The 576,716-nt window shown below is 42.2% G+C and overlaps 7 protein-coding genes across 11 annotated transcripts; 3 read left to right on the forward strand and 4 right to left on the reverse strand.

The window, feature by feature from the left end:
- Nucleotides 1-15,964: 15,964 nt before the first annotated feature.
- SF3B1 (splicing factor 3b subunit 1) lies at nucleotides 15,965-39,587 on the reverse strand. 3 transcript variants are annotated; one of them, XM_058027893.1, is made up of 25 exons: nucleotides 39,511-39,587; nucleotides 33,569-33,735; nucleotides 31,433-31,534; nucleotides 30,639-30,753; nucleotides 28,724-28,803; nucleotides 27,413-27,580; nucleotides 27,026-27,260; nucleotides 26,015-26,227; nucleotides 25,493-25,614; nucleotides 24,671-24,868; nucleotides 24,478-24,579; nucleotides 22,990-23,169; nucleotides 22,500-22,586; nucleotides 22,102-22,372; nucleotides 21,670-21,815; nucleotides 21,436-21,582; nucleotides 21,190-21,315; nucleotides 20,554-20,775; nucleotides 20,125-20,307; nucleotides 19,921-20,032; nucleotides 19,713-19,833; nucleotides 19,310-19,441; nucleotides 18,243-18,515; nucleotides 17,549-17,765; nucleotides 15,965-16,596 (listed from the first exon to the last, which is right to left on the reverse strand). In XM_058027893.1, the coding sequence occupies exons 1-25, from the start codon at nucleotides 39,536-39,538 to the stop codon at nucleotides 16,438-16,440; spliced, it is 3,906 nt and encodes a 1,301-aa protein (XP_057883876.1). In that variant the 5' UTR covers nucleotides 39,539-39,587; the 3' UTR covers nucleotides 15,965-16,437. The 3 variants fall into 3 exon arrangements, with proteins under 3 accessions (XP_057883876.1, XP_057883877.1, XP_057883878.1); XM_058027894.1 differs by lacking the exons at nucleotides 30,639-30,753; nucleotides 31,433-31,534; nucleotides 33,569-33,735; nucleotides 39,511-39,587 and adding an exon at nucleotides 29,117-30,571; XM_058027895.1 differs by lacking the exons at nucleotides 15,965-16,596; nucleotides 17,549-17,765; nucleotides 18,243-18,515; ... (15 more) ...; nucleotides 27,026-27,260; nucleotides 27,413-27,580 and having other exon boundaries at nucleotides 28,782-30,454.
- Nucleotides 39,588-45,156: 5,569 nt separating this feature from the next.
- Nucleotides 45,157-57,245, forward strand: COQ10B (coenzyme Q10B). The gene is made up of 5 exons (XM_058027978.1): nucleotides 45,157-45,212; nucleotides 48,637-48,771; nucleotides 50,032-50,224; nucleotides 52,322-52,423; nucleotides 54,814-57,245. Exons 1-5 carry the CDS (start codon nucleotides 45,157-45,159, stop codon nucleotides 54,979-54,981), a joined length of 654 nt encoding a protein of 217 aa, XP_057883961.1. The 3' UTR covers nucleotides 54,982-57,245.
- HSPD1 (heat shock protein family D (Hsp60) member 1) lies at nucleotides 56,698-66,160 on the reverse strand. The gene is made up of 12 exons (XM_058027976.1): nucleotides 66,067-66,160; nucleotides 65,097-65,272; nucleotides 62,110-62,362; nucleotides 61,515-61,597; nucleotides 60,906-61,001; nucleotides 60,555-60,648; nucleotides 60,012-60,180; nucleotides 59,663-59,762; nucleotides 58,605-58,850; nucleotides 58,226-58,400; nucleotides 57,635-57,813; nucleotides 56,698-57,545 (listed from the first exon to the last, which is right to left on the reverse strand). The coding sequence occupies exons 2-12, from the start codon at nucleotides 65,268-65,270 to the stop codon at nucleotides 57,393-57,395; spliced, it is 1,722 nt and encodes a 573-aa protein (XP_057883959.1). The 5' UTR covers nucleotides 65,271-65,272; nucleotides 66,067-66,160; the 3' UTR covers nucleotides 56,698-57,392.
- A 397-nt stretch (nucleotides 66,161-66,557) lies between these two features.
- LOC131085901 (MOB-like protein phocein) lies at nucleotides 66,558-85,073 on the forward strand. Of its 2 annotated transcripts, XM_058028453.1 has the most exons (8): nucleotides 75,646-75,748; nucleotides 77,700-77,762; nucleotides 78,206-78,306; nucleotides 78,947-78,989; nucleotides 79,234-79,320; nucleotides 80,902-80,981; nucleotides 81,713-81,824; nucleotides 82,721-85,073. In XM_058028453.1, exons 1-8 carry the CDS (start codon nucleotides 75,689-75,691, stop codon nucleotides 82,850-82,852), a joined length of 678 nt encoding a protein of 225 aa, XP_057884436.1. In that variant the 5' UTR covers nucleotides 75,646-75,688; the 3' UTR covers nucleotides 82,853-85,073. The 2 variants fall into 2 exon arrangements, with proteins under 2 accessions (XP_057884437.1, XP_057884436.1); XM_058028454.1 differs by lacking the exons at nucleotides 75,646-75,748; nucleotides 77,700-77,762; nucleotides 78,206-78,306; ... (3 more) ...; nucleotides 81,713-81,824; nucleotides 82,721-85,073 and adding exons at nucleotides 66,558-66,657; nucleotides 68,496-68,660; nucleotides 69,851-69,940; nucleotides 70,484-70,840.
- Nucleotides 85,074-86,425: 1,352 nt separating this feature from the next.
- Nucleotides 86,426-114,504, reverse strand: RFTN2 (raftlin family member 2). Of its 2 annotated transcripts, none has more exons than XM_058028457.1 (10): nucleotides 114,374-114,504; nucleotides 113,777-113,923; nucleotides 108,744-108,927; nucleotides 106,703-106,814; nucleotides 105,676-105,988; nucleotides 102,557-102,757; nucleotides 100,153-100,274; nucleotides 98,950-99,053; nucleotides 93,269-93,347; nucleotides 86,426-89,791 (listed from the first exon to the last, which is right to left on the reverse strand). In XM_058028457.1, exons 2-10 carry the CDS (start codon nucleotides 113,913-113,915, stop codon nucleotides 89,522-89,524), a joined length of 1,524 nt encoding a protein of 507 aa, XP_057884440.1. In that variant the 5' UTR covers nucleotides 113,916-113,923; nucleotides 114,374-114,504; the 3' UTR covers nucleotides 86,426-89,521. The 2 variants fall into 2 exon arrangements, with proteins under 2 accessions (XP_057884440.1, XP_057884439.1); XM_058028456.1 differs by having other exon boundaries at nucleotides 113,777-113,981; nucleotides 114,374-114,503.
- An 8,297-nt stretch (nucleotides 114,505-122,801) lies between these two features.
- Nucleotides 122,802-141,762, reverse strand: BOLL (boule homolog, RNA binding protein). The gene is made up of 12 exons (XM_058028458.1): nucleotides 141,745-141,762; nucleotides 139,578-139,721; nucleotides 136,630-136,721; nucleotides 135,226-135,280; nucleotides 134,705-134,783; nucleotides 132,057-132,223; nucleotides 131,453-131,524; nucleotides 130,725-130,772; nucleotides 129,536-129,661; nucleotides 127,994-128,068; nucleotides 124,670-124,736; nucleotides 122,802-122,848 (listed from the first exon to the last, which is right to left on the reverse strand). Exons 1-11 carry the CDS (start codon nucleotides 141,760-141,762, stop codon nucleotides 124,719-124,721), a joined length of 894 nt encoding a protein of 297 aa, XP_057884441.1. The 3' UTR covers nucleotides 122,802-122,848; nucleotides 124,670-124,718.
- Nucleotides 141,763-152,631: 10,869 nt separating this feature from the next.
- On the forward strand, nucleotides 152,632-331,756 carry PLCL1 (phospholipase C like 1 (inactive)). The gene is made up of 6 exons (XM_058027717.1): nucleotides 152,632-153,118; nucleotides 291,685-294,156; nucleotides 296,328-296,531; nucleotides 306,064-306,139; nucleotides 309,241-309,350; nucleotides 330,018-331,756. The coding sequence occupies exons 1-6, from the start codon at nucleotides 152,858-152,860 to the stop codon at nucleotides 330,198-330,200; spliced, it is 3,306 nt and encodes a 1,101-aa protein (XP_057883700.1). The 5' UTR covers nucleotides 152,632-152,857; the 3' UTR covers nucleotides 330,201-331,756.
- Nucleotides 331,757-576,716: the final 244,960 nt, after the last annotated feature.

Consider the following 576,716-nt stretch of genomic DNA (forward strand, 5'->3'; position numbering starts at 1 on the left):
ACTTTTCACGTTTTCATTTTGTCCCCAGAAAAACCAAAGTTCCTCCAGTTCCATCTAAACTTGTTCAGCCATTTGTTATCAGCAGTCATACACATGAGACACTTCCTCACTTAGATTTTGTGTCAGGAAAACCTCAAAGCATTCTTCTACCCACTTGGGCTCAACGAAACTCCCAGGCACACAGATCTACGCATGTGACTTCAACAGAACTGCATCTTCTGATCATATATGATCAGCCTTTGATTCAGATCTCACCTGTCATTTTCATATGGGGTCACAGTGCAAGTCTTTGTTCAGGTATTGGCTTAGGACTTGAGAGACTCCCCATTAATTCTGTCTCGTGCCACAGTGCTCCTGCATGGTGCTTGTTCCTCATGCTGCTTGTCTTGCTGCTTGTAGAAGGAAATTCTCCTGCTTTGTGAGGAACACCCTCTGACATGGCTGTGATGCCTTATTTCTCAAGGTATCAGCTGGGGAAGGATTTCAGGTAAAGGCCACTGGCCACTGCTTTGAGCATTACCCTGCCACCACAGACTCAGTGTTAAGGGTTATGCACTTCCCATGTGCTATCAGGGAAGAAAGCAATCTCCTTGAAATAAATCCATTTAACTGTATATACATGCTGTAGTGAGCTGGGACAAGGGTGGGAAATGGGTGAACAGCCTACACATAAGAGCAAGTTCAGGAGTTCTCCCTGCACCCTGTACAAACATGTCTGCAAATCATGTGCTGAATCCCTACAAACCCTCCTGCATCTCAAACAGACAGATCTCTGCATTAGTCTGATGTTTCTGCAGCCTAACAGGATGTGGTCACTTTAAGGCAGCCAAAAGTCTGCATTGCCACCCTCCTCCCTGCTCCTGCTCTGCCTGCACTGTAGAGCAGAGGCAGGGGAAGAGTTCTGCTCTGTGTTTCTCTCCAAAGCCAGGTCTGCTGCTGTATTTAAGCATGATGATCACTCACAGATGGAAGGTGCAATTGTTCCTAGACATATGTTTGGCTCCAGCCTCATGAAGGAAACTAAGCACACACAGTCAGCATATTCCTCAGCAGTGTTTGTTTGCCACTGCTGAGCAGGGATGGAGGACAGAACTGATACCAGAAGACATATTTGTTATCTCTAACTGTTTCTAATAGCACCAGATACCTGGCATGCCTCTGGTCCTATACCTGTTGCCTATCCCCTAACAGCAGCATGTGAACATCTTGCTGCACATTCTTCCCCCTTACAGATCAGTGGGAGTCAGATCAGAGTGATGTACAAGCATCACTCTGAGTGTCTGCTGTGGGGAAAACAAGCACAAACATACAGAGCTGTGTCAATTTGAAATGGAAGGGCAGACTGGCCACAGCAGGAGACTGGCAAGCAGAACAAGCACAACACCAGAGACAGTAACTAATCATTGCTGTCACCGTCTCCCCTCCTGCACTGCTCCAGCACACAGGGTGACTGTGAGGTGGGAAGGGAGTGGTCATCTCAGATGTTTCTCCCCTCCTGCACTGCCCTCTCCAAGTCTCCTTCCTTCTGTTTTAGTATGATTCTTCTATTTTTCCTCCTAGACCCACTTGTTTATTATATACATGGGACAGGGGGTGGGAACAGTGTGAAATGAAACCAAGTGAATCAATCCACTGACAAGGACAGAGAGGGGCAAAGAGGAGACCTTGGCAGCACCTCCACTTGTCCAGACACAGGCCTCCTCCTCTTATTTCAAATACTTGATTATACTTCTGCAGCCATGTAGTTAATGCACAGCATTAGACATATGATACAATAAGAAGCTGTGAATTTAAAGCTGGAATTATAATTATTACAGCCTTCTGCTGTGTTAATCAAAAAGGAAAAAAACACTCCCTCATACATTAAGGTGTCCTCACGGTTGGTCTGAGCTAGCACCTCTCTTGCAGATGTCCATGTAATTAGCACCAGGTATTGAAAACAGGGGAGGAATTAAGGCAGATGACAACTAGACAGGCTAAACAGGGTCAACTCCTTTCTGGTTATGGCAGTCTAGAAATGCATCTCTGCAAAAGAAAAAGACTTCACTGACAGTAGAAAGCATTAGCCTCACTTCAGTTCTTAAAGCAACATGTTAGTGGCCTGCCTGTGAAAATATATACCCATCTTTACCATTCCTGACAAGAGGCTGCAACAAAATTTTCAGCAATTTGTCACATAAGCCAGAGCTCAATCTAGAAACCAGGTAAGCCTTATATCACATAAAAAGGGCCAGAGAGATCTGTGTTTCTTTGCTGTTTGGGGTTTTTACTTTTATCTCCTGATCTTCTTCCCTGGAAAACACCAAGTTATCTGATTCTGCTTTAAGCTTTCCAACAGAAGAAACCCCAAAACATAAAAAATAAAACCAACAAAAAACCCTAACACATTAGACACTTCACCACACTATGGAGCTGCAGACTTGGCTGTGGAGTCCAGACTCCACCACAACTGACACTCTATACCAATAGATACTGAAGTACTGGGAAAAAAAAAAAAAAAAGGAAAAAGAAGGATGAGCAAAACAGATTAACAAGAGGTACTCAAATTTTCTGTCCTCAGCTCTATTTAATTTCTGGGTCTATAAAAGATCTTAAATTTTCTATGTCTTTTTGGGGAAACATTAAGAGAAATTTTCCACTGACTTACATTTTGAAGTATGCCTGACCTTTAAAGAATTCAGCAGTCTCCAGGGGGTAGGATTCCTGTTATATTGAAACATTCCCTGTACCCCTCTGAGTGAAACATCAGGTAATTGTACAAGTTGTATTCATCTAATTAGTCACACTCCCTAAAAAAGATATAATTTAGTGTCCCCAAATGGACACTACACCAACCTCTCTTTACACACCACTTTACTATATAAACTATAGCAATCAGTTACTTATAATCCTTAGTTCTGAAATCTCCTTTTCACTTGCATCCTCAAGATTAAATTTATTGAACTGTCACATTAATATAAAATATAAATTTTTTTATCTCAGTTGCATCAGGAAGTCATCATTATTTTAATATAGGAAGATTTCATATCCTTGGTCTTTTCACTTCACAGTACCTGCATAATCTTCATTTTTGTTTAGTAGGGTAGCCAGTGGGACACCAATGGATGCGTGCCTGAAGTGTTGAAATCCATCAGCTGAAACAGATTAATTTCAGAAAGAAACCACTGGGTCAGTTGTCCAAGGTTGCAGTCTTGAGAGTGAAGAACATTGCACAAGCAAAACCGGGAGTCCATATTAATCTCTTCTCAATGTGCAGAGAGGAAGAAAGGGCTATGCCGGAGCAGGAGGAGTCCAACACCAGTTCTTAAGACCCAGGTAAGATTTGGGAATGTTCTGATAGCAAATTCCTTCCCCAAACTCAACTATATTTTTCACAGGGCCTAAAAGCAAGTAGAAGATTTCATTTTTCATGTCACACAAAGAATGAAAAGCAACACCCGAAGTCGAATTTAATTAGAAGGGGTGTGGAAGAACGCAGTGACCAATATGCAGTTGCCACCAAGGAGGGAGCAGCACCTTTGTGGCAGTTTGTGTTTCTCTCTGATGTTAGGGTTTAGCTCATAATGCAAAGGGAGGGGCTTTTTCCCTTGCATTAGGGAAATGATGTGGCTCAGAGCTCTGTAGGGAGAACAGTGTGACAGAGGGTATCAGTAACGTTATTTTTGGAGGAATGCTGGAACTCTGGAATAAGTTCAGATGTGCTGGATGCAAGCTAATGGAAACAAATCAGCCCAACAGCCTGTAGTCAACATTGCTTTATGGTTAGATATAAAACATGCTTTGCACTACAGTACATTCCCTTACAACAAGAAATGCTAGACTAGAACCTTGCAGAATGAAGGTCTGTGAAGGAAACCAATTTAAATAGCTCAACACACTAAAATACAGATGAGAATTTATGATTTGTTTCCAGCAGAACAAAGGGTACATACACTATTCCACTGGCTTACCTCAAGCTAATTGCATCCTTCCAAGCCATACTAAAACTGATATACTCCAAATTCTTCCTAGAAGATAAATCAAACTCAAGCATTATATACACTTCTGTAGCAGTACTTGGAAACTAATATTCAAGGTCACAGGCCACAGCCTAGAAGCTTGTCTCCAAGCTGAAGAGGGTGATGGGGCTCAGCTCCATGTGTGTACAAAAGGCAGAGAGCCAGCAAACAGCCAGCACAGCTCTGAAAATAAGCAGAAACACCAAGCTCTTTGGGGCACAGAACCAATGGGAGGGGCAGACTTGGAAAGTTTGTTTTGCATTCAGAAACAAAACTATCTACACTCTCCTGCAAGTTTAACACAAGATAATGCGCCGTAGCTGATACATAGGGGTTTCTTGTTCTTCTATCAGAAAATACTTCTGCCAACTCCAAATTTCATCCTGCTACTCATCAACAAAGAAAATAGTGTTTTTCTTGTAATCGTTCTAGTGCCTGGTCCAACTGCAGTTTGTATCCCAATACTTGGCCAAATGTATTAGCTGCTACACAGGCTGAGGAGGACAAAGGTCTTCCCCTGAAAATCACAAACCTTTGGAACATGAGGACTGAAAGAAATCCAGCAGCATAGTTAACTTAGTTTAGTTTTATTAAATTTTACCTTACATGCTTTATAACTGCTATAGGGACTTGAATTTACAGGTTATTCATTCTGAAGTGGGTGAGGGTGGTTCTTCAGATTATAGATTTTGAGCTGTTTTATTCCTTATGCCCACTACTTCCTTGCTAAAAACTAGGATTTGACTTTTCACAATGGTTTATACTGTAAGCCTGAGGGAAGAAAAATCCATTTTTCTTTCTGTGCTTCAGTTAAAGAAGGAAATAAGTAACATGAGCCATGAAAGGACTTTGATCCAGAACTAGAGAATGTAAATGCTTTACAGATGCCAAATAAGGATGTTTCCAAAGAAAAAGAAAACAAAGAATTCTCTACCCCAACTCCTCTTCACTTCCAAACAAGGTAATGGAAGAATTTTGTAAGGTTTTGATGGAAGCTCCATTTCTCTGAGAGATTATTCTGTTTTTAATAATCACATACATTCATCAGAATAAACAACTGATTGTTTTGACAGGGGCTTATTGTGTTCCTGTGAGGGAAAAAATAATTTCTTTAGCTCCTAAGTGTGTCTTTAAAGCCTTACAGTAACTGGAGAGAAATGGTAGAGGCAGGAATCCATCCTTAACCGCAATGACATTGGTGACATTCTGATAACCTGCCCGATGGCCATGCTGCCCTCACAACACATCCTGGGGAAGAGCCCAGCACGTACTGCCACTGGTGGAGCCCTTGGAGAAAGTGCCATGGACAGGAACATCCTGTGGTTGATCTGTTTTATTTCTACTGGATTTCTGGATAGCACATAATCTTGCTCTGGCTTACAAACATCAACATCAGTTCATCTTGCACGTTCTTTATGAAAACCCTGCCTCTGTGGGTAAGAACTGCAGAGAGTTTTCAATAAAAGAAAGATCCAACAGACTAAAATATGAAGCACTGCCAACTAAACACTACCTTGCCTCTAAGAAATGAGGATTCCACCCTCTATTTATTTAAGTTGGAACAAGGTATCAAGAGAGGAAAGTCATGACTCCAAGACTGAGTACCTCTGTTGCATTCTATCCAATCTCCTTTTAAATGGATTTATCTCTCACTGTAGAAGACTTTTAGAGTTCACACAGTGTGAATATCTGCTCTATGTTCCTAAAAAACACGTGAATTACTCTTTATGTGTGCGGAGTACAATGGCTAAAGTTCTTCTGGCATTGTATATTCTCATACATGTGTTTTGCACAGTATTTTGACTTAGCAATGGATGGAATAAATAATGCTCAGCACACATGCCTGGTGCCCAGATAAAAATCTATAGATGCAGCCCATACAGATGGGCCCTGCACTTGCACAAAGCCTGAAGCACGTTTGTAAAATTCTACATGAGTGCAGATGTCTTCCTTGATCCTCTTGCAAGATCAGAAGGTTGGGTCAATGGCTGTGCTCCAGATAATGTCACTATTAACATCTCCAGACACAGCCACAGATACAGCTACAAGAATAAAGCAGGTCAGAAATGAGCTTCTAAGCTTACGGTACAGCTGCCTTACTCCCCTCTAATTCCCCAAATCCCAGAGCACAGTGAGAATGAAAAAGCACCTTGCTGGTAGAAAAACAGTGCCATAAAGCAGCCAGTGTTCAGATCTGGGAGATGAATTTTGGAGTTCAAAACTGTCAAACCTGCGTGTCTGGGGAATGGCAAGGTGAGAGTTCATTCTGTTCTTTCTCAAAGCAAAACTATGTGAGTGTATCAGGATATGGCTTTTTTGATTTATACTTCACATTAAGAATAAATTTATGCTTGTATACTAGTACTAATGATTTAATAATGCATTAATATCTTAACTCTGCTGTCCAGCTATGGCAGAATTAGTGACTACTTACAATAAATAATGTTACAAATCATACTGCTATCACACAGCACTTCCTGGCAGGTTTTGCAGTTCCTTTAGCACAGGAAACATGTTTCAGTAGCATATTTTAGTGATTCCATGGTTTTTTCTGTTGACTACGCAGGAAACTAATTTTCCAAACAGTATGTTATGGACTCAAACCCACTCTCGTGGAAGAGGGGAGGAGAACCCAGTCAGAGAGGCAGGAAAAGCTTTGTCTGCATTACTGGGATGCTCCCCACTAAACAGCAACATCTTGAACCAGTATGCCAAGTAGGGCAGACTGGTGTAATCACCATGGTCTGCAATTCAGCGAGAGACTCCTTCCTAAGTCCCCCACGTCACACCCCTGATTTGCCAGGAGCTTAAGATAGCTGACAGCAGGCTGTACTCTTCCTTTCCAGCATCAGGACAGATGGCCTCAGCTCACTCCAGCAACTCAGTTTAGCTGCTATGAAAAAAGAAACACTAAGAAGCATTCTGATCTCAGCAATAGGACGCAGCCAAGCCCTAGAAAGGAAAGGGAACCTGCCTCCTGAAGGACAGAAAGCATTGTTCTGTCACAGTGAATAGCACCAGCAGGGCTCTCATAAGGCCTTCTACAGGAAGGCTGCTGGGAAGAATTCACACCCTAAACATGCCTTGAAATAATCTACCCTAGATGCAAATAAGTGGGTGAATTTTCAACAGCTACTGAACTACAGTATTTCTTAGTGTTCTTGAATGTGAAAGACAATAAAACAGATTAATCTGCATCAATATCTCTAGAAAGAAGAGGAAGGGACTACAAGCATGGCTGGCACAGCCTTCCCAACTGTGTACAGTTCTCCCAGGTGCTCGAGTCCCAGGAGCAGCATGGCCTCAAGTGACTCTCAAGGTTTACAGGGGATTTACCAGCTCAGTCCTGGCTTGCAGATCTCCTGGTCTCCTCAGAGGTCAGACCCTGACACTCATTCCTGCAGGCCCTAAAACCTGCTCTAAGTCCATTCTTTCCAGAGGAAAAGCGATGCCTTCTTTCCACAGAAACATCCCAGTAGAAACTGGGGCTAAAGGGCCAACTTTCAGTGATGTATCATAGTTAGAAAGAAACAGAAAACCACCCAAAGTACTGTATTCAATGTGTACACAACATTCAAGAAAACAGCAGATAAAATTAATCATTCACATGCTAAGTAGATTTTTCCCCTCAGAACAAGGTAACAAGTGTCCTCTGATTTACTGAAAGACCACGACTCCCCTCAAGATGGTTTCCCAGAACTGGTGCTGTGACAATTTCTGCAATGAAGACACAGCAAAAACTCTGGCAGAGCAGGAAGTCCCAGTATCCACTACTGTGCTTTAATCTCTATGCACTGCTCCTTCTTTACACCCACACTTGCCTTAAGCACATTAAGTCAAACTTTTGACAACACAGCAGGTGTACAAGACAGTTCCACATTTTAACTGTAAATTAAAAGAGCAAAACAAAACTATGTTCTTGTTAAGACCCTTGTTCTACATAACACTGGGCCACGACCTCAAATCTCCATCCTCAAGAAATATATTCTGGCATAAAAAAAAAATCATTTGAGCTAAACACAGTGGTAGCTGGTACTTGATTAAGATAGCTGGAGATTTATTTTGGCTTTAAGCCTTATAAATGGATGGTATGTATCAAGAAAATGATCCAATTAAAGAAAAAAACTATGAGTAGAACAATATAAAAATTCAACAGATTAAACATGTTTAAAGTAAAAAGTAATTGCTCATCAGTTGGGGTGTTAAGAGAGAAACTGAGTGGGGTTGAGGATTACTACTTTTACCAATGGGAAGAGCTCCCTTTCCTGAAATAGGGGAGAATAAATAAAAGGATTGCTTGTGTTTACAGAGATTATTTGCAATGGTAACAGAAGTATTACAATCAGATGCACGTTAATTCCTACGGGAGGAAAAAATCACAATTCCCAACAGCAAAACTCCAGAGGCAGGTAACAAGGCAGCATCAAGAACTTGAAAGGAGGCAAGAACAGAGGCAAAACCTTTAACAGATGTGTGAGGAAGTTCTTTGATACCTGAACTGCACAGGAAGTCTCAAAACATCTCCCAGATGGCAGTATCTGTATCACACAGGCATCCTGCAGTGGCAGCAAGGACCCAGACTGGAGGCCTCTGACAATGGAGAATTCTTTATAAGCCACGCTTGAAAAGTAATTAAAAATAACACAATGAAAACAGATGCAATTCAAGAAACTACTGATACACACTAAAATGTAAATGTGGTGGCGGTTGTGCTTTGGTTTGGTTTTGCCTTTTTTTTTTAATCACTGCATATCCTATACTACATAAAAATGACTGAGGTACATGGCATTACACCAGCATGAAGGAAGCAGAGCTGGCAGCTGACAGGCTGTCCTGAACTGCAGATTTGCTTTTCTAACACCAACAGAATAATCAAAGTATGAAAACATAGTGACTCCAAGAAGTTTGTACTGCAGGTCTCTCTCTAGTGACTGAAATGCCCAAGAGCTGCCTCAACACAGAGAAGTATAGAAAGAAACTGTAACTGGCCATAAGAGAAAAGGCAACCTGCACCCAGGAGCACAGATGTGGGTTTTTCTTGCACATGGGCATGTTAAATGCATCTTAACATGGGAAGACAGAATATCTGGGAAGTTATTCTCCCATCTTCAGACAGTGACTCAGAGAGATCTTAATATATAAACCACATGAATGCTTATGCATTTACTAACTCTTAACTTCTACAAACAGTAAGCAGATGCTATGCATGACAGCATTTGATAATAAAACATCTCTGTTTCTGTAAACACTGCAGAGGTGTCCCACCAAAATCTTACACCCAGCACAGCAAAATCAAAAAATCATAGGGTGGTGATGAAGCACCTTGGACTAAGACAGACTTAGTGAATCAAGAAGCCCACTTGCTTCTTCAGTACAACACCAGAGTCAGAGAAGATTGGAGAAGTAAGGCTGAGTTTCTTGAATGCATCTTGACCCATTGCTGTCCCAGGCCTATGATACTTTGTGTGGAGGTGGCAGGAAATTTCAAACATCATCCTGAAACACAGAATAACCTCAGCCAAGGAAAACAGTTTTTGGAAACACACTACCTGATTAAGATAACCAGGCTTTACACCTGTGCTCCTGAGCACTGCTCCAGCATCACCCAGGCAAATGATCCAGCCTCCTCCTGCAGGAGACTCCAGCTGCACTGGAGTTTGGAGCTCTAATGGCAACTACAACTTCCCTGCTGCTGCGTGGGTAGCAAAACAACCCTACAGCTTCTCATGAGGAACTCAGGCTCACCATTTTCAAGAGAAAAAACCCCAAGCTGATTTACAAAGTGTGCTGTCTCCAATTTTCTAAGCTTTAAATAAGGCCTGTACCTGAAAATCTGCACTTGAATTAAATGATGACTTGTCATTGCACTTTGTGGATGCCTTACACTAAGTTTAAGCTACCATGGTTACATTTTTCACAATAAATATAATACTAAACAGGAGAGAATGAGAAACAATTATGCCTTTGATTTTGCTTTTTTTTAAATATCAGGTGTTTGTGATCTTTATTAAGGTACTGACACAATCTGGAGAGGGACTTTGAAGCTGCAGAAGGACTTTTTACAAGGGCATGGAGTGACAGGACAAGGGGAATGGCTTTTAACTGAAAGAGGGCACCTATGAAGGTGGTGAGGCACTGGAACAGGCTTCCCAGACAAGTTGTGGATGTCCCAACCCCTGGAAGTGTTCAAGGCTGGATGGAGCTCTGAGGAATCTGGCCTAGTGGAAGATGTCCCTTCCCATGGCAGGGGGACTAGATGATCTTTAAAGTCCCTTCCAACCCAAACCACTGGTAATGGTATTACAGCAATATAAACATTAACATTTGTATACAGATGAATGTTTCATTTATATTGAAATGAGTAAAAAATTCAGTCACTGAATATTATGTACATTCCAATCCTGTCAAAATGAACTTAGGACCTAAAGCTACAGAAAGCTCTAGCTCTATCTCAGTAGGGTTTTTAAGTCTAATCTACACATCACTGTCCTAATTCTGTGGAAATGTAAGCTACATAGAGAAACATCTGCAAACTAATGTAAAGAATAATTAAAGGATTTTGTATATATTTAACTTACTTTTATTGAGTGAGGAAACAGCTTTTTCTGAAGGTCATTTCTTTGGTCTTAAAAACTGAAACTCAAGCCACCTGGTTTTCATTTCCTGCCATATTCCTTCTGTCTCAGCTGCATACTGTGCTAAAAACAAAGGCTCCATTCTTTAATTGTGAATATCAGACGCCTTTAACCTTCATTCTGTTGTTAGAGCCTTGGAATGTGAAAAAGTTAATATACAATATCCTCTTTTATTAGCCAAAATAATAAATGGCCAGTTGCATTCCTTTTATCAGCTGGGCTCAAGACCTGCAGATCCTTGGAGACTTAAGAGTTCAACAGAGACAAAAATATATGGCTTTCAAAGCAAAATCACTATTTGAACACAGTTCTGCTCTACTGTTTTGGATGACAGGCAGGGATTGAAGGTCACTGTTTCTAAAGTTACCTAAGAAAAGTCTAGAAATAAGTCACCTCAGACCCTGTCACCCTACGGTGGTGAACAGCTGTCACATCTGGTCTCAATCAACAGCCAGGAGCGAACAGTGAAGGGCGAGCCTGTTCCCAGGCCTGGATCAGAGATGGTTTTAACAGAAACCACTGCTCCAGAGCAGCAGGACCAGTGAAAGGGGGCATTCTTCAGCAAGAAACACAAGCCCTCAGAGGAAATGGGGCACAAGGGGAATGACTTGTACAGTGTATTGAAACATTTTATTGGCCAGCTCAGTGAAGAAGATGGTTGCTAATAAAACAAAAAAACATTTGTCTATCAAGGTGACCAAAATGTCTCCTACCTCTGAAAGGAACAGATTTCCAGTGAAGAAACAAATGTGTGCAGACTCTGGAGATGATTTTTAAGACAAACAAGCAAGCAAACAAAATCTCTTCCCATCAAGAAAGCGAACTTTCATAAAACCCAAAACTCTAACTATGACCACTAGTAATTGACAGTCACACTAAGTCAGTCACACTAATTGCTTTGAGATCAATCTGATACAATCTTGGGATAAATAGATCAGGTCCGTTAATTTACTCCCTCCTCATTTATTCAGAATTCACAAAACATTTGCTGCTGTTTAGCCTGCAAATAGATCAGCTTATCCATAACTTCCAGAGCATCTGGCCTGGGACTCCTGTTAGGAGTGGAGAAGCAGCACCCCTTACCCAGGGGTGTGCTAGATCCCTTTACCAGCCCTACCACGATTTCCAGGGGTACAGCTGGCAGGGGAGTGCAGGGAGGGTGCACTTCAAACCACACAGGAACCACTGGAGGCCAGGGGGAGCAGAAATCTTTCCATTACTGCTGGTGAGATTCAAGACAGCATATGGCATCACACTGATGTACAAATTTATACTTTGGATCAGAGACTCTCACACTCATCTCTTCCATTTTTATTAAACTGACAAAGAGTGAGGTTTTGCAGTTGGCTCACAGATGTACATTAAGTAACAGGCAATCACTTTACTTGCACATCAACACTTCCCACAGTTAGTGAAGAACCAAAAATTTGAAAGCTGTTTCCCGTCCCACCCCAGTCTATTAGTAATGAGGGTATTCATTACAGCAGCTTAAACTGAGGGAAAATATGTTCCTTAACTTGGAGAAAAATATGTAGAATTATCAGCGTGATGCAACACTGGCTGAAACTTGATTTCACAACAGTCATTGCACCAAAAGGTTTAAGTGGTCTTAAGTAACAAACCTGTAAAAAGTAACAGAATAGAAACTTGTGCCATGTAATCTCTGGGCATCACATGGGTGTAAAATTGATAAGGAAAACCCACTGGTTTAGTTTGCCTGTGAAGCCAGTAAATAGAAGATATGCTACAGTTGATAATAAATATTCCTAATGATTCCTGGCATTTATTGTTATGAACATTCTCTTTATTACAACCATACCAGGCTCCAAGCTCTTTTGTAACATGTCAGAAGCTACTTCACAATCAACCATTTTTCAGAGTGGAATTACTTCATTGACAAGAACAAAATATTGGGAGTCTGGCTAAAAACTGAGGACTCTTACATGCAATTTTATTTTAAAATGATCACATTCATACTTGGCTCACAATTCTTTGAAATTCTCTCAAAAAATTTCAAAACTTATTCTAGGCATGAAAACCCTGTTCTTGTGAAAACAACTGCCATTCCTTAAGCCATCTCAGGATCTCTGAAAAAAGGTGAATTAAACTTGACCTTATGTCTGTAACAACAACCTGAAAAATACTTTCAGGGTTACTTGCATGCCTTTATTTATGAATCTGAACTTGTTAACTCTGCCTCAAGCAGCAGCTCAGGTTGGAAGCTCTGCTGGGCCTGGAAATAAGCTTTGCAGTGTTCCCTCTGGAGGTACACAGAAAAGACCATCACAGAAAATGCAGCACTTCAGTAATCTGGCATCCCATTCCCTTGTCTGGACAGAACACTGTGACAAATTCAATCTGACTCCTAAAATGATTTCACTGTAAGATCAAGAAGTTGAATGTAAAAAGCCACTGACCAGGCTCATCCCCACTTTGCTTGGCAGAGGAAGAGCCCCTGTAGCTCAGGCTGGGCAAGAAAGACCAGACTACATTTGCACACTGCACTCCCCAGTATTTTCTAAAACAATTAAAATTTGGCAGCTGTGTTTTTCCAGACCCCCCGGATCTGGCCCAGCATGAGGAGCAGAATCAGAGTGAGATTTTTCCAGCAGTGAATGATTCTCCACACATTCAGGAACTGCTGCAGTTGCAAGAGCCACCAGGAAGGTGGGAGGATTTCTCTTCAGTGCTCTCACTGCCACCACTGCTACTGTGCCAAGACAAGGTGAAAGGAAGTCTGACACAGGGGTAAGAGTGCAGAAGTGTAAGCAATAAAATGTAACTAAAACCAAACATAAAATTGAGGACATTTTAGATCCTTATTTCAGCTGCTCTCAGAAAGAAGCTTGGACAAACCAAAAAAATTTTCCCAAACTTTTAACATTAGCATACCTTAAAGGATAACTGCTAGCCTTGGCTAATTTTAGCTCCATCAGCTCAAGCTGTAAAGGGGCATGGCATCCTTTGATAGACAAGTTTAGACTGTAAGGAAGTGTAGGTATATACAACCAATGCATCCTTTTTTCCATTAAAAAGGACAAATGAAAAAAAATTGATGAAATCAGAACCCACATTAAGTGGTAAAATATAACATTCTAAACTAGGAAGAGCCCAAAGAAGTATGGCTTATATTCTCCTAATTCACTGTCCCTACCTAAATACATAATTGTAATTAGTTTTTAAAAATAGATTAAAATAAAAGATCACATACCTTTTTTTTTCTTATAGGTGCCTCCACCTCTTTCTGGATGCTGGATGAGCCTGTTCAGGATGATCAACTGCCAGTGAAGCTTCTGTCCATAGAGCCTCTTTTGAAATTCACTGAGAAAGCTAGGAGCTCTAGTAAACCCAGAAAGGGGGTTAGAGGACAACTGGAAAGGAACTTGGTTCCCTTTAAAAGAAAACCTAATTAAGGAAGTTGAGGGATTGTCTGCTCGTTATTTGTATTTATCAAATATCAAACAAATTCTGTGACTAGGTTAACTGCTCAGTTGCCAAGCCATGGAATGTCTCCCATTTTATAAACAAGTAGCAAAACAGCTGATGTTTTGTTCACTTAGCCTGTTTTTCTGCATCAATGGCACAATTAAAGGAATTTGAACAGTAGTGATCCAAATCTTTCCATTCATTTAAACTCCTTGGTCTTTGCTGTCCAGAACCAGAAGCCTGCAGGTGAATACCAGCCACCACCTCAGACTAAAACTTTCCCATTCAATAATGACTTTAGTTTGTACTGGAAAATAAACATATTTGTCTACATAGACAAATGTTGTATCTAGGTAGTTATTTATTTCCCCCAAATTTCCTCCTTAATCTTCCTGTGCTGAATAAAACTCGATGTGCTTGCTAAACAACAAAAGCAAAATCCTTTACAAGCTGCTGTAGGCTCCCAGAAAATCCCATCAGTCTATGATCCAGAGATGGCCTCTTTAGGTAAGAGTTCCACAGACCCACAAAGTCTCAAGGATAAAAATGCTTCCTGATGACTCTGCATATCAAGAGCTGCACTTAAATACGGCCACTTCAAACCTGACTTCATACCAGATACTTGGGATAGCAGAACACCCAAACATGAACATCAGTTTTATGAACGATTCTGTTTCATCACACAGTTCTCCTTCCCTTTTTTGTCTTCCTGAGGAAACAAGGGAAACATTGCACCTTCCTCAAAAAGATTTATGAAAGTATTTGAGATTTAAAAGTGATAAGCTTCAAAAATACAAAAATGGTAATAATTTGAAGCTGCTCTCCACTTTGAGAAAATTTTTACAATTTCACTTCTTATTTCTAAGAATAATGAATTTGCTGAAGCATATCTAGAAGTCAGGAGCCATCATCTATTCCTACCTGTTTCAGAGCTCTCTTTTGGCTCATCTCTCAAAATTCAGTGCTTTTTTCCAGCCCTTCTCCCTCTCTACTGGCACTTGCTTGGTTCTGTCTTGCAGAACTTCTGAGGCAAGGAAGATGGCAGGCTATCTGTAATACAAACAACACTATTCAGTGACAAAGCACTAAAAATAGACTAGAATGCACCTTATTGTCAGAGGAAATAGTTCAGCAATAAAGACTTCAACAAGTTGCAACTTGTTTTTACCCAAGTTTTCGGTAAAACCAGCTGATGAAAAAAGTTACTTTTCCCCTTTCCTAAGTAGCAGTGGCACCTTTATTAACAAAAGGGCCCCAAGTTGCTTTTGTGCCATCCCAAACCCCTAACAAAAAATTAGACCTGAAAGGCAGGGTCAAATTTTCTATATGCTGAACAGTTAAAGACTCTCACATTTATGTGAGACAGAGACAAGTCAGGTAACACCACTGCCCTGAACTTGTAAGATGGAAATGAATCACTGAAGTCAAGCACTCACAGAACAAGGTGTCTGATAGCCAGCTACTGCCTCCTGCTACCTTACAAACACGGTATAATGTACACTGCTAGCAAAATCATTTATCCTTGGGTTTTAGGTGCTTTACTGATAGCAAAACCTTTTTCTTTGTAGTACACACGCAAAAAGCAAATGAGAAAAGAGAATGCTTTTCTGAGAAACTGCCTCATCTGAGGTGCTGGGGACTTAACTTTCCTAGCTCTTTAATTGAATTACAGCACAGCCTGTAATATATCAATATGCATAATTTTCACAACTGGTTTTACAAATGCAATTCACAATAAAACTGCTCACTTCTGAAAATTTAACAAGCCATGTCCACCAGGATACTGCAAATGAAGTAGTAACAAGAAGAAATTAAATACTTTTTCCATTAAAATAAACTGATACTACTACAACCATCAGCCAGGCTACAGCTACATTATTTCATGACAAAGATACACACATTAACTACAGTCGGTACATTTTTCTTATTTATTCAAAAGCTAGTGGATGACAAAAAGGGTTAAAATGTTTTATACCACCTATTCATTACATAAACAAATACTTAATCCAAAGGGACTTATTTTACAAGCCCCTCTGTCCAAAAACCACACACAAATTAGTTTTTATACACAAATGTTTATTTCTCAAATAAACTTCCCCTTTAAACACAAGGAATGAAATCTAAATCTTCATAAAGATGGATCCAAAACAAAATCCCTCCAGTACTTTGTAATTACTGTTTTGTTGGTCACTACTGGCTTTAACTGTTTAACATCAAAAAACGAGGACATATTTAAAAAATCATGCTACTGGATACCTAGCTCTGCCTCTGACCAGCTCTACACTGATCTCCAAAATTTTAAAATTTTACATCATGAAATCCGAAGCATTTAACTGAACAACAGCTGTGCATTAAACACAAACAACTGAACAAGAAGATTATAAGATGTAATCAAGTTCATAACGAATATAGGTGTTCTTTTCATCATTATAGATTCTTGGGTAATGTGCTATCAGAGCATCCTGTGAGCCAATGTAGATTGAATTGTAGATCTTCCAATAAACATCTCTGACTTTTCTGGCAGGGTGAAACAAACCCTAGAAAACAGAACAGAACAAAATGTAATAAAGGCTTGCAGTTCAAATGTTCCTTTATTGAATTTAATCAAGCGTTGCAGAACAAGCATTTAATAAATGGACAGAACATACAAGCTCTAGGGAAAAACATTTCTATGTACTAACAATATACAAACAGTACTTGCAGGAATATGCACTGCAAGAGACTTTCACCTTACTACTGACCTCAGTATCTTCATGTTGAGGTCCCCACACTGCAAAAGTCTGAAATTTCCTATCTGCAAATTATTACTAAAATGCTGTCACACCTTCTCTACACGGACCTGCATGACTTTAATCCTTGCTCCCCACCTGTTAGGTGAGCTTTAATTCCATAGCCAACACAGCCACTGTCACATGCTGTGACACAAAATAACACAGAAAAGGAGTCTTCAGATTTTACCACCCTATTTACAGAAGCTGAACTGCCCAGTGTTGCTCTAGCAGTACCAAGTCTAATCAAAGCACTGTTTATAGTGCTGCACTCTTGTAAACATCTCACTTTTTCTCTTGGCTAACAACAAATCACAACTACTAATCCTATCCTCTCGTTTATTTATCTCACTGATTACTTGTCATAACCCCTCCCACAGCTAATTTATTCCCCAGTCATTAGTTCACATCCTCGAAATTTGAGATCCTTCCAGTTTAGAAATCAAAGTGCCAGGCTATTTTAGTCAACTGATATTCTAAGTTACCTGCTCTTTCTACACAAGCTCTGTGATGTAATCAGCTATCTCCCTATACCAGACCCGCTGTTTGCTGCCTATTTCCACTATTCAAGTCCTTGGCACAGAGTATTTGTTTAAAAAATACTTTGGAGACAAAAAGCCGTTTTTCCTTTGTTGGAAATCATCTTCAGCTGACTTTTCTGTCTGGTGGAAAGAAGCCCTGCCTGACAGCTCTCTCTGCTGCCCCAGCACACAGACCATACCTGTAAGCAGTACTGTAACATCCTGCAGGGCCCAATCGCCACTCTGAGGCCCTCCAGAGCCCCCATAACTGCCTGGATGACGTGAGGAGAGGTTTCAAACACGTTGGGCCACACGTAGTTTAACAAGTGATTAAGAGAATCTTCACAGCCAAACCCATAAACACCAAGGGACATGTGCTGCACCACAGCACTGGCTGTTTGTCTGTGTACCAGATCTCTGCAAAGAGAACAATGGGAATTAATGAATGAGACTCAGAAGCAACATGATTGGAGAAGCATACTGTTTCTTGTCATCAACACTTGCCTTGAAAGCACTAATAACATTTCAAGCCATACTTACTAACAGCAAGAGGCAGAGTATCAAAAATCAGTAAAGTGAAAAAAGATGGGAATTCTCTGAAAAATTAATGCACTCCAATTCCACAGAAGTATCAACAATAGAAATTATCAAAAGCAGTTTTAATGGAAGAAGTCTTGACTCACTGAAGATGCTTTTGTAATTTTAATCTTCAGAATTATTAGTAAAATTGAAGCATATATAATCCAAATTGTTTGCAAATAACAGCTTCCAAATTATGCTGGCCACTTAAAGGCTTCAGCAAACAAGGACAATATGCATATCTGCTATCATTAACAATCAAGTATATCCTTAAAAAAGTCACTATGGGTAACTGTACCACAGAAGTGCACTCACCTGTCCATTAAAGCATCTTCAAGCAATGGTGTAACAGCATAAATGTAATCTTTTCCCATCTCTCCAATGTATTCAAACAGGAAAGAAAGCGATTTTAACACACCATTCTGGACATTCAGTTCTGGAACTCTGTATTCATTCATGAGTGCAGGCAGCACTGTGAAGGGTGAGCATGTTTCAGCCACAATAGCAATTGCTACTGTAGTACATACTCTGTTCTGCCTTTCCTGTACTTTCAAGTTGTTTAGCAGTGTGGCCAATACATCGTGAGGTCTGGAAGAGACAACATGGACATCCATGTCAATAGACTCAGTGAGGATTTGGATAAAATTAGTTAAGCTTCAAAAAAGTGGCAGAGAAACATGGTTTAGCCCTCATAAATAGTTTAGAGAACTAGGAAACAAACTGAATGCTAAACATGAAACATCAAACTCTAGAACAGCTAAAGGATTTATTTTCATAGCAACATTTTTACTTTGTCTAGACTCAACTTTTTCCCTGCCCTCTGTTCTTCCACTTGTGAACTCTGGAGAGTAAGCAGAGTCTCCCCACTATTACTCTGATCCCAGAGGAAATTACAGACTTGTATAAAAACAAGTATTGACAGAGACAGGTTATGTTATACACGGAGAACACTTAGAGCAAGCAGCCAGGAGAGTGCTGTATCTGCATTCAGCCAGTCATCAGTCTCTTACAGAACACACATAAAGGTGGCCACTGTGCCTCATTCTACAATGTGCTGACTTGGAGTATGACCTTAGTGGAAACAAACCTTAAAGAATTGATAAAACTAGTGATTTGGTGGGGGGAGGAAAAAAAAAAGAGAGAGAAGATAAATTCTTTAAAGGAGTTTATGAAATAATACTAAGAGGGTGTGAATGCACACCACAGTGATTCATGAGACAACAGCTCTTACTCTCAAATAAGATTTTTAACCTTATTAGTCCACAAATTTTGTTCAGAAGTGCAACATCCTATGTTAATCAATATTTCCCACCAGAAAACTAACAATCACCACTATATTTGGTAACTGTGTGAAGAAGTGGACAAGCATTAAACCAACCTACCCAATAGCTTTTGCAATATAACCAAAAGTGTTCACTGTGGCTCTTCTGATAGCTTTCTTGTGAGCTTTTAATAACTCAAGCAGCTCAAAGCAGATCCTCATCCATTCTCTTGCAGAAACATACTCTGCACCTCTGAAAAAGAATAAAGTGAGTTACCTCTTCAGTGATGCTAGAGATTTTTACATAAAGCCACAAACTGTAGCACCTATTAATTAGCACAGAGCTAAGCTTAAGCATTTCCTTTATTAGGTAATTCAACAGTGTGTCTGCTAAATATTTCAAGTTTTGGGCACAACTTCAGAAATATCAAGAGATATGACAACAAATACCCAGAAGCCAAAGTTGAGCTTTTGCTACAGTAATTGCCCACAAAGGTTAGCTATTTTAACATTACTCAGCTTACCTGTCTGCAATACGCCCAACAAGATCAATACAATTTTCCTGTACTTTCTCATGTCTGTTCTTCAAAATAGGTGTCAACCGTGGCAGCAGGTCTTTGATTGGTGGTGTCATCTTGTGCATACCTATTGAATTCAAAGAGGCACATTTAGTTTTACAGTGGTTTTTCTATTTTGCTCTTGAACAGACAAGTAATCAAGACAAAAACATACCTATAACATTCACAATAGCCTTAAGCGCTCCAAGTATGCTGCCCAGTACTTCAGGATATTCTTCACCCAGGTACTCATACAAAACAACACCCAAGTGTCCCATCAGTTTTTCCTACAAGCAAGCAAAAAGAGTTAGAAGGTCATTTTCCCCTCCCCTCTCATTACTGTGACCTGCCAGAGCAAATCTGGAAGAGAAGTCCATACCTCTTGACAAGTCTTCATGACAACTGCAGTACGAGAGATCAGGTCAGCAGCCTGCTGCCTGACTTTGGCTGATTTGTTGTTCAAACGCCACAAAACTGTACCACAGATCTGTGGCAAGTAGGGTTTCACCCTTTTGCCCAGAGCATTAACCACTGTGCCAAAACCATTCAACATCACAGAATCCTGAGGGAAAAAAACAATAAAGGACAATCAGACAAACAGCATCACTGCATTTTACCTAAACTTGCCCTAATCTAAAATTGTTTTTAAAATGCTAACACATTCCAGAGATTGTTTCTGGATTTCACTGTTTAGAGCACTGACATCTAAAAAGGGATTCTAAAATCTAACTCAGAAGCACACATTTCTGTATTACAGTGAGATGGCTTACAATTCCAGTGAATGGAATACTCCAACCCTAGGCCTTACCTCTGTGGTCTGTTCCTGGAAGGCGTACAAAATACCATCAATGAGCTGTTCTTCCAGTTTGTGATCGATGTCTGCTGCCCCCAGATTTCCCATGATCTTCTCAATTGTTTCCATGACCATCTTTCTGTACTGCTCAGCCTCATCTTTCAGATCATCCACAATTCTAGAAATAATTTCCGCTGCTCCAACTTTATTTGCCAGCTCCACAGTCGTATCAACCAACTGAAATACAGAAATGTTAAATAAGCAACCATTAAAATTATGCTGAAAAGTAGTTAAAATCTACTTTCTACATCTTGAAAATAATTTCCCTAGTCTGAAGAAACATATTAAGTCAACTACAAAAAACTAGTTTTAGCTTTAGTAATCATCTACTATTTTAAAGAACATAAATGGGGTGAACCACCCCACCTTGCAAGTGATGAAGACATTCACATATGTAAAATGTTGTGATAACCTCCTAAGAACCTGAAAATCTTCTTAGCTACACAACTTCTAAATTGCTAGTAAAACAAAAATCAAGTTTCAGGACACATACAAAAATAAGTATTTAGCCTGAATGAATATTCTAATTTTCTTCTTCTACTGTAAATATAATAATAATAATTTCCCAGCTAAAAAAAAGACCAAAAATACCTGTCTGTAATTTCTTCTGTCCAGTGCCATTCTGTGCTGCCAGAAATGTTTGAAGAAGGGTGGCAAGATTTCTGTTTTAATGTAGTTTGCTTCAACACCATCTGTACCACAACACTGCTTTACCACCTGACAGGAAATAAAAATCCAACAATTTTAATCTGGTGTAGGGTGTGGGTTTTTTTGCTTTTGTTTGGAATTTTTTTTATACACGTTCAGTATCAACACAAAACTATCATTGTGACATACCTTCAACACAATTTTTTTCATCTCTTCATCAGGAGACTGGAACTCTCTGATAAGAATCAGCATGACTTCTCTGGTGTAGTAGTTTGCATACTCGGCATCCATGAGTGGAATCAAGTAACCAATGGCCTTCAAGAACGCAGCCAAACCCTATTGAAATGCAAAATATGTCTCTAATAAGTTACAGCAGGAACACATCCATTTCAGTTCAAACTAAAGAAAGCATTTTGGATTTACCTTTCCTCTGTGTTGACGTATACCCTTCCACAAGGGCTTCAGGACAGAGTCAAATGACTCAATACCATAGGGAGTGGCTGCCTCAGCCAAAGCAGCAATGGCCAAAGCGCTGATGGTGCGAACCTTCTGCTGCTCATCCACCAGCCCTGCAAGAGATCAGGGTTTAGTACCACTTCTTGTACTCGTGACTTAAGTTCAAATTTGCAACAATAGAGCAGCAGTGTAAAAGGGATTAACTTATTTTCAGAAATACTGAACAATTATTTGTCTTTATTCACCTTTCAGAGTCATTCACATTTCAGAGTCAGCTGAAATGTTTCTCTGTCACAGCAACAACAAAACCAGGACCTGTCACTGTGCCTTACTGAGATATAAAAACTTTCAGACAGAAAGTGGGTAAAAAAAAACTTAGTCTGGGAAAGCAGAACTTACCATGCTCAATAATTTCAACCAAGCTCCTGAGATGAGGCAGGATAGCACAACCCATAAGAATAGCAATCTGCTGTACAATCTTGATGCCAGTGTGCCTGGCCTGCCAGGATTTTTTGCTTTTACAGACAGCTTTCAGGAAGGGTAACAGAGAAGGGATGCCCAGAGCAGATGCAACAACAGCAAAGGCTCGAGCTGTTGTATTTCTGACATACTCATCCATGTTATCGATATCAGGTCGCATTGTGGAGATCATTGTTGCCAAACCTGCAGCCTGCAGGACAAAACACAAAACATAGCAGTTGGATTTATGAACAGCACAGCTAATTGTTCTGCCATGCCTGTAAACATGCAGGTATATGTAAGCTAACTCAGTGCTTTAATAAAAGATACTGTTTTACCTTAGCCAAGTTTGAAATAATTTCTCTGCCTTCCACTCTAGCATAGTAGTCTTCATCAATCAGCAGTGGTTCAATGACGACAAGGATCTAAAGAATATAAACATATTAATATTTCCTTTTATTAATATTTACTATAGTATTTCTAGCACTATTAGAGTCCATGAGACAGAGATGATTCCATTAATTCAAGCTTAAAGCCTTACAATGATCAGAAAAAATTACATCTATTGCACTGTTTCTTATAGTTCTTAAGTCTCTTAAGGATGTAGCCTGGAGACACTACCTACATCAGATAAGGTCCTTCCCACCTCCAAATATGCATATATCATATCTACATCATGCCTCAATACTGTACAGCCTACACTCCAATCACACTATAAAAACTTGAAAGTTTGGTTTAAGAAATATGAAAGTGAAATATGTTTTAAAAAAGTGGCATCATCCTCTTCTCATATGCAAATCAGAGATGAAATAGCAAAATGCAACAGACCTTGTGTACGTATGGTCGGACCAAGTCATCCAATTTGTACAGAATTCTGTCGATGACTTTGACGAGCAAGTGCCGCTCCTGATCTTCGAGTGTGGGAGACATCAGCAGGGGCAGGATCTGATTGAACAGCGGCCCTGCTCCGAATTCCCGAGCTTTATCGGTAATTTGCCGCAGCGCAGCCTGAACAAAACCAGAAAACCTGCCAGTTAAACTAAGGAAGCAACACTGAACAATCATAAAACAGGTACAACCAAGTTAAAATGTAACTCACTGCATCCACAGGCTTCCAAATATCTGCCCCACCCACCACAAAACTATTTCAAGCATTTTTTAGTTGATCTGTTAAAATACAAATGTGTGGTGACAAACACTGTGTTGTCAGTGCCCAGGTGTTCAGTTTTCAAGAGAAGCATACTTGTGAGCTGATACTGGCTCCCTTTGGAAAACAGCTTCACAGCCCTTGTTTGCATCCAGGCAGCTCGGTGCTTGGTCAGTTTAGAGCATTTGCAGAAAAGACTGTTATTATGCTGCCTAGTGCTTAAGGCCAAAACTTAAAGAAGAGCTACACTAAGTAGCTAATTTAAGTGAAAGAAGCAAAATCCAGAAAGTTACAAAGCCGTGTAAGCAAAACACACTATAAATCCAATTTCTCATAATTGTAAAAAAACCAAAAATTATTCAAGGCCCACACCATTTAGTGACTGACATTACTGTTAAAAGAGCAGCAGTATTAAATTATACTGAAAAACAAAAAGCCATACAGATATAGAAGAGGAAGAACAAAAACACTAAACAGAGTGTGCTGGTCTGGCTGAAACTGAGTTGGTTTTCTCTACCAAGCCCCTAGTATGGGGCTGTGTTCTGGATTTGTGCTGGAAACAGTGCTGAAACTAAACATACAGGGATGTTTAGTTACTGCCAAGCAGGGCTTACACAGAGTCAGGGCCTTTTCTCCCTCTGACCCCACCCTACCACTGAGAAGGTGGATTGGCACAAGAAATCAGGAGGGCACACAGCCAAGACAGCTGGCCCAAACTGCCCAAAGGGATGCTCTACATCATATGGCACCAGGCTCAGCACACAAGCCAGGTGGAACGCTGGCCAAGGGTCGCTGCTAGGGGACTGCTTAGGCATCACTTGGGGTGGTGGTGAACAAGTGTTTTCCATCTGCATAACTTGTTTCCTTGGGGTTTATTTATCCTTTTTTTTTCTGTTATTTTCCTTTACTATTATTTCTTGTTATCTCAGTGCACAAGTTTTCTGACTTTTACTCTTCTGATTCTCTCCTTCATCCTACAACAGGAAGCAAGGGGAGAAGCAAATAGCTGTGTGGGGCTTAGTTAACAGTTGGGTTTAAATCACAATAGATAGCAAAGCTTAGGAAATTATCTTCAAGACAATCCCATGGATGGACAACTAAAGCTAAACCTGAAAACACCAATTTTTGAAAAATTAGATTGCATAAATGTATCTGACAACTCATCTTACCTTTCGCATGGGCGGCGTGCCATTCTTTATTTTCAGAAGTAATTTCATTATTTTTCTCTCTTTCTGTTCCTCAGGACTCAGAGTCGATTCATCAACATCAACCTGCAAATAATTCCAGACAAATAAGTGGGCATTGCTATATAATCAAAAGAAAGCAGTGAAGTTCAATCAGCATGAGTGAGATCTCCTTTACCAGCAGCTTGTCGAAGTACTGGATATCATCTGGTTTCAGGAAGGGCAGGTTGCCCGACGGCTGGTCATTGACACTCTTCATGGTGCGGTCCTCGGTCTGCATGTGGAACCCTGTCATACCCCCCAGGGGCGTGGGAGTCGCCGTGAGCTTCCGAGCAGGGGTACGGATGGGCACGTAACCTGCTGGCGGTGGGAGAACCTGAGAAGGAAGAACAAAATTCATTTTAATTGCAACAGATATGAAAAGAAGAACCCATCAAACACAAAACGTTGAAGCTTGAAGTTGTAGCTTTCACTTTATTTGTTTGGGGATTTATTTGTGTGTTACTGTGTACAACAGATCCCATGTTCCCAGCAATACAAACTCACCCTGAGAGCTTGTATTTGCACTTATCCTGTACTGCCAACGTTTCAGAAGAAAGCTCACTCCCATTGCTGAGAGCTGGCATAATAAACTGGGAAGTCTCCAAGGATTAAAGAAGTACTTCAACAACTGAATCAACATAGTATTCTTGCTGTCTCAGGATTTGTGACCCTCTTCCATGTTTGTCTACATCTGGACTTACAGTTTCTATCAGCCCATACAAAGTACATTTCTGGCCTTGACAGGCATTTCCAGCACTGAGAAACACAGCAATGATTTGCCTGTGAGAACACCTTCAGACCCCCTTTTCTAAGGGATTTACAATAAATCAAGCCAAGCAAGTGCGTACAATCAATACTTTATGTGAAACATTCTACTTCTGGGGGAAAAAACCCAGTAATCCCTGGTAGGAAAAAAACTTCATCATGGTCTGCTGTTATTTTAATCCACATTAATTACCTTATATCCTTCAGGAAACATAGCATCCAATTCCTCATCAGAAAGTGGTCTGTTTCTTTCATCAATTTCCCTCTCCCAGCGCCAAGCCTGTAGCTGTTCAGGAGTCATGCTCATGATGTGACCTATATTCAAATGTTAAAAAAATAAGTATTTTTAAAAAATCCTTTTGTGTGCAGAAGCAGATAACTTGTTTACTTAACTTTTTAATGCTCTCTTGAGTCAAAGTTTCCATAGCACCTGAACTCTGTAGCCAAATAAGATATCAAACTTTTACAGAGCCTTTTATCATTTTTTTACCAACTAAACTGAACAGCAATAGGTAAGTAGCATTAGTCTCAATTCCTCTCCAGAAACGAGTTGCTGTGGGCATTGCCACAAAAATAGTATACTGAGCATACACTGACTGCTTTCATACAGGCAGGAGAGCATGCTGGGCAGAAGTCTGTTTCAAAAGACAATACAGAAGGAAATGCTTCATTCCCCCAACACTAAGAGAAGTCTTGGACAAGGGACTGAGCTCACCTGGTGTAGGGGTTGCCATGTTCATAGCTGGGGTTCCAATGGGTGTTTTGCCAGGTGTCAGAACAGGAGTGCTGCCGCCCATCTGGCTCGCAGGTGTTTCATCCCAGCGGGATTTCCTTTTGCTCGCTCCTGGGGTCGGTGTCTCACCAATGGAGTCACCACCTCTGTCTGTACGAGGTGTCTCAGCCCAGCCACTGCCATGGCCCGGAGTATCTAGGGAAAAACAAACCAAATCCTCTCAGAAAGCTGAACAGTACATACTCCAATTTTACTATCAATATTCAAATCCATTCTCAGTATCATATTAACAAATAGTAGGCTAAAAGTAAAGACTTTTTGCTGAATATTGAAACAAATACTTCACTGAATATTCAAAAAACCTAGGCTTTACACTGAAAAGATCTAACAGAGAAATTTATTTTACGAGAAAAGTGTCATCTTCTTACTGAACCTTAGCATAAAAAGATTCTAAAAAAAACAAGAACAACTCAGATATTCTAGGAATTGAGCAAATTGAGCAGAGTACTCCATGTACTCCCTTGATAGAAGCATTATATAAAGCAGGTAACAAGTGTTTCACTGTTCTCTGACACCAAAGTCAAATTCAAATTAGGCAGGTAAGATGCTTCTCTAACTTGTTTTAATAACAACCTCTTAAAAAAAACCCCTAACAATTAAAAAACAACACACAAACATATCATGAAAAGTAATTTGACGTGTGTTTTTTCACTGTGTCCTTTATACACTAAAAACCCAACCTGCAGCAGTCATTAGCTATGACAAAACTGTTGTTCCATATTGGAGCTGAGATACTTTCATGGGTGCCACTTGGGCACAGGCAGAACCCGATGCTAAGAACTCAGACAAGAAAACTCCCCACATCAACCACTAGATGTCAGAATATCATTACTTTTTGCCTGGATTCTGAACTCACCGTTTACATAAGGTGAAAAAACCCAGCATAATTAACCATTCCAAACTTATGATGCGCCTCCCAGTTTGCATAAATACCTCTTTCTGTTTTGGGGGTCTCATCCCACCGATTTTTGCGTGCACTGGAAGTGGCCCCTCCATGGCCCGGCGTTGCGTGCCCAGGCGTGTCCCGGCCGGGCGTTGCAGCTCCTGCTGGGGTATGGCTGGGAGTGGGATCCCAGATCTTGGAGCCTGGGGTGGCACCTGGAGTTTCGCTTCCCTTTGCACGGCCTGGGGTTTCATCCCATCGCAGGGATGGGGTGTGCCCTGGAGTCTGCACGAGACAAAACCAAAAGTGTCAGTATCTCATCCTATACAATAAAACACTGCCAGTTGTTCTTAAGTACAGTAACAAACTTCTGACACTCAAGAGGATTAGCAATGATAACGCCTTCTGTAGACAGCTGATGAGCAATAGGTCATTACCTCTGCTTGATCCCAACTGGACAATTTCTTAGGTGTAGCACCAGGAGTCTGATCAGCTGTCTGATCCCAACGCCGTTTGCGTTTTGAAGGTGGCTGAGAAGCGGCTCCATTGACGACTTTAAGCTCTCCAGCTTTAGCTTTTTCAGCTAGTTGTTGCCTAATTTCCCTCTGTTCAAGAACACAAAAACAAAAACGTAAGAATTTTTCAAATTATACCTTTAAAAGAGCTTTTTCAGTATCTTTTTATGTGGTTTTGCTCAAATAACATGCAGTTAGCCACTGCTTTCATTTCAAGGCCACTCTTTTTCCAAATTCTTCTATAGTGCCAAAGGAGCTGTATTTGAGGGGCTGTTTTTAAACTAATTTTTTAATAAAAGCCATTCTTAGAGCAAATGCACATAGAATTTTTGAAGCTATCAGTTTCTGTCACCAATAGGTATGTGCTTTAAGACCACTACCCACCTGTTTCAAATAAGTACCACTTCAGTAAACTAGATGGATGACTTAGAAAATATGTTCACAGGAGCTACATCCCATGACATTAAAAAGCCCTGAAATTCTTATTTTAAATCCTGAGATGATACTGCTGAAACAGCACACTAACAGTGACTGTTTTGCACTCTTCAATGGATCCATAAGCAGTAAGACTGCCAAAATTATGAAATAATTCCTCACTTAAGACAAAACAAATCAATGTTAGACGTCACTGGAACCACAAGGTCTTGTTCCAATTAGCCAGATGGTACTGCAGGTATGAGACAAGAGATCTGTTTATATTACCAATATCTTTTTAACTATTAAATAAATATTAAAGCATGTTTTTGGGTTTTCTCCTTTTTTTTAACATTTCAAACCAAATGCCAATCTTATACCCAATCTCAGCACTGCAGTACTGTTGTAGGTACTTCATCAAAAGCCTTTTAAAACCTTCCTGCCTTCCTTTACATAGAGCTCACAAAAACAAACATCTCTCACACTGAGTAATTCTCAGTTAAGATTTTCTCTCCTCCTCTGAAAGATAATAATAAACAAGAGAAAGTACAAGTTCTATTAAAAAAAATTTTTAAATCCAGATTAAAATGTATTGAGACTATTTTCCCCTGCATTGCTTTACTATTACATAGAAAAGATGGTTTTTCGATGTTTTTACATTCTACTGACTTTCAACATATGAAGAATGTGATTTTCCAAAGAAAGGGGCTTTTAAGTCAAGACAAAGTCAAGAGAATTTACACTCCCACTTTTGTAACACGCTTTCAAAGGCTGTAACATGAAACTCAGCCCACGTGGAAAACCCTCCCCTGCACATACCTCTTCCTTTGTTAAATGCTGTTCACGCATAACATCCATGTATGTTCTGGCATTCATTTTAGGGTCTGGAGTCTTCCCTCCTGCAGAAGAGAACAGCAACAGGAATGGAGCACAATGAGTACAGGATAAGCAGAAACTATGGACTTCTACTGTCCTGCTCTAGTATTATATTATTCCATGATCATTTAATTTTACTTTTTGATTGAAATTTTTTAAAATTACATGTATCTTACGTTTATTCAGTTTGCTGATCAATTTAACCTGTTTGAACACAAACATAACTACTGCAGTTTCAAACAAATATTTTAAAGCCGATAAAAATGATAAAATGACAACACAGTTAAGAGTCTTCAGAAGTGATGGGTTCCTGGGTTGCTAATCCGGAATACGTACACTTTCGTGCCTTTGTCTCCATCAGCAGTTCTGACTTCAAGCAGCAGAATAGAAGCCTAGAAAATTATCTCTTTACCATTAGTAACACTTTGGAAAGATATTTATCATCAAAACATTACCTTGTGTAAGCTGTTAAATCCTACTTGTTATCTGACTATAAATAACTACTGCATACCTAAGTAATGTTTAAATTGTTTTATCATAAAGACCCATTTATAAGTTTGACAAATCTGGACATGTCTCACACACCTTCTAGTGTCATATTGTAACAGGGCTTCATTAAAAATAAAAATAAAACAAAATAAAAAACCCCAAAATACTGTTTGATGACACTTTCCCCCTCTTCTCTTCTCAAGGGACACTTGTGATTGGGATCTGAATGCAATACAGTACATACACCACCACAACAATACTCACAGGTAATGGGTTTTGTACACCATATGTTGTTTTATGCTCTGTATCTTGCATTAACTGAGTTTTTAAATACATTAAAAGAAGCCCAACTTTATAGAAATGAGACTTGTCATGAAAAACACTTTTCTTTAAGAAAAATGTGCTGATATGCTATACAAGTGGTATAGCTATTATACTTTAGGGAAAAAAATAAACTTCTTAAACATTTCTATGCTGAAGATCACTGCCCAATTGGCTGTGTCTTTCTGACACTAGCTTTGATAGGACTTTCCTTTGGAATACTTTTTCACCATAATCTACACAGGATGTGTTGAACTGCACCCTTAAGAATGCAGACAGGACTGGCATATAGCAGTACTGCTGTAGGAAAGAAATTAAGGACAGTTAGTATGGGCCTGTGAATTCTGACAATACATGTTTATATCAATTACAATTAAGCAAGTAAAATAATTAATATCCCTACTAATTCATGCAGGCTGAAATTCTCATTTGTAAAACCTGCAAAACAGCTACTAATTTTAAGCCAACAGGCACCTTATTGCCACACGTGAAACTCACTCACCTGAAGAAAATTTCAGACCCACTAACACCCCTTCTCCTGACTTGCATTCTAAAATTATCAGAACAGACTTGAACTATTAATAGTATCAAAGTCTTATATATGCTTTTGCTTCTTTTAGCTATACCACCTAAAATTTACATAGGATGGTAAGAATTAGGTGCTTTACTAGCATTCAAAAGCAGTAACCCTGTAAGTCTATATAACTTGGAATGAAAACTATCAAGGTACTGAATGAATCTGAGCACTCAATACACAAGTTGTTCAAAGTACAACGCACAACCCAAAACGAAATGAAAAGAGAAACCTTTAACCCTTTGTGTTTCTATGGCAATGGCTCATTGACAAGTTTCTTGTCCTTCTACCTGGAAAGAAAACTCGTATTATAAAGATGAAGAATATGGCATCTAAATTTTCAACCAAATCTCTATGAAAAGGGGATGTTTAAAACAAAACTAAGTTTATAAGCATGCCAACAGAAATCAAAGGGCTAAAGACAATTAAAGACAAAAATTTCATACAGGGTATAGAAAAGCCAAAATAAATTACCATCTGCAAAAGGATCGAGACGCTCAGGGGAAATTATCATCATCCGCCTGTGCTTTTTGTACTCATCTTCCCGATCTGCAATCTTTTGAGGACGGTGCTCTGCAAAAGGATCATACTAAAAACCAAGAGAGCCTGTTAGTCACACATTTATGAAGACTAATATGAAAATTGTCAGGTACTGTATTCATTTTAAGTATTATTAAAAAGACTTATATTATTTTTTGCCTCCACTATGCAGGAAATGTCAAAACACCACACTAAATTTTACTTCCATAACTAGAATTCCAGTTTTTTAAACACAGAACTTCTTATGAAATAATTTCTGATAAAATTTGGTATTTTAAGAGTTTATTCACTTGTTACCAAAGCATTTAATGCTGTTGACCTTTCCCCTTCTTTTTGCAGGGTGACTTAATGCTACTTCTTGTGCTTTTAGATTTTACAGAAAAATACTCCAGGAATGTAAAACTTAGGTGATTACATTTTCCTTCAAAAATGATATGTATAAAGGATATTAAGTTTCCCAGTTATTTTAATTTAACAAAGTATTGGATTTCAATTTTTTTAAATTTTGATAGTTTAGTTTCGATATTCATGTTGGCTTTACATGCACAAGTGCCAATCTTTATCACCTTGTGGAATTCCAAACTAAAGCAGCAACAAGCTTGCAGCAACATTAAAAAAACATAGCTCTTTACATACATGTTTTATTTCTAGCAAACAAAACCTGTTATTAACACTTCTTTCCTCAGTGCTTACAAGAGTATTTTACTGTGCCTTCAATTGCAACGTACCTGTTCAGTAGATTGTGGTATGTCATTAAGCAATGCCACTGGAGCATGGTATCCTGGCTTCTTCTGGCCAAGCAGACTTGTGGAAGGGTAGTCATCATCATCCTGTCAGTAAAGACATGGTGAACTGGTCATGCTGGTATTATATTTAGATAAACTAACATCAAATAAACATGCTGTGGTCATAGAAAAGATGAAAATGGGCAAGTAGAATAGCTAATTCAAAATTTTAGCAAGCTTTCTCATATAGCTTTTCTTATTCCTAAACTGGTGCATCAGATAAACCTGCTCATATCACTAAGAAGGCTCAAGTAATCTTCAGCATGCTACACTTAATCAAGTATGCTATCTGCACTAATTAGACAAAAAGTCTGTATTTCATATCAGCACTACCATTAGTCAGCACCATTAGAACCAACTAGTTACCATTAGAACCTAACTAGTTCCCTAGTTGGTGTGTGAGAACTGGGGCAGAGATATTCAAACTGATTTTCATACAAGTCAGCTATACATATATATATATACACATATATATATGGAACAAGACTTAATAACTATAAAAAGGCTTCAGAAACAGTGAAAAATTCAGAGACAGATTCAAGTTAGTTTAGTTATACTTACTCAATCACAATGGCAATAACAAGCACTTGCCTTTGCTATTCCTTCACATCAGCAGTCAATTTCTATTCAGTTATTTACAGCAACCCAAAAGAAAAACTGCTCATAAAACTATGGAACTTTTTCAGTGAGCCCCAGAGCAATGGAAATTTTTAATAAGGCATTCTTAGAAGTCTGCAGATGACACAAGTACATCACCAAAAAAAACCCTCAAGTATCAACTAGTACTAAACTAAAACATCTTCCTCATTCTTAGAAATAGAATTCTCTCAGTGTATGATGTAGTTGCCTCTGTACTTATTATAAAGCCTTCTGTACTTATGATAAGACTTATAGATCTGATGGTTCCTGCAACTGAAAATATGGTCCAATGTTTAATATTAGAAATTAACATAAGGTAATCTTACAAGCAGGATACAGAAGGAAAACACAACAGAGTGAAAAAGCCAATTCTTAAAAACAGCTCTGAAATTTGAACCAGGAATCTTAAAGCAGTCACTACAATTTGCTGGCTAAAATTTTTTTAATTTTTTACTGTCATTTGTAATCCTGGCAGCAGTAACAGAACAAAGTAAATTATTCCAGCCAAGGCTAACTGCAAGTACCAGGCCACAAGTTTTTGCCTTCTGCTTGGGCTTACAGGGCTCTAAAGCAAAATTCATTAAGTACAAGCCAGACTTGGAACTGCAGGCCTGATAAGGAGGGCTTGGGGGCAGCTGGTGGAAGGGAGTCTGGCCATGACCCAGCCATGGGCACTCCCAGCCCAGAAAGCCAAACGTGTCCTGGGCTGCACCCAAAGCCCCGTGGGCAGCAGGGCAAGGCAAGGCAGGGGATTCTGTCCCTCTGCTCTGAGATCCCACCTGGAACCCTGCATCAGCTCTGGGGCCAGCACAGGAGGGACAGGGACCTGGTGGAGTGACTCCAGAGGAGGCCACCAAGAGATGAGAGAAACGGAGCACCTCTCTTTTGAGGAAAGGTGAGAGAACTGGGTTTGCTCAGTCTGGGGAAGAGAGGGCTGTGGGGTGACCTAAGTGCAGCCTTCCAGTACCTGAAGGGAGCCCCCAAGAGAGTGGGAGAGGGACTCCTTTATGTGAGCATGTAGTGACAGGACAAGGGGAAATGGCTGTAAACTGAAGGAGAGTAGGTTTAGATTGCATATTAGGGAAAAAATGGTTTTCTTTGAGGGTGGTGAGGCCCTGGCACAGGCTGCTCAGAGAAGCTGTGGATGCCCCATCCCTGGAAGTGTTCAGGGCCAGGTTGGAGGTTGCTTTAAGCAACCTAGTGCAGTGAAAGGTGTCCCTGCCCCTGGCAAGATGGTTGGAACAAGAGTATCTTTAAAGGCCCTTCCAACCCAAATTATTTCATGATTATGTGCTTCCAACATAAGACATACTTGGTCCACTGTGGCTTTAATGGAAATTGGTTCTACTTCAAGCAACTGCTACTAAAAGTAACCCAAAATCGATTCTGAAATAGTTACAATGCATGCCCTAAACAAACAAAATAAATAAAATTACTTACATCTTCCAATTCAGTAGCTGCAATAGATGTGACATATCCAGCAAATCTGCTGTCACTGCCACCATAAATTTCTTGATCATAATATCCTGTGGAATCAAGGCCTACTCCTTGTGCTTCATCAAGAGCAGGCTTTTTTCCTTGAATTTCTCGAATTTGTGCTTCGATATCTAGGGTAAAGACACACACACAATGTCTTGTTACACAAACATACCAAATACAGCAGCCATGTCACTATGTACAGCAAACAGATTTTTGCCCAACCTGAAAAACTATTTTTAAAGAAATAAACATATGACACACAAAACTACAAAACCACAATTCATAAGCTGGTATTCAAAAAAAGCTCCTCCTCAGGTTTTAGTATGATCCAGCAAGTGTACTTTAATTATGTGGCTTAAAGCAAACTATTTAACTCACTATTGCCACATCCCATCTTCTGCCAGAGGTAGCAGAGAAGCTTATTTACACCACTGCAGTATTTCTCAACACTACACTAACAAAACCCTTTCACAACAAATGTCATCCTCTCATTAAAAAAAGCCTTTCACAATGTTATCAGCAATTTTGCTAATTTAAACAACTCTGTTCAAAAGAATTACTGCACAGGTTCTCAGAACTGAAATTTATTAAAACACTGTATTTGTTTCATACTATCTTTGAATAAGTAAATAAAAAATCCAACTCCAATATGCCATTGGGTACCAAGTTAATAAAAAAAACCCCAAAACTTAGGGACTGTCTTTTCACTCTGGAAGCTCAAATGTTATTTCCTCATCATTATTCCTGCCTGCACCACCATCTTTGAAGACTGCTATTCTTCTGGACAACAAAACACTCCTCAAATGGGACAAATGGGAGCTTTGTCATTCTTGTACTGTATCAGGATCTGACTCTAATCAACTCTGGTGGCCATCTCTGACCCTAGAAATTTGGTACTTTCAGAAAGAACATTAACTTCTTAATCCAAAAAACAAGGAACAAAATTAAACCATGCCTTCCTCCCATCTGTTGTAATGCAAGAGGAAAATAAATTGCAGTAATCCAACTATCTTCAACAAATGCAACTGTACTATGTTGAGGCACAGCTGTGTAAAAATTATTATTGTTTCCATGTGAATTTGGAGTTAATAGATTTGGAATAACAATTATCCATACAATGTAAATTTCACTAGATCAAACAATTACTTGAATGGCCAAGAAAACCCCCAAGAGTTGCATTTTATGGCTGCAGGAATATGAAGGAGCATGGCTGGAAGGAAGAATTGCATTACATTGTTTTTGGACTGCAGAAGTCCCTTTCAACATGAATAATTCTGGGATTCTCCCTCTCCCACCTGAAGTGCTATAGCCTGCTACCTTAACTTAAAGGAAATTTGTCAATTTACAAAAAAGCTACAGGAAATCTTGTTCACAAATATCTTAAATCCTGAGTATTCAATAATTGTTTACTACTGTTGCTCACTTCTCTTTACATGATGAATAAACATGACATGTTTTTACCATCAAGCCGTCTTGCAAAAGACACTACACAACGTTATTCAACACCTGTTAGGAAACCTGACAAAAAATAAGAATACTTTTTTCTAAAGCTAAGATTATTAGCATTATAATACAAATTACTGGATCAAAATTACTTTGTTTAAAAGTTTAAAATGTCAACACTGCAAACTTCAAGCTTAAACGTCACAGCTGGGTCCTTTTCTTATCACGGACTGCCACTAACCAAAAAAAAAAACCAAAAATATCCCAACAAACAACAACAACCAACCACAACCCCACAGTAAGCCAAACTATGATTCCTGTACAAAGGCATGTTCTCTAGAGGGGCAACTCAACAGAGTTTTACCTGACACACTGCCACATAGCTACGAGTGAGAAGAGCAGAAAGAACTAAGAGTTCACTTAGGCAGAAAGCAGCACTGCCTTCGTGTGAAGCACAGCAAACCTGGCAGCAAATCAGCAATTCCTGCACTGGTCCGGTGAGGAAAGCCAGCACAAATGTGTTTCTGAAGTCATCAAGAGTCCCAAGCACAGAAGATACACCCTAAAGGCTTATAAGGAGAATCTTGCACTGGCCATTTCAGGGCTTCCACTGAACTTCTGGCTTTCTAGAGCAGAATAACTTCAGCCCCCTCTGTTACAGACTCGTGAGAAGCTGAAAGCTCCCAAAAGCCTTGTGCTGCTGGCATGAGCACCTCCTGAATCCAGCCTGGGGTACATCTGCTGCCTGGAAAATCCTGCACAGCCCAGGGGATTCCTGTGAGTCCAGAACTTGGAATACATTGCCCTCCAATGTGTTAGTTGTGTGAAGCAGCAGAAAGAAACTACTTCCAAATTAGGGATCTGTCTGTTGCCCTCAGAGGCCTCTGCCTCCCTTCAGAGGCGCTTGCAGTGTCCTGTTAAGGTTGTGAGCAATCATCCTACGGCACAGCTATGGAGCCAAGGAAACTCAATTACCCTCTCCACGGAATTTTTAGTTATTTCTGTTTGTCCCAGAGAGGAGCAGATGAAGCTCCTGATTCCCTCTGCAGCCTGGTGCACTGCAGTACTGGGGTGGAAGGGCACACCTGGAGCTTCCATCTCTGCCAAGGACAGCCCTACCAGCGCCGAGGGGGTGATGTCAGGGTACAACCCCACTGCTCCCCTTATCTGCAAAGGGCAGTCAGTGGGACAGCAAACACCCTGCTCTTCCGTGGCCTGGCTCAAACTCCACAGCTGTAACCAACTTCAGCATGCAAAAGCCTATGGATCTTGCCTACAGATCTTCATCACTGACTCAACCTGAGCATACAGCTCCAGCACATAGCAAACACACCAAAATTCACATGAAAAGTCCCCTGCACTGCAGGATGGGCCACAGAGATTGGCTCGTGCTTGGCCTCCCACTTCCACTATCAGCAACAGCTAAGTGAAACAGCTGGGGGATTTCTGCACTGAAACTGTCAACACAAAAATATTTTCTTATTGATGGTTCTTACCAACACTTAACATACTAAGACCTTGTCCTCAAATATTATCTTTAAAACAGTTATATTTCTTTAAGAGAGTAGAGGTGTCATTCATAATTGGCCTTCTCCTTTAAATCATATCTGTTAGCAGGGTAAGGAGCATTCTCATTTTCCTGGGTTATTTATTAAAAAAAAGTCTATATAGACTCAACAAACCTTACTGATAGCCCCCCTAATTTTTAATTAATACCAGCCTCTAGGTGCCAGTTTAAATGAAGCACCTCCCAGCCCAGAAAGCCAAACGTGCCCTGGGCTGCATCCAAAGCCCCGTGGGCAGCAGGGCAAGGCAAGGCAGGGGATTCTGTCCCTCTGCTCTGAGATCCCACCTGGAACCCTGCACCTAGAACATCCTACAGAATCTGCCCTTGAACCAGGAGGCTGTAGCCACAGGCAGCCTGGGTTTGCAAAGCACCACATATTCAGGTGGAAAATGCTATTCTGACATTCAAGACGTGCCAGCTAGCTTCCCTGAGCTAAGTGGCATTTCCTTTGGAAAGCTCACACCGTGTTTAACAAAGCTCTTTAATAAAAAGCAAATTAAGAAAGAGTAATTACAGTGCCTAAAGATACATTGTGCTAAGTAAACTACTTGTTTAATGGCTTAGTCAAGCAGGACAGAATGGAAACTTCACTCACAGAGAAACAGTAAAGGGAGGGGGATATAGGGGGGAAAAAAAGAGGAAGGGGATAATATTCTCCTGATCATTCCTTTCCTGTATTTTACTCTATTATTTATATATTTTTGTATTTTACCAGAAGTAACTTTGACAAGCAGTTGATTTGAAACATATCACAAATGCTGAATATTATTTAAGTTAACATATGTGAATTTGAAGTCACTGAACATCAAGCACAAAGAGAGGCTCTCTCCAACTATGTGCTCTGCTACCACACATGTACTTCTACTCTAAACATTAAAACAAGAAATAAGACCCTGTGCTGGAGAGGTATTTCACAGAGTAAACACGTTCTGTGTTTTCATGTCTTATCATATTTTTGCACATTTAGCTTGCCCTTGCATGGCTTTATTTTTAGCACTCTTACATGTTAGATCTATTATGTTTGAAGATCTCTGTTCTTTTCTCAGCAAGAAAAAAAAATTAAACTAAAAATGACCTTCAACAGCATTGAAAGCTCACGTATTTACTTTATAAACTGCCACTTGAAACTTCACTTTTCAGCCTCAGAGCTCCCCTTTAACTACGTAGCTGACACAAACTCCAACTGTTTTGATGCTTCTCTCAAGCTGTACCTTGCACCATCAATAAGTATCTCACAAACAATACAAATATATTAAAATATTTTAAGATGATTTAGTAACAAACAACTCAATTTGAAAGATTAGTGAGGAACTGAAAAAAAAGACAGGACAGAACTTGGAAGCAAAATAATCAAGCTGCTCAGCTGATGCCTCCATGCAGGGAAAGCCCCTTACATGCTCATACCCCGTTATATATATTTTTAACTTAACTACCCTCCCCCTTCAAACCCGTTGTGACACAACAGTAATCAAAACACATGCAACTGGAAGCATGTCAGCATCTTCACTGAAGTCAGTGCATCATCACCAATTGCTCCAATAAATAAGCAATTTCAGCTCGGGAAAAAAAAAAAGAAAACAACCAAACCTCAACAATTCTACTGTTTTAAGACAAAAATCTCTTTAGGTAGTAGGAGAGGCAGAGCACTGTGATGGGTAATACTCACTTGGGTACTATCTCACACAACTCTTACACATGTCTCAGCATATAAACAAAGGACAAGACAATTTCTGTAATTGTACCAAAATACTCTAAAATTCTAAAAAAAAAAAGAAATCAAATTAAATTTTAAAAAAGTAAGCACAACAGTTTAAGCTTTTCTTCATCCCTAAGCTCAGATTAGGTCTGTAGTGTTAAGCACTATATTAACCCCACTTCCACGGGAGATGATGGATTTCCATTTGAAAAGCTTTTTCTGTGCAAAACTGAAAAAAAAAAAAAAATACTAAAAGGCAACGAATGTCTGGGTGCCCTCACAGTGCACAACCACCATTTAGAGGCAGTTTGCGATCAGTGAATTACGCATATAAATTAAAACAAAAAACACAGCAGAACACCTATCGCACACAGAAACACGAGTGAAAAACCCCGAAGCAAAAACACAGAAGCAGTGTAATTTGTAATTCCACAAATTCTTCTCCGGTGTGCCTGAAAATCCTTAAGCGCAGGGCCAGCCGCAGGCAATGCCCGCAGAGAGCGCTTTGATTCCCGCTGAGAAGAGCCGGAGAGCAGCGCTCAGGGCCCCTTGGAGAAGCACAGCCCGCCTGGGACAGCGCTCGGGGTTCCACGGCCCCGGGAGCCCCGGGAGCCGAGCGAGCCCCGGGAGCGCCGTTCCTGCGCCAACAGCCGGCCGCAGGAAGTCTGTGTAAAATGGCAGCGCGAACGCTCCACACCTCACGATCCTTCCCTTCCTTCGGGGCACTTTTCTCAGCCAGCACCGCGGCGGGTCAGTCTGGGCACGGCCGCGCCGTTCTCCGGCCCCGCAGCCCTGGTTACCGAGGCCAAAGGGCTCGGCGGGGGGAGGAACGCGCGGTGTCGGCGTTTGTGATGCGAGACTCGCACCGGCCCCGCGGGGTTCGCACGGCGCACCGGCCGAGGCTCGATGGGAGAAGGAGGCCGGGAGAGAGGAGTTCAATGACCGAGCTGCCCCGCACAGGCCTGGCCGCCGCTCCGTCCCACGCCAGCACGGCGAGAGCTCCCCCTCATGCCCGTCCCCCGCCCGGCCCGGTGGTGACGAGCGCAGCCGCCATTACACACAGGCCCTGCCCGCCCGGCCCGCGCCCGGCGAGCCGCGCCTGGCGCTGCCCGGAGCCGGGGAGCAACACACGCAGCGGGCGATGCCCAAGCGAGGCGCGGGCGGCCGCGGACACGGGGCCTTCCGGGCTATTTTTACCTTCGTGGGTCTTGGCGATCTTCGCCATTTTGTGCAGCGCCAACGACGCCGAGGCGGAACTGGCGCGGCCCCGCCGCTTCCGCCACACGGGGCCGCCAGAGCCCGCAACGCGCAGGCGCGGCCGCCGTCCCGCGGGCCGGGAGCCAGGCCCCGCCCACCGCCTGATGGACGGTACGCTCAGCCAATGGCCGTGCGGGAAGCGGCGGGGGCGCGCGCTGAGCCCGGCCCGCCGTGAGGGAACTTCCGGTGAGGGCGGGGGCAATGGAGGAGCCAAATATGGCAGGGATTGCTGAAAACTTCCTTCACACAGCCACTGAGGGGTGCCCCTCTGGAATTTGGGTGCTCAGCTCTGTTTGCCAAACTGCTTGACGTGGGTTTCATCTGGTCAGGGCAACTGGCTCAGTGCCAACAGGCGGATCGCTAGATGAAATAAAGCGGATATCTGTTTATTGCTACAAGATGGGGGTTAACCGGATTGCAGCCCTTCAGGCAGGTCAAGTCTGTTCAATATTTTAGTACGGGCTCGAAAGAGGGAAGGGTAACTGTGTTTACGAAATTGGCAGATGACACCAAACTGGCAGGTGGAAGAAGGAGTTAAGAATCATCTGACATTTATTCACACATGAAATAATCTAAGACCACAGAGGTAAGCTTCAACAAAAAGTAAAAGTTACTACATATTGGAATTTTAAGTCACTATATTAATTCAAAGTGGCAAAAATAGTCAGGAACGGATGACATGGGAAATCAAAGCTATACAACTATCCATAGCAATATGCTGCTGCAGTGGAATTAAGTCTTACTCCAGGCCATTAAAAATTGTGTTGTGTACAAAACCTGGAGAGCAATTGTTTCACCTTACTTACCTCAGTCAAAGCCACTGATGGCATTTTATCAGAGACTTGAGCAAACTCAGTATAGTCTAGAAGAGAGAAGGAACAATCAGATGTTTATGAACGTGACTTAGGTGGGGATGTAAACAAATTGTTTAGCTGTTCTGCAATAACTGCCCTCACACCACTTCCACATTTCATTTGGGAATTAATAACTTTTCCCCTGTTCCGTTGATGTGATATACACAGATTTCAGCATCACTGTCTATTGTATACCTGATAACTGACTAGGATTGATTCTGTCCACATGCAAAGCCCTGGGAACTCCCCCTTACAGTCAAGTGCTGTGAACAAGCTAGTTTTTTATTGTCTCAACTTTGTAAAACTCCGAGGCTGGTTATGCAACCTAGGTACAAAGTCCACAACTGCTTCATGATTCAGCACATCAATGGTATTTCATAACACAGTGTAACGTGTAAATTCCTATAGTTTATTTATTATCATGTTTCATTATACACCTGCTAAGTCCCTAATCTCCTCAGAAGCCTTTGCAACAAGTGAAGTCGACTTGAGAACTTTCCATCAGGTAAAATGCATAAACTCTTTATGAATAGGATGATAAATGCATGATGGCAAAACTCATCTTGACTCTTCACTAACCACTCCCCTTATGTAAGCTGGCAGTTCACATTATGGCTTTTTGAGGGTTATCTTAAAGAAAATAATGTGAAGCTCATGTTTTTGTGTTAACATGCCTATTTGATTGACCAGCTGATCTAAAGATCTGTCAGTCTTTGCTTTGTGTTGATTGGTTTGCAGGAGTTTGCTGAACAGTTCTGCTTTTAATAATTTACTAACGAAATGTACTCAAATGTTCAGAGGAACTGTCACTTGAAGGTGCAGAAAGCCCTCTGTCCTTCATTCTCAGTGTTATTAAACTCACATTTGCATTTCTGGGAAGATGCACTTGCACATACTCATAGGCCACAAAAGGAGATATTTACCAAGCTGCCCAGGACATGTGACAGTAAGGTTGAGGCAAACTAATTCCCCACTGCAAGAATTGAATGCATGTGACTATTTTAAAGGAATGTCACATGCTCACCATGAAGATCAATTTGCAGTAAGTTTCTCCTGTTTCTTCAGCCTCACTTCTCCTAAGCAGAACAGTTACAATATTTCATTGCTGCTGTTATTAAGCAGACCTGAGTGAGGGATGATGTCCCAAGGAACCCTTTAAGGTAATCATTCTGGAATGTGCCATTTCACACATTAAAGGGACTCATGTGTTGTGAGTGCTAACAGAATTTGTGCTGTGATGAAACAATGAGAGAACTGCCTTTTGTTTGTGTCTCTTCCCTGCTTTTCCACCAAATTCTGTATGCTGCCCTGGGTTCTTTTTGGCTGTCAAACGCCTGAATGTGTACTTGTGCCTCCTGAACATGAACTCCACCCCACAGCTTCCACAGGATCCAGACAGGGCTGTTACTTGGTGCTTTACCAGCCCTACTGAGTTCCCATCCCTTTCCCACACATACAAGTGACCACAGAGTTCACAGAAATTCCTGGATGGATTTGAAGCAGATTGGATTTAAGAGCCCTCAAGCTTTGCAGATCTTTTACCTAAGTAACAGACCTTCAAGCTCCTGCTTTTTGTAAGATTCAGGTCCAGTTTCAAGGGCAGCTTAAGCTGTCACTAGCTGGCACTGCTGCTGAAAGAAGTATCCAGACTCTGCCTGTCCTTGACTGACCCCAGCTATTGTGCCAGCAGAAGATTCTGGCACTGGTCCACTCAAAGAAGGCAGGCTTTTGACTACATCCTCGTGCTGCTTCTTCCAAAAGTAACTTTTTATTTGTATCCATTTTCCCCCCCACCCACCAAGTAAAGAGCTGTACAACGAGCTGACATTATGCAAAAAGCTACAAACCTGGGCCAAACTCCTAGTGCTTCCTTCTGCCCAGGCCTGTGCTCAGCTCCAGGTGCCAGGGACAGATCACTGACATCCATGTGTCTATTAAAGGTAAGGGCACAAGTTCTTAAAACAAAGAGAGGAAATATTTAACCACAGCAGCTGTTTCAACTCTGTGGAAACTTCTCAAACAATATGAGCAAAAGAAAAAAATAGCACAAAATAAAATCTCTTCCAGTCCCGATTTTGTTTCTGATGTCAAGAAGAAATAAATATAGAAAGGATCCTTTTTGTCACTGGCAAGCCAGTGAGTTAAAAAACACACAGGAAGATAAACTTTGTGGAGGATTTCACATGAGGGTGTTCTGCAGGATGTGCATAACCTGAACACAAACCATTTGTGTCACTGCCAGCAAGGGTGGGCTGAGGAAGAGAAATCAAAGATGGGATGGGACAGTCATCTATGCTCCCACAGTCCTGTGGGCTCCCCTGAGGGAGTCTGAGGGTGTTTTGGTAGATTTTCTGCCAAGAGGAGCCGGGCACAGGCCCAGGGCTGGCAGGGGCAGGGTGCTGGCCAAGGGCTGCTGCAGACACCTGCCCCTCCCCACACAGCAATCTCCCCAGCCTGCCCCAGCTGAGCCCGGGCTCTGCATGGCTTGGTGCAGATCATGTTCTTCCTGAGCACTTCAATACATACGCACAGCACTGCTTTGGAAGTGGGACAGAGTAAGAACAGAGTAGCTGGATTTCAAATCTGGCTGTGAGCAAATATGCACTGAGATTTAAACATCTTCTGGATTTTTTAGTCCACCAAAACCTTATGAAGATCAAACAAGTCTAATCCTTTACAGCCAAATACTTCAATTATTACTAACACCAAGTCAACTGGTGCTATATGAAATATAAAAAAAAATTATGTGATTTTTTTATCCTGATTAATCACCTATGTAGATAATTTTTCCCAGCCTACGTGTACAATTGCGAGGTATTTTGAGATCTTTCAAAGGCAAGTATTATTCAAAACTCATGTATAAGCAGGAACACAATGGCAATACTTTTGTTTTCCTCAGCATATCTCTGGCTGCCTAAGGAACATGGTAAACCAGCTGCTCTTTTCACTCATCTGTAGGAACAGAGCTGAATAAAAAATAGCCCTTTTTTCCACAGGGATATGCTCTCCTTGTCAAACATTGACTCTTTGCCCACTGAAACGTGTCATTAAAATTATTGTTTTTAATAGTATAAACCTCATAATCAGAATTTAAACCTAACCTTCTAATGATGGTAGTGTTATAAAAAAATAACATTTAGAAAAAAACCCAGCCTGTGTGATCCTACAGTACATCTCTTTCTGATGCATTAGAAATGTCTTGCATCCCTCTGGTGTTAAGGATTAATTTGGGCCACTCTTCCTGTCAGAGTTAGTAAATGCAGCTCTCTCTTCCAGCACCAGGTATCAAGCAAGGTTTGAGAGAACAAAAAAGGCAAAACCCTTTTAAGTGCCTTTGGAATCCATCACCTTGAACTTGTCAATGCTCTTCAAATATTCTAACACTGAACGACATCAGTCTTTGTAAGAGGTAATTCCTGATGCCGTGAGCAAGCTGGAACGACAGACACAGAACCCAGCCAATACCAGCAGCACTCGTGGGAGTTGCACAACACACAGATGAGGTCGGTGACAAGGGCTAGAGGAGGGGAGGACAGCACAGGACTGGGGCTGTGTTTGTATTTCTGGCTTTGCAGTTTGTTCTTCACCTGCACTGGAGGTCATGGGATTTTACCGATTTCTGTTTCTGATCAAGTTAATGAGACATGCTGCAGGACAGCTTATCTGAAAAACTCCATGCCCTGGGGTGGTAAAGTAAAAGCTGCTCCATTGAGTCTGTCATCCAAATTGGTGGTGTGCTTATTTAATGATGAGTGGTTTTGCTAATGGCAAGGAGGCTGGGATAATTAAAAGGATCAATTTTCTGAAGAGGATGTTGTTGTAGTTTTATATAATTGAACTGTGATTTTTGCCCAGAAATCTTCTCACTTCTTAGTGCATTCAGCGTCCAACAGCTTTAACTAACATTGCTTCATTTACATTGTAAATGGGAGGGAATGGGTTCCTCCCGTAGCTGGAGGGACATTGCTGGCAATAGATCCAGGCTGGTTTTCTAGTGCATGCAGCCCAGACACAAGTCAAGTTCAGGATGTGAAAATACCAATCTTAATTCAAGATTCCCAGTCAAGACTATACCTGGTTCTAAATAAAAATAAAATTAAAAAAAAAGCCAACACAAACTATTTTATGGAAATAGATTTTGCAGTCTTACCTTTTAACAATTTATGTAAACACGTATTACACACAATATGAAAAGTATGATGAGTTGTGTTTAAACAGCAGGTCTCCAATCACAATTGTAACACACGCTTTCCTTGAGAGAGGTTATTTGAAAGGTGAATTACGAGAAAGCGTTAATTAGTCGATTAATTAATTGATTTCTTTGGCCCCAGTTGTGGTCAGACGGTGCTCTGTGATTACCGACAGGTCTGTGGCCCTGCTGTGAAGCTGCTGCTGACTGTAACCCTGAGCACGCACCGAGCAGAGGCGGGACGAGCACCAGCGACTCCTCCCGCGGACCGGCCCGGGTCAGGCGCTCTGCGGGGGATGGGGCACGGGGCGGGACACGCGGACGGACACGCGGACGGACACGGGGCCGAAGCCGCTCCCGCCGCTCGCCGGGGGCGCCCCCCGCGCTCCAGCCCAATTATGGCCGCGCGCGGGGCTCGCGCGCCGCCGGGCCAATCAGGCGGGGCGCCGCGGGCGCGCGCGCTGTCCCGTGACCGCGCCCCCGCAGGCAGGGCGGGCAGCCCCGCGCGTGGCGGGGCACAGCGGCCGCAGCAGCGCGGGCGGGATGGCGCGGAGCGGCGCGGCGCTCGGCACGGCGATGGCCACGGCGGCCGCCGCCAGGTACGGGGGGAGGCGCGGATACCGCGGGCGTGACTGAGAGGGGCCGCGTGCCCGGTTAGAAACTCGCCTCCGGCTTGCCGAGACAGTGGCAGAGTCGGGAGCGACCCGTCCAAAGCTGAGGGAGCGCCCGGATGTTTTCCGCTTCAGATAATGCAACAAGTTCCTTCTCACCTGAGCGTGTGTAAGGCTGGCTGCAACAGCTTGAGAAAAACAATATGCTTTGGTGAAGAGTTAACCTTTCATCTGAAAGAAAAAAAAGCAAGCAGATGAGAGAGTGCGATTTGAAAATCTTAGTGTAAAAGGTTCACCTGTTAGCACAGTTACGGCAGTGCTGCTGTGAGAGGGATCGGGAGAGGGATGGAGTCTCACCGTGGCAGCGCTGCTGTGCTTCTTTATCGAACTCTGTCATCCTCATAAAAACTGTCAAAAAGTGAAACAGAGATTGGGTCATGATGTCAAATTTCATGCAGCCATTTGACAGAACTGTTAACTGTGCAGTGGTAAAATGTAACGCTGGACCACATTTTTTACTGTATATTCTTTGTGGTATAATCTCAGTGTTGTGTCTGCAATATTAAATTCGTTCAGTCCTGGCCAACAAAATTGCTGTTTTAAAGAGAAATTTATTAGAGTCTCCAGGGCAAAATCAATTGCTGGGATGGTGTTTGGGTATAAGGAAACCCATTAAGGAACTGCTTGCAAATTCAGTTTAAAAATGTTTCTAGTGGAAGCTGCAGGGATCTTGGCAGCTGGCTTTAAGCAAGCACAAGCTGGATCAAACCCAGCGCTGTGCTACTGAAGCCCTGGAGCTGGGGACGCCTCAGTGCCGCAGTTGTCCCCGGAATGCACTCTGTACCTGCTGCCAGCTCGGCAGGACCTCACTGTGCTCACTAGCAGGCTTCAAGGGCTCAGGTGGGAAATTAGTCTCGTGTGCTTATTCAGACTGAGATGCTAGTGAGCACACTTGCTGGTACACTCATTTTTTGGGATACAAGCAGCTGTTGGCAAAGAATTTGAATGGGATCAACTCGTGCCTCGCAGACCATAAAGTCAGATATTGCTAACCTGATGAAAGTATCAGCTGGGGTACTGTAAACACATTTACCCTGGCGTGCTTCTGGCACTAATTTAAATGTTTGCACTGAGGAGTTAAGAGAGCCATTTTTTTCAAAAAAGTTAATCTTCAGGCTTAGAAAATTGTGTAGGTACTAAAAAAATAAAATTTAAAAGAATCACAGATTATGGATCACTTGCATGTGCATGTCATACTCCAGAAATGCTTCCTTTTCAGGCCATGGGAGTTGGGTGATGCCGTGGTCACTCCTCAGGGGCTCAGGGAGGAAGCAGCGAGTGGCAGGAGTGGGTGGAGATGCTTCTGTCACTGGCAGGAGATAAATACAGAGATGGCAGGTGTGTCTGAATTCTGGAATGGGCTTGGCTTTTCTTCACTGGCCCAGGTCAGGTTCACAAAAACACGTGACAGTCCATGGAAATCAAGGGATTTCTTAGAGATCTGCTTCCCTGGCCTGGGAGCCAGCCCAGCACATTCTCACAGCATCTGTTCTTCAGATAAAACTGGGAGAGGGACGGAGTCTCACCATACTTTGTTAGCATTACAGCCTCTCAACCTTGCCTTCCTCAAGTGGCAAGGACACAGTCTTTCAGCAGCTGAGAGATTATTTGGAGGGATTGTTTTTCAGCCCTGTGGCTGAAACAAGTTCAGATAAAACTGCATGAAACAATAGACTGGCACGGCATTACAGTGAAAACCAAACCAGGAGACAAACCCTGGTGACTGGTTTGGACTGTGTCCTGTACATATCCCAGATAATGGAATGTAAATCAGCTGTGCAGAATGAGGTCTGCTCCACACGTTTGAACACCTTCTGTGAATCTGGTTGAGGCAGCTACAATGTTACTGGCACTCTTCCAGCATTCCTGCCAAAACTTTTCCTTAACAGTCTTGTATGGTCTGTCTGGAAAAAAACAGACTTTGTCCACATCCCTTGAGATACTGTTACCAACATTTGCAGAGTCTAAAGGCTTTTAAAGTGGACCTATTCTCTCTTAATTTTGATGCAATACTTCTGTCCCATTTTAGTTTCTTTTCAACTGCAGTGATTACAGCGTGTTTTCAGGCATCATGCTTCATATCCCAGCTGCAGAGTTGGTTTTTAAAAAGTTTGTAGATTGTTTCTAACCAGCTGCTAATAATGATTATTTTCCTCTAAACTCTACCAGTTTGTTATTTACCTGACTCCTAATACAGTGACCATGTAAGCTGATGTGCTCAGTCATGGGTAAACTACTGTATTTCATAAGAATTCTTAATTATGCTGATTTTAAAGAACATATTGCTAATTTTAATTACATTTCATTCAAAATTGGTAACTAATTTGCTGATTAATTTGGTGCTTAGTAAAAAAAAAAAAAAAAAAAAAAAAAAGAAAAAGAAAAAGGGCATCTACCTGTTCATTGTGTCTAAAAAAACAACAAAGCAACCAACCAAACCCAAAGAAGCCTAGTTCTGAGAGTAAAAGAGGTTGGCTCCATTTTTAACCACGTGAATCAGAAGTATAGTCCTGATTGTATAGTTAGAGGAAGATCAGTAAAAGACCTGAGTTGCTTGTTAGCTTATGTTTGTAGAGTCATTCTGGGCAAATAGTGGCATTTTTACTTTCCTGGTGCCAAAATTCAGAGCTCCTCAGGCAGCATTTTGCATCTTGACTGACCTGATCTGAGGAAAATCAGTGATTTAGCAGAACTGTTACACACAGTGAATATTTGTTAGATTTTAGTGTAGATGTTCACAGAGAACACCGAGGTGCAATCTTGGAGTTACCAATACTTTTAAAGGTAATTTGTTGAGTTTTACTTATGAAAACACTGCATCCAAGGTTCTAGTGATACTTTCTGAAGAAAATGTTGAAAGGTGGGTAAACAAAGCACCTTCTGAAAGACTTTCAAATGAAATTGTCCTTTTAAGAGAAGGGTGGCAGCAGAGGGATTCTAGCAGAGTTCAGCTTTCTGTTCCCAAGTGAACCCTTCTCTGATTAGTGTATTCCAAAAGGGTAAAGCATTGCAAACTGTGCCTGGTTTTTGCTGTTTAGAAAGCCTCTTCTGCAGGCTGAGTGCATGTGAGACCTGGGCATGAACTCAGTCTGCCAGTGGTTAATGGGGCCCTTTGTCCTGCACTCTGCCACTTGCTGCTGCCATCACTGGGGGCTATTTTTAGCTCCTCTTAGGGAGGAAAAAAAAGGGTGGCCCTTGTGTGTTTGACAGTTTATATTGTTACAAGCCTTTGTTTTTCCATCTGGCTGACATTTTCTATAATGTTATACAAGAGATGGTTTGTCTTACCTGAATGCATTGTTGTTTATTTTGCTGATGTGAAACACATCTAAAAGCATTTTCCCTCTCTCAGGCACTTGGCTTCTTGTGGTATCCTGATGACCAGAACTTCTCCTGTGATGAGCCACACTTTTTCAAGAAACTTCTTCAATGTTGCTGCACCACTAATAAATAAAAGAAAAGAGTATTCTGAGAGAAGAATTATAGGGTTGGTATAAGACTGTGGAAAGATGCTTTAAATGCTTATTGATTTTGTATTTGCTGTAATTAATCCAAAACACTAGTAGTTCAAAAGACTGGGTATCCCTGAAGTCACATGTAAGACTCTGGAGCATAGAAAGGAGTTTTGACTTTCAGAATTTGTATAGATTAGGTTTACCAGCCTGAAAGATAATATTAAAAATGTAGGAACCCAAAGCCCTTGGCCCATAGCAAGAAAGAGCAGAAATAACTGTTCCATTCCTTGACAAAACAAAGCCAACCTTGAAATGGAGTAATACACTAAGAATTTCATCTAGTAAAATATGAATAACTCAACAGGTGTGAAAACCCTGTTCCATTCTCTCCCAAACACATGCTAAAGTTTGCACTTACATTATATTATACTTCTCAAGATTTTCTTATTTCTTTAAAAGAAGAAAAGTAATTAGTTCTGTGATGAACAAACTTCACACAGACAAAGATTTTGAAACCTTGTTTGCCTTAGAGCTAGTGGGAAAATCCCAGTTTATGCAATGATACTGGGATTTTCCCAGTCTCTGGTCCACAACAGTATGAACTGTTTATTAACTTTTTTTTTTATTATTACTATACTTAACAATCCTTTTTTTCATAGTTCTTGAGCTGCAACAGATCTTGCCTAGTCACTCAAAGAGGGCCTTTGTCCAATAGTGCTCACTGCTAAGTGCTGTTGAACATATGCTTCATTTTAAAGGAAATTAGGCACATGCTTAATCCCATCTGTTTCAGAGACAGAATGAAAAATTAAAACCCATAGCTGTGTAATACTTTGCCATGTTACAGCAGAATCAGCTAAAATGCTGCCCTAATAGTGTTTCATCTGATTTCAATATCCTGCCTGAGCAGGGGTGTTGGATAAATGAGGTCCAGAGGTCCCTTCCAACATCAGCCATTCTGTGATGCTGGAAGGTTTTCCCATTGCATCTGTTTTTTTAATTAAGCTTTTTTATTTGGGCTCAATGAAGGAAGTAGCAGGCACTAGGTTCATTATTCACTAAAGCTACTGCTGGATGGTGTGTGATATTTTGCTTCTTTATGCAAAAAACAATTACCAGTGTATTACTGTGCTTTCCGCAATTAGCAAAGCTGCATTTTCAATTTCCAAAATCAGTGGTAGTGACTATGTCCACCTTTCAACTGCCTATGCCACATAAACCATCCTGGATTTTGAATAGTAATGTGAAGTTTAAATACCTTGTAACTGTAATGTTCTTGTGTCCATTCCCAGGTATTCCATGCAGGAGATGTATGAAGTTGTTGCTGTTGTGGAGAATTACAAACTCTTTGTTCCTTGGTGTAAAAAGTCCGACATTCTCTCGAGGCGCTCGGGGTACTGCAAAGCAGAGCTGGAAATAGGATTCCCTCCTGTAGTAGAGAGATACACATCCATTGTAACCCTAGTGAGACCACATTTAGTTAAGGTAATTGCAGTTTTCTTTTCTCCTAACCATAATTTTCCTTAACTTTTGTGTGTTGGAATTTGAACATTCCAGGAACATCTTGCTTCAAAACAAAATCGATGCTGGAAGTTCTTTGTGTGGCTCAAAACTTGTGTTGCTTTTCTTTAAAGACTTTAGATAAACTGGGGAGAACTTGAATGTGTTTTAAAAGAACCTGCCACATGAGGGAGGAGAGGAAATCACTCTTTAATGTGTTCTTTATTTGCAAAGCTGGCAGGCATTAAATGAAGATATTAACATTTTTGCTTCGTTTTTGTTTTTTTTTAATTTATTTTGTCCAAGCATCTCTGAATGCAAAATTAGTACTCAGTTAAAAGTTGTCAGACAACTCTAGCTTCTGATGCCTTCATGAATAATAATGACTTATCTGTCATTACTTTTCTTCTCACAGTTTTAAATAGTTAATATGAAAAGTCTAAATAAAAGCTAAGCTTCAGTACAATGTGCTGAAGAGATGGTTATTCAATATAGTGATGAGAAGAAGGAAATGTGGATTTAAAGTCAATTTTTTACAATTAATTTTTTCACAAGAGAAGCAGTTCTATTTTTCCTTTCAGCTTTTCAAGAGCAATAATTAAGAGAAAAGTAGAAAAGTGTCAAGTAAAATATTTTAAATGATCCCTGGATCTTCTATTTGTTTGTCTTATATGTTCAAATCTGTTTTGGTAAATAATGGCTCAGAACAGATTCCTTGTAGCAAAACTGCCTCTCCCTTGGCAGATCCTGATTGGTTTGGAATAACTAGTGGAAATTATAGCATTTGATTGCTGTTCAAGATAATTGTTTGAAAATTCTATTTCACTATTCTTTTCTAGGCTTCCTAATAAGAGACACTTAACAGAAAATGAGTTTCTGAAGTACAGGGGATATGGAAATTGGAAAAAGGAATATGCAAAATGCCTTTATTCAGTATCCTTACTGATTCTGGAAAGAAAAGATTAATTCTCTATTAAAAAAAGTTGAGCAGCTATAATGGAAAATCTGAGAGCTTTCCTTTTCTACAGTTTCCTGAGAAGACAGGCTTTTTTCTTTCACACAGCTATCAGATTGGCTTACCAACTCTTTTTCCCTCTTAATTCACTCAAAAGAAGAATTCTTGTCTCAGAAAAAAGACTCACAAAAGTGGTGAGGAAAGCCATTTCTTCAGATTGCCTCCCCTGAGGCTCATTAGCCTTTTCTCTGCTGCAATTACTTTTCCTAGAGGTTTACATGATGTCCACAGAAGTGCAGGAACATTTCTAGGGAAGTGATTGTGTGCTTGGACCATTTCACTGTCCTCTCAAGTACCTCCAGGCAAAGGAACCTTGTGTGCTGCTCAGGCACAAGATGGGAATGGGTTTGCTGCTTAAGGTTTCCCCCTTTTTAGGGCTTAAACAATGGATAAATCAGATTGGTAACAGCAGTTTTTGCTGAGGGGAAAGCATGGAGTGAGTTTGCTACTTAGAAAGGGGAACACAGTGGCAGTTTTCCCATTTTTCCTGCTCTTTTGATAGCAGTAGGGAAAAGCAGGCCCAGCTCATTGTATCTAATCTTCCTTCTACTCCTTCCCTTTCTGATATAGAAGTAGCAAGGCCATGCATTATCTCATTCCTGGAAAGAGAAATGTCGGTGTTTTTGTGCTGGTGATTATTCTGAGATGAGTCACCTCAGCACAGCTCTCCAAGCCAAACAACACCTATTCCCTGGGGGCAGTCTCTTGGAGCAGAGCTCCTTGGGCTAACAATGGGAACTTGTACAGAAATGACCCAAGAAAAAGTTACAGAAATTTTCTCTACAAATTCCAAGCCAGTTGAGTTTATGTATTTGCATGTTCTGTGCATCATGCCACAGATCTGTGTTATGACACTCAGACACAGTGTTTTCCTCTGCCTTGGAAGGACCTCAGTTACTTTGACATAATTGACATGTTGGATTTCATGCTGGCTGTGCTGTAAGAACAGGTTTAACTATGCCACAACCATCACTATTTAACAAAATGTAAACACAAGCTTCAGTAATACCTGTTTGTCACATTTGTAAAAGCCTAATTGTAGCTTGATTTTCAAACCTTTATTTTAGGCATCATGCACAGATGGGAAACTCTTTAATCACTTGGAAACAGTGTGGCGTTTGAGCCCTGGTATCCCTGGGTATCCAAGGACATGTACATTGGATTTTTCAGTAAGTATGGTAATTAAAGTACCACATGCTAGGAACAGAACATAGAAACACTTATCTTCAACTGAGAGCACTTTTTAAAATGCCTCTACTACTTCTTTAAACAAACACAGAAAACAAGTTAGCTTTAGTCAGTTCTGTCCAAAAAATATTTTGCAGACTTTACTGTTGGAAACCATTTCAGTATTGTTCAGAAACAGCAGCCTTCTGTGAGGTGTCCCTGTGTCCTGAAACAGTCTGGGACAGGCACCTCTCACCCTACAGTACTAAACACATTGAAGTTTTTAGACAGTCCAGTGCAGGAGAAATGCTAAATATACTTGGCTATATTCTTTAATCACTCTGCAACCTAAATGGTACCAGAAAGTCAGTGTCCTGCCATCTGTCCTGTTTGGGCTGCAGTGTGGTCAGTTTAATTTCCTGTCTTCCAGTTTTACTCTTTCACGTATTTTAAGCCTTACTCCTTCCTTCTCTAACACAAGTGTAATAGATTTTTGCTGTCTCTAATCTGTGATGGGATATCACTGCAGCCCAAAAGTATTGCTCTTTAAATCCAGTACCTGATTTAGCCTGATTTCACTCCCAGAAAAGCTGTTTCCATTCCAGTTACTGCTCTTCCGTGTTCTCTGGTTTGTCTGCCATCACATTTTTCTTGCATTTTTTAACAAAGTGTGTAACAAAGCACTGAGCTGGGGGTTGGAACAGGCTGCTAAAGTACACAGAGCTGGGCTAATTCTGCTGCCATCTGCTGGAATACCCTGCTTTGAAAATTATCTTCAGTGAATAGGAAAAGCTTTTGGAATATTTTTAAACTAGCACATTAACCTCCTTGGGTTATTAACTTTCAGCTTAATACTATATTGCACTTCATGCAGTTTAACAGTAAAAATTAATCTACAGGTGCTCAAAGAATCACAATTTTTAATGGTTTGCATGATATGTGCTCATGTTATTTGCATTTCTGTAGGCAAATAAGTGTCAGTTCTTTCTACTAACATATATAAGCTATCTTTTAACCCAAGCCATAAATCAGTTAAAAAACTTTAATTAAACAACCATTTAAAGCCTACGTTCTACATACAGGCTCTGTGAGAAAACCGCACCACACCTCCACAAACCAAAGCCACATTTTGACATTTTGGGTCAAGAACTTCAGTTAAATGGAATAAAAATGGAACTGGACATGGACATTTTCATTTTCTGGGGGGAACACTATCAACACATCTTACTGCTCAGCCTGTTTGGAGGCAGCAAAGGAAGGCAGTGCAGTTGGCTGAGCTGAAGCTCTGCCGGTGCCTGCCCTGCTGCTCCTTGCCTCTGGGCATGTGCAGGCAGGGATGATAAACATTTCACAACAAGCTCCTCAAAACAGGCCCTGCAATTACAGATATTCCAGAGAAAACTTCAAGAATGCTTGTTTGCTTTAGAAAACATTATTTGAGTTATGAGCTATGTTGGTTCCCACAAGCTGCTGAATCCTGTTTTGCCAGCCTGATTCCAGGAGACATCCACATACAGCAGGGAACTTTTCTTACTTTGGTTTCAGCTCTGAAATTATTTGGTTCATAGACTGAAGCACACCACCCTTTCTACCACCTGCAAACTTCATTAATGTATTGCATACCTTAAGATTGACATAATTGCTGAACACAATGCCAGACTCCACATCCCCACTGTGCAGAACTCTGCACGCCCTCAATGACAGCTCTCAGACTTGCAAGAAGCACATTAATTTTATTGATGCTTGAGGTCAAACAAATGTAAATGAAGCTACACTTGGCTTATGGGCCAAGCTGTTTAATTACTTCTGTGCTACTGCTTTGCAGTTATATGCATTGCTCATAAGGAGTTGGGGAGAAGCTGTATTTGCTCCTTGTGGCATTAAATCTGATTTTTCAGGAATAACAAAAATTAACCAACTCCCAACCATTTCACTGACTGCTGGTGTCAGGTCAGGAGTGGGAGCTGTGACACACAAACAAATCTGTAATTTTAGTCATAAAACTGCTTGTTTGAACTTACCAGAACTACTGCCACCAAAAGGAAAGACTGATTTAAAACATTGGCATTTAACAGGTAACTCTTTCAAGTCGCTTTTAAGTTTCTTGGGCATGCTCCAGCTTACCTGTTAGTCTGTTGTCTTGCCACGCAGGACTTTCTTCAGACAGCTTTTGTCCCTCAAGTGAATTCTGTGCACAAAATAAGTTATTGTTTGTCAGTAGTTTTTCATTTTCCCAAACCTCTTTTGTAATGAACCATTTAAAAAAGAAAAGACATTTTAGGTAAATATAAATGACTACTTCAGAGAACTGAATGAGAGGAGTTGTCTATTTGTAACAGCATTTTACAACAGTATATATAGGAAAAATAATTATCTTTATTTTCTTAAACAGATTTCTTTTGAATTTCGTTCACTTCTACACTCAAAACTTGCTACACTATTTTTTGATGAAGTTGTAAAGCAGATGGTTGCTGCCTTTGAAAGAAGAGCATCCAAACTCCACGGCCCAGAAACCAGCATTCCTCGGGAGCTGATGCTGCATGAAGTTCATCAGACGTAAAGGGAAACTGTAACAACCCCAGCTATAAACTTGTCTGTACACTTCACTTGTACAAAGTGCCCTGCTCCTCCTTTGGGGCATTCATTTCTTATCTGAGCTTGGGTGTGATCTTACCCTGTGCCAAGCACACCTGCTCAGACAGACAGACAGAATGTTCAAAAGCTGCAATCAAGTGCAGCCTAAAGCCTTATCAGTACCAGGCACCAGGCAGCTGCTGTAAGCCAGGCTATCTCGGCTGCCGTTAACGCCAAACGGCTCCTGGAATCACAGCCCCAGCTCTGCCCTAGCCAAGCTCCTGGCGTTTTTCAGTGCTGTAACTTATTAACTCAGCTTGGTGGGAATGCAACTTCAGAGCATCAACTCGGCCAGCTCTGCCCAGGCAGAGGCCAACTGACACACTGCCTTCCCAGAGAATGGCACAGCTTGGCTGCCACTGAGGAGTGGTGCTTTGAATTCAAATGAGTGGCAGAGGTAAGTCAGGGATTTCCCACTGCCCCTAGAGTGACCAGCAACTGCTTTCTCACTGCCCTTGTTTTCAGGGATGAAATGCATAAGGAGCACTGTAATCCCAGTGCAGCAGTCTCAGCTACAGCCAGTGGTGCCCAGTGCACCTGTCTTCTGGAGTCTGTAGTACGTTTGGCAGGCTGAAGTTGCTCCTTGCCACTCCTTCCCTGGTACACACTGCACTTTGGTTACCTCCATCTCACCTAATGCAAACACAACTTCAAAGCAAGGTTTACCTCTGAGAACCAGGTACCTGTGCTGTCCTCCCTGGAAGCAGGTAACAGGAGGCCCTGTGCTTCCTTGCAGGCAAAAACAGCCCAGGCCAGCTGTTATCATACATCATGTAAGAGAGCACTAAACCTCCATTCTTTGAGGTTTTTCAGTACCATACTCCCACTGTGATAACATCATCCTGATTACATACATGTTCAGTACTTCTACTCCTGAATGTTCTCTTCCCAGTCTGAAAAAACCAAGTGAATAGGTTTGAACAGATTCTAAATCCTTACTTTATGCTGCCTTGCATTACCAAATTTTCTTACTGATATTAGATGAAGCTTCAGGCCAGGTGCTGAAGCTGGTCCTTTCTCTGCAGCACATGTAATCCATAAGGTTAATGAAGAACAGCATATTAAATAACATAGACAGGTATGTTTGAAAATAAAGACACCCCTGAAAGAGTTTCAGATAATTTTACTTAAAATTAGAATGTCACACATCCCATCTGTGGAAGGATAGTTCTTATTAAGGGCAGGAAGCTGAGGAAAGCAACAGGTGGATGAAGGTCATTTGTACAGAACTGAGAAGTTGTAAAGCAGTTTTGATTGAGGTAATCAGGTATGAACATACACAAGTTTGGGAACACCATTGTTCTGCAGGCTGGAAAGCAGAAAAGACTGCACAATGTTAGTGGTGATGCCAGGGCAAAGAACACAAAGAGGCAAAGCAACATTTCTAGTGCAAAATCACTAAATCCTGCACCCCAGAGAGGAGGAAGGTAAGAATGGAAGGCTCAAGGTGAGGAGGCAATCACATGTTACACCTGAGCAAAGGAAGGATCTAAAACCCCCAGAACTCCTTCTTAGCAAAGACTCACCTGTTTGATACCTCAGGGCACTTCTCTTCCCCTGGGAGTGTGAAAGGTGCACTGGGCCTGTTCCAGCACGTGAAACAACCAGATAGACAGGGCAAAATAAAGTCAGTGCACGTGCCTTGTTTTCAGAGCATTGTTTAATATTTCAAAAGAACTGTAGTGCAGTTCAGCTTAGATATTTCTTACCAAAATTAAAGCACTTGCATTTCTGAGAAACATTCTAGACAAAGGAATGTTCCTCGGAGTGAAATGCCCTGTCATTTTTTCAAGCATAAGTGTCAATTTCTACTACATCTTAGAAGCAACAGCAGGCTGTCCAGGCTCTCCCATAACTATGGCTTGGTGTGCAGATGAAGGAGGTGATACATTTTGTAACTTTTGAGCAGTTTATTACATAAAGGTCACATAACTCTATTTGCCTACTTTGTACACAATTGTCTAGTCTCACGCACAGTGGCTTCCAAGTTCTTTCTAGTACTGGCAAGCACCAAGAAATTCTGAAATAGAATATCAAGTGCCTTAATTAAGTTCAAATCAGGACCTTGGTAGATGGATCTTGCAACCCAGTTATCAGGAATGTACAAATGTCTTTATTCAAAAAATACAAAATAAATTATCTGTAGGCATGGACAATGACTGTAAACAATTACACGTGTGTTAAATGAAATCCGGTAACTGATGGTTACAGTGATTCTTTTCAACACCAGCCTCACTTCAGTCACTATCCATCCTCTCACACTGATAGCTCAAGTTTTTGAAGTCAGAACTGTCAGTCTTCAACAGCACAGCTCATGATGCATCCCTACGCCAGGAATTAGAACATGCCACCTCCCATTCCTCCGCCCATCCCACCCATTCCTCCCATTGCTGGCTCCTTTTCTTCTTTAGGAACTTCAGTCACCACTGCCTCTGCTGTTGATAGGAGAGATGCAACACCCGCGGCATCCATCAGAGCAGTTCTCACAACCTAAAAGTAAGCAAGAAACTACTTAAAACCTGCTGACCATCACAGGAGGTGGGAGGAAGCAAAGCTGACAATTAAGAGCTTTAGGTTACCTTAGTTGGGTCTATGATTCCTTTTTCTACCATATTTACAAAGTCCCCAAGCATTGCATCGTAGCCAACTTCTGATGGGCTCTGCAGGATTTTTTCAACTATCAATGATCCTTCAACACCGGCATTCTTTGCGATAGTCATTGCTGGGATTCTCAGTGTTCTCTTGATTATTTCAATGCCTGCAAGAAACAGATAGCTGGAGCTCCTTGTACAAACACCACTCCCACTTCCAAGGAATGCCCTAGTGCTGGAGATCAATACAAAGAGAAAACTCTCCGAGCAAGAACATAAGCTATTTTTGTCAGTTCCAGGAGGAGAGGTTCCCTGCTACTTGACACTTGCCAACAAATGCCATCTCTGCAGGATAGTCATGCACATTTTAGTTTTAATTCTACAAAAAATAGTAACAAGTATTATTACTCTCTATGTGCAACATGACACAAAGCTGTTTTCCATTTGATTTGCCTCACAGTCTCGAGAGTTAGATTTTGTCTGTCTGCAAAGACTTTAACAAAGCCACCTGATAAAGCTTCAGGACAGGGGAAAGCGTGCTTGTATCACTTCCACACCCATCTCCAGTCATGTGCTTACCAATTTTCTGATCCTCGTTGGCTGGAGTTAAGGCATCTAGGGCTGGGATGCAGCGCAGCAGGGCACAGCCGCCCCCGGGGACGATGCCCTCCTCCACGGCCGCCCGGGTGGCGTTCAGGGCGTCGGTGACCCTGTCCTTCTTCTCGTTCACCTCCACATCGCTGGTGCCGCCCACCTGCCAGCACAGCAAGCCACACGTCAAGGGCTGCAGGAGGAGCCCAGCTGGGACAGCACTGCTGCCACCAGGTTAAGCTGCCAATGCCTAACAAGTGCCAGAAAGCCAACCCACCCTCTCCTACACTGGCAAGTCTTCTTCTGTAGCTCAGCAATCAAGAAGCCTAAGCTTTAGTTCATCATGATTTTACCAAGTTCTTCATACCTTCAATACTGCTACTCCATCAGAGAGCTTGGCCAGTCGCTCGTTCAGTTTCTCTTTTTCGTATTCACTGGTGGTAACCTCCAGCTGCTCAATTATTTCTTGAATGCGTTTTTCAATCTGACCCTTTTCACCCTTCCCCTTGAGGAGCATGGTGTCATCTTTTGTCACAATGACCTCTCCAACTTTACCAAAGTCATGAGGCTGAATATCTTCCACATTTAGGTTCAAACCCTCTTCTCCAAACACCTGAAAGAAATTATGTGAAAAGCTGCAATCCACAGGTACCTCACACATCAGATATTTTTATCTACAAGTACATGAACACATACAGCAGGCTAACGGTGCAGAATAACCACACTGCTGCAGTTCCACCCTCTGGGTGAAGAGGCTCTTCCTGAAAACCTCCCCTGACACATTTCATGGTGCTTCCTTCACTCCTGTCACCATCATCTCCTTGTATTTTGAGGAGTTGCAGATTCTGACATGTCACTGACTGAAGAACAGTTTGCTGGTTGGTTACTTTGTGCTGCCATTACCTTAAACATGAAGTTTTATTTCAACAGCCTCCTCTGGGTCCCAATATCATGCTATGATTTTGAAGTGCATATTAAAAAAGGGCAGCATAAAGGGACATTAATCAGTGCATCAACTATATGCAAAATTTAGTAGTAAGAAAAATCATTCAGTCAATTCCAAACATTTAAAATAATTTTATTTGCCACATCTGAGTCCAGGCAATTGTTTATGGAAGCAACAATTGCCTTGGAGTTCCTCCTTTCCCTTGAAAACCTAAATCCTGCAAGGAGATCTCATGTGACCTTAGTCAGTTACAAGGACAAATGGTTGGCCAGGACTGCATTACACAGCAATTATCAGAGTCTGCATTTTAAAAAACAGCAAGTTTCAAACATCAGTTACTGTTACATTTTTGAAAGAACAGAATACAGCCTGCAACCCAGCAAATACAAGCTAAAGATCTAGAAATGCACAGTATTTTCCTCCTTGAAAAGCATTAACATCCCTTGCAGCAAAAAGCCACTGAAAACATCATTACTTACAGCACCACCAGTAGCAATCGCCATGTCCTTAAGTTGGTTTTTCCTGTTGTCACCAAAACCTGGTGCTTTTACAGCAACAACCTGAAGGCCAACCTTCAGTCTAAAGACAAAAATTCAGAGAATGAGTCTAATTAGTATGCCAAATTATTTCAGTGCAGCTCTACCAGTCAAGCAAACAAAGAGACCATCACAAACTGAGGTGGTTTTTCTCAAAAAGGTAGTTAGACACAACTGGAGTTCTGCCTGAGTTGATACAAAGCATGGTGGGGTTAAAAGCTGCTGTTTCTTTGGCACAGGTAAGAGAAGAACGAGCCTTACACCATAGAAAAAAAAGGATTTTAAGTCTCACCTATTCAAAACTAGAGTGCTGAGGGCTTCTCCATCAACATCTTCAGCAATGATGACCAAAGGTTTGCGGTTGGCATTGGCAATTTCAAGAGCAGGAACTATGGACTGTACACTAGAGATTTTCTTTTCACTGATTAAAACATAAGCGTCCTGGAATTCACATTTCTGCCCTGCAGAAACAACATGCATTATCTGAACAGGTCCATTACAAAAACATATCAAGCATTCTTTTAACTTAACTTAAGCAGGTGCTTTGGTGCAATGGTTGCACTTTCCAACTGCATTAAGAAAAGACAACTTGTTTTCTCCAAGACTCCACTCTCAATTCTCCATTGTTCTGCTGTGTTGCAAGGCCAGCCTGATATTCACAGGAACACTTTGCAGAGAAGGAAAAGGAAACCCTGACACTCCAAGCTTTTAGCAAGTTCAAGTTTCTGATGGGCAAGGAGCCCCTGCTCTATCTGCTGTGGTGCACAGCATACAGGACTGTAAAGCCTTTAACACAAACCACTGGAGGTGTTTGACCTAACTTATTGTAACTCACCTTTAGTTGTGTTAATAAAATATGGAGAGATGTAGCCTCTGTCGAATTTCATACCCTCAATGATTTCCAGTTCATCATTTAGAGTTTTTCCATCCTGTTAAATGCAAGAAAGTCTGCATTAAAATCTCTGGTTTGCTGCAAAAGCACAAGTAGAGCTTTAGCATATCATGCACAATAGATTGAAAGGCTCTGGATCCCACATCAGTTTCATGTGCTTCTCTCCAAAACAGGAAGAATGTAAGAGGGAACAGTGATCAAACTCTGATCTAAAGGAGCTGGGGAGGAGTTATGGAATGGGAGCTGCAGAAGCCAGCCCTAACAGGAGAAGAGAGTCACTTGGTCAGTTCCTACCTTGACAGTGATCACACCCTTTCGTCCAACCTTTTTCATTGCATCAGAGATTATATTGCCAATTTCCTGATCTCCATTTGCTGATATTGTGGCAACCTGAAAGAATAAGACATTTAATCTCATTTCCCAGTGCAAGGTGCTTCCTCATGATAAAGAAAAAATCAGAATAACCATGTGCAACACTGCCATTTCTGCCAAGGCAGGGCAGCAGAGCCAGACTCCCTGCCTGGACTCACACCCAGGCCACCTCCAGGCACAGGCACAAATAACCCAGCACCACCAACACACCTGGACCCAGCAGATCCACCACACCCTCAGTACTGCACCATCACTTCCATTCACAACAGAGCTTTGCTCCCATCAATTCTTCCTAAGTACATACATTTATGTTTTAAGACCATACTTTGGAATGAAACTCGAAGATGAAAAAATCTGCCCACTTGTGAACTCACTTCTAGCAGTGCAACTCAAGACTATTTCTGATGTATAAAGAAAAGTACCCAGTGTCAAGATGCACACAACCTAACTTCATCAAACCGAACTTCACAAAACTTTTTCTGAGAAACAGTTGCCTAAATTTGGGTTATATTTTATTGTGTTTTTTCCTACCTGTGCAATTTCTTCTGGAGTTGTAACAGGTTTTGACAGCTTCTTCAGTTCAGCTGTGATGGCATCCACTGCCAGCATCACCCCTGAGGATGAACAGGGCACTTGTGAGTGAACAAAGCAAGGTACAGAGCACAGAAAACACAAACCAAGCACCCACCCACCACAACAAACAGATTTCCTCTCTAACAAAAATCCACACTGCAAAAATGCATTGTCTGCATGTTCAAAACCAAATAATTCTTGTTCCATACTGTCATTTGTGTATGCAGTGCTGGGTTTTTTTGAAATTGGTGCGAAATATTGTCATGATCAATATTCCTAACAGATTTGTTTACATGGCTATTATATTAATTAAATGCAGAAATGGCTTTAATTGTAGTTCACTTACAACAAATTAAATAGGCTGACTAAAATAGTACAATGATTAGACAAATTAATGGTTGCTCAGAGTCTGCAGTATAAAAAAACATCAACTGTGTTCTCTAAAGATCATATAACCCTTTATGGTGGCTCTTCAAACAGAAAACAAGTCGAATTTAGGACATGAAAAATAAAAGACACTGATCAAACATTAAAAACAACAGGAAGAAGTTACCTCTCCTGATTTCTACAGGGTTGGCTCCTTTGCTGATCTTGTCAAAGCCCTCCTTGGCAATGGCTCGTGCCAGGACTGTTGCAGTAGTGGTTCCATCTCCTGCCTCCTCGTTGGTGTTGTTGGCAACGTCTTGGACTAACTTGGCGCCGATGTTTTTGTATTTGTCTTTCAAGTCAATTGCCTTTGCTACTGTCACACCATCTTTTGTCACTTTGGGACTTCCCCAGCTTTGCTCAATAATAACTGTTCTTCCCTAGGGGGATAAAAACCAAATTTTAAATCCAAGCCAACCCAAAGCATGTTACCATCAAGAGCTCAACTGAGAATTTTGAACAGTCACAGCTGAACACCTTACACAGGGCGTTCAGCTGGGACTTCTCAAACACACACTTTAATACCAAGGTTCTCCAAAAACAGAAAAATGGCTCAAAGGCCTTACAGTTCCACAGAATGACTCCATTCTTCAGCCATACTGCTGAAGTCTGCAATTAACTAACACTGACCTTAGAGAAAAAACTGAAGAGATTCCCTCTAATGCTAATATTTTAGCCCAAAATTAAAAATATAGCAATTCGAATAAATTGTCAAAATTTTCATCAGATCACAATAAACATTCTTTGTGGTTGAAAAACAAATAATAGAAATCTCAATTTCTATTGCATGTGCTGGAAGGAAAAAAAGCAGACTTGCAAACTTCAAGAGTGATTAGCAAAGACAACTGAGAACACTTCAAATTTGTATTCATATGTTACAGTAATTTCTCAAACACTGCAAGTTTACCAAGCTTTCCTCATCTCAGCTCACACTTGGATCCAACTGGAAAGCTGGAGTATTAGAACTAATGGACACAGCTAACACAGCAAACTGTGAAGCATACAGGTTCACCGTAAGGCAAATGCTCCTGCTTGTTCACAGGTGACTCCAACAGCCAATACCTGCCCCAAACAAACACGCTCCAGTTTGAGCTGGAAGCAGCAGAAACTCAAGGAGCCCCTCTGGTGTCCTGCTGCCCTGCATCTCCTGTACTGTGCTGAGAGCTGGAGCTGCTGGAGAGGGAAGGCAGAGCGAGTGCCCAGCTCAGCACTGTCCCTGCACTGTCCCAGGTCCCTCCCTTGGGGTGCCAGGTCCGGCTCCAGCCCCAGCTGTGCCGGCCCCGGGGGGATCCCAGGCCAGGGGAGCCGGGCAAGGATTCCGTGCAGGGCTGTGGTGCCCCGTGCCCACCCACATCTGCCTCCATGACTGAAGCAGCCCTGGCTGCCCGCCAGGCACGAGGCCTCGCTGCTCCTGAGGCACAACCACCCCAGCAGCCTCAAGGTTCTGCTTCAGTTCCTCAGGCTGAACCTGGGCAACAGCTTATGGAAATTTCCCTCTGTGCCATGGAACAGTTGTGCCAAAATGCATTCCCTACTCCTATCTTATTTGACCTGCACTTCTATATATAAAGGTGAATCAAGAGTAAGAAAACTCCTCTCTGGAAGAGCATGCTGCCAGTACGTTATTCATATAATGTCTCCCAGTTTGCTTAATTCTCTTTTGTACTTCGATATGGTCTTATTCCTAATGTTTGGTTTGCAGCTGAGAAGAGGGGCACAACAAAACCCACAGATAACAAATCACACGAAGGGGCTTGCTCTCAGCAAAAACTCCTGTCTGTGCTCCTGAAGAAGGGAACAAACACCACCAGTAACTGCACAGGCATTTAGAATGGTCTGGCGTATTGGGAAGCTGAGCCCCCACACAAACCAGTTCTGTTCAGCTTGCTGGAGCAATACCAAAAGATTGTGTGAGACTGCAAACTGGGCTCCTTAAAATGTTCAACAGGCCCAAAGGAGGTTTCCTCACCACACTGATGTTTCTTAAAAGTGCCAGAGGCTGACTCAGGCACTGCAGTAACCTCTCCATTTTTACATGAAGAACAGCACAACCAACAAAAATCCCCTAAGGTTGCATGAAGTTGCATCAGCAACTGCCCTTTAGCCAGTGGATTAGAACTGTGCTTCAGCATTCAGAGTAGCCTGATCCAAAAAACCAGGAGTTAAATTAACCAACTACTACTTAAACTTTGTTCCTTTGTGGAAGTAGCCACAGTTTCCTGACACAATTGTTCCTTAACCTTCACCTGCTCAGCTTTATGGCATTTTTGCCTTTGAATGAAGCTGGTAGAGCACAAAAATGTGCAGAAAATACATGAAATGATGTTACAGAGACCAAGCAGCCCTCAGGAGAACTATCATGCACATGCTGTTACAGGGAACAGATATTCACATAAACCCCAAGAAAATCAGGGTCTGTTCCTCAAAAAGAGGAATCTCATTTCAAGCCCTACTGCACATTGCATGACTATGCAGAATACCATAGCAGGTTTTCCAAGGGACCCAGATCCCCCAGATCTCTATTCTCCAGGACAGAATATAGGGTAACACAAATGAATGCTTTTACCACGAAATTTCATTTAGGCTGGTAATATTCACCAGCCAACTGAGAACTCAACATTACACTTTGGATATTTTTTAAAGCTTGTTAATATTTAAAAGGTGAATTAATACAAAATTGTAATTCTTAAAAAAAACTAACAAACAAAACAAGTATCATAAAAAAATCCAACCAAGCCACCCACATGCTAATTAAACAAGCCGACGACACACATAGTTACATTATCTACTGCACTGTTACAGGTTATCGACTGAGCTGGTAACACATTATGCACATCTCCTTAACCTTCAAACTGTTTAGACGAATACAACATACCTTTCACAGGAATCCAAGCAATTTTACTTTGTTACTACAAAAAGCACATGCACTACTGTCCCGCTTTTGGTGGACATGAGACTACAGCTGCTGGCAGGAGCCTGTCCATTCCCCAACCCCTTTGCGTTGCAGTTCTGCAAATGCAATCGCGCAGCTCCACCGAGAGAAACCCAACAACTGCTCTGCTAGAGTATTTTCAGCCAGGTCTGTGCTAACATAAAGGCTGAGTCTTCTATTACCTTTGGCCCCATGGTGACAGCTACAGCATCTGCTAAAAGATCTACTCCTTGTAGCATCAGAGCTCTCGCGTCTGCTCCGAACTTCACATCTTTTGCATAGGCTCGTGTTAGATGGGGGGCGAGGGCTCTGGACACTGGTCTTATCTGACGGAGTACTGTAGGTAAACGGAGCATGTCTAAAATATTAAAAGAAACGTAGAGAAAAACAAAACAAAAAAAAAGGCATTATGATTTTGCACGGCTACTTCTACGGGAAAACAGCGGGAACAGATTTAGGAAGTAAAGCAGGCAGGATGAATCTTAAATTTTTCGACCGGCTGAAATGGAGACACACAATCAGTTGAGCAAGTACCGGGCCGGGTGTCCCCGATCCTGCCGCCGAGAGCCGCGGGGAGCAGCTCCTCCCTGCGCGGCCTGCAGCACGGCCGAGCGCCTCCCGCCCGGAGCGGGGCAGGACACGGCGAGGGCACGGCGGAGCGCCCGCGGCTCCATGTGCTCAGCGCGGGGGCCGCGCCCTCCCGCCCGCCCGCCCGCGGCTGCAGCAGCGGGGCCGTGCCGAGGGGAGCTCGGGTACGGCTCCCACCCCGCTAGGCCACCAAGGGCACAGAGAAGAGAGACAAGGCCGCGGCCGCCACCGCGGGCCCGCCGGAGCCCCCGCGCCGGGCAGGGCCCCGCGGGCACATGGCGCTGCAGCAGGACACGCGCAGCAAGGTCAGCGCCGCCCGCCCCCCGCCGCCGCCCGCCAGGCCCGCCGCGCCACCAGCGGCCCGCAGGGAGGTGCAGGCCCCGCTCCCGCCACCCGGGCGCACCGCCCGCATCACGGCCGCCCCCCGCTCCCGCCTCTCGGGCCCGGCCGCTCCCAGCGCGCGGCCCCCGCGGTAACCGCGGCCAAAGGGGTGAGGGCCCCCACGCCCTCCCCGGGCCGGGCAGAGCGGCGCGGGCCCGGCGGCCCGGCCGCGTTCCCGCTCACCTGCGGCAGCGCGGGAGCAGCACCGCGGCTCTGCGGACTCGCGGGCACGTCTGGCGCGGCGGCGGCGGGCGGCGCTCGGCACTCACCGCCTCGGCCCCGCCCCCGCGCCGCCGCCGGCCCATGTGCGGCTCCGGCCGCCCGGCCCCGGAACCAGCATGGTCTCCGTGCCCGCCCACAGCCCGCCTGCCGCGCTGCGCCGCGGGCTACAAGTGCGCATGCGCTAAGGGCTTGTAGCATGAACCATTCATGTTCCGGGGCCCGGCGATTCCAGAACCTTCTGGAACGCTCATGCCCGCCGCGGGTCAGAGGTGAGCTGACCTCACTTCCGTGCGGGGTCCGGCCTGGGGCGCCGCGGGAACTGTGCGGCGGGTCCGCGGTGCCGCCGGGGCGCAGCCGTTCCCGGGACTGGGATGGTGCCGCAGAAGTTGAAAAAAAACGGCGGCGCTAAACGTCCCCGGGGCCGGGGGAGGGGGTCGGGGCTGCTCCGCCCCGGGGCGGGGCGCCGGTCGCGCATGCGCACGCCGTGACCTTCCTCACGTGTGTGCTGGCGGCGGCGCGGTCACTCGGTGCGGGCGGCGCGGGAGCATCATGGTGAGTGCCGGGCCCGCCGCCATCTCCCCAGCGCTGCCGCGGCCCCGCTCCCGGGCTGCTCCGACCCGCGTGCCCGCCGGCGCGGGGACACACAGCCCGCACGGCGGGGCGGCGCCCCTGCTCCTCCCCGCGCTTGGGTCGCTGCCGGGCCCCGAGCAGCCGCGCACGGGTGTGCTCGGTCCCCGCCGTGCCCGCGGGCAGCGCTGGGTCGCGGGGGGACGGGAGAAGATGGAGGCGGGGGGTGGCGGCGCCGCAAGGTCACGCAGTCCGCGGGGCAGAGGCGACTCCCCGGCAGGCGCGGGGGCTGCGGGCCGGACGTGGCGGGCGGTTTGCCGGGGCTGCTTTCGGCTGCGCGCACACCGGAGCTCAGGGTTCCTCCCGCCGCAGTAACGGGAGCGGCCCCGTGACAGCAGCGCTGCAGGGCAGGGCCGCGCAGGCCACGGCGGGTCTCTGCGGAGATAGGCAAGAAACCTGTGCCACGCTCCGGAGCTTTCTATAAGTTTTGTAAATTGTTTTATAAAGAAGGAGAGTTTCACTGAGTTGCCCTTGTTCTCGCAGTGATACTTGATTCTTAGGATAATAATATCGTGAAGAATTAAAACTTAGTGTAAAATATTGATGGTCATAAGTCTGGCAGCTTTATTTCTGGTAAACGTAGACAGCTCTTAAAAAGGAGGGTCAGCGATATTATCTCTCAGAATGGAAACGTACAGAACTGGCAGCCTTTTCCCTTGGTTATCTTCCATCCCTGTGCTGCTGGCAGCAGTCAGATACAGCATCTTCCATGTGCTCTGCCCCTGACTTTGCTTTCTGCCGCCGCTCAAGTGTGTGTGGATGCCGATGAGTGCCAGCAAAGGGCACACGGATGCCAGGCCCTTCCAGCTCTTTCTCTGAGCGTGGGCTCTGTACCTGTCCCCTGGAGCTCTATCTCCATGTGACTTGGCAACCTGCCATATCTCTCCTTCTAAATCAAAGCAGGTTCCTTCTTCCTGACCCCCGTGCGTTTGGGATAAGTGCATTTGCTTGCATTTATCTGGCCTATGGCAGTTAGACTGCTGGTTCTGAAAGGCAGAGATAGCAGAAAGTAGTTGCAAAAAAACTCCAAACCTAAACCAATTGTGAGGGAAAAATCCAACAACTTAATAAAAACCCTTCACCTTGACTCTGCTTAAGCAGAAGCAGATACTGAAGCAGTTGAGCTAGAAGGATGCCTACCTTCTCATTTTCAGGGCCTTGACTTAAACTTTCTTGTAATTTTTTCTGACTCTGTAGAAGTTGGTGTAAGTACTAGCACTGTGGCTCAGGCTTCAGGTTCTCGCTATTTTTTTGGTGAAAGGGTAATGCTTCAAAGCACCTAAGGAAGACTGACAGTGGGGCACCTGGCTAGACCTGTATTCCAGACCTGTTCACAAGTACAGGTGCAGCTCTCCCAGGGAGTCCTTAATCTTCATTAGATCTGGTTGTGAACTGGAGAAACACAGTTCCTATAATCATCAATAATTGTGTTCACCAAGCCATAGCAACTAAGGGGTGCTGTTAAAAGCCTAGAGGCTTTCCAGGCAGAGGAGTCTGCTCATCCGTGGGTGCTTTATTCCCCAGCTGGAGTACATCTTCCTGCAGCTGAATTGTCAGGATTGCCCAGCATCTGCCTGTGCCCTCAGGAGTTTCTGATGCAATCAGAGCTCGTATTTGCTGCTATTAAATAAGTGCCTAGCAGTTGTCTTACACTATTCATCTCTCTCAAAATAAACCATTATGTGTTGGGGTTTTAAAACTCCTTTTAATTGCAGTCTTTGTTGTAATGGCTCTCTTATTACAATGTACAATTGCTTCCACAGGCAGGAAAAGCATTTAGGAAATTTCTTCCCCTCTTTGATCGTGTACTGGTTGAGCGATGTGCAGCAGAGACAGTAACCAAAGGAGGAATCATGATACCAGAAAAATCCCAAGGGAAGGTACTACAAGCAACAGTAGTAGCAGTTGGATCTGGAGGCAGAGGAAAGGTAATTCCCCAAAGCATTCCCTTTGGGTGGAACCAGTAATGAATGGGGTGGTGGTAGCTGGAATATTGCCATAGGATTGGGATGGTTATAGTGCAGAAGTGGCGATGGCTCACAAAAATGGATGACTGTGATGGCTGAAATTACAAGTAGGGATTCAAAAAGCAGGTAGAAATCTCAAGTTGTCCTGAAATAAATTCCAGAATTCCTTTAATAATTTGTAAAATGGAGTGGGGTTTCTTTTGTTTGCTGTTGGTGGTGGGGGTTTTTTCAGGAGGTGTTGGTGGTGTTAGTTTATTTTAAGTATGTAGACAGTGTTTTGTGTGATACCCTGTTTCATCACATCTCAGCCAAAACCTTGAGGGACCAGCAGACTTCTTTGTTAAAATTATTACATGCTCCCATGTCTGTGACTTGTGAGCAGGGTGGAGCCCCAGAATGTGGGGGTTCCACAAAATATAAGATGCCTATTCATTGGCTGCCTTGTGCTGTGCAAAATATCATTGTCCATAAGGATTAGGCTTATTGGATTAAAGAAAGTCAGCAATCAAATAAGTGTTGAATAAGTGCTTGTTAATTTTGCACATTGGATATGTATATGGAAATAAGACAGCTCACACCAAGGCCAGTGCCTGGGGGCTTCCACAGCAGAAGGGCTGGTTCCCCACCAGAGCAGTGTCCAGTCTGTAGCAGCTCTGGAAAGCAGGTTAAATTTCAACCTGGGCACATTGCCTTGGCCTTTCTTTACCATGAGTCCCTCTCTGCATCCCAGGCTGCTTTGTGTCAGGATCTGACTTTTAACAGCCTATGTTGTGAAAGGGTGATAATGTTTGACTAATGTGTTCATGTTTTGCTTATAATAAAAAATTAATTAAACTCTATCAGGTGTTTCTAAACAATTGAATTGATGGCAACAGACAAGTTGGTCAAAGTTACAGAAATGGGAAGGTACTTTTTAAACTGGCACTTAGGGAAATTATCCTTGGCTATAGAATAGGGAGATGGACTTTGTCCCTTGATTTTACAAGGGGGTTTCATGGTTCTTAAGTGAAGTCAAGCAAAGACCTCACACTTGTCTTTACAGTCAAAACTAAATGCAGAGTTGTGATTTCCTGAATGTTTCTGTGCATGGATGGACTGTTGTAGTTTGGAGGAATTGTTAGAGAAAAGTAAGGATTTTTTTCTTTTTTCAGAATGGCGAGATTCAGCCAGTGAGTGTAAAAGTTGGTGAAAAGGTTTTGCTCCCAGAATATGGTGGTACTAAGATCGTACTGGAAGATAAGGTAAGTTTCCCAGCTTTGTAAGTGCAAAGCAGAATGGTTCCTGAAGCAGCAGTAATAAATACTGTGGGTACTTTGTGCTGTTGGCACCGTTCAAGAAAGGGAGCAGCTGGATCCAGCCACCTTCTGACAGCTGTGCTACTGCTATTTCTGCCCTGCATAAAGGGAAGCAACCACAGGAACCTCTGACCTGATCTTTGCTGGGTGGGCAAAATGTTCCACATGTCAAGTGCATATTAGAGGGAATCCAAAAAGGCTTAGGAGTTCCTGGGGGCATCCTTGTTTTTAGCAGGGAAGGCCTGCAGAATTGTTTTCTAGCAGTTCTTGTGCTTTCCCACTGCTAGACGTAGTAACTTGATAGCTTCCAAAGAGTATCTTAGGAAGAAAAAGAACTTTTTCGAGACTAGCTCTACATGTTGACTTTTTGGTTAGCTTGCTTTTGATTTTGTACTTAATGACTGCAATAATGCTGACTCAGAACAAGACAGTATTTGCAAAACAAGAAAAATATTTACGTGACTGAAGCTAATTTTCTTTTCTTTACAGGACTACTACTTGTTTAGAGATGGTGACATTCTTGGGAAATATGTGGACTAAACCTGTTGCAGTATCAGTCATCCATTCCACTAAAAAGCTGAAATTTTTCTTTCATCATGTAAATAATGTCCTTTATTTTATAATAAACAGGCATTGAGTCTTTGAAATAACTCGTGATCTCACTGTAACGATGGAACACAAATAAAAATATGTACAGTCAGAAATCAGTTGCTCTTGCTTGAGTTCCATTGAACAGTGAAATTTGGATGACCACCAACCAGCCTTAATTATCCCAAACAACATCATTTTATATCCTTATCTCTGTACTGAGATTGTAAAGGTCTTTACAATAAACTGCTAAAACTATTCTGCTTCTGTCTCAGTTTCTGCTGTTGCTCAGTGAAACTGAGTCTCAATTGTGTAATGAGCTCTCTGCACCATTCAATGGCAGTAATATGTTATTTTCACCAAGTTTATATAAAATGAGCTTAAAATGGTTACCAGACTGATGCAGCTTGCTGAAGACTTTTATCCAGCTCCCTTGCACATTGCACTCCTGAGACAGGATGGGTTCTTGTAACTTCTGCCTGCAGACCCTGAAACACTGAAGGTTAAGGCACAAAACAGCCTGTCCCCTGCAGTTGGAAGGAGCTTGGTACCAGTCATGTCTGTGCTGGGACAGACTCATCCAGTTCCCAGATGGAGCAGATAAGAATTAATGGTTATTGTCACTTAGCACTCACTAAACTTTGCCAATAGAAAATAAAAAAAAAACAAAGCAGCTGTTAACCAGGCAGAAGTGGGGCTGATGCTGATCTTAAATGAAGTTTCTTTACTGATTACCACACCATCACACCAGACCTTGAACTTTCCCTTAACTCAGGAGAGACCTGCTTTGACAAATTACATTTCCTTTACCCTTAACAAACTATTCTTAAATAGCAAGACATTGATTTAGGTAATGCTGAAGCAATTAAATTTGCATATTCCTGGCCACCTTCTCTTGCCTTGACAAGGATTTGGGGTTGTATGTGCAGAGCACCCAGATCTGCACTGTTTCTGAGGAGGCTTTCAAAGCTGGAGTGCACAGAGGGATTAGTGCAGCCCAAGAACAGACAGTGCCTTAAAGTGCTTTTGGGGTAGTCCCAGTGAAATCAGTCAGAACATGGCTTATTGCTGCTGAAACTTCAATGGCAGGAGTTAAATTTCACTTTTCTCTAGTCGAGCTGATTGGAACTCAGGCCTGCTAGATACATTATAACCCTAATGCCAGAGGTACCAGTAAAAGAACTGTAACAAAATATTTTTCAGATCTCCACTCAGATGCTGCAGTGAGGGACTCAAGCTCTGACACAGTTAGTAACACAATGTATTTTCTGCCAGCACAGAGGTCAGCTGGAGCCATGCCTTTCCCTAGGTGCCATTGGTCACCCAGGCATTCCAGCAGGAGCTGCACTTGCCAGGCTTGGCTGCAATGGCTTTTGCTCCCCTTTGCTGTGGGGTGCTTGCTCTTGGCTGCTTCCCTCTGCTTGCTCTGGAGCTGAAAACAGACCAGGCACTGCTCTGGGGCTTAAATTTGCACTGAACTGTGGACAGACAGGGAAGATGCTAAATTAATCAAAATACACTTTTTAGTATAAAAGACCTACATCTTGAAATCTGCCCTATTGCAGTTTTACTTTAGTAGTTACAGCACTGCAACTTCAAGCTGAAACTTCAGATAATCACACCCCAAGGACCTTGCAAGACAATTGATTGTGCAAGGAAACACAAACTCCCTGGGAAGCATTATCTCCCACTGCAGCCAGCAGGCCTTTATCTCCCAGGATAAGGCAGGCACTCTGCTGCAGTCACACAGCAAAGAGGAGAAGGTATCTAAAATATTTACACACAGTTTAGAGACACTGTACCCCATCTCAAGGTGCAGTAGGAGTTAACTGCCAACAGAGAAATGTTTAGGCCTAAAATTCCAGCATTTCTTTCCTTAATGTCTGTAAAAGACACAAACTGCATAGGATGACTCTGAGCCCTCACCACACAACCTGGCTGCCCCCAGCTCCACTTTCAGCCCAGCAGGTTTTCAGCAGCTTGATACAATGCCTATTTATTAAAATATAAAATGCCTATTCATTATAGAAATAAAATATAAAATGCCTCTTTATTAAACTGAGCATGGCTGTATCTAGTACAGTTTACGTAGGTGATTTAAAACAGAAGTCACACTTTGTGGGAATAAGTAACTGATGGATGTGGGGAGAAAATAGTGTTCCTAGGCCTCATTAAATGGAGGACACAGTGGAACACTTGCTGGAGTGACAGGAATGTTCTATCCTTGCACCACAAGGCTCTCACTGGGAGCAAGGACAAGGCCACTGCCACCCAGCCAAGGGATCCATCTGTGTCACTGCCTGTCAGGCCATGACAGTGTGCCAAATCCCATATCCCTCGGGTTCCTCAGGCAAGGACACACAGTCACAAACCCTCTTTCCTTGCTGTGTTCTTCCTGTAGGAAACCAGGCTTCTTTCCACTGTTTCCTACATGGTTTAAAAACTGTAGTTTTGGTGTAAATGCTGCATATTGCCCCACCTGCTTTTATGAGGGGATACAGTCTTCAGTCTTTCTTCAGTCTGTCTGAATCCCAAGGAAACCAGGTGGACTCCATCTTTTGTGACTTTCTTTTCCTAACACTTCAGAATAGCTTCCATTCTCAGCAGCTGTAGTGTTTTCAGAGTTTTCTCACCTTGGTTATGTCATCCTGCCACAGTAAGAAAAGGATGGAACATTTATATGCCAAAAGAAAAGAAAGGACAAGACAGGTCCCTAACAGCACATGCATGGTTGATTAATTTTTGGCCAAATATTCAAATTTTCATTAGTGAAGGCCATAAGATGAAGACCAGCTGAAACCCCAAAAGTGAAATTACCCTTGTTCAGATTTTGTTCAAAAACAGCTTGAAATTGAATGAAATAAAAATAATAAGCATCTTCCAGGAATACAGGGTTAATTAATTATCAAGGAGCAGTGCAAGATAACCCTACAGAATTTAAGATCTCAATAAACGAGGCAGATTTCTTTCCTTTTTTCTGCAGACACATGAACCATCTTCAGACTGAACTAACAGAGACATATTTTTCTCTGACTGGTATTTCTTCACGGTCAGATTTGTTTCCATGTTAAAAGCAAGATGGCCATGAAATAAAAGTCAGGGACAAATGGAAATATCAAGTCCCCAACTTTTCTGTGCTTTAAGGTTAAACCTTGAATATGGTGATAGGAAAAAAACCAAACCACAATAATAAAAGAATAATGCAAACAAGCTGCTGAATTTTGAAGGACTCAGGCAGCTAGAACCGCTTGTGTTTCAAAACTGGCTAATAATAATATCAATCTCATAAAAAAATAATGTTGGAATACAGCTGGCCTAAAGAGGTACTAGGACATTTCTACTCCTCGTTCCAATACACCAATTTCTCTCAGAATTTTAAACCTTTTGATGGTTTCTTACACAAGCTGGGTTTCGCCACACAACCCGAAGAGCTGACATCCCTGACGTGCCTGGGGCAGGAATGCGGGCCAGGAGTAAAAAAGTAACCAGCGCAAGCCGAGCTCAGGCGCCTGCAGGCGGGAAGGCCGAGCTCCGCGTTACTGTGTAACGTGAGAGGAGCTGCCCTGCCGGCGGCAGAGCCCGCGGGTCGGTCACTGCTGACCCGGTCCCCCATTTCTGCTGCCCGCGCACGGTCCCGCTCCCGGGATGAGGCAGGGCCCTGCTCGCGGCCTTGCCCAAGCCCAGTCAGCATTCATAGGGCACTTCTCTTTCTGACGGGGAAGCCTAGTCAGAGACTTTTCAGTGTTCTCGATCTAGAAATGTTTCACAATTTGTAGTTCTCGCTGGGTAGAAGGAAGGGGTTTTAACGTGTTATTTATAGCAAAATAATTGAGTGAAGGGGGAAGCTACAACCAGCAGTCACCCCGAATGCGGTGGGAGCAGGGACGGGAGCAGGGAGCCAGCAGCCTCCTCCACCTTGCAGCAAACACCCCTCAGCTGCCACCATTTTTCCCTGGTTGTGTGAGGGAGGCGTCTCACGGTACCTCGCTGCTTCATCGTTCTTGCACACAGACAGAAGCAACTCACCCCTCCTTATTCTGTACTCATTTCTATAACGTGGTAGAAATATAACAACTTTCAAATAATTTTCTTCTCACCCTACAGAAATACTATAAGTCACTCCAGTCTTTCAAAATGTTTTCTTGCTTGTAAGGGAGCCGTATTTATCAGCCAGTTATGAGGTAACAGTGTCTTTTCTGTTTTCTTCGCAAATAGAGTCAACACCCGGCTCAGTAACCCTTGAAACCTGGGCTAACTCTGTTTGCCATTAGCGCAGCAGTTTGTGCCCTCTGCACACCGAGCTCACAGGGTCTCAATCCTGCCTGTGGAGACCTAGAAAGGCTTCCTACCTACTTTAAAATTATTTGGCCCCAAACAACCCTCGCTAGGGTGGGGTTTTACTCATTATTTTAAAAATTAATCTTGAATGTTAAACTCTGAATAATTTTAATTCCACACCCTTATAGTTTGTGTCGCACGTAGCATCAGGGGCTCGGTTGTACAGACCCAAGCGAGGACTAACCTTGCGTGAGCGCATGCACAGCCGAGGCTGGCGGGGGATGCTGATGAAACGGGATGAAATACGATGGATTTCCCAATAACCACTCAATCTCTGTGCGAGGCTTTGCCTCGCAACCCGGCTCTCTCGTTGCGACACCGGCCTCGCCGCGCAGCACCGAGCGGCCGCCCCAAACCTCCCCACTCCCGGCTCTGTGGGTGTGGGGGTGTCAGTGTTGTCTCTCCGGAATACAAAGCTCGGCTCTGACAGAGGGACCTGCAGGACACCGCGCTCACAGGGAAGGATCCGTGGCCTCCAGCGCCGCGCGGAGGAGAGCGCGATAGCGCTGCCGGCCGGGAAGGGGCCGGGAAGGGGCAGGGACGGTACCGGGGCGGCCCCACCGCCGCCTTCCCTCACGGCCCCCCCACTCACCCCTCCCGCTTTCTCTCGCGAGAGCCGTGCCCGTGCCCGCCCCCGCCGCGCGCGCGGCTGTTCTGGCCGTGCCCCCCTCCCTCCGCAGGCCCGCTCCCGCCCCTCCCCGCGGCTGTTCCGCCCCGCCCCGCCCCGCCCCGCGCGGCCCCGCGGCACATCCGGGCCCCGCGGTCGCTATGGTCATGGCGGAGGGCACGGCCGTGCTCCGGCGGAACCGCCCGGGCACCAAGGCCCAGGTGAGTTGTGCGGTGCCGCCGCCGCCGCCGCCCCGGCCGCCGGGCGAGCGGGCACGGGCACGGGCAGCGCCGCCGGCGGGGCCCAGCGGCCGGCGGGGCGGCGCCGAGGGCCGCTCCAAGGGCCGCGCCGGGCCTACCGAGGCCGGGGCGGCGGCGGCCCCGCTGCGGGGACCGCTTTGTTCGCGGGGCAGAGGGCGAGACCCGGCAGCGGCTCCTTCCCCGCGGGGTCGGCGGAAAGGCCGCCGGGGCTTCCAGGCTGCGGGCTGGGAGCGGAGGTCGCGTCGGGCCCGGCTGGCCGAGGGAGGCGCCGCGTTCCGCAGGCGGGGGCCCGGCCGGGCGGAGAACGAGCACCTGCGAGAGCCGGGCGGGAGCGCCGCAGGCTGGGGCGGGCGGGGCGGCTCCTCGGTGCTGTCAGGCACTGCTGCTGTTCCTGCTCTGAAAATACCGGCAGGGAGCTCCTGACCCTGCACTGGGCTCCGCGGGGAGCTCGGCACCGTCAGAGCGACCGTACCTGCCTGCCCTCCCAGAGGGATGTCATCCCTCCCTTACGTAACTGCACACAGGGAAATTCTGCTGTCACATCGCTTCTCTTAATCGAAATGGAATTAATCTGTTTCTGAGGTTTCACGGTCAGCTGGAACAGGCACACCTCAAACACGGAAATTGCATTTTTTAGATTATTGCAGAGAGATGATCTGTCAAACCTCTATGTGAGGCTTTCCCCTGTGCTTTTGGGAGGAGATCTCATGGTGGGAAAGGAGCTGTGTATGACAAGTGTCTTCTGTTCTTTGTCATAGCAGAGAGGTAAAATTATTACACAATCCTGTAAATCAGGTCATTCTATGCATGTTTAATCTGTAAAGGAGACAGAATGTCTCCTGTGTGAGAAGGAGATCTGTGCCTTTGATAAATTTGGGGTATTCTGAAAAACAGCTGGACATAGACCTAGGTTTGGTCAACTATTATGAAATTCATGTAGATTGAAGAGTTTTGTGTACAGTGATGATAATTTCTCTCCATAGACATGATTTTTCTTTGTGTGTGGCTGTATTTAATGTTTTATTCTGGATGACACTGGTATAGCTGTTCAGTTTGCAAATACAATTAGGTAATGATATTTCAACAGTGGATATGCACTTGAGGTATTTCTGCCAGAGCTGACTTGCTCTCTCAGGAACAGATTGCCAAGCTTTGCTGTTGGGACATTTTCATTGAGTCATTGCACCTGCTGGGATGACTACAGCAAGCTGACATGCAGCATCTCTGCATGATATGAGGGAGCAGCACCAGATTTTAGATGTGAAAAATGCACAGTAAGAAAATGCCTGTGGTTGGGATGGTCATGGTGCAGCACAGGTGGACTGCTGCAGCACACAGGTGCAGCTGGATCTGAGGTGAAACTTCAGCAGGGCTTTATCATTAACAAGGCTGATGAGCATCCAGAAAATTTAATTAAGGCACACTGACCATACCAAGGGTGAGGTGGGAATGTGGTACCAGGTCAGGCCAGCACAGCGTTGCGTGATCTCAGTTCAGAGATGTTTTTCTTGCTGTGTCACCCCTGGGAGTTTGAGTTTCATAAGCAGAGTGTGCTGCTGCTCTCTGCAGACCTGTTCTTGCCTGCTGCTGCCTGGTGTGGCACCTGCAGTGGGTGCTGTGTGCTGTATTTCATGGAGCAGATGGGTGGTACAGCGGGGCTGCTCACCTGCCGAGCCATGCAGAGCTTTTCCTTTCAAGGTGTGCTGCTGCTGCTGCTGCAGTGCTGGGAGTGCAAATCCTCTCTCCCTCTTCCTGCCAGGACTGTGTGCTGCTTCTGTTCACATGCAGCTTCCTGGAATTGTATCAACTCCATCTATTTTCCTGCATGCTCAGGCTTATTGTAGGCTGTGTGCCTTTCTTCCTCTCCCTCTGGTTTTGTTACATTGCTTTAAATTTTCTTTTTTCAAAACAGGATTTCTACAACTGGCCTGATGAATCCTTTGAAGAAATGGATAGTACATTAGCTGTCCAGCAGGTATTGCTGCTTACATGAAATGTTGTTAATGAGTGCAGTTTCCCAGGTTTTGTGTTCTGGAATATAAAATTGAACAGGGCTTGCTATTTATCTGCTTAGGGTGTTGCTGCACAGCAGTGAATTTGCTAAGCACCTATGTATATTGACAAGTTAATGGTTAATTTTGTTTCCAGAAATAACTTAAATTCCCATGTCTGGTTTAAACAAATCAGATTTAGGAAAATGGTGGGGGTTTCTCTGTTCTTTTACCTTTTTTAATTGAAGAAAGGCATTTTTCAGATCTGGCATTTTGAATACCAGTTTCCTTACCCTGTCCATCTATTTTGAACTTTTTAGTCTGTCAATAATTTAAGTAAAAATTAAGCCCCTCCAAGATGTAATGTTCTAAATATACTTTCTTACTGTAATTACAAGATCTAGTTTTTTTTCTACTCCCTCCCCAGTATATTCAACAAAACATAAGGGCAGACTGTTCCAACATTGATAAGATCCTTGAACCTCCTGAAGGCCAGGATGAAGGTGTATGGAAGTATGAACATTTAAGGTAAAAATCCATCTGTTGTTAATATTCTGTCTTGGTTCTGAATTTTGTTCACTGATGCTGGTAGTGAATCTATTTGAATGTGACACATCAAAACTAACTTAAATCAAATTTGATTCTTCCACTGTTAAATATTGGTATTATTTTCTGAATTCCCTGTTACTTCTAAAGATTTAGAATATGCTCTGATCTTAATGTTTCCTTTAGAAGAAACTATTTGCACCTCACTTCTTGAATAGGAAGATACAGTCATGAATTTCCATAGCACTTTCTCATAGTATTGTCAGTTCTCCATCTCCACTAATGGGTAATGTGATTTCCAGATGCTCCCAGTGCTTTTCCTGAAACTAGCAGGCAAATAGGCAGACACAGCAGGAGTGTCTTACAGTTCTTTTTCTGCTTGTAAGGAAACAAACCTTTTTATCCGCTTTTGGTTTTTTAAGTTGCAGTACAATACTTCCACTAAATGATATGTTAAACTCAAGCTTTGCTGTCAGTGAATAATTAAAATATAATTGTTTAGCTGGGTAAGAAGACCATCTGCTGGTATGAAGATCAGAGTGTCTAAGCTGTTTTCTATGAGATACTTGCAGTGAGGAAACAAATAGCTGATTTTGATGCTGCTGTGTTCAATTTCTTTTAGACAATTCTGCCTTGAGCTCAATGGACTGGCTGTCAAGCTTCAGGTAATTAATTCTTTTCTTGAGACATTTTGTCAGGGAGGAGACTCTTTAGTTTTGTGTAGATTGCAGAGCTTTCTTCTAAATATATACATGCAGGGCTAAGCAGTGGTTGGAGGTTTTGTAGTATTTTAAGGGCATATGGCAAATAATCCATTTGGGGGGTGGACAGGGCAAGGAAATTATTTGAAAAGATCAGCTCCTTTTTGCTGCTGGGGTTTTTTTCTTAACTGAACAATTGTTTTAACAGAGTGAATGTCACCCTGACACGTGTACTCAGATGACAGCAACTGAACAGTGGATTTTTCTTTGTGCAGCTCATAAAACTCCCAAAGAGGTATGGATGTATTTTGGAAAACTGACTCCAGTGATGCAGGAATTTTCTTTCACAGTTAATAGGTTCATGAGGAGCCTCTTAAAGGTGGCTTCTCTAGTCAAACTGAGAGCTTATGTGGGTTAAGAATATCATTTGAGCTACTCTTCTTTACCATTCTGTAGTGTTTTACAGAGGAACAGGATGAGGTAAAAGGAACTGCTTTTTTACCTCAGTATTAGCAGCTTTGCACATTCCCCTTTTCTCTCTGGGTTGGTGTTGACCCTGCCTGAAACTCAAAGGAAAAAAGCTCTTTGTTTAACTGATAGAAGAGTTCATGCTGAGAATGGGCTCTCATCTTCAAACGTTGGCCTTGATCCACAGGGTAAACCTGACACTGCAAACCTGACTGCATGTGCTCATTCTTAGGGCAGGTACTCCAAAAAGGTGGTGGAGTCATGATTCTAGTCAAGTGGGTTTATCAGCATGGCATTAGCTTGTCTTCCTCCATGTCCAGTTAGTTTAAACTTTGTTCAATTTTCTGTTAAAACACTTGACACATCTTTTTTTTTGCCTTCAGAAAGTCTTTGTTGCTTTTGGTAATGATGGTAGTGCAGTTTGTCATATTTATCTTTGTATTTCACCTTCCAGAATAAGGTATTGATTCTTTTTAACCTCATCTTTCCTGTCCTGTAAGATCTTTTTTCTTGTTTTGTTCTGATTTTACTTTCCTGAGATGTTTGTATTTAGCCAACTTCCCACTCTCTCCTTTAACCCCTGCCCCTAGTCAGCACCTTGGCATGTCTGGCAAACAGTGTAGTCCTCAGCTGGACTGGAGAACTTCTGGCTTCTTTTTATCTCTGAGCATGCAGCATTCATCTCCTGTTTTCCGTGGCAGTAGCCACCAACTATGGTCAGAGAGGGGCTGATGGAACCTTGAACTGCTGAGAGAAATGTAGAACTGACAAATCTTTTTCCTGAAATTGGTGAATGGACAATGGACATACTTTCTCTCAGTCTATCTTTTCTTCCTTGAGGTGTACTTGATTGCAGAGCCAGGGATGGCTTGTTACACACTTAGTTACATGTATGATTTTAGTTTTCTTTGCCAAATCAAAAAGCACTGATAGATTTAGGTTTGGTTTCAGAGCCTGTAAAAGAACAAGTCTGGCAACTTGACTGTGTGGGAAACAAATTGAGCTGAGGTAACAATCATCTTTCCTTTCAGTGTACTTCTAGCATGTATTTTTATTATACAGCTTTGCTCAAGGAGAAGCATAGAATTCACTACTCACATGCATAATGGCATTGCCATAGTAACCTTTTCTTGAAATAATTTTCATGGGTTGTGAAGCAGAGAAAAGAAATAACTCACTTAAGGAGGAAATGTAGTTATACATATATATATATATATACACACACATATATATGCATATATACATATATATATACACACACATATATTTATACCTTTCGACAAGCTATGTGAAACTTTTGGGGATAAAAATGACCAATGAAGTTCAAAGCATCAGAAAATATGATGTTTCTTTTTAAACAAGTTCTGACAATGTCATGCATGTGCTCACTCACTGTCTGTTTCTGTAGTGTCCTGCTATAGACTACACCCGGCACACACTTGATGGAGCTGCATGTCTTCTGAATAGCAATAAATATTTCCCCAGCAGGTAAAAACATTTTCTCTTGGGAGGAGGGAAGGGGCTGGAACTTAAGACAGTGAAAAAGCCCAGGGAGAAATGAAATGCATGTGTCATGGACTACTGTTGGAACTATCAAAAATCCTGCAGCTCTGAGGAGTTGGGAGGCCTATTGCCACTTGTAAGCCTAGGAAGAGTTCTGGCTTATTCAAAGTTTGCCATTTACTGGAGCTAAGGGATGCTTTTTAGTGGTATGGGGCTTCCATTGGAGTAGTGCCCACCTAGACAAGAGGATGCCCTTTGGACAGATGCTGCACCTCAAATGCCTTCAACGGGACAGCACCAAAACCCTCCAGAAGCCAACACCAACCTACTGGGGGACATGGCAATTGCAGAAGACAAGAGACAGGCAACTGAATGGGCAGGGCACATCAGAGAGAACTTGGAGAAGTCAAAATTGTGCTTCTCGAGGAATTCAGCATAGACAAGGAGGTGCAATTGGAAGTCTTTTTTTTTTTCTTTGCCCATAAAGCCTAGAAACCAGAGATCCAGCCTTTACCAGAATAACTGATGATGATTAGTTACAGGCAGAACTTCTTTGTAGTCAGAGTACAATTTGTAAATGTGGAGCTTGCACCAACAAGTCTAAATTTCATATGCAATTATACAGAATAGTTTTAACAATCAAGATTTTTGTCAATATGTACCTTAGTAGTCATTTCACTAGAACAGTTGTGTAACCTTTCTCCTGCTGCTTACAGGGTTAGCATAAAGGAATCCTCTGTAGCCAAATTAGGATCAGTGTGCCGAAGGATTTACAGGATATTTTCACATGCTTACTTTCATCACCGGCAGATATTTGATGAATATGAAGTAAGTAGTCTGAAATTACATCTTGAAAACAGCTGTGATGGAGTTGTATAATTTTAGTCCTACTAGACTCTCTATATTCAAATGAAGGATTGATTAGAGTACAGTCCAGTTTTGTAAGAACTGAAAAGCTGTTATACTTACATATACACACAAAAATTCATTTATGTAATTAGTGTATTTAGTTATGGTTTCCCTTCATTTAGATAAAAGGCCAGAATTGGAGGCTTTTCTACAGACAACTCAAATTCATCTTGTATTTAAGAATCCTGAATGTATTCAAGCACTGAGTGCAAATATATATAATCTCAAATATATATATTACAAATATATATAATCTCCTGTTACAAATATATATAATCTCCTGTTTGTGTATGTTGCACAACAGTTAAGGAATGCTAATTGTGTAATTGTAAAGAATCAGCGTAATTGAGGGCAACTTGTGCACAACCAGTAACTTTTCTTTTTTAATAGGAAAGTAGAAACTAATAGATAGAAAGGAGATAAGAGGTACAGCTAAATATAAAAGGGAACCTTTGCCAAATCTCACTGAAGGATTCTGGAACAAATGATTGTGCCCTGTTGTGTTGGAGATAGACAAGAATATATTTAAATATGTAAAAGTATGGTTCTGAAATTCCTCCTACATGCACTAAGTGCTGTTAAATTGAGCTGTGGCTGAAGCCTCAATTTCAGTAGGTTTCTTAGTATTTGTAGTAACTATAAGCAACCAGTAAAGATATAAAAGAAGCAATGACTTTACTAATTAAGTTTGACTAAGACCTATAAATGTAATGAGGCAATTACATAGAGCAGGCTTTTTGTTCAGCATGTTCCTCATAATGGTGTAAAATAATTCTTCTGTACATACTGTTTTCTTCCCTTTTTTTCACCTCCAGAATGAAACTTTCTTGTGTCACCGGTTCACTAAGTTTGTGATGAAGTATAATCTGATGTCCAAGGATAACCTGATTGTACCAATTTTGGAAGAAGAAGTGCAAAATTCAGTGTCAGGGGAGAGTGAGGCATAATGGCAAGAGCAGTACAGAATCCTGTACTGAATATAAACTACACATGAATTATGTACTGTATATATCACTTTAGACACTTCAATCACGTATCTTCATAGCTTTGTTTAGTATACTTTTTGTATGCTGTGTGCATTGCCTTTTAATATGGGAAATACTTCTAAGTTATTCATGAGCTGTATATTCATCTATGTGGCACTCATGGTTTTTAAATAAAAGTAGTAGTATCTGTTTATAATGCCTGTTAATAAAAGAATTTACAGTTCTCTAAAAATGCTGCTAAACAATCATTGAATTACAATCCTGAAGATGTGTCTGATTGGGTGGGGCAAAAGTGAGATTTCACAGCAAGCCATTTTGTAATGCAGTAGCTATATTAAGTCTTAGTTCAAAGATTATCACCTTAAATATATAATTCTGCAGGAAGCTTCCTGCAATGTAGCTTATTCCTAATTTACCTTTTATTTTTTTAAAATGGCTTTGAAGATTTACTTCTGGATATGCATATTGCTGTATGTGTACATCCAGATACTAACAGGATCTATAGTGTTAACCAAAATGACAATTTCACTATGGTATTGAACATATATATTCTTGATAGATATATCTAACACACTTTCTGGACTTTCCTTTTGTCAGCAGTGGAGGTTTGTGAGCAGCAGGGGACAGGTGCTGTCCTGTTAAGGCAGACCTCTGCTGATTCCAGTCCACAACCTCTCTAAAGAATACCTGTGCATATTTATGGCAACTGCTTACAGATTATACCTCAGCTGTTCATGTTACACTACATAACACCCTGGCACAGTCTCTGCTTGTATTCCTTGTCAACACATGCTACATACCTGAAATATCCAACCCGATTCTTTGCAAGAGTTAATTGTGTTTTCAACGTACATTTGTTTCTCTTCATTTACCTTACCCATACTGACAGAAAGATTGGGATTCATGCTTCTGGTTCTCTATCAGTTTCCCTGTTTGTTTCAAGTTGTGTTTGCAGATTTGCAATAACTGACAATTTCCATGAGTGCTGCTTAATTGTGTTTTGTCTAGAAAGATAGAATTAAATGTTTTAGAGATGCATATAAGAGAAATACTGCTAAGTGTACATGAATGCAGGGTGTAAAAGCAGTAGCAGTGTTCTTGAATGAATTTTGCTTTGCTGTTTAAGAAGTTAGCTTGTTTCTCTGAGGTTGACAGGAGCCCCCTTTATTTCTTTCAGCAGGTCACAATGGGCTAGCTCAGCTAGTTTCAGTAATTTACACTTTGTTTTCTGCATTACATTTACATGGAAAGAAGGGAGTCCACATATTTTTACTAAGTGTTTTTTCATAATATACTAAACATGCCTTAAATTCTATTTTTCTTTATATGAATCAAGCACACCTCAAGCAACTGCTATCACCTGGATGTAAAGGGAATATGAACAATGAGAAAATTGAGAGACTAAGCTTAAGTACTTCAACAGCTGTGTTCTTCAGCAGCTTCTTGTCTCATGTTTATCATTGTATTTAACTGTCAGCAGGGTAATTGCATGAGATGTTGTTAGAGTGAAGTAGCTTTAGTTACTGTCTATACACTTAGCTGTAACTTGCCTTGTATAGACCAGGTTACCTGATTTTGATAGAGACCTTGGGAGTTTGTACTGCAGGTAGGAGGATGTTTTCTGGAGGTAGTAAAATGTATTTAGCTCGTTGCTGTCTGCTCTAGGACCATCCATGTGTGGCTCCTTTGTACAGTCACTCTGCATGTGTATATTGGCTGTGGTGACTGGGACAGGCAAAAACATGGGACTGGTGTTGCTAATTACATTTCCTCTACAAAATTGAAGAAAATGATGTGGTGCTCAGGACTGCATTAAAATTTTAAACCTCTTCCTCTTATGCTTTAAGAGTTTAACTTCAAAACAAAACTCTGGAAGTTTGAATCCTGTTTATTCTCATTCAGATTTGCACTGTAAAATTGACTTGCTATACTAAGCTGATTTTATATAAGGCCTAAGTGAGACACTGCTTGTATTTTCCCTTGCTATTGTTTACATGAGTACTGTGTACACACATGTGCCTGGATGGTACCATAAAACTTCAGTTAGCCTAAGCAAACCATTGATTTGTCTAATAAATATTAACAGGTTTAATTTAGACTTTACATCATAGGGAAACTGAGACTGTCTTTGAATTATATTGTAAAAAAAGGATAAAATTAAACTGTTTCTTTATCCATACCACTATATTTTGACAAGTTGTTCTCTTTTTTCATGTTGTCTGAGAACACAGCAACTGTCTCCAACAGACCCTTGGGTGCTCCCCCCTCTCTGATCCAAGGTGTGCTCAACTCAGGTTGTCTTTCTTTCCAAAGCAGAGAAATAAAATACTCATTAGGAACTTGCAAGTCAGACCTCAGATTTACACACTCCAAATCAGAACATGGTGGTTCCACAGTGAAAATATGGCAGGTCTAGATGAGGCCCTCTAGACACAGAATAATCACATTTCTGACTGCATGTCACAGGCTGTAAACAAACACTCACTGGCACATTACCTCTTCCTTGTCACTGGGGTTTTTCCTCACCTTTGGCTTAGCACACCTTCCAGCACATCAGCCATGGTGTTAGGCTGTCAAGACAGCAATCTCCTTTTTTTGCCTTCAAAAGATGAATATACTAAGAACAGGGAAAACCTAATGAGCTTTTACTAGATAGCATTAACTCTTATCAGGCTTTGCTGTTCAGACAAGACTGCAAAAAGGTGATTTTAACTTGAAGCAAGGTATACATTGATCTAACCCAGTCAATGTCAGTGTGAGACAAACACTATAAACTGGAACTGATTTGCTAAGTACTTCTAATGGTGAGAACCTTCCTATATGAACTATGGAAGAGATCTCACCAAGATCTTTTTACAAAAAGAAAATATTTTACAGACCAAAAACAAGTGAAGCAGCCCTTTATTGCAGTTGACCAGGTATGTAAATAAACTGTTCTGACAGTTATAAGCAAAGTACAAAATATTTAACTGTGGACAGTTTCTTCCTGTTTGTAAACATTAGAAAACTATTTCCTCTCCAAACAATTTAAGCATCAGAAAGTATAAACAGTCTTTTGCAGAGGTTCATGAACATGGCTGCCTTCTTTCTAATAGTTGCAGAGCATTTCTGTTGTCACAATCAGGAATGGGGTTTTCCTACTATGTTTCAAACACAAGGGCTCCTGGCTGAAGCCTTGTTATTGACTACAGAAAGTGTACTTACTGTTTTTTTCAGAGAATTCTTATGATTCACAAAGCTGCTTTACTTAGTGGACAGTGCTGGTCACCACACCTTAAAGGCAAACTTTAATGCTCTGGTTTGTGCCAGCCAGGTGAGGAGGATCTGAAATCAAATTTCCTATACCCAAAATGCACCCTCCCTTTTTCACTCATCCAAGTAAGGTAAGAGTTGTCTCTCAGAAATTTTACACGGAACAAACCAGAATATTTTCCATAACTCATTTTAGTAGCATTTTCAATTTTTTCAGTTTCAGCATCCAAGCCTTAGGAAGATGAGTGGTCAAGTGCATGAAGTCAGATAATTGCACTGTCTTCACACAGGCTGAGCAAACAACTTGCCCTGACTGCCAAAGGCAAACAATGCAGATGAGGAATTCTACAGCACAGGCAACTTTGATACTATGAGACAAATGACATTAAAAAAGCCCAGCTGTCCTTAACAATCCAGGAATTGCTCTGTGGGTTCAGAGGAAACAATTTAGCATAGTTATACTGCATTAAAAAGACAGAAAAGGCTCTAGAGGATTGCAGCATTGTTAACACCCATGAGATTCATGAGCAAGGACTAAAGCATAGTCAAAACTGAGGGCTATTACTAAAAAAGAATATGGCTTTATTTCATTTTAAAAGAAACCTTTCTTGCTGAAAGTGGTGATGTTCTAGTGTACCTGTGGACATCCAGGGCATACTCAATTTCCACCCTAGTTCCAAAAGTCTCTCCTGTGCACATCCCATTAATTGTAAGGAGAATATTTCTCTTAGAAAGATGGTATTTTATTTGAATTTTCTGCCCTTTCAACAGGTGATATGGAAAGATCTCAGTTAAAAATTAAGTAATTTTTATCCAATTATTGCATTCTAGAAAGAGTAACTGTATTAAATGTATTAAATGTACTACTTTATACTTTGTAACTTAAATACTTACAGCTCAGTTTTGATTTAGGGTTCACTAATGTCAACTATCTTATTCATGGATCTTGCTTTATAAAAGGTTATTTCTTTGATATACTTTAAAAGCTCTAATTTGAACTATTCAGAACTGGAGTTCTGGACCAATTTTTGCCCATTTTACAGATTGAACTTGTATGGAGAATGACCAATGGTTAAAATTACACACAAGTTTTGGATAACTCATTAAAAATACTTCTAGAAGTAGAGCAACATATTCCAGGTTATATGAGACCAGCTGTTGCTCCACTTTCAACATGCTAGAGTTCCCTGGTGTTCTGCCAGAGACAGCTGTAACTTGTATTTCATATTTCTTGCCCATCTGTGTCCCATGGAGGAGATCCCTGCTGCCTGTGAGCATGACCAGTGCTCCCTGAGAAGTGCCACAAGAGAAAGCAGCACTTGGGCAGGCTCTGCAGGGACACCCAGCCCAGCAGAGGGATCCTCCTCCCTCAGTGCCCCAGACAGGAATGAGCATAAGGCTCATGCCCCACATCCCTGACCTGGAGGTGCTGGTGGGAAAGCTGGGAGAAGAGCCTTTGCCAGAGGGGTTCCTTACTGTACCTCCTGTTGGAGGTGCTCCCATCACTCCCCACAGCATGCAATGGCAAAAAGTAGTTGAAGCTTAATCTCCAGAGCTGTAGATGTTTGGGCAAGAAAACCTCCCAACCTGCTACAGGTAACAGTTGTTCTTTCAAAGAAAAATAAGCAAGCCTGCCACTAAGAATTTTGTAAGTAGCTCAGGAAGCAGCTCTAAAGCAATATTATTTTAAGCTCCCCCTATACTAATGATGTCAGTAGAATGGGTTTTCCCCCTACACCCCCTGCCCTATAAAATGATTTTTTTTTTCTGCATTAATTAGTTTTGCTTACTGAAATAAGCAGCGATGTTCTTGCTGAACAGCTCTGAGACTGCAGCTGAACCTCCACTATCCTGGCCATCTCCTGGGGTGCTCATTTGGAGTTAATTGTTGGTGTTCCAGTCACCGCATTAATCTGCCCACTGCATTTAGTGCCAGCATCTACCACTGTGGATTAGGCAGAGTGCACAGCAGCTGGTGGGATGCCATCCATGGGGAATGGGGTGTTGTAGGTAAATGATTCATTACATCTATGTTTGCAGCACAACACACAAAGACAGGTACCAAAATCCCTGGGTGATGTGTGTGCTGTACTGCAAACTGCAAACACAGAGTGGAGTTATGAATACATTTGCTCAGTTCTGACTTATTTTGACCAAATTATTTTACACTAGCTTAAAGATGATGAGCATTTATAATTTTTTTTTTTTTTGCTTCTAGAACTAAATTAAAAATGCACATGGTAGTTATAATCACATTTACCTTCTGGAGATGCATTTTTATTCAGCTTCTCCTCTGTAAAATACACCTTCCAGACAGCAGCATAAAAGCAGTTGCTGTTTGTTCCCCTCCCCACAGCACCTTGCCAGCACTAATCTCCCTTAATGCAAGCAGCCCCTCCCCATAGCAAGGATGGAAGCACAGCAACTTGATCCTTTCCTCTGAACATCAAGTCTGGTATTGGATGCAGCTCAATACACTTTATCCAGTGTGAGATAGATTTAGCTGAGACATTTTATATATACATCCATCTAATACTGCCTATGAAGTTCAGCCTACATCTTCCTCCTATGCATTAGCAGCATCACACTGCTCTCAATGCTTCCTAGGGAGCTTCTCAAACTACATGTTTGCAGACCGCAAGTTAATCTTTCAGGGGATGAGCAGTTCTTAATTTCCACTCAGAAGTACATTATGAACACATCATTATAATACAAGTTATAAACTCCTGGCTTACAAGTACAAGGAACTGTGAAAACCGCATAGGTGAAGTTATATTTCAGGAACAAGTTACCTACCTACAGCCTCCTGAGTTTTCCTGTCCATACCAAGTCTGAATGCAGCTTAAATTATTAACACTCTACTGTAAGACTTGACATTTCTCTAGGCTTTTGAACTTAGGCAAGGCAAAAAAAGTGAAAATTATATTAAAAAAACTAAACAACAGTCAGACAGTTCATTTTTCCCCACCAATATTTACAACATCCTTAAAAACCCCCAACAATAAAACAACCAAACAAACCCAAAAGCATTCCAGCTTGTGGAAAATTCCAAACATCCTCATTCCTTTCTCTCTCACACAATTCAAACTGTCACTGTTCTGCAGCTTTTGCTTCCTTGCTTGTCAAAAGCATTAACAAGTTAGCAGATCACCCAAGTCATGTAGTTATACTATTAAAGACAGACAGAAAAACAAATTATTTTGCAGTAGTATTATTACTACAGTAGGATTAACTCAACATGGAAAATGACAAAAATACAAAAAAGAGTTTGGGAACAGTCACAGGATTATACCAATGTATTTAAAGTAGTGTAGTTTTTTTTAAAAAACCCATTTGTGTGATTTATGTACATGTCCATTTGATGCAGTTACTTACTTATCACATACATGTGACCTGAGTGACTCCATCCTCCTGGTCAAACTGTCCATCATCCAGTTCCCTTAATACTCCATCACTGCTACTGAATCCTGGGAAGCCTCCATAATGGGAAGATCCCTCCTTGATCCAACATTGTTTAGAAGGAGACAGGTGAAACTCATCAGGTGGTTGTCCAGTTTCTACAGGGCAGAAAGTAGCCGTGTCTGATCCAACACTTCTGCTGGACACCCTGCCTTTTTCTTCCCCAGTTATCTGTCTTAAAGATTTCCTCTGAAAAATAAGAGAAAGTTGAAATGTTAGTTTATTTAGGGGAAAAACAACTGAGCCAAACACTTTGCAGTGGATCATGGATAAATTTGGTGTAGCCGCATTTTAATCACGAGTGCAATTCTCAAGAAACAAGAGATTGCCATTATCTGAGGAGCCAATTCCCATTCCCATAGTAAATCTATGCAGATAGAAGTCAGTGGCTGCTCTATACAGCCCTTTGAAATGGGATCTACAGAGTCCTTGCACAGGAGAACTCAGGGTTAATACAGTCTGACTTTATCATTGGGACTGCCTGACATGTTTGCTGTTGAAGTGATGGTTGCCAATGTCAAAAAGGAAAGTCAGCAGATCATGATTTCTGCAAATGATAGAGCTACCGGACTGTGCTGAGGGTTCTCTGAGGCACAACAATAAATAAAGGGCTTATCTCACTTCAGCATCAAGAGCTAGTTGAGTTCCTGAGATCTGTGATGGTGCAGCCCCTCCAGAGATAATGTCAGTGCCCTGAGCCACACAGAGGAGCAAGGCCAGCAAGGCAGGAGTGCCCTGAGCCACCTGCCTGGAGCCCTGCTCTCAGCACAGGCACAACTACACCAGGAGATGTCTGCCAGGGCACACTGCCCTGCCCCACAGCAGGAGCACATGGAGCTGAGAGGGAATCCAGCCTCAGCACAGAGCTGCATTTTAGTGCAAGAAGGACACAGTGCAGACACTTAAACCTCCACAAACACTTTACAGACTTTTACTATGCTTCAGCAAGTTTGTGTCCCCCTTTTGTACATTGCTAAGCTTTTTCTCAAACTCTTCTGAAACAGTAAAAACAATGGCCTGTGTGGCTAAAGGAAACATATTTAGGAAAGCTGTTACAGGGAACACTGGGAAATTAAACAAAGGGAACCAGCACTGCCTCAGGAGAAACAGAAGGAAATAAGTTTTGCCTGGACGTCACAGAAAGGGGGTGGACAAATCTGTTTAAGGGAAATAAAGAAAAAGAGAAAAGAAAAAAACAACCCCCTCAAGCACTGCATGGTTCAATCTTGCATTTCATCCTCTGAACCCTTTCCTAGAAAAACAAATGGTTTGTGACAAACAAAGTCCACAGAGACAGTACAGCCCTTGAAACCCAAGAGGCCTTTGTACTATCACATAAATCACAAACCAGGCCATAACTCACTGCCCCACAGATATATAAGAAGGCAGAGAGATGAGCTGGGAGGACATAACATCCTCTATCCTCAGAAAAGAGACCCTGTGAGACAAAGAGACCAAGTAACGGAGGATTAAAATTATGGTGAAAACCAACGCAATTGGCAAAACAGAAGGAAAATGTAACTCTGCTAAATGTTTCAGCTTCAGCCCAGTTACCTATTTAGCCCAAGCTAAATGACCTCAGCATAATGAAATTTCTGGTAGAGAAGAAAAACACTCACTGGTACTGAAAAAACCACATTTTGTTTAGATTTCAAACATAGAAATCCTGATGTAAACGGCTGCAAATCAGCTATTTCTTGTTTATTTTGAGTATGTTTAATGCTTAAGTCAAATGTTTCCCACTCCAACAACAATAAAACAACAACTACAAGACACATTTTATTTGTATACCCAAGGCTGCTCATCACCCTACAAGAGGGTGAAAGAATTTAAACAGTGACTACAATGCTTCCTATTTTTAATTTAAGCCATGTCTCAAAGATTCATCAGTTCCTGAGACTGAATGTTTTTACAGAACTGGTTTGTATTACATCTCTTGGCAGAATCCAACTTGTGACATACAGTTACACTGCCTTTTAAGAGACATAGTTAGAAGTGACATTATGCCTTCCCAAGGGTTAAAGTATCAGGAGTTCATGCCCTTATTATATACAGAGTATTGAAGAAGTAGGAAAGCATCAGGAGAAGCATTATTTTATGGCTGGCATGATTTTGCTTTATACATTTACAATGTTGCTATCAAAAATTGTGGTCCAAAATTTACTTTCAGAAATGAATTAGGAAAAGAAGTAAAGACTACAAAGTCAGACATGTGGGAGGAAGTCAGAAGGTTTTAAAGATAAAAGCTGGAGGTGCTTTTGACACAGTGGGTGGTTAGGGAAAAAAATCCACTGGCAGAATTTAGGAGAGGGTATGAATGGAGAGAGATAAAGACACTGGCAAAGGAGACTACACAGAACTCCAAAGAGCAAAAAAGCAAAAGCTCCAATTCTGAAAATGAAGAAATAAATTATAGCATACGAGAACTATCTGGGAACTCAGACAGTGGCAGAGACAAAAACAAACAGGACTTGAAGTGTACATCTTGAAGGCAAGTTCTTCCAGGCATGGAAGTACTAATTATCAGGGGACACACTGAGAAGGAAGTTAGGCTGGAGATAAGCAGAAGCCTGGAGAAGAACAAAAAAAGGAAGAGTATATTTTAGAAGCACTAAACAAAGGAAAACACAGATGATGGCAACACATTGAACAGAGAGTTAAAAAAAAAACCACAGAGAGATCAAATAGAAATGCAAGAAATTTGAAGAATTATGGAAATATTCATACAAATAGAGAAAGAAACAGCTAGGTATCACTGCCATATAATTATATGCCATGAATGAGTTTGTGAAGTTACCACTCCACTGCTGGACGTGAGTGAAAACATTCATAGCTTTTCCTAACTGCTTAAGGTTATCACAGGAAAGACATGTTGACTAGAGAAAGGCTGATCAGCCACTGAAATTGAGAACGAACCAAAAATGGAAACCCATCACAGTATGTCAAAAGACCTGGCAAAGAAAAGCCCACCAGGAGTTCACTCTTCTCTGGCCACAACAGGATTTACTGCAGCAGTGTGCTGGTGCAAGAATTGTGACACTGACTTGGAGCAGTGGAGACTGTCAGTCACTTAATCCTCAAAGCACTTGATACAACCTCCACCCAAAAGGGACAAGGTTGTTGAGGTTTAACTGCAATTCCTGCAGTTGTTGAGGTTCAGCTGCAGGAATTTTAAAGCCTCTGTCTCTGTCACAAATTTTCATGCAACAACAGCCCTTCACCCTGATAACCTGCAGGTTACTGTATCCCTTAGAGCATAGCTTAACACTCCTTTCTTCTAAAAATGTGAAAGTTGACGTTTTGAAGGTCAAAACAGTTTTCTGTTTCATGTGCAAGAGATGCAGGATTTTGATCAGACTCCCTAAAGACTTCCAAGGAAATAATGCATAGCCAAACACATTCACCTGAGACACAGTAATTCCTTAGCACAAAACAGTTTTTTACTTGCTCATGCTTTTCTCTATGGCTTAAGAGATAACAGCTGAGGAAAAAGATAACATGTGACCCAGCTGCAAAAAACATCCACAAACCTGAACTCGTTTGCAGGGAAACCATGTTCTGTCAGTTCCTTCCCCTGTTAATTCTCAAGTCTAGTTTGTTTCTGTATCTTACCATTATGTGAAGTACTAATTTTTTTAATATTAATACTGCAAAAATGTTACTCACCTCTGGTGTCTGGACAGCAGAACTCCACATAACAGGTCTCTGAAGGAAAATTACTTGCTTTGTGGCCAGATTTCCTTCACTGAAATTTAAAGAAAATAGTTTTCCAGGTTTTCAAGGCAATAATTGTCACTAACATATTTGAAGTCAACTTTAGGGTGGGCGTAAGTTCACAAGTGAGAAGAGGACAGACTAGAGTATTATCCAGTTTATTAATTCCTCAATAGTTCTATAATGATATTTTTTTAAAAATAGAAGCATAGGACTTGGTTAAAGTGATGCACATGAAAATAGGGACAGACGAGTAACTTGTATTACCATGACTGGAGTTATTTAACATGTGTGCTCTTGAAAGTTTAAATATCAGAGCTCCTGCTTTAATCCAAGTCTGCACATTTACATGTGAATCAAACCTTCACAAGTCTTTTTTGAACTTAACCTTCACTGTTAAATACACAGCAACAATTACTACCTATTAATATCACAACAACCAGGCCCAACCTTAATAGATCCATAGCTTCAGCAAATCTCTCAATACTCTGTGGTATGAAACATGGGAATTGACCTTCTTTACTGCTAAATAAAAGTTGTAAAATGTCATCTAATTGACACTTGCTGCCTCACCACCTATGGATAAAGGGCTGCAGCTCAGTTTTAATAAGGTTTGCATCAAGAATGAGATGAATGACACCAGGTGTTTTGTATGAGGGAGGTACCAGCATAGGCAGGACAAGAGAATATTTGGTATGAAAAATAAAGAAGGGGGAAAAAAAGAAGAGCAACTTCAGTCCTGGAACTTTTACAGATGTTAATACTGTTATGGTAGACAAAGCAAAGGTGTTGGTTTTTTTCCCAAAAGGGAATTCTGTAGAAAAATAAACACGACAAGTGAAGCTGCTCCCCAGACCAGATATTACTGATATGATATTTCATAAGCACTACACCCCCTTAGTAGTGGTGATAAATACATCCTGTAAGTTTTAATGTATTTCCATCAGCTTTCCACCAGAAATACATGTCACCACATGGATAGGACATGTAATACAAACCCCAACTCCATGTCACTGAAAGTGAAACAATTTCAGGACAAGAACTCCAGAATATGAAGATTTAAAAAAATCCTATTTTCTTCTAAATGTCAGATACTATATTTTTATAAGTTCTTCTCCCCTCAGCTGCTTTTGGCCAGTATTCAGTAAGATCTTTAAGCATATAAAGGTAAAACATTGGAATTGTTTGGCCAAAGGGTGACTACATATTTAATAGTGCACTAAATGAGTAGCAAAACAGAAACACCAAAGAGATGGCAGTTCATTTGAAGTATTTATGATTCTACCTATTCTATCAACCATAAAACTGTGTTATTATGCATAACATTTCTAAGAACTACTAAAACAATGTAAGCTTTTACTTCAGTATGGATATGTCACAAGATCAAACACCACACATATGAAGTCAAGGCAACTGGTGCATGTTTCACAACTGAAAACTATTTTGTATTTAACATCAGGGACCTGCTCCAAGAAAAACCAGGGATTAGAACTGTTCCTATGAGCTCAGAAGAGCTTGTCAACAGCCTGCCCCAGTAAAGCTTCTGGAAGTAAGCTCTGAGAAAGTACACAAACCAGTACTATTCTCAGCATAAACAGCCACTCAGATCAATAGTTAGTGATGATGGATTTGTGATTTTGTTTGGCCCCTCACAATCTTTTTTTCAGTCTGGCTCAACTCAGGTCACGACATATCTTTGCATGTATTCCTTGGATGAGAACAGAGAACTAAAACTCCAGCTTGTGGGAAAAACAAAAATGCAGGAGAACAAATTCATTCGTTTCCTTAAGCCTAACAAGGTTTCCTGTTCCAAGAGTCCCTACCTCACTATTTGCATTCATTAAAAGAAAGTGTTTAGATTTTATGTCATTACAAGGAAATCTGCAATCCTGCAACCTTCTTCCACTTGGTTAGGTATTTCTCTGTGCCTCAGTTATGTCTCTTTTGATCAAGTGAAAAATGTCTCTTCCAAGCAACAAGGCTGAGCACAGTCTCTGGCATGGGGAAGAGCCTAAGGCTTATTTTGTAACAGTGTCTGCATTCCTACAGAGAAAAGAAAAAAACCCAAACACTGAGCTACAGCTTGTACAAATTCTACTAGAACAGAAAAAGGACATGATGGTAAGTAGACAAGAAGTAAATTAACAAATTTCCAAGTCTGACCTTATTAAAATGCCGCACACGACAAAGCAGCTATGAGCTTAATTCACAAAGAACTCAATGACAGTGAGATTTCCACAGAATTTAAATGAGAAAAAGTGCTCAGAACAAGGGAAGCTCCACAGTTTCTCTCACATTTCTACATCCCCTCTTTGCCTCATAAGTCAGGGCATTTTGAAAATACAGATAAAGTGGTGAGCCAGGATAAATGCATAACCATAAAGTCAGTGTTTCTGCAGTGCATTGCCCAGAGCCTGCCCTGGCCATTTCAGGGACTACAGCAATCAGGGAAGGGAAATAAAGGTCACTGCAGAGTAAGGCTGCTGAAGCCTTTTTCCTGTCTCTTCTTTTAAGAGTGGTGAAGCACAACAGAGACTCTTTTGTTGAAACACCAGCAATTTGTTTGTCTGCTTATGCTATATGGGCAAAACTGTGTCCTCTTACACGTCTGTAAGTCCTCCAAAACACCATGAAGCTACAAGCTCAGTAGTACTGCCAATGGCTCTGGCTTTTACAGATCCATTTTTTAAGGCATGAATATTTGATGTAAAAAACATTTAGAAAATATGTTAGACAAGATTTTCTGGAAATGACCAAAGGGAATAAGATAAATTATTTTTATGTATGCAGGTGTGCTTTTTGTGGGTATTTTCATTTCTCAAAAAAATATAACTTTGCACTCCTTTGGAACTGGGTAGCATCTAGACTTTCAGTTTGGAGACACACACCAGCCCGGGATACTAAGTGTCCTGGCTTAAAGGTTCTATTAAATGAAAAATTTAAAAAGCCTTAAAAGTAATTCTAGTTTTCAATGACAAACATGTATGGACTTCTACAAACTCATGTTACTACTAAAAACTGCAGTAATACTAATTTACAAGCAAATACTTACAAAAGATCTGACATGAGGGAAAGTTTTACCATAAATTAGGAGAAAAGGAAGACAGAACAGAGGAAAATACTACAGTGAGTAAAAATGGGGATAATAGATAAATTTTCTTTAAATGATATGCAAAAAATCTATTTTAAAAGTAAACATGAAAACATAATTTTGTCAGATCATTCCAAGTTGTTGCTTATTTAGTTTCTTCACTGTTTCTGCAACCACTTAATATTCAGGCTGGGTTTTGAGGTCAGAGTTTTGAGTCTGGGGAAAAAACCAGCTGTTGAGCAGCATAAAGTGTCCTTCTTTATTAAGACTTTTGCATTCCTAGGATAACCCACCACCACCACAGTAATGGCATTTTTCACAGCAGACACACAGCAACCATGCAGGAATTTCTTCTCCTCTTTAAATACCAACATCATTGCCTAAAAATAGTAGTTATCAATCACAACTCAGCCTATCAAAACAGGAAGACATTCATTTTCTGATTCTCATGAGTTCTCAATCCCTAATTAGGAATTCTTGTTCATAAGCTTTTTTCATTTTTTAAAAGCAAATTGAATTGCCGTATATGAGATACATTACAGGCACACAAAACATGATTCATCCTATTTCTTCCAAGAGTAACTCACAAGCTACAGTGGGATAACAAGCATTAGACAATTCATACAAAGTCCTACTCAACCATTTAGGCCAGAAAACAAATGTTTTTTCTTAGGTTGAGTTACTCTGGTGTGGGTACAAAACGAATCCAGTTTCAGATTTGGCCAGGATAGAACCCCTTTAGCATGGGCACTGCAATTAATGCTCTGCTTGTTCCACATCTGGGATACAGCACTGCTTGAGACCTGAATATCTTCCTGGTATATTCTCACTGGTCCAAGGAACAGCCCCAGCCTAATCAATCTGTTAATGCTTCCTACAGCACTGCATCCTATTTTTTTTCCCCTTACAGCACTTTGTCTCTTAGTTGGCCCTGCCTTGGCTCTGTGATCTCTGAGGTACAAACCAGCACCATTTGATGTGCGGCAAGCACAGGCTGACACTCCCAGTGTCACTCAGCAGCTGCTCAGGACATTCCTGACCCTGCTGTCCAAACCCTGTGGGATGGGCTCAGTTACATGGCTTGTGGGACACAAAAAGTTGGAAGTTCAATATTCTCTCATCCTATGACTCAGGACACACCATGACTACTAAAATCTCCCTGCCATCCTTCAAATATTATACCCAGATTCTGAAGACTTACTCTCAAGCACCAAAATTGAATATGGTCAAAATTTCAGCTGTTTGTGAAAACCAGGCCTGGTAGTTCATATAGTCTATAAGTCACTATGTTCAAAGCTAATACACTTAGACTACAAAATTATTGAAGAAATTAAAGGACAACCATTTGTTTCATATTCTGGAAACCACTTCTTCCATAGGAAAGCAAAATAGAGACTCTCAAAAAAAAAAAAAAAAGGTACAGAACATGCCATATTTTACCAAAACTTCTTTTGTCTTTGCATTTAACCAGTTGGTAAAAGTCAACTATTAGAAAAAACACTGCCAAAAAAACCCAGCACCTATTTCCTGATCACAAAAGCCTCCTTCTTACAGGGGGTGAGTTGACTTAATTATTAAGTCAACTCACTTAATAATTATTAAGCCAAATCACTTAAGCAGAAGTCTACTTTCTTGCAACAGTTTTCTTAGAATCTTCCATGCACATCTTTTTCATTACTTGATTTAACACAGTGAGGCCTGGGATCCAAAGATTACTCAAGCCATCCACTCTTTCCACAGCTGCTAATGAGCCCTAAGACCTGCCTCAGTACATTTGTTTGCTTTTGAAGTTTGGCAATCTTAATCTAATGGGTGGAGAACTTAAAAAAGAAAAAAAAGATGAGAGAAGGGAGGCATTAAGAATGCTTCATCTAGTGTTGTATCTTTTCTTGGGAGGGGTTATTTAAGGAAAAGAAGAAAAAAAGCAAGCCTGGAACTTTATGGGGAATCCAGGTCTGCAGTTTAGCTCTTCTTATGTAGAAAAGAGTCCCATCAATGCTCTAACTAAGCATTACAGCTAGAGACCTGAAATCCAGTAGTCTGGTATTGTATTTTAGTTGAACCATAGTGTCTACATTAGAGAGGAGAAACAGCCCAATAACTTGCTGGATTAGCATATTCTCTGCCCTAATTTGCAACAAACACTCCATGACTGTCTTGTGACAACATGACTTTTTCCATGGTCTAAATCAGTCGTTCACCAAGGTCCTAAAACTAGTGAAACATTTCAACACTTGTTTCTAGTTGAAGCATGAGTAACCCCCATTGCTGTGGACTGGGTAGGTGATAAAAAGTTTCCTACATAAAATCTTTCATGTTTAGATTTACACAATGTATTTTAAATTTAGAATTAGATTCACTGAAATCAGTAGTCCTAAGCAGATAGGGCAAAGCCCTCATGAAAATGCTACTTACATCTCAAGCTTTACACACATTTAACATCAGCAGTATTTTTCTTCCTTTGACATTTAAGTATGCAAGTAATTATTGAATAATTCTCAGCCATATACACCAAGAATGCTGTAATCAAGAGTCTGGGTACCTGTCATGTCGTACAATTGGTGTAGGCAGGACACAGGTCAGCAGCCATCCAAACTCAGCCAGAGTGTGCAGTAAAGGTCCATAATCTGTTTTAATTTCACACCCCTACATTAATAATCATAAAAAGTAGTAAAGAGACTCTGTACAGGTTTTATTGGCATTTCTACACAATTACACCACCTCCCCTCTCACTTTTAATGAGATATCCTTTGAGATGACATCAAACTGTTGTTTGGTGGAGATTCATTATTTCAAACTGAAAACAACTTAAGAAGTTCAAGACTACAAAATCCATGGAAAACTGAATTTATTAACATTGGGTATGAGATCTGACTCATCAAGACATAATTCAAAGCATCTCACCCATTAAACTTGTCACTTTGTTAAATTAGTGCCTAAAACTTTTAAAGCATCATAATTAGGTGTCTCAATTGACATCTTTATTTACTCCACATATGATAAATAAGCATTTCACTTAGCTACATACTTAAGGTTTTGGTGGGTTTTTTGGTGGTGGTCTTTGTTTTTAAATATACAAGTCTTCAGTTTGATGTTAATTTTTTTCGCATTTGTAAATGTGTTTATCATTGGATATTTCACAAGTAAGAAAATGCAACAACATAATCCAACAACAACTGCTTTCAGATGTCATTCATAGCAATAATCCTAAATGATAAGAATATTTCTAAAGAGTAATTTAAGTAATTTTATTGATGTAACCCACTACAGCAGCAGATGTAAATTTATTAGGAAACCCAAGTCTCCCATATTTAGCAGTAAAAATACATATCTGAACATCACACTGAATTAATTTACTATCAAATTTCTTTTGTTGTTTTTCTAGATCTGGCTATTTTCTCCCCCTTTTAAAAAAAGGTGACCAGCACTTGCTGAAATTACACCTAAATTGGTCTGAAACACACAAAAAATCCCCCAAGATGTTTTCTTTGGTAGTTGTACTTGTTGGTATGAGCATTTACAAATGTCAGGCCAGAATTCCTCTGGCATATTTCTTTTATGCACATTTACCAATGCCCACAAATCTGATTTCATTTTTATCATTTGGGGCTTTAGTAAAGCCTATGCAGGTGACTTCAGGAAACCATCCTGAATGCTTATGGAACACTGGAACCAGCATCCTAAAGGAAAAAAACAAAGAAAAACACCAGTAGGAAATAGCACTGCTAAATCATCACCTATTTACCTCAATGACTGTCCATTGTTCAACAACTATTGCATCATTTCCTTTCCTGGTAGAACCTGGAACTCCAGCACCTTCTTCTTCATAGATAAATAATCCCTCTAAAGATTTGGGCAAATAATCCCCTGTGAACACAGACATAAGCATTAAGTTTTAGGTTGATAGATTACCAAGATGTACACAAGACATTTCTTTCTCACAGAACAGTTCTCTAAAATAAAATTAAATTACTCAGCAAACTCAAATTTGTGGTTATTTATGGACTGTGCAAGTCAACTTATTATTAAAATCCCTTTTTTTTCTACACAAATTGAACTATGAACAACTGTCTCAAAAGCATTAACCCCTTCCATACTCCAGCATGAATTCCAGTTCCCTGTATTCAACATATCCATTACAGAGGATGGGCACAACCCTTTTTTCCTCAACTTCAATATTGTCCTCCTGACAAGACATGTGGCTTTTGGTGTGGTGGGAGAGAGCACAAAAATGAGTGAACCATGAAGTGTAAAGCTCAACTACAGCCACTTAAATACACAAATGGCCACAGGAAGAGCCTGAACAAGTAATTGTAGGAGGATTCCTGATGGGAAGGAAGTTCAGAGCACAAGTGCCTGACTCACATGTCAAAGGCCGGTAGCATCCGTTTGGCCCAAACTAAAGCTGTGCATCAAATACAGATTCAGTTTCTGGTTCTCTTCCTCCTAACAGCCTTTGGGAAGCCTTTCGTGGAGATTCACATTGACAGCTGACTAACCAACTAAATTGGTACAGCAAAATCATGTAATCCTCAGAATATCAGCATTAAATCCCCTCCAATACTGGATGAGACATGTTATTACCTGGGTATTAAAGATGGGGAGTTATTCAAGCAAAGAAGAGCAGACAGCTCTCTCTGTGGGGAATGGAACACTGTATAACTGTTGTTGGACAACAGCTGCAAAGATTAATTTCAACAGCTGCAAAACCACCCTTCAGTGAACTGTAACAGATCTCCAGAGAGTTCTTTTCCAGCTCTAAAAAAACTTCATAATGAAAACTAGAGGTCTGAATTCTCACCTCTCTTCCACTGAAGGAAATTTGGTTGTTTCACTGATTTCAATAAAAAGGGGTTACAGTTTTGGAGTAAAAAAGATGACTGCTACAAACTGTGGCATTACACTGCTCATGTGCACAAAATATGCAGTTTGAGAGGGACTAGCTGCCAAATTCCATCAGAAGTAAATCTACATTGATGAGCTTATGCGCCTCTGAGTCACAAAATTTACTGCAGAGCTACAGAAACACAGTGATTCACACTCAAAACCATGGAGAGCAATGAAAACTGAACAGTTGTCATTAGTGTCAGGCTTTTGTTTTTTAAGAATCATAATTTAAATTGCAAAGATCTTGTGTTTTGCAGGTTTTTTTTTTTCATTTAAGGCCTTCAATAATCCAAGAGTTCATATTGTTTTAAATCAAAATTATCAGAAAAAAGCATAAGGCATAGTAAATACAGCAGCTGCTCAAACTGACAGTAGTTTTACCTCCTCGTACAATTAAGACAAAGTGACTTATGAAAGCCACTTTAATACATTATTAATTATCTATTACACTTGTTAATCATCCTGAGCATTGCAAAAAACTGTTTAAGGTCCCTGGAGCCTTTTCAACAAAGATTTGACAAGACATTTCTCTACTGCAACCCCATACTTTGCTTGCTTACACTGCAATAATTAATTCTAAAGGAACATCAACAAATTGCAACTTAGTACAAACAAGACAGGTACAAATGCAACCAAAGCATCACCTTGGTGAAGTATACAGTGTAGGTTTGCTATCAAACAACATTTGTTAAAATAGTTGATTGTTTTGGAATTTATTAATCATCTCAGTTTGCTTTGGTCTGTACTCCTAACACTAGGGAACTACAATTTTCTTCACTTTTTTTCAAGTAATTGTATAACAGTAGTTACTACTGTTTTTTGCACACTTTTAACTTCTGGCTTTCAGACAAATCCAATTCAAATGGAAACGAATCTCTTAATTACATATTTTACCAGCGACAGAGTTCAAGAGTTCTAAACACATTTAATCCTATTGTCTTTTCCTTGAAAAAGCACAAACCCAACCAGAAAAACTAGCACAAAAGGTTGATTTTGTTATAAAGCTGCTCTAGCTTGCTGCTTTGGAAATTGGCAATTTGATAAAACAAAGCAAGAATTTCAATTACCTCATCTACTATAAATTTGTGGAATCTGATACCTAAAAGGGAGTAATTTATTTTCTGGGCAGTTACAGATCCATCTTGACATACTCACATATATACCCTCCCATCAAGAAGCAAAATATAACCATAATTTTTTCAAATTGCATAGTTCTATGTGAACAAGCAAAAGCTTCATAACACCCGGAAGACAGTACTCACCTTTAGAAGTTTCCCAGTGTACAAAAGAATCAACTAAGGCCAATCCTTGTTTATAATAAAATGTAGTTAATTCTAGCCAGTCTGCTTCCAGTGTACTAACAACTGGCCCCTTTCTTGTTACTTTCATAGACAAAACACCTTCATGGTAGGTCCAGCAGGTAGAATCATCATCAAAAACATTGAAGACTGTATAGAGCTTGTCTAAGGAGAGAGAGAAAGGAAGAATGAACTTCAAAGACAGTGCTCCAAAATTTGTAATATTACTAATCGCCTATTTTAACATAATTTTCTATTTCTAAGCAACAGTTTTAATAATTGGTTCTTGATGTTGCTCTGTTTAAGACCTAAACACAGTCAGGACAAGGTGTGAGGGGAGGTACACTTTGGGATATAAGGAAAATGGAAACTTATTACAGCTGGGCTGTCACTGAATTCTTCAGGTAGTTGGGGTTTGCATAAAGAAAACATACAAGGACTAAGAAAAACCAGTGCAAACAGCCTTCATTTCTGCCACTTGTGGAACTTCTGCTACAAATACTAACAACTATAAAAACAAAAGCCAATTTTCTAAGCTTGCAAATATAAGGAATGCATTGCACTGACTTTAACCCATTATTCTCTGAAGTACCAGTATAATTAGTTGTTTAGCTTACTGGGATTTTCCCACAGTAAAATGATGATGGATCAGTGGAAATTAAGGATACAAAACCAATTTATCTTTAAATTGGTTTTCTGTCTAGGTATTAACACAGTGCTGTAACAAAACCAGTCACACACAAGCACTCACTAAAAACTGACATAGCCATAGCATAATTAGGAAATCACTGGTGCAAGTTACAAAACCCCAACTGTGTGAGTGTGTTCTACAAATACACTTGTGTGTCATGGGTGTAGAGAAGTAAAACAAAGCAGCTGCCCATAAATATTCTTGGATTGCCCAATAATGCTGGGCAGCCTAAATCAATGCAAACCAACCTCTAAATATCAAAGTTTTTGCACTGTCAAAACAAAGGAATTTGCTAAGATGACCCCAGTTAAGAAGTCAGTCTCTCTAGGCTCCAGAAACAGAAATTTCCAAAATAGGATTTGTACTCTAAGTAATCTGAACCAATATCTGGAAGAATCCCTCTCTGCTTTGAGTAGCGTTACTACACTCACTGCAGGTGACACCATGTGCCTAGAATAAGGGAAACTCAGAACAAAATGTTGAGCTTTCAGTAAGAGATAACTCTTTATACAGTTTTATCACTTTCACAGGTGCTTACATCCCAAGTGATGTGTTTATCATGACAAACCTTAATTTCTTTTACCATATATTGAAGTAAGATCTCTTATTCTACAGAAAAAGGAAATTGTTTCCCAATACACACTATTCAATTCCTCACATCTACCAGAAATTTACCTCCACAAGCAATGTATTATAGTCAAAATTCAATAAAATAGTTCAAAAAGCAATAGAACAGTAAAGATTCATACTTAAAATCCCCAAATCTATAACTTGGGCATAGTTTTTTGCCTCTTTTGAGCAGAGGTAAATGGAAGTGGCACACTGGCATAGCAGTATATACCTACACATATGCAAGAATGCCTTGGAAAATTCACATCAGCATTTTTCAAAATGACGATTACATAAAACAAAGAAAGGTGGTTAAGTTTCCAGAAGTTTTATCTCATGAACTCCAGTGACTTTCTATTTGACTAGTGCAGAGAAGCCTGGCATATCCTTCCTAAGCTTTTTGAAGTTTCCTGAGAACACTGCATGTAGGGGATGCACTGACTGCTGATCTACCTGGTCACACCAGCCACACAAACACTGCTCCTGAACAGAACCCAGTTTTCCACTTCTTCCTTACAGGACTGCTAATATATAGCAAACCCACTATTTAAAGCTGTAAGAGAAGAGTTAAGCTTTACCAGATTATGCTATAAAGGCTCACTTGTAGGAAAACTGCTTTTACTCAAGTGTTAAAAATAAGAGGGACATTGATTATCTCTGTGCTTAGAGTCATCATTCTCAGAGTCTACAAACTGAAGAGCTGCTTTAACAGGAAAGTGAAAAGGTGGCTTCTGAGAGCAATTAAAACATGTCTGGCTCATCAGGGAATGCAGCCTGACATGAAAGTTTCATGCTGCCTGCTTTCCACATAATTCTGTCTTGCATTAGTTCTCTTACTCAGATTACTTCTTTCTTTCTACCTTTTCCTCTTAGCAGCCAGGAGGCTTAAGAGCTTCAGTACCAGAAGTCAATGTTTCAGACCATTTTTTGCACAGACTACACCAAGCACCTCATCCTTCTACAACAAAGTAGTCTATCACAGCATCAGCATTTTTTCAATTATGCTTTTCCTTCCTATACTTCTAATGCTTACTTTTCTCTAAGAAATTCATTTTGTAACAATTATTGTCTTCGATTTCATGGTCAATGCATTAATTTCAGTGATCTCTTTCAGGACACTTCTTGAAGGCACGTTAACCAGAAAGAATCCATTATGAACGGATTTATTTGGTGTACATTATGTGAGTTGCCTGGAAGCATGTAAAATTATGGCTCTAGCTGGAAGGGGCTCTCTTTGTTGTCATCTTTGAAACAGGCACAACTGGAATCACAATGTATACTTTGAAATCATTACGTGTTTATAATTTTATATTGAGTAAACCTACATGTGCATTCCAGAAAATATTTTATAACAACTGCATCCTTCTAAAAGGAAGGATTTTTACTGCCACATGTTTGTTATACACATATTGAGCAAAAAACCTTGAAATGTGCCACATTTCAAGCCACAATTACACTGTGGGCGATCTTGGGGCGTTCGTTTGGTTTTCTTTTTTTCTTTAAATTGTGAACTAGAATTCTGACAGCACATCTACAATAGTCTATATGAAAAGTGAAATATCATTTTAATATATTACTACAGCTCACATACATAAAACAGGAGGTGAGTGTTCCTTCTGCTTTTTTTACTGGCAACTCTTTTAGAAATAGTATGCATTTACATATGCATGTGTAGAGGTATCTTCCAAAACCAGTATTTGATACAACAGAAAACACTGTTTTATTTTTTCCAATGCCTCAATAAAATACCTTATTTCTGCAACAAACAAGCAGCATTTATTACCATCTCCTTTCCGTGGTTTAGAAGGGCTGACTTCTTTTCCAAACTGGAAATCTGAATCCTCTAACAGTCTGCTTTCTCCATGCATTTCTTCCTCTATCCCACTCTCAGACGAGTGACCACTCAATGTCCCTTCATTCCAGTTTTTATAGTTTTCCTCAAAGTTTTCTCTTCTGTGTTCCCTATTTCTTCTGCCCAGTGTTGATTCCAGCTCTGCACCTCCATCTGCACTTGTTCCATTACAGGCTTTAGGATGAGGAAAATGTTGTGTTACAAATCCCACAAACTTCTTTCCTCTTTTAGCAGCTTCATTAACCTGCAATACAACATAAACTTAGCTGCAAAATCATTTTACAATTGCATAGATCTTTTTCTTCTTTAAAACTTGTACATACATGAACCACTTTACTAAACTGCTGAGGACATAAAGGCTAACACTGTATTACAGAAGGGCGACTGGTCTTTGATGCTGCTCCTGCTTCAAAGTAAATGGAAGTTTTCCAGCATGCCTTTGGAGTCAGGCCAAGAAAGGTGGCCAACACTGGTACTGACTTCAGAGTAAACAAAATCCCTCTTTTAGAACAAACCCAAAGTACTTTATTTACTGTGCTGTATTGATAAGCAGCATAGCAGAGCAATAAATAATATTTCTCTAAATACGTGATGCCAGTCATACTAAAAACACTTCTGTAGTATTGGAGGTCAGTATCTCTCATGAGCCATGACTCATGTTATATTTTTTGTTGAAGAACGAAAAGAACATTTCTTCTTGGGTACTTAACTCAGAAAAACAAAATTCACATATCATACAAGTGTTTTATAATGAGAGACTGAGCTTGATTTTGCTTTCAGTGAAGACTTCCAAAGCTTTACAGAGATATTGACAAAAAGTAACTCTTTTCTCACTCTGAGAGAAATTTTGTAGCTTCTATAAAATCAACACAAAACTAAAACCACAACCACTAAACGTAACTTACACTTATGATAGAAACAAAAATCTGAAGAGAAGTTGGAAAAAAACCTCCCTTACCTTTTCTAGCAGTTCTTTCACTACTTCATTTGTCAGTGTTTCATATGTTAAAGGACATTCCTCAATCACCAGCCTGGGGTGCCTTTGTGCTCTGGGTGCTGCGTGCTTCTGGCTAGAACACAGAAAGAAAGCAGTCTTTGTCAGGAGTTTGCTGCTAACTTGAGCAAATGCTTGCATATAGAATTCTTTTCTTTAGGAATAGTTATGAATGAAATCCTGACAATGCTTCTTCATACTATTTAGAAGTCAATGGGTTTTGGTGCTTTGTTCTGTTTCTTACACAAAGTGACAGGTACTATGTGTTTCAATGCCAGGATGAGAATATTAATATTTAACAGGAATTTAATCTAAAGACCATGCAGAGAGATATTTTGGAAATGAAGCTTTACTGATAAACAGCTCTGCCTTTGCAATAAATAAATGCAAAAATCTGAGAATGCAAAACACACAAATTAAAACTAAATTTAGTAAGCACAAAGCAGATTCAGTTTTGTAGAAAACACACCATGAATAGAAATGGTCCTTTAACACTGTTAACATGCTGCTGCTTAGTTTTTGTAACTAAAGGAGAGCTGCAGCTGTTAAATGAAACACTATAGGCAAATTCAAGGAACACAATGCAAAAACACTTACTGAGGGTTAAATAAGGTTTGAATATCTCATATTGAAGCTGACAAACCCCAACTTCCATTTAAAGACACAAAATAGCACTCATGTTTCATCTAAAGCCAGTTATTAGTCAGACAATATTTAGTGTATGCCAATAATATAATGGGATTTTATTTGATGCTTTCTTTGTATAATAATTTCATTTAGAAAATCAATGCTAAATGAAATGATCAGACACATTCAAATATAGAAGTAGACCTTCCAAACAGTAGTTGAGGAAGGTGTATTTGCCCACAGCAAAACCAGCCTTGGTACATATGGCACCTGGGAAGGAAACTGGAACCTACACCAGTTTCACAGGTATGCTACAGTCTCATCCTTCACCCATTCAGGGCCTAAAGGTTCGAACAACAATTTCCAAAGGATGCCACATCTACAGGGATAAGGCAAATTGTGGGAGCCATGTGCTGGGAGTGCCAGCTCTTGGAAGCCTCAGCTCCAGGGCAAGCATTTTGCTTTCTTACTCAACTTTCTGCCCACAGGAACAGCATTCACCTTGTTTGCAGATGAATCTATAAAGGTTAAGTTGCATGAACAGCAAATACTCCCAAAAATGCTTGTTTAATCAAAGGGTTTGAGAATTTCTCTTAAATGAACACTTAGAGAAAGCATTACTTCAGTGGCAGCAAGGCAGCTTCCAATTCACACCTTCCCAGCCCTCAAATAAAGACAAGAACCTTTGTGCATCACATAAGGACTCAGAAGAGAAGGGGAAGCTTCACAGCTTTTAATGCTGTAAGAAATCCACTTTCTAGTTATTCAAAATAAGAAGAGGTTATTTTTTTTGCATTCAAAGGAACTAATGAATGGTAACATTGCTTTGCATGTGTTTTTAGGATCACATGGTGATTTTAATGCACATGGTGATTTTAACTCCAAAATCAGGAGTAATAAACAAGACCATGGATCTGGAACATAAACAAGCTCCTGCCTCTCCCTCAGTGTCAAAACAAAGCTTTTGTATGACCTCTGCTCCAGAATGAAGATTTTCTTCTTAATAAGGAAAAGCCCAAACTATCCCTGACAAATTAATTCACAATCTATGTCATTTTCCCCTGGGAAAGAAAAGTTTTGAAAACCAAGAAAAAGCAAGCATAAGATAGTTTAAAGGTGCTTATTACTCTCCTAGTATTTTAGTTAATCTTATTTGCTGCAAGTGCTAAGACAGATGATATTACACTTTGGATTTTGTTAGGCTATTTACTAAGGCAAAGGAAACATTAGCTTAGTGTGTACTTAGCATTAATTAAAGACACTACTAACTGGCCAATCTGAGGTGCTCATTTCAAATTGATAAGCAATGAATATTGAGCAGCCCACACACAAATGGCTTCAGTAAAGGATCAATGTACTCAAGTAATTTCCCTGTTACCTCAGCTTTACCCGGGAGAGCACCACTCGATACATGTGACTTGCAGGGAAGCTCCTCCTCCGTCCCACTGGCAGCAGAATGGGATGCACAGCTCCCACAACATAGCCTTTGCTGTAATACTCTTCCACCCGAGCTGCTATATCCAACACAGAACTGATCCTGATCACTTCTGGATTTGAAGAAGCTACAAAGCATTGAAAGCAGAAGAGAAGCACATGATACTGTGTATGTCTATAAACTCTTTGGATGAGTTCCTTTTATGCAAACCCAGAAAACCTACAGTCCTATTTATACAAGAAAAAGCAGATTCACGGATGATTCAACGCTATTCAACTACTTCAAGTACCTATTTTTACAACTTAATACAATCTATTTTTAACGTACTTGGCAACATTGTCTGTTTGATCAAGGTCTGCCAAGCTGATTTAAAAGCTGTGTTAACATCTAAACACATAAAAGAGTTGAACTTAACAAAGCAACTATTTTGTCTAGTCCAAGCCTTAAACATACTAATGCAGTATCCCTCAACTCCAGTTTTCAGGTAAATTTCCACGTAACAGATTTAAGCCTATGACAATTGATTTGTTTCCATTAATTTTTTTTTCCACTTAGAAATGATCTGGAGGAGTATCAGTTGACATTTTGACAGTCCCAGTTCCTTTTTTCACCAAACTTACACATCATCTAAATAAGCTGATTTCTAGGGAGGGTCCCGCTCAGCATGTGCAGGGATTTTGCATCAATAGGCAGCAACTGGATAATACATTATTGTTAGGGAAAACTACAGAGATAAAGGGAAAACTTGGAGAACCTTTTTAAAATGGTCCACAGCCTTTGCAAAGAGAAAAGGAAGATTCCACACTGGTAACAGATACATATTCTGCTACAGTCAGTCTGATGGGTCAGTAATTCTGTTTCTCACAAGTGCAGCTGGAACTCTAGATGCCCTCAGAAAGCAGGAAATCAATACTCATACACAAATAGCAGCAGAAGAGTCATTACACCAGCACGGATTTGCCAAAGCTTTCATCTTTTGCACTTAGGAACTCTGATAACAAAACAGCCTGGCTGGAAATGTGCTGGTCTATTGGTGAGCCCTGCTCCAAGCAGCCTATTTGCCTGGATCCTGATGGATCCCTCTTTGCAGGACTTTCTGTGCATTAATACCAGTGCCCATCTGCATCAAAGGATGCCTCAGTCAAAACTAAGCAACACTTTTTCCAATATACCAGCAAGTGTAATGTGCTGCCCTGAACATTTCCTATCGAACCATACAACTGAAAATAACTAAATACACTAACTCTTCTTTGATTCTGTAATTTAAAAAAATGCATGAAAAAAAATAAAGTAAATGCAATTATATAAATCTCTCATCACTTTGCTGAGTTAATTTCTTGTCCCTGCCTTCTCTTGTCTATCTGCATTATAGTGCAGGTTGGCAATAGCAAGGAATTTAAAGACCTAAGACACAGAAGTCACTAAGTTTGTCTATACTACTGCTTTAAACTATCATAAAGCAGAGATATGACTCCTTAGTTTGCACAAATGTTTTATTCTAATAAATTGAATTAGAACTCTGCTGATTCACAAGTAGTGTTTTGTAAAGCCTCTCTACACAGCTTTCTATAAAATGTAGCTAATATTGACATACATACACTTACTGAGGGGTTTAAAAAAAGACCACAAAACCCCCACAAACTATCAGAAACTAGTATTTTACAACACTCAAATGCTTTTTAACACCAATTTCTACTAATGGGAAAAGGAATGGGGGGCTACTTTGCTTGTCACTGTAAGAACCTTAACAGAAAAGCCATCAAGAAGAACCAGGATAATTTATACCAGGGAAACACACACTACCAAAAACTATCACCAACATACATATTGATGGTTTACTGCTGATATCCAGCAAATTCAAGCTATTAACTAAACTGTCATTCTCAGTCATAAGGACAAGGCTGTTGCATTTTTTCTTTAAGCAGACACTATCACAGCTTCCCTTTTGTAAACAGATGATGTTTTGTCATTAGCAATACTCCCATCCCATGATTCCACTCTGTAAATCCAAGAGGCCATGTATTGAGAAATAACTGCTCCATAGCCTACAGACCAAAAAAGTAGGTTGATACAATTTGATCACCACATCCCTGATTTTATGAATGTCTTAAACCCTTTTTCGTAACACAAGTTCCCTTCCTGATGTGCTCTCAACAGGTAGCCAAAATACTGTGGCAATAAGAACTCCAGCTAACTTTCCAGATGCATGGTAAATCTTAGATGCAGGATACTGAAGATGATGACAAAACAGCTATTTCACACATATTCACACTGGTATTCAGAGTGACAGGAACTTGACAGTATGCCATCTTAGTAGGCTGCATCAATATTTCTTCTTTTCCCTAATAGAAGGATAGTGGATAATGCATAAGCATTCTGCTTAGAAGAAATATAGAAACTATCCCTATTTTTTGGTTAAACTGACTCCAAAAAATGGCAGCTGTTTGTGTGATTGGGATAGGATTCATGACTGAGACTTTGGGATTTACAGTCACTAACCAGCATTTAAAATTACACTTCAGTGTCCACTGCTCCCTCTTCTTTGTACTACTCCAGTCCACCAAAATAAAAGATTGGCTGTGGTTTTTTTTTGCTTGGGATTCCCCTGATGGCCATCATCCTCCATGGAACTCAAAGCTAATTTTTACAGTAGGGATGAGAGCATTTTGGGGACCAGGAAGGGAGAAGCCAAGGTTCAGTGCACAGCTAATAAGTAGTTAAGATGCAAAGGGACTCCAGCCAGCAAATTCAGACCACAGCATGGTTGACCTAATCTGCATCATGGCCTGGGAGAAAAGATCAGGGACTGCTGAAAGTTTCCCCAGCAGGCTCATTTTGACTTCACGTTGCATATACCTGATAAAGCACAGAATAAGGCATATTAAATTGAAATAACACATTTATGCTTGCTATATTTTTATCCTGATGCAGGACATGGTTTACTGTAAGATCTTAAAATATTATTAAGTGCAGACTTTCTGTTTTTCTTGGTGCAAGATCCAGTGACAAGAAATCACTTGGGCACGTAAATCCCCTATGCAGAGGAAGACTTTGTTCTGGAAGTAGGCTAAGCAGAATGAGTGCCATAAATACACAACTTGACAGCAGAGGAAAAACTTTGGTCTGAAGTGATAAAGGACTCCCAGTTTAATTAAGCCAAAGGACATTCAAATAGCAACAAGTACATGAGCAAGCTGACTGAAGGAAAAAAGAAAAAAAGCTCAGTATATTCTCCACCATACTTGAGCCAGTCCACCCATTTCAGAAACACTCAGAATTGAAAAATGCCTCCAAGGCAGTAGAAATATGTACCATGTTCTTTTTCTGTATTCATCTTAGCTCTAAAAATAGAGACTTCAAAAAAAAAAATTAAGGTTATATACACATATCTAGAACGATTCAACAGAAAGATACCTTTGTTTACAAATCCCCTTACTTCCAGTAAGAAACCTAAAAAAGAGTGAGGTAACTCTCTGAAACTGATCTCAGTTATTTAACATAATTCCACTGAAGCAGAGCAATTCTGATTATCAGACAAACAACAGAAAATTAATCTTTACTGCTGTAGTGCTAGGTTATTAAAACAGAGCTACACCTTTAATTGCACATGTTCGATGGGCTATTACTTCAAAGGTCACAGCCACCTTTAAAACAAGTAATTTATAAAACACTATTAGAAACTGTAACTTGAAAACAAAGAAAAAAAACTATCTGGAAGAGAGGCTATTTAGGAACACTGAATGCTCTTCAGTTTCCAAAAAATTTATCCTTCCTGTATCAGTAGTTAATTAACATATGCACTAGGTAGCCTAGCTTTATTTCCAATATCTTACCACTACTTATTTCATAGTTTTGTTTCTTCAAAAGGAAAAAAAAGTGAGAAACTTTTTGTGTAAATCAACAGAACAAAGTTAGATCTCTAGTACTATGTAACCTAGCAGAATATATCTTCTATTAGTCTCATACAGCTTTTTAATGAAAAGACTCTTATATTTAAAATAAAAATATTACAACACTAAAAAATAATCAAAAGCCAAATTTTGTTTATGAAAAAGTTCCTGCAATTGCACTAAGACCTGCACTTACACTGTTTCCCTTTATGCAACCCTTCTAGTAACAGCATTTACTTCAAATCCTTGTTATTAAGCATTTCCAGTACACTAGGTTGTTACAAAATGCAAGTTACTATAAAGTGACTGTAAAAGTGAGCTGTCTGTGCTCTGAGGGCAGCCATCTGGGCTTGTTTATGTTTTCAACTTTGTGGAACAGGGAGTTGCTCTGTTAGAGATGGGACACCCTCGGGAAGGAAGTATCCCACAGAGCACTGTCTGCCTCTAGCTATGCATACAGATTTAGTTTCATTTCAGTCACAATTTCAAAAGACTATTCAACAACTACAAGTAGAGCATTTGGGAAAAAAAGCAAGACAAAACTCAGACTCTTATAACAGAAACTTCTACCAAGAGACTGCGGTGGGCGTAAGAGGGGAAGTTACTCCTGATATACAACTAAGGAACAGACTTACTTCTGCATAAAGAAACAAGGACAATGACAGCCTGTTTTCGGAAGTTGAGTGCATTTAAAAAATTGTTATTCAATTAAGGCTCAGGCACAGTGTATTTTCTGAACCGTCACACTGAATTCAGACAACCATTATTCAAAGCCAGTACGGATGGCAGTATGTGACTCACAGGAAACTAGGAAAAATCTCTTAACAGTTTCTAGCCAGCTTCCTTAACGAGGACAGTTGTATAATTTGCAGGGTTTGGTTGTTAAAAATACTTCAGCAGTTTCCATTGTAATTTTATACAAGTAAGAACCTTCGTCGTGATTTGTGTTTCAAAATAAAAGTCTTACATTTTGGCTAGCTTTGACAAAAGTGCCTAAGATTTACTGTAAGTCAAACAAGAGAAAACTAAGTTAAATCCTGTTCCTTCTTACTTCAAAATAGTAAAGATACAGCATAAAAAAAATACCTTCTAAGGTAAAATCCAGCAATACATATTCATAAGCAGAATCCGTCTTTGTTTCAACTTGTGGTCTCTTCAGTGTAGAAAAGATTTTTCCAGGGCTGCTATCATCTGGGTCTTCCAGCTTTCTCAGTCCGCACCCCATGGCAAGATCTGCAAATGATTAAGTCGCAGGAAAAGGTGGGGGGAGCAGCAAGATCTGTCGCTCCTACTACAGGGGAAAAAAAAGGAACCAAATAATTCCCCTCGATTTTTTTTCCCCTATTAGCTGTAAATCCAAACAGAGAAAAAGTCCAGTTCCCAGACCGAAAAGCAAAGGTACTTTCCATTCATTTTTAATATAGAAGCAGTGAGCTCGAGATGATTTCAAGCTACAAACTTGGCTATGAGTAGGCTGGATTTCGCAGCAACATTAGAGCTGCTCCCAACTAGCAGAGATTTTCCATGCCACGTCAATTTACAGCCAGCCCCTATCAGTGCTCTCTTGCAGAGGACACCAATAGTGCTTTGTTTGTCCTTCTAGACTGACTGGGTGAGGGGGGGCAAGGGGGGAAGAAGAACTGAAAAACAAAGTTATACAGAAACTTGTCTGTCATTACTTACCTCCAGAAGTTCCCAACTGCAGTAGAAAGTCAGACAGGAAAAAAGCAAGTTAGTCAGAATGAAAGAATGAGAAAAGAGCCTCAACATGGTTGGAGATGAAAATCACTTCCAGAAAGGAAGTCAGCTTCAAGAGGAAATTGCTTCTGGCATCTCAAAGGGTAGAAAGGCAAATGAAAAGCTGTTTAGTCCTTATTTTAGATTTGAGAGTTGGCTCCTATTTCCTTTCTACACGGACTTTCTTACAGAGGAAAAAAACCAAACAAACAAAAACAACATGAACACAGTGTAATAGTGTAAAAATATGTAGTAATTTCTTGTCCAGAAAAATCAATAAGAATCTTCAGCATGAAAATTAACTTATATAACTGGTTTTGAAAAACACCAAAAACAATCACACTGAAATATTCTTCATTTCAAATGGTAAAGACTTGGTCAATACTACATATGAAAAAAATTACAAAACTTTGTTTTCCATTATTCATGGGTATTGAACAAACAGAATCCTTTTCTCTTCTATTAAACTCACCTTAGTTGGTACAGCCACAGACTTTCAACACTGTAAAAAGTTTTCTATGTTAACTTTTCTTTAGGTTCAAAAAATTCAGTATAATTTAAGGGCTCTCATTACTCTTCCATTAACTATTGCAAGTCATTTGTAATTATTGTGGTCTGCATTATACCTGATGCAGATCACAATAATGCATAGGAAGAAAAAAACACTGAGTTATTTTCTGTGGCCCTGCTGTTCCCAGGATGAACTGTTAGAAATTGGCCTTTTTATTTTTAGACTGCACCTAAAGAAATTCAGTCATCTAGAGAAAAAACTGAAATATATATACCTTATTAAAAATGCTAATGTTTTGTATAAAAAATAACTTCAAGTTAGACATTAACTATTTGCAGGTTTCTGTCCTCCTGCAAGCAAAGTGATCTAACTTTTTATTTAAGTAACTTATCAGGAATTATATGCCTAGAGACTACAACATTTTGAAACATACATTATAGATTATAGTCACTTAATGCTAGAAAAAAAATTATAATCACTTAGTGCAGAGCCTGGAACTGAAGTTGCAATTATTGCAGTCTTTAAAACACGCTCCCAGGTGCTGAAACAGAAAGGAAATCCTCAAGCATTGTCTTCTCAATTAAAACCTAAGAAACCCATCAAACATGCAGAATTCTTAAACTTCTTGACAGTCTTCTCACACAGAAATTGCTCCCAAACACTACTTTTTTTTTCAGTGAAGGTTATCCCTGAACTGTTGCCATATCAGCCATACATGTAAAGTGTCCACTCAGCCTTGAGAGCCCAGCTGCTTCACTCTACACTCCCCTTAAGTTTCATTGTAACTGCTTGTATGAAGCCATGGCATGACTAAGATAACTGCAAGTAAAACAACATTTTTGCAGCACCAGTCCAGTTGTCAGCAGGCTGCTTTTTCATTTTTATTTAACTTAAAATAACTACATTTTCAATGAGGCCATTTTGAACATGTATTTTGAACTCTTCATGACAAGGCTTACACAATGTTACAACCCCTTCACCAAGATAGGACTTTCCATAATATAAACAAACTCTTACAACACCAGGAAGAATAACAGCTCCAGATAAAAGCAATGGTCCATATTTTGTGCAATCCTAGATAAGTATGAATAGTTATAAGCTCCCAAGTTGGAAGTCACTCAACAGTTGTCACTGCAGACTTGACTCAAGTCACTAATACAACCAAAGGTTGCACAGACCAAAAAAAAGAAAACAAAACAAAATCAGCAAGAATGAGCAGCATCTCCCACTGGAGTTTAAAACTGCATCAAAACACTTGAATGACTCAGGAGAGACACAGCATCACAAGATTCTTAAGATTCAAGAGCTGCTAAAGAGCTGCAATTTCCTGTTACCAAGTGGATACAAACTACAAAACAATCTACTTCCAGTGACCCAAAATGCAAAGGCTCTGGGAATGGGTACCAGAAAAGAGCAAATCTCAAACTATCCTGTGATTCAGCAGCAAGTTGTATTTACAGTGCCATCTCTGAAAGGGCATGAGACACCTTCACTGAAGCTTGATATAATTTTTAGACCTTTAAGAAGGTAAAGACAGCCAGACAAAGGCCCAATGAGTCCAAAGGAACTTGGCCTCCATGGAAGGCTTCCAGGATCCCCAACAGTTTTTATTCTGATCAAATGGAAAAATGATCCCAAGACAGCAAGAGAAGCCCATCAGTAGGGACGTGTGTCCCATGCTGGATTACTGACTGCCTGTTGGCAGCACAGGATGAGAAGCAGCAGCAGCAGTTGTGCACAGCAGCTTTGACCAGACTGTGAGACAAACAAGCCTTGCTGTCTACCCGCACCTCAGGGCTGTTCCTCCCCTTGCTCATGATTTGCTTTGTTCCCTCTTGTCTGAGGGAGGTTTAAAAGCTTTCGTGTGGGAGGCATTTTTGTTTTTCTCATTACCTTACTAGGCTTATTGAACAAAAGGACTGGAACTGCTTGAAATTGCAGTTTGGAAACAGATGTCTCCTATTCCTGACTCTGCTAAGCTGCAATCAATATGACAGCCAGGGCAGGCTCTGCCTATGGCCTTGGTGCCAAACAAGTGGCATTGGCATCCCTTTTTGATCTCTCTTGCTAGAATTGTTCAGACAATTGTTAAGACAACCCTTCTTGAGGTTTAGAACATCTGTGACAAACCCATCTGAACACAAAGCCTATTTACAGGAATAAAAATATTTACTTCTCCAAAACCCAGGATGTGCATAAGCCATTTAATAATGCAGTTTAAACATTTCCTCCCCCATTACCTTAGGAGATCAAGAATGGGAGATGATACCTGATCAGTTTTCTCTTCACTGAAATAATAAAATGTAAGGAAAATTATGAAAACAATACAAGTACACAAAATATGTTTCTTGCCTGTATGAACAGTATCTAAACTGAAACTCAAGAAAGATCCTGAATTACTGAATCTGCAGTTCAGTCAGCTATACCAGCATACCAAATACCTAATGTTATCCTAGACAGAACCCTTCTCTCTCTGGTTAGGACACTGGCTAGTGAGTTAAAAGCAACAGGAATCACACTGCTTTAATGCTACATTAACTCCAAAAATCAGCAAAAGCAGTAGTATTGTAATTTTCCGTTTCGAAATATAAATCACAGACTTTGTTTAAGGGCTATGGAATTGAAGGTGTATCACAACCATGACATGACTCCTGCTCAATCCCATGACTTAGAACTGGATAAGGACTCCAAGAGGAGAACATCTCCAATCTTCCAGCCTGTTAGGCCACCACTGGGACAAAAAACATTAGTCTGGGCAGCCTGTATCAGTGAATTTGTTACAGGTAAGCTCATCAGTGAAAAATTTTAAGTGAATAACCTTCTCATGGATGTACCACCAGTAAAGATCCATTCCTGTTCTCAAGGGTGATGTAGTGAGCAGCAGAAATGCAAATACCTTAAACCTCTACCAATTACCTAAAGTATTACTAATAATAAAGATTTCATTAGGACCAAAATTGACTCAATAAAAAAATAACTCCCTCTAACAAAGTCAAAATGTAAAATATTTGGATCAAGCACATTTCCAATTTGGGCTGAAATGTTAGCATGCTTATAAAGGATACATGGAAAACAATAAAGAAGTCAGCATTGTTACTGGCTATAGATCAGTCATCACTGACAAAATGTAAACAGAGGGCATAGACATAAATAAGATACAAGAAACAAATTACAAACACAAGCTAAATTAGTCAGATTTCTTTAGAACCTGAGGGTAGTTGAACAGCTAGTTTGAGGACTTAACACATTTAAAACCCCCCTAAATATTAAAAACCTCAAATTGCAACATTTTTGAACTTTAGTTCCCCTTTTAACTTTTTCAGGCTTACTTCCTTTGTTTTATGACTTAAAGCAAATGTAAAGTTTTTGTTTGAGTGAGTATAAAGACAGAAAATGCTAAAAGCTTCCATCAGAAGAATTCTGCAACTCAGTTGTCAAATATTTTTCACACTCCCATTCCCAAGAGCACTTGATTTAACTAAAACACTGACATTTCTTTTTTCTCTAGACTGACTCCATTTAAAGATACCAACGAAGTATCAGGATTCCATTCTGAAGGCTCTGAGGTTCGGCAATTTGCTTTTTTTCTTCAGCCTTTGATTTGCCTTTGAAGGAAGAGTTTTGTGAATGTGACAGGAACAGTCTTGTTAAACAGGTTAACTTGAGCAGAAAAGCCAGCTTTTCTGCTGTAAGCTTTAACTTAAATGTTCTAAAACCAATGAACAGAGATGACAACAATAGTTTGCTTTTGCAGTCATTAAAACATAGTTTAATGATCAAAGTTAAATTTCATTTTTTCATTTTTTTTCAACCCATATTAAAACTCTGACACTACAATAAACAAAAGTTACAATCCAAACAGTAAATATAGACCAGCTGGAATTAAACTTGTAGCTACTAACTCAGAACTTTACTAGAAATCCAAAAATACAGAAGCTTGTTTATTATTGCTGTATTACAAGCAGTTTCAATTAAAAGAGCTTTTAATTTCTAAAATTGTAAACAGTTCTCTAAAATGAGATCTGCAAATTTCTTCAACTTTTCTCTCTGTGCACTCACAGTGTCTCACTTATCAAGGCAGTAGCAAGTGTATCATCTGTATCTCCAATACAGTATCAAACACTCAGCCATATGTTAGCCACCAACTAAACCCATGGATTCTAGAAAGAAACTGGATGGGCTAGATCTGGATCTTCTGTATAACAGCTATATAAGGACTAGTGTGCAGGACTGCACACATAGCACTGTATTCTACATCCTTAAAATAAGGACTTAAGCTGAATAGTTTTTATTTCAATAGGAAACTTAGGAAGTTTTTAAAGCAGGTGAACAGAACCTGCTGTAGTACTTCCACATTACAAAGGCACAAAACTATTTTACAAAAAAAAAAAAAAAAAGCTATTTTGCAGCCATACAACTTTTCACATTTTATAACTTTGTTAAACAGACAAAAACATTTCAAGAGAGCCATGTGTTCTGCTAGTTACTACTGGAATGCAGTTTACTCAATGACTTCTTAGCTCTTTTGGAAAATGAGTATCTGAATATAAAGAAATTCTAATTTAAAATGAAAACTGTAAACAGTTTTTCAGGAACAACAGACTTCTTTTGCAAAAGATCTGAAGCACGAACCAAAAGTACTAATAAACCAGAGAATTCTACATTTTACAAGAAACAATAGCCAAACAGATATACAAAAATACCTGAGAGACAACTTCAGTAACTTTCTGCCTGTCCAAGCTTTTATCCAGCACTTATTTTATGAAATAGAAAATGCTAGAACTAACCTTCTGCTGTGGAAATGTAACATAAGCAGACAGCAGTTGCTAGAAATACTGTAACAGCTAGCTCAGTAGAAAACCAACCAGGTTCTCAGTAGAAGAAACCAACCAGTTCTCCTAAATTCTAAGGGGTGGAAGCCAGAAAATTAACCTAGTTTGCTAATATGGGAATGTGAGAGCCAATGCACAAAGGTGATTTGCTATCAGTTACTGCATGCCCACAGGGCACATGGGGTTACATTCTCTCCTAGCATGAATGTGGAGCCTCACTCTTATCAGTGGGAAACTGCAGAAGGCCAAAAAGAACATGACCCTTTCTCCAACCCCCAAAACCCTCATCTGAAGATCTATGGTTAACTAAATGACTTCTGTTGAACAGCATGGCAAGCTCCACATTCCAGAAAGCTGAACTAGCACAATTGGACAGTGCAGTGTAAAGGAACAAGAAGCCATGAATGCCAGAACATCAAAACAGCACAACTTTAGGCACTGAGGAAATGCGGTTCTTCCCCAGTACACATTTAATTCAACTACAGGGATTCACCCAGCTAAGTCAGGTACATTTCCTACAGAGATTCAACTCCTGAAAGGTTGGCTCAGTCACTGCTGTCTGATGTCATGCCATCACTCTTGGCAAGCACCCTGAACAAAGATGAGCTACAATATAAATGAAAAGGCCTCAGTATTTCAACAGTGACTGCCAGTTCCTGGAGGAAAACCAATATTCAGAGCTACTTGGTTTCTTCTCAGTCTCTCAAACCAAAACAAAGCTTTGTTAAGACCTGAAGATACAACCCTAACTAACAGTGCCTCCAGACTGATGCTACACACCCCACAGGGGAACACTGCAGGGATAGTTCAGTGCCTGACACTGAGTAACCTTCCAAACAATCAAGTTCACATGCAACTAAAACAAAGTGAGTGGTCTCTGAAGCAAAGGCCATGGGATTAACTCATTATCAACAATCTAACATCTGCATCAATTAAGAGAAAAAAAACTACATTTTGTGGGTGTCTGGAATAGAGCCACAATCTGATGACATGTGACTGCACAGTATTTGTACACTTTCAAGCAATTAGTTCAGGAGACTTCCCTCTAAGCACTCTTCTTTTAAATTAGTACTCACTGTAAAATTTACTTTCTTGAATCTCTGAAGCACAATTAAAAACAGGGAAGTCACATTTGGTAAACAAAGTGCAGATTTAAAAAATACAGGCTTGGGACTAAATCTCCAGAACCCTGGGTCACATATGTGTTTCCTGACACAAGAAGTAAGGCTCCACCAGAACACAATCTTTCTTTCTTTGGTACCTTTAGAGACAAAACCTCATTAAAAATACTTACTATGTAAAAATTCTTCAATGGAAACGAATTCTGGCTTTGATGAGCCAAGATTTTTATGATAACCTTGTATCGAGGAGTTCTAAAACGTGAAAATTAAACAGAACTGGACAGATGTGTTTAGTGGTACAGACTTGCTCAGAAACATGAGAACCTAAAACAAATGAATTCCCCGTCCAAAAACAGGCTGAACTCTACTTGTCCCCAAAAGAAATGTATACTACTTTTGATACTTAGTGACAAAACAATCCACTACAGCTGCTACAGCAATAAACTGTTACAAAGAGAAATTATTAAAATTATATTTGTGTAAATTTTTCTACTTAGCAGAAGATGCAAAGTCACTTGAGGAAACTTGCAACCAAGACCTAGTACATGGCATCTCCTTTCCTAACAATTTCAAAACAGCATAAAACCAGAACCAGACTCCAACTCTCTTCCTGGACAACACCACAAAATACTACTGAACACCAGAAGAATTTTGAATGAGATTTACATATCATACATGGATTATTCACTGACTACAATGTCTGCTTGGCAAGATCTCTGAATGATTAAAAAGAAGAAAGTACTAACAAAACAAATCCATACAAAAAGAAAGCCCCTGAATTACTACAAAACAGATAAAATTGAATAACTCAAGGATATTTTAGATACAAAAAAAAAAAGGCTTCAGTGCTACAGAAGCAATAAGCCATGCCTTGCACTACCGTAAATACACAGACTGTATTTTCAACCTTTGGGGAATCTGATTTTGTAATGAATAGAAGGAACCCTAGGAGATGAGGAGAAAAGCAAAAACAAAAACCAAACAAATGACACCACAACTAAAAAACAAAGTTTTTTTCCTGAAATCAAGGAAAAAATAGTCTTTCATCTCAATTTGTGATACCACCAGGGAGTTCCTTATTTTCATACAGACAACAGAAACCCCCAAAGCAGCAAGGAAATTTTCATTGCTTTTTCTAATTCAAGTAGACAGACATTTCATTCCTTTTCCTATAGCTAAAAACTGTAAAACCAAATGCATATGCAATAAAAATATTAGAATGAGAACAAATCATTATTAAACTAGGGGTCCAAATTTTATTTTAAAAAATTATTACTGCAAACACTAAAATGACACAAAGTAAAACACCTTATAAAAGTAGAGAACACTGATAACAAGAAAAATTAAGGCAGACAAATTATTTTGGAATGGAAATGAAATTCACATGGATTTAAATAATCAGATTTTATCCACAGTACAAAAATGCTGTATGTGGCAAAACGGCTTCAACTTTGTAACTAATCTTTAAAGTTTATGTAAACCAGAAATTAAAGGTGACATTATCTCTTCAGTAGAAGTATGTTGGCTTTCAGTCTGGGCTAGTAACTGGAATACATACAGCAGTCTGTTTCAGAAATCACCCTCTTGTCCTGTAACAGGGTTTGTATTAAGAAGGGAAGTGCAGGGATAAAATTATTATTTCATGTGGTTTTACCTGACCAAACTACAAAATTTCAAGCTATTACTTGACAGAGAGTAGCGGTATTTTAACTGGGGAACCTGCAAGGAAATATCAGAAGTTAGGAAGAACATACACTCTCTGTGATTAAGTATTTTAGCAAAATACAGAGCTAAAAACCCCAGTGTTTTACAGCATCTGTAGAAGGTGGTGTAAAGTTTTAGCTTCCATTCTGTAATCTTTTCTAGGAGGAAACTGATGACTTGATGCATACTGAGGTTTCAGACTCACAGACGAATGATGCAGAACATTTCTTCTCACAGAATGCGACCTCAATTCCTAAAGAGAGGGAAAATGCTGGGTTGTTTCTTCTGTTCCAAAGTGTGTCCCACTCACTGCATTAATAATGCTCCAATGAATAGTTACAGTCCACTATTGCATCAGCTGCACAGACTTGGTGCAAACAGGAAAAACAGATTTTTCTTATGCACCTAGGTCATAAAGCCCACAGTGGCAGGAAATACCCACCTTTATTTGCAAGCATGGAATCTTAGCATGGATTCAGAATGCTTTTACTGAAAGAAAATAATCCAGTTTTGTTCATTGATCATACAGTCTTACTAAAGGATGTCAAGGTATTAAAGCAATTGTATCCTCTTTCTAATTGGATGGAAAAAATTTATTTTTACAGAGCATTCTGTGAAAACCTATGTAACCAAATCAATTTTTTTCCTTCAGCAATCTCTGTAATGTAGATTAGAGCAATGTTTTACTATGAGTACTTACAATAATGTTGACATCAAGTTTTTAGTACCTGACCCATAAAACCTGAGCTAACAAACTGAAAGCTGTTTTATTTGTAAACTGAGAGGCAATGGACTGTGCTTACATGATTTGTCAGTGGATGCCACTAGCTGCTGACAAAAGGATGGCAAGATGCAGAAAACACAGCTACCACTTTAGGTATTGGCCCAAACAGATTTTAGAATACTTGTACTATTCTGTTTCTTCTTCCAAAGATCAAATTCTCTTACAATCCCCCTATCTCAGCTGCTCCTTATCCCAAAGGTACACTGTCCATCTCTTTTACTCTTTACTTAACTATGTCATATGACAGACTCAGACTGTCCATTTTTTCTAACTTTATTTCTTATGCCAGGCCTTTTCATCACTAACTTTTTTGTTTTATTAAATTTAACTCTTTACTCTCCCTTCTGGCTCTGATGGTTTCCTAATACAAACAGCTGCAGCTCATACACCTCTATCAGGTATAAATCTCAAGATATCAGTCTCTTCTCATCAGCTACAAACTCCCCGTCACATTGTGCATTGCTTTTCAAAACTTCCAAGGTTCCATGCTCTTCAGTTTTCATATCCACTTTACAGGATTTCAACCCCAATGTGTTTCTCCTTTTCTTTAGTTTAACTCCTGTTAGTATAGGTAGGACACAAACACATTCTCTTTGTCTACTGAGAAAATTATGCTCAGTTTTACACTGGTAGGTGTCTAATATTTGTTTAAAAGCTGCTAATATTTGTTTAAAAGCCACAGCTGGGGGTAAATCATGCAGGCACATCTTAACATACAGCAAGGCCCTGCTACAAATCAGTGAGCTGTTTAAAGGCTATCAAGTAAGAGAATTACTCCAATTTTAAGATGTGCAAAACATACATTCTTCCCTAGGCCTCCTTTCATCACAATTCTAATTTTTAAAAAAGTGTAAGCAACTTAGAGGCAGCATTTTTACAGTAAAAGCATTCTTCAGCACCTGCCAGAGTACAGCCCTATAAACACGAGCTACTGTAAATTGCACAAAATAGGGAGAAGAAAAAGGGAAGTTGGCAAAAGAGAATTAAGACTGTTGTCAGAAATAAAAGAATCATACATTGGTAGTACAGAAAAATTCATTCTTTCTGAAGGAAAACAATCCAAACTCATATAAAATTCAGGCAATTTAACTAAAATGATGAGTTTACATATACATTACCATCTCAGGAATGAATGACACTGATTATATAGAGTTTGGTTTCTGAAGAGAATTATTAGCAAGTGTCAAACTGCAGGAAGCAGGCAAGTGATGCTGCAGACTGTGCTAGATCTGAGCACATTTTATTATTCTCTAAATCATAAATATCAAGCGTTGCAATGAAACAACTGACCCCAAATGCCACAACTGGCAGCTGCTAGCTCCTATGGTGATGATGGATCTCAGCCACACAGGAAGGACTGGACATAAAAAAAAAAAAAGAAAAATTAATCAGTAAAGATAGACTAGAGTGGCCCAAATGCTTTAATAGTGGATTCTCCATAGGGTTGTCAAACAAAGAGAAAGCAAAAGAAAAAAACCCACTGAACTGAAGTAAGAGCAAACAAACAGAAAAGGAGAAGTTGGTAAAGAGGGCACAGAATGAAACAATGTGAGAAAAAGCATGCACTTCCTGTACCTTTCCATGTTAATATCCAATTAGCAAGTGGAGTTTAAAAGAGCCATTTTAGAGGCAACAGACCTAGCTGCAGCTAGTGACAAGTCTCTTGGCAATCATATAACTAGAAGTTTAGATTCACATTTCTTAGACTAACATATCTATAAACAAAAGGCTTATCCTCTTTCAATTTCACTTACCTACACAGAAAACATGCAGCAATATTTTTTGTTGCTTCACATGGAACATCAGACAATAACATGCAGTAACGAGTATAAAATAACTAAACTTTCCCCCAAATGATTACACCAGAACTGTTATAATAGACACAATTTACATCAATCTACCTGCATGTGTATCTATACAAATATTTACAAAGACATGTACATTTATATGGCTTATACACACTGAACACAAATATTCCCCTATTACTCTTACCTGCAGAGAAAAAGTGTGCTGTGTTCAATTAAATTTACACAACACTCACCATGCAAAGGCCATCATGCACCACTGTGATCTGAATGCAAGCATCCATGAACTATAGCACAAAGGACACTTTATTGTCTGGTACTGTTGATCCCACCCAAAAACTCTGCTTGACACAAACTACAGGAAAAGCAGTAACTGCAACAGACTAGAACCATGCCTATGCCCCAAAAGGGACACTGCAGCTCAAAAGGGTAGATAAAAAGAAAAGCTAAAAGCATGAAATAAAACAAATCCTACCCACTCACCCAATCCATAGGCCAGAACCTTTTACACTTTGCTCACTCTGTAGACTGCAACTGTGTGCTTACCTCAAGGGTCTCCCTCATATACACACAGAATACAGAACTAACATTTGCCAGGCCAGTGCCTCAGAACTTCAGATAAACACTTAACAAAACTAAAACTTAATTCACAGGTATTTGTCCTGGGCCTGAAATCAAAGATCACAAATTTCAATCCTCACTGAAGTTCCACTGTTAAAAGTTCCCAGGTAACTTTTGCTACCAGACACTATTTAATATATACTCTTTGGAAGCATCCAAACATTCCTATATTATCTTCTAATATGGAGATGATCTGAAACCTCCAGTAGAGATGAGAGTCTTCTCACTTCCTAAAAAAAAGCATCATCTGGCAGCCTTTGAGAATGAATGTTAGCCTTATCCATCTGTACATTTGTGAATATCTGAAGTCACATGCTCATCAACAGAACATGCTGTTAATTGCCAAAAGTATTAAGCTTAAAGTAAATATATTCAATGTCATTAGCAAACACACAAACACAGGGAGGGGATTAGCATTTTTGATTCAAACTTCATCTTAAATACCAAAATTTGATCTCAAAATAATTTATAGTTGGAAGTTGGAATATGTTGTTTTCTAATTTTCATTTAGCACTATTAAAAACTTTGTACTAAAAATAGCATTTTGTTGATGTAACTCAATAGTTACTACTATTTGCACTGATGGTAGAACAGAGAGAATGATGTGCTGTGAGCTGCATTTGAAAGCTATAAGTCTACAGCTGTCAAAAATCTCTGGATAGCAGCTGTAGCATCCCACTGTCACCACCTGACTTTCAGCTCCTAGGACAAAGCCCAGGAACTGCACTGGGAATACACAGTGCAATAGAGGCAATTAGCAGACTACCTCCAAGGTACAGCCATTACCTCAGGCATTACTACTGTCACCACTTGGCAGTTTTCCAGCAGCAGATATATTTGTTGGGCTATTTTAAGCAGAGTACAGCCAACAGGCAGTTGCCTTCTGCAGCTGGGGAGCAGGTGGTAATACCACAGGCACTTGCCTAGCACATAGCAGTGTGCTGCCAACATTTGCCTTTTTCAATCATTGATGAGAGCTCAGCCACAGACACACAACACAAACTGATCATATTCAGTACCTGGGAAACATATTCAAACTCCAAGTGGTATGTGAAAAGGTAGTATGAAAATTTTAAAGGAAAAGTTATATTTTAGAACTACTAATTACTAGTAAATGAAACTAACTAAATAAATAAAATTTAAAACAAAGACTATTCAGCATCTACCTGCAATGAATAAAATTGTCAGAATTCAGTAAGTCTTTGGAAGAGTTTAACTAACTATGAATCTACTTGAGACCTGAACAGAGCAGAGTTTTAATTCTAAGTAACAAGACTTCTGAGAAAACAGGAGAGAATGAGCAAGAAATAGAGAGCACTTTATTCCAAGACAACACTTGGGTGACAGCCCCCTCTGCTGGAAATACCCAGTACATATTGTTATACAATGGTCTGGAAAAATGCTGAAACTAAAATAAGTTTAAAATGAGTGGAAAAGAGAGCTTATAACATGACTTTTATTCACTCATGTAAGCACCTGAGTAAGCACCTTTCACAGAAGAGTAAGTGCTGTAATATCAAGTTTAATTACTGACAACTTTAGATCTCTGACATCAGTCAAATCAGTTTTGACATTATTTCACATATGGCATCAACAGTCCTATTAATTTAGGCAAGAGGACCTTAAATTGGAAACCAAAAAAAATCCAACTTGCAATAGGTGACATGGAATAATATTCAAAGGGCCTTTCTAAATCAGAACTGCACAAGAAAACACCCACAGGTGACTGACTGGGACAGTTTTTCATTTTCTGCGTTTCAAAATCTCAACTCTGCACAACATGAGGTGCTTTTCTAAGGCTGAAGTAATGAATAAGAGGTAAAGACCCAGAGAAAGAAACAAGGATTTGTAACCATCACCTTAAAGACTGAATAAGGTTCACTATTTTCTCTCAAAATGTTTCTTATTTGCAGTTTACTTTGTAGCTCAGTCTTAAAATAACTAGTCATGTTTTGACTTCTTAGTTTCCCGAATTAGTTCCAAAATAAGTAACATGTTTGTCCCTCTGTAACAAAACTTCAGTTGAAGAAAAATCTCAGTTTGTTTCCAATATTTCCCATTTCCTCGTGTACTAATTAATTAATAAAAGACTTTTCAAGCATTCCCCTCTTATCTTACTGTCACTGCTTCAAGAAAGAAGACAGCAATACTGCTGTGCTTGCTGTAACTATCTTGGTTTGATACTCACAGCTGCAGGCATGGCTATGTGACTCTGGACATAGGGCTGGTGATGTAGGGTTTGAACTCCATGATCAGAATACAGCTGATACAAAAAGAACACAAAAAATTAGCACAAAAGCTTCTTTGACGATGTTAAGTTTTAAGTCTTTCATAGGAATTCAGAATCCTTAAAACTTCAAAATGTGGGCTATGCTTATCTGAACTAGTGACTTTTGTAAAAACCCAATTTCAATATTTAAATCTATGTTTTCCCCACGGATTAGCAAAATTTAGTGAACTTATTTTATCTTAAATCAGTGTCATAAATCACTTTCCTTGACAGCAGTAGCAGCTTCTCTACTACAAATTTCACTCAGCTCTAATGGGAACAGTGCTTAAATGTGTAGACTAGCACATTGAAAATGTGATTCCCAGCAGTATCATACCTATAAAATATTTACATACAAGTAATACAGACTATTCTTGGAATTTTACACCATTCTTCTGACATTTGACACACTGTTTCCTTTAACATGAATGAATTGCCTACCTGCAAACCAAGAGCACATTATATCCAAATATTCCTTAAATAATTTCAACTGTTTTCTTAGTGCTCATGGATTTCAGACCTTTGTACACCTTTATAACAAAATCATGAAATAGTAAAGGTAAAATAGTACTGCTAATAGTATTATGATTATAAAATATATACCAAGATTTATGCGCCTTCAGAAAGGAAGAAAAATCCCCATAACCCAAGCCTTTTATTATTCAGTATGTTCATAGGGAAATTAAATTACTTCAGAATGTCAGAATTTTGCACTTCAGATGTCTGAAATACCAGTTTTGGAATTTCTCTTGTAGTAATAAAATACCTATTTACTTTTGGAACCATACTTGAATACTAGTATTAATAATTAGATGTCCTAATTTAACATCTATTTTGGCCTCCCTGTTCATGAGGAATGAATATTTGAGAAGTACCAATTAATACCAAAGTGAAAATGTGTGTAATTCAGTTTTTCCTGTAGCCATCTACTACAATTTCTAATATCCCATCATGAATAGATTGATTGAATGATTAAGTATTTTTTGCTTACAGTTTTTTGATTCGATATCAGTAACATTTCTAATGCTTAAGAAATTTTTAAAGTACAATAAAGCACTCTTAATTAATTCAGATCACCAGAATATTTAGAAAAAGCTTCTACTCACAGAAGAATTACTTTAGAAAGCTATTGTGGTTCAGGGATATTCAACCCAACATTCCAAAGAATAAACTGTCATTTTATTTAAACATTACTTGCAAACAAAACCAATTGACAAGTTCTTATATTGCTGTCTGCAATACATTTGTGACTCTCTAAAATATTTCAGAATCAAAGCATTCTCCTACACAGGAAGACATGTTCTAATTTGAGGACACCTGAAATTATTTAACATCAACATAAGCACCAGAACAGTTGACCTCACTACTCTAACAGCCAGTGCTTAAAATAAAATATTGTATTTTTCAATCACAAATAAGGACTTCAATTTTCAGTATACTTTTTTACATTTTTTGTAATACCTCAGGAACTGCAGCTTCCATTAGGAGAGGTGGAGATATACATCCACCTTCCTGGTTAATTCCTATTGGCTGATAAAAGACTTCAGATGGTTGCAGGTACAGGAGTGGAGGTGAAGAGGTAGGAGACTGAAATAAAACACATTATTCTAATAAGTGTTCTAATTTAAGCAGGATAAAGAGAAGAGTTTATTTTACAGTCCTCTTTGCTACATATAAACGCAAGATAAAGCTTTAAAATAAAATGTGAAATTAATCCTTGATTACTTAAAGAAACTAAGCAAGAGGGAAGTAGACAGAAAGGTCAGGTAGTACAAGAAAAAAAAAGTCCTTTAATTTTACATGATTTTCAGATTTTATTCACATTTTGGAGAGCATTGCAAAATCCTAAAACTTGTAAAATTAATTTAATCTCAAAATCACAGAAACATACTAGAGTTAAATTTTCCCTTGCAACATGGTTACATTAGCAAAACAAGTTTTTTGTTTTAAAATTATTAGAGACTCTGTAATTCAGCATCCTGATTTCAAAGCAATGGATTAATGTATTAGAGTGGAACAGACCATAACCAGACAAGGCTGGCTGCTATTAAAGTAACGAGGCTGCATTGCAACAGCTCAAGCTCAAGGGACTTTGTCCTCCCTTCAGGTTCAAACTCTTCAAGTTCCTCAAGTGTCCAGATTTCCATATTAAGCTGCTCTTTTACAAAACACATAAACTCTCCCCACAAAATGACTAAGTTAACAATAACCTCCTCCTACTTCAAGGGCCTGGCTCTGATTTTACCCAATGTGTGTCCAAGTGCTCCTGCTAAATCTACTGCTATGAAATGTCACAGTTATCAGTTAACTGGTTAGTTAATATCTATTTCTTTATCAGGTGAGATTTGGTAGTTTTTACCTGCTTCTAAAGAATTAGTTAGGTAATTTGATACAAATATTTTGCTAAATGGAAGGAGAGGGGGAGGATGCTTGCTCTACATCAGACTTATATTTAATGTTTCAACAGATGTTATTTTATGCCTTCCATTGCAACAGTAAATGTTGTAAATACATTGCTAAAATATAGCAATTAATACTAATTTCAACCAAGTTGTGAATAGTGGGAAATCTCACTCTTGGATAAGCACAGCATGCCTTCTAACTAGGTGAAAAGTCATGGTAAAATGCTGTAACTATGAACTGTATTTACCTGTGGAACAGACCACTGCCACTGACTTGAAAGACACTGTGTTGGTGCCTAAAATTGAACAAGAAGTTGTCACTAATGTGGTGAAGAACAAATACACATAGAATACCACTATTCTCAAATCTGTAATTAATTCTTAACTAAAAAGAGGAAATATGATTTTCATTAAGCCCCAAATTACTCAGGAACATGGTTTTATCCATTTCCACTCAGCCTCCAACTTGACCATTTAATAAACTTCAAAAACTTAAGTCATGCTCTCAACAGAGGTGCTCAGAGCACACGAATCAATGAACCCAAGCTGAACCACTAAAAAATGTGGCTTTAAGGGAAAGGTCTTTATGATGAGAAGAGTCAAGTATAGGAAGACGCTCTCCAGAAACATTGTGGGCAATCTTCATCGTTGGAGCTCGAAACTCGACTGGACAAGTACCCAAGAAACCTGTTTTAACCAGCCCTGCTCTAAGCAGGAGTCTGACTTAGATGATAAGCCAGCTGTCCTGCAACAATCTTTCTTTGTCTTTACAAAAGAAGATGTAAATTATTAAACTTCCATGTAGTTACATTGCAAAATAAACTGTATTCTACTGAAAAGTCTTCAATGAAGTTAAAATATGTTTCACACTACTATTACTATTTCCTAAGAATAAACAGACCTGGGACAGTGCTGCAAATAGGACTGCATGGCTGGAGGATTAGTGATGATCTGAAAATCATTTTCAAACAGATACCTGATAATGGTACGTAGGAGACTGATAAACTGGTGGAGCAACCATCACAGGTGAACTGGAAACAGAGCGAGACTTCAAAAGAAAAGAAGTTACAAATCTTAATGCAGCAATTTCATAAACTGTCACTGCTATTACACAAAGCTCTGGAGTACTATGGCACTGAACCACCCCCTCCCTTTTGAAAATCATTCACAAAATTTAAACCTACACTTAAACTGCTTCAAATCCAGTGTTTCTAACAGCTTATGTTAGATCAAACAAAAATCTCTGGCATATTCACTCACACCTTCCTAGAAAGCACTAGGCCATCACTATCTAGAGATAGCAAAACTTATTCCTGGGGCAAGGCCCAGACTGATTATGAGCTGTCCTGTTCAATAGGTCACACCAAATGAAAAGTGCTCCGTAGAAGCAAATAAATTGAAGTGTTATTAAAAAAAAAAAAAAAAAACAAGCAAGCAACACAAAATAAAGTCTAATGCAAGGAAGCCAATTAAACATCTAGAATGAGGCATAGCTGAAGAAAATTAAGCAGAAGGGACTTGAAAACACTGCAGCTATCCTGGTCCATAGAAAAGCATAAATATCAAAATAAATTCCTTACTGGCCATGGCTGCTGAACAGGAGAGACTTCAGATGTATGAAAATAAGCCACTCCATTATGGTAAACATATGGATATCCACTGGAAGTGGTCAAGTACATTGTACCAGCTTCTGGTGATACAGCAGTAGTGGCATACATTGTACCAGCTTGTGGGGTCACAGCAGAACCTGGAATAAATATTTAAAAACTTACTTGTAAATAACTTTTTTTCAGATGTATACACCATGAAAAAAGAGATCACTTCTGATTTTCACAGAAAGAAAACATTCAAAGAGCATGAAGCAGCTTGTCTAATGCCATCTCAATTCCCTCTCAAACACGATCATGAAAGCAGATGGCCACAGGATGTCTCCAGAGCTAGATGGGACAGGCTGCAGAAGATGACATCCATACAAATAATTAAACACAACACATAATATGGGGAGATTTCTGGAGAGAAAAAAAAGGGAAAATTAATTCTGTAGCTGAAGCTGAAATCACAAAATAGTAACATAGTACAGAAAAAAATCAGGAAGAACACAAAATAAACAACATCACTAAGTAAGTTTTAGTTTTTCACCTTGCCTTGCAAAGGTAAAACCACCATGAAGTGCCATTTTATGAACTGACAGAGCACTGCAGAGATCACCAGAATGCTCAGTGGATGACCAAAAAGGGGCACAGAGGGATTCAAGAGCTTTTATGGATAGTAAGAGTTTGACTAATTCCTAGAAAAGCCTTAAGACACCTGGATACAACACAGCTGATAGATTATCCATAGACAGACTAAGATGTTTGTCAGGATAATGTTAAGCACACCCTAGGAAAACTAAAGGCTGTTTTAGCTCCAGTCAGCAATCTAGAACAGCACTTACTGGTATCTCAGATGAGTATATCAATACAATCCCAAGACCAACAATCCTGTCCACTAGCTACCAAGCATTTGCACAAGTAACTGCACAAACTTTTTGCCAGGGTTGAATAAGTCTCTGGCAAACAAAAAAGAAATCTTCCTCATTAAACACAGAAAATTCACTGATGAAAAACTGCATTTTGATGCTGGGGAAAAGCAAACCAAGTGGCTCTCCCAATTATGTTCAAAGCTCTCACCCCAATTGATTCTATGATAGAAGAGCTAAAAATAATTTTGCTTTACAGTATGAAAGACAAGCACTATATATATGTGGGCTACAGAGGACAGCAGTTAATTGTCCAGCTCTCTAATTCTGTGGAATGTAATGGAACCCACAGCTCTACAGTGACATTGTAAGTCCAGGTGTTCTGGCTTCATGAAGCCAAGATGAGCTGCAGTAGGACAAAGCATTCTGGTGACTGAGATACACTGAGCACGAGAGCAGAGTTACTGAAACCAGGCCCTAGGAAGTGTCTGGATGGCAATATGATCCTCTATCACAGATCTATCCTAGGCATGAGAGACAACAGGGAATTGGTCTACAAATAAAGATCTCAAAAGAATACAGCAGCTTTCTTTGAAAAGCTTTTTAAAAATATTTTTGGTTTACCCCTGTTGCCTCATGTCTCAATTAAAACACAGAGATGCCCCTTTTCTATCAATTTACACATTCATTACAAGAGTCAGAGGAAGGAACTCCCACAAGTCAGGTAACACAACTGAGAAAACACAAGTCAAAGATGGAAAGTGAAATAAAGCATAGCAAGAAAATGGCATACAATCTCATGATGATGACTTAGCAAAGACCATACTGAATAATTTCTAGAGAAAGAAACTATACAGTTGGAACAAGTATTCAATTTCCCCATAGCAAATACTAACCCATACACTTACACCAGGAAAAGGGGCATACTTGGGCACAAGGGGGGGAGGAGGCAAACTTCCTGTCCTCAGCAAGTGTGCCTGCACCAACAGCAGCAGTGTACACATGAACCACTTCCAACAGAGCATGATAAACTAAAGAAAGCTTCAGAATTAAATCAACATTCTTCTGTATTCTGGCCTCAGAACGAAGATGAGCCAAAGGAAGGATGGGTTTTTCCTAACTGCTCCAAAAGGTACCATAGGACAAATACTGCAGCAAAGTCCCAAAGTACACTTCATTGTCTGCTGCACCTAAAAAAGAAATCTTTTACATTTCTGACATGCAGCCCTTACTGAAGACAACTGACAGATCTCATCTTCAAAGTTGGTGGTTTATAGACTACATTTTCAGTATCCATTCAATATCTTAGAACAAACAGCTCAAGAAGAGAGTGGGGACTATAACCACACGTTGCTTATGGTTTCTACTGAAGAAAGCAAGCTGCAACAATCCTAATGGGTTTTAATAACATAATTAATGAATAATAATGCCACTAACCAGCAGAGCCTGCTTTATCCTGTAGAACCTGCGAGGACACACTGAATGTTTAGAAATAAGATTCTGCCAGGCAAATTGCATTTCCATTCAGTTCATTCCTAGATAGGTAACTCTCTCCAATAAAGTAAAAGAAACAACACATTGAGAGATAAAAGAACCAAGACACCAAAAATCTATTTATTTCAACATTTCCACTTGCATGCATTTGCTTCCATTGCAAACCATTCTGAGCACATGCCCCACACAGCATTAATGCAGTGCAAGACCAGGTACATCTTGGTTAAAAACTTATATTCATATTGATAATACACAAATGCAAGTAAAAATACATACGAGCATTAGGGCTCCGCACTTGTTTTCTTATAGCTGGTCCAATATTCAATTTCTTGTCCTTATAGTTGAGCTTTTTAGCCTAGCAATAAAGAAATAAGACATGATTATTTTCTACACAGATTTAGGTATCTGAGAAGTGAAAAATAACTCAGTAGGTTAGACACATTGAGCACGAGAGAAGTTATGTTGAAACCAGATCCTAGGCTATGTGTCTGGAACCTGGTCAAATTCCTCAGGGTCTGTTTCTAATACTAACATATAGTTAGTAGACTGCAATATAAAAGCAAGTTCTGGAGATATTAGTCAAAATAGAAGAGTAGGACAAAAGAAAAAAAAAATCAGAGGATGATCAGAATTTCATATAAGAAAAATCTTATATTAGATCTCCTTAAACCATTCTAACTATCAGACCAAACTTGTCTTCAAATGCAACTTGGCAAACAGAGGACTAGAGTTCTCAGGCCTAGTACAAAATCAATTAATTCATTTAAGAGACAAACATAATGGGGACTGTCACTTACATCTTGTAAAATCTTCTGTGCCTCTTCTTGGGTTTCAAATGTAACAAAGCCATACCTAAACAAAGATGACAGGAGCTAAGCCTCTCAAGTGTGTATTTACAAACACAGCACATACTTACTTGATGTACACTACAAGTGGCATTACAAGGTAAATTAATGGGTAAAAAAACCACCCTAAGAGTAAAGAGTAAAGTGAGCATTTGTATGCTAATTTTAGTAAAGAACTTCAATAAATCTGACTAGCTGTACTTTGTATTGGCATCTCTTAACTGGAAACATTTCCAAGTTCAAAGAAGACAAAGTATTCTCCTGCATGGGACCTTACCTACACAGATTTTTCATTCTGTAGACTGGACAATAAACTAATAGATGTAATCACAAACTTGTAAGTTTTTAAAATCATTTGTCACGCAGAAGCAACAAAGCCCGTGCTTAGAGTTCAACAGAAATCCTAACAGCATGGAAAGTAATTATTTTCCAACAGATCTGCTGTGAGACACATGTTGGTAATCACAGCTGCATAATTATTATGGCCTATATGGACACATACATTCAATTCTCAGATACTTCTTGGAATTTACTAAAAAGTCAAGAGGCTTGGAGACAGATCTGGGACCAAGTCATGCAAGTGCACTCTCTGCGCTAAGAGCTGCAGCTCAGCACATAAAACTTGCTGACACATGTTAAGCTGACAGCATTAAACTGTCCTTACTCCTCAGGAGAGAACTTTTGAGGTGAACTCTCATGCACATTCCTTTTTGCTTCAGCCCTCTTTCCTCCCCTCTCTGGCAGTGCACTTCCCCACCTTATTGACATCACCATGCAACCATTTGGGTTGCAGCAATAATTCCACTACGCAATCTTAATATTTCTCTGTACTTGTTCTTTGTCATTTCTCCTACTGGTTACTTCCAGTCTCAGTCTCCACTGTAAGTAATCACAATTTAATATCAGATTTGTCCCCTATGCTGCTGTTCCAAAAATCTTCACACAAAAATCTGTTGCTGCCATGCACTCCACCACAATCAGGTGTACCTCAGCTCTTCCTCCACTTCAGGCTCCTTTCCACACTGGCTTTCAGTAATAAAAATATATTTAATAACTAGATAACCTTGCTAGGATCATCTACTTAAGTAACAGTCACTAAGAAAACCTGAAAAAAATGGAAACTATTAATTCTGCCCAAGCCACACACAGCTTCATCTTATAACATGACTAAGAGTTCTAGTTATGCAAATTGGAGACATTTATATAGAGATATTAAAGGGCAAGAACAGATTTTCACACACATGGAATAACTGAAACATCAGTGATAAAATATTGTGAACTATAAAAACCAAATTTACTATGGTCAGCTTTCTGTTATTTTCAATTTCCACAATACACTTATTCTACTATACCAACCCCTTTGATACTCCAGCTCTGTCATTTATTATCTTCACTTCTGTCACACTGCCATACTGAGCAAAAAACTTCTTCAGGTCATTTTCATTAGTCTAGACAGTAAATCAAGAGGGGGAAAAAAAAAAAAGGAAAAGTTGGTTTGCATAGTTATTCAATTAATTAGTTCAATGTTTACCTAAAGACTATTAATGGATGTACTTTGGATGAAGTTTGCTACAAACTAATTACAACCCTGCTTATGAAGACAGAAGGATGAGTAAGTATGAGCCTCAGGGCCCACTTAACTACTGCATTAATTATTCAACAGTAATTCTAGAAACTTCTCATTAGTAGATTTATGTAACAACTGTCCTTTTACAGTTAAGATCAATGAGTAGGTGTACTAGATCCAAACTTTCTTTTCTGCTAATTACACGCTAGAGCAGTTCACAGTACAAAAAATTACTGCAATACAACAGAGCATACTGATATACACAGGTCACATAGATCCCCCTAAACCACAGTGATTTAGTGGTCAAATCCACTGAATATACCATGATCCCTCCTTCTGAAGTGTTTTTAACATGACAGTCTGCAAATACATACAGGCACACTATACAAACTCCCCACTGTAAGAAAGAAAATGTTATTCCCATGGAGAGTGGTCCACGTCAACTTGATACACAGGGAATAAGACAACTTTCTAATGTAAAGACTCACCTGAGCTTTGTGAACACTCCTCTGCCTTCTGTGAATATTTTATTACAATGTAAGCACAGATCACATATGCTGCAGTAAGCATCACTTCTGAGTTTTAAGCCCTTAGTTAATGCTACACCTCACATGGGAGAAGCACAGTTACACGCACACACCACTCATCTTTACTCCTCCTTAACTTCAAGTACACCAAGTACTGTTTGAGTTCTAAGTAAATGACTTTGATTGTTTGTATACAATTTAGGGAATCCTCTGCAGCACATCAAAGGTTTATGCTCCTCATCCAAGTCTGAAATTGAGTAGTGCTCAAAGTACTACCCAAGGACATAAGGGCTTGCTACACAAACTGTGAATTTGGAAAGACAAAGGTTTACATGCAGAGCATTGCATTAATGCAGAATGAGAAGGAAATGCTGTTCTAAGATGCACAGTGAAATCTGCAAGCATCTGTGCAAACATAGTATTTAGAAACTTAGTAGAAACACATTGAGGACTTGCCTTTCCCTGTTTATGATAATACAAAGGCACTTGTCAGATACTTTAAGGAGAGTAAAGGTTTAGGATTAGCCTTTGTCAGCGACACATGGCCTGCATCACTAAAGATGCATCATCAGACCAAGATGAAAATGTTCCCAACTCTAACTTCCCTTGCTGAATTGTTTCTCTAAATTTGAGAGACCAGGTGTTTCCTCTTGCAAACAGGAATCCCTGCCATAGTGATAGACAAAATGGCAAAATCATAAAAGAACTTGTTAGTAAGCAAGTAAGTTTTTGTTGATTAACTGTCTCCCTTCTCACAAAAATGAAGTCAACAGCTTTTGCATCACCCCAAGTGACTTGAATAAGACCTTTGACTTAAAAAAATGCCAAAAACCCCAATACTTTTTGCCATGAGATTGCCAATAGAAAGCAATTCAAGACTGACATATAAACCCTTTGAGGATTAGATCAGAAATTTAAGGCTGTGTTTGATATAAAGAGTCATACCAAATGGAAAAGCAACTAAAATGGCTAAAGAGGTTTCATCCCTTCTATTTCCTCACCCCTCTGCAAAAAAATTCCATCCTCTTTATGATTACAAACATGCTTAAACTGCTGTCGAAAATACAATTTCATAATAAATTTTGAAGTATCAGCAACTGAACCAAGTCAAGAGACCCTTCAAAATGAACAATAAGTATGACAATTAATAAAAATGTTGATGTTAGACAGAAAAGTATTTTAACCTTTGAAACTGCAGTGAAGACAGAAGAGAGCAAGAGAGGTCTTTTTATAGCCTCAGAAATTTGCTTACTGTTGGTGCAAAAAGCTACTTGCCACTTAATGAAGTCTAATTGTACTGAAGGCCCTGTACATCTTAGAGTATGAACATCTCTATTTGAATTACCCCTGCCAAATAAAATAGAAGATTCTGGAATTTCTTGCACTTGTTATGTAAAATACTCTCGGTGAATTGTCAATTCTTGTTCCTCTTCAAATGAGCCAGTACTCAAAAGGTCTCAGCCTAGGAGGATTGATGCAGAGAAAATACTCTTGGTGGGAACAAAGCAACAGCCAAGCAAGCTAAGCACCAAAAGTCAATGGCTTAATTCATTATCTAAAGTGAGAAGAAAGAAAAAAGCTTAAGCTTATCACAAATGTTAAAAGCAACTGAACAAGGTAAGAGTGGCCCAATGTTCACTGCTATTTAAAGATTTTAGGGAACACACAAAGGCACAAGCATTCTAGGAATTAAGATCAATACTGCAAATTACCCAGAGAAGCTTACACACTTTTTTAAAAACGAACTCTTGCCTTTAAGAAAATTACTATGGCAAGGAACACACACACTGTAATTGTTTGTGTGAACCAGAAGTGTTAGAGAAACAAAAGCCACGGAGGTTTGTTCCACTGGCCATATGAAACATTGTGACAGTTTATTAAATTACACTAAGTGGTATACATAAACAAAACGTTCTACATGTTTTTCTACCATCAGCTCTGCTGATAACAAAGCTATTCTTTTTTGAAAAAAGAAAACTCTGAAGAAGTGGTGTGTGAAAAGCTTCTAGCAGCTAGGTGTACAGAGCCAACTTTGTAGGACTGTTAAGGAAATCAAGGCTTAAAGCTTTATTCTCTACTGTAGGTTTGGCTATTAAAGTGAAGAGGACTTACCAGCAAAACAAATATACATGACTGTGTCTCTCTTTTTTCCTTGTTGATTTTTATACTGTTATAAATTATAATTTAGCAGCAAGAAGAGGGAAGAATACCTTAAAATCAATTCCTCCAACAAAGACACGATTTGGAGTGACTGTTCCGAACCTTGGAGAGCCGATCAGATTGTTTAACCTCACTGGTGACACAGTGTTGGGACATGAAGGTAAAGATTCTGTTTGCATCTGATCAGTGGCCTGCTGATTGAAAGAAAACATTTTCAAAATCTTACTCATTATTTATCAGTAAATAAAACAACTCTTAACAGACAATACATACGGAGTTTTTCAGAAGGCACAGCAGATGCTGAAGATTAACCATGTATTTTTATTCAGAATGTGGCTCAGTGTTCAAACAAGCTCAATCTTAATCAATTCTGTAACTTGGTGAATACACCATGGTCTGAAGTCCAATGTTAAACACTTCCAAACAAAACACCAATCTTGGTTCAACTTGCAAAGCACCATGCTGCATAAAATTCAGGTTATTATACAACGTATCTTTGCTCTACTAGAAGCCCTTATTTTCAACCTATATAGAATGGAAATTTTAAACTCCATCTGCGCTCTCACAAACATCTACACAAGTCTACTCTCTGCAACAGCCTCTGATTAATTTTCCAAGTGCTGAGCACCCATAATTCCACCACAGGAAATCAATAACCTCCACAGACTGGATGAAAACAGGTTTTGAAGACTGGTATTTTAATTCAACACCCTCTTGGCCTACAAACACAACACAGTGGTCAGAACAGAAATTCCCTCTGCAGAAGAACAACCAGATTGCTCTTGCCCCAGTAAAAGAGCATAACACAATGGGATGTCATGAAACCATCATTTGGTAAAGCCTGCCTGATGTTTTAAGTTCCAGCATGCTTACACTTGTGAACAGTGAAACAATTTAACTGCAAACTCTTTTCAAAACAAAATAATACTGCCTTACAAAGTCAACCCTAACTGTGAAGATGATAGCTGGAAAGAAGCCATGTAGTATTGTCACTGATTTCTCCAACAGGATTATTTAATACTTTTTTAGCTACTTAAGAGTTACTCCTACTAATTCTAAGTAATGGGTTAATGATATTATTGTGGATATCTTAAAGACAATAAATGCAGCTAAGTTCATCCAATTTCAGTTTTAGAGAAGACCCAAGTCCTTTCTGAACGTACTAAAACACACACACACACCTGGGGGCTGTTAACCTGATCTGTTCAAAAGAATCCAGTATACATCTCTCCTACTGGGAATACTACTCTAGAGTACTAACCTGCACAAACCCCACCTCTAGTAGGCACGGAACTAACACAGTCACTACAGTCCCCAAGAGGATTTGTTTTTACAGCAAAAAACTCCTGAGAGACAAGACAGGTTACAGTCTCCATCTCTCACAGCAATTTCCAATGTACATCATCTGGCAACTGTGTTCAGCACGAAAACTTCTGGATTCAACTATAACAATAAACAGCTGACAACACAGCCAAAATGTATTCCTTACCTCCAAGAGCCCAAACTGCATTTTCTCTGTATGCATTTTAAGAGCTGACATGTTAAAATAAGCCACAAACACAAATACCCCAACGGAAGAAATGAGGAATTAAACACACCACTTATGAACTCACAACAGCAAATACGGTAAATCCCAGTGAGTTTAAAGTATCACATGTTAAAATCTGTATTGCGATAACCACTACTTCATCATCAGCGTGGCAATAAGAAAACAGTATTAAAAAGACCAAATATGTGCCATCAGCACATCACTTGCCTAAATATTTGTTTCTACTGTTTTGTAAACTTCCTTTTTATTAATTTCCCCAATTAATACGGATATTTACATCCATCAATATTTTTATCGATTACTTAGTGCGTCTGGCAACTGTTCGCTAGCAGAACCGCAACATTCACTTTACACTGAGCAGACTCCCAGTCAGAGAAGCTAACTCCACGAAGGCCTGGTGATTAAGCGCACTTCTCTCCCTAAACACCTCTGCTTTCCGGAGCCCGTGTGCTGTAAGGTCCGAGCCAGACCCCGTTGCCCCGGCACCGTGTCCCGCACACCGGGGCCGCCAGCGCCTTCTCCACAGCCTGAGGCCGCCACTGACAAAATGGCGGCCCCGCGCGGGCGGCCGCGAGCCGGGGCGCCCCAGCGGGACGGCCCCGCTGCCCGCCCGCCCTCCCGCCCTCCGGGGCGGCCGCCGGGCCCCGCGGCCCCGCCGGGCTCCTCACCGCGCCCTCGGGATCCATCGGTCCTCGCAGCCGCCTCGGCCCCCTGCACGTTCCCGGCACGCGTCGCGCTCCTCAGCTCCGCCTCGCGCCCAGCTGACGCGCGCCCGCGGGGGACGGGCCTGCAACGGGCGGGGGAAGGCGCAGCCTGGCGGCGACGTGAGCGCAGCGCTCAGCACGATGGAGGGACCCTTCCCTCACACGCCTCAGCCCGCCTTCCGCGGAGAAATCTCCCCTTCCCCAAATCTCTGCAGCTCCCGAGTACTTTCACGGGATCGCTGCGACGGGGCGGCCGGGCGTGCTTCTGTCCCGGCACCCCTCCCGCCTCAAGGCCCTGGCGCTGCCGGTCCCCCCGCGCCCCCCGGAGCGGGCGGCTCGCGGCCGCTCAGTACCCGGAGCCCCGGCCGCTTGTGCCGATGTCTCGGCGGGTGTCGGGCGGCCCGGCTGCTCTGCGCTCCCCCTCCCCGGGTACCCCGGCACTGGCTCCCCGCGGTGGTAGCTCTGAGGAGGTGTCAGTACTACCCCTCGGAACCGTGCCTTGAAGCGCTGAGTCAGCCCAGGAACCTCCCCCCAGCAATTTACCCATCACCTGGGGAGGCAAATCCCAGCTGGGTTTATCCTCCCAACTAGGGTGTGAAACAGGGAGGAAAACAGGGTAACACGTTTCATCTGGCCTCTGTGGGAGAAAACCAAAAATGCCTGGGGAGGCAGTTACCTGTGTTTGGCTTACCAGGCCATACTTGATGGGGGTCAGAACATAGTTTAGACTGAACAGCCATGAATGTTAAGTAAAAGTCCTATTTCAACTCAAAGAATCTTCCTAGGGTTCCCAAAAGACTCTTGAGTAGGCAGGCTAGCTTGAAAACAGCTGTGGGTCTGGGATGACCTTGGAGACAAAATTTCTGGTCTGGTCAAGAGAGCTGGAAAATAGCACATTAACGACCACTCCCCAAAATACTCCAACTCAAAATATTCTTTTTTCTGCTCTTACTGAACTGGAGGAGAAGCACCAATAGTAATGCTTGTGTCCTGTGTACTTCTGTGGTCATTTACTGAACAGCACTACAACCTGCTCTCCTGTTCCATTATTTCATCCTGTCTGCAAATGGATTTTGCCCTTAGAATATCTCTGGTATTAAACAGGCCTGAAAAAAAAGAGTCATTCAAATGCCAAACTCATAATCAATACAGGTACAAAGGTGCAGCCTGACAAAAATCCTTGATCTGATGACAGCAGGAGCTGATATTCAGACAAGTGCATGCTGAAAGAACCACACCAGAGGGAAAACTGTTTTTCAAAGTGATCAAACATGCACAGGCTAAGTCACCCCGAGACTCAATGTCAGACTCACTACTATCATTAGTTACTTGTAGGGGGAGAGAATGTAAGTAAAAAAAGGTAGTATAGAATGTTATCTTACTCCCGGAAGAGTTGCTGCTGAGCCAATTATTAAAGATTAGGAGCAGGCCTGATGTTAACAAGCCACAGCTGTAGCCAATAAGAAGAGTGTTATAAAAGAGTGGATTGGTTGGTTGAGGGGACCTGGAGTCAGTTGGCTGCTGTGAGGACAGGGAAGAGTCAGTGCTTAGAAGAGTTACCTACGAGAAACATCAAGGAGGTATGAAACTCTAGAACCCTTGTAATATAATGACAAGAGAACCTTTGTAATATAATGACAACAGTTACTCTCGTGGCTTGTGTTTTCCTGGTGCTTCAAAATAAAGACTTAAAGGAAGAGCATCTTGATAATGTCTATCTTATATTTCAGTTGAATTCAAGGATTTGTAGTTTGCTTTATGCAAATTATACCCATCCCAGCTAAACCAAACAGCCCTTCACATCATGTAAGACTCCCTGAGGCACAGCACACTTGCAGTCCCTATGGGACTCTACGCTGCTCCTTAATTTTTTAGGGTTGCTTCAACACCTATCAGTTTCTGCAACATTACTCTTATCACACAGAATAAAAACACACAATCCTAGAAAACTTTCTAATAATTCTGTGTGTGTAATATAGAACAATATAATGCTTAACTCTTACTGTTGGTTTTTGGGTTTTTTTAGCCAAGAAAATTATAAAAGTAAAGGTAATTTTAGCAGAGCTGATAGGATTTTTTTAAAAGCACTTATTTTGTGACTTTACAGAACTCTGCTGAATTGCATTCATTTTATGAATATTTATCAGACAGCAATAAAGCTTATCCTGAGAACAGCACTACATTTTAATGATGTGAAAGGCAGAATAGCCCAAGCCTTTCATGTGCTTCATATCTTGATTTGGAGAATTTAAAGTGAGAACAGCTGAAAGAATAAACAAACATTCAGAGACATGAAAGTGTATTTTACAGTTTTAATTGTTGTATCTTCTACATTATACCTCGTCCTTTAGTTAAAAAACCCAAATCTGGGACATTTACATTTAAAATAAGACAGTTGTGACAAAAATGGGACTTTTGCAAATAAATGAGAAAGACTGAGCTGTTTTCTGCTGTGATGCTTTAAAACCAGAAAATACAACACACCTATAAATGTAACAAGATTAGGAGTAGAGCTGGTATAAAATACTGCCATGCATACAAGATTTGAATATCACAACAAAGGCTGCTGGGTTACCCTGGTGCTGCATGGCTGCTTCATTAAGGGAATTGTTTCCAGGCTGAGGGAGCCACTCTCAAAGGAAGTCAGGAGTGCAACTGTTTTTCCTGATTCCACATGTCAGCAATATATACAGCACAAAATGATCTCCCCTGCTGCTCTCTCCCACAAATTAAAAGACAGTGCTGGACAGTAAAAAGGCAGTAAAAGACAAGAGTCTGACTATGCTGGTTCCTGTAGGTTTTCACCTTTTGTCCTTCTTTTAGCATCAGAGAAGGAGGTTAAGTGAGGAAAAATAAGCCAAAGAAAAAACAAGAGAGAAAAATAGGGAGAAAAAATTAATTGGGAGGAGGAAAACAATTCTCCAGGCAGAAAAAGACAAGTATATTTTATGAGTAATACATGGGCCTTACAAGAAATTGCTATGTCACTGACCTTGAAAAGATGTGCTACCATTTTTGCTACTATTATTTTTATCTGTGGATAACAACTCTAGTTTTCCCACTAGCCTTTTAAGATCCTTTCATGGAAATTTAAGTATTAACATATCCTTGTCAGAAGGTGTACCTGATGAAAGATTACTTACTTCCTGCTCTGAAGTTCATAACAATGTTTCTTAGGATGTTGCTAGAAGATTGGCTTCTGTCTCTGTTGCATACACAATTGTATTAAAAGAAAAAAATAAAAATATGTATCTTATGAAGATGTACACAGTGATTTCTCTTACAAGCTTGTGACTGGATTCTCTACACCCTGAGCTCCAACTGAGAAACCCAAGAGCTCTTAGGTATTCAAGGACTTGGAGAAGACCTCTCGAGGCAGTTAGCACTGATGGTGGTCACCTAAGAAGTTCTTCTGTGTACAAGTTATGGTCAGTGCTATGTGGAAAATGCAGAAGTTACTCATTTCTGGTAAGTTTTCCATTTATTCAAATGGGTGTATCTCTCTTATATGATATTTCCATATTGCAGGCCCTTTTCCCACAGCATTCACTTCCTTGGGTTGGGCACATCTCTCTCCTCTATGAGCTGTGACTTCTCACTCCCTCCCAGTTTCCACCATTCTCTCTAACCTTTATCTCTAGCTCCTACTTTGTTTCTGGTTGCCCTAACAACATTCCTGCTCATCTCCTCTTGTCTCTGTCCCCCTTATTCAAAAACAATTAGTAGATACATATGAAGAACTGAAAGCATTGATTTTTAAAATGGATTGCTAATATTTTCCTACTTAGCACTGAATTTGAAGAGGGTTTTCCATATTGTTTCAGTTAGAATTTAGCTTTATGAGATCACTTATCTGTGTGAGTGATTACAGGATTTTTATGCTTTGTTTCTGTATTATTTTGCTCAATTTTCAATTCACTCCCTTTCCTACATTTGGTAGAATACAGACTCAGGGCATCTGTGAGCTCTGAAATGTTTACCTTTTGCTTTTCATGCAGTTCAAGGGGGTTTAAGTGTTTGGACAAATAGATAATTTAAATTCATTTTGTTTTATTTGTAGTGGCTCATAGGAAACAATCCAGTGTAAGTTTTGGCCCACACAATGGACCTTGGGATTTATAAAACAAGAGACATCATTCTTCCATTCTTCCTTAGTTTTTTCCTATTGTCCCCCAAATCACAAACCTTTGAAAAGTGCTATGTTCAAGTATGGCTCACTGAGGCTCATTGTGTATAATATCTGCTCATAAAACCATTTCTTGGCATCTTTGACCATCAAACATGCAAAGTATCTATGAGAAAAGCTCTGTTGCCTTTTGGCATCTGCATAGCCTGAAGAGTTAATACACCTGAATCTCCCAAATCTTGCTACCAAGTCTGATTGTACCTCTAGGCTGAGATGAAAAGTGGGTAAGTGGTTAGAATGAGAGGATTCTTCCAAACCACAAAGGAAACAGGTGACTCTAAGTTTGCCCAACACATTTTGTTAGTGATTAGTCTGTAAATCTGTGTATTTGGGAGAAAAACACTCCTGGCCTTGTGTTTGCAGAATGCTTCAGTTATGCTAATCCTGATGTAAAGTACAGTGGGAGTTAGGATAGCATATAGATTTTAACCAACAGCTGATTGAACCCCACTCAGCAAAGACACAGATAAACAGTGATTAACAATTCTTCCAATTTATGCATGTTATACTCCCACAGTGGCAAATTTCAGGAAAATAAGCTTACTTAGATTAGTCATTAGGCTTTTTTTTCCACATCCTTCTAACCTGACATTAAGGAACATGAGATCTTGCAATAAAAGATTAAGTACACTTCATCCCTGATGGAAAATATTTTTAATCTTCTTAAAATCCTGTTCAATTAATACCAGAGGAATTTAAGTTATTTTGAGGATTACATTGTGATACTAATCAGATTTTTTTTTGAGGTGACTTTTCCTAATGAATGAGAGAGAGGGGCCAACTTTACACATATGAAAAAGAACTAAACATAAAATGTTTTTAGCAGTTTTCAAATTCATGTAACCCTGTGTTTGGAAGTGGTATCAAGGACTAGACCAGCCTGCATATAATTTTAGCTTCAGTTTAAAAAGGAAGACTTTACAGGGTATCTTTTCTCTGTTTGCACATACTACCACTTTAAATCAGTGTAGAAGCTGTCAGAAATATTGCTGGGAAATACTGTCTTGACTATTTTCACAGGAAACCAGCTTTCTTTGACATGAGGCATGTGTGGGTATAGCTCTTTCCTTGAGGCCAGTCAGGCACAGGTGATCTAAAGACAGCAATGTACTTTTAACACTTACTTGATTCATCTGGTGCATCTGGTTTAGCATTTTTGTTTGGATCAAGGGGCAGTTTTGAAGCAAATCTCTGGATTATCCTAATTTAGCAAATTGGTTCACATCATGGAGTAGTTTCTGAGTGCAAACTGACCTCTCAGTTGAAACCATGAGCTGTCGTTCTCTTCTCCAATGTGCAGATCTTCTGTCCTTGAGACTGGACCTGTACCACCACCAGAAGTGCCAACAGAATTGATTTCAGGCTCTCATCACCAATGCTCTCCCCACACAGACCCACTGCTATTGGGTTATTTGATACTTTCCCTCACATCCTTGTCAGGACCCGGCAGAAAGAATATAAATGAATTCTTTTCTCCTGGTGGTTAGGCTATTGCATAGCACCTCAATGGTCCAGGATACTCACAATTAACTTATGTCCAAAACTAGTTAGGCAATGCAAAATATCTTTCAGAGAGAACAAGTCAGGGGAAGGTTGTATGATTAACAGACAGAAGAATAGTCTTAATTCCATTCTCAGTATATTGAGCAGGTTTTCTCAAAACTCTTTACATTACTCCTTCTGATGTTGGTAGCAATTTCTTTCTGAGGTAGTAAGATCAGAAACTGTAAGGGTAGCTTTTGAACTAGAATATTACCAGAATACTTTCCATCCTTAGTAGGATGAATTCCTGGCTAATAGGTATCATTTAAAGCTAATGCTGCTTCCCCAGCAACTGTGCAGTTCATGATAAGCCAAATAATCCCAAAAAATTGCAGGTAAGTGTGTGGGTGCCATGCACATTTCTAGCACTGAATATATCCATTGAGCTAGCAAGGTGCACGGTACACTTGAACCTACTCTTAAGTAATTACCAAAGAATGGAGGAAATTGATCATACATCTATTGGATCCTACTCTTCACAGCAGTTAACAGGTTCACATAGCCTAAAAGTTAGCAACAACTACAATTAAATTTCTATGTATGTGTCACAGCTGAAGAAATACTAAAAGCAATGATCAGGAGTTAAAAAGAACTCTGTGAAAAACAGTCATTGGTAAATGTTCTCATTAAGTGGAATTACACCTACCTTAAACAAGAGTCATTATTATTATCATTAGACTTGAATAAGAATTCATCTTTAAGACTCCTTTAAATCCTCAAGAAAATTTCTGCTATAATGTATATAACATGCCTTTTCTTCCCTCTCTAAAAACTAGGCAAAAACTAAACATGGGCAGCTTGAGAAAGCTTCACTGTTTGCACAAATGAATAAACTCTTTTTTACCTAGATTGTAGCATGACTTCTGGGACTATCTCAGGCTGTCCATTAAAAACCTTTTTTTCAGTTACTCGTTATCTTCTCAAACTTCAATCACTGTGGCCAAAAATCTGAAGATGGGTGTGACTTATGACATGAATCCTCATGTAAGTGAACTTAATTCTTGGCAAACATCCACCCTTGAAAATCAGATTGGAAAAAAAAAATGGTTAGTTAATTACAAAACTAAATAAGACATTTTGCCGTTCTCCCTTAAAAATTTCTAATGTCACTTTCTTCTTTATACCTGGTGCCAAATTTGGTGGAAGAATTGCTTTTTTATCAAGAATCTACCCTTTCCTGTCTACAAAATTTGGTTCAAGTGTTGCTATCTGCTATGACTGTTGACACAATCTATCTCAGACTTTACCTCCCTTTTCATTCCAGACTTTACCTAATCTAGGCTCCACTCAGGCTTGGGCCTGTGTCTATATAGTAAGCAGAGGCTGTAAAATAGGATCAAATATGATCTAATTTGAAGCCCTGATTTTACCATTTCTCACACTTAATTGGTATATCTTTGGGGAAAACAATACTCCTAAAATAAAGGATTATTCCTCAGAGTTAATAATTGGCAGGAATCTTCTATAACAACAGCATTTTAATTATTAAAACCACTAGATTTGCCTGAAAGTATCAGCAGACTGAAAAGAATTCATCAGTGACTTCATCTGGAATAAGAACATAATTAAGATAGAGGCATATCACAAAAGCATCTCCTGTTAAGTTAGAGAAGACACAAGATTTATACTACCTAGAAGATACAGTGTGATGTGTAAGTACAGTGAAGCTTTTTCAAAGATCTAGGAAGCAAGACAAAACAAGAATTAACCAAAAAAAAAAAAGGAAGCGTTGAATCAATGTGTGTGTGTAAATATATTTAAAATATAAAAATTGAAAACATATGCAGTATGTTTTAAAATGAAGATTTAACTACATTTGCTTTACACTGCATTTTGCAGTTGCATTTTTTTACATTGCATTTTTTACCCAGCCTAAAAGCTTAATTATAGCTTTAAAGGCAAAATATGACTTGGGGTTGCTTTGCCAAAATGTGAGTGAAACTTAGCAACAAGTACATATTTGTATAAATAAATTATATCTTTTTTTTTTAATTGTTTTATAATATCATGTTCATGATGTAACAGCGGAGACGCAATAACTGCTAAGGCTTTAAAAAAATCACTTCTTTAAGAACTATCTAGAAAAACATTTTCTCATCAATAGCTTTGCCTATGTCTCATCAATGCTAAAATTGGTTATGATTTGCTGTCAGTGTGAATGCATTTGTGAAGAAATCAAACATTTTTCCCATTGTTTTCCCTGCCTTGTGAATTAGATGTTCATCACATGGGAAAATCTGTCAGTTTTCACACTTCATCAGCCCTGTTCAATTGGTACAGGAGAACCACTTTTGGCTCCCAGCAGAACCCTTAATTTTAAGGCATTCCCAAAATGCAATGTCTAGGTACAAGTACTGGCTTATGTAAGCTGTGCTTCAGCACAGCTCCAAGACAACTGTATTTTCAGCCAGTTTATGATACAAACTACGCCCACTGAGGAACAATTGTGTGCCTTAAGGATGGAGATGGAGCAAAATGAGTGTAAAAAAAATCCACATTAAAATAGATATTGCAGGCACTTGCTGACTTATGTTCAGACAAACACATAGATATTTTTAACTACCTTACCTTTCTTAGTTGAACTCCTTGACTCTTCTCAAAAATCTGTTCCTATCTGAAGTAGGTATGGACAACACAGCAGTGTCTTTGTACAGGGGAATGTATGAAACTGAACACAGAACCTGTTATATACGCTTATCACCAACCAATCTTGCTTTCTTTAAACTTTCTGTGCAAGCACTTTTACTGTAAACCTTCTTTTTGTCAGCTCTCTTTTTTATTAGACATCAAGAAGTATCAAAACCAATTGCTCTTTTCCTTCATAATTCATGGTTATTTACAAAGAAAAGCAGATAAATGCAGATGCCTCAGAAGCATCTAGAGATGCAGTCAGAAAAACAGACAACCTTTTATTCTTTTCTACAGAAGAATTTAACTAAATTCTCACTTAGCTGTACCATACATAATTCTAAAACCTGTGCATCTTGTGGACAAACAGATAAAAAAATACAATTTGTCCAGTGTTCCCTGTAGGTTTGATTTTCATGAAACTTAAAATCTGTAGGCCTTTTCCAGTTGAAGACTTCAGGCGTCAAAGGTTGTGATGTAAGGGGAGAATTAAAAGGTTTTAAACCTTTGATGTTGGAAGACAATTTGTTTGACAATAAATCTCATCTTAAATGTGTAAAACGTAGGCTGGGAAGGATAAAGTTCTTTACTAAGTTATACACATCTGTCTGTGCAACTCACTGCAGAGCTTTTGGTAGCTGCAGACTTCAGCTATGAGAGCACTGTGTTGTTCCCAAATAATTAAACCAATGATTAAACTTAGTATGATTTCACAACATACAGGAAAGATCTGCAACATATTTCTATGTGAAGCAATAATTGCCTCTATTAAAACACTTCATGGTAATTACCTTCTCTATTGTCTTTAAATTAGTCTTCTTAGGTCAGTCTGTGGATACATAAGTTTTTTTAATTGGTTTGGGGTGTTTCCCCTCCTCTTTGTTGCAGTGACTTGGTATGATATTCTCTGTCTTGTACAATGCAGGCTGAGGTTAAATCCTTCATTCCCTTAGAGTCTGTTCTCTCCATAAATGTTTCTTCAATGTGAATATTTTCAATCTTCTTTTAGGGTTACTTGTTTTGTGACTTTTTTTTTTTTCTCTGAAACAAAGCAAAATAACTGTGGTAAACATGTATTTTTACCTTTTTAACATAAAATTTAGAAGGAAGCTAATGAAAAAAGTTTGGTAGGATTTAGATCTGTCCCTCAACATTTCTTGGTGTCGAATATGATAAGTGCCTCAATACCCTAGATAGACGTTGTAGACCTTTTTAAACATGGAATTCTAAATTTATGTATTTTATGTGCATATATATATATATATATATATATAAATTTCGCATCCTTTAAGTAGCAATTATGCCCTGTAGCCAGGCATTTGCTAGTAGCTAATGACTGGTTAAGCTAAGGAGGTTTTCTTTTATTCTCTTCCTTAATCCGTGACTGTCAACAGGTGCCAAACACGTTCATTAGGGAATTACTTTAGAAAACAGGGAGAAATTAATATTCCCGAAGAGCCTGACTGATTTTAAAGCTGATAACTGTAATTTTGAATAGTCCTACATCCCCTTTGAATAGTCCTACATCCCCAGCGACTACCAGCTCGCCCAGCCCTACCCGTTCTATTTTCCATCTCACTGTATAATCTTTTCTCACTTCTTTCCTGGGCTTTCACCCTTGCTGCACTCCACCCCACCTTTCCTGAGGTGTCCACGTGGATAATCTCATTATAACTAAATACGCCCTGAAGAATTACAAGGGACAGCAGCACCACGCCGGCACGAACCCTTCCCCTGAGGCTCCCGCTGGATCCCCGCACGGGCACCGAGCGGAGCCGCGGCCGCCAGGGGGCGCTGTCGGCCCTGCCAGCCGCCGGCCCGGGCTGTGAGGGGCAGGGCAGGAGCGGGACCGCCCCGGGCCGGCGGCCGAGAGCGGAGCGAGCGGAGCAGCCCCGCACAACCTGCTTCGCTTTTGGCTCGTTTTTAAGAGGCGGAGGAAGCCCAACGTGAGTCTTCGATGTCTTTTGTGAGCGGTCTCTTACGGCTCGCATCCACTCTGCCGGCCCGCCGTCAGCAGCCTCAAGGTGCCCCTTACAGCCGCAGCCCCCACAACCGGCGCTGGCAGCGTCCCCGTTCCTACCACGGTGCCTCCTCTCGGTGCTACCACTGCAGGGTATTTAACCTAAATCACCCCTTCCACACGCTGCTTTTACCCCGGCACTGAGGCAGCCCAAACCTGCCTAAAACACGCGCGGGGAAGCATTCCCGCGGCCGCCCCGGCGCACGAACGCTCCTGACAGGCAGCCCGGTCCTCCACAGGCCTCTTCATCAAGGTCGTGGCGGGGGCGACCAGGTGTTGCGAGTCCTCCTCCAGTGCCCCGGCCGCCCCCCGCGCACCGCCCCGACCGCCCGTCCAGGCGTCCCGCGGGCACGCCCCACCTCAGGGCCATTGGCTGCCGCTGCGCCGCCGGGGGGCGGCCGCGCCGCCGATTGGCCGAGCTCGCCGTCCGTCAACATAAGCCCGGCTCCTGTCACAACAGCGCGGGGCTGTGGCCGCACTTCCTGCGCGCTGTGCGCGTCCCCCACCCCGCTCCTCTGGCTCCGCGGAGTTCCCCGCGGGCACCCTTCGCCCCGGGGCCCGACATGGCTCCTCCGGGGAAAGTTGGCGCTGCCGCCGCCGTGCCGTGAGAGGAGCGCCGCGGGACGCCGTCCGTTCCTCCGTCCGTGTGAGTCCCCCGCCCTCTCAGCACCCCGGAGAAGTTGACACCGCTCGGCGGGGCGATGGCAGAGGCTGCTGGCGGCAGAGAGCAGCCGGCGGCGGGCCGTGCTCCTCCCGACGCCGCTTACCGTGCCGAAGAGGAGCCCGAGCCGGCATCCCTGGACGCCGGGGGCAGGAGGCGGGAGCGCCGGAGCGGCGTTTCGGCCGTGGGTACCGCGGAGCGCTTCCCCGGCGGCAGCCTGGGGCCAGCGGCAGCGCCCGACCCCGACGCCTGCCTGCTGGAGGCGGCCAAGGCCACCCCGCGGAGGAGCAGCATCATCAAGGTGAGGCTGTGCCGCGCCGCCGCCAAGTTTGCGCGGGTCCCGCCGCCGGGTTAGCCAGGCTGAAGCCGCCCTTCGGTGCGCCCTGCCTGTGGGAGGAGGCCGGGGTGGGCAGAGGGGCGGTGGGACCCGTCCAGGGACGGGCTGCCCGCACCCCTGCGCAGGTGAAGCCGCCGCGCAGCGCCTCTGCCCTGCCTGCGGCGAGCAAGGACGGCGGGGCCGCGGCGCCGCCTCCCCGGAGCCCCCGGGCAAGGTGAGAGCCCGGCCCGAGCGGCTCTCGGGGTCTGTGCTGGGGCGCTGCTCCCGCCAGCGCTCAGAGGGATCAGCGTCACCCATGGGGCAGCCTCCCGCTCAGTTGTAAAGTTTTTGCATAGCAGCTCGTATCTGTTCTTATTTAACAGTGATGAAGCACCTGGAAGGCAGAGTAAATAGCTTCTACAGCGCTGGCTTTCTTAGTTCTTGAGCAGTAAAATATGCAGTGTCACAAATTAACAGAAGGTGTGTTTGGAGACGGACTGTAGTACAGGTTGTTGCGGAGCAGCACCGGGTGTTTAGCACCTTTAATGTGAAATTAACAGGTCGGGCGTGACCTTAAAGCCTCCGCCTTTGTTATTGTTTGGTAAGGAAAATGGTTTTATGATTATGTTGATTCTTCTTTTTTTTCCGGCTTTTTTTTTGATGAACTCTGTGGTTTTGAATTAAATGGCATCTCCTTGCAAGTGTGTAGGCTTAATCGTCAGTTTCTGGGGAACCGATGAATGAAATCTCCTGGGCGAACTTAATTTAGCATATGGTCACACGTGATCCTCTTGTTAGTAATTTGCACTTGGAAGGCATCGGGAGAACAGCGGAAAAGAAGACTTCTCATCTGCAAACGTGTGAAGGCGCTGGGTAGAGCTCTACCTTAATGCTGGAAGCTCAGGACGCATGCTTAGCTCTTGCAGCTTAATATGTCTATTCAACGGGAGAACAGACACGCGAAATACTTGCTTTTTGCATTTTAAAGCTATAAACGTTCAGAGGAGACCGAGGTGGTTAAATGCAAAAGAGTCTCGAGGGTCCTTTGTAAGTTTCGCGCTGAAGTATTAACCCATTAAGTTCAGCAAAGAGTTAAGGTTGGTTTTAGTTTTGTAAAGACACCCACTATGTCTTGACATGGGAATGCTTCCAGTCTGAAGTTGCATAAATGTAAAAATGCTTTGCTAAATCAGGACCAAAGTTCTGTAACTGTACTGCTAAGGAGATGATATTTTCTCTTAGAATCGTGTGAAGGTTTCAAAAATTGAAAATACAGTCTTGAATTTCAGTTAAAAATGTACCATTATTTTTACAGGCTATACCAGTTCCATGTGGTAGATGTTTTAATGTCATAAACTGAGTAGCATTTTCACTACTGGTTGCTAATTGATATTGATAATTTAGCACATCTGGTAATGATCAGCCCATTAGCACATAGTGCTAGCAATCACTCTTCTAACTGGAGGAAGTTCCTTGAGACCTATCTCAGGATGGTGTTTAGAAGGAGGAAGATTCCTGACAGAGGTGAGAATGTATTAATGTTCTTATAGGAGGAACTGGTAAGGCCTCATCTGAAATACTGACTAAACTCAGTTTCCTGTGCTTAGGAATGATGCATTCAAACTGGAGCAGATCCATAGAGGGACAGCTAGGATGGGCTGATAAGGTCTCTGGAGTGAATACTGTATGAGGTGGAAAATAGATTTCTTGGACAAAAGCAAAGGTCTCTTATGTGTAGACCCAGTCTGGAAACTAGAAAGTTGCTCTGGGCCCTGTAAGGGTTTGGAATGATCTTTTGATAGGAGTGGAATGAAAAATACCATTATTAGTCTTAAATTTAATTGTTAAATAAATGGATTAAATTAGATAACACGGCTGTGTCTCATAGCAGGTGTCTGAACTTGAGAATTCACAGGCTGTGCATCTCTAAGGTACAGTGTTGGGACCTCATAGAGAGCATTGCATTTCTTTTCCCTCAGGGTTGTCTCAGTGGTATATGAACGTGTTTGGAATCACAGTTTTCCATTGGCATTATACTAGGAAATGCTATTAACTTGGGGTAGATATTAAATGATGTATTTGTCTGCGTTTTCAGGAATTTCTAATGTATTAGGACGTATTCATCAGGTGTTAAATGTAAATTTTAGTTTGAATTAAGATAAAACCCTCCAACTTCCTTTTTTTTTTCTTTTTTCAGGACTTCAACATGCAGGATTTCTGCACAAGCATTATATTTTACAGGGCAATGAATTTTCTAATGATTTATTACATTTATTTTACTCCAAAATGTCCATATGTTCATATAAATCTACAGTCAAAATAGTATTCCATTGCTTCCTCTAAGCTGATCTTATCTGCTGAAAAATGTGACTTAAGAAAGCAAAGGAAGTTGCACAGTAAGGACAAGCTCTTACTCTGCAGGAGTTGAACATTCTTGCTCTGTTTTCCCATTTATCTCTCAGCTATTTAAAGGTGTACTTTAAACATGAGTGGTCTTGCTCAGTTAAGCAAAAAAGTTAAAATTTTGTAAATTTAGATGGTCAAAGTACACTTCTAACAGCATTTTTTCCCCAGATGTCTTTTGGAACTCTGCAAGTCTCAAGGTTAGCATTTGAGAGTTCAATTCTAGTGGAAGCCAGACTTGCTTACATTGGAGTGTTCTGGCACCCACAGTATAACTGTGAAGTACAAAGGCTGAACAGGGACTTGCTTTAAAAACCTTCCCTGCAGCAAAATCCACTTGGCATATATTGCGAGTAAAATATGAGCCCTTCTAAATAATCTTCAGTGTGTTCATGTGCTCTATATTTGGCTTCAGTAACAAGAGAACTCATTTATATAAAAAGAACAAAGTGTAGCCAGAAAATTGTTATTCCCATTTTGCTTTGCTGATGTTCACAGCTTTGTAGATTGAGGTAAATTTCATGAGAAATAGTTGTAGCTGTTCTTGTGCATTAGGTTGTTTCACTAATGTGCGTTAGTTGGGGTTTTTTTTAGGTTATGTGTTTTGGTTTTGTGGGTTTTTTCCTACTGCAAGGAAGAGGTAAGTGGTCTTAGTACAGAACTGGAGCAAGAAAGGGAGTTTGCCACGAGGAACCTGAAATCATCAGGCAAGAATGCTTGGAGATAAAACTGGAGAAATGGCAAGAGATCACAGAACTTGACCTGTTTTCTAGGAAGTCTAAAGATGGAGTATGTGTTGACTAAATTATTTGCAAAGTGTGTTTTGTTTTTTTTCTTGGTTTTTTTTTTTTTTTTTTTTTTTTTTTTTTTGGTTGTTGTTGCTTGTGAATAATCCAGGCCCAGTTGTTCAGTTGTTTGCAAATAGAATAATATTTGGAACCACTTTTAGGCCAGGAGAGCAGAAGACAGTGCTTGGAGAACTGGATTGCTGCTTTCTTTGCATGTAATGTTTTGCAAGCCTTCCTGTGTGGGGGGGTCTAAACAGAGTAAATGGATGTTGTTTTCCTTCTGGCATGTTCCTTCTGCCATTGCCATGTATGAGCGCTTTAATAAATGAGTAGGAAGGCTGTGTAATTTGTTATGTAATGCTACTGAAATACTTTGTAGCTTTCTACCAAAATATTTCTCTGTCAATTCTTATCAGGCATCTCTCTCTGCTTTGTTTGCATGCAAGACAAACTTTTGGGATCATGTGTTTGTTTTCTTCCTGGATCTTTGTTTTAAGATACTGTAGCAGATAACGCAGCAGACTGTGCCCATGAAATGAACTTGAAGTAGCAGCTGCAGACTCTCTAACTCAGAGACTTTAACTTCAGTCACAGTAGAGCTGTGACTCCTTTCACTGAAGTTCTTCCAAAGGCTATTTGCCTGCTTCACGTAGAGATTTCTTTTCCTTTAAAAGCTGGTTGAGTTGTCCTTGCTTATAATACACTACTAGCCTAAGAACTGCAAGTTTTATTTAGGATTTTGCAGTTTAATTAATCAGTGCAAGTGTTTCAAGATAGCCAGCTGTCTTATTTCAAGACTTGTATTTATGTTTGTGATGTTCTCAGTTTAAAGAAAAACAACCCTACAATGAAAGCAGTGAGACTTAGTTTCTTTCAGTTTGTTCTGATGTGTGGTGACAGAATTCAAGTATTTTAAATACACACCACATCTGTCTATGCAATGTAACTATTTAAGATTGTTTTCAGAAGACAGTTTTTCAGGACTGTAATGATTCTCCAGAAGCTTTTACATAGCTTTTTGTTGTGTAAGCTTGCATTTAGGCACTTGCTGCTTAATAATCTTTAACTATGGCTATGTAAAATTCATTAAAGCTGATAAACTACTTGATAGTCCAATGCTGATTTTATCATGAATGCATTCTTTTATGGATATGTACCAGAAGGAAAAAAAGGAGAATATGTAAGTTGAGATTACATTAAATAATGTGGTAGAGCCTAAAAAGGCATTTAGAAGGGCAAGAATGACACATCTAGCCATGCAGAGACTGCTATGAAATAGGAAATTCACCAGATAGATTTTTACCAGGAAAAAGGTAACTGGTGGGTGATATTTTTATGTATGTCAATTCCCAAACATTGTGGGAAACAGGGAACTGATATTCGCTCCTTTCACAGAATGTCAAGTCAGGGTAAAAGCCAGTGGCAGTTCTTTAGCAGCAGGTTGAAAATAAATGACAGTATTTCCTGATCCAGCGTGTGAGTAAATCATGCACGTTACAGCCCCAGAAATCAGTGCAGTCAGACATGGAAATCGGTTTGAGCAGGTTTGAAATGACAAATTGACGAAGAGAGCTTCACGATGCACCAAAGGCATCTGGCTTTGGAAGTTCCTAAACTACAAGTGCTTGAACTTTGGGTAGCTGCAGCAAAGAATTGACCACTTTGTACTTCTTGCTTTTTATGTCTCCCCAGGCATGTACTCCTCTTGGGATACCAGCCTAGGTTGATCTTTATCTAACCCAGTATCTGTTTGTTAAAAGAACTCAAATGAATTGTGAAGAGACCCAGGAAGCTAGTTTCTATTACTGCTAGTACAAAATTTCCTTAGAAATTAAAGAAACTTTGTTAATTTAGTTATTTAGAATTAATGTTTGCCACCTTTACAGAAGAGAAGTGGTTTAAAAATACTTTTTGGATTGTGGTGGCATAGCTGTTTATATTTTCTTAACACTGTGCCTCTATTCCATATACTGCTGTTTTTCCTTAAGCATCGATTCAAGACAATTTTGGACAGAACAAGTACTGTTATAGACCTGCTTTTGTCAAATGAGTTATAGCCAGTAATTAGGATCAGTGAGGATGGGCAGTTTTTATTTGACCTCTTGTGTTTATCACTAACATACATTCTCATGGGGGGCAGTAGGAATTTCAGACTGGGGTTTAACTTCCATCTCTTTCCTCTTTTTTCTCAAAGCAACATCAGTAGATCCAGTATAGCTGTGCCTAAGTTGGTAACACTGTAATGAGAAAGTTTAGATCTTGTGGAATTTTTTGTGTCAAGCTATCAATAGTAATTATCACAGCAATGGAAACTGCTATATATAAAATGATTCAGATGCAAGATTTGGGCATGTGGGTCTTGGGAAGCTGTCCTAAAGGCTCATCTGGCGAAAAGTCTTCTAAAAGTTAATGGGTGCCTTTACCCTGACTTGTCTCTAAACTTTACTGCTTGAAAAATTTTTAACAAACCTAAACAATCTACATCTAGGGCAAACTGCTTCCTTTTGAAGTTTATAGCAAAAATGTCTGCTAACTATTCTAGTAGTAGTCCAATTTCTTGGTTTGGTTCCACTTGGTACATGATGTAACACATGACCAGTGATCTCATTGAACATGTGGGTACAGATGGACAGAGCCTTGTGTTTGGGGTATTTTTCTGTACCAGTTCATAGGAGGCAAGGTGATTTGAGTGTCTTGCACTGGAATTACTGAAAGGTGACCTTTCTGCAGGATAACAGCAAGTCCAGTGGTCTGCAAACACAAGCTCTGGCAGGTTTTTTTCAGGAAGTTGTTTGATAGGTTTTCTAGGTAAGAGGTAGGAGCTGTTAAGGTTGGGAGTAAGAGATGAAGTTGGTGATACTGGTTGATTTGGTTTTAAATTATGTGCATGAAAACTTCTGTGCAGAAGTACACAAATGATTAAAAATAATACTCTGAAGTAATGAGGCTGGTGGACAGAGCAGTGGCAGAGGAGGAAAGCTTTCTATTGCTTTCCAAATATGTTAGGCAGCTGTTACAAAAACTTGATTTTATTACCTGTGTGGAGATGCAAATCCTGTTTCTCATGCTAATATTTTATTAATTTCGTAGCTCCACTGAGATCATCGCCATCTGTAACAAAAATGTTTTAATTGAGTTAATGGTATATTTTTTTTCTGTTCTTCCCTACAGTAGATGTGAAAATGTAGGCAGTTACTGTAGAACCAATAATACATCTGCTGTGGTGAACCATTTAGCTGGTTTTTCTTGTGAACTTAATCAACATATTTGATAGGTTGGTGTAATTTCTGGTAATACTGGGTGATTTTTTGAAGATATGAGGAAGGATGATTAATATTACTTTTAATAACACATGTATTCTAGTATTTTTTTCTTTGCCTAATGTGACTTGAAGGTTTTGACATGCATGATAATTCAAGAGTTACTCAGACTTGATTAAAAAAATAAGTGCCACAAATGGCTAAATGCCTTTACTAAATGCTAACAAGTTCCCAGGACTCATAATGATCTTTGTATGGTTTGGAGATGTACTTACAATCAAAGTCTTGTTCTTAAATCTTTCTGTATCATAAATATTCTGGGGTTTGAAGCCTATTTATGTAGAATTTTGTTTTCTGGAAGAGTCTTATGTGCAATGTTTGCAGTTTTACAGAATCACAGAATCAATTAGGTTGGAAAAGACCTCTGAGATCATAGAGTCCAACCTATGACCAAACACCACCGTGTCCATTAGACCATGGCACCAAGTGCTAGTCTTTCCTTAAACACCTCCAGGGACAGTGACTCCACCACCTCCCTAGGCAGCCCATTCCCATTTAAGTGATTATTAACCCCCTCCCTGGAATGTGTTCAAATTGCTGAGATTATTGTGATATCTTCATTATGAATATCTTCAGCTGTGGTTCACTGTTTAGTGTGTATTTATTCAGTTGAAAGTCTCTGACCATTAAGACTTTGTGCTGGAATCAAACTGAGGTAAAGTATTCCTCCTCTTCCAGAGTCACTTACATCAATGAAATTAGCCTTGGGATTATTATTTGAGGCAGTGTGCATCAAGTAATGTTATTGTGGGATGCCTATTTAAAGATGTATCTCAGTCTAAAAGGTAACTGGCACCCAAGTATTACTGTACTGAGGGGATTTAAAAAAATACATGCTAGCTGTAAATGTGTACTGTTCAGATTGGCTGCTCCTCCTGAGTGGCCTATTCAGGGGAGTACTGACACACCATGTTTTGGATAATCCCAGCTGAAACAGCTACAGAAAACATTCATTAGAGTCATATTGAATTTTCTTCAGAAGCTCTCCATCCTGCTGGATCCTGGTTGTCCTTCAGGTTGACCTATGTTGTGCTGCTTTGGCACTCTTTGAAGGGGTAAAAGGAGCATGTATTTGCTGCCTAGTTCTTTATTCAGGGATTTGTTCACAGTGGAAATGTGTTTGAATACTTCAAAGTTGTCATACATTGATTTGTGTGGGTGTAAATGGCTATAGAAGATGCAGAGTGGTTGGTAATTAGGACTCAAATAATCATTGTTCAATGGATGCCTGTTTTGGTAACTGGGATCCAACTTCTGAATGAGCACTAAGAACATCAGTTGGAAATCTATTCAGTATGGAGCTGGCTGCTCAATTGTATACCTTTCAAATAAGTCTAGAATCAGGTAAAATGCAGTGCTCAGCATTTATTATTTTGTGGACCCAAAGTCTGTTAAGCTAATGTTGAATGGTGATTCTGCCAGTCATTTGTACCTAATTACCTGTATTGTGCTAAAAACACAGGGTGTTTTTAATTCATTAGATGGGTTTGATGGATGACTAATTTGTTTTGCTTGTAGACTATGAAAAGATTTAATGCTATTTCACTCTTCCAGGTAGTTTGGAGGGTAAATACAACTAAAAAGGGAGTTTCTTAGGTAAAATGCAGGGTGCACTTGTATGAGATGCCTGCTGCTCATGGAAATATCTATCTTGCTTTTGTGTATACTGGTGGACTTTTTTCCATTTTATGTTGATGGATCTTCTAGAGAGTGTGTCTGCTTAAAAACCAAACCAGAAGAGCAAGCAGCCAGACAAAAGCTTCTGCCAGGAGTATTGATGAAGAAGATGCCATGTATTTAAGAAATTCTGTTGTATTGGGTCCTACTGCAGTCAATGCATTTTGAAGAGTAGGTGTGCTTTGGAGACTGCCTACGAATGACAGCTACACCATGCTTGCAAGAAAAAGGCAGGAAGTAAATAGCAATAAGAGGTAAAACTCCTTGATCAGGAATCAGATTCTAGTGCTTGAGTGTACCAGGAAAGCCACAGGCCAGAGCAGGGTGAGAGCATGTCTAGAAGCTCAAGTGAAATTCAGAAAATTGGATTATATGTAATCAGAGTGCTGCTGAGAGCACGGCTGTCATGGGGAGCAGGCAAGGCTGAAATAAAACCAGGGAGCCTGGCTGGGAGATTGGGCACTGGAGTCAGGAGGTCTTCTGGGCATGTACCATGCTAGAGGTGTGTAGGTGTTTCAGGGGACTGGCTGCTGAATGATGTCAGCTTTGGGGAACCTGGAAAAGGGCACAAAGTGGCTGCCAGAAGCCAGAGGGTTTTTATGCCACAGACATTTATGGCAGCTCTGGTTGAGAGAGAAGTGGGAGGATGATTGAGGGCTGCCCTGGTCCTGCTCTTGTCAGCTTGGTGGTGAATATTTCTTGCATCTCTCTTCTTAAGTGAGGATTGCTGCCTGTTTGGGCATCACCTATTAAACTTGCCATACCCCTGTAGCATTTAGGCAACCTTACCACTGAACTTTGATATCGCTGTGTTGTTTTAGTTTTGTTTTCATGGTCGGGATGATTTTTTGAGAAAGTAGATGATCTTGGTGATTCTGTCAGTTTTGGCCTATTTGCATAGAAGAAGCAGAAGAATAATTTTGACTTAATGTTAATTTTTCTCTTAGGACGCAAAATACATTATGGGCAACACTTAACATAAATGTAGATGAGTTCTGGGTTCTTGCATTTAATTTTTTTATAAGCTGTAGTTTTGCTGGGAAGACCCATGTAAATTTTTTTTGTTGTTGATCTTTTAATTTGATTTTATAACAACTTCCATGAATATCTGATTAGAAGTTGCATTTGCTCACCTAGAGGGACTACTGAACACTGAGCAAGAACTGTCAGGAGAAAGCACTGTGAATGGATTACTTTAAGATCCTTCCTCTTTTTCTGAATGAGACTATGTAGGAGGTTATTGCATTAATTTAGCAAATGTAATAGTTTAATAAAAGTACTATCTTCCATTGGAGTATGACACACCTCCAGGCTACCTCATGTAAATGCTCTCATAAAAAATTCTCTAAGCACTGGCTAAGAAATAGATGTTGGAATTTATGCAACATAAAAACGAAGACTCTCTGCCAACATTTTGTGTTCAGAGGTAGATGGAGCCCTGTCCCCTAGAGTGCCTGGAAGCAGCAGAGCCTTCATTGGGAATGGAGCCTTCATGTGCTGGAGCCAGCCTTGCTCTGTGGGTGACACCCAAGCCTTGGCACGGGGGTAAGGACAGGTTTGTCCTGGGACATACCCAGGGATGTATCCTGAAGGAAGGCTTGTCTTCCAGTGTTATGTAAAATCGGTTGTATTTGTGTATGATTTGGAAATGCAAGTTATGGCATTCACGTAGCCTGTGAATTTCTTCCTCAGTGTTATGATTCACAGTGGCAGTTGCTCCCTAAAGCAATGCAGATTTTCAGTATAAACACAGTTTCTGCAGTCTGAAATCAGTGGCAATTTTCCCATTGCCATCAACGGAGGAGGGATTGGATTGAACACAAATAGCCAATCACTAAACCCTGTTATTTTACCTCACAATTTTCTTTTTCAGACTTCAAAATGTGGTTAATTATGTTATGCTGATTCTACTTTGAGCTAGGCAAGGTTTGTTTGGCAAAACTGTACGACTTTAAATATCAGCACTAATACTGCTGAAGAATGAATTTTGGGGGATTATTTCTAAATAAGTTGTTCTTATTAGAAGCACAAAAAAGACTAAGTTTTTATTAGAACTGAGAATAGATAACTCACAGCAAATACATTTGTTTGCTTGGCAGTGCTGCTGTGGTATCTGTGTGCTGGATGCAGGGTTACAATTCTGTTCATATTCAATACTTCTTTTTGCTACATCCTTATGGATGAAAAGGAGGTACTCATGCACTGTAGTGAGGTACACTACTTTGATGGACAGGGCTAGTGCTTAGAAGTGAGTGATTTCAATGGGCTGATCCAAATCTCTGTTTGATCTTGAGATCAAATTGGAGTCTGTGGCCTTCAGAACATTCTCCTGATGCCCTTGTCAGAGGAGTGTTCCCTGCAGCAGTACCTTCCAACTTTGAAGACTTGAAAAAAATTTTAGCCATTATAACTACTTAAATTATTTTACATTCTCATGCTGAGCATAGATTACATAGATCAGTCCAAGGACCGTGGTATTTTCCTGCAGAAGAAGCTGGGCTGCAGCAGTAGATGGAGGAGGATAAGTAATTTGTTTGGCTTGGGAGAGTGAAATGTGAGTTAAGCATCGTGCTTTGCCTAGGCTCAGGAGCTCAGGGAGGGGCATGGGTGTGGGGAGCAGGTATAGCTTAAGTGATAGGAAAAAAGGTTGGTTTAGTGAGATGAGGTTAACATCCTCATTTGCATTGACCAGCGAAAGGCTGTAACGATGTCCCCATGACATACAAGCACTTGTGATAAAATCTTGTGACTTTGCCCAAAGAGCTCACCTTTCTGAGGGCTAATGGCCAGTATCATGTTTAGGTGTGAGCTGGGGCTGCATGGATGATCCCGTTTACCAAGAAGAGGTGAGACTGAGGAACAGGGAGCATGTTAAACAGGGCAAGGCAGAGCACAGAGCTGAGATGTTGGGAAGCTGCACCTTGTACCTGCTTGTGGCAGTGCCTGTGATGTCTGGGGAAGAGAGCAATTTTGTTCCTTTTGACATTATCAAAACTTAAATCCTGATTAAAAAAAAAAACGCTGGAGCTTAAGAGTACGCTCTTATCCTGTATAGCAGTACCTTGCTTTCCCAGTATGGAGCACCACGCATTTTTCTTAGCTTACTTAAGAAAACTGGTGTAAAGCTGGTGCCTGCTTCCACACAGCCCTGCTCTGCAAAGAGGAAACTGTATCTCACTTCAGAGCAGCTTTTAACTTCTCCAATGATACACAGCTCTCAGCTTGAATAAACAGCTAGCTATATCCTACTGCAAGTGCATTTGGCATAGTTTTTAGAAATTTGAGGATTTGAAAGGAACAGTGTGGGCACAGTGTTCTGTTCACCAGGAGAAGAAATACCAGCTTTTCTAACCTAAGAAGGTTGCAGCATTTTCTGTGTGTTTTGAACAGTTGTGAGGCAAAAGATAGGACCCTGCTGAAATCCACCATTGGTGGGGTATAATCTAGAGCTTTATATTTCATTTGAAATACCATTTTGTTTATTTATCTGTACACCTACTCAAGGATCGCAGAATGTCTCTAGCTTGTGTTGTGGCATATTGCAGCCAGGAGCACATATTGCACAGTTCTCCAAATACTACTCAAGGAAAACACTGAAGTGTTTGTGTCTGGATATGTGTATGCTCTAAAGAACATAGTTCCCACTTGCTCAGTTTATCTTCTCCTTCATTTATGTATATGTTTGTGTCTGGATATGTGTATGCTCTAAAGAACATAGTTCCGACTTGCTCAGTTTATCTTCTCCTTCATTTATGTATATAAGTAGTGTATATACTTTGCATGATAGTAGAAATTCACAGAACATGTTGAATTGACTTTTGATGCACAAAATTTTGCATTATGGCATCGTTTTGGCAGTGGGAAATTATGGTGTTTTTTCTTTGCATGAATCCAGGAACTGAATGTGGTAGTTATTGGGAGATACAGCTTCTTTTCAAAAGGAAGAAAAGGCCATTTAAATTCAGTATTGCAGCAGAAGTATGTGAATAAGAAGGTCAAGTATGGTTTACACTGCTAAATTACTTGCATGTATTGGAAAAATTTGTTTCCATCTCCTACTCTTTTTTAGTATAATGTAAATACAACTTGGAATGGTTTATTTGAAAGGTTTTTAAAAAAACTGTATGGACAAGTCTCAAGTTTAGAACTGGTGGTCATCAGGAGGTAGCTGAAACTGAAGCTGGTACTAGAGTGCATAAATAGTAATTTACATTAGGTCTTAATTAAAACAAGTTTCTGTGTGGACAAAGGCCCTGGGCCCGTTTCTTGTAAGAGGGCGATGAAAATAAGAATGAGAATAACCAGGGAATGAAGAAGACCAAACATTGCATCCATAGATTGATGTGTGTGCTGCAAAACTGGTGTGCTTACCTACAGCCTGAGCTGGTGTTTTCTATAAAAAGCTGCTGTAGGTGGGAGAGAGGTGCAGACTGACTCGTGCTGCTGTGGCAGACTGAGATACAGAGCACTCCTCTTGCCAACAGAATTGCTTGGACAGAGGTGTTGCAGGCCGGAGCTTGTGTCTGTTCTTCTGGCCTGCTACACCAAAGTAGGATTTGGTCTGTATGGTTCTTAGGTAGAAAAGACTAATTGGGAGCCTTTGACAAAGAGCTTGGTATCCCAAGTGAGTGTTACCTTTGTGAGTGCTGGATAGTGGGAGTTAGAAATGAATGCCATCTTTCAGGGTAGGACCAATGAATGCCCCCAGCAGAAAAATAGCAGTTACTGGTGGGGGGATAGAATGTAAGAAAATAAAGATCGTGCAGAAGGCAATCTCACACCTGAGGAATTGCAGCTGTACCAATCACCAAAGATTAGGAGGAGCCCTGCCCTTAACAGGCCACAGCTGTGTCCAATAAGGATGAGTGCTACAAAAGAGTGGGTTAGCTGGGTGAGGAGAGCTGCTGGAGTTTGTTGGCTGTGCTGGGAAGAAGGAGTCAGTGCTGTGAGGAGATGCCCATGAGAAGTCACCAAGAAGGTATGGAACTTTTGCAATGAGTTGGCACCAAATGTATTCTATCCCCCTACAGTTACTTGCAGTTTGGGCAGGGCAAATTGTTCTTTGACTTTCCTGGCTCAGTATGTAAAAGGTCAGCTAAACAGTTGAATTAATAAAGTAGTTTGTGTGGTGGTTTTTCTTTGTTGTTTGTTTTTGGTTTTGGGTTGGGTTTTTTTGGGGGCTGGTTGTCATGCCTACCTGTATTTTAGCGGTTGTTCAAAATGCATTTTCTCTTCATGAATTTTGTATGTTTGTAATTAGGAGCTGATAGCTGAATCCATGAGGAGCATTTGGGTATAACCTTGTATTGCCCCTTTGGGTTTATTATGCTCCAATAAAGTAATTAATGGATGAATGCAAATATGAAGTTAAATTATATTAAAGAGTAATGTTGTAAAAGGGACGCAAGCATGCTGCATGTTTGTATAACTCAATATCATCAGTTGCTTCTCAGGTGACTTGGCTACCCATTAATCTCTACACCAGATTTTGTTGAGGTACAAAATTTGAAGATTTCCTCCCTCTTTCATGTTTTTGAAAATACAATGGGTTTTGTATGCCATTTGGTTTGGTGCTTTTTTTGTTTGTTTGTTTGTTTGTTTTGGTTGGTTGTGGATTTTGTTTTCTTTTCTTTTTTTGTTTAACTTTTTTGTTTTTACTGTTTTACTCTTGCATATATGATATGTGTTTTGGTTGCTGTATAAAACATTTTACTACATCAGGAAGGTTTTTGGGATACCTGTCATGCTTGGATGAATGGGTTGTGGCAGTTCAATTGCAATTATAATTTTAAATCCTTTTTAAAAAAGGCTGGAGAGGCTAAATTCAGGAGCATTGGACTCAAGACATCAGGGAGGTATTTAGCATCCTTCTGGAAAGACCTGAGATGGCTGGACCCATAGAAGCTGTTAAATGAGCTTCTAATGGTGTCAGATGAGCACTAAGAACCAGAGAATGCCAGGCTTCTCTCTTTTCTGTGATGATTTAGTGCTCAATAGCAGTAAAATAATCCAGGCAATGCATCAGGGAGAATTGCTGCTTTTCTCAAGTGATTCTTTAACTTTCAAGATAAGCTTCATGGTGTTTCCAGTGATAATAATGATTAATGCTTCCTTTGCTGTTGACTGCTCTAGGGTTTGTTTCTTGGTAGTTTATATACTATAGGAGAAGTTTAGCACTGTCTCTCCCAGCAGGTCACTTCCAGCCATGCCTAACTGCTTAATTAATTGAGTCATTACGATAATGGATTTGTAGTTGGTTTTACAAATCTGTCTGAGTGCCTTCTTCCCCGAGGACACTGCTGTACCTTGTTCTGAGAGGTGTGAAAAGCAAGAAGAAAAGTTTAACTGCCAAATAACTGCACATAGGAGCATTCAGAGACTTTGAAGCGAACAGGAGCATGGAATTATTTCCTGAGCTGTTCTCTTCCAAGTATGTCCTGTGTTGTGGAATGTAGGGGGAGGACTGGCTGAAAGAGAAAGCAGAGCTTGAAAAATATTGGTGGAAGGACCTTTCCCATGTAATCCTGTATAAATAATCTCCTGGAGAAATTGTTACTTGTGTTAGTTACTCTATGCACAGAGCCAAAACACAGGGAAATTCAGGATGGTGTTGAAGTGTCTATTACTGGCAAAATACAGGGAGATACAGGATAGTATGGAAAGATGTATTCATACAGACAGCCAAGGCTTGTGGTGGACCTACAAAATCCTTCCCTTGGACTGGGGCAGTGAAGGGGGGGAAATGGAGGGTCTCATGAGCCCAGTTCAATTTTTTTCATAACATTTTTCCTGTAATTTCTTTTTCTGTAAGCAAGAATAGTTCATGTGTGAAAGCTTCATCCTGGCCAGCCATGTTTTGTCCATGCTGTGAAGCCAGTGCCTGGTGTTAAAAGTCAGGAACACAGAGCCTTGCATGTCTGAATGTGTCTGGCAGCTGGGGGGAATAGGCTGCATGTGTAGAGCAGGGAGCAGTGCAGAATGCTTGCAGTGGAACCTAATGTGGCCTTGGGTAAGTATTTCTAGTCTTTGACAGAGGCTGCTTGCCGTTTTTAAATATCTGCTTTATCTTGTTTTATGGCCAAATACCTTTGCTCTTGCCTGTTCTGTTTTTCCCAATCTTATCTTGCCACTTAAAAATAGGACATTTTATTTTACTGCAAAGCAAACAGTCATCAGTTAATGGCAAAGAACATTAATTACATTGTCAGGTTAAAAAATGTATATCTGCTGTACTTTTTCTACATAATCATGGTATTTGCCCTCTATGTTGGATTTAAATGTATTCTGCTTTGAAATAGTTTGCAATGTGATCACTGTTTTGCAAATGTCTGGAAAAGCCACAGCGATGACGCTCAACCTCTGAATATTTGCTCAGATTTTTTTTTTATTTTTGCCCCCCACTTGCTCCCCAGCATAACCATGTTACTATCAACTCAAAATCTGCTCCTTGATCTTGGTCTGTGGCCTTGCCTATACTGGAAGACAATTTGACTAAAGAAATAAAAAACACACATAGACATCCAGATTATCAGAAAAAAAGTTTAGGCTCACTGTCATTGTGATTCCCTGCTAAGTGCGGGTTCAACTCTGAGATGTGTTTTGACTTGATGCATTTATCTTGTCACTCTCTTATCTGTGCTGTCCCTGAGCAGATCAAAGCTAAGTATTGACCCAGCTCTTTCAGTGTGTTTGTGGTTCTGCCCAAGATCACCTTGCAGCACCTTGACAACAGTAGGGTTTGCCAAGACTTGCAGGAGTGTTGCACTATGGTGCCAGCACTGGACTACTAAGAATGACAATATCATATTGTCAGCAGGCTTGTTGAATCTCAGTAAGTTCTGGGGTTTTTTTATCATGTTTTTGAAAACTTCTGCTGTATTTAACAAAAGTGAGACAGACCCTTCCAGTGCCCCATGACTTCAGAACATGGAATAAGCTAGATAGTTTTTGCTTGAAAACTAACTTTGGATCATGTAGGAGTTATTGTGTTTATTTCTTTTACCTCCACAGTAGTGTTGAAAGTTTTTATTTTTGTTGCCATGATAACGTAGTGGTGAGTCTTTAGTTCATGTGTTATAGTTTCAGAGATGAAAACCCCATCCTTCATGTGTGTTTAAGATTAGGTGGTAAGAGAAAGAAAGTCAGAAACTCCCTAAGGACACTATGCAGCGCAATAAAAGGTTGTTTACTTTTTAAAAAAAGCTTCTTCCCCAAAAGCAGTATGTCTACAATGGTGATTAAGAAGAGTATGCTGGAGAGACAAATGAGAAAGAACAGCAAAGAGATTATTTTACTGAATATGGGAGGAGTCTTTGTGATCATTCTGTAGAAGGATGAAACTTTTAAACCACTATATGAGAACAGAAATTAATTTATTGTCTTCTTCATTGGGCTTTGAGGGTGTCGGATACCTCTTCTGCATTTGCTGTCAGTGAGGTTAAAGAGGACACAGTGTCTCTGGTGCTGGGCTGTTGGCTGCAGCCCCAGCCTGCACCGCTGCTCTCCCTGCTGGCCACAGCTGTACAGGTGGGGAAATCCAGGGTTTCCTTTGGAACAGCTTTTACTGAAGTAGACCCCTTTGTCTCAAATATGACATGTACTGCTTTGTCTGACAAGTTATTAGGTACTCTTCCTGCAGCAGTTGGCTTTCAATCTTAGTGTATTTATGTCATGTTCTCTTTCTGCAAGTGCTTCTTCCTTTTTGCACAGGAGGGTGGAGGTTGTGTACATTACTCTCCCAAGCCACGTGAAAAGCTGAGGATTCTTGGAGGCTGATCCTACTTGGTATTCAGCATTCACCTTTTGTTGGAATGTGTCCTGGAGCTATTTAGGCTCCGTATTTTTGCAGACTGATGGGGCCTCTTTAGCCTCAGAATTTTTCTTTTCAGTGTAATAATGACACTGTCTTGGCTTCATTGTTCTCAATCGTTTTTCTGAATTTTTCAATGCTCGAGGCAATTTCACTGTGGTATTTGATTGCTCTCTTGGAGTCTGTGTGTTCTCACTGGGTAGGATACTTTCCCTTTGGACTTGCTCTCCTCTCCTGGAACTGCTTTGGTGGGGTGGTAATTTAGGCAGGTCATAAATAACTCTTGACAGAGGTGTTGCTATAAACTGAATTTCTTGGCTATTTGGGAATCCTTCGTTCAGAGAACAAATCCTTGATTGCTAGTTCCTGAAATCAAGATCTCCTGCTGCCACATAGGGAATCAGAGCTGTCTGATATTTCATTCTTTCCTGCTCTGCCCTATAGAGTTGTCTCAAAGATTAATTCAGTTGTCTTCCTACATGGCCTTTGGAATTTGCCAGCACCATTAAAACTCCATTATTTTGGAAAGAAGCCCCCAAACGTTGTTATATTCTACAGGTCCTATAAATCATAAGTTTTTACTATGAAGAAAAATACTACCCTGAAAATATTTTCAGAATGAAATTATCTATACTTCAGTGGATAAAGAAAATAACTGAAGGATGCAAATAGTATTATGCTAATCAGTTTCATAGGAAACAGTGGCAAGAGCTGCAATGATGGAACAGCACAATGAGTTACTTCAAGCATGTTTTTGAGAAGGATAAAATCATCTCAACCTGCAGTTTTTAGGAGGGGAAATAAACTTTTCTAAGACATTTATTTTGGATACAAACTGAAAAGGATTTTAGAATGATTGCTTCTGTAGCCAAGCAAAACTGGAGACTACTGTTACCAGAAGTCAGCAGTTGTTATTTTACTCAAAATCTATGTAGTTCTGCTTTGTTTTTCAAATATATCTTGCTTGATAAGGTTACAGCCATGTGAACTGAAATTTGCTGACTACAAAATATCTACTTCTGCTTCTTTTGCAAAATACTTTGACATATGTGTTACTATAGAAAAGGTGGATTGCTTTCTCAAAACTTTTAGACTTCCAGGGTGGCGAAACCTCCTTGTCCCACAAGAGAGACCACCAGGAGAAATATTCTTGGTGTTAGGCACCAAATAGCTATTCTTCTGGATACTGCATATTATGTATTGGATATAAACATTTATATATATATATAGCCAGAATATACAGATTCTGAACTGGTAACTTGTTTATTCTTCAAAGATCCTTTTATCCATGAGAAGGTCTGCTCAACAGAAAAACCTTTATTTTAGTGGGTTGTCAAATCTAAATGAGATGTTACTGAAAAATCAGTTCATTAAAAGGTGTAATTGCAAAGTATATGAAGAGCACTGAGAAGAATCTGCATTACTGTAGCCAGGTCTAGAAGGTATAGTGTAGTGTGGATATTAGTGATAATTGAAAATTCTGCAGTTGAGTCTGGTTTAATTTCTTCCTGATGCTTGTTCTTCTGAATGTTTTTGCATATAAAAGCTCTAATATTTTTTTCCAAAGATGGAGAAATATGAGCTAAAACAACCCCCTCCGCAGAAAAGCCCCTTCAAGGCGATTCTAGTAATGACACAAAACTAGTTAACATATAAATAGAATTCTCAGTTCTTTCTTCCTTTGAAGAAGCAAATGGTGGAGGTATGAGCTTTAGAGCATATAAAAACCTGTTTGAACTATTACTTTGATTTGTGTGACAGAGGTGTAACTATGGTACTTCTTATGAAAACGTTTTCATAACTAACTTCCTATTACTAATTTTTGCCTCCAGAATGTTATTTAAGGCAATGAAATTCTCAGGTCCCATCTGCAATTTCTGGTAACCAACTGATTTTTTATTTTTTTTTTTAAAGAGGCTAGTAGAACTATTCAGGTAATCTATGGCATGTATTTTCTGGAGGAACTGGTTTCTTGTTTCTTAATACCATACTTAGTTTGTGTGAGGAAAAGTTCTGCAAGAGGCATATTGCAAAATATTCCAAGCAGTATTTTCTTGCCAAGGTCCAGTTGCTAATGGTGTTTGTGACCATCCTTTTGATTGCTGCTGGGGAGGTGGAATTTGTAACTTGTGGCAGAGTCCCTGCAGCTCCCTCTTGGGTGTGGAGCCTGTCTAGGGAGCTCTGCTGGGGCTGTGCCCCTGCAGCGGGACAGGCAGCCCTGCTCAGTCAGGGGGATGTGCTGGGGAGTTAGGGGTATGTGAGCAGCAGCCTCAGGCTCTCACAGGTGGGGAATTACAGTTGGAAGCAAAGAAGGCTGCAGAGGCTGAGGATATTGCTGTGCAGCTGAGGGGATATGGGACAAGGCGTACAGAACATTATTTTGCCTCTCATTTTCGGAGGATGTTTGTTCAGAAGTGTCATTTCTTATCTTTCTCGTGTTAGTTTATTTTGCAGTGGTTTATAATGACCATCCCAACTGCCTTGATTTTCTCCTCACTGGAGTTGCTGTGTTTGGCCTTGCCATGGAGTTTGTGTACTGAAGTGTCCTTTTGCTCACTGTTCCTCCAGATGCTTTGTTTTATGATAGCTATTTTCTGATGATCCAAGCCTTGTAATAGTTGAATCTGTAAATATTTTTATTTCATCTTTGTTAAGCAACATTTCTGCAGAGCATGTTATGACAGTCCTTCAGTTCCAAATAAAGGAAGCTAACACGCTTTCCTTTTTTACCCTGGGAGCTACAAAATTTTGGATGTCAAATGTAGTTTCTACATTAAAGCAGCATGGTAAACTAATGCACTAAGATGACCATTAAATTAAAAGAATGTGATGGTTTAGAACAAGCACCTTCCCTTGGGTTAGTTTACTGGTAATTTTTTATTCTATAGAAACTATTAGATCAAAATAGGTCTAGATGCAATGAATTAAGATGTAATATAGGTCTTACAGTATTATGATTTGGGAAAGATGCATTTTAGCTAATTAGTTCATATTGAGATATTTCAAAGATCCGGTTAACTGAAAACATGAAGAAAATGTGTTATTTTTTTGATTATCTTGTAATTATAAATGGAAACTGATTGTTTCCTTTTTTTAGTTCTGACTTGTGAGAGGTGGACGAGGCCAACTTTTATTGTGCTGGGTGGGACCTTCCTCTAAATACTGTCTTGGTGATTATTCCAAGGCCCAGAAAGGTTTCAAAGCTGATGGATGAATTATTATTTCCTCTTCCTGTCTTCATTTTTTCAATTTTGTTGTGAAAGTAGGAAGCAGAGAACTGCACACTTGGTTGTAAATTAAATACTTGTGGCTTTTCATGGATTTTTTTTTTGTACTAATATGTTCTTATTTAGCAAAACCTTGGGTTTTTCCTGTTAATCCAAGGAAGATCTTTAAATGGTTAGTTAGGCCTTGTGAAAATGTTTTTACAAAATTTTTATGTATGTTGATCAAGATGAATTAGAGATTATGTTTAAAGGATAAGTTTTTCTGGCATCAGTGAGAGATAACTGCTGCTGAGCTGAAACAACCTCAGGAAGCCTTGCTGCTAAACTGGTGCAAGTACTCATTGTGATATGTCTCTGATTGACTTTGGGTCTCCTCAGCAGCCTCTCCACAGTGATAAAGCTGAAGGCTTTAAAAAGGTGTGAGACAAAATAGTCCAGGGTAGCAAAGCCCTCATTGCTTTGGCAGATGACTGTAGGACCTACTGTAGTAGCGGTGCCTGCCCTTGGAAAGAAAACTGAGCTTGGGCTATTAAACTTGTTGCTCTTACGTAAGTTTCTATAAAAGTAAATTTCAAAGATAAATTTGGACTAGACAAAACTTTTTGAGGCAAGAACTATGTTAGAAAAAGGAGATGATACAATTCTCCTAAATGATACTGCTCTGCTGAGAAATTCAGATTCAGAATTTGTCAACAGGTGTGCATCAGAGATATGTGAAGAGGAAAACATGGTCACTGAGACAGAGGTGTTAGTCTAAATGCTAAAGTAATTCATAAGTATTTTTATTCCTACCCCAGCAATTTGTGTGATGTAAACAGAAGCTTAGTATGTTCCACTGCAGAGTGATGCAGTATGGACTGAGTACTTGGAGAAATGAGAGGCTTATCTCTTGGATTATTCATTTTAATCATGGCAATGGACTTGCAAAGCACCACTTATGTATGCCTGGCTCTGTTCTTTGCCCTCTGCATCACCTGGACGGTCTCCCACTGAATTTGTGATGTAAATCACTACGAAAGTAGACTAAGCCAGATACTGCCTTTTTTAATCCGCTGCACACTTGTGGATGGGACTTCAGAGATTATAATGGAGGCATTTTTAAAAACAAGACTGAGACAGGAAACAATTTGCCAACATGCACACAAAATACTACTCTCTAGATTGCTTATATTCCAAGTCTCTTTGGGCAGTTTTACTGACAGTTCTAATGTTGGATAAGAAGCACCTGGTAAGTCTGTGGCTCACCCAATGATGGTTAATGTTAAAAGAAGAATCTTCTCCATGTCCTGGTGAATGTCTGAAGTAGATACATCTTTGCAATCTTCATACTGAACATTTGAATACAAATCTCATTCTTCATTGCTGCATCTTCTGTTAATGTGTGCAAAAATCCTGGTTTGGATATGTCATCTTTGTAGAATCTTGTCACTTACTATTTCTAGAAGCAAGTAAAATCAGCTCTGATGTTTGCCATGAGCAACAGATAAATTTATAGATTTAGTAAATTTGCTTTGTTACTGATCCATAGGGCGTTCCCTGTGATCTAAAGCCTTTGTATATATAGGCAAGGGGTAAAAGGAGCCCCAAGTTTCTTTCAGAAGCAGGAAGAAAGCAGAGATGGAGTAAAGTTTTCTATTTGTCCACACTGAGAATGATACATTTATGAAATAAGCATAAACATGTGTGTTGTAATGTCAATTTACTTGATGGTCTTTTCCAACCTAAATGATTCTAGTTCTTCTTAGACCTCTCTTTCTGACATTCATTTTCTAAGTTGGCAATTTTCTTAATTGGTGAAGAAAGTCATTGTGTGTGGACAAAATATGTTCAGAGAACACCATGTAAAGTATAAAAATATACACATTTTCTCACCACTTTATAATCTAAATCTTGAATTTATTTCGCCTGTTTTTCTAGAGCTAAAAGTGAATTACATGCTCTAACCCATACTGATTTGAGTGAGTTAATACTGTCAGGATAAACCCCACAACACTATGTAAATTTAGCTTCATGTAGCTCATACTCAGCTGTAAAGCTGTTCTTAAAGATGTGATGACTATTTGAGATGTGCAGTAAGTCAGGAAAGGATGCGAGACTGATTTGCCTGACACAGACATTCATGTAAAACTCACTGTATATAGATTTAAAAACAAGCAGTTGCATTTGTTTATCCCTTTTCTGGTGTCAACACAAACGAGGGATTTAGCAGGAACTAAAAATATGAAATATTGTATGATCTAAAAGTGATGTGGGTCAAGACTTTGCTTGCAACTTGTCTGTTGTGAGCCCATGTGTACAAGATCATATTTTTATGATCTTCACACATTTCAAGTCCAGTGCCTTGGTAGGAGTCTGAATGAGTGTGAGGAGCACAGACTGCATCAGCAAGGTCCATAATTGGAGTTTACTGGCACTCTGGGTACACAGAGTGCACTTGTACCTCTTGCCCAGTTCAGAGGTTGGTACTTGGACTTCTCACTCCTCTGCCAAACAAAAAGACAAGCAAAACGTGTTGAGTGTCACTTGGGATGGGACTTGTGTAGAGGTATGTGCCATCCTTAAACTTTTAATGAGGTTTTTTAACAGATAAAAGTAACTTTTTTTTTACAAATAAAAATAAATTGAATGATTGATTCTGTCTTACCTGTTTCCCACTGTCCTAAATGGCCTTAAGTGCCATAGTGATTTCAGGTGGCTTGGGAAGGAAATTTAGGATTATTCAAAGTTACTTTGATCTTAAGAAAAAACCTTCTAAATTGGTTTCACTGTGTATTCTGGAACCTGCAGACAACTGTTAAGCTCACAATTTAGTATTGCTTTTGAAAAGTTCAGGGTCAGTTGTGGTAAAAGTTTGTGGCTCTGTGGGCAATAACTTGATTTTGTGAATACGCTTATAGGAATAAGCAGCAAGGTAGAATTTGGATTATAGAAAATCTATTTGGGGACTGAACTATTTGACTTCTCTCCATACCAACTGCTGTTACATGTTTTTGTCCAATATTTATACAAACAGAACAAAAAGGATGAAGTACTGCGGAGGGGCAGTTTTGCAGCTCATAAGGAGATGGATTGCTAGGCAGATGGCATTGTTTTCACAAAGTACAATATTTTTCAGTCTGAAATGAGGGGGTTCATCACATACAGAAGTTTTATCTGGGTTCGTGCTTCAGCTGATCCTTGACCTGCAATTTTTGAGGTCCTTGACTGGTATGGATGTGGAAACCTGAACGGGGAACCACCATAACGGATGCACTCCTAACAGAGATGTTGCAAATACTTGGATGAAATTATTTTAATCAGCATAAATGATTAAAGTATAATAGTGGGATAATTGTGAACTAGAGTTTAGCAGGAGGTGTCAGCAAATAAGATTTAGAGATCCCTCTCAATTTGTGGGCATTGTTGATGTAAACTGATTCATATGTAAGACTCATGGTTCAGTGCTATCAGGGAAAGACCTCCTAAAAACTGCCACAATTCTTAGCAAACTCAAGGTTTCACATCCGTTGCACAGCTATGGAGGAATGCCCATAAAACTCTTGATTATGGAATACCCAGTTAATCCTAGTAGTTCTGTTCCTCAGGTTGTTCTCCAGCCTTACCAGCAGAGAAGTGAATCAGCCTTGTCTCTTGATAGGCAGAGAGGAAAACATCCTGTAAGTGAAAAAAATTGTGGCTTTTCTTTCTGTTACCCTCCAACTCGGTCTGTAGTGCTCTGAAAGAAAAGTCAGTGAAGAAGAAAACTCCCCAAAGAGAGCCATGTCTGCAGGTAAGAAAAAATCCTAGACTTGGCTCATGCAGGTTTTGTCAGCCCCTGTTCCTGTAGCTGGACTTTGCAGTTCAGGAGGGGATCCTGCAGCTCTCCTAATGGAATACTGCTTCTGCCCCAATACATACTTGATCTAGAACAAGAAGGACTGACCATGGTATTGATAGTGAGTAACTTTGTCTGTTCCATGTACATTTTTAAATACACCACTTCTGCAGCAGTATTTGGATAGGCACAAAGAGACACACTGTTTTTAACAGTGTAAATATAAGGGGGTTAACAGTTTTTGCAGTTATTGAAGCTTTAAGTCTGCAATCAATTATTTAATATTTATTCACCATTTTTTATCACATTTCCGAAGCAAAGTGACAATTAGATTTAGAGCTTATACAGTATATCCCTCTCTATGACAAGCTTGCAGAATTCCACTTTGCCATTCAGCTAGAGTGAGGAATGGGTTTTGATGGTGTGCAGTGTATCATTAGGGATTTTCTCCCACTTTACTGTCTATGTAGTGATGTGCTCTGGGCTTGGATCAGTGAGTTTTCCTACTTTTCATTAAATGTTGCTTTACTGTTAGTTACAATTCTAACTTATGACAACCTGCTTTTTATGCTGTCCCTCTGGTTCTGTCAGTACAGGTGGTGCACAGATTATTCTCATCTGCTCACACCCCAGAGTGTTAGGGAGCTGTGTCTTTGTCTGCCTCTGAGATGAGAAGAGTTCATTGGCTGCCCTGCCAGCCTGAGCCTCCTGAGGTTTGGTGGAAGCAAGTGCCTGCCATGCTGGATTTCTGCAGGGGTTCTGCTGCAGTGGGTGTGCTTCTATTGCTGGAGGCACATATTGATGGTTTGCAGATATTTATGGTTTGCAGATGTAGGACAGGACTGCAGTGGGCACCCTTGACTACAGTGCTGTATGGTCTTGTGGAAAGCATGCTGAGGCTGGCAGGGGTACAGGTTGGCAAACTCCTCTGCTTGTTGTTGTGGTTTTTTGCTGGGTGCCATTTGCCATGTGCTGCCCTCCTTTTTGCTTCTCTCCTGCTCACTTGGGTATGGCTATTTTCTCACATTTGACCCCTTTCTCTCTGGTTAAACTACTTGATGCATATTGACATAGCCAGGAGTAGGGTGGGTGAGACTCTGTCATGGCAGGGGGCAGGGAGGAGTGGACTTTCACCAATGCTGTCATTCCTCCTGGGGCTATGGCAAGGGATGTTTCATCTGTCTGTTGCAACAAGGAGCCCTTTTTTGCGTTCTCCATGTTACAATGAAGCTGTCTTGAGATCAGCGTTTTCATTAATTCTGTTGCGTTTACAGGACATCCCAAAGGTTAAATAACTGGAGCGATGGAATGTGGTTATTCCAACATAGTGCTGTGCTTTAATGAGGAGTCAGAAGGATATTGCTGTAATAGAGGCTACAGTTGTGATTAAGAGCCTACAGAAGCCTCTTTAATTACACTGTCAGCAGTCTGCTGCTGTTGTTGGATGATTGCTTGGTGCAGACTGCATAGTGAAGGAAAGATGGTAGGGGGTTGCTTCTCATTTATCTTCAGATCCATCCAGCCAAGAAACCTTTTACCATTTTTTAGGTCTGGAAGTAAATGTAGCTGCAACAGATTCCATACAAAGGCCTTTTCTGTCGTTCTGGTTTTGTATAATATTTCCTTTTATATGTGTATGTACAGACTGTTTCATTGAACAGCATGGTAAACCTTTGGAAATCAAAATTTATAGTACAAATTAAATACATTTTGGGAAGCTGACACTTAAAATGGAAATAGTGGAGGAAAATGAACATATTGAACCACCCACTTGACTGCTTACTCATTCTGTTTCTTGACACACTCAGCTTCTGCTGGGGTTGCTACAGCACAAAGATGACAAGAGATGATTCTTCATTTCCTTGTCCCTTGCATTGCTCTTCATGCTTGATCTGAATATTGTTATATGATCTTGATGTTCTTGGAAGGCTTCAGGGAAGAGCAGACATCAGATATGGACTCTGCTCTGTTTCGTGGTCAAGGGTAGGTATCAGTAAGGGCAGGTATTAATGTAAGTAAGGAGTTTTTAATTCTTTGGCTATATGTGCAATATTTTTTTTTAAATAGAAACAGGTTGCAGAAAGCAAAGACAAATGTTCCAGGGCCTGATTCTTATAAGCTTTCTACAAGTGATTGCCCCATCACTGGGAAAAGACAACTTTCAACAACAGCATTGTATGCTTTCCACTACACATGCTTTGAACTACAAGTTGAGGTAAGCTCAACTGGTACATGACTCCCTATCTAATAGTACATGACGTACAAAAAGCTCTTTCAAATAGTCTTAGAGTAAGGTCACAAAGTCAGATGTTCCAAGTGTAGGTGCTTGTGTGCAATTATGCATTTGAAACTTTTTCCTGACCTTTCTCCAGATGTTGGCAAGGCAACTTATTTTTCCTAGCTTTCCTGCTGAATTATTTTGTTGTTTTAATTTTGCTTTCTTGTTCTCTTAAGGCAGGTAGCTGATAGGGAAAATTTCAGCTCAGAATTGAAAGCTGGCAAATGTAAAAGAAACTGAAAAAGGCAAGCTTTTGCTAGTGAGCAAAATATCAGTAGATGGTTTCATTGGCCTTCACTGTGAATGACTTCTGAACATACAGTTCAAAGAGAGCTAAAAATATTTTGTCAACACTATTTAGTCAGAGTTTACCTAACGGTAGTCTAATCTGCTGCAAAAATCTTGAAGACAATCTCAAGGAAGTCAGCATCAGTTTTGGTTTTTTTTTTGGCTTGCATCTTGTGTAGGTCACACTGATTTCCTTGTATTCTCACTTTCACGAGTAATGGGTTTGCATTAACATTATAAAGCTTTTATGGGGTGTAAAGAAAGTAAAATAAAAACTCTGTACCCTCAAATGCAAAAAGCCCCTTCCATCTTGTCTGCATTACGAGAGCATTTGTGGCTCCATTTGATCTTACTGTCTCTGAAAAATTCTGTTTTCTACTGAAGTTTTTGGGTGAGCAGGACTGTAATTTTGCTTACATGCACACAAAGCTTTGCTATTTTGTTCCTATTCTCTAGGCAGCAAACTGCAGACAAATCTCAACTGTGAAAAATTCAAAGAAAGCATTCTGCTGAGCTGGTAGTCATCTTGGTCTTCCAGCCCTTTTCTGGGAACCATAGCTCTGTCACCAATGAACTGTGGTTTACTGGATCAAAGGAATGCAGTCCCTCAAAGGTAGCACTGCTGGGCTGAGCTGGGCAGTTCTGGTGCCAGGGTATTGGGAATCAGAGGATGTGTAAGGCACAGCTCAGTTCTTTGCCCACGGCAGAGAATGTCATGCTGTAAGTACCTATCTTCCCCTGAAGGGGAAACAGTAGAGCTGTTTCTTTTTAATTGTTATGTGAGGAAAAAAAAAAGGCATTTACAATACCTTGTCATTACCTAGTCAGCACACCCTAGGGGGTAGTGTGTTTTCATGAGCATGTATTGTTTAGTTGAAATAGAGATATTGTTCATTCTTACAGAATTTTTCATAGTCTGTAGCAAAGATAATTAACACAGAGATGATGCATCTTCTTAGTGCTAATGCCTTGTTACAAATATAGGCAATTGGATTAATAAATGAGGGAGAATGCATTTACTTCTTCCCAAAGCCCTAATGGTTTGGTTAAACCCCCTGACAAACGGTCAATATTTCTTCACACAGATGTACTTAGTTTGTTGCACTTCTGTGAAATAACAACCTCTTTCCTTTTTCAAGGTAGGAGGAGACAATTATGCTGAAGAGAGGCAGAGATCTTTGTTCCTTACAGCTATGGGGAATTGTGGCCACCACAAGTGTATGCAGATGTGTTCCTCTGCCCTCCATGCTGGCTCTGCCAGTTCTAGGACCTGGTGAGACCCTCCTGTCAGAGCAGCACACATGCTGTGTTTTGGATTTTGGACCCTTCTTGGCTGTGGAGACTGTAATATAGTATTTCATTTGTTTGTAGTCTGGCAGAGGGAGTTTGTATATCAAAGTATAGTAGCTTAGGACTGCCTCCAAAACCAAATGCAATAATTATGCTAAATATTTATTGTGGCTCTGCTCAGGATAATCTGAGGTAAGACCATGTTTAAACACAGTTGAAGATCATAGAAAGCATTTCCAGCTTCATGTTTGTTAAATCAATTCTGTTTCTTTTCAATTCTAGTGGTTTTTCCCCTTCCTTGAGGGCAGCAAATATGGTAGCCATTGAACAAATCACTGATATTTGTGGATGTACCTTGGAGCCACCAAGACTTGGGAAGCTTAGGCAGAGATCATGGCTTATTCTGTACTTCTGCCTGCCTGGCTGGGTACCCCAGGCTGCACATTAGTGTTAGCACAGAGATTCATGTTGGAGTGGATACTGTCTGTGTGGGCTGTTGGTGGAAGCACCACAGCATTTGCAGGTGCCGGATGAAGACCCAGAACATACCTCTGGGGTGCCCACTGTGTGAACCTGTACGGTCATGGTCAACTTGATTACTAAAATAACTCCTAAGGTAACCCTTAAGATCAAGTTTTATCTAAAGAAGCATCATGTGTGGCTATCACATATTGATGTTCCTAAGGAGAAAAGCAATTTCCTTTTTTCCCCCCCTTTTCATCTTGAGTAAAGAAAGCAGCATTTGTAAACACTTTTCTTTCTTATCTGTGGCTTTTAATGAAACAAATCACATGGTTCTGTCACCTCTGCAGTCCCTGCAGTCCTCCGTCCTGTGCATACAAAGGACAATATTCAAACCTGTGGTGTGCTGTAAATTGCTGGGGAGGCAGTCAGCAGGCACTGACCCAGACGGTTCCTGGTGCTGAGGGAGATGAATGGAAAACTGAGAATCCTTTTGTGGTTGTGTTGTTTGCTTCTTGAATTTGGAGGGACTGTTTCAATACTGCATGCTTCTTGATTTCTACTCTCCCTTCCTTTCTCCCAGGATTTAAAATATTTAACTTGCTAAAAGACTTTGGTTTGAAATCCCATAAGTGGGAAAGCGCTGATTGTTGGCAAGTTCAAGTGTAAAATTGGTTGTAAGTACTTGTGGGGGAACAGTGCAATGGAGCTGAACAGTACATTGAAAATGAGAGTACTCTAAATCAAAACACGTTTGTTAATTAATGTTCATTGCTGCTTTCTGAGAGCACAGCTAGTAAACATGCAATCCAAAGTCCATTTAAGTCAATCAGCAAAATCTTACTGGAATTAATTTGGGCCGGATTTTTGATTAATTCCTTCTTCTAAGATACTTCACCTTAAATTCGTATTATAAGGTGTTGATCTATTTTCTTTGGATGTTTCATGAACATGATTATATTGTGGTTTTATATGACTGAGGTGAACCAGATAAATATCTTAGCTATTAATTAATATGGAAATGTATAATTAAACAATTTTAATTCTCAGGAAAGAAACAGATAAACATGGATTCTTTTCTCTGCCTTTATATGTATTTAAAATAACCAAAGCATTAAAAAAGAGGAAGTAAAAGCAGCAGTATTTAGGGAAAGTCTAAAGTAAGTTAATATTGATGCTTAAGGCTTACTTTTGCCTTGTCAGAATTGCTAGATGCTCAGATTAATTTAATTTATTTTCTAATTTTAGTTTGACCCCTCTGTAGAGATGAGGTTTAATCCACTGAAAAATTGTTCTGTTCTGCATTGTGTGCTGTTAAATCTTGCAGAACAGGTTTGGTTTTTGATTATATTCCATCATTCTTGTAGTGGTGTGTAGGTCTGATTCTGTGCACTGACATCAGACCAAATAGTATTGAGGCACTTTGCTTTTTAACCAAAGCTGTGCTGGTGCTGCTGTCTTGCAGTACTGGAAGCTTGTGCCAGAGCTGTTTGGCATCTTTCTTTCCAGCTCTCCACACAGTGCACTCTCTCTGGCTCCTCTCCCACTTGTTTTGGAAGAACATGCTGGATATTCCTCCCCTCACTATTTCCATGTAATTTTTATTTGCTTTGTGAGGGCCAGGGAAGAAGTGCTGCTCCTTCATCCAGCCTGTGAGCACTCCCACTCCTTGGGAGTGCCTCTGGGGTCCCCCCTGGGCTGCTCTGTACTTGGAGACAGCTGGGTTGCAGCTCCTGTTTCCTCAGGAAAGCAGTTCTCAGCCTCGTGAGGGCTTGGACATGGGACATTTTGCCATGTGTGGTGTTTTCCTTTAAAACTCACCTAAATAATTGAGCAGGGATGTGCTTTCCTTTATCTCTCATAAACAAACAGCTTTTCCTGTATTGAAAGATCATCAAGGTGGTGGTGAAGTCAGCTCTTGGAAGGGAGACTATGGCAGATTATTGCCTGGGTGATCATGCTGTGGCTTACCACATGTGTATGTATGTTTTCATGCTCTCCTCCATGGTTACACACAGAATGTTTTCTCTGAGACTCCTGTTTGACCAGCACACAGGAGTGGCTCTTTACCTGATGATCATCTCTTGAATGTTTTTGTCATTGTTCTGTGTATACCCCAGGCTGTATTTCCTGCATGCTGTTGAAGTGATGCTTTCAGGATAGGATTATTAACTAACTCATGAGCTGTCCCTTGGTTCTCACTAGTATAATAGCTTAGTGTTGCTCAGGCAGTAATTACTTGTGCCTACAAACTGAGGGCATATCTTTAATTTTATAAGCATAGTAACTGAGACATGGAGAAAAGAGTGTTACTTAGAACATGATTTAAAAGGCTTTTGTTTTGAAGAATCCTTAGTATTATATATCTACAAGAATAGATCAAAGAGAGGGTTATCATGTTTTTCTGACACATGAAGACAAGGAAAAAGAGCTGGGCTTTTTCCCCCTCTAATGTCCTCCTTGTAAATTGCAGATCTGTCTGATTTGAAATTCAGCTGGTGAAAGACAGCACTTAATTTGCACAAGGTAGAGAGTGTTAGGTAACCTTAGGATTAATCAGGCCTATCAGCAATTAAGTCTCTGTTTTATGAGGAAGATGTCTGCTCTTTCCCTGCAGTTTGTCTGCTCCGAGCTGGTGATGCTCTGCACACTCACTTGTGGCAGTGGCAGATGGTTGCTACCTCCTCCATACCAGCTACAGTCCTTGCAGCACTGAAGACTAACAGGTGGCATCAGGCTGCTGCCCCCTTCTCCTCCTCTGAATGTTGTTTGCTGGAGCTGCCAGGGATTTTGGGATGCACCAAGCAAGGCTGGCTAACCCATGCCATGGGAGTGGGTGCCAAGGGCAGCTCTTGGGCAGCCTCGGGAGTCCCTGCATGTGATGCAGGATGGCACCATGGCTGGGTGTTCCTGTGGGCTGTGTTGCAGGAGAAATCCATTTACCATCTTATCCCATGGCATCTGGTACAAACTTCTCAGTTCAGTCAACCAATCGGCTTTTTTGCATTGTTTTCGTGGGACCCAAAGTAAAATGCTAATAATTACATTTAGCTGTGGGCTTTTTCCTTATGAAGTTGTTTGTTTTGCTTTTTCTTTTAAAAGAGCCAAGGGAATCGGTGGAGGGTTGTGTCTCGGTCCAGCTTTGTGTCTGTGACAGTGTGAAAATGGATGTTTGCATATTGATAAAAGCAGTTAAATGGGGACCAATTAGATTTATAGTTGCTTTAATGTTTTTCCTTTTTGATGCCAGAAGAATATAAAGGGCTTTAGTGTAAGGAGAACCATGGCCAGAGTGATCTAGCTCATCTGATTGTGAATGCTTTCTGACTACAATATAATATGCATCCAGTGCAGAAACATCAATCATAGTTCTCAGTGAATCATGTTGTGAAGGCCAGTGGAAATGGTATGGCTGTATTAGCCTGTGTCCTTTGGAGTAAATAGAGATATGTATTGCAGTAATACAAAGAACTTGGGGTTTTGGGGTGGTTTTTGTATGGATGTGTTAATTTATCATGTAGACTGGGCAGGTAAGGAGGACTGTTTACAGAGCAAAAGAAACTAGGTAATTGTGTTTTATTTCATCATTTCCTTGCTTTATATGCTTGAGTGTCAAAATTTCACAGCACCTGTGTCTGTGTAACAGTGGTGGATGTGTACTTAGCATATATTTATTCAGTACCAATTTTTGTAACTCACTGACACTTATTCTTTCTATTCCTTTGTAAGCTGTTGGGTGCAGCACGGTGTAACTTCTCTTAGCAGGCAGGATTGAAACCCTTCTGAGTCAAACCACTCATTTGCATGAACGTATCTCTTGCTGATCGCAAGACACATAAATATGGAACAAAATGAACCAAAACACACAAATAGACTCCTGCAGCTCCTGATGTTAATAATAATTTACAACTGTTTTTATTCTAACTCCCCATTCCACCTGCCCAATCATCAGGGTCATGGTTCCTCATGGCCCCTGTTCAAGAAAGCACTTTAATGTTAGCCTTAAGGATATTGTTATTCAAGACCAGCCTTTTAATATTTTCCTGTTGTTAAACTCTGTAAGAGCTGGATTTAATCCCTTGTTTGAATTTCAGCATGTCTTTTTCTATTCTGCATATGGATGCTTTTTAAATTGAAGCCTGATGGTTAACTGTGTAAGGAAAGAATACTTGTTTATGTAACAAAATATCAAATGAGGTCTAAAGAGGGAAAAAACCCTTACCAAGGAGACTATTTTTCCCATTTCCCAGTGTTACTTATTGTGTTGTTGGCAAGGATAACCTGGAGGTCTCTGCAGTACAGATGGTGGTTCCAGTGCTAAAACAAGGCACACACAGATGAGTGCTTTGTCCTCACCCAGGTAATCCCTTTTGAAATGCTGTGGCCTGGGAAGGGCAGGGAGAGGCAGCAGGGCTGGCTGGGTGGGCACAGCAGGCAGCCAGGCACCAGGAGCTGCTGCCCTGTGCCTGCCATGCACCCAGCCAGTCCCTTCCTTCCTTCCTTCCCCTCCTCAGGGCTGCTGTCCCTTCAGGTGGCACTGCTGTAGGCCAACATGACCTCATTTCCCACTGCCTTGACATCCACTCTGCCCTTTGATGTTCAAGTTCTTAGGTGTTCTGACTGTTTTCTGATTTAGCTCAAAACCCTCTGTGAATTAAGTGGAGACCCTTGGTTTCCAGTGTGGCTTAGGCTGGACTTGTTTTTAAAATATCCTCTACTGTTATATGGGAAGGATGTTCAGTTGTACCTCCTGGTTCTTAAATAACTGTGTGTTGGTTAGGTGGGTAAACTGACTGTCCTCTTGCTGGCTCTTCTGGGGTTGCTTTTGAAATAAAGATAGAACTATTTGCAGTAATTTTTCTTTTCTGAAGTTACTTTTTATGCAGTAGAGATGCAGACTGTTCTGGATTTATTTTTTTAATAAGAAATAATACACCTCAAGTTTTTAGTATTTTGTGTGCTCAATCAAGTGATCCAAAAAAGCATGTAGCTGTGCCACTTATTACTCTCATTTATTACTCTATTGCCCTTGTTCATGGCTGTTAAGGTTTGTAGATGTTGCATGCAGGTAAGTGATTGCTGTGCAGTTAGATTTTGATTTATGTGCTTATCTGGCTGGAGTGATTTTGCTTCCTTGTTTTTGCACTGTTTCCATTTTAGACTCAAATACCCAAATCACAGAAGACACGCACTGTGGTGCAGAAGCCTGAAATGGCTGGGACTGCTGTGCCATGTCATGTTTTCAGTGTGGGAAAGCAGTGAGGATGGGCAGTGTGTTTGCCCAGCCAGGTGTGCTGTGTGGGCACAAGGAAACTTTCTTCAAGTTTTATAGCACCCTTATGTTTAATTTTTTTTTTTTTTTTTTTTTTTCTCAGAAGGGGTAAAGGAAAGGAGCGGGTGAGAGGGTGTTGGAGAAGCAGGGCAATGGAGGCAAACTGACCAAGGGTTTGTTTTGATAATGTACTGAGAAGGTCAACTAGAGTGGCACATAAAACTTTTGGAGAACTTGGTCTCTTACTGAAGACATTTGTCATGTGAAATATTGAGGTGCTCAGCTGGAAGGGAAAAACTACTCACAACATGGAGTCAATGTGACAGAGGAGATTGGGAGAGAGATCTGAGTACTAGGGTAAATAGGCAAAATCCTGGAAAATAGGTGCTGCTGTCCAAAAAAAAGGAGAGACTCTATCTAGAAAGGGGTATGCAGGAAAATACATAGCAAGAAAGAGTCTGGAGAGATGGAGCTAACAGGAGAAAGTTGTTGTGAGGGCTCTTGGTGGTTTGGAGCATAGAGAAGGAAAACACTAAAGAATTAAGAAGTTTGATTCACAAGTTTTTGCCTCACGTCCCTTTAAGTTATACAAGTCTTGAAAAGTTGAAATCCAGAGGCAAATTGACTCATAAGGAAGAGCATGAATGAATGCACATCACATTCTCTAAACATTTTCTCTTCAGAGGGACAGATGCAAGTTGCATTTGTGTTATAATCTTCAGAGAAAACAGTTGTCAGTGAAGACCTTCATAATGCCTCACTAGTGTCATCAGGAAATATGTGTCCATATGTAGGGAACCAGTGCCTAATGATTGATAGCAATGTCTATGTGTGTATATATAAAAGAATTTCATTGCTGTATTAGAGTTTACTGGCTGAGGAGGAAATTGGTTGCTTCCTGTTAAATATCAAGTTATTGCTACTTTAGGCAGAGTTGTATTTGTAAGTAGGCAGCACTGTTTACTTGTAAAATCAACATGGCTTTAATTTTATGAAATGCATTTATGGCAGTTTTTCAAAGCTAGATAAATAGAGCTGAAAGAGAACCTGAAATTTTTGTGTTGTCTCCTTCAATTACCTGTAAGTGAATTCAGTTTGTACTAATGTTTTTGTTAGCCTTCTCATGGCTTGATGAAAATGAGCATGCAGAAAGTTCAGGAAGAGGGAAAACTGCTTTTAAGTCACATTCCCAAGTGTTTTGCTGATCTGTAGTGAATGACAGACAAACACTGATCTGTGTTTTGTTGGCCTCTACAATAGCACATTAGTTTCTTTCATATAACTTAAACTCTGGGTTTGCTGCTTTGTTTTATTTGAATGTGCAACAAAAAATGAATTAAATTGAACATGTTTTGAGCTGATATTCTAAAGCTGTCATTTCAATAATCAAAATTAGGTTGCTCTCCAAGAGACGCTGAGTTTTTATTTAAATAAAATTACCTAAGCACCACAACTCTATGCAAGAGAAGGAAGTGCCTTGATGAATACAATCTGATGTTTGTATCTTTGTTAGCTTCTCAAAACACACTCTGATTGCCAAAGTGTCTCCAGGCATGTCTGCCTGGTTTAGCTTGGAAGGGCAGGATTTATATTACAGGCACTCTGGAAACTAGACAGACAAATCACCTTTTTGTTGTTTAGATGTAGGAGTTTGGTGAGATTTAACCATCTAGGACTTGAGTGTTTCAAAGGCTTTGAGACTGCAGAGGAAGCTGCTGTAGGTACAGATACCATTCTTGGTTGTGGCTATTTTCATGAGCTGTGTGAGGCATCCTGGCACTCCTGGCATTGCTCCCCCTTGCTGGAAACTGCAAGTCCCATGGTAGCAGTGCTGCTGGAGGGGCACTGGTGACTTGTTTTTCTCTAAATTTCATGTGTGTAGTTCGTGCATCTGGAGTGTTTCTTCCAGAACAGCTTCCCAGGGAAGGCTTTTAGGCTCAGTATGAGCTGGTGCATGGGGAGCACAACACAGAGGCTTTGTCATGGGCTCTTCCAATAACTTCAGGTGACTGTGCGTGAGTTATTTAATATCTTCATGCTTTTGTTTCCTCTCCTACTCTTTGCCCTTGTCTTTTGTTAGTTGGGATGGTATCATTTACTGAGCACAATGGAAAGCTTGTCTTAGATGGGTCATCCAAGTATTATTGTAATCCAGATGAAAAAGAGGGATTTTTTTTTCCTCTGTACTTGAAGAACTTTGACCATGAAAAGCACTAACATTGTGTTTCTGCTGTTACTTTACTACTGATAGTCTTCTTGTTCAGCTTTTCTCTTTATTTTGGATCAGAAAAACATCTACTTGATGCAAATGCCTGATGTTTCCAGTTGTTGATCAAACTGGGAGGATGGAGGAAAAAAAAGAAGTAATTCAAAGGTTATTCTTACTGAAATAAAGGAACATGGAATTTTTAATTTTGGGTCAAATGCAGTGTTTTTGATGTGTCAAAATAATTGATTCTGATGTATGTGAAGCAAATTGCATTGACATTTTCAAAAGTGCATTGGCTTCCCCTTTGTAAAGGAAAGTGAAGTTCTCAAATCAGGGCCAGAAGTTACATTCCCCCTTTGTGCAAGCTTGAACTAAGGTGCAATGTGCAGGGTTTTCACTGCTGTTGGAGGGGCTGTGGAGGCAATTCCCAGCACTCCATGGCACACCATGAACAGCCACCATCCTTTAGCAGGTTCGTAGTGGCAGTGGAAACTGGGGTTTCCACAATTTCTCCTGTAGGTCAAGAGTAGTGCAAACAGGATCATGTGGATCCTCCACAGTGGGGAGGGACTGGGGCTGAAGTGTAACAGGGAACAGTGGTTTGCAAATCTAACATTAATTTGTTAGTGGACAGGTGTTTATTATGAGAGCTTGAAAATTTAATGTTGTGGAAATATTTATAGTTTATTCTGGAACTGCTGGAATAAACTGTTAAAAGGTATTTTGTCTGGTGTAGTGTTTTGCTGAATCTGAACTAAATAAGCCCAACATTTCAAAACATTTTTCCTTTTGTTGTGGCCAGAGTGTTTGGGAAAATTCACCGTGTTATTTCAGTTATTCTGAAGTACAGATTTTGACAAAGTGAACTGTCTAAAACAAAAGCTGAAAAATATTAAGTCTGGTTCTCACTTTAGAGAGAAATGCCAACTGTCTTTTCTACTGGCTGTGTATTTTATAAATTAATTCAGTGGTTACACGAATTAAAAATAAGACTGTTAGCATCAAACTTTTTGATAGTGTAAAAAAATATTTTAATTTCCATTGCATTTCCTTGTTTGTGGTACATGCAGCGCCACAGTCATAGAACAGTAAGAGCAGTGAACTGATTATCATTCACAAAGTAGCTGAGACTGAGGAGTTAGAAATATGGACTGGGAATGACATTTATAGTGTTGGCTGTGAAATACTTATGGAAATCCACTTCTTCCATAAATATTAATTTGACGTTGGTTTAGGATTTAATAAGTGGAATGACTCAAGATGATAAAGATGCTTTATTACATCTGGATAGCCTTAGGCAATATTTCTGTATGCCATTAAAAAAAAGGTGTGAAACAGATATGAAAGGATTTTAAGTTATGGAAAGTAAAAGAGGGTAATTGATATTTAGAGTATATAAAGTAAGGTCACATTTTTCTTTTAAATTTACATAAGTGGCGTCAAAGCCAATTCAGAATGACAAGGGAATACATCTTGATTTCTTTCCATATTTGTCACATATTTTCAAGGCACCTGTGCTATGAGTTTAAAAATGCCCATGTGCAAAGTACAGGCTTTGTTCCACTGTAGCTCACATAAAAATGCTTTAACTGAGGAACCAAAATAACTCAGAGGTGACCTTTTGCTTCAAGACCTGACTGCTTTAAAGGAAATTTACAGAATCATAAAATCCATTAGGTTGGAAAAGGTCTTTAAGATCATTGAGTCCCACCATTAACTCAACACTGCCAAGTCCACCATTAAACCATGTCCCACATCTATGCATTTGAAATACCTCCAAGGATGGCAGCTTCACCCCTTTCTTGGGTTGCTTGTTCCAGTCCTTGACAACCCTTCATGTTTCCTAATATCCAACTTAAAATTCCTCTGACGCAACTTGGCCTATCACTTGGTACCTAGGAGAAGAGAACATTCCTTGTTAAGTGGACCTGCAGATTTCCTGAAGTGAGTTTGTTGCAAAAGGAACATTCCCAGAGAGAGGAATGCTTCCAGAACCATTCTACATTCTTTGTTTCCTTTTGTTGATTTTTATTGCCATGTAATTTCATAGCCTCCTCCAGGTCATAGGTTTGTTGTCATAGTGATGATACTCATCTTTGTAAAATATTAAAATTTAATTTTTTGACAGCAGGAAGAGAAAGTAGATCAAGTTGTTGATAGGCAGTATCATAATCATTCTTCTTGGCAGGAAACTTGTACACATGATAAGTCTTTGAACAAAAACTAGACTTTTATCTTCTTAGGGAGGTTTTAATTGCGTTTTTGATTAAAAAAAGTTTAAGACTGTTTCAAGCTGTTGTTTACTATTCTATTCTACAGCCATGAGTATGTTTTTTAAAGGCACATGGTACTACATATCCTTTAAAAAGAAAAGGAGTTAAAAAAAAAAAACCAAAAAACCAAAAACCCAAACCCCTAAAAATATGAAGCTAAAACGTTCCTGCAGTGTTCCTTGGTAGCTATTTTGGTTTGATATTTTAATTATAGTCCTCAACATCCCTTTAAACCTGCTATTTATATAAAGCAGAGAATTATCTTTATTCTCAAGAGCTTGTAGACCAGGAGAACAGACAGAGCAGATGTTTGAAACAAGCATGGGGACTTGGGGTGTCAATTCAGCTGGACCTGCCCACTCAGTGCTGTCACTACTGGCTTGTGCCATAACCTCTTACTAGTGCAAGGTGCAGTCCATGCTGTTGTCATAGATAAACGGTTTCAACTTGTTTTCATATGAGGGGTTTGTTCATTGTAGGGGCAGGCAAAGCTGGCCCCACTAGGACATGAGTTTGTCTAAAAATTCACTGCTTGCTTATTGTGCTTTAGTTGTATAGATTTTATTTTTTATTTCTGGACATCAGTCCCTGGGGTTCAGTTTCTTCTTGCTGGGCCAAAGACATTTTAAAAAATATTTTATTGCAAGTGCCAACTAAAATAGCTTAACCTTGTGAGAATGTGGAAGTGAGGTAACAGCTGCAAGATTGTTCCATGAGAAAGATCCTTCCAGCTATCCAAGAACAATTCTAGTATGATGGGAATGCCTGGAGGGGTATTCTACAAAGACAGTCCTTTTCAGCTTGTGAATTTATTATAATTTTTGACGTCTGATATATAACAGTTGGGAAAACTTGATTTTCTTTAAAACCCCGGGGAAGGTTCCTCTAAAAAGGTAAGAAATGCAATGAATGGGGACTTCACTGTGAAGCTGCAGTTAAAGGCAACTGCGCTAAATTTATGTGCTATTGAAGGCAGCTAATGAGCTAGTTCTGAACATTCTCCCTATTTAGTTTACTTTGAAATAAAGCTAATGTGACTCATCTACACAAACATCACCTTCCAGGGAAACATACCTTTGATGCCAGTGAGGGGCAGTGGTCAGTTCCTCTGCTGCAGAGCCCGGGGTGTGATGTCCTGCAGCACCTCGGTCACTGCAGTTCCTGATGCTGCTGCCCCTTCGCCCCTGAGGGTGGTATTTTTTGTTACCAGTGGGGGAGAAGGGCTTAGATGGTTTCTATTTTATTATGAAATTTAATGATGTCTTCATTTAGGGGAGAAAAAAGAAGTTTTAGAATTAGCTTAGTTGTGTTTTGAGGAAAAAATTGAGCCTGACACATGCTTCTCTCAGCTGTGCAGTGTAGTTGGCTGGTCCCCTGTGTGTATCCTGGCAGTGAGAGCCAATGATCTGTGAAAACACTGAGGAGCAAAAGTTGCTGCAGGATCAGAAATCCCAGGAATGCCCACTTTGGTCCTTGGCTGGTCGTTACAAACAACAACTTTGTAGAAATGTGAGAAGGCTCTGCTCCAGCAAACCATTTGTTGCGTTTCTTTATCCCATGCTTTGAATGAATACTGAACTTAATATATTTTTGTTTAGCAGGTTTTTTCTGGTTTTGCTCTACCTTCTACCTCCACAGAAATCTGAATGCAAATATATTTGAATGGAGCTGTTTAGATAACTTCTCTCATTTTTAGCATAAAATGGAAGCCAGGTAGAGGTAAATGTGAATAAACTATAGTGCAACAGGTGGGTAATTCCTACTTTGTACAAGATATAAAAATAGCCATAACTGCTTGTTGTTTTGGTTTGATACACTGTTAAATGATTTCATGATCCACTTATGGTATGCATGCCTGAATTATTTAAAAGAGGAAAACCCTAGGGACAGTGTAGCTCAGAAGTGAGTCTTTTATCTCTAGGTTGAAAGTTGAACCAGTTTGTAAGACTGTTTTAGCATTTGGTGAACTTGGATAGTCAGTGCTGTGACTTGGCCAAAGCTTAGATTTATATCAGGGTTCTCAGGCATCCATGAGAGGGCTGGGGATGGCTGGGGCACTGAACACTTTGCCCCTCTTTGTCTTTGGGGTGTATTGGCTTGGGAATGGGACTGGGGTGATATTTTGAACAATTCCTACTGCTGTAGCACTGTGATTTGGCTGTCAGTTCAGTCAGAGCACAGAAGCTGGAGGAGAAAGAGAGGCTCTGGCATCACACACACCAATCCTTGTTTTGATAAAGTAGGGAAATGGTATTTTAAATATAACTGAAGGTAGCTTTTACCTTCCCAGTTATACTGCTCTACTTTTCAGCCTGCAGATTAATTTCAAAGTATTTGTCAAGTGAAGTCAGAATATGAAATCTGCTTTTAAGGGCCTCCTTCTTCAAGTAAATTGGCTGAGTATGATGTTCATACATGATGCTTTTAGTTTTTCCCCAGATAAAGCTTTTTTTTGGGTGTGTGTGGTAGTCACACTCATAGTTGGGTTTTTTGGTACCAATTTTATATTAATCTTTGTGGAAGCAAAGAATATAATTAGAGATGGCAGAAAAATCACTGTTAGTATTAATCATCTACTTAATAGTTAAAACAGTGAGGAGAGCCAGTTGAAATAAACACTTGTTTTCCTTCAAATTATGACAAAACTTTAAGCAGTATCCAGCCATGGAGAAGACTACAGTATTCAGCCCTTAAAGAGTGATCAAGAAAAGATTTTTTTATTCCTCAGAATGATTTGCCATCTGGTAGATTTTAATCTAGGTCTCTCATGTACAAGAGCCATCCAAAATTTGGCTGGACACTTGTGACTGCAGGGTTCAGTATCTTTTTTTCCCCTTGCAAATGATCTCCTTCCAAATAACACCTAATTAAAGTAATGCTGGGATGTCGGTCCAATGATGTCCTGTGCCACTGCACCACCAGTTTGGCATGTAGTAATGAATTAATTAAATTCTTCAGATTTTATAGGCAATACAACACCTACTGGTTTCCATTCATGCATGCATAATGCATGTGATGCTATGGGTATTAATGAGTTCATCCTATTGTATATCTTGTTGAAATCAGGCACACTAGGATTTACTATGTAAGAGAACTGCTTTAAAAGTAAGACCCTAAAATAATTTTGTTTAAAAAAAAAGGCAAACGCATTATACTTGTATTTATGTTAAACTTAAAAAATGTGACGTGCCAAATGGATAGAAAGTTTTCATTCTTCATGTTCTGCGTTTATAGAAAACAGGCAAGACAGACTAAAACATTCACTCAACTCTTAAAACCCAGTGAAACACCCCAAAATGAACAAAACCCCAGAAAGTTTCTGTTGACTGCTGCTGTTCGTGGGTGGAGACCAGAGAAAAGGAAAGCAGTTGGTAACACTTTAAGAAGGCCCATATCTTGAACATGAAATGAAAATGTTAGCCTTACACCCTGTGCTTTTTTAAAAGCAGATTAGTGCAAAGATGTGGCTTGAGCCATACACACAGTTTATAGGCTTGGGTACTTTAGAATTGCATGTACCTATTAAAATAACTGAGAATGAAGACAGCAGGGATTTACACAGATCAAGAGGCCTGTTAAGTAGAAAAGCTCTATGGTTTCTGTATTGTAGAGAAGAAAAATGGTAGTGTTGAGATAAAAGGAGTTTACCTACTGCTGGTTTTGCAATGAAAGGTTTATTGACTTTTCACAGACATCAAATAAGTTTTCACTTGCTTTTTAATTTATTGCCATGCTGATGAGCTTCTGAAGGGGCCTCTGTCTCAGTGCAGAGCCCAGGCAAGCTGTCCAAGTGCTAGTCTCAGTCAGTAGCCCCCCACAGCCTGGCACAGAGCCTGATTATTCAAAGTACAGCAATGGACCTGGGCCATCAGCATGCCTTGGGTAAGTCTGCTCTAGCAAAAAAATCATATTAGGAAGGTATTTTTTCTGAGAGTTCCTTTGCCCATTTGAAAGGCAGTTGAGTCTACTTTGCAGGATGAGAGTGTTGCTTTTGCAGCTACAGCTCTGTGGCCCCTTGAGCTGCCTCTTCAGGAGAAGGTACATGCCCTGCTGATGCCCAGCACTCTGAAATACCAGAAACATCTAGGAGGGGGCATTAGAACAGAAGTGTTGCAAGGAATCCTACTGCTGTGCTTTATCTGCCAACTTGTTGTGTGTGAGACTGACCTTGCTGGTTCTGGGGGAAGATAAAACTGAGACATTCTCAGAAATCTGTGTGCACTCACTTGAGTATACAGAGACCTGCATCAAATGGTTTTTCCATGTTTGGTGATGGAGTTTTTGCCAGACTGTTTGGCACACATTTAATCAGGGATTAAAAGAGAAAGGAAATGTCCTTGTAAAAACTTGAGCAGTTAGGAAACACTTTGAAGTTCCTTTGCTGTTGCTTTATTCTTTGATCTTCAGATGTACCAGTCATTTTTTCCCCCCATGTATGTGCTTATTAATTGCTTTTATATTTAATATTTTAAGGGGGAACACTGTTTTACCTTTAATCAGCAGTGAAGGTGCTGTGATCCTATCAGTTAACTCCAGAGCAATAGAACTTACTCAGGAGATATGATTGCAAGTTTTTGGTTTTTTCCTAGAGAATGCTAGCACTGTAGCTGCAGCCTGTAATAATGAATCCACAGCTTACATCCAGTTCCTTCTCCAAGGTTTTAACCTTGAGATTGTTCATTACAGTACTTCATTGTAAAGTATTACAATTTGTATTTATTTTGTCAATGACAAGGACTTCCCCACAGTGAGAGAACGATGGAAATATCCAAATTTCTCATGCTTGGTTAAAAAGAAGTGGGGGAGGAAGATGTTACTAATGCCTTCTGCTACAGTGATTTGTTTCTTGGATCTGTCATACTTGCGGAGTAGTTCTGAAATATTTGCAATGTAAAAGGGTTTACACAGCTTAGCATGAAGGCCCAACTTTATTAGCAGTTGTAGAAACCAGAACAGATGGGGAAGGAAATGGAGGTGCAATCTGAACCAGTAAAATTTTGGCTTGTAAAAAAAAAGTACTGATGTTTTTTGAGACTCCCTCCACTTGTCACCAAGACTACTAACTTAAAAAAAAAAAAACCAAATACACAATGCCCTTCACTCTATTTGGAACAACTTCAGAGGGACTGTGGACTGCACTAATAATTACATAGAGATTTCACATTGTTCACACTTTCAAGTCTCCCAGTTTGAGGGCTAAAACCTTATTTTTCTAACTAAACTCTGAGATTATAGGGAGTAGTAAGGCACTGAAACAAATTGCCCAGAGAGGCTATGGATGCCCCATCCTTGGAAATTTTCAAGGCCAGGTTGGATGGGGCTTTAAACAGCCTGATCTAGTGGGAGGTGTCCCTGTCTGTGGCAGGGAGGTTGGGATTAGATAATATTTAAAGTCTCTTTCAGACCAACCTTTCTGTGACTCTATGATTAATTTTTTTAAATCATGGCATCACTTAATGAGGTGTGCTTAGATCTGGTCCTCCTACTCTGAATTTATAGTTCTTTGAGGTGACTTCTTTCCTATTTGGAATAAAAGGCCAATAGTTTAAGAATATTTCTGTCACATTTTTCATGCAAGCAATGCAGTTCACTTTGTGGTGCTCGAAAGCCAGTAAATAGCCCTGGCTTTTTGCAACAGCAGCATGCAGCAGCTGGGGCTGTTTGCTCTGAATTATAACACAGACTGCAGGACTTGATAAGAAGACACTAAGAAGACACTGTGTGGGAGCAAGATAAAATTATATCCTTGGGATTATTCTAAAAATACATGTGTGAAAATGGTGTTTTCATGGCACAGTTTGATTTAACCTGTCCTTGAAGATACCACACCTCTTATAGCCTGGTACTGTTTTATCTGGCTTCACAGATGACATATGGGGAAAATAAAGTGCAATGATAATGGCCAGTGTCCTGTGTATCTGAAGCTTTGCAAGCAGCAATTGCACACTGTGAATTGCACACTGTGTTTATAACCTCAGGCACTGCATGATTTTTGTACTTATCCCTGCTTGTCAGACCACAATTCCCACTGGGCCTAGGAGCTTGTTCTACCTCCTCTCTTAGGAGCAATAGAAGAAAGGTCTGTTTTTCAGAGCACATTGCTGGAGCATTGCCTCTATACCTGAGTTCTGCAAACTGTGTTCAGTTGGCTCAAGCAAAAATAATGTTTGCATAATACTATGCAAACAAATAGGCACAGGAACACTCCAAAATAAACACAGCTTTTGTTTTGCACTAAAAAAAAACCCAGAATATTTGCTGCTTAGAGATTGTTGTATTAAAATAAATATCAAGTAAGAAAGTTTGGACTCTTCATCATAAATCAGCATGTATATGTTGTTTACTCTCTTGTAATCACCATTATACTCAGAGTCCTATGTATCTTAAGTCTTTCCTAGGGTCTTGGGGCATGTGTGAATTTTCTTATAAAGACTGAGCTGTCACCTAGGATTCGTTTAGTCTGGGAGAGGGAGAAGAAATCTGCATGTCTCAGTCTGGCTTTACATCACTGGAATATTTGTACATCCACATTGCATTGGTTTTTTTTGTTAAAAATGAATAAACTCACTTTTTAGGGCAAGCACTACTCAAGTTAGCTCATAGAATATGCTGAATTGGAAGGGACCCATTCTTAAAGGATTTTTCAACAATCTTACCATTTTCTTTCACTTTATTTCATGTTTATCCTTCCTGTAAGGGAAGCTCTGTTTCTGTTTAAATACTTCTGCTAATAGGAAAGGGTAGGATTTGCTGGTGTATCTGTTTTCTGGTTTGATTTTGAGTTACTCCCTGTTCCTATTCATTCTCCTTCCTTTTCTGCCATAACCACAAAACAGTCAGTGTGCTATGAAACAAAAATTAAAGATTATAAAGATTAGAAGGCAGCAATTATTCAAGGCCCTTCTGTGAGAGCTATAATAAAAATTGAAATCCTTTATGTAATGTGCTGTATCCACTGAAGCTATTCTTTTAAACAAGGAAGCAGGATTTTACTGTCAGCATTTGTGGTGCATGGTGAGATGCTGTGATTTGGATGGGTCCAAAGGGGTCAGGTTTGTGATGCAGCCTCCCAGGGCTATAAAACTCATGAGAACTATATAGAACACGTTTCTAAATGTTGTCCTGGAGTGAGCAGGGCACATATTCATTAGGTGGAGATGGATCAGGCCTTTCAAATTTCTCATTTCATCACTGAGCTATTTTATTTTGTCCTAGGCAGTGGTTTTCTTGCCTCCTATGGGCAAGAAGTGCTAGAGCAGGGTCTGGTGGAAATTAGGAGTGAATTGCCTGAAATTACGGTGGAGAGCAAGTGTTTGTTGGGCTTGACTGTTTAAAAACATAATAAATGTATTTCAGGAGAGAAACAGTCAAACACTACTCTTTAGGCTAAAGCAAATCTTCCTGGCTTCACCACCTCCCAAGCAGCCTGGGCTGCAAGTTTGTGATGGCAGTAGCCCTGAGGGACAAAAAGGGAACTGAGGGGTTGGCAGTGATTGGAGCTGAGCAGGGCAGGGAGTTGGAGAGCCTGGGTAGCATGTGGGCACAGACACCCACTTCATGGACTTTTATGGGAGTTTTTTGTAATCTTTTGTTAGACTTCAGATTGCCACTAGAAAAAATGCAGGAGCCTAGTTGGTAAAAGAGGTTTGAAAACAATTATTATGCACAGCTGTTTCACTATCACTCTCCGGAAATCATCCTTTTATACTTCCATGGGACGTTCATCTGTGGGAGAGGAGTGGATATGCCATTTCTGCCGTGCTCTTCTGCTTATCAGCTGAATAAATCTCTTTTGAGGGTTGAGTGGGGCAAAGGCCAAAATGCAATCAGGTTTTGCTTAAAGAATAAGTTATCAGTCTGACTCAGCAATTTGTTTCTAATGGTGTACTTGTGTTCTCCATCCTCTTCAGGCCCCTGATTTATGCTCTCAGCAATGCGATAGCTTGTATTTAGACTTAATTTCTGTGCTATTTGATTTATCATTCAGGATGTTTTTGAAGACTTGTATCAAGCCTTAACTTGTTCCACATGCTAGGAATGACTGGATTGTGGACATGGTTGTAGCTGTTGGTACTGTCTTCGTTTCCCTGCAGGACAGGAGAGGTCATTCAAATGCTGCAGTAAATGTTGAAAAATCTGAAGACAGATTCTGGATAGATTTCCCTCTCCCATATTCTGTGCTCTCTGAGATTCCAGTTTTTCTAGGAGTCAGAATTTTTGCCAGCTTCTTTCAGAGCTCCCTTGATCCTCATGAGACAGATTCTGGCACAGCTTGTCACACTGGAGGTAGTGCCTGGCTTCTTATGCTGGCAAGTGGAAATTATCTAGTAGCTCTTAGGTATGCAGTATTCCTGAGAAGCAGCTTGTTTGTCTGGAATCCTACTTCAAGTTTTTGAAATACCCTTTTGTCATGCTGAATAATGTTATTGAATCCCAAGGTGAAGTTGAATTTTCTGTAGTGCTTTCTCTGCATAGTACCAGGAGAGCTGAAGGCATTTACAGCCTACCGGTGGTTTTGTCTTTTGATTTTGGAGTGCTTTTTTTCAGGGATGGGGAGGTGAGAAGAGGAACCTTTTTGGAGAAGGATCAAAATTAAATTTATTGAGGTGGTTAGTTTATAGTACAGCTTGTAGCTTTTGCTTTCTACGTATTTGACCTCCTCATCATCTTGCCAGTTTAGTTGCTGTCTTGATTTTGCAGTTTCAAAATACAGTGGAGTGTATTGTTATCCTGTGCAGTGTTTACTTGCTTTTAACACCAGTTTGTCTTTGATTCTAAAATCCCCATTGTACCATAAAATGTAATAATGTCTGCACAAGAATTAATCATGTGAAGGAGAAGGCAAAACCAAAATCCATGGAGGATGCAATAGGCCAAATCAATTAATGGCGTGTTTTTTATTTGCTAGTTTTTTCTGTGTTTATTTCCTCTTTCCTTTATTATTGTCTCCTTGTGGTTTGATAAAAGATGCCAGGATGGGAAGGATCCAGCTTTGACAGAGGTCTGTCAGCCTCCTCTAAATTGTTTCAAGGCAATTGTAAGTGTAGTGTGGCCAGCACTTGTGGTATGTTTTCTACAAACTGAGTACCACTGTCTCTTTGTTAGTTTTAGTGTTTTTTATAAGTTTACCTCATTTCCTGGCACTGCTGATTTAATTTCACAGGCTGTATGAAATCCCTTTTTTGTTTAAAAATGTCTCAAGGGGTTAAAATATAAATGTATTATAATTCTGTTATGCATCTTCTGAATAATGCATCTGTGACACAGGTTTGTCCAGGTTTGCCTACAGAAGCACTCAAAACTCCACATTTCTTCCTAAGGGCTGTTGTAGTCTAGTTCAAACACAGTACGTGGCAATTTGGCATTTCACTGAATTATATGCAATCATGTAGGCGAAGCTGTATCTCTTGTGTGTATTTTCTGCAGCCCTCTGGATTTCTTTTGCTTAGAAAATCTGTCTCACTGTTCATTTGCAATTACAAATAGCTCCATTGCAATAGCACCCAGAGGTGCTTCAACAGAGCAAATACAACTTATTAAAAGATGGCCATAAATCAGCAGGTCTCCAGAGTAGACTTAGTGGTTTAGCGATATTCCAAGTAAAATTAAAATCACAGAATTTCCATTAAGTTTATTTAAAAAAATACCTAATATGTAGCCAAGATATGAGAAACTGCTATTATTAAAATATAAATGTTTTACATCCTACATTGGGAAGTAATTTTTCCAAAAATACAAGTGCCAGAGGCTTCCACCAATGCATTAGGGACTTCCCTAGCATTGATTTTTACAGGAAGATACTCAGCTACTGCAGTAAGGAGTGATGGTAGAAAAGAGGGAGGAAAAATAATGCAGGTTATGTTGTGTGACACGTGTGTTACTAATTATTTAGAGCATGCAGGAGTGTGGTTGGGATTTCTGGCCAGGCTGAAAGAAGTGAGGAAGAGTGATGGTGGCAGACACAAGGTTAGTGTTCAGCAAGAGGTGCTGAACAAAGGCTGTGGAGGTCTCTGTGGCCTGTGCCTTTGCAGGGAGTAGATGTGGGCTCTCTCCTTAAAGGCAGGAGCAAACACAGCTGTGTGCTGAGCAGCAGTGAATTCCAGACATCACATCTTCCCTGATGCTCACTTGCACTGGCAGAGTGACTGAGTGATGGATGTTGCTGGTGTGGGCTGAGATTCTCAACACTGGTAAATGAGGAAGTCTGGGAAAGCACAGAAAAATGATTGTGGGGGACTTAACAACTTCTGGGTAATGGTAGTGTGAAGAATTCATCTGCTTGCACCTGTGTAGAGCTGTCTGTAGTAATACAGGAGCCTCATGGTGAGGGTAGATGAATCCCAGTTGTTGGAATGCTACTGTTCCTTACTAAATCATACAGATGTCATTCAGGAGGTGTTACTGTTGTACAGGACTTGTGTAAAATCAGTCAGTCTGGACTAGGAGTGACCTGCTAGAGGGGGTAACAAGAGAAATGTTTTGAGTGGAGAATGGCTGTCAGCCTTCAAATGTGATGCTTGGTCTGTATTGGAAGGAAATACAGACGTCTGGAATGGGAGGGAGCTGTTGTGTACCTTGTCCAGGTCCTCAGTCTGCCTGAGGTTTCCATATGGCAAGCATGGAGACCTGGCTTCCAGGCTGGAACACCAGAGACAAGACAACTTGCAGATCATAGCATATTGACAGGAATTGCAAGTGCATTTAAAGATGGGGGAAATAGCAAAATATGACAGCTTGAGACGTGAGGAATGTGAATAAGAGACAATGAAATTCAGCCTTGTAGGTAATCAAGTGTATTGTGTGGTTCTCTGTACAAGAAAGCTGAAGCAGACATTTCAGTGGGGCAAGACATTTGACAAGCAGCAGGGGTCAAGAAGACTTTGACCAAAGTTAAATGAGAGCCTGCTTGTAACTTACAGACCTGGTTTATAAAGCTGTGGTATCTGCATTTAAAATGCTGATTTATTTCTGTGATTTTTCAGTGTCAGAAAGATGATGCAGATTAACAGGAAGGAGTTAAGATAAGAAAGCAATAAATAACTAAAATGTTGTCGGAGAGTCTGAAGAATGAAGCAAGTACAGATTAAGTTTGGCAAAGTGTAGACTGTAGAAAGCTATAAATCTACACCCATTTGAGTGTAATAGCAAGGAAGGGAGTGCAGCATTGCTGCTGGGTGTGTGTGAGCACATTGTTCTGGCCATTGGGTGGGATAGAGCTCTGTAGGCCTGGCTCTGCAGGGCTCTGCCTGAAGAAGTCAGACTGCAGGAGTAGGATCTCCATGAAGCCAGAGTGCAAACAATCATGAAGGCAACAAACAAGATGCAAAGCTCAAGGAATACCAGCTGCTGGAGACTTAAATGAGAGTAATTCTGCTGTTTAAAATGGTTTAGCTTTAGAATTAGGCTAGAGGAGCATGATAAAATACCAAATATAGAGAGGAATCACATGGAGAAGATGAGGATTAAAAAAACCCCAAAAGCAGAAACTGGGAAATGCAGGAGATTAGACTTTAGCCATTATTTTTATTCATTTGCATGAAGACATTAGCAGGTATGACTCATTGTATGGTAGAAAATATTGCTTGGTGTTGTTTTAATTTTTAAAGTTTTGTCTTGTTTGTGGGTTTGGGTGGTTTTTTTTTTTTGGTTTATTTATTTCTGTTTCTTTACAAGCTGGAAAATGGACAGGATTATATTGGATGTACAGAGCTGCAATTTCATTACTGAACTGAGCTGTGCTTTCATAGATTGAATGGGCTTTTCCTTAGGAAAGTAATCAAGGAACAAAGCAGACTTGATAAAATAGCACAGTGATTTAAATCTCTATTTTTTTTAAGTTTTATGTTGCAGTGTATCTTGATTTAAATTAGCAATGTAAGTAATCTTGATGTTAAAACTCTTGTTTTAAGTCTTGAGGCAGTCCAAGACATTTTCTGTTTAGCATAGTTTGCCACTGGTAAGGTTTTATTTGTTTCCTAACAAAACAAATTAAGAAACCCAACTCCAGAGCAAACAAGCTTTTCTGCTGGCTCCAAAGACTGTGTTGGCTGCACTGATGTTTATCTAGGGTACAGCCAAGGGCTCCTGGTGCTGCACCTGGGGAGTCCTGCAGGGCTCTGCTTGCACCCACCCTGTGGTCCCCTGACACTGCCTGCCTTTCATGGAGCTGGGTTGCAGCCACATCCTTCCTCAAGGCACAGGGCAGGCAGAGCCCCTAACATTGTACCCACAAGGCAAAGGCACCTGCAGCTTCAGGAGGAGGAAGCAAGATCTCCATGATCCTCAGATAACCCGTGGTTTATGGTATGCAAGGTTCTTGCTGATTATCTGATTGTGGAGAAACTAAACCAGTGCAGTCATCTTTGTTCTGGTAGTGCTGTACGGGGCTTGAGTAATGCTGCCTCACATGAACACTCCTGTGATCCCCATCCCTGCTCTGCTCCCCAGAAGAATATTTCAAGCGCTGAGAAGTCAACCCTTGCCTGCAGTTGAGGTCAGGACAATGAGCTGCTTGGTTGATTGAAAATGTCTTTTAGGACAGCTGGAGTGGAGCTGATGAAAGCAGAGCCTGAAGTGTTTTCCTACCAAAAGCAGTGACTCTTGGCTAAGCTACTCTACAAGATAAAATTGAATCAAAGCCATTCCATATTTGAGCAAACTGTCTGTCTGCCACAGCTCCTGCACTCTTGTTATCTATAAAGAATAAAGGGAAATGGGAAAAAAGTCATTTTGGGAAAGCAGAGAGAAGCACTGTATGAATGTGAACACCCATACTGAGTATTCAGCGGCACAGCCTGAGATTCTGTGTGCACTTGCTGTCAGAATTATGTAGAAATATTATACTGTATATTTGCATTCCATTTAGCTGAACTTGTAATCGACCACTGCCCAGACTTCCCTGGATGTTTGGCTGGGGGAAGAAGGGGACAGAGCTATTGACTTTGATCAATCATCTGTTCTGTTTCTGTGGTTGTGAAGGAGATGCTGGTCCTAGTCTGGTGGGAAGCTTGACCTCTACAAACTAGGCAGTGTTATCACTGAAAATAGGTGTTAGGGTAACAGCAATTATGGGACATGGGGACAGTGCAAATGGATTTTTAAAATTTATGGAACCTCAATACCCACCCTCTTTGAAAGGCTTCCCAGTGATTGTCATGACCTAAAATGCCCCTCCTCAGACCATAAAAGTGGATCTGCTCTGAGAACCCTGCTTTGTTTTAAATGCCATTAGCTACTGAGGACAGCTGACTGTGGATCGGATCTGGAGAATGTTTGGTGGGGAACCACTTGTGAATATGTCCTGTGTCTCTGAGTATAGTGAGGGGAAGGGCACTTTGAGGATATTGGGATGGAGATGCTTTCAGTCTCATGTGTCTCCAGTCTACTTGTAGAACCACTGGCAAAATCTTAAGAATATGGCATTTGCTGCCAGCATCTGATAACTCATAACAGAGTGAACACTTTGGAGTTAGGCTGGATTAGGTCCTTATAAAGAAACAGAACTCTTAGCTGTAGCATGATGTTGTAGTTCCAGTAGTCCATAAAGTCTGATGGGGTTTACCTGTCCTGTAGGCCAAGAGGAGAACTCAGTTGGCCTGTTTTGCAAGTTGCTTGTTTTTCTGACCTTGAGATCTAGCACTTTTTTGATTTCTTTATTTTGAAGTAACAGTTGGAGTCATGGTTATGTACGTAGAGATTCAACAACTAGGAACTTGTGGAACTGCATATCATTTATGCTGTAAAAGATGAATTATTAATTGCTCAGGTTAAAGGAGTTGATATTGTAGTTACCTTAGGTTTGGGTTGGGTTCCCCCTCTGCCACGCTTCTTCATTTTTAACACAAGTAACATAAATGTGCTATACAGGAAGCGTGCCTGTTGTTTGTTTATACATTTCCCTCACATTCCTCAAAAATGGAGCAGTTACATGACCTCAGGATGTTGTTTCACCCTGAAAGACTCTGTTGATACTTCCAGTGTGTGCTGCTACTTGGCAATCTCGAACTTGTTTAGTGGGTGTAAAAAGTTCATACTGATGAATCTGCTGAAAATAAACTCAAGAACCTGAACGTTTTTGTTTGCTGCAGCTTCCCATGTTAGAATGAGCTTTGCTCAGTTTGGTTTGGTGCATATTGCCAAGGGGAAATCTAGGGATGTTGGAGTGTGTGAGGTGTGTGTTTTGAGGGTTCTAGGAAGGATAGGTGTTTATAACAGATGTGTGTATTTTAGAACACAGAAAAAATAGTGTGCTTTTCATTTAAATGCTTTGTTTAGTGGAACCAAAATAGAAAAGGAAGATAATGTTGGCAGAGACCAGAAGTAAACAGGGTTGTATCACATCAAAATTATACCAAATCGGGAATCAGGATAGGCTGCCGAAACAAATATTTATAATGGAAAAAACTCCAGACTGTGTTCAGGCCTTGTTTTTTTTTTTTACTTGCAAGGTGATTGAAGGGAAGGAGGAAGAAATGGTTTATATACTCCATTTCATGGTTTCATGGTTGCTTTTGCTGTTTTTGGACAGCACAGGAAAGAAAACCTTCAATGCAAAAGCTTAGGAATTTTGCCCAAAGCAAGTCCCACAGAAAATATTTCATCTGTGTGGAGGCACAGGCATAGATACTCATGCCTTGATCCAATAAACTAAGCATGTCCATATTTTAAATGTTGTTGTAGTGTGTGTTAAAATTCTGCATATGCTGAGGGAATCTGCTGGACTGGGGATTGCTGCCTGGTCAGGAGGTTTGGACACGGCCACATGGAGTGTAGCCCACCCACCGCTCTGCATTTGTATAGGAGGAACCATGGCCCAAATGTTTGCATTTGAGGGCACAGACCTCCCAAAGGGCGAACAAGTTTGCCATGGCATTTGCAGGATCCAAGTACATTGCACTCTGTCAGGGCTTTCGCTGTGGCTAAATGCCACTAAATGCTCTGGAAGCAGCCAAGACAACTCCAACATTTGCTTAAGGATTAGCCCCTCCCATCCTTCAGCTAAGGCCCATAGCATTAAAAGTCACAAAAAATCTCTTGCTTGCAGGGCCAGATTAGATAGGATAATTTATTGGCACTTTTTCTTTAAAAAAGGGAATTTGTTAGCTCACATTTTGGATTTGAATAATTCAAACTATGCTTGTTGTTGAGATGTTTCTTATGATATAGGTTTGCTTTAGATAGTGGTATCAAGTCGGAGCTCAGTGGCCTGAAGGCACAAGCAGTTGCCACATATATTTACTGTTTTGAAAATGCCAAGCAGAAATGATAGCTGTTTAACTTTGTGAGTGATTTTTTTGTTTTCCTCTTCCTGAAGCAGTAAAGTAGTTGTTGTAGGAACTTGCAGGGATACATATGATTTCCTGTGAGTCCCATTAGAAGACAGAGGTTACTAGATATTTTTCTTTTATACAGGCAGGTTGTCTGTTATGATGGGAAGAACTTTTTTTTGAATATAATAGTCATGGTGTTATTAGGCTACTGGTAAATGAATAATGATGCATTATTAAAAGAAACTCAAGTGTTTCTTTCTTGGCACACATACAATTAGTTAATTGCGAGCCATTGCTTGAGTTACTTACTGCTGAAAATGTAATAAAGATGCTCATTAGCACTGATGAGCCTTTAAAAAGATTTGAGTGACTAAAATTAATGCCTTTGGGATGGTTTACAGAGGTACTCATCTTTGGTTGGGCCTTGAGAAAAGCTGTGTAGGGGATAGTAAAGGTATTCCAAGCATTAGAGCTTTCAATGTGGTCAAGTGGCTCCTTCCACAAGATGAGTGTGAAATACAAATTTATTATTGAAAAGGAGATGTGACCTCAGTCACATAAAGGATTGGTGCTGGATAAATAGTTACTATGGCTGAAAACTCACTCAGCTGACGGGGAGTAAACTCAGCGAACAAATGTCCATTTTCATCCAAGGCATTGCTATGGGTGGATGTTACTTTGTTAATGCCATCGTTAAAATTAACCCCTGTCTTGGAGAAATCCCATCTTTTTAAAAAGAGGCTTATTTTTTAGCCTGGTTGCAACTGCAAGCAAGCTGTGGCGCAGTGATGGAGTATCTGCTTCAAAGTGGGAGCAGGTGCAGCTGGAGCCATTTGAGAGCTGCAGTTGTGTTGTTGAAGGTGTGCAGGGAGTGCAGTGCTGCGCTCCAGGAGCGCTGGCCCCGACACTGCTGCTTGTCCTCCACGTGCCCCCTGCTCCCTTAGCAGGGAAAATCCAGTTGGGCTGCTTTCAGCGTAGAAGATGATGTCTTAACCAGTTTTTCACCCACAAAATTAGCATGAAAGAGAGTAATGTATAGCAATGAAACAAGTTTTTTCTTAACTGTACAGGTTTGAGAGAGCGTCTGACAGTTTCTATTGCAATTTGCTGTGGCACATTTTCAAATGTTAGGGTATGCCAATAGAAAAAAAAATTAACAGATAGAAATAATAGAAAAATAAACTCCCAGCTATGCACACCTTATTGTTAGGAAGCGGGTTTTTTTGCACATTTTCAGATTACTTAAAACAGCTAAGCAACTCCTTCCATGTAGTTATATTTGTTGAAGTTGATACACATTATGCTGTTGATTGATGGTGAATCCTGTATAGGGCTTAAATCATCAATGGGTTCGAGTCCTTCTGTGGCTGCTGTCCCCACAGGCCCTGGCGCTGCCTCGTGGTGCCTGCAGAGGAGGTGCAGATGTGGAGTGGGGGGAGGAGGTGTCTCCTTTCTGCCAGGCAGAGTACCTGTGCACCAGGACCCACAGCACGCTGCTGCCTTGGCCCAGAGAGCGAGCTCTGATGGCTGGGCTGCATTCCCTGCATTTGGCAGGGCTAGCAAGCCTTCCTCTCTCTAATGCCCCATTCTTTTCAGTGGGCCTCTGGGGGATGACGGGGTAAAAAGAACAACCAGACGTCATGAATGACTAAGAGACACGCTGTCGGTGCTGTTGCTTGCTGGATTTAAAAGCAAATTAATAAGTACAATAGCGGGGCTGATATGATCACCAAATGTTTTCTACCCAGTTTATCTGACAAATGCAATTTGAAGTGTTTGTCTAGTTATTCTTTCTAAGCAGTTATTTATGGTGTACCACATAGTGCCATAATAAAGGCAAAGTCACTCTTTGTTTCTGCTTTATTGAAGCTACCAGACTGTGAGAGCTTAGCAAAGCTGTGGGTGCAGAGAAGTGTCTGCTGACTCCATTTAGATGAATCCTAGAATAGAAAGCTCTGAGGAGCAAGGCCCCTGAGAAGTATTTTGAGGTCTTCTCCTTCCCTTATTTCTGCTTTATCCCAGATCATCCCTTTGCTTCTTTTTCTGCCTGTTGCCTCCTCTTCCTTCATTGCAGCTGGCTGTGACTGTTGTGGGAGGCCCATCACAGAGAGCTGCATACCGTGGTAAAGCAAACACAATCCCCTAGTTCAGAGTGGGGCCATGAACTTAGCATTTCTCCATGTGGGCTGACTTGAGTCTCTCTTAGTTTGGGCATCCCCTGTAGATTTAGATTTCACCAGTGAGAGCCTCTAAAGTGGCAGAGCACCAGTTAATGCAACAGCGGTGCCTGAAATTCCTCTACAAGCACCAAACCATGGCTTCTGCTGAGCTTCTCCAAGGATGTACAAGTAGTTGGCTCTTCTTGCTCAGTATCTTATTTTGCTCTCCTTTGAGTGTGTATTACATAAAACACAGGGAAAAATGCTTACCTGAGGATCGGTTTTCTGAACAGTGTTTGAATTGAAATACCCTGAAGGCAAAATGATAAAGTTTGAGGAAAAAAAATCCAGGTCAGCATTATGTGTGCTGAATGCATTGCTATAGCAGATTTGGCAGGGACTTGTATGGTACACTAGACACTGTAAGCACAGACTATGCATCCAGGGCTGTTTCTGTATTTTAAATAAGAAAGAAAGAATACTGTTGTAGTGCCATAAATAACTTGTACATCTTCTCTTGGCTTTTCGTACAGTTAGCCTTTTTAAAAATTTTTGTGTTCATGATGATGGTATTTAAAGATGCATTTGAAACAGAGCCTAACTATTTAAATTTTTGTTACATTGACCTTTGTGGTCTTTGCAAATACTTGTGGATTTTTTTCTTTGTGCTCCCAATGATTCTGATTAATGCATGAGGCTGCAATTAAATACTTACACAAGTGCTTGGCAGAGGAGAGCTTGGCTTAGAAGAAAAGTACAAATAGTAGCTCGATTTTATTTTTAAAGGCTTTCAGGATCATTTCTTCTCCAGGTCTCACATGTGTTAAGAATGGAATGCAGTCACTGAAAAAAGAACAATACTTTCTTCTAGCTACAAAAGTGAGGCATGGGTTTTGGTTACTCTGCCTTTACCCCACAGATTTTACTTGTAGACTCTTATTTATCCACTTGATGTACAGTATTTAAGTTCAGTGACATTGTTTAAAAATGTGAATTATTGTTTGGGGCATATTTCATTCTGACAGGAGTTTAGAGAGACTCTTGTAGATATTGGTTAGAAAATATTGACATATATAGGTGCACTAGCTTTTGTCAGCAGTTCTTTGCTCTGCTGGCTGTTATGCATTGCCCTAATTGTTCCTTATAAAATGGCATACTCGGCTGTATGAGAAAGCACAGTACATTCCTGGGGGCTCTCAGTTTGTGACTGTTCCCCTCACAATAGGATTTTCCCTTGTCTTCTTTTTACCACATTATGTCAGGCTGTTTTGAGAGGGCTGAACTGGGGATGAGGGGCTCTCCCCACCCATGTGGCTCTTTCTTTTTCCCTTACTTCCTGTGAACATTACCCTGTCCCCTCTGGAGCACTAACGGCTAATGACAAGCCCTGATGAAGCAATGTGATCTCCAGACTGCAGTGCCAGCTGCTTTGGAGTTGGGAAAAGTTCCAAATGCTCAGAGCCAGTTTTGCAAAACCAGCACTAGTATTGGACTGTTTCGGGGTCTGTGTGTGAGGGAAGCTCTACTGGGTTACTTGTTTAATTGTAGATGTCTAGAGATAAGAGGCAAAACATGTCCATTCCCATGTCTCATGTTTGCCAGCAGTTCTTGAATGTGTCAGGTGGCCTTCAGATAACTGCACTTCAATAATAAAATCAACTTTTTCACATTTTACTTTTTAATCCTGAGCATTCAGAGTTTTCAATTCCCTAGCCCTTGAAGAGATTATTCCACCTGGCATACAGTGTCATGGAAGATGGGGGGAAGGAGATTGCCTGCTCAAGAAACAGCTTTTTTCTGTCAGCACCACATCCATGCTTATTATTGTTTCCTCGGGGAACATTTGGCTTGCCAGAAGCCACTGACTGACTTGAGGCAAAAACATGCTGTGTATCTTCTGTGAAAGACTACCTGTATTTGGGCATCTGGAAGATCTAGTTACATCTTTATTTCTAGAGGAAGAACTGCTCAGTAGGGTTTTCAGGTGGCAAGGTGATGACAAATGATGCTTGTGCTGACTCATGCATGCTTATCATACCAAACCCCAATAGTGAAGAGCACAGAGAGGGAGGCTGTACATCATTGCTTTGTCTTGTGCATGGAACTGGATGGGAGTTCACTTTTGGTTGTCCAAAAGGTTCTCTAAAAATAGGACCAAATGTGCCCTTTTTTAATTGGGTTGGAGCTGGGGTGGGTAATGGAGTGGTGATGGGAGTAGCTGTGTAGCTCCAGGTGTGTTAGATAACTGTGATATGATGATATGGCTGTTAGTGAAAAACAGATCACAGATATTCAAGTAGAGATTTCTGAATTCCAGGTGGATGTGATTTTAGTGTTTGTGTACCCCTGAAACTGACCTCTGGCTGTTCTATTTTTCCAAGAGTTGACATCATTTTATAACTCACCTTACTGCCAAGTGAAACAGTGGAGACTAACAAAATGATTGCATAATGCCATTGAGAATGTGCTGAAAAATACTCAGAAGACATGCCAAAAAATGAGCAGTCCATTGTGACTAACTGTTGGAGCCAAGAGTATTGGTTATTAAAAAAAAATCAAAACAACAAAACAAAACAGAAACCAACGCCATAGAATTTTCCTTTGAATTATTGAAAAATAAGCGCAAAAGAATATGGAAACTAAACAAGTAAAAGAATATGGAAACTAAACAAGTAAAAGGATAGGGGGCTTTTGATAGCTGCACAACTTAGATAACCTGCAGGAGTATGGAATAATTGAAAAAGTGATGGTTGTAGCTCTGCTAAGAAGAGTATAAACAACATTAGACTTAAATCTATTTAAAAGAAAACATGATTGCCATGGGATTGGTTTTGAGGAGGAGAACAGGTTGTATCTAGCTCACATTCAACCAGCTGAACTGCAAACAACATGCTTAACTTGATCAAGAGCTTCTGTTTGCCACCAGAACGTGCTTCTGTGGAGCTGAATTTAGACTCTGTATGCCAGCATGTGTTTGGAAGGGCAGCCAGGAGCACTGAATGCTTCTGGAGTGAGTCAGAAGGGCAGAACCTGGAAGCACCGCGCTGGTGAAGAGTTGGGTTTGCTCTGCCACCTCGGAGTGCTTTGTGAACAGACAGAAATACTGCCTCCAGCTTGCATTTGTCCAAGTGGCTTTTGTCTTCTAGCAGAGCTGTGGGAAAGTTTAAAGGAGATTGCAAAGTGTCTAAATGGATCAGGAAAGAGCAGATTCTTGTCAACTGCTTCGTCTGCTTCATCCACTCCATCCTGTAGAAGATGGGGAGTAGCTGCTCTTGCAGCTCATAATTGCAGGTGACTTCTTCTCTGCTCGAGAGGAACCAAGCTGCTGTCAGCTCTGCTGAGCCATATAAAAGGAAAAAGAGGTTGCAAAGGGCAAGGAGTGGGTCAGAGGCTGAAAAGTGGGAAAAGAGTTAATTGTGCAAAAACAAAAAAAAAAAAAAAAAAGGACAGAACCCACTAGCTTAAGCTGCTGTGCATGTGGTAATTGCACGTGGCCGCAGGCTTGTTTGGAGTGATGCTTGATGCTAGGACAGGCATTTACAACAGCAGATTAAGATTTTTTTGGGTTTGCCTCAGTAGTTGCACTTATTGCTCAGGGCAAAGGCGTATGTGTTTGGTTTGGTTCCTTCCTTTTAAAAGCTGTTCTTGCTCCCTTGTCAGTAAGCTTGCCTGACAAGTTAAACAGATAGTAGGTGGAATGAATTTACGGATGGTTTACTGAGCATCTAAAAAGAGTAACTAGTCATGAGATCATTAGTAATTATACTGGCTTTGCTGAAATAATTCCTTTCCAAGTAACTGCTACCAGCAGGCATAAATTGTTAGGTGGAATCTTGTGATTCATGTAAGTGTGTATTAGGAAAAGTTAATATTCTAGGAAAAAGATGAGAACAGCTGTATTTATATGAAAGTTGCAACATTTCATGTGATCCCCTTCACTGTATCGTATAAGCCAAGAAATGTATTTTTCACACATTTTTAGAAGAAAATTACCCTCACAGATGCTGTACATCAGCTCACAGAAAGCAACATGATTAATAGGGCTATGGGAGAGGATTGAGGAGTAGTTAGGGCATGTGATTCTTTTTACAGTAGTAATGTATTTTTTCATCCTGTTCTGGTATGATTAATCCAAAACAATACACTGACAAATGAAACATACAGCACAGCTAATGTTGGGATTTTAGTTGGAGTAAGGCTGTATAGCTCCATTGGCTTTTACTGGGAAGATGCCAACTTTATGCACTGGGATATGTGGCCAATAATTTCAGAAAAAAGAAGAGCTCCTTAAAGATTACTATTTTATGAAGAAAATACATACTCTGTACTAATTTTGGTCTTGAAAGCTGCTACAGGATAGCCATGTAGCTGCAACAAATAGCTGCTACAAGCAGTCCAGCTATTTGTTGAAATATTCCAGCTACTAGTTCAAATAACTTTTGTTTGAAATTACATTACAGTTTACTTAAACTGATAAATGAGTCTTGGCAAGAGGAGGCCTTCAGGGCTGAGCTCAGACACATGCAAGTGGTTCTTGTTTTCAACAGAGCTGCAATGTACAAGGAAAGAATGGACTGGTGCTTCCTGTGGTTAACACAGTGTATTACTGACATTGAGCAGTCTTTCTCCACCTTGTTAGTCAGGAAAAATAAAAATGTGACATAACTATCATGCTAACCTGATGCTCAGAATGAGACACCATTGGTGCTAAAGTTGTCTATTTTTTTACATTACTCCTTAGGAACTGTCCTTAGCAGTGTTCCTAATTTCTCTATTGGCTTGGTGTCCTTTTTTACAAGAGCGCTTTTAACCCTCTAAAAAAGGCCACTTTTCCTTTAAATATGTGAAAAAAACCCCACTTGTTATCAACAGAAGGATTTATGTGCACAGAGAGAATAGAGTATGTAAAGTGTAAAACTTTACATTTTAGTGTCTTAAAAAAAATAAAATCCCCAGTGCAGTGGAACGTAGTAAAAGTTATCACTGTCTCCAGATAGAGCTACACTGTGAACTGATCTCTAAAAAAACTCTAGGAAAGACTTGATCTGTACCAGAAACCCCCTTTTGCCAACAGTGTGAGTCTGTATTTAAAGGATGCTCACTATTAAGAAGGTGGCTCTGGGCTATTTCACTGGTGGCTCTACAGCAATTTAGGCTAGCTGTGGAAAAATACCTGCAAAAACCATTAGCTGCCACAGGAGCCAGCAGCTCACGGTATTGCCCTGCCTGGAGGCAGGGCTGGGGTCATTGCTTCCTTCTGGAGGCTCTGGTGGAGATATCCCCCATCCTTCACCCTGCAGGCACCTTTTATGGGTCCCCACTGGGTTGAAGGGCAGTTCTGGAAATGGGGCTTAGTACAGGTAGCTGGGATGAGCTGAATTTATAATAACCTGCATTTCCTCACTTCTTCACACGCACCCAGGTCAGTTTTGTCCCTTAAATGCAGGAGCTTCAAAGCAGCTGTTAACAGGCCTTTGAATGATCTATAATCCAATAATGCTAACAGACTAGGGAACACTTCCTTTCAGAAATCTGAAAAAAAAATTGCCTTTTGCAGCCGAATTACAAAAATAAGTGTAAACCACGCTTAATATATACACAGCCAGATGAGCTGTGGAAACCCACAGCCTTCATTTCTGGGTGAAAAGAAGGAAGAGGTGCCCCAAAAAGGAGGATCTTGGGCGGTGTGGGGTGTGGTGGAAATAAAATCAACAGGCCTCAAAGTCACACAATTATGTATAGCTGTGTAGCAAATGAGACAGTTTCTTGGCTCTGATCTGGGAAGGGAAGTCTGGAGAAGATCAAGGAGCAATAAACAACATCAGGTTATAAAGGACAAATTCTGCCAGGCAGATTTGATCAAAACTTTAGATCAAATTACACAAGTGATGAAGTGCTGGCTCTATCTAGGAAAGGACGAAACTGCTTTGTAATGAAGGGATTAGTCTTGCAGGAGCTTCTTGCTCAGCTATGGGATGAAGTGAGTGTTCCCACTCCGGGAAAGAGTGGGCAACAGCAGTATGCAGTGCTGGGAGGAGTATCCAGGGATTGGGTTTTGTGTAAGGGCTCAGCTGAGGAGAATGAAAGCAGATTTTTCACTGAGACTGTCAGACATGTGGACTTGGGTCCTCTTCCCAACCTGACTAGCTGGTGGTGTGTGCAGTCCTGACCCAGACTGGATTGGGTGATTTCATAAAATGGCATGTGCTGCTTAACAGCTTCTCTATAAAGGCAGAAGTGAGCTGCAGAGGTGGTTGAACTCAACAGTGGAATTTATTTGCTCATGCTGCTTGGCAAGTCAGAGAAGTAATGTAAATGAGAGAAAGTTTCTGGAAGCTTAAAAACATACTTAAGAAATAAAATGAGGTTTACAGTGGAAAAATGCAAATTGGCATGTTTTTGGGGAAATAATTAAAAATGCAGACACTCTGTGAAAGAAGACCCTTAGAAAACAGCAGTGCTGGAAAGGACCTGGGGAGTGATCATGGGAAGGGAGAGCAGCAGGAGCTTAGTGTGCAGCAGAAAACACATGCCAGCATCTGTCTGTTACATTGCCTGCAGGACTCTTGGTGACCCTGCTGTGAGCCTGACATTTCTTTCAAAATTAGCATGGAGGTATGATTTTAAAATACGGATTTTGTGTATTTCAAAGTGTTTTTTAAAAGGAGTGAGCTGTTGGTAAAAAAAGTCAACTGGCTCTGTTGAAAACACTTTTTTAAAAATGAAAAGCTTTGTTTTGGTTTTCTAAGTGATAGTGTCTAGGTTGCAGAATCAAAATGTCAGGAATAGAAGAGCTTATGTGATAAACTTAGGCTGACTCAGACAACTGGAAATATAATTGTCTTAAGGCAACTCTTTGGTAGTGTACTTAGTGCATGCCAGTCAAACTTTAGCACATCAAGTAAGTAGATTTGAGGAGCTGTGTGGTTAAGGTCTTTAAAGTTCAGACATTGATCCATTAGCAAACTTTCTAGGTTTTATTTTGAAACTGGATCTTATTTCTTTTGGAGAGATGTATGGTTTACAGTGTTCAAATGTCTTAGGAGAGAAGGGTCTCAGCTAGGTTAAAGAAGTAAATACTTGTGGTTTTGCACCAAAATTACGTACTATATGAATAGTGTGAAACAGACATTAAAATAAAAGCATGAAGAAGTTTAAAAAATCAGAAGTTTCTGCTTGACATTTGTTACTTTAGAGCTGTAGCATTCTAATTAGTAGACCTGCCCTTCACAGAGAATCTATCCAAAGGGCATGGCTGCAATCCAGTTGTAATTGTTAATGTTCTTATATCCTGCAATCACAACAGTTGCCACTGGGAAGCCATGAACGTATTCACTGTTCAGGGAAGGACTGTTTTTGTGGACCCAGTCCTTTAATGGGCACCTCACTCTGTAAGTAACTTTACTACCCAGTGTTAAGCAACTGTATTAACATGTATTTCTAAGGATCAGGTGCTTAGCAGTGGGAGGCAGGGGTGGTCCTGATCTCCCAGCATCTCTCTGCAGAAAACACTGTTCTGCCTCAGCAGACTCCTGAAGTCTCATTCAGCTTCTGAAGCAGGTTGTGTCACTGGAGAATGCCTAATACCTGTACTTCATTCATAATTTTGGTAGTGTTTGGAGAGACTTCCTTCTCAACATGCTGGTAAGATTGGTTCAAGTTTGAAGTTGTACTGATGAGGGCTTCTGAGCAGCAGCCTAAAGTCAAATATTTGTACCAGTAGCTGCCATGTGCTCTGCTGAGTGTTAGGGGGTCTTCCTCACAGAGGCAGCTCTTCCTCAGCACTCCCTCATTTGGGAATAGAGAGGCATAGATAATCTTCCCCCCACACTGTTTCTCACAGGAAAGAATCTGTCTCCTCCCCACGATCTGTTTTTGGAAAAAGTGGTTCAGCACAAGCAGGATAATATCTCTGCATTTTCTTGAATTGTTGCTTAGAACAGTTTCATCATGTTCTGACAGCTTTTATGAGTGAGTCTGTAGTCTGAGAGCATTTTTAAGGAAACGTTATGCAAACATTTGAGTCAGGGTATAAAACATCTTCCGGCTAGATTTTTAGACATAGTAATTTTAAAAAAAAGTATTTTTTCTTATTTTGGGGGGGGGGGGGTAAAGCAGGCTTGGAAGACAGAATAGAAAGGTCTGTTACCAGTATGAGCAGTCATCTAAGTTTGAAAAACCAAACTGGACAGCTCTGCAGTACGGCAGGATGGGGGTTGTTACATTCTGAGGGAGGCATTTTGACTCCTTTGACTCCTTTTGATTCCATCGTACTTGTTGGTGCAAAGAAGGAAGATGTCCTAAAACTATTGATGAAGGACAGTTTTGCTAACCAGTGTGCTGATGCTGGAAATACATTGCAATTTCACTCATGGTAGTGAAGTCATAGACACTTGTAACTGTGGAACTGGACTACTACTGGAAGTAGCACCTGAAGTGCAGCTACTACTTCAGCATGTTACTGTCTTGGAGAAAAGGATTCATGAAAATCCAGCTATGGGGCATCCAGAGGTCTCCTTTGATACTTTGATATTTGGTATGAGCAGGAAGTGACACTTCTGTAGCTGTTAGAGCCCTGCAATTCTAATTCCCCCAGTTTAATACTCCCAGAATTTAGATTCCTTTTGTCTGCCCAGGGCTCTGCCTTGACATTGTAGGTGGAACCTTGTGCCCGTAGGTTATATGATTAAAAGGGGATAAATACAGGCAAAGCATTTCAGATTGGTGCTTGTGCTCAAACTTAAGTTTTGCAAGGCTCTTGCACAAAGAAATCAACAATGAACTTGGTAAGTGCTACATGGAAAACGTTAATTATATTGGAGGGAGACTGACATTTCACATAATAATCCTACCCAAGGTAACTGAGTGACTCAAACTCCTACTAAGGCAAGGCTGTCAGAGCTTCTCAAAACATAAGAGGAAATACCTCAGGTTATTACAGTGAAGAGAAAATCCCCATACTTTTCTCCTACTCTAAAATCTCAGTCTGTGTATGATAGGAAAACATGTTTTAAAAGTGATTTTTTTGAGACAAATGTTTTACGTCTGTTGTCTAGGGCTGATAGCCTAAATGATGTGAAAGGGAGAAAGAGTAATTCCATCTATTGACTGTGCAGCATTTTATCAGACTTATTGGAACTAAATTCACCATCTGTGCCTTTCTGTCAGGGTCAGTAATAGCTTTTCCTAAGCATTTTTTTTGGAGAGGACTTGGTTTTTCCAGCAATGTAAGTAACCTTGTGCCAATGTACACTTTGAACAAAATCATGGAGTAGTTACTACATTTTTTAAAGAGGCATGTTTGTAAGAAGTTAAATACCTAATTTTTTGAATGAGGAAATCTAACAATCTTTTTTTTTTTTTTTTTACTTCTGTGCTGAGAGATTATTCCCAGAGCATCTTGTGCATTGTGAGGCTTTCTAAAATAGACTTTGTTAAAGCTGGTAAACCAGAAATGTCACTTAAGAGTTGCATTAGGAGCTAGAGACACCTCTAATTGGAGCACCATGTCTCATGTTTACGTTGGAAATAGGATACAGCTCCTTTGTGGAGTAGTAGAAAAAACAACCTCGTGGATTTTCCTAAGCTTGAATTTGTCAGCCTTAACAAAAGGCAGCTTTTGGTTCTGATCCCTTCCAAAATATCTCCCTGTGGTTTGAGCAGTGGGGGTTAGGCCTGGGTGTACCTGTCAGTGTTGCACTCACTGCCTGCTTTTAAAACTCTTCTTCTTTTAATGTCTGGTGCACTTTCTTCATGCTCCTTTCTCAGGTTTGAGCAAGTCCTGGATCTCCTTGAGGAGCAGGTACTTCTGATGAACTTCAGGACAAAAGAATCTCTGCAGTCACAGTACTGCTCCCCAGCTCCAGCCAGATCTGGCTGCTGCGTTTGCTCATTAGAGCCAGGATGCAAACAGCAGCAGATGCCTGTTGGTGGTAATTAGATAAAAGTACTGCAAATGCTGCACTGAGAGGGGAGGTGCTTTCCAGACAGGTTGGAGAGGGATCATTCCTATTTTGAAGGGCTGTTGTTAGACTTCCCATACCCCATATTTTCTGACTGTTTTGCTAATTAAGCCAAGTGCACCTCCTTTCCTGTGTCCTAGTTTCTTTCTCTTTCAGACTTTTACATGTCCCTCATTCTCCTATTTTCACTGCACATGACTCTATTAGTTGTTAGTTGGCTATGGTTAATCTGCACCCCTGTGTAGGGACAATCTTTTGGAAACTCTGGTCTCTTCCTGCTTTGCATTTTGCAGAGTGTGGCCCCAGCTGCCTGGGGACAGAGCAGAAAGTGACCTTTATTGCAGCTTGGGCTCGGGTTGCTGTGTGTCAGGGCAGTTCAGTGCCAAGCTCGTGGGCTGGCTCTGGCTTTTGAGACCAGTCATCTTCTCCTGTGCTAGCAGGAGGTGGAAGGCTGTGCACAGAGCAGTGTGGGGTACAGAGACAGGGAGGAAAATTCTTGGTTAAGAAGGATGAGCTGCCTTATGGTAGCTGCTGTGTTGAGCTCAGTTCCTCTTTACATCCTCAGCCACATAAGTCATTCTTGCATGCAGAGGGGCTGTGGTGGACCAATGAACCTGAAAAGAGGAAGAACATCTTGCCTTGTCAGGCCAGTGCTTTGACTGACCTTGTAGCCTTAAAATAGGTAATTATAAGTGGCAGGAAGACTGTTAGAGCAGGACTGCAGGAAAGGGATGCCACACATATTGGGTAGTATCCAAAGCATCCTCTTGTGTTTTGTCCAAATTGCCACTTAACCTGGTGGCAGGTTTCAAGCCTGCTGCATTCCTATCTCAGAATGAGATGTGAATGGTTTGCATTTAAAATGAGGTGTTTTTTTAAACATAAGCAACAAGTAAGTGCCATATTGTGTATTAATATTCACAGCTCTTTGAAAACTGTGAATATGCTGCAAACTCCTTTTAGTGGCAGTGTACAAAGTTCACTCTAACCTGCTGGCTTTGTGTTTTCTAATGCCTTGGTGAGGCCCTTAGCTGTGAAGTGGACTTTATCAGCAGCTATGTGTGATTGCAGTGCTTCAGTCCAGGTGTGGCAAGCTCTCCTGAAATGCCTTTTTGTGTGGCGTTCAATCTGTGCTTTACCTCTTGTGGTCTTGCTGCAGAGATTGGCAATTCCTCATCTATACAACCAGTCCTCTGTTTGAATTTGCCTGTTAAAAATGCCTGCTCAGGGTCTGTGCTGTATCAGGGTGTGCCCAGCCAATGCACACACCTGAGACTGTACCAGTACAGCCAGGAGCCAGTGCCACCCTGCTGGCAAGTGCAGCTTGCTTTAAGGTGTGAGCTGCACTTCAGAGAAGTGAACTCTAGGCACTGAGAGGATACTCCAGCCCCAGTTTTACCTTCTACAAAGGCAGGGATAAACAAAAATGAGTAAGTCGCCACCAAGATCCTGTTGCCTACCTTTCTGTCTCTTTGGGTTATCTTTATGGGCTCCTCATCTCACAGCATGGGCAGGGCTTCCTGGTGGAGGCTTTTATGTTCTTTATTTTCATTCAGGTGTTGTGCTTGTAGGAGGTAATCTGGATCTGGGGGACTGTGGCTCCCCTCTAGGCTTCCAACCCAGCTGTGCGTTTTTCAGATCCAAAGCCTCCCCTTGGGAATTTTTTAATCCTTACTTTGATTGAGAAGATATTTTTGGTTAATTGGCAGTGGATTTTTGCTTTGAAGAATTATGAAGTCCCTTGGATGTGGCTGTGTGAGATAAGACTCCTCCTAGGCTGTGGAGTCCGTTCAGATTTTAGCCAAGCAGAAGAGCCCTCCTTAGCAAATGCAGCAGAATGACAATAACTCTTTTCTTTCCAGGCTAAGCAGTGATCTGCTGTCAGAGCATACAGATTTTGTGTTATGAATCCTATGGCCTCTATAAACACTTAAGTTGCTAATATTTTAGGCAGTTGTGTAACTGAGCTGTATGAAGGCAGCTTGCTTTGGACTCTTATCCAAGGAATTCCTATGTGAATTTATCCAAGGAAAAGAAGTACATATCATTATGTTGCAAGCCAGAGCTCTCAGAAGATCAGACGCATCTTTCAAGGAAAGAAGTCTAGAAACACTGTTAGCTAATTGATTACTCTGATGTATTTGATGTAAAATTAAGTAAATAAAAATGCTAAGTAGGATGGTGTATCACTTTACAGTGATGGTAACAAACCAGTCCTGGGGATTCTTTCTGTGCATAATGCCATACTTAGTTTGCAATACCCTCACATTATTTTCTTGCTTTTCACAATAAGCCATAAGTGCTAGTTAGGAGAGAAGAGTTATATCTTCCCACAAATTGGCTTAAGGGAATGTTTTAATGCATCTGTGCCTGTACCCTTGATTGTCCCTCCTGATCCTATAATTCAAAAGCAGATGTCAGCTGCAGATAAAATATATGACATGGCTCATGATTCACATAGGAATTGAAGAGGAACCTCTGAGAAATGTGCTCCCTTTGCAGGGAGAAACATCAGCATCTACAGTTCAGTATGGCCTTAATGAGCTTCCTTAGTCTGCAGGTCAGACCTGACATTACCCAAAGTGACTTGGAATAATTTTGATCAGATGGCTTAAAAGGTCATATGTAAATTGAGTTTTGAGGTTGCAGATGACTTTCTAATGGATTACAAGCTTTTATCATGAAAGCATCAGGTACAATTGGTTTATACTTATGAAGGGCTCTGACTAAGACCGATGAGGTGAAATTAAAAAAAAAAAAAGGAAAGCCAAGGTCAATTTCTCTTAGGGTTCACAGGGCTTAATTTCTTCTTAGACGCTGAGACCTCTTCAGTTTGGGGATTATCTCCCAAGTAAAATAATCACATTCCATTTAGGGGCATCTGAAACAAAACTGGATGAAGTATGGGAAAAATCCTGTCAAAAGCAATCCAGCACTAGTAGTAAAATGGACTGAATAACCTCAGACTGTTTGAAAAGGCCATGTTTACCATGTCAGCAGAGAGCACACTGCAAAGTCTGGCGTATTGTAATTACTTTGCTCCTAGTGTATAAAAATACTGCAATGCCTCAGATATGCCCTGATAAAAGCTGCTAAGACTGTGCTGTATTTTGTCCCTTTTAGCTCATACTGAAATACAGGGAGACCATTTTCAGTCTGCATTTTTACTTTCTGGCTCCCTCAGGACTGAGCTATTCTATCCAGCTGTACAGCTGATGAGGATATGAGGGCTTGTTTCCTTGCCTCAGAAAGCAAGACTCCCTTTTGCGTGTTTGATACTCATATTATTATGCATGAACCTTTTTCTTTCTTGCCACTATTAAAATGAAGAAAAAAGAAGTGTTGAGGCAGATGAATGCAGTATGAATGTAGTAAAAGACATGAAATAAATGCTGTGGAACGTCTGCAAAATCTGGTTAAGGGTCATAAATATTTTACACAGTGTTAATCCCACAGATGCTGATGGCTGGTTAGCTGCCCATGTCTTTGAAGCTGGATGTTTGGAAGGACTTGCTGGGATGTGTTTGCAGGCAGTTGTTTTATGGAAGTTCATTCATGGGAATGTGGCTGCTCCTGAGGATGCAGTCAATGTATTCTCACAGACTAGGGAATGAAAGTAACATCAACTGGCGTGAAGAACTGTGTTCTAGAAAGTCAAGTCAGATTTCCTTTGAGGCTGATATAAATTTGGGTTTTCAGATTCCAAGGTTGACAGTCCTCATTCAGTAGCTTTACAGAGCCTGTAGGTCCTTCAGGGTTGACAGGCTATATAAAACCACAGTTATTTAATCAGTTTTTAGTCTGCAATTGCTGAAATAATTGCACAATCTATGTACTTAATGTAATTATCCAAATAATTTTTTTAAAATTTACTGTTTACTGTTCCTGGACCCTTTAGATCTCAATTAAAATGATTTTATAATTAGTTTGCACTACTAGGTAATGATGACAAGTGGGGATAGTGATATTTCAATCTAGAGGATATTTGGGTAATGTTAGTTTAGGAGCAAACAATTTGTCATCTCTCACTTTTTGGAACAAAAGAGCTAATTCATGTTCAATTGACAGTAATTTTCATTTATAATGGTGGGTCATGCTGAAGAGTGTGTGGCAGTATGACTCAAGTTTTTAAAAATGACATCCATATGGTTGGCTTGTTTTGAAAGGCAGTTTGAAAAATAATATAGGCCAAAACATAAGTCTCTGCTGTTCCTTTCTCCATCTTCACATACAGAGGACAGCACTTGTTGTTGGAATGCCTTAAGTTAATTCTTGTTTGAAATCAAAAGTGCAGAAGGTCACATGTTGTTTAGATGATGTAGTTTTAGGGGTTTTTTGTTTATTTCTTATGAGTGGTCCTGAGAAGAATGAAACAAACATAGAAAAAGCAGGCTGTTTCTGTAGAGGCTGAAAATGGTTGCTGAGCCATTCAACTAGAGATTAATTATGGGGTAGTCAGCAAATGTTCTAGGGAGAGCTGTCCATGGGGAGTACTTGTAGGTTTGACTGTGGATACTTACTGAAAGACTTAAGGATATAAAACATAGTAAACGAGGTGATAAATTAGGCGGAGGGTACAATGAAACTGTAAAATTAAATTACGATGAGAAAAGCAAACATCTTTCTAACAAGCTGTTCGAACTCAATAGATACCTGGTTTTGACTCAGTAAATGACTGCTATCACTGAGCTGAAGATCTGCAAAGCTGTCTGGGGCAGCGACTGAGAAAGATGGTTTGCGATCTTTGGGTGAATGACTTCTAAAGACAAATAGTCTTTTGTTCGAGTAGATGTTCATGGGAGAAAATTTCCATCTGCTACAAAGTATGGGGAATGTTTGATGCTCCCCCTGCTTCCCTGTGGTTTGTTTTAAAAAGATGAAATCTTGAATTGTTTATATTTTTTATATTTTCTGGAAGCCTCCCAGGCCTTGGGAGTGCCAGCAGAGTGAAGGTCTGGACCCTTGGCATGCTGTCATGTAAAGTATGGGTCTTATCAAGCTTTGGGCTTTAATCTGGAGTTGAAATGTGGAACTGTCTAGCACATTTCTATTGTATGTAACTCTTAAAAACAGGTTTTAAAATTTGTTTTCAATTTTCTGTTAAAAATAGAGGCTGTTGCAACATACATAGAGAATACAGTGGTGCCAGATGCCAGAACCTTGCTATAGGCAAAGATGTTTGCTGCTTTGACCTTCCTATGCAGGATTCATTTATCACATCAGTGGAAGGGCTGGAGTCAGGTCATCTTGTGGGATCCTTCAGACATTTATCTTTCTGCAGGATGTGCAAGTCATATCAAATGCTTCTGGATTGCAGGTCCCATAATGATGGGTTGTAACCTGCAAATGGCATGAAATTCCGGATGTTTTTTTGAGCTGGCAAGCAGGGAAGGAAGAAGCAGGGGAGAGCGGCAAACAAAGGCTGAATAGAGTCAGTGAGCACAAGGTGTGGGTCTGTACAGGCGGCTCCCCTGCTGGGCTCCCTGCCCCCCTTGGTGTCTGTCAGGGATGGATCACAACAGAGCATATGGAGAGGTGGTGGCCCTTCTGAGGCTGCAGTGCTGTGGGAGTGTCCTGTGGGAAAGAGACAGCACAGAAACAGCAGTGCTCTAATGGAATGGTCAGTCAGACTTGCTGTCACCTTAGTCACCTGTCTTGCACACTTCAGTTTGTCCATCCATTGCCCTATGTTAGTTGGGCAAGACCCACAATCTGTTAGACTGGACTCTGGAAATTGAAATCTGTGTTTATTACACAGAACAGCTGAAACAGACTGATAAGGTACAGGCTAGCTCCAATAACGCCTGCAGCTTAATTTAATGACAGTGAACAGTGAAAAACAATTTCATTTTAATTACAAATGAAAGAAACATATGTATTTCTGGTTTTTTGAATAATGTAAAACAGTTTCCAGATTTTCTGTGGCTTTAAATACTAAAACGAAGATGTGTTCAGTGGAAGCGTTCACAAATGTGACACAATGTGGAAACTTGGAATATTTTGTGCATTTAACAAGGCTGTTTTGTTTTATATGGAAAAAATACTCACTCGCAGCTTCTGCAGTGGCAGTTTATATTCCTGTAAGACTGCTGTGTAGTTGAGGAGTCACAGTTTTGCTTGCAAGTGGAAGCAGGGGCTTAAACAGCTGGACCATCTTATTTGTGTTACTCTTACATTTAATTTACTGGCAATACCACATGCAGTGATTTAGGCACAGTGTAGATCTATCAGGCACAAAATTAAGAATGTGGAGTCTTATCTGTTAAGAGTTCCAATAAGGCATCCTCAATATTTATGGTCTATCCACATGTAGCGAGCAGAGAGGGATGAGAAAGTTCTGGTCTTGTCACTGGGCAGTGCCGTTGTTTCCCCTCCTGCAGCGATGCTCCGCATCTTCAGGGTGTGTCTGTCTGCCAAGCCTGGAGGTGTCAGGGAGAAGAATGGGTGTTGGTCTTTCTCCACCCTGTTCCTCCCTGGAAAACAGGCAGGGCTCAGTCTCCTTTTGTGCCTCGGCCTCTCTGACACCTGGGCTGGGGAGCTGAAGTGAATGGTTGCTGGAGTCTGGCTGACGTTTGCACCTGGAAGGGTGCAGAGAGACAGGTTAATGCCAGTGTCACTCCTTAAAAGGAGGGAGGTGCTTCTACAACCAGTCTGGCTTGTGCTGTCCTGAGGTAGTGCAAGCAGGCTGTCTCCTGTAGTGCATTTGCTAAGGTTTTAAAGGATGCTATTTCCCTTCCAAAATACAATTATCCAAGAAAACTGATGTGAAGAAGAGGGACCCAAACTGCCTTTACAGAAATGACTCACTGACCTGTATAAGGCTTAATGTTCTGTGCTGTCTCTCAACAACTGGATTTAGTATTAGCTGAGAGACAAGATGGTCTTCAATTTACTGTTTCTCCAAGACTGAGGAGTAAAGTGGAGCTGATTTACAGGGGTGAGCTGTGCAGTGAAATCTTGTGCTCTGTATGAAATAATGCTCTGTGTGCAGAGAGGGTGCAAGGCTATGGTCTAACCCCTTTAAACAAGGCGGTGGTGTAAAAATCTGTTAGTGTGGTTGAGAGCCAAATGTGATGGAAACATTTTGGAGCTGGAAGTTGTGTGCTAGAGGTTTCTATCAGGATATGGATAAGGACAAACTTCCCCTAAAACAAGCATTACTTTCTCCTTCAATTCCAAAGTGCTATCTGTTGTGAAGACACTGCCACCAGCAGAAATGCTTATGTCTCTACTAACTTTCCCTTTAATGTTAGAGCATCTCCTTTCAGTTTGGTTTTTCCTTTTTTTCCCCCTCTAGCTGTGCAATGGATTGCACAGATGGCCTAGCATAAGGAAGAAGGAAAATAAGGATGATGCTTTTTGATGGATTTGTTTGTATACAAGTCCCAGTCGACCTAAGTATTAAATAGCTTCTGTTTTTTGAAGTTGGCATAAGTATACAGAAGACTGGGCACATGTCACTAAAGCTGGATTATTATCTTTTTATTAGTAGATAAAGTGAATTTTAGTCTTAGAGGGGATTTTTAGTAGAAGCTTGTAAATGACTGAACTTGAGTTTCTGAAAAGTATAACATAGCAGGGGAAAAACACAAATGGTGATTGAAAGGAAATACTGCTTTAGAAGAAACCTTGAAGCTGTTGTTGGGACAAGCAGAATCAAATTGCCTCTGCCTGTTAGTTTTTACATGCAGAAATGTTTAAATAAGTAATATAAAGTACAATTGGATATAAAACATGCTTGTCTGTCTTGTGAGACAGTGGTGAAAGTTGATGTGCCAGAATCCTGTTGGTCAATGCCTGCTGAAAAGCTGTTTTCCACTAATCCTCCATTAAAAGCTTTGGCTGCCTGCTAAATGTCACAAGAAAGGGTCTGGTCAGAAAGAGGTTAAAGAGCTCACCTCTGTAATAACATATGTTAATGCACTTTGAATTTTCATTGCTTTTTTCTTTCCATTGGTGGCTACTGCTCAGTTACCTTGGGGAGAGAGGGAGGTATCTCCAGTTGCTTACAGCTCCTTTTAAAATGCAATCACTTTATATGCATTGTAATGCAAAGGAGTCTTGACTGAAAACTCAGCTGAAAGCAGGATGCTTGCATGCAAAGCCTTGAAGGCCTGAACTTTTAACTGTAAAGGGCTAGTCAATATTTTTGGCACTGTTAGGGTTGATGAATAACCCCTGTTCGTGAGTGGCAGTGGTTAGGATGCTGAGGAGCTACAGCTCTAGGGAGAAATGGCATGTGTTAGCTGAGTGTGGACACCCTGGGATTGCACTTCAGGCATTTCAGCTTCTTCCTTCAACTACTGGAAAGGAGAAGGAAATGATCCTTCTTTCCTTTGCTCTCACTCGTTGACCTTGGAGTCTCCATCCATAGTTAGTTACTGTGTATTTGAGTTATTTCTGGCTCATTGTGCAGTTACATAACCGCTTGTGCTAAGAAGAGTGCAGGGGGTAGGAATATTCTGCTCGAGAGCTGGAAGCAAAGCAGAGCTACTTCACTTTCTTCCCCTCCTGACAGCAGTGCTGGTTTCATTTGGGAGTGGGTTTAGAATCCTGGGGTTTGCTAGAACACACTGCTTTTCCTGCTCTTTATTTTGCAGTGTTTCATGTGTCTGCCCTCAGCTGCTGCTCTGTGTTCTCACAAGTTGATGTGGTTCTTGTTTATTTCTGTTATTTCTGTGTGTTTTGTCCTCCGGTATTGTTGAATCCTGCTGGATTGAATTGTAGACATTCCAATTTTACTCTATTGACAAGGTGATAGCAGTGCTTGGAGGTATCAGAGATACCAGCAGTTTCTGGAGGAATCCTTGCATTTGATATAATTTGAAAACTGCCTGTCTTTTACCCACCCGAGATTATTAACTCATGTTTTGCAGGCAGAGTTTAAATTCTGCAGGAATTAAAAAAAAAAGTGGCTTGCCCAAAGGAAACTTCCCAGGCATAGGTAATTGAGAAAGTGGGTTTTGCTTGGTTGGGGTTTTTTTTTCATGCCCAAGGAATGCTTCTGTTTAAGGGGAGCTTTCTTGAACACATGCCTTTCTTTGTAGTGCACTTGTGTGTTTTTCAGGATGAGATATATTTGCAGTTTAACTGCAAACTGTTGCTTGGCAGTGAGAGTTAGAGTAATTGAAATCAACTTGTCAATGACTGTATTGATTTGCCTTGTCTTTCTGGGCATCTTCATGAACTTAAGCATGAAAGCATGATCTAGTGGTGCCTAAAGATAGAAAATAATTTCTTTAGAACTGCAGATACTGATAACCTCTAGAGATGTGTTTGGTTATTGTCCAGTTGTTGTATGCATGTATGAGCATGTAGGCAGCCTGGTTTCTCTAGAATGGCTACAGTATTCTCTCACCTTCTAGTTCAAGACAAGCATACAGAGGAAGCTGGAGGCAGTGGTAGAGAGATGTTTTGCCTTCCAATTGCAGAAAAATGGTCTGATTTGGAGCAGGGAGAGTGAAAAGGCATAGTGAAAAATCTGTAGGTAGTACAGTATAGTATGTGTGGGAAATTAAATTCTTTGAACACAGAGGGATGAGTTTAAATGCCTGGTGACTCCCAGATGAAATGGAATAGATCCCACAGCTTTGCAAACGGATCAGCATCTTTGGATATCAAGGCAAAGAGTTTGGTCAGCCCTTTAAGAAATGGGGAATAAGCAACCTGTTTGGTGGGACTGAAGGTGGAGGGTGCGAGAGGCAAACAAGCAAGCCCGGATCTGGAAAAGAACCATGTGGGTTCAGCGCCTGGGAGAATGAAGGTGGCTTTTGTGGTTGCCCTAATAATGAACTGTTAAATAAACCTTGCAGGCCATTAAAGGATGGAAATAGTTGTAAAGGATGTGCTAGCTTTTATTTACAAAGTACATTTTCTTCAAGCTTCAAGAGCTGCTAATAGAAGTGAATCATATGTGGAAAATATATTTGTGTAACTGAACCTTCTCTTTATTTATGTGTTTCCACATGTGTGCAACTCACATACTGATAAGTGGAATCTGTTTGCACGTATACATGCTGCTGTTTAAAATACAGCAACAAAAGATTTTAAAAAAATAATATTGAAGGTATGATTTGCTTAGTATAGAACCCTTTTGTCCTGGTAACTACTTTTTTCACGTTTAAAAGGGAAGGGGGTTTTTAATAGAATATCTCAAATCAGAATGATTATGTTGCACAGCTAAGGTATAAATGTATGCTCAAACCTTGGCTAGTAATTAGGTTATTATCAGATGGGTAACTTGCCTGAGGACCTAGAACACTAAACTGCCATAATTGCCTTGTGATATGGAGATGGCTGTTTGTTTTTACACAGACTTACTTTGTGATGTTGAAAATAGATTATTGTTCCATTTCCAAAGACAGAACAGTAGAAAGACAGGAGAAATCAGGCAGTGTGGGGCTTTATGAACAGATAAAAAAAATGCTCAGGTCAAAGAATTTGAGCTCTAAATACTGTTCCTTTTCATTCACTACCAGGGTCACAGTGCAGGATGGTGGCAGTAAAAATGCAGAATTGCAGGGATATGTTTGCATTTCATGCAAGCAGTTGAAGTGAGCAGAGCTGCAAAGCTGCAGTCTGGGGCCATTGTGTTTTGCTGAGAGATGCCAATCAGAGCTCTTGTGGAGAAGACTGTGAAATGATTAAAATTCTCACATGGTGGTTACTATGCTTCTTATCAGTATCCTTATTTGAGATTGATGACTCTACATCACAGAAGGCTGCGTCGTGATTAAACCCACTGCACTGGTTTTCTCTTCTGCATCAAACAGGTGGAGACAAAAAGGCATGATAGGACAGCTGGCTGGAAAACATAGCTGGCAAAGGAATGAGATGACAGTTGAAGAGTCAAAGTCTTGGTTGATCTAAGCAGGCACAGAATTAGATTATAGTTCTGGAAAAAGTCAAGTAGACTGTTAGCATGGCTGAGTGCCAGACTTTCTGTGTTTCAAAAACCATGGTGAAGTTGGAAACATGAGTGAAATGTTAAGACCTGTTAATAAAATCTCATTTTGACAGCCACTATGTAGCTGGTACTTCCCTTCTGGAATCAGAATGAATGGGTGAATGGTTATTAATACGTAATGAGATCTTATGGGAACAATAGCATTGCAGGCAAAGGAAAAGGGATTTAGAGAAGAGAATCATTCATGTGAAAGTCAGGCTTGCTATGCTGGCATGTTAGTGCCAGTAGGGCAGGGTCCTGAAGGCTTGTGCCAGTGTTTTAAAAGCTATAAACCGCAGGATGCTTGAACCATGAAAGCAGGTGCCCTCCTGACACCATGCTGCATGCAAGTCTCTTGTTACACTTCCCTGCCTTTTACCATATTTCCCTCTATCCACTGGAAACTGCTGGAGGCAGAGTCATGCCTTTTATTTGCTATAAGGTGCTGCACCTTGTGAGGAATATACTTTATTGCTCGCTAGAGGAACAAGAGCATCTTTAAGTCTTTATAAAGATGCATTTTTCTCAATCTGTGTGACAGGTTGTAACTTCTGGATTTCTAAAAACCGAAAGTGTGCACTGGAGAGCGTCTCAGTCTGTACTGAGATCAAGCTCTGTGCTGTTGACTCTCCACTGTGCTGGGCTGGATGGGCATTCAGTATGACCCTCTCATTGCCCTGGTGCTGTGTCACATGGGCAGAGCAACCCCAATAGAGCTTGTGTTTCTCCTGGGCAAGAGAAATACCAGAAAACCTCCTCCCTCCATGGGATATCCCTCTTTCAGTGACTACACAGTGTTGTTCAGTCCAAGCTTTATTATGCTGTACTTTTTATTAAACAGCTTTATGACTTGGGCTTGATCACCAAAGAATTTTGGAGCCATTTCTGATGGAGCTCACCCTTACTGTAGCAACATGCACCTTGCACTCCAGCGCTCAAATAACCACATATTGTGCTTTTGTGTATTGCAAGATGGAGATATATTTTTAATACAGTTTAACACAATGTTTTCCAAGCTTTTATTACCCAAGGATTGTATTGTGATGGAATATAAAATGTTCCCAGATAAAATGTTCCCAGACTTAAAATGATACTGTGTCTTATTAGCTAGCTATTAGGCATAGGATATAAACTGGATAGGATTATTTTTATGGGATTATTATTGTTATTTATTTAACTGGTCTTGCTCTGATGATTTTGCCATAAAGCTTTTCTGGTTTCACCAGCAGCATCTGGGCTATTTGCAGGTTGTGTTAAATTTGTTTGCTAAACAACTTCTGTTGTTGCTGCTTCTTCCAATAGGATCATTATTTCATCATGGACGCAAATAGACAGTTAATATGTACCTAGGAGGACGTGTTCATGGTGTTCTTAATTGCCTCTTGCAATAGGTTGCTGCAATACATATATCTAATTCTTCCAGGACCTTTGTGGGTGTGTGCCCCATTCCCAGTCTCTAAGGAGGCATTTTCCCTTTCATGGTTGAACCTCTCTCTCTGTGTGAAAGAAAGGGCACTGGAGGCTGAGCAGAGCTGCAGGTAGACAGGTGCTCTAAATCCATGTCCAAATAGAAAGGGCATACAACTGGTAAAAAATGTTCATTAAAAAGCTATTATTTTGATATAGCATTCAGATTTCAACTTCCCTGCCCTCCATCCTTTGAGTTACTTTTCAAGTTTGTGTGAGCTTCTAGGGTAATTTCTACTTCCAACATCAAAAGGCTTTTCACAGTCATACAGGTGAAACTACGATGGATTTCAGGTATTTCAGAAGAGCTTTATGGAAAGGAATTTCAAGAGCTGGATCATAAATATACTTGAGCAAAACAAATACAAAGGTGGCAGGCTGGCACTTCAGTGCTGAGGTGTGTCTCACACCCAAACCAGCCAATGACTAGATTCAAGAATAAAAATATACAATGTATACTCAGATTTTGAATTAAAATTATATATATATATAATATATATATATATTTATACTCAGATTCATAGCTGTGTAAGGAAGACTGCTTCGTGTAAACAGAGCAGTGTGAGGGCATAGACGCTAATTAAGCATGCAAATTGAATTTGCAGGCATTTCTGAGCAGGGAAGACGTCTAAAAGCAGGCTTGATTTTACGAGAGGATAACATGAATGATTTGCCTTTATTGTTTATCAGGATCCCTGTAGGAGCTTAGACTTAGTGGTGTTTAGAGGTTTTTAGGATCAGGAAGGGAAGTGCCAGGGACCAAGTTACAGGCTCTCCATCCTTTCAGAAAGGATGGCAGATCTGTCTTCCTGGCTCGGGAGTTAAAAAAGGAAAAAATGAGTTTTTAAAAAACGGTTTAAACTTTTTCAAATTTAAATGAAACATTTCTGACTTAGTTGGTGATTGACCTTTTAGCTCTCTCACCCTGATCAGTGCTTTGCTAGACTGTTAAAGGATTTTTTCTCAGCTGAGAGTTACCAGCATGAAGCGGTAATTGTGGGTTTTAACTAGAGCGAGCTTTGCTGACACACCTTCCCCGCGGGGTAAAGAAATCACAGCATTTTATAACATTCCAGCAGCAGCTGGGAGAGCCTGAGCTACCGTGATCTGTCACTGTCGTTATCTTCCCATTCACAGAGCTGTGAGAGAGGACTATTAATCATCCTGCCTGAGGCCTGGGAGCGTGGGGAAATGCACAGAGAATTGCCATAGCTTCTGAACAGTCAGCATGGCAGCGTCCCTTAGTTGGTGCCTGCTTTAGGTCTGAAATACTGACAGGTTCATCAGAGTCTGCGTGAGGACCCCTTTTTCCTTCTGGCCAGGTGTCAGAGCTGCCACCTTATCTCCCCTGGAGAAAGCAATAATCGCTTTCTTGCTGGATCCTCTCCAGGAGCAGTTAGTGTGGCATGAGAGTTGGTTTTGGCAGGAGGGGCTAGAGGGTGTTCAGGTCTGTTGTAGGTATTAGCACTGGGGCCATGGTGGTGAGGAAAGAGTGAGAAAAGAACAGAAGCCCCTTTCTGTATCCTGAAGGGACCACTGAGGTGGGATGAGAGCTGGTGCTGGGGGGTGAACATGCCGGTTTATCTTCAACATAGCTTCGGTGATCTGAGTACTTTAAGGCTGGAGTTAAAGTTTGCTAAGGTCAAGTTTTGAAAACACACGAGTGAGATTTTGTATTTCTTGCAAAATATTCTTGGGTTCTCAGTTTTAGGATACAGGTTGAATTGAGAAGAAGAGTTGTGCTAAACTTTGCTGTGAAGTCAGCCACAATTATTGGTTTCTGCCCTTATTACATTGGTGTTATTGTTAGGGTTTTGAGGAATTCTCAAAATTCTTCTATTTCAATTACACCTGCAGACTTTCTGCACAGACAAAAGGTAGATATTACTACATTCCATGCAGTACAACTTCTTATTTACAAGCACTGCTCCTTCCTTTCTTCTTCCTACATTCCCCTGTAGAAATTTCCAAGGAGTTCTCCACTAGCCTCAGGGTGAAATCTTGCCTGCATCAACATCAGTGGGGAATCTGCTGCTGATTCCAATAGGATCGTTATTTCATCCTGGGAGCAATCTTTGCCTGAGTGAATGCTGCAGGACTTGGTCCAGCAAGAGCTAGTGCTCTCTTGTCAGCAGCACATCCCCTCCCCTTACCTCATTTCCATAACAACTTGGAGACAGCAAGGCTTTTTTAGTTTTTTTCCATTCCCTATTAAATCTAGCCATGATGGATGCCCAGTGGAAGCTGAACATTACTTCTGCAAAACAATCTCTGCAGTAACTGCAGAATTTAATGGGTTTACAGTCCCCAGACAGGCTGTGTGTACAACAGGCAGTGCTGTGAGCCCCGAGGTTGTTGGTATTCTGCTTTTTGTGGATATAAATTCCAGTTCTCTTCACTCTTCCCAGTTAAAAGCTTCTCTTTGGATAAAGGAGCAGCTGATCAAAAAAGGCAGTTCTAGTCAACAGTCCTATTAATAATGACAACCTAATATCACTGTCACTTCCATATGGTTTCTACCTCAGTGACTTCACACACTTCCACTCAATAAACATTCTTATACTTGGGTAGTCAGCAAAATATTGATTATTTCCTCTACTTCATTCTGTTGTTTATAATCTAGGAAATAATAGTGTAATTATGTGACTTCCTGCACAAAGCAGAATTTAAAATTTATGTATTTTCACCTTCCATATTGTTCATATTGTATCCTTCCAACCTCTAGTCACACACAGCTGTTTCCCTAATTTAAGCCATGTCTTGATATATCTTAAAAAGATACAGTAATTTAGGTTAAGTATAGTTCTGAAATACCTACAATAACTATTTCCATCAGTAATGGCATCAACTGAAGAAATTTGATAAAGCAGTCACAAGCCTAGTATTTGCAACACTGTAAGGGAATTTCAGTCCTTCAAATGGTTCATGTGCTCACAGTTTGCCTGCTAAATTTTTAGGAAAATGTTAATCACTGTTGGTTGTCAAATTCAAACAGACAATTCAACTGAGATCTTCTACACTAGCCCCAGAAGACTGCTCAAATTTATAATTTGTACAGCAGGCTGGAAATTTTAATTATTATGACAAAGACCTTCCCAAGCTGAGCACGACATGTCATTCCAGTACCTCTGGCATTTTATAGTCATTCCCATTTTTAAATGATATAGCACTCTTTCTATTGCCTCCAACATGCTTGTATTTCAGGACGCCAGATGTGCCAGTCAGATATACCAACAACTCATCCTACCTCTGAGAAGCAGACATCACTCAGGCACCATAAACTTCAAAATCCACAACCCTGTTTAAAAACAAACCCAAAACACACACAGAGTAGGAGAGCAGAGTATCTTCAGGAAGATACCATACTCCTCCCCAGCTTTACAAGAGAAACCTGCAAATATAACAGCTGAGTCCCTCTGTGGAAGGGGACTCACAATCAAAGAAAAGCTGAGAAAGAAGCATCAATTCACAGCTCTGTGTTGACATGATCCAAAGTCCTAGACTGGTTCAATAGGAGAAGAAATGCTATTGCATACATTGTAGAACAAATAAACCTTCCAAAGCTTCCTTTTCAAAAAGTCTGAGTGCCAGTTACTATTTTGGAGCCTAATGATGAGCAAAAATGTATTAGTGCTTCTCTGGAATTAACGGGCAGGCATTGCAGAAAGGCACTGGGTGCTGTGTGCTCAGGGATGAATACCTAACACCTCCCACCACAGAAAGCTGAAGCCTCTTTGGGAAAGCACCCACCCATGGCTCTCTTCCCTCTGTTACTTCGTGCTGACCTTCAAGAGCTGCCAAATGAACAGTAGATGTTCATTTCTTGTTAGTGCCTCAGCAGTGGCAGAGGGGTATAAAGGGTCCTGCTGGAGTCCACGCTGCCCAGAACACTCTCCAGCAGTGAAATCCAGCATCCTGTTAGAAAAATGTTCTTCTGTCTGACTGTGACAAGAGCGGACACTCCTTTGGCTCTTTCATCTCACCTATGACAAAAATGGAAACATGTCAACTAAAAGTCCTGTGAAAGAAGATTTGCAAGCAAGAGAATAGAATAGATTGCTTCCTGGAAGATGCAAAGTAATCCAGTTTACCTCTCTGCAGTCACGATCCAATCTGCTGTACTAACACACGTCCACACCCACCTTCCCTGCTCTGTTGTTGCTGTACAGACCAACATGAAGATACAAAGGAGCCCATGTGCCTGAGCATAAACCTTTGGCATTATATTTGCACTCTGCATGAACACATGAACTTTCAACTCTGCAGCTGGAATCAGCCAGAGAGTCTCAGGCTTCACACATTTTGTGAAGATAAATTGTGATATAATCTTTCTGTATTTTCAGCCAGCACTTGCATATCCCTTCACAATGAAGGTGCCAAAAGGCATGGCTCAGAGCCAGATGAAAAACTGCCATCATTCTTAGCAGTTTTCAGATTCAGTGCATAGATTTTGTTACATTATAAAAAAGGTGCCAAAGGCTCTATAGAGACAAAGTCCCCCTTATTCTGCACTGTGCTATGTATCATGCTTAAGACTGGAATGTCGAAAGGCCATTTCACATATTTACATTGTAAAGCAGACCAGGGTCTTGAATCTTACAAAACCACTTTGTGTGAGGGATAGAAGGGAAAGAAAACTGTTGTTCTGGCAACCTCAAGTGAGACAAATGTTGTCCCTCCCCGTAGGAAAATGGCAGGAGAGTGCATAGGCATGTGCACGGGCAGGTTTTGCTACAGCTTAGCTCAAGTAGGGTTTCTCATCATCTCTGGGTTTCAGAACAACTTCCTGAGCACCCTGAGGAAGTGTGGGTGCTGCAGCTGAGTTCACCATAAAGCAGAGAATTCCCCAAATTGAGGGAAGAAGACTGGAACTCCCATCCCATCAGGTTAAGACATTTTTGAAACACTTGCAAAAACTATATGTTTCTAGTGCTTTGAGCGTAATTCATTTGCAGCAAATCAACATGAATTAAAAACAAATTGGAAAAGGAGACTAGTTGTCACTGAAGGAGAGTTTCTGAAGGACATAAAAGGTGAGGATGGTCCAACTTTTCTGTTTTAGAAACCCTCCAACTTGATGGATATTTAATATCTTAGATATTAAAGAAAGGGCCTTCAAAGTAGACATTGGTCATGTGGTACCTGCTGGAAATAAGACACCATGTACACATAAATATATCTACATAAACAGAGCACAAGTCATTCTGCAATGATGCTAAAAAAATCTGCTCTGTTTAATAACCCAGGATGAGCAATGCATTTAATACTGGTGTAAAAGCAGTCCTCAGTATTGCACTTAAAACACATTCATTAAGGCTCCAAGGTGTTTTTCATGCTTTCATAAAAGCAAAACTAATGGATGCAGCTGAAACAATGGTGTGATTTGATTTTTATAATAGTAGCTAAAAAGCCTTGTAAAACACCAGATCAAGCAGCAATGAGGCTGGGAACTGGAGAGCTCAGGCTTTCCTTTACACTCAATTAAATAGTTAATCACATCATGTGCTCACTTTTTAATCACTTTAAACCAATACAGCAGTATGATAAGTAATAACTTTATTTTTATGAGAAAGCATCTGTTGTATTTTTAGTTGTCAGGAATGAGAACTGTGTATGAAGAAGTAATTTATAGCAAAAGTTTATGTGAAATATAGAGCCTTATTCATATCAGGCTGTATGAACAACATATCAAACTGACAAACATCAATATGCTAAAGTTTAATATTAATTCTTCATAGTTCTGGGGCCTTTAATCTACAGTTTGTAAACCTTATATATTACATTTGCTACTCTTTCATAGAAGTTTGTATCTGTTCAGGTCATCTAAAACTGATGAAATACCATTCATAATGTGCAATGAACAATGAGATTGATGTGGTTTAAAAATTGGGACTTCGTTATGGGCTCTGTTGCTTCCCCATTAAATAGGTGAAAGAAAGCCCAGTAGAAAATGCATCATAAAATTGACTTTCATGCAAGTCTCCTAATCCTAAACCTTACCCCAGCTCTGTTCCATGCACAGCTCAAACTCAGCATAAGGTCTGTGCACAAGCAATTGCACCACTGCCAGCAGCACCTTCAAACATGGCCCTGCAATCCATATAAGTTTCTCCAAAAATGCAAACTTCACCTCACTTCATTTATGACATCTTTTCTCTTATTTGAATCTTTCCTTCTGTATAGGTGCTACCAGCTTCAGTTCACTCCAGATATGCTTTTCTATATTCCAGGGTTTATTTGTATTAATTACACCACATTTATTGCCCTGCAAGAGCTCTTATAAAACAACTGTTTTGTGCAGCCCAATGGACTGGAATAACTTCCCAGTGCTCTCGTTTTTCCTTCAGCTTAGTTTATTTCAAGTGCAGCTTTTCTCTGGAAAATATCTCTGTCCAAATGACATGGTAGCATACCAGGGCTGTGTCCTTGCTGCCAGCTGGATTCAAATACACTGTACAGACAGGTCACCTGCAGCCTCTGCAGAATTCTAAGTCAGGTCACCCTCATGTAATTCATTTGTTGTAAGTCATTCTTTGTACAACATTTTTTTTCTGTCATGTGGAGGGATAAAAAATTGTGTTATATGACTGTCCTTCCAGTAGCAGCAGGCTGTATTGCTGTGTCCTTTTTTAGGTCTGGCAACACGGGGAGTTGATTTTCTGGAGCTACTTGGCACCTTGCACTACTGGCTCCTTTGGCTCGTGTTCTGTAACAGTCAGGATTTTTTTTACCTCTTGCACAGGACAAACTGTATATTTTGGCTGTTTACCTTTAGGGATAGAGCTACCACTTCTGCAGATCCCTTTAGGTCATCTGGCAGCTTGTTTATACAGCTGGGACCACAAAGAGCAGTGGATTGCATTCAAAAGGATGGCAGAATGAAAACAGATACTCCCAAAGGCTGAAGTCTGTTTTTCTTTGCTGAAAGAAAGGGGCAGTTTTCTGTGTGTTGTGACACCACGTTATTCTTTGGAGTCATGTTCCTAATGCTTGTTCTCACTTGCCCCACGGGGCTCAGCAGTGACCCCATGCATTTCATACAAGTTGATAAAGACCCAGATCAGTCCTTTTTTTTCCATAGGTGTCTTGTTCCCTTGTCAGCGTCATGCACATCACACAGTTCCTAGTAAAACTGACTAAACTCTTGATTTTCATGGGAATATGATCAGGCCCAGATTGAAGTCCTTGTTCAAGACTCATACAGCAGAACTCCAAGTATTTGGAACACTTCCCTTACCCTGAATATGATCTCTGAAATGAGGAAGGCTGTTATCATGCATATATTTTCGTAAATTCACATCTTGTTATAGGTGTTTTGTGGTGGTGTTTTTTTTTTTTCAATCCAGCAAAACCCAAATATCCCAGTAAATTCAAATGCATGGGAATTAGTGGGTGATGCTGAAGGAAGCTGGGACTCCCCCCTGAGGAGGTGATGGGGTGAGGGTGGTCAGCTCTGCAGGCTGTAACTGAGCTGTAAACAGAACACATTGCTTGTGTCAGTAGGAGTTTCTGTTTTAAGCGTAGTGAGAGGATTTCGCTTATGGAAATGAAATAGTCTGCTTAAAAAACTACTTGACGGAGAGCCTGGCTCTTCCAGCTGCTGAATTCAGTGATATAGAGCTCTGCCTGGCTGGCTTGGATTTTCTCTAAACTTTTTGTTTGGAAGGGTTGTTGTGCACTGTTAAATTCTGCAGGATTTTCACCTTATGGGACTGCAGATTTTAATCCAGGCTTCATTAAAAGTAAGCGTGTTAGTTCATGGCTTGGAACTACTTTTGAATTTTATAGAAATAAAAGGATCTAAACAGCATGCAGCTGAAATTAAAGGCCATGGAAGGACAATTTCAACCAATGTTATTTTCTTGAACATATTTGGAAAACAATGAGACAGGATCTGTGAATTTATAAATATGAAGCAATATAAAAAGAACCTTGAACTTTCAATCAAAGAGGCATGTAATTAAATTTCTCCCTGCTCCATAATTTTCTATTGTATCCTTGTTACCTTTTTTGTCATATCTATTTGCAGCTTCACAAATCCAAAATATCTTAATTTGAATAAAACAAAAGCCTATTCATGCTTCTATTATTCATGTGGTTTAATTGGTTTACAAAATACAAATGTTCTTTGAAAGAAACTGATTTGATTTCAAGAGGCTGGTAGCTGTCCATCATACATGGTCCTTCTGCTCACAAAAGGCAAAGGAACAGAACTAGACATAAATGGGTTTGCTTCAGCTTGCTTTGTTTTTGATCCTGTTTGGGCTGAGCTCTCACTGTTGCTTGGTGAATTCAGTAGGAAAACATTAGGGTTGTAGCTTATTGCACGAACAAAAGTATTTTTCCATTGTGAAGTTTAATTGGAGAGCTGAAAGTACTTTTCAAATGCTCCACTTTCTTGTTCTAGGTAATATCAGCTAATATCAGACTGCAAAATCCATTATTGCCCTTGGAACACCCAGGCAGGTAGTATTATGTGGTAGAGGTAATAGTGGTGCATCCCAGTATCAGTTGGGGTTAGAAAGAGATTCCAGATTAGTTTGATATTCTTTGTCTCAGTCTTTGCTCCCAGATGAGCAGTTCCTCCTTGGGGGTACCGGGAAAAGGGAGGAAGGGGATGCAGCATTGCAAGCTTTTCCATCAACCTTCCTGCAGTAGCTGTACAGTAGCAATAAGGCACTGCAGCACAGGCTAAACACCTCAGCAGGATGTCTGGTACAATTCAATACAAAAGAAGGAGTTAATGTAGGAAACTGTCAATCAACTCTGGAGAATGAGCTATTCTGTAGGAAGAACTGCATTTTATCATATGACTCATTAGTAGTTTATTTAATTTTTTTTATGTGTTCCCTAATCCAACCATGCAGGGACCATCAGCTGAAGAATACCCACGATGTCTTTGGGGTCCATCTGAGAGTGGGGGAATATATGCAGGGTGTTTCAGGGAGGCTGCCTGCCACTGAGGCATCTTTAGTGATGTCAGCCCCTTGTCTCTGTGCCCTCGTGAGACCACAGCCAGCATTTATAGGCTGAGCTCTGAAAGGGGAACGCACAGGGCTGTCAGTCAAGTCTCTAGCTGTCAATATAGTTTATGTGTAAGCACAGACCAAAGGGCACAAGAAGATGCATAACTGACAAAGTAAATCAAATCACAGTTGACAACAGGTTGCCGATGCAGGAGAGAACTGACAATGGATGAGCAATGGAATTATAAAGCAGAGGGAAGTGTCTGAAGGATATGGAGATCATAAAAATGGAAAATACTGGTTACTGGCAGCAATAATCTAAATCCTCAGTGTGTTACCTCAATGGGAAAGTATTTGCATGTTAAAAGAGAGATTTATGCACAGCCTAATGTGGTGGTAATAGGAAAAAAGAGAAATCTGTTTGCACTCTCATTTGTTGCTCTGCATCTCTCTGAGTTCTGAGGCTACTTTAAAGAAAATATTAACTCTACTGAACTGCAGATTAATTAGTCAAGCTAATGAATAATTCAAATCCTGAATTTATCCAAAGCATCTCATTTCAGTTTATCTGCTTTGCTAAAAGGAAAAGAGAAGACCAGCATCTTGTTGCTATTTTTTAAAAGCAAAAGCCTCAGTTTATCCTTTTCTAAAATGAACTGGATCAGGAGTTCACAGTAACGGATTTAGCAACCTGCTGAACAGGCAGCTGGAGCCAGTGGAGTGCTTTTGTTGTATGAGAGATTCATTCGCTGAATGTTGTTTCAGGTGTTTATCTCTTGACTTTTGCAGATAAAAAAAAGGTTATTTTTTGCTTTTTATTTGCCATGTGAAGCATCTTCACTTTTTCTGTACAAAGTAGAAATCAGCCTGGAATATATGATCAGTATAGATTATAGAAGTATTTTACAGTGATGGAAGTAGAGTTGCTTACTTGATGTTTGCTGATGGTGGGAAGAGTTGATCACATCTGGTCATTTGTCATAAGTCCTGTGTTTCCCTATGGGAAGACTGGAAGGGAGCAGGTCTGTGCCCAGCCCAGCATTGCTGAGAAGCCTCTGCATTGTGCAGCTGCTGTCACCTTCTGGTGATCTCTGAGCCCTTTGTGTCCCTTCTCCCTCCTCACGCTGCTGTAACTCACATGAGTGCGAGCAGCGGGGCCCAGCGCTTCTGCCCCTGACCTTGGGACAGGTGTCTCCTCTGGACACCAGCACTGCAGTGCCTGCTGAGGAAAGGACTCTAGCAGGGTTTTCTTGTGGTTCTGTGGGAGCTGCTGTGCCTTTGGGGAGAAATGGGCCAGCTTGGTAGGGAAAAGATCCCATTTGGCTCAAATACTCTGACTGCTGAAGAGGAGCCATGTCTAGGACTTTGTTGAGCTTTGATGACCAGAACCTGTGGTGGTACTTTGGGTAAAACTACGTTTTGAAAGAGATCATGAGTATAATTAGTGATTCATTTAATCAAAAGGTGCTGTCCCTGGTCTGCTTATGTACTATCTTGTCTGCCTAATGAGAAACCTCTGAGTGTGGCTGGAGCCAGCTGCTGCACAAGTTTGCACTACAAAGCCATAGAGCAATGGAGATGGCACACACTGGATGATTTGAGTTTTAAGTTTTGATCTGGAAAGCTGAGTCCTGCTTCCGAAAAGCTGGTAACCAGCCTGAGTTCACTGGTAACTTGGTGAGCACTTTCTGTGCAGGAGGAAGGGGATTATGGTGGTTGGAGTGGGCTGCTGAAAGTTGTGTCTTTCTGCCACTTCTCTGAACGTGGCATGTACAGAGCAGTGCTTTGCAGAGAAGAGAGGAGTGGGCTTTGCCCATCTGAGTTTGCTTTGACCACTGCAAATGAAGAATGGATAATAATTGTTACAGTTACTGCTCACTCTTTTAAAATAAGACTATTCAGAACCAGCTTTCAGACATCTTCTAAAAATCCTTTTCTGTTGTAGGCAGATTTGCAGAGACATAATATATTCTTGTTCCCTAAAGGTTTTCCTCCACCTGCTTAGGTATAGTCCTCTGATGTTACACAGTTGCTATGGAAATAAATGACATCACTGTCTGGGGAACATGGCTTCATATGAGAAATCAATAAAGTAGAGCAAAAGAATTGTAAGGCAGCTATGTTGCCTCCCTGTCTTCTCTAATGTGGAAAAAAAAAAAGACATGGATGAGAAAGCAATACATAATATTTTTTTTCCCAAGGAAGTATGTGTTTTCTGAGCCTAATGTCTAGTCAGTTCTGAGACTTCAGTAGAACTACTGGTAATCCCCTTAAAGATGTATAGAGGATTCCAGTCAGTGAGTTGGTAATTTCCCACTAGCAGCATCATCTCTTGTGTTCCAGATATTTCCATTTCATTTTCTGGTTTTGGTACCAGCTGGACAGTAGAATGCCATAAAAGGAGCTGGGAGAGAACTGATTGCAGAGATAATTGGGACTCCTGTAACTCCCCTCATTAGGTGCCCGGGTCGGTGCCTCTGCCTGCGGGCTGGAGGCAGCGTGGGCAGGGCGTGCGGGGAGGCTGCTGCCTGCCTTTGGAAAGCTGTGCTGCTCCCCTTGGCCAGGGGATTCCATACAGTGCTGCCTGCAGTGTGTGACCCTTGGCAGCCCCACCAGAGCCCAGCCCACTTCTTGTGGTGGTTTTACTCCTAAGGTGTCCCTTCCTAGGAATGCAAGGGTTTTCCTTGCTCCTCCAGGGGTTATTATGGGTGCACTGCTGAAGATGTATGAGTGCAGGTAAAAGATGATGTTGCTTCCCTTGCAGCATCTTTTAAGCGATGTCAGTGCAATAGTCCCCAGGAGGAACACAACCAAATTAAGGTCCTAATGTAAAGCGTGTGTTCTAAATAGCTCTTTCTGACACGGTTCATCAGTTAAGGAAATTAAATTGAAAATGCTTTAACTACCAGAAGAAAGGACTCCGGATTAAGTGTTAACTTCTGTACTTAAAAGAAAACTGAATGGTTTAAAAACCTAGGTGAGGTTATACATGTTGTCAGCTATAATTATCAGAAATAAAGCAACTAATGTTGCTTTAGTTGCTAAAGCAACGAATACTTTACAGGTTACAACATTTTTCATTGAAGTGACACTGGTCCTTACTAGTCAATGTGTGATGGACAGTCTTAAAAGGATTAGCCACAGATTCACTCCTTCACAGCAAGGCTGAGCACAAGACTATGCTATTTAGTGGATTTGCTGTCACTTTGTGAGGAATTAGCCAGCTCTCTTCGTGACTGGAGCACGCTTGAATCCTGGGATAATTTCTGGATGAATCAGCTATGCAAGAAAAGCACTTTCAGAGGTAAAATATATATGTTGTATGGACCCATCTAGGCAGTAGTGGGTTGTTTTGCGATTATTTTTTAAACAAAAAAGCAGGCTTGGACTTAAAATATCATAGAAAGGAGTCCAGCTCTGACAGGATGTGTCACTACAGCTGAGATGTCAGTGTAGAACTGCTGTGGTTAATGGCTGAATGGAGGAGCTCAGCACTGCATACTGTGTGGTTAATCTCCTTGCTCCTAAGCATTATATTTATCACTTTCCCATTGTACAAATGCAAAGGAAGCAGTAACAATGTCACCTAAGCACGCCCTTGCAGCAGCCTGAGCTGCCTGTAGGAAGGTATTCCATATGTGTAGCTTTAAACCGAGATATTTCAGAAATTGCCTGATGTTACTTCTATGTATGAAGTCATGTATCTGTGCAAGGCACAATGGCAGGAGGGTTTGGTGTAAAGCTTGGTTCTTGTAACAGCCTTCAAGACACTGCAGATTTGCCAGCTGGTGTGGTTGGGCTCACCTTAGTTTCCCTTTTGCAGTAACTTTCCACTCCATGTCCCAGCACAGCACAATGATGACTAATTCACTAATCCCCAAACTGGTATCAGAAACCCCACACAAGAAGATTGCATTTGTAGCACTTTCCTATTTTAAGTACTGGAGAGAAAAACAGCATTGGGAGAAATTTATCTATGCGAAACAGGCACTGAAATGTGATAGAAACATTTTGGTAAGAAAAAGGTCTTACACTTTTTTTGTCTTCTCTCTTCTTTAGAGCTACATATGGCAGCAGGAAATTGTATTCTTTAGCATCTTTCTGTTTAAAGTTAAGACTTTGGGGTGTGAGACCACCAAAGTAGCAGGAGCAACCTTCAGGGATGTGGCACACAGTTCTTGGCAGAGGTCAGTCCTGTCTGCTTCACGACATAGTTCTGTTGAAGTTGATAAAACTGTGTGGCCAAGGCAAGCAAGATTTGGCTCTCTTGGGAGATAGCTTTTAATAGAAGGCGTTCACTAAGAAGCCCTGATTCTGTTGTCCAGAAATGTCCTTAACAATAAAGAACAGGAGAATAAAACCAGGGGAAAGGTCTCTAGGAGCAGAATAGCTCATAAAGTGTATGTTTTTCATGAAATATCAATTTTTTGGGTTTTTTTTATAGCATCCAGTTAGTCAAAATGAGGAGCACTTATGCAAATACAACCATGAGTTCACAGAAGCTGCCTAAATAAATAAAACAGGCACAGTTTTGTTTGTTAAATAGTGACTGTTTTTCAGCTTTACTTTAGCACATCAGGGAGTTTCAGGGTGCCTCTCCAAGTCAGAGGAGGGGAAAATAGAAGATGGAAAGTGAGAAGGCACTAGTAGAAGGCACAGATCCAGCTAATGATAACAGTAGGGGCAGACTAGTTGCCATCTTGGAAAGGATAGATACAAATATCCTTAAGTTTGTGCTGCAACTCTTCAAATTTATTGTAGTTATGCTCCTTGCTATTTTGGAGCATGGAAGAGGGACTGAAAGTTCTCTGGAGCCAGACAGGAGTCTTGATGTTTGCATAATGCAAAAGATGGGTCTGGAATATGATACGTTATTTACTATTTATTCCTGTTCCTCTGTAGAACTAACAAATGTCTGTTGCCCCTTCTAGCTGCCTTTAAAATTTTTTTGGACCACAAATGACCATTAAAGGCATCAGGCTGCCTTTTTGAGCACAGATTGCAGTAGCTGGTGCAGCTGTACCCAGGGGAGGAGGCATAATCAGCTCAAAATAGTTGCCCAGACAGCTCCCACGTGGCAGGGCAAGGTCCCCTGTCCCACAGGGCAGACCAGTCCCCTGCCCATGCTGGGTCAGCTCTGCTCCATGGGACCCTAGCCAAGCATCTGGCAAGCCAGCACAAAGAGACCACAGCTATGGGGGAGGGAGATCATCAAAGTGCAGTGGCTCAGTGTCCTTTATCAAGCTCCATGCAAATTCTGCAGGGTGTGTGTGCAAACAGCACACACTCAAAGGTTAAAGCTCTCTTATGCAGGGAGCAGCTTTCTGATGTGGTGGCAAGAGGAAGTGATGCATGGAAGCAACGTTAATTAAATGTCACATTTAGATTAGGTGCCAGGTCATTGGGTTAAAGTACTGGTGCTGTGTAAAACAGAAAACATGAGTCTTGCAATAATTTCTAGAAACCTTATCTTTATAATTTGCTTACATTCTGGTTGTTGCTGGAAGCCCCAGTCAGCACACTGCATTATGCTAAGTGTGTTGATGAAGTACTTCAAAGCACTGGGTTTCTCTCTCTTCTTCCACATCCATATGTGAGAAGCCACAATTGCCTGTTCATTTATGCACTGTGCCTACACAAGAAGATAATGTGCCAGTACAGCAGTGGCTGTGTCTTGAGGTAGTATTTATAGAAATTACATATTGAAAACTATTTTGTCTGCTGTATATTTAGGTAAATACAAGATGGAGGTGGGAGTTCGTTATAAGCCATTCAGTCTCAGGAGAGAATGGCCTAAGTGTCACTTTGCAGAGAGCTAACTACTGGGTGAGAGGAGATGCTTGGTGTAGGCTCCAGCCAGGCTGAAGGGCAGGATGTCTCCTGTTGTGCTGTGGGGGTGTATGGAAAGGGATTCTGTGTGGGAGCAGAGGTGACAAGGCAGTGTCTGCTCAGGTGTTTTGAAATCCTTCAGCACTGAGAAGTAATGCCCAGGAGAGTTTGGGAGGCTGGTTCCACCAGTCTCTGAAACAATATTGATTCTTAACAAATCTGTACAGACTTGGAAGATTCCAAAGGCCTGTGGGACTCTTAGGCCCCTCTGGTGTTGAAAAAGGGCTGAAATGCATAACCCTTGAGCACAGGTTAGGTTGGCTTAATGTTAGCTACAGGCATAAAGGGGCCAGCTTGTTTGGGACTCTGTTTTAATTTAATACTCCAAAGTATTAAAGGCTAAAAATATAATTCCTACTTACTATGGCTTAACCACTGGTAGATTTGTCAGCTCTTTTTTTCTTTTGATAGGTTTATATGCTTTCATGATAAAAGAAAAGCCTTTATATAATATGCTTGGATTTCTCTAAATCATTGGAACTATTCATATGTGTCTTTTTGATTAAAAGCTAAATCCAGAGACCTCACATCATATTGAATTAACCTGCTAAGTGGATTTAAAACTTGGAATTTTTGAAATTAATTTAGCATGTAGATACGAACAATGAGACCTGTTCATGTCTTCCCATAGCTATTGTTGACAGTGCAGATTTTGTTGGTAGAGTTTGCACATGGAAGTACAAATAGTGAGAATATCAGCTTACAGAGTGATGTAAATCACTTTTTTTTTTTTTTCATACAGCCAAAAGTAAGGTAAAAGAGCAGGGAGCTAAGAGCCCCACTTAACACAAATAAGGTAAGAAATTATTAACCAAACTGGTTTTAGCTATTATAACCAAGCCTAGCTTGAGCTAGTATAAAAAAATCTGCTGTAAGCAATCCAGCAACTGAAGCCTGAAGTGCAACCTGAAATGCAGGGAGAGAGGTGCTGAGCTTGAAAAGGGATCACATCTCTACCACAGAGAAATGAAGTAGTGTAGAGAACCATGAAAGTCAATTCTAATGTGCAGATGGCTCCATCTGTGCTCCCTTCTCAGAGCAGGCACTCAATTGCAAAGGCTGCAGCAGCACAAGCAGCAGGGGGGTCTCACAGTGGGCAGAAGTTAATGGTTGGCACTGCAGTGGCGGCTGATGAGGTCAGGATTGCTTCACAAGCTCGCCACAGCTCCAAAGGCATGCTGACTAATATGTACATGTTTTGTGTATAAAATAGATATGTGGGAGTGCAGAATTGTTATTATACTGTTATTTAGCTCAATAGATTCAGTGCCCATGGATTGAACGGCGTCTTTTTATGCACAAACTCTGGGGAAGGTGTTTTAAAAAGAGTTTCTCTTTTAAATGGCCGTTTCTGAGGCCCTGATAGCTGTATTCAGCTTCTTGGAAGAGCAGCATCCTTTTGTGCCAGCTTTAATTCAACATTTCCCCTCTTCCCCCATTTTCTCCCTCTCTTATGTGAGGGATTTTCAGCTTGCTGCCCTGGAACAAAATGGTTACAACTGTCTTGGATGTTTTCCTTTTTTTGTAAATCTGCTCTCCTCATTTTCTGGGGCCATTTGTGGAGGGGCTGTGTCAGCATCTGCTCCGGAGCAGCTCCGTGTGCCAGTCAGCAGGGCAGTGTTTGGGGAGGTGTTTGGCAGAGTCCTCCATCCTGGACAGCTGGGTGCCATCAGCAACAGCAGTGGGGCTTCGTGGTGTTTAGCCCTGCAAAGCCCTGCGTGCTGCTGGGCTGCCATGGATGCAGTTGCAGCTCAGTGGGTGCCTCAGTGGCAAATTAAATTTTCATTCCCGGACTCAGTACAGAGATAAGAATTGAAACTAATAAAAAAAAGGGGAACAAATTAAAAGAAGGATAATTTCACTCTTTTGTGACACCTGCATTGGACACCAAAGTGCCATGATATGCAAATGCTCTGAGTGTACACTGTTTGCAGGAATGAAGCTTTAGTCAATGCCCTTCTATGAAATCGTTAAAAAGAACAAGCCAGGCTGTCAGGAATGTGTCTTTATTAATTGAGCTGGGACTTCAGATTGGTAGAGAATGTGGCCAGCAGCTGCTGGCGGATGCTGATTGCCTTCAGCTATTAGTAATAACCCCAAGGCATTTGCTAAACATTGCTTTGAGATATGTTAAATGAGTTGTCAGCTCTCAGGTGCTTTAAAATGTACTGAAGCAGTGACTCAGTGAGCAGAGCTGCTCATCTCAGCCAGGCTGGACCAGTCTAAATGGTACTGGAAGGGCACAGTGTGGGGTGGTGACAGCAATGGTCTCAGCTATGGGTTGTCTTCTCAGTGACTACAGACTTCCAAGATGAAAGTTCTTCATCCCAGAAAAAGACTGCAGAAAGGAGATACAGACTCTACAAACTTGGAGCTGTATGAATAAAATAGATTGGAAGCAAATGCTTATTTTTGTTCATAACACAGCAAAGATACCACAAGTGAAACTGTCAGGTGGCACTTTCAGGCCCAAAGAGTATACTTCTTTTCATACAAGAAACATCTAAGCTTAACTACTGTGTCAGACATATTTTGGTGGGAATGTTAAAAGCAGAACTTGTTTCAAAAAAGCAAAATCATAATGAAAAATTTGTTTGGAAGTTATTAAAAATGTCACTGCTGGCCCAGGAAGTCTCTTAGTCGTGGATATCTAAAATTTGTCCAGAGGACCTGTACTAGAAAAGGATCACCCACCCAACACTCTCTTCTAAGTCTCTCGTGTTCACAATGGTCAAAGAAAGCACAGCAGGTTCTTGATTCACCTCTTTCAGCCATTGTTTATGTGATCATTCAGAGATTTCTGAGTGCTTGAGAGATTGGGTAGGGCTTCTTTTTCTCTGGTATTGACTTTTCCCTCCTGGATATGCACTGTCATTAGAGAAATTCATAGCCTATTAGCTTGTGTAGGCCTATATGCATATAAAAAATGAAATTTATCTTGAACAAGTATCCTGCCCTCAGGAGAAGGCAAGCATTCTTCTCTCTTGTGAGATGTCCCAGTGAATTTAGTGAGATGATCATCATGACTAATGCTTAAGAGAGCTTAAGAGCAAGATAGGTAGTGCACAGATACTGGGGGTTGAAGAGGATGCATGTAAACAAAACACATTTATGTTTTTATCTTACTGGCTGGGCTAGTACAAATGTTTTGGTCACTGCAGGTGGCCTGAGAAAAGACCCTCCTCTAGGAAGTGAGCATTTGACCATGGAAGGAAGAAAATAGTGTGACAACAGAGAAAGTTGGTGTGATGGTTCTTTTTTTAATAACTTTTTTTTTTTGTTCTGGCTGCATACTCTGAGAGGAATATTTTCTCCCCTGTTGTGGAGCTGTATTAGTTTTTCAACAAAAGGCGCAAGGGGCCTGACGGGGCACAGATAAAATCATACTGAGCTGTGCTTCCTGGAATGTGGCACATCAAACAGGCCTTTGTTGGGTGGTTAAAGAGCCTGTTTGGTTTAGATGCTATTGAGACAGAACACATTGTTTTCACAGACCCTGGGAATTATGCCCATAAAATGTGTTCAGCAGTTACATTTATCAGGCTCAATTCAGCACTGCTGCGGTGCTGTCTGGGGGCCTTTGGAGACCAGGCATGAGAGCAGAGCCGTGATGCTCGTGTTGAATCTCATCTCTTGTGCTGGGCTGTCTCTTGGGGCAGCACATCCAGCACGGCTCAGGGGTGGGGGGTCCAAGGTCCTTTTCCTTTGCTGCCCAAGGGAAGCAGCTTGTGCTCTGCCTGGCAGCTTGGCTGGGGGCTGCTGAGCCCAGTGTGCTGTGCTGGTCACCATTCAGGGGAGAAGGACTGAGGCTGTGGCTCCATGTGCAAGGCACCAGCCAAGATTGCAGCCCCTTGTTTGGGCTGGTGCTTCAGGCACAGTGCCTGGGACTTTGGCTCAAGACAGCAGGTCCTTCCCAAAGCTGGCAGACTGGCAGGGCTCAGCACTGCAGCCTCCAAGGCTTCTCTTGAGCTGGCTGTGTGCCTTGTTGGGTGAATGGTGGTTGACCTGACCAACAGGGACAGTTCTTGGGCAGGAGAGAGAGGAGGAAAGAGATCAATCTTTTCTATAATTCAGAGTAGACTTTTTCTCTATGGAGGGAATTTTCCACATAAATTCTCCTTATCTTCCTTGCCTTCTTCCCTAGCCTGTGGTGGAGTGTGGTTGAGGGTACCAATTACATAATATTTCTATATAACATTTTGTAACAGTATCTAATACACTATTACACAACAGTTGTGCAGTGTGACATAAGTATTGTATAGTGTTACACATATTCTGTGTAACAGTGTAAGTCCTTCCCCCTGCACTTTTTCTACTGGCTCAACTGAAATGAGGGCCACAGCTCAAAGTGCTATCCAGAACTGCTTTTATATTCCTCAGTGCTAATTCCCAAAAAATGACAATAACGATATTTGGCAGTTTTAGGGAAGGGCTGTCTAATCTGTTGATAAATATTGACAAGGTGTCTTGTGAGTATTAAAATGTAGGAAGATGACTTAAATGCAGATGAACAATTTCTGAAACTTCTAGAGAAATTCTGTGCTTTTTGAGGGGTGAAGTGTCCCTCAATACTCCTTCAGGGATGTTGCTGACTCTTAGATGCAGGAATGCAATATTTTATCCGTGTATTTTAGCACACACCTGGATCAGTTTCCTGCATTTCTGTGTGGTTTTAGGATTGCACTGCTGACACAAGAGAGCGAGTGTGTGGAAATGTTTGGTTTGGGGCTTAGAACACACTCTGCAGGAGTTTGGGTTTGGACAAGTTTTAAGCCACACATGGAATTGCTACTTCTGCCTCTACAGTATGACCACTTCTGTCAGGCACCACCAGCTGTTCAGAGCCTGGGGAGAGCCTAGAGCAGCTTTGGAGTTGAGAGCACCACAGGCCTCTGAAATTAATTGCCTTGCTCCTAGGTTAGGAGTGAAATAGAAAACTGGCAGTATGTGCTGATGTATGTCTTATGTGATTTTGGCTTCATGAGCCTGGTTATATATATGATATAGATGTACAAACCCAGGCTGTGTTGATTTGCTGTAATTCAGCTGTTGATGGCATGTGATGATTTTAGTCTTAGTTTGGATATTTTTGGCAAAACTGTCTGAAGAAAAGAAAAAAGTTAAGCTGGAATGGAGCTATACTTTCCAAGAAAAAAATAAAGTTTTTTGCTCCTGGCATAGCTTTCTCCATTACCTGAACTGGTACAATCTACTCTACTTGTTTTGAGCTGTACGCTGTATCTTCAGCCAGCACAGTTTATGGTGCCACTACCCAGACCTACTTCCCTGCTGTACATAAAATGTAGGTTTTCCTTATCTCTCTGTGTCTGTACAGTTTGCCCACATGATTTGACTAAAGCTCATGGCTTCCTGCTTATGCTGCGTTTCTTTCTTGGGACTGTTTTTGGGGATTTTTTTCTTTGTGTGAGTTTTTTGTTTGTTTATTTTTTGTTGTTGTTTTCTTTGGGTGTTTATTTGTGTTGTTTTTTTTTTTTCCCTTAGTTAATGTAGCATAAAACCTTAGGATTTCAAATCTATGCAGCCAATTTCTTTATAACTGTACACTCTTGGTAGGGTGAGTGCTCTTCAGGCTGGAGTTGTGACACCTGGAGATGTGCTGTGTCAGGACATGGCTTTTCCACAAGGTACCGGCTGTAAAAGGCTGCAGCCTGGAAAGGGAATATCCTCTTGTTTAGGACAAAGCAGAGACCACTCTAAATGCCACACTCTGGAGCACAAGGTGTGTGTGTGTCATATGGTACAGAGATTCAGCCTCTGTGCTCTGGAACAGACACTTAAGAGGGAAATGAGTTGACCGGGATTTGAAGATGAGTGTTGGATCAATGTGGTGTTTGGCATAGCTCACCCTGAGCTCTCCAGCACGACCTGCAGTTCTGGCTGGTCCTTCTGATCCATGGCAGGGGATCTCCTGGTACTTCATGAAAATCAGCGCCCTCCTCCTCCCAGGGTGTGGCAGGGAGGCTATCTTGAAATAAAAGGCTCAAACTTACCCATCACTTTTGAAGTTAAGGAATTTAATCAGTTTATATTAATTTGAACCCACTTCTTAAAATGTTTAAACATGAACATAAATATAGTTACGAGAAGCCTTAAAGCTAGAACTAGGCATGGTGTTTGTAGTGCTAATTGGTGAATGATAGCCTGGAAAGGCTGTGCCTTGTCACTGGGGCACATCTTAATTCTGGTTTTACAGCAGAGTCCCCTTCCTTTCCTGCTGGTCAACTTACTTTCTTCAGATTAGTAAGAGAAAAATGCTTCCTTACCCCAACTGATGTCAAAGTCTGATGGATGAACTTCTTTACATAGAAATTCCGTAAAACAACCAGCTCCAAAATACTTTGAAACTTTGCAGTCTCTTCTCTGCCTGTGGCTGCTACCAGTGCTTTTGTCTGTCGGCTTGTTTTGAGCTGGGAAGTAAAAGGCTATATTAAGTAAGATGGTATTTTTTGATCTATAGCAAATAACTATTAGGGAAGAGGAGTGATGAAGTCTATTAAATTCCTGGATGAAAACAGTGACAGAGTGTATCTTCCACCAAAGCTGTACTGGATAAAGCAGATTAAAAATCAGGTTGCTTTAGTAAAAAACTAACTTGCTTTCCAGAGGACCTTGCTTGCACAGTTCTTGCTTGTTCATGGTTTTTGTTTCAGTACTGTACTCAGATTTAGTGTTGTTTCATGTTAAGTAATTCTAAATCTGTTCAGCTGTTTCTCATGTCCTTTCAGCTAATAGAAATAAAATGAATCATCTTTATTTTAGCAATGCTTTTTGTATCTTAGCTAATGAGATTTCCAGGTGGATAAATCTTGGATTAGTTACCAGTGTTTGCAAACTCCAGACCTGGACTGGGTACTTGAGAAGGTGATGAGAGCAAAGTGGAAAAACAATGTACTAAAAGGTAGATTAAACAGCTCAATGTGTTTTGCAACGCATGCATAAAATGGTCTGGAAAAATGTTGGCACTGCCCAGCAAAGCATCTTATGGGGAAGGAAGGCCTGTGTAACTGGAACTCAGCACCTCTGCAGTTGTGCAATACAGTACTTTTGTTTTTTACATCCTCTTTCTTACAGAAGAAATCTCACGTTTTTAGTTTTTTAACCTTATATTTTATGTTGATTCCTGTTGCTTTAATACTTTACTGTCTGCTATGATACTAATGATAGTACAAGCATTAATCTGGTGGCTTTGGATAAACAAATCCGTTTGGCTCAGTAGAAGTTAATCGTGTTTCTCAGTGATGAGATGTAGCTTACTTGAAAGAGCTCTCTTGGAGGGATGACCACAAGTTTACTGTCATCTATAAGTGGAACATGGACATTTGGAGCAGGATGAGACCCCAGCCTATGCAAAAAATCCCCCAGGTTTGTTGGGGAAAGTGGGAGGTGCACCACATCCTCGTTTGTTTTGCTAGAGGATCTGGAGTTGTCTGAGTAGATGATGACGCCTGGTGCCTGCATGCAAGAGACTTTTTTAATTAAAAGAAGAATCTATTAGCATAGGGATGCCAGGAGAAAGCAAAGTTATTTTTAAAGCTTCCTTTCATACAGAAACTATTTTTGAAATGCTAATGGTGCTATGTTAGCCTTGTGCTGCTGTATCATAAGCAAGATTTGCAAATGTTTAAATGCTCTCCTATTTTGATGCTTGGCAACGTCGCTCAAATTCTGCTGGCGTGTTTTTACAGCTTGTTACTACGTGCAGCGAAGCTCCAGGCTGGAGAATTGCTTTGCATCGTGAATGCAGAGGCATTAGTGTATGGAGTGCCTCTCCAGAGCCCAGCAGAGAAGGGTTCAGTGGTCACTGGAGGCACGTGTCTGTGGTCTGCAGTTGGACTTCTAGCAGAGCATCACTGATGTCCTGTGGCATTTTTTAGAAAGCAATTAAAAGGCTTTAGGTTGTATTTTAGCATGGCAGAAGACTTTTGTAAAGATGTAGTGATTATTTTTAAGAGGTTTTTGTGCTTTGCTGATTCTGGACAGAGTACAGAAACCACAATGAACCAGAACCACCTAAGTCCCTGGGGACTTACACATGCCTTGCAATGCGTTGTTCTGCACAGTGGTAACTTCTGCCCCAGGGCATAAGAAGTCCTCAAAAGGGATTTTTTTTTGTTGCTAGTCTAAGTGTCTTTATTGGAGAGTCTTCTCCTGGCAAAACCAGGAAGTTTTTGGCCTCTATGGAGCTGAGCAAACAGATTTTCTCCCCCTTTACTCTGTAAGTTGGAGGCTATTTCTGGGAAAACACTAACTTTTAGGAGAGTGAGCAGCCCACTGAATCTCAAAATGCTGAGTGCACAAGTAGTTTATTGAGTTAGAATTTAAATAGCCTTGACTTGGAAACAGTCAAGGTACATTGAAGGTACATTGACTCTTATCTGTAGTTGCTGCAGTCTGCTGATTTTGAATTTGCACAGCTGAGCTGCCATTTGAATGGCAAGAAAATTGTGACCTTTGAGCATCCTATCAGCTTCTGAACACTGGCACAGGAATATGTCTTTTCTTTTGAACTGCCCTAGTAATTTTTTGACATTACAGCCAGCATTTAAGACTTTCTCACTGTGAAGATGTACAGACAGATGTGTCATAAGGTACTTCATGTTCTCTAAGCTCTCACAGCCTTCTTCTGTGCTAAGGAGATGAAGTTTTGGGAAGAGGATAAGGAGAAGTGTAGCTAAAAATAAAGATAATTGGATGATAACAGTAAGGCAGTCTCTAGTTCAGTCTCACTTTGCACTTCAGAGTTACCCTAAGGTAACAGATTGCTATCTGGCCTAATCTAATATCAATGGGAAAGCTTTCCCTTGGTGTCAGGGACCTTGGGGACCAATTTTGCTAAGCATGGTGGATGGTGCAAGCACTTCCAGTGAAAACCTACCTGGGCTACAGTTTCTCATTTACTGACAGCTCAGGTATCTGGCTGTTGTTGGGCTGTGCCAGGTTAATTCAATTTGGTAATTCAATAAAGCTTGTGTGTGGAGCTGAGGAATGACATGGTGATGGGGAACCTGAGTGGCTTTTGAAGAACCCTTTTTGCATGGCTCAGCTGGTTGAACAGTGCTGTAGTTACAGGGGTTTTTATTGTGTGCAGCACTTGGGTTGTCTTCATAACCTTTAAGGAGTAGGTGGTGAGTGCATCTTGTATCTGCCTGGGGATCTGGGCTGCAAGGTGTTTGCATCCCATCCATGGGTCTTTCCAGCTCCCCTTTCTCTGGTAGCAATAAAACTCTTACATGCTTTCCTGGGCAGTTACTGAGCATTTTGCAGACATGGAAACTTCAAGCAGGTGAGGAGAATGGTCTGAGCATTCATTATTTGAGGTTGACAAAGACCCACAGGAGACTTTTTACGTTAAACTTCGGTCCCTTCTGTGAAATCCTGGGAGAGCCAGGCTGTGTAACTGCAGGCCAATGGACATGGGAAAGGCAGAGGAGTACTGAGAGGCATGGAGAGAACAAAGGGAATTAAGTGCTTGCTGGTGTGTATCTCCTAATGACTTAGTGTCAGATCTAAGGAAAAGGGTGGTACAAATCATGTGATGAGGAGGAAAGGAAGATTAAAAAAAACCTGTTAAGCTTTTGTTTTAATGATCGTGCTCTGTGGAAAATGAAAATTTTCTTATCTTCTTACTTAGTTAAAATATGTAATTGTTCAAAATTCACGCCACCACTGGAAGGTGAGTCATAAGATAATTGCGGCTGATCCACAGGATAGCGACCATTTTAATAGAAGCAGAGGTTCCTGACATCCTTTAAAAATGCTGCTTTCAAAGTACTGAAGTGTACAATGTGTACAGTCTGGTTTTCCACATGTATTAAGGGATATGTACTTTTCATATAAACACGTGTGGACCATCAAAAAGCAGCTGTCCTTTGGCACTGCATCTCCCCATGAGGGCTCCCTGCTGTGAACAGGAGCAGTGCTGTTCTCCCAAAGAGCAAGGGGCAGGGAGCAGCAAAAAAAAAAAAGAGCAACAATTTCGCTTGTGTCTGCTTGTTCTGAGAAGCTTTTACCGCTCTCATGCTAAAATAAAAATAGCTTCCTCTTCTACTGAGCACAGTAGCATCTGCCTGCCTCAGGCAGGCAGTGCCAGCATCCAAATTATTGTGAACGCTCATTTGTTGGGCTGGAAGAATAACTAAAAATGTTCTTAATGTACATAATGTAAATATGGAGTAACGTTTGTGGGAGATCAGGAGCGTGGCAGGACAGCTTGGGTTGACAGTTTGAAAAATGTGGCTTTGTGGGAGGGGTTACTGAGGTAACCAAGCTCTGGTTGTAATAAACTGCAAAGTGAAAAGCTCAGGAAAAGATGAATGTGAAGGACTTAGCATCGGGACACTCTGTCAGTGATGAATGGAACTTGGCTACTTTTGCTGCTTGGCAGTTTTACCTCTGTGCAGTGCCTGTACCTTCTGCGCCATCTGCAATCACACTGGCTGTGGCTGTTTGGACCCACAGTACAAACCAGGACAGAGCAAACAGTTCTGGAGTCCTGATGATGGCTCAGCTTTTTAATCAAATACATTACATATCCACTGTGACAAAGAAGCAGAGATTTTCAAGTTTTTTTTTTAAATAACTTTAATAGGTCTGGATTTGGAAGTACAACATCCTTTAGACTGTTATAAATTACTGTTGTTATCTTGCATGAAATGAATTTTGGAGTTCAACTTCATCACCCTGAAGGACACCATTTATTTGTTGTTATCCTGAAGCTTGCTTCAATTTTTAGCCTGGTGTCAGTCCTAGTGTAAATAAGGGGGGCTGCAGTGGCTTCACTGCAGAAGGACAAACCTCCAGGCTGGGCTGTTGGGAGGGTGCAGGCTCACTGTGCCCAGGCCCAGCTTTCCCTTGCTGCTGGGAGGAGAAGGCAGCACTGGCTGTGAGCTGCCTGGGAGGTTTAGGGTGGAGCAGCAGGGAGCCTGACCGGAGCAGCATCAGCAGGAGCCACGACAGCATTATCTGCCAGAACTTTATGTTCCTGAGGGATGGGGATTCCACAGTGCTGATGACAGGGTAGTCCTGTGCTTCACGTCCCTGCTTGCTCCTGGGGGCTTTCCTGAGTTTTGCCACTTTTGACAAACCTTTCCAGGTCAAAAAACAATAATTATTTTCTCGAGATTTCTGGCCTTGGTTAGCCACAGTGGCCACATATGCAAGCCCAGTCGGATTTTGCACTCCTGCCTGGAATGAAGCAGTGAGTTTAAAGGCATGCATCTGGAAACAGCTGTATTTATGCTAGGATACAACACTTCCTCCTTGCCGGCTCCTCCCTGCACAGCTCCCTGCAGCCCTGCCAGCCTTTTGTGGCAGAGGAGTGGCGGCTGCCGGCAGGCTGCCAGGCAGGCTCCCCGTGCTGCTTCCAGAGGTGCTGTGGGGATGCTGTGCTGGCCCTGGGGAGCAGGAGGGTGGCTGGGAACCAAACTGGTCACTGAGGATTGTTCCTGATATGTGCCAGAGTAAGTCTCACTGAAAGTTTGGGGCTGCATGATTTCCATGGCTTTCAAAACTTAGCTGTACCTCCAGACTACAGAAAATGTGCATGACAAGGAAAACCAGGGGAGAAAAACCAACTGCCTGCTAGGCTACCTTGCAAAATGGTTCATCAGTCATGTCTCCTTTAAGAGGGCACCTGGAATTGGAGAGATCAGGCAGCCACATCTGCCAAAATACCTCACCCTCAGCTGGGACACCAAAGCAATCAGGATTGCATGGTCCCTGCCATACACCTGAGCTCTGTCCAGATGGTGCACATAGACAGCTGGTGTCTTGGGCATTGCAGTCCTTTAGGGGAAGTTTGTATTGCACACACATCCATGTCTCTCCTACTTATCTGGGAGCTACATTTTTGCATCTCCTTATTTGAGATGTATAATAACAGGCTTTAAACAGTGCATCACATAATTAGCTCTGCATAATTTAATTCCACTGCCACGAGTATGTGAAAGTGGCTTGCCCTTGCTTAATGTAACAGGTGAAATGCAATGTATTAAACTTAGCATGGTAAAATAGATGTCTTTGTCTTAAAGCAGGTCCATATGAATGTTCTTCAGAGCTTGCTTTGCTGTCACTTGCCAGTCTATACCATACTGGTTATAATAGATTCTGCTAGAAAAGTTTCTGTACAGAAAGAATAGCAGATCCAAGTTGTGGTTAGGGCTCGGTAGTTCCATTTTTGGTTCCATGCCTGTAGCAGTTTGTATGGCAATAATGGCACTCACAGGTGTTGAAGTTTATGTTCCATAAATTACAAGGAAGTGCAGCATTGACTGGTTTGTTCCAGAGTGGGTGCTGGCATAGTGTGAATATGTGCTGTGTGTCTGCCCGGGGCACTGGTGTGGTGGAGCCCAAATGTGATGTTACAGCCTCTACTGATAGAGTGAGGAGCAGCTTAGCAATATTTTCTTTCCATCACCCTGGTGAATAGATTCTTGTAGCAAAATTCGTTTTGGGATGAAGGTGTTACTGTTCAGTGATACAAGACATTAAGAAAACATTCCTGTGTTGTGTTTCCAAGCTGATTAAAAATGTGTGGGAGAGAATATTCCCTTCTGGGTTTGGCAGTTCCAGAAATAACCATGATTGAAATCTGCATGACTTTCCTGTTGCCTCAGAGGTTTGGTTGGTTCAAGCAATTGAGAACAATAAAAATGGTGCCAGGCTGTAAGTCTGTCTGAATTTGTTAGCTGTGCTTTTCAGCCATGGTGGCACACATCTCCTTTCTGTGCTATTGCACAATGTAGTGATTCACTCAAGCTTTTTTTGGTTTATCTTTGCTCCTAAATCTCTGGACATGATAGGTCCTCTTGACTGTTCTACCAGCTTAGTGGTGTGCCAGATTTTAATTTGCTCCCAGTTAAGCTAAAAGCTTTCCTCAGTGAGAAGAGGATCCTGTTCTGTACAGCTTGGCACTTCAGTGGAATATGTACATTGTTCAGGTACTTGCAGACCATACAAATCCCATCACTTTTCTTTGAGAATAAACAATATGCTGGCTCTTTTATTCAGGGCCAGAGTAGCTGAAATAGGATTTACTGTATTTACAAAGGAGCTCTTCTGTCTTTGTCAGCAATAATGAGTTACCATTAACTGCTCTAGGCAGCAATTTTCTCATTAGGTGTTTTAATGAACACAGAAAGGTTTGAATTTCTTCTTATTTCTACTTTCCTTGTGGTTAACACAGCTCCTAGATGTACAGGAGCCTTGGCTTCCAGAGCAGGTCTTGGTTCTGAATGTAGGCTGCATTAATGAGTGTAGGAATTACAATACCAAACTCATCAGTTCAATGAAAATACCATGTAGGTAAAGGGAAAAGGTCTTTAGAGCTGGCTTTTTTTTGTTGTTGTTTTGGGGTTGGTTGTTTTTTTGTTGTTGTTGTTGTTTTGTTTTGTTTTGTTTTTTCCAGAAAGAGAGCTTATGTAGCAAGGAGTTGCCATAGGGATTTTTGGTTAACAGAGTAATAATGCTATTAGAACAGACTGGGCAGCAGCGTTGCTGCCATGCTGGAAAGCATACTGTTGTTTCACTGTGCTGATGAAAGAGGTCTTTTGGGCATGTGCTTTGGGTCGTAGGAAAGACCCCTTCCTGTTGTTATTTTCATAATTTAAGCTCCTTAGCTGTCTCTGATTTTTTTTTAATCTTCTTTCTTTTCCAAATTCAGTTTTTTCTCATCTTCCATATTAAAGGTGAAACCAAAGGAGAAATTTCTGTGTGACAAATTAATGGAAATACTGTAAATGTTGAGCTTTTTTTTTTTTTTTTTAAAATAAAACTCTGCTGTTTTCCAACCCCTTGATATTTTCCACATCTCTGATGCTGACAGAGGTGTCAAGCTTCCCAAAGTGTCAGATGAAGCTACAGGAGGAACCTCCACAGCATTGTTCCTTCACCTGCAGTTTACTTCTTGGTAACCTGGAGATTCTTGGGTGTTTTGATTCAGCTAGTGGCTGGTTGTCTTTTCCCCTGCTCACTGTCCTTTTACTGCAGCCCTTCAGTGGCTCTCTGGTGTCACTGTGGTTCTCCCTCCCATTCTGCCTTCACTTCTCTCCCTGCTGCTCCTTCCCCTCCCTTTCACCACTGTAGGCCCTGCGTGCTGCTGGGGTGGACGTGGGGGAGTGGAGGTGCAGTGTTAGGTACCCTATGTGCTTATGTGCTATATCAGGGAATGGAGTATCATGAGCCACCAGAACCTGTTGAGACCCTTTGTTTTTAGTACCCTGTGTTTTTTTTCCCTTCATTCAATGTGTGTGAAAAAATACCCAAGAAACTGCCCTGAAGATTATTTTCTTCAACCTGTACACAATATCTGTTCATCTGTTTTTTCAAGTAAAACTTAAGCTGTATTGTTGCCCAGAAAGTAACTTTGATATTCTGTGCTGGATGGTCCTAGTACAGTCTCCATTTGCACCACACAATGGGATTAGTGATGTTTAATTATTTCAGTTCTCCCAACCGAAACACATGTACTCCTTCTTAATCTTTGTTTAAACACCTCAGTGCCTAATGCAACTCACTCTTTATCAGCCAGCTTCTTTCAGTTACCCTTAATCCAAAGGGTAAATTGCTTTTGTACACTGCAATTTCACGTAATTTCTGCAGGAGTTGAACAGCTTGCCCTTATTACTTGTCGGCTGGGTAAACTGCAAAGATAGATCACATCGACTCTCTGAGCTACACTGAGGGCTTCCTTTGCTGTTGGTATAGTATCCAGCTTGTCGTGGTTTGTAGGCAGATGTGTGGCCTTTCTGATGCTGCTGTCTGTGAGTATGAAGCACAGTAGCTATTCATTTTCAGAGGATTTCTAGGTTAGGTTCAATTTTTAGTCACAGTCTCAGTGTATCTGAATTAGCATATTTGTTGGCTGTTCTAAAAGTTTTGGTTTGGGTATTTTTCAAGACACTCAGAATTCTTTTCGATATCTCTGGAGTTTTGCCCTATTTTAAGATGTCTCTGCTCTGCTTTTAACCTGACAAAACACTTTTCACAGCTTCTGCTACATAGCTGTCAGTTTTGGTATCAGGGAGGCTTGGGGTTGCTGTACTGTGAGGGATGACTCCCACTATTTCAAAATGATGACAGGGAAAATTTAGGAATGCTGAAAGAAGCAAAGACATATTGGTAGTCTTTCCTCGGGCAAAATTAGAAACCAGTCCTCTGGCATTTCAGAAATGTCAGCTTCATGTTCCAACCAGAACACTTTTTTTCCCCTTTTGCGTATGCTGAACATCAGATATTTAACCTCAAATGAAATTTGGAGGAGCTTCCTTACTCTAATATCACTCACCATGTTATCTCAGATAAAGCTTATAAATTAGAAGAAATGTTTTATACTAGAGTGTAATAATTCCAGGTTCATGGGTGGATTGGCAATGGGATGCACCAAGTTTGAATCCTTCTGTAGTCTTAGCTATGTGAGCAGATTCTGAAGTCAAATCTAATCTTGGCTGGAACAAGCAGTTTTTAAAAACAATTTTTAAGTGTTGTGTGAGTTTGGTAAATCACTTTAAAAGGCGTCTTAGAACATGAACATTTGAATAAATGACCTGATTTTTTTAAGGCTTCAAGTATTTGCAGTACCAGCTGTAATCTGTGGTTTTAATATGGGGATGTAACATGGACTAAGATGTATGGCTTTGGCTTTCCAATGTGAAAATGTCTCTGTTAACTTTTCTCCATGAGTTTGTGTAAAAAACCAAAGCAAAACTGAACTAATCCTGATGTTTGTGCTGTTTGGGTTTTTGGTTTTTTTTTGACCTCCAAAGCTGGGTCTGTGTAACAAACTACCAACTTACCTACATATAAATTCTGCAGAAGCAGAGTTAGGCAAGTCTTTGTGGTCAACACTGTGGCTTCATTTTTTAACTGAAACATGGGGTTTATTCCTTCCTATTTTTAAATGGATGGAGTTGAGAGTTTAATTTCCTGTCAGAAGGTCACATAAATCAGGATGGCAGAAAAATTTTCTTCAAGTTGTCTTCTTTTCTTGTGCCCGTGGGTTAATTTTTTCAGAAGCAGCCCAATAATAGACTGTTTTTCCTCATCTGCTGAAGTTGTAGCTGTCCAGGGAGTCCCATCCATACCGGAGGGTGTGACTGGCAGGACATTGGTTGGTGTTCCTGAAGATAGCTTTTGCTCAGAGCTGTACTTCCCTCGTGTTCATTCCATGTGCTGCCATGTCCATGTTTGCAACTGCATTCATCCCTGGCAGCTGGTGCTTATGCCCATTTGTCTATATTTCATGGCAAATGTGTGGCTCATTTTACACAAATCTTTCCTATCCATCCCTTAGCCTTCCAGGATGTTCCTAAGCATCCAAACTAGGAAAAAAAAGACTATGCAAAATGAGTGGCATTTGGCTAATGAACACCTCCGTTCAAGATTTTACACCAAGCATATTTTCCTGAAAATAGTATATTTGGCAAGTAGTGAAGTTCTTGGAAAGAAATACTAATGATGTACTGAGCAGGGGAAGGCTGTGTGTGCTTGTGACTTGGAAAAGTGAGAACAATCTGTCTAAATCTTCATTTCCTGGAAAATTAAAAACATTTTAATGCTTCACAACTTGAGCTCAAGCAGAATTTAAGTAGGGGAATGTGTCTCAGAATCAGCAATGATGATAAGAAATTAGAGAGCAAGAGAACTGCATCTGCCAAGTGTAGTTGTGAGCAAGTGGTGGCGTGAGGACTAGATGCCAACCCTGTTAGCACAAAAAAAAGCTTTTGCCTCTCACTTCTGCAAACGTGTCCTGGAAGGCACTTGCCATGACCAGAAAGAAGGTGCAGCATAAATAGCATGCAGAGAGACTGTTCTGATACAGAGAAAGCACTAGGTGGTTGCTGTTTTCTCTAAAAACTAAAAGAGAGGGAGAAGATGCCAGAGGAGTAGGGAGGACAAAGCCCAAACCAAGTTCAACTGAAGTGTTTAAGTGTTCTCCCCCAGTAAAGAAGGAGGCTAGAGGGACAATTTCACTTTAATCACAGAAAATTTGGAAAATGATCCTATGGTTTGATAGTACTATTGTGACATCTTGCAGTGTAGATGTTGACAAGAATTAGGTAAATAATTCTAATAGTTTACACTACTTGGATGGAGAAGGTTCTGATTAATGTGGTGTCTTTGTTGTCTGCCACATGGGTGTGGAGTGGCAGGACATGGACGTGGTAGGAGATTCAGGTGCCTGGGTGACCTTTGCCTTCATCCTGCTGAGCCAGCATCAGGAGAGGAAGAGGAGCAGCAGCACCCTGCTGAGTGGAAGCCCCCAGGGTCAGGACATGGTGCTTCCTGCTGAGAGAGTGGGAGAAGGGGTCGCTTCCATGCACTTTCCATGCAGCTGGAGGAGCAATGAGAGCAAGCTGTGCTCTGGAAGGAACTGTGGTTTCTTCTCTTTCTGGGTCCTAAGGTTTCTTTGACCTGATGGCTGAAGATACAGATAGGAGGGAAAAATGTGATCCTAAGCAGAAATCCCTTGAATCTTTATTTTCCATGAGATATTGAGGAAGGGTCAGAGGTTCTGGGAAGAAACGTCCGGTATTTTGGTCGGCGAATGAAATACAATTTATTTGTGGGCATTTATTTCATTTCCTGTTTTTGAGATTACTAAGGGATTTGCAATCAGGAGATGGATATTCCCGCTCGTTTTGTGACTTCAGACCTTTGGTGCTGGAGGTATACTCTGTTTACAGAACTGCAGTTGACCCTCTTTAAATAAACTAAAAGCACTGGAAATGTATTTCTGCCTTGCAGAGTTCAGGATGTCCCATCTAGACCATGCATTCACGTGAATAGCCTAACAGTCACAGTCACTGCAGTTGGTTTTCAGCTTTCAGTAGTAGACGTGTGCATTTTAGAAGAGTTTTTGAGGGAAGCTGGACCTACAGAACCTGCTGTTGCACAACAAACCCAACCAAAGAATTGGCAAACCAGCTGATACTTGCAGAGTTGATGCATCACCCCTGAATGTCCCAGTGTTGGAGTGGCTGGGGCCAAGTGTTAGTTTTTCATCCACCCTGTGCAGGTGACCTGCAGCTCTCAGCTGTGGGCCCGGACCACCCTTCTATTCACAAGGCTGTGGTGGCCTTTTCCAGGGAAACACAGTGGGCTGGAAGCACAGTGGGCTGGACACAGTCCAGAGCATCCGCATGAGGAAGAAGCAGCTTATGGTCCTGGTAACCAAAGCAGACCCTTGGGCAGGGTGGGGAATGGCCCGTGGGAAGCTGCAGGGTCACTGTGGGGTGCTGGTTGCTCCTGTCTGGCAGTGAATGGTGCCCTGCTGTAGGAGAAATGCACTGGGCAGTGCTCCTGCCATGAGCCCTGGTTCACTGGGTGCCCTCAGGCTTCCTTTCCCCAGTCCCAGGTGGAGCTTGAGAGGTAGCATGCTTGGGTTTGACGCTGGAGCCTTGCTTTTCTTTTCTCTTTCAGTGAAGTCTTCCTACTTTGTACCTTTTCTTCTTATGTCAGAAACTCGTTTGTGGTAAAGAAAACTTCCTGTTTTGCTTAATGTTGTCTTGCTGAGTCTCGTGTTCCCTCCACAGTGGCAGAGGTGCATAAAACTGTCCAATTTTAAATGTGTTCTGAAAGTGAACTTTAGGTTTCTGTAACTGGTTGAAATGATCTCTTTAGCAGATTGCCAAGAAATTGAAGTTCATTGATATATCTGTTGAGCATCCCATCCCTTAAATGTTTCTAGATGAAAATATTCATTTGTACTGAGTTGTAGAAACATCAGTAAATAACCTGACCAGAATAATTTGTTAGAAGAATGAGTGATGGATTTTATTTTGATAGAGGCAAAACAGACAATTCTAATGAAATTTGACTGTCTTTGGCTTTCTGAAGCTGGTGCTGCCCTCATGCCTTGGTTTGGTTTTGTTTTTTTGTTTGCTTGGGGGTTTTTTTTAGCAAAACTCCTGAGAGATAGGTGTGAGAAGAGAATTTCTCCCTCAACTTTGAAATAAAGGATTTGTACACGTATTTTTAACTGATTTTTTCCACTTAAAAATATTTTTGTTGTACTCCAGTTTGTTGAAATCAGCAGAACTATGCAGATTTGCACCAGCTTGGAGACAGAACATTTTCTTGATGCATTTTTAATTCCAAACTCTTAAAAGTATATGTACTTTATTAATAGAAACTTTTCATTTCAAGGTATGTGCGAGGACTTTTTCTGGACAGTTAAATGATCTGAAGTCACCTGGAATTTCTTTGCTTGTGACATTTTACTTAACTTTCCACATTTTGGAGAAATATGTGTTGCCTTCAGATGAGCAATCTCTTTTTACTCCTATTAAATTCCATGTGGAGGTGTGAATATATATAATTAGAGACTTGGGGACAGGCTGTGAAATAGAAAATGAGAGAGCAAGACTTTGCCATTTCTGAAGTCATCTCAGTGTCATCCACTAATTAAAGTGACCTTCTTGTGCCCAGGATGCTGTGTGGCTGTGGGAGCCCTGCAGTATCTCCAGGCAAGCATTGGGACAGAGGGAGCTTAAGGCAAAGCCTTTGGCTCTTCTTTGCAGGAATGGAGTCCTGAAAGAAGCACCATATGGGAGGTGCTGTGGCTGGTTTCAATGAGTCTGAAGCATATAAAGTATATTAGAAATGCCAGGCTCTTTCCAGAAGGTGCAGCTGAATACAGAGCATGCCAGAAGACCATGGTGTTAGGCAGAGCTTAGTGTGAAGCAGACCATTGTTATTGTGAGGTGAGGCCAAACATACTGGCACACTTGTGCAGATCAACAGGAGTTACTTTTATAAAACTATGCTTGTCTGCAAATTGTGGTGATCTTAATTTGAAAACAGCAGCAATATGCTAACCAGGCTAAGTAAAATGTGAATAGTCACATGACAGATGAGAGGCTCTTTTGTCTTTTTATATGGTCACATAGGCTCCTGTTAAAAGCTGATGCTTTCTGTTACGGACAATTTTGAAATAGCTTTTAATAATCTGACCATTAAGCCTCAGATGTTGTACTTAACTGTTAATTAATAGAAGCCTGAATCAGATTGGGAGATGAAAGTTCTTATACAGGGCGCAAAGTTCAGATTTATTATCTGTGAAGAACTTACAGTAAATGCAACCCCAGGTGTACGAATGTGGAGGCATTGTGCTGGGGTGTGGTAAGCAGCAGTTACAGTAGAGATGCTGTAGATAGGAGAATGTAGATTCTTTATCTTGCTCTGCTCTTGAGACTGTGGTAACAGAAACCTCAGCCTGTGCTAATGGGAGCAGGGCTTCTTGGGGACTGTGCAGCAGGTATTTTCTGTGCATTAGAGGTATTAACCTGTCAGTCAGCTTGGAAGAACAATCTGAATGCTTTTGAAGAGAATTCTGTAACACTGTTTTTCAGTAGTACACTGCATTTTCTGAGAAATGTCAACTAACACCCACAAAACTTTGATTTATTAAGCAGTTGGTAAGCTATGATGATGGTGTTTGTCCTGCTGTAATTAGTTACCTGGAATGAAGCACTTCATAGGTTTTAGGCGCATGGAGGTGAAAGTATATATGTATATATTTTCCTTATATGTATGTATATATATATAAATATATATATATATACACCTTATATAAGGAATATGTATATATTCCTTTGCAGACCTTCATCTTTTAAAAATGTTTGTGCAGGTCCATGCCTGAGGCTTGGCCAGTGAATTCCCTTCCACCAGATGGCCCAGTGCTTTTTGTTCATATGGACTTCAGTTGGGTGGTGCTCTGCAGATTTTATGGAAAAGAATAGCTCATATGGACCTCATTTACATTTATTTGTTGCTTTTTTCTCTTTTATCCCTTCTGATGGAGAGTTTTAAGGGATATTGAGCTTTGGGGAGCTAGATTTGCCCTTTTTGGGGAAGGTAGGGATGCTGACATGATAGATGACCATCCCCAGAGCTTGGGGGTAGGTCATGGCTGTCCTTGGAGGAAAGCAGTATTGCTTTGGCAGAATATCCATCTGTTGTTTTCATACCTTTATGTTCTGGTTTCCCTGTTGCATTATTGGCTTTGTTTAACAAGGCATGTCACTAATGCTTGTCTTGTGATCTCTCATCAGTTAAAGCCACATTTGCAAGGAGCAGAGAGTACATCCCAGTCTGATGGACCATCCCAGACCAGTCAGTCTGGATGGACTTTCTAAATGCCATGAAAATAATAGTTTAGTTGTGTGACAACTAAATGCTTTAAAATTTATTTTTGTAACGGCTTGCTTATATTTGCATTGCAGCTTATGGGTCTGTGTGAGTGCCACAGCAGGAAGCACACTCATCCCACAGGAATGGTCCACTGCTGGGAGAGTAAGTGGAGAGGAGGGAGACAGGCCCTCCTCCCAGCTGTGCCACTCTCTGTTCTGATGTGCCTTTCCCTGCCTCCCACCTGTGCACCCTGGTGCCTCCACTGAGTGGAGGAAGGCAGAATTTAATCTGTAGGGCAAGTTGTTCTGCCTGAGTGGGCAAATAGAAGGAAACTGTCTCATTGACTGTGATGCTTTAATCTTTTTTTATGAGCTACCTGGAGTGCAGAGCCCTTTATGTGACCCACCATCAGAGCTGGCCGGGGCACAGCAGGTTGGATCTCTGCTAGTTTGAGCTGAAGGATTTAGTAGCTGTTGCCAGCTGCCTTCCCCTTGGCAAATGTCCCTGTGAGCAGAACCAGAGCAGGGTGTCTCGGTGTGTGCAGCTGGATGCAGCCCCGGGAAGCCCAGCAGCAGCTGTTACCCGGAGCTGTGCTGTGGCAGGGCCGGGCTCCTGCTCCCCTCCTGCTCTCTGTGCATCCACAGCAGATGGGTGGGAGCAGTGCCCGTGTTTCCCGAAGGTTCAGTCCTGCCGGCCCTTGTGTGGGCCAAGGGCTGCCTTGCCCTGGCTGCACATGGCAGTGTGCCTGCTGAAACTGCTTGCACGTGGGCTGCATTCAATCTGTATGAAAGGACATGGTGCATCCTTGTTTACCTTTCTGTGTCCTCCTGCAATTGCTCCCCCATCCCTGTTGAACTGCAGCCCCTAGGCAGGGACATGCCATGGGCTTGGCAGGGGTGTTCCTGCTGCAGCATGATGAGCTAGCAAGGACCTTCCCTTCCTTAGCTTCACTGGCTCCATATGCTCCCTTCTCCTTCCCTTGGCTTCTCCTGGCAGGGGATGAGGCTTGGATCTCCCTCCTTAAAATATTCACCTTGCTGACTGTGACCACTTATTTATAGCGAGTGCCTAAGCTGTGCTGTTTGACCTCCCAGTGTGGCTGGGGGAAAACTTTCTGTCTGCCACAGAGACGGACTGGGCACACTCGGCTTGCTCCAGAGATGGAGTTTTAGTCTATAATGTAACAGATGAGTGAAAAGACCTAAATGGAAAATCAATGGCGGGCTAACGATCATAGCCAGAGTAATGGTTTTAAACCCCTGTTTTTCATATCTTGCAAATGAAAATAAAAATTTGCAGTTTCAAAGGAGATGTTGAACAATGTAGTATAAGTGTTAAGTTTAGCATGAACTGGGGGAGATTAGGGAGCGTGCAGGATATGGTCACATTAAACACAGGAGCCATGAGTGAGGCAGGCCATCGTGTTCCCACAGCCACAGCACTGAGAATGGAGAGGGATTCATGGGAAAGTGCACCCTTGAAATCCTGATGGGTTTGTTACTCTTTTCACAGAAACCTTGAACTTTTTGTTTAAAGTAAGCTGCTCACATCAGTGGGAAGCTTAAAAGCACTTGAAACAGCTCCCCACCCACTTTCCATTTTTGTTGAGGGTGAAAAATGCTGATGAATGGAGCCTGATAAGGTCAGTTCATTTATTGCAAATCTTGAGTCCATTTTGCACTTAAATATACTTTCATTTTTCACAAACTCTTTTCCACTTCAATTTTAAAATTACTCTTGTATAACATGAGAAATGTCTTAAACCACCACCCCATAGAATATATGTAGTAATATGGAGAAGGAAATCTCTGCTCTTACTAGGCTTTATCTCAAACTATATAATTTATTGTTATTGCTCTTCATAATTTCTCTTTATTGTTAACACAGTATTTCTTTTTAATTATTATTAACACACTGTTTTAATAGCCTGACTGATGAGCCAGTGTATTTTCTGAGTGTCTTTTAAATCAAATTTACTTCTAAGATTTTTTTTTTTTTTAGAAATTAGAATAATCCAAGCAATATTCAACCTTTTAGGCCAACTGTTGCCTCTTTTTTCACACACCTACCAGTGCTGTGCAGTACCCCGTTGCAACATCTGGTTGCTGCCATCACACAGCTGTTTACTAACCACTAATTATAGCACTCCACAATAGAAAAGAAAATGTTGAGCACACTGTGTTGGTATTTTTAAGGGTAGCTAGCTGGTTTTATTTCCTACTACTCTTGTACTTGCATGTTAACTAACTTGCACCCCAGTGTGTTCTGCTGAAGGTTGTTTATATCACCCATGCTGAGGTCTTGTCAGGCTGTGGTTGTTGTTATTTTTCTGATGACAGGGCTATAAATTAATTTTGAATTGGATAGCTCTGGGAGGCAAAACTCCCACATGTAAGAAATGGTCCATAAACAGATGAAAATTTGTGTTTGAGCACCAACCACTGTTTGTGACTTTGTTTTTAATGCAAATTATTTTTTAATTTAATAAGAAAATACAGAATAGGATTGAGCTTCACACTGCACAAAGGGAGCCAAGTTTCACCATAGTGAACTGGAGGTTTGTGACCTGAGTAAGCAGAATCTCTCAGAAAGTTCTAAAACCATCTGGGGAGGCAGTGCATAGCTGGAAGGGGTATTGCAGCCTTGGTATCTCAGGAGCACATCTGTGCTAACCCAGTCATTGGGTTTTGCTGCGTCTCTCTTTCATCTTTCTTAATATATTTATAGAAGAGAAGTACTTCCAGACACATCTTCCTACAAAGAGGACTTGTGAGAAACATTATGTGCTTTCAAATAAGGAATAAAATGTACTCGCTGATCAATTTTCTGTCCTCATTAAGTCTCTCAGAGGTGAGTTCAAGGGAAGAAAAAAAGATGGGAAGAGTTTGGAAATGAAGTCTATTTACAATGAAAAAAGATAACTCAAGAATACTGAAAAAAGGCTGAAACTCAGTGGTTGGAGAGATGGAGAACAGACTCAATTATCCTAATGTTGTGCAGCTGCAGTACCACATTTATGTTTTCACTTTACTATCAGATATTTAATGCACTTGGGTAGCCAATGTTCTCTTTTTGTTTGTTCTAAATATTTCCTATGTGTAATGCAGTAAAAGATGTTGTTCTCAGTTGTTAGAACAGAGCAATTTGGTAAAGAAACACTCATCAGTGTTTGCACACACTGCATATTTAATGACAGACTAATAATAGAAAGTTTGTTCCTGTAATAAAGGAAAGGTAAACCAAATGGCAAGCAAGCTCATAGAATGAATCTGGAATTTCAGTTTAAGGAAAATAATCTTATCGTGATCCACTTCTAGTAATTAGTTGTGTGCACTCTTCTTAGACCAAATTTGCATACAGTGTGAAAGGTGAATCCCTCCTGTTCCTGGATGCACAAGTGAGATTATTTCTGTGTTCCTGGAAATCCCAAAGGTGCATAAAGAGCATCTTTTTAATTTCTGTCAAGCAGAAATGTGTCTGTAGCCAGCAAGGTCCCAGAGGTTCAGATCCAGAGCTCTGAAACTCAGTTTTTCACTATGTAGGCTACTTCAACTGGGGAGGAGAAGGGGCAAGATGAGTTTTTTGGGTCTTGAAGGGAAGTTATACTAAATTGTTCCCTGTTTGAGGTGAGACTTGTTTCTTGGATTTCAGTTCATGGTGAAACAGGCAAAAATAGTGCTAATTCACAACTATGTACTAGCAATATTTTCCATTTTTCTGACAGACGAAACAACGCTGCTGAAGTTTAATGAACAAATAATCATGCATTATCTTGTGAGGTAGTCCTTAGAAGAAAGACAAGTATATAAAATCTGCATAAATGAGGGAAGATGAGGAAAAGCACTCAGATAATTCTGCTGGTTTTCCACAGCATTGCATTATTTGCTATTTTATTCTTCTTATTTGATTTATTACTTTATTCTTCTGGCTAGATTTTTGAGGTGCAAACTTCATTAAAACAATCCTTCTTCCATCACAAGTTTCTTATATTGGTGTTTCAGAAGACATGTGAGCTAATAATTGTTGAGTTTAAGGAAGATCAGTTTGCTTTCTCCCCATACATTATATTTTGACAGACATAGCATGCATTCATTCCATTGTTTCCTCTTGCTTCCAGTTTTCATAGAGTGAGAGAGAAACAAGCTGAACATGTGAGGGCAAAAAAAGAAAACTGATAAACACCCTTTATAATGTTTGCTGATGGGGAGGATAAAAAGGAGGATTCAGCATAGAAGGCCCCAATTAGGCACACACTAGTGAATGAGCAGTTTAGTTTTAGCTGGCTGTTTCCATCAGGAGGAAATACCTGTAGTGGGAAGAGACTTCTCAGGTTTTGCAGCAGCCCTAGAAACAGAACATGAGCACCATGCTTTGCTTTCCAGCTGCTCTGCGGAGTGTGTGCAGGCATTTGGAGTTAAGGTTTCACATGACCCTGAGATTGTCTCTGTCACATAAGGGATGAGAACAAGTTCTGACGACCTCCAGGACCCAGGGGAAGATTTAAGAAAATGCACTGTCATATTTGGCTTTTTCCTTGCTCTTTATCAGGCTCAGGTCTCCCTAATCTTGGCAATGGCACCTCGAAATACAGGTTATAAGTTAGCCCTGTTCAGTGACAATACTTTTTCTTTGTCAGTCAGCACCAGGAAGGTAAGGAGCAGCTGGATCAATCTTTAGTCTCTACGTGCAGTGGAAGTCTACACCTTCCCTCTTCTTTCTTGTCTCAGTAGACTGTGAAGGGAGTTCAAGGAGGAGGAGGAATTTCAGTAAGAGAAGAGTGGGAAGGTGAATGCCATCTTGTGACTAGCTCCTTGCTGCATGTCCTTCAGAATCAGCACTTTGGTGCGTGGGATATTTGCATGCAACTTACACCTTGGAATATGCATGTCTGAAGCCATTTGCATTGGGAAGACAATTATAGGTCAAACACATTTCATATTTTTCCATGTGCTTCATTGTGAATACATACAGAGTAACACTGCTTTTATATAGGCTGCTTTTTGACTACAGTAAGTCTCTCAATGTTGGTTGGAGCTCAAGAATTAAGTAGTTTTAAACAGGGTTTAAAATCTGAGATAGCTGAAGCTATTTTTAACATGTAGGTTGTGGTTTCTCTCTCCACTCTTTGTCTTCTCAGTGTTATGCATTGCAGCGTGGCTGATAAGAGCTGTTGTCGTGTGCTGTGCGTTCTTCGTCTCAGCCATGAGGATGCTGACTTCCTCCCTTTTATTTCAGGAGGTCATTAGTGCTGATGAGATTAGAGGTTTATAACTTCAGGTCCAGGTCATTATTCCTAATTTAATCAATGCATTTGAAAATGTTTCCTCTAATAAAATTGTATTGACTTTATATGATTTGTCATGCTTATCAAAAACATGGTTTAAAAATTTTTGTATTTTGAGACCTTGAGCTTCTGGAGAGGAGTAGACATTAGTACATCATTGCTGGGGCAATTTCCTGCCTCTGTCAGTCTGTGCTGTAAATCAGAATAACCTAGTCAGTGTAGTCACAGTGATGTACAGCCAGCCTGGCACTGGAGTCAGGCCTTTGCAAACAGCGTAAAACCCTGGGAGAGGTCCCTTGTGCGACCGTGATTGTTTCTGTGCCGCCACCTTCATCATTCAGCGGGGTGCTTTGCCTCCCTGGGAAAGAGACTAGCAGCAGGCTCATGATAAAGGAAAAAATAACCATCTGTAATGTAGAGGCTTCACTGGAGAAATGGCTTTTATGTTGCAAGGGGAATGAGCTAAATAGTCTCCCACAGTTACTAAGGTAAGGGAAAAGCAGCAGTGTTACAGTAGAGCTGGGTGTTTGTTTAGAGGCTTTTGAAGAAAATTCATCCAAATGCTTGGTTTTCAGGAATGCTCCTGGAATGTGCTAGGACTACTATTTAATTCAAATTACCTCTCTCTTAAACATTGTACTGTATGCATTTGGGTTCAGACAGGTGAAGAAGGAACAGGGGACATGAATTTACTGTATGCCAGGTGGGTGAGTCTCCTGTTTGAACATACAGCTGCTGCTGCCCCATCTGCTGGTCCTCCAGGTCAGCTTTCATGGGGTGGAGCAGGAATGGAAATCACATGAATGGTTTTGATCTTGCAGGTGATGAACTGATGCAAGGGGGGAGGATTTGACTGTGTCTGAGGTCAAATGAGGGGTCTGTGGGAGGGATGACAATTTTGTGAGCTGTTGTCATTGCTTGGTGTCCAAAAAGCCGGGTGGTGGAGTTGTTAGAGGTGGGTGCAGTTGTGATGGAGGGGCTACTGGCAATGCACTGGCAGCAGAGGGATGTCAGCTCACTGGGATTCCCTGCATGGACTTTGGGGGTGGTACTGCTTCCCAGTGCTCCTGGAGAGGAAAAGCCTCTTTGTAGGGCAGTGCTTATGACACAAATGCCCAAGTCCTTCTGCCCTCTGCCTCTAACCCTAAGCCACTTGCTCCTTCTCAGTCTAAAAGCAGTGTGTGGGTAAGAACTCCAAGAGAGGTTTTTGCCTGTGTGTTTTAGCAGCGCGGTGCCTGCGGATACGGCAGCGTAACTGGCAAATCACAGTAGGCAGATGGCAGGTCTCGCACTAGGAGAGGATGTGTAAACGACCAAAGATAGGTTTTAACAGCCTTTTTCAAAGCCAGAAGTTTGTCACTGTATAAGCTCTCAGTCTAAACATCCCTGTGAAATTTCAAGCCTCAAGCCTACTAGTAGTTTATTAAACAGTTTTGGCATCTGAAATGGATGCTGTGAGTCACCATGTGCACGCATGAGTGGGGGGTGTCTTGCATGTCACAGGCATTTGCTGCCTCTGTGCCGGCTTATGGGCTTACCCAGCTGGCCAACCTGCCTCGGGTCTGCAAAGGACAAGCAGAAGGAAACCCTTGGAAACAGTCATGCACAAAATGCTTTTGTTGTTGACAAGTTAGGGCAGAGCCACTGCTGGTAAAGCGGTGACACACTGAGTGTCTCTGGCTACCCAGTGCGTCTGTGTCTCTGGGCATTCACTGGTGCCTCTGCTGCCACTGGAGCCTTGGTTCAGTTTGACCTTTAGTCCTAAGGATAAGAACTGCTGATTGCTTTCTGCATCCCCAGTCTTAGCTGTGCAGGGCTGCTTGGGGGTGTGCTGGTGCTCTGCAGGCAGATGAAAAGATCAGTCTGGCTTTTCTCCCATTCTGACCTCTATTCTTTTTTTTTTTTTTTTTTCCCCAGACTGATCTGAGCAAGACTCATTTAAGGAGAAGAGTATTTCCTGTACAAATTGCCCTGTGCAAATATGTAATGTAATTCAGCTCTGTGGAACTGCCATATTTTTTTCAAACATCAGTGCTGGTGCTGCCCAGTAGTAATATCCATTTTCTTTTTTCAGCTGTTTTAATACTGTAGAGAAATCATTTTCAGTTCCCAGGACCTGACAGTTAGAGTGATGTTAGATACCTCTGCAGCAAGGAAGCTAAGGATGAATATAGTCAGATTGTCACAAAATTAGGCTCAAACCATTAGCAGCTGGAGCAGCAGCTCACCATCAAATCAGCAACCCAAAACTAGCTGTAGTGATTAAAGTACCCTCCTTTTATTGACGTCAATAGTGCAACTGTCAGTGACATTTGTTGAGAAGGAAATGTGCTCTCAGGAGAACCAAGGTTTTCTTTTTCAGATGCTTTTTTAATGAGGATGGAAAGCTGAACTGAGCGAGGTGTCAAAAGCTCTATCTTGTCCCCTTCTGAAGTGTGCTGCTGATGCCTGACAGCCACTTCTACATGGGCCCCTGTTTATTTCTTCTGTCCTTTGTTTCTAATTTTTTCACCCTCTTTGTGTATTGCTATTCTCACTGGTCTTTTTCCTTTTTTTTTTCTTTGACTTGAACTCTGTGACTCATGCCTTTATTTTTGTTTATATTCCCACTCTCCTTAAGGGCTCCCCACTCACTGTTCATTGCAATAAGCAACATTTCATTGTCTCTCTTATTTATTTCATAGCTAGAAAATGAAATTAAGTCATGGAATGGGCTTTATTTGTGAATTCAGAGAAAGTGTTTCAACAAATGACCAGCAGCATCAGTAGAGCCTGGTTGTGTATGGTGCTGGGCCCAAAACATGTGTGCATTTAGAAATTCAGGCTGAAGCTGGTGACTAGTTTGAGGAGGACAACATTAATTATTTTTACTTCTTTGAACCAAACAGATGAACCTCTGGAAACATCAGAAATCATAGCTCTAGAGAGAAGAGCTGCAGGTCTCACTTCATGACAGAGATCCTGTGGATGTGCAGATTGAACAGTCTGATTTAAATCGTGGTGAGTTTGAAGTTAGGAGTAGGTCCAAAATGGGCCTTGGGGAGCACCCCTGAGAGCTATTGGTAGGTAAATGGTGCCACACTTAAGTTAGGTCATTTGAAGCAATTAGCAGTGGGGAGAAGTGGGGTTGGGCTTCTCTAGAGCAATGGCTGTGGAAAATGGATGTTGCACTGCATGGCTCCCCTGTTATCACTTCTCCCCTGGTGAATATTTTTGGGGAGGTGGAAGGTGGTGTTCAGCCCCTGCATTTGAGTCCCACCCCAGTGCTGGGGGAAGCTGAGGCAGATGAGCACACACTGTGTGTGTTTGTGTGGGTTGCTAGTGGAGTTCAAGGCTTCTGTTTTGCTAAGGGGCCATTTTTGGCTTGGTGAGTGAAAAAGCTGTTTGGAGTTTCCTGAGTCATGTATTATTACTGCTATACTGCATTTAGGAGCTATTTGCTTTTGTTTTCCTGCTATTTGACTAATAGGGTTCAGCTGGGCTGTCCCTGATCCTGCTGACATGTTACTGGCAGTGAAAGGTGAGTTTAGAAAGAAAATAGACCACTGAAACTTAGTTCTGTGGTGCTAGTCCCTGCTGCTGCTGAGAAGCTGCTGCTATTGCTTCAAACTCTTGCTCTTAGGTGTTTCTTCTTATTTTTTGTTTTATGTGCATTAGGGAGAAGATAAATTGTTTCAGCAGCATCTGTGCATCACCACTGACATTTTAATTTTCAGTTAAAAGATTTTAATTAAAATCCAACATAATTTGGTATGAAAAATGAGATTGAATTGGTATTATACACGCAGACTGAACTAATGTCAATTTATGTATCAGTTTCAGGAACAGCTCTGTCTGATTAATCCAGGCAGTAGCAATGTTTGCTGGAAGGGGCTCTAGTTGTTCTTTTTGTATAATTCTGCCATTATTCTACCAAGATAATTATAGAGAGAAAAGCTTTGTGCTGGTTTTCCGAGTTTCTCTCTGATAGAGTTCTTTGCCTGTTCTGCTTCTGTCTCTTTCTGGATGCTGTGTAATCATCCCTGCAAGATGCTATTGCCCTCTAGGCTTCAAGGAGAGATTTGTGTGGAGAAAATGTTTGCTCTTGCAATGCCTCATAACATAACATAAAACATATAACATAAAACATATAACATAAAACACATAACATAAAACATATAACATAAAACACATAACATAAAACACATAACATAAAACACATAACATAAAACACATAACATAAAACATATAACATAAAACATATAACATAAAACACATAACATAAAACATATAACATAAAACATATAACATAAAACATATAACATAAAACATATAACATAAAACATATAACATAAAACATATAACATAAAACATATAACATAACATAAATATAACTGTTATGCAGGTTGCATTTGGAGAGTGTTGGTGGAATCCCTTCATGGCTCTGTCTTAGCTGTGTGTCAGTGTGTGATGTGTTCTTACACAGCTGCATGCCGGTGCTGGTGTGCCTGTGTGCTCATGCCCATGTACCCTGTCTCAAGCCACAGGACTCAGCACAGCTTTACTCTCAATTCCTTGTGTTAGTCACAAATGGAGTATAAACATGTCCAGGATGTGTATTTAAAATGCATCTATTTGCCAAACATTGTCTCTTTGCAAAGGCTTAAATAGAAAACACAAGATGATTTTCCAGGCCTTAAGTCCCATTTTTCCCAGTAGAATAAACACCTGCATCTGATCAACTTGAGGCATTTTCTGTCTCTGAAAATTCTGATTAAGCTATGGGCAACGTGCAGTTTTAATGGTGAGGCTGTGCATACGGACTGCTTTGGAACCTGGATTTGGGTTTGTGCAGCAGCTCTGCACAAGGTCTGCAGAAAGTAACATTTTTCCATGTCATCACTGTAAAAGTCTTTAAAAAGGAAATGGCAGAAGTAGTGAGGCACTTTTGTGTTTTCTGGTATTATGTGAGTAAGAGCTCTCAAATACAAGAAGGAAAAACAATTACCATGAAACTTTTAAGAAACCAGCATACAGTATTATCCAAACTGAGCCATTTATTGTACCTTAATTATTGGGGAACTCATAGTGAAAGGCGTATGGTTCAGGTTAAGAGGCTTCAAGTCCATGTCTCCTGCCTGCCCTCAGATTATCTTTCTGGTCAGAAATGAAAAGGGTTGTTTTTCAGGTATGAGGTCTTTCTTTTTTTCTGGAAGATATTCCAAGCAATCATGTTGAAAAAACACTTGGGAATGATGTGTGGTGTCTTTTCTGCAAAGAAACATTTTATTTTACCAAGACAACTGTTTGACTTATTTCTGCTGCATGCTGCTCTGTTCCTACCATGAAGATATGATTCACAAAACATGTAGGTTTGATACAGAGCTCGAGCAGTCTCTGAAAACAGAGGGGTGGTTTTGTGGCTCAGTATTACAACATGTCAGCAGCATTCACAGCATGTCTGCCTTCTGTTTCCTGCATGGTTGTGGATGCCTCAGAGATCAGCAAAGCACTAAAATATCTCTTAAGTTTTACTGAATACAGTAGATCTGTGTTTAAATGCTTCATTGACTCAGCAAGAGCTGGGGATGTATCATCAGATCTGTGCTTCATGCAAAATGAAGCAATGGAGCTTGTGCTTATGTGGATATCACTCTGGAGTCAGATCTGTAGCTTCAGTGGTTCACCTCTGACTGGTTCACCTCTGACTCTGTGTACAATATATGGGACATCTGTACTTGAGTTTTTCAGAAACAGGATGCAAGGAAAACCTACTTCATACACACTCTTGTGTATTTGCCTATTGGATTTCAGAATTTGATTTCAGGCCTTGTATTTCCAGGCAGCAGAGAAAGAGGAAGCTCCAAGCTACACATAACGGTGTCCAGAATGATACCTTTATGATACTTTTGTCACTAAAAATAAACTCTAAACTGTGGGAGGTAACAACCCAGCTTAGTTAATACTCTAAAAGTTCCCTTCAGTTCTTCACAGGTTTAGTTACATCGCTTCTCCCAATTCAGATGACCATGTTGACCCTGAAATCAAAGGATATCTTCAGACCTCTTCAAAATTTCTCCTTTGTAATTTAGTATTTTGGGTGATTTCTGGATGGTGTAGTTTTCATAGTTTCGTACACTTTCCCAGTGAAAGTGCACCTGAGTTTATTTTGGGAACATTTTTATTAATAGGAGAAAAGAGTTTTCTGTGAGAGTTTAGGAAGGAACCACAGATTGAGGTGGGGTTATACCAACTTTACAACCAAAATCTCTGTATTGCTGTGGTGGTGCACAGTGCAGTGCTTGTTGAGTTACACATTTCACTTGGAGCTCTGAAATCAGTGTTTGAGTTTTAAAATACCAGCAAATGGTTGCAGGGTAGAACATTCCTTTTATATGAGGGCAGTAGTGCTATTTCTGTTTGCTGAGCTACCAGAGTGTTCTTTGATCAACAGGGTAATTTAGCAATTACAGAGTATCTGATGTGCCTCAATTTACCTAGTAGCTGAGCAGCTCAGTGACAGGTCATGTGTCACTTTTAATTGTCTTTGCAAAGTGAGTTAGAAATGTATTATTTCCCAGAGTACACAGTTAAGAAACACGTTTGCCACTTTACTGCTTTACCAAGAGTTTATTTTTCTCTTTGTTACTAATGATCCTAGATGAAAACACCCTGTAGGAAAGAAAAGAAATTGGTTTGGCTTATGTATAGGCATAAGGAGGAACATATTTTTAATAAGCTTCAATATTGATGCAAAGTGAGAAAACAGCAGTGACAAATCCCACTGAAATTAATAAGGTATGGAGTTTAGTGTCTATGGTAGTTCTAAAAATATTTAATTTTTGTTACACTGTGTGTAAAATATCTGGTACTGTTACAGTGTATTTGTACTTTTCTCCTGACTCCAAAGATGCCTTAAAATAGTATACCCAGAAAAAATGGTTCAGTTAAGAATGGGACTTCCACAGATCTCATACATTGCTCCTGTGGGCTAGATTCTGCATTCATTAAGTTGAGCTAAATAAACAACAATTGCCTTGTGTGAACTAAGGGAATTCAGTGTGATTTGGATCAATGTGAGCATTAGGGCATTCATATTTTACTTCAGCCTCTGCTGAACTACAAGACAGAAGTATGTGCATACCATTTACCATATCCAAGGACATTGTCTAGGCTGTTTTCTCTCTTTTCTATGTTTTTGCTTTTGCTTTAGGAAACATGATGATAGTGTTAGAAACTGCACTGCAAACCATGCATGCTGTATGCAGCAAGTAGAGCTGTTCTGCAATTACATAAGGTAGTTCAGATGAAAGAGCCCCTGTGTTCTGTGTCTAAGAGAGGAGACTTAATTAAGATGGACAAATTCTCCTGGATATAACAAAGCAATTCTCTGGTTACAGCCCTGATTAGACTGTAGTTCTTCTAAATGCATTACCAAAGTCTTCATTATTATAATTAAACAGATATAAAATATGTTGTCCCTTCATTGCATAAAGCTTTGCTTTAGGGCTAAGACGAGAAATTTCATCAAGAGCTTTGAAATGGAAAGCTGACAAGCAAAGCAGGTGATTTCTATATTTTTCTATTTTTGTTCTTTTTTAGTATTCCATTTAAAGACAGACACAAAAAAAAATCTTAAGCAGTCTATTTACAGCAATAATATTTTCCTGAGGCAACCAACTAGGAAAAACTAATAATCTGTAAAAATGGAGCTCAGGCATTGCCCTCTCCCAGGCGTGCTGGGTTTGGAGCAGTCCAGCCTGAGAATGGGTGTGCTCCCCTGTGCCCAGGGACTCACTGCTGCTGGTTTCCTCCAGGGTGCTTTCTTGCTTCCCTCTGGCCTCTTCTTTCCAAGAGTTAGCAAGTCCTGCAGCTGAATAGAGATATTGCTCCAAATAAATAAAGGGGAAAAGTATATGTGTTTGGGAGCATTCATTGCTCATATATCCAACTAAAGGAACTGATGAAAAATAACGAGAAAGAAGGAAAGGACTTGATAATTCAAGAAGAAGCTGACTTTTTCTCAACATTTGTCTTTTCACTGTACCTGCTTTTGTAAAAAACACCATTAAATTTAGACTCTCTTTCTCTGCTGGGAGGGATTACCTTTGAAAGTCTCAAAAAGCCAGAGCACTGGGGTTTAAAAAGGATTTGAGGAGCGGTTGGATGAACAAATGCACAGTCACTGCTATTTTAATCTAAATACAATATTGACAAATGAACAGTGTGATGGTGGGGACTAACTGTAAGTGTTTGTAAGATTAAAGCTTAAAATGAGCAACAACTGAATCACACAGTTGTTGCAAATCATCATCTATTTTACAGGACCCATTCAATGAACTGTGAGTTCTGAGCTGATTTTTGTCTATGCAGAAGTGGTTCCCAGTGCTCACTTATGTCACTCTTCTGCTACCACTTGTTCACACTCACAGAACTGTGGCCAGTGTTTAACTGTCCTTGAGTGCCCTCTCAGATTGCTCTGGGCAGTGTTGGTGTTGGTGACAACTGTGCGAGATAAGGGAAGCTTGTGGTTTAGCAGTGGGGCTTGTGGCTTCCTGTCCTTGAGAAGGCAAATACCAAACTTGGACCTCTTAAAACAAAAAGCTTCTCCAAACACCAGCCCAGCTGCTCCTGCCCCAGTGCTGGACATCCTTTTTCTGCCATGTGTCCCCCCTGGTGAGGGGGTGGGTGAAGACCCTGGCAGAAGCTGCCTTTTCACCGAAGGTGCTGAGATTTGTGCATCAGAAACATATTTGAGTCTTGTGGAAACCATGAGACAAATCCAGAGCAGATAGTGCTTCCTCAGAGTGTTCCTGGGCTTCTGAGCTGAACTAGAAGCCAGGAGGTTCCCACTCTTCTGGCTGCAAATCCAACATTTTTCTTCTTGCTCAACATTTTCTTAATGTTGCAAGTGTACAAAACTATTGGAGATTTGAGGTGTTACTTTCTCTATATAAGTACTAAGTTATGTTACAGCTGATGTGTAGTTATGCAGTGGTTAGAGTTCATTTTTTTCTAAAACCCCTATAACCACTAGTTCATAAAATTAAATATTAACTGGATGGAAGCAATTACACCAGGCTGGTGATATACTTAAACTGTAAAAATTCAGTATAAAACCCAAGGGATTGTAATACTCAGGAATGCATACAGTTTAATTCTAAGATAAAAGATTTATGATTATTCAGCAAATATATTTATATGACCAGGATAAAGCTACATTATAATTGCATTCCTTTATTTGTTAAAAAATCCTAAACCAAATAAGCAATTGGATTTTTTTCTCCCTAAGATATGAGCTCTGGGAAATAGAAGAGTTTTGCCCTTGAAGATGGATAATTTTGAAGGAATGCAATTAAAAATTGTAGCACATCTCCATAGCAAATCAGTTATTCTTTAAATAAATTGGATGTTTATGATGCTGCAGTTTGCAGCTTATCAAGGTGCTTGTAACCTGCCTAATTTACTGCTTATTTTGATGAGCAATGAAAACATTCTGTTTGGTAAAAATTTGGAATATGCCTACTTACGAGAGTCACATAATATGATTTAATGAGGCTACCACAGCTGTTTCTTGAATCCTTCTTTCCTTTCTATTAATGGAGAAATCTGTGTTTTGCTTGTAAGGGAGATGTTTAATTTGTCATACCGTTGCTAAGTGCGCCACTGAAATAATTGTTTCACTTGTACGTTGTTTTCTGCCCTGCCAACTCCTTTAGCAGTGTAGGAGCACATTTCATGCCTTGAAACTCCTCTGATACCAGAAGGCAGGATTTATGTGTAAATCTTGCTTTTCAGCCCAGGGGTGCTGAAGGGGAATGTCTGGTATGCACCGTGCCCATAGATGCAAAGCTAAAAAGCTGTAGGTGGGAGTAAAATAAAAGTAAAAAATACATGGGGAATTTTTGAGCCTCTGGTTAAATACAGCCATATTGCAGTGCCTATATTGTAGAGGAGCAATCAGAAAGCTTTCCCAGATCCTTGCCTTGTGATGGAGCTTGTTGACAAGGTGTCCGTATGAGGGTTAATAAATCACAAAGGGGACAGTGCTGCCTCCATGCACATGGGTGAGCTGTGCAGTGCCAGGACTGTGCAGGGACCTGTGCATTATAGGTCAGATAAAACACTGCCCTGTCTTGCCCATATACTTCATATTCAGCTTTATGTATTTTATCTCAACCTATTTATTAATTCAGTTATGACTGACAATTGGAATTTTAAAAAAATCCCATTAAACCAGTTTAATTACCTAATTTTATTGATTTTTGTAACTTCATAGCTAATTTTAGGTATAGGGGCTGATCTGAATTGGCATAAATGTGATTAATGAAGCAATAATTTAAGTTGATTAAAAAGGGTTTAAAATAATGTGATTAGCCTATAGAGATTTGTGTGGCTTATTGGATTACACATTTTATTCCTGGAGGACTGCTGTAAGATTCAGAATGAAATTAAATTGGTCACCCTATTTTGGGCCCCCAGTGCTTGGTAATCTCCAGTGCCATGATATCAGACCAGAAAGCACAGTCGCATTCAACTGTTTTCTCTTGGAAAAACACTGCATTTAATTTTTGACTTAATACCCAAATAATCAGGCCAAAAAATAGCACTGAAGTCTGGTCTGCTCCCTATTAAATAGGGCTTAAATAAAATCCTGTTTGATCTTTTGGGATGTCCTTTTGGAAGGAGTCAGGTGCTGATGAAAAAGTGATGAAGACTCTCCAGCATCCTTGGCACATTATGACCATTGTCAGTTTTGCTTTTATTGTTTAGAGTCTTGGCTTGATTTTGAATGTGTCAATTTCCAGGATTTAAAAGAATGTATCACTCAATAGTGCTGATCTTCACATAATATTTATATAATCAATCTTCATAATCATAAGGGATCTTGTGGATCCCTTCTAGCTCAGAATATTCTGTGATCTAAAATCTATGCCAACATTAATCCATATTTTGAGTTTGTAGGAGATCCATAAGGAAATGTAATTTGAAGGACTTCTTAAAGTACATCGATTAAGGCTTTAATTAAACTACTCAATTGATATCATTACATTTTGAATAAAAGTGCTCAGATATCCCTTAATTAGGGCACGGGGTGTCTGTTAAGTTTTTTCCTTATAATCATGCACATTTTTATTAATGCTAATACAATAATTATCAATACAGACAATATATGTATTACACTAAAAGAATCTGTAATCCCTTACTTGAATGTGTTTTCCAAAATCTTCCTGGTTCTTGTGGCACTTGTGAGCTTCACAATTTTCAAGGCAGTTTCTAAACTGAGAAACATGAGGGACAAATACAACAATATTAGGACTTTTCTATCCTGAGTAGATACTATATTTATACAACCAAGTATACTGTTCTGTGTGAGATCTTTCTGTTATATTCTGTGCTGATCATCCATGATGAAACAGTTGAATTTTTTTACCCAAAATTATTCTCCTGTGTCACAGTCCTGTAAATAGGGACTGGCCCTTGTGTTTTTAGAATTATGACCTTGTATTTTGCTCCTTATTGGAAGATACTTATTTTTTTATGTATTGCCTGTCAAGCAGTCTTTTGACTGCTGACTCACATTCTGTTATTCATCACTGTTGAAACTTGGCTTTGTATCATCTCCAGACTCCATGTGTATTGATTTTATGCTTTCTTCCAGGTCACTCTAAAAATTCTAAATAGCACTGGGATAAAGAATGGGTCCCTGCAGGATCCCATTTGAAACAATTCTTCATGATAAGTGTTTCACATTTACTGCTGTATTTGAAAGTTATCATTTATCTTGTGTTTGATTAATTTAATGTCTTCTGAGTTTATTTTTATTGCTGTATCTTCTTGATCAGAATATCATTCACTACCAGGTTAACTACATTGCAAAAACCATAATGCATTAGAGTCTATTACAGTGACTTTATGTGTATCATCAAAACTTTTTATATCATAAAAGCACAGATATCAGGTTAGTCTGACAAGTTCTGTTTTCCATAATGTTGGAAATAGGTAATATTAATAATATTTTTATTCTTAATCAAATCTTTTTGCAGCTTTTCCATTATTTTGACAGTGAAAATTACCCACTCATAGATGCAGTGCCAGTTAAGTATTTAGAGATTTAATGAAGGGAAATACCACTTGGGTATGTTTTTCCTTACCCAGGTCTTTCTAAACTTATTTGGCTTTTCCTTCTGAGTTGCTACTGGCATTCTCTTATTCTCTTAATTTTTGTCTCAGGTTCTGTTACAGAATGAGGATAACAACTTTGTACAATGGAGTTCTCTTGGGAATGCTGCAGCTGAGATCCCCATTTCCAGACCTCGATGTTGCTACTTCTGCTTGAGGACAGAAAGTGTCTTTCTGTTTTTCTCAGCTTTATATTCCTTGCAGGACGATGAGTCCAATCATCATTGCACTAGGAAGGATTAGAGCCTGTAAGCAACCCAAGCACTTGAAAATAGCAGAATATTTGGGAGTAGTAGTGGTTGGAGACATTACACCCCAATGAGCTGGGTCAGTCCCTTACCAACTATAAGCCTCCTTCCAGCTGAAAGTAGATCTGGCACTTGGGGTGTCCTTAGTGAAGGGGCTTTTTCTACAGGGAGAATGGACATTATCCATGAAAAATCTTCATCAGGTGGTGTCCTCTGTAGGCTTATATGGAGACATTGTGTGTGTGTATTGAAGTGTCATACAGGAAGCTGTTTCTCTCTGTAGATGTTGCTTAATGCATAAAGGCAGAGCTATTTGCTCTGATGGAAACCAGTTGGATGACACTTCAACAACAATGGCAGAAAGCTCTGGAAAGTGGTAGCCTCATTGCAGGCTCTCATCTTTTGTGCTCTTGAAAGTTTTTCAACCTTGGCTTCATGGCCCTACTTCTAAAAAAGAAGGGAAAAGTGGTAACTTATCATGGTATCATGCCAGAAAATAAACCCTCCTTGCATTGTGTGCTTTTCATTTCCAAAAAGCATTTCCAGATGGAGTCTTTATGTGCTGCTGGTTTATTATTTTGCTCTAATTTGTCATTTAAACAGCAAAGGTAAATCTTCAAGGTAAAATGGAATAAATTTGGTAGTGCTAGTAATTTAAAAAAGAAAATTAAAAAAAACAAGTAGACAACAAAGCATTTCTTAAACAGCAAATCATTTTGGTTCAGGTGTTTTTCCTGAAGATCTGCTCCAGACATTCTTTTGTATCGCCTTCCAGTCTTACACAACAGTACTTGAAAGTGTTTTTTAGTAATGGAGCAAAAGAGGAAATCAGACAAGCCATTACAGTCTTGCCTCCTCTTGATCTTCTCCATGGGACTATTTTCTTCACTCAGTTTTCCTGCCCTTGCGCTGTGCTCATTTTGCAGGGTGACTTTTTTCACGAGAAGCTGACTGTAGTTATTATTATGGGTCTTGATGAGAGCCCAGTGCCCATACCCAGTGTCCTGGAAATCCTGGGGAGCTGAGGAAGCCTGCTGTAAATACAGATATCACTCACAGTTCCCCAGGACACTTTTCTTTCCTGTGTCTGATCTCCCTCAGTCCTTGCTCTCTATGAACTGTAGTAGTGCTGAGGCTTCTGTGTGGAGCTTGTGCTTGAGTTAAGCTGCTGGTTAGTGACAACTCACTGGCTTTGCACACATGCCAGTGGGACTATTTTGGTATTTGGAGAGTTGTTGGACACTGTGTTCTGAAGCTGTTTCTCTTGTATGTGTTCATCTTGTATTTTTGGTTGGCCTTAAGTTTTCCATTTGTTCCATTACATGTGTAGCTCAGCTTTTAACAGTGTGTGTGTTAAATTTTTGATCTGGTTTTTGTTCCCCACGTGCACAAATTCCTGAATTAGTAGGAATTTTGCCTTGAAGGGGCTACCAAGGTTGATCTCACAGCAGTAACATTGCCCTTGCCATCTTCTGAGCTGTGTGTTAGCACAAGTGTGACTGGCAGCATCCCCATAGCTGCCTGCAGCAGGGATAAGGTGCTTTGGCTGTTCAGCCCCTGTGTGAAGGTAGCTGCTTTGTGCCATGAGTTGTCAGCCTGAATGAATTTTGAGTAGGCAGCCTTTTCTTTGTTGACATGTGAGTTGTCACAGTGGGGATGTACCCGATGCTTAGATCCTATAGGCCTTGCCAAGAAAGATTAGAGGCAGTTTAGCTCCTTAATTTGGTGTGATAGCAGGGACTGTGAGAAGAGTTGATTAAATCTGCACAATGGGCAATCCAAGGATACTCTCTGAGGGTGGTCAGAACATGGCTGAGATTCACAGAAGAAAGCTTTGTATGCTAAGGATGAATACTGGTTTCCAGTTATCATTTCTACTGCTCTAATCATGTGCTGGCACTGTGGGTTCAAGCTTTGATCTACATCTGATCAAATGGACTGAGCCTCACAGGCTGAGTATGAGATCCAGTTGCAGCCCTGGCCCAGGCTTTGACTTTGTGGTTTTTTGGATGGTTTTTATAAATCTTCCCTGCTCTGGCATACTTCATTCTAGAAAAATTACTCTGTCATTTGTCAACCTGCTACGCAGCGCTTTGAGTGCCATTAGTGACTCACTGGCTTCTTTACTTTCTCTTCAAAGGTACATTTTCCACCACAAGTACAGAAAGCCTTAAGGTTTTCAGAGACTCTGATTCTGTCTTTGTATAACTGAAATTTCTAAAAGTATGCCCCCCAAGATTATCCTGTAGAGTTAATTAGTTTCTCCTAGAAAACAGAAAATCAGGTAATCAGTTGGCCAGTTAACTGGATCACCTTGAATTTCCAGAGCAGACAGCTTTTAGGACTTTTTATTACAGTCTATTTGTGAGGAGACTAAGCTGTCTGTCACTGATTCTTAGTGCTAGGTTCAGAGAAATGTCAAAGATTAGAATCAAAGTGGTGAAAATGTGAATTGTTTTTTGGGGAAATAGCTCTTAATCACATTGAAAGAGTTTATCTCTCAGGATTATTACTGAATTTCACATCCTTTCACAAGAACCCTGCAGGTCTTTAAGGGTTTTTGGGGTCTTTGGGTAGGTGATGGATTTTGCCTTTCTTATCCTCTTTAGCAGAATCCTGGAAGACTGTCAGTGCTTTAGAGAGCATTCAGGAAACTTAATTTCAGACAAATAATAATTCATGAGCTTGACCTTTCTGTGCAGGTTTGCTATCTAGTTCTTATTATTGCCCTGGTTCCTAACTTTCAATGGGCAATTTATGTCCTACAGTTTTGACAAAGAGGATGGGATGAGGTGGAGAGCATGTTAACTCATCTGTTTTTTTTAAATCCCACTTATTTATTTCTGTTAGCTCTTTGATTTAAACAGCAGAAGTTTGGGCAGTCAGAGGTCAGGGTGAATGGGGTGGAGTTTTCCCACAACTGCTGATGGCTTAGTGATCCTACTGTTTATGTATCCAGTCCCTCTGACGAGGATGATGTGTTCAACAGGAGAGCTTCTCCTATTTTGGGAGTGTGCTTAGAGTGGTGCTCTGAATCGTTCCTTTAAAAACATTGAGAAAATGTTAGGATGCAGTCAGGCCAGCACACAGATATATCTCCTTGGTCCTTAATGATTTCAGAGCAGCGGCGCATACGCTGAAATCTGAGTGCATACTGATGTGGTCTTGTGTTTGATGTCTTGAGGTATTTTGTGTAATTGATACTGTGCAGGCTCAGGAGCAGGAGGGAGATGGAGTCATCCTGTTAGATCACCTTATAGGGGATAACCAAAGAACTGAAGGAAACCCTAGTTTTGGGTCACTGTGGAAAGTGTCTTGCCTTGGAAACACAGGGTTTCCCATGTAAGCAGAGATTTCCTTTCTATGCTTGCACATGGCATGCAAACTGATTTTGTTTGTTTCCAGGAGGAGTGTTTTGTAAAGAGCGTGATTGTCCCTGTTAGGAAAGATCCTAGAGTGGAAAATCTATGAGTTAGATCCTCATTTTCACATTGATGTAGATCTTTTTTAGGAAATATCATCATTACATTTTCATCTTTCACTGCCACAATAAATTCAGTTCCATCACTACAAGTGACTGAGGGTAAAGGGCAGTCCTAGGCCAGTTACTGTCCTGTTACCTAGGTAAGATCAATTTTTATGACCTTAGCATCTTGGAGAAAGATAGGCTTTCCAGTTCCAAGATTCAGGGCTGCATCTAATTGTGCTTTCTGATTGCTTTGGTTAATGAAGAGGAGCAAGTGCTCTTGCATGGGTGAAGACTGAGGAGAGGTTTTTTGATAACTTGCAGTGGGAATGTTCTTGGCAGGTAGCACAAGAAATCAGGTTTCCTATCTATCCACGTATGATGTTGGCAGCTTTTAGTTTGCTGGGTGACTGTACTTGTTCCTGTTCTTAGTATCCAGTAAAATGGAGCAGCAATTTGGCCACTGGAGACACTGCAGCACAGTATTCTTAGCTGGATGTCTTGTTTTAGAAGATCAATCTGTTGAAATTGGATTAGGTAGAGAAAGCAATAGCTACACTAAAATTAGACCACAAAGTCTGGAGTCTCAGTTGAGCAAGCATAAGATCAGTGGGGAGGCACAGGGTATGGAAATAGTCCCCTCCAGGCATGGATGTGAGTGGGGCCCAGTGGTGGGAGGACACTCCTGTGCTCCCCAGGGTGGTCACTGGGGCTCTGGAGGTGTGTGGCCTGGCTGAACCACGGTGTCAGCATCCAGAGTGCCTCGTTCAAGCATTAGGAGTGTGTGCTAATGCAAAGGTGATTTCCCGGGCTGTGAGTCTGAGAAAACAGCTTTGGAACTTAAGAAATACCTTTTGACTTTTTGCAAGATCAGAATAATTAACTTAGTGATAATTATGAATGAAAACTTTCACATTATATCTAAAGTAACAGCTCTCACTTTGAAAGACTGAGGCTGCTCCTAGTCTGGAGAGACCAAGAGGGGAATAGCTGATGCAGCAGTAAGCTCAGTTTGCAATTGCAGTTTTGTGGGGTTTGTGTGTATTTACATTAGATAGAGGGCATTGTTAGTATCAGTTAAAATAATCCCATCACTGTCAATAATAATTAAATCTTGTTAATTGTAGGCAATTAGTCTGTGGATTAGGCTTGAATTCTGTTCCATTGATTGAAAGATGCAGGGAAGTCCCACTCTGATACAAAGTGCTGTTGTACAATTCTGGTGTTCCTTACATATCACTAAGTAAAAAACCAGAAATAGCTGTCAAAAATGAACGCAGGTAAAGACAACACAGAGGATAATCTAATCCCCACCAGAATCCCTGAGGGGTTAAGACTGAGTGTTAAAAAGAAACCTTTGTTGTTTGTCCATGAGGTCAATTAGTTGGTTTTTTTTTCCAGCTGAATACCTGAAAAATGGCTGATTAATTCCCTGACTTGCTTTGATCAAAAGGCACATCTTATTAAAAAATAAATGTTTTTTAGTTTTTGCAGAAAATAAAGTATTTGCATAACATTTCTGCCTCCCTAGTTAAGACAAAATGTCAGACCTGTAGATAAATCAGATAGGCTGCTCTGATGAGGTTTCCAGGTCTGGCCCTGAGGAACCTATGAAGGAATGAATCACTGCAGATTCCAAGGCCATTAATGCATCTAACTACATGAGGAAAATAATCCTAATTAATCATCAATGTTAAATCTAAATACTGGTCCTGTAAACATAAGGAAATAAAAAAGAAGAGGCTCTTCTAAAACCCATGGAGTAATCTACTACATTCGTTTGTATTCATTAGTATCTACTGCCTGGAGGTGTTCATAACCAAAGCTGTGTATTAAGACACAGTATATTAATGCAGGAACAGAATATTTTAGCATAAAACTGTAATTTAAAAAGTAGCTGACCTGAGGCACTTGCTTCATTGACTTTCTTCCTGTTTCTTTGAGACCCATTCTCATAAGTACTAAATAAATGGCAAGAGTAATTATTCTTGTCAGAAGAAGTCTCTGTACTGGTTTAATGAGAAATCTTTGTCATAAAAAGTTTAGAGGTCTTAATTTTGTTCCTAGTAGATCCCATGCCTTTAAATTCAGTAGTTAGGGGCCTGGGGGTTTGGAAATATTTTTGGATGTTATTGAATGAAGTGAGTGAATGACAGCAGCAATTCTGTAGAAACATTGATACTGACTAATTTGCTGAAAGTGTCTATACAGACATGCAAATGAAGAGTGGAGAGACCCTTGTGAGCATCAGAACTGATGCTCTGTGGCTTGGGGAGCTACACAGGGTTCTCCTCAGACAGGGCAGAGCATCAAAGGACAGAGATGGGTGGATGGAGGGCCCTGCTAGAGTTTATTCACAGGATTTGAAGAGGAGTATTTCCCGAGCAGGTTGAATGACACAGCAGATAAACTGCAGCTGAGAGGAACCAGCTAGGGAAGGGAAGTGCAGGCTGCAGAGGGTTGGGAGTTGGGTTTTAGCATCTCAGAGCAGATCCCCAGGGGCTGTTGGGAAGCTGGTGCCTGGTGCAGGTCTGGTGTCTGGGCCTGAGGCAGCAGAGTGGAGGCCTGAGTCCCAGCATCAACATTTCCTTGCCTTGGGGATCCTTTTCCATTAAAAATTCAGGCAGCTGAGGTCCCTTCAACTACAGAAGGCAGAAAACTAAGGAAGGATTGCTAGTGGCTAGGGAAATAGGAGGGAAAGCAATTTTAACAAGTTTTTCACAATTAATTGCAGTCTTAAGTGATGCTTTAAAAATATTTTTGGTAGCTGTTGGGTAGTTTACATACTAATGGGGTAGATGGAAATCATGCAGAGAAAAGAATGATTTATACTTCATAATTATTGTGAGATGTTTTGAATTGATAATATGCAGGGAAAGTTTAAGTTTAGTTGCTGCACTAACATTACAGACAGCTTTGTAGGCAGCTGGGTTTACAAGAAGTAGTTGATACTGAAAAGACAATCACATGTCTGGCTGAGTATTTTCTCAAGAGGAGTTAGAAAATATATCCTAAAGGTAAAGGCTTTGGATTTCTTGTCTGGCTGTCCATTTTCCTGCAGTGCCTTGTAGTTGTTGTACACAGAAATGACCAGAATAACTTCTTTTCCAAACAAGTGGGGAGACGAGAGTGTGATATATCTGCTTTGAAACTGGACATAACGTACACAACTGGGTACTGCCTCCTCACAGCTGTAGCAAGCTGCTGAGGTCTGGAGGACAGTTTAACAGCTGCAAATGTCACTCATGTAAACTTGCTATCTCTAATGCTGCAGTCAGTCAAGTTGCTTTATATCTCAGTATATTTTATAGCTCAGTAGGGAACTGAATCGTGGGAAGGAATAAGATGTTTTGTTTCGAGGTTCAGAAGAACATTAATTATCTTTACATAAATGTACCTTTTCTATTATTTATACACTTGTGGAATGGCCAAAGAAAACCTACTAATTTTTTTTTAAATGTAATTATTCCACAGGATCCTTCAAACCAAAAATGTGGAAGAAAGAAAACAGTGTCCTTCAGCAGCATGCCATCAGAGAAGAAAATTAGCAGTGCCAGCGACTGTATCAGCTTTATGCAGGCTGGGTGTGAATTGAAGAAAGTTCGTCCAAATTCTCGGATTTATAACCGTTTTTTTACTCTGGATCCTGACCTGCAGGCTCTTCGCTGGGAGCCTTCCAAGAAGGATCTGGACAAAGCCAAGCTTGATATTTCTGCTATAAAAGAAATCAGACTAGGGAAGAACACAGAGACATTCAGGAATAATGGACTAGCAGATCAGATTTCTGAGGACTGTGCACTGTCAGTAATTCATGGTGAGAACTATGAGTCCCTTGACTTGGTTGCCAATTCAGCTGATGTGGCCAATATTTGGGTATCAGGATTAAGGTACTTAGTTTCTCGTAGCAAACAACCCTTGGACTTGATGGAAAACAGCCATAATACCCCACGGTTTGCCTGGTTAAAAGCTGTATTTGAAGCAGCAGATGTTGATGGCAATGGCATAATGTTAGAAGATACAGCTGTGGAACTAATAAAGAAGCTTAACCCCACCTTAAAGGAATCAAAGATTAGATTAAAATTTAAGGAAATTCAGAAAAGCAAAGAGAAACTGACAACACGAGTGACAAAAGAAGAGTTCTGTGAAGCGTTCAGTGAGCTTTGCACAAGACCTGAAGTGTATTTCTTGCTTGTGCAGATATCCAAAAACAAAGAGTACCTGGATGCCAATGACCTCATGCTGTTTTTAGAGGCTGAGCAAGGAGTGACCCACATAACAGAAGAAATGTGTCTAGATATTATACGCAGGTATGAGCTTTCTGAAGAGGGGCGCTTGAAAGGTTTTCTTGCCATTGATGGGTTTACTCAATACTTACTGTCCTCAGAATGTGATATTTTTGACCCAGAGCACAAAAAAATTGTCCAAGACATGACACAGCCTTTGTCACATTACTACATCAATGCATCCCACAATACATATCTAATAGAAGACCAGCTCAGAGGGCCGGCTGATATCAATGGTTATGTCAGAGCTCTGAAGATGAGCTGCCGCAGTATTGAACTGGACGTCTGTGACGGCCCAGATAATGAACCCATTATTTGTAACCGCAACAACATGACATCGCCGCTTGCCTTTCGAAATGTCATCGAAGTAATAAACAAATTGGCCTTCTTTGCCTCAGAATACCCTCTTATTCTGTGCTTGGGGAACCACTGCTCTGTACAGCAGCAGAAGGTGGTGGTGCAGCACATGAAAAGAATCTTTGGAAACAAGCTGTACACAGAGGCACCTTTATCCTCAGAAGCCTACCTCCCATCACCTGAGAAACTGAAAATGAAGATCATTGTGAAGGGAAAGAAACTGCCCTGCAACCAGGATGTATTAGAAGGAGAGGTCACAGATGAGGATGAAGAGGCTGAAATATCCCGAAGACTTTCAGAGGACTTCTCGAGGGAACCAAAGCTGATCTGGCTCTGCAAGGAGTTGTCTGACTTGGTATCCCTTTGCAAATCTATCCAGTACAAAGACTTTGAGACATCCATGAAATCTCAAAATTATTGGGAAATGTGCTCCTTCAGTGAGGCAGAAGCCAGTCGGATTGCAAACGAATACCCTGAAGATTTTGTTAACTACAACAAAAAGTTTCTGTCCAGGGTATATCCGAGTGCAATGAGGATAGACTCCAGTAACTTAAATCCTCAAGATTTTTGGAACTGTGGTTGCCAGATAGTGGCAATGAACTATCAGACCCCAGGGCCCATGATGGACCTACACACTGGTTGGTTTCTACAGAACGGGGGGTGCGGGTATGTTCTCAGGCCCTCAGTGATGCGTGACGAGGTGTCTTACTTCAGCGCAAATACCAAGGGCATTGTTCCTGGGGTCTCCCCACAGGTCCTACACGTCAAAATTATCAGTGGGCAGAATTTTCCAAAGCCCAAGGGCGCGTGTGCAAAAGGGGATGTCATAGACCCCTATGTCTGCATAGAAATACACGGGATTCCTGCAGACTGCACCGAACAAAGAACTAAAACTGTGCAGCAGAACAGTGATAACCCTATTTTTGATGAAAGCTTTGAGTTCCAGATCAATCTACCGGAGCTGGCCATGATCCGCTTTGTTGTTTTGGATGATGACTACATTGGGGATGAGTTCATAGGACAGTACACCATCCCACTGGAGTGCTTACAGCCCGGGTACAGGCACATCCCACTGCGCTCGTTTGTTGGCGACATCATGGAGCACGTTACCCTCTTTGTCCACATTGCAATAACCAACCGAAGTGGAGGCGGGAAGGCACAGAAGCGTAGCCTCTCAGTGAGGATAGGGAAGAAGGCAAGGGAGTACACCATGCTGAGGAACACTGGTCTCAAGGTTATTGATGACATCTTCAAGCTGGCAGTGCACCCATTGCGAGAGGCCACTGACATGAGAGAAAATATGCAGGTATGAGACTTCCATTGTATGTGTTGGTGTGGCCTGAGTGTGGAAGTGAAGTCCTGGTGTGCGCTGCTGCTAGGGCAGGCTCGCTAAAGCTGGTGGAAGCTGGGGAAATTTCAGACCCACAGCTCTGTCAGCCTTTAAATGGACATTGGCAGGCTGATAGTTACAGGTGCTAACTAACAAGCAAACGTAGGATTAGGCAGAAATGTTTTAAAAATCAATGACACATTGATTTTTAATGCCCTTTCCTAACGTGTTTTACCGGTTGATTTTTTTCCCTGAGGAAGCAGAATTGAGGGTACATTAGTGTCCCCTGCCTCTGGTCCCAAAGACTGTATTTCCTCGTTGGTTCTATAAAGCATCAACAAGCTTTTGTTTTGCTAATTGAGTGAGAGTTATGCTCTTAATTTTCTTAGGTGAAATACAAGGAGCAGTCAGTGAATGTGTCATTAAGATCTTGTGTACACCAAAGAAACCCACTGTGCAAAGAGCAGCGTGTTTTCCTGAGTGTGTGTTGCCACTGTTTGCCCCAGGGCTGCAGATGTTCAACATAGGCAGTGAATGCCACTTGGATTGCAGTTTCCTCCCTGCTGAATAGCTGTTTTGTCTGGGCTGGTTGAGGGCTGGCACAGACACCAGTGCCGTGTCTTGGCTCAGAAGGTCCCCTGGCACCCTGTCCATGCTGCTGCATGCAGCAGAGCCTGCTGTGGCCAGCACCATCAGGGCCCAGGTGCACAGCACTGTCACAAGGGCTTGGGTTGGACCTTGGTGCGTGGCAGCATGTGAAGTGGCAGCAAAGCCAAACAGCATCCCCAGTGCTCTCTTCTGTGGTGGGAGTGACTGGGGGTTGATTAAGGGACAGCTCAATTCTGAGCTTTAGGCACTGCCTAGAAACAAAACTGAGTTGCATTAAACAATGGGTTTTCCATAGTAAATAGCTGGAATCAGCTGTAGCTATCTCCTTGGTAAAGATACAGAAACAGTTCATTTTTTTCTCTCGAAAACAGGAGAAAAACATGTAGCACTTCATTGACCCCACTTTTCTGGATGGAGTCTAAAGCAATGAAATGTTGACAGCTGGAAAAGTTCACAAAATGACATAAGCTTTAAATCACTCTCAAAGGAATTGTCTCAGCATATTTTTAAGAATGGGAAACTCTTCCCAGCCTTTCCTTTCCTTCAGGCCTTGAAAGTAACTAGTTTGAATTGCTGACTCCACCTTCTGTCTAGGTCAGGCACTCTATATGAAATATATAAATGAAAATTCTCTGAATTTGATTCAGAAACAGTATAACTGTGCCTTCCAAGCAAAAGTTCAGTAAAAGATCATGTTATGGAGAATGCTGTGTAAAGACACATTTTTGGGTTGAACTGCATGTCATATTTAATTAATGAGAAGAACATAGCCAGGCATTGTCTAATTATTGGAGGTTTTTTTCACCAGCTTGTGGGAGGAACATTTGCAAGGTATGGGTTGTTATAATATCTTACTTGGTTTTTGTGCATCTTGGTCACTTCTTGTACAACTCAAGAAGCGAAGTGATGGGTGCATGTCAGCTGTATATCCTCTGACCTGGTAAATAAATAAATCCTGATGTGTCAGTTTCGTTTGACCTGTATATCCGGTATTGATTTTCTTGCATGTGACCTAGGGAGGAGAAAGAGTGTGTGTGTTTCTTTATGATGTGATAATGTAAGGCTGAAAACAAAGTGAGTTTTTCCTGCTTGCCTTTCCCATGGGAAATGCAAGGTCTGTCAAACTTGTTCTTGCTGGAGGATGATAATGATGGGAGAACAAAGTGATTACAGCATCAAAAGCGATTGGAGTCTAAGCAGTTGGGAAGAGAAATAGCATTTTAGGGTGGTGGTTTAATATGCTGGGGACCAGACCTTGTCCCTGTTAGGGCTGGATTTGCAATGCAAAGTAGCTGAAGAGTTGGGATGCCTGAATCTGGGAGAAAGCTGGAGCTGGCGGGAAAGAGAATGGGGCTGGTAGGGAATTCCTGTCTGAGCTGGAATCCCATGGTCCATGGAGGGCCTGGGGATGGTGAACAGCGGGATAGCACTGTCTCCCATCAGAGGGGAGAAGAGGAACGGGCTGTCAAGGGATGGCAGGCAGGGGCGACTGAGTGGAGAGCGGCCACACGTGCTGAAGTGTTTGTGTCCTTGCCCAGAACGCCATGGTGTCGGTGAAGGAGCTGTGTGGGCTGCCGCCCATCGCCAGCCTCAAGCAGTGCATCCTGACCCTGTCCTCGCGCCTCGTCAGCAGCGACAACGCGCCCTCGGTGGCCCTCTGCATGAAGGACACCTTTCCTTATCTGGAGCCTCTGGGCACCGTGCCCGACGTGCAGAAAAAGGTCCTGGCAGCGTATGACCTGGTAAGCGCTTCAGCACTGCTCCCTCTTGCCTTTCCCCACTGCTGTGAATCAGGCTGTGCCCATGGCTTTCACACACCCAAGTGTTGCAGTTAAACAAGGCTCTTCAAATGGCTGGGGCTCTGCAAGTTGGCCTTCAGTCACCACAATGCCACACTGGGCTTTTTGTTATTGTTTCCTTTTTTAAACACTGTTGTGGCTAGCACAGGTTGGCATTTGAAGAGGACTTTGTTTGCAAAACTAGTGGCAATTCAGCCCATGCTGGCAGTGGTAGTCCTTGTCCTTGGGAAGCAGCAAGATTTGTGTGCCGCCCTTGGCTGGCCTCCCCGCAGCAGAGCACAAGGCCAGTAGATAGGGAGCTGCAGCATGGCAGTTCCCAGGCAGAGCTGAGCCCTCCCTTTCCCTACGCTTTGCAGCAGCGCTGTCAGATGAAGTCAGTGTTGCTCTTGGGGAGGGCATGGCAGTGTTGGAAGGGAAGGTTAAAACACCCATTTTCTTGCACAGGGATGGAGAGGTCAGTGTGGTACAGGAATGCTTGCACAAATGTAGAGACATGAGCTGGAATCATTCCAGCTGAGTGCTGCTGCTCGTTGTATGACATATGTCACTGCTGTGGGTGACTGAGCAACAGCTGTGCGTGACTTGCAGCAGCAGAAGTTGCCGTCACACTGTGCCTCTTGGGCTGTGGGGGTGCCCTGCTGCTGCCCAACCTTTTTGGCAGTCTGCAGCAACCGATAGCAAGAGGCACAGTTCTGCCAGGCCTGACTGAAACAGTGCGCTGTGGCAGCCAGGCTGAATCACAACCCATGTTCAGAGGACAGCAGTTTTTTCTGCAGCTTGTGCTCATAAGGAATAAAATGGTGAATGATGGTGGGAGTATCGAATTGTTTCCAGAGACCCTGATGAGTTGCAGAGAGTGGTCACAGCTTTGACCAACTATCAATGTGCCAAATGCTCACCTCCTTCCCATCTCTTTTTTTGCCTTTATAACACACTTTTCAAGGGAAAATCCGCTTGTAGGGACACTGATGTTGATTAAAACAGAAATACTAAAAGTACTCTTAAATAACCCCTGGGTTCCTTCCAGAATAGTTTCTAGTACTTGGAAGTGATTAAGTTATGGTAATAAAATGCCAGCTGTAACAATACCAGAACAAGGATTTGCAAATCCAGTTGATTGCCTTCTTTTAGATGGAATCTTTCTGGGGTAGATTTGCTACATGGTCTCATGTCTTTGGGACAGAGCAAATACCACATAAATAAGAGATTTTTCTGTCTTTGGAGGCCTGCTTAATGGAGTTTTACCAAAATGAACGTGTCATCTCTTATCTTTGTAATTATATAGTGAAGAGTACACATGGGACTTTTCAAGGCCTCCTTGTACTTTGGAAACACTTTTTCAATTTAAATAGGTGAAAGGCCTCTTTTGAATGTAGACAGAAACACTTGTATAACTGTTTTAAATAATGGTTGTTCTCACGTTTGTCTCCGATGGGGGAAAATGTTACTTGAACGTCAAGAGAGCATGCAAACAGTTCAAAATCGGAGAGAGAGGAAGGGAGTTATGCCTTGCCTATGCAAGGGTTGATTTGAGATATAATTCTGTTAAGGAGAACATGATACTTTTTTTTTTTACCCACTTTGGCTGTGACTGCCTCTTTTTTAAAACTATTCACTTCTGAAAAAGAAAGCTGGATTTAATAAGTGGTTTTGCTACATTTTGGATGTTTGCCTTTTGAGACAATGCCAGCAGCAGAATATTGAAATCTATTTAGCCTTTTCTGTGTTTGAATAAATGAACTGTCTCTATCAATCTTGATATTTGAAATCACAGTCTGGGAAGGGGTTTGCATTTTCAATGTTGACAAGGGGCTTCTCCTTGCTACATAATAACTTCATATATTCCAGTGTGTATTTCTTTTTAATATTTTTATGCAAATAAGAACGCAAGGAGATGTTGGTAGAAAGCAATATTAAAATATTTTAGCTTATTTATTGATTTTAATTCAAGATATGCTACAGTTCAGCCTTTTATATTGTTGATAAATATGACTTCAAGGAACTGGATCCACAAGTGCTTGCTGCATGTCTCTTCACTTCAAAGCGCTTTTCGAATGAAAAGGCCTAAGAGCGTTTTTAAATGCATAAAATAAAATCTGTTTATATTGGCCTGTCTCTTGTATGAACAGGCTATACTTCTTAATTCCTTTTACAGTCAAATGGATAAAAGTTTGACCCTAAATCTCATAGTGTGACTGCAGGTCTGCCCCACTCACTGGGCCCCACAGCACAGGGAGCTTGAGTGCTGCTGCTCTGAAAACACTACATGTGCCACATTCTTTGGAAAGCCTATTTTGAAAATAATTTCTGATAACAACAACTCTAATGTGTTAGAATTTTTCCCCATTACAGAAAATTGCCAACTGAATGTACCTTTTTATTTTACCACGGAAAGTATAGACTCTGCCTGTGTGCTTAATGGGGCATAAAGAGGGCTGAGGGTCCAGGGAAATGGAGGTGCAAGTGCTCAGAAACCTGCCACAATGATCTGGAAAACAATTAGCTGTCTGTTCCCTCCTGCTCAGCCTTTGTCAGCTGTGAGATAGACAAAGACCCCTTTGTGTAGTTTGTTTGTTTTTTCCTGGGCAATTAATTTTACCATTGTGCTCTGGATTAAATATTTCCTTTTGAGAGAGACTTTATTAGAATAAAATTTAATGTGCTTTGTTTGAGGAACCGGAACAGTTTTTCAGGACTGTGTTTCCCTCATTTTATGGAGATATTGCAGTGCTTTAGTGGAGCTGTACTGTTGGCCATGTCTCATGTAGGAAGAGGCTTCATTAATAATACTGGGTTGTATAAGAGTTTCTGCAGAGGACAGGAGGGAATAGGATTTGCCAAAATCAAGAAAATAAAGTGGACTGTTTACAATACACAGCCATTTTGAAAAGTGTGTCAGTGATCAGAAATACAGTGTAGAGTGGCTAATTTCAATTTACAGCTTTAGTGATTCCATACATAGAGCGTGCTGAATGGATTCTGGTCATGCTGTCATTGCTTCCCCCACACACACATCCTAGGATAATGTACCCTGCCACTTTTAGAGTTGTTCTTCAGAGCTTTTCCTTCCCATGAGGAAGGGCTCTTACTCTCCCTCTACCTGTGTGCTTCCCCTTGGTGGTTGCTCAGGTGGGCAGCATGTGCGGTGTGCCTCACAACCTGTCAAATTCATGCTGGTGTTCTTTGATCACACCTAAAAAGGAGTTACTCCATGTGAAGAGAAGGGATGGGGCCCAGCTGGACCTGACAGATGGTTGAATTATTCATTGCAAACAGTTTTCCTGTGAAGTTAGGATTTTTTTTTGGTTGAGAATTGTTTGGAAACAGATTGTGGTTACTTTGTCTGCACGATATATTCATGCGCTGATGCAAGCATGCATGAACTCAGGGACACTTGTGCACTTTGCATTTCAGTTATTGGCTAAGCATTCTTTTCCTCCAAGATCAAATTATTGAATAATTTGAAAATCACAAGCAATAAACTATTGATAATAAATGTTCTTGGTTTTACCCAATCTCCTGGGTTGTATGCATATAGAATTTTTTCTAAGAAAAATGAGACATCCAAGTTATCTTTATGTGTTTTCAAATCGTAAATAACAAGGAATGTAAAAAAGATTGAACAATGAAGCTACTTGTTATATAAACTCACATTGACATTCATGTTTTTCTCTGTATTCAAGCCTTATCTAGCTATGTTGAAGCAGGCAGTTATGGAAGGACAGGGTGGCTGCAGGTACTGCTAAGAGATGCAGGATAGTTAAGAACATCTTGGCCAACATGGAGATGGATTTGGGATTTCTTCTTTCACAAGAAGCATCTGTGAGTTTGCTGGGAAATAAGAAGAGGTATTTTAATGGCAGTGGTTTTGTTGACATGAGTATAGATCCGTGCATGCTAGCAGAGGTCTGCTGAAGTGTGTGTGAGGTGAACTGTTCTTTGTCTGCTGCTCTTTCATATTCAGTCTTCTTGGGCTTGTCTTGGTGCAAGCATGACTACATTCCCAAGAAGAAAGTCCTTTTTACCAGTTATTATCTAAATGCAAAATGACTAAGTAGATTTTTTTGAGCTTTTTCACTGAAATTCATACCTCAGCTGGGATATAGTCATCCCCAGAGGAGCATTTTCACAATTCTCTAAGCAGCTGAAGACAAGGGATATTGCAGAGCAGAGCATCCACTGCCAAAGAAGTGTCATAATGCACTGACGTCAAACACATGGTCCAGCACATGGACATTGTCTTGAATTTGTATTTGTTTTAAAGAATTTTCCATCCAAAATTGGACATAGAGTGGGAAAGTTAGTTTCTTTTTCCACTTCTTATTAAGGAAAGTCCTGTTTCTTTCTGTGCTTCTTACAATTCTCTCACCCGCTACTCTCAAAGTTTCTTGCTCTGATTGCCCGTGTCCATTAGTCACTTCTAAAACAGAACCAGAAAAGAGTCAAATCAGAACTTCCCTTAGAGAAGGAAGTTCCAATTGGGTACTTCAGTTGTGCTGTTTTAGCATAAGCATATTGAAAACTGACCTCTCTCTTTTCCTCCATTGCTCCTGCTGTTCTGTAGAGGACTGGTCTTCATGCATAGATCACATCCTGCAACAATGATTCCATATTTTCCCAGAAATATTTCTAACTGAAGACATGAAGTTGGAATTTAAGGTGAATTTTATGCAGTTTCTTCTCTTGTTTGTGTCAATAAAATATTTTAAATGTTTCCAGCTCAGGTAACCATCCTTCATAGCTCTTTCTCATGCTGGGCTGCTGCAGGAAAAGACTCAGATACAGAAATCTGGCTTGAGCTGTACTGGGACAGAGACAAGGTGAGGGACAGAATGGTGGCCAGCAGCATTCTTTCCCATGTCCTGGCACTCCATGCCCATCTTTCCTTTCTTGCAAAACTTGCTGACACACAGTTGATGGCTTGGTTGTTTCTTGTCCCAGACGTGTGCAAGAAATACTCAGTACTAAAGGGAATTCTCTTCAAATTTTCATGAGCTCAGTTTTCTCTTCAGCTGTTTTTTGAATTGATTGTGTTTTTGTAACCTCTTTTATTTTTGATTGATGGTGGGTATGACTGGTTTTTGAGGTTTTTTTTTTTTTTTTTTTGGAACCAGGCAAAACTCTTCATTGTCAATGAAAGGCATAGAAAATTGGGACAATGGCCATGAGGAGACACCTAAGAGAAAGCTTCCTTTTAGTCTGATGTTCAGTCAATTTCTGTTTTAAATGTTGGAATATTTATGAGAGGTTTCCTTGAACCGTCCATTTTTTCTCATTTATCTTTCCAGCAGGAGGAGTATTTTAATTTGCCACCAGGAGTTTTTCCCCTCTTTTTTTGTCTTCCTTTGGGGAGACTGCTGTGTTAATTTCCTCTCTCCTTTTCAATTTATAGAATAATTCACAATGAAAAGAAGAAATTGGTCTTTAGCACAAGAGTTCGTTAAAGTAAAAAGAACATTCTTTTGTTCAGTTGGTACTGATCCTGTGATTAAACTGCCCTTAGTACAGGCAATAAATAACCCTGTTAATTTCATGTGAATAATATGATGCCCTCAGTATTAAGATATTTTAAATTTCACTTAAAATTTATTTAGTTTAACAGAAGTGACAAAGTAAAGCATTGTTCTTTGTGTGAAGCACTGGGATTTAAAATTTTATATTCCATGCTATTCTTAGACAGTAAAGTGAGACAGGTCAGTTATGTTTTCAACTCTTGGTCTGTTTCGCTTCCTGAGTCTCATATACTCAGGGGTTTGTGCCAGCTCCTGCTTCCTATGCTTTTTTTGAGAATCCACCATGATTGTTACAGAGAGCTTCAGGTGGATTGAGATGAGTCAAGTTTATACTTCTCTACACCAGAATCAGGTTTTGTGTGCTTTCATTCTTGTTTTTGTCCAATTTCCCTCTCAACCCTCCAGTTATGTTAAACACATCAATCAGTAAAGTTTATCACTACCTTTTTGACATGGAAAATGCAAGTTATCCCAAGAAATCCTGCCAGCTTCAGCAGCTGATAAAAATTTCCTCCCTCTGAGTGGACCCAGATATCGACATCCATCCTCAAAAGTCTGCTTTTCAGTCAATGTCACTTGGATGGTAATCCCTTGAAGCTCAGCATTCAGGAGTTAACACACTCTGGTGGGACACAGGAGTCCTGAGGGAGTGGGACATCTCTTGCTCTGTGGGAGTCACTCATGGAAGCAAGCTGCCATTTGGGAGCTGGCATTAAACAGCATCCTGATGGGCTCCAGCCAGATGGCTGGGACTGCACAGCTGCCTGGAGGGCTGCTCAGGGCACATCTGAGCAGAGCAAAGATGCATGGAAATTCATGCTGCAAACATCAGAAAGCTCATTCTTCACTTTTGAGATTGCTTGGTGGGTTTAGATATATTCCTGGCAAAAGTGGGCTTGAAAACCTCAGGCTGTCCTGTGATTTATGGGGTTACCTTCCCAGCAGAAAATCTCAGGGTCTTCCATGTCGTGTTTTTAGGGCTTCTGGTTCTTGTCCCTTCTAGAAGAAGTAGATGACATCCTTGAGCAGGGTTTCAGATGTGATGGCAGCTGAAAAAGCAGGGAATGATTCAAACTGGGAAATCATGGACTCATTTCAAAACAAGTGACAAAAAAGAAAAAGTGCATCTAGATGCCATGAACCTATGCTATGAATTTATTCTTGGATAGCAGTTACTTGCCTGTTACACTCTTGTCTGTTTGAATCAGTCTGTTCTTCCAGGTGAACACCCAGGCTGTGTCCTTGCCCTGTCCTGTTGTTGCCATTTTTTACAGCAGCATTTGGAACCAGGATCTCGTGCCCCCTGAAAATGCACATGCAGCTCTTGCTGGGGGCAGAGTCTGGTCTGTCATGTAGGGATAAAGGATCCTGCACACTGTGTTGTCAGAGGTGGTAAAGGTGCCATAGGCCAGCCAAAATCTTACCTCAAACTGCCTTGGATCCCATTATTTCTACCTAGTGCATTATTTCCTAGAAGAACGTGTGAGGGAGGATGCCAGGTGATGAACTGAGGTTGCCCTTTAACCCTAGTTACTGAGCTGAGGAACTCTGAAACCACTTCAGGATTTGTCATGGGAAAAAAGCTGCTTATTTTTGTCAAGATTACTGCAGATAGGAAGGTGGGAACAGGTTAAATTCTGCTACATGATCTGGTTTTAATTGTTTGTTCTTGCCAAGCTGAAAGTAGTGAGACTTTGATGTTAGCATCAAAGGAGTGGAGCATTGCTCTACCTACTCTGCAGTAAGGGAAAATTGACATCCTAGTGCTACTTTGCTCTTAAAAAATGAATATAATACCTTCATATCTGAGAATCCTTAAAAAGGCATACCAGAAACTCCTGGGAGTAGGCTCAGTAGATGAATGATTCTCAAGCCTGCTCTTTTTGTGCATGGTGAGATACTTTCTTGTGGCTCTAAATATATATACGTATGTGTGTGTGTACGCATGTGTGTATGTAAGAAACTCACGAGTCACATTCTGCTTGAGGGATGTGAGCACAGGAGAGTCTGACACATGGGACATCCTGTCCAGCTTGGCTGCAGCTGACCTCCCGGGGCAAGCCTTGCTGCTGGGCAGGGATGCAGGCACAGCCCCCGTGGGGACCCGAGCCCAGGGTGATGGCTGCATGGGGTGCAGGCGCCATGGGGATACTGGGATCTCCTGGCTGCACTGGACAGTGCAGGCACTGCCTGCAAGAGGTGCACATTTGGCCTCTGGCTGCCTCTCCAGTGACCTGCAGGGTTTTTGGGACTCGTACTGTGTTCACTGCTCAGCCTTTGGGATTTGTAGTTGTCAGCTGAATGGCTCCTTCAGCACACAAGGATAATGTGCTGTGGTACGGAAAAGCCAGAGAGTGGGTAAGAATTGTCATTTCTTTCCAGATGACAAGGGAAAATATCAAAGAGCAAAAAATTCAATGTGATGCATGAACAAGTAAGTAATAAGAATGAAAGGCAAAGGACACTATTGAAAGTAATTTAAATCTCAGGCATATCCACTGGGCATGTTCTGTTAAAAAACAATTTTGCACTCTCTAGGTATGTCAGGCTTTTTTCACTCTGCCTGTGAAGCTGATAATGGATTTTGTTTTCCATGTGTTGTTTTTTATATCAAAGGAAAGGCATAGGTATTTTTGTCAAATGCAGCCTTAGTACATTTAATTAGAAGTAAAGATGAGATGAGAAGCAAAATTTGGATCTAAATTCCTCCAGAATTTGGAACTTTGAGTGTGACAAGTGGAAGCGTCTCTCATTCCTTGTGTCTAATTAAAACAGTAAGATGTGCTAATTTGCAAGTGTTAATTTATTACTGTTATGCTGTCTTCCACTAAAACCATCAAAACCTACTACTTGGGTTTTCATATTTAGTGTATTTGAAAGCAGGGAGGCTTTTAGCAGTTGCTGCATTTTTGCAAAGCTTTCGGGTGGTGATTTTTCTAATTTCAGGGTGTAACTTTGGGCAGTCACTTTTGAGTTTGCTTCCTTTCTAACTGGCGCTGCTCTCGTGCTGTTTGGGTTTGATTGAGGTTTGTGATGGATATCCCAGGATGGTGAGGTTATTCTCAGGCACAGTTTGTTAAACAGCATGTTCTTGCCTCCCGTAACAGATGTATGTACCACCTTTTGCAATTTCACAAAACAGAACCATGGAACAATATTCTTGGCTGCCTGGGCTTCTGAGAGGTTTTGGAAGCTTGTTACCATCAAAGGAGAATAGTATTTGCATGTAGGGAGGGTCAGGAAACTTGTCAGGTAATGGACTCTTCCTTTGTTTGCTGTTAATGGGCTATTTTAGGAAGATGTCTAAGTAGGGAGGTGTCTTGAAACTTGTGAGTAAGCTTGTTGAAACTGCTGCTTCTGGTTTGTTTGGTTTTAGTTGGATTTTTTTGTTTTGTTTTGGTTTTTTGTGTTGTCTTTTCTGTTAAATTTCAACAGAAATATTGAGGATAGGATAGAATTTGAATCTCGGTTTCTCAGAGGAGAAACTCAAGACCTACTATAGGTGTCTGAACTGTTGCATAGAATAAAATCCAGCCCAGGCTTAGATACCTCTGGAAATCAGCTCTATTCAACACTTGGTAACATTTTTAATAACCACCTGTGTTGAGGACTATACTTACACCCTCTTTTCAGAAAACACCAGCTAGAAAGGGCTTAGTTGAACACAGAATGAAGTTTGTCTGCTAAATCTGTTTTCTTCTGGAATCACGTGTGTTTCCTTCATATTGTTTGCAGTGGTGTCTCACGGATGTAGAACAGCTGTCCATGAACTTTTGGAGCAAAACATTTTCAGAGCAACTGATACTTAGCTTTATACAGATCTGGGAGGCCTCCATAGGAAAGAAGGATCCAATATTTATCATATTGCTTTCAGAGAAAACCTCCTCTTCAGTTTCAACCTTTGTACTTTCTGTGTAGATGCTGCAGGAAACCCTAGTAATGCTGATTTTTTTTTTTGACAGATGATTCAAGAGAGCAGGGTTCTTATTGAGACGGCAGACACCACTCATGACAAGATTGTTCAGTGCCAGAAAGCAGGTAATCCATTTATAGGGAGCAGTTTTGGGTGGATGATGGGAAATAATGTGCCATAATTTACTTACAGTTTGTGACTAATGCAGCGTTTTTCACCTGGATGTAAGTGAGCATTTTGATCTTTCTCTGGCATGCTCTACCCTCCTGAAGGCTCATCTTCCAATAGCAATGCAGGTGTTGGATCAGACAAAAATACTCAGCTTTCACCTTAGAAGCTATTTCTCCATCTGCTCTACAGCTCTGAACTGTCTGACAGCATTTAAATTAGTCAAATGAACCAAAAAGGCACTAAAAAGAGGGGGGTGAGAAGGCATGGTGCCTTTGCTGAGTTCATTCTCTAGCTCAGTTTTCCCTTTGAAAACAGAGCAGGCAAGAGGTTTCTATACTCACAGGACTATAACAATTATAAATACTATTGTTTCTGGTAGGCATTTCTGAATTTGGCAAGTGATGCAGGCTACAGCCTTTTCCTTCTATTAAATGTAAATAATGAATGAAACCGTTGTCTTGTAGTTAATACTTCAATTCATCTTTTTAATTAGGAGAAACTGGAAGCTGTTTCAGCAGTAGCATTTAACTGATTTCATGTGGTGCAAGAGCAGGATGGAGCCCAGTCTCTGCTCTTTAGCCATGCTGGCATTGTGGTAGCAAAGGGACAAGAGGCAAGTGGCCATGTCTGGCTGGAGGTTGTGGGCCTCATCATTGGGACATGCCTTGGGTTCTGTGGATCTGCATAAGCAGCATAAAATTCCTCTGCCCAAGCCTTCATCGTGTGCAGGGGGTTAAGGAGAGGGACAGTAACAAGGAAATGCAGCACCAGGAGCATCTCTAGAAGGTAAAATTTAAGAGCAATACTTAGCGCTAAACTATGCAGACTCTCAGCAATATCTTTTTGCTGAGCTTGATCTGTGCAGAAAGAAGAACCCATGGCATTTGCCTGGGCACTGGACTCTTTGTGAGCAGGAGATATGCATGGAAAATACCATGCAGTACCATGCCACCACACTGATTTCCAGAGTTTCGTGCAGTTCCCCTCTCCTTCCTTCCCCCTGGAAAAAAAAAATTATTTCAAGTGTGTTCAGTTTGCTGCTGCATCTTGTATTTTCATTTTTGTTTGCTCTTTTAGCCTTAAAATTTCTGATTGAGAAGGCAACTGGAGAGATAAGAAGTGCTTCTCTGAAGCCATGGGATTTAGAGTGGAAGGGACTAAGAAGAGGTATCCCTCCCCGTGCTCATTTGCCAGTTAGTTTGGTGCAAATGTTACCTAGGCAAATTTTTATCTAACACTTTAAATGTGGTGAGATGAAGCCCTCCAAATTAAGAGGTGTCAGAGGTATAATTGCCTGTGATATTGTCCTTTACCTCACCCCAGTGCTGATTCCTTTGAACATGTGTTCCACCAGACCTCTGCTTCGTAGCCTGTTTTGGTCTGGGTTCCGTGTGCCTCAGGGTCCTGCTGGCTCTCCCAGACTGGTGCTTGTGTGACTGGTTTTTTATTGTTGTTTTTTTTTTAAATGTGCAGGCTCAGCCCAATGCACAGGGGTCAGCAGCAGCCTGAAGGACTGTCTCTGCTAAAAGCTTTAGCTGGTGCTGCTGCCTGCAGCCTCACAATGTTTGTGGCTCCCTCTTTCTGGGGCAGTGCTGTATCCAAGTTACAGATGGAGAAGTGAGGTCCAGATGGAAGAATAACTAAAAGGATGCTGCATGAAGGCAGGGCTGTCCACTTACAGCTAAGATCCATTAGCCACCTTATGTTTTCCCAGGACAAAGCAAGTAATCTGAAGATTTTCTTTTACTAATTGAATGATTTGTAAGTCAGTTGGCGTGAAGCACACCTGCAAGGAAATTTTGCTTGGGGTGAAGTTATTTAGACAGTTTTCCAAAGGATGTACTGCAGGAACTCTGTTAGCCTTGACAAGCAAAGTCTGTGAGTTGGTGAAGGTTTGGAATATAAACAACAGAGAAATCTTGCATTGTCTAAGGGTGAACAGCCTCAGTGTTACTGAGCTCCTGGAGTTGGCGCATAGGAAGGAAAACCAATGTTAGTCTTCCAGGAGTGCTTTGGGCAAGCTGTGCTGAGTGCAAGCCTGCCTTGGACTCTCCTTCAGCCACCTGCCAAGCTGCCTCTGCATCTGCACTGTACAGATGTTCTCTCCATTGGCATTTCTATGATGGCATTTCAAGGAAGCTCAAATTCATGAGTGACATTTATCCTGAAGTGTTAAGGGAGGGAGAGCTATGAAACAACTGGAGATGGAGCTTGGCTGTTCAGCCAAGATAGGCTTCAGATACTTTGGAGTTATTTAGTACCAGTTTGGCCTTTGTAAGGTACAAATTAAGGGAACACAAGCAGCTCTTTTCCATTTTGTCTCTCAATCCGCACCAGACTCAGAGGAATGGTTGCATACACTGTGCAGATCCTGTAAAATTGGTGGGCTGATTGGATACCTTAAGATTTTTAATTTACTCCCAGATTTCCCAAATTTTTGTATCCAGCAACAGATCTGCAGATGTTTGCCACAGAAACTAGCAATGAAAGGCAACAGGGCTGTGGTTGAAGTCTCAGTTCTCCATGCTGCAGGAGTCAGAATCCTGTGATTAGAGTTTATGTGCTTCTGATGCAGTTTATCATTGCGGAGTACAAGGGCTTTTCTGTATCGCTGATTAAGATTAATGAGGAGATGTGCATTGGAGCCTGCATTTGCTGTGCTGAGCAGGTATCTTCCACATGTGCCAGACAGCCTTCCAAGGTGCAAAGTCATCAACTCAAGGAGAGTGACAAGCCTTTTGTCACAGTATTGTCAGCAGTGTAGGCTGCAGGGAGAAGTGCTGGAGGAGTGTCTGTGCAGGGCCCAGTGCCTGTGTGGAACCCCAGCATTGGCAAGGAGAGCCACAAACCAAGTGGAAGCACAGCCCCAAAACTTTACATGGCACCTTTATTCTGGAAAATGTTCTCCCAGGATGGAGTAATAAAAAGAAAAGGAAGGGGGGAAGCACAGAAGGAGGTTGTAGGATGTCCCAGCTGCAAGACTGAAAATGCTCACTCAACATTTTCATGGGAAAACCAATTGTGTGTTAAGTGATGTGACAATCTGTGTTTTTAGGAATGGAGTTCCATGAAGAGCTTCATAACCTTGGGACAAAAGAAGGTTTGAAAGGAAGAAAACTAAGCAAAGCCATTGAGAGTTTTGCGTGGAATATCACAGTGCTGAAGGTAAGCACAGAAAGTACCTCCTGTCTCATATTAACTTTATAAGTAAACCTTTGTTCTTTTAGCTCCTCTGTTTGTACATCTTACTAATTCTGAAGACACATTGTTCTTTTTTTAATGGGATGTATCAATTACCCCCACTTACTGATATTTATCAAATATATCAATTGCACCTCTGATTTGGAAGCTGTGAAGGGAATTTATCTAAGCCTTGAACAGAAGAGGAAAGATGGCTTATGGTTTGTATGACCAGGGACATGGGTTTGTTTGTCTATTCTGACCCATGCACCCTGAAAGTGACCTGTTTGAGGTCACTGTGTGTCAAATACCTCTTTTGTAAAATGAGAACTGGAGCATCTCTTTGGGAATGACAGGGGGTAGGAGGGGCTGTCAAGAAAAAAACATGAGGAATATTGTAGATCCTGGAGAAGGAAAAAGGAGTTGGGAAGAGAGAGGCTGAAGGGCAGAAGTATGTGGGAGAGGCCATTAGTGGTAAAGAAGGGTTAGAGAAGACCTGGAGCACCTGTGGTTCCTGCATACCTTGATTCACCATGAGAGAGTGGAAAAGTGAGGAATGGAGTCAGTGCCAGCTCAGTTAATGAGACCTCTCATGAAGAGAAAAGTCAACCAGTTCAAAGTTACAGACTCGAATGGATAACCTATTCCACACAGAGCAATTGAGGTTAGTAGCTAGATTTGTCACCTGCTTTGCCCCCAAAGCACACTAGGCAGTTCTGAACATTAATCTGAATACCTTTTGCCGTGTTAGATAAAATAAATGTCAAAACATTTAGAGTCACTCTAAATGTTTTGATTTTTTAAATGTTTGTCAAGTATGAAGTTTGCATCTCTGAGGGTGACCTATGATTATTGAATGTACAAGTAGGGTATCAAAGAAACAGTTTCCATGGAAAATAATTGCTGCCTAGCACACATTGTCAACTTCCTTAAAAGAGCTTTTTAGAAAATCTAGTTAAGGTCAAGGAATAATTTACTTGTTTCATTTGTAATCCACAACTTCTTTTGTACCTTTCTCACACAATAAAATATTAACAGAGTTTGTGACAACCATCCATGAAATGCACATGAAGCATCTTTTCATTCTGACTAAAGTGCAATTCAGGGATGACATTAGAAAACTGGGAATGAAGTTGTGTCTTGGGTGTGTGACATGAAACCATCAGTAATTGTTCTGTCATATTTTTTCTTTTTTTCCCTTAAAAATGCTGTCTTTCAGTGACCCTGCCCATAACAAACCTGCATCTCCTCTTTAGCACGGAGTCCTCTCAGTGCTGGTGAGAGCCACTCAGGAGGATTTGGTGGGAAGGGACCGACAGCCCTGCCCCACTCAAGCCATAGGTGTCCTCCCTGTGTCCAGTGGCAGGGTGGAATTACAAATACATTTCACTAGATGTTGTTATAGGGTTGTAAGAAAAGGAAAAAAATACCCCATAACATCTCACAAATGCATCAGCTGCTTTAGGTGAGGGGAGTGAATGGCTGGTGAGAGAAAAACTCTCTGTGTGCTCAGGGCTGTTGGAGGCAATTACATCACGTGGCAGGAGTCGGTTTGTGTGAGGTGCCCGGGGGCAATAGCAGGTATTATGTTGTTCTTGTGCTGTGAAATGATTAATAGTCTTTTCCTAAGCTAGTGAAGCCAAGGCATATTTAATTAATGTGTTTCTTTATAAAGACTCATTGCAGTAGGTAAGCTTTGAATAAAAGAGGAGATGCAATAAGAAATTGCTACTGGCAAAATCATTAAATAGCTACAGACTGCAAGATTAAAGTGTATTTTATAAAAATCCCAACTGTGGTCATTTGTCATGTTTAAAAATGTCCTGGGGTACTTTTTAGAGGTGAATCAAAATAATATGCCAGTTTCTTCCTTAGTTTATATAAACTTAATTACATATTAGTAATAGCCACTATAAGGACAAACTGTTTGCTGGAAGGTGAAATTGTTACTAAAAGAATGGATGTTATAACTTGGTGACAGTCTAACCAGTCAGCTTTGACATTATTATTTATAAAATGTCACATCTTCCTCTTTTGGTTCCGTGTTGTGTAGAACACTGTCAGGTTCACGATCAGTAATGCTGAGAGGCATAACTTAAGTACCCTAGACAGAAGAATCATGCTCTCACAGCAATATTGCAGGAATAGTTTAAATTTAATTTCACTTTTATTTCCATGCAGCACCAGCTCTGTCTGTTTTTCTCTCTGTATTTGAGTGCCAGTAGAATGCAAAGGTAGTGAAAGAAGTTTTGTGTTAACCCTCTCACAGGGACCATGGTGTTAGGAGCCCTTAATTTCACCCTGTGAGGCACGCAAAGCTGCTCAGTTCAGCTGAGGCAATTGTTCTGGTGTGACCCTCCCTTGTCACAGAAGGTCATTATCAATTTTCATAAGGTATTTCATGTTTTTAAAGCAGATGACTCCCACTTTCCCAGAGCAGAAGCTTTTATGTAGTTGTGTGGGCTCGTGTTTGTTTCTGCCCAGATGCTGGTGCTTCTGCCTCCTGCCTGGCAGGGCCACCTCTGCTCTGGTTCCTGGGGCTGCTTCTGCAGTGAGCTCCTCCTGCCTGTGCTGGGAGAGAGGGGAGCACCAGGGCCTGGAAGGCAGAAGCTGAGAAGCCTCCTTGGGGCAGTTCTGACCTTGAGCTGATGAGTCCTGAGAGCAGGGACACAACCCCTGCCCTCAGTGCCGCTGTGGAGCGCTGGGTGGTTTTCAGGTCAGGTACATGGGGGTGATGTCCTGCAGAGCCAGGCTGGGTCTGCTCCTGTCCTTCTCAGCACAGGACAGAGCCAGCTGCCACCTCTCCTGGGGCTCTTCAGCCCACTCTGTTGACCTCTCCCATGGGATCTTTTACCAAGCATTTTGCAGTAACTGAGGCACTCTTAGCATCTGTCACATGAGCAAACCACTGACTCAATGACTGCTATATGAGGTTTTGACAATGTTTGAGGGGAATAAAGTTGTAGCCTGCAAAACTACTCTCCTTGCTGAGGAAAAACTGTCGCAGACTGCCAGGAGGTGTTCACTCAAGCAAAGAAGTTGGGATCTGCCTGAGTCCCAAGAGCCTGGCAAGTAAGTCAGACCAAGTTTGAGTATGTTGACTGTGATTCAGATTAACTGTTCTCATGTAGACATGCTTTGACAGCCTGCGGGCAGATTTTTCTTGGCTCTTTGTGCTTTGGTGGGTCAGCACATACAAAGTCTAGAAACAATACCAAGAGGTACTTGTATGTTGATGGTAAATATCCAGATAGTTAATATCCCAACATGCCTGCTTATTTAAAGACAAAACATGGGAAAAAGAAGATAAAAGTGGTGTTTACTGTTTTGGTCTTCTGCTGAAGGACAAAAGACTCAGATTTTTGATTCTAGTCTGCTCTGAAATGTGCATGTGTTTTTAAATCTTTTTTTGCTCCCCATGATAAGATTTTGCCCCTGCTGTCTTAAGTCTGTCTGTTCTGTCTAACTAGGACTCCAACTATCAACGCATGACACAAGACATCAAGTGGTTACATTTTCAGGGCTTGTTTCAGCTCTCATCCATGAGGGTATCTGTTAATTATCCTGCATTTAAATGAATGCTGATTAGCTGTATCAAGAGAAGTCTGTCAAGTGCAGAAGGCATACAATTATTAAATTGCTAATGCACTTCTCTCTTTGGGGGAGGCCTCCACGATTTTATGATGTGGCTGTGATCAATGTTAGCTCTAGTGTATGTGATTATATGCAGCAGAACTATGCAGGAATGGCACTTTTGCAGGATGATGCCCTTCAGTTGCTTGGGAGACCTGCAGCATCCCAGACCCCTCACTTGGGTGGCAGAGCCCCAAATTAACACTTTAAGGCTACTTGCAGAGATAAAAGGGAGATTTCTGACAGATGCACGTACAGACTGCCTGCCCTCACCTAAACTGAGGCAGATTTATCATCACTATAAGGTATCAGTTTTGAACAAAAACTACTTGTCAGATAGTGATTGATATTCTAAAGCGCCTTAAACACAGAGTTTCTGATGATCTTTGGAAGGACTAGGTCCATTCCCAGCCTTAATTTAAGGGTTATTGTAGTGCACTATGGAAATGTATTTGAATGGATACTCCATAGTATTATAAAATCTTGAGACATTTATATGAGTCTTTTCATAGCAGTCTTTTTTCCTGCAGTTAGCCATGAACCATGGCTTTTTTCCTTGGCATGCTGCAGAGTGGACAACAGAGCAGCACAGCAGAATCGTGGGAACCTTATATGTAGTTAAGCACAATGGTAACAATCTCTTCTGCCACATATTATTTATTGCATAAATAAATAATAAAGGATTTGCATGACAATTTGTGCTATCTGGATCTCAAGTGAGAGCATGATGGATTCATGAGTCCCAACAAAGCTGCTGTATTCTGTGTACATACATTTTATTCACTCTAAGTGTCAGTTAGGCTTTCCTCTCACCCCAAAAAACTCCTGATACCATATCTCCCTCTTTTTCCCAGCATATCTCTGTGGACATAAGTAATTTGTGAAACGTCAAAAATAGATTAAATATAAGCCATAGTGTCTTAGCAACAAATTCTTGTTATTTGCTGTCATCTTCTGAGAGTGATAGTCCAGCAGTAGCAGTAGGCAGGAGTGGTTTGTGTGGCTTGGAGCTGTGTTTTTCCATATCAACTCACCTCATGTCTACTCATACCCAGATAAATGCATTTTGAATGTGGTTACCCCAAAGGCTCTTTTTCTAGAGAGACTAAATATCTTTCCTGCTTTCTAGTCCCCACATTGTTTGCATTTGCTTTTTGAGGCAGTTCAAACTTTTGAACTAAGAGCAATGTTTCAAAGTTTTAAACCTCTTCAGAGACTGTGCCCTGGCTACTTTTGAAGGATCTGCTGCCTTATGCTCAGCTACGGTGGAGAAAATCTGAGCCAGTCAGTCTGCGATTGAGTGGCAGATTTTACAAAAATGAAGAAATGCAGGGCTGTGCTAATGATTCACATAGTGACTTCACATAGATCAGCTTGGTCTCTTACACATGAACTGAAGGACAAAAAGGAGAAAATTAATAAAAAACCTGGCTTTCTGAGAGTGCTGGAGACAAGGTGAAGAGGGCATCAAGGTCAACACCCATTTAGTCCTGTAAATACCAACCTGCTTACTTGGAAGCAGTTAATTTAAAAGAAGAGGGAAGAGGTAGATAGGTTTTTCTTTATAGAATCTGAGAAAGAGTCTGGAGGAGCCACATGGGAGCACAGCTTGTTCCCAGACCTTTGTGTACTCTGAATGCAGAGGTGAGTGCAGTGGAGGCTGCCAGCTTCAGGGCTGGATCCAGGGCAAAGCCTGTGCTCCTGGCTCTCAGCACAGGCTCCAGGGCTCTTCTGTATGTGGAGGTGTTGCAAGATTTTTCTTGGATAGGGGATTTAGAGTCCTTTGAATGATCTTAAGTTACGAGATAAGGAGGTAAGTGTTGTCCTTCACATGCCAAGCTGTTTTGATCAGTGTATTTTATAAACCAAGGGAACCAAACCATGTGATTATTAGGTAGGATAGGCAGATCTTTCTGGACACCTAGCAGAGTGCTGTTCTCTACTGATTGGGTTGATAAAGACCTCCTCCATAAGTGGTGAGTGCACTTTTTGTTTGTTTTGCCCAAGCCCAAAGGCAGGAGCCAGAGCTCTTCAACAGTCTCCGAGGATTTTGTCAGTTGTATCTGGTGATGGAAATTTCTCAGGCTGCTTCAACACTGTGTATTAGGGAAAAAGGACTGTAATCCCAGTCCATCAGGAGTACTAGTTAATCAACTGGAATATCCTGTTATTCTTGGCCCTCAGCCATGCTGCCAGAGCATTGCTCTGGGGAGGATGTAGTGAGAGGTCTCAACAAGTACAGCATGACCTCTCCAGGTACTTGGCTGTTCCCTGGGACTTTTTGAAGCCCTAATGGTGTTTCTGACAAGGTCTCTGTTTTCTTGGCCAAGGAAAATTCCGAGACACGAGTTGGATTTAGAACAAGCTAAATATTTGTGTGCGTTTAAAATACGCCTGAAGGCCACCCAGACAATCTTAAATCTTCAAGTGCCAACTGCTGGCAATAGCAGGGACTAAGCAGAGCAAAGATTACCAGGGTTCACAGCTGTTGATGATCTCCTTCATGGTCCTGTGAGTTTCTGCAGGGCATGAAGTCCCAGGGTAGCCTGACAAAAAGAGACTTTGTCCCCTGTTACTCAGTTATTGCTGGGGTTTTACTGAACAGTGTCACACCAGGAGTGTTTCACTGACTGGCAAGGAATGATTGTCCAGACATTCAGATCAGGCAGAGTCTGTGTTTATCTGTCCAGGCTCAGGAACCCACATGGGCCTGCACTCACCTGCCTGCAGTGCTGGGGCTTGTGAGGAGCAACACTCACTCCCCAGCCACTCACAGAACCAAAGCCAATGAATAGTTTCTGTTCTTCCAGGGAGAACACACAGTTTGCTCTCTTTTCTCCAGCCTTTATCACCTACTTGGGTAAAAAAATAGGACTAGGACTGGAAGGGCCTGTGAGAAGCTGTGTAGTTCCTCCTGCTGATGAATATTTAGCTGCTGTGGATCTAAGCTCCGCTCAGGTATTTGGCATGGAAGGTGCTTGGTATGAGTCTGTACTGTTTTCCACAGTGATACCCAATGCCTGGCAGACCCAGGGAGCCATCTAGCTGCTGGGCAAAGAGCTGATGGCCAGAGTCATCTGAGCAGAAATGGGTGTTTCTGCCAATTTTCTCACTTTGCTCTTCTTCCTTCAGCACTAGGGCTCTGTTCCTACAGGTGTTTCACAATGGTGGGTTTAGGGACAAGACCTTCCTGCAGTCAGCGTGGACCCAAGTGTATGACAGACCAAAAATGGAGGGTCACTGAAGTTCATCCAGAAAACAAGTACTGTGACATGCCTTCCTTTGATATAAACTTTTTTTTTTTTTACTGTAATACAGAGTTCTGAAACTCAGGTCTAAATATTATTCCTTCAGTTGCATTGGGGTGGGTTTGTATGTGTGCAAACACACATGCATGTATGTATACAGGAGGTGAGACAAGCCATCAAATATATATGCAAAACAACAGTAACTTTGACACAAAAGGAAGAGATTAGAAAAAATGAAAGGTGAGTGAAAAAGTGAAAAGCCCTGAGTGATACCTTTCTGAGTTCTTGAATTTGACTAAAATGAGCCAGAGCTGGATCTCAAGCAATCTTGTGATACCTATTATTTTGAGTGATGTGACAAATTGCCAAAAGCCATGGATCTGATGCCAAGCTGCTGGCTGTGCTTGCAGGGTGAGATGCATTGTGTTGTGGTGGGAGACAGAGCCAGGAGCATGTGGGGTCACTGTGCCTGGTACCCTTGTGCCAGGGCCACCTCAGCAGCATGGGCTTTGAGCCCAGCCAAGGTTGGCACACTGAGGTGCTGTGCATAGAAAACCACTTTTAGTGTCACTTGACAAATGGAGGCTTGTCAAGATGTTTGAAAGGCAAAATAGATGCCCAGCTCCCTCTCTTGTGTGGCTGGCAGCTCAGTGAAGCCCTCTCCTTGATTGTCCTAATTCCATTACCTCTCTGTGCCTCATTGTCATCTCAGTCTTTACTGTTTCTTCTCCTCAGCCTCAAATCCCATTCCCTCTGCATTGCCCCAGTTTAGATGATAATCTAAATCATGCCAGTGTGGGGGGAGAACCACCTGGGACCCCCACCCTTGGTTTAGACTGAGCTTTGCATGGCTCTAACGCTGTCCCTCACCAAGATGCAGTTCCTGTGAGTTACTCCTCTGTATTTTGTGCCAACTTTGTCCTGGGGTGGCTGTGTGGGACCTGGCACTTCTGTGTTTGTGTCTTTGGGGCAGACCCATCAAAGCCTGAGTCCCATCTGTGCTGCTCACGTCACTGTTCTCTACCAGGCTGGCAGGGATTTTGTCACCTGGGTGTGAAGGCCAGCTCCTCCTGAGAGGGTGTTCATTGGGTCCAAAGCCTCTGCACCTGGAAAAGTAATTAATAATGTCAAGGTGGAATACAAAGAGTTTGTTCTCTGAAAGCTGTTTTTGGCAGCAGCAAGATTATCACCTATGAAGAGGTTATTTGAGAAATCATCAGGTAGGGTCACAAGTTTCTTGAAGATGGTCATCTTTTGAGGAGAAGTAGCTACTCCTGCGTGTGTGTGCTTGGGCAGAACTGCAGAACTGAGCTGGAAAGTTGGTGCTATTGAGGGGAGGCAGTGGGAGGAGGAGGGGTGGCGTGAAGGAAAGATGGATGAATGTAGGTGATTCCCCACCAAAGGAGGATTGCTTGGCTGTAAAAACCGGGTCTGTTTTTACTGACCACTCTCGGGAAGAGACAGTGCAGGCAGAAACTGCAGGTGGCATAGGAACTTAGGCAACTTCTGCCACCACCCCCTCCCTCCCCTGTAACAGGGATGCTTTTATCTGAGGTATGGATATCAAACACTGCTGTACTTGCAGTGGAGTTAATTAACACAACATGGAAGACATAGAAATTGGGAATCTAGTTTGTGCCAATCTGGCAATGTGACCTTGTTCAGAGAATTAAAAAGGCTGTAATGAAAGGACGAGTTTCTGCAGAAATTCACACATTTCTTGCTTCTATCTGTCAATGGCTGTACGAACAAAGAACAAGAGAAAAGGACCCACTGCCTGTGTCAGGTGTTGTGGATTGCAGTGTAACCCAAGCAAGGCTGCCAGCCCTGCCCACACAGCTCAGGCAGCAGTGCTGCAGGGCTGGGAGCCTTTGCTCTGAGCCCTTGGGTGGCACTGGGTGAGTGCCCAAGGCAGGACCCCAGTGCCTGCCACTCACCAAGGGGCTTGCAGAGACCTTTTCCTTCCTGGGCTGGCAGCAGCCCACACTACCATGCCTGGATGTTTATTCATGCCACTGAAATCGTCAGGGAGTGGAGGGCTCTGCTTCTAAGGCACCCATGGTGGGTCTTCATGAGGGAGCCTCCACCCACAGCTACTTTCTGAATTTGTTGAGTATCAGGGAGAGACTAGGGCACTGATTTTTACCAATTGTAAGAGAGAATTGCTTGTACATTGCTTTTTTCCAGCATTTGCTTGTTGTTAAATCTGTGCTGTGCCATTCCCTGGGAGCTGTAACTGGTACTCACCTAAAATGGTTGTGTTTGAATAGTGTGTGATAAGAGGTTCAACATCTTCTGAAAATTACTCTTGTGGTATATTTAGAGCTCCTTACAGCTCCTGTTAGCTGATCACATACAGTTTCTCAGAGCTTAGAAATTATGACAAGCTGACTGCCCCTTTTGTTGTGTGAATTACATGCCAGCATCTACAAAACCTGCTCCCTGGGGCAGAATGGGTGTCTCATTTAAGCTAGTTCCCTGGGGGAGCTCAGGAGGTGATGAAAGCTGCTGGTTGCTCCGTTGGAACTTCCTCCTCTGCGGTTGCTAAGATGGTATTTGGGTTTTCCCTGGCACAGTCAGTGGCCTCAGTGAAATCCAGGTATATATTTTGTAATGGAGCAGTACCTGGCCCTTGTGCTTGGTTGAAGCTGGGGACTGGCATGTCTCTGTGTGAAAGCCAAGTCCTCACCTTCTCCCTCCTGAGCATTGATAGAAATCCTCTCTCCACATGTCAGAATGTGCAAAATGCAGTTGTTAGCCAGGACCTCTGACTTCTTCTGTACTTGTGTGAGCGTGACATGAGTCAGAGGAGCCAAACTCTGAATCCAGCAGGGAGTGATTTGCTGGCATGACCTTCCCCATTTCATTGTGCTAGTTACTGCCTCCTGACATTGACAAGTGTTCATCCCCACCACTACATATTCTGAGGGTTGTGGTTAAAGTAAAATGCTCTTTCACTCAATGGTGGTATTGATTCATTTTTGTTGTCTGGAGCCACTGGCAGTACAAGGCTGTGGAGTAAAGACTTCTGTGTTTACATGTGTGATTATTGGAAATATGGGTCTGCAGGGATGGCTGGAACAGTGAAAAGCCACAAACTGCATTAAGTGGAAGTTGTGGGTGTTCAGTGAGAACCAGGCATTTACTCTGCAGTTATTCTCCCCTCGATCATGGTAGACCCCATAAGCCCTAAATGCGGCAGGCATTTCCAAAACCTTGCACAGGAGCTAGGGAAATGAGAGGCCCAAGCACTTGTGGGTGGAAGTGAGTTTTTACTGTAGGAACAAAGGATTGGGAAACTGCAATCTTGTACTTTTGAGAGCTGCAGTCTTCTTTTACATGGGTCAGATGAATTCAAGTGTCAGGTGGTGAAACCCGCGGGAGATAAAGGACACTTTCTTATGGGTCATTTCCCCAGGTACAGGTGGGATCCATTTGAGGAGAAAAGCAGAGACAAAACCAGTGCTTCATGTGCTGAGGCAGCTGCTATTTATTTTTAGATCACAAAAAGAAAAAGATGGCATTTCTGATGTCAGAAAGGCGATTATATGAGAGCAGTCAAGACTTAGAGGAGTAAGTTAAAAATGCATATTTAGTAGCTCTTTTCTCCAGTACCCTCTGTGCTACAGATAAGATATAGGTCTGGTATTGGCAGGAAGAGCCTGACTGATAGGCTGTGATTGCTCTGAATAGTAATAATAGAGGTGATAATTGCAGCTAAGTTCTCACTCTGTTCCCTGGCTTCCCACTCCATTGGCTGGTGACCTAGGGATGCTGATGTATGTAGCAGTGGGGAGGAGCTGAGCCACATGAAGGCACAGAACAGCAAAAAAAGAGCTTTTTTTTTTTTTTTTTACCTTTTCAGACATTGGTAGTGGTGGTAATTGAATAACCTGAGCAGCCTAATTTAGCAGTCTGGGATAAACGGGCTGGGACTGGAGGCTGCCAGCAGCAGCAGGACAGTTTCCTTTGGAGGGTAGCTCAGTGGTCTGATGCTGGATAGTCTGAACTCAGATTCTCCAAGCCTCCCCAGTAACTGTGGAGCTATTGTAACAGCCATCTGTAGTAATGGCTTAAACACTGAGTTCAGTTTGGTTGAAAAGCCTCATATTTTCTGTGGCATGGTATTGTAATGGATTGTAAATTATGCTTGTTCAGTTTCCCTCATTGACATATTGGGGCAGTGAATTTGTAAATGAATACTACCCCTATCCTGCACCACTAATTTTTGTGCTTGGCTCACTCAATTTCCTGTGTTCCAATTCCCATCCTTCTAAAAAACAGAAACAGATTTCTCACTTCCACCCAGGCCTGTTTCTGACCCCTGCTGATTTTCTCCTCCCCTCTCAGTTGCTTCCTTTCAGTAGCTCTCTGCCTGCTGGGTCAGTCAGTGTTCTGCTTACAAAAATAACTCTATCTGCTCCTGTTTGTGCTTGATGTCACATCTGCACTGGGAAGGCAGGGCTGGAGTTCTCCCAGGGGAAACAAGCCCTGTAAGGCCCACAGGAGCCTCTTTAACCATGGCAGGCACAACATGAACAGAGACTGGCTCAGCTCTGCTTTTACTGAGCTCACTGTCCAGTCTCACCAGCAAACCTTTGACTGCAGGGCCCCAGAATGACAGGGCTGACCCCTGGACAGGGATGAAGCAAGTCAGAGCATTTGCTCAGGGATTCTATAAAAACCTGTTCCCTCCTAGTACTTAGACAGTGGTTTGTGCTGTTTTTTTCTTTTTGCACTTAAACCTTCATGTGATTTGGAGGCTTTTGTCTCAGCTTAAAGCTTTCTGCATCAGCATGAAGTTGTTTGTGGCCTGTGCTGCTTGTGAACTGATTAGAAGCTGGCTGCCCACAGCTTCAGGCATGAAGGGGAGGAGGGGGGTGCCTTGTCTCATCTGGGGGAGTAGGAATAGGGAGCTTGGATGGCTTCTGCAGATTCCCATGGCCCAGTCAGCTGGTGGTGTTGGCCAGCAGCCATGGCACCAGCAGCATTTGCAAACCACATGGTTGCTAAGGCACTGGTGCTTGTGGCAGGCAGAAAGGAGCAGAGCCTTGGGAGCTGCATGTGGCAGCAGTGCTGAAGGTGCTCTGTCCACAAACAATCTGCTCTGACTGGCACAATTTGATTTCATCTTGATTAGATTATTTCAGTTAGCATTAAGCACAGCTGCAGGTATTTTTAAAGCTGGTTATCTCCAGCAATTGAAAGGAGAGCAGTGACTGTTTGTGTGACATTGCTGCAACACTCCCTCCCTCCTAAAACAAACCCAAACCAGCACCAGGTGCATGTTGTCTTCAGTCAAAATAGAATCAGCTCAGAGTTGGCCACTAAACCCTTTCCAGGCTCTGATGAACTTAAGGGACATTTTGCTGGCTACCTTGTGATGAAGGACATGATTTTGGTGTTAACTGTGTGCTTGTAGCCTGTGCATCTGAGAGTCAGCACAGAGGGCACCAGGGAACAAGGGGTGCCAGCCAAATGTTTTGCTTGGGGATTGCCTTTTTGCCTTTCACAGGTCTTTCATTAGCTGTAAAACATCTCTTTTCCTGCAGCTGGTCTATTTACTCAGAAAAATCAAATCCAAAAAAATTGTGCACTTTCTGCCTCATCTTTATTCCCCTTGTTTTGTTTTTCTGGGACTCTCTGGTCCTTACAGGAGTTACCAGTTAGTGCTGATTCTGGTACCTGTGAGCAATTGGGTTTTGTGATGAAAGGGGAACAAAAAATAAATGCCTGGATGTACAGCTTCAATTGTCATTTCATGGCTGTGTATCAAAATAAACAGTACCCAAATTTCTTCAGAGATGTGGGGTTTTCTTAGTATTAGTTGTGCACTCCTGGGCTTCCAGCCAAGCCTATGATTTTAAACCTATCACCAGAAAAAAAGGCAGGTTCCTAGCATGGAGGGGTTGACAGCAAGAGTCTGTACATTTGTGGCTGTTCTTGCAAACTGTCTGCCTGACATAGTGCCTGAGAAACACAGGCAGGTGAACTGCTCAGCACATGGCTAACATCAAATTAATGGCATTATTTCTGAAAGCAAATTCCTGCTGCAGCACAGTTACAGTCAATGTTCACATTCATTGCTTTTGACAGCCTGATATAACATAATTTAATTTAAATGCCCATGTGAGACAGAAGCATAGGCATTTATTTAAAAAACAAAAATAAAAGACCACTTTTTTATATACATAAAATGTCTGCTCAAAGGAATAAATTAGCAGTAATACAGTGCAATTGATTTGCAAGAGCCCCTGGATTTCAGTGAAGAGCTCTTTTTAAAGATCAGTAGGGAAGACTGTAGCATGAGTGCTTTTGCCACTTAGGTGTTCAAACAAATGCTTGGTGTTAATTCCTTGTCAGGCTTTGATCAAGGGTTTGGGGAGGCACTCAGCTGAGTTTGAGAGCAAGCTGGCCATATATGTCCTTCGCCTTTGTCTTGTTAGGCAAATCCTGTGAGAGAATTACAAATATAGACCCTCTTTCCTAAGTTGCCATGGCTGCACAAAGCAGTGATATCCTCATGCTGGCAAGTCCAGCAGCCAGAATCAGAAGGTTTTCTAAGTATTTGCTTCTTTGGTAGTTGCCTGATTGTTCTCATTGAGGTTCTCCTTGTTTGTTCAGCTCCACGTCCCAGGCTGCTCTCGGGGCTGTGTTTGGCTGTGCCACATAATTTGGGAACATACAAGTGGTGGACTGGCACTTCTGTAATAACTGGGGAGCCTTGCCCAGTGTGATGGAGTGGGGGCTGTCTCTTGGTATCCAGCACAGCCATTTAGATTTTAATTGCACCTTTCCAACAGCTGGAAAAGAAGGCAAGACATGGTTTGGGTGTTTTTCAAGGGAGTGCCATTCCAGCAGAGACAGATGGTGTTCCCTCTTCCCAACCATTTATGTCATGCCACGTGCTTTGAGTTGATTGCTTGGCTGTGCAATGAACTGTCACCAGCCTCCTAGAAAACTAACCAGGCTCATGCAGAACAGCTCTGGAAATCCCTCTAGGTCATCCTCCCCAATGCAGACCTTTGGGGTGAGATGCAAATGGCAAATTAAATCAGAGTAAAAGTTTTGGGTTTTGCATGGGATGGCCTAATACTGAGCAACTGTCAGATTGGTCTGGTTTGGGAGTTTAAATAAAAGTAACTAAAATCAGATGGAACTGGTTTTCAGGTAGCCTGAATATTGTTTTTAACACACCCCATTTACATGGTTAGCATCAGGCCCCATCCCTGGGTCAGACTGCCCACCTGCAGTCCCATATCCCCTGGGTGTGTGCAGCCCATGCTGTGTAATGGCATCCGAGCCACACGTGAGGTGAACGTTTGGTCTGTGTTACAAACTAGGGCCATTCTAATTTCTGCTTCCTTTGCTGATTATCTATTTATTTATTTATTCATTCTATTTATTGTCATGTATTTATTAATTGTTATTAACTTCCTCTGTGTCCCTTTGCTGTGGTAGCTGAACACTTAGAGAGATCTTGTCTCAAAGGGGACCAGGCTGATCTGCTGGATCCTGCTGGGTCTTAGGGCAAGCCATTGCTGAATGGTGCCATAATCCAAGATTCCTGCCCATTTTCCCTTGAACTACTAAAAGACCTTTCTGCTTTTATATGGGACCAAATTGTTTCAGAGTTGCCTTGTGAATTTTTCCAGCCCCCTGGAGTAATGCTGGTGTTGTCCTCTCTCCCTTACAGCTGGCTGCACTGAAAAAGAGACTGTGCCTTGTAAATGGTACTGGCAGAGATGGCTGCTCCTTAGCTCTTGTCCCAGCATTGTCCTTAGGTTAGGTGCTTGCTGGCAGGAGGCTGCTGGGATGTGTCACCTTAGGGCTGAGTGTCTTGGTGAGGCAGTGAGTGCCCTCAAGGCCTTGAGTGCTTCTTGCAGGTGTGGTTTTGTCTTTGAGACTAGTGCAAATATCAGGCGCAAATGGGATTTTTTTCCCCGGAGTAAGCCAGTTGGGATGTACAGAGCAGCCAGGGTTGGTTCTGTGCTTCCTGGTGCTTTTCCCAGGAGAAGGAGCTTGGGTTCCTACCCTGTGCAATGACAGGCAGGAAAGCCTGGAGCCAGCATCCATATGGCTGATTCATGAAGTAAATGGAGAAAAGGTAATATGAGGAATAATTTGGGTTAGATGCAGAATTAGTAGGAGATAGTTCCTGTTAACTATCCATCTCCTCCTCTCTGTCATCATCCCCAGCCTTGTTCTCCTAGGTGTCCCAGCTGCTGGCTACACTGCATTGAGCAGCTCAGCCCTAGAGCTCTGACCTTGGTGCTTGGCACAACCTTAGATAATTTCATTTGGTTTTCTTTGTGTAACCTTGTGTCAAAACTGCACACAATAATCTATTCCACAGCAGTTACACTTTGCTGCTCTTGCTTACAGAGATTTAGCACTTTATATGTAATGGGGACTGCCTTTCCCTAGGTGGATGTTTTCTTTTCCATACATCTCAGATCTGTTCTCTGTGTGATATAATTGATTCCCAGTTGTTTCCTTCTTGCAAATTTTTGCTAGACCCTACTTTGGGAAATGGGAGAGAAGGTCTCTGGTTGTCAGTAACATGCTGATATACCAAAATGAAATGCTCAGTTTGATGTCTGAAATCACCAGCACATCCTGCAAAATGTGATGACTCAGGCCCCAGCGAGCACTCGGTCTGATCACCTGATTTATTCAGTGTCAAAGTTGTTGCTGCTTTCAGCCAGGTAGAAATAAGCTCTTGCATTTGGTTTAAAATGGGTAAGTGAGCAGATGTGTCCAAAACCCAGACTTTAAATGATACACCAGTAGCACAAAGAATGCCATTTAAGTGCCATCTTTTATATTTGTGACCTTTTTATTTTCCTGTTAGGAAGTGAATTTCTGCTGTGCAAGGGTTTAAAGATAAATTGGCAAGTTACATTTGGACTCTGCTTTTTCTGTGGTGTAACTCATTTTTGCAATCTTTTGTTTTCAGCGTGTGAGAAGTGATTATAGCTTTGTGTCTAATCTTTGTGTACAGTAATTTTTCATGCCAGGATGTGCATTATGATCTCTGTCACAGACAATAAAGCAAAGCTGTTGACAAACTCTCTGCAGTAATAATGAAAAGGGTGGGTTTTTACAGTCTGCACTGATTCAGCAACACTATGTTTTTGGAGTAGTCTGTTCTGAAATGTGAATGTATCATAATCAAATTCAAATCAATTGTTCCCACATTTAGCTTTGAAGGATGCATGGAAAAATATCTGCTTTTTGTAATAAGTTTAACATAACAGTCTGATCTTTTCATTAATGATTTCCTACCCAAGATTACATTTTCAAAGCCATATGCAATCATTTAATTGTGTGCCTCCTTATTAATATTAAACACAATTAGTCCTACTATGACACTTTGAAAATGCACCCCTTGCAGTAAATGCTGCCTCCACACAGAGTATCCCAATGTGAGAGCAGCTCTCCAGCATTTGGAGTCCCTTGGCATAGATTGTCAGTGCTGTTGCTGTGCCTGTGTTGCCTCTGAAATGTGGAGTGGCTGTTTCATTTGACTGTGTCTGGCTTTTTCAGCCACCCGCTGGCATCCACTGGCATCCTCTGGAGATTTTACTTGGTGATTAAATAGTAATGAAAGAGCTTGACTCTTTGAGAATAAGTTAAAAAATAACAGTAATATCACGAGCATGATGTGGGATGGGTGTTAAAGCCTCTGTTATTTGTTTGTATTTACTCAGCCCTTGAGGATTGGAGAGAAAAGCTCCCATAATGTGCTGTCAGAGAATGTGTCTGCTCAGGAGATAAGCGGCTGTCTGCTTTAGCAAGCAGCAGATTAGAAAATGGCTTTCACAGCTACTGCCTCAGCCTCCCTGCAAACACAGCCAGTTTGGAACGCCAGGAAAGCCCCAATGCACAGTGTGGGATTTTCTGCTTCACCAGGAGCAGTGCAAGGTGCTCGTGTGGGCACCTGGCAGTGCAGTTCACTCCTGCATGGGCCCACTCTTGCCCTTCAGGGGGCTCCTGCGGCCCCTGGTGCTGCTGTGGGAGCTGCCAGTGCCAAACTGGGGTCCCTGGTGCTGGGGGTGCCACAGCCTGGCCTCTGTGTTGCAGGTGTTTCCTAGAAATCACAGAAACAGTCATTATTAGTGTACAGGCCCATATATTTATATTTTCGTAGACATATACGTGCAATGTGTATAAATAAATAATATTGTGAAGTTGAACACAAAGTGGTGCCACTGACCAATCTCAGCTTTCAATTCCTCAGCCCCAGAGTGAGTTGCTGTTGGATTTAGAGCTGTCATCTTGACTCAAAAACTTTGGTATTTGATTTGATAAAAAACCAACTGAACCTACAACTACATGGAATTTGTCCCATCTGTAGCCATTGCCAGTGTCTGTCTAGAGCTACTTGTGCTTCTTAAAGCCTTTCATGGCTTGTCACAAGAACTGAACAATATTTAAAACCATGTCAGATGATGGGTTTTCTAAGCAATATAAACTTGTTAAGGTAAAGACTTAGAATCTTGCAGTTGCTTGACAAGCTGCATTATTTGTCCTGTAATGTTAATTTGTGCTGAGGCTCTGCAGTTAGGTGTAGTTAGGTGTATGAAACTTGACTTTTAATGTTCCCAAGGCTAAATGAAAATGGCCCCTTGGTCAGTTTTTGTTAGAACACTTGATTAGTCTCTTCTGGCTTAATTCACTGTCCTGCCAAAGTTTAAACTTTCTCATGAGTTTTTATTTTCAGAAAGGCTGATGATACCAGTAGCAGAAGGGAGATAGATGGATAGATGCTGAGGTGGACTGTCATGGTCTCTCCTTGTCTGAAAGAGAGAGGCTTTGTTTGTAAGTGTGAGCAGGATGGTTCTGTGCACAGAGATGCTCACAGACTGGTCTGTGAAGGTTGTTTCAATGCAATCATGCTTGTAAAGTTTACTCTAGCTTCTATCCAGTATTTAGTTTGTTAAGGTGTTGACACAATTTTGCTGACATTCTTCTTAAGTGGATTATGCTCACAGCCAGTTTTCAAAGCAAACAGATGGCTCTTCAAACGGAGCATTGCACACAGATTTTTTTTTTATGTGTCTCTAGAATTATGACAGCTCTGTCAGAGAGGGCTACTTTGTCGTTAATTTTCTCATGACAGATGATTCAAAATAATTTTTGCTTCTTCGTATTGCTCAAAGGAACCAGCTGTTTAAAAATAAAAAGCACAAGGAGACTAAGACAAATCAATTGGTCTGTACATGAATGGAATTGCACTATTTTGATAAGTCCACTTCTGTTTTTAGATCACTGTAAAATAAGAATGTCTTCAAAATATTGGAAGTATGCTCAGGCATGTGTTTCTTCTTGGAACCCAAAGACATGTTGTGCATTGCCTCAGACAAAATCTGTAATCTGAACTGCCTGTTTACTCAAATGTGAAATCAGAATATGTATAAGGGACAGTGGGTGGCTTGGCTCTTTCACGTGGGGTGTGAAGTCCCTTGGCTTCTGCAGACTTCAGGTGAGAGTCTTGGCAGGGCAGACTCGGGCTGCTGTCCCCAGGCAGTGCATCTAATCCCAAATAGTGTCTGTCCACGTGTGTCCCAGTCCCTGGACAAACACAGTTTGAGGAACATTTCCAAGCTTTGACCTCACCCTGCAAAGGGGTTGCTTCTTGCACTGAGGGGATTTTTCTGTTCTTGGACATGTACACACAGTGCCAGATTTTGGTTTGGAGAGGTTAAGGCTGCAAAGCATGGTCACACTGATTTTTCCCTGTTTGATGGTGAAGCCTTTAGTGTCCTTGGTCCTGTGTGCATAAGAAGTAGTAGCCAGGGGTATTTCATCCTAAACCCAAACTATTTAAAACTGCATTTGTGCAGTTTGAAGAGATGGAAGATGTATTGAGGAGATAGATTGAGAACCCATTCTGGTAACATTATCATGTTGTTATTGATAGGTGCTTTGTTCATTTGTTGGAGTTGTCTCTGTCACTACACACTGCCACTATTCCTGTGCCATTTGCAGACAGGGAGGGGACACCAAGGTGGGCTGGGTGCGCCAGGCAGCCCTGGGCTCTTGAATTCCTGCCTACTGTCTTTAACCATAAGCAAAACCTCTGACATAGAAGTAAGTTCAGAGCTATGAAAAATATCTGCTGCATAATTTATTCTTGTTTTGTTTTTTCACATTGTGCCTGCTGACTGGATCCCAAGCTCTTTGTCTGTGTATTCCCAGATCTGTCATGCTGCTGAGACACAAATCCCTTCAAAAGAGCTTCACAGCAAATAGCACAGAGCTGCTCACACAGTCCCAGTGCTTTTTGTTATTCTCACACTGAGTTGTATTCCCAGCATCTGGATGGTGATTTGCATCGTTCAGCAGGGACAAATTTGTGACACCAGGAGATGAGGCAATCGTGTTCTTAGGCACAGGCTGCCGTCCCTGGATGACGTGGTGTCCCACGTGGTGTTTACCAGTGCTGCAGCCTTGCAAGCCACCATTGTTCCTTGGTTGTGAACATTGTGTGCAGGGGTTCAGACCCTGTGAGCCCAGTGCCAGGCACTGGCAAAAAGGGAACTGTGCTCATCACTGTAGGATAAATCCTTCCTTTTGGCTCTGGGGAAAGGGAGAGCAGAGATGCTCCTGCTGCTGGAAGTTGTCACACTGTGACTCATCCAACCCATCTGATTGGTTTGGAGAAGCCAAGGAGGGGAAGTGATCTGTCACCCCTCCAGTGAGGCCAAGGTGCTGCTGAAGTGTCTCTTGTGTCCTGTGAGGCCACCAAAGTACCTGTGATTTGCAGGTGGTCAGGCTGGGTGGCAGGGATCTGAGTGTGACATTTCAGTCAGTGGAGGAATTCCTCATGAGTGTAACCAGCTGCAGCATGTGCTGTACTGCAAGCTGTGCTTGGGGTGACATTAGGAGAAGAGGAGCTCAAGTTCTTACTGATACTGAGTTTTAATAACCAGATGCATCTCCTGGCTTTTATTTATTTGTATCCTGTAGCTCCAGAACCTTGTTGCTTCACAGCACTTGAGATATCAATATTGCATAAATATTCATTTTGCCATTTCTGAACCCCAACTCCTTAATACAAATTTCATGTAACACAGTTTTCCTGATTGTTACAAATTGGATTGATCTCCTGTTAGTCACCTCACGTTTACAGGCTCTGAGAAGATACAGAAGCAGTGTGTTCATTCCCACTTGCCTTCTTGAAGGTCCCAAACAAAATGGTTCAGAAGGCTTCACTGGAATGCTATGGGGTGATGTGTTTCATATGGGCACAACTTTGCCTGCCCTGCTCAAGGAGGGCCCCTGGCTGGGTGTCAAGTCAAGGTGGAAGGAGGGGTGGGTTATCAAGGTCTCTCAGCTCCTGAGGGGCCCCTGGCTGGGAACACACAGCCAATTGCCATGGGGGATGTGATGCCAGTGAGCAGTGGCCTGGGGAGAGGGGTGCCATGTGCCATCACTGGCCTGGCCCTGGCAGGACCTTGCTGTTGACTGTGGAAGAGGAAATGCCTTCTCCTGCAGCCTCCTTCTGTTCAGGGTGAAATTACCTCCCAGGGCTGGTGGCATGCAGGTGGGAGGAGTCTGGTGCCCATCCCACCCTCTCCGGTGCTGGCTGCTGCCTTCCTCACTGCGCTGGCACCAAGCTGCAGGAGGGGCTTCAGTCCCATTTCCAGGGGGCAGAGATGGTTTGAGATGGGACCTGTAGGGACACAGGAGCAGTACTGCTGCTTTTGGTCCTGAGCGATGTATGCAATCCCTGACTCTCTCCTGCATGTCTGTGCATCCCCAGGGCCAAGGAGATCTCCTGAAGAACGCCAAGAACGAAGCTCTGGAGAACATGAAGCAGATCCAGCTGGCGTGCCTGTCGTGCGGACTGAGCAAAGCTGGGAGCGGGCAGGCAGATGCCAAGGCAAAGCGAGGCCTGGAGGCAATACAGGAGAAGGATACTGGAGATGAGAATGGGAGGCTGTGAGAGAGGGAGAGCTGCCACATTTGTCACAGATTTCAATAAGTCTAAACTATTTTTTTAAAGCATTTAAAAATTCACGCAGGAGTGCCCTCTACAGGGTGTGATAGTATTAAAATCCTCACAATGTCAGTATTTTAATGCAGTTAATTTATCCAAGTTAAACTCTGGTAGTGAGATTTCTAATGGAGCCAAGCTGTCTGTATGCAAGTGCGTGTGTGTGTGCGCACATGCAAATCCTGTAGACACCCTTTCATGCATTGCATTAGCCATTTGCTAATCTATTCCTTTGTCATCTTTGCCTAGGCTTATTCATTCTGAAGATCAAAACAAATTGAGAGCACTTGTATCAGTTTTGGGCTTTACTTTACTCTCCAGCTTTTATCATTTTACTTATAGGTTATATTGCTGTTACACTGTTCAAACAAACAGACAAACCACAACAAATTTCACTGACAGCTGTTTTTGTGAGGACAAAGCTGGTGGTTTGCTGCAGACCCTGAAGGTGATTTTTAGTGAACAATTACAGCCAAGTAAACAGGATATGAAATGATCAGAGTTGCTAAGTAGATTAGCAGTAGATTTGAGGTGTATTTTTTGCTGAATTTAGCAAACTGCTCTTCAGGATACACCCAGACAACACATACTAACGTAAGAACTAGCTAATTTAGTTTATTCCAGCAAAACATTGCTACCTTGTAGATTTGCGAGACAGCTACAGTCTTTGCTGATAGGCATTAACTTGGGTAGTAATGACCATAGCTAGTCAGCCCTGTAATTATGGGGAGAGCTGTGAATACCCTTTGGTGGTCATGAACGCTGAAGGTGACCTTCAGGCTGTTCTGGAACAGCCAGTGGTGCCAGTATTAAAAGGAAGGTTTTCCAGATTTCACAAAGTGTGAGCTTTAGTGCAAGATGTGTGAGAGGTCAGGCCTTGCTTGCCACCTTCTGAGTAAATGTTGGAGCCAGCTGGATGAAGCAAGCAGGCTCTGGCCTAATGTTTTTGTGGTTGAAATCATGCTGTGCTAGAGATTTAAAAGCAGGGCTGAAGAACTGCTACAGGTATAGTGTAGAGAAATAGCTTGGGGAAAAACAGGGTGCCAGCATTTTTGTGCAGCAGTTACAAATATCCTAAGACATGTCATGTGTTTGGGGAAGTTCTGAGAATTGGCTGCCTCTTTGTGCTGCTGTGGAAAGGAGACAGAATGTCCCGGAGCATCCTTGTCACTCCCGATGTCCGGCCCACGTGTGCTCACAACATTCATTTCAATTGTTTAAGTACTGTGCTTGAGTGGAATATTTGTGTTATCTTTAACAGGACTAAGTGTTTTATGGTTATAAAAAGACTATATTTATTTAAAGCATTGCTTTTATTTTTAAAAGCTACTTTTTAAATTAATTTGATTAACAAATATGCTAATTTTCTGAACTTAACAAAAAGTAATTGCTGAAAGTTTGATCATTGGAAAATCTTATATAGCTATTGTGTTAAGTTATTTTTGACTTCTTAATAACACTATTATGTTCATGTTGCACATTACTGAGAGAGTAAAGCTATGAAACAACTTTGACCCATGATTTTGCAGTGATTTTACATGAACCTGGATAAAGGTGGGTTAGAGTGGGTAAGTTGCTTCAGAGAAGGTCCTGCTCTAACAGCAGCTGTGTTATGGCAAAGGTTATAACTCAGGTGCCTTAAATACCATTTCAGTAAAATTTGCAGTCCTTGTTCAGATCCAGCCTTAAATGCTCTGTTTATCTCTCCATTGGATTATGAGTGTGTATTCAGACTTCGCTGAAGTCTGGAGAAGTGTCTTTTGTGTTTCAGGCAAGGCATAAAGCCCACATCAATGGTGTAAGTGTAATGTTCATGTTTTGCCATCTTGGGTTATGTTTGTACAAAAACAACACTTGGCCTTCACTGCTTACAGTTAGGGATGATGGGAACTGTTACCCCAGCATCATCAGCTGCAAAGGATCAGCCTTTGGAAAGCATCCCTCTCAGAAGGGAGAGGTTGTTTCAGGCAGGGTGAGTGGCTGGCCTCTTGGTGCTTCATTTAAATCTAGAAATATCTTGATTTTCTCAAAGGGCTGTCCTAATGTGTCTACAGGAACTGCTGGCAAAATACCTTCTCTATGTTAGGAACAAATGAACATGAAATTACAGAGAGAAGGGCTTCTTTCTGTGCTCACATGTAGAGGGGGTACTACATGGCTCTCACTCTGGATCATTAGGAGAACCCAAAGTGGCTGGATGGAAGTCCCATAGCATGCACACACACCTTTCACACCATGTTTAGCATTCATGTCATGTCCTGTGCCAAGGTCACACATTCTGTGCCAAGATACAGGAGCAGAGAATTTGGGGCACCCTGGATTGCCCTAGGCACTTGGGACTGTTCATGGTGCTGGCACCCAGAACCCCACAGCTGGAGCAGCTCCACCCTTCCTCCTGCACCAAGAGAGGGGCTGGCAGCAAAAGCTCATCTCACTTCCTCTGAGCTCCTTTGAAATCGCTGGCAATGGAAGTGAATGATAAAGTGCCAGTTGGTGTAATAAAAATTCAGCCTTGAGGGCAAACACATGGAAAAATCATATCCAGCATTAGCAACAAACACACAGAGGGGACTGAGTGCCTGGCCTTTTTGGGAAGTGTTTCATGGCATGCCTGGCTTCTTGCAGTGGAACAACAGCCTTCTCTGGGCCCTGTGCTGGTGTGATTTGCCTGATGTCCCACGTGAATGGGTGGGTATTATCTGTATCACCTCTGTGGGAGTTATGTCAGGAAGGTGCTACAGGCATTTGCAGGTGTTTACAGTGTAATTGAACAGCTGGAAATCAGAGAAGCTCTCAGGGACTGGTGTGGGGAGCTGTCTGTCAGAAGGGAGCACAGGAATGAATCTACCTGAGTTGACTCTGCCACTGAGTCCTCCATCTTTACAGTATTTGTTTTCTCTGTCATTCTCTCAACTGTAAGATAAGACTGATGATGTTTTCCTTCCCAGGCACAGATTAATTACACATTTCTGGAAAACCTTTGAGTTTGTTCTTGCTCTCAGGAGGACAACCAGGCAGTGTGTCACTAGTGTCTGCCAAATCCTTCCCCTGCTGGTGAGCACTGGTGAGGCAGCAGGTGTGGGAAGGGCTGAGCCACCACAGTCACCACTCCCAGGGGCCTCGGTTCCTCCAGGGATCAGGGATGTCTTGTCCATGTGCTTGTGTGTCTGACCCCACCAAACTGCACCTTGGTCAAGTGTGGCAGAGGGGCAGCCACCTCTCCGGTGTTGAATTCCTGCATGTTTCCCAAGCAGGGATGGGGCAGGCAGCTCAGAGAGGTCCCAGCATGGGGCACAGGGCTGCAGTGTGACCTGCACATGTGAGGGGACACTGGGGCCATGAGAAAAAGATGGATGCAGAGGTTTCACTTGGATTTTGCTGCTTACATACATGCATGAAGGAATCCAGCCATGAAGTAGGGGAAGAAGCTGAATTAGTCCAGCTGTTCACAGGCCTGATTAGTCTTAAATCAGCAGGAATAGTTTTTACCAAATTTCATGTGCTGACATGACCAGCAGGGCTTGACCCCTTTCCCCTCCCTTTCCTGAATTTGGCATGACTTAAAGCACCATGCTGTTCCACTGCTTTCTGTATCATTTTTCATGTATTTAGTTCCCTGTTTTTAAAGGGATAATGCAGCTTCCCAGTGCAAAGAAGGTGAAAGTTTTGTTCCTGAGATTCATCTCCCAAAGTGGATTATCAGATAATTGCATGCATAGAGAGCGCTTTCCTTTAGGATATACCATCTCTCCCATCTCTCTGTTCAGTCTAAAACATCAGGTCATAGCCTTCTTGGCATCAGTCCCACTCCTGCAGGGTTAGACAGCAGCCTCAGGCAGGGGACTGACTCAGGAAGCTTCACAAAAAATGGTGAGGGGGTCACAGGAGCAGTGTCTGCAGGTCTCCAGCACTTGCTGTGGGGCTGAGCATGGTGGCCCTGGCTCATCTCTCAGCAGCAGTAGGTGAAGTACACATTCCATAAACCAGGATTTGGTTCTTTTTGGCCCCTCTCCCTGCCCTAGGGAGGCATGAAAGTCCATCATTACCATAACATGGTGCCAGTGAAGCTGTCTCCAGATTGGCACACCAAGCAAAGGGCAGCTGGGGAGCCCTGCTGGGAGGTGTTTCACAGGTCCAAAGCCTGAGTGTTCTTTGACACTCTTCTGGCACAGTCCTGGCAGGTTGCCTTTGCACAGTCTCAGGCAAGTCCCTGAAAAAATGTTTCCTTTTTGAAGTGATGTTGAGGGCTTTGTGAGTTCAGTAACCAAGATGTGACTGACCCAGCCAGAAATGTGATGCAAGTTCTGTCTCACCAGCTGTTTCTCTGCAACAGAGAGTACTGTGTGAACATGGCCTTGATCAAGCAGGTCATGTTTTAAATGAGGATGTTACACTCTTCCTGATTATTTGAAACACTTTATGAATAAATTGCTTTTGCAGAAAATACTCATGGAGTAGTTCCAAGAAAACACGCAGACAACAAATTCTCAGCAGACAAATCTTAAGCAGGAGACAGAGTTGTGTTTGACAGCTGTTTGCTGTGCACAGTCCACACCACCCTCCTCTGGGAACTGGAAGAAAAATGAATGATTCCAAAGGCAAGTTTGAGTTATTGATGATGTTAGAAGTTTTTTCCCCTGTTAAGTTTCACAGCAGAGACTCATTCATTTAGAAAGACATGAATATAGTAGAATTGGGAAGCAAGTGTGAGGCCAAAAGTGTGCTTGGAGAGGAGGTGGCATGTTGAGTGTGGGGCTGTGCCTGGGGGAGCACTGGGTGAGAGCCCAGGAGGAGCCATCAGGCCCCTGCAGTGGCAGCAAAGGGCTGCTTGGCCAGGGAGCAGTCTGGTAACCAGTGGGGTTGGTTTGCACCAGCAGAAGGTGCTACAGGAATTTGTCCCATCCCTGACTTGTGGTTTACTGAGGTGGGAGAAAGAGGATTAATCTGGCTTGTCTGGAAGCACGTATGGAGGCTAGAGATGAATTATTTGTGTGCTTCCTCAGATAGTGTCTGGTGAACAGGCTACTCATAAAGCAATTAAAAAAAAGATAGAAGTTATGGACAGCAGGAGCTGCTGTGATTATTTATGGTGCTGATGGATGGAGAGGGGAGCTTTGCAGTTGCAGCATGAGTGTGCCCATTGTGGGGGAGAAGCTGCTGCTGCTGCCTCCTGCCCCTGGCAAACAGGGCAGAATAGGGGCTGCTGCTGTGCTGCATTGCTGGGTCCTTGCAAGGTGGAAGGTGAGTGTGCTGAGGGGCAGAAACAAAGCACTGAAGAGCATACCGGTATTGGCAAAGCCATTGCTTGCTGGTGTTGATGTACTCTGCCTTCAGGATTCACCAGCCCTGACTCTGCTGTGCTTTGCTGGTTTGCAGCAGCCTTCCTGCACAAGGTGTTTCCATAGCCAGGGCGGCACAACTAGAGCTGAGCTGTGCCACCAACTCCCCTTTGGACATCTGGTTTGCTCCTTTTCTGTGTGCTCCTTGATGGACTCCAGTTTTTATGGAATCTGAGCAGCAAGAAGGAAATGCTTTTGGGCCAGGGCGGTGGGCACCCAGTCAGTGATCACAGGGACCCTTCTCTGGGATGTGTGGGCTGCCCTGGGCAGGTGGCAGCTCCCTCAGAGATTGCCTGGTGCAGCTGTTTTTAGGAGCCTCAGATGAACCACAGCAAAGCCAAGCTGTAATTTCTCCTGCTGATGCTGTAACTACTTTTTGCTGGTATCTTGTCTTTAAGTAACTGGTTATCCACACAAACTGCTCTGCTGGTTCCTGGTGAGACCCATCCCAGCTTCCCACTGCCTTGCCAAGGCAAGCAGTGTGTTGTCCCAACTCCTGAGGGAGAAGGGGGCAGCGCTGTTTCAGGACTGCTGTTAGACTGTGGTGTAGAAACAGAGTTACTCTGGGGGATTTGATGCGCTGGCCATGAAAACCATGTAGAGGTGAACACCCACAGGCAGCTGATGGTGTGGCAGGGCGCCTTTGTCTGATCAGCTAAAACATTTTGGAAGGAATAGAGTATGGAATTGAAATGTCATCAGAGTAAACCAAAAATGGTGACTCCATGAGACTGGCTCAGGTTTGCAAACTGTTTGAGGTTGGCTTGGACTTGCTTTGAGCACATGGCCCTTAGGGCAAGCAGAAGATGGTCCTGTATTTCTGGAAAGCCTGCTGTGGTATTTAGGGTCTGAGCAGAGGCAGGATGTGTGCAAGTGACTGCCTGCAATCCAGGCTCCAGGAGTTGGCAAACCCAGGTGTCTTCTTAAGTTACTGATTCTAACTTGGTATCTCTTAGCAAGGTGATTGCAATTAACCAATAGCTGTGAGTCAGTTGGAATTGCCCCCTCCAGGTCTCGAAGAGATACCTGAAAACTGACATCATGGTTTGTCTCATTCTGTGCATGGAGGCTGTTGGCTGGGATTTTTTTTTTTTTGTTAATGCTTAAAGGTCATAATTACCATCAAATGAGCACAAATATCCACAGGAAAAAAACATTTCTACTGGACATCAAATTAAGGGTAGATGAAAGTCCCCAGTGTGGAGTCAGATGAGAGCATTAATGAAGACAGAAGGATATCAGTTTTGATTTCTCTCATTATTTTTGTGAATCTGGATGTGAAAATTGACCAAATAGTATTTATTAATGATGTGTATGGGAAGGAGGCTTAGGCCTGATGAGGAATTTTTATGGGGTAAAATAAAGCTTTACTCCATAGGGCCTTTGGATCCCAGCTGTCCAGCAAGGAAAATACAGCTCATGTGTTCTCCCAAGTTCCTAAGGGAACAGATAGCTCTAAGCCCTGCCCTTTTTTCTGGTAGGTGAACAGAGCACAGACAATTCTCTGAGCCACATCCTGGAGAGGCTCAGCTGCATCCCTGTGTGGTACCTTCCAACCACTGAGAGCTCCTCAGGAGGGGCCCAAGGGGCTCCTGCTCAGAGAAGCTGCACAAACAGCAGCATCTCAGCACCATGGGGAGAGCAGGGGTTCTCCTGAGCACTGCCTGGAGCAGCAGTTCTGGGCATGGGCTGCTGGCCTTGTGCAGGGCAGGTTTTCCTGGGCAGCTGAACCCTCTATTTTCAGTGAAATAGGTAACTTTAGGCAGCCATTTGTCCCACCTGGTTTAACTGTGCAGTTATCCCAACATGACTGTTTTATGCCATGTCTTACAAGTATTTATAGTGGAAACCTTTTAAGGGAAACCAAACTTTAATCTGCATAAAAGAGAGCTGGCTGTGACAGCTTGCCACAAGGTGTACACTTGTGCAAGGTCTCGTGATGTATCTCTATGGTCATTTGTCAGGTTCTTTGAAGAAGAAAATGCAGGGAAGCTGGTGGGGATTCAGGTTACCCTGCAGACATAGGGGCAGATGTTTGCATGTGGCTGCTGTTTGCAAAGAACAGTTTTGTCATGATAAATGATTGAATCATGCAATGAATTTGCACATCTGCAAAACCAAAGGACAGGGAGAAGGGGTGGCTTTCAGTCCCACAGCCCTTGTGCTCACTGCCCCAGGTACTGGGGCCTGAGGTGGACTGTGGCTCTGCCATGGGGGGAGCAGCTGAGAGAAACCCCTGTAACAAATGCCAAATACTCCTGTCCCAAGCAGGAGTCACAGAGAAAGTGACAGAGAGGAAATGGAGGCCTGCCAGGAAGCTGAAGTGCCACATCTTGTTTTGTGTGGCACTAACATTGCAGCCTGGCCTGATGGGAACATGACAATAATCTGCAAGGTACTGCAGTAGGTACAGGGACAGTTTCCTGAAATTAGGGAGGTCAGCACTGGGGATCCTGTGGGGTCTCTGCTTTCCCACATAACATGTTTCAGCCCCCACAGTGACGCAAATTAACCTTTTCCCTTTTCCCTGGCAATGCTTTTCTAGCATATCATGAATCCTCTATTTCCTACTTCACTGAAAACAGTTGCACCTTCTCCTGGGAAAGGGAAATTGATTGTAAGGAGTTCAAAGAACAAAAGCTGAGCAGGTGGCTTTCTAGATTATACAGTTTTCTTGGCAAGAGCTACTTCTCTGAGCAATGTGCCTGCCTGCAACAGAGAAACACCAAGAGCACTCTAATTCCCTGGGACAGGAGCAGCAGCAGCTGGAGAGTGAAGGCTCTGCAGAGTGAAGCTGAAAGGATGAATCTGTTTAACTGCACATCCCATCAAAACCGGCGGCTGGACGGAAAATTGCCTCTAACGGCATCCAGAAGGGCTGAGACGTCAGACAGGGATTTGGGGCGGTTGCCTGTGTGATTCTGTCTGCCAGAGAGACTCAGTGTGGAGCACAGCCCTGCCAGAGCTCCTGCCAAGGCAGGGTCAGCCCTGGAGCAGGGGCAGAGAGGGCACTGGGGCCTGGCACGTGCCCTGCTCAGCACTGGGGGGATGCACGGGCACAGGAGGATGCCAGAGCGGGGTGAGCAAGCCCTGAGCTCGCACTGCACTTCAGCAAGTGAATGTCATCTTGGAAAAGGCGCCTCAGCCCTGTGAGGTCCCTGCTGAGCGCCTGGTTTGTGCCAGATGGCAGTGGAATAGGCCATAAAAGCTCTGTTTCTGTAGTGCCCATTCAAGGAAGGGAGAGTTTTGTCCTCTTTTCCTGGAAGAGCTCCTGTGAGACTCCTGGACTCCTGTGCCTGGGACTGTCATTATTTTACTGTTTACTATTTTAACAGTATTGCTTCTGCTTCCTGCCTCCATCAGGTGGGACAGCTTGTGCTCCCTGGACACACGAGGGACATGGAGACAGCGCAGAGTTTGGCTGATGGGGACCTGAGGTCAGTGGCAGAGCAGGGAACCAAACTTCTCCCCAGGAATGCAGAGCAGCTCTTTGCCTTTCCCATGCAGCCCTGTCCTCTGTGAGCTTCCAAGTCCAAGATAAAGCTTTAACTGCAGGGTTAAGCTTTTCTTTAAGACAGATGACAGAGAGATGATGAGGGATAAAGGTAATTAATGACATCAGTCTGTCTTTCAAATACAGGTTGTTTTGTGAGTGATTGGACAGAAACTTCTGAAAGCAGAATTTAAGCAAGCATAAGATTAGTAAGGATTTGTGCCTGGTAGCCTAAATCTAATGTCTTTCACTTAATAATCCTTCTTTCAGGTCAATGAATCTTCTTTCAAGAAGGAAAAAATATAAGTTATACAAGAGAGTTCAAGAGTTTCACTTATCATGTGAAAGGGATTTAGAGCTGTTTCCAGCATCTAAACTGCTTCCACCATTTAAGGGAACCTATGCTGTCATCTCAGAGGAAGCCACAGAGACATCTCCTCTTATGCTGTGCTGATGCACATTATGAGGCTTGCCCAAAAATGCTTCAGTTACAGAATTGTCCTGGTCCCTTCATACAGTGGTATCTGAGCTCATCCTTTGGGACAAGATCACATACTTTTTTTTCCTCAGAGATTGTTCTATGTGGACACCCCAGTCTGCACAGGCTGCAGGTCAGCAAACTCTGTGTGACTACTCTTTGCTGCAGTGGAACTGCCCGTGTATCACAATGATGGTGGGAGTTTTGTGCTGAAGGGGAGCACAGAAGACCAAAGGTTTCCTGCAGCTGAAGCACATTCCCGCTGTGGGTGGGACATCCCTGTAAAGGGCTCTGCACTGGCAGGGGTGTGCTGAGGGCTACATGTGTGAGGTGTCTTGTGTGAACCTGTGGGAGGATGGCAAATGGCCTTCATGACTGTGTTCCACTTTCCAGCGGAGGAGGTGAGCCAGAGTTGGGTGTCCTGTGTAGCCTCACTTCATGGAAAAGTGGCTTCTTTGACTGTAGATGAACTGACAGAAGACAAGCTTTGTTCTTTTGAAGTGCAGTAGCAGCTCCCATTGGTTTAATGGATGGCTACAGCTGAGCAATGGAAAACTGGCAGCAAGGTGAGAGAATAGGGCAGTTAACTGAACTAAAGAAATTCCAGCCTGTGAGACTGTGTTTTGTCAGTACAGTCCCTCATGCTTTGGTTGAGCTGTATGGCAGTGAGCTTTCCCAGCTCATCCCCAAGGCAGAAATTGTAGGGAATAAAATAAAAGGAAATAAAGATAGTGTAGAAAGTAATCTCACCCCTAAGGAGTTGCAGCTGGGCCAATTATCAAACATTAGGAACAGGCCTGACTTTACCAGCCACAGCTGTAAGCAATGAGAAGCAGAGTGCTATAAAAGAGTGGGGTGGCTGGGTGAGAGGGGAGCTGGAGTCAGTTGGCTGCTTTGTGAAGAAGGAGGAGTCAGTGCTCTGAGAGCTGCCCATGAGAAACACCAAGAAGGTATGGAACTTTTACTATTGGAGATAACAGTATGGAACCCCTGCAATGAGATGCCAACAAGAGATGATGTCAGTCTCCACTGGGCAGTCAGCTGGGGCACTGCTGCCCTGGGTGGCCGTGTGAGCACTGCAGGTATTGCAGTTAGTCCCCAGCAGTAAGTGTGGTGATGTGCTTCCATCACCCAAGTCTTGCCAGAAGGAAAAGAGGAGCACAGAGGTGCTGGCTGGTGGTCAGGGCTCTCTCATTCACCCCACCATCCTCCCTGTTCCCAGCCTCTGGAGGAGCTGAGGACACCCTGCCAAGCCTGTCCATCATTGAAGGGTAGCATCTCTCCCTCACAAAAATGCAGCCACTGAGGAGGCTGCAGCAGCAAGAACACAGCTTGGGGACCTGAGCCAGCCCATTGTCACATGGAGGGATGTGACTTCCTGAGTGCCTCCGTCTCCTCTGGCACCAAGGTGAGAGCAGCATCTCCTATGCTTCTAACAGGTGAATTTGGCTGCTTCCCATGGCCTCTGGAGAACAGCTTTCCTTGCCCTCATCTCGGAGGGAGGTTGGGCATAGCACAGATGCACCTCAGCCCAGGAAGCCTTACCCTAGGTTTTGTGGGGAAGCACGTTTCTCAGCCTGGGGTTTCTGGGTTTTGTACATTGTTCAGCCTGACCCACTGCTGAGCTGGCAGCCTGTCCTCTGTTTGCATGAGCAGCTGAGATTTTCTGTGCTATCTGAATGCCCTCCCAGCTCTGAAGGGGCTGTTCATCTCTCTGCTTGCTAAGGCTTTTGAATTGTGGTTTTTTCTGAAGCAGAGTTTGGTGGTGCAAACCACTCTGTCACTGCTACTGAAATTGAGGCAAGCTGGAGAGCCCATACCACATACCCAGGTAAGGTGGTAAAATGAGCCCTTTCTGTGACCTGTGTCAAGAGAAGTCACAGGAATTGGTTTCCTGTAAAACCTGGCTTCCTGAAAATCATGAGGGTGTGTGAATGATTGCTGACTAACCAGGAGGGAGAGGAGAAGGGACAGGAGGCCTGGTGCAAACACAGTATGTTTCTGTGGGGAGTAACTTGTGCTGTGACTGTGTGGGAAATAAGGAGTGAATTTCTCACCTTGATTTCCAGACTGTACAGTTGAAGCCTTCCTGGATGGGGCAAAGCTGAACAAATTGATTTCTTTTAATCCAGCCTACCTTTTTATTGTACTCTGTTGCAGACATGAAACAAGTTGTACACCACGGGCATGATCTTCAGCCTGCTATTTTTTTCAATATTTATTTTACATTGTTTCAGATGCATTTAAGGGAATATAATTTATTCACCACCCATCTGGCATCTTTATCTGAGCTTAATATTCATCTGCGGTTTGAGTAAAATGAATATTTCACGCTTTAAATTATGCATGTACATTATGTATGATGCCAGTACTGCTGCCATCTCAGGCTCACAGACCTGTGCAGTTACCTGAATCTCACACATTTTTTGGTGTCCCCTATTAGAGGATGGGGAACTTTGGCCGGCCTGCCAGAAGCCATGTCTGGCTGCAGCAGACTGTGTCCTGTAGGATGCAGAGGGCGAGGCTGGCAGAGCTGACCTGTGCTGGGAACTTAAGAGCTTTCTCCTTGAACAAAAACCATGAGCCTTTTGTTTTCCCTTCAGAACAGTGGCTTTGCTGCTCCTCTTCTACCTCCGTTTTCCCCTGGTTAGCAATTTCCTGATTGTGCTTTCTGCATTTTATTCTCCCCTCTCCCTTTCTTCCCTTCCCTCCCGGTGAGCGCGGTGCTGCTCCCTGGCAGTTGCCATAGAGATAACACCCTTATCTCTGTCTCTGCTTTTCTCTTCTGCCCCTCTGGCAGAGCCATTTGCATCATCCCAAATGTGCCAGCCTGCCATCATCCCAAATGTGCTCCCTGCCACGTGAGCAGGCTGTCCTGCAGAATGATGAGCTGAGTGCCCCTGTCCCAGATGGGTGCCTGAGCCCCTGGATTGTGCTCCAGGCTCCCAGGAAGTTGCACTGATTGGTGCAGTACAGTGAGGGACACTGAATCTCCAAGTAGTACTATGGCAGGAGTGGGCCCAGAGTTCCTACTGGCTGTTCCCAGCTCTGTGCCTTGAAATCTCATGTGACTGTCAGCCACATGTGGCTGGGCATGAACGGTGCCATTTTCCATGGGGAGAGCCCCCAGTGTCTCAGGGTCAGCTCAGAGTTGGAGTTTGGGGTCCAAGGGCAGCAGAGTCCCAGTTGTTTAGTCCAGGAGAAGTCCTGTGACTTTCATGATTTTGGGAGGCAGCCCCCCACTGTCAGCCATGTGTGACTGGATGCATGTGGTGGCCATTTTCCATGGGGAAAACCCTCAATCCACCTTCTACCTTCACTCTGCCAGAGGCCCTGGTCTCCTTGGTGCACTGGCCAGGGCAGAGTGCTGGTGAACAGAGGAGTGCCATAAACCCCTGTTGGGTGGGGTGTGCAGCAGAGAGGCAAAGGAGGAGCAAGGGACATCATCAGGGTCAGTCCTTTCAATTCCCTCCCTCAGTGGCCTGGTGTGAGTTCAGGTTGCTGCCATCTGTAGCTGACTCATAGCAGCACTGAGTGCTGATGCCTGGCTGAGAGATGAGAGGTAACTGGTTTTCCTCCCAATCTAATCTCACACCCCAGGGAGAAGAGATCATGTGGAAACAAAGCAAAGTGCTGAGAGTTAGTGTCCTCTGCTGACCTCATGAATATGATTATCTGAACGGATAACTTTTACTTGGCAGCCTTGTGCATGCTGTTCTGGGTTCAAAATAATCAATATGCCTTCAAGAAGCTTATCCTAAATCCTTCTGACAAATTATTAATAGAAGTAATTTGAGCAGTCAAACTATAGAGAAAACTTAGACTTTTTCCTGTTCCAAAGCTTGGCTGCTGGGAATGCAGTATGCAACATAATAATTTTGCCTTACACTTCCCCAGAATGATTTTCTGACAGAAGAGAAGCTTTGTTCTTTTGCAGTGCAGTAGAAATAGCAACAGAGCCACTCCAAACTGAGACTAGATTTGATCAGGTGCAGATAGATACGTGGAAGAGTCTGTATTTTCCTCCTGTGTTCACAGACATTTACAGGAAACGTGTCTTTCTATGGCAAAAATGAACAGAACAGCAGAGAACCTTGAAAAGTTCAGAAAAGGGAATGTATTTGAACAGTTTCTCAAGCACTGCAGGACAAAACCTGTCCTGCTTCCACCTACATTGGAATGAAGGAGGATGTTATGAACTCAGTGATACTCCTAATGTGCAATACCAGTTAATTGTTGGATGTTCCAGAAAATATTCTCTTTGTCACCTTCAGTAGGGCACAGGGGATTTGACTAGGGGTGGAATCACAGAGAGATGACTGTCTTCCCTGCAGAGACCCAGATGGAAGAAACACTTTGACAGGGTAAATTAGATGCAGGACAAAGACCTTCTGATCACAGCTGGTTTCAATGGGCTTATTTGAATGGGAAAGCTCTGAGCTGAGGGCAAACTTTGCTGATGACTCAGTTGTGTGTTGCAGTGAAGGAATTGTAGGGCTTTTATTTTCAGTACTTCTGAGATTTCCTGTTCCCTACTGACACTGCCACTAAAATGTTAAAAGATGTGAGGGGATGGAAAACAGTCCACTTGTGATGTTTGCTTTCCTGCTGAGCACTACTAGCAGAGCAATTTTCCCAATCAGTTATAACCCTAAGAAAATTTTGCTGCAACTTTGTAAAATCTGACTCTGTTCTTCAAAAGAGGAAGCATAGCCTATAGAGAACACACTGACTTGGCCCTCTGAAGCCTAAAGCTGAGTTTGAGAGATCTCATCTTGTTTTGGAAAAGTGCCTAGTCCTTGTCCACTTCTTAAAAATTGTACTTTTCTAGTGAGGCTGGGCTGTTCCTGTTGCAAGTTCTTCCTGGCAGTGGCAGTACTGTATGTTTGAGGTCCTGCCACCACAGCATCTTGATATTGTCTGGAGAATTCTTGCTTTAACTGTAGGATACCTATACAAATTGAAATGTGGGATGTGGAAAGTACATCACTAGTTCATATAAAAATGACTTCTGTCATCAAGTTACTCTCCAGGATATTGGATTGTGGGGCAGGGCTATTCGGCTGTTTGACAACTGTCACTGCCTCAGGATCTCAGGCTTTACTGCTTTTAAAGATTGCTGCTTGTCCTGTGGCTGATGGATGAGTGTTTTGGGCCTCAAACTGTCCCAGCAGCACTTCTGAGACACAGGACTGTAACTATGAAATAGTAAAAAAAAAGTCACTACTTTCTCCCCCTGCTGACTAGGGGAAAGAGATCCAACAGATAACAGCTTTGAGATAAGCCAGATGTGGATGTATTTTCCCCAGAACTGGAGCCTCAATCCCTGTGTTTCTGGTCCCAGCAGCTGCACATGTGCACATCCCCTCTGGGTGGTTGACCTGTTCTCCCATGGAAGCAGCCATTGACTCCAGAGCCTGTCTGGTTTCTGGGATAGCAGCAGCACCATGGTGGGAGTGACAGTTTTAATGTCACAGCACTGCTGAACCATGGTGCTGAAATAAAACCAAAGTGGCTGAAGCCAGTGGCTCTGCTGGCTGGGTGAAAGATGTTCCAGATGTCCTGAGCACTGTGTAATTTCCAGAAATACATCTGCATTTCTTCTCCCACAGTATTCTGAAAAAAGCTGCAGGGCAACAGCAGGAGACACAGGTGGCCAGCAGCTCCAGCACACCCCAGTCCTAATGGGAAATCTAGTCTAAGCACATAAAAATCTGTCTGTGTGCATCTGTGTCAGAAGCAGACACTGAATTTTTCACTTCTTTCTCGTGCCAGAGGGGCTGCCTGCTCACCTGGCTCTCCATGAGCATTAGGAACTCTCTGGGGCAGCCTGAGCACCAGCTTGTTGAGGGCTTGTTTTGGGAAACTGGTCATGACCTCACCTTTGTAGGGCATTGTGCCTGTGGTGTCACTGCTGTCACCCTGTGGTGCCCATGGACAGGGCCCAGCACAGCCCTGTGGTGATGTGGATATCCTGGCTGGGTCAGCATGCACAGCCCTGTGGTGATGTGGATATCCTGGCTGGGTCAGCATGCACAGCCCTGTGGCACTGGGGTTATCCTGGCTGGGCCAGCACACACAGCCCTGTGGATATCCTGGCTGGGCCAGCACGCACAGCACCTGCCTCTTCCAGAGACACATCACAAAGCAAACGAGATGAACGTGTCCCATATTAACACATCATCAGTAGCCAAACGTACAAAGGAAGAAGGTGGTGACTTCAGTGGAAGTCATCTGAGTGAAGCCAAAGGTGCTTATAAATGTCCACTTCTTCTTGCCAAGATACTGTTTGGGAAAAAAAAAAAAAAAAAGGTTCATTTTGAGCATAAGCTTGACCTTGCTTTAGGGTTGGAGAATCCCGGAAGTTTTTGTGTTTGTTTGGTTGTTTGTTCCTTCTTGCACTGATTTCCTGGCTATTCCTGCTTGAAAGCTTTACTGGACAATGACTGAATCCTTTTGACTTGCCTGCCAGAAAGCAGATCATCACAAGAAAAATATTTCATGTGTCACATTTTGCAGACAAACCCAAAAAGAACTTGGATGCTTCCCTTTCCCTGAACTTGCTCCCAGATCTCACTGGCCATTTTATTAGAGCAATGTGGCAAAGCCTGCATTGCAGTGACTTCAAAGGAGCCTCAATGAGCCATCTTTATCAAAGATTGGCCCATACTCCAAGGAGAAACCTGAGCTGTGCTGCCTTTGGGCACAAAAGTTGTGATACTTCTGTTTCACGTAAGGTCCCACTAAAAGGTTTGTGTGACCTGGTGCACCAGGCTCAGCACTGATGTTAAATGGACCCTTTGTACTCAATGTTTTATGCCCCAAAAGAGTGTATTCAAATGCTATTGTAACAATAACTTGTCTCCTGCAACAAAAGTACTGAGCAAGATGCTGGATCAAAGTAATCTCTTGGACCTGACGACAGTTTCCTTATTTTGAGACCACTGAGTCAGAAAGGAGCTCCTCCTGAGCATGCCGTGCCCTCAGCAGCTGGATGTCCACCAGGTAAGTCAAGATTCTGTGCAGTTCCAGGAGTTCTGCTCAGTGCTTGTTTCCCAGGAGAGGTCCAAGGCAAGGAGTTGGTGACCTTGAGGTATGACCTAACCCCAAAAATGGGGATCTTTGGATTATCACTTTCTAATGGAACATTGCAATGACGTACCTGAACCTGTTTTAATTACAGTGATCCATAAAATTGTCATGTCTGACACTTTGCAGGGCAGTTTGTTGGTCACCACAATGTCCAAACCTGCTCTCTCAGGCAGAACTCCTCCCTAGAGCAGGGAGAAGTCTTGTCCTGATGTCTGGACCTTTCTGGAGGCCTGAGAGTATTTGCCCTCAGCCAGGTGGGTGGTTGGGCAGAGCTGTGGCATGGGAGGCCACAGTTCCACGGGGCTTGTTGTCCCTGTCTCCCCACTCAGGGCTGGGTAATCTCGGTTTTGAGGCTGCTGGGATTTGAGTATGAGGCTGATTCTTCAGTGGCAGCATCTGTTCTTAGCTCTGCCTCAAAGTTTTGTGCAAGTTCTCTAGCAAAAGTAAAGTTTCATGAGGAAAGTCTAACTACAAGTCAGCAGAGGTGGTAAAAGGGAGTGGGTAGGAAAGAAACCTGCTGACCTCCAGTCTATTTTAATTATATGTTGTAAAGTAAAGGGGCTTTGACTATGCCAGTCAAGCATCCTCAGGGGAATAGAACTATCTGCATGTTTTATCTTCAATAACACTGGGGTTTTTTTCATTTTCTATAGGGAATTAAGCTGCTCTTTCATGAGGTGGATCTGGGGCAGTATGTGCCTGTGTCCTAAATTCCTGATAAGGGGAGAGGAGTTATGTAACTGGCACCAGGAGATCAAAACTCCTGCTATGCTGGGCTCACTCAATAAAAATGGTGTCAGGGGAAAATACATGCCAAAGTAGGCTTAAATAAACAGCACAGAGGCAATGGACCTGAATGACATATGGAAGGGTTACAGGGAAGACACAGTCATTTTAGTAGTGATTTAAGAGTTTAAAGGAGCAATGACAGATTAGGGGTAAATCCAGTGTTCATCTGTATGTTGCAAACAGCTGATATTTTCATAAGAAAGATTTTTAGTTTACTTTTGGTTTTTTTTCTATCCAGTCTTAGCTGTCTGGTGTGAAATTTGGCAGTGTGTGTTGGATCAGAGCATATTCCCACTGAAACCCAGTGTAAAGGCTTCCACAGGCTTGCCAGTTTTCCAGGATCTATCAAGCTTCACAAATATTTATCAAGCAGATAAACTTTCACAGCAACTCATTCTAAACCATTGAAGTTATTTCTTGGAAAAGATAAAATTTGTTAAGAAAAGAAACCCTATTAAAATTTCCTGAGAGACAGCTCCAATGACAACTAGCCTTCTAAATGCCCAGCATACAAAGGAAGAATAGCATGGTATTTGATTTCCTGAGTGCTAAGAAACAAGCTAAGAACAACAAATATTGTCCCTGTTTGGTTTGAAATGGAGCCATGCAGACGCTGGCGCTCCTGTGCAGTCCTTGCAGTTCTGCAGGGTTTTCCCACCATGCTTGGAGCCTGCACACAGGCACTGTGTGTCTGTCTGTAGATACTTGGAGCTATCCAAGGAGGCTTACACTGCTCACCTTTCCCCCACTCCTGATGGAAATATAGATGGGCTGTAGCTCCTGTCTAAACCTGCTTGGTTTTCCCAGGTTTTTAAAGAGTTATTCTGTTGTGTCTGAAAAACAAGAGGAAGACTGTAGCCTATCTTATATTGTTCATGTGTATGCTACATTTTGGCTTTCTCAGGATTGGGTGTAACACAGGGGCATTTTCATTGGCCAGAGCCCCCTCTCTTCCTCAAGCCTAATAAATCAACTATAAATCAGCCCTGTAGTGCTTTCACAGTGCTGGGGCACATACAAGAGGGGGTCTGATGGGCAAATGCACTTGGTAAAAGGCCAGAGTAACTAGAAGGAATCCCAAGTTAAACAGAGACCCTTTAACTAGTTTCCATTGGGCTCTGATGAGGTTACAGCAGGATGTGTAAAGGCAAAATAATCTCTCAGCACTCAATAAGAGCAGAAGGTCTATAAACCCTGTAGGATCATTGGCATTTCTTGCTCTTTGCCTCCCATTTCTGGTCTGAAAACTGTCAAAGCCCCAGCCTCTTCAGAGCCTCATCACTGCCAAAAGGCACTCCTCCCTGGCACTCTTAGCTGTCTGTGGAACAGAAGGATCCACTGGGAATGCCCCTGGTGTCCCTCAGTGGTGATGTGCTATTCTGCATTGATTGCAGAGTCTTGATGTTGCCTGTGAAAATGAGAGTATGCCCACCTTTGTTAAATGTCAGTGTTTTCAGAGATGTGGAAAGAGATACCAAAGGATGTGGGGAGATGGGAAAGACAATGTTGCTTGCTTTTCCTTTTAGGATTGGGATAGCTGAGTTTCACAGAGATGTTCCACTGCTTGGAAATGAAAACCAGGGTGGGAGATAAAGGTTTAGGTATAGCAGCAGTGCAGCTGGGATGCTCATTACAAACAGCATGTGTCATTATGGTGGGGTGGAAAAACTCATCAGTACCTCTACTCCTACCTTCCTACCCTCCTCTTGGTACACTCTTGCAGTCTGCTGCTAGAAGGCCTTGTGCATCCTGCTTTGTGTTTGTTCTCCTACTCCTGGCCCTTGGTTCTTCCATCAGCTCTTTTCAAACAACATTTTTTGCTAATCTAATACACAATAGACAGCCAATTTTTGAGAAGAAATAGTCCCAGGTGTTTTTCTGACTTGCACTGTAATGCATTTTTCTTAAACAGCTTCTTGATTTTTAATCTTCCAAGGTGTTGTAGCACTTGGAAAAGCAACCTCATTTGGGCCTCCTTTACCTGCTGTTTTACATTTCTGTGATGAGAATTATAAGTAAAATCACATTTCAAAGTCTTTAATCGTGGTCTAAAGGTTAATACCAAGGGGTCACCCTCTGCATTTCCCTCAAATCTTGTTGGTTCCTGTGCAGGTCACAGTTTCTGTGCCATACCAGCTATTGCCTGGTTGTTATGAAATCCCAATAGAGAATCTCTTGGTTGGAGGAAAAGCTGAGCTGTGGTATGTGTTGTTTGATCTTATCAAACACAAGTGTGAGGCAAAGACCCAACAAGGGTGATGATTTCATCCTTTAGATACCAAAGCTAAATATTCCAGTTTTGTGAGGAGAAAAGAAAGACACCATTTTGTATTTGTGTGGGATGTTGGTACTTTTTCTGTCTCCTACCTGAACTCAGGCACCTAAGGATTACATTTTTCTTGTTGACTCCTTTTCCTCAGCTGAGTTTACAGCATCTATGCTGAGCTTTTATGCCTTGATCCAAAACCTGCACAAAAGGATAAAATATTTTCTGAAAACTTCTTTTTAGCTTTAATGTATGTGGTGTCTTTTCACGAAGAATTTGCTGTGATTTAGCAGCATGACTACTGTATAAAATGCTATAACTGGCATGATCTACCTAGCTTTGTAGAGAGATGTAATAAAAAGTAAAGACAAAATTGCGTGGTCTTGGGGAAAAGAAAACAGAATACACAAGAAGGTTGAGAAAACTTTGTTTCTTCTCCATAGCATTAGCTGGTCTAAGAAACATAACTTCTCTAAAACCTCAGCCTTGGATAGAATCACTGCAACCTTAAGGAACAAGACACACATTACAGTAGGGTGTTTTGAAACACCCTTTTCTTTGTTTATATGTAGTATCCCTGGGAAGAAAGAAACATGGCTTTCATTTACGAACAAATCATTGATTGTCTGGGCAGCAGTTTAAAATATATTAAAAAGAAAGAAAAAGGCACAGCAGATATTTTGATGACTAGTCAAACAGCAGAGAGCAGTCTCCCTTGCCAGGTGTGCATCATTCTAATGTCACTCTGTTGTCCCTCCAAAGGATCAGTGTGGTTTGTGGCTGTACACAAATACTGGGGAGTGGCAGACTCTTACAAATACAGCCCCTCTCACCTCTTTGTTCTTGGTATGTGCCAGCCATGATCAGCAGAGTATAATGAGCCCTTTCAATACCTTCATTTTTCTCTTCCCTTTTAGAGTTGTCTTTTTAAGCCTTTTGGTTTTGCTGTAATGTGATGCTAATTCTATTATAAGTCAAAATGTTGACAGGCGTATGCTTCCTCTGTAGGTTTGGAGCTTGTGGGTGAATAACATGTCTGTGTGCCACATTTAGCTTTGTGCTTTGCTGGAACAGGCTGTTCCAACACATCACTTTTTTTCTCCTAGGCCTCACCTTTCTGCCCATATGAAATGCAAGCTGCTTGCTATTTCATATCTTGCTCCTTTACAGTGAGTTAATTCTTTTCCTACACTATCTTCTTCCTACTGTCCCTCCTTTTCTACATCTCTGTAGAATTCTTTAAGCATGAAATAGGTCTCTTCAAGCCAAGCACTGTGCTTGATTGCTGCTGTGTATTTAGGGTAACTATAGTGCTCTAGTGGCCCAGAGTCCCTATGGAAGGCCATGGAGACCAAGGAGATGGCCATGGTTCCCAGGAAACTGAGAGACATTGAATTTGCATCCTATGTTTTGACACCAAACTCTGGAAGGAGAGCCAGGCATTTCTTAATGTCTCTGTTTTCTTGCAAGCAAGAGCTGCAGTTGCCATGGATATGTTTTGAGATCTTAAATGGAAGGGGAAGAGGTTGAGAAGGCACGTGCCATGGTGCAGCCAGTGCACTTAGACCAGAGTCCCTTCAGGAGCTGCAGCCAAGTAGACCCAAACTCAGCAATGTGAAGTACAAACTCATCTGCTGAATGGACAGAAGGAACCTGGACAAGCAGCAAAGAAGGACTGGTTGAATGTGATTTGTGAATGCTGCTCAAGGATCGGGGGCAGTGGACCTGCTGCTCAGCAGCAACACACAAAGCTATTCCTGTATCAGGCCCGTGTTGGGAGCAGACCCCAGTCCTTGAACCACACCCACCATGGAGGAGAGCAGAGTCAGGTAAAAAGAAACAGCACATCTGAATTTCCTCTCCACATTTATAGTTCTGTTCAAGGGAACACAACTTTTTCCTGGAAAGGAATCATCCTAAAACTATTTGGTGGTATAAGAAAAGTGCCATCGTTGAAGCATCATCTGGTGCCCCAACCCTGCCATCTCTCTGTGCCCCACTTGGCTGTGCAGTGGTGACATCAGGGCTGGGTTCATCCACAGCTGTAAATGCAGCCACGGCTGGGGTAGCATTTCTGTCCCAAAGGCAGGGATCCCAGGATCTGGGGAGGCTGAGGATTCTCACAGCTTGGGTATTGAGGAGCCACAGAGACTCCCAGGACCACTATCTGGGGCACCCACCCCACCTCTGGGAACTCAACTTATGTCTGCTTATAGACAAACAATATTGCAAAGAAAAAGTCATCTTAGTAAATATTTATCTGAGTGCCATGTACAGTACATATTTAAATTGGCTCACTGTATTCAGTATCAGGGTTTGCCAGCAAATGGACAGTCTTGTGTGCAAAATACTTCAATTCTAACAATTAAGGATCTGTCAGATTTCCACCAGATGAGTAGTTATTTAATTAAGTGATGATATATGTCCTGTACTATTTAATACATAATAAAATTAGCTTAATGAATATGTGAGCTAAGATTAAGGCTGCTAATTTAATCACTGACAGCAGAGTCTCTCTATTTGGAAAATAATGCTTTTGCATTGACACATTAATAGTTGCTTTTTTTTCATGCAGTTATTTTACATGCAAAGATACAAAACCCACCATTTTCCTGGAGGCAGGAATAAAACTGCAAAAGCTGTAGAGGAAGCTGGGCAGGGAGCTGTGGTTCTGACTTTCTGACAGAAAAAAAAAGTAATTTTGGAGGGGAGCAGTCAGACTTTTTATTGGAAAAATCAGTCAGGTGGAAAACTCTTGATCAGTCATCCCAGTTGCCTCAACTGGTTCTGAACATCTTATTTCCCAATACCCAATACCAGTTCCAGGTTTCTGGTGGAAAGCTGTGGCTTCTTGCTGGCCAGTCCTGCACTCCCAGCACACACCGATTTCTCCAGAACAGATTGTATGATTTTGTACGAGGGCTGCATCTGCTGCATGTTAAATTAATATTGTGTGCACTGGTGTCAGGAGAGAGAAACAATAAATAACCTCTAAGCAGAAAGAAGGCTATATTTAGGTCTAGGCTGAGTATGCCCTCTGCCTGCCAAATGCAAAAAATCCAAACCCTAATGCCTCTTCATTTCCTGCTAGAGACTTACATACAGGTTTTTCCTCCTTGTGTTTTAAACCTTGCAAACATGGTTGCAGCCTTGTGTCAGGCAGCAGCCCTGTGACAGCTCTGAGAGCGCATGGTGTGACTTCCAGGCTGTCAGGGCCGTGGGACACTGACGGGGGCTGTCCCTGTCCCTGTCCCTGTCCCTGTCCCTGCCCAGCCTCCCCTGGGGCCTCTCCTGGGCCCAGCCAAGGGCCAGAGCCCCACTGGAGTCGCTGCACCAGCGCTGCCACAGGAGCCTGAGCTCAGCTCAGCACAGCCACGGCTCTGCCAAGCCCCGTTCCATCCCCAAGGCCCTGCCCAGCCATCCTGGCACCGTGGCTGGTCCTGGATCCCTGCACCAAGCTGAACCTGACCCCCACCCCTGGGGATACGTCCTGGCCTGGCCTTGTCCTATCCCCATTCCCAGGAAGTTGCTGGAGCTGCCCCCAGGCTTCCCTGGTCCTTGGCTGGGGCCCCCCTGGGAACACCCACTGCCTCTGTCATTCACAGTGCCCTGACACATGTGGTGTCATCCTTCCAAACATGACCATGGAAAGACCCCTTTGACCATTTCAGCTAAGAAAGATTAATGCAGAAAGGACTTGGGATAAAGTGTACACAAAGGGCTTCTGTGGTTCCTGCTTTATTATTTTTCACCAGGAGCACAGGATCCCCCTTTAAAGAGGCAGTGTGTCTCTGGGAACAGCCTCTGTCATGGTGGAATACAGAGGTTCATGAGTTAGATTTAAATGAAATGCAGTGGATATCACAGAGAATGCAGCTGTGAGACTCAGCATGGGCTAAATTTATCCTGTTCTCTGCACTCTGCTGTACTCTGCTTTAGAGGTTTGACAAATGGTCTACAGGTCTGAATATTTCAGAAACAGCCTGGCATTACTCCCAGGTTCAAATAGGAAGTAAAGACTGCCAAAAGACATTGGGAAAAGAAAAAGGGCTGCTTGTCACCAGCACTTAGGGGACTTTGACCTTTCAAGAGGTGATTCTGAGCTCCTGATGAGACCAGGCTTTCATAAACTGCAATCTTGTTTTACAATTGTACAGCCAGGCTGGATCTTTTGTTCCCAGAACTTCTGAAGTTGCTAAAAAAACCCCAGTTATTGAAAACCTCTTTTTTCTTTCCCTTTTGCCAGGACTGAGTCCCTCAGTAATGCTGAGCCTGTGCATATTGCTCTCTCTGCAAGTTATCATGAAATGGAAAATCAGAGCCTACACCTTTGTGGGGAAGACAGTTGAAGAGATAGGAGAGCAATTTCCCCTTCTAGATATTGCTTCCTTCCCTGTGTAGACCATGCATAGATATGAGTGGAAAACCACCTAATCCATAAGCCCAAACTGTTTGGAAACACATTGCAGCATGAAAGTCAGGTTGCTCAGGTCCCATTTAATGCCCAGCACAGCTTTGTGAGCTGCTGTTTCAGAAAAGGATGGTTTATTTTAAATGCTGCATTACATGACTGTGCCTCACTGTGCCATCTGTGTTTTGAATGCAGCAGGTTCTGTTGTGTAGGTACATGTATATATGGTGTATATGTAAGTGAGAGAAGCTAAGGGTAAACTATCTACCTGCTTCCACTTCTCATTTCTGTGGACTAGACAGATATCTGCATCATTGCTTAACCTCAAGCTAAGATTAGTGGCATTAGAAGCTTTCTATACAACTCACTGGAGAGGTAGGAAGGATTTTTTTCCACAATCAAATGCTTATTTCCAGTATCCAGCAGAATACAAGTCTCCTGGTCGAACTGCAAATTCTAAACTGACTATGAATGACCAAGGGAATTATACAATTTCTTTAGCCAGGTAAGACACAGACTTTCATCTTGGACTGTAGTAAAAAAGCTGCTTTGATTTAATTATCACTTAAATGGGCATAAATCAGGAATAGGTCATGTAAATCTTACATCTGTACTTCACCTTCTAGTAAGTCTCAAAGGCTCAATGGTGATGTGATCTAATTTAAAATGTGTTTTGAGTATTTATTCAGAATGAGTTTTACCAGAGTACTCTGGACCACTTTTCTATTTGAAAGGAGAAAGTAGGTTAAAAAAAAAAACAAGATTTTTTACAGGAAAAAGTCAAGGCAAGAACACTCAGCATGAAGGTCTAGTAAGACACATGGCAGTGTTTAATCCTTACTGTTCCTAATCCTTCAGGCCAGGCTTGCAGCACTGGGAGCTTTTCAGCTCTTGCTCCAGGACATACTGACTGCTAAGAGGAGAGAGCAGTCCCAGTCTCCTCATTTTGTGTTGGCTTAATGGGAGCAGTGCAAAGGACAAGATGCAGCATATGTTAAAAGTATATTCCTGTGGGCTCCATATGTCATGCAGCTGCAAGGCTGCTGCCTCATAGAAGTAATAATAATATGGCCAAGAAACAACCATTATAATCAGGCATATGGGCAGCCAAGTGAGCAATACTGCCAGGAGGAATGCCTGCAGTGCAGCAGTTGTGAAATACTGATTAGGAAGTCCTAAAGTGGCTGCTTTCCTCTGACAAGTCATTCCTGCTGAAGCAGGCATGTTTCCAGGCTAATAGTTTCTAAGTGCACTTTCAGGCTTACACGTTTTGGATGTCTTTAGCTGAAGCTGGTTTGTTTTCCTGTCTGCATATGCAATGCCTCCTATCATAACCCATCATTTCAGCTTATCATCACTCTCCTGGGAATCCTGAGTTCCTCAACAGAACTGACGGGAAACTCCCCTCATGCATCATTTCCTGGACATTTCAGTCAAACCCTAATAAGATAAACTTTCTTATGGTAAAGAGAACACTACATGTATCAGCTGCTTTTCTTCTTGTTGACTTATTTTCTTTGCCTCATCCTTATTGTATGTGAAAGGTGAGGATGAAATCTGCCTCTGTCAGATACAGAGTACTGTTAAAAATAGACATACCTCAAGTTAGATATCTTGGGGGTGAGGTATTGCTGGAAACCTGACCAAACTTATCACTTTGCAATTTTTACTTTCCTACACTCCTCCTCAATTACAGGAATACATTGTTGCTCAGAGGCTTTGTTATTTATTTTAAATAAACTCTTCATACAGTAGTACCAGCAACCTAGAAATGAAGCAAGCTGTTCTTCAAGGGTCAACAATTAATATTATATATTCTATTTATGTTAGAGCTTTATCCCAATGTCATTTGATCATTCTGAGAAAAGTCCTGTTAATAATATTTATGATAAAACTGAAAACAAAACTTAAAACCATTCCTGCTCTGGAAAACCTTGTCTACTTCGAAACTGCCTGAGGATCTTGACAGCACCTCATTCAGTACAGAGGTATTCATAGTATTGCTGTGGGCTCCTGAGAGTTACTCTGCTGCACTCATGGGTATTGGTGCCAGTTCTGCCTGCAGTCTGCTCAGCCCCTTGCTACCAAAAGTGTTTGTCAGACTCATTTTGTGATGTATGTGGCCTTTTGAGGTCTCCAGTTAAAGGAAGTGTTAGAGCTACAAGACATTCTTATCTGTTGACAGCTATAAGGCATTTTCCTAATCAAAAGGAGCAAGTTCAGAGTATGTTGTTATTGCTGCTCCTGTTCTTTTTTAAACTTCCTTATGGTAATTGTGCCAAATGTCACTCTTTGAAGAACATGAAGGAGCTGATCAAGTTAAATTCAAAGATTGCTTTGTCATCATAAAATGGTAAGGAGTGACTGTAAATACTCTTTATGGAAAACAAATGGAGGGCCTAAGTTTCTTTCCCTGCTTTTTTTTTGAATGGAGTAAATTCCAATTTGTGTTGGCAGGTATGAGAGAAGGACAAGAATCCTAGGCAACAGTCCAGGGGAAAATGCATGCCAACACCTAAAAGTGAAATAATTGAGAGTTGGTTCCTCCTTGCACACTTAAGGCTGGAAGTTAGTGACAATTAGTGATGAAAGTCACTCCTCCTTCCAGCAGAACATTGTCCTGCTTTACTTTACTGGCAATTTCCTGTTGGTGTTTGTCAAGTGTCTCTTCTGAAGCATGAATGACCCTGCAGCAGAGAGCTGCTAGTATCTTCTACTCTGTGCAGTAAAAGTGGTTTGACTTCACTTTTGAGGCTTCAGAGCTTTACAAGTTTTAAAGAAATGTTTATATGTTGGTGTATATGTTATACATACACATACACATAGCTATTTATCTACATATAAGGGCAAACTCATAGTTTATTAATGTTCTTGTGGCTACAAATACTAATGATATAGGAAAATGCAATATGACTTTTTAAAAAGAATGTATTAGTACATGGTAAAGTACAGGCTCCCATTGTAACTCTGTTGCTATTTGCTAATTAACAAAATTAACTTTCCCAGACACAAATGGGAATTATTGAGGCTTAACTGTTATTCTGACTTTTGGTTGTTTAAACATTTCCATGGCTAATCTCTTCTTTATAAGTATCAGATGTTCTTTAAGGTTGGCTTGTGTAATACAGTGCTGAGAGCAGCTGAACCTTTTCGCTGCTGCTGGTGACTCCAAATCTCTGCACAACTGCAGTGTGCACCTACTGCTCTGGAGTAGAGGTACCTGCAATTGCCTGGCTTTCACTGACAGGGATATAGGAAATCAGTTGTGCTATTTGATGTAATGGGCTCAGTTCCATTTGCAGGGCAAGGAGTGGTTACAGTGGTGATCTGAGTTTAGACAATGGGATCAAGCTGAAATGCAATATTGGACAGAAGTGACAAATATACTTACTCAGAGATCCAGCTGTCAATTCTTCTAAAAACTTCTCTGCTGGATGTGGATACCACTGCACAATAAAAAGAAAAGTGGTGGCGTCAGTCTTCATACCAAGCTCAGTGCATGAAAAAAGGCAGTTTATGCTGACACAGCAAAGAGTTAAGTTCTGCTTACTGAAAAAAACCACAAAAATGAGAAAACTCAAGTACATCTGGCACTTATCCCTTGGATTAGAGGATCTGAAGCATCTCTCAGCTTCAGAAACCTCAAGAGACCAATTCAGAAATTCACCAAGATGGTATTTTTCAGTGGACCTCCATCTACTTCTCACTGTTATTTGGGACAGAGGAATGGTGTCATTTTTGTTGAGTACCAATCAAGCTTTAAAGTCTCTTTCACTGAGAACAGTGAAAAAATAAGGGGCCCCTAAGGTAGAAATGCAATTGGAAACTCTGTGGCCATTGGAGGACACATCTGTGTTCTGCACATTCTGCAAATAATGAAACTGATAAGGAAGATACAGCCAGCCGTATCTATCAGGCTGTTACCTTTTACATACAGGTGAAGACAGCACACTTTAATTATCTGGGAGTTTTGGACAGGCTTGTGTCCTAAAACGCCATAAGACATCAGCTGCAGTTATCACTGGAATTCTTGCAGTTTGCACAATTAAAGTCACAGGGTTTAAGTTTATACTAAAATCATGCAAGTGTTCTGCATTTTCTTCTCAAGGATAACACTCTTGCCTGTCTTATCATGAAAATCTCCTGTGCTTGATGGAAGCAAGAAGGCTAAATTAGTTACAGAGATCTATTTTTCTAACAGCTTTTCTTCCCTGTAAACCATGGGGCATGCCAGTATCACCTTAAAAACATAAAGTATGAATATGTGCTTGTAGATTTTATGCATTGCTCACACACCTTATGCTAGAACTAACATGTCTTAGTCAGCTATTTAATGTTAAGTGACCCTTTACTCTTGCATTCCAACATCACCAGTGTCACACTGTTAAACATTACCTTGACAATTATTTTCAAACGTACAACCTGACTTCATTAACCTTCAGTAAGGACACTTGATGTTAAAATATGACATTAGCTTGTTCTAAGCCTAACATGGTGATGCACTTCATGCTTTATAGCTCTTAATGCTGTATTAGCAGATATAATTTATGCTTTCACAGAGATAGTAAAATAATTATATATTTATTTGGCCCTTGGGTCTAAGGTGCAGGTATACTTTGATGTTTATTATAGAAGCTAACAAAACATTTTGGTGGGGCATTAAATCCTTTGATGCCTTAAGTTTTAACTGTCACATTTTCCAGATCCTGTACTGCATTAGTACATAACTCTGAACTTCATATAAAGAGTTAGCAAGTTCTCCTCACAGTTTAGTTAGACAAAACAATCCTTTTCCAGCCCAAGAACCAAGGACACCATTGCAGCTTCAGGCCCAAAAAGTATAAACAACAGCGAGCTGAGGAGAGCAGTCTGGGAGGATGGGACTTCATACCTGAAGCTGTAATTGGACAATTAACCCCAATATGTAAATGGACCAAAACTTATAAAAGCATGAAAACGTGTGACCTGGTGTCCATCTTGGGTGTAGGCACAGCTAGGCTCTTGTACTGCCCAAGGTGCATCCTTTGAAGGTCTTTCAATAAATACCTACTTTATTCCTTTAACACTGCCTGGCCTCTGTTCCAGGTTGCCTCTTTAGGCATCACTTAATTACTTTCTGTTAACAGATGTCCATTAGCCATTACTGCTGAAATGCTGAAAATACCAAGAATGTTTCCATATCCCCAGTGAGACTGAAACTGGGCAGCTCCCCATGTTTCTTGCTAATATTCAGGAGAGGTTTCCTCTCCAAGAGTCCTATTTTCCATAATAATTGGTCTCAGCTGTCCAGTTTGGCCTCTTAATAATTTCAAATATTTTATGATTTAATGAAAGAGAATAATAAAATAAGCTCTATACCAATTTCAGCCTTGGGCTTTCTTTTCTCTCACTCTGCTCCAGTAGTGAAGATGATTGCTTTTCTAGTAGTAGTATTCTTCCTAGGTGTCTTTTCTAGGGACTGCTATAGAGTTTATCATTGTGCTCTGAGTTCCTCTTATTTGTCTTATTTATTTAGGGACTTTGGGTTTTGTGGGGTTTTGTTTTGTTTTCCTTATGGTTCATGCAAGAACTGAGCTCTAGGCTAAAGATATATAAACAAAACCAGAAATTATGGGGATCTTCTCTCTCAAAGTAATTTCTTTTAATAATTGTTGGTGCTGAAAAAATCCCAAGCAAACTCCTTATTTGGTCAGTTTAAGAAAAGGAAGAGGTCAAGAAGAGACACCAGCTGTCAGATGGAGAGCCTTTCCAAAATCCTTTAGACCAAACTTTAAGGAACACCCAGTGTAGACAAAAGCAATATTTCTGAGGAGATGCAGCTTTGATCTTTCCTGGGATGTCCCCTGTGACAAGAGTTTGTGAGGCACTACTCTGCTGTTAGGTGTCAAAACTGGATCTGAATAATGAAATGGAGAAGGAAAAGCTCTCATTATTTTCCTGCTCATCTACACCTCTTTCTTTTTCTTGTAACTCTTGTGCTCTGACTGAGATGGGATCACCAGTGAAACTTCTGTGCTTTGTCTGGAGATGGGCAATGCATTGACTCTGAAAATAACACCAGGGACAATTATCCCTACAATGAACTCCCAGAGTAAAACCCTGGATAACAAGATTAACTAAAAGGTCACACAGCTAGGTACAGACACCTGAGCTGGGTTTGGTTGTGGTGCCTAAGCCATATGGCTCTGCAATGCAGTGCACACGTGTTTCCTCAGTCTTGATACATCAGAACTCCAAATCAGGTAGAAATTAGAGAGGCACAATATCTCTGTTGGGTCAAACTGCTGCAGGAATTCTGTATCTGCTCCTGGTAGATTTGGTTTTAGCTTACAAGGAGTACAGACCTTGAAAAATATAAAATCTCTTTTGTCTCTCACTCCTGGGCAACCAGCTGCCTCCTGATTTTTTATGTACTAGATTCCCTTACCTCCTATCTTCTTAAAAGTGTCCAGTTGAGGCATGACAGGGGACAGTGTCTAGAAGGATCTCGCTTTGAAAGCATTAGATAAATCAGATTCAAATCACACTGATAGCTCTGTAACAAACCTTTCTCTTCCCTTGGCCTCTTGCTCAAAGAGAAATACCCTGAATAAGAACCCATAGTGTATTTCTTAATCTGTAGGAGTAACATGCAGTCCTGTTTCTTTTCAGTGTAGTTGTAAGCCATATCTCAGGACTGGAATGCCAGTTTCATTGCCTGTACACACTAGGAGGTAAGTGACTGCAGCACACAAAAAACAGAATTCTTATGCATTTCATTCTGTGATTGTTGCTTTTACCTCCTAGTATTTAATGATGGGAAAGCTTTTTTTCTCTCATGCATATGCTATAATGCTTGCAGGTGACTCCTTTGTGAAATAGCATGGAACTTCCAGTGAAGCAGCACATTGGTATGTGTTATGGACTAAATAACACATTCAAATGTGTTATTTGGAAATAAGCACATTTTCTGGAAGTCACTCTCCAGGTAAGACACCAGAATGTTATACCTGCTGTCTTTGTTCTCCATTTCCCAGCTGCATCCTGACACAGCAGTGGGCAGAGTGACCTGGGCTGATCAGGGGCCAGCTGCCAACCTCTGCTGTGGGTTCGGCCCTTCAGGGGAGCTCAGGGGTGGCCGTGCACAGCAGGGCACCGTGGCAGAAGAGCTCACTGCCAGCTCTGAGCAGGTTCACAGCTACCTTGGTGACAAACCAAAACTCAAGAGTGTCATTTCAGATACAAACCTTGCTTAGGAAACAATTCTCAGCAAACTGAGCTCACAAAGCACTCAAGACTGAGACAGTAGAAATAATTTCTCTGACTCCCATTGCCAAGGGGAATCAAGGCTTCTGGAGAACTCAGAATTGATCCAGATACAGAGCTGGAGAGGCAGAGAAAGTGAATGCTGCTGGAGCTGGGCAGGGAGCCAGTGTGCTGTTCTCTTCCAGACTTTCATGGCTGCACAGAGCATAGCATCTCCCTCTACCATTTAGTAAATTTATGACATCATCAGCTGTTACCAGGGAAACACAGAAACTACAGATCTGGATCTTGGCAGCTAGGTATAAAGAGAAAATATCTTGCTCTTTTGGGGGTCAAAAAGGAAAGCTGAAACAAATGCCAGAACAACTTTGAATTGGAACAAAATTGAGGTAGATCAGTAATTCCAAACCAAACTATTTACCTGCTGAAGTGACGGTGTGGTGCCTATTATGTTCCTCACAGAAAACAAACACAGGGGATCAAGTGCAGGACTTGTAACTTCATGCAGCTTAAACATATCATTCAGACATAGGACCACTGCTGTTGACTTACAACTTCAGTTCTGATCAGTGGATTTAACAAGTTACTTTTAGGGATGTGGTATCCTCACCAATGATTTTTCAGAAAATGCTGCCTTTTGAGAAAGTTTGCTGGTGTTTCACATCAAAACAAGTATGTACTGTTGAGTTTTGATGAAATGGTGTGCAAATACCATTACAGTTCTGACGAAGTATGCTTTTTATAGCTTTAAAAAATGTGGGGTTTGTGAGAACTGATGTTTTCAGACATGCATTTTATGACTTTTAGGTGCTTGAGATTTTTGAAGTTACGCAAATCATATTTTTGTCTTTTAGTAGCATTAGCTGACATTTTATTTGTGTTGCATGTTAAAATGAAAACCCTGCATTTTAAATGGATTATTATTTGAGTATTGAGTAGTTGAGACCCAGCCAATATGTGCAGGTCTGTTTGATTTCATTCACATTGCACAAGATGTATGGGTGTGGTGTGTACTTGAGCTCCCAAAGAGACAAATGCATCTTTGCAGCAGATGGAACAAGCTCGAGTGGGGACTCCAGCTGAACTAAAGTCTGGAATTGAAACAGCTGTTTTGCCTCTATGAATGCCTGCAAGGCTGTGGACTGCTTGGCTGGAGATCCCAGGTCAGAAAGGAAGAGGGCGTTATGCTCACCAAGGGCAGGAAGAAGTGAGACAATCTGTATGGAGTGCTAAAGACCAATGGACTCACTATATCTGGCTGTATCTCCACTAAGAAGCAAAATTATGCAGGGAAAAATGCCTTTAATGCTAATCTGGTGTTAAATATATCTATGATGAAGGTTCTTATGTGGACACTGAGCACATTTCTAGCAGTGTTCCACAACTCTGGTCTTAAACAGCACAGGAACATGTTTGATCTGATTTGTGTCCTCCCTGTCGAAACCAGACGAGATCTGGTTGCCAGAGGAGTCTATTTCCCATTCTGTTGGTGAACTTGGGTCCTAGAATTTCTATGTCACAAGAGTGGTTTGCACACAGTCTGGATCTTGCTATCTGCAGTATGGTTCAATGTTCCCTGTTGTGCCTTGTTTCAGTGGGATAATGACCAAGGAAACTGCTGAGACATGGATGGATTGCCAGGGATATGTCATGAGAAAGCTGTCCAGAGTCCTCTGCCCACATGCTGTGATGCTGGCTCACATTCCAAAGCAGGGATGCACACAGAAGAGATCGTTCGTGCTCTGAAGAACTTAGCCATCTATGCAAGTTCCTTTTTTATCCTTTATAGTGAGTCACTTGGAAAGGCTCCTTTTTTGGTCCTCTTTAGTTTGACTGCTGGTTCCTTTTGCTTGTATGCCCAGTCATAGCCCTGAGACTTGTGACTGAGCCTGCAATAGCTTGTGACTGGGGCTGCTGTCTTGGTTTATCTCTCTGGAGCGGTGGAAATATTCTTCTCTTTTTCTTAAGGACATCAGAGAATGTTTCTGACGAGGAAGGAATTCAATTCTTTCGAGAATTAATGGACAGCCAGGATGAAGTTCCACCTGCAGACTTTCTGCTTGCAGATTTGATCTGAAATTCCCACGAGGAGAACATTTTGTGTGGTCATTTCATGGTGTTTGCAGCCCCTGCCATGGTAATAGACTCAGTGCACTTCTGTGGTCTGCACATACATCTCCAGTTCCACTTTCCAAATGCTGTGTCCTCTGGAGCTACTCTTAAGTACCCACAAGGGATCAGTAGGAACAGGAGGGGCAGTTTTATAGGACATACAGGGACAGAAAGACAAGAAGCTTCAACTGGATGGGAACCCTGTCCTCTGAAGAAGTTACTTGAGAAGATTCAGAAAGTAAATAGTTAAATCTGGTAACTGCATTGATATGAGTTTGTAACACAAATGGACACAATCTTCCCCGTTCCTTCTGGATGGCCCTGTGTTGGGAAAGGTGATAAAGAAAAGTTTTGCTGTGCTGGTTGTGTTTATGATAGATGAAAGCCCCTCTAAAGATGACACCCTCTTGTTCTCTTTCATGACCTGCTGATGTATCTTAAGTCTTGGTTGCTGACTAAGGTAGCAGCACAGATAATCAAGCTTTTAAAGGCCCTATGTTCATAAATCTAAAAACAACATTAAGAGAAGCTGAGGTGTATTCTTCTTTCATAGTGTATCATTAAAAGAACTGGTATCATATTTTCCCTGTAAAATACCTCCTAAAAAAAGAAGTAGCTCCTCAAAAGTATCTGGGCTGATAGAAGTATTTCAGGCACCAGCAGGATGACCATTAGGAGCATGCTTCCTTCTTTAGAAAGAAAAGGACACTGCATGAGAGACACTTTTCAAAGCATGCCTCACCATCAGCCCTGTGCTGAGGGATCTGGTGCTGAGGGATCTAGGAATATTTAGAAGTGTCATGCAGAAAAGGGGCTCAAGCCAGTCCTGAGTTGCTAAGTTCCTCTAAAGGGATTTTGCCAAAAAAGGAGAGGAATTTATCACCTATTAGAACATAGTTTGGCTGTACTATGCAAGCAATTTAATAAGGTCTTTCTGTATGAGTACTAGAAGTTTTTGAAATGAAAGAAGTAGGGCTGCTTCGTGTGCAATGAAAAATTTTTGCTATTGACTTCACTGAAGCCTTGGCTCTTCACCAGATCCTTATCCTAAAGGGCTGAAGTGCCCTTAACAGAATGACTGCAAATTTATAAATCATAATTGGAGTCCTCAGCTGACATGGCAACCAGCACCACTCCTGCTCAGGATCTCGCCCTGCAAACCTGTAACCCCCTGACTATAGTATTCACTCAGGAGATTGCTTTGTCCCCAGTTATTTTTACTGGAACTTTTGTTGATAATAAAGAGCATCTAATTTCAAAGAAGTGTTTAAATTCCAATTATACTCCTGAGTACATAATGTTTCAGTGCTTGGGCTTCAAACACACTGGAACAGGCTGATTTGTTTAATAGCTGCAGTCCTGGCTGGAATGTTTTTAAACATTCCTACTAGTTTTATGGGCTGCTAAACTTTTTTCTTTTCTCTTCTTTTCTTTTTTAATGTGGGTACAAATTTAACTTGACAGTGTACTTTCCAAGCCTCCATTAAATAGGGCCAACTTGCTATTGATGGAGGAATATCTCTGGAATAGCGTTATGATGCCTTGCAATGGAAGGCTAGAAAAAGAAACCCAACCTAACATTATTTGTGAGATTATACTTTGTCTCAATGTCTGTGAGACCCCTGCTGGTGGAAAGGGGAAGAGATGGGAACGAAAACCCCAAGTTAATTTAATGGAGAAAGGAATTTATTTTCAGAATATGTTGTGTTTGCCAGTCACTGTTACCACGCAGCGACCAAAGACCTGAGTGCTTTGAAACTTCTCACTTACAGGTTGCAGTTCGTGCTTTCCTCACATAATTGTGTTTTACGTCTCTTCAAATGTGTCAGTGCTACTTTAAAAGAGCAGTACAGAAATCCTTGGCTACAGTATGTGGTTTCAGTTTTCCTTAATTTGGTGTCAGCCAAGATCAAGCTCATACAGTCCAGATGATTAAAAGGGACAGAGTTAAACCTGCTGCATTTTAGGGATTTAAAGCTTTCCTTTTCCTCCTGTAAATTTTGACCTTTTCAAAATGAGCTTCTCCCTCCCCCTCACGAAAGTGGAACATAAAATAAATGTTTGCTACTTTTCTAGAGGAGCCAAATTCCATGCATTCTGGCTGCTTTTCACTGACATAAAAATTATTCCAAAATAATTTGTCATTATTTATAAAATGACACTGTATGTTACTGTAACAATAACAGCTAACTTGGCCCTTTCAAAGTTACATGCTTTCTCAAGAAATTTAAATCTAATAGGCAAAACACTGATCATGATGACCTTGGGAAAATACAACCTCAAGAAAGTAGTGGATGTTTGTGATTTTTTTGCAATCTCCAGGCTGGAACAGTTTCCCATTGATGCAATTTGTACTTGTGTCACACCCCATGGAGGGGTTCTCTTGCTCGCCCTGTCTGCAGCCTGGGTCCTGAAGAGGTAAAGAAGGAGCAGGGGCAGCTTTAATCCCCTCTGCTGAGAGTTCCCTGGGGAAGGAAAATGTGCTGGGCACAAAAAATCCGTGTAACTGTTGTCTGATTGTTTGCCTGGTGATGGGACTAAGCAGAGATGGGCTGGGTACCCATCCATGCCATGCAGACTTGTTTTCTCTTTCCTGGTAGTGTGACTGAGCCTTGGGAACAGTTACCTAGTGGGATCATTGAAAAGGCTTGAGGAGCTGCTGAACTCTCATTGTCTAGTTTCCTTTGTCTAGGTTGCCTCAAATTATCACTGGACTTTATTATTTTTATACACAAACAAATTCTAAATCCACACAGAGGACACTTTTGTGCTGAAAATGCATTACACGCTTCTCAGACCTTGCAGCTGGTTGAGCACCAATGAAGGAAATAAATTTGGTAACTGAGCACGGAAAGAAAGGTGCTTGGAGATGCAGTTTCTAATGCTTTCTTGTAGATATTCCCATCAGACCATACAAATAAATCTTCCAGTCTATATTAAGAAAGAAACAGGAGAATATAAAAATTTTAAAAAGTCTTTTAAAATTAAAACCTTTGGGAGTTTAATTAAATGTACCGTGAGAAAAATGTGCAGTTCACTTACAGCTATTGACTTGAGGTTTATACAGCCTTGCCAAGTCCTGGAATGAATATAGCTTTAATGTTGGAGCATTTGTTCGGTACATTTTTTTAGGCTGAAGCAATGAGAAAATGCATACCTAGATTCCACATATATACTAAAAAGGAAGGGTTTGGATTGCAAGTAATGAATATGACTTATTTAAGACCTGAAGTTCTCTTAAGAGAAAATTTTCAAGGATTTTGTGGGATGAAGAACAGCATCTTGTAAAGTCCACATTTGGATTGACATCCCATAACATGGAGGTGAGATGTGGGTCATTTCGGCCTCACTCATGCTGGATGCTGTTTCAGACTCACGCGCCGCATTCTGCTAAAGACACACTGGGGAAGCCTCAGCAGAGCTTCGATTCCTCATCACATACGTCCTTCCTCTTATTTGTAAGTGCAGTGCCCACCCACTTGCCTACTCCTTTTCACCCGTTCATGTATTTTCCTGTGTGTTCCAAAGTGCCCATCTGCCAAGGAAGCCTCCCTGCTCCTCCCGCCACCACTGGCACCTTCCCTGCGGGACGTTCTCCCTGAGGGACGTTCTTTCTCCCTGCGGGATGTTCTTTCTCCCTGCGGGATGTTCTTTCTCCCTGCGGGATGCTCTTTCTCCCTGCGGGATGTTCTTCTCCCTGCGGGACGTTCTTTGTCCCTGCGGGACGTTCTTTCTCCCTGCGGGATGCTCTTTCTCCCTGCGGGATGTTCCTCTCCCTGCGGGATGTTCCTCTCCCTGCGGGATGCTCTTTCCCCCTGCGGGATGTTCTTTCTCCCTGCAGGATGTTCTCCCTGCGGGATGTTCTCCCTTTAGGATGTTCTTCTCCCTGCGGGATGTTCTTTCTCCCTGCGGGATGTTCTCCCTGCGGGATGTTCTTTCTCCCTGCGGGATGCTCTTTCTCCCTGCGGGATGTTCTTTCTCCCTGGGGGATGTTCTCTCTGCGGGATGTTCTTTCTCCCTGCGGGACGTTCTCCCTGCGGGATGTTCTTTCTCCCTGCGGGATGCTCTTTGTCCCTGCGGGATGTTCTCCCTGCGGGATGTTCTTTCTCCCTGCGGGATGTTCTCCCTGCGGGATGTTCTTTCTCTCTGCGGGATGTTCTTTCTCCCTGGGGGATGTTCTTTCTCCCTGCGGGATGCTTTCTCCCTGCGGGATGTTCTCCATGCGGGATGTTTTTTCTCCCTGCGGGATGTTCTCCATGCGGGATGTTCTTTCTCCCTGGGGGATGTTCTTTCTCCCTGCGGGATGCTTTCTCCCTGCGGGATGTTCTCCATGCGGGATGTTCTTTCTCCCTGGGGGATGTTCTCCCTGCGGGATGTTCTCCATGCGGGATGTTCTTTCTCCCTGCGGGATGCTCTTTCTCCCTGCGGGATGTTCTTTCTCCCTGGGGGATGTTCTTTCTCCCTGCGGGATGTTTTTTCTCCCTGCGGGATGTTCTTTCTCCCTGCGGGATGTTCTTTCTCCCTGCGGGATGTTCTTTCTCCCCGCGCGGATCCCGCACCCGGCCGGGAGCGGCGGTGCCGGGAGCGCCCTCTGGCGGCGGCGCGGGGCAGCGCGCCCTGGCCGGGCCCAGCGCGGGTCGCGCCTTGCGCGGATCCCGGTGCAGCCGCTCCCGTCCCACGCTGGAACAGGGCCGGGAAGCTCACAGCTCGTTTCTCAAGCGCAAGAATCTTTGTTGTCCTTTTGTGATCGGCGCAGGTGCTTTTACTGACACGTTCAGTTTTACAGCGATACACAGAGTCACCTGCAGGAGCAGCTGCGACCTGTTGCTTCTCAGAAGTTTGGGAGAAATAAGATCCTACAAAGAGGGGCAGCACTCAGGTATTGCTGCTCACTGCAGGTATTGCTGCTGTTGTGTAGACAGAGAAAACATTAGGCAGATGGAAATCAGAATTATTTCAAGAAATACCAGAGCTATTGGTGAACATGACTGCAAATGCAGACAGAGGGAGATATTCCCAAAGCAAGGCAGAAAACAAATAAATAAAAAGGCATAAGAAAAAAGCTCTAGTTCCAAGATGTGACTTGTGGAACATTACACAATAGCCTCAAATTGAAACACAGGATGTATTATTGCATGAAATGAGAGGGGCTGGGAAGAAAAAAAGACAGAAAAACATGTATAGAGTGCTAGGGCTGGAAAAATTCTCCAGAGAGAACATCACAAAAACTGACCTCATGATGGCCTTTAGTAGAATTCAGAGTTGTAAAGATCTGGCTTTTTTTTTTTTTTTTTTTTTTTTTCTATCTCTGAGGCTCTGTTTCTCTAGTAGAAATATCACTGTTTAAAAGCAAAATTAGTTTAAAATCTTCCTTAGTTAAACATTTAAAATTATTGTTCCTGTGTTTCAGTCTTTCAGGTAATTTTGTCTTTTTATTTGGGGACACACCATTTTCATGTAGATTCTAGGTAGTTCTGCTCATTTTGGGCATGCCCATTGCAGGTCCTTAACTCTGTCCTGTGTTCACACCACACCACACAGAGGGCACTACACTGATGACCTAAGCTTGTTCTTTAGGGATGACATTTTGCTCTTTATAAAACACAATGTCTTCTTTTAACTGATTTCCATGAATACATCCCTTATTTAGATGCCTTGTATTTTCAATGTAATTTTTCCTACTTTGGAGCTATACCACCAACAGGAGAAAATATGCATCAGTGCTCATCACCTCTAGTGCTAATTGTATTTGCCATTATTTGAAAGTAAAGAACATGTAGGTCTGATATAACATGTATTTCTGATATATCCCCAGCAGCACTTTCTGTAAGAAATCAAACTGGAAGCAGTGCATTCCACTTTTTGAAGAAAATGTATTCTTTTGTCAGCAAGTATGTCAGTAGTTTGTCCATCTCAGAGTTCCTTTATCTGGGATTGTTTGTCTTGGATGTCTTAAAAAATTCCAGTGATTTTAATCTGTTTTAAATGATCCTCACTAGTTTCAAAGCCATATTGGAAATACTGTTCCACCCATAAAGTGGGTTTGGTCACCATGAACAGGAGAAGGATCAGGTAACTGAACTGGGCACAAAACTGGAGCAAAGAAAATAAGGTAACTATAGAGACAGGGATTCCCCTGGTAAAGAGGAAATAAATTGCCACCACAAACCAATAAATCTGGGCAAAGGTTCTAGTCTAGGATCAATTTCTAAGGTCCCTGTCTATAACACTTTTAATTGACAGGCTGGTGGTTTTCAACATGAGTTCACTTCCAAATGCAAGAGAAGTAGCAGTAACAGGGGTGGTATAAAACACAGATTGATTCATCCAAGTGAGGTTACTGGACTTACAAAAAGATTTCATCTCTCTAGAAAAAGCTGCCTCCTGTAGTGTAGCTCCATCAGATGTAGGAGAAGTATAACCATCCATTTCTGTAATTACAGTGACAAACTCATTTTGGGAATCCAATGTACTTCACTTGTGTCTTCTGAACAATGCAGGAGAAATGCTTGGCTCTTATGGGTTCCATGAAAGCCCTGAACACTGTGGAAAGTCCCTGCTTGCAGGCTCTGCAGGAATTGCAGGGAGGAGCACTGACTGCTGTGGAAGGTGTGAGAAGGTCTGAGAGCTCAGAGCAGGGCCACAAACCCGAGCAGAGACTCTCATGGGCAATGGCAGCTTGAGCAAAGTGTCTGAATGAGAGGATTGCCACGTGAAAGGAGGACATGAAGCAGCCTTCTTCTTTTTGCCAGCCTGGAGGTGAGGCCTAAGGAAAGATCCAACAGCGTTGTTAAGGCAGGCTAAACAAAAGTGGGAAGTTTTGGCATGCTTGTGGAGACTCCACTTTCTCCCTTGGAGCATTGGGAAAGAGATGAAGTTTGTTGGATCTCCTTCAGCCTGTTGGGACCACTGGAGAGCATTCTGCCAAGAAATCCAGACAAATAATGGTACAAGTGGCACCCAATGCTAGACCCTTCTGTTGGGTGAAGAGACAAGATGTGTCTGGCACGGCTGGGAGGGAGTGATGGATGGAAGGGAAGCTTTGTGTCCAGACTGGTCAGTGTTGGGACCCTTTTGCCAGCTTGCAGTTAGCTCACATTTGTAACTCCTGTGGTGCACAAATGTCTGTGACACCAAACACTTGTCTCTAACACCAAACATTTGCTGGATGGGCTTTTCTGGGTACCCAGGGCTTCAGTGGATACTCAGAAATGCCATCAGGACCCTTCATCACAGCAGTTCCTGGTGACAGAGAACACTGGATTGTTGAGCTTGCCATGTCTCATTCTGACTACAGAAAAACTGTACACATTTGTGCATGCCATGCTCAAGTGAGCTCTGCTGCTGCTGCTGTGGAGAGGCTTTGGTGCCTAGGTGGAGCCCCAGACCATCATAACTCCCTCACTCAATACCTGGGCTGTGCTGGTACACTGAACAAGCATTACAAAAGCTAATTGTTACAAAAATCAAACCAATTCTTACCATGCAAATTTTTTTTCTTTCTTTTTGGGTAGAACTAGCTCAGTGGCACATCTCTTGAACTGTGAAAAAGTGGGTAAGATTTAGATGATCAGATAAAAGGTATCCTCAGTGTTCAAGGCAAAAAAGTCACTCAGCTGAGCTTTGTCACTTGGAGGTGAATGCTGGCAGGAACCAGTCAGGACCAGTAGGTTTTACCATATTCAAAAAACCAAACTGAAACGAAAACAAACCAAGAAGCTAGAAACACTTGGTGTTGCCAGTGCTAGGCTGCAGCCTGAGTCATAGGAAGCAGTGCCACAGCTGTTTGACACACAATTTGACACACATTTTGACAAGTTCACTTCTACTGCTGTGCCCTGATGTGCCCCTATGGGAGACCTGCAGTAGAGTGGTGGTGCTGTGTCATTTACTTCTCGGGTGCTTGTGCAAGGAAGGGATGGGCACTGTGCAGCCACTGACAAACGGATTCAGATGCTGAATTTTAAAAACAAGGATTTTCTGTTTTTTTTTTTTTTTACCAGTTTGAGTGAAAATGCTCAAAAATTTAGTCTTTTTTTTTTTTTTTTTTTTTTTTTTTTTTTTTTTTTTTTTAAAGTTAGGTTACTGGCTATTGTACAGGAGTAATTGATGTAGAGGATGCAACATTAGTAACTACCGCAGTTCACAGAATGATGGTCACAGAACGGGTCAGGCTGGAAGGGACCACAAAGGGCCATCTGGCCCAGCTCCCTGCTCAAGCACAGGTAATGTCCTTTACCACTTTGAGGAATAAGAACTGAATTGTCAGTATCAGCTGCGATGGCAAGGGTCCAGTGCTGCCATGCAAAACCATTTTTGCTGAAGTTCCAGTGCAGACAGCGCAGCCTTGAAACCCTCACTGACAGTCCGCATGTTCCTTGTCCGAGCGGAGGTGAGTCTGGGCCACGAGGGCGGCGCTCCGCTAGCGTCTCTGTGCGGCCGGCAGAGGGCTGCACGCCCCGGGCCCGCTCCCGTTTTCCCGGGGGAATCCCGGGTGTCCCCGGGCGGGCCGGGCCGCGCGCTCCGCCCCCTCAGGACGCGGGGCCGGGGCGGGCGCGGGGCCGGCAGGGGGCAGCAGAGCGCCGCGGGAGGCGCGCGGGGCCCTCACGGCCGGCGGGGCCCTCCCGGCCCGGCTCCCGCGGGGCTCGGCCCGCGCTGCGCCCGGCGGTGCCGGCCCTGCCCGGCGGCGGGAGCGGCTCCCCTGTGCGGCACCGGCCATCCCCCCCGCCCACAGCGAGCCCATCGCCCCCGCGCTCCTCCCGGCGTGCGGCAGTGCCGTGAGGGGCCGGCCGGCGGCCAAAGGCGTCGCTTTGCCCTTGTAAACACTTGAGAGCATCCCGCCGGAGCTGCCTTCCCCGCCGCTGCCCCGGCGCTGTTCGCTGCACAACCATCAGCTTGGTACCGTGCCCCGCAATTTGACGTTTTTGTTTCTTGACAACTTCATACAGCTTTTTAGCAGGTTTTGTTTTGGACGGAGGTTTTCTGCGTATTTACTGTCTCTTCTAAACCAAGTACAATGCGTAATATTCAGACGCGTTGTGAACAAGCAGAATTTGTTAGCTTGTTAAAATTAAGTGATTCCTAGTAAGCACAGGGTGTAATCCTATACTTAGACTTCTGACTCTCATTTATTTCGCAGCACAACTTTTTGTCTTGGACACACACTTCAGCGCTACAAATTAATCTCTGAGGTGAGACACCGCGTTGCCGCTGGCAAGGAAAGCTCGCTTTTGTAGTAGTAGTGACTAATTTACACGCCTGCCCCCGCTCTCTTTCTAGCCTTCTATTCATAAGCAATATATCGAGGGTGGACCAATGCCAGGAGAACAGTCTGTCTTCAGGAAAGATACTAGCTTTTTTTTCACCCTTGCTTGACTCTCTACTTGTGCTGGCACAGAAAGTCTGTCAGTACAACCTCCATCGTTACCTTATTTTTCCTTGTTTCCTTTCCTCCTACTCCAGTTCCCTCCAACCCTTCAACTTCTTCCTGATAAATATCTTGATGCTGAGGAAGGCGCTAACAGGAGTTTGTGAGTGTTTTAATTTAGAAGTCATTCTTTCTGAGATTGATTTCGAGGAAGCAAAAGTCCCTTTGTAACTGTCACTTGAATATCTCACGTCTGATACAAATGCCTTGTCTGCTTTGCTCAGGTTTATTACGAGCTGCTCTGTAGCCACAGAAGTCCTCAGGCTTCTTGCTGAAATTGCAGCCAGCCATCCCCTTCTGCAAGGCGAGGGAGAAAGGAGGTCCACGGGAGTTCATGTTAACAATGACTCTAAATGCCCGTTTCCCACACATCTCTGCTAGCACAAACAGCAAAAATAGTCCACTTGCACAGAATCTGATTCAGCTTTCTTGCATTCCGCAATAACAGATGGATTGCTAGACTGTTTACTGTTGCTTCCCACAAACTTCCTGTTAGTAAACTCCTGTATTATTTATGAAACAAAAAAATTACAAAGAAGTATCTTAGCTGATTACTGCCTGCTGGTGAACCACTGCCAAAGAAACTTTTTATACAAATACATTTATGAGAGCAAGACTCCCTTCTGATGCAGTTGTTGGGGTATTATTATTATTTTTACAATTGTTTGTTTCACAATTTCCTGTGACCCTATTGTGCTCCTCTCCTGAGCAGGTATTTCCTGCACTCAGACATTTGCAGTTGAGTTGAGGTATCTGTGAATGTAAAGGAGCAAGGGAAAAAAAAAATCAATACACATACATGTTACAGAGATCAGCTATGAATAAGAAATATTTAAAGCTTTGTTGCTTTGCAGTGACAATGATGAATGAGAATTTACTAATGTGGCATTAATCTCTGCTGACCTAGCTTAGGAAGCTGAGTGTCTCGGAGCTTTTTGACAGAAAACAGGGAGTAGTGCTGTATCGACCACCTTCCTGCTACTTCTGATGTAAGTAGACAGTAAATGTGAAGAAACTTTATTTTCCTCTCAGACTGGCTGTTAAACTCCACAAAACAGAGGAGCTGAGAGGAGCACTTTGTTTGCACTGCATACTGTAGATTAGACCGATTTCTGACTCTCAGAGTTGTGAGGGAGGAAGCCAGCCTGAAATCTGTCTGTACAATTTTATCAACAGAGCTAGTGAGTTTTAAAAATCATCTCTAATAAAAAAGAGCAGAATGTAATGCAAAAATATGAAATTTGCATATTAATAAAAGTACTTTTAGTGTTTTTAGAAATAACACTTGACCTAAAGTAATTCTGTTTTTTTAAATTGTTGCTATTACATTTCATTGAGATTCTGCTCTATTTGTGTATTCTGTATGAATGAATTGGCTGCTCCACCTGATATTTATGATGGTAGTCATGCATTATATATACACACAGAAACAGAATGAAATTTTTCCTGATCTGAGACACAGATAATTATTCCTCGAGATTTTCTATTTGATTCCCTAAACCAAAACCAAAACTCAAACCAGCACTGTAGAGCGAGCACTTTCTAACGTCAGCCCTGCTACACGGATCATTCATTGCACGAGGTTTAACAAAAAAAAGCTGCTGTGTGTTACAGGCAACTGCGGGATGCTGATTAAATCACTGCATACCTTTATAAGATCTGTACTTGCAAAAAAACTGGTATCAGATGGAACAGGGCATTTACTGATGCTGGGACAGAGCTCATTCCCGAGTGTGAGTGAGAGTCGGCGTCATGATCCCTCATTTCAAGCCATAGTAAGAATATGTCTGCTCTGAGCAAACTCTCCTTTCTCTGCCTCCTCAAACACCCTCGCTCGGAGCTCCTGCTGGCACAAACAGAATTCCATAGTATTAAGGCAGATGATCAGTGGCACTATGTCCTGATGCTTCAATCCACCAACAAGAATCTTGTGACAGATGTTTCTGCACTTTATGCAAATAGGAACTTCATGGATCAGTTTTCTTTTCCTCCATGGAATATATGCAGCTGGAAAACAGAAATCCAGCTCTGCGACACAAAGTGAAAAGAGAAAAAAAATTAAGAAATCATCATGCCTCTGACCAAACAGGCAGCCAGGAGAAAGCGATCTGTAGCTGTGAAATCAAATAATTAAACTGCTGGTTCCCAGGACCTTTTCTGGGCTTAATCAAGTGGTGTATGTGACGATCCAGGTTTTGTGGGCGCTTTCTGCAACAGCGCTGTGGCTCACAAGTCATTTCTGAAACGGGAAAAAGAGATCTCTCCTGTGCTGTGTATAATGCTTCCTCATAAATATTTTTCTTTCTTTTAGCCTTTCTGATATGCTGTTTTCACTCTCACAGTAGTTGTGGATAGCTGTATTAGATATGATACATAAGTGTATTGAAATAGTGGAGCTTGCAGAAGAAAGGATTTCAGCCTATTATATGTAATAAATAGGGTATAGACATTTATATAAACTGAATGGGTTTAGGTATGTTCTTTATAATAGCACGGAAAGCCGGACATGTGAGAGTGACTGATGAAAAGAAGAAGAAGAATTTCCTTCCTCTTGGTTGAAAGGAAAATAATAAGGCTTAAACTTAGTGAATTAGAGGAGGTTTTAAGGAAATGTAGTTTTATAAATTATTGTGTAATATATAGAATCATGCAATACCGAAGAGCTGTAGAATGCCACCTATTATAACTAGAAAATCATGAAAGGTGATAATCCTCAATGCAATTATTTTTAAAAAGCTATTTTTATTACTATTAATAAATAAAATCAATACCCTTATTTTAGACTGATTTGTTTTTCTTTGATTTTATATATTTCCTTGAAGATTTCAGTAGAAGTATTTTTTATCATCAGGCATCAGAATAAGTCTCATGAATTGTTAGACAACATCTGTATCTTATTTTCTTGGTGAGGCTTTGGTCAATTTTGTATATTTTAGGTGTTTTAATATCTCTTGTGGGTCACAAACTTTTTTTCAAAATTTTCACTTAATACTTAATTCAAAGCCTGTGTCTGATACCGTGTGAACACTCAGTCAGGATCTATGATAAATTTTATTTATAAATACACAAAGCCTGGTTTTGTGTCATGGTAGTGTATAGAACCTTGTTTTCATTTCATGACTAGTCAAATTCTGGGAAAAGATCTTTATTCAATTCAGATGCACTACATTATTTTTCTCAAAAGCCCCCTTCTGTACTTCTTCTAGTTAAATTTACAGTAAACATTAGTGATTTTACCTGGATTTATTTTAATTGAGTTTCTTAAAAAAAAACAAGCACAAAACCAACACCCAAAGATGTAGTGCCATTTCTAGGAAAAGAGAAAAGAAAGGTTCTACATGTGAAAATGACAATCATGCTACACTGACTCTAATTCAGATACCAGCAAATACGTCTGTATGTACTATATCATGTCTGCATTTGCAAGGGGCTGTGCAGCTACCGAAGTTCTGCAGTTAAGGTACAGTTTGAGCTGATCTGTGTCTGAAAAGTCAAATACAATTCTAGACTCAAGTATTAATAGAATAAACTTAATTTTATTTTTTTTATAGGTGCAGCTGCATTTTCGATTTAATTATAGGCTCCCACAGTAGTAATTTTTCCGTGACCTACTCAATCTCAAAAGTCAGAAAATTGCTTCTTTTTTAAAGCTGACAATAGCACGGTATGTTTCCAAAGGAAAAAGACAAATTACAGCAAATCATTACTTTAAGCATATTTAAATACCCAGGAAGAAATCCTAATTGAAAAGTTTGCTAAAATGTGAAAAAGTTAGTGGTGCTTTTTTTCTTTTTTAGAAAAAGATTATTCTCATGTTTGTAACATTGCAAGCTGCTTATGATATGATGCCTTTCCTTTCTCTGCTCACCCTCTACTTCTCCTTCTTTTCTTTCTGATGAGGTTAGGCACAATGTTTTTAGGAAGCAAAAATTTTAACTGGAGAGAAATAAATCTGTAGATGTGTTTAATTATGTAATTTGGCTATTCCTTGTGAAGCTGAGACAAAGATAATGGGAATCTTTGTATTTCTTCGCATGAGCTCCAGACCAGTCTGTGAGGCTTTATTATCCAGTAGTAGCATTACTGCCAATAATGGTATTCTAACCACAATTGTTCAGAAAGGAAAAAAAAAAAGGGTATCATAAAATAGACTTGGCAGTCATGAAATATACCCTGGTCCTTCCAGAAATCTCCTCGGCAATAAACCTGTGCTCTTCCCCCATTATCTCTGATTCTTCTCATGTTGTTTCCCGCTTCTGAACTTTCCCCCAGCAGGGCCCTTTCCCTGACAGGCCTCTAGGATGGTGGCAGAGGTTTGGCAGCCCATCCCCAGGGTATCTGCAGCAGCCCAGAGAGCAGAGGCAGGACAGCCCCAGGCCCACAGGAGATTTTGAAGGGGTTGGTGAATGCAGACACCATGGGAGGAGGTGGGCTGGCCAGCAGGAACCACTGTTGGCATTCCCTCATGGAAGAAAGGAGAAAAAGAAAGCTGGCACTGGGGTTCCTTCTTCTGCCATGAAATAACTGGGAAAAAAAAGAGTTGTCTGTTAAGGTAGGTAGCCATGGTAATGTGCCTTCAGCAGCTTCCCCAAGGGAGCTCACTGAAGAAGGTGTTGCTCTCCTGTATCTGCTGAAGTGCTTGAGTTCTTCCCCACCCATTTTCTGCATTTCCTATATATAAAAGACTGAAGCTGTTAAAATTAGGCCCAGACCATGGTCCTGTGACAAAAAGCTGTGGTTACCATGATTCTTATTACAAAAACCTCCAACCATTAGAGGGGAAATTTGCTGTATTTTTCTTTTATTTTCCAGCAGGTCAGGTTTACCCACATGCCTGTCACCGTAAGAGACACAAAATGATGCAGCCCTTAGAGCCAGAGCAGTGCCAAAGGACAGTGAGAGGGCTGGTTCCTGTGTGAGGGGCAGCTTGGCTGAGGGCAGGAGCAGCACTGCAGCCTCCATCTGCAGCCGTGCTGGGCTGCTTGTCCCGCAGCTGTTGGGAGCTGGGAGCCGTCGGTCGCTCTGTTCTCTGTCCTGTGCTGCTTCTCTCTGGCTCCTACGTCAGAGGAGCTGAGTGCAAAACCAATCGGCATCCGAGGATTGTTCTGGCAAGCAGTGTTTTTCATTTAAAGCCAAAATGAAAAATGAGGTAAAGTTTGTCATACTTGCCTGATTCTTTTTCTTTCTGTTACTTCTGTTTTCTTGACTCGTGTGAAAAAAGGGGAGTTTAAGTATGAGGGATGTGGATTTTTCCTGCTTTCTTTTTTTTTTGTCTAATTTTTCAGTCATTTATGAGACTATGTTGTTGTGTTTTCTGACCCACTTGATCCCAGACCAGGCTGATCTACAGTCTTATTTTTATGACAGATGGCTGATCACCAGCACAGCTGAGTTGGGGCCTCAATGAAAGGACCTTGACCCCCCAACCAGCATCTCTTGAGGAATTCTCTTTGTTGGATGCTTTCAGCTGAGGCCTCCCCCAAAGTCGAAGGTGATTTCTATTTGCCAAAGTGGGAAGACAACGGGAGGCAGAATAAAGATGGAAATCCAAGCAGTCAGTTGAACTTGTTCAGAGTGATACCAGCCCAAGGTATTCAGGCAGCAGCTAACCCAAGGTTTCCCTAACCTTGGCAGAAGTGCTGGAAATAGTTGCAGGAGGATGAAGTGTTCTTGAACTGTTTCTCCAATGTATCAAGCACAAGCAGGCTATTCTTCAATATTAAGCATGTGCTTCTCTTTTCTTCCCCTTTAAAGAAACTTTTTATTGTAGACTATAAAAGGGGGGCGGTGGGGGGAATCAATCAATCTCTGTTTGTGGACCCCTGTGCTGCATCTATGCTATCCAAGGACAAAGATGCAGATCAGGACCTCCCCAGCATAATAGCATTTAGAAGGCAAATTTCTTGCTGAAGTCTTATATCAAAAGAAATAGCTGTGCTCAAGTGTTATTTTAAACAAAAAGGAAAAAGATTAATTAACCACATTCTTTAAAACATCAGCTTCCCTGGATACATCAGAAACAACATTCCAGATAAAAGCAGCATGATGTGAAAAGACCTGATCAGCAACATATTGATGTCTGGGCTTGGGGACTAATGTAAGAACTTAAAGACTTGGCTAGAGAATATATCCTGAGAAGCATAAACATATAAGAAGATGCCAAACCATGAAAGGCTTCCTTTGCACTGAGAATTCAGAAGTCGGCGTGTTGACAAGCAGAGAAGCCAATGCTGCTAGCAAAGCACATAGGGTGATGAATAAACGCAGATTTTGGGAGCCTAGGAGGAGATCTAGAGAGGGGCCAACTGATTTAGCCATGTTTTCAAGTCTCTACACCCAGCATGTAGGTGCTGTCAAGCCTCAGGCCTCCCCCCCCAGCTGCCAGTGATGACGTTTCAGGGACTGGGGCAGCCGGCTTTGATTCAGAATGTGTGTGTTGGTGCTCAGTTCTCAGAGGGGATGGAGACACTGCCGAGAGACTGGCTGCAGCAGCCTGGCTGAGCCATTTGTTGAGGCTGTGGGAGAGTCAGGTTTAATTTCCTGCTCAAATGCGCTGCATTTTCTGGCTGTTGGCTCCGCAGTAGGCTCCTGGAGTGCCTCCCTGGAGGCCAGATACACCTCCTCCTGTGTACCAGGGGAGAGCCTGGGGGCTGTGTGGGATCTGAGCTGTTCTCTGGCTGGCACAGCACGTTTGAGGCAGATGTATGCCTCTGTAACTGTGACATCCCACTTGCGTCTCTGGAGCTACTGCAGCAGGAATGCTGCCTCGAAACACTTGAGCCATGAGCAAAGTGAGTGAACAGATATGGCTCGTGCAGTTCTTAAACGTGAGACCTGGCCACACATTATTAACTGGGGGAGTCTCTTTGGGATGTCAGCAGAGAAGCAGTATTCTTCTCTTGTGAGGAAAAAATGCAGCTTTCCTCCAGCTGCACTTAAAACTGGATAGTTCAGTAATAAGCTGAGAAGTAACAGATTTACATATGAAGCAATATAGCAAAGGAAGGGTAGTTGTTAACACTAGTTATTGTGCAGTTTGATTTTTGATGAATAAGTTATGTTTAAAAGCTATATTCTAAGGAAAATGGACATATCTGCAAAAATATAGGATGTACATACGATGAGGAAAAAAACACCTCTTTACCTAGAAGGGAAACCTGAGAGGGCAGTCCATGGGAGAAAACACCGATGGCTTCCTACTTTGCATTTAGCATAAGCCTACCATGCAACTGCCTAAGATAAACACTGAATTTTTCTGGTTTGGAAAACATCTTGAATGTCCTTTAAACTTGTTGACTTGCTCCACTTTTGTCAGGCCTTCTTGCATAAGCACATTGCTCCCAGCACAATCATCCTTTGAGACGTACTCATGTTATTATCAGGTACCTCCTGGGGGCTGAGCACCTACCCTGGGAGGATGCTGGTAAGTACTTGCAGGCATCTCTTCTTCAGCAAAGAGATCAACGTCTGTGCAGCTGATGGCTCTCATTCTTGTTTGGTTGGCAGGGATGGTGTCACTAAACTTGAGCTCACTTGTCACAATGGAATTCAATTATCTGCTGGAGAGAAGCCCTGACAGCTGTGGCGTAGGTTTTTCAATGTGATGTTGCTGGATCGCAAGAAAAATATCAAGGGCTGGTGAGAACAGCCATGTTCTAAAAGCATCTCCGGCTGGGTTAGCCCACTGCCTACCAAAGAGGTACTGTGATTATATTGAAGTTATTTATTGACTGTCATGTCAGATCATGGTTAAAGTTTATCTTTACTGCAAGTTGTCCTCAGGAATTCTTTTAGTTCATCAAAAGTAACTTTTCTTTTCCAGGGCGTAAGTTGGAAGAGTTGGAAGCACAGTGTTTGTTTACCACATTGCCCCTGGGTTTGCCTCTGGCTTGTGCATCCTGGGGGAGAGGCAGTGGGTCTGCTGCTGGTTCCTCAAACATTGACATCTGTGTTGGCCTTCTGTAGTGAAACCATTTTCCTAGCAGCAGCATCAGGTAAGACCTCATTGTTTTCTTATGGTAATGGTTATCATTGATAAACTAAGGAAATGTAAGCTGAAAAAAAGAGCCAGTGGTTTGTGTGTGTGTGTTTGTTTTGTGGTTTGTTTTTTTAATGGAACATTGCCTTAGCTCGTATACCACAGTATTGGCATTTTTTAATTTTTAGCTTTTTTCTTGCTGGCAAACAAGTACTCATACCACTAGCTCTCTAAGGTCACTGACATGTTCTGAGATGCTGAAGGCACTTTTATAATAAATTCTGCTATACTCTTGCACAAGTGAGGGACCCATACTGTGAATAGGAAGGTGGCCCACCTGGCATTTGGTTGCCCTACCGCCAACCTTGGAGAAACACCCAACCACTCAGATGCACACACACCTCTGGGAGCCCTAAAGGTAGACCACAATTTACCCCTTGACTTGCATCCCTGAATCCACCTATCCCCCAGGATCCAGGAACATTGTCCCTCAACCACTGAGAAAGGAGCCTGTTTTCCGTAGGGAATCTGTGAAAGCCAAGCTACACCACACCAGAAGCTATCATGCATGTGTTTTGGGAAGCCCTGGCTGTGTCCCCTGGGCTTTAGGTAAGCTCTCCCTGATCACAGAACATTCTGAGTTGGAAGAGACACACAAGGATCATCAAGGCCAACTCTTAGGTGAATAGCTCTTATGGGATCAAACCCACAACGTTGGCATTATTAGCACCATGCTCTGACCAGTGGAGCTGATGTCCTGGGGACCGTGGCTCCAGTCCCTTCCTTCCCCTTCCTGGGCAGAAGCAGAAGGCACATTTTCAGTGGTGGAGGGGAAGCACTTTATCACCTTCATTAAAAAAGTGAATCCTTTTTGGCTCCAAGGATGGTTTTTTATGTCTGGAGACTTTCTGTGTATTAAGGAACAGATGCTTGTACACTTTTTAGGCCACTGTCAGATTAAACCATGCATGGGGCAAGCCAGGGTTTCTTGTGCCTGTCATCCAGGAGCTTCCTGGGCTAAGTTTGGAAATTACACAGCTGTACCTCATCGGTCCATGCCCCACCCAAATGAGGGCTAAGGTACCTTGTAAGGCCCTGTGCCCCTGCCTCAAGCTGAAAGGGATGACCTGTCTGGTGAGAGCTTTGGGAAGGGATTTCATTTCCAAAAAGTGAGTGTGTTGTAATATGTTTGCATTATTCACTGTTAGTTCTTGATGACTGCCATTAGGATTAGAAACAATTTGGAAATTCTGGAGTTAAAAGTATGTAAGTTGCATGAAGATAATACTTAATAAACACAAATACATAGTAGGGAAGTTTTTTTCTATCCTTTTAATATGACTTTTGGACTTACCAGCTTTTATCTTATTTTATGAGGCCATGTGAAATAAATTAAATGTAACACAAGATGCTGTTAAAAAAGATTTTATGACATTGAGAACTGGTTCTATATTAGGACCAGATCCTACAAAGGCTTATTGATGTGAGCGGTTTTGCTCCCATAGATAAGCTGTGGAGTCAGCTATGGCTAACCATTTAAATGCTCAGAATCAGGCCCTCATTTTGGATGCACTTCTCATTGTTAAATCAATGTGAAAGTGAAATCTGTCTCCTCTCAAAAGGAAATTGCCAAGACTTTCTACGCTAAGATTTGGGATCTGTAGAAAATGAAGCCTTTTTATTTTTTCTTCCCTCCAATAATCTGTTCAGTGAACAAGCTGTGAAAAATAGTTCTATATTTTTTCCATGTGATGCAGCAGACGGTAAATTTCCATTTAAAAGAATGATCAGAGTAGCTGCTGGCACTGAACTCTGTTGTCTTAGTCAAATCTACTTACAAAGAGTTTACAGCAATACAATAGCTTATTATTTCACTCAACCAGAAATCAGATGAAAAAGGCAAAGGGGAAGCCTGAAGTAGGTTCATGGTCAGAATTCTTTTCTTCCTTAACATCTTGGGGTGTTTTTAATGCAGGAGTTGAGATCAGTAGTTTTATGTATAAGGAGGAGACTACTTCTTTTCACCTCTACTTTTGTATGCTGTGAAATAATCAGACTATACACTTCTATAGTGCCTTTCTTCTGCGGATCTGAAAGCACTTTGCAAACATTAATTAAACTCTCACAACACCCATGTGGAGGTAAAGGAGCATTGTTTGTGTATCTAATGCAAAGGCTTAACCTGATTCTTTAAGTACTCTACCAGGAAAATAATGGAATAGCCAAAGCAAATTAATCTAACTGAATTGCTGGGAGCATTTATATGTGTGTGTGCATGTGTATCTGTGCATATATGTGTGTGTGTGTCTGTGTGCATGTGTGCCTGCATCTCTGTGCTGCTGGAAGCCTCAGACTGCACCTCCTCTGCCCTGCACGTCCTGCCTCTTGTTGTCTCAGGGGATTGGATGTACGCTGCTGCTTCTCTCTGCACGAAGCCTCGGGTCCATCAACAAATGTGTATTTTCTGAGAAATCTGGGGAAAGCTTGCATTGCCATTGATTATGCTAAGATTGGTTTAAAAATTATAAAAAGCAGAAAATGTATTTTTCTTGATCACCAAATTTGTGAATGAAAATAATAGGTGGGCAGTGAGGACCCAGAAGGGGTTTTTGCCACATAAGCATGACCCCTGTGGTGGAGGCTCCAGCATCTCTCCTCTTTCACTGCCCCTAGTTCTCAAGCCTGGTGGCCTTGTCCTTGCTGCTGTTACCTTCAGAGTCTCCCATCCCAGGGAGTTTTGGGTGCAGCACTGCAGAGAGAGAGAGCTGCAGGGGGGGCTTGGCTCCTGCTGGGGCTGCCAAGTCCCCTCCACGTCTGGAGGCAGGAGAGGGGCCCTAGTCCCACATGCTGTTACAATCTAAAAACGCTTTTGGGTCACCAGCATTAGATCCTTTTCTTAATCGTCATCATGTCTTCTTTCTGCTAATTTTACTTTCACTGTCTGATGTAGGCTCTAAGATCTTCAGTGCAAAGAGAGCATCTTTTATCTCTGTGTCATGCAAACTTAGGGTGGTATGTAAATATTTAATAATAATATTAGTGATGAAGAGTAGAGTCCTGGAGGAACATGTCTCCTTCCTTGCAGATGCAGAAGATATTATGGTAATTTGGGTACTGTTTCATTTCCCTGGGGAGAATTTCTCTGCTCACTCATTTTCCAGTTGCCTCTGTCATCAACTTGGGTAAGGCTATTGGGGCACATGGCTCTTGACTGGGAATGACTTAATTAGAATTGGGCAAATAACAGCTTTTTCACCTGAGACTTTGAAAGAAATTCCTCTAAAATACAAGTTCCCTTTTTTCATGTTAGAAAAATGGAAACCTGAGGGGGAAAATTGCCCCGAGGTGCCCAAAAAGGAGATGTGTGAGCTCTTGTGATGCTGGAGGTGGCTGATCTGTGCTCCCTGACAGCAGTAGAGGGGCTTCAAGGTGCTCAAGCTGGGGCAGCATCAGAGGAAACGGGCTGCAGGGAGCTCCAAACTGTCCCCAGCACTCTGCTCATCAACCTTTCTTACTTATTTTCAGTGGCTGAAATAAGTTTTTACATAGTTTGGCTATATAACTAGATTTACTTTATAGGAGGGTTTATACTGTACCTTACTTAAATCTTAAATTTTCTAATGATTGTAGCCAATAGAAATTAATTTAAAATAATTAAGACAAATATACACATTGAATTGCCAAGCACTACATTTTTCTCATTAATTTATGACTTAATAGACTTCAGTGTATATGTTCAGCCTTTACTAATTGCACAGTTGACAATTCTTTACGACTTTGAGGAGTTCAACATTTTCTGTCTTTACTGGCTACATCCTCTTAGCATAATCGTAGTCTTAATTTTGTTTAACTTATGCTAAAGCAAAATATGAATCTAAACCACAGGAGGCAAATAAAACACGTCATTGTACAGTTCACTACATTTTATAAAACCATTTTACAACATGAACCATCCATCCATTCTGTTCAATGGAGTAAATGGGATCTAACCATGCTTTAAGAATTGTGCTCATCTTTAAACTGATTAGTTTCTCTCCTTATTACAAAACACAGGCATCTATACCAGGTCTAATGTCTAATTTTATATACAATTAAATGGGTAAGCCCTGTTGCCTCCAGCATAATCATTTAATCATAGTTATTTACCTTGGGGCTTTTTGGGTAGGATCAGAGACTCATTTGTCCTGTTGCTGTGTGGTGTGGGGCAAGGGTGGAGACCCTTCTGGTCCTGGCTGTGCATGTAAAATGGGATGGAGATGTACAGAAGGGCCAAGCTCACGGCCTGGAGTCAGTGGGAGATCAGGGAAGACTGAGCCTCGTCAAAGGCTGTGTGGATGGGGCAGCAGAGCAAGGTTGGGGTGCTCATGGGGCAGCTCTGGAGATGGGTCTGGTGGGGATGAGCACTTCAGGGAGCGCTGTGAGGATGCAGCACTACAGTCACAGGCACGAGCATTCTCCTGCCCAGGGCACCTACATGGCGATGCATCTTCCCTGCTCTGCACCAGGAGCAGGGAAAGGAAACGGTGCCTCGACCAAAGGTCAATGCTTAAACCCCCCCCAGGGCAGGGAGGAGGCAGCCGGGGCTGGCAGCAGCTCAGCAGCCGGGGCTGAGCCCATTTGCTCATGGCAGCGCCTGGTTAACCCCGCAGCCTGCACATGGCTTTAACCAAGCGCGGTGCGGCGACGCGAGCGAGGGGCTGCCTTTGGCATGAGGGCTCTGCTCGGCCCCGCGATTAGGGGAGAAGGCTGAGATTTGCTCTGGCAAACAGGCTTCCTTCTCTATTGCTTACTCTTTCTTTTTTCCCCCCTTCTTTTTTTCTTTTTTTAAAATCGTGTTTAACACTTGTACAATTTGGTGAAATTACAAGCGAGGACAGAGGGAGAAGCCAGTCTGTTTAAAAAATAAAAAGAGGACATGATTACTTTGCTGAAGCTGTACTTTCTATTTTCTCTTCCAAAAGAGACAAAGGGAATAAATACTTAAAACCCAGTGGTGACGACAGTGAAGCAATCATGCAGTCGCTGGATACCTTTGTCTCAGGGGGGCATGTAGTAATTTTTACATGTCTGCCACTGGGTGTCAAACCTTTCTTTTCTTCCCCTTTCCATTTTGGATGGCCAAACTGATTATCTAAAATAGAAAATTAGCACACAATGGCTTTACTCTGTGATACCCCTTATGCAACTAATGGGCAAAGCTTGTTAATTGGTTGTAAATGCCAGCAGGTTGCCAAGATAATACTTCAGAAATAAGCGGGTATTCTGATAATTACAGCAATCTTCATCTATAAAAGCTTAAGTAGATGAAGTACTGGCTGGCTTAAAACCAAGATTTATCCCGCTGCACTCGCATTAAAAGAAAAAATAAGATGAAAACAATAATGTAGCAAAACAATTATATAGCAGGAAGCGTTGTAGGTTTTAGAGATTGTGAAAACTCAGAAAGTAAAACAGTGCTGTAATAACCAGTTATGGAAAAATAGGCCATTTACATTTGTGTATAATTAAATAGTAGGCTATGCAATTTCACTTTTTAAAGTAAACTGCCTTTTCCTTTTTTTATAGGGCAACGTAGCCATAATTGCTGCATTAAAGCTTTAATGAAAGAAAAAAGCAGCAGATCAAGATGACATGTAACATCTACATTTGTACTGTGGTGTTCTGCTTGTTTAGTAATGGGAAGCTACTGAGGAGATTAAAATTGCAGAATTCTTCTTAGTTTTTTTCCCTGAAAATTGCTATAGGAAGATCATTCAAAGTCTAAAATACATACAATTTATTTTTCTACCTTCAATCCACAAGGATTTAATGGCTTTCCTAAATCTGAGAGTGTCTGAAGAAATACTTTCTTGCAAAAAGGGAGATATTATTTCAGCTCATCAAAATTATCAAAAGTAAGCAGCTCAAACTTGAAGCATAGAGGTCTCACCTCATGTTTTAGACTATTACTTCAAATGCTGAACACTATTTTTAAACTCAGGGCTGCTATTTAGCTTTCCTGTCAGAATGATCAACAGGTTGATATATAGTCTTGTTATTTGTCATTTTGAGATTTTTTTTTTACATGTTACAAACAAATTGCAAAGTGCAGTAAAGCCAGGCTCAGCTGTGTTAAAGCTCTGGACTAGGGTACTAGTTTTCAAACCAAAGTTTTGTCAATGATAATGTAAAAATAAGAGTTCCTATTGGGGCAGGAGAAAGCCTCTTTTTTTTTTTTTTCCCTAATGACCTCGGGTGTATCTCATAGACTGCTCTTAATCATTGATGCTTCCTACAACTCAGGGCACATTTTGTCAAATTTTGGCACATTTTGTCAAGAGCACCTCAGAGACAGAGGAGTGCAGGGCAGTCCTGAGGGGCTGCTTTGCTTGGGCTTTGGGGGAAAGGCAATGCCAGACTGGGAGGCCCTTCCTGCTGGGTGTTCAGGGGTCTGTGTTGTTGGCTTGCAGGTAACAGGGGTCTGCCCCTGGGCAGTGCTGCTCTGCAGAGCACGGGCCCTTCCCCTCCATGCAGAGGCACAGGGGCTGCAGAGAGCCCTTTCCTGGTGGCTGAATGCATGTGCCTGGTGTGATCCTGGGTGCAGGGCACTGGCACAAGAGCAGACCACACTAGATTGTTCCAGATGTAGAAAACAGGATGTGACATGCCCTCTGGTGGGGTCAGCCTGGTGGGACACTGGTGGAAGTGCTGGAAGTAAGGCACACTGTGCTGTGGAAAGTTAGATTTGCATGTGTGCACTTTCTCATGGTAGTCAGCTTATCAAATATTTGATGGAGATGTCTTCCCTGTACGTGGTCATGCAATATCACTCGAAATTTTTCTCACACATAATCCATAAAAAAAATAAAAAGATCCCAGTAGATCACTAGGGATAGCTTGCTATGCTGACAAACCCCTTAAATTCTGGCAAATAAAGAGGTGCACCTTGTCACCTAAACCCTCTGAGAAAACAAGATCTGAGAGCACAGGGGCTGCCAGGGGAATGGGGTGTGAGGCCAGCCCCGCTGCCTGCCAGCCCCAGGCCCTGCTCACATAATGGACTTTCCTAGTTAGTACATAATATATGGCACTTGTCCGAAGTGTGGCTGCAGGAACCAGCAGAGGAAAAAATAACTTGATGAGATCCTTTAATGGATCTCTCTCCCTTGTCTTCTAGGAACAAAATAAATAGGAGACTTTTTCAACCAGCGTATATATCCATTTATGCTTTAAAAATTCATGAGCATAGGTTTTATATGATGGTGTAGTTACTATGGTAATTGTTTATTAATCTGGAGGAGCTTGGTAATTACCACAGTACAGTTTATATAACTCAAACTCAGAGTTAAAGTACGGTTATGATTTCTTTACACATCCATCTTTTAGACACTTTTTTCAACTTTTTTTTATTTTTATTTAACAGAATATGCATTTTCCCCTCTCAGTTCTACTTTTATCCAAGTGCATTTCTGGAAGTGTAGAGAGAGTGCAAAAATGACAGAGAAAAGCTTGCTTGGAGTTGGCAGGCCAGGACAGTCAGGAAAAAATGTGCAGAGTTAAGTTGCAAGTGGATGGTTTTTTAATTAAAAAAATGATGTCTTTCTGTTTTCCCTGGAGGATGGCTCATTTGTGGGAGGGCAGCAAGGGGCAGAGGAAAGAAGGTGGCAAAGGAGGGATGTTGCAGGACCCCATTGTGTCAAGCCTGGGACCATCCCCTCTGCTGAACATGAGGCTGAGGGATGTGGGACTGTGTGAGGATGTGTGTGCATTGTCCTGCAGCTCTGCTGTTTGTGTGTGGCAGAGGCACACAAAAAGAAAATCACATGTACTGGACTAAGAATGAATGGCTAGATGACTCTGGCATTTAGGGGATTTTTTGGTGTTGTGTGTGGTTTTGCTAATGCAGAATGCAAGAGTGGTGAGGTACCTGCCAGGTGTACCATGGCCCTTCAGAAACCCCTGCTGCCAGCTCTCTTCAGCCCCGACAGTCTCCCAGGGACATGTACTTGCCTTTCCTGGAGAAATTTCATGTAAAAATCAAGTTTATTTATTCAAAAATAATTTTTTTTAGAGAAGAACCACTAACCCTATCACTGTAGAGATGCTGTCCAGAAACCCAAGAAATAGAAAACCATGGGAGTGTTTTTCAGTAAATTTTTTCCTTTTATCTAAAAGCTCCTTTCTCCCAGACAGTGAAAAATTGTGCCCACTGTGAATTTTGTTTCTGTGGTGATTCTAGTTGTGAGACAATTAATGGCCACCACTTCATTCTGCGATGACCCCTAAGGCAGGAGCAGCCCTGCTGGTGGGTGACCCCTCCTGGCCTGTCCCCGCTCTCTCCCGCCGGCTGGCGGGCTGGAGAAACTCCCTGGTCTGCCTGGCTTCATTGCCGAGAGATTCACATTATTTATATGGAAAAAGTGCAGGATGCCATCTCCTCGCTCGCTCTGCCTGCATAAATTGCGCGTGTTTATTATTCATCGTAACACAGCACATTCTCTGTTTCTGTGTCACTTGTCACTAATCACTTATGCATCTGATGTGCGGATCCAGAGCAGGTTCTTAAGCATTCTTGGCTTCAAAACATAAGATATGCATGGGTAAGAGTTTATCCCACCCCCAAAATAACAACTTTGATACATTTTCAAAAGGGAAAGTGCATATGTTACAGTACTCAGGAGCAGCAATAACCAAACTAGCTGAGAAGTGACATGGACTTGGGTTATTTTCTTGTTGCTTTCTTTTTTATTTTTTTTCTTTTGGGTTTTTTTTTATTTTTTGGTTTCTCTTTAGTATTTCATGAAAGTGTGTAAAAATCTTAACATTTGAATGCCACACGCTTCGTTCTGTCTGCGAGATAAAGGACATTTCTCTAAAAGAAACATACGCTCCTTGTTCCTTGTTTTGATTCCCCGTACAGCTTGTCACAATGCATTTACATTTTGCCCATACATTTGGATTTGCAACCCGAGCTGTGCTTTTGAGGAAGGGATGCAAACTCTTTTCTTTGACTTTTGGGTGTCAGCTGGGCCCTGACTGTAGCGGGGCAGGTGCGGAGGGCGCAGGCTGCACTCACCCCTTGCAGCTTCCACTGCGACCCACAGCCCCAGGCCACAGCGGCTCCTTTGTGGGGGGCTGCCGCCTGCGTTGGCCCCCAGCTGGGGAAGGGCTCTTTCCTGGAGCTTTTCTCTCTCCCCTGTTGCACCTCACTCCCTTCCCAGCCTGCCTCCCAACCCACAGAAGCCAACCCCAACCCTCAGTGGACGGTGGCCCTGTGTCTACCCCGCCTTTTCCCTGTGTATACCTTCGTCCTCCCTCATACTCTGGGAAATGCCAGAAATTTCCCTTTCCTTGTCTGGATCTGCTCTAGGAAGCACTGTGGAAATGCTGGCAACCCTGAGAACCCTGTGTTTAAGACAATAGCATGTTTTTCCTCTTCTCATGGTGCTGGATGAGCGGCACTAAGGGTGTGAGGCTGGGGATGGAGAGAGACACCAAACAGCCTCAGCAGGGATAACATTGGTCCAGAGTCTTCTGGAGTTTGGGTACCACTGTGAATAATGGTCGTTCAGCTGGGCAAAAACCATCTCTCACGTTAAGAATATGGAAACCATTCTTGCATTTTCTGGTACTTGACCTGATTGCTGTGTAACTGCAAACCTGGTGAGCACAGCCAGTGGAGGGTCCACCCACAGGTCTCCTCATGAGCTCCTGCATCAGACCCCTGAAAGAGGTGATGGCTAAGCCATATCTCCACTGCCCTGTGGCTCACCTGCACCCTGCCTGGCCTTGTGGGAGGGCAATGTGCAGAGCAGCTGCCAGAACAATAGCCTGGGATGACCTATATTTAATTAAATTTCCTTGAATCCTAGAATGGTTTGCATTGGAGGGGACCTTAAAGATCATCTAGTTCCAACCTCCCTTTCTTTTGTTTTTGCACCAAGCATTTGCAGAGCAAAAAGTATGTACTGCAGAAATCCTGAAAAAGTCACAAATCTGGTCAAATTGTCTGATGTGAATGTTTCCTCCTTCAGGGCTGCTGAAATGAAGCCTGCTTACTGACCTCTGCAGCTGGAAGCACAGGGGTTTCATCCAAGGAGAGAGAGAATTTGAATTGTTCCTCGTTAGCTGATATCCGATGGGAACAACCTTACTAACGACTTCCAATTGCAAGAGTTCCTTGACTGTGTAGTGAAGTCAGCCCTATGATAACACCAGAGAGGCAGCTTGAAATTAGGATACAGAAAACTGATGCCAAAAATATGTCAGCTTGGAAGGTCATTAAGAATTATCCATTTGTGCATGTTCACATGCCAGCAGTACCTTAAGAGATTACCTTAGAGGAATGGATTTGTCTAATGAACATATGAATTAACAATATAAAATTATGATTGATAAATCAAATAAGAATTTACAATTTGCCAATGAATCTAACTGGAATGGAGTTTCACTGGATGTGAATGTGAGAGGAGATGTTGGTGTTCTTTGCTAAAAATTATTCTCAGTGTTATTTTTCCACTTTATGACACCACAGTTGTAGGTGACTGATCTAAAAACCAGCTTGCCTGTACCTCAGGCAGGGATATGTTGTTCCAAAGATCTTGGCTCATCATTTCCAGTAGTTATTTTTTAAACCTCTCCACCTACACCTTTATTGATCTCTTGGGGGTTTTTAAGCTCAGCTAAGAAATTAACCTAGACTGGTATTGGCAGACAAATGATGGGGTTTTAATGTAATAGTTGGTAGAATCCTGGTTAAGTATTTTTACATTTAGGCACTTAGATAAAAGCAGCTGATATTTAACTCTGCTTTTCTCTGCATGGACATAGTTCAGGTGGGACTTTTGATTTTTGTTTCTGAAAGATAGATTACATTAATATTTTCCTGAGTTGTGAATTATACTCCTTCACAAAGGCTTTTTAAAGTCTAGAAAAGCAAGGTATTTAGGTTTAAAAACTATCTGCTACAGCTGGGCATTTTCTTCTTTTCCTTCTAAAGCCCTACCCTTGCAGTGGTTAAAATCAGCGCAATCCACACATTGTTTTTCAAAATAAGCCCTTATTTGCAGATACACTTCATTTGGCATTTACAATAAACTCTTCATGATTCTTTACTGCATCTTCACCTTTTTGGCTTATGCCTTTTTGGGTTTGGGGCATTCCTTGTGAGCACCAGGTACAAAATGCTGTTAAAACTGCTGCTGCTCTAGCTCCTGTCAAACTGCATGTGAAAGACTCAGATAATAAGAAAGTACTAAAGGAGTTGTTATATTTCATTACTCTGTGTCATTAATGTCTTCTTATATGCCAATGAACCAAAGTTAGGTCATAAATGTCTTTGAAATGTAGGATTATTGAGGGGTTTTTTGACATGATATAAAGGGGTAACTTCAGCCTTTTGGGCTAGCAGTGCCCTGAGTACCACTTCTTTTGCAAACTCAAAATTGTCATAGTAAAATCTACTGTTTAGTTGAAGTGGAAATTTCAAAGAATGCTCAATTTCAATTTTGCTACTAAAATGGTTTGGGTAATCACGAAATGGGTAATATCAGTTACTAAAACCGTGCACATCATTTGGCATTTCATTTGGCAGAAATGCTGTTGATTTGGGGCTCTCCAGTGCATTCCTGGCTGTGGAGAGCTCCACGAGAGCATCCAAGGCACACACACACGGTGAGCAGCATCTTTATTTGTTGGTAACATTACAGGATGCCCCAGGAGGCTCCAGAGCCTTGGGCCCCCTTCTGTTTTCTTTTTTCCTATACCTAGCAGCTGTTGATTCAATTTTTTTGCACCTTTTTTTTTTTTTTTTTTTTTTTTTTTTTTTTTTTTTTGTCTCAGACCTGTGGCACTTTCTGTGTAATTTATGGCATGTAATTCCTAGCGAGAAAATGCCCTAAATGTAAAAATCATAGTAAGAACATGAAGGTAAAAACATTTGCTTGCTGCTATAACTGGAAAACAGTGCACTAAGAATCAGCGTACACTTAAATGATATCTTTGTGCCTATGGACCTTGTGGGAAACACAGCAGCCAAGCTGCATTGTACAGCAGGCATCCCAAAGGGTATGATTCCCGATGGGAGGGAAGGGGAGAGGGAGCCCGTCAGAAGGGCCCTGTCCCTGGAGAGGGCAAGGTTTGGAGAGCACCGTGGGAGCTCGGGAAGCCGGGAGCGTCCCGGTGCCTCGCTGCGCGCTGGAGCAGCGCGGCTCCCTCGCACGGGAAGGGAGCGGGAGGCGGCTGCAGGGGCTGGCGGCAGCCCTGCACTGCACAACGTCCCGGGAAGCTGCGCAGAGAAGCATGACACAAGCCTTGAAACATTTAGGGAGGGGGCATGTTATTTTAATATCCTTTTTTGTGCTTAATAGAAAAGGGGTTTGTGGTTAATTCTTTATTATCTCCGACAGCAGTTCTCGCTTCGGCTCCTCTTTCTTTAACTGCCAAGCTAGCATTTTCCTTTTTTATTGCTCCTTTCTTCGAGGTTTGCTTTGGAATAGTGCCAGTTATCATTTCCCATTAGGGCAAATATTGCATCAAACTCATGATTAGGGATTTGAGGGCTTGGGAATATTATTCTCTAACATTTGTCTTTCATTTTCAAAGTCTTTTTCTCTCTCTTTGTAACACACATATGCGCACATGCCTGCATATCTGTGGATATACATATGTGTATATATATTTATAGAGAAGAAGAAAGTGAGCTGCATGTGCCTGATTACACGGTAGGTTTACATGTATGCATGTGTCTGCATGTAAAGTTTAAACCTCGTCTCCTAGACAAAGGAAAAGGGAAGAGCTTTCTCCTTGTGTGTGATTTCAGAGGACTCAGAAGGTTAATAAAGGAGAAGAATAACAGATTTGTTTGTATGTTTTGGGTTAAATACTTCAGTTTTGCAGAGAAGGAAGGTGTTAAGAACACACACTGTGAGCGTGGAGATGAAGCCACTGCTAGGGAGCTGCTATCAGTTTTACCGACCCTACAAAACTGGGGAACAACGCTGCCTAATTTTTCAGTGTGCCTTTTATGGTGCCTTCCTTATTACCTTTACCTGTACATATATAGCCACTTCATGTCTAGCACATCCCTTGAATAAAGTGGCAAAAAATACTACATTTCTAGAAATGAACTATTCTGTAGTATGAACAGATGCTGCACCACCTATATTGAAGATTGATACAGATTCTTAGGCTCTGATTTGGACATCCTGAATAGTGTCCTGAATCACTAAAGGTGCTCATTTCTCTTGGTTAAGTGTGGCCTAAATGTCCTGAGGCAGACAAGAGACTGCTGGTCATGAGCTCTGATTTAGCACTGATTTAGACTTCAAGGCATCTGGCTTCTGGCTTAATCTACCTCTCCCCTTGCTTACCTCCCAACACTTAGGCAGTTCTAAAATATTCCAAAATCTTTCCAGCTGCCACCTATTTCTGATGCTGGCTCACAAAACCCAACACCCGCTTTCAGTACCTAATTTTAGGAGGATTTTTGCAGAATATATTTTTTTACCCAGTAAAACTTTGCTTACGCCTGGCCTGGGGGAAGGCATGTTACAGGTGGTTCTCCCCACCAGGTGCTCCTGTGGGAATGGGAATTGTGGTGATGCCTGGGGTCTGTGCCCCCCTCCTCCACCACCCTCCTGACCCCCCTCCCAAAAAAGGGTTCCCGAGAGCCAGGCACCATCCTCCTTCACACCCGGCAAATCACTTAACCTCTCAGCACGGCGGCTTTCGCAGCTGTTAACACGGGGAACGGTTTTATTTCGCCTCCTCTCGTAAAGAGCATTGCGGCTCTGATCGACCCGAGGCCAAGCATTATTTCCACTTACAGATAAGTTGGATTTTGGCAGCTGGTGAGAGGGAGGCAAGCACATTCATCTGGGTAAAATCCCCTGGCTGGAGAAATAGCCAACGGGGAAGTTTTATAAGGCAGGCACAAAGCAATATCAGCAATATCCAGAGCAAATCTTGTATCGGAGTTGTTATTTTTGCTCTGACCTGGCAGTGGTCGCCTGGGGAATTGGGGGGTCTGGGAGGAGACTGGAGCAGGCGAGCAGCAGAGCCGTGCCGGCCAGCTCAGCTGGGTGGTGCTGACACTCGCAGCACCCGACAGGTTCCTAAGTACATATATTTCCAGGCAGCCAATTTGCCTCCAAAAAATTTATTCTTCAAGGCCTGTTCCCATCTGCCAAAAGAAAACATGTCATTTATAAAAAAACCCAGAAATCTAACACTGACAGACAGGAGTGCGTTGTTGAGCTACAGCCCTCGGGTTTTACCTGAGCCTAGCGCCGGAACCGAGTGGGGAGACAGCCCTGTCACCCACATGCTTTATTAACAGTCAGCTTTTAATTGTTCTTTTCCCTTTTTTCACAGTTCACCCTTTCTTTTTTCCAAAAAATACTACACTTTCTTCATTAAAATTTCTGCAAAAAATGAGCCCAGGCAAAGAGACTCAGTCATTGTGCAGATGAAATACAATGTCACCTCTTTTCCTGCTCCTAGTACATGGCTGTAAGTTAAAATCACTGCAGTAATTTTCGTAATTTATACTGTAATCCAGATTGATAAACTTTACTCCATGTTTTTAGCTCTGCCATGCTTCTTCTGCTCTCCCTTCCTGAAAACAAAGTCATAATCCCCACATGGGAGAGCTTTAAGTTGAGAAAAGGTACAGTAAACTCCCACTTACTTTAGAAGTCTTTAAGTCATTAAGGCAAAAGGATGGTTGATTATAATATTCTAAAAACACAGCTGCTAAAAAAAAGTTTCCAGCAGCCACCAACTTATTATTTTGTCATCATCTCAGACATACTTATGACATATGGGAAAAATAAAAGATTAAATCTCTGTCCCCAAACTGCCCCCACAGCCACGCAGTCCTGGAACAAGCAACATCTTCTGAAAGAAGGAGGCTCGGCCTGACTCCCTGCCAGTGCGCGCAGGGGCGGCTTCCAGCCCCACGTTCACTTTCACAGCCTTGAAAGCTGAATCTTCTGTGGGGTTTGCAAAACATCAGCTGGGAAAACTGTGGCTAAATCAAGAGTAACCACAGTTTGCCAGGGAACAAATATCCCAGCTTTGGCCATACCAATCTTCTATGCACTGCCGCTTATGTTTTCATTTCTCACACACCACAGAAATAGAAAAGTCATTGCTGGTATTGCCAGTGGGGGTCAATTATGGAGCCCCATAAACATTTTCACTCTGCCTCAGTAAAGAGCAGCAGCCTTCTCCCCATGCCCACATTGTTGAGGGTACCTCAAAAATAAACCTGCCTACAAGAGGAAACCACAGTAGGTTTCCCAGAGGCGGATGGTGCCTTGGGTGGAGAAAAGATTTTCTATTGCCAGTCTCTCCAAATGTCGAGGCCAAAGTAAGTAAGGAGCCCTTGGTGTGGTGTGGCACCTGGGAAGTTGGGCAGCAGTGAGTGACTGTTATTGTCAGCAGTGTTATTTATGCTGATGTTGTTTAAAAAAATCACCCAGTTCATTTTAAAACTACAGATCAAGCAGGATGCCTTCTAACTTATGATCAAGGTGGAGACTGCTGAGGAAACCAGAAACACTAAAATGAAAAGTAGATGTTGCTTCAAACACTAACCAGAAGCTGTGGTTGCATGAGTGGCAGAGCAGTGTCTGTGGTGGCTTGGTGGGGAGATCAGATTTTCTATGAATAAGGTCTGACCATCCCCTTATTACAACGAAGACATAAGCAGCTAAGGAACACATGATTAACCTTTGTGCTGCAGCAATGTACCAGTTATACATACTGCAATATCATGTCTTTTAGTTATATGGGAGGCAGAGACCCTGGCTGTGATCGTGTTTGTACAAAGCTCTGGTAAAAGAAACCATCCACACTGGGAGCACAGCAGAGTGTGAGCATAAACTATTCTGATGTGGGAGGGAAAGAAGGCAAGCCTGCCCACTAGAGAAACACTTCCAGCTCTTTACAGAGAAATGTCATTGGAGGTTTAGAAAAATACTGGCCCATGTTGGTTCCAACCTTCCAGATCTGTCTGTGGCCCATCTCAGAGTGCTGGCATTGCTTGGCATTGCTGTCCTGACAGTGCTGGTTCTGTATAGGGCCTGCCAAGTGCCAGTGCTGCAAGTGTCTCTCATGACACCCCAAAATCCAGGGCATGCCTGTGCGTGCCTTTCTCTGAGCCGTTCCTTCCTCCCGTGTCCCGTCAGCATGGGCTGAGCACTGCTCACCAATAGAGCTGATGGTGCTTGTCACTGAGATTTCAGCTTGAGTCTCAGGAGAAAAGGAAGTTTGGACACCTGGGAAATGACATCCTGAAGCTAAACATGTGCAAATTATTGAGGTGTGAGTGTAATGGAAAAGTATGGGTTCCTGAACGTGAGTGTGTACGTACCAGGGTACCTGGCCTAGCTCGTGCAATGCAGAATGCCTCTCTACAGTCTCCCAGTTACAGGAAACTGTTCCCAAAGCTTGCTAGAAAATGTCTGCAGGATGATGTGAAGCACAAACTGGGGTAGCAGCAGGATGAGGAGCAGTAACCTGCCTTCTCTGCCAACATGTTTTTCCCCATACCTGCCACTCTCCAACCCTTTTTTTCCTGGAGCAGCTGGGATGTCATGTACATGCACTAATGTGTACAAGCATGGTGTCACAGCCATGCCACCAGCTGGCCACCTGCATGGAGCTGAAATCCAGATACATAGAGCACGAGGGGTAATTCCCTGGGGCAGGAAAGTGTCTGATGCCTCCTCTCCACTCTCTGATACCACTTGTTTAATGAAAATTATGCATCAAAGTGGCTGTAGCAGCAGGGTGGGATGGTGCCTCACCCCAAAGGCACTCAGGCTAGTGGAGGTGGTGTCCCTCACTTTGGAGCCTCTGGGTCAGGACAGTAACAGCAATAACGCAATCAGAATTGTTCTCATGGGCTCACAGGGCTGCAGAGCCCACCAGCAGCTGCCTTTGGGCTCACACCAGTGCAGGGGAAGGTGTGCTGGCTTTCTGCTCCTCATGAAAACACCTGTCTGTACTCAGGAGGTTTTCCCACCACTTCCCATGAAAGGCCCATCCAAACACCTTTAGTGTCATCATAGCTTGTATTAAGTCAGTATAATGCAGACCAGCTTAAGTTTAGAGTGCTGTTTTTTATAGAGGAGCATTTATTTCTTGTATCAACTCTCATGGATGTTTTATCTGTTTTATATCCCATTGAATCCTCTGTGAAACTGCACTAGTTTACAATAATTTTATTACTTTATTAATTAAACGTTTTCCAACAAGCTAGCTATGGCATTTCTTATCATCAAGGGTTCCATTAGTTTTTAATGGTGTGAGACAAAATTACCATTTACCCACATGCAATTTAAGAAGCATCATTAACGCAGAGAAAGCACCAGGTGGGATTTCTAATAGTTACTGTTTCTCATTTTTGTTTTTATTTAAAAGGAATAACTGGTTTTGAGGTTTTTGCTGCAAGGTTGCCAAATCCTCACTTTGTTTTTATGTTCAAGATAATTTAAAATAATGTTCTTCTATCTCCTTAGGCTCTATTTCCCTTATCAGCAGATCGCGTGGTGCGTACGCAGTGTCTCGGTGCAGCCGGGTGAGTGTGTTGTCTGCACAGTAATCACCAAGAACAAAGACTCGTCTGCACGGTCAGTGAGCAGGGCTGGGGGCCGTGTGCCACACGTGTGCCTGAGACACTGCCTGGCTTTGCAGGGCTGTGGCAGGAGGGAACTGAGCCTGTGCAAGCCCCAAACCACACTCAGCGCCCACCTTGCATGGCTTGGGGCCCACAGACACCGGTCACTGTGTCCCACAGGAGCCATCCCAAGCACAGGAGAGTGGGAAGTGCTCCTTGGCCATGCTCATCCATGGCATCAGGGATCAGCACTGTGAGGACAGGAAGTGGCAACCTGCCTTTTTAAAGTTCTTGAGGAACTTTGACACAGTTTGATACTTTGATATTGGTGTTCCTTGCCAAAGACAAGGGAAATCCTACGATTGTAGTAAATATTTATCTTAAACGAAATGAGAATAATTAAATGGCACCTTCATTGCTATATTCATTCAATTATGCTGACTATTAACTAATTGCTGACTCAGTCCATTTACATGTTAATAAATGTCTGTGTTTAAGGTCCTCCTTGGTTAATTTTCTAGGTTTAACGATACTGAATTGCTGGTCTTTTTTTTTCCCCATGAACTCATTGCTTTTGCTTAATTCCTTGACCTCCTGCTGGCACGCATGGATGTGGGTGGTACAACCCTGCCCCTGGCCACGGCACGCGGTGGGTCCGAGCCGGGGCCTCGCCAGCGAGATGGAGCGCGAGGGTCCAGATGGTGCACGATCCCATGAACCGCTGAGCGCGAAGCGCGCGGGAGGGTGTTAGGGATATTTAGTGGGATGTGTTTGACAAGGTGTTTCCTTATTTAAAGGGGAGGGGAGGAAAAGGCAGATGGTGTGGCTGTTTCTAATGACATTCCCTGGCTGGGTTTTTTAACAGCAGACATGAGAGGGGCATAAGCACCTGACGCGCCTGTCTGCTTGGATGCTGGGAGGGAAGGGACGCTGACAAAACAGGTCCCACTGCCACCCCATTACCTGTTCTGCTTATTTAATATGCCAGGGTGCCTGGTGAGGCTGATGGAAGGGTCTGTCCTGGGCCAAAGTCCCCAGAGCCACTGGTGTAGCGTTTACCATGTCGCTTTGTCACATCACAGCCACACAGCTTGGGGGAAAGGGCACTTTCCCAGAACCCCACCAGCCCTGTTTTGCTTCCCTGCACCCGTCTCCCTCCAGGCTCATCCTGTCTTATTTTCCTGCTCTCTGAGCTCTCTTTTTGCCCAGGTGGCTGTGCTGTCACTGACAGCACTGTGCAGATCTGGCCCACTGCAGGCTGGAGCTGCTGCCTGCCCAGTGGCCTCCTGGAAACACCTGGGACAATGCTCTGGGTGAGAGGAGGGAGGTTGCAAGTGGTGTTTTCCTCTTGGAGGTTTTTAAGCACGCTGCAATCAGAAGTGGTGTGATATTTTTGTATGCTTAGGAGCTTCTATTAAAATAGAAACAAATGCTGAATTTCCTAAATGGGCGGATAATTGTTCCATGATGGAGAGCAAACAAATGCACAGGGATATCCTCTGCTTTAAATGTACGCTGCACTGAACTCCTGGTCAGATAAAGTCCTAATTAATTTTCTCGCGCAGGACATGGAACAAAAGCTTTGATTATATATAACAGCAAGAGGTACAAAAATATCTTCCTCAATGCTTCCACATTATCTTATTTCTTGCCTGCAAAGGGACTCTGGGGTGGCCGTCCTTGGGGTGATGCCACGGCAAGCCCCAGCGGGAGTTACCGAAGAATCCTGACCCGCTCAGCATGCCAGGGGCTGGGACAGCTCCCGCCCCCCGCTCCGGCAGCCTGTGGCAGGAACCCCCGCGCTGGCCCGGCTGGGCGGCTTTGGAAGCGGTGCCAGGCGGGCAGGCGGGCAGCGCAGAGCTGCGACTGGCACTTTATGCTAATGGCTCAGCCATTATTTATTCCTTTGGAATTCATTACAGTCGCGTTATTTGCGATCGGCTCATTTAGTGTCACCGATGCATCCGTAGGATTTTTTTTATTGTGACCTAATTAATAATGAATGATTCTGTTTGGGAGCGCCGCCGTACGCGGGGTTTCAAGGCGGGCGCAGGAGTCCCAGCGAGCGTGGCTCGGCTGCTCCGTGCGGTGACAAACGCGGCAGCAAACGCTGCTCAGCCGCACGGGCAGGGGCAGGGCACGGGCTCCGCAGGCTCCACACAGCTCACCCTGCGGCCACCCGTCCTGGGCAGCGGCAGCTGCAGCTTTCTCTCTATTCAGAGCACTTTTTTTTTTTTTTTTTTTTTTTTTTTTTTTTTTTTTTTTTGGCGGCAGCAGATCAGAGCTGAATCTCCTACTAAAACCAAAGTTGAGCACCGACCTTGTCTAAATGAGGAAAAAACTTCAACAGAATTTTGGGAAAATTCTGTCTCAGTTTTCGTTGACCAGTAATATATTTGGGTACTGTAAAGCTGTACAGGAAGAGAAAATTTTCATTGACAGAAAATTTTTACTATTTTACTTGAAGTAAATATTTTCTTTGAACATGGTATTTAAAAAAAAAGCCCCAAACAAACCAAACAAAAGCTTCACTTTTTAAACCTGAAATCTCCAGCAATACATAAAAAGCAATTCTGTTTGAAAGCACTGAAGTGACATCGACTTTTCTAATTTTTTCCCTCCTCAAGAACCTTGGCAATTCCCAAAAAAATATAGTCTCTTTTTCCCCAAGGAAGTTCTCACCCAAGTCTTTTGCCAAGACCTACTTTTATGTGAACCCATGCCATCCATCAGCTCCATTTCACACTGACCTCGAGCCTGGGTAAATGTGGCACCACAACATGGAATGGCTTCATCCTTCCCTACTCAACACCTCCTTGCTAAAAATGGCTCAGTTCAGCAGCAGGGATGTCAGTTCACACTGATATCTGGGCTAAGTTTGTTCCTGGAGGAGCAGTGCAGGGAAGTCCCTGTCCCCTGCAAACCCATCTCAGCTGAGCAGGTTGATCTGCACCATATTTTTTTATTTTCAAAAGTCACATCATTTCCAATCTCCCTGAGGAGCAACAAGAAAACTTTAAAATATTTGTGAAAGCCTATAAATAGTTACAATGATATAACTAATATTTTTGTGAATGCAAACCAACTCCTCTGTTTCCCACAAGCACAACCTGGGGGAACTGTAAAAAGGCAGCATGGCAGCTCTGGGTCCAGAGAACATTTACTGCAGCATTCCAGTGGCTCATCTCCCTCTGGGGTGGTGGGAGCTGGGCAGAGCCAAGGTGGTGGCTGCCAGCTTGGTTTGGGTTTTGCAGCAGGAGCTGTGCTGCTCCCAGCAGCCTGGCAGGCAGCACCCAGACCCACATGGCGGGGAAAAACCCACCTGTGAGCTTCATACCTTTGGCACAAGTACTGTAGAAAACTTCATTTCAGATTTTTAAGGCTAAACTAATGCTCTTGTTTCATTTTGTTGCAATGAATACCTGCAATTCAGGTAATCAATCTGAGCTAACAGCAAAAACTGTGTCTAGTTGTGGACTAATTTACAGATACAGCTAAAGTTTTGACATGCTATGAATTTTCCTTTATGTAGACATTGTTGCATACATTTTCTTGCTCATCCCTCCTGAGAGTTTCAGGTTGGCATAAGACCTTAAATGCTTTATGAACAGCTGCAAGACAAACACTTGAAGTACTTGCTAACATCAAGTCATAGAATACCTTGCACTACTTCAGGAGCAAATATCCTAAAAAAAAAGGAAAAGGGCTTTTAAGGAAAGCAAAGGAGGATTGTTAGAAATCTGGTTTTTGCTCATAGTGTGACATCTTAAATAGCAAGGGAAGGGCTCCTCAACCACTCCCTTTGCAAAGCCTCCTGACAGTGCCATCCCACTGCCAGCTGGGAAGTAAGTCCTGGGCAAGCAGGATCTCCTGCCAGTGCTGGTGCATGCTCCTGCAGGGCTGGATTCTTCCCACTCATTGCTATTGGCTTTAGGTCCTTACAGACAAAATTACTGAAGCAAAAATCCTTTTAGGACTACAAGTAAAAGCCTTTTGTGTCAGAAAGTGTGTAGTGGAAACTCCTAAGTTAGGACATGCCTGTGCATCTTGCTGTGTTTGGCCATCTGATTCCTCATCCCAGGTACAGTCACTTAGGACAGTCCCACAGCAGCATTTTTATGTAGAAGACATGGGTGCACAGAGATTTTCAAGGAAAGAAAGAAATAACTGGAGGCCTGAGTCTTTCTTTCAGTGCATGGGAAGGTGAAGAAGTTGTTAGGAGCATCACTGTCGCAGCAGTGCACACAAGAGCTGCCTGACCCCACCATGGAGGTGACAAAAAGCTGTGTGACAACATCTCTCTCTCAGGGACATTAAGAAACTAAAATGTGTGTAATAAGGTGCCTTCAAAGCCTCAGAAGGAAACCACCAACCACCAACCATGGTCACTGTAGAGGCTGCTACCTCTCTGAGAACACAGTGTCAGAAGCTCAGGAGCTGCCCCCCAGTGGGACCACCTGAAGGGCTGCACATCACCTGTCCCTTTGTTTTTTCTAAACAGGAATAAGCTACTCTGGCTGGTGTGCAAAATCACATAACACACACACTTCCTAGCAAACAAGTCAAGAGATGTCTTCTTTGTTGTGCATATAGAGGTACACACCTACCTCTTTCCACACCCATTTCATTATTTTATTGGCAAGTACCTGGAGGTGGATGTGTGGGGAGTACGTGTGTTTTGTTTGCTTGTGTGATCACTGCAGAGAAATCCACATTAAACAGGGAATTGGAGATTGTGTTTCTCTAGCTGAAATCCAGCTTAATTTCAGAGCAAATACTGCTACCAAAAGTGCTGCCAGAGTCTGCATTGCACAACTCCAGGCAGCATCTTTTACAAAACAATTATATTTTTTCTAGATGTAGTGAAAGCCTTGAAAAAAGTTTACTTGATGTCTAACCAAGCAATGCTGCATCTTCAGATTTGAAGGAGAGCTCAGAAAGTTAGTTTTTTATTATTCTTCATTTAAGTATTATTTTTTAATTGCAGCGTATTAAACATAAAATCTGGTACAATCTTTAAAAATAAATAGGACCTAACTATAAATGGGCCCTGTTGTGTTTTTATCTTTGACAAGCAAGTAATTGCTTCTCAAATTTATCAGTTTGTTTATGCAAAAACCATTTACCAAGCCTAGCTCAAAAGCATCAATTTCATCATTATCATCTTATTAATTTAGCCAAGCTATAACACAGCTGATTATTCCTGAGTAATATCCTCTGCAGCACATCATGTGTGGCAAAACCATCTGTACAGTACCTATTTAATAAATAAACCCTCGGCTAAATGTCTCTGTTTATTGAGAACTAATGTTTATAGAAAATATAATGGAACTCAATAAATAACTCAGCTTCATCAACCTGCATATGAATCAGTATGAAGAACGCTGACATCATCACCTTTCAAGTACCAGAGAAAGCAAAATTACCCAAAAGAGCTATAGAGTCAATATTAAGGCATTAAAACTGCAATGAAGGCATATTAATGCTTAAAACTTCATTGTTGGCAGTAGAATTGCCACCACGGACATATTTTATAACTCTAAGAATACTTAGGCTTTATGACTGTTTCTTTGTTGAGTGCCTTGCACTTAATGTAGTTTTCCACTTTAAATAAAAAAAACCCTCAAGATCTTAAAAAAAAAAAAAAAAGGGAAAAAGAAAATTGCTGATTCCAAGCATTCATTTTTAAAATAATGCAAACTGCTGATTCCAATTGTTCGGATGGAGGAAAAAGCAAACTTATTTAACTCTATGCTTCCTGAGCTCCTGGCAGCAGGCATGGGGTGTGCCGAGGTAAAAATTGCTCAGCAGCACAGCACAAAGATTACAGAGCAGTCCATGCACAGCCTAAGACATTATTAATAGAATTCCTGGGTTTAGGGGAAAGAAAAATGAATAGAGTTGTGGCAGACATTGGGATACTTATTGATTGCTGGTTGTTCCTACAACAGCAGCTCTCACTCGTTTATTTGATTTGGTGCTTTACAACTGCTTCTGTGCCACAAATCAGGCATTTAAAACATATCTCTACACCATCAGCAAATAGCAACAGATTAATTTCTTACAGCTCCTTTCCCGTGGCCCTCAGAGAGCTATTTTTCTTTGTTTATATTGTGATGTCTTTATTTCTGAGGAATATCACTCCGTGCATGCAATTTAAGCAAGGGCACTGCAAGGCTGCAGGCATGGGTGGACATCCAGTCAGCATCACCTACTGCAGTCCTCCCAGGTGCCTGCAACAGGTTGCAATTCCACAGGACACAACTCTCCTTGATGAATGCAAAGTCCCACGGCTCTGCGTCAGTAACACAGCGGCTCCAGCTCTTGTGAGGGATCAAGGACACAGCGCACATTCCTGTGACTCCTCGCAGAATTTCCCTGCCCTTCTGGTGGGAGAGGAGGGATCAGAGGGACCAAGTGTAAAGCACAGAAAACATATTTCATAATCCCCTCATTAGCGCACACGTGATGGGAAACACTCAAGGGTGTGAATATTTTTAACACTGTATGTGTTTACATAAGAAATGTGATTTACACAAATCTTCCTTTGCTATGCTGTATAAACGTGCTACATGGATTAGAACTGGTCCATCATGCCTTCCAGGAAGAGACAGAAAAGGGACACTGAGGTCTGAAAAACCTGCTGCTTTGCTTCCCGTGTCCAAAATGGCTTGAAAAAAAAAAAAGAAAAAGTGAATGTGCTTCTGAGTTATGAAAAAAAAAACAATTTCAATTCTTGGAACATTTTGATCAGATAACTAGAGAAACAAAGCAATGAGCAAAAAATCCCTAATGACTACAAATGAAAAAATTTGAGAGATTTTTCTCCAATAGGAGATAAACTGGGGAAGCCCCTAGCCATCTCTCTCAGCTTGCAGACTGCTGTGGTATCCCGAGGTCCGGCTGTTCCCCAGTGTGGGGGCCTGGACTTGGGATGAATTCACCCCTCACACCCTGCAGGTATCAGGAATCAGTGGCACATCCTGCTGCAGCTGCCTTTGTTGAGGGTTTTTGGGGAGCAGCTGTTGGTCCCTCAGCCTGGGGGACTGCTGCTGGGCAGCAGAGACAAATCCCCACACACTGGCCACCTGCAGCCCCCAGGTGCACTTTTCTGAAGGACTTCCAAGCTGGCAAAAGGCAGGATCATCAGATGGTCACCAGTGGGAGCACCACCGGTTGGATCACGCTGATCTCTGCTAGTGACAAGGCTGACGGAAACAAGCTGGGTGCAATCCCACATTAAATCATCACGTCCGAGCATCTCAGGCACTCTGCAAGTGCCTTGAGTTTCTCCCATTCTCCTCAACTTATGTTGCACATATGCAGCTCTTGTTTGCCTTCCTGAATAAAATAGCAGATCCACAGCGCTTCGCCGCCTAATGAAACTGAACATATTTAGAACATATGTGAGCCCGCTCGTCGCGAAAAGAACCATTTGTGGTTAACGAAGAAAGTATTCATGGTTTTGCTGCTAATTGCAGGGCGGGCTGGGTTTTCTTTCTGAGGGAAGAAAAAGGTAGCGCTGCAGTTGGAAGCACACAATAGAAGCATGGCGCCTTTTTTTTTTTTTTGCTGAGTTTTGATGCCTTTAGATAAGCGAATCGATCCATGGGGCAAAGGACATGGATGGGGGAAAAATATCATTGATAATCCTTATGTGGTTGTACATCAGCTGAAAACCCATATGTTTCTTTTAATTATTATTCACACTGCACATGAAAAAATGGGATATTTTCCTTGCTCAAAGTCGATGGAGGTTTGCCATCTATTATAATCTAGCAGGATCTGCCAGAGCTGGAGACTGGCAGTTCCCAGCGACTCCCAGACAGCAGCAGTGCCTGCCACAGCCTCATGACCAGGGCTCTGCCATGGCTCAGGGGCCAAGAGAGTTTTCCTCCTCTCACGGCTTCCAAGATGCTATTTCTTGGCCTTTAACGTTTGCTGGGAACTCAGCAACTGGTCATGAGAAATGTCATGAATGCAATATATTGGAAATTTACTGAAAGTATAAAGCATTATTATTAATCACCATGTTTCAACTTACTGGTCTGTGGCAGGCACCAAATCTCTGCTAATTTTGGAGTACTGTATCAACACTCGCCGTTATAATTTTTTAAATATTAATTAATTGAAGCGTCTTATCTTACCCTACCCTCAAAATTACCCCTGAAGCTGCCCTTTGCTTCTAAATAGAAATAAGGAGGTTTTTTCTTTCAAAAAGGGAATTAAAATGGTGATTAATATCTCCTTCAGAAGCATAAACTGCTACATCTTCATATTATGAAATGTGAAGAAAATATTTTGTTGCTATCTTTACCAGATCCAGAAATTTGTCATAATCTGTGGCTTGAGAATACATTAGTAAGTGAACAAACTGATACAGAATGATCACAGAACTGGCAAGTCCCAAATGAACCCTAAATTAGAAGCGCATAAAACATCAATGCACTTGAAGGGACCAATAAGAGTTTTAGCAGGGAGAAATCAGGATCAAAATATGAGATAAATGCTGCAGGGCAGAATATACAATTTTAAAGGCTTATTCATGTGTTATACAGAAAGCTGAGCTGATGTTACACAGTCAGTGCTTATGTATCTGCCTGAGTGGGAGGCTGACAATTTAATTCAGAAAAAGAATTTTGGTTTTGAATGAGTTTGCATGCATACAAGAGAGTTGAAGCACTGAGGAAAGGGGTCTGGTTCCTAATGAACGAGTGCTTCAGACAGCTGAAGTCTTAATACATGGTTTTGGTGTTCCTGGCTGCTGGCAAGACTGGAGTTGCTGTAGAGGGTCATATGGCATGCTGGGACCAAGACCAGCACCATGGCAGCCTTGGGATGCAGGTGATGGGATTTCAGCTGGTTGTGTGAGGCTTCTGCCACAGCCATTGGATTCATGGCAATGAACACGTTCCTGAAGGAAGCCTTAACTGAAAATCCTGGTGGCTGCAGGGGAATAAGCTGCACAGTGAAAGGAGAGGGAGTGAAAGGAGAGGGAGCAACTGAGATACAAAGTGCAGACAAGATACTAATTTTTGCCTCTAATATTTTATGAAGAGTAAAGTTTCCCTTTATAGTTGCCTGGCTGCTCTTAGAGAGTACCCAAAAGGGAAATATTCCTGATTACGTCCTTCTGCCCCACTGCTCTGACAGCCACACATTGGTCTGCAGACCAAAACCAAACTAATGTGAATGACTTAAAATAAAGTACACTCTTTGGGGTGCTCATAAATAGTGATTTATGGTGCATTATCACTGAGACTATAAGTATGCCATGTAGCAACACCATGGCAAAGTATAGCCATTTAGAAAAAAGTTTAGGGCTTGCCTGGAGTAAAACTACCAGCAGGACACTGCTGGTGAGAAAAACCTGGCTGAGGGGAAAACTGGGCTCTCCTTCACTTTTCAGAGGGACATGAAAAACCAGTACGCTTGTGCTTGGTACAATAACCTTACTGCACCTGAGAAAGAAGGTAAGGAGATCATTGGAGAGAGATAATTGTAATGAAGCAAGACTAACACAGCAGCCTTCGGGCAGCTGAAGCTCCCTGACCATCAGCGTGTCCTGCCAGGCTCTCATCCCCGGCTGTTCCTCACCCCGATCACTGACCAAGGCAGTAGGGAGCGCCGTGCCACCATCACAGCCTGTGGACCAAAATAGCCTCAGCAAGGCCGTTAAGAAACCAAATTACATCCTTGGTGTCTGCTGACTTCCAGAGGGCTGGTTTTGTTTACAGGATGGGCAAGAGCCAGGGGACTCAGCTCAGCAAGAATAGAAACCCCTCCATTACTGTGAGGCCGGACAAGAGATGGCAGGAAGGTCATGGGCTGGGTTTGTAACCGCAGGGCAGCCAAATGCTGACCTGGTCTTTGGGGACATACAGGCTTGGCCAGCAATTCCCTAATCATCCTGTCACAGGGGGCATTTTGGGTGCACTGCTTTCCACCACCTCACTGATGACACAGGGCACCCGGGGTGCAGGTGGCCCACAAGGTTGTCGGCATCCACCCACGCTCCAGCAGGTGAGAGACACTCACAGGGAGCCTGAGAGGTCAGGAACCGGTCCCTCTGGGCTATTTCAGGTTGGTGATTGCAGGTTGTGGCTTTTACTCCCCTGTGCCATTTGACTCAAATGTGGTCTGATGGTGAGAGCAGCCAAGGGTGAGGAAGAGCTGTGAGGTTGCTCTGGGGTCAGGCTCATTTGCAGTGCTAAGAGCCACCGATGATGTCACCGGGAAGGTGAATGGTTATCTGCCACCTTGACATCAAACAGAATGGTGCTGCTCAGTGCTGCTTCTGCTGGGGCTGCCTGGACCAACACATTCCATCACTGCTTTTCCCTTCTCCATAGCCACCTTGCAGCTGAGGCTCCTGGTTCACCCAAAGCTTGATTAATTCAGCTGGGTCTTCAGCCCTTACGTACCTCCTGACCAAGGTGCTTCTAGCTAACAACAGCAGTAATTATGAGTTCCTGAGTGCAAGACCATGGCACTTCCTTCCAGGCTGCCCCCTGACTTTGGCCATCCAGCTGTTCCAGTACCACATTCCACTCTGTCCACCCCAGCAAATTTAATGGGGACATTACCACATTTGTGTCAAGGTAAATTGCTAAAGTACAGACAGTCTGGTCCCAAGAAGGATGCTTAAAAAACCGAGAAAGTACCTACCCTCTCATGCCATACATCCCTTTGAAGCATATAAAGTCACTGTCTCTGCCAGCATGGATGTGGGCATTACTGCCTCTGTGTGGTGCTGCCCATCAGCTCTTATTCCCTGATTCCCCTCCTGCCTGCACCACCATCACCAGAGAAAACGGGAGCAATTATTTTGGGGCCACTCCAGAATTACCTTTAATTTTTAGTGCAATGTGCCCTTGCTTTTCTCCCTCTCTTTTTCTTTTTCTTTATTCTTATAAAGAATTGTGATTTGTTTTATTTTCCTGTGCAAAGTTCATTGCAGCTTCAACAGGAGAAGCTTCTCTTGCCTTTTGCATGATGCTTCATAAAAGACAGTAGCTCTGCCTCTTGAACGTGGAGCGAGCCAGACAGCTTTATTTCTGAGGTGCCTCAGTAATAATGCACACACCATCCTCCACAAATAGGAAAATAATGTCATTGCCAGGTTAACTGTTGCTTGAGAAATACAGAAGCCCTGCTCCTGGAGGCAGCTGTTGTCTGTTTGATGGAGGAGCACACAGGTCACTGTGGCAAACCAAACTGAATTGCCAGGCTGCAGCTTTGCTGGGGAGCTGCAGCAGTGCCCTACTGCCTGGCTCCTGCTGGAGCAGAGGGATCTGCCATCAGCTCCCTCTTCCTGGCAGGTATCTGGGATGCCCAGGCTGTGACAGGGCTGCACTGCAGCCCAGGGCTGCTGAGCTCCAGTAAGGGTGTTACATTCTGACCCACAATCATCCATTTAGGTTCTGCCCCATTGGCAAAATTGATTTCCATGGAAAACAATAGGCTCCTCTGCTCGCCAGAAGTAGAAATCTCTCCTATTGAAAGACACTTGGCAGGAGTGTAAATAAACAGAGATACCTTGAAACAGAAACATTGGAGGAAGGTTAATTTCTGAAATCTGTAACTCAGATGTCAGATCAGATCTGAGAATAGTGAAGAACATAAACAAGCAGATGAGAAGAACATGATTAATGAAAATCAATTAACTATGTAAGAGGGGCTTTTACTATCTGAAAGACAAAACTTGATGAGCAGACCCCTGCAGGTGCTCTTGCAAGAGCAGCCAGGTAGGAATAAAGGGTGGCTGGGGCCAGGTGCCTTTTCCCCTTCCCTCAGGACAGAGGAACTGTGGCAGGTACCACACCAGGGATGCACTAGGCTCATGCTCTGCCCTTGGATTCTGGGAAGGCTGCTGGCTCTCAGAGCATGTGGCTGACACCTGCCTGGGGGCTCTCCCTCCATACCCTCTTCTCTAGCACCAGCTACTCACCAACACAGCCAACCCTCTTCTCCACCCTGAGTCCCAGCTCACACCAGAGCAGCACAGCTGCAGCCAGACAGAAAGCAAGTGTCCCTCAATGCAGTAAGGTGATTAAAAACGTGATCTAAATCTCTAACCCTGCACAGCCATCTCTCCTCTGTGGCCCCGGGTGCTTTGGAGCACTGCGGGATGGCCTCGGCGCTGCTCCCCACGCCGGGTCCCTGCTGCAGCACGGGGCCTTGCCTGGCCAGGGCAGCACGGGCCGTGGGCTGACCCTGCTGGGATGTGGCACACCACACCCACCGGATGGGGCAAGAGCTGTGCTGTGCTGCAGTTGGATTTCCCTCATCCTGCAGCTATAATTAGATTTCTCGGTGTTAATATGTTGAATTAAACACCTACTTCTGGGAGGGGAGGAAAACAGAGGGTTGTATTTTTTTTCCTCTGCAAGTAAGCAATTTGCTGCATGCTGTAATTTGTCTGCATGCTGTCCCTTTTTTTGGGACACATGTAATTTTGCTTTGATGAATGACACACATTAGTGATAGCCCTCCTTGCTGGCCAGGCAAGTAGGCACTGACAGCCCGCGGGACGCTTACAAAGAAACTTTGTCAGCAACCGCAGGAGCCACGGCCTTTCCAAGGAAAACAAGCTGGGAGAATGGGGTTACTGAGGGACCATGCTGACGGCAGGTCACCAGTGATGCTCTGCAGATGAGGAAACCCAAAGGGCATCAGCATCCCAGCAAGTCCTGATTTTGATGGGATTTGCCCCACAGCCCCTATTTTTGTGTCAAGGACGAGGAATGGCAGCACGGAGATGCTGGGGGAGTGGAGTCTCGGCAGAGGCAGGCTTCTGAAGGGGAGGAGGCGTCAGGGGGCAGAGTGATGGCAGCCAGAGGGGGCCAACCCCCTGGCAGGCGTCCCTTTCCCCTGAGCCTGCCCCATAAGGGCTGCCATACGGGCAGCAGACCCAGCACTTGCCATATCCCTCCTAGCAGGGGCCGGGGTAGGGGCGGCAGGAGCCAGAAGCGGCGTTTGTGCACAGCCTGCCAGTGAATTCGTGACTCCCATCCAAGCACTGCAGAAGCGACTGGCAGTAGGGGAAAGACCTTATGGCATGCAACAATATTTGGAAAACATTTTTTTTAAAACCTCAGGGAAGAGAAGACTAAACATCTGAGTATTCTGTTAATAGGCTCTCTTAAACAATGAGCTCCAGCTCTTCTGACACTGGTGTGCTGCATGGGATGGCCTTTCCTCACAGAAACTGAGACCAGGGGCTTGGACACTGAAGCAGGAGTCAAAGGCACATAGACCTTAGTGTTGCTGGTGGAGTAGTGCTGCCTCTCTAGTTGTTTAAAATGCTGAGAGGAAACCGTGTATTTATTCTTAAGGGAACTAAAATATAAATGATGCAGAGGTGCTGCCTGAGCATGGGTTCAGTGCACACCAGGAATTGAGGAGGGATTCCTGCACCCATGGGATGTTTTGCTCCCAAGCTCTCTGCAACCAGAGCACAATTTTGACCCCCTGACTGAAGGAAATAGGCTCTCCTTAAGTACAAGAAGAGACACAAGTACGAGCAATTCCTTGCCAAGTGGAGATGATCATCTCTCCGTCACTCAGTTTTAAGGAGGGCTGGCTGTTATCTCTGAGAGCCTCTTACATCATGGTTATCAGTGCTGGAGTGCACTTAACCTCTCCCAGACAAAGCCAGCCTGGATCAAGATGGGCTCTTCAGCAAGGGTCACCCCAGTTGATGCCACTGCTACCAAGCTACCAGGTAGCATCAGTTAGTGCATTGTAAACTCACCACAGCCTTCACTTATTTGGTAAAATGAAAGATACTGAATCAAAGATCCCACAGTTCCTTGCTCTGTCACTTAATTTTGCAAAAGTAAGTAAGTCTTACAAAAATAGAGAAAAATAAACATCCTGAAGTCAGAATACAGAGTTGGTTAACAGCTTGTGAGAAAGTTTGACATCTGAAAGCAGGACCTGACGCAATTTGCTGAGAGATTCCTGCTGCAGGCAGAGTCTTCAGGGTGGGTGAATCCTGCTGCCAGCACCTTTTGAAAGTCCATCCTCCCACCATGGTCTCCTACCCTTTGCTGTTTCCCAAGCTGATAACTGGGCCTGTGCAATGCGCTGTATGGCACGTGGGCTGCTCCTATGGCCAGGAATGGCCGGCTCAGATCCTGGAAGACCACAGCTGGGCAGGAAGGTTGGCAGCTGCTGCCTCACCTGCAGCCAGGGTGTGAGCAGACACACATCCCCAGAAACGTGCTCTGCCATGGGCAGACCTGTGATGCTGTGTGCTGGGTAATGCAGCTGCAGTCAGGCCACAGACAGAGCATTTGGGTGCAGAGCAGAGAGGGACTGCAAGAAGCAGGGAGAGCTGGAGACAAAACTCCACTGGACGAGCTGGATGCAGCCACCTGTGCATCACCACACTGGGGATAGGAGGGCACTGCCAGCACTGTGGGATAACAGGGCCCAGGGTCTCCAGAGGGATGGGTGGTTTGGGATGATTGAGTCTGCAGAGTTTCTAAAGCCCTCAGGGATCAGATCTGCTGTCCCAGGGGCAGGGGGCAGTGCAGACATTGCAGGGCTACAGTGCCAGGGCCCATGGGAACAGGAAACCTGGGCAGCACATAAACAAATTCCATTCAGCTCCAGGGTAAATGCAAGCTGAAAAACATCTGGGGAAAACTAATCCAAAACACATATGGTTTTTCTTTGCCCAAGTGATCAGGAAGATGTGTTCATTCCAAATAACGGTGCCCGTGTAGGGATGTGTGCCCTCACCTGACTGCTGCAGCCTGGGGATAGGGACCAGCCACCACTGAGGAGGTCACAGGAGAGCCCACGTGGCCTAAAATGACAGAAATGTTGCTGGGGACAGCACAGCAGCAGCTCTGGGGGTTAGAGGAGCCCTTGCAGCTGTGAGCCCTTTGGGGCAGAATAGAAATACTGCTAAGCAGTGTCTTTGTAGCATCAAAAAACAAGGGGAAGGGGCTCCTCATGCAGGGCCCAGGCAAAAGCATAGGAAGAAGAGAGGGCTGATAACCTAAAGTGTTTACAATCCCAACGATGACATATAAAACTGCTAGTATTCAACAAATCTGGTTGACATCATTCCTTCGCCCTCAGGCAAGAAGGAAACCAGCTCTTTAAGACAGGACGCCTCTATGCAGCCAAACATAACACCCGTTCTTGTGCAAAGCTTTGCAGGAAAAGATTAAAACATCCTGTTGTTTCCCAAGCCTGCCCCAATCCCCCTCCCTGAACAGTACTGGGCAGCATGCTTGGAGCCCCTGGTGGGGATCTGGGCATGAGGGAAGAGGAGAAGCAGGAGACCCCTCAGTCTTCCCATAAACTCAGCTCAGTGAGGGTGGGGTCTGAGTGTGGTCTGCAGGCTGCACAGGGCAGCCTGGCACTCCATGAGCTGCCTGGCCCCACAGCACAGAAGTGAAGGTCCATATTTGGTAGCAGATACACACAGAGCTTCTTCTCTAGTAGGATGAGAAGATGACAGTAGTGTCAGCCAAAAGCCATGCTTAGATGTTCCCCAGGTAGCATGGCAGCAGCATGAACATGTCAATTACCCAGGCTCATTATTTCCCAGCCAAGCTCAGCCCATGATTTTGTCCTTCACTATTGTTCACAAGTGGGTGCCTCACCACAGCACTTCTTAGATCCCTCTGCATAAAAATTCTAATTTTAAAATATTTCGAGCTCCACTCTGGAAAATCTGAAAAATTTGCACCATTAAAAATGTGATGGAACTCAGCAAGTTTATGTTTTTCCCCTGTGCACAAGCCACAGCCACTGTGCACAAGACCTGCAGTATGAGACAAGCTGAGGACAAGAACTTTAATTGGCTGAAATTGAATCAAAGCTGTAGGAGAAAATCTGACTAGAAGTGTGACCATTTCTGGTAAACTACAAATGCTTATTTGCCTCAATTTCTTCATATCACCAGTCTCTGGGTAAAACCTGGTGCTTGCTGCACCCAAGGACTGAAGTGCCAGAGGATCCTGATGGTGTGGGGGTGGCACTGGGCCAGTGGCACGGAGCTGTGCTCAGGCAATGGGCTGCACTGGTCGCATCAGACTGCAGGAAGGACCAATCGTAAGGACAGCAGGCAAATCCCACACGTTTCTCTCTACCTCTTTGGATTAAAGGGCTGGGATGGAAAGAGAAGACACCAGCTGGTAGGGGGGTGTCATGCTTTGCTGGGCTCATGCCCAGCACTTGGCTCCTCTGTTGGGGTACCAATGCCCAGTGGGCAGGAGCAGAGGCTGCCTCCTCCTCCTTCACTTTCCCACAGTTCGGCAATGCAGGTTGCCAGAAACATGCCAAGGTGTTCTCTGTCCCCTACCTTCTGCAGCACAGGGGAAGGTAATTTATTTAGCATTGCCAAGATTTGGATATTTACCACCAGCTTGTCTGGCTGGTTGCCTCCAAACATGGAGCCAGAGGGATAGCAGCCTGCAGGGCATTGTGGTCAGCTTTTGTGAATGGCAAGAAATGCTTCAAGACGATGGAAATAAAAGCATTGTGGGAGCACTGGATGAGAAAGCTGGAGAAGCCTGCATTGTTCCTGAGTCCCTAAAACATCTCCTTGGATAACACAATCGTATTTAAGAACAAGAAATAGAGGGCAAAGATTATGTTGAAGTGTGAAATTAACAGACTCTTCACCTCCCGTGTGGGGAAAACTTTCAAGGCTTCCAAGGATAAAGAAAAGGACCCAAGGACCTGAGCCACCTGTGATCTGCAGATGCCACCGCTCTGCCGGTGCTGGAGACCTTGAAGCGAGTAAGCAGGGACTCTCAACACCATCAAGGGACAGGGACGAAGAATCTTTTTACAAAGCACTGAAGTGCCATTGATTGCCAAGATAATGCCTGAAAAAGCTTCATGGCAGGTGGGAAATAACCAAGAGGCGCTGAGGGGTCTGCCCCTCCCAGCTCTATGGGACTGGAGAGGGGCCAGGGGCTTCCCTACAGCTTTAGCCCTTGGACACATCATCAGGGAGCTGGGGACAAGCAAAAAAATGGAGCACAGACACCAGCCATGCACACACAGTGACTACTCACTGTCCTTGCAGCAGAGAGGGAAGAGAGTGGCTGAGAAATCAATGGGAGAAAAACAGCTTCAAGACTGAACAAGAGCTCATCAGGTATACTAGATAGATCACATATTGCCTGGGGATCTGCAGAGTTTAAACCTGTAGAAAAATATCTGGGAGATTCACAATTAATCCTTAGATCGTCTTGAAAGGAGAGCAAAGAAGTATCAGTATGGCAGCTTCAGAAATAAAGGTATGTTCCAACAGAAAGGAGGAAACAGGCATCAAAAAGGGATGGATAGATTTTTTAAGTTTGAAGGAATTGGCATCCCAAAAGGCCAACAGATATATATGGAGGTAATATTAAGATAATCCAGCTTTTTATGACAAGTTTGTTGATAGTGTTTAAATATCCTCCTGGCACTGGTTCTCCATCCTAACAAGTTGTCTCAGCCTGTGAGTCCCCAGGTCTGCAGACACTGTCCTGACAGCCCCAGCTCATACTCAGGCTGGAACACAGATACCCTAAACCTGTGTGCAGGGAGGAGACCCAAGTGTGTGACTGCAGCCAGCCCTTGCTCTCCTGCCTGGGAGCACGAGCCAGGGGAGATTGCATCTCCATGCACTAAAAACTTGCTGTGTTGCTTTTAAATCACGTTCTTCTGAAGTGACTTTACTGAGTGGGACAGAACAGAGACATTCATCTAGACAGATAACCAAAGCTGCTCCTGCCTTTTCTGCCCCTGCAGGCTGACTTCATGTGTGGACGCCCACACTGAACTCTTCCAAGACTCTGAAGCCAGGAGCTTGCAATCTCTGACCATGATACATAGCTCTCCCAGGCTTTGGGTTGTCAAAGATGCTCATTTGCCCCCAAATCCATTCCCACAGATCCCAAAAGGATCACAGAGCCCCAACAGACCCTCAACTAGGCGTTGTTCAACAGTGCCATTGCAACAGCCTCATGAACCCAACAGCTCATTGCCAAATGCTTTCAGGTAGGACCCAGGTATTTAGGGAGATGCTCAAAGCAAACCAGAGTGGGTATCAGCTACTCAGCAGCTATCACTGGATTAACCTTTCCTTATATGAAAGTTGGCTCTCATACCACACTTTGCAAATGGAAAAACATCAAGGGACACCTACATTGTCACAAATCATGATGCTGAGCTTGCTGGTATGTGTGGTGAAGCTGAGAGGAAGACGAAGTGAAATAACAGTGATAGAATACAAAAATAAAATAAAATGAAGATGCTTATTTCTATTGCCCAGTGCATTCTGGGATATTTCTTTTTCTTCATGAGATAAAAATTACTTGAAATGAAATAATTGAAACAACAGATCAGTGCTGTTCTGGCTGTTACAAGACATGGCTTTGCAGCAGGAAGCTGAGCAGGGTTTGGAGTCCTGAGGTGCTGGCTGACAGCTCCTCCTGCTGTGCAGCACAGTGTGCCCCCTGTCTTGACTGGTGTGGGCAATTTTGAGCCATCCCACTGCTTGTTCACTCCAGAAGTGCCCCCAAGAACGGCCCTGAATTCTGCCTTCATCAGATCCTGGCGTTTGTGTGCACTGGTTTTCCATGTGCTCACTAAAAGGGATGTGCAGTCCTGGGTCACACAGCATCCATGTGGATATAGACATGAACTATGGGAGCTGCTACGTTTGAACCCTTAGAATTATTGTAAAATTCTCTGACTGTCTGCCACTGAATCCCCTGTGTGTGTGATTCCAGCCGGGGTGAAACAGCTGAAAAAACAGAAGTCCTGCAATGGAGTGAAAAACAGCCCTGGGAGGTCATCTAGGGTGAGTGCAGAAACTTTTTTATGGGGAGTGAAAAGCATGAGAGGTAAAGCTAAGTCTGGGAGGACAATGCCATGGGGCATTAGCCAAAAGCTTGCACTTTTTAGGGCAAATAGAGCAGAATCTAAAGCCCTGAAGTCAGTGGAAAGAGTCCCTCTAATTCCAGTGGTCTATGAACCAGGCACATGTGGATTTGGCTGAAAAAATGCTTCATTTCATAGTGCTGTATAATGGAGTCTCTCACAGTAAGCCTTGATGGTTTGTGGGACAATGGCATTTCAGCTTGAGAAAAGGAGCGCAAAGATCACCATCAAGAGTGGCTTTGACAGACACAACTTCTCTAAACTAATTAGACAAAGAAGAAACGTGGGAGAATGACAGCTGTCTCTTAAGATAATAGGAAACCTGTCCCCTTAAATGTGCTGGGGTTTTTCAATGCAGACCAGGCAGGACTATAATCAGAGCAGCAGCAGCGGGTCAAATTTAGGTTCAGTACAGTATAATTCCATTGCAGGGACCATCCAAGAATACTTTGGCAAGCTCAAATATATTGAAATTGCCTTGGCTAGTGGCTTGCAAAATGGCTGTGGAAACTCAAGATAATTAGAGCATTGTGGAGAGGAGAGACAGTAAAATAAAGGGTAGAAGTCAAAAAAAGACAAGCCATTAAAAAAAAAAGGGGGGGGGCTAGAAACATGAAGAAAGTTTCAGAACAGAATAATTGAAGAAGGGCATAGCCAGCAGATTGGAGTCATGTCATTTCTACAGCAGGAAAAGGACATGCACACCAAGGAAAAGAAAGACCAACCTTCCAACAATTTGAGATTAGTAAATTAATTTAAAAATGCCAAGAAATACACAGCTGGAAATTACACAGGATTTCTGAATGGACTTAAGTAAAAATTCATAGAGGAAGCATGAGAGAAGAGAATAAGTACTTTTGGAAGTAACACTTTGAATTGATACTTGCCTGTTTTGGCCTGACAGGTAAAAAAAAAATCAGTTACATAAACTGAGAAGCCTTTCACTGAAGCAGCAGCACCTCAGTCAAGTTAGCAACTCTGAGCCCTTTTCAGCAAGGTGCTTGAACCTGTGCCCAAACACATGCATGGCACAGACCATCAACCTCTACAATTACACACTTAGGAGCCGTTTAGTACCAAATCCCTTCCTTCTTACGTGAAACCTGAGATGATTGTACAATGTAAAACACCCAAGCCAACAGGAATTTTGCCAGCAACTACAATGGGATGAGTTCTGCAGGCGTCTATTTTACAGAAAGTAGGTGCTGCACTAAAACTGGTGAGGTGATGAGACTTTTCCAGTGCTCCCTATCTCCAGTGCTGTTCATCCTCCTGTAGGAAAGCAGCCCACGCACCAGCCCTGTACTTGTGCAGAGAGTGTGCTCCCAGCTCTGCCTTTTACATTCTGGTTTCCCAGTCCTGATTTCTACTTGCTATTTGTTTTGAGTTTGAATGTCCAACAAAACATATTTGCATTAGAGTGTGGGTCTACACAAACACAGTAAGAGATGTTTCTCTCCCACACAAACAGAATTATTCTTCTACATATTACTTACACGTGTATGCATAATTTATATGTATACTTACTATAAACACTGAGATGTATATATAACTGTCCTTGTGCAGCTCTGTTTTCCACAGAGGAAACAGCTTTTATACCTAATGAGTAATCCTATCACCCGTGTTGTTGTGATCAATGATGGGAGCAGGCAGGGTAAAGAGTTTCTGAGTGCCTGACTCCAGCCCAGCCCTGCGAGGTGACGGTGGCAGCTGGGGCTGTGGGAGCAGGCAGTGCTGTCCCCACACCCCGTGTGCCCCAGCCCTGAGCAGGGTGGGCTGTCCCTGGGGCTGGTTATCCCTTGATAAGGAGCACAGCTCCCTGCAGAGGCCTGGCAGCCCCCACTCCCCTCTCCCTGCCTGCACTGGGTAACTGGTTGGGTTTTTTAAGGCTTCTGGGCCTGGTTCTTGGCTGTGTAAACTCACACAGCTGCAGTGGGATGGAGCAGCATCCCTATATCACAAACAGAAACCTTGGGTCTTGCAGGTTGATGTTGCTCACTGGCTGACACAGCTATTGCAGTAGGGGGTGTCAGCATGTGCCTCCTCATGTCAGCTTTCCTGGCAATTTGCACCACTACCACATTTATTTACTAGTACTAATCTTCACAGTAAAAACCCAAAGAGGATTTCCGAAGAAACAGCAAGACAGGACAGTGTTCACTCCCAATTGGGACTGCCAGAGCCCATTGCTGCAGATAGAGGCCTCTCACAACTCAGGATATGAGAAAGCTCCTAGTTTGCAGAAACTCACTAACTTTTTATTTCAAACCTAGCATTACAAAATTTCCTTCACTGTACTCTAACTCAAGTGGCTTTTGCCACGGGTGGGAACAGGCTGCAAAACCAGACAGACTGATGGTCCATCCAGCTTAGATTTCTCTTTTCCTCTGGCCTTACTCCGGTTTTTGGCTCAAAGAGGAGAGCACCAACGCAAAGAACTTCCCAGAAGAACACAATCTGTGTCCAATGGCATGACACAGCTAGCATGAACTGTGAAAATGATTACCAAAGAAAGCACTAACCATAGCCACTTTCATTAAATATCCTCTGGATGTAGATGGGAAACTCATGGGCCACAGCCCTGTGCTGGGGTATGAGTTTGTAACGGAGCTAAGCCTTCCTGGAGAAGTGAGGGATGCAGAGGTTCCGACAGCCCCACTGTCAGCCACCCCTGCCCAGCCACCACAGAATGATCTCTGCCCAAAGGACACCACACCACAGCTGCAGTGCCCCAGCCCAGGCTGTCCTGGGGCTGTTTCTGCTCACAGGCTGTGACAGACACAGGAACACGGAAAAATGTTTCTCACTTCCAACCACGACGTGGCTATAGCCCATCTCGAAAGCTTAACATGTTAGCAGGGAGCACGATGAAAATTTCATCAGGCAGCTGTTCCCTGTGGTCCTTGTGGGGACTCGTCCCACTCCAGCAGCCTCCCTCCGCTGTGCTGGCAGGCTCGAGGTCCTGTGACGAATCATTTTAATGTGCAACACGGAAAAAAATACTACCTGGAAATGCCTGGATGTGCAACTCCTGATGCAGTGAGCATCAGCCCCGCTCCCTTTTCATCCTCATAGATGTGCTTCATTATTAACTTTTCATGTGACAACTGTTTGTGCATTAAGAGTGCTTCACAAAACATAAATATTGGAAGTGAGGACTTCTAACAGCCCGTATTAGCGGGTCCAGCCTTTTAAATGATGGGGACTGAGAAAGTGGAACACAAGTCAGAGAGGTCTGCTCTGACCATCCTACCCTTGTTTTCTGTTCTTCAATTAAACCATTGCTTTTAGCTATTCATTTTTATCAGTATTATCTAAAACTAGGACAGAGTAAATGAAAATTTATAATTTATAAACAATCTGGGGCAAAAAAAAATCACTGAATTATTTATGGCACTTTTGAAATATGTGTTTGTTACTTGTACAAAAATTAGTTGTTAGGTCTTAATCATAGCAGTGCCACAAATATGCTGGAAATTAGGACTTATAAACCTGCTTGTTTGGAAAGAAAAAAAGTCCTGTAATTCTACCTACAATTGAAAAACCCAAACCAAACTGATTCTGAATGGTCTAGTCAAACAAGTGCCAATTATTGAATAATTCTCTGACCTAAACAGAAAGTTATTGTATATGGAAAGATTTTTTTTTTTTCCCAGAGAGTGCTTTATACCAGATGCCCTTTTAAATTGTTTTGAATTCTCTGTAGGCAGTAGATAACTAAACCTACAGAATGTAGTAATGGCAAAAAGGAAGCAATCAAGTTGGCCACTTCTAGTTAAGAGTCATGGAAAAGGCATCTGTTCTATATGAATTGCAGACTATAGGAACTTTGACAGGTCATAGACCAGACTTAATTTATTAAACTAAGTTTCTAATATAAACAGTAATTCGTTTCAGGCACTGACACTGAAGGTCTGGATTATGTGAATAAAATATAGAGACCTCCACTGGCCTCCTGAAAAAAAGGTAGTTTTGCTGCACAGGAAGAAAATAACTGAGTGTGCTTCAGCAGCAGGCATCAGCACTGAGGCCATGCCCTACATGCACCAAGGGTGCAACTCTGACCCAGCACAGGCAGTGCTGGCAGCGTGTCCAGCTGGCATTCCTGCCTGCCTCCTGTCACATGGGCACAGAGCATCCTTGAGATCAAGGATGGCAGTTGTCAGATGTCTTAGCAAAACTGCAGTTTGAAGTCTTCAGAGAGAAGTTCATTTGCAAACAAAACAATGACTAATAGGATGAATGTTGAGAAAAAAAAGACTGAATGCCTTGATGCTGCGTGCCTGCTGCTCATCCAGAAAGACTGTTACCCCAGACTGTGCCAGGGCATGGGCTTGTTGGGCACCCACACACACCCAGCCAACCAACCCAGGCAGGGTAGGGGACACGATCATGACTGGTGTCTGCAATGTACATGCACATGTGCATACCGAAATAACTCCCTGATGGCAGGTCTGCTGATGCAGAACAACAAATACTGCTATGAAGTACCCGAGCAAAATGAAATATTAAACCATGACTTATGGGAGACCCTCACTTTGTTTGCCCTGTCTTCATTCAGGTCTAAGAGTAGCATGGACCAGGGGGTCTCAGGCCATGATGTCAGCAAATGTTTATCTTCAAACACTTCAGTAATTCAGGTGAATGCAGGAGGACAATTTCAGTGCTTAAAATTAGGCAGGTACCGAAACAATTTCCTGCATTAAGTTTACATTCATCTCAAATTTCAAGCACTGGCTTTGCTGTAGCTTTGACCAAAAGTTTGGTCATAACTCAGAAATCACACACAACTATTTCCTTATGTCATCAGCCCTCAGCAAAGATCGAGTATGGAAAACCTCAGTTAGGGTTTTTCTGCTGCCAAAAAGGTTATGGATACGAGTAACGAGATGAAAGCGTTTTGCATTGGTGCTGAGCAGTCCACTGCTGTTAGTGAGAATAACAGACCAAAGTTTTTGATAGCCAGAGTGTGAAAGCAGCTGCCCAGCCTCCTCTCTAGAAGCCAAAGGCAGGCTCCCTGTTGCCCCACACTGCAGCAGGAAGCGAGAGGGGTGGCTTTTGTGCAGCACTTTGCTCAGGCTGAACCCGCTGTGTTGCCAACCCCAGCTAATTGTTTGATTCCCCATCTCATTTGCCTGAGAACGACTGAGAATGTGAGACAGCATAGGGTCTATAAAATCATTAATTGAATTACTAGTGTGGAATAAGTAGTGCATCAATTTGAATTCACCATCATCCCCCTCCTCTCCTCCCCCGTGTTTTAGAGACCAATCCTACTGTTGATATGTGCACAGCTTCAGAAGGAGGCTCAATAAATAGATGTGCTATTCTAGCTAAACAAATTTATTTTTCCAGCTGTTCTACTGAATTAGTAAATTGTAATGTTGACTTCAGACTATCTTCCCCATAAAATATATGCTGGCCTGTATATTTTACTGACACTTCTTTTGTGACACCTCATTAAGGGCTGATCCAATCTGTATCCCATTCCTTTGGAATTATGCTTTGACCCAAATGAGCTTTGGACCAGAATGCAATACTGATTCAGTACCTATATTATATTTTATTGTTGAATCATTAGCAAGATTTTTGTGTCCTCTCTCCCCTTACATGGTTTTCTAAGAGATTTTAGGACAATAATTGCAGGTACAAGTGGGCTTGGAGTTTTGTGCCAAATGGGCTGTCTGAGCACATGTGGTTTCACTAGCACATATTGAGGACTTCTTGTCTGAATTCCTGAAACAATCAGGAATTTTTGTCCAGCCTTGATATGGACAATTCTGTTTAGCCTGCCTCTGTGTTCAAATGGACTCAAAAGCTTTTATAAGGTTTGCTTTGCTATATTTTGCCATCTTCTATTTCATTTACACTACGGCATAGTAAGCAACAGTGTCACCAGGTCCCAACAGTAGCATAGCAGCATTTTGATTCCAATATAAATGTAAATTAATGCTGGGATGCAGTTCAAATTTACCATTTTTCAAGCCAACACACATTTCAGCTGGCAGCAACCAGGTGAAGCTGAGCCTGGTGGCCCTTGCCCCACAGCTCCATGCAGGGCAGCACAGTCAGGCACTACAATTTTGGGGCTCCTGGGTGGCTTCGTGGAACAATTCCAGCAAGAACAAGTCCACAGATACCCTGTCTCCAGCATTTACCAACACTGAGCAGAGCCTGGCAGGTTTGCCATCACAGGTGCAGGACAACGCACGTGTTGTGGAGATCTGTTGGCTTTGGCAAACCACGAGCTTCCTATGAAAAGAGGGTTTGTGGGGTGCTGCTGGGCAGCTCTGTTCCAGACAGCAGGAACCAGGAGCACTTTTCACAGAATCACAGAATATGCTGAGTTAGAAGCAAGTGACGATCCTCAAGGATCATCACTCCAACTCCTGGCCCTGCACAGCACCATCCCCAAGAGTCACAACAGAACAGCGTTGTCCAAACTCTTCCTGAGCTCTGTCAGGCTTGGTGCTGGGACCACTTCCCTCGGGAGCCTGTTCCAGTGCCCAGCCATCCTCAGGGTGCAGAACCTTTTTCTAATATCCAACCCAAACTTCCTCTGACAGAACTTCAGGACATTCCCTCGTGTCCTGTCACTGGTCACCAGAGAGAAGAGATCAGTGTCTGCTCCTAGACTGAAGCTGCTGCCGTACGTGATGCTTGAGAGAAGCAAATGAAGACAAAAATACGTGTTGATATTGCTCCTCCCAGCCTAAAAAAATCATGTTTGTTACACGTCAGCTAACGCAGGCATTTGTTCCCACCTCTGCTTTTAACTTCTTTGAAAGGTTCAGGTTCTCCCAGCACCACCAAAATAGCCTTTGATAACGGGGAAATCAGCCTGAAGCCCAAACAGGACGGTCTAAGGCTCGGAGGAGCGCTGCCGGGCTGAGCGGAGGGACAGAGGCAGCTGCCCGTGGCCCGGGACCGGCGGGCACAGCGGGAAGGGAAGGGAAGGGAAGGGAAGGGAAGGGAAGGGAAGGGAAGGGAAGGGAAGGGAAGGGAAGGGAAGGGAAGGGAAGGGAAGGGAAGGGAAGGGAAGGGAAGGGAAGGGAAGGGAAGGGAAGGGAAGGGAAGGGAAGGGAAGGGAAGGGAAGGGAAGGGAAGGGAAGGGAAGGGAAGGGAAGGGAAGGGTCTCCGGAGGGGTCGGGGGAGTGGCCACAGCAGCGAACGACCCCCAGACAAAACCAGCTCCAAACTTAAAAAACAAACAAATAAAGAACCGATAACATGCTCTTAATGTCCTGATGCGAGAGGGATCCAATACCATTTCCACATCCATTAAGCAAAGGATTTTGCATGTTCCCTCACAAAGAGTGAGCATTCTCAGCGACTTTCCCTTAAATTAAGATGACAGGTTACTGCTCCAGTGTTGTTAATCTTTTTCTAAAAGCTTAATGTTACTACTTAGTAGTTTACTAATAAATCTGAGAAAATATGTAATGTCATTTTGGTTTAGATATAGATGGATGACCTTTTAGTATTTGTGAAGTTGTAAAACAGGTACTGCCACGGCCCTTGGTGGAGGAAACAGTACTTGCTGTGGTGGCTGTATTCCTTTCTGCCCTGGGGCCACAGCACATTACACCATTCACATGTTCAAAACTAATTTAATACTCTGTCATATGTACACCACCAGTAACTGGCTTTCAGCTGTCTTTCATGCAAGTTGTATTTAGGATGGTTGTTAATTTTTATATATTCGCCATTACTTGATCCTAATTTTCATTATTTTAACCTTCTTTTCACCTGAAAATATTCTGATCATAATCTTTAGGATTTTATCTTTTTAAGCATAGATCAATGCTACTGTGATACTGCACTTGATTTTGCTGCTGAATTCTCTCTACTTTGTGGATTTACTGTTTTTGGTGCCATACAGGTGTATTTAAATCAGTGGCTGGGATGTGAGCTTGCCCCTACAGCGGGACAGGCAGCTGCTGGTGCCTCTGCCCTGCATTCCCCGTGCCCCAGTGAGGTGCCTGCCCTGAGATTCCAGTGGCACTAATCCTCCCTTTACTGACAGGTCTGTCTTTGCCAACTTGGACAAGGCATCCCTAAGAACCAGGAGTCACCAGTAGCCTGCTGCACTGTAGGCCACATGTGCAACATCCCATCAGCAGAGCAAGGAGAGAGGGCGAGGGCTGCCTGCTGCATTCTGCCACCATGGGTTCCAGTCTTTGGCCGCCAGGGCTGGAAGTAAAATCCTGGGGGAAACTCACACGGTCCTAGTTTTGAAGCCAGATGACATTTTTGAAAACCCTGGCTCTCTGAGGTTGGCTTTGGCCACGAGCTCTCCCATCACATTGGGTAAACCAGGAGTAACCCAGTGAGCAGGGTTAGTGTAAAATCAATACGAGCAAGAGACAAAACACCTGTGACACACCTGAACCAATCCCACAAGGAAGAACACTTGGCCCATAGCACACACCTTTCTGCAGGCATTTTTGCCCAGTCACTGTCACTACAGACAGCAACAGTATCTTTTATCTCGCTGCACGGGTGGCACAACCCATTCTGCAGAAATGCAGTGACACTCTGGATGGAGGAGGCAGCCCCTAAGAGGGAAGAAGCAGAGGACAAAACCTCCATTTCCATTCTGGTCAGCTGCTGCTGTTGCACCGCAATTGCCCTTTGGAGGGGCTGCAGCTGTGCAGGGATAGGGGGAGCAGAAACACAGACCCTGTCTGTGGGGCCCTGCCTGGCTCCCCTGGGGTGGGGACAAGCCCTGAACAGGGGGACAGGAGCCTGGGGGTCTACTCTGCCCAAGGCCACGCATGGGCTGGCCCCGTGCTGGGACATCCAGGTGCCAACTGTCCAGGGAACCAGGGCCTGCTTCCCCTTTATGGGGATTTTTTACAAGAAAAGGCCCGGCAGCCCATTTTGTACTTTCTAACACCAGATCCTATCTATATTCTTAGGTGCTCCTAAGGCCTCCTAATTATTGCTTCCTGGTCAGTTTTACTTCTCCTTATTAACTTAATAGTTTCTCTTATAAAGCAAAAGCAATTGCAAGCACCCAGAAGCCACCACCAAACCTTCTCATTTAAACCAGAACTCACAATTTTATGCCACTGAACTATGCATTTTTTGCTGCACAATAGATGGCAGTAGAGAAAAAAGGCTGAGACTAGACAATTTATAATTTGGAATATGCAGATGATTTTTCCCCCCCCGTCAAATCACCGTACAGTATTTGTTGCTTTCTTCTCAACAGAGAGCTTTCCTAGAAAAGGCAGTCTGGGGCGGATGAGGCTCGATGAAATAAAAGATTCATGCATGAATAATTAACATATTGGAGGCCTCACTTGAACTTGTTGGCTTACCCAGATGAATGAGTTAACATGTTGGAGATTATTATAAAGAGGGACTATTCTGCTCCAGTAGATCAATTCAGCTGAAAATTATGAAGTATCGACGCACATATAAATATATGCTTGGTACTTAAAAATAATCCTTCCAATAAGTATAGTCATATTGGAGTTCTGCTACGCTGACAGTCGCAGAGACAAGATAAAAAGATTTGGCATGAGTCATTCAGTTTGACTTTTGCACTGAAATGAGATGCAAGCCTGGGAAGTCGCTCTATGTAGGGCAGCCGCCGCGCAGGCGGGCAGCTCCCACCTCCCCGGTTTCGCGGCGCGGGGGAAGAGTGGCGCCAAGAGGAGCAAGAGCACCTCCAACTTCAACACCAAGGCTGCTGGGCGAGCGCACAGGGCTCGCCTGCTGCTCCTTTCCACGGGCAGGGGCTCACTCAGGTGCTGGGGTGGGTGCTGAGTGGGGCATTGCCAGTGGCCACGGGGTCTGCACTGGCAGAGATGGATGCAGTCTGACAGCAGCCCTGTACTGAGCAGAAAGTGCCCCTGAACTCCAAATAACCATGGCTTGTCAGTCTTTTTAACTCAACCAGTGCTTTCCATTACTGCCTACTTCTTCGAAGGCTAATTGCTGCAGAGAGGAGTCTTCCTTGTAAATTGACATCAAATTCACGCTAACCATGGGAGGGAGAGAAAGTTTAATTACAAATGTTAATTTGTACCTCAGCTTTACTAATTTTTAATTGTGTCTAATAATAGTGAATATCAAAGTGGGAAAAATGTTGGGGATTAAATTCACTGCAAAGAAATTGCTAAATTTCATATCCAAAAGTATGCCAAAGCTTTACTTCGTCTCCATACCTCCCTGTATCTCAGAGCCCTAGTAGTAAAATAAGGTTAGGAAATAAAACCATATCATCACTTTTCCATGCCTCTGTTAGATAAAAACTTTCTAATGCAGGCACAGAGATCTGTGGTGAGGCAGGGACCTCGTGCCATGCATGTTGCACATGGGGTGCCTGGACTGCAAAGGGATGGTAGCTACGGGCTACCAGCGCTGAGCAAGTAGGGGGACTTGGCAAGGCAAACAGAGTGCAGCACACCCTGTCCCGGTTGTGGCTCTCATTGCATTAGCTGTTAGAAATTATTTCAGAATCAAATGATTTTTCTTTCAGCCAAAGCTCCTCTGACACCATTGCAGCCACCTCTCTGCCACATGGCTGGTCACAGTGGCTGTAACACTCGTGCTGAGCAGGGGCAGCACAAGGTCACTCTGGCACTGGGCAGATGATGAGTCCTCCCCATATGGGCTTTTTGTTTTTCAGAGTTAAAGGTGTACCATTCCATGACACTATCCAGAACTGCTGGAAAAATAAAAATAGATGGGAATTATTTTGGAGATGTTTCTGTATATTATCTCTCAGCTGCACAGTGCTGTCAAGTAAAATGTCTTCTTTCTTCCATCAATGCACAAACATAAACCAGATATAACAGGGCACGGAATTTGTGTGTGTGCAAAACCGCCTGATCTCTATGTACAACTCAGTTTTTTGACAAACCTAAAGTTACCACTAGCAGCAGCTCTGGGCAGAGCAGAGCTTTTCTCCCAGCTCTGACAGTGAACCAGGGCTTACCAGATGCCTGTGGCCAGGCTTGGGCTGCCAAGGGTTGGCAGACCCACAGTGAGAATTGAACGGCACTTTTCCATGCACAGGTCCCCCAGCTGCTCACACGACCATAAGCTGATGCACTTATTTACATCCACCTTCAATAAATTGATACTTCCCAAACTCTGGGCAGCAGTAGCAGCACAGGGATGGGCTCTGTGTTCCTCTGTGGATGTATTTAGCTATCCCTGAGGCTCCTGCTCAGGGAGGCATGGGAGGGAGGTGATCTTCTCTAACACCCAAGCACTGTGCTTCAGAGCATACTTGCTGATGAAACCTTCCTGCTCTGCAGACAGTCCAGGGATCTGGTAAGAAAACCTTCACCTGCTAGCAATATTTTTCCACTTAGATCTGTTCCTAAAGCTTATTGCCACATCAAATCCCATTATGGAAAATAAGGAAATGTTAAAATTAAGAACTAATGTTCACATGAAAGAATTTTTTTTACTATTTCCTTCAGCAAACCAATGAATGTTTAACAGTTGAAATTGCTTTGAAACAGCAATAAATTATTTCATGCATACATGCCAAATATTAAAACCAGAAGTTTTCTTAATATGAAGTCACTGGTACCAAGATTCATGTTTGTCTTTGTTAATTATCTACTTGTTTATTAGCTTAGTTTCACTGAGGAGCTGCTGATATCCCCAAGTTAAGGATTTTGGAGCTGTTCACAGGATGTAATAATGCAATTTTATTGGGTGCTTGTTCAGAAAGCATTTTTAGTTGTTTGCACTTAAGCCATAAAACTGCCATTTTGCTGCCTGAAGCCCCCTGCACAGGTTCCTGCTGGCCTGAGTCTCCCCAGGGCAGCCATGGTGTCCCAGTGCTGCAGGCATGGATGCTGAGGGAAGGTGGGATGCTGCCCTGGCACTGCAGCTCAAGCAGATCTCTCCCTTGAGCTAAAACCAGCCTCAGCCAGGCCAAGCCTGCCCCAGGCTCCTGCAACCCAGGAGGGGCTGCTTCAAGGTTCAGAGTAGGCCAAACCAAAGAGATAAAAACTTTGCTGTTGATTTAATATTTAAATTTTGGGAAGATTTTTAACTATTCATTTTTAATCATCAGATTGTACACTCTCTACACAGCAAACTTGCTCTAGGCTGCAAGGATTTCCTTTGGGAGGGAAAATCAGTGGCACAGACTCTGGGAGTATGTTGTTATTGGCTAAGGCATTTTTATCTCTATCAGTAAAAAGTTATTCCCTCAAGTATCACCTCCCAGTGATACTTGGGGCAGTAGAGCCAAGTTAAAAAAAAGTTTACAGTTGTACTGACTGCAGGGAAAGTCTTCAGTTACGTTGGGGGTGAGAAAACAAATGTTTCCAAATCTCACCAGTTAGCAAGAACTTGTGGTGTCCAACCCAGTGTAATCACTGTGGAGTACTTAATGTGCTCAGGACTTGCAACATCAAACCAAACTGTGTCTGCCCAGCCATCGACCTGCCTGAAGCACCACTGCCCCTGAACAGTCCTGCCCATGCTGCCCTCTGTGAGTGCCCCACATGGCACTGCCCCTGAACAGTCCTGCCCATGCTGCCCTCTGTGAGTGCCCCACATGGCACTGCCCCTGAACAGTCCTGCCCATGCTGCCCCCTGTGAGTGCCCCACATGGCACTGCCCCTGAACAGTCCTGCCCATGCTGCCCCCTGTGAGTGCCCCACATGGCACCAGCAGAGGTGGCAGCAAGGAGCTGCAGGGCAAAGCCCACCTGGCCCCTGTCAAATGTGGGATGCCTGCATTTGGGGGCCTGTCCCTGTGCCACCTGGCAGCCCCAGCAAGAGGAGGGTGCTCGTGGCAGAGCAGGCTGATGCTACAGAAAGGCTGCAGCAGCACTTCCACAACAAACCCCTGCCTGGGGCAAATTTCAAACATGACCATTAAGCCTTGCTCTGAACCTTACAAGTGGCTTTGAACTCAGCCTTTTTCTGAGCAAAAGCTCATTTACTTCAAACTGAAGCAGTCACAGAAGAGTATAATAGCCTTTCCTAAAGGAATGCCAGCATGATGGGTAAGATGGGATTAGGTCTCAGCTGTGGTTTGACTCATCCTTAGTCCAGGGAGCACAGCAAGAGGACAGCATCGGCATTGCAGGAGCACACCTCCCCCAATTTCCAGGGGATGCTGGGAGGCCTCTGGAGACACATCCAACTGCACCTTGCTGAGATGCAGTGCCCCAAGGCACTGATGTAATGAAGACACCAGGACAGAGGCTGGGAAATGCATCCTGGCTGCAGGCAGGCACTTCTGACCTCCTGAACAAAAATGAATAATATATTCACTGACTGTGAATATATTACACATAACTTAGGGCACAAGAATTATCTTATATTGTCCTCTCTCAAATGCAGCCAATTACCCTTCTAGAAATGTCTGTAACAAGTTTTCAGCACATCTTCAGGAAATACCAACTTTCTTTTTCAAAGTCTGCAATATTTTGAAACTCAACCTTTCCTATTGCTGCTTAAAATCCACAGAAGTTTAACACATTGAGAATAGCACAGTTTAAAAAATCCTGTAAATAATAGCAAACACATTAAACACACTTGACCTGCTCTGGTGCTTCTCAGAGGCAACACAGGTCCTGCACTGCAGCCCCATGGGGTGCACACTCCTTCAGCCTGTGACAGTAACCAGCTGCAGGTTACCAGCAGACTTAGAGATGTGCTTTTCCAGAAAGATAATAATTTTTTGGACATGTGTGGCAGATGGGAGTGTTAACTCATAGTGCTAGGAGTTAACCTGATTGTATTATAATGTGATAGCTCCACAGCTAATGCCCATCAGCACTGTGGGCCATTTACTTTATCATAAAATAAAATTAATTGAGTGAAAATAAATTGCTGAGAGATACAGAAGAATTTGAGACCATATACATGAAATACACGCTAGCTCGAGTCTCCCGTGACACTTATCTTCATTAGGGAGGAAACAATTATTATTAATTCTCTCTTTAAAAACAAATATCCTGAAACTTGCAACAAGATTTACTGCACAGAGTGCAGATGCTGATATGGCTACACAGGCACTAAAATTTCATTTCCTTTGAAGAAGGACATTCAGACTCAGCAAAATGTTACGACAAGGTGGCTGCTGGTGCCCACATCCTGCTGAAGCCTGCCCAGACCCTTGGGGTGTGGGGAAGAGGGTGTGGGGGGCCCTGGTGCTGCTGTGGAAGCAGCACAGCATATCCCTGGATCAGGTGAGCAGCACACTGCTGGTCTGCAGGCACTTGAGTTGGCTAATGGGCTGCAATATTTCTAATGGAGAATGTTCATTTGAGTGCATGCCTGCATTTGGCAAGTATATGAAATAATGACATTGAGGCTTATTGATAATAGTTATAATTCCATGTAATGACCAACTGAGCAAAATGATACAGGCATCTCTTCTTCATCCATTATATTCCTGCCCACAAAGATTTCTCAGTTAAGGGCTGTTTATTTCTGCAGCAAGACATAGACCAGATATGCAGAATATAAACCTTCCTATTAGGACTCACTCGTGGCTTTTTCCTTCCAAAATATTCAATGGCACACAATTTTGGGGATCAGCTTTCTGGCTGTGTGTGAGCTAGGAGTCAAAAATGCAGCCGTGATCACTGTGCCAAGTGAGACGTAACAAGCCTGTCTGGTCTGCCTGCAGACACCCCCTACACTCCCACTTAAGAGAAGCTTTTATTTATCTTCTCACAAGTCAGTCACAAATTTCCACAAGAGGACTTCTACATGTGTTAGCAATGGCATTTTACAGGTCATCATTAGTTTCCCTAAATAAAAGTAGAGCAAAATGTTTTTTTCTTTTCCTTTCTTTCTGAAATCAGTATAGCAGCAGTCCCCCAAGCTGTCCAGTGTCAGCTCCATGCTGAGGAGCAGCTTGTGGGTAGCCCTTCCTAGTGCCAGCAGACAGAGGCATCAACGGACATGCCAAGAATGCTCTTTTTGACACAGCCACTCCAGGTCCCTGTCAGGTCCTGCCCTGGAGCCATTCTACTGCTCCAGCTAGGCTGAGGAAAGCCCACAGGGCTGCTCCAGCAATCCCAGACACCTTCTGGTTCTGGCTTTTACAGAACTGCAATAAAATTCACATCTACTCACAGCAAACCACACTGGCAGCTTCTGCATTTACTGAGCAGTTGCCCACAGGTGCAGATGTGAGGCTTCACTTGCAAAAGCACCCTGCTGATTCCCCCCTAACACCACCTCCCCTGTTTAACTGGCACCAGACACAGATTTGTCACCTCCAGGTGACATCTCCAGCCTGGCCACCAAGAGGCTAGGTAGTAATAAACCTCCTGAAGTGCTGGGTGAGCAGGAGAGACCCTTTAAACTCACAGGCATTTTACTTCATTACTGAAGACTTCATGTGCCTTTTACATGATGAGTTTTGTTCCCGGGTCCCAGACCTCTGTACTACTCAAGGTTAATTGGATAAACTTAATAGAAACAGCCATGTTTGAAAGAGTTCCATGCATCTGCCTCTCTTTTTATAGGAAAGGGTAACCCTGGAGCACTTGACCAGCATGCAATGACTCCAGGTAGCAAGAACCTGAAATCAGATTATATCCCCCTGCAATTCCATTAGCTCTGCCCAGTGACTGGGTGCAGGTAGTGGTTACTGGGCTGCAGCACAAGGTGAATGCTTGCTTCCAACACAGTCTTTGGGCACTGCTCTGAACATGCAGGAAGACAGATAAGATGCAAGGGATGTGGTTTAATTAGACCACAACTTTATTAAGTTAACTCATCTGGGATCTATCCAGCACAATTCTTTCTTTAATCACTCCCACATGGTGGAGAGTTGCCATGAGCCCTCCTGCTCCCCACAGCTGGTAACCAGTCCTGTGCTGGACGCTGCCACCCAGGGCATGTACAAGGGTTAGATCTTCCTTTTACAAGCCACCATTGCTGCCATGGATGCCAGAGCCAGTCCCAGCTCAGCCTGGCAGTGAAGCATCCCACTCTGCTCCCATGAGGACAGTCTGTGGCACAGCTCCCATCCTGCCACCAACCCCAGGGCCACAACAGCCCAAAGGTGCTCCTGGCACAGAGCAGCAATGTGCAGGGATAAATGATCCCTAATATGCAAAGATGAATTAGCATCATGTCCTGGATTTTTTTTTTTTCTATAAATTGTCTCTTTAACCCTGTAGGAAGAGTGCAACAGCCAAAGTCTATTTTAGTAAGGGAGATCTGTTTCCAAGGGAGAAAAGAGCTAGGCTTCTTCCAGCTATTGTCCGTAGCACTGCATAGCAGCTAGTGCTGGCTTTTTTTTTTCTCCTGATGAAATGCAGACTACCTTTCCTGCATTAGAAGATTTTGGTGACTTTAATTACCCAGTTGTGTGTGTTTGGGGCAAAGAGAGAGAGAGAATCCTGAATCCAGAACAGACATTACTCTGCACTGTCAAGTCCAGTGCTGGTCACCAAACTGCAGTGAGGGGCTCTTCCCCTGTTCATGAGTGCACACTTGCACCTTTCCACCACCGTATCTGAGCCCAGTAGCGTCACTCATGCTTTGATGCAGAAATATTGGCTGTGTGTGGGTCACCATAAACCAGTTTTTCATCTCTCTAAGGTGCTGAGCTTGCCATTTTCCTGCCCAAAAGTCAGCACAAAAAATTTCTGAGGACTGTGTCCATATACCAGAAGGACTTCAATCCCCATCTTGGGTGGCACAACATGCCTAGCAGGCAACAGAACCTGCCTTGAGGTTGCTCACTGGTGTGGTGCTGTGTTTCCACAGTGTAACTTGAACTAATTTAATGTTTGTTGAGTCATGGATGCTCCTTTTTTCTAGAAAACAGCAGGGGTCAGAGGAAAAGGGCATCATCTGTTGCATGACTTTGTTGTTGTATGCTGGCTGCACTGGAAGCAGCAGCAGCAGCACTGTGCCCAGGATCCACCGCAGCGCCACATGTGAGGCTGCTTTGCTACACAACAGTGGCTGCTCCTCCTGCCACGCCACACTTGGGCTCTGCTTTTCTCCTACCCAGCATTATGACTTGTTTTTATCTTCCTGGTTATTATAAGCCTTTATTCGGCTGCTGCAAACCAAGGTCTTAAACAAGCTCAAGGCTAAATTATGCTGGAAATCCTCTGAGGGAGCAGAGGTGATGCCAAGCTGCGGCTGCCGGGCAGGCCAAGTCTCTGACTCAGCAGCTGTGTGGCATTGCTTATTTTAAGCTAACTATGTATGTGTACATGCAGAGGCAGAGCACGTGCATGACAGAGACCTGTGAGAGTCAGCAGCCCTGTACTGAGCACTGATGGAGCAGCCAAGATGTGCCTGTGCTTTTGACATTTCAGTGTTTCAAAAAAGTGGAAACATATTTTTTCTCACATGCCAAAATCTTGCTTTAACCTCTCTCCATCCCATCCTGGGGTGATGATTCTAGGTCCCTGACAAAGCAGTGGCAGTGATGAGCCTCCAAGAAAGGCTGACCCCAAATCCAACCTTTGGGAAAGGAGCCCCCATGTGCTAGTGCCCCCATCGGACCTTGCACTTTGAAGGACACTGAAGAGACTTGCTCTGGCAGTGAGCCCCATAGTGACATGCTGTGCTCTTACTCCCCAAAACCTGTGCAGAGCTGGTTTTTCCAGCTGTTTGTACTTTCCCAGGCTGCTTCTCCTACTGCTGCTAAACCAAGGTATCCAGCTCTGGAGGTCATTTATCTGTAACCTGTATTTGCTCCACACAAACACAGCAACACACCTGTCACATCTCTTAGGTGATACAAGGCTTTCTCCAACAGAAGAGTTGCATCAGGCTCTTTTTGCCAATGAGCAAGAGCAACCTCTGGAGAGCCCAGAAACCCTCAAATCTTTGACATACCCAGAACTGAACCTGCCAAGGGGCCAGAGGAGGACATGCCTGTGTTTAAATGTCTACACTTCCCCACCAAGGACAATCCCACTAAAATGGGATCTTGGCACACCCCAGGCAGTTATACTCCAGGTATCACCAAGCCCCATTTTGTAGGTTAATCCCTGAACTCTTAGACCAGATCTAACAAGTTGTTGTTTTACATGGAAAGCAAGTGAGGTGGAGGAGAGCAGAGAGGCAATGCTTGTGCTGCCTGCACTAATACTTAAGGTGCTCAAAGAACATCACTGTTCCTTGACTTTGAGCATATTTCCACCTAAATTTTTCTGGGGGTTTATTTCTTCTCTGCTGTCCTACTGCTAATTCCTTTTTCTTCTCCCAGATAAACTTCCCTGAGCTTTTGCTTTCTAGTCTCGTTGGATTCACTGCTCTGTAGAAGTCAATAGAGCTGATATCCCAAGGATATGAGCTTGCTTTGTATCTACTGCTGACTCTAAAGAAAACAGCACATGTGGTATCCGCAAAAGCACACTGTCTCCTTTAATAAATCAGTCCATTCCACATACAGTTAATACTCCCTTGTATTTATATTGCTTGTATATTTTCTTTCTGTGTCCCTCACATACAAGCCTTTCCCTCTTGCTGTAATAGAACATTTGCCAAGAAGAAAATTAACCTTTCTCACTGAGCAGTTGAAGTTGTACAGCTCTTCCAGACCACACATTCAGCTCAATCCCTGTATGGGACATTCATTTAAGAGCTGCACTCAATGATCCACATGGGTCCCTTCCAATCAGAATATTTTGTAACTTCTGTGACTTGTACAGTGTGCTGGGGCTGACACAGTGACACACTTCAGCTACAAGGACACTTGGAAGATCAAGCCCTCAATGCATCTGTTTATGACTATTTTCTTTATAATGCACAAATCCATGAGGCAGGTTTCAACTTGAGGTGCATGACTTCCAAAAGACAGGGAAAGATGGACAAACACTATGTTGGCTTTGGTCAGCATTGACACACACACCCCAGAGCCAAGACACACCACATTTCCTTGACCCTCCTTCCACTTTCCTTTTGCAGCTACTGATGGCATATCAGCATCTTGTTATTATGTAGGGATTTCATCTCAGCTATTTTACAATCCTTGCTTTGTCCCATCTCTAAAATTAACATCTAGCATTAACATTTTTGAATGTGACTTTAAAGCCTTCAAGCAAATACAAGCAGAGATGGATCTATGTAAAATAGGTTTCCTTGGCATGATGGCAAGCCTCCTGAAATGGCAGGCATGAAGGCTGGCTCTCTTCATGGGGTACAGTGCATGCTTTGGAACTGTTTGATAGTTTTAAAATATTTCTGATGCAATGGGTCATAATGCTTTCCAGATGAGTAGACGGAGTGCAAAAGGTAATGGCACAGACACTTCACTGTTCTACCTCTTGTCCCCTTTCTGGCAGTATAAGAAGAATCAGTCTCATCTCTTGCTTGCTGGTAAACACAAGTTACTTGCTTCCCCCCTCCTCCCTTTCACTATACTGAAAATGTTAAATGTACCACAAACAAAACTTATGAACTTTTTTTATGTGATTAAAATGGTCATAACTATCTGATGTTTCTTGCTGATTGGATCTGCCACTTCCATTTACTAGGAAAATAAATAACACATGTTTGCTGTCTTTCTAAAAGGTTCTATTTATTCTGTGGTCATTTCCCACTTATGATATTTCCAGCTTAATTTCATAAAACAGCTTTTACATGGCTAAAAAAAAGGGTCTTATTGTACATTGTCTTCAAAATATTTTGCCTTTAAGCTGTGGGCTTTTATTTGTAGGAACAACCAACCACCCTGTTTGTGAGGCCTGTATTCCTCCAAATTAAAAAGAGAAACAGCTGTATGTCTTCAAAATGTCTTCAGAGCTCCATTGAGATACTGCTGAATTGTTTGCTTCCCTATCTTCCCACAGGACATGCCTCCTAAATCCACTTCATGGGAGAAAAGCATAGGTAAAAGCCAAACAAATGTTCTCCTCTGGGCACATGCTTCTAGGCTAAAGTCACCCATCCATCTCCAGCAGAGTTCACTGCTACTTTTTGGGATTCACAGATATAAATATGAACACGAATAGTTTGATAAAAAGTGATGGACCAACACACAAGGTGATTCCATTTTCTGAGCAAGGGCTGCCACACCTAATCTGTCAGTCATCAACACAGTGCTAAGTACAGCCATCTCTTGGCATTTTATTGAAAGGTGTTTTTCTTCAAGCCCCAGCTTGCTGAATTCAGGGGATTCCTTGATCTCTGTCTCTCATTCATTGACCTCTCCAGTTACACAAGTGGTTTTAAAGGTTTAAAACTACTTAGTCTCAGAGCTAAAAGGGGAAAATTTGAGAACAGGAGGGACTCTAGACTTGAGACTCTGGACAAAAAAGGCAAATTAAGAAAGATTCATGGCTGGTTTTGTTGATAGCAACAACTAATACTTCTGAGCTGATTTTTAGCTTGCCTCACAGTCCATGAGCTCAGGTGGGTCACCATTTGCTAGCTGCTAACAAACACCCACTGTGTGCTCAGGCTTCTCTGGGTCCCACAGGGCACTCCTGGGGGCTGAGGGCTGCTGTGGGATGTGAGCTGCATCACAGCATATCACAGCACATCAGCTCTCACACATGCCTACCTTGTGCAGAGTTGCCAGTTTTACAAGATGGGCTGTGTTGTGTTCACACATAATGATGAGCAGATTTGAGCCCTAAATCTGGAGAGCTCAACAGCTACCCCCAAGTCAAACAGGAACAGAGACAATGCATAACTGAAGTGGCAAGTCATGGAATAATTAAATTATTTGTGACAGTAAACCAAAATAGAAAGAAACAAAAAAAACCCTAAAACAAACAAACAAACCAGACAGAGCCATATGCTCCCATGCACTGCACACCGCAAAGAGAGTTATTGCAACACAGCACAGAGACCCCACAGCCCCACCAATGGCTGTGCCAAGAGAGCCTCCACAAAGCCCCAGGATGGAGGCAAGGCACAGCTTGGGCACACGCAGGCTGGAGCCACTGGTGAGCCCCTCCATCCCACACACACACACAGTTGTGTGAAGGCTTGGGGCTGCAGCCTTGCTGGGGGGGATCCTGGTGCTTGCCTCCTTCAACCAACTCAGAAGATGAAAGGCAACAAAAAGGCTCCTCTCTGATAGCAGCACAGGGGCCCCGGGGTGATACAGGTGAATTCCTTCCTCACAACCCACTTGCTCGTTGTGCTGGCATGGCTCAACCACCAGTGCTGTGCTATTAATTTATTCCCCTAGCCCAGAATGGAGTTTCACCAAGCTGATGTGTGGGGCACAGGGCTCTGCTCTCAGGAGCACCGATTCCCATCTCCCATCCAGTTAGCAGCTGCACAGGCATCAATACAGCCATGCCAGTGGGCAGCTGCTGTGTCACTGCCCTGCCAGAGCACCACACAGCCCAGCTCTGGTCCCCCTCCAGAGAAGGCTGAGGCCTCTGCAACGTGCTTGTTCCTAAATGATAGGCACTGTTTGGCATCGAGTGATTAATGCTAGCAGATGGTAAAAGCCCAAAAAGCCAGGAAAAAAGTTCCTAGGGTCTGTTCAGTGAAGTAGATTAAAGAGAGCTAAACTGACAAACAAACTCCAAATAAATCAAGTTTCTGCAGATGATCCAAAACCCATCCATAGTTTCTGTGGACGGATCCCTGAGAAGTTTTCAGCAGGCAGCAATCAGCCCCCATTCACAGGCAGGAAGGGACCAGCAGCTGCTTTCGTGTCAGTCCCGCTATGGCCACCTACGACTTGGTAAAAGCCTTAAAAAAAGCCTTCAGGGAAGCATGAAAAGGCTGTGAAGGTGGCTTTGGGGGTAAAGGGCAGGCTGAGGAATGTGAAGGGACACAAGGCGAGGGGCTCTGGTGACCACACTGCCGCCAGTGGCACTCGCTGCTGCCAGGTCACAGGGCCAGCTTCGCTCCTGTGTGCATCCATGTGCAGTTTCCTTTTTAAAACTGATAACTTGCAGAGTAGGAATATAGAAATATGGTAATGTTTATAGGCGACAGCAGCCTCCACCTTCGGATGTTAATTATACATTAGAACTGGACAAATTATTCATTGGGAACAGTTTGGGCTCAGGGGAAAGAAAACAGTTTTCTCCTCTAAATACTGCAACCAAAGTCTTTGTCAGTGCACTTAAAATATATAGAGAGGATTTGTGTGCACACACTTTACAGCACAGCTATATTTATGACCAATGTGATCTGCCTGCTAACTCAAGTTCATGTGAGGGTCCAACTTTGCTCGTATATAAACTGCTCAGAATTATTCAGGTATGTTATTCTTCCAGCATATTCCCTGCCATGCTGGATTTGCAGCCCTTGGCTCCAACTTGTGTGCCTGAACCTATTCCCCCTAGAAGTAAAATTATTTGGGATCTGGGTTCCCATGTGTCAGGAAAGGGTCACTAGGCTTTCCCACCAGACAAGCATTTGTCATAGAACATCTTCAGACATGTACAAAAGCCTCATCAAAAACATTCTGATAACGAGTCAGCAGAGGGTATCCACATTTAATGTTGGCTCAGGTATCTTAATCACTTTCAGAGGTATTTGTCCCATCACCCATGGCTGAACCTCAAGCTGCAGCTACATCAGCCTTTCTGCAGCCACCTCACTCCCTGCTCTGCCCACACAAGCACAAACCTCAGACATTGTGGTCCTATTCTTTGACTGGATTTCCATGAGTGGTGAAATCCCATTTTAACCATGCAGCAGTCCCAGAATTACTTTAGCACATGAAGAATTACTGCCTTCCACGAAATTTGGTAGATTTTAGGAAGACAAGGCCTTATATGCAAATTGCTTGATGTTTTGAGGAAAGAAGGGGAAGAAAACTAACACCAAAACTTTGGGAGGGAATTTTGTCATGAATTAAACTTAAAGGAAAGAAACCCCAATACTAAAATAGAACAGAGTAAGATATTTACAGCTTAATGCTTTTTTAAGTCAGCAGAACAAAACTCTGGTTTTCCTTATTGACTGTTAACCACAATAACATCAGACTTGCTCAATTTCATCTTTGTTCCTTTAATATTGGGAATTTCTTTTTTATTTTATTGACGAGGAAACATCCAGTTTTCTGGCTAGAGCCTATTATGTAAAGAAAGCATAAAAGGATTCATTACTTTTTAACTACTAGCAGGGCAGCAAACAGAAGAACTGTATTCTTTTTGGTGAGTTCAGCAGCTGGTAGCATTAGTGTTTCAAGCAGCACATTTGCAATATCCCATCTCCCAAAGTCTTTGAAAGCACATCCTGAAGGATCTGATGCCTACGTCATGTGCACATGTACGCGTGGGGGCTGACGTATGTCACAAGTGATGCATCTGCCAGCACACAAGGGACGGCACTGCATCCTCCTTCCATTAACTGGCAATGTGTGCTACAGCACAAGTGCTGGGATTCAGCCACTTCGGTGGGAATTCACACTGGCTCTCCATGCACTCTCCTGGCTGCAATGGGACCCAGTGCAGCTGAGCTGGTGGGACATGCTGTGATCACCGTGCCTGCGCCATGACGGCAATCCCCCAGGCCCAGCCATGAGAGCCATACCTGACCTCCCCCTTGGGAAAAGGAAACCAGAAAAAATAGCAGGGATGTTCAAGGAGACATACCCTTCCCTTTCTCCACAAACAGAAATCTTACTCCTAACACATCTCTCCAAAGCACCTCTTTTTTCAGAGGCTAAATATTACAAAGGTTTGGCATACAGGACATTTCAGGGTAGGTTTTTGGGGTTTTTTTTGAACCCACACAATAATTAAACCAGTGGGTTAAGCAGCAGAAGAGAGAATCTGCCTTGGGGCTGAGGGCTGTGGAATACCATTCCCACCAGAGACTAAACACTGCAAACCACTCTGCTGGTAATGGATGGGCATTTTAAAGGAGGCAAACGATAAACAGTGAAGGAGCGTAATTGGCGCTGTTTGTTGTGCACTGGCTGATGAAATGCCAGCGAAACTGAGTCGCTTCAAAATGACATGTTTATGTGACATCAAAGAGGCTGAGCTGACTTCACATTATATCTGTGACAAATGTATATATTGGATCGCTGTTTGCCATTTAGACCTCCTCTGATTACTTCTCATTGTAAAGAGAAACATTTGCGATTCTGCTCACTTGGTAAATCTGTAGAGTGACTTGTTAGCAACACATGCAAGGAAAGTTGTTGAAAAGCCCTTCTGGGCCTACCGTAGTAAATATGTATTCACACACCCGATAACGTGCTGCCGCTTGTTGCCTGAAAGATGAATGCAGACAGAGAGTGCTGCGCACAGCAGTGCTTCCACACGTGCTCCCAACCAACTATTTCCACTTCAGGCACTAAACTCAAGCCACCACCACCTCCACCTCCCCAGACCTTCATGCAACCCCACTTCATGTACTTTTGCCCCTTGGATATCAGGAGAGTTTAGTTTGCTGCCTGGCTGAAATGCTAGGATTAAATTGTCCTGGGGAATGGAAAATAAGAATTGGAATGGGGAGGGTTAGAAGCAAAAAACTGCTTGCTTTTCCTAAACATCTTGCCTTTAGGGAGAATAAAAATGTCTAAGGAAGTATTCAGCACTGGTATATCCATGAAGGACTGGGATTTTTCCCAAACCCAGAAGCCTTTCCTCTGGCAGTGGGGTGGGATACAGTACCTGTCAACAGAGCAGAGGTTGCATGCATTGGAGCTGACACAGCTTGGTGACAAAGGTGGGGATTCCTAACCATGGTGATCCTCCAGGTACCACTTGCCACCAGGTCTCCTGGATACCTGTGGCTGCTGCTTGGATCTCTGGGTATGCCATGGCCTCCCAGCTCAGGTGGTGACAGTTGCAGGGTGAGGTGTCCCTGTGCAGGGAGGCATGGGAAACATGGAGCAGCTGGAAGGAAGCTGGGCAACTTGGGAATCCATGCAAGCCTTTGAGGTAAAGGCCATCTTTGATGCATTCCACCATTTCTTGTGCTTACTAAAAAGCAGGTAACATGTTCAAGCTGAAAGGAGCATGCTGTCATTGAGATGCTTGAGCATGTGCTTCACCAAGATAGCTTACAGCTCCCACAAAGCAAGGGAGCAGGATGCAGGGGGGAGAAACGCATCTCCAGCTGCTAATTCCTACCCAGACCTGCTGGGTTAATGGCTCCTGCCAGGCTCACAATCCTGGGCAGACACAGACAACTCCTCATCTTTCTCTCCCTCAAAAGACACTGCCCACCAGTCCTGAACCAGGAAAGCCTTGGAAGATGATGCCCAAAGCACTCCTAGCAGTACTGCAGGCCAGGGTACCATAGGAATAACCAGAAGAAATATCTGGGGCCAAAGACAGCATCATCTGATGATAGCAAGGGGAAGAGAGAGAGCAAGGGGAAGACAGGACAGTCACCTGCAATCTTGCTGGCTTGAGAGCAGCTACTGGCCACAGGGTGCTTGTGCTCAAGCAAGTGGAATGAAAGGAAAGGAACAGCAATTGCCTTGTGCTGAGGCCAGTTTGAGAAGCAGCTTTCCTCTGAGAACAAGCCAAAGAGAAGAGCCTGGCCACAGAAAATCCGAGAACATTTCATTATTAGCTGAACATCAGCAGATACAGAGCCTTCAAATCAGTTTTAAAAACAAACAAAACCCCATGACACAGCTAACAGCCTTGCACCATGTACTGCTTCATGTGCAAACTGCAGGAAAGCAGGTTTTGAGCCCATGAACAAAGCATCTGCTTTGGAAAAGAACAGCACACCCCTCTCTTGAGGGACTCAGAGCTGGCCCACGGGTCCCGCTGTGGTCTCATGGCACTTCCCCGACCCTCGGCACAGGGAAGGCAGCTAACAACAGCTGAACGCACCACACGGCTTCCCCCTGCCTCTGTGGGTCCATACATAAATAGAGAAAAGATTTTCAAGCTGCTTTCTATTACTTCTGTTATGTTTCAGCCTTCCTTTCCCCTATGCCCCTGCCAGCCCCCTCCGTTTGCCCGGCAGGCAGTGAGTGGGGCTGGCTGCTGTCACCCTCCTCACCACAGCACTGCTGCTCTCGCAGCAGGCAGCAGCTCTGCTGTCCTCTGAGAGGGCAGAGGCTGCCAGGACAGTGAAGCCCCAGCCTCAGGGCCTGCAGCACTCTCTTCCCACTATCTGGTCAGGTTTCTAGGTTTTGTTTTCATCTTTTTGGCTTTTTTAAATTTTTTTTTTTAAAAGGCATGTTGATGATTATCATTCTGGAGGAATGTACTAAATACATAGCATAGCTGGAGGAAGGAATTATTGCTGGGGGAATGTATAACATGTGTGTGCATAGCTCTGTAATGTTATTCCTGTCTCATTGATAAACTTGGGCAGATTTCAGAGGCAGATATATTTGTAAATATTGCAGGGAGCGGATGGTCTTTGAGCTGCCATCCAGACAGGGGCTCAGGAAAGCAGCCCAGACCCGAGCTTTGGTACTCCACACACAGGGCAGCCACAATGTCCCTTGGCACCAGGAGGGGAGAGGCAGCATCTCCTCCACCAACCCACCACCCAAATGGTCTGTGCAGCCTTGTCTGCACATATTTGTATTTGATAGTACATTCACCTGGGGGGCAGAGGGGGACTTTTGCTACTAGAGAAAAACTTACATGTCTCAAATTAAAGCAGAGATCTTAATTTACCTCTCCTTATGGATATAGCCTCATTGCAGTCAGTAGGACTCAATAAACTTCTGTTGTTCAAGGGAAGAAATGAGAAGCCTGAGACTGGATGCTTTCGGCTTTCACATGGAATAGGACTGAGGCTTAGTTTATTCTTAAACCAATGCCATTACAACAGCACCACACTGCCACTTCCACCTCTTGCACAGATGAGGGAGAACCTGAAGTCTCAGGTTGCTCTGGCTCACTCACCATCATCAGCCTTCCTGCAGGTCCTCCCTCGACCACTCCGGGAATGCTGCTTTCCCTGTCCCCACCCATGCATGGCAGGCTGTGAACCACTGACTGACACCATCCCTGCTGCAAGCTGCTCTGTCACTGCCAGAGCCTGCAGAGTCCAAGCACCAAGGCCTCCATCACGCTGCTGTAGGCCAGACCTACTTCTACTTATTAGATACCACTTTTATTCTAGCCCATGGCACACACAACACAAATCTGCAATATTTCCACTTACAGACAGCCACCAATGAAGCTCTAGGCCTCTGTACAAAGCTTGCACAGGGGTAAACACATGTGGGGCCCAGAGCAGATGTGGTGGTTGCTGCAGACCCCTTCTGGCAGAGGAGATGGCTTTGCCATCACGTGACACATGGCACCAATGGAGCTGCGATGCTCAGGAGCGCCAGCACTGCCCTCCACAGCTTTGTGCCTGCAGCAGCCTGCACCCAGCCCGCCGGCAGCTCCCAGGGGAACAGCACACCCCCAAACACACCCCTGCTTTGTGCCTCCACAGGGCACCTCCAGACTTGGCCTAGCAGCGTGTTTACTGGGGGGCTATAAATAACTGTGCGTGTTGACACGCGATTGTTAATATGTCTGTTGATATTGATGCAATAAGGAGGAGATGTTTCCCTTCTCCTTGGCGCGGCACTTTGCCTGTTTGTTTCTGGCTGGCGCCGGCGCTGAGCAGGGAGCGAGTGCCAGCAGCGCTTGGCCATGCCCGCTGATCGATCGGCAGTGGGCTTCACGCTGGATCCTGCACACTGAGCTGGGACAGCACTACAAGCATGTCAGACTGCTTGGATCCTCCCGTGAGCTTTGAAGCAAAGCATTTTTCTGAGATTAGGAATATTTTGGTAAACTTTGAGTTTCTTCCTTCCCAAAGCTAGGGCTTAATGCCTCCCACAGGCACTTCATTTCCTACATCAGGTCACACCAAAGGCCATAGGTCCTGAAAAAACCTATTCCTTCCTGGCATGAGCACTGCTGCCATGTGCTTGTGCCAAAACTGGGACACCAATAACAGCATCATGCCCAGCACTCTCTAGTATGGACTTTGCCCTTGTCACCCATGATGCCCCTCACAACAGGGCACCTTGTGTTGCACTCTTCACCTGAGCTGGGCCAGCACATCCCTCTGCCCATGGGAATGGTGTTTAAACACTTTCAGCCACCAGCAGTAGCAGTTTGGGAAGCCTCATCAGGAATGCAGGCCATACCCCTCCACCAGGATCCAGGCTAATACCCTGGCTGCCCAGCAGCCTGTGTGCCTCATTTCAGTCCTGCAAGAGCTCTGCAGCTCCCAGAGCACTTGTTGAAGCAAAAAAAGTGCTAACTGTTTGCAATATCAGAACCTAATAAGAGTACAGGTGTGCTGAAAGCACCATGTGAACCTTCAGCTGGGGATGTGGGAGAAGAAATAACCCTGGCATTCAATAACATGTTGTTAAAATATTTAGATTTTTTCATGGTAAGATTTGTTAAGGAGGCAAGATTTATGCAACTGTACTATTTACTTTCCAGTACTTTCTGGTACTGCTATGCTCTGATGGCTGATTTCAGTCAAAATTAATGCCACTTAGGAATCTCAGATGCAACAAATTCCTAGGAGTCTCAAGAAAATATGTAGAGAGACTTGAACTGCTGTCCTCCCTGAAAAATAAGACTACCATGTAAAATTACCCATGCTATTAGATACCCCAAATCCTGCATGGGAAAGCAATGCTATACTCCAGCTACCAGAAAAGCCTTTATCAGGATGAGCATGAGATAATAAAGCCATGGGAAAGAGCATCAGTGAGAAAACAGGATTCCTAGGTTCTGCTGCTCTTGCAGCATTTTCCCCTCTTAGAAACTGAATAATCAAGAGGTTCTTTCTCCAGCCTTCTGTTCATGCTCTTTTTGGATTACCTTTCTCTAGCTGCTTACACACAGCATAGAGGTTACTGTCTTTAAAATGGCACAGCATCCCTGAGAGCTCAGGGCTAAGAAGGCTTTGGCTGTGACTTTGGCAACTGCACATGCTCCAAGAGGGGAGAGGAAAGGAGGAAAAAGCTGCTGTCCATGTTAGCCTGTAGCCTCAGATTTTAGTTTATACTGCTTATGAACGGTCAGGTGTGAGCTGAGAGCTCAGCACCGGGCCCTGAGACTCTCCCTACCTGTGACAGACACTCCCCAGTGCTGAGGGGACAGCTTGGCACAACTCCACACAGGGATCAGCAGTAAGCAAATGGCCTTTGACTAGAGATGAGGAGCAGTCACTGCACAACAGCAACGAATGGCCAATGCCAGCAGTGCTTCCAGAAAGCAGGAAAGAATGCTGCACCAGCAGCTCACTGCCTCCCCTTCCCACACAGGCTAAGGGCTCCACAAAGCCATGGCAGAGTTGAGCATCCCACATTTTTAACTTGCTGCCCAGATGTGCAGAGAGCTGGATCAGGCTGCTGGAGCTGCAACTCAGCAGCTTCAGGGTTTACTGGGCCAGTTTTTGAATAAACCCATGTGCTGGCCCTGCTGGACCCAGACATCCAAGCTCCATTTAGAGCAGGAAGGAGGCAAGGAGCCAGAGGAGCTCCCTGCCTTCCCCAGCAGCAGGTCATGCTCTGTCCTGAAGCTGGGCCATGCTCGGAGCAGGGCAGGGCAGCAATGGCATCAAGCTACACAGGGCTGTCTGCCAAGTCTAGTAACTATGCCCTCCCTGCAGTTCTCCTGCAGAGAGGGACAAGAAGGAAGTATTATTATTTTGTCTTTGCCCTATACAGGCAGCACAAGGCGCAATGAGATACCCTTAAGCTGAGCTTCCATTTTCCTGCCCCAAGGCTGTTTCCTTTAATGCTGTAGATGAGTGGGGTTATCCAGTCACTTTGGCACCTCCCTTTCAGCCATCTGTGTCCTTTCTGTTGTGCCACTCTGAACAATACAAGTGCTGCCATTCCTCCTGCATAGCCTTTCCTCTTCTCCACCAACACAGACTGGCCAGCCAACCGTTCCAGTCAACCACATCAATCCTCCTGCCACTCACAGTCATCTCGAAGGCATTTAATATAGATATAATGCACAAAACCCTTTTACATATTCTGATAACATCCCACGCACATTCCCCTGTGAGTTGTAAGCTCTTTCAAAGAGACACACAGATGCTCCCATTGCACAGCATGCTTGTACCACAGGGCAGGAGTAGCCCTGCATGCTCAAACAGGGTTGGAAGGCCGTGCACTGCCCCTCTGGACAAGTTGGGCTGCCAGACTTTCAGGGTACAGCCCAGAGGGGACCAATGCTGGTCAAAGGGGTTGGGACTCCCAACTTCCCTCCAAAGCCTATCTGAGCTGGGCATGGAAGGACATGACTGCAGAAGGGTGTAAGACACAGCTAGGTCATGCATTTAAGCCAGGGTCAGAAACTACATGTTCCTCCATTTTTAGGGTGTCCTCAGCAAAAGCATGCTTCAGAAAAGGAAAGCAGCCTTGACAACTGATTTCAATTTACTGGTAACAGCTCCACAGGTGTAGAATGGGATTTTAACGAAAAATAAGGTCTGCACCTCTTAATGAAACTTAATTGGTTCCATCCACAGCTCCCCAAAGCTATTGAATTCATTGTACACCTATGTTTTATGCATAATGACTTTTCTATCTGGTATCAGACAGTAATCATTCCAGAAGGCAAAAATCTCAAAATAACCACAATATATGCATACAGAATACATTTAAAAGAAAATCTAAATTGACTGTTCAGACCTTCCCTCACTTGCCAGTGGATCTTCTCCAAACAGAAGGCATTCCAAGTCGGCGTAGGAAATGCTAAGATAGCATGCTTTCCATATTGTGTTATCGGAGCGTCTTCCAAAAACTCAAGCTTTCCCATACAACAAAATGTCATGAAGAAGGTTTTACTCCAGTCTGCGTATCACAGGCTGTACATACTGCTTCAGCTACTGTAAGGTTGGCAAGCAAAGCTTGTAATGACTTGAAGTACAGTTTAGGAGCAGAAAAACTTTGCTTCAGAGCCACTTGCTCACACTGTCTGATTTTCATTAGGAGGGGTTTGTGTGCCTGTGTTTTTTCCCCCAGGAATGAAGACAGAGATAAATGTCAGAGGGGACTTTTTGGTTTTCAATTCACTGCGTGGAGCCTGATAATTGAGCTGATGTTGTATTCACAATGAAAGGAGGAGGAGTTTCCCAGAACCAGCTAGCCTGGCTGAACTGAGAACTGGGTCAAACCCTGGCAGCAACAACGCACTTCAGAGCACAGTGAGCATCTTGGTCTTAGAAACAGATTTTACACCCAAGTACATAGCTTCCCCCTCTCCCTCTTATTAACATCACTTGCTCTCATCTCTGTTTCCACAAGGCCATCAAGAAGCAGTCTCTGCAGTACCTCACTCGGGCACTATCACAGCAAAACCACCACAGCCGGGTTCAAACAGTACAAAAGGCAATAAATAGTACCACTACCAGGAAGCCAAGCATAACAACCCACCACAGCACCAAAAACCAAACCACCTGGCCACAAATACATGCCCACACTGTCTTACCTGGCAGAGTCCAAACCACTCGGTGGTCCTCATGCAGCATTTCTACTCCTACTGCAGCAGCGGCAAGGTGGACAACAGGGACCCTGGGATACAGCCAGGAAGCCTTTGCTGCACATCCCCCTGCTGGGGCTGGTTGGTACACTCAGCCCTTCTCACTGCTGCCTGTCCTCTGCAGGTCAGTCTCAGCTTCCTTCCTCGGAGCTTCAGCTGAAATCAATGCAAAACAATTAGCTCGCTCAGAGTTCAACTTGGAGCACCTGGTGCCCAGGCCCTGTTAGGCACCTCCAAGGGCTGAGTTCAGTCCTCACAGCTGCCTCTCTCTGCTCCAGCAAGCCCTGTGCTGCCCTGCAGTGCTCTGGTAGCACTCAGACCCCTGCAGTGGCAGGGACCCCAGTCTGCCCTGTATGTGTCTGTGCAGATGAAGATCCTTGGGGGGGTTGGCTCCTCTGCCACTCTGATAATGCTGTGCACATCAGTCAGGGCAGTGAGGGTGCTGATCCTGCAATCAGGCCCAGCAATAGGAAGAGGAAAGAGTTTCACTAGAAACTCAGTCTTTGGCACATTGACTCAAGTTAAGTTCTGAGTGAAACAAAATATGCTATAAAGACTTTAATAAAAATCCATTTACCCAAATAGAGTCCTCATTTTCCTTTTTTTTTTTTAACTGTCAAAGAATTTGACAAATTTGATCAGATCATATCACTGAGCCGAAAGTGTGAGTTCTGGGAATGAGCTATTTGCATCACTGTAGCTCCCCACTTACAGTTTTGGGCTTGCTACATGCCCCCCTCTCTGCCTACTCTGCTATTACAACCCATCTGATCTCACTTTGGGTGGAAAAATACACTTCTGCAGGCACAGAAATCTTCACAGCAAAAAGGCTGAGTTCTTGTCCACAGCCCGAATGGGGCAGGCTGGGTGTCCTGCTGGGTGTCCTGTCCTGCCCCTTCTGGTGCTTCCAGAGCCCCAGCTCAGCCCACGCTGCTCAGTGGCAGAGCTCAGTGTGCCAAGCTCCACACAACACAGATGCCAGCTGCAAGTTGGGTGCTTAAGTGTAAACATGTGTGCAGATACATTTGATTGCAAAGGTGTGGGCACAAAATTTGACTGAGCAGCTGTTTGACCCAAGCTCCAATTAGACAGGATGGCATAAGGTAGATCTTTCTCCTGGAGGCATGTGGCAGTGAGTAAATACACATTTCTCTCTCTCAAAAGGGAGGGTCATGTACAAGGTCCAGCTTGGCTGAGTCACCACAACTACATCACAGCATCAGTGGCCCTCTCCACTGCCCTGGCACAGAGTGGTGCTGCCAGCTTGTCACGGCTGTCTTCCATCAGAAGCTGTCACGTGGAGCTCACACACACGTGCTGCTCGCAGGCTCCAGTGCCCACCTCTGCTGGGAAGCAGCCACTCCAGAAGAAACCCCACTCAGCAGTGAATAACAGCTGCTTTTGTGCAGATCAAAGTACGGCTCTCAGTTATTTATTTTCCCTGTGCTCAACAAATGCTCTGATGAGAAGAGCAGGACAATCAAAAAGTGTCCTTTCCTTCCAAAATGCCACCTTTCCTCAGGACAGGGCACCATTACAGCCCAGGTGTTTTTCCCTCCAAGCAGCAAATCCTGGCAACTTTTCTGAGAGGTTTGAACACCCCAAGTGGTCATGCACCTCCAGCACTGGGAAGTCCCTAGAGTGGCTTTTTTCTTGGCAAAAATGAGGATTTAAGAGGAAGCACCGCAGCAAAGCTCCCCAGACACAGCCGTCACCCACCGTGGCAGCTGCAGCCATGGCTGCTCATCTCCCCCTGAAGCAGGAGCCCATGGCTTGAATGTGGCAGTGCTCTGTGTCATCCACCAGAGCCATGGCATGAAAATGCTCACATCTTTGCTGATCTGCCTGTCTGCTTTGCCTGTTAGTCAGAGAAGAAGAGTACAAACAGTGTCAGTCTGGGGACAACTGGACTGTTCTGAGGCATGAAACTGTGGGCGAGTTTTTCAGGTCATCTACATGCTTGCTTGTGGACCATCAGCTGTCCTGTGCAAGCCAGTTTCTAGAATAATTCTGATGCAAAACTGAGTGTTCTAGAGAAAAGCTTGTGGTTTCAGAGGTGGTGGGAGCACTTGGTTATCAGTTCATTCTTGCTTTGAGCCTTGTGGCCCAAGAAGTCAGTGTGCCAGAAAGTCAGTCCTCAGGCCTGAGATGAAAAATGAACGTGTGTCCTTTCAAACTCCTCAGGATGCCCTCCTGAGGATCACTGTGCTCCTGGTGAGAGGAGATGGTTTGTGCAGACAAACAGGGTGCTGTTTGTCAGATGTGAGATTTGAAAAGACATCCAAGCAGGAGAGAAAAGCTGGCAGCTTTATCTTGAGTCACTTCTGGTGGGAAGAGGGAAGATGGTGATGGGGAAACAGCTCTAACAGCTGCTCTGAGGTGAGAAGCAGCAGTGTGGAGGAGGAAGAGAATACATAGAAGAAAACACCTTGGTGTCCTTCAGAAGCTTGTTTTCCCTTAAGGGACCCAAACCAGAAGGTATTTCCACCAGCCAAGTCAGGAGTCTTGCAATACTGCACAGCCTGGAATGACCCTTGCCCTGTGGAGGGTTTGCTTGCTCAGCTCCTCAAAATGACCTTAAAATAATTGTACAAGCCATTAAAATGCAGTCACTGAGTCATGGATTTCCATTTTCCCCTTTCACAACTGACAGGTAGTCTCTATTAGAACAGCTTTTGTATTAAAACAGATCAGAAAAGCAAAGACAAAAGTAAACTTCTCCAGATGCAGCTCTATTTCCAAACATCACCAACCAAGAAAGCTTTGAAAGGCTCTGTAAATTAGGATTGAAACAGATACTGCATTGTGGTAAACCTGAAAGGTGTCATGACAAATTTCGATTTTTTTCCTTTCATCTCTAGTTTTCAAAAAACTGTTTATAACATTGCAAATAAAAATATATTTTTTAAAACCAGTTTCAATGTGAAAATTTGGAATATTCCCATGTGCAAGTATGAATGCAGCTGTTTTAGCCTGCTTAGAATACTCTATTTTTATGAAATATTTTCTTTTGATGAAATAGCATTTTTATGATAGAAATTTCCCAACTAGCTTCAAGTGCAAGTCAATACACTGCAGCAAAAAACTCCAAGCTTAAGATTCAAGTTCTCATATTCTGTGCTGGCCGTTGGGAAATAAAGGTTTTGCTCATAGACTGAACTTGTTTGGTATGCACTTGCTGAAATCCAATAAAGAGAGACCCTGGAAAGTAACCATAGATATTGGCATTCAAGTGAAGCAGATTGAACCTAAGCTTATTTACCTCACAGTTTTTTCTTTACAGACAGTTTTTAGCTGGGTGGGAACACACAGCCATGGGTTTGTCCAGTTTCCTACTCCTTCCCTGAAAGCATTCTGGGAGCATGCTGGCTTTGCCACATCCCATGGGAAGATTTCTCTGGCATGACTGTGGCTACTATACTAGTAGCAAGTTTCTGATAGTGCAGTCTCATAATAATCACCTAATCTTTTTATGTCCTAAGACAAAACACTTCCATTGCCCTTCCAAGAGATAAGTTTTCATAAGAGGAAAGATATTTTTACCAGTACTGTGGAAGAGAGCAGGGAGAGCTTCTAAAACACCAGCTCAGGGGACCTGCAAAGAGCAGGGCTGTCCAGAACAGCAGAAATGGGCAGAAGGGCAGGTTTGTGCCTGAACATGGAGTGACTCCTGTCTCTTGGGAGCACACACTGCCCCTCTGCAGCTCAGAATTAACATGCAGCATCTGAAGGCTTTGCACAGTGAAAATGGTACAATTACAATTACACAGGGTGAGTACTGTCATTACTTAACTGTGGGCCTACGTTGGCAATGGGTATGTGCACAGGACAGTTCATCAGGGGACTTCATGAGGGCACAGCAACTTGCATCCCACTGGCACTGTAATGGTTAATTCCTAAAACTTGCCTTGGCTGAGATCCTTCTGCTGTTTGATGGCTCAACTGAAGCTTGATGTTTATGGTGGAAATTGTCTTGATTTCTTTAGATGAGATGAGCATCCATGGAGTTTGAAAATGTGTTTTAATTAAGATTCTGCTAAATTCTACCAGACACCTACTTGGAAAACAAAGCAACTGAATAATTAACTCTGATGAGAGCAGATGCTGCTCTAATGACAACCTGTTACTGCTCAAGTGCATCATTAGTTGTTTTACTGTGTTCTTTTAATATGTCCAGAGATCCTCAGCTAATGAATATATTGGTAGCAATGCCTCTAAAATAATTCTTCAATGTGGACTGTTGCAAAAAAAAAAAAAAAAAAATAGTAGCCAACAATCATAAATCCAAACATACTGAGTCCAACTGAAATAGTGTTTCTGCTGGTCTGCGTTCTGTGTGCTTGAAAGCAAACGCTTCTTTAGTTATCCTTGTGGGATTATTTTAGCCATATATCAAGTGAAGCTTACAAATTGATGAGAATCTAATGATGCATTTATTTACAGATGTGCAGTTCTGTTCCCTGTTATGTTGCCGAGGGGTGAGAAGAGGGAAGGCTTTTTCTCTCCCCTATGTAATGCGCGCAGTCGTGCATTTGACAAAGTGACTAGAAAAATACTACCAGCAAGATTTTACCCTGTTATTTCTAGCCCTCAAAAATAAATCTATATAATCTCCTAAAATATAGACAGAACACTAAAAAAAAAAAAAAAAAGAAAATAGAATATTTATACTTAAATAACTCACTTTAATGACACACTGCACTGTCTGTTTTCACAATATCTTGTGGTTTCATCTAAAAGCATGTATTAAAAATGGTGGGTTTCTATTTTGGACTATCAACATCAGGAAGTTTTGGTCTCACCGTAAAAGTAATGAGATGAAATGCAATAAAGTGAGCAAAAGCATTGAATGGGAGTATCTAGCTCATACTTTTGTATTTCCTTCTCTTTTTTTTAATAGTGTCAGAATTACCTCTTCTACTTTCAAAGATACATTGAGGAATGATTGAGGTACTCTGAGAGTATGGAGCCCAATACCCACCAGTCTAGCAGAGGTAATGGCATCAGAAAAGTCTCTAATCCCTGGAAAGAAGCTGGGCATTGCTGGGAAATGTGTGCAGGGGCATCTCCATCAGCCCCTGGGGAGCAGCATTACTCACCTCAAGCCCAGCTGGGTACCCACAGTGCAGCTTTTAATGCCTCAAATTCTGTAAACTCAGCAAGAGTTCAACAAATACCGCCAAGCCCCTGTCTCACTCCCCTCCATCCTCCTCCCTGGGTGGCAGGCCTTGCAGAGCCCCAATGCCAAGATGCCACGGCCACTGGCAAAGCCCCTCACAAAGGCAGCAGCACTCTGAAGAAAGGAAGAAGCACCTGAAGCACCTGTGAAGAGTCACACTTTTGAGAAAGATGGTCTACTCATTTCATCCCAGCATCTCACACTGCCTTTTTAGCAATGCTTTACTGCAATCAAGCTGGTTGCATTCTTAGTATTGAGGGAGAGAAAAAACCCCAGCAAAACCAATTTGAAGTTTAGTTTCTTCTGTGACCAGCACCTAACTGCAGGATGCAAAGCTTCACAGGTTAGCTTTCCTACATAAAGGATAGACAAGCCCTCTGAATTCATAGGGCTCACAGCTGACTGCTACGCCTTTTATGGAGACCTCTTTGGGTCTGATTAATTAGTAACGGGGGCAGGAGCTATGCACTTCAGTGACTCTTGGTGCCTTGATTGTAAATCGCAATCTGGTACTAAATCTCAGCAGGTCACATTGCCATTTTTGCTGGGCCCCAGTGACACAACTGATTAAATCTGTGTAAACAGTATCTTAACAGAAACATGGAGGGAAGTGCTGTGGATGGCTGCCTTCAGTTTGGAGGAATTGAGTTATGTATTTCCATGGGTTCTGTCTGCTCTGAAGCATTTTCATCAATTGTCAGTTGTTCCAACACAGCAAACTAGTGGTTTTGATGCGGCCTTTGAAAGATTGCCCACTGTGGGGGCTTTTAAATAGCAAGTCAGCACTCAATTCACACATGCAAGCCTAGGAGGATAAACAAACACTATCCTGGGTAGGTTTATAACTAAAGAAAGGACAAAGACAGTACTAGAACACATTTTTTCCTGCACGTTCTCCTGCCTGCTGCCAGGGCCTGGTGCGCTGCCTCCTCAGCAGGTGTGCAGTGCCAGTGCCCTTGTCCGGGTACTTTTGGCCATGAGGCAGGAGAAATGCAGAGCTGTCTGCTTCACTGGTTACTGCAGAGTAAGTGAAGGACCCACATGGCCCAGTCCAGCTCTGGTGCTCCACTCGGGGCCCTGGCTGACCCCACCTCTGTATGTGCCCAGCCAGGTCCTCGGGCCTGTCCTGTTCCCTTTCCACATGCTAGCAGGTCTGGTTTTCCATGGTGCTGCAGCCCCCGTGTCACATCCCCCTCATGAGTTGCTCCTTATCTCGGCCTCGTTGTTGGTGTGTTCCCCACAGACCCTTCCTGCACCCCAGCCTCTGGCTGTGCCTCCCTGTGCAGGTCCACATTGCAGTGAACCTCATGAGGTTCAGGCCTACCAATATTTTGATGCAAGGAAAGTGAAACAAGTTACTGTAAGACCACTGCAGAAATACTTGACACGTTGTCTGCCTCAGAAGTTTGGTCATTAAACATCTGACCTTTTCCCCTCCACTGAATTCACAAAAGGTCTTAATAAATGTCAGATGCAAACCAATTAATCAGGGAAATCACTGCCTTTCCTCGGCTCCAGCTTCCTCTCCAAGCATCGTAGCTCAGTGCAGGCACCAGTGCTTCTCAGACCACTACCTTTGCATTATCCAAGAACAACTGCCTCTGATGAGACAAGAAATCATTTGCAATGTACTATAATGCCAAACAGCTGTTTTCATGCTCTCTTTGGGAAGGAAGTATGTTTATCTGCAGCATTGATGAGCTGGAATGCTGTCCATGACCTTACAGAAATCTCCCTCTGCTGTGTGGAGAAGAAGCCAGCCACTGTACCCTATAACCTTCCTTGGAGTTGGGGTGTGTGTGGTGTGCTTACATTCATTTCATGACACACACAAATCCATAGCTGAGACTGAGGATTCACACCTGAATTACCTCCTGGCTATTGTGGTTGTATAGAATCTGACCTGCTTCAAACAACATTAACTTTGGATTTACAAATTCAGATGTTCAGATTAGTTCTGCAGAATCCAGCTCTGGCTCCAGAGCAGGCAATTTGGTCCTGGAGTTAAAGGTGGAGTTAAAGAGCTGCTGCACAGACCCACTTTCTTGGATGGCATTCATGGAAGAAAAGGAAAGAGCTGTGGGGCAGCACTCTCTGAGGTTCACAGAGATCCTGGCCACAGCAGGTGGCTTTTCTGAGTATGGTGTCCAGGTTGTGTCCAGCCTATGTCCACACCATCACCACAGCCCATCAGGCTTTGCTAAAAGCAGTAGACCCTGAGTTCAAAGTGAGAAGGAAAATGTTGCAACCCCTGGACTTGGAAAAAGGAAACTAGACAGGAGAGAGCATCAAAAATCACAATTCAAATTTGGCATCAGAGTTGGGCAGACCTATCCACAACTTATTGCATTATAGACTTCTGGGATCTGGAACTGAGATTAAAAAACCCTGGAAGATCAGAGGAATGTTTTTGGATGGATTTCCAGCAGTTCATGACTTTTTTCCCCACTAGGACATTGCTGCAAGAATGCTCTCCCTTGTGCTAATTTGTTACTTCCTCTCCTGATTCCAGAAAACAGCAGTGAAGCACACAGCAATGGAGTTAAAACTACTGAACTTTTAGAAGCCTCACATAAATAAATTCTGGTTGGGTAAAAACCTAGTCAGTTCTTATCTTGCCTGAAATGGTTTGCCTTGTCTAAAGCTTCAGCACAGTCATGCTGTCTGCGGAGCCAGAGGGCTGGTGACAAACTGGAGCACCAGATGAACCTGTGCATCACCTGCTGGGCTTGTCATGATGAGAGATGGGCTCACATCAGCCAGTTCAAGTGGGGAACCACACACAGCTCCAGTGGGGGTCCTTTGGAGCCAGCTTTCAGGGTAGGTCACTGGGGAAATACATGTGATTTGTTTTGCAGAGTTCAGTCCTGGATTTTGGCACCAGACTGAAGGAGGCTTCAGATCCACAACTGGTAATAGGACTAAGACTGCTTCTCTTCAGATCACTGCCTCTCTGGTGTGCAGCCTCTTACTGTCCTGTGTCACACAGGCCACCAAGTGAGCTTCAGTGCTTGAGACCAAGATGTTGTGTCAGCGGTCCAGTGCAGTGATCCAGCCTTTTTTATTCCAGACAGTATTGTACATATGACCCTTACATAAATGCTAAGCACATTACTTCAATGCTTGTGGAGACTAAGGAGAAGTGCCCTGATGCCTTTAAGTAGGGCTCAGGCTGAAGATTTCTTATTGAGATGCATCAGGCAAAGTGCAAGAAATATAAAAGCATCTGCCAGAAGGCAAACAGCAGGTCACAGAGTGGGCAGCAATATCATTCTATCTCCTGAATGCTACAAGCCAGTGCTTGTAGCCTCTCCAGCCTTTCAGTCAGTTCCTCAGTATGGATTCCTCTTCTCTTTCTCACATTTTTTCAGTGAAGAGAAAGATCCCCAGCTGCTTTCACACGTAGCAGTTTTTATCTGACTAAAATTGAGGCCTTGTTGAAGACATCAGGATTTTGCTACCAACTTCAGTAGTCACGTCTGCAAGTACTGGAGCATATGTTACACTAACTGCATGGCAACTATTCACTGTGCATCTCTTAATTGCATACATACAGACAAGATGTTCCACTGCACATGGTCAATTCCAAATGAGCATGAACCCTGCTGATGAAACTACATTTTCTCCAGAGCAACTGGAAGTGCTGCTCCTTATTGAGGACTTTATTCTTGCCAAATTTCAAGGTTTTAGCTCTATCCATTCCTGCAGGAGCCTTGTCTGAGTAATCACGGTTGATTGCTCCTGGAGTTGTGTGAACATTCACAACAGCATTTGTCATCTTCTCGTTTAGTGTTTTTCTAAGAAAATAATCTTGCTGTCAATAAAACCCTTTCTTGAATGAAAAACTAAGTAGCTAAAGTAGCATCTGAAAAAGAATAGGTTTTTGTCATCAATTTGCCAAACTCAGCACTGCTTCAGAGCTTAACATCCAAAGGATCAAAGTGCATCAGGGGCTCTGAAATGTCTGAATTCTTTTTCAGCCAGTGGCAACTATCAGTATTCCATTACAATGATTAACCATGAGGTTCCTTTCAACACCAGCTGTTTTTTACTCTTTCTGTTCAAGTTGAGTCCTGTGAAAGACTTTTCATATATTGGTACCTATTACCCAGCTTCTCTTAGCTTTAGGTATATGACCATATATTTTCTTAACCCTCTTTTTCCTTATTACCATACCAGGCCAAAGCTGACTTACTCAAATCCAAGTGTGCATTTTACAGTCAAGAGCTAATGTTGAGCTCTTGAGATTGAGATTTAATTGTGTTTCATGTTCTTTCTGAGTAGAGAAAAAGAGAACTATGCTAGGGTTACAGAAGAACAGGACAAATACTCAAATTCAGTATGTAATTTTCCTAGGGTGACCTGCTGGACAGTTTAGTAGTCGCAGGCTGGGGGAATGTGTCCCCATGTTCTGAGGAGCAGATTATTTCAGGTGAGCTAAGGTCTGCTAATTCAGATCACTTCTATACACATTAGTCTTTGTAAGCTCTCTTTAGGACTATTTGCCTATTTCAGACAAGATTTCCCTATTTTGCTTCCATTTCATCTATAGTGGCTGAGTCCTGAAACACCAGTCTTGCACATGATACTTCATTGTATATCAATGCAAGCCATGTGTTTCATTCTTTAGAGAATGGAGGTCATTTTTCTGGGGTTTTGGCATGTTCTGTGGAACATGATTCTTGACAAGACAAAGCAAGCATTTTTAACTGCAGAACTAATGGTAGGCCACTCCTGTGAGTTAGAATTTACATTAGCAGACACAAAGATGTGCTGCTAGTTTGTTCCTGGATCGCACCTGGCTGGGAGAATTCAGCTGTATGTTTATTCACTTGGAGCAGAGAGTCACCAGGAGATACTGAGCAGAGCATGTATTTTTGCTCCTTTGGGAAAAGAATTTTTACTATCACATTATGTCAGGTCATCCCAGATTAGTAACTCAAGCAAATAGCTTTATATATTTTGTACCATGCAGTTAAAAGCACAAGCTGTTTAACCTCACTGCTGGAACAATAAATGGCTATCTGCATTGATTCCTATTTGCTGTTATGCTTTCAGAAGAAACTGTAAATTAATTTCTCTAATCATGAATGGTGAAGAAAAGTTTGATGTCAAGATCTGAAGTAAGCATTAATAAGAATAGAGAAGATGACATTGGAATTTATAGAGGATTTTTATATTCTGGATATTTTTTTTATACTCAATGGATCTGCAGAGCAAGAGTTGGATTGCAGATGTATGTCTCTGCTCACAATAATCACATTACAGGGCCACGGCCATCATCTGGAGCTTCTAAAAACAGAAGTCCATCATCTGTTTGCCTAGCTGATGGATAACACATATTTACATAGGCTCACATCTTAGGAAGTTTCATCATCTCTTGCGTAGGAGAATGCTGAAATGATGTTTGCACCATAAATGTTCCAGATTCCACACATGCTTTCAGTCACCCAGCATGGTCTTGCAGGCAAAAATATGAGAATACCACTGACCTGTAGGGTAAAAGTAAAAGCAAAAGCAGTACATACCTCATTGGAGTTTTCCAGCAAATTCTTGGGTCTAAAAAGTCCTGGACTTCAAATGTTGGTGTAGGGTTATTCGTGTGCTCCAAGTGAAATATCTGCTTTAGCATTTTCCTTAGTAGGTATGACTCACCAGGATGCCTAAAAATAGGATTAAGGGTGTGAAATACAGAAGGTAATAGGAGCATTTGCCCACTTCAATTTCTTGAGTCAGAGTTTAACCCCAAAACAGAGTTTAAGCACTAATCACCAACTCAAAATCTACAATCTGAAATTTAGGAAGTGTGTATCATTAGGTTCAGTTAAATTGGAACTGCATACTTGGAAGCAGTCATAATAAAAAGAGCAAATGCAGCCACACTTGGAACAGGGGGGTTTTCCAGCCTGATTATGTGCTCCTCTTGTCATGTGAACTGGCAGCACCACCTGACCATGGCATGGGGTTAGCAGGTTTCCAGCCCCAGGAACCCCTGCTTTGCCCTTCCCTCAATTATTCATTGAAATTAGCCATCACCAGAACAATTCAACACATTTTCAAGCCCCTAAACTTTATTTATGATGTATTTTGGTTGAATTCAATGTGAGTTACATATACAGATGACAATTTCTCATATCATCATATTGAGGAGTTAATACAAATTACTGTATTAATTCTTTTTTACTCTTATTGCATGTTGCTATTTTGCAATCATATGGCTAAGTAAATTATGAAAATTAATATCCTGTGCACAAGATCTGTTTGGGTGGCAATACTTTAAAATAACCTGTCAGTCAAGAAAGGTGGCTGGAGCTAAGTATGGAGTTCTTTGGGTGGACACACATATCACTGTGGGAAGCTTGCATTTATACAGAATCCTTTGGTGATATAGAAAGAGCCTTTGTGACCTTTGAAAGCCCTCTGCCTGAACTGAGGCCTCCAAGTCACACTCAAGGTCCATAATGACATGGACCATCTCACTCAGTATCTCAGCAAAAAGAATAACAGGAAATCTGTCAGTATGAAAGCTCTGGAAATGCTGATTTCAAAGCACAAAGCTTAGCTTGCTGGGGAGCCAAGAAAGTAAAAGCCTGCTTCAAAACCAGCAAACATCAAATAGATTTGGTAAAACCATAGGAAACCACTTTTTCCTCCTAAACCTCCTAAATTTATTGATTTCAACATATCAATAAATTCCAGTGTGCTCATTTTAGGCAGACAAAAATAGCAGGAAGCACATTGCTGGCAAGACACTGACAGTAGGTGTTATGAGAAGTTTTCTGATGGGCTCCACAAGAAATTGTTGAACCTTCAACATTTTCTGAAATGTTAAAGTTTCATAACCACACTTTAAATCCTTTAACTGATGTACAATGGAATTGATATATAAAGAGAAACCCCAGAAGGTTGACAGGGAAGGATTATAATTGTGGATTTTGTATCACTCTGATAATTTGGTTCCCAAGGACATGAACTTTGTCAATACAGAAAAGTGTAGAATGACAAATTAACGCTTAGGGAGGGTAATGTCTGTAATTTTATCCAGTTTCACTCATGCAACACTCAAATCTCCCTGTAATTTCAGGCCCAGCTCTTAAAAGTGATGTGGACAAAGGCTGAGTTTGCAACAAAGACAAGGTTGGACACTAGAAGAGGATAAACACAGCTTGCACAAGGAAAACTTTCTGAATGAAGTCATTCACTTCTTGGTGAATAAATAACTCTCATAGTCCCTGGTTCCTGTAAGATTTCTGCAGACACACTTTATTTTATTGCACTTTGAAATCTAAAGGACTCCTCAGGAATGGAAGGTTAAACATGCACGTAAGTGTTCACAAAGCTGGAGCCTTATTTGGCTAATTTCTCCTAGGCTGATAATCAAATTCTAAATAGCCCTGGCTCTTGGAGCAAACATTTCACATTTCCCCCTAAGGACAAACCTCTTTACTGAGCAATAGATCAGAAGTGAACTGGCACTATGGAGTTCAAGGCAGACCCACTGTAATTAATTCAGTTAAAGCAATTTGGAGGTAGCAGAAGGATGGCAAATCCCACCCTGTTTCCTAATCTTCCCCAAAGGAACATATTTATTACAAACTCTTAAAATCACCTTTTGATAATGTTGAACAGTCTGTGAGGGGCCCATTAAGGCATACAAGGCAGACCCATTTCAGTCCTTAATACCACTTGAAGATTATCCATTTTAAATGGCCTTGCAGAGCTTATCATAATTTTGTAAACTATTAAAAAGTATTAAAAGGCACCACACATCTATCTGATGAGAAGCCTGGGCTCCTCCAGGCCTGACAGAACTGTTTCTCTGTGACTGCCTGATGGTGAATCCAGCTGTGGCAATCCAGATTCTCACTGGGACATAAACTTCCCCTTCTCACTGAGAATGAATTTTGTACTATAGGTGTCTGGGTTAGTCTGCTCCTCAGGATGAATGCAGAGATCTCATTTTCTACATGAAGCACTGTTGACCAAAACCAAGACAGATAACTCACAACTGTCCATTCTTCTCAGGACACACAGTAACTGGCATTTAAGGCATACTGGCTTTCAAGAGTGTGGCTGAAACAGAGCCATGTTTCATTTGGTAATTTATAAAAGCTCTCCCATTTAAATTGCTAGTAGAGGAGAGAAGCAAGCCCGTTCAGTGACTCTAGGATAAGTGGCTAACAATGGGTAAAGCACTTCACACCCAGTGGTGAAGGCAATGTGAGAATAATATTTTCCATGGGGACTCAAGAGCATAGAGTTTACCAGTCTCCTCACTCAAAAGTGGGTGAATCAACCTCTGTTCCTGAAAACACATGAGATGCATCACAGCACTTGCAGTTACTGTCTGCAGGTCCATGGCAGTGTCTCTTGGTGCATTTCTTTAGGTGCAACAGCTGCACATATCTCCTAAACACAGGCTGCTGGACCAGTAACCCATTCAGATGGGAAAAGGAGAGAAATAAATTAGAGCGAAGTGCAGCCCCACCAAGAGCACAGTGAAAGAAAGGTGGGTGTGCCAGATTGCCTGAGTAGCCTTGGAATGAGGAGATCCTCAGCTGGCTAATCTCCCCTATCTGCTGTCTGAGGGGCATGGGGGACCATGGAGGGAGAGGAAAGAACTGGGCAGGTTGTTCAGCTTGTCTGACTTCCAGCTGTGATACTGATCTTATTGAAGAGAAGTCAGCATGGATGAAACCTGTTGACTTGTAAAACTGCAAGTGGATGATCTGTCCCCTCCTCTTTCCCTTGTCTGTCTCCACTAAGTGAGTGGTTATCACATTTGCAGGGCTAAATGCTAAAGGAAAAGTAAGCTGAAGAGACAAGTGTGGGCCTGCATGTTTGTCTTTCAAAGTAAGGAAACCCAGGAGAGCAGGCACAACAAACCAAAAAGTATACAAAGCATGGAACAAGTGGGATGGCTTGAAAAAAATGGGGCACTAAGTATCCTGGTTTGAGCCAGATAAGCAGGGCTTCTCACACAGCAGCACCCACAACACATCTAAAGCCTGAACTGCAACACCACCCTGGGCTTGGGAGCAGAGAGGCGTTCAGGCTGAAATCAAGCAGATTAGAATGTGAGGGGGGACTGCAAAACTAATTTTCACTGGCGATCTGAACCACAATTCAGTCCAGGTGACATTTTACATATTTTCACCATTGTCTTTGTTTAATTTGTGAAAGTAATTACACAGCCAATTGAACAGTGTAAAGCAACTGCTGCAATAGTCACTTTTCAGTGAGGTACAGTGCAGCTCAGCTTTCCCAGTTAGGATATCCAGGCATAGCCCTACAGTATCTCTGCCATTCATCACTGACACTGCCATCTGGCTTACCTGAATCCTCCCCAACTACAGCTTGCGCTGAACAAACCTCACTTTTCTATGGGCTCCTTTTGAAGAAAACAAGGCAATGAAACACCCTGCACTGCTGGTGATATGGACAGTGTTAACTGGCATTCTCAGCTCTTAACTGAAGCATGACAGGGGACAGCTAAGTGACGGACGAGGACAAATACACTGGGCATCTGGGTGGTCACTTTGATGCAGATAATTGATGGCTAACCCTGCTGAATTACACAGAGTAAACATGTAATATTAGACTCTTACAGGAGTGCTTTGCCCTCGTGACACTTCAGCTGAACTACCCTGACTTTTATGGCTGTGGCTGAAATCAAACCTGTTTCTCTTTGGCATGGTATGGCACAGAAACCACTCCTACCCCGCAAACTGGGGCTGAGCCAGCAGGGCCCAGTGTGCTGCCAGGACTGTGTTGGGACAAATTGGTGATGCAGGTGAGTTGCTGAGGGGTGTATCAGTGTCAGAAGAGGAGGAGATAACTGTGCACACAAGCACACGGGGAGCTGGCGGCAGTGCCGCTGTGTTACCTATGATAAATAGCCTGTGTCACCACAGTAGCTGGTCTCCAGATTGAGGCAGACTTTTGCGAATCAGCAGGGTCAGCATTTGAAAAGCATGTGAATATTGTGCACTTGTAAATATTTGAGCACATCTGTTTAGCTCCCTCTCAAAAACCACTGGGAAAAACTACTTCACATTGTGCCATGCAATGCTGTTACCCTGCTCTAATTGTCAAATCTGTTGAGTGTTTTTCTCATGCACACAAAAATTAAAAATTACTATCCTCATTCATGATTAATTCAGCTGCAGTGCTGCAATGTGTCACACTGCATTTTTTAAAGTATTAAATTCCACCTCATAATCAGAAGAGTTTTAATTAACTTTTTGCTAGTTCATCTTTTTTTCCCCTCTTTCACATAGCCCCAGACAATCTCCAGAGCTGCCTTCCCTACAAACATCTCTCTGGATGATACCAAGAGAGTGACGGAGTGCCGAGCTGGCACTCTGACAATTGCCTGCACCAACCCAAAACTATTTTCCTCTTCCATTCCTCCCTTAAAGACCTAAAGCCAGGGCATGACAGAGATCTAACCCATGGCATTTCTTAGTTTCTTGGAAATAGCATCTGGCTATTACGTCCCTTCAGCCTAATTCTCCAAGCAGATATAGGACTTTCACATTAGATGTCTAGGGCAGTGAAAGAGAGGATACCAGAGGAGATACATTCCTGCCTGTATGTCATTTTTCTATAAAATCATCTGCTGTTTCCTCTGCACCTGGTACACCCCAGGATTGCCCCAAAAGGCTCACACACCTCTTATGTGTTTGCAGATGGACTTTCCAGGCAGGGACATGTTCACAGGTAGGAAGAGCCATGTTCCCTCTCTTCCCCAAGCTGGCCTGGATAAGAAAGAAGGAAACAGGTTATTAAACCTCATTAGTTTCAGAACAGAGCAAAAGGAAAAGAATACAGCATGGAAAGAGAGCCCAGAGGAGACTCAACTCCCTCCCACTTCATGAACCTCTCTGTATCAGTATGGGTTTTTAGATTCAAGGGAAAGTGACTGAAGAGCCAACAGCCAAATGGGCTTGAACAGGTTTGGACCTTGATACAGGACTTTTCATTGTGAGCAGAAAGAACAGAAAAGCAGCAGGAGCTCCTCTGCCCCTATGGGACCCTGATGGAAAACTGCCTCAGCAACATGACCACGCTGCCTCTAGATGGCTTTTCCTTGCAGGACGGGCAGATCTCCTTAGGTTTTTCTGACCTTGGCAACATTACAAGGGACACATTTTCACATGGCTGAATTGTTTCTGAACAATTTCTCCAATGTATTAGGCACAAACATGCTATCTGTCAGCACCAGGCATGTCTAATCTCTCCACCTGCTTTCTCCCCCAGCAGTTACATTTGGTATCTGTTGCATGGAAAATCCTTTTTTTTTTTTTTTTTTTTGTTTAGAAGCAAATTCCCACTGCAGGATGAGAGAGCAATCACTCTTTGGAGGAATAGGGGCTAGCCGGGTTAAATTAAATTTGCTTTCCCAAGAAATCTTCTTCCTGTGTCCCTGTATTAACATTATTCCTTTAAAGGGACATCAGATGAGCTCTTTTGGGTCCAAGGGCACTCAGAGCACATCCCTTCTGTCACCCCAGTTGTGGTGATACCTCTCCTAAGAGCTTGTCTATGTGGTAAACCAGCAGCTGTGTTCCCAAGCCTTGGACACACCTGTAAGGCCAAATGCCTCCTCTTTCACGGGGTAAGGTCTCCCCTTAGAAGCAGGTGGAGCAAGCAGGCACCTCCTGGCTGACAGGGACTGCTGGGGAGCATGAGCACTTCCCCCAGGGTATGTGCAGGTGGCTGTGCTGAAGGGAAGAGCTGGGAGCCCAGGGCAGGGCAGGAATGCCCTCTGGACCTCTCCTGGGCTGCCTGAGCAGAGGGAGGTTTCCAAGGAGCACACAGAATGCTCTGCCTCTCCTTCCTGCCCACACTGGGGCCTCACTACCCTCATTAATCAGCACTGGCAGGTTTCAGGGTACAACTGGCATCACTGAGGGCTTGAATCCCTCCTGAGGGGCAATGGGTTGAAGTGAGCTCTGAGAGGGTCCCTCCACCTGCATCAGGACAGCCACACCACAAAATGCTATGCCCCAACACTTGTCACAGTGTGCAGGAACTGAGAGACAGAGGGCATGTAGTTTGGCAGAGCCAATTCTGCTTAATAAGGACAAGAAACAAGCAATAGGAAAATGGAAAACAAAGAAAAGACTCAGACATTTCATTATGGGAATATCTAACAGTGGTTTGCTGCATGTTTGAAAGCAGGAAGAGGGCAGTAGCCATTCACCAGCTCTGATCCAAAGGGACACAAAATACTCTGCAAGGGCAGAGATGACATTGATTAGCTGCTCGCACTGACATCTTACAATGTCCACAGCTTTTCTGCAATTTTTTTTTTGGTCTCTTATAGGATCAAATTGCTGTGGAAGTTTTCTGAGCTTCTGTAAAGAGCTGGAAATCCTGTCAGTACTTGAGAGGATAAAATGTGGTCATGTTTGATATATGAGACCAGAAGAAACATCTTCTAAGACATTTGCTTTTCAGTAAGAAAGCAAGGAAAGGCATTCCTGGCCTGGGGCATTTTTGGTGGGATTTCCTTAAAGCTTTTTTCCTAGCCCCTCCTGTCTGCTTCCTTCCAGCTCTGAACACACTTGTGCATCACACAGGTGGCAAACAATCATTCCCATGCCAGAGCAACTTGAACCTCGTCTAGACAGGAACTGCTCCAAAGATGATGACTTCTTGCAAGCTGCTCTTTGCCTGGCATAGAATCATAGAATCATTAAGCTTGGAAAAGACCTCCAAGATCAAGTCCAATCATGGTGGCAAAACAGCACCATGCCAACTAGATCAAGGCACTAAGTGCCCTGGAGTGAAACAAGATGTACTCACCAAGACACTTTTATGTCATTATTTCCTATTTGCTGCCACAACAGTTGTGTGCACACAATGGCTTTACCCCAGCTCTGCAGTGGTCAAACATTACCAGCCATCTGAAAAATTAAACTCATGTAATGACTAGGCTGTGGGCTATTAGGGCAAATCTTACAGTAACAATCCTGCCTGCCCTGGGTTTAAGCAGTACAGAGTTCCAAGGGCTAAGACTGTGCTTATCTGCAGATGAAAATACGAAGAGCCAACAATATGGAGTACGGCTGATTCTTACAGGAGAGCACTGCAAGGCTGAGTAAGGGATTTGGACATTTTACCACTAAAATTATTCAAAGACACGTATTTCAGTCCCCTAGGCCGATTTGCAAGAACACCTGTGGGTCTCAAGTGTACAGTGCATATGTGTATTTGTCAGTTCTAGTTTATTTGGAGTTGATTCAAGGTAAGATAAACCAGACAGAAATGCAGGCACTCAGGTATGTTCTGAATTTGGCAGAATGAAGAACAACACCTACCTATCTGCCGGGAACCATTTGAAAATGCTCATCAATCCTGCATGTTCAGCTTGCAGGTTATTCTCCAACAGAAAATTGTGTTAGCCTTTTTTGCTTGGAAGTTAGAAGAAACATATAAAAGCAGGGCCAAATCCACAGTTTTAAAGGGACACCTCTTTCCAAACAGTGTAATTTTTATTATTCCATCCTCAGCCATTCCTCTTCTGCTCGAAGCTGCCTGCCTGCAGCCTCATGCCATACACAGCTTTTTTGCCTTCCCACTGCCAAATGCTCATTAGCACTGCCCCAGGGGCACAACAGGACTGTTACCAGCCTCTCTGCTTGCGATTCTCAGCTCTACCATAAGCATCAAAGAGGTTCTGTCTCCAGGCCAGGGACAGTAGCTTTAAAAGGCATTTGTTTTGTTTACTCAGTAGAATTTCTAGGTATCACGAAGCTCTGTGTTTCCCCTGCTTCAGGATACAGAGTTGCTTTGGCTACTATTTGGCCTCTAATGCATCTCTTTCCATACAAGTGCTTTTTCTTGTAAACAGGACTGTAGAATATACAGAATATACAGTAACCAGGACTGTAGAATATACAGAATCAGTGAGGAAATAAAAATCATGCCTGAAACTCCATTACATCTGAACAAATACCCTTAAAGACAGGGGTGTTCTTTCTCTTAAAGACAAGAAGAGGACATAGAAAGAGACTGTGCTCTGGATAAGCTTATGAAATATGGCCAACCACACAACAGAAAAAAGCCCTTCAAGCGTTTCCTGTCATTTAGTATGATGGGCTATAGTGGATATCTCTGGAGAGAAATCCCCAAGCAAATTGAATTTGGTAGACCCTTTGACTATGTAAAAGGATAAAATGGAATTCCCCAGAAGTAGCTAGGTAACCCAATATAAGTTAAATAATAGTTCCTCGGAATATTTTTCAGCTGATTTTTGGTCAGAGAATGTCATCATTAAGATCTGAAAGTTAATAGAAAGTGTTTTCTCTGGATCTGGAAAAGGAAATTTGAAATGATTTTTATCTTTTCTTTATTATATTTGTTCTTTCCCTTCTGCTGTCTCTGCGCCTTTCCGTGGTGGGGTACGGGATAAAGGACAACAAAGGAGAGGGTGGAGATGAAAAGAAGGAAGTACATTCAATAGGAAGCGTGTGAAAACAAATAGAAGAGAAAGAAAAGAACAACAAAAACTGAGATCTTTCAACTGCAATTATTTTCCCTAAATTTCAGTGAAACCATTCAGGAAAACAAAATATTACTCATTTTCTCTCCAGAGGTTTTTGAAATGGTTTCAACATTCTTCCCCAGCCTGGTTTTCTCCCGTCTCCAAGCCATTGTGATGAGTGGTGCCGGAGGAGCTGCTCTACCCGAGCAGGAGCTGGGGAGCATGCCATCACACTGTCAGAGGACACATTGCCCTGATTAAGAAATCACTAAAGCTAATCTGAATCCAGCAGGTCTTAGCAGGAATGCACTGGTCACCCTGTCACCTCATCTTTCTGCATCTCAGAATCACTTTTTCTAGTATGGGAAGCGTGATGTCATTTAGACAGCTGGTGACATAAACAGCTAACGGATGGAATGTTCAGAAAGGAAAACTCAAATCCTGAGGAACTCCCACGTCCAGGTCAGCCCACTGTAAGGCATTCACAATACAAGTTTCTCTGTTCCTCTTGGCTGGTAGAGATGAGTCTTCTAGTTTAGCCCAGGGGATGGATTCAGGCAGTTGTAGGACCTCCCCAGCACTTTGCCTGTGTCCAGGGCTTGGGCAGGTTCCCTTGCTGCTGGCCAGTGGGCACACACACCAGAGGGTGCTGGACTACTAAAACCAGAAGGAAGTGCTGGCTGATGGAGCCCTGCAAGCACTGATCTGAACAGCTTGTGAACCATTACTATCTAGAAGTGTCAAGAAAGATTAGAACAAACATGAAGCAAAGATGAAATAAACAGCTATTGTATGGGCAGAAATGGATTTTCAGTTTCCACAGTAAATAAAATAATGTGCTGTCTTAGTCAGTGCCCCTGTGATGATACAGTTTGCAGGATTTTTACTGGCAAGCTGCCATACTTACTTTCATTTATCTGCCTCAAAGCACCATTTCAAAAAGTGCAAAAGCATGTTGTTGATAGAGTAGATTGTTTATAGCTGAATTGAGTATTTCAGAACAACACGCATTGTAATAAAGTGGGGGAGGGTACAAGAAAGCCAGAACAGCTGCAGTTTCTTGAATCCTTTGTCAAAAATCAATGCCAGAAAGCTGAGATGTATTTGTTCTGTCTCAGGAAAGGCAATGCACAGACCCCTCACAGCTCTGCTCCGTGACAAGTGCTAACAAAGGCCCATGGCACCACCAAGGCTCTCCCAGCACCTTGCACCAACAGTGCTGGCAGCCCTGGATGGCTCAGGGAGGGACAGCACTGCTTTCCCAGCTCCTGAGTGACCACTGAGCCCGAGGAGCCTGAGGAGCCACCCCTGAGCACCACCACAGCCCTGCTGCTCCACTGAGACAATGGGGAGCACATGGCACAGTAACTCCTCCAGCAAGTGAATGTAGGTGTGAGGAGAGAGAGAGTGAGAGAAGGGTATGAAAAACAGTAATGCAAATAAAATCAACATGTTTCCAGAGAAGGGTGCAGTCCTCACCCAGTGGTGACTGCCGCTACAGCAAGGTGGAAAGCCATGGCAGCCCACTGCCTCTGTCTGAGGCAGAAAGTGGCTTGTCCCAGCTCACCACTGACAGAGTCTCCAGAAGGACAGTAAGTCACACAGACTGGTTCTCTGTGTTGAAAAACAGCATGAAAAGCACATGCCTCTGGAGGTTTGCACTGCTAAAAAGGGCTGCTTTCCTCAGTACAAACAATAAAAGGCTGATGAGTGAGGACTTCAGCTCTCCTGAGACCACTGCATCTAAACAAACAACAGACTGAAAAATAAAACTAAAATTAAGGTGAAAAGAGAAGATGACTTTATGGAAGGATAACTGCAGCTGCTACCCAGACTTAGAAGAAATGGGAAAAATGTGAGGATCTCTTTCTCTAGCCCCGCTGGCCCCAGAAGAAGACATCTCCCATTCCCACCACACTGGGGCACAGCAACATTTCTAGCCAGTATTCCTGCAGCTTACCACAGATGGAACTGCATGGAATTGCCTTTGGGCTGGCAGCCAGAGGGTACTGGACTACAGGTACTGGGAGATGCACAGCCGTTGTTTCCTGCCTCCCCCCCTGCTTCCCATGTCCCCCAGCTCCATGGCAGTCAGTGCTGAGTGGGGCGGCTCTGCTGCTTGCTCCTGGCACCCTGGGGCCCAGACTGGCCTGGGGAAGTGCTGTGCTGGAGCAAGCCCACTGCATGGGTGACTCCCACTTTGCCATGCCCCCCTTGGCTGCTCTAGCTGACCCCAAAAGCTCTCGGCATGATCCATATAAGCACAGCTCTCTCAGGCACCACAGGCTTTTAGGAAATTTTGAGGTCCTCCAGCTCCCTTTGTCAGCAGGAGCTCCTGGAGGCACTCAGCACCCCAAAGGAATGCTTAATCCTTGACTGAATCAAGCCCTATTAGCATATTTCCAGGCATTTGCAGATGCCATATTTTCTACATTAATATTTAACCCACCAAGTCTTTCAAAGCCCATCTTTCCAAACCTCAAGTTCCCAGATGCTTTTTAATGCCCTTCTCAATAGTGCAATAAAAGTCTGATATTTTATTACTCCCATGAATTATTATTCTAATTCGTAATTTGCCAGACTTTTTTAAACTTCAAAATCAATCTGTATTGTATTTTCCCACACACACACACACACACACACAAGTGCTGTGTGTGACATATTTTTTACTAATGAGCTAAAGCCTAATATCTAAATAGACACAATGATTTTTTCAGAAAGGGCATACTGTCTCTGTCCCAGTCAGCTGGTTGTTTTATGACACCCCAAATCATATTTAAAGGTTTTCCTAAAACAGAAAGGATAACCTAGAACTGTGCATGAAAAATTGGAAGCAGAAAGAAGCAGTTATGTGCTCGCCTGAACTTTGATGTAATGTAAACTTCCAGGATGGTTTATAGGTACCATTTTTATTTTATTTTTTTAAGAAGTACGCACTTGGTTATCTGGAATGCAGATGCTGGGAAAATTCAGAAGCTCTGGAATGCTTGCAAGCTGTGCACCCTATGTAGCAGACGCCAAAGATAATGGGAGCAAAAGACACTCAAGATCTCATCCAGCATCTGCTGGAGTCAACAAGGGCCCTTTTACTGACTGAACTGAGCTGCAGATGAAGCCTCCAAGGAGCACCTTGTGGTCAACAAAACTAAATCTGGAACATCAGAAATAAGGTGGGTCAAATCAAAGAAAGCAGAGACACTGAAAGGGGAAATGCAAAGCAAAGTGTAGCACACTGAGAACTTCTAAACAGGGCAAGACTTGTAATGACATGAGCTGATTGTGTCCTGCTTTTTTTGACGCAGGTTGCCAGAAAAAGCAGGGCACTGTATTGAGAATGATCTGTTAATGTGAGGATGGAAACCTCCACTTGTCTCTCAGTTTAATACCTATAACTCACAAAAATACCTTCCATTGGAATTTCAGTGATAAGTTCTAGAAAAGCAAAAGTGAAAGTTAATTGAAACAATTTTCTTTCTTTTTTCAACAAGCCTATTAAAATGAAGGCAAAAATCTTTAGTGGAGTCCATCTATGATGGCTCAGAACTGGCCACAGCTTAGTGCAGGGTGCTACATCAGCAACTTCATTGGCAGAAGGTGAAAAAGATTTATTTTCCTGGATGGAAACATGGCATCACACTTCCCATAGGTATAGGCTATTTCATCCTGGAATGAACAGCTTGATTTTGGAGAATTGGCAGTATTTGAAGGCTATCTAAACATTCAAATCCTGAAGCTTATAAAAATAATTTGTTGTTGGACAAATGTGAGCCAGAGATGTGAGAATGCCTTGGCTGGGGAACCTGGACTTGGGGACTGTCTGAAAAAGTGCTACACTTTCATATTGTTTTCTTAGGATCCTTTTTCACCATGGGAAAGACCTACCTTGCATTGGACCTTTCAAGGTCTATTTTCAGGTATATTGAATATTAAACTGCTCTCAGAGAGGACTGATTCCTAGTGGTGTAAATAGAATTTGACAGAGCATCTGTGCAAGTGGATGAGGAAGTTCTTCAAAGGAGCAGAGGTCCTGTTCCACTAATACTGCTTACTCTGTTTTTGGCCCTTTCAACAATTGCCTGTGCAAGGCCACTTAAAATTCACAGTAGAGCTGAGCTTCATAGAATGCAAGAAATGCTCCCTCTCCCATCATACTTCTCTCCTGTTCTCTCATCCCCTTCATTTCACCTTGGGCTTTCTATTGTTATGGGGGACCCCCTAACAAAATTACATGTTTGCAAAACTTTAGAAAAGATATAAAAGAAGATTCCAGAGTTAAAAGGAGGAATCTGCTTCTTCCTAAAAATGCTCTGTGGAATTCAAACCTCCTTTAGGAAGAATACATGACTTTTACATGTTTCTGGTCAGCTTTGTACTCCACTTAGGACCAGTAGTAGTGTTCAGCCTTAAAAGGGAGCAACTTTGACCCTCTCCGAACAGCCAGGGATTAGTCCTGGCACAAACTTAAGCCTGGAAGCTAGAGCCAGGTCACTGAAATTACTTTGCTCTGTTGAGCAAAGTCAGAATTTGTTTCAGGTACACCACTGAGAAATGACCTAATAGTAAAATACAATACATACACATTGCTACTATAACATACACTATTATGCTACAGCAACTGGAATAATTTTACCCAGTTACAATTTCTTTTCTGTTTACCTTTTTTTTTCCTTTTAAACACCTTTCCTGCAATCACTTGTTGATGACAGCTCTAGATATGAAGACAACCCTATTGTTGAAGACAACTCTGTTTTTGCTGAGTATGCCCCTCATGCCTTTAACCCCTCTGACAGTTGGTAGACATTTTTTGCATCTCATCCAGCCAAGAAGCAGCCACCTCAGATGAGAGAATCCCAGCTGTCTTTTGCATTATTCTTATGGGAGGTTTTTGGAGAACTTCACCTCAAACCCATGATTTTGCTTGAGGCTGAAGGAGCTGAGAAGTGCAAATTCCCTTCAGCATTCAGGGCCCAACAGTCAAGCTGTTAATGCAATACAGGAAAGACAGACAGCTACACTACAGGCTGAAACACAAGCATCCTCAGGGACAGCACTGCCTCAAATCATCACATATCTTACAAAAGTGTCAAGGCAGAATTGCGAAAACCTTGGGGACAAGTCAAACACATTCTCCTAAAGGCCACTGAGAAGGAATGCAGACCTGCTGGTGTGTTTTTCAGTTCAGGTAACCATGGTGTTCACCCCAGAAGTCCTACCACCAGAGGACTCCTATTGGGACCCTGTCAGCTCTGCTTTCCTGTTCCCCTGTGCATCTCTTCCATCACCTGCCTGGGCTAATCCAAAAGCAGAAACCTGCCTATCTGCAGAGCAGGCAAAGCCTTTGTCAGCAAGCTCAGGGATGATATCCAGGAGTCCAGCTTAGCACCCAACAGCACGTGTGTGATGGATGGCCTCTGTGTGGCCCTTACCCTTCTGCTTATTTCTCAGGGCTGCAACTTATTAACAGTATTATCTTTTCAGATTAAATATCAGCATCACATGCAAACATCAGTGACAGGCATTAATCACAGACAATGCTTTTAATCAACAATTGAACATTAATAAGCGTAGACCCTGTGAATTAACACAGTGAGAGACTTGTTCTTAATCACTAAAGAGTACTTCTCATAAAGAAAACCCTCTCCTTTTGTTCCTAAAAAGGTCAAAGTCTTCTTTTCTCTATTTGACAAGGACAAAACCCACACATAGTAGAGCATATCTAGACTGCTTTATGTGACTTAAATTATTTCCATCCATGTGTAAAAAACATTCCCTTTCAAAGATGTTCACCAAATTTTTGTATGTGATCTACAGCTCACAGGCTCTCTGTTCCTGAAATTATTAGGTTAGCTGCTGAAAGCAGCAATCAAGTTTTACTGTTAATCTTAAAAGCTAATCTTTTTTATTGACTTCCCAGTCAATAAACTTGTAGCTCTGAAACTACTTTCAGGTTTCCTTGAGTAATAAGAGGGTCTGTGTATACCTGTGCATGTATTTGAAGCTGCTAATTTCCTTGCTGAATAACTTGCACTCAAAGGTAAAAACTATAAAACAATTTGCTTTATCAGCTGACAGGGTGTCTTCTGTGAAAATCAGAATGAGGCTTGAGGTGAGACAGCTTGGACAGTAAGGTCAGGACCCCCATGTGGTCGCAGTTTATGGGGGGCTGTTACAGGGAGGGAATCTTCCTCAAGCACTGAAAAGACAAGGAGAGAAGGAGAGGTTTTGATCCTTTTTTTAATAACCCAATGGCTTTAGTCCTGTCCCTATTCTTGAATTCAAATCTGAGAGAGTTAAAGAATAGTTACGCATCACACAGATTTATCCTTCCCAGCTCTAGCCAAAGAAAAGGGAACGAAGGACATGCCAGATGTCTCAGACTACTTCAAGTTGCAGTGAACCGGTTTGGCTGTATTCAGCTGTGCACAAGCTCTGAGAACAAGTTCCTCTTATGCCAGGAACCAGCAGCGTGGGACTCCCCAGAAGTCCCAGCATCACCTCAGTAAGAAGAGGACATGGTATGGGAGAAGAAAAGCAGGTCTGTTCTCAGTTTCCATGCTATGCTGAACACTAAAATATAAATAGCTCTCCAAGCAGCAGGGAAAACATGAAGGCTTCCTTGGCTTTGTAATTTGTGGTGGGATTTTCTTGTGCCGAGCAGTAGGCAAGCTCTGACTAAAGCTCTTCCCACTGGTGGGGGGCATTCAGGCAGCCACTCTGGGAGCAGCCCTTCTCTTGGCAGCAGCATTAATGCTCTTTGTCCATCACCAGTTTCATCTCGTCTGCCAGAGTCAAAACCTCTACCATTCATAGATCCTGCTCAAGATTAGCAGAAACCCTGGGTTCCAAAGGTGCAGGAAATGATTTTTCCCTCCTCCATTAAGCGTGAAGTTTTCTCTCAGACTAGCCCCCTTTCGGGGGCTCTCTGGACAACAAGCTGCTATCCAACCTTCAATTGCACAGGAGACCACAAACTTCTGGGCACTTCTCCCACCCAGCACAGAGCAGAGGGCAATTCACACTCACTGCCCACACAAGACACAAGGCACTGCAGCTCCCAGCCCCACATTTCTGCTTGGCTTTCAGGTGGGGCTGTTCCCCGCCTGCTCTTAGCGTGTACAGCAAGCTTCATGCTCTTAACATTTCCCAGAAATTCAAAGTGACAGAACCGGAGGTATTGCAATCTGGAACTTTTAACTTTCGTAAACTGGTGAGAATACTGGAATGTGCATGTTCCTTATTTAACTGCTCCACCAGCTTTTCTTATATGCTGCTCGGCACAGCCGTTCAGGATACATATTAGACAACTAACATCTGGACTGAATATCTATTAGGACCATATGCTCTACTCAGCTACAGCATCATGTTGGAGATTGAGAAAATCCAAACCAAATGGAGATATCAGAAACTTTCAAGGGTCAAAAATAAAGTAATCTTGGTTTTCCCAGGCCTGATGAATACGGTATATTGGCTTGTGCTCTATGCCTCATGCGAAAGTCTCATTACAGAAATAACCTGACTGAAAAAAAGGGAAAACAACTTGGGTATTGTGGTTGAAAATAGATCTATCTTGATGATTTTTCCCCTAGTAAAGTTTTCAGTGAGTCTGTGCTGAATGTCTCTGTCTCCTAAATGAGAATGAACAGCAAGAGCATCAACCTTGTCTTTCCTGTCGATATTTTATGGTGGTGTTTTCCATGTAGGTTTCTAGTTTCACCTCAATAGGATTCTCCTAGTTTATGGACAAAAAGGTTATATGTGCCCTAAATGGTCATGCCTGGGAATGTTGTGCTTACATAAACAGAACTAGTGCTTAAATGCCATAAAAGCCCCTCAAGATAGTTGATGGAGGTTGGTATGACTCCTTCACTACTGAATAAGATATTGAGAGCACTGAGCAGCTAAGGCAATCTTATACATGAAAGGAAGACTGTAGGAATTTCTTTAATTGGCTTTGACACCTGATCAAGAAAAAAATTATAAATCCCCACATTCTCTCAAATGTCTCAAGTAGGAGGAGTCATCTTTGTGCTTCTACAACTTTATAGGTAAAGTCAAGAATCACCAGAGGTCATGTTCTTTAGATAACTTATACCTGCCCAAATTCCCTGTGACAATGTCTTGTGACCACTCCCTTGACTGAGGCAAGGAGCTGAACTTAATACTCTGGCTACTTGGTACTGGTGCAGCTCCAGATGAAGTTTTGGGGCAGTGCACATCCCAGTGGAGTCTTGGACACCAGATAAAATGACTTCACCCAGCTTGACTGGACACGTAAGGAATCACTGCACATTCTCAAAATAATATCCACACTGTACCTTCCAGGTCAAAAGGGAATCCAACACAAAATAATTTTGAAAGAGAAAGCAATTCCATTTTTTGCTATTGTTTTGTTTGTTACAAAATGAAATTAGTCAAATCCCCCATATTTGAAAACTTGACATAAAAACACCTAAATGTCCTTTTTAAACAAGTGTTTTATATTTTCTTTATGTTTTTGATGGTTGAATCAACACAACAAAGGTAGAGAAAAGGAGTACATAGGAGGAATATTTCTGGAGCAGAAGAACTGTAAGAGCTGGATGACTGGAGTGGTAGAAAGGGGTAGGATTCAACAGCATATGTGTCCAACCACAAGCTGTAGGGAGTCAGAGCAGCATCACTCCTGTGCTCTGGGAGTTCTCTGTCAGGGAATGGCAGTGGATGAGAAGCACTGGCTGATCACAGGACAAATGCAAGTGAACTAACACAACTTGGCCTTGAGAAAAAGGCATCTGCTGTGGCAGGTAAAGCAAAGTGATCCCAAGTAATCCCCCCAGAAGTAAGGTAGCAGTAAAAGCCTGTTGGAGTTCAGGAGACTTCACCAGGCAGACTCTTATCACCACACATTTTCAGGAAAGACTAAACAGGTAGAGAAAAAGATTATTAGGATGGCCAAGGAGGCAAAGGTCACAAGGCTGGTTTAGTACAGAAAAATGAAGCCTCATGCAGACTATGATAGTGGCTACAGAATCACTGCAGCACAAAAATAAAAGGAGGAATAACTGTGATGAAAGAAAATTCTTTTCAAAAACAGTGTAGGCAAAAGATATCTAACAAGTGGTTAACTAGCCATAAATGAACATTTATGTTTTCTTCAGGGTGTTATATTGAACTATGGTCTCCCAGACAAAGAAAAAATGTGAGGCTTGATAAGCCTTCTAAATCACTGACATCCCAATGAAGTCAACAACAAATTCCTGTCCTCCATCCCTGTGTCTGGCTGCCCGTGGATGCAAGCAGATGTTATTGAACTCCTTAGTTCCAACTCCCTGCCAAAGCCCTTTTTTTAAAAAAACCCTCTGAGGTCTAGAGACTTCTTTTCTTCAGATGAAAGATTAGATTCTGTCAGTTCTGAGTACATATGTGGGCTGATCTGGCCTATGGGCCGTATGTTTGACACCTCTAGTATACTGTGTTATTGTACCCGGGGGAGGTGACGGGGACTTATTTATAGAGACAGTGTCTGTCAGGGGAATTTTTAAGTGTGATTTCTGTTGGTTAAAATAGGAAGAATATGTACTCTCTTAAGTGGACACTCCCTTGCTTTTAGGCATGGTCAGGGTGAGTGCCCTTAATGAATGCTAACGGTTTTCAATTTATTACTTTTTTGTGGGAAGATGCAATATTTTTAGAATCCTCGGTTATATCTTTAAACTTGGAGAAATGACAAGTCCAGGGACTTCTGGGACACTTGAAGCAGATCTAACCTGTCATCTGTGCTGTGAGTAGCTGCAGACACCGCTGCAGTGAGTGCAAACACTGCCTCACTGCAGGCAGTGCTCAGCACCCATGCAGCACCAATGCAACTGCAGAGCAGGGGCTACTGAGGTTTCTTCAGCCCACTAAGCCTCCAGGCTGCACCCAGCCAGGCTCTCTCTTGCCTCTTAGCTCCTCTCCCTTCCCACCACAGGGACATTAAAATACACACAGCACTCTGCACAAGCCCAATGTTTAGGAAGATCATATCCTCCAAAATGCCTTTACACGAAACAAAAAAACCACCCCAGGTTAAGGAGGAGGAAAACATCTCCTGCTGACTTCATGACAGGGGCCTGGGGGCTTCACCCTGTCTCACTGAATCTGTTCATTCTCTAATGTAAATTACTTGAGAAGGAAAGCTTCCTGATATTAGCATTTCACACATCACCAAGCCACATTGCTGGTGCTTGAGAAATAGCCAACAAAAATAACTTCCTAGCAGGGTTTAGGTACATAAGATTTAAAGCAGCCAACGAAGTTTCCAGCGTCCTAACACTTCAAACAGAAGAGGTCCAACAGTAAGCATACAGCTTAAAATCTTTAATCAAACACATTAGTTCACAGCAAGAGCCAGTAGATAAAACAGATGCAAGATTTCCAGAGCAAGTTGATCTCACACACGGTAACACCATCCTCTCTTAGGGGAAAGCAATGATGGCAAACAATAAAAATATCCTTATTGTAAAAAATTCCTTAGCATGTCCAAACTGCCATCTCTGTTTAATCTCAAACTTACAAAAACCAATGCCCTTGCTTAAGAGTCTGTTGATATGTTAGGTTGGGGGAAAAAAAAACCTAAACCCCAAAAACCTTACAACACTCCCCCTGTCCCCAGCCCCACAGTTTCCTGGAGATGCTGTTATATAAGTGTGAGGGAATTTGCTCAAGAAGATTGTTTCATATTCTGGTTTCTAATACTGGGTATTGGGACAGCATCCTTAAAGGTAGGGTCCAAACTATGTTAGCCCATTGTCACAAGTCCCTAATGTTCCACCAGCAGCTGGCAACAGACCCCAGACCTCCCACAGCCTCTGCTTGGCAACCGTGAAACAGAACTGACCTGCTTGTACTCAAATTTCCTGGAAGACTCCTTGCATTTAATCAAAAAGAGGGTTTTTTTTAATTCTCTGGTCTGGATTGGATGTGGTTCTTAATCTCAGTGATGAAAAAGTCAATAATTCACCTTACTAGTCAGCCCTACATTTTCTATGATCATTTGTTAAATTAAATTCCAGCTGTTACCAACTATTCATGTGCTGTCTGCTGTGTATACAAATCCACATACTCTGAAACAGTAATGTTCATTAAACAGTTGTGCTGTTAGGGTTGCCCATCTAAGAGTCAGCTTACTAAGTACTGTTTTCCAACAAAAATGAAAGCTGTGAGTTCCATCCATACTGTCTCGTGCAAAATAAGAAAAATAACAGACTGGTTTCCTACGTCCATATACCAGCACAGCACTGTTAGGTGGAGTGAGGCTTCTTTCTTGGGTCTGGTGAAAGTCAGTCCCTTTGACTTTCTCATTAGTCCCCTTTTTTAACTCATGCAGCAGAGCATTTTGAAGCAAGGAAAAGCTGTGGGCTCAGAAGACAGATCCAGGGCTGCAGCAGCAGTGCTAGAGGTGAGAGCATCATGTGTCTGTGCTCAGCAGCACTTGCTTCAGCTCCTTTTGAACCTTCTCCTCATGCACAGGCAGAGAAGGAAAGATTTCAGGTTGCTTTAGCTTGCAAACTTTAGAAGTGGGGATACCTGTTCCCTAGAAAACAGGGAGTCACTCTGTGGTTAGGGAAAGAAACCCCTTCCCACATCCACCTTGGTTGTCTAATAGCCCAAATTTTGGTTACCTCGAAGTAAGAAAGAGAACTTCTTTGTTTAACTTGCTGCTGCCTGCTGCAGGCAGGATCATACCCTGAGCTGCTGCAAACTGGCAGAGCCAAATTGGTGCTGGGGAGGGTCAATCTGGATATCCCAGCTGGACCCCAATACCAGGGCTATGGGGCAGCAGCAACCTTCAGTGCCAGCGCATACAAGGTAGTTGCAGAACACATTATATCTGGATGATCACACAGCTCTCAAGGCAGCAGATCAGTAACAACTAAACCCCGAGCTCCTCCTGAAACTGAAACAATATCAGCTTTGAGCAAACAGTTGTCCTAAATGAAAATTCATCCCCTGCTAAATATAACCAGGTTGCATGACAGCACATATGTGTTGATTTCAGAGAGGTTTCTGAGGCATGAGGGAGATCATAAATAGGCCTTAACATCTAAGAAAATTAGACAGAAAACACAGATTCGCTTTCCGTTACACTTTTGTTTAGCATTCAGCTCAGTATCTGCTCTTCCTTAGGCATCCTGGCACAGAGCTTAATAATTAGCACAGCCTCCTTCAGAGGAAACAGTTCCTTTTAGTTCAGTGTCATACACAAGTTAATGGGAAAAAATTATTTGCAACGTGAGAGTTTTTAACTCCTGCAAACTGTTAACCTGGCTGGAGTGCTGTAAACTCCTGTGTTTGTTCTGCTCTCCGTCAGGCAGCCATCAGCAGTGTCAGGTTAATCATCTTGGGTGCAAACAAACACCCAAATGATGGGAATGGTGAACTACACAAAGCCAAAGGCAGAATTTCCCTAAGCATGGACCAGGCAGGTGAGACCAGGATAGCTGGGCTGTGGTGAGGCCATGCATTGCTGACCTGAGAGCAGAGCTTGCCCACAGGTTGCAGGCTTCATCCCCAGGACTTACATCGAGCAGAAGCAGAGTTGCAGGAAAATTATTGTGTGAGTGGGACTGAAAATGACTTTTTATCTCTCTCCAAATAAACAGCGAGTTCATGCTAAACTGCCTGGTGCCTGCTCTGGTGTCTAAGCACTGAAAGCCGAAACCCTCGGTGCAATGCTCCGTGGTTCCAGAGTGAGCTCTGCCAGACGCAGATGGGATGTGCCACCGTCCCCCTGCCAACAGCAGGACATGCCCCGAGGAAATGGGAGCAAAGCTGTGAAGGTGCTGGAACAGAAGGAAACTGCTGGCAGGTCTCTAGCAATACAATGGCATGAAGCAGTCAGGTCTACGCTCTGCGATGCGGTTCCTTTCCTGTTCCTTTATCCAGCTCGGCATTTAGGCCAAAGGCATCTCCACAGGGAAAGCCCTGAAGTGCTCAGCTCTTGGAGCTGCTGCCAGCTGACCCCTGGCCATGAGAAGCCAGTGGTCCCCGGAGAGAGCAGGGATCCACTCCACCCATGTCCTGACCATCATCCAGAGCAAACATCCAGCCAGACACAGAGCATGGCTGCTGTTTGTAGGAATACTAACCTACTTCTCTTAAAGTTATTTGATTGTCTTCTGAAAACAAACAAGAGGATGAGAAAAAGAGTCATTTCAAGAGCAAATGCAGCACATTGCTTTTGTATCTGTGATTTACTCTAAATATACTAAATAGTTTGAAAATGGGAAGCTTTGTGAAATCTTTGCCATCTACAAGTTTGCAAGTTGTTAGCAAGCACCACTCAAGTAAAGAGTGGTATTTAATAAATGTTAATTTAAAATAACATTAATGACCCTGACACTGCATGTATCTCTCTACTCAAAGTTGAAATGCATTTAGCTTAGTGTTGCCAAACATTATTTACACCTGATAAAACAGCCTCTCATCCATTCAGGCTACACACAAAGCTCATAAAGCTCTCTCACAGTCAGTGTCAAGAAGGAGGGACTGTAACTTTGTCTCTATTAGAGACTGCAGGTCCTATTTTGAATTCTTTTTTCTAAGAATCTCAGAACTTAAGCCATTTTTCTCAAGAAAGTTGGTTTGTTTACCAATTATTAAATAAATTAAGTAGAAGACATAACTTCTCCTTTTGATTTTTGGCAACTTGATTTTTTTTTAATGCAGTGTATAGACAACTAACCTGTCTTTTGTATTTTTCCCAGGATGGCAGTGGTACTCAGGGGCTCCTAAGCATTACACACCGTGCTCAGATGAACCTTCTGGATGCTCTGCATGAAAGACTTTCTATATTTTGAGAGCACTGTCTGGAAAGTTTTGGTTTTACATGAGAATATTACACAACTAGAGGGGTAAGGCTGAAGGCAAGTGCTCTGTTGTCCTGGAGACTTCCCTGTGTGTTTGGCTCAGCTCTCAGGTCTCTGGAAGAACTTGCAGGTTCTTCAGGAGCCAGACACCATGGCCAAAACTCTTGCCCCTAGGGGTGTATGAGGGGGCCAGGGAGGCAGCAAGATTAAGAATAAAGTAATAATAATAGTAATAATAATAATAGTAATAGTAGTAGTAGTAATAATAATAATAATAATAATAATAATATCATCATCATCATCATCATCATTATTAAATATTAATAAAAAAACACGGTCTGAGGAGGGAGGTGAAAGAAAGGAGGGGGTAGATGTCAGCATGGCGGCCTGAGATGAGCAGAGGAAGGGAATCTGTGGAGCCTGCTGGTGCCATACATCATGTCCTGCATGCTCTATCCCCTGGACTAAACACAGGAACATGATGATTATGGTGATGGACTACTCAAAATGTGCAAAAATGTTTTCCTTTTACATGATGTGCTACAGCTGATGTTTCTGGGCTTTAATATATGAATTTCTGGCTAAGTTTCTTGGAGTAACAGGGTGGTTTTTTTCTGTTTGTTTCTTTATTTTTTTCTCTTACACACAAAATTATTTGAAAGCATTTACCTCTGTGTATAAACTACTTTTTTTCCCCTTTGTTTACTTCATCAGCTCAAATTTTCACCTGCCAGAGGAACACAAATATCTGTGCTTACTGTTATAATTGTTAAAACCCACAGAAAAAGGTGCATCTTAGAGGATGTAGCTGAACTAACAATCTAATTCCATGCAGAAGTATCTTTAGATTATGCACAAATAGAGCAGAAAATTAAACTGTGGTAGGAGGAAAACAATACTATTTGGGAATATGAAATTTCCCTGTCTCTGTCCGACATGGCTGAGTGGATGCCTCAGCATGCCCAAAGGAATGTCTCTGTTAGGGAGACAATGTTTTCTACTCAAAGCTTCTAAATAGTCAGATTTTAAAATTTAATTGAATTTCATTACTTAAGGAAAAGTCCAAGTCGCACAAGGACCCACTAGAAAAAAGCTGAAATTGTTTTGGTGGGAAAAAAGTGAGAATCTCTCAGATAAATCAGACTGCACAGAAATCATGCTGAATTGTGATTCCAGACTTTCCTAGAAATGTCCAGTTGCTAATGAGAAAATCTGGCCAGTCTCCTCTAGGATACTCAGACTTTAAATTCTCTGATAATGGGTAAGGGATATTTACTCAATGCACTTCATCCCTTAACCAAGATATAACGCTCTTGGTGAAGAAACATGTCTAACCCCAAAGGGAGTGGTCTCCATTTTCTTAGGTTTCCACATGAAAAAAGGAAAAAGAATTTACTCCTCCCCTGGGTCAAAATCTCAGTTTACCCCAAGAAAACATATATGCCTTCCATGCAATGCAATTACAAGTCAGCTGAGAAACTTGGAATGAAGGAAAGCAGATCCATACATTGGCAAATTCACATAGTCCCTCAGCTTTAAGGGATGCCAACAAATCCATTACCACAATAGTATTTACCACTGAGAGAGTCCCACTTCAGGATTTACAGGCTTAATATAAGGAACTTAGACTGGAAAGGAAAAAAGTTCCCCTCCCATTCACTATTTCCAATGGAAAAGGATTTTTCCCAAGTGAAAAGTAAATTGCTGAGAAAATGCAATTGAAATGATTAAAATTGCTGAAGGTTTTCCCCTTAATTTTGTTCACGTCCTTCTTCCCCCCAAATTCCCACGATAGTCAATGTCAGAAGATTTCGCTTACTCTTGAATTCCTCCTCCCAAATCATAAATATTTATCACGTGAATGGGGTTCTTACAAGTCTCTCACATTTGTGAAAGAAAGCAGTTTGCTGCAGGATTTGACCTTGAAAATCTTCCCCAGTCTCATTGACAGGAGCCAATGCTATTTTTCCTTTTTAATAGCCTTGGAAACTTGTGCCAGACAGACAGAACAGCCAGACAGACCACACGCAGATTATTAAAAACAGTTAAGGGTGTGTGATTTTGGTATAGGGACATAATGGCCACTACATTATGGGCAAATGGGAGGTGGTAGGGCAGGAGGGGGGGTGTTCATTAATGAACATAAATAATGAAAGGGCATTGGAACATGGTTCATTCAACACTAAAAGCCAACTTCTCCAGTTAGAAAATGGAATCAATCATCTGGAGTAATGGAAGAATTAGAAAACTGTCAATCTTTATGTTTTGGATTTCTAAACAACCATTAGACTTGGATGTCAGGAAAGAAACATTACACCACTGCCTAAAAAGCAAGAGCTTGCGTGAACTTTGCTATCTTTTCCACAAAACCTTGCACTGAAATAACTGAAGTCCCCTCATCCCCCCAAATTTCTGCCAGAAACACACATATATGCTGGACACTTTAACACTGAATGAGCAGCAAAGCCCAAAGCAGAGAGCAGACCAAGAGGCAAAAGGCAATGCTGCCTTGGTCAGCTCTGCTGGGAGAAGAGGAGGAGGCATTTTGTTTTCCTGCTTCCATGCTTTCCTCCTCCACATCTTCTGTTGGATCTGTAAGAGTGCCCAGTCATGGGGCTTGCAGAACCCAGCTCACATCCAGACCTCAAGGCAGGTACAGGAAGGGCAGAACTTGCACTCCCTGGGCGCTGTTAACTTGAATTTGCTCCTTTGACTACCACTGTTTCTTTTTTATAAAGTCCCAAAGTCAACGCACAAATTGATGACTTTGAGGGCAGCCAGACAAGTCTTGCTCTTTTTGAGGTGAAGAAACAGTTTTTGACAATTTTGATGAGTGATGGATTATCATCCAGGGGTGAATCTGACTATCATGTTAAATTAATGCTAGCCAATGCACAGCCCCTATTTAAAGACATCAAGGGAGGGGATTTAGAGAAGCCTTCCTGAGAGGCAACCAGACCAGAAAAGAGCGTGCACAGGTACCTCAGGATATGCATTGATGTTTGTGGCACAGAACAAATCCCAGGGTCCCTAGGATGCTGAATTCATCAGCAAAGAAAAGGGATAGTGACCTGTGGGACTGAGGATCTTCTGGTCCTATAGCCAAGGGAACTGACTGGTCAGGAAACCCATCACCTGACCCTTCTTTCCCAGTGCCTCCCCTCCTGCCCCTCTATCTTTCCATAGGTGTTTTGATAAAAATAAGGGGGGAAGAAGTAGTTTTTGGTAGAAATTTCCTAGGTTTTCCAGGGCTGTATGGTGAAACTCAAAGATGCTTTCATCAGGTTTTCTCCTTCATCTCAATTCTCTGATACACAATAGAGTCCCATTTTGGTGGCAGGAACTGATTAATCATGGCACCTCTGGCAAAAGAATATTTCAATGAAAAATGTTTTTTTGAAAACTTACTTGTTTTCCATGGCCTTAAAAAGACCATTGACTGAAAAGGCCTCTCTCCATTTGAAATGTCAGGAGCCTTGACTGAATTCAGCAGCACCTCAGCATCACTGAAGGAAGGGACAGTGTCTCAAAGGTAATTTGGGCTTCTTATCACTTCTTCCATTTGCCTTTCTCTGCCTAGCACATCATCTCAATTACATCCAGGCAACTAACCTGAGCACAAACTCCTTAATCAGATCAGCAGCTGCCTGTGCATGAAAGTCCTATCCTAGGGAGGAAAAAAAGAAAAGAAAAAAAAAGAGAAGAAAAAAGAGACCTTAAATTTCCTTCAGGATACAAAAAATAAAATAAAAAAAAGGGGCTTGTATCACAAAGCAAAAGGAATACTTTCCATCAGCACAATGAAATATTTATTAATAACAGACACTAAATAATCTAGTACAGACTTGTTCACCAGAGTGCAGATTTTAGCAGGAGTCTCTGAGAACCAAAGCCCATTTAATTGTAATGAATAATAGCACAGATTTCCTATATTTGGGCTCCTATTTTGCAAAAAGTGTTAGCAAGTAAACATGGGTATTCCCAAACTGTGAATATTTAGTTAAGTTTTATTCTGATGTTTCTTGTTCTAAATATTACTCTATGAATTATTAAATTGCAACCAATTTTCATAAGGATGAATTTTTTTGTTTGTAAAAATTTCTACTTTCTTCCACCTGAAGCTAAATCCACTAAACATGGAGCCAACTAGAGGCAACATATTCAATATATTCTTGAAAAGGAATGTAAAATCTGAGCCAAAGTATATATCGGATGAAAACCAGAAATGCTACTTTCATTTGAGTGTGATACACCCATAATGGCTTCAGCCAAATTAAGATTTTTACTAAATGTCTTACTAGTATTAAAAGTTCATAAGAGGAAATTTGTTTAGTAGAGAACATGCTACTGACTGAGGACTTTTACTTTATATACAGCTCATGCCTGACCAGAAATAAGCAAAAACCCCATATCCCAAATGCAGAGTGTATGGGACAGAGAAAGAGGGGTCTGGAGAGAAGAAACCAAGTGCTCTCTCTCCACACATGGGTCACTGCTCTGGGATAGGAAACCCTTCCCAAACTTCTGCATGGCATCAAGTTGCCCATCAGCACTTGGTAATGGAGGTGAGCCAAGAACACTTGTGCAGGTGGAAATCTGTGCCCTGCACTAAAACACCAACTTCTCCTCATGGCACTTACTTAAAACTCTCCCACTCTTTCTTTCCCTTAAGACTGGACACTGCTGGGGTCAGTTTGTCCTTCCTGTGCTTTTTTATGAGGCCCCTAAAAGATGATCAAGACTTCACCAGAGCTTCATCTGTGCTCATCTACTCTGTGGACATGAGGGGTGGTCATGTAGCAGCAGCATAATTAGCAGAGACAGAGAGAGAGGAGACCTCCAGCAGCTGAAGTCTCTGTGGGCAACAGAGAGGATACTTTTAAACTTACATAACAAAAGGATCCTCTACAGTAAGCATCAAATGATGGTCACAGCAGAGGTGTGGAAGTACAGAGGAATAATTAACATCAACACCATTTCGCAAAGTCAGAGTCAGCTACACACACTCTTGCTCCCAGAACAATTCCTACAATAGTACAGGCACACTGGAAATACCATTTATTCCTGTAGAAAATATTTTTCTAATGCTGAGCCTACATAGAGAAGGAAGAAAAAGATAACACATGTGCCTATAGCTGCAGTTTCCCTGTGCCTGAGTTAGTGCTCAGCCCGTGGGCACATACAGATGCTGCCAAGTGGTCAAGCCTGTGTCCCTGTTTGCACAGCAATGTGCATGGCAGGGCTTGCAGTGTTTTGGGATTTATTTTCTTTAAAAAATGGCACTGTCCAACAGGTACCAAGTGACAGTGGCAAAGCTCTTTAACCACTCTGCTGCTGGGTTGTGCTGGAAGCAGAAGGTTAGACCAGACTCACAGGTACCTTGCAATTGTCCTGTCTATTTTAATGTGCTATACACAAAGCTGAAGATCAGCCTGACAGCATGGAGAAGCCTCTGATTATACAGCAACTTCACTTTCTGTCCTTTTTAAGTGCAACATTTTCAATTCTCGCACATGTGCATGCTCATTTGGGAAGCATCTGACTAGTTCTGGCATCAGATTTGGACACCTTAATGTGTGCATCTTCCTCACAGTCTCATAGCACTGAATAACACATGAAGTTACATTTGTCTAGAGGTCTGCTTAGTTCAGCCTGCGTGGGTAAGGAGGCAGATATTTATTTACACTGCATCCACAGGGGTGAGATCCTGACTGCAGGCTGAGTCACAGGTTTCAGTGCAAGCCCTCAGAGAGCACGGCATGGCTGATCAAAGGTGATGCTGGACCTTGCCTTGGAGCCTTGTCCAGGTCGGCACAGCTCGGGGCAGCCAGAGCAGCTGCCCTCTGCTAGCACTTCTCACCTGCTGTCTGCACAGCAGCTGTATTTAGAACAATAGATCACAACATCTGTGTGATGTTTGTTAGCAAATACCAACACTCAATATCAAGTGCTACTGATAAGCACAAATTAATGTGACAAACTGTGTCCTGTCATAGAAAAAACCCCAAAATCTTCCTGCAGAGCAAAACCATCCTTTCATGCTAAATAGTTTAGGGTTAGGCCTGCATAGCCTTCTCTTTCTCCAACAGTGATATAATCTGCAAGAGATTATGGGAGTAAATTGATAGCTAGGTTATTCTTAGAACACATAATAGATTTTGAATGGAAAATCCCGGCATTTTCTTATATAAACAAGTACAAAATGCATTTATAGGATAGGTTTGGGTGTTTTCAGCTTGCAAAAGGGTTTTAATTTTTTTTCCTTGCCACATGAACTGCCAACTAAACTGAGAAACAGAAATCCTAAATAAAAGTTTAAAAGCAACCACCAACTGTTTAGAAACTGAAAAAGAATCTCTACTAGGAAATCAGTCCTTTTAAGACAAGGTTCCAGCAAGATGTCAGGGATAGGTCACTTGGTCCTACTATTCCTGTGGAATAACTACATTTTAGGTTCTCAGAGTGAAATATATGAGGTTGGGCAGCCACGGGGGTTAGTACAGGACTCAGATTTTAACACAAAGGGTAATCTGGCCTGGTGCAGTCTGGTCACTGCTGCAGTGCATCTGAAGGTTAGGTTTTATGTTTATTAGCATCATCCAGATGGCGTTTTATGTCCTTAATAACTTTGTCCCTGACTAAGCCATGAACCTACTGTTTGACAAACACTGTAGGAAATACCCATCAGCAGAAAAGCCATTTTGTAACAAGGGGTAGAGCAGGTACATTTAAGATGCCTACAATTTACTTCTGTGTACCTGTCACCTTTTGGTGTGTACACTTAACACAGGGAAGGGCTTTAAGCAGCTGTCCTAAAGTTGAGGGGTCTGGACAAAGGAGTTCAGTACCCTTGCAGATGCCTGGCAGCCCTGCACCTCCTCCCAGTGCACTGCTGAGCAGCACAGACACCTCCCCATCTGCTTACACCCTGGCCCATCAGCAGAGGTATCTCCAGCATGCTGCCCTGCACACTGGATACCCAGCAAAACGCACAGGATTTCCTGTATTTTGGTGGCAATTAGTCCCACTTCTAATTAGTGGGACTTGTGGCTCTCTGGGAAAAACTATTTTAGTTTCTAATAGTTAAAACAATTATTAGCATTTATTTTAGCCTATAGGGCATCTCAGCAACCCAGAAGTCTCTTTCAGCACCTGAGCTGCACAGGTTTTTCCACTTTCAATGTAAACTGAAAAAATGTTTGATTTCTTCCTGGGTGCAAAACACACGGTCAAGATCTTCCTCCCAAATGAGCAGAAGTTGCAGCACCTTTGTGGAGAGCAAAGGCCTGAGTGCAGATCACAGGAGGAGCTGGGGTGGGCAGAGCAGCCCACCAAGTGCAGCACCTGCACAGCTCCCTGTCTGTGCCAGCCTTTGCCTATCCCTGGTGGCTTGTACAGCCCTGGGATTCCACATACAGCATCAAATGCCTCCATGACACTTCCAACCTGAGCTGCGGACAGTTGTTGAGTGCATACCAATCAAACAGATGGGCTAAAAGATGGATGAGTTTACACAATCCAAGAGGTGCTGCATACTTGTCCTGCTGGTTTACTTGCTACTTGAACTTAAATCAGTTCAGCCTCACGATTCAGACAAGACCCAAATGAATGTTAGCAGCACTTTTGGTGTTTCATGACACAATTTACTTCAAATTAAAGCAACTGGAAAAAACCTTGTGCTCAGGGAAGTATGTATGTATCGCTGTTGAAGCAGACACTGGCAGTAGTGACATCAGCATGTTTTTTTAAGCATACGTTCGTCTTTTGCAGGGATATTTTGAGACCCTAAAAATGTCACTACAGAACTGTCCCAGTTTTTGATTTTGAAAATGTCACCTGTGTCATCATTGGAACTGGGCTGTTATTTCCAGAACTAACCATTTGGGGAACAGTTTACGTGAAACTGAAACCTTAGCACCAGCTCTGCAGTGAAAGAGAGAAGGCAAAAGCGCTGGCACTCACACTGGCGCTGGAGTCATCCAGGAATTGGCTGGCTTACCTCAGGCCAGCCTTTCACTTGCCAGAATTCAGAAACTCACATTTCTTTTCAAATTTGCTATTTTCTTTAAGCATTCATTTTGAACGTGACCAGCTGTTCTCAGAACAGAGATCTGGAGCCATATTCTATATTTTTAGAGCAGGCATCTTTCCTGTTAAACAGAAAGATGAAAAAACTCCAAATTAGATTATGGTTAGGAGGAACAGAAGAAAATTCACAAGTGTAAAGCTGCTGCTGCTCACTCAAAAGGCTTGCAACAAAGATGCAGAGAGACTTTCCCGATAACTCACAATGGTTCACCTGAAATGGTAGCTGAAAAGAAAAACAAGACACCCATACAACGCACAAACAACTCATTGGAACGCCAGCATCTGGTGTTGTGATCTGCTGAAGATACCAAAAGGGTATCAAAATATACCAAAAGGGATCCTGCTCATCATCCCTTGGGCCTGCATCAATACTGACACAACTGTCTCAGGGGCTAGATCAAGAATCTCACCAAGCTGCAGACTCACTTGACCAAAAAAATCTCAGATTTGACAGACAGCATCACTGGGCTGCTCCACAGCGAGCATACTGGAGCTGGCCCAGTGACTGGGACTGGGAAGCCAGTACTGGGATGGACAGTAGGACTGGCACTCTTGGCAGCAAGTGACAGCAAGTGTGTGCAGCCTGGGTAAGATTCCCACACATTTCCAATAGCACTGGAAAAAACAAAACCTGAGCTCATGGGGCTGTGGGCTGATAGCCAAGGGCTGCAGGTAGCTGGGACATACAGCAGGACATCTGCAGGCATGCTCATCTTCTAAAGCTGCTAACAGGCATGTTCACACCACATCCTTTCCTTCTGACAAAACTCACAGAACCTTTCTGCTCTAAACAACCACATGTATTCCTAAAACTTGCTGGAAATTAATCCCTGAGACCTTTACTGCTTCAACTAGTTTGGTTGAGGACAATGGGCAGTTTCCACTGCCTTTGAATCTGGTAAAAAAATGCACAAAATATTACCAGACAATCCCATATTCTTAAGAAATAATCCAACAGAAGAACTGAAACAACACAGAAGAAAAGAAAAATGCAGCTTCAAGCTAAAGGGAAATGTATTTGAAGATCATCCCTGGGACACTGTCTCCAAAATGCTTTTGTCTTTAGTGGTCATTTCCCACAAGAGGTCCCCAGACTCTTTGGAGCAATTTTTAAAGAAATTTGGGGAAAAAGGTCTACATCCTAAGCCCCAAATAGTGAAATATTAGCTCATTCCTATAACAAATCTTCAAGATATTATCTATAATTGTTCATGTTGTTCCTAATTCTCACCAAGTTAACCAAAATTTTAAAATGTTACATTTTTATGAAGCCCTGTGTTTATCAGGTTATCATTAGTTTGCCAGCGTTAAGTACTCCCATTTCAGAGGAAGGCTTTGGTTTTTTTCACATGGCCACATTTCTGAAACTAATTACTTAAATTTGTTGCAAGGTTAACTTGGAAAGTTTCACCCATCCTCTCTGTGCTCTCAGGATTTATAAATTCAGATAAAATGCTCTGTGGGAAACTTTACCCCCAATTAAATTATTAACTGAGGAAATTAATCCCTCCTCAGTGGAGCAGAGACCCTTCCCTGTTCTGCTCCAGAGTGAATTGCATCATCAGGGCAAGTCAGAGGAGATGCTTTAAAAACATCTCCCAGCTCTGGTCCCTTCTCACCAGCCCTTGGCCAGCAGCATGAGTGGGTCACTGCCAGCACAAGGACAACCTGGTCCACCTCCCACTTGGATCTAAGGGCCCCTGTAAATACAATATGTAAAATCCCTCCCCTTTTTTTAACAGGAGATCAAAGAACTCCTTCAAAGGCACTTTCCTTCAAGAAGGAAGAACCCCAAAACTTCATCTCCTCCAACTCTTGGGTGTAGAAGAACATTTGAGATGAAGGTGAAAGAAGGTCTCTCATGCAAGTGGATCCCAATTGTTTCCCTGTGTGATTCAGAAGAGATGGCCACTTGCAACACTGAGGGAGTTTCACTCAACATGCACTACTCTCAGTCCCAAGGGAAAATGGGTTCCAATGAATAATCCAGAGTGATCAGATAGAATACGGTTACTTCACATTTGTAATTTCAGAGATGAAAGGGTATGAAACACTCTTGGCTTGTTATTAACCAACGCCTTGTTATCCCCTTTCTTTTGAATTCAGTCGGTGCCATTTGCAGAAAAGCCGTTTCTCCCCAGGAACCATTTCTTTTCAGATTACCCCTGCTTCCCAGCAATTTCTGTTTTCAAAGTAATGAAGACCAGTGTGGTTCTCTCCTGCGCCATTTCACTACATTTACATTTTCTAAAATAATTGATCATATCTCTGTAATTTTATACTTTTATTCTAAAACATAGGATGCATACAGTCACTACTCAGCATGGCCAGTGAATTATGGCTTATTTGGGATTTTAAGTACAAAGATTATAAAAGTGTTGGTTAAAGTGCTGCCAAGTGAACTAAATTTAGTGTTCATGGTATCTGGCTAAATATATGTTTTTTAAGTAATAAGAAGGAGTTGTTATTGAAACTGCAATCATCTTTCACAGTAAATACTGTTTTACTTGAAGGCTTCTACACAGTAAAGTTATATCAGTACTTGGGTATGGCGTACTTGTAATTAACACAAATGTAGGGAAAACACACTAATGTTTCTTACACTACATTTCTTTTGTTTATGGTATGCAAAGAAGAATTTGGTGTGCCACATGCATTGAGGACTGATAAAGGCATGGCTGAGTATGGCACAAAGATGTCTACTCAGAGGTTATCAGCTTGGAAAGGAGAATTGTCATAAGGAAACCAATGTAGCAGCATTATCAGGAGTAATCAATGCATTAAAAAGGAGTTAAGGCTCATGGACTGTTGATAAGAAAAGGTTTGGGGGGTGGTTGATATTGTTTAGACTGAAACTTCCTGGGTATGTTCAAAATCACGTACAAATATAGCCCAGGTGAACATTCCTGAGACCTGCACAATTCATCTAGACTTTTCCAGGATGAAAGTGCTGCAAAATTAGCAACTTCAGACACAGGGACCCAGATGGAAAGACAAACTTTATCGTAAGCTCTGAAAGCTTGGTTTACTAGCATTTAAAAAATCAAAGCTTTGTTTCTCTCGGCTGCAACTAAAGGCAATTGAAAAAACAGCATCTTTTTAACTTTTAAATATGTATATACATATTTAAATAATATACATAAATATAAAATATATCTATTTTAATATATACTTCTTTGCTAAGCAGATCACAGTGACAAAGTACATACAGTACATGCAGAATCAGGAATGCAAAAGAAAAGTAAAATGGGGTCCATTTATATAGGGGCAAAGATTGAATGGAGTTGGGATTGAGAGGGGTTAAGCTGTCTTTTTACTCTTGCATTCAAAAAACATTCCAGCTGTGGTTTCCACCACCAAAAGTGGAATTTCACTTTTATAAAGGATTCTGAAAATTGCACTCACTTATTTTAGTAAAATTACGTCACTTATCCTGATGGGATCAATGAGGCATTAGACACATGAATAAATAAAGATTTGAGAGCCTACATGCCTATTTACTGTAGCACCTTCTGTGTCCTTAGGGTTTACAAAACCCTATCCTGTTCTGGCACAGCAAGGCAACTGGTTTCCTTATGACATGTCACCACTCTTTCAGGGAGATGCATTGCATGCATGCACACAATTTAAAAGATTTGACGGAACGAGTCTTTCTGGTGAAAGCAATCTAAGGTGTCCTGTTTTCACCATCAGAGTAGCCCTTCAGAGCCCCAAACACAGCTCCCCAGAGAAGCACCTCACAGCTGGCCCCACACAGAGGACTGCTGCCCCTTCCTGTGGGCACAGCTGGCTGGGGGCTGTGCAGGGACAGCCTGCCCACTGTGAGGAAGTGGCAGTGTCTGTCCCAAGGCTTCGCTGCCTGCCCTGGCTCTGGCAGAGGTGCCACAGGACATGGAGAGGAGGAGACAGCCCTGCTGCCCCTGCGGATGCAGACAGGCAGGGGACAGAGGGAGCAAGGCAGGAACCACAGATTTGTCCTCCATCCCTGACTGCTCCATGGCTGAAGCCCATGAAAGTGTCAAACCCAAAAGTGTCAGCACAGTGCCTGGCATTTCAGACATACAAGCCTGTGAGAATCTCTGATCAGCTACATCCTGAGCCTTCAATCCTGGGTGCCTCTCAGCGAGAAGGTTTGTGGACACAGCATGGGGCATATCTGGCACATCACATCTTGCCTCCCATGGGTGGACTGATCATGTCTTGGGGCCATGTCCCTTCCCATGCCACATCCCTCTCGTTGCCTGCAGCTCCTCCAAAGCGCTGTGAGGCCACATTGCCACCTGACATTGCCTGACACCCCCCCAAAGGCAGATGGGGCCCACACTGAAGCTCCTGTGGGAGGCTGCCCCAGCGGAGGAGCAGGGCCTGTGGGGACGGCCAGCAGAGCCTCCCTAAAGCCCACACAGGAGTGCTGGACAGCTGCTGGCTGCAGCTCAGCATCACAGTCCAGCTGGTCCAGCTGCCTCAGTCAACAAGATTTCTCGCCGGAAAAAGGTGATTTTTAGAACTTGAAACTTTTTCATGTGAAAATGGCAGTTTTGACAAAGGCCTTTCATTCTGTGATAGAGATAATCAAAATGAAAAATCTCGTCTTGAATCAAAATGTAAAGAAATTGAAAACTGAAACAGTTACACTTTCTGTTTTGACATTTCCCATTCAAAACTCCTCAGAATCTTTTCCCCGCTGTGTGAAAATGTTCCTTTTCTGTTTTTTTTTTTTTTTTTTTTAATTTGTTTCACTGGGGAAAAAGAATTTGGAAATGCTGACATTTCCTGCAAGAGATATTTCAAGCTTTATCCAGAGAAGTTATGCCTACAAGTACACTGAATTCCCTGCACTCTACCCCACAAGTATTTTTGGAGACTTGTTGGAAAATAACAAATTTAAATAATAACATTCAAATATTTAAAGCAAGGTTAATAGGTTATATTTCTCTTTTGAATCCAAACACTTTTCTGGGATTTCAAATATTAAAAGGTAACCAGATTTCAAACCAATTTCACAGCAGAAATCCTTCCACAGAAAATGAGAGACCAGCTGATACAACTGGCAAAATTCACACTTTTAATTAAAATGATTAAACACAAGAGACCCCATTGCCTGTTTTATGTATAAAACAACAACAAAGTAGAGATTTATGAAAAAAAAATTGTTTTTCTGTGTATCTTAAAGGAAAATATGATAACTGAATTTAAATTGAGGATTTTTTATGTGAGCTGTTGATACTCTTTCCTTCTTCAAACTACTACTACAAATCTGAGACTATCCTACTGTTCAAATTTTATACCATCAAAGGCAATCTGCTGTTAGGCATTTCTCCTACAAAATCTATCTATGTATATACACTGGAAGTCTGTCGTACTTTCAACGATATTCCAGCAGTAAATACAGCATGAAATGAGTATTTTCCTCAATAGTCAAAGGTATTCCTATTGCAAAACAAGTCTTCTTTGAAATATTACGTATTTGCAGCCTGCTCTTTTACAACAAGGGTTACCCAATAATTATATATCATATTTTATAATGCAGAACACCTCTGGAATGAGTAAACAGCATTCAGGAGGAGATCAAGAGCAATACATATTTTGGTAATATTAAATGTACTTATAGTTTATTTTATAGTCAGGTTCCCTGCAGAAAATAAGACATATTCTGTCTATACATCTAATTCTTTATAAGTTCAGTATAGATGTCTTATTCATTTCCTGGGAAGCAATGCTCTTTACAAGAGTTATTTGTAAATGCAGTTAAATTAACATCTTCAACTGCTTTTACTCCACAATCATGAAAATAACTACATCCAGAATCATTTCACTTTAAAAAAAAAAGTCATTTTAGTCTAAAGTTTGGCAAAAAAATAAACTGAAATGCTTAGAAATTTACATTTTTGTCACTCCATAAATCAAAACTTACTTTACATATTAGAACAATTTTTGTGAGAATTTTGGATCTGAGCTGATAACCTTTTGCCAAGTTTTAACGAAATGCAAATTGAAACATCTGAGATATTAAACAGACAATCGAGGTTTATGGTTACATCATAAGATTATTGCCCAGTAACACTGCATACTATGGCCCTGAAACACTCACAAGCTTTATGTATGCAAGCAACCCTTGTGAACACAAATATAAGTGCTAATATAACCTCATGGCATCGAGAACACAATGTTGTATCAGCAATTGACATGCAAACTGTTTTGCTAAGGGAACATTCCTCCAAAAGATGTAGGAGGGTGTATGTGTAGAAAAGGGCAGCGAGCAATGGCAGGAGCTTAATTATAGAAGCACTAATGGCAGGAGGAGAAGGCAGCGCTGCAGAGAGCCAGCAGCGTTAGATCAGAGCGGCCAGAGAGGGCTCAGGCCCAGCTCCCCGGCCTGTGCAGCCCTGAATGGCTCTGCTGCAGTCACAGCACGTGGAATTTCACCAGAGCGGGATCTGACCTGCATCTGTAGTGGCTGTGCACAGACAAAAAGCCCACTGGCTGACAAAGAGTGAAGACTGGGTGCCCGCCCTGCAAGGTCACCAAGGAGCATCCTGGCACTAAAGTCTTCTCCTTCAGAAGCCCATGCTGTAGATGCACAGCATAATGCAGACCTTATCTAGCGCCAAGGGAAGTGTTAATTAATATCATTAATTGGTAGATACTACAGCAAGATAAGAACAAGTGGCTTGCTGGACATAAGATCTTTCCAGACGCTGCACGTAGACTCAATTGCCCACACCCATACCTCACAGAGGCAATACTGATGTGCTCCTGCTCAGGCTGGGACTGACTTTCCCAACAGCTCCCAGGAAGAGCTAAGCATGCACATTTTAATGCATTCATTACTACTCAAAAAATTCTGACTAAGGAGAAATGGTTAATTTTAATGGAATGTTGTTAATAATGAAGGATATGCAATATTCAAACAGCAAGAAGATTGAAGAGAAACGATTTGTCTGGTGGTCAGAGATACACTAACACCAAACACAGGTCCCTGGAGGGAATAACCGGAATAGGGCCATCGGGTGAGGCTGGCATCAGTTTCATAAACAGGGTGAGGTTCCTGCTCCCATAGTGTTCAAAGCAGAGGAGGCAACAGCATGTCCTTGAAAGGGTCCATAGTACGCTTACAGAAGAGGTGCCAAGTGCTAAAAAAATAGATACACTACAAACAGTTCACTGTGAGGTTATTAACGAGTGGATGCCCCCAAAGTCTTGCCGTTCCACTCTTCTAACCAAACACATTGGGACTAAATTGTAGGCTAAGCTTTCCTCTGGTAAAACAATGTTCCCACTCAAATTCCACTGTTCTAATTGCAGAAGCTAGAAATAAAAATACTTTCATTCAAGTAAGTAGCATTCAAAATGCTTTCAGCTGGACTTTGCCTCCCAAAAGAAGCAAAGATGCATGAAGGATGTTCTGTATTACCATTTTTATTGGCATGATGGGCCAGGACCCCATAGGTGCTGTCCCACCACAAAACGAAGATGATTATCCCTACTTCAAATCATGATATTTTATTACAACAGTTTACAGTCCTTATTTAATTATCTCAGCATGTACTGCTTGGAGTCTGCAGTGGAATCAATTCATTTCTAGCAAGTATTGGGCCAAATTGTGCTTTCACTCCCTGGAGAGGGGGTGGGGGTAAAATATACAGAACAGCTGGGGCCACCCAGTAGTTCAGTGAGGCACTTTGACAGCAGCAATGGCAGATACAAGCAGAAAACATCTTTAAAGAGCCCTCATTTCTTCAGCAAAGCCATAATTATATTCTGAACATTTTTCCCATAATAATTTTCATCCAAAAATTTGCCAAAAAAATTCATCGTGAAAGGCGTAGAAATCTACATTTTTGACACTCCATAAATCAAAAGCTTATTTTACATAGCAGAACAAAATTGCTGTATATTTTACCTCAACCGTACTGTCTTTTAGCATTACCTGCCGTATTTCCAGACTTGAGGATTTTTACATACCCTTCCACTGCTCCTCCTCAGACTTTTTTTAACATTCACCACCCTCTTCATTAAAACATGCAGTTTCTCAAAATCTACTCCCTTGAAGCACAATATGGCCCTGGGGCTGAACCAGCTTGGGTTCTGCTGCGATGCTGTAAGGCATTCCGGGATGCTCGCCCGCTACCTCCCATCCCTCCAGGCTCCTGCTGAGCTATTCCCAGGTTAACAGTGCTCCCTGCACAGGTTAACTGTGCTCCCTTCCCCAGCCAAAGGTGCAGTAGATCTTTTGTGAACACACCCAAGGCGCAAATGAGTGCAGATTTGACTTCCAGCACTGCCACTTCATCCTGGGGGGCGAAAGGTCTTCCACTGAGGAGGATTCATTTAGGAGCATTCATTCCAAGAAAAGGGATGAGGAAGCCCTCATTTTCTGTTAGTACCTAAAAAAAATGCTTGTTTTTCAGTTTTAACTCTGATTTCTTTTTTAAAAAATCAGAATGAGTCACCTTTTTATTTGATAAACTGGATCATATATTCATCTAGTCAAGCCACAACCAAACCAAGCCAAAACACAAGTAAATCTGAGAATAATAGTGACTTTCAAACAAGATCAAGCTGGTTTTGATTTCTGTTATTTATCAAGAGTTAAGAAACCTTGTTTGCCTTCACCAGTCCCCTGAGCCATTAACATTCGCATTTCACCACATTCTTGTAAGATTATGGGAATTCAGTTTAGAAAATCCAAAGCTATCTGTAGCTGAGCATATTTAGTTGCATTTTACAGTTCTATTTTAAAATAATACCACTACATCTGATACCCCATAGTTGTCTGTGACAAATGTAATATGCAAACATCTTCCACTGCATAAATGGCACAGGCATGGAAATAACAATACACAGAATGTCTAACGCCCATTGTCTGGAGAGCAGTCTTAATGTTGCTGAGTTAATGAGTGAAATGAGCATTGTGGTCAAAGTGTCACATAAATAATGGTTTCTATTACACAAAAAACTGTGCCACCACACCCTGGCCATCGCAAAAAGCAAAGCTCTAGAGGTTTCCCACAGACAAATACATAAACCAGTGCTGAATTTCTCCCCTTTCCCCCCTCTTGGAGGCAGCTAGTTTAGTGGCCTTTTTCTTTTTGTAACCTTTTTTTGTGACAAAACGCAGTTAAAACATTATGTGGTTTTTCTATGAAGAGGAGTAAAATGCAGTCACTGCAGACCAGACTCTTCCCTGGTGTGAAGGTCATCCACCCAAGCTGCTGAGTGGCAACTGAAGCCATTCTCACAGAGATATAAATTTCTCTCCCTCTGTCTGCATCTTTTTATCCATACAAAGCAGCAATGCCCAAGTACTCCCTGCCTAGTCCTGAGCTCTGCTGTCACACCCGTGACAGAAAAGAGGAGTACGTGTGTGGAGGGACATGAGCACCAACAAATGCTTGGATGCAATTCCATGTAGCCACGGTGCTGCTGCCAGGGATGTACTAAGGATAACTTTCAAGCACATTTTGGAAAGGAAAAAAAGAATACACAGCCGAGCTACAAGCTGCAATAACAACAACAGTCAGAGGAATATAAAAGGCTAAGCATTTCCCAACTCTGGTCAGACTAAGCACACAGCCTTCCTGCAGGCACTGAAGCCAAGGTGGAGAAGAAAAGGGAGAGCTGACCAAACTAACCTGGGAACTCAGCCTTGCATGAAACCAGGCTCCCAAATTACCAAACAACGGGCTGTTCTCCTACTGCCACAAGCACAGAACTAGATATTTCTTTCTCCTCAAACTCCTAAAGAAGTGTGAAAATTACACTAATAGTCTTTGGAAAAAGCTACATGCAATTTGTCATGGGCTTTCTATCTGACATCTGGCAAGATGCACAGTCAACAACAGTGTTTTACAAAGATAGAGGGGATAGCCAACAAAATGGTCATTTGTTTATCTGGGCTTCTGTGAATTTTCTGTGTGTTTTTTGTCATTCAGGATCTGCAAAACAATTTAAAGAGAGTCAGGTGTTCTAATGCCACTGAAACCAAAGAGCAGATAGGTCTCCAAGCACCTTGAGCACATCACAAAGTAGGAGGTTTCTCCTGCAGCTGCTCAGTGCAGTTCCAGCCTGACTGGTGCTGGCTGTGGGCACTTCTACTCTGCTACATTCACAGTGTCCATCTCAAACCAGGTGAACTCGCACAGACCCTGAGTCACTGCTTGCATTCCATAACAAATACAAGCCTTTTGGCTGTGCTGGCACTGGTGACTCCTGGGTTTTATGGAAGGCGCAAGGGAAATTCAAGTAATCCATTCCATCAAAACATGAAAGTAATTGAAGGTGGGCAAAGGCAGTAAACCTTTCCTTAACAGGACACTGTCCATTTTATCATGATGTTCCAGAATTACTTTTGGAGCACCTGGAATTAATAACCCTTGTTTAAACTGCAGTAGCAGCTCTAGGAGCTTCGGCTGCAAGTCAAGACCCAGGTCAGTTTGCTGGTGTCTGCACCAGGAAATATCACAGCAGCTTGTCCTTGCTTCGTTCTGTTTACAGTGTAAGTCCTGAGTGAAAGACAGGTACAAGCCCAGAAAGAGGGAGCACAGAAGATGATGAGTGAAGATTGGTGTTACAGTGCTGAGCTGTTCTATTTCTTTTCATCAACTCAAACATCTGGAGCTTTTTAAATGTTATTTTCTTTTTAGCTGTACAGCATATTGATCTGTAGGGTAGGATTCACTTTGTGCAAATAGTTAGTTGGAGCAGTGTGATAAAGATTGCTTGAAAAGTCTTAGACATGCAGACTCCATCAAAGCTGCCTCCTTCTTAAAGTGAAATGTTTTGAGGTGAATTTGCTCAGCACACAAGTTACTTGAAAACATTGTTCACTGAGAAATTATTTTATGACCCTGACAGTAGACCTAACAGCAGAAACATCAGATTCCCTAAAGAGAAAGATGGCCTTCTGTCTTCTCCAATTTAAAGGTGAGCTTCTTTAAGAAAAGATAAAATGTATAATTTTAAGGACACAGCTTATCTACTTAAAAAGAAAATGTCATTTCTAGGTGTCAGGTGTGCTGTATATTTGTTTGAAATAGTGTGGTTTCTTCTGCCTCATGTTCAATTTCTGTAGCTGATTTTTTGAGGCAGACTGAAATATCAGACTCAGCTGTAAGGACTTTAAGATCCATTATGGAGCCACAATGCATATCCAGAACTCATTTAGATGTGACTCAGCTATGGGCACCCTGTGACTCTGGTCATGGTGCAATGTATGGTGACATGAGAGAAGTTACACTGCTTAACACCAGCAGGCAAAACCTGAAACCCCATCATATTGCTGCTGAAATCCCAGGTAGTGTGGCAGCTGTTAGACTTGAGTGCTATGTGAAAATGCAGCATTTCCTGAGGCAGTGGCAAACCTGGTTGGTTTAAAGTGTAGAGCAGACACCTTGAAAAGATGGGAAGAACTTTGTATTTGCCAAGTCCTGTCCCATGGGTATGATTAGGTGGCATGATGAGTCAGGCTCTGCATACAGGTTATAAAACCATGCTGAGTATGAGTCATTAGCTCTTCACTTTATTTCTGGGCACATTTAATCACTTCTTTTGCCCATGCACCCGCTTCCTGCTTTGCTGGGTTTTGGCAGCACACCTCTGGGCTGAGATACTTTTAGTATGTCTTGAAATGGTACAAAAATGATTTTCAAGTATTTCAATTAGCCAATACTAAAATACCAAACCAGTTCAGGAGAGAAGATGCAGGCATGTGTACTACTGCTTTATGCCAATCAAAAATGGATTTGATCTTCCTGATTTCATCCCCCATGACTCTCAGAAAAGCATGGAACTCCATGTTACACCAAAAACAGGCTGTAGGACAGTGTCTTCATTTCAGCTGGAGCTATCAAGCACTCCACCAATGCCAACACAATATTTTCACTTGGGTATAAAACATGTAACTTTAACTCATAGCATATTTTTCTGATACGAGGTCTGCTCCAAATAATAACTAATAGATTATCAGAAACTAATAAACCTATGGAAACATGGAGAAGACAAATCATTCAAGGAAACCGACAGCTTGGTGTTTCTTCTAAACCAAGAACTGAAGATGGGAAAAGTACCAGACAAGCCAACTGGGTAGGGGGATCTGAGCAGCAAAGCAGGAATAATGTTTGCACACAAAGCATAGCTAACCCAGGAATTGCTCACTGTGGAACTTGGAAGTTAAATAGGTTCAGAGAGAGATCAGACAAATTTGTTGACTCGCGAGACTTCTTCATTCATGAAGACTCTGACCAATTCCATTTTTAGCAGGAGGAACATTAGGAGAGAGGGGATTAAATCCAGCCTAATGTTCTGGGTGTTGTGGTTTACACTTGAAGGGCCTCATGGGGTTGGTGGTTTCTCTGACCCTGCATGATGAGTATCAGCCCCCTTCTCCCAGGCACCATTTCCTGCCTGCTTTTCTGAAGGCTTGTATGGGCCCTATTCTCAGGAGATATGGAGAGCTGATGCTTTAAACAGCCCCTGCAGCCAGGTCCTCTCCTTCCCAGCTCTCACTCACCCTTGGAATCTTCCGTATCTCCCTCATCCCATGTGCTGTGCCACAGAGGCCAGCTCTCAGCCTCTAGGATTCAGAGCAACTTCTGCCTTCCCCTGCCCTTCCACCATTGTGTCCTCAGTTCCAGAGGACTCGGGGACAAGGATAACTTTCAAACAGAGCTTGATACAAAACAAAAAACTGAGCCTGCAGAGGACTGCCCCAATGGGCACTACTCCAGGAAGCAGGAGGCTTGGTAAGGCAAGCAGGAGGGACACGAAGATGATGGTGAGGGATCATGGTGAGGAAGACAGGTTTTCCTCATGGCAACTTTCTGGAGCTTGCAGTAGTTGTTGCCTGGGATTTGGGCTTCTCATTCTGACAAACATTCGGACAGTTCAGCGCTCTGCTCACTGCAGCCCCATAGCTAATGCCAGGGTTTCATGGGAACACACAACCTGACCATAAACAAGTTGCACCACATATTTACCTTCTTGTTACACAGCCCAGTCAACAGCCCTTTCTAGACCTTATACCTTTCTGAAGGCCCTTGCATTACTTGAGAAGTACAGTGTAAAAATTAAATATTTTGGATTCACATCATAAACTGCTAGAGCTGCTAGTAAATTCTTTTTCTCTGATCCTAGGATCTAGGTAATATGGATTGCAGAATACTGTAGTTTGTTTGTGGGCATGGAAGTTAATTTTAATGCCAATTTTTATATCTGAGATACTGTAAATGAATATCTTCAACTTATATTGCCCATCGTAAACTTTTTTAACCTGTGAGTCATTTTCAAAATAATAAACGTAACTATTCCATAAAAATATCTCAACACAGAAGAGCCAGAAAAGTGAAGGACATGAACAGATGGCACATCAATCTTCTGCATTTATACAATTTGTTTTTTAATGCAAATAGTGTGGGTTGCCTGCTCTTGCCTTGGATATTGTTCCAAAGACGAGCACATTTTCTTATCTTTCTGGATCAATGTGACATTTGCAGTTATCATAAAGTGGGAGCCCATTTAATGATGTTAATGCTTCCTTAATGTAAAAATAAAATCACCTCCTTTATAAAAGCAAACAGATTAAAAGTCCCAAAGAGACCATTGAAATCTGTGACATTTGCAGTTCCTGGTGCCTAGATGGCTTGATTATACATAGGTAAAAAATATCTTAAAAGCATTGTTTATGCTCATTAATCAGAACATTAAATAGGAGTGCTGGAGTCTCCTCAGCTAGAATCAGTTTTAAAGATGTATTAATAAAAAAATGGAGGCAGCATTTCATGCAGCCTGTTTAGATCTTTCAAAAAACCCAAAAAGTGCAAACAATCAAACTTATGGCCTTATGGCAGCTTGGTAAATCTTCAGACCCCAGATGTAATATGTGGCCTGCATTTTTATTTGCACATATTGGAAAGTGACTCTGCCAGCAGTCCCTGATTCATGCCTCTACCATTCCCTCCACGGTGCCACCAAGCAAGTGGCACATCACTAATATTTCTGTTCTTGCCCCTGGGGAAATTTTGAATCTTTAATTTTTGTGCAGGCTTTTCAGAGGAAGAAAAAACCCAAACAAAACACCATCAATTGAAACAACCTTCTCTTCTGTTCTGAATTATTGCAAAGAGATAAATTAAAAATTATCGAAATATGTCACTTAAACTATTCTGAGTACAGTATATAGCCTACAAGTCACAGATTCACAGACTCACAAATTTGGCTGGGGTTACATTACATCTCTCTACTTCTAACAGGAAAGAAGTAAGTAAATGGTATGAACAGCATACTATATTTTTCATCAAAAATATTTTAGAGAAAAATTAGATTTTTTTTTTTAAACCCCAACATTTTTGGATTTGTAATTGTTTGAAAGACAAAATGTGTTGACAGCTTCTGTGGAAACTTAATTTTGAGCAGAAAAACCAAAACCCAAATGACCCCTTTGAACTCCACCCATGATTTTGCTGAGGAAAAAGGCCTCCACTTCTTCAGGGAAAACAAGGAAGCTCCACACGCCTTGGGAAGGCAGCAGCAATTGCTCCAACAGCTCCATTAGGCTGGAGATAGCCCCACAGCCAACTGACCCCCAGCACAGTCTATGACAAATGAACTCTAAACATTACTTCTTTTTTAAGATTTTATAGTGGAAAACGGATGACTCAACAGGGTGGAGGAAGCAATCATAGAATAAGTAAGAGTAACTGGGTAATTCAGGCATTGCCCCGTGCACGCTGTCCCCAGCCACCTCTCAGTCCTCCTTTCGAACCTGCAGCTTCTTGTAACCTCCCTTCTCCCTTTGCTGCCCAAAATCCAGCCCCAAAGAGCCCAACTGCAGGGACAAATCACAGATGGGGCCATTGCTTGCCCAGTAGCACACACAGGGTAGATCCCCACAGCCACTCCCCGAATGGTACCTGCAAAGCAGGTTAGAGGAACCCTCGAGGTGGTAGGAAGCCAAATTTACCCAACATTTCACAGATAAACACTTTCTTTATTACTGTTTTAGAGGTGCTGTCCTCAGACACACACAACAGGGGGTCTGTTGTCATAGGGAACAAACCCCCTTGGATAAACCCCACTAACTAGAACAGATAATGAAAAAAATGTCTTTTAATTCCCTGTCCTTCTCCTTCTGAATGAGCTGTTAAAAGACCAAGAAAAACTGTTATAGCGATACCATAAAAAGAAGAAAGCCCAAAAAAAAACAAAGAGCTCTCAGCTCCAGGCGTGTCCGAGGGGCTGGCAGGGAGAGACAGCGCCCACATGGGAAAGTTCTGTCACCCCATCTGAGATATCACTTAGTGGTGGCAGCTCTCCAGAGGCAGAACGGGTCCCACCTGTTTGCAATGTGTTTAGCTATTAATATTTATATAGTAGTTCAAGTGGGTATAAAAAAAAAAAAGAGGATGAAATTCATCAAATTTTATGTCATCTCTTGGTGGTGTAAAATAAAAACGGTTGCAGCAGGGGAAGAGGGGAATGGCTTGTTTTCTTGCCTTTCTGCAGAGCGAAATGTCGTTGCTCTCAAAATGTCTCAGTGCAGAGCAGTTGGCAATCACCTCGGTGTGATCCACACCTTGACATCCAGGCTAAATACCACGGCCATGGCCTGGCCCCAGATCACAAGGCTTTGAATAGCACCACATAAATAACACATTTATCAGCTCTGTGGCTTGACTTACAACATCGAAAAAAAAAGGCAAAAAGATTCACACTGATGTGGAAATAGTTTTCTTAAGCTTCATTTACTGTGCAGAAAAAAAACCCCACTACCAAAACATTTCATCTTTCATTTTTCTAAGAATTCATGGATTGCTGTGAAAATGAGCGCTAAGGGAAGGCCATCAACCTATGCCAAAGTGAAGAAACATCCAAGGGAATGTTTCTTAACTAGGAAAACACAGGTATTCTAGACAAAATGCTGGCACTGAGTCCTTTTGGACTTGTTCTGCTTTCTATAAAATACTTCAACATTCACTGGAATAAGAGAGGGGAGAATGATTGATCACCCAGTAATAACTTTGCCATCATCCCTGATATGTATTTGAGGTGAAAGTAAACATTTATGTATTAAGAGGCTACTTTCAGCATGGGAAACATGGAAACACCCACTCTCTGTGCCCCATACACTGAGCATGGATTCCTTTCCAGACAAGCAAGACTAAGGATGCTGCTCCAATAATTTAAGTCTTGCACATCTAACATTAATCTGCCTGATGTAATTGAGATTTAAGCCACTGAAGATGGAAAGGTTTTAATAGACAAAAAATTAAAATTCATTCATTCCAAAGTGAACACCTGCCTTTGGGCAGTAGCCCAAGTATTCACATTTTCTTTGCATAGATGGGAAGGTTGCCTCTGCCTGAGAGGTGTGTCCTAAACAAGGAGAAGGCAAGAGAGTTAGGCATCCAAACTAGATTTTCTGTTCAGTCTTGGGAACACCATCAAAATACTTTGGCCGAGAGAGCTTGGAAAATCACAGGATGGGTGATGGGGATGGACTGCTCTCCTTTCCCCGGGTATTTCTTACGCACCCACTACAGAATGAGGAGGAGAAGAGTTTCCTTCTCCTTGTCCGCACTCATCTGTAGCCTCCTTTAAGCTGATCTAATTCCCACACCACTCTCACCTACACAGAGAATTTGCACCCAATAAAGGACCTGGGTAGAAAAGTGAGCTCTGTGGAGATCACAACCCAGGCAGTGCCTCAGCCCACGCCTGCAGCAGGGCTGTGTGTAAGCACTGGAGCTCAGTGCGTGGCACCAGCAGGACCCAAATCAGTCACTGTTACACCTCTCTCTTCCCTCTCACTCACACATGCACAAAACCCAAACCCACACAGCCTCTTTTGCACCATATTGCACAGTCCAGAGGGGGAAAATAAGCTGAAGAAACATTAGCAAGAAGGAAATTATAAATCATAATGACACACAGCAATTGTAAAATGTTTAGCTGTAGCCATGCCTGGAAACCTTCTGAAAGCAAGTTAAACTAGCATGTGTTTTGCTCACCTACTTCAACAACCAATAAGCAATATGTTTAAAAGTCACCACAAGCCCTTAATCACAACATTTAACTCAATTGCCTCTAGCATGTACTGCTAGTTTCCATTTAATCTTAATCCAAGCTCTCCAAGAAATTTCATTCCCATCAGCCTAATCAAAGTCTCATTATTTGCTATCATCAATTTTCAGCATTAGATTTCATGAAATCTCTATAAAGTTCTGTACACTCCTATAGTAAATTCATTTTAAGGAGCACTTGTCCCTGCCACGCAGACTCTTTGCATTGCAGGCATTTTGAAATCTGACTACCTTCCTTTCAGAAATAAAAACAAACACTTTCCTTTGTCTCCAGCTTCTATCCACTTGAGCACTGTCAAGAGTCTGAAGTTGTAAAAAAAATTTTTCTGTTACACTTTTTCACACACCATTCAGCAAAAACTTTTAAAGAAAAGGCTTTTAAAAAATTTCCTCTTGTTGGTAGAGGGGCCATGTGAATTTCTACATGTGTGTCAGTAATGGAGCACCTTGCTGTGGAAGCAGGAAGGATAGGGACATAGAGAAAAGTATATCTGCCATTGTAGTGCTGCATTAAGACACAAGATACAGGATTAGTCTGCAAGGAAATCCACTAACAAGATAGCTGGCTATCAGGCTAGCACAGGGACAGGGCTACTGAAGGAAACCTTCTATCTGCCTTGTCCAACCACAAGCTCCAAATTCACCAGGATGTTGATTTGTATAAGGAAAAGAAATTTAACTTTCTCACTCCTATCCTTTATAGCATTTTTAGCTGGTAAATATGTCTGGATAAGATGCAGGTGACTGAAAGACTCATCTCTTCAGGCTTTTGACTTAACCTAAGAGTATAAAAAACAAGAATAGTCGCAGAAAGTCTATTTTCTTTTAATGCTCCTACCCAGAATTTGTGGGTCTGTGGCAGCGCAGCACTATTAGTTGATTTTTTTACACTGACTCTTCTTAACAATTTTGTGTCACTGATAAAAAAGATCTCTGAGTAGTCTTCAGCAAAAGTTTCCTGTAAAGAAATATGCAAGTTTAAAAAAGGCAGGCCCACAAAAGCACAGATTCCAGTTGTTCTGCATTTCAGACACTGTGTGTACAACCCCAGCCTACTGAGATGGAGGAAGGGGTTGGCTTGCTCCTCTACAAATGCACCTTGGATGATTTCCTGAGGACAAAGATCTGCAGCAGACCAAGACTGACACCATCACTCCTCCTTCCAAAGCTTGGAGCCAAGTGGCACATCTAAGAGGAAAATATGAGCCTGAGGAAGCCTCCAAACTGTAGGGAAGGCAGCAGGCAGTCTCATTCTTTTCTCCTTCCTGCATGCACTCAACACTGGGGAAACAAATATTTTTCTTTGACTTTGACCCTAAAGGGGAAAAATATCCCTAGTTTTGTCATCTACACGCTGCAATTAATAGCCTTTTGTATCTTCAGGTTTCAGATTTTATTTCCCGGTATCCCTTGCATTTTGACTTTAGATCAAATCTAGAGAAAGAAGACTCACTTCTGGTAAATGGATGACAAAATTCCTCTCTGGATCTGTCAGGATAACTTGACTGAGAACAAGCTGTTGCTACTGGCCCATCAAGAGCTGAGTGCCAATTTGATTTACCCCAGCTCTAAAGTACAAATCCCCAGGTGAAACAAATGCCTCCAAAGATTTCACATGCCTCTTCATTTAGTCTGAGCTTGTTACTTGTTCCTGTCAGGGAGATCAAGGAAACTGACTGCTGTTGACATGTTTATCAGAGAAAAGGAAAAAGCTTCACCTCCACGGGCAGCTCTCATGCTTCATGAGACACTTTTATACACATGTGAAATCATTCTTTATGAGATGAAAGAGAAAGAAGTCAGGGTCAGCATGGTATAGAGAACAGACATAAGGAAAGCTGACTTATGTATGTATGAGACATATTTTTAATGCTTATGCTAATTTTCAGTCAAAATATTCTTCTCTATTCCAAAGAAATAGAATTGGGTAGGAAACAATCTCAGTAAGGAGCATCAGATTAAAATCACTATTACCTTATCCCTACCCACTCTAAATTCAAGGAAGGTCAGGTCTGAATGTGGATTCAATTTATTATTTTAAAAAAAGGCCTCTGAGCTTTTCATATCAGAGAAATTAGAAAAAGAATATATTCAAATAGGAGATCAAAGACACAAGACTGCAAAAGTGAAACTGTAGGTCCAATCAAGGTCCATCTAGGTTGTCACTTAATTTCTCAAAGGAACTGGTAGTGGATACCAAGCTACATTAGTACCATTTCTGCTTAAAGAATATGAGAATTCTTCAGAGTGAACAAAAGTAGGATTCAATTTGTATCACTGCCTGGCCACTGAGACACCGTCAATTCTAACTCATGCCAGCAAAATGCCAAATCAGCCTCAAATTTGTTGCAATATTTTCTTTTTCCAAACTAATCACAGTCCTAGGGAATCATGAAATCAGACACATGGAAGGAATTGTTTCTCCATTGCAACGCTCCAACCGGAGCACAGGATACACACCTGATATTGGGACAGAAAAGCCCAGGTGCCTCCCCAATTGTCATCCATTCTGCTACCTTCCAAAAGCATCTCACCAGCACAGACTCTCCTCCCACTTCTCTCAGAGGATACACACAGGAGCGGGGCTGAGCGCAGGGAGCAAGATCATGAGTTTGGAAAATCTCTATTCTGCCCTCTGCCTCATCAGCTCTCAGAGATAAAGGCACCTGTAACCTCAGTTATAAAGTGATGCTGCCTGTTCTGGGCTGATGGATTCACTTCTGCAGCCATGCCAGCAAGCACTCAGAACCCTTTTTCCTTGCCACCTGTGTCTGCTCTGTGGTGCACAAGAGACACCAATAAACAGCCACACATACTACCATTTTAACATGTTTAAATCAATTCCACCTCCATTCAGATAAGTGTTGAAACCCCCGTGTGGCTGGCAATTCCTAGAAGAGGACAGATCTTTTCCAAAAGCTAGGCTGAACTTAAAGTAGATACAAAATAATACTAAAGATTTTCTTTCTCTCTCTCCCTCATCACAGCCCTAAGATTAGCATAAAAATGTGCTATCCTAACTAAGCAGTCTGTTAACTGATAAGCTATCAAAAAATCATCTGTTATTTTTATAGCTCAAAGGCAGATGCCATTCCAAGAACCAGAGTTGATTGAGTAGGATTTTTAGTGCTTCGTAGATTTATCATTGTAAACTTGAGGTATTTTAAAACAGAATGATTCAAGTCTTGAAATATTATCTCCAGAACAATCAAGCATTAGGATTTTTGCTGGTCTTAAGTTTTATCTGGGATGAAATAATTTAATCTCACATCATAAAGAATTTGAGTAGTGTCTTAATGCGTGCACTAAAAAAAAAATCTTTTCTGAATTAGGGTCCCAAACGATGTAATTACTCAAAAGCATGGATGTCAAAGCTTCCCAGCTCCTCCTGCAGGGCCCCCTTCTGCACATTCTGTTCATATCCCCCTCCTCTGGAGCATATTTGGTGAGGACCTCAGACAGTCAGTTGCAGTCAGGCTTAGTGTATCAGGTTTAAGGGTTTAATTGGCTTGGCACTGATGTGCTGCCCTGCCAATATCTGCCCGATGATCCTGCTGTGCGCTGCACAGAGCTTTTATTGCAAAGCTGAAGCACACAGGCTGCTGCAGGAGAGGCAAGGCACAACCAACATGGGCGGTGCACAAAGTAAATCAAGTATGCTGAGATTTTCAATAGCAGGGAGGATGGAATGAGGCCAACGTGCAGCTCACAGGAAGAGAGAGGAAAAAGTGGAACAACGCTAACCTCGCCTCACGTGTGATGTGGCCACTCTATCAGGAAAGTATGTATCACTGTGGAGAAGCAATCAGCAACGCCAGAGGATTGGGAAGCTCCAGTGAAGGAGCTTCTCCTTTCGTAATGAGAGACAGGTGCCAATGGGAATCAAAAGTCTGCAACCAGTTATTGAGGTTTAATATTAACTTTTGTGAGTTCTACAAGCATCAAGGCATGGGCAGACTGGCTTTCCAGGGCAGCTCTTCCACATTTTATACCAGTCAAAACAATTAGACATACCTCCAAGCTGATGTCCTCGGAGAAGGAGGCATGACGTTACCCCCAAAAGAGAAATAACAGGAGTGTCAAAACATGCATATCACCCATTTTCAGAAGAACTTGCCTCTGAAATATTTCAGTGCTTACACCAGCACGAGCTTGCATAGTTGGCTGGGATGAACTTCCCTTTTCACCAGTTTTTACTCAGTTCAGGGTTCCCCACACAAGAAAATAAATCACTGCAGTCTGAAAACCAACCAATTTTTTTCTTCTTGAGCAAGAAATGCTCAACCAGCTGAAAGACACAGCAAAGAGCCACTAAGATACAGACTGACAGAGCAAGAATACTTTGTTTGTGTGTACTGGTTCCATGTGGCTGACATTTCAAAATGCCTCATAATTGCTCTTATCACCAGTTAATCCCAGTGCAGGGTCTCTGGCACTGATGCTCTGCATAGTGACACAAATGCATGTGGCTGGAATACACTGCTGGGATATCTCTGTGAGTTTCCTGAAGAATTCCTGGTTCCACATGCTCCTGACTCCTCCTGCAGGCAATTGAGCTTCTCATTACACAGTAAATATGCACCTTTCCCAAAGCACATTATACTTTACTCCATCACTCCCTTCAAGAAGAGAAGGCCCAGCAAAAAGACTTAACCAGTACTAATTTATCTCCCTGAGTCTATGGGGCACCCAAACTGCAGTCCCTTCCCTCAGCTGACGTGCTGCCCCTGCACATGTTATCCCAGGGGATCCTGCTTTTGGCAGACAGCGGGGAAGCACAGTAGGTGGCTTTTCCAACTGACTGCTGCACAAAGTGCTGAGGTTTCAGGTGCCCTGCCTCCCTCTCCCCCACACAGTGGGGGTTCTTGTGTACTTGGGGAATATCCATAGCTTTCGAAAGAGGAATAAACACCCTCCTAATCATTTTTTCCCAGGAAAAGATGCATTTCATCATGCAGAATTCCTGATTGTCTTGTTGCAGGCATAAGCTCACCCTGTCTTCGTTCCAGCCCATCCAAAAGTTATGCTGTTGTGGCCACTATAGAGTTCAGGCCCATTTTGTGTGTCCAGAAGTGGGACAGGCAGCCCAGACCACAGGGCTCCCCAGGACCTGGCAAGCAGGGACAGGATGCAGAGCACTCCACTGTAACACCCCAGCTGGCATCAGGGTGGCCTGGGGAGATAACCCAAAGGGGAAGGAGGCTCACACTAACCTCACCAAGCTACCCTACAGTGAATATTAGAAAAGCCCGACTACTTTTTGAGTTTTCCAGACTTAGCAAAATTTAAAAAAGTAAAAAAACCAAACCATATGCCTCCTCTAAGCTAATAAAAATATCCACCTGCTTGTCCAAACAGTAAAAGACAAAGCTCCCCATGTAGTGGCAACAGTCTCCTGAATGTATGATCCTCTGCTAACCCTGGCACTGCTGGGAATGGCTGCAAGGTTTCAGTCTCTTCAGGAGCTTGTTAGATGAATTCGTTTGGGAAACATACTTTGATATGTGCTACCAAAGCTCTGAGTGAGCTACGGTGCCATCCTGGGGATTCATATGCTTCAAATAAATGAATTTTTAAAACCAAGCACAGCAGAACACTGGAGAAGGTTAAAAGCTGCTGTGTCAAAGCTGAAAAAAGCATTAATGGTCCAGGGATAGCTCATGTTGTGCATAAATTTACCCCATCAGTTTTTAGCAGTTACTTCCCTAATAGACCTCAGATTTTGCCAGCTATCTCCCAACAACATGGGCAGAGATGTTTTTCTTGCCCAAAATAGTTAAGTCATCAAACAGCTCTGTACTTACAAGGCCAACCTTTCCTAACCTTTCTGGCTAGACCAACTCCTGTTACATTAACCTCTGACCTCAAGTCTCCTTAATAGCAATATTCCTGGGCACTGTGATTTCCCTCCCACTGTGTTGGCTCAGGGATATATTTACTATCTTGGCTTCAGAATTTATTTTTCAACAGAAGTGGCAGGGACCACCCTATTCCACCCCCTCCTCATGCAGTACAAGTGAAGTAATTCTCAAGATATTATTTTACCCGAACAAAAGTGCTTTAGAGTCTCCTTAGCTTTGTACCAAGCCCTGACTTCCTACCAAAATCAAACAGGGACCTGGTCAGATTTGAGATGGATATAAACAAGAAATGGGAGCCCATAATTGGTGATGGAAATCAGATAAGCCCCTTTTAAATAAAACCATTGATAGAGCAATGGGAACTCAAATTACCTTTGATTAAGTCTCTTAAGAAAATAAAGCGAGGGGGAGGGAAAGGAGGGGTCTGACTTAGTAAAATTACCCCCGTGGAGAAAATCATTGGGACAGGAGTGGGAAGGAGATGGGTGTAGCTTGTCAAACTTCCAGGCTGGATGCAGCAGGAATGGAGCCAAGGAGAAATTCCTCACCCACCATAAATCTTGTCAGTGCTTGTGACAGGGGCTCCCACTGAAGGAGTCATGATAAGCATTTCATCTCCAATGCCCTTGTTATTCAGGCTCTGTAGACAGAGACTGGGCAGAGGTTATGCACAGAAACTCAGCTGAAATCAGATGGGGACACACAATACCAGCTTTCTACAGGCTTTTCTAACTAGGGGGTTTATCTCATTGCTTCCACATTTAAGTAAACCAAATTATTTCAAAACAGGACCATGAGGACTGAGGAACTTGCTTGATGACCTCAGGGTGAATCACCTATGGATTTGGTTGTAAGCCTGCCTGGTACACCTCTAAACAGGAGGAAAAAAACCATTTTGTCTGGAGATCTGCCTGACCTCTTCAGTTAATCTGATTTTCTCACCATTTAATTATAGTTAACTGTAGTGCTGAGGGACTTGTAGATACTTTGTCCAATTGGGAATGAAATTAAATTTTTGGATGTATATCAAGCAAGATAAAAATAATGACTTCCACAGTGAAATTGAAATAGGGAAAAACAAGAAACTTCCTTTGTACAACGTACTTTTCAGTAGCCCTTCTTCCATTTCTGTGACGTGCTCCCTCTTCCTGCCTCTCCCCACCCTGAGAGGGCTTTTTATAGACTTTAAAAAGCTTCTCCTGATTCAAAAACTAACCTCAAGCTCGAAATATAAGTATATTCCAGAGGAGGACAGGGGTGGACAAGTCAGGTTTACTAGTGTCTCCCAAGAAGTGAGCTGATGCTGAGCCCTGGCCACAGCCCTCCCTGGGAGCTGCAGCCTGCTCAGGACCTCACCCAGGAGAGTCATCACTGCCTCCATCACACCAGCAGGAGGGCATGGGCTCACTCCTTACAAATCCATTCCCAGAAGCTGTTCCATTAGTATTCTGCTAATGCTGAGCCTGCAGCAGCCATGAGGCAGCCGCCCCACACTGCTCCACTCCCCACTGGACTGGGAAGGGCATTGAAAAAGAGTTGGTGTTTTACCTGCTGCCACTGAGAACACACCTGACAGCTCCCACCAGACTGAGCTGTGTATGTGAGGCCACCTGTTGTCACCTGAGAGTTCAGGGGTGCTGTGTGTGCTCCTCCTCACAGGGTGAAGGGAGAGCAGCACACCCAAGGGAGCCAGCTCCTGCCCTGCACCACAGCACCACAGGGAAGCAGCACTCCTGGGAAGGGAAGGGCTGAGCATGAGCACAGGGCAGGAGCAGTGGCCCCTATGGGCAGTGCTAGGAGCTGTGCTGGGGAGGAAAAGGCAGAGAAATGCTGGGCTTGGGTTTATTTTCATTTAGAGACACCAGGCAGCACTGAGTCTTTCTTGAGCTAACCACCTTACAGTCATGTGCAGACAGCCAGGCTTCCCTGGAGATTCCTGGGGCACCTGGCCACCCGAGGGAGAGCCACAGCAAGACGCTGCCCATGGCTGCCCCCGAGCCCAGGCAGCCCCAGCCAGGCAGCACAGCACACAGGCACAATTAAGGACACACACGCTGCGTTAGATGTCAAAAGCTGGATTTCACACAGCACGCCTGGCTCTGAACACCATCCAAAGCAACGTCCTCGATGCAACCGTGCTGAAGTCAAGGTCATCCCCCAGCCTGTCACCAAGGCACTTCACCCCTAAGCACAGGCCAGCCTGCTCCTGCGCTCCAGCTTTGGATCAGGCAGCTCAGGACAGGCACAATTACTGCGCTACTGTAAGTGATACCTTCGGCTTAATTACAGACTAAAGCCCTATTTGCGGGTCAGCACTCTGTCAGGATAAATAAGCATTTTCACACAGTATTACATTTCTCTATTTCTTTTGGCTGATAATATTGGATACTGCCCAAGTCTGTCCCTAATGACCACAATAATCGTTCTTATCTGGACTCTAATCAGTGTCATATGCAACCTTATCACGCACACCTCTTTGTAAACATGCAGCGTTTAAACAAGTGTAAGGTCATAAGTAATTCTAATATTTTAAGCAAGTTAGTGATACACAAACTACTCATTTTTTGAAGAATGCTTAAAGTTAAAACTTCTGATTCTGGAAAATCAAATACTTGGGAGCTATTGGATTGAAATACAGCTGCACACTAAACTGATCTTTATAGTGACGGATGGGTCCCTCTGTGCAGATAAAATCCAGATTTAAAATATTTCTTTTAATTGTTATTGTCTTTGTGCTCAAGGACTGATTGTGGGAAAAATGCCACTCTCTGACCGTAAAAATAAAAAGAAAATACAATAAAGCAGTAATTGGTCAATGATGATTGAACTAACGACTTTATAGTGCCAGTCAAACACATATAATAATTGCTCTTTGGACTCTTTATGAAGGTACACCACTATTTCATAAGACTAATCCAGCATTATAAATTCTTCATTTTATATCAGTTCACCATTATCACATAAGCCTTATGACAAATAACATATATTATTAAACTTTCCTATTTAGACGTGATAAAAATGAAGGGTTATCTCCAGCAAAATCAGATCAGATGCAATTTGTCACCAAGATGGCAATTACTTGCCTTTGTTTAAAAATGTGCCTGACGAGGCTTTGGAAGTGTTGGGTGTTATGATCTGCCCTTCCTCCTGTGGCAGGAGGCAGGGAGATCACATCAAGTTCCAAGGACCTGCAGAGGTGAGCAGAGGCGGAAGGGAGAGAGCTCACCTGTGCCCCTGCCCAGCCTCCTGCCAGCACAAAAGGTGAACTCATCCCTAACCAGCTTCCCAGTCTGTGGATGTGGGCCCATCAGGGCTCAGCCACCTCAGCTGCTCTGAGTATGATGTGTAAATCCTCCCTTTTTGCTGAGGCAGCCATGCTCCGGAACCTGGAAACCTGGAACTGCTCTCACATCAGCCAGCACTCCAGAGAGCCAAGGCGCTCCAGCAGCCAGCAAGTGGGAGCACCTGGAGATAGCCAAGGGCATTGGGGTCCAAGTTTCCTTGATCCAGCTGTGACATGCTGCTGTAGCAGATTACTCAGCTCTCTGACTTCTTCCACTCCAAGGAGGAGCAGAGGGAGCTTTGTGAAACAAAGACCAGGGAGCATTTCCAGGTACCACGACCTGTTGGTGTCGTAGTTGTGCCAGACGGGGCCCGCCAAGATCAGGGCTTGCCTGTGCCACTCAGGTGAGTCCCCACCCTTAGCACTGCCAGCACAGGACATGGAGCAGAGAAAGGAGAGCACCAAATCTGTCACTGTGCACAGAGCCAGTGCAGCTGAGGAAAGGCAACAGGCTGCTGAGTTCCTTTTGTGGCGGGAGAGGAAAGGAGCCCCTCTTTTCCCTCAACATCCCAATAAAGGCTTACAGACAGGCCATGAATTCTTGGGGTTGTTAAATGCTTCCCTAACACATATTTTACTTTTTAATTTTCTTTTTCTTAAATGTAGACTTGGAAGCGTATCAGGAGAAGGCTGCAATTGAATTTGCAACATTAGGATAAGCTCCTCTGACCATTCTCCGGAACTGTCAGGGAGCCCTTGCTCCCTGTCCCAGTTCTGCCCTGTGGGATGTGCTGAAGGAACTGGTGTCCCAGTCCAGCAAAATCTCACTGTGTCTTTTCCCTGTATGGTCAATTGTGAGACTTCACAGTGTCTGTCAAGCACGCTAATAAAGTTCTCAGTGATTGTCTACTAAACACCAGCACAAAGGAAGGCATTTGCTCCGCACAGCAGTATCCAGTCCTTGCTAGCAAGCAGGGGCCATCTCTACCCTCCAACTCAACAGCTCTTTTGGCCCCTGATGGCAGTGTCTGACAGAGTGACACAGGCTGTGATTCTGCCAAGAGCTCTGTGCAGTGCCACAGACTAATATTAGTGAGACCCTTGGCAGTTTGGCATTACCGAGAAAATGATGCCAGCTCCCCAGCACAGACTCTGCTAAGGTGAGGAGCCACAGCACACTCAAACACCAGGAGGTGGGAGACAAGCAGGCCTTGAATGAGAGGTGTGCAGGAACCCAGGCAGGGGTTCCATGCAAGATAGCATATCCTTGTATGCCCCAAATTATGCTCAAAAACTAACAAGAATTATCAGATAGAGATAAAACAGATGATAGACATATAATGTGCTTGTATGTATGTCAGTGAAATCTCTATAGGACCAAATTACACTATAGACTTTGCATATCCATTAAAAATATATAAGAGAAGAAATTAACAGAATTCTTTGGGTCATGAGCAAAGTACTGAAACAATATTAATCCATCACATGCTGTTAACCAGCACTGGCAAAGTTGGGCTTACAGCCCAGGTTACAATCCCATTTCCAGTGGAAGGGATGAAGATACAAGCCAAAAAACCAAGGAAGAACCAGCAGTATAAGGAAGCTGAAATAGGAATTTTCATATCACAGCCACCACTGTGTGCTAGGCAGGAAGGACACCCCACTGTAGGATACTGCATGGGGCTGTGCTGCCTTGTTTGCCACAGCCTGGGAGTCAGAGAAGCCGAGGTTGTAGGAAGGGAAGATCACACAGGTCCTGAGTGCTCTGGAGGATGGGAGTCCACAACCTGCTTCTGCTTGGCACATAGCACTGCTATTTTGTGCAGTTGTGCTGGCTTGGGGCAGGACAGCTGGCACACACACAGGCTGTATCCCACAGAGGCATGCCAGGGAGATGGAAGTGAGTCCTTGTAATTAAGCTTTTATCCACTATATGTTACCTTAAAGAATGCACAAGATCACCTGAAAAATATCTCAGCTCTGAAATTACAGATTTTGTCTTTCCTTTGTATCAGAGACTTGTCTATGTACATTATCCAAGTGAGATCTGCGTACATGTAAAACCACTGGAGTCAGCCCAGACTCTAGAAGACAAAGCCTTACAAACTTGAAGTATACTTGAATGACAACATTAGAAGTTACAGCTTTGGCTCTTGGGTCACAGCACAAAGTTCCTCACACCTGACCTTGACGTGCAGCTTCTCTCAGAGGAGAGAGGTTTGTAAACCTTCAGCCTCCTCAAGACCAAAAAATAACTGCCCACTAGGAATTTTGAAATAGTAATTTCATCCCAAACTGCCATCAGACAACAAAGCTATTTCGACACAGTGGATGTGGGCAGCTGGGGCAGCACCCAGGAAGGCACTGCAGCCTTTAACCACGCTGTGCCCACCACACAGCCCAGCAGCTCCGGGCAGGGGGATGGTTAGGGGCTGCCCACTGGCATTTTAAATGGAGAACACTTACTGTTACTGATCAAAATTTATATTTGCTCTGTGCAGACAGCAGTCTCAAGCATCAAAGCTTCTGTTTCAACACTGTGCCAAAAGCCATAAAGTTTAAGGCTCGACCAAGCATTGATTCAGCACTAAAGCAGAAGCCTGGACTCTAGGGACTACTGAATAGCTGGATTAAATAAACACTTTAAAATACCTCTAGCACTGCTAATAAAAACTGTGACTAAAGAAATGCATAGATGGACCTTTGTTTGCTGAGTAGAGCTTTTATTTTCATATTTAATAACTATATTCACAATGGGATTTTTTTTTCTAAAATAACTATAAAAATCAAATATTCCCAGCGAGATCCAGGTGTTAAATACAGGTATTTTAAGACAGAGGTAAAATTATTTCTATTTCATGTTTGTTAACAGGGTTCAAGGGTCCTGTGAACATTTCCTGTCTTTTTTACAGAGAAGAAAGACAAAGATCAGAGCCAGTGAAAGAGCTGAGACAGGGACTTGAATGTGAGTTACAGCAGCATCTGTGGTAGCAAGCATTGCTTCAGTGTTTCAAACCCAGACATATTTCCCATGACAAACTCATCTGAGCTTCCTATCAGGCAGATATCAGTGTTGTTGCAGTGCCATACCTGCCCCAGAGCATATGGGGCACACGGCCTCTGCCTGCTCCTTACCTAAGCACAGCCCAATCACCAATACTCCTCCACAAAGAGAAAGACCAGACACAGAGCTCTAAATGCCCTCAACTTCATCCATGGTTTACCTGTACCCTCTGTTTCTCTTAAATCTGCTATCCTGGAGCCATGTGATTCCCTGGAAATAAAAATTAGTTAATGGATAGCATTTAAAGCTCTACTTGGAGTAAAAGTGTAGCAGGGAAGGCAGTGTGTGTTCTTGCAGACTTACAGTGAGGTTTAAAAAATTTCCTTGAAATCTCATCATTGTACATGTGGGATTGTGCAGATGACAGAGGACTATGAAGACCCTTGCAAGGTCCCAGTGCGAGGATCAGGGCAATACAGAGACAGCACCCAGGGCAGCTCCCCTGAGAGGGCAACTTGGATGGGGAGGGGGCAGGCTGTACACTGCACTGCTTGGGATCATCTGGCTGAGTAGCACAGTCTAGTCCACCTGGAAGAAACAGCTAATTATACCCCACCTCTATTTACGTCTAATTTTAACAGCAAATTTCCTAGGATATAAAACATCATCTGTTACCAGTCAGACTCAGTGCTAGCAAATGTCAATGAGCACTGTGTTACCCTAATGCTAAATGGTTTTGAACATCTCCATTCAGTGCTTTGGATTTGAAAAACAAATCAAATAATATCTTCTTGATCAGGCCATTTTACAAAGATAGGCATATCTTGAAATCTTTCTAGGGAAAGATTTCCCCCCAGATATCTGATTAAAACAAGTTATAGTCTGACTAGAGAGAAAACCAAGTTTGAGGCTAGGCCACAGAGGAGCTCTCATAGCTCCAGCACAGAAAAGAAAGATAACAGTCAAACAGAGCTACCAAAAAACCCTAACAAAGTTTCTTTACCTAATAAACTAACTGACTGCACCTTTCTTCTCATAATATTTATTCATTGACAAAAATCACTTGGTGTTGCTCAGTTAGTATTCCCTAGAGATTCCCTGTGTAGTCCTGCAAGTGCTAACTTAGGATGTATATAATTTTTGTTATCTGTGAGAGTGTAATGGGGCTGAGAGCTGACAGAATCTACCTACAATATTTCCACTCCACTATTTTTTTGCCCCCTAATGTCTTCATTATGATAAACTGGTTTAAATTCTTTCATACTTTCTTTTATCATTGGATTGGACAATTTATAAGGCTTGAACAAGAGATCAGCAAAGAAATTTAATGGAAAGCATGCCAGAGGCAAAGTAAGGCCACAAAAGATGGATTATAGTTAAAAAATGCTGGCTACTCCTGCCCCCATTACTAAACAACTGGGTTACTTACAGCCCAAACATGCTGCAAGTTGGGGAGGTGCTGCACTGAATGCCCTACAAAGATGAAATTACAGTAATTGAGTCTCGTGGTCGAGAAGTCCAAGGCTGCTCCTTGCAGCTCCTTGTGGGATACAGAAGGACTCACCACAGTCTACGCAAATGTCACCAAAAAATCCCCAACTAAACATCAAAGCACACCCAAACCCTTGGATATCACATCAGCACACAGCAAATTTCCAGAGAAAATTGGGATCAAAAGACTAGTTAAGATTGCCAGATCAATGAATTATCTCTGTTCTTCCCTTCTCACTAGGACATGGAACTGTGGAAGGAGTAGAACTGTAGTAGGAGTTCTACAATACTCCATGCAGGATTCCCTTGGCTGAAGACAAATATGCTCCAACATTTCTTGCAGCTTAAATCTTCTGGAGTACCTTTATACATCTCCCACAGTTTAAAAAATACTGAAGTAGAATAGTCTAGAGTCACAAAATCTATCTTCTGCTTCTAGGTGACCCACCTAGCTTCACACATACCATGAACACAGGTATTTGCGTGAGTTTCTCCTAGGTGCTGCCTACATTTAATGGCACACGTGGTGCCCTGAGGCCCCTTATCCTCTAAACATCAGGAGCCAGAGCTGGAGGCAGCTACTCATAAGTACAGCCCTTGGTAGTGAGGGCTGCTGGGTGGTTAAAGGAGGCACCTGGCTGGCTTGTATAAAAGCAATGAGAGGCCCTTTCCAGGATGAAATCCCTATACTAGGGAATCCCTGGTACCTAGGCAGACTTAAGGTAACAGAACAACATGGCTCTGGTCAAGCAAATGAGGAAACATATTTGAAAAGAGAAGGGTTAGGGTCAACTCATAGGAAAAACCCCAATTCCTACATTAAACCTTAGGGATAATTTGGGGTAGAAATATCCCAAGGAGGACATTTACTCCTAGTCCAGCGTATCTCTGCTTTATCTCCCTCAGGTGGTGTGTAAGGCTTCTCCTAATACAACTTTTAAATCCCACAAGCCAGTACAACCTGAGTTTCTCACTGCTGAAGACTAACAGTAAAAGCATTCATGTTCTCCAGATGTATTTTCCTGTTTCTGCAAAGTTCTAAGATGCTTGTCACAGAGATGTTTCTGCTTGTCACTCACAATAGAAAATCCTGACCAAGAACAGCTTCCTTTGTGTCTACAAGAGCAGTACGGCTGCATGGGGAAACACATGGATAAAGCTGTGCAAGAAAAGGGAACTACATAGAGAGTGAAGCTAATACTCCATGATAACTGCTGCAGCTTGGACCACACAAGGCCAACAAACATGCACAGGAGCCCTGAAAATAACAAAGATCAAAATTAGTCCACTGGGGCATGTGGTTGGCTATGCTGTCTGTTTAAATAAGCTTAAATTTTAAAATCCAGTTAAAGGAGGCACCTACTCCCATTGTTTTAAAGCATTTCATGAAAAAGAAATGTCATTAATTTCTCAGGCCCTGGAATCTGGAACACAAGCATGCAGCACCTCAAAAAGAAAATCAGGGAGTTTGCTTCTCTGCCCAAGCCTTTCCAGCCCCATATCTGTGCTGAAGTCATGCTTTATATAAGAAGACAGCAAACATCTGAAAATGTTTTCTGATAAACTTTTTCTCATTTGGCTGTTGTACAACTACCACATATTTTCATGGCTGAGCTGCTCTGTATCTCTCTAACTTGGGTTTTATTACTGTAGAAATATCTGGGTGTTATATTTAATCAGTGAATCATTTGAGAGCTCTGTTCTTCTGACTGGAAGACTGGTATTATTAAACCAAATTTTCTTTTGTCCTACAAAACTGCCCTATAGGTCTAACACATTTGGGCATGTTTAAATTTGGTGAGACCATCTCCCTGCACAAGGATCAGTTTCCATTGGCTTACTGAAACCCTCTAACACAACTTCCCAGAGCAGGGAGAAACAAGATTCTTTTTAAAATGGAAACGTCACAATACTTCTGACTTGCAAAAAAAGCCCAACAAAAAAAAAATTACCATCAGATATATTTGTGCAGCGAGCTCATTCTTCCCTTTCTATAAAGCCACAAAAGATATAAAATATAGAACATCCAGGGACCACATGAAAAGAATGTCTGGATCTGTTAAAATATAAAGAAGGCCCTACCAGCCAAGGGCAAAAGTTTAGCAACAATAAAAGTGTCTTTAGGGTTTTGTTTTTTAAATGCATAGAGAGAGGAAGAGAGTTTGTGGTCATGTTTTCCAGCTTTATGTATATTTGTCTATCATTTTAATATAAACAGGGTGTATTTATAAAGCCTGAAGAAATGGGAAACAGATTCACTGGTTCCTAAATGCCAAGAAGTCTCTTCAAAGATGATAAGCAATTAGAGAGGAAAGTCAATCAAACTTTTATGACACTTCTGACCAAGGGTTTTATTTTTATTGCACAAAATCCAATGTGACAACAGATACATACAGTAGCTGCACCCACCCATCCTTCTGTTGTGAGGCGCCTGCCAGCATTCCCAGTAAAATCCCACTTCTGAAAGGAAAACAATGCTTGAATTCACGGACCCTTTGACAGAAGAGTTCTCAGCACTTCTGAATATACTAATACACACAGGAAAGCACATATAGAAATGGATACACATGTCAATTGCCATATGCATCCACAAATACTGTCTTAGAGCAATTCTCCACACAGACCCTAAGGAAACAGGATCTGTTTTCTACAGCAAATACTCTAGGGAGTCCAGAAATCCTTCAGTAGCCCTGAAAAAATTAAGCAGAAATGGAATAAAGTAGGAAAACAGACAATGCAGCTGGTGCGTTATTTTGCACCAGCCCCAAATATTCAGCATTCATAGTGGTACAGACAATTTTATATTGACAAGGCAGAACTTCAGTTGTCAGGTTTTGACAGGCCATTTTGGTAGTGAAGAAGGTTTGGCTTTTTCCTGGGAGAGGGGGAAGGGGGAGAGGAATGAAGGTGCTAATTAAAGACATAGTGCATATTATGTGCCCATGGAAAGCAACTCGGAAAGTCTCATTAATGGCTCTTATGATAAAGGATATCCAAAAATGGTGACTAAAATACAATGCAATGGGCAGCACTGTGTATTTTACAGAAGAGGGATGCTGCATACTTCAATATGTATGGTTCCTATCTAAAATAGAGCAGTTATGGACATTTTGAATGCAATTCATGAAGGATGTCTTTGAAGTTGAGTTATAAGTCATAAAGTGATTGCAACCTATATATCAAGTAGCCTGAAAACAAGAAGCAGGACAGAGCACAGGAAAATGAGTAAAAAACTTTTTGAGACAAAAACATCTTCTATTTTATTTACTTTTAAAAGAACCCCAGCAAAAATCTTGTGATAACTCAACTGGTACTGACCTGGAGATCAGGGACAGTCCCATTGTATCAGCTGTAGATGTGGCACAAATAGACCCTCCCTGTATTTGTCCTTTACTTTGAGCATAGTTCTTTAGCTGGAAATCAGCTCAAGCACAGAAACCCAGCTACATACTGTAGCATGTAGGAAGTGGGGGAAAGTTAGGGAAAGGCTGTTTCAGGTGGACTACCTCGTTCTATGCAAAGGAGAATGCTTCTGTATGACAAGGGGTGATTGTTAAAATATTCATTTTTGTGGTGTTTCTCATTACTGACAGAAACTAGGTCAGAGAAGATCAGAAAACACTTGCTCAAGTGTTGTTACTCAAGTGAGGCTCCAGAGACCTGGCAGCTGGACCATCCCACACCTTCCACTGGCTGAGCACCCCTTGTCCTGCCTGCTCCCACTGCACACAGGGACCACCACATCTTACTGCCTCTTGGCTTTGCAGGGAAAGCGAGATCTGAGTTTCCCAAACCTTTTGAAAAAAACCTTTTAAATGGGTCTGTTCTAAAGTACTCAAAATGGCTTGGTTCACTGTGCAGTTATTTTTTTCTCACCTCCTTCAGCTTGCTAGCTCTTGAAGAGTTACCTGCCAGAATGCAAAAATTCTTTGCTTTTTCCTTCCTCACTCGGGGTGAGCATTCTTGAGAGACTGAAGTATTTACATTTTGTTCAATTTTGGCATAGATGTTCTGAGCTCCATTTATCCAACAGATGAAATTCATCCTGGTGTAAATCCAGAGTAAATCCCAAGCAACTCTAGTAAATCACTGAAATTACTCCAAAATTATACAACATGTAGGATTTGACCTTGAAAGAGCAACAGGCTTTCCTTCCAGACAAGCTAAGCTCCAGTCCCTCCTCATCCCATCAGAGCAGCCACCTGTGCCCTACCCAAACAAACCCTGCAACCCACAGGCAGCAAAGCCACAGTTGGCTAGCGATGAGCACAGCAAAAAGGCAACAAACAATTATATCTGAGGAACATGGGGCAGGGGATATCTTTTGTTGTGCTGGTTTTATTGTAAGATACAAGGGATTTGTTTGTGAGGTTTTTTTTTCATGCAAGTTCACACATCCCACTGCCCTACAAGGGACATTTTCATGTGTATTTGTGGACTGAAGAGCACTTGGGAACAGTCAAATTATCCAATAGCTCCTGTCCCATAGAACTGTTCAAGCCAGAGCATCTCTACTCCCTCCCTTGGTGCTAGGTCAGATTCAGGAAGGCCGACTAAGTTAAATATAATGTGACGTGAAAAGTACAGGAGGGCATCAGCAATGAACTGATAAAGCAGCCTGTCTTTCCTCTTAAACACCAGGAGACTGCTCAACATTAGTCAAGCAGAATTAATAATTCACATTGAGTAATCTGGAAAATTAGATCTCCTTCTGACTATGCCTGCAAGCAGCTTACAATTTGGTTTTATTCATTATTCTTGGAAACATCTATGAATAATTTTTGGTCCACTTGAATTTCTGTGGCAAGCTAATTCAGCAAGGGGAATGAGCACAGCTTTGGCCGATACACTCCAGTTTTTTGTTCATTTTTTTGCATGTAGTGGTCAGTTGACTATACTGTCAATGCTGAACTATTTGTTTGGCTCCTCAGCAACTGCTCCCTTTTTTCCACTAAGAAGGTGAAACGTGTAACATTTTCATATTTGGTCTGAAGTACCACAACAATGCTTGTTTCAAGTTCTATTTAGCTGCAAGAGGAAGGTGGAAGGAAACAGAGGAAAACTGGTTTATTTTATGGCAGCCAAACCTGCTATCATGTGGCCTTTCCTGGTGTCCCCCCTCCCAGGAGGGGTCTGCACAGAGCAGAGCTGATCCCTGCTGCTCCCAGCTTCCCACTCTGCAGGCTGGAGCAGCCAGCACCAGGTGAAGGGAAGAACAGGAGGGAGCCTGCCAGCTCTTTCAGAGCACCAGGATCAGCATCTAAATGAATGGGTCACAGATGAAACTTCATCCTCTGCCTGAAGCCCAGCCCTAGAAACAATATTTCTGGCCTGAAGTGAGTGACAACGTCTCCAACTTTTGCCCAGTCGTGCTGCTACTACATTCTTGCCTCTTTTCTCTGGGGACTTGGCTCTCCCTTGCATACCAGAGACGCAGTGGTTTAATGTGGAAAATTGACCATGCTCAGAACCAGACTGAAGGCCCAGGAATTAACGGAACAAGCAAGAAAAATTAATCACCTTGAGTCTAAACATGACTCAGGTTGGGTTTCTGGCCACAAATTAAGAAATATGGGAGGGGTGGGGTGGGAAGTGCAGGCTGCACTTTTCTAGAAGATTTTGTGAAAATCTCGACAAGCACTTGCTAGAGATGGAGTACACACGGTTGATTCCACATTCTTGCAGACAAGATGATCTCTCAAGGTCTTTCCTGGCCTGCATTTCCAGGATTTTAAAACCCATCAGAATAAAGGTTCGGGGCAATACAGATCTGGTGGCAAATTGCATCATCCAACATTCTGATTTCACTAATGAAAACCAGCACAAGCAGCACTACTGATGGAATCAGCTGAATTCTGAACTTCCTTGCTTTTCTGAGATTAGTGAACCCATAATGGTTCTTCAGACTTTTTTTTCTTTGCGGTTAAATTTTTTATATCAAACTTATCATCAGGGAGCTCCTAGAAATAATAGCAAACATGCGTGCATGAGGGTCACACAACTGCTGAAATGTTAATGTCATTTTTTCTCTCTGGATTCTGCAGTTCGCCTGACCTAAGAAGTTTGTACTTTGGTGAACAACAACGGGGAAAGGTTTCTAGAACTCTACTAATTATTCTAAAATAAGGAGATAGTGTGTTTTTCATTAGCTGCAAAGATACAAAACCCTGGACACACTAAAAGACAGCCACTGCCAGTGTGGAAATTCAAGTACCAGCAAAACTTCTCCCTAAATATTTGGCATTTCTACTGCTGCACTGCTTTTGGTGTCATATCATCTGAAGCCCTCAGCTTCCCACCAAGGTATGTTTCTGCTTGCAAGCAATGCCAGACAGCAACAAACTGGAGCTTTCAGTAGGCTGTGAGGAGCTGGGCTGACCACACAAGTGGGTTCCCTGAGCACAGCCTGCCTGAGCAGCAAAATATACCCTACTGACAATACCTCTTCCCCCCTCCAATCCTCTCCTGGGTGACAGCAATTAACCAGAGGTTCCAAGGAAGTCAGTGAAAGTTTCTCTATCAGGGACCTTCACCTCTCTCAGGGCAGTCATGGAGCAAACTAAGCAACATCCACTGCTAAGGACTAGTGAATAGTGAAAGAAGAAGGGGAAGAAAAACAAGGAGAAAATTGTTTAAGTCCCTGACTTTCTAAGCTCAGAGCAGCAGAAGACAAGTTGCTCACCACCCACAGTGACATCAAAAGTGCCTCAGCTCAGCATCCAACAGGCAGCCAAGCAGCTGCCAGGGGCACCACAGAAGGGGAAGGGAGCACATGGAGGCACTGCATATTGTGGGAAGAAACACTGTCCACCACCTACATATGTTGCCCTTCAGCTCTTAAAACAAAAATAAAACCCAGTGTACAAGCAGTCCGTATCCACCTTCCCAGTGCCAGTCATAATTTTATAGATGTCACCTCCTGAGGACCACCACAGCTTTTTTATTATTTTTTTCATTCTAACATTTATTAAAAGTCAGGATCAGAACTCATCTTGCTGCACGCTTCTATAAACTCCTTAAGATTTACTAATAGTCATACACAGGCACACAAAGTGAACAAAATGAACGTTTGGCAGTATTTGTGCTGCCCAAATTGAAATAAGTCTGCCCAGGCTGCACCTTCAGGCAATGGGGAAGGCTGGGATCCACTAGATGGAAACATGAAGTGCCTAAACCAGAGAAAATGTCCTTTGAGGAAAGTCTCTGCTTTCCTTCACCCTTAAAAGAAATGTTTGAAGTCAGTCACTCTGAAACTCCCCAAAATCACACACACATACACGTTCTCCTCCCGCACAAAGGCTTTGTTTGTTATTTCTTACTTCTATCTTTACTAAACAAATGGAAATGTAGGAATCCATTTCTGAAGCCAAACAGTGCAAAGATCATGATTTTCTTCCTATCCACATTCTTCCAATCCCTTTCCTTTTTTTTTTCTGCTGATAAAAGTGAAATTATTTTGGTTTTCTAACAGAAGGAAAAGAGAAAAATTAAACCAAAGCAGAAGCTTGTCACATAATTTTTTCCAGCAAATCAAAGCCTTTTTTTTTCAATTAAAAAATGTTTTGATGAAAAATTACAACTACTTTTCAGTGAAATAGCTTTATAGCTTCCCTTAATCTTACAGAGACACCCACATAGAGGCTGCATTGTTTAACCAGCTGTAGCATCTCCTCTACAGTCCCACTCTGCACAGCTCCTTGCTGAGCAGTGAAGATATTTATAGCCTGGATTCCCAGAAGGGAAATCTCTAAGGTGTTACTAATTAGTTCTCCTAATGCACTGTTAATAGAAAGGGGAAACACATCTTATCTTGTGAATAACAGCTTTGCTGTTGTTTGCCATAGGAAGTAGGATACCCCATGAGTGTTACTCCAGGAATGAATTCCATGGCCAAAATGCGGGTCTTCTCGTGGGGTTTCCCTTCAGCAGGAGGATCCTATTGCCATGTTTGTGGGGAGCAGCAATGACCCCATTTGCCTGCACCCCAGAATGAGAACTCTTTATTAGCCCTGTGCCCTCCATCTGGGTTCCAAAAAGAGAAAATCCAAGATTTGTTCTAGAAAGGAGCCCTGCTGCACCTAGGGCAGGTGCTCAGACAGACTGATGGACAGTTCTCAAGAGAGAGTTGCAAGTCTCACTGTGATTCCCTCGGCCTGGACATTTTCACAGGTATTTGACCCAAGAAATTAATCTTTCATACCTTCATCTTCAATAGCAGATGACTTGTGACAGGCCCCCAGTAAGCAAAAGTACTTCCAGTGAGAAATAACTAGCAAGCCACAGTCTCAATCAAATGTGCAGAAAACATCATCAAATAATCACAACCTATGTGCTCAGGTACATTTCACTAAGCAGTTACCTGCTGGAGAAACAGTGAATAGATAGTAAAGAAACTCTTCTGGGCACAGGTAGAGGATGGATTGGAGTCTTACTATCCTGATCCATAAAGACAGAAGCCTTTGCAAGTTTTCCAGATCCTGCACTAAACTATTTGCATCCCCAACAGCACCATTAAAACACCCACCACAAATCAGCTTAGCTCACCACCATCTCTCAGCCCCTTTCAGAATCAGTGGCTCCCATCCAGTAGACCCCTGTCCCTGCAGGCACACTGTATCTCACCCTGTAGGAGATGTTGTGCCTCCTTGTTGCCAGGAAGGCAGTCATTAATTAGCGTTCTGCCATGGCTCAAACCTTCACCCTGTGCTCATCTTTTTACATCAAGCACAAATTCACGTGGCTGAGCATCTGGACAGTACATTCACAAGAACAGTGGAATAAGGAGTGAAAACTTCAAAAGAAAACAAGACACTTTCTAAACTCTTACAATCTTGCAATGCTAAGTGTCATTAAAGATGGGTTTGAAAAGCTTACCTGTGCCTATATCTACCTATGACCTTGTCCAAGTTAACTAGCTGTAAACTAACAGCAATGGAAGCCTGAGAGAACACTCAAATTACAAAAAGACAGGCAACTGTACTGGAAAAGTCTGTCTTCATGAAGGAAAAATATTTCAAAGGGGAAAAAATCACAATGCCATTTAAAAAAAAAATGGGATTTTGATGCATCAGTGCAATGGTCTTCACCTGCCACAGTTTTAGGGAAGAGAGAGGAAGTTACACCAGGCAAATATAGCATAGTGAATAAAAATAATAATGATTTGTGATAAATTCAAGCCACATTCATGTTTGGCAGCTTTCTCATCATGCCAAGAATTTATCCAACGCCCCTTTTATTTATGATGAAACAAAAGTGACATAACACTTTGTCATGAAAGAATGCTGTAAATGATGCTCTTATAATTATATACACTGTTGTTCTTGAAACAACTCTCCAGTAATTTATGTTTATAGTTCTACACATGCTGCAGAAGTGGATATAAAATGCAGCTGTGGTCAACAACCATCTGATTTCAGTCTGATGCTAGCTCAACATTAAGCCTGGAAGAAGAAAGAGGGAATACATACTCCAAGAGCTTTCCCCCATACTCAATTTTTGCAATGTTATTGAAGCACTGGCCTACCAAAACCCAGATGTTTACAGTCAGGCTACAAAAAAGGGGAATGTCCTGGGGGCAAAATCTAAACACCGATGTGTCTCTCGAGCAGATGAGCAACAGCAGAAAATCCTGATTTCTATGGAAAATTTGGGGAATACTTGTACATAATATTGTCTTTCCAGTATCTCAGAGCACCATTGGGACTGAGTGATTCCTCTTAGCTACAGAGGGACATTTAGGTTGCCTCAGGAGCCTAATATGTCAATAACAGCAGCTAGGTTTGTCTCTGCTTTCCATCCCCTACTTATTTTTCCTAGCTCCTCAAATGTTGTTGAAGCTAACATTCATAGACTTCTGAAAACTACTGTTCTTACACTTCACTATAGTCAGCATAAACAAGAACACAGCCCATGATATGAGAGAATTTTCTGCTATTTGGGGCCCTCAGGAAATACTTGAGTTTGCAATGTTAATAAGAATGAATTCTACCTCCCCTTTTTCCTGGTCATCCTTTCCAATAGAGCCACTGAGCTTTATTCACCACAATTGTAAGCAAAAAAGGAAGGATTTGTGGAGGCCTTCCAGGTTAGGAAGTAAGGGTGTCAAGGATGTGAAAATTCAGACATGCAAGAGCTGGAAGATACCAGCACTCCTTTCCACTGAGCTCAGCCAGTTTAAGTAGATGAATCCATTGGAGCAGAGGCAGTCAACTGCACAGTGCAGAAGCCAAAAAAGGATCAAAGCTACTGTGAACTGTGTCCATACAGCAACTGCAAGGTTATTAAAGGAGATACATGGACAGAGACATAAACAGAAGCTTATGTGTTACTTCAGAGAAAAGTAATGACAGGACCACTGATAACTGTTTGCACTTATATAGGCAAAGAACATAAAATACAAAGATGATCAAAGAAGAAACAGGCTTATCCAAAAATGGACAAATATGTGTTCTGCTCTTTGTTTTTAGTGGATTTAACATACAAATATTTTTCACTTTTTAGGTTTTTAAACCCTCCCCCACATTTTACTTTCCACATTTATAAACTTAATACCTCACTTCTTCCTGAAATTCAAAATCTTGCTGGGTCCAGAAGTCTCCAGAGTTACAGGCCAAATGCAATTCTGGTCACACACATTTAGGTTGAGGATCAGGGAAGGATCCTCTGTGTTTTGCTAAACAAAGCATGCAGCCCATGAATGAGGAACCTCTATCTTTTTCCTCTGGCTTTCTTTCAACACACAAGTTTGGTCCACTTCTTAAGATTTCTGACATTCAAATAAAATCATCCTTTGAGTTCAGATGATTAGGAGAGCCAAAAGGCATTGTTTTAGTTTTTGCTACATTTAAAACCAGTTTGTTTTCCTTGAACCAGTCTGTCAAAGTCTTTTTGCAGTTCAGGCGTTATGTGAGAAACAGATTTGCCATTAAAATGCACAGTCGTGCCATCTGTATAAAAATGTATAGCACAGTAATGACATAGCCTTGCAAAATCATTAATAAAAAGAAAAAAACAGGAATGACTGACACTACTCAACTCAGGGAGGGGGGAGGATAGAGGGGAGAGACATTGACACCTTTGACTGACAAAGGGGGGAAGAGACAGCCCTGTGAAGAGAAACAGATTGATGCTTCTCCCAGATTCTTTGTCTTCCTGACAGAGAATGGGCAGCAGCACAGGCCACCTACTTGCTGCGCTAACGCCTGCAGCATGTTAGGCCAAAAGCTTTGGTGAAGTTAGCTAAGAAAGACTTCCACTACATTTTCCTTTATTTTGGGCATGCTTGCAAGAGCTCGTTATTAAATGCCTGCTCAGAAATCCCATTTCACCAGAGCTGTTCCTCTGCTGACCAGCACAAGCAGGTGCCCCACGTTCGGTCCCCCTGCAGCTCTCCCAGCCAGGCTGTCACTGCCTTGTGCTGCTCAGGGAGCCTTCCCCTGGCAGCACACCTGCCTGCAACACCCCTGATTTTGAGCCTTTGTACAGTCTAGGCCAAACCCCGAGGGCTGACAGCCCCCCCTGCCCCACTGCTTCTCAACTGGATTGCTACCTGCATACCCCTGCTTCTCCAGTCATCCTGCTCACACCGGAGCTTTTTGTGTTTAAATGCTGGCGGGCACTCAGCTCTTTTCACTCCCAGGCAGAAGCAACGTTATAGTGGCAATATACTTCAGGTTCACCCTCAGTGGGACTGTACCATGAGCTGAGGGAACCAGCAGCAGCAGCAGCACTGCAGAGTTCACTCAGTGGCCTGGCAAAGGAGCACTGGCTGCTGGCAGCCCCCATGTCACACCTATTAGATAGGATTTGGGTTCAGGGTTTACGTGTGTTGGTCCCACCTCATTCTGACAAGCCAGCAGGAGACTGTGATTCACAGAGGGAGACGTGCTAGTCTTCCAAAAATATGCCTGGAAGGAAAGAACTGATGAGGGCATCTGAAAAAGACGCACATATGGTTTTTTTGATGGCTAAATAGCAACCAGTTCTTTAGACTTTTCCTCAGGTCACACAGGTGAATGTTTTCCCTAGGCAGAAGCCTTCTAAAAATATCATGAAAAAGATTCATTTTTGGCTATGTGGAGTTTAACAAGTGTCCCTTAAGCTTTGTTTACCCATCATCTTGTCAACGTGGCATATGCATCTCTTCTCTATCAACTACGTGCTCCACCCTTTGCGTCTGGCTGAGTGCTGAGAGCCGACTGAGCCCACAGCCTCCCAACAGTCCCAGGGCACAGCCCAGGTCTCCCGACAAATCTGGGAATGTGTGCTGAAATTGCAAAAGCATCAAAACAATGAAAGCCAGAAGAACATCTTTACAAGGCATTTGCTAGCATTCACCCCAGGGACTTCACTATCATTTGAGAGAAAACATTGTAATTGTGGCAGAATTATAGATTACAGTTTTACTCGGACTTCCTAAAGTTAACCTCTGCCATTATGGACCTAAATTTGGAGCAGTCCATTGTGCCACTTGGAGGAAAGCCGCTAGTTCAGCACTAGCAACTTCACTTGTATAAAAGGAACTTTTTTAATGATGATTCGTGTTTCATAAGCATTGCACTATTTTTAGCAATATGAGAAAGTAAAGCATGCCTCCTTTTAAATCTGGTTTTTACTGCACCCTGTAATTTATGGTGATATAATAAGTAATTTGAAAATAAAGATTTGAGACAACATTTTAGCATTAGTGTTTTTAAGACAAAAAAAAACATTCAAAATAAAACCTAAACCACAGCAATGAAATCTATCATTAAATGCCTACTTTCTGCTAAATTTGTAGCTATGGCAGCTTAAATCTCAAACATTTGTTGTGACCTCTTGCAAAGTAAAAATAATCATATTATTCATTGTGGTTCAAGACCAATATAGGACATTATTTCATCCTGGCCATAAATATTCATGGAATTATATAGTGTATCTTTAAAAATTGTATTAATTAATCTTTGTTGAGTCCAAGTGACTGCTGGTTTCAGAACGAAATGTATATCACCTCAATGTATTTGCTTTATTTGTGAAGACTAGCACTTTTTAGGCTCATTTATGCATAATACATCAGATGTGACCTGTTTAATCAATGCCGAAGTTCTTCTGAATTAGTATCTCTGTGCGAGTTTCAAACACAAAGGCTTTTGACTGCTCATGGAAAAATTCAGACAGACTTTTTCTCTTGTTCACTGTGTAAAAGCTGCTACTGTACCGTGGTGCCAAAACTCAAAGTTACACTGCAGTGAATAATACATGCCAAGCAGTTCAACCCAGTCCACTACATTTCTCAGACAGCACTCATGTCCCACCACACAGAACCTCACATACCCCCATTTATCACTTAGTTGTTTTTCTGAGATACAGAGTGTCCTCTCTGCATGGGAACCAGCCCTAGGTATGGGCATAGGCACATGGCAGCTCTCCCTACCAACACACTTCACAAAAGCCACCTCTCTGCCTCATTCCTATTTTCACCTACCTTTAATATCACTTAGGAATTGCATGACGTGGTCATTAAGAGAACTGTTCTCTTACCTTGACTTTAGGAAATTGAAATGTCTTATTCAAAATTTTCCAGAAACCACTATGTAAGACTTCCAACTTGCTGCTATGAATTTTCAAGGTCAAGCATCATAGGAGACTGGCTGAAAACCAGAGACCTTCTTCAAACAAAGAAGGGAATTTGTGAAGTTTACCATTTGTTTTCCTCCTGTGATTTCTGAAAAAGGTAACATTTAGAGAAGAAGAACTAGAAGGGATTTTGCCTTAAAATCTCCATCTTTTGAGCTTCAAACTCAAATATCTAAGCATTGCTCCCTTCATTCTTCAAATCCACCATGGACCTGTACTATGAACCATCCAAGCACAGTACAAACCATGTCTGTAGCCACACATGAACTAGAACTTTAATTTGCATGCACATCTCATCAGGAGAAGGTTTTTTCTGTTAGAAAAACAAACTACTTGATTTCAAGAAGCCAGAGACAAGTGAGCATGTATTTTCGAGGGCAACTAGAGTCTGATCTGCCAATCAGATCCAAAACTGGCAAGCAAACTCAAATTTTAGAAGAGGGCAACAAAACAGAAATGGCTATCGCAGCATGGATACAACCAAATTTTCCACAAGCAGAAGATCACTTTTGGCTCAAAAATAATATTTAGTCATTGAAATTATTCTCTGAATTCAAGAACTTTCTGGGGCTCTTGTCAAACCCAGTCTAACAGGCCAGAGCACTTAAGCCTAGAAAACTGGATTCACACTCCTGTGGCTGAAGATCCTCAGTCTGCCTCTCAAGCAGCACATGTGAGCTCTACAGCAGAAAAGGCAAAGATTGACATTCTCTCTGGGTTTACACCCATACCAGCCTGCTGACTTCTGTGTGGCTTGGCAGGTGCAAACAAGAAGAGAGTTTCTCTCTTGCTTTTCTATTTTTTGACTTCCCAAAGCTTTTTGTTGTTTTAGACCAAGAAAAATATGCACGTTTAAAGAAAGAAAAAAAAACTCTAATAATTTTTGTTCTCTTTTCAGCTGTTATGTAAATGACTCATGTAAATTATAAGCTGAAACTTTGAAATTAATAGAATTGAAGATCTATATGTTTAGCATGGCTTTTTGTACCATACAAAATAAAATTTCTACCAACTCATGTTTTGTCCAATTCTTAAAGTTTTTAAAGAAAATGGTAATGAACTTCACCAAAACATAGGTTTCATGGGGAAAATAAATGTTTTCTTTCCGAAATCAAAAATCCTATTTAAGCTGTCCTTGTAGTACTTGTTAAACTGGGAGAAGATACAGAAAATTCTCAAACATATTGATATAATTTAAAAACAAACAGGATGAACAGAAAGGAAAGCAATTCACTTTTAACTTTCATTAAAAAACAACCCGACTTCAAAAACACTAGACGTTCATGAAAATACATTTTCACTTAGAGGCTAAAACCATATACTTATTCTCTTTTGAGTCTCATGTAATCTATAATCCATATTTCAAAAAAAAGAAATGGCAAAATGCATTAATAAACACAAGTGCCAATATATATGTTTCTGAAAAAAGCTAGTAATTTAAGACTCTTAAGATTCTTAAGTGTTTCCCAAAGAATGTTATTAAAAACTGTTGCAAGAAAAATAATGCTAGTAAACACCTTTATGATTAAATAACAGTGTGGAAGGCATGGTCACAAAAGAACATGGACCTACAGCCAAGGACAATTGCTTTACTGTGCTTAAATCATTTACGAAACACAAGGTATGGTGTTTATGTGGTTTGGCTAAGACTGGTGTGGATTTTTTAAAGAAATTATTCTCACAAGGCTAATGGATTATAATATATTTTGCCTCAGACTGCATTCCATAACACATATTTTATACAGAGGATGTATGATATATCCAAGGCTTGCTTTCCCCATAAATTGATGGATCAACAAACATCTCCATATTGTGTAAGGCACTGTTGTTTGGTTGCATTTAAGAAAAGGTTATTTGCTCAGAGCATTGTGAAGTTATGGGAGGAGGAGGAGGAGGTACACTAGCCAAGGAATCCTTTTGTGACGATTCAAGAAAACAGACAATCATCCAACCAAAGACTTGCCAGGCATGGAAGTTCACAGGTCACTGGTTCAGAGCCTGCAGTGCACTCTCCTATACAGAATACAATGCAGAACAGAAGCATGCTCAAAACACAGAATAGTTTGAAAGATAGAAGAGGTCTTTTCTACTTTTTTGGACTGAGCTTAGCCTAGGAACATAAGCCCTTGAACTATTATTGTTTAATGGCCGCAATGATGAGTAGGGAAACCCAAAGACAGGCTTTGTAATTTCTGCAAAATTCCTACTACATGCTGTGCTGTTTTCAAGACTCGGAGCTCTCTACTGTAACTATCAAAGCCAAACCACACAATCTACCAGGCTGCCAACCTTTCCACTGCCATGGCACAGATACTGGAAACCCTTGTGGCACCTGGTTCTGCTCTAAACTGTAAGGCAGGACCGACTCCCTGTAAACCCAGAGGCCAGCAGATGACAGAACAATGTCTAGGAGAAGATTCACTGTCAAGCATTCATCCAGACCTGCTCTCTACATTCCCAAGTGGATCAGCATGACTGAATTGCTTCCACAAATCAATCTGGTATCTGCCAGGCATGTGCATTGTCTGTGACTGTGCACGTCATTCACTCTGCAGCTGCGAATCACACAGGGTACAGATCATGGTGACCACACAGGGAGGGCTCAGGAGCCCATTTCCCAATGCAGCTTCACCTCTGAAGGAGGCCCCTTTCACGACCTAACCACTCACTTGTCCTCTGGCACACACCACTCCTCCTTCCTTCCAGTGGCCTCTGGCTGCACTTGCTCCCCTAAGACGGCCAAGGGACTGCATTGACTTCAATTAGACACGCAGGTAAATTCCTGCAGCAGACTCAGCAGACCCAGCTAAATTTGCTGCAAGCTTTTCAGCTCTCCCTACTTCAGCGGTGCCCTATTTTAGTTTTCAGCTGTTGGCTCAAAGGGAGCAGCAGAAGAAAGTGCAGGTCGTGTGATCTCTTGTGAGAGGGATGCAGAAAACACAAGCCTAAGCGAGCTTAGTAACAGGAACAGACTGCCTGCAAAGGGGACTGTGTGATGGCAGCAAGCTGCCCAGCAATCAGAGTCCTCTCTATGGGAAGCAAACTTTTTTGGGGGGGAAGAGAAATACACAGACTTGCAAGCCTGGCCATTCCCAAGGAAAAGCAGAATCCTGCTGAGCCCAAGAAGCACACCCTGCAAGCTGTGGGGCACCGCCTACTTCTGTACCTGCAAAGCTCCATGTGGACATCAGAGCCGGGAAAAGTACTGCATCCTCGGATAGTCTTCTAAAACTGTAAATCACTTTTCTCTCTCAAAGTCATTTCAGAGCTATTGTGTAATACAGAGGGAGAAAAAAACCCTTTTCTTTTCCTAAAAAGCAGGCTTTCGCACCACCTACAACTCAGGATTAAACTTCAGAGGCAGCTACACAAAGAAAAGGATTTCTGTAAAGAAATCAATCAATCATTCGTCAAGTGTGGGTTCAGCACCTCTGAAAACCAGGCCGTTTCTCAGGTACATGAAGATATGAGATCTTTATTTAAACCACCCTCAAACTGTTTCACTCAAGTCTCAGGAAACTGTGACCTAAATGCCTTTATAGAGCTCAGATTTCAATACTAGCCTCTTAGGGGCTGAAAGCACCGCTTCTCAGTATCTCCAGCTCACCTTTCCTTTCAAAGGAAAACCACTGCCCAGGGACAAGCCAGACAGCTCTCACTGCATCAACTGTGCCAGGGGCTACAGGGCGTGGTGTTATGTATAGCCATCTTAGAGGTTTCATGCTGGAAGCTTTCAGAAATCTAAATAATCAGAAAAAAGGGCCTTTGACATATTGCCCTCTGTCCTTCACTTTTGACAATCTTCTCCTTTTTTACATACTGTGAAGCCCATTATTATAATTAACTGCCTGTAACAAAGTGATCCAAAGTCAGTCTGGTATTTCTAAACTTTTAGGACACTTCATTGTTTTATAGGCATAGTCAGGGCTCCTGAACAGTCAGATCCCACTTCTATCAATATTTTGTTACTTTTTTATTGTATGTACTCAAGCAGAGTAGGTGGGACTGATCAATCGACATCTGCAGTACATTGTGAGTAACTGAAGATAACATCACCTTACCTGGAATGACTTCAGTCCTTTGCAATAAAGATATTCAAACTCTTAAATTTTTAATGGTACACTGGAAATAATTTTATGGTTCAGACCAAAGGATCAAATCAAAGCATTTCACCAATTTCAACACATGTTATTTAGAAGTCTTTGTCACACCAGATGATCTTAAAGCAGGGAGAGGGCTATAAACCAAGAGGTAAAACTAGTGCTATTGTAGGCACTTCTAAAGTGGAGCTGGAGCTGCACCAGGCCAGGCCAGGCCTGAGCAGGGAAGCAGGAGCAAGGTCCCATGAGCAGGGGACAGTGATCCATGGTGCCCTCCCAGGGGGCTGCCTCCTCACTCACCTCAGGGTGTGAAAGAACTGGCGGTGGGCTGCAAAAGCAGCTCTGGAGAACACCCGCAAGTCCCCTCCCAGTGGAACGCTGCCCCTTCAGGTGGCTTTGCACCTCATGGCTCTCCCAGCAGCAGCCAACCTGTGCATGTGATCCTGTCTCAAACCTACACGCGGGAAAGCCACACGGGCACTGCCCTGCCCAGAGCCTGTTGCTCTACTGGGGCTGCATGCAGGAGAGACAGATGCATGAGCTGCCCAACATCAGACAGGTCTGAGCAGATGGCGATGTGCTCTGCTCCATCCCCGCGCAGAAAAAACATTTTTATTATCAGGCATGGAGTGTTTGGAGTCTCAATATATGCTGCTTTTTGCTTGGGGCTGCTGACAGAGGTATCACTGGAGGGCCATGATTTACCACCTTCATATTTATTTACATTTATGTCTCGAGAAAAGTGGCAATTTGCCAGATTTGAAAGTGCTTAATCAGATCTGATGGGCAGATTAATTAGTGCAGGTCACAGCACTAGTTGTCTTCCAAAAACATTACCTTTTCTTTTCTTTTTTTTTTGTCAAGGTAAAGCAGGAGGAGGTCAATGCCATCAGCATGTTTTACATTGTGCTAGTTTAAGTCTTTGTGGGTTTATTTCATTTCCTCTGAGTAAATGAACTTTGCTTCTATTTCTACCATGACAGTATACTTCACACAAAAACTGGAATATACAAAGACAAAAATCTTTATCTCTCCCTTCAATCCATACTGCTCATAATAACCCTCTTCTCCCTTCCCCTCATCCCCCTACCATGGTTACTGCCCCTCCAGTAAGATCCTCTTGGTATCTTTCCATCTTTGAACAAAGGTGGTTTGGACTATGGAGCATTTTCATTACACATATACGAACACACACATTTATACAGATACTTATTTTTATATATACATATAAATAAATCTACTTATTTATAAATTTATAGAGAGATGGAGGCAGACACTGTATTTGGCTAAATGAGCAATTATAAATGAGCAGACTGAGCAATTATAAATTCAGTTGGATTACTCTTAATTTTCACCAGCCTGACCGAAATTTGAACGTGGCCAATTACGTACAGACTGACAAACCAGAGAACATAGAGATTAATTTTTTATGGCTACAGAACCATGTGCACTCCATAACCTTGGGAATGACACAGCGCTGATAATCAGGGACACGCGTTGTTGTCATGCCACCATGGTAAACGCGAAAGGACCTTTCACATCTGTCATGCCACAGAAGGCAGGAGTGGCATATGGAGAGCCAAACCCCCCCAGGACACCACTGGGACCACATTACTTTTTGAACAAATGAGAAAAAAGTATTTGCCCTTTTTTCCTTTACAAAAAAAGAGTTAATTGGGACTTCAGAAAGCAAAGTAGGGCACAACTAGTACAGATCATAGGCAGTCACAGCACCAGGGCTCTGGCACTTGCCCCGTGGAATGTCCTCGCCACTTTCCCATGGCATTGCACAGGACAGGACGTGGCCCTTGTCATTGCCCTAACACAGAGCACAGCCATAAACAAAACATTTCTTCACAACTTCTGGGGACTACTAGCAGACATAAGGCCACATAACCAACCAAGATGCTGTGAGGTGAGTGCATCCAGCAGTTTGCTATGAAGATTTTTTTTTAACTTTATCCATTCAAACTTTTTTAAACTAGGCTTTTTTTCTTTTCCTCTGGCACTCAGATTTATCACAGTGTTAAGGGGAGAGGGAAACACTCTCCAGCATCGTCCAGTATCCAAAGCCATGTGTCCCCACAGGATTTTTTCAGGTAGCTGTGACCTGCATCCTCCTTCACCCTTGCCTTCTAGAAGCCACCCTGCAGTGAGCAGCCTGGCAGGAGGCTCCTGACTGCCCTGAGCAGCAAGGTTAGCTTACAAAAGGGAAGAACATTTACAGACATACCCAGTGAAGAAAGAGACTGGCTATGGCCCAAAGCAATACAGTTAAGCTCTTCAGGAAGGATATAAATGGATTTATTTTTTTTCCTTCCTCTTTTTTTCTTTTACATATCCTCACTCTCACATCCTGAGAAAAGGGAAAAAAACAAAACCCTTCCACAAAAAGAATGACCATAGCTCTAGAGCCAAACCTCTATTCAATAAAACAAGCAGGCAATGTATTTTTACATTTCCGTATTTACTCTGACTCATTTTATTAAGTAAGTTGAAGATGATAATTTTTATGTCCATTTATGACCACATTTCCAATACATGTGGCACCCTGTAAATCCTACCAGTGCTGCACCCCACCCAGAGCTGTGCTCCAGTTTCCCATGCATTCTGTGATTACAGTAATGAGGCTCAGTAGTGCCACTGCAGGCCAGGCTATGCCAATGTTTCCACTCAAACCCTCTTCTGGGTGGTTGTCCCAGAGCATGGATTTGAATTTAGCTGGACTTTGCTGCACACAGTGGGACAAATGCATTTCCTTCCATATTATTAAAGGAAAAAAATCCTAAAAAAAAAAAAAAAGTTGCCTGATTTTGATTAAATGAAGATGAAGGAGTTGAGAGGGAGAAGCCCTGCCTTTTGTTTGAACATATATTTGTCTTTAATTATCTCCAACTATCCCACTGCAGTGGGACAGGTGGTTACAAGATGCTAACTTTCCTCCAGCAACATCCCTCATACATGTTCAGTTTCCCACTGCTAAAAAGGATGGCACAGTTTATTCCAGGGCCACCTCTCGTTTTTGCAACTATAATTTATAACCACAAAACCTGCACCTGTAATTTTAAACCCACGTTTGAACTGTGGGCAAAAGTCAACTAACCCCAGTCTGTCATTGCCTTTGTGTGCAGCCAAGTCACAGAATAGGCAGCCACATCCTCTCAACAGAGGGAAAAAATATTGCAGTTACAACTGGCAAGATGTGCCCTGCCCCATACAAAGGAAAGCAAGTTCTCAGCTATTTTCAGTGACAGTGAAGCCTCTTAGTTCTCTGGTTAGGAGGGAAACCTTCCAAGAAGGGATGTAAGGACAGACTGCTGGCTCAAGCTGCTGGAATGCTCCAACAATAGTGAGGAGAGATTTAAGATGCTGCCTTTAATCAAAAGGGAGTGTTTAGGCTGCAGCTTAATGGTGACAATGTGAATGTCAACATTGTTAACAGTTTCACTGCTGATCTGATTAGCAGGCAAACCCAGTTAGTCCAGGGCTGTGGGCAATTTGAGTAGTTTCCCACCCCTTCACACCCACTCCATCACTTGAATCTAACTTAAAAGAACTGTTAACTTTTATATAAGCCAGATATTTCATAGGCTTATTCCTTCCTAGCAGCAGCTGTTATGTATTTATTTTCAAATAATAATAAAAAAAATAGCTTAAGCAGTCACATCCATATTAAGTTTCTCTGGGCAGGGCCCATCTTTATGTTCTGAGCTTGTACAGCATCTAATTCAATCTGGAAAATAATAATAATAAGTAACAACTGTGTGAAAGATTGCTGTAGCATGAACTGACACAATGGTCTACTTCAGAGGAGCCTAAATACATTTCCAGTCCCAAACACTGGCTTCTTACCACTGCATGAGAGCACCCCTTGTCACTATTACAGATCTGACTCCACAAGCCATATTCTTATGTGACATTTTATTTGAAGAAGGAATAACTCCATTCCTGGCACAATACTGCCAGAGCAGGCTCCAGGCTACCAGAGGATGCTTTTGACCTTTTCCAGGCCAAGCTGCCCATTATGAAATTCACCTTCCCCTACACACGCCTGCATTTATATATAGCAACTCTCTCAATCAGCTGTTGGGGTTATATTGCTGTGTTACCCAGGACAAACCTTGCATCTCAAAGGGATCACAGTTCAGAGTTTCAAAAGCTGGGTCTCTGTTTCTCTCACAGCTGCAGGTTGCAGATGTGATGGTCCAGGGCAGTTATGCACAAGGAGAAAATCCCCATTCCACTTCACTGGCACCTCAAGAGGTCAATGTACCCATGGAATTGGTACTGTACCAACCCAGCTGTTGGGAGAAGCTCGTAATTAATAATTTTTTGTTGCCCGAATAAAATCTAACTAGCATTTTTATTTTGACCACTCTGAAATAAGGCGAGAACTGCCCTTCTGACTGACATCTTGCATAGGACAAACCATTTTCCTGCTTCAGGGTCCATGGTTTTGGTTTTCATTGTTCTATGATAGCAATTCCCACTGACTTCAGTGCAAATCATGCATGAAAACAGAATAATTACTCCCCAGAGGCAGTATTTTAAAAGCTACATTTTATCTTTGAGGCAATTCCTTGGTACAAGAAAATCACTGATGCCTGATCAACAAGTAAAGTGCCTTAAATGCTTCAAGACATCACACATACACATGTATGATAAATAAATTGAAAATGAAGAGTGAAAGTGCATGTCAATACTTAACAGATAAAAGCCTTATAGAGATGTTACAAACTTCTGTCCAGAAGGATAGTGGAGATTGGCAAATACAGCCACCTAGTCTCCATATAGCTATTGCAAGGGGTTCTCCAACACCTCCACCTGATGCTCGTCACAAACTACCCTGCAACAAACTTAAAATCACATAGCAAAAGGACTGGATCTCCTAACTATAAAAAGTCTAAGACAGAAAAAGAATTAAAGAAGTTCTCCATGCAGATAGTGGATAAACTCTCTGCCCTACAGAGAGTACAAAACATTAAAATCTGTCCTCTTAGGTGAAAAACCCTGCCCTGGACCTAAACAAACAATCATTTTAGTACTCTGAGCACTAGCTGAACACAGAAACATTTGGTACTGCTTGCTGGAGTACAGAGAATCAGCAACTGCAAAGTTAAAATGACAAATGAAAGGAAACCGTGTCTCCAGAAACTCTGGACATACCCTGCTCCTACTCAGAACTGTAAAGGTGTACAGTCCTCATGCCAGACAACAGCATATGACTATCAGTTATGATCTCAGATATTGTGATGAATATTGATTTCAAAGACTTAGTAACTTTGTGTTCATTGGAGATTTATTGCTTGATCCCATTGTCCCCTTCCTTTTTTTGCCCTGAAGCAACCAGGGCAAACCAATGATTTGTTTCATTTGCATGCCCCTGTGTCTCAGAAAATGTTTCTGAATTCTACACAGAAAAGATAGCAAGATTTTAAGCATGGGGGAGGAAAACCCCAAAAGAGGACAATCACCATACTTTCTCAACCACAAATCTAAGGGTAACCTTACAGCTGTAGGACTCTCACATGGAGTCTTTCATGTGCAACTAATTTCCAAGTAAGTTTTCTGAAAACCTTAGCAAATGGACAGACTTCTCCTAGTAACTGTCACAGAACAGAGAGCTTTATTCCAGACCAAAATGAGGAAAAAAAAGGAAACATCAGCTTTGCCAGGCTTGCAGATGGGGCAGCCATGCCCAGTCCATCACTGTGGGAGATTGTACCAGTGTGCCTTGGGTCGCAGGCTCAGTCACCCCAGTGCACTGAGTATCTGAATGCTCTTTGCCAGAGTGTGTGTGCCTTCTTAGTAAAGAGCAAAGGACACAGTCAAAGAGCTGTGGTTTCTCTGGAGCAGATCTGTCCTTTCTTTCTGTTGTTGGTAAGTTACACTAGCAAGGCTGGCATTGCCTGAGTTGGGAACACCAACCAAAATATCTCTTCAGCAGCTTCAGGCTACCCCACTTCTAAAAATACTTTGCCCTACCCTGTCTCAAGGAACGAAGTGGCACCTTCAGGTTCTGACAGGCCCCAAAGCATTTCAAGGACAAGAACTTGGGTAAAATTTTCCCCAAAGGAGCCCCTCATAGAGGTACCATGTCCCTCTGCATTTCTGTCTTGGTGCCCATGCTGGGGTGGGGCAGCAGCTGCTGCAGCTCCTTTGGGCAGCAGCTAAGCAGTTGGTGGAGGGGGCCTGTTTTCTGTAACAAATTCATAGCAGGAATTAGGTAACAGTCACCAATATACCACAGTCATGAGATTTTCTTCATTACAGCCAACACCAGCATCTGACAATACAGAGAGCTGAGGAGTTTGCTCCGGCCCACTGGCGTCACGCAGAACAGAATGATGAACTGCAGTTTAGCAAGGAACAAGTCTTTGATGGGCTTTAGCAAACACAGATTCACTTGTACAACTCACAAAATTCATCCTACATCCTAAGAAAACCAGCACATTTAGAAGGAACCTCTATCTTCCTAGAAAAAGCAAGTTAGTGCAGAAAAGGGCTGAGACTGTGCCAGGAGTTGGCTTGGAGCCACCACAGACCCTCAAGCACCCATGGCAGCAGGTACCTCATAGAAAAGAGTGCAGGAGAGACCTGAAATAAGGAAGGAAGACAAGGGCAGCTTCTACTGCTGTTAGAAAGTGCCTGTCCATTACCCATATTATACTAACATGATACAGGATGTGAACTGAGGAAAACCTGCCTACCAAGCAACTCAGACAAACTTACCACACTCCCCATGCATGGGACATTAATTTAATAGGTAATAAACTGCAGTAAATTAAATGCATCATTTTCTTATTACCAGGTTTGCCCTAAAGCATTACCCTCACCATCACTACCAGCAGTAGGACATCTATCTATCATTATTTAGTAGTAGCACGATGTACCTCAGTAAAAGGCAAACAAAAGCCAAAAGGTACATCTCATTTTATGGGAAGACTTACTGCTGTGAGAGGAATAGGGCACTTGAGGTGCAGAAGTGATTAGGCAGCCAATATGGTGCCAGTGGAGATGGTAACAGCACTGGTAGGCAGGTGCTGCTCCCATTGCCAATGGATGTTATTTATGGAGTGGAGTTTCCTCCCAGGCAGTTCTGATAAAATAATTTTCCACTGGAAAATGGGATGAGAGTATTTGCTCATTTTAAATTCACTCAATAGTCATTAAATGGAATGATTGTTTCTGGTGATCTAGACCAGACTGAAACCAGTGTCCTGAAAACAAGGTGATCTGTACCACTTGACCAACCTCAAGAAATATCAATTCTTCCTTAAAAAGAATCCACAAAATAAAGAGGAATTTAAATGACATAACAGCAAGAAATGGAAAGCACAGCAATTCAGACAAACCTATACAAACATCCAGCCTTTTCCAAATAGCTCTACAAATAAAATTAATTTCTTCCTAGGGTACATTTGTGATGAACTAGAGCATCCACTTGCTGTTCTGCCTTGTTTGACTGTGGTGTTCAACCAGACACCCAAATCTGCCCTGCAGTGAACTTCCTACAGGATGTGATCTTCCAGAGGACCAGGTAGAAAATATACACAAACACACCCTGAATCACTCACAGAGTTCAGTGCATTGTAATGAAGATCAAGGACAACGTGATTACAGCACCAAAGTGATACTGAACATCTGTTAATGCTGGAGAAGGTACTTCAAAGAATGAGGACAGCTGGACTTCCCATAAAATGCAATCACTAAGTGCCTGTGCGTGAGGCTGCAAGCGGAGCATACCGGCTCCCGACAGTCGGACCAGAAATGGACCCAGCCTGCCATGGACAAGGTGACTCCACAGGGAGAATGGCACAAACTCTTCTCCCATCAGGCCAACATCCCCCCTTCTCCCCAGCTGCTCTGCCCTACCCAGGGGAGCATCTGCCCCTGTACTCCCTGGAGCATCAGCATCCGCATGGACAGTATTTAAATCTTCCCCATTCCCACTTTCTGTGGTGGAAACTTGGTGTTCTCCCTCCTTCTTCCTCATTCATGAAAAATTGTTCAGCCTGGGGATCAGCTGCATTTCTGTATTTGACACTGTATGTAGCTGGAAACTGAAATTCACACCTTCCTCTTCACCCTTCCAAGCCTGAAAAAAATTTGGATTTTCTTATAGGTTAAAAACTATTTTCACTTCAGCTTTGCACTAATGAAATCATTCATAACTATATTGCTAAATCCTTTTCTTTCAGAAATATAGGGGGAAAAAACCCAAAAACCCTAAGGCAGACCAGACCTCAACATTTACATTTCATGAAAAAATCCAATCTGATTTTGAAGTTTGGCTTTGTTGTCAGTCAGAAAACAAAATATAAAAATAAAAACAATTTCTGTGTCTAACATTGCTGTTGATAATGTTTTCAAAATATTTTGTCTCAAAAGTGGCAAAACAAATACCAAATTTTCAGTGTTTCCTGTAAAATAAATTTAAACTCTATGTGCTTTTATGAGTCAACCTTATTGTGAGTGAACAGGTAGAGGAAGGGAGCCGAGAGATGAAAAACTGGTACGAGGAATCACAAAAAATACTGGAAACCAGACAAAATTACTCAGAATTAAACAGCCCTATTTAACACTAGTTTTTCTAGAATCTTTATATCAAATATTTATTCAAGTGACAATTTCACACAGAAAGAAAATGGCTTTGTCAAAATCACTTTTTCAAGCTTTGTAAACAATTCCCTTAAAGCCTGTTATTTGAACACAGTCAAAACAAAATTGTTTTGTCAAACGTGGTGGGACAGGGGAAAAAAAAAATCAACATCTTTTCACCTCACAAATATCAACACTTTACGGGCTCTCATGAAACGCTTTGAAACTATGGAAAAACGTGGACCACCTTCAGTTTAAACTCTAAAATGTGCTGTTAGCCTATGTTATGCAGCTAACCCCCTGCAGTTAGCTTTGACCCCAGCCATCCTCCCATACACACCATGGAAGTGGAGCACTGTTCAACCGAGCTGTGCTCGAGCTTCCGTGGGAATGCTCAGAGCACTGCTGATCATCCCCAGCTCTATTGCTGCTACTCATGCTCAAACCAGTGCTGTTTTCTCTAAATCTTCCTCTTTCGTCTTCTTAAATATTCATCCTTAGGGGGAAAATAAATCCAACCGATCCTTACTCTGTGGAAGATGTAATGCTTTCTTATTTAAGCCATTTTTGGTTAAAACTGTAAGATCTTTTGTACAGAGCAGTTCTGTACGCATTCAGACTGAAGAAGAAAAAAAATAAAGTTGAAGTGGACGTACGGTGAGAAGAAAAAAGGAAGACAAGGAATTTCATTTACTGAAAATAAGTCATCGACAAGAAGCACCGAGCACTCGCACTTCTAAAGCACGATGGAGTCAGATGCAAATAAACTGGCAAAGCTTATTCTGAAAAAGGGCAACCCCCAGCATGCTTGCTGAGGCTGTCAGCGCTCCCTGGCCTGTGCACCCCGGCACAGCCGGAGCCGGGGCTGAGCCCTGGCTTTGCCAGGAGGTTGTGGGGAGCTGCGGCCCTGCCCGCTCCCCGTGGCACAGCCACGGGCACGGGCTGCAGACTGCGCCACCCAGCCTTTTGTCTGGGCGCTCTCCTTCAGAGCAACTGTGGCTGCCTCCTCATTCCAGCTCAGGAGCTTGAAGTGATTATAACTTCCTCTAGAAACTTAACTCACTGACTTTCTGATTTTTAACACCCAAATGGAACACAAATTCATATTATAAGAGTAGCAGAGATTAAATAAGGCAGAATTCATTAATGTGCCAAAAATATGTGCCAATGTGTCTCCAACTAGTTAAAAGACAAATACACAGATTGATTTTTTTTTTCCTCCCAGTACATCCCACATTGCCTATTTCCTAAAACCTTCTGTCAAATGCATAATCGACTGCTATGCCTTCAAAAATAGCACTTTTTTATAATCATTCATCTAGATATTTGGGAGTAGATGTCACACTGTCTGTCATGCCCATGCAAGACTGGGACACGGAAAGCATGGGCATCTCTGCTGAGAACCTGGGCAGGCATGTTGTGCTACCACCCCCTGAGAGGGACAGGGCAGCAGGTGGGAAAAGTTGGCAGGAGGGGACAAGGCAGAAAGGGCAGCCTTGCACCACAGGCTATGCTGGCTGCAAAGCAGGCATCTGCAGCCTTCGGTTCCCCACTTCCTGGCAGGGGGGGAACCAACTCACACGTCTTCTCAGGTCTATGCACCTATAAGCAATTCCCTAGAAACCCTGGAGAGTGGCAGGGCCAATACAAAGGAAAAATATCACACCCAGAATGACTTCTTTCCCAGAGGAAAAACCAAGCAGAAGCAACTTTTCCTTATAGCTGCCAAAAGAGCATACTAACTTTCCTGCAGAATATTTTAACACACTATTTTGCAAAGCCAGTCAGGTTGTCATTACCAGAAAAGGTTTCTCTGAACTGACAATCAGCACAGTACTATCAATTATATAGCCAGTAAAAGACTCCCATCTCTAAGAAAAAAAAAACAGTTCTCAATTTTGCAGAGGGAAGAAACCAACCCACACTAGCCTGTTTTATTCACGAGTTCGGTAAAAAAGAAATTCCCCCGTGCAAGGGGACCCACATGACAACAAATCCAGAAAAGGATCTCCCAGTACTGTTTATACAGTATTTGGCCAAGCCTAATCTTGTCCTCCCCTGGGGTACCACTGCTTCCCAAAACCACCACTGCAGGTCGTCGCTGAGATCGCAGACTCTGCTGATGCCTAAGCTCAGAGGCAATTTCCTACTCGGGTCTGTTGCACAGCATCCCTCCTCTTTCTGATAAGAAGACTTGACTCCAGTTCTTCAGAGAAGAGACATTTCTGGACTGTGCATTTTTATGCAAAACTAGCAGAGCAGTGTTTGGAAACAACCTACAAAGCAGCAGGGCCAGAAACGCAGAGAGATAACCCCAAGTTAGGTGAGCAGGAAACTCCTCCCAGTACAGTAGCTAGCAACTAGCAGTGATTTTTCTCCTGTAGTGCTATAAGAATTTACTGTAGGTTTTATACTGCTACCTTGGGGGAGCTGCTTATTGTATCTCATTTCCATTTTTACATTGAAAATGTGGATTGTAAAATTTACTGCATCATACGTGGCGTTTAAACTCACAGCCATTAGACTCTTACAACTCTACTAATGCCACTTTTATAGGTGTTGGCCACAGTCCTAGTTTACCATTTCATCAAAGAAATAGATGCAGCTCCCATAGTGACCAGGATTTGTGATTTAAATAAATGGGGCTTAGGAAATCTCCAAATGAGCTTTCTTCTCAAAAAAAGAACAGTTAACGGAAAGTTAACAGAAAGAGATCGTTCCAAAAACGATTGGTAGGAACAATGCTGCTAAAGTGCAAATTACAAGGTGATAGGCAGTAGGTAAAAAATGGTTCCCACATGTTTTGAAGCAGCATCAAAGAAACACTTAGTGGAAAACAAAAAAAAAAAAAAAAGTTGAAGGACAGAAAGAAGAGCTCAGGATTTCTTTTAATTTGGCTTACTAACACAGAGAGCAACTCTATAGCACTGTAAGGAGGTTTTGCATGTCTGTATTCAGATATGAAGGCAAAATAATCATGGTTCAGGGTCTGTTGTTCCTTTTAAACCCTTTCAGAGCTGTGTCAGGCTGAGCCAGCTGGGACCTGTCCACTTGGTTCACCTGCTCTTGCAGACACACCAAAGAGAGGAGACCCACAGCATCCTCCCTTTGCTGGAGCTGGCTGAAGGGTCACTGAAGGCCAGGCCTTGGGGTGCAGAGCACAACCACCAATGTCTCTTTTGGTAGCATTTTACTGTAAAAGGAAAGGTGTGAAATGAAGTTCAGAGGCAGCATGTTATCATGGCCCAGCTGTGTGTTCTGGCTCTCTCCAAGTCCACACCAGGATTTCCCTGCAAATCTCTAAATCCTCCTCCCTGAAGCACCAAGGTCCTTTCCATTCCCACAGAACTTCCTCTCTGTGCCCACTGTCCCAGTCAGGGATGGGAAAGGAAACCTCTCCCAGCCCACTCATATTTGGGGGCATTTCTGTTCATTTTTCTCTCTTAAGCAGCCTCCCTGCCATCAGTTAGGACTGAGTGTCTGGAAAAATGGGCAGGCAGTATAAATGAACCCCAGACTCTAAATCCTTGTGATCTGTAGCAACAGTGAGAGGAAGACACTTGTTTCAAGGAGAATTTCTATAGCACAAAAAAGAGCATATTTAAATCACCAAGTCGATATTTGATTTTTAAACTGGGTTTATGAACCAGAATAACCTTATAGCTTCCATAAATCATCAAAATAGATAGAAGTTATCAGATCTACCAGAGGAGATGAAAATGGCTCACAGGTTAGCTTTACAGGCAGGAAGAGCACAGAGGCACCAAGAGGTAATTAAATTTACTTGATCCCTACACAAATGAGTGTAGGAAGTAACACCATGAGCATACTCTTAAAAACCATATAGGCATATACTCTTAAGTGATCCCATATGACCATGCATGGCACTAAACTGCAAATGCTGTCATCAGAGAAGAGCAGAAGCTAGAGCCACTCTGGATGCAACTCTCCTTCCCGTGTGATAAAGGTCTGGACCATGCTGCTTGCAGCACCAAACCCCTGCTTTAGAGCAATGAAGAAGCCTGCAGGCTCCTGAAAAAAGAAACTCAGAAAGGAAAAGTGCAAGTTTGCGCAGCATTGAAGCCCAAGGCTTCTGATTCAAATGCCACGGACAATCAGGCAGCTGTGGCTGAGCAGGGGCAGGGTGAGCCCAGCACAGCCACCACTTTCCAGGCAGCCAAATGTGGGCAAGCACACTCATTTCCTATTAGGGCTGCACCCACACAAAGCCTATTTATATTTTACATCCAGGACTGCATTGCAAGCTGGATTTAAAAACCATGGACCTCTTTCCTCCCTCTCCTGTGCCCCTTTACTAGATCAGGGCTTACCCAATCCTTTAATTTTTATTATGTCAGGTTGTTTTTGTTCTGTCCCACTCCTCCCACAATTAAAAACAACAATTTAAGCAAGATTTATTTAAAAACAGCCTGTGGCTTACTAAATCAATTTTTCTTTGAAGTGTACAGGTCCTTCTAAAAGGGGAGCAGGTTTAACGCCACTGGGAGATGCTGCCTTCAGACCAGGGTAGTAGGGACTGCTGCATTTAATTGCTGGGCTGGTCCTTGCAAGTGCCCCAGTGGTGAATGCAGCTGCCCCAAAGAGGCAGCAACACTTTACTTGGAGCTGTAGCTGGTAATGGGAAGGGCTATGGGTGGCATGTCTCCTGCAATTTGCCAACAAGGACAGCATCATGCTCCCAGTTTTACTTAGATTCATCTAAAGGTTGCCCTGAACCTCTTTTTATTTATCTGTTCTTTCACCAGAAACATTGCAAAAGTCTTTTGGGTTTTACTTATCCTTTTGCCCTTCTCTAGTTAGTATGTTTAATGGAAAATACTGCCATCCCCTAAAAACACACCTGGGATGATCATATACAAAAGTATGGACTCTGACCAGATCACTTCCTTAGACTTGCCTGACTTTTCAGTTTATTATTTACAGCCAGGAATCTGAGGTAGCTCCTTCCCATGGAAGGAACCCACTAGCCTTGGCAAAAGGATCAGCCTGTTGGGGTTGCATCTTCCTTTCCCTTGCATTCAAGCAAGTGATGGGAAAAGAGTTTGTTTCCTTTCCTTCATCTCACAACAGAGGCCTCCATCCAACTCCTGGCACAGCCACCTCCTTCCCAGAAGGGTTTTGGGCAGAAAGAGTACAACCTCAACCTGGCCACCCTGGCCTGGGTTTGGGCAGTGTGTTCAGGCTTCTCCTGATTGAATCAGGCTGCCTCATGCCAGCTGGAGAGCAGCCCCAGAGTGGGAAACACATCTACAGACTGAGCTTCTCTAGACACCAAGCACAGCACAAGCCTTTTGGCTCTCCTCAGAGCTGACCTTGAAGCATTTTACCTTGCCTGCAGGCAAAAATTAAGGATAACAACACACAGCTATAGGAAGGAGTGATAAAAATGAATAAGCCATTGTTTCCACCACTGTTACTTTCTCTGGAGCTGCACCAGTGCTAGAACAAAGATGAAAAACTGCCCAAGTTTTAAACAAAAGCCTGAGAAGCAACTGGGGCCAGCAGTCCAGGGGCAGCTGCCAGTGGAGAAAAATGCTCATCTTGGAGCTGAGAGCTGTGACCCTGCAGTTAAGGTGAGCTCATGTTGCCACATGAGGCCACTGCTCCTCTGGGCAGTGGGCAGCAGGGAAGGCAGTGCCATCAGAGGCAAGCAGAGATGTGAAGAAGTAGAGACACCCTCTGTGCTAAGCAGACACCTGAGCTTCAGAGAATGAGAGAGGTCCTTCTGCAAATCCCAGGTTATCCATTTCTCTGCTGAACTTGGGAATCCACTTTCAACAGCCAGCATGAGCATTCTGTTCAAAGCCCTTCCTTCCTAAGGGTGAGACACACAGCAGAAAGGCAGAGGATCTTTGCCCCAGTAAAGGCTATTCCTGGCCTGGCCCACCCATCCCAGCAGGAAGAGGCTTCAGCTCCTGCCCAGCCAGTGCAGGAAGCAGTAACCCTACTTTGGTACACTCTGAAGTAGGTCCTATCAGTTCCTCGATGATTATGTGGCTGCACTTCAGTCCAGCTGCAAAGAAAATATTGCATGGTGGAGGTAAAAAGGGATGTGATTACACTGAAGACTCCAGGACACTGCCAGATTCTCATTTGAAAAATTAATAAACAGGCCTTTTAGTATCTGCCTTTTCTTTGAAAAAGGGGAGTCGCAAAGTAAAAGAGCAATGAATAGGAGGAGCTTTTCACCAAAGATAACAACAGCTGTGAAGCATTCCAACATTTTAATCTAAAGAAATTCCTGGTCTTCCCTCTCTCCTACTGTGGACAAAAAATATTTTCATTGGAAATAGCTGACTTTACAAAAAAACTGCAAAAAGACACAAACATGATGATACTGAGGTCGGTCCTGGCAGAGACTGTTGGTGTGATGTTTTAGGTATTCCCAGCCTTCCTTCCTAACCTGTATCTGCTGTGTCTCCAAATCACTGCACTTTGTCCATTGATGTCTCTTCACCTATATCACCTTTGGTGGTTTTTACATCCTTGCAGTCACACCACTGCTGCTACCTCTTTCTTTGCAGACACTGTCCCAGTAAAACACCTTCTGGCTAAGGAAACGCTTTCAACTGCAGAAGCTAAAGCTGTCCCCTGCCTGCAAGAGTAATTTGACAGATCTTGACCTTTCTTGTGCTGTCAAAACTAGCATGCTCTGAGGATGGCAACAGTTCTGAGCCCCAGGAGCCAAAGAAACAGAAGCAGTTTCTACTTCTGATATGTGATACTGGGGGGACTGACAGAACTACCCTTGTGCTTCCATCCACCCTGACAAATTTCTTCTGCATGTGTTTCTCTAGGTAGTTGGTGGTTTTGCTGGTTTGCTAAGGGTTTGGTTGAGTGGATTTTTTTGTTGTCACTGTTTTTGTTGAGGAGTTGTGGGGGGTTTTGGTTGGGTTTTTGTTTGTTCTTTTCCCAAAAACCCTAGTGTACTTCTCCTGTTTGGTGCAGGAAAACAAGCCCAACCACGGCTGAATCTCTAGGCACAGGGGAGCTGTCAAACACACTCATTCATAAGCCCTGAGTCCTCCACTAAGTGAGCCATTAAGAGGTCAACGAAGGTGCTGGAATGTGTGTTTAAGGCAAATGGCTTGGCACGCGAGTGCCTCTCACCTCTGTACACCAGGCAGCTCAGAGAATTCCCCTCCAGCAACTCCTGGCAGCACAGGGTGCTCATTAGCCAGGGAAGAGAGAGAAGGGCACCCCACACACTGGGAACTTCTCCAGGTGCCATTGCTGGCCCGGGGAGGAGGCAATGCCCCATCCCCAGCAACAGCAGCTTACTAAGGAAGCTGAGGATTCCAGGACTAGAGTGGGAGGCAGGTGGCCAGGACAAGGTGAGATGCAGAAAGTTCTTTCAAGAATAGCTATTGGAAACCTCCATGAGCTACAAAACAGGCAGAATTTTTGCTAAACATTTCAGCTAAAAACTATTCTAGAAATCCTCCTGAGAAAAACAAGGAAATTTTTTTTTATAGTTAAACCAGGCACTCCGAACACAGGAGAAATTACTGGCCCAGTAGTACTGTCAGTCAGACAGATGAGCATAAGTTCTCAGACCTTACCAGCAGTTCATTTTTCTTCCCCTGAGTACAAACAGTCTCTTTGCATTACATCATATGAACGGAGTCCAGGGTGTACTCTTAGCTGAGTAGTTCACTTATCTGGGATAGTTTGTCCCTGGGATTTTTTTTCTATGCAACTCAATTCACAAGCAGAGCTTCTGTTTGTGAGTCATATGAAGCTTGAGTATTACACAGATGTGTTTGCCAAATAGTTTAAGAGAAAACTCTTTAACCCATGGGAAGCTATCTGACAGTGACAACTCTTGCTGTGCAGTGCCTTAGAACAGCCACATGGCACTGGTGGCTTCTGCTGGCACACCTGATGATTCCTGCTCTCTCTGGACTGCAGAGACAATTTTCGGCCTTTTTTTTAAGATATAAATAAGAATTTGCCAATCATAAATTATGAAATTGCACAAGTGTTATTTATTTGTATGAAGTCACAAACAGGTTGGAAGATTTCTGCATTTTCAGATTTCGAGTAGCTGTTCAAAACACTGCAATCCTTACAAAACCCAAAATAGCCTACAAACAAAGCAGAAATGGAATTCTAGCTGTTGGAGGCTTTTTTTAATTCAATCTAAGCTCCTTCAGAAATTCATAGTCTTATGGAAAGACAAATTATATTTTTTACCTATATACAGGCACGTGTGTGTAGACATGTGCACACTGCTATAAAGTACACCAACCTGAGCAACACACTGCGGGTCTTGTGTAATGAAATATCCTAGGCATTTCAAAAAATTATAGTTGGCAATTTCCTAACTCAATAAAAATCAAATCCAGCAGGGGGGAATTCTATACCAGATCTCATTTTGACAGATAAAGAAGAACTGATCACCAAACTAAAAATCAGTGGTAGCTTACATGCAAGTGATTGTGACTTGATTGCATATATATGCAAACAGAATAAAGTCCAAACTAGTAAGTTATACACATGGCAGTTTAGGAAGACAATTTTACAAAGCTGAAAACAATTATGGACCAAATCAGTTAGGAAAATGAATTTAAATAGAAAAACATGAATGATAACTGGGAGCTACTTAAGAACATAGTACTAGATGCCCAAAAGCCATAATCAACAAAAAAAGGCCATATTGAGTTAGGAACTCAACCTGGCTCAGGGGAAGTCAGAGCAACCAGAATAAATGAAATACATGCACATACCAAAATAGAAATGTACAAAAAATGTGGTAAGCAACAAATAAAAATAAAAAAAATCTAGGAAATATAGAAAAATTGTAAGTACACAAGAGAATATACAAGGAAGACAATAGAGAATTCTAGTTGTATTGCAAAAAAACTCATTAAACCTCACTATCTGGGAACAGTATGCAGACCTATCAAAATTACTCAGAAAATATTTAACTGGCAAATACATATTTAAATTCTAAACAAAGGGAACAAAAGTCAAGCAGCTGCTAAGATGAAATTTTTTAGACCAAGTTAATGTGAAAAATTCTCACTTGTGAAATTTCAAAGTAAAGATCAGGGCTCTTTGAAAAACTAAAGCTGGTTTTCAGGACCTTTTTGGATATTGGGACAGAACCAAGTCAATTAAACAAAACCAATGTCAGGACAATGCTTTGGGAAGAGAAATGGAATTGGCCAAGCAGATACTAACTGACAGAAAAAGAATCATCCCAGGTAGAATAATGGAAGAGCAGATGCAGGATTCAATCAATTAAAAATTAAAGGAAGGTAATATAACTAATACTGAGCAGCAAAGGTTTATGGAAAACAGAGCTCCTCAAACTAATTTGACATCTTTTCTCTAATAAAATTACTGTTGACAATAAATGTAATAGTACTGAGGTAATAGATATCTATTTCTATGAAGACAGTGGACTGCATGACATTTTGATTAAGATACCAGCACAATGCACAAAAAAGTCAGCTTGGCACATATTAATGCTTTAAGAAGGATGAGCTGACAAATCACAATATATGGAAAGGAAGATCTCACTGAGCAGATATGGCCCTAATGGCTTTCAGCCCTACACACTGTTTTCAGTGGCCTGGTAGAAAATCTATCATTAGTGATAGAGGACATTGATGGTACAAGTGAAAGAGTGGTAAATAAGGGAAAGACTAACCTGGATTGCTTTGTAAAGGGGATGCAAATACCAACAAACAAGCGAGCTGTACTTCCTGGGCATGAGGAGAAGGCTTCACCTTTGACTCTAAGAGATAGTTACAGCATCTTGGTGGACAACCATCTGCACAGGAACTCTCAGAGTGAGGATGAAGACAGAAGAATGAACATCCTCCTCTATTTAGAAGCAGGAGTATCACCAGGAGAAGCAGGAACCCTGAGGAACCCACTATTGTGGACCAGCTGTAACTGCTGCTGGATTGCTGTGTGCTGTCTGGTGTCCTGACTGAAGGTGTTGAAGAACTGAACAGCTTTGTAGGAGAATTATAAAAATAACCAAAAAGATTTGGAAAGTGTGAAATAGAAACAAAGTACTAATTAATGCAGTTAGTTAACAGCAGTCAGCATGGAATTAAGCAGTGAACAGTGATGTGACTGCATTTCTTGACAGTCTACCCCTCAAAGATCAGCTTTAATTCAAACTGGAATTAATTCAGAGCAAATCGCAGTAGATCACAGTGAACATGTCTTCATACTGAAATAGAGTAGCAAGCATACCAAGAGGTCATTTGGGATTTGATAACTCCCATGAGATTATAGCTTGTGCTTCTACAAAGTGTGCCATGCACATTCACATATGTTCAGAGGCTCAAGCCATCTTCCTCCCAAGCTACTGCTTTAGGGCTGTCCTTTCTTGTGTGCAGTCTCATGTGAGCACATCCTTCCTGCAGGGATGGGCAGTCTCAGCAACACAGACGTAAGGGAGATGAAGGTGCCCTTCACAAGAGCTCCTTGTTCTGAAGGGCCAGGGTACAGACCATGAGGAATTGCCTTTTTGTCAGGGGTTCAGCTGGGGATTCCAGCTCTGACTGCATTCCATGTGCATGTAGATTACAATTCTGTTAATAATTCAGGGGTTACAGTCCTAAGCATACCATGCTGAATGAGCCAAACTCAGTTTGGGAGTGCCCCAGGGAATCTAAAGGAGTTGTACTAGACTGTCACAGGTTACTTCAAAGCTGCCAATACCACAGAAGTATTCCTATTAGCTTTGCAGTTAGTTAGGCTTTATTTAAAATACTAACTAGTGTCTTCACATTTAAAGTCTGCCTTGGCTTTGCTCAACATCATAAACAGAGGTGTTCATCTCCTGAGCATCCCTACCTCAGTAGCATTATCACTGTGTGTGAAGCAACGTTGAAACCAACTTCCTCCCACCTGTCCTAGCTGTAGGTGAGCCATTGGAGAGGGTGGATAACCCCTGTGTCCTGGAAAACGCCCCCTCTCAGGAAACAGTCTCTAATGTCCATACAAGATACAACTGAGTGAAAGTTGCAAACCACCAGGTTTGCCTGCACAGCTGGGGCATTTGCAAGTATTTAACACCTTACTTTCTGAATAAACAGGAGGTGCTTAGAAGGAAACAGCAGAAAACAAAGACCTATTCCCCTGCACCAGGAACACTGAATATAGGCTCAGCATTAGTGCCACAGTGACTACAATCTAGATATAACACATACACACACACACTGCACCTCCTGTGATTTATCAATATATATATTACACATTTTCCAATTACGTTTTACTTTGAATAGGCAAACTGCTGGTGCAGTTTGACTTCCTGTAAGTCCAGATCAAAGGAGAACAGAACTCTGCCTGGGCTGCATTCACCATAAAAACCAGGAGGAAAAGAGAAGGCCATTAGAAAAATTCTCTTGTTTACCCATACCCTCCTCCCTGGGGATCAGGGGCAGGAGTTTATGCAGACAGTTTTTCCTCTTCTACTAGCAAACAAGATGGTTTTAGTTTAATAACCCTTGTTGCATTCAAAGGCAGGTACAAGTCTAGCAACAGCAGCGTTAATACCTAAGTAGGTCAGTCTTCTGTGTGGTCCTTGAGGGTTTCATCACAGGACTAGTCCATTGATATTAATGGGAGGAACTCCTCCCCAGTCCCCACACACCACAATGACAATTCAGCTCAGCATGGTAATTAAAGCTGCTTCTGAAATGGCTTCAAGTCAAATGATTCTTCCTTTCCTCAAGCTCTGAAAACATACTTGTGGGACAAAGTGGCAAAAGCACAGACCTAAGAAGAGCAGCAGAGCACACTCACCTCAAAACTATTCCTTTGCCTAATGAAACACACACATATGTAGAGGCCCTGTGGATGTATGTGTACAGAGAAGAGTGCAGGCAGATGCCTGGTGACCTGGCCAGACACAAGCCAGCTCTGGCTGCAAGCTGACCAGCCCTGCCTCCTAAGGAAGGGTCACAGGGAGCAGGAGTACCCAGGGCACACAGAGCAGAGCTGACTCCTATCCAGCCAGCTCCAGCTCAGCACCAGGGGCAGGTGTGAGCACACCTCAGCACACAGACATTGTGCCACTTGCTCAGTACCATTAAGTGAGCTGCACTCCCCAAAACCATATTCCTTCAACCCTCACCTTTTTCCTTGCTCAAACAAGTTACTTGCTAGTACAAATGACAAAGATCTCACTGCAGGCCATAACTCACTCTGCAATCATGATTACTTTTCAATGACTTCATGTAAAAGGAAACCTCTTGAAAAAATGGTATTTCACTTTATATGATCAGTATTTTCACTTTACTGCCCTCATTTTACAACATATTACTACAGACTTACACCAAAGCACTCAAAATCAACATTTGAACCATCTTAATAAAATAATATCTAAATTACATAATTCTTTTTTAAATACAGGCACACATTCTTGAGTACCAAACCTTAGCACTGATTCTTCAATTTCCTACTTTCTATGAAATGCATTATCTGGGATAAAACTTGGGCATAATTCCTACTAAAGAAAGGGGTGTTTTTTCCTGAGTATGAAATAAAACCTTAATATCAATCTTTTGAATATTTTCTACAAGGAGAAATTATAAAGTAGAGACTAGCTACCGGGATTATGAAAGCCATGACTGAAAGTCCTTAAGAAGAAGGATTGATCCAGAAAAGGTCTTGATCCAAGAAACAGTTTTAATCACTTTGCAAAATCTCAGTGACTGAGACACGCTTTATTGACCTGTAACATTGCCACCATCTTGTCAAAATATTTTCAAACTGGATCAAGCTGGAGCGTGCTATTTTACAACGATACCACATATTTCTTTCCTCCAAACGAGTACAGCAAACTGTAGAATATCTCTCAGACAGGCAAATCTTCTGACCTTTTTTTCTTTCAGAATTCCTATCTTAGTGACCCAGGAATAAATGTATTTTTGAAATGTCAAATTTGTTTCCATGGTAACATGAAATGTCACTCCTGGAGATGATGTTCAATACAAATGTGAAGAGTTGAAGGCTATTTAACATGTATTCAGTTGTACCTATTCAGCAGTGGTTGTTATACTTTAAAACTCAATAAAGAAATTAAAATATATTTATCAAAAGTTGATCTCTGGCAAAGTGACTTTTACACCTCACATTATTGCCTGCAACAACACTCACTAAGGAGAAGCCTCTTTAAGTACTTGTCCGCTGGTGGAACATGGAAACATTTTCTATTATGTTGACAGTCATTGCAAAGTCCTGTTCTCTGATTTCCCAAGGAAAAGAAGAGGTTTCATCTACCATTTCTACCCAGTTTTTCTCCATTAATAGACTGTGGGAGGGGGGAAATACAGAAAAAGAAATAAAAATATTGTTAATGCAACTGAAAGGGAAGAATGGCTTTTATGAATCCATAAGAAAATCACTTACTTACAGTGCAACCCTTTCATACACATTACACATGGAAGGCATAGAGTGCCTCTATACATGCACACTGAGACACAAACCAAACTAATCATGGATTGAAAGGCTTCTAGCAGATTTTGCAATTTACTTCCTCTGCAACACAAAGGTCTCCCCTCAGACTCTATCTCTAACCTCAGCAAGGCAGGCCAAAGGGACACAGAAGGGTTGCTCACGAGGACAGAACAATTTTGACGCTACCGCAGAGGAGAGGGGGCCCCGACACCTCTGGCCTGAGTCTGACTGTGCCTGAGCCCGTGCCGAGGACAGCAAGAGAAGGCCTGCAGTGGGAAGGGAGTCCTGGCACTGCCAGAGGGCTCCTTCCCTGCCCATGGCTGACTGCAGAGTAAATGAGCCCCTAGGAAGGAGGAACGCTAGCCCTTCCTGCTCAAGGAGGTGCCTCTGCACCACAGCTCTCAGGGGCTGTTCTGAAAGGTAAAAACAAGATAAATTGCTCCCCAAGGTTCATAAATAATATATGAACAATTAAGTCTCTTTTTATGGATGCATCATAAAATATTGATTCATTTTTATTTTCATAAATTTTACAATTTACAAGTTGTTGTTGTTTAAATTTTATGTTAACAAGGTATCCAAAGCTGACAAATTTGGTTTCAGGTAAAAAAATAATCAACTTTTAAAAAAATTGAGAAAGAAACCAGCAGAACTTGCCATTTACAGTCTCAAATATCATAAGGGTCTTACTGTTACCTCTTAAAAAGGAAGGCAAGAACCATTTCTCTCTTCTAAAAAAAAAGGAATTTTTGAATATCAGTTCAGTTTTATTTCATGACCCTATTAAAGACTAATTGTATTCATGCCATCCATCCTGATAGGCATTCATGCCAGGTACATGGTGTGCCACCTGAATAAATCCACTGTGGAACTAATTAAAAAAATTAAAACCAACTACAATTGCAAATAAGCAGTAGAGACTACCAGTTTAAAGAGCTAGGGTTTGCTTGCATTTCTACAAGTTCCTAGCTACTTGAGGTAGAAACTCTGAAGGGAAAACTTAGGAACAATTAGATTTATTACATATAGGGCTATGCACAGAGAAATACAAATGCTGAACATGCACAAACCCTGTATATAGCAGAGGTAGAATAATTGGCCCTCCAAGCTACCCACAGGTTGCTGAGCAAAATTGATACAGCATTTCACTTTGGGCTTGTCCTTAATTTTCCCCCACAGGCTGAGCTTGTATTCAGGCCATTTTGAAAAGAACCAAACAGGGATAAGAAATTAAGCAAATGAAGGCTTTAGAAGAGGAATATCCTAGAAATGCCACAGGGATAAAGGAATCAGAGGATATTCCTGGAAGATAACCATGGGTATTTCTGTAGGGTTTAGGAAACCAAATTTGTTTGATATGATGCGAAAACTGTAGAGCTACAGTTCATAGACCAGGTTTACATACACCAGAACACTTGGAGAAATGCCATTCAAAACAGTGGGGGAAAGGGGCACCTGCCAGAGAAAGAAGGCAAAAGAGAGAAGATATGAAATAGCTGTGCAAGACTGGTTGTAGACAGTCAGTTTGGGACCCTTTATCCAAACACCAATGTCATCACACGTGACCATTTAAAAGAATTTGATTTCAAAAACCTGGTTATTTTGTTGTTGTTCTGTATCTCCAAAATGTTAAAGTTTCACAGATTCCAGGCCATTCTTTGCTAGTGAGGAAATGGAGGAAGAAAATTCTGTGCATTAGAGTAAGATAACAGATGCCAGGCATCCCAACAGAACATACTCGGGGTCACTTTGACTGTTCCAGCATGAGTTAAAATTAATGTCCCAAGAAATTTTTCTTAGTTAACTTAGTTACACAGCTCCAAATTTTGCCTCTTGGTTCAATTTAGGTGGTTCTGCATTATGGTGTGGATGCAGCAGTGACAACAGCAAGAAATCTCCAAAGGCATTAATGCAATCCCCATCACAGCAGAAATACTGTTTCAGCACCATGCATCTTGATGAGTGATTTCCTCTGAGCTTCACTGACCAGTGTCATTATAACAACAAAAATAGACTGTGGAAGTAAGACGAAGCCAGGGGAAACAGTTCATTAAAAAGTAAAAGCATGTTCTGTCATACACATACTTGAACACCGTCAAAGCAGCCAGCTGTCTCAGAACAGACTAATTTTCCTAAATGCAATAAAAGGGACACATTATATTTTACAGTGATAAAAGTAACAAAGGTATGACTGAAGCAGTCACTGGTTTCCAGAAATCCGTGTCAACGATGGCAACACAGACCTGTGGAGGATCAGAAGACTCATCTATGAGGATTTAGGCATGCAGTTTTGAGCTTGGGGGGAAATTCATGACTCTCTCCTCAAGTCATTGGTAGCAGGAGCCAGCCCCACTGGGTGATCATCAAAAACCAAGGCAGCCTGGCTTCTCTAAGGGAAGCTGGTGCCAAAAAGGAAGCTCTTCACTGTGTGGGTATCTCAGTTGCAGCAGTTAATTTTGATGCCAAAGTTACACCTTACAACGCCTTCACACAAGTCAAGCCCCTCTCCCCACATTCTGAGCCAGTCAGTGTGGGTACCTGAAGGGAGTATGGGTTGGATCACATCTGAAGCCTTCCTAAGCCAAGAGACATAACCCAGAACAAACTCTCTGCTAGTCTGACGTATATTGGGTTTAATAGCCCCGCAGTGATTTCCACGAGCTGCAGATTACGCAGCCGTCACTGGGAGGTACCTGCACCCTTTTAGAGAATTACCAGGAGAAGCAGCTCAGTTTTATAGACAGCCAGTTTTGCATGGCCAAATGGCAGTGTCGTACCTCTACTGCATTTAGATTTAGTAAATTTGGTCCCAGTTTATGACTTTCAGCAGAGCCCCTGAGGAGCAAACTCGCTGACTGGAGGGAAAGAGTGTTTACTGTGACAGCCTAGTAAAGCTTGCATGGCTGCTGTGAGGGACACATTGCCCAGGGCTCTCAGCCTGGCACCTCTAGCAAGCACTGCAAGGAAGTTACCATAACATGAGGCAAACATCATTTCAGAACTTTCAGAAACCACAAACAGTACTCCTTTATTTACTTACATTTAGAAAACCACCCAGTCAAACTCTTCCCTCACTTGTATCTGCGCAGGCAGACTGCAGTCAGCATTGCACAGGGTGAAAATCAGGTCAGAGTCTGGCCTAAAGCCTTGCTGGGGAGCGGACGGCAGGTGACATCTCTACTGCTCAGAGGCACTTGGCAGATGGGACTAATTCTACCCCCAATCACACTATCACCTACTTCCTTCTTAGAAACCTTTGAGAAGACTTGGGTCTTCTCATTCTCTTTTAGTTTCCTTCCACTTCACTCCCAGCTTATTTACTTCACAAGCTTATTTTAAAAAGGGGTTACTGATGTTCTTGTTTAATTTGCTTTTGTTTTTGTCCCTTGCACAGGCCAGGACCTTAGATAAAAATCAGACTTGAGCCTTAGTGAGTAATATCCTGATGCACTTTGTGAATAAATAAAAATAAGATCATTCAATAAATTCCACTCAATTTTGTTAAACTCCTTACACATGTCAAAATGCCATTTAATACTTCAGTAAGTGAAGTGACTCCAAAATAAGGATCCCAGTGCAATGAGCACACTGCTTTAAAATAAAAAGAATTAAAAGAAAGAGAAATTCCATTTAAAAAAACCCTATCCTCTGAGAAGAAAACCTCAAGCAAACAAGAAATCTTAAGCCAACTATAATATGTAGAAACCTAATATCCCCAAAACTGAAAATAACTCCAAAATCCAATAATATAAAAATGCTTTATAAGGTTTTCCTTTTAAGTTGTGGTGGGTTCCAAAAGGTTCTGCAATGCAGAACCAATGAAATAACACACAGACGTGCCTTTGCTTTGTGAGCCTTCGCTCCAAGTGACAGCTTTCACTGTAAACTTTTGTTTAGAAACAACAGATAATGTGATAAGGCTCTTCCAAAGGAGTTTATGAAAAAGACATTGAGCAATTGCTCTCCAACAATATTAGGACTAACACAGAAAGAAATTGCTTTGATTCACATCAAATGTCACTTTGATTATGATTAGGGAGAAAAAAGACAGAACAGTAGCTTGGTACTTGAACCTCTGAGGGAGGATAGGGGACCTCTTTCTCTGGAGGTTGTTTAACAAAAAACAACCTTCAAAACTGGGATAGGGATTCTTGGCATGGACTCAGAGCAGGTGCAATAATATACTTTTCCTTAAATTTGGGCAATTTTTGCAGCTTTTATCTCAGGAACGCTAGTGCATTCTGTCTTGGGAAATCCAGTGAAACTTGTTTACCCCAGCTGCAGGCTTTCAGTCACTTCTGCAGGTATCTGCAGGTCCCAGGGGAACACCCCTTACACATACACACCACTCCCCAGTTACGTCCATGCTTCCCCATTACCACACTGCTATCTCAGTCTCAATTCAATTATTAATTCTGTCATTTCCCAGCTTTGAAGCCCTTTTTTTTCCGACCCTAACACTTCCCTACCAGATTTACGGAGCGTAAATGTCATTTGCAGTCACTCGTAACTTTACGATACATTCTGAATCCGACACCTACTAGATGACTCCCTGCCAAAAGGCAATATTTTTGTATAAAATGTGATCAAAAAAACATTCAGCTATATAAATATATACATCCACAAGGCTTTTTTTAAGCAGCTCAGTGTGGAAAGATGGAATTTGGCAAGAAAAGAGTCTTCAAACAAGAAGAACAGCCTCTGCGCGTTTGTGGTAAAAACTGGGTTTGATTTGATCCAGTTCTAAATGTTTTAATATCACACGTCGGGCATGCAGCGTTCACACTGTGCCATTTTGAAGTAATTTTCGGAGTCCTACCAGGCAAAGGCTGCTGCACAGCACATGCCTTAGCTGTGCAGTGAACACACATCTTTCTCCCCATGAGCAATACCGAAGGCAGAAGTCTTTTTCTCCAGTGCACACTGCAAACCGTGCCGCTGAAAACTTCATGCTCTCAGCAAAGGATTTGGCATGTGTGTCCCAGAATTCAAGAACAGTCGAAGTGGGAGGAGAAACAATCAAAGATGTGAGAAAGACCAAAAGCTGTCTGATGATTATTTTTTAAATTTGGAGGAAGGTTGAGATGTGCCTTTGTCTGAAAGTTTCTCTTCCAGAAGACACTGTAGTTACCAATTTACAGCCCAGGAAGATACAGATGTTGGCTACAGAAAAATGTATCTGAAGCTTGAACCCCAGGGCCACCATTTACCCATATGGGGCAGAAGCACTCCCTCCCTCTGTGGGTGGCATGGGCCACACACGAGTGGTTCCCCAGGCACAAGGGCCTCTGCCTGACACTGCAGCCCCTTCCTTGGCCCTGCAGAAGGAGGTGGACAGCTCCCTGGGAGCGCCTCTCATCAGACCCAGTCCCCTCCTTTGGGCAGCAGCATCTTCCATTCCCACATACAGAGGTACCATGTTACTCATGGTACCTCTGTGTCCAGTATCAGAGCTCACCAGCCAGCTCTGAGCCTAAACACCACAATGTTTAACACCCCAGGATTTACTCCATGTTCACACTGAGCTTACTCCCTTAACTGGAAGGGGTGGGAGTTTTTCCTGGTTCTTCAAACACCAAGGACCCCAGAAAAAAACCTTGGAGGATCTGAATGTTGAACCAGAGCTGGCATTTGTGACTGTTACACGCAGGCTCAGGGCCCTTCCAACAAGAAGGGCTAAACAAGAAAAATCCTCTGCACCAACCAGTCTTGCAGAAAAGCTCCCACAGTCCTTCTTTGCACTGCCCCACTAGCTCTCACTGTGCTGCCAAGCAGGGAGCCCACAGAGCCTCTGGTTCACCACATCCTGCTCTCTGCAGCGTGTTCACAGCTGAATCCATGCTGCAATTCCCAGGGGAATAAATAAGCTCAGGCAAGAGAAGAAACATCACTGAACTTCCAGGGACTATGTCTTGGCTTTCAAAGAAATGGTCTCTTTCTCTACATTTTTCTCTTTCCAGAAGAAATGTTTCCCAACATGTTAAACTTTTCCGTGTTATTTTTTCCCCCTGTAGTTAATGAAATTCTATTGTTTTCTTGTCTACTTAATCATTAAAACAAGGCTTGCATGCAATGCAGGAAGCCAGGCAAGCCTACAGAGGCTGCTGCCCAGCACGGCCATACGAGGAGCACGACTGCACCAGGACAGTGACAGCACCTCCGGCACAGCAGAGGGTCCCCAGCAAGGAGGGCACCTCTGGGCAGGGAGGGTCAGACCACAGCCAGGCCAGGCCAAGGGGCTGCTCCACACCAGGGGGGCTGTGGGGATGTCAGCACTGTCAGACACGGCCATGGGCAAACCCGAGGAAATGCAGGCACAAAGGAAAGACCTTTGTTATCACAAACTCAGCTTCTCCTTCCTGAAATTGGAATGGATGGTAGCAGCCACATTACCTTTTATTCCATTTGTGCTGCATGAATTTTATTAAGCACCAATTAATAAATCCTGTGGAATTATGAATTTAGTCCTGCTCCTGCAAGAGCCTGAGGTAACAGCCACACAGCCAATGCCCCTTGGACAAGGAGGGGGCCCAGAACAGGCCGAGTGCTGCTCACCAGGGAAAGCACCCTTCCAGAGTTTGGTTTCTACAGAAACAAGATGGAAGATGGGAAAAAAGATGTGTTATTAATCCCTTCTGCAAAAGTAAGCCATGGAAATTTGCTGTCTGTTCAAAGTCAGTCTGTTGCACAGCTGGGAACTGATCTCGTATCTCAAGTGCCAGTCTAGTGCCTAAACCACAAAAGCTCTTTCCTGCACTCCTTCGACATGCAAATGGTGTATAATTGTATAGGCATGCTCACCATAAACAACTAGCAGAACTTGGCATCATGCTAATGGGATTTTTATTAGCCAAATACTTCTTTGGTAACCAGGTCAAACAATCACGTTCTCTTTTGTTTCCTGTTATGAAATGAAACTGAAAAAATATGCCACTTAAAAAAATAAAATAAGAAGAAGCCCAACCAGTCCTTTTTTCATAAAGAAAACAATATGCTTAATGCAGAATAAACCACATTTTATGAAAAGAGGTCATCTTTGGGGGGAGGGAGAGAAACAATTGAAAAGAAAAAATGTAGCACAAGAGGGAATTATGAACCTTTTTTTTCTTATGGAAAGTATTTACATGTTTATTTTAAGCCTAACATAAATGTAAATATTTTAAACAAACAAAAACACACCAGGGTAACAATAGAGTATTGTTTTTTTATGTTGAATAAAAACTGCTAGGACAGTGCATGTATATTTTTAAACATGCTGCTTCAAAAAGCAGGATGCAAGGGATGTTGCATCTTTAATTTTTCTGTTAATTATGGATTGAGCATTGTTGTGAGCCTTGTCCTCAAAACCCAGCTCAGAAAATAAGAGCAGATGCTCATACCCAGGTTTGGCTCATGTGGGAATTGAACAGAACATATTGGTTTATAATTAATGTAATTTGTTGGATTATCTTTTGTGAAGGAGCTAAGGTAAACAACCTTGCAGCATTGTAGTGAAATTCTTCTGTGCTCAGAGCCTCTATACTTGATGGAAGATGACAAAAAACCTACCCTTCCTCCTGGACTGTGGGAAGATTTGGAAACGTCTGTCACATTCAAACATATTTTAATTAACTCAAAGGAAAGAATTAGGCTACAGACCCTAAAGCAAATTACAAATAGTGTTTAAAATCAGAGCTAATGATTCCCCAATTGACTATTCTGATTAACAAAATTCTCTTTTCTAGTTTGCTGTAATTTTGTTATGGGACAAGGATGGAGAAAGAACATGCTTTTCTGCCCTGAAAATGTTCTTCAGACCACATTTACTGATCCAAGAGGCTCCTCCCTATACCACACAGCACTCGAGCAAGCATTGGCACTAAGTGGTAAGTTAAAGAAGAAGGAAAAAGAAAAAGCATGATTATATAATGTTACACTTAGCAAAAGACTTTTCTCCAAGAACACTCAGTCTTGGTAAGCATTAATGAACAACACTTCCATCTCCAGGGAAAATAAAAGGAAGGGGAAAAATAACTATAAAAAACCAACCCACCACAATCCCAAGCACTGTGCTCTTAGGGATAAAAACTACAGAAATATGGGCCAGAAACATGGCTGTGTGTTCCAGGATGATTGCACCTATCCTGGCTGCAAACCATCACCACCAACCTTAGCTCTTTTTTCTTCATACTCCACAGGAAAAAAAAAATATAACATTAAAGCAGCAGTTTAAGGAGCCAGGTCAGGCTTGCTGCTCTCACAGAATTATATGGTTAACTTTTTCATCCTTTGTGCATTTTCGTTTTCCTCCCTTCAAGGCAATCATGAGTTCACCTTGTGGTACCAGGCGTACCAGCATGGTGTGCTGCCCTTGGCCCTGCTGCCAGGTGCCAAGGGGAGATTGCCACGCTGGAGAGCTGGCCAGGACCACAATGGGAAGCTGGCCCAGAGCCACCAAGAGAGATTATTTTGAGCCAAGGCCACATGCCATGCACCCTTTGCCTTAAACAGCTTCCTTCAACAGCAAGCAAGGCTTATTTTGGCCTCACATCTTGCATAGGTAACAAAACACCTTGGGATCATGTCTTCTGGAAAAAACTATCAAGGAAGAATAGGAAACCAAAGATCGTGTCTCAGGCCTTGCTGCCACCCTCTATAATTGGCCACCAATACAGAGGGGACAGAGACTGATCAGTGAATCATTTCAGTGCTACCTTGAGACTTCTAGTTTGCAACAGAGCAAACATTTCAAGCACCCTCAGCTGTCCAAAAATTAGGCATCTCCCTAGGGCTAAACCAGCATCCCACAGACAGATGCCTTTGTCCACAGTTAGGATGCTGGCATCACACAAAAACTTCACCATATAGAAGCCATAGGCTACATTTCAGCTGACAGATGGACACAGAGGCAGAGCTTTAAACAAAAGCAGGACTACCAAATATTTAGTCTGCTTTAAAAGACAGAAATAAAAGTAGACATTGGATGGATGTTGTTCCATTGGTCAGGACCACCAGGAGTTTGTACTGCTAATGTTCATAAACACAGTCATTCTCTTCCCACGGAAAAAGAAAAAATGAAAGAAGTCTTTAAACCCAGGCATTTATTCTGGCATCAGCAAAATTTGGTTTTAGGTTCTGCCAGGACTTGGAAAGGTTCTCCCATCTGAGCTGCAAATTGGTACTGACCATCCCAGAGGTAGCCTGCCACTTTTCCAACTCTTCCCTCCCAGAAAAATAGCACTCCCGAAAGCACATTCACATACCAGGCATGCAACAGTTCATCTGCCAAAGGTTTTGACTCTTAAAATATGAAGTCAGCTGCTGACAAGACTGCGCATACAGAATATTTTTGGAGAACAGTTTTTCCTGGATATGTAGCACTTCTACAATTTTATGAGAGGCAGAAGTAGAGAGCTTGGGACACTCACACACCAACTTTAAAGTCATAAGTAAAGTAGACTTTCAGCTCAGAAATGTACATTGCTAATGAGCTACAGGCACAGATGATACAGTAATAGTTCCATCTCATATTCACAAGAACAATGCTCACTCATGGGGAACGACAGTCTTATCAGGTTGGTAACTTTATCTCGAATATCATGTTCAAATTTTCATATCCTTATAAATTAAGAAATACTAGAATGAAGTGACCAGATGTTCAAGTCTCCTCTGCAGCACATTCATTACCAGGCACGCATTTAAGATGCATGCAAGTCCGTGAGGACTCTTCTCTGAAGAGGCTCACTCCTCTTAGTATCATCTGGCTTTGCTTGCACAATGTCTTCAGCAGCACCTCAGCCCAGAGAAAACTTCTGCCTCCACCATTACCTCATCCCAGGACTTCTAACACACTGTGTTGTGTTCTATGGGCTCAGGAAAGAGAAAACACTGGTTGTCCTTTCAAGCCAGAATCAAAGGAAGAGAGAGCAGAGGAAGAACATGAAGGAGAGGCTGAGCAAAGTTCTTGCCTCATGCATAAGAGTTGCTGGTTTATTCACAGTCTCTCTCCTGTCTTCTTCACCTCTGCAGAGCATCACACTGAAAGCCCCCTAAGTTCTTACTTGTTTGATTTTGTTCCATGTTAACCAAGCACCTCACCTCCTTGGGGGCTGCCAGTCCTAGCTGCTGGCCTTTACTGTGCCAACAGTTACATCCCTGTCTTTCAGCACTGCTGATAGTGTAAACCCACAACATGATAAGCTGTAGTGCTCTGATAGTAACAGCAGCACATAGACACAGGCTCCCTTTGATAGCTTACTATTGTTTCTGGAAGATATGGAATGGAAGTCTAGAATATGATTATAATTATTCAGAAATTGAAGAGCAAACGTGTTGGTCCACATAAGTGAGAAATGCTGAGGACCAGCCTATACAGCGTCTTAAATCACTTATTACTCTTTTCTTTTGCTGTTCTAATGCCAACAGGACATTTTCTTCTCAAATTTTGTAAAAGAAGAAAAATATAAACTAAACAGACTGTTCTCTGGCTGAGACCTTGGATTCTTTGGCACCTAATGTAACAACAAAAAATTAATTTCATATCATACTGGCAATAGCTTATATTAAAATTGCATTCTTGCTGCTTTGACATTACTGTACATGGATCTTTTTGTTGTACATAAATGCTCTACATTTGGGCTTTTTTTTAAACTAGCTAATACTCCCTCCAGTTCGACAGGATACACAAGACTAGCATTTTCCCACTTGTTTGCACATCCATGAAAACTGTCCCTCTCTCTAGATGCAGTTTTGTTGCTGTAAACAGACACGACACAATCCAAATGGACAGGCCATTTAGACCAGTCCCTGTTTGCAGGGAGCAGATTTTATTGTACAGACAGATTTTATTGTACAGAAGCCTTTGAGTTAGAGACAGACCTTCAGCTGGAAGTCCACGGCCAACAGACAATTGACCTGTAATAAAAGCCTGCCCCTTCTTGTCTCAGGCACAGCTAAAGGATATGACATCTCCACAGAAGGCCAAAGGAAGGAGCACTTCTGGTGATGGGCTTTGCTATGAAAGGACAAGTCAGATTCCCTCTGAAATACAGAAACCCAGGGTGGCTGCTCTGCTTCTTGTTCTACTGCTCATCTACCACCACAAGAGACTTGAATGAAACCAAATTTATTCCAGTATTCTCTGTTCCATCCCAGCAGAGGAGTTTCAAGTGTCCATACACTCAGAGAAAGTGTAAGGTAGCAACTCTTCCACACCATTGACCATTACTCCCTCCCAGCCATCCCCCGAAATGCCTTTGTCCCATGCTCATTACCTTCCCTTCAAAAGGAGTTAACACAGATCTGAATCCAGTCTGTAGTGACCATCCTCTCTTTTGGTGGCTAAGTCTGTTTGGTCATCTTTGATGCAGAAACTTGAATTGCTGCAAGAATTTGCAATGTCAAAACCCAAAAGGAACTAGACATTTTCTGTTTAGCCAGTGCAAGGTTTTACTGTCTCAGCAGATACCAAAAGCATTAATTGCTCACATTGTTTACTATTGTTTTTGTCAGCATTTGAGCCAGTGTTGGTTTGCCTTTTCTCCTGGGAATGGGTAGTCTTTTTATTACAACCCTAATAAGATCATTTCATATTTACTAAAAATGTAATTGTGTAACTTTAAGTATCATTTATTTGCTGTCTCCATACATTCCATAATGGGGCTGGAATTTGGGAAAGCAAAAAAAAAATTATGTGAAAGGGTCAAGTCCTTAAATGCAGGGAAAAATAAATAATGGGTTTTTTTAAACCCTGGTTTCTTTCTTTTCTTTAACCCCTCTATCTTGGTTCTTTCTCCTGTGTTAGTAAATAAGCAGGGGGAGGGGGTGAACCATAGGAACCATTTACTCAGCTGAACTAAAGAGATGAAAGCAACTGGCCAGGCCAAATGGGTTTGTGGTTTCTCACCATAAGAGTTGCCACTTCGGGAGGGTACCAAGTTTTTACTGGAAACTTGACATTTGTTGACCAGAACGTTTTTAGTGGTCTTCAAAACTGAAAAATTGCAAGGCAGAAGCTTTGCACCTTGATGTGGTAAATTAGCTAAGAAAATCTAGACTTGAGCAGCATTAAAAAAAACCCCAAACATCTCAGTGACCAGAGCCACTGCCATTTCTCCCCCTCATTATAAACTCACACAATTTGGCTGCAGCCACCCCTTAGCATAAGAGCAATTGTCTCCACTTGGAGAAGCATGTGAGGCTGAAGCCAGGCAGGAGATGCTGTTTGATTTGCAACTGGAATTCTTGAGCAAAGAAGTTTGAAATTTGTGCATGCCACCCCCCAGGAGAAGTAGCCATCTCAAAGCCCTGCCCTCACCCCTGGAGTCTAATTCTGTGGTCTCCTAAACTGTGTGTGCTGGGAGAAAAAAAACAACCACCATTGTCCTCCAGCTTTTTCTAAGATTAGATCTGACCTAGAGGGTACTGAAAGATCAAAACCCATCATCATTCCTATTTTACAGAAAGGAAAAAATGATATTTGAAAGTCAAAATGTCTGCTTTGACAAACAAGCTTCTTTGAATACAGCATCTTCTCCCACTGAGTATGTGCACTACAGGCACATTTAAAGTGGCGCTGTGTTGGAGCATTGAAGAATGTTGTCTCTTTAAAATGGTCGTCCCAGGTTGTGTATCCCTTCATAGGAACCTTCTGGACATGGTATATTTCTCCTTCATGAGACTCAGAGTTGGAACAGTTGGTGGTTCTCTGTGGTTCAGAGCATAAGGGAAGAGAGGGAAAATCTTACAAATTAGGATGCCTGGGCCATTTGATTTCCTGAAGATTAAAATCACTGCCTCGAACCCAACACAAGCCCACAGCAAAAAATATACCACTTAATAGACAGGCTGTGCTTCCTCTAGTAGCCTGACTTCCTGGGTTAAATTACAGGTCTTGTACAATGCATGAAAATAACTCAGCGTCCATGGAAAAAGTCAAGGTGATAGAAGCACATTTTAGACCTTCAGGAGAATGGCCTACAGCCTGTCTAGAAGATGCAGGAGGCCTTTGAAGCTTTCAGAGCATCAAGTGCACTTATTTTCAAAGACAGTTGGGAACTTCAGGAGCAAGCAACATTCAGAACCAGCATGGCAGATTGCATATAGGATGAGGTGAAACTGTCTCTGTGATCTGCATCATACTGCTCAGGGGTTTTAACCTTTAAAAGGAAGGAAACATTGAACAATAGTAGAATTTAAAGGTAAAACCAGATTGATTCAGTAGTTTTTGCACCTCCTTGATTATCTCATGAGATCACCATATAAAAGAGCTTTTTGGAAGAAATCAAGTAAAAACAAAAGCCCAGCTCCACACTGGCAGAGCCAGAGGAGAACAAGAGGAAGAATTGTTTGCAGAGAAACAGCTACTGAGGAGGCTGAAGAGACTGTTCTACAACAGGAGGTAATAGCCATACACAGAAAAGCTGTAATAAACTGACTTCAAAATAGGCTTCACAATCTCACTTTGCATATGCACATCCCAAAGACCAGCTTTATGCATTCTGTCACTCTGCACATAGGAGAAAAACACTTTCAAATTCAAGGAATACATGTTCCTCGCTCCTGCTTTCAGAAGGTAGCAGTAGCTCAAATGGGAAGCACCATGTACTCTTAAGCAGCAAATTGCACACAATTATATATTTTCTTAAGGTGCCTTACATTATTAAAGCCTCTTTAGAGAAAACAAAACTGAACATAGTTTAAGTACATGACTGCACAACTAAGCTACATAGAACAGAAATGGACAATGATTGTGCTCTTTTGCTCATCCCATCTTAACCACTAGATACTCAAGGACAACAGCAAAGCATCTGCAGATGCATTTGTCACCATCTTTCAGCTTTATTTCTACAACGAACTAACAAAACTACAGAAGACACAGTGTTTACGACTTATTTATTGAAACATGATTTCTGATAACCTTGTAGGCAAAGCAGTTATAATCAAAATTTGGATGTGAAATCACAAATTAGGGATTTGCTTTAAAAAAAAGCAGCCAAGAAGAGAAGCTATGTGAGATGTTCAGCTAGTGTAAGAGAAATCAGTTCTACCCACTGAACGCTGGGCCACATGTTTTCCTTAGAACAGACCACAAAGAATTACTTAGTACAATCAATTACCCACATCTAGCAGAGGAGATTAATGTTACTGTTTGATTATAACCCCAAGAGTTTGTTCCTGAAATACAAACTTTGACTGTCAGGGAATACAGAAATATAATAAACTTTTGGCTGTGTTTTAATAGTAAGTTTTCTGAAGGGGAATAGTGCAATATGTACTTGCCACACCATAGAGATCCTGGAACATGCCCAAGTCTATTTTAGGGCCTTGCCTCAGGGTACCTCTCTGAGGAAACAGGAAACTTTGGTTTAATACCAAAGCTAAACCTAGACAACAGTTCCCAAAGAATTTTCCTCCCCTTCTTTTGCCTCTTTTCTGAGTTTTCTGCCCGAACTTCAGATTCCTAGAGCGTCTTTTGACTTGGAGCACCTTTTTACTCAGGATGCACCCTCAAGACTCTGAGTATCCTGCTATCCCCATCCCCAGGAGCCCCCTGGTTGGGCCATCACATCCCCCAGAGCACTTCCCTGCTCTAGACACCCCAGTGCAGAGTCCCTGACAAACATTCAATGCATGATTTCTTCGCAGGTCTTCCCCAGTCACTGGCCACTCCGCCTGAGCCAGCACCACCTGATTAGCACTTGCAGTGGTTCCAGTCACCTCCCCCAGGCCAGCCACTCTTTCTCATGGGTATAAAAGCTAGTTCTCAACCTCTGTTTAAAGGCTTCCAGTAGCCACAGGAAGGGGAAGCAGCTGCCCTGAGAAGCACACATTGTTTTGGTGCTCCCTACCACAGAACAAATATGAATCTAAATGTGCTAAAGGCTGGGCCCAATAAAGGCAAGACCTGTAAAGTTCTTTTTCCAGTTTCTGAGTCACCATGCTGTACTTCTCCTCCTTAGGCAACAAGGAGAAAGGTCTAGGCCCTAGATTAAGTGCCTGGGAGATAGGTGACTGCCAGAGCTCAATAGTTCCATGTATGTGAGCTGAGCTTAATGCATCAGTTCTTCACAAGCCCAGGGCTATTAGCATAGAGCCTTGGGTCTGCACAGGGCTGGAGCAATATAATTTTAAAATATACACAGGGCTGGAGCAATATAATTTTAAAATTATACAGGCTCTCTCTTGTCCATTCCTGCCTCCTCACAAGCATTCAAATTGAACAGTTTGAGGTCTTAGACTGATATGACATTAAACTAGCCAATAAAAGCCACTGTGTATGAGACTGACTTGAGCCATGCCAGGGAAATAGATCACTGAAGTCCCAGGGGACAACCTTTGAATGCAGCAGACTCAAGCCAATTTATCTGGAGAATCACCAAACAACTTCCCCACCTCACCACCCCTAAAAAATATATATATATAAAGTTCCTTAAAGATACACCAGCTGCCTAAAGATCACCTTGCTCCACAGAACCAATTGTTGCTTGTAAAGGACAGATGCAATAACATGAGAGGATTTTCCTAGAACCAGACTTTTCCCGGGCTCAGCAGCAACTACTAGTGCTCCTAGTAGTCAGTTCATCTGTAATTGCTGGTTATTCATGTAGATTATTAACTATCAGATGTTACAACCTTCTGGAGTATGTATATCATTTTCATATGTCCCCCCTGCCATGTGCACCTTCAGAACATTTGAGCTTTCTTTAAACAAATCTGCAGCTGTAACTGGAACAAAATAAAGAAAGTATGAATTATTGAAAGTTTAGAAGAAATGTTAATTGCTTTCAACCAAGGTCCAAAAGATTTAGTTAAAGACTCCTTAGAGTGTATATAGCACATTCAAGAATACTGGCTATTCTCCAATGGTTTGTATCTGCTAAGCTTAAAAATTCATGTAAGTCTTTAAAATTAATGCTGCATAACCATGT

This window comes from Melospiza georgiana, chromosome 7, assembly GCF_028018845.1.
Source record: "Melospiza georgiana isolate bMelGeo1 chromosome 7, bMelGeo1.pri, whole genome shotgun sequence".
Classification (NCBI taxonomy): Eukaryota; Metazoa; Chordata; class Aves; order Passeriformes; family Passerellidae; genus Melospiza; species Melospiza georgiana.

What these genes read in the sequence shown, in the direction of transcription:
- HSPD1 (XM_058027976.1), bottom strand. Translation starts at nt 65,270, where the DNA reads ATGCTCCGTTTACCTACAGTACTCCGTCAGATAAGACCAGTGTCCAGA. An exon ending in CAACGAGGATCAGAAAATTG is followed by an intron (nt 57,814 to 58,225) that starts GTAAGCACATGA and finishes TGTTTCTTGCAG; the next exon opens with GCATTGAAATAATCAAGAGA. An exon ending in GAATCATAGACCCAACTAAG is followed by an intron (nt 57,546 to 57,634) that starts GTAACCTAAAGC and finishes GCTTACTTTTAG; the next exon opens with GTTGTGAGAACTGCTCTGAT.
- LOC131085901 (XM_058028453.1), top strand. Translation starts at nt 75,689, where the DNA reads ATGGTCATGGCGGAGGGCACGGCCGTGCTCCGGCGGAACCGCCCGGGC. An exon ending in TGGAAGTATGAACATTTAAG is followed by an intron (nt 78,307 to 78,946) that starts GTAAAAATCCAT and finishes AATTTCTTTTAG; the next exon opens with ACAATTCTGCCTTGAGCTCA. An exon ending in AATAAATATTTCCCCAGCAG is followed by an intron (nt 80,982 to 81,712) that starts GTAAAAACATTT and finishes TGCTGCTTACAG; the next exon opens with GGTTAGCATAAAGGAATCCT.
- BOLL (XM_058028458.1), bottom strand. An exon ending in AGAGCTGGAGTATCAAAGGG is followed by an intron (nt 135,281 to 136,629) that starts GTTGGTATAGTA and finishes ATCTTTGTTTAG; the next exon opens with GTATGGCTTTGTTACATTTG. An exon ending in CACAGAAGATTTTACAAGAT is followed by an intron (nt 134,784 to 135,225) that starts GTAAGTGACAGT and finishes CTTTATTGCTAG; the next exon opens with GCTAAAAAGCTCAACTATAA.
- COQ10B (XM_058027978.1), top strand. Translation starts at nt 45,157, where the DNA reads ATGGCGCGGAGCGGCGCGGCGCTCGGCACGGCGATGGCCACGGCGGCC. An exon ending in TCTGAGAGAAGAATTATAGG is followed by an intron (nt 48,772 to 50,031) that starts GTTGGTATAAGA and finishes GTCCATTCCCAG; the next exon opens with GTATTCCATGCAGGAGATGT. An exon ending in CATGTACATTGGATTTTTCA is followed by an intron (nt 52,424 to 54,813) that starts GTAAGTATGGTA and finishes TTTCTTAAACAG; the next exon opens with ATTTCTTTTGAATTTCGTTC.
- PLCL1 (XM_058027717.1), top strand. Translation starts at nt 152,858, where the DNA reads ATGGCAGAGGCTGCTGGCGGCAGAGAGCAGCCGGCGGCGGGCCGTGCT. An exon ending in GGAGGAGCAGCATCATCAAG is followed by an intron (nt 153,119 to 291,684) that starts GTGAGGCTGTGC and finishes ATTATTCCACAG; the next exon opens with GATCCTTCAAACCAAAAATG. An exon ending in GGAATATCACAGTGCTGAAG is followed by an intron (nt 309,351 to 330,017) that starts GTAAGCACAGAA and finishes GTGCATCCCCAG; the next exon opens with GGCCAAGGAGATCTCCTGAA.
- RFTN2 (XM_058028457.1), bottom strand. Translation starts at nt 113,915, where the DNA reads ATGGGGTGCGGACTGAGAAAGCTGGAAGACCCAGATGATAGCAGCCCT. An exon ending in GCTGGATTTTACCTTAGAAG is followed by an intron (nt 108,928 to 113,776) that starts GTATTTTTTTTA and finishes AATGCTTTGTAG; the next exon opens with CTTCTTCAAATCCAGAAGTG. An exon ending in AACAATGGACAGTCATTGAG is followed by an intron (nt 99,054 to 100,152) that starts GTAAATAGGTGA and finishes TTATTAATGTAG; the next exon opens with GGGTGTGAAATTAAAACAGA.
- SF3B1 (XM_058027893.1), bottom strand. Translation starts at nt 39,538, where the DNA reads ATGGCGAAGATCGCCAAGACCCACGAAG. An exon ending in TACCACAATCTACTGAACAG is followed by an intron (nt 30,754 to 31,432) that starts GTACGTTGCAAT and finishes CTTGGTTTTTAG; the next exon opens with TATGATCCTTTTGCAGAGCA. An exon ending in TATATTGCAAAAGCTATTGG is followed by an intron (nt 18,516 to 19,309) that starts GTAGGTTGGTTT and finishes TGTCTCTTCCAG; the next exon opens with ACCTCACGATGTATTGGCCA.